Here is a 576,716-nt window from a genome sequence, read left to right as displayed (position 1 = left end):
TTGGTGGTATCTAGGTTCCAATAAAAAGCCCCTGCCATGGAAAGCATATGAGCCCCTCTTCTTCTTCCAGCCAGACTCAAAACACCGGCAATATTATTCTAACATTGTGGAATTTAGCAAAACCACTGCATTACCAGACAGTTATGTATGCAATAGTGTCTAATTGGCTAACTTCAGGAATAATAGAAAACTGTGATAGTCACATTCTGATGAAATCTGGATAAATGTGGCTTGAATCAGGCTATATGATGACCCTAAATTTAAACTTTAAAAACAAAAAGAGCAAAATGAGTAGTTACAGACTTTCTTCTTTCTTTTATTTTCTGTGGACATTAAAAACAAAACAAAAACCTGCTCAGCTTTTCACTACTCTGAAATGGTATAGATTAGAGAAGATTTTGGACATTTTGAATTTAAGGCAAAAATAATCCTGTTAAAATATATTAAATATATTAAGTAATTTCCATACATGACCAAACTTCATTATCAAAATATCAAAATAACGATGGAATAAGTACAAATGGTAACTCCATATTACACATAAGGACACCAAGGCTTAGAAAGGTTGAGCAGTCAGTCAAAGATATACAACTAGTCATTGAGAGTGACCTGAAAATCATATGTGTGTGTGTGTGTGTTTGAGAGAGAGAGAGAAGAGGTTGAGGGAGAGAGAAGAGGTTGAGAGAGAGGCTCTTGCTCTTCTCTACTTTGCTGTTAGCACCATCTATAAAACATTAAATCTTTGAGGGATTATAACCCTGGGCTTGCAAACCACTCCCAACATCACTTAATTAATCCCCACCCCCTAATTGATAGGGTGTTATAATTTATGATAGCATTTTCCACAGTACCTTCCTGGAGGAAAGGAACAGAGAAGAAACAACAGCAACAATGACGACAACAAAAACCAAAAACCAACTCTGAGAGCAGAGGAATCCATCACCAGAGGGAACCATCAGAGCCAAGAACAGGGTGCACTGCCTTGGTGTTCCCTCCTTAGCAGGGCCTCAACTCCCACTGTGAATTCCACATTCCTCAGGGTGGAAGAGAAATGAGTTCTCTTTTTCTCTTTGAGATAGCATCATTTTCTCCAGAGAAATGGACCTTTGGTAGACACTTGGTCAGCATTCCAGCCAACCATGATGAGGAAAAAAAATCAGCTGTAACAAAATAAAAATAGAATGTGTCAAGAGATAAGAAGGTGTCTGGTTTGAACTTCTGACTCGCTTTTTTACCCTATCGCAGTGTGATCTGTTCCAAGTACTGAGAGCAGTGTGTTGAATGTCCAACTGAAGTCAGTCTTCACACATAACTACATCTGAAAATGGCAGGGGAAGCAGTTAAAGAAGAAGTAAGAAAAGGAATGAGATGGCACAGGCACAAGGCATAACGCTGCTGTATTTACTGAGATCCTACTCTGTGCAATACATGGCATCTTATAAAAGAAAAGTGGGTTTGGGAGCTAGCAAGAAATAGGCGCCAATCCCAGTGTTAAGATCTAGTACATGTGTCCCATTGGGTACGTTATGTCACCTTTGAATATCAGTTTCTAACGTCAAAAATGGGGAATGAGAATCCCTAATTTGAAGAAGTGTCAGATGGGAAAAAATTTCCCTTTCTTTGTGTGGGGAAGTCTGATGGTTGTCACCAACATCCACCACCCCCTTCTTCCATAGTAACTGAGTTGGGTTATAGCTACTCGGCTAGAAACTAAATTTCCCAATGACCCTGGCAGGGAGGTGTGGCCATGTCACTGAGTTCTTGCCAGTGGAATGTGGGTGAAAATGATGTGTGTTTCTTCCCAGCTTCATCCATAAAATTTGCACGCATACCCCAACCACAGTTTCATCTTCCTGCTGGGTGGCATTGCATGGCACAAAGCAACCCTGAGGATGACAAAGTAGGTCATCCCGGAATGAGAGCCCAACAAGGAGGGCTGCTGCTGAACTGTAACTTTTCCAAGGACAGTTTTGAGCAACAACGAAATGAAGAGGTTACATTCCTTAACATATTAAATTATAACTGAGTCTGTTTTTACAGTAGCTAATCCTAACTAATATACTACAGGTTGTAGTATATAAAGCCTCATTCCTGTCTTGAGGACCTTGCAGTCTAGTTGAGCATTTAAGATGGACCCCAAAACAGTATGTGGACAAGGGTAAGCTAGTGGTATGGAAAAGACAACGCTCTTTGTTAAACACATGATTCCATTTTTCCTTTGGCCACCAAGCATTTCTACATTTCCTAGCTCTCTTTATACCTCCATGGGACAATGTGACTAGTTATAGCCAACAGAATGTGAGATCAAGTCACGTATGCCAGTTCCAAGCCTGACTCCTCAAATGCCCAATGAAATCCTTGCACTGACACTTCTTGCTCTACTAACTGGAGAAAGTCCATCAGAGGCCTCTGAGGTGACCTAAAGGACGTGGTAGTGGAAGGATCCTACCTCCTCATGGAGGGATGCAACCCAACAGAGCCGAGAAAGTCGGTGCTGGATCTCACCTCAAGGAGAAGTAATCTTTCCAACATGATACGCCAGGGAGATGTGTTTGTTACAGCCATCAGCCTATCCCGACCAATACGATGATGTAAATAAGTGATGAGAAAAAGAAAATCCACTGGGCTTGGGAATGATCAGAGAAAGCTTCTTTAGGAGTTGGTATTGGAGCTCACGTAGTTAAGCAGAAATGAGGGGGGAGGATAGACGGTGAGCACAGTTACTGGGCTCAGATTTTATTACGGTAACTGTCCCAGCTTCTCCAGGCCAAAAGCTTACTGGGTAAAGCATTTTCCATTTAACTTCTCCAAAGTTTTTAAGGCAAGAAACCCTTCTTTTCTAATGAAGTCTCATATAAGATCTCAATATTACAAGAGATACTGGTGGCGTCACTAGTACCGAAGTGAGGACAGGACTCTCTCTGGTAGTTCTGCCTTCTGTGGACACTTTCTTGGATACTTTCTTGGAATCTTTCAACTAACCACGTGCCCCTGAATCATTCCTGTGGAACCCTCAAATGCTGAGGAAGAGAGCTTGCCCACCACTGTATCAGACCACATTCAGATATGATCTAATAGTCTTCCTCTAACTCTTCATGGGGAATTACAGCGTGAAGTAGATTATAAAGAGCACAGTGGCAAACTCTGGGGTTGACCAGGAGGCCAATCCAATTACCCAGAGGAGACCAGCCTAAGACAACCTCATCAACAGAAGTTAATCTATTTGAATTACCCAATCTTTTTATTTCTGTACTGTGTGCTTTTGCTTTTTAGAGCTAAATTCTGCAAGGCTTTTCTATGAGAATAATCATTTCAAAACCAAGTTGAAGTCCTCTCAGAAACAGCTGTTTTTAACAGGTCTGTTATAAAATAACCAAGTCCTGGGGGGTGTAAGGTACAGAATGGCAACTGTAACTGATCAACTGTATTACATACTTGAATGTTGCTGAGAGGACAGATATTAAAAATTTTTACTACAAGGGAAAAAATTCTATAACCACGTGTGGTGAAGGATGTTAAATAGACTTATCATGCTGGTTATTTCACAATATATACAAATATCAAATCATTATGTTGTACAACTGATATGATGTTATATGTCAATTATACTACAGGTTTTTAAAAGCCAGTCTAGAAATGGAATATATGAACACAGTAGGGAGAGGAATTATTTGATTTATGTCTGCTTCTTACTCTTTATTCTGAATTTTCTGAAAATGCGATTACTACAATCCCCTGTGTTTGCATAGAGCATTCCAGTTAACCAGGTGGATTTTCATTTACTGGTTAAACTGATTCCATGAGATATGTAAAACAGAGGAGGAAACCAAGGTGAAGTCAGTAAATGCTGCAGGTAGAACACGAACCTAGAGCTCTCTGTGTTTATTCAACTCAGTGGTTCTGCTTCCACAAGAAAGGGTGGGCACTTTCCCATCTCCACAATGATGGTTTTTTTTTGTTTTTGCTTTTGTTTTTCCTCATCTCACTTTTCTGTGATTTGAACAATCTAGAAGCAAATATTCCTATTACGGCAGAATACAATAATACATCATTGATGGTCTCAGAAATGACACCATTATGAGAAAGTGTGTCATTCCTGTATTCTCAAGGAAGGGAAAGTTACATGATAAATACTTTGGCAAGCAGCAAAAAATTTAGCATTTCAAAAGCAAAGCTTCTGTTCCCTAAAATTCATTTATAGGGACCTCTTTATTGCCTATGGCATGTAAATAAATTATATCCTTTTTCATATTAACGATAATAATAGTTGCTGTCTATTAGTTGCCTACTATTCGTGAAGCTAGACATTAACCACCAAGCCTTACAACAACTCCAGAATTAAGTATTAATATCCCTGATTTACAGGTGGAGCAATTGAGGTTTGGCGAGACTCTCTCTTTGCCGGCTCCACCCAGCCGCTAAGCAGTGAAGTTGGTATTCAAACATATCTCATATTTATTCCAAGAATTATACACCTTCCACTGAACCACAGTTGCCACATTTTATTCCAGTCAGGGAGAAATAGGTTTTACAGGTGCTCACCCAGCTCATTTGCAAAACACATAGTAATATTTTCTGTAAAACAAGAAGAACGTAGACCTGTGCTGTTTCTGTGAAAATTGAGTGAAATACAAGCTCTCTCATCTGTCAATGTCAGAGTGATGACCAGAGGCCCAAATGTGAATGCTGAGAAACAAAACAGCTATTCCTAGCATCCTCTGCTGATGTGCTCTTGCCGTAAGTCCTCCCACACTGCCTCTAGTAGTTTTTAATATCCTGAAGTCTCTTAAGAGTGAATCACACTCTTTTTAGAGTGTAGAGTTCTTGGCTATACCTCCAGGAGGGACTGCACTGGGTGAATGACCCACAAATGTCCTCAAGTTGAGACTGGCTCTTCGCCTCATCAATCCATGACACATTTGATTCGTTCTGGTTTCAACTTTTCCATTTCACCAAAGTTTGGTTCCTCTCTCCTAGAGACCTTCATCATAGCCCCACCCAATCTAACTCACACCAAACCCTCCCACTGGGTTCGAGGATTTAATGTTTACCTATGGGCCATATTTCAAAAGCTATATATGTTGATAGAAAAATTCAGTAGCTTCTCACACCTGGAATTTAAGCGTGAACGGTTGAAGGTAGACTCTCATGGATGGGGTTCTTTGGATGGCACCGGAATTAGGGGATTTTATTTGTACCTGCCTTCAATGGATGGTTTGTAAATTTCAAAGGTAATGTTTTATAGGTAGTTAGGCCCCCTAAGACTCTGATAGAAACCAATTCCTTTCCCCAGAAAAATGCACACACACCCAAATTTTTGGCAATATTTTCAGGGGACTCACAGAACTACTGAGGTTTCGAATCCTAGGTTAAGATTACTTGCTTTTAAAGGATAGAGAAGATAAAACAACTCCCATTCCCCTTCTTACATTGACATGAAGCCAACGAGTTAGAATTTTTTTAAACGAGTGACCTACCAATGCGCAGTTTATATGACGTGACGCTACAGAGCAGAGAGAAATGAGAACAACCCTACCTTCAGCTACTCCAAACAGCCACATTGAGGACCTGGGCATATATCCTTCTATGCTGGAAGCCTTACAAACCAATTCAGAAGGCAATGGTCTGGCACGTTTAGAGAACTATTCATTCATTCATTCATTCATTCGTTCCTTCCACAGATCAAGTAATATTTACTAAGTGCCCATGCACCAGGCTAAGGCAATACACTGAGGATTAAAAGACGAGAAAGCCCCTGATAAACTCTCTTGTCAACCCCTTTCCTTCTCCACTTTGTGCCCAGCCTTACTTTCCCCTCCTAGAACTTTCAGAGCCAAATACTTGTCAAATGAAACAAGGACAGTCTTGAAGCTTGAAGATTTTTCACATATGAATAAGATAAAAAAAAAATGTCGGGGGTGTTATTCCTTACCCTATAACCCACTGCATCTAGAAAGGTGCCATGGAGAGAGCTAAAAAAACGCAGTTGAACCTATGAAGTTAGAGGTGAGTGTGACTATCAGGGAGGACAGTAGCTCATATAAGCCTCGATGAGAAAGAGGAAGCTGACCTAGCTTATCACACCTAGATGCAGATCTGATGATATAGTCGGTGATTATTTCAAGCTTATTTTTCAATAACAGCAGCACCAACTGTTCTACAATTTATGGGACACTTACTATATGGATGGCACTGTGCTAAGTAAGTGCTTTACATAAATCATCTAATGTATGGTTTATAACAATCACGAGTAATAGATAAGGATTCTCTGTGTCTTAGAGCATTTAAACAGGTTTGCCAAGATAGTAAAGATACAAGATTTAGAACAGAAACCCAAACTCAGTGCTGTTGGACCCAAAGTCAATGCTCTCAACCACTGCCGTATTTTTCTGCTCTCAGCAGAGCCCAGGGGGAATACTACATCAAACAGATACATTTTTTTAAATTATGAATAGAGTATGGAAGAAGAGTAGACACAATTATGAGTTACCTCTTCAGTGTATGAATCCATGCATGTGTGTAAGCAAGAGGGAGTAAGGGAATGATTTTGGTGATCTGAACCGAATACCACAAAAGCTGTTAACATCTATAGGTGAGGAGAGACAGAGAAGAAGTGACACAAAGGAGCACAGGGATTGCTGCACACACACACACACACACACACACACACACACACACACACATCACTTTATTAATCTCACAACTGTGCTGATAACACCCCCTTAAAAGGATAAAAGTTGTGGGTATCCTAATAGCCATGAAAAAGGCCATTTTGAGACACACATAATCACACATACAGTTTCCCCTCACAGTTGGACAAAAGCCAATCTGTCCTGTATATTCTTTAGAAAAACATCAATAAGTAATATTTAGACCTGGTAAGAGTCCTCTGTCAAGAAATGTTCCAGAAATCCTGGAATGTTGGAGAACAGTGTTCACAACTAGATTTGAGGCAAAGGAAACATTTTGCTTAAGGAAAGCAAAGTGTTGTATGTCTTGAAATATACTTGTTGATAATGGGTTCTGATGCACCAAATAGAAAAGAAAATTGTCTTCAGCAGATTTTGCCCTTTCTCACTCCAACTCCCATCCCTGGGCCCCTGCAAACCCTTGGGAAAGGCTTAATTCCATACACACTGTTTTAACTTCATAACATATTTCTTATTTCCTTAGCCTAAAACTCAGGTCATAAATTACTGATTGTGCCTCTTTAAGTCTCTCCCCCTTCTCATTACCACTGTGCATATCACATTACTGTGGAAACTAAGGAACTAGCGAGAAGTTGGGGGAAACTATTCAGTTTATGCCAGAGTTGAAACAAAGCTACTAATCACTGGCAAACCCCTTCAGGAGTGACAATGGTAATGAAATGATTTCTTAGGGAATTCCTTAGGAAAGAGCAAGTCACAAAAAAAGAAAATCAAGTGGCAGAGTCTTAGATCCTCCCTGTGCAAACCAAGGGGCCCCTGCCGTGTGTGGGACTCCTCATTTGTCAGAGAGGTGGCAAAAGGTTCCAATCAAAGGCCTTGGTTTTTTCTTTCCATTTCCTAAAATAAAATATAATCAGTAACACTTAATTAACATTTTTTGTCAATGTCTTTCCTCAACCCTAAGGGTAAAGTTATAAGCTTCTCAACTTCCCTAAGCACTGTTAATGCCATGTGTACCAAGTTGGAAAGTAGTAACTCTTTGTTTGGATGTAATAAGTGAGTTATTGCACATTAAATAATGTGCTTATTAAATAATAAGCATCAAAATGCTTATTAAAGCCTTAATAAGCATTTAAATGCTTAATGCTTATAAAGCCTACTTAAGGAATAACAAGTCATATCAATTGCATCGCATTTAACCCTCAGTAATTATGTCATTTGTAATCGATTGCCTTTTTCATCAGTCATATTATTATATTCTGTAGCTGGTTCCTATTACATAAATGTTTGTCCTCAATAAATATGTTTTAATATGCAGTTGTATTTATACTCCATGAAATAACAGTTAATCTAAGTTGAATACTCATTTGGGAACTTAAACTCGAAGTCCTGCCAAACATTCTGTAAGCATGATTCATGTCAAGTTGAATAACAAAAGGTGTGCAATGTACTAAAAAGTACGTATTACAGAAACTCCATTTCACAGGAAGGTTGTGGAGTAAGTTTTCTTATTTTTAAATCTGGTGACATTTCAGAGGAGGGAAATACATTTCTTAAGACTTCAAGAGGATATCCGTTTAGATTCCCTATATGCTACTTAGCAAGAATGCATCACTAAAACAAGAATGCTTTGGCTTATTATTTTTGGTTCTTCTACAACCAAACTAGACAAAGCTACTTTATAATAGCACAGAAAGAGAATGGCTTTTTTTTTTTTTGGTAGTTTTGACACATGATATTTTTGGACAGCATCGTTTTACATAGAGTTAGAGGTAAAATATCAAATTTCATTTAACAAAATATGTTAACCAAAGGTAAAAGTATATGGTTCATTTTTCAAAACTGTTAGACTAAATTGACTGGCAAAACAGACTCATCAGAAAGCAGTTTTTCTGGTAACTAGTCTGACTTTTCTCAGGCTGTCCTAGGAAATTAAAAACTAGAAGGAGCAGAAGACATTAAAAGAAAGAAAAAGAAAAGAAACAAAGAACAGTATCTAATTTTTATTTTTCATCAGATAATCAAAGCCCCCTTTGTGCTGCACTCTGAAGAAGTTCAGGACATTACGAGATGAGGAATGTTCTAGAATTACTGAACCAAAAAAAAAAAAGTCAGAGATATTCCTGTGGGGAACATACTTTAAGTTCATTTGATATGTATCATACATACATTGACTTAAACCAATTACATGCAACTGATGGCAAAACTGGCCTGTGGGGGACTTTGAAAGAGGGGAACATGTGACCAGGGAACATGACCTGACCACAGAAAGGTTTGCCCAGGTGGGAAAACACACAAGGACACTAAGATCTGGGAGGAGCAGAGGTTCTTGGGCAGATCATTTTACTCTTGGAAGCCCGTTTTTAATATTTGATGGCATTTCTGAAATCCCTCAGTGCATGTTAATATTGCTTTTCAACACATATTTTTTAAATCTCTAGAACCATCAAATAACGTTCAGTGATTTTCGTGAGGTCATGTAAAGGTTAGCATAGAAAGAGGACCACCCACACAGCCAAACTGGCATGTCTCTCTTCAATTTTCATTGTCAAAAGGACAAAGGAACTGTTTTAATGAAGTGTTTCTCAGTTGTCTTTTGTTTCATATTTTACACAGGAAAAAGGAAAATGTTTCCTTAGTTCAGGTCATCTGAATCATATTTCCAAGGGGACAGGCATTTTCAGGACAGTAAGTACTAAATTATTAATAACTTTCAATAAATTAAACTATAGTCGGGATTTTATTTTTCTTCCTTGGAAACATTTAGCCTTCAGAGGACTTAATTGTTCTTCAAGATAAAACGACAGTTGCTTCTCAACTATATAAGGCAATTGGGCATATGTCAGTTACAAAATGGTGACAAGATAATATGGTACAACATACTTCAGCAAGAAACTCCATTTAACCAATGAATGCAAATGTATTCTAACTTTCTGCCTCGTGTCAACTAATCCAACTTGCAAAACTGGACAAGCTCTCTATTAGTGGTCTGAAGACCATAACAACACTTGTTATAATCCAATGCCATCTTCCCGCATATAAAGTGAAGGAGACAAATGAGGCAGTTATCCTGATAATCAGAGGCCAAAAAAATGAACTGGTACCACAATGGTCTACATGTTTTACGTGAACATGTTTAGGCTCTAGTATTCTTCAGTTAAGTGTTCCTGTTCCTATTTACTTTTCATCACGGATATGACCCAGAGTCATATCTGTGCAAAATGAATCCAATAGTCTGTACTATCCAAGTTACACGTACTCAAATGGATGGAATTAGATCATACGTACAAAGAACACAACTCCGATTTGCCCATCTTTCTCAATTCTGTAGGGAGGCAATTTTAAGAGTTTTCTCAAGAGCTGGGGATTTCTCTTAAATCCTGCCTAGAGGAGTATCATTTAAAAAAAAAAAAAGACCAAACAGGGGCAGTAATTAAGACAGAGAACTGCTAACTTTTGAGGTTTCAGGAATCAAAAGAAGAAACAGTTTTGGACTGGGGCCTTTTTCTTACTCTCCAAATTCTCTCAAAACGTACTACGTCAGTAGTGGTCCACCTATACAATCAGCCATGCTTAGAAGCCTCTAGGAGTAGAGAACGAAGGGAAAACTGCATTCATTCTTCCCTTCTACAACTCAACCAAATTTTATTTCTGTGCTATTGTTTCAGAACACGCTTGCAACCAGTTTTTCCCAACTCCCCCCTCATCTCCCTTTCATGCCTATAACTCAACACCATCAGAAAGTATCCCTTTTGGTACTGAAATTTTGAAACGCTTTCAGCTATAAGCAAAGCTGGGTACTTAGAACGAAGAGCTACAAGTATGAAGCGGCAGCATATAAAATCGTAGGGGTGGGTGTGTAGAAATAGGATAGAGGAAAGGTCAGCCTTTTCAGGCATTTCACATAGGGATTCCATTCCCTCGATCCTGTGTGAAAGCTATTCCTGGCCTTTCTCACTAGGATGATTAGAGCAAGGAATGTCGCTTTATTTGTCTTACCTCCAGTACCACCTTAGTTCCAGGACTAGAAGCTTAACGTTTGATGAATGAATGAACAAAAGAATGAATAGAATATGGCAAATAACAAGAAAAAAGACGAAGACACAAGTAGAACAAGAGGAGATGGAGCAAGACAGTAGAGCTCATTGTTCCTACAAGATCAGGACCACACTCCCTGAGAACATGAGCCAGTTTTCCTGACAACCGGGCCATAATGCAGAGTTTCTACAGACAAAAGATAAGCACTGCTTCCCTCTCGCTTCTTCTCCTGCTTCCCTCCCCTTCTTTCCTAACTAGGGAAGTTTGTAAAAGTATGTTACTGCACAGACCATTGGGCAAACGGCCAACTGTCCTCTGGGGAAAGGCAAACTTGATTCTTCTTTTAAACGGATCCTGATTTTATGGCCCTAGGTGACAGTAATCAGAGAATACACGTTGAACTTGAACACTCTCAGACATGTCCAAAATTTTTGCACTGTATCATGTGGATCTTTTCAACCTGAAATTTTCAAGTCAATATAATTATATGAGCCCTAGTGTCAAAATATTAAGATTATAGAGACATGTACCACAGGGCCCATATCTACAAAGTCTTCTCTGACTTCCTTCAGCTCTGTTATAATCCCCCCCCTCTTCTGAATTCCAGAAGCACTTAATCCACCTTCTCTGATAGCCTTACCACTTTCTACCTGGTATTATTGTTATTCAGGTGCAAGTCTCATCTCCTCAACTAGAGCCAAGCTAATTGGGGGCAATGTCGCCCACAAATTCTTCTTAGTGCCTTATTCCCTTGCTCTTTGCCATTAGAAGGCCCTCACATTTTTTGGTTTGTTTATACACAAATGAGGAAATCTCTTCTAATTGTGGTTCAGTTCAACCGTTGGTCAAAGAGCTTCACAAATACTTTACAGTTCAAGATGTATTAGAATTAACCCTAACAGTTACCTTTCCTTGAGTGCTCATTTTGCACTCCACGATATGCTACGCACTTTGTTTGCATTTCCCCATTTTACCCTCCACTGGAACCCTATTAGGTAATGCAATCCTCTCTACAACTGAGGATGCTCAGTCTTAAAGGATGAAGTAATTTTCGCAAGTTCACCCTGCTAGGGAATTAGCAAAACTGGGTTTGAACCCAGACCACGTGGTTCTAAATTCCATGCTCACGGTCGTTGCGGAACCCTACCTCCTCCTCAGTAGAGTAAGGCCTTCCAGGCCCTTATTCCAAGAGTCCTTTCTTAGAAAGAACCTGGGCATAGCTTACACACAAACTAGCCAGCTGCTATGATCTGAAAAAGCAGCAAACTTGTTCCTCCCCCAAAGCAACAAGTTCTTTAAAGCCTCTGAAAGCTCCTCCTCTGCAGCAGAAGTGCCAGGACGTTTGAAGGGAGAGTGACAGTAAATCAGGTTTAAACCCAGGGTGACCTGGAAGCCCAGATTGACTGCAGGCTCCTGTGATACCCAAAAGCCTATTGTGCTGTAAAGTTATCGTCTGGGAAGTTGAGTTTTTGTTTTTGTACAGGAAAAGGACTTCAAAGCCTCTGCTCCTACTGGAATAGATCTTTCGTAACTCAATTTACCCAGATCTATTTTGCATGAGGTAGGAACTTTTTCTTCCAGGGAGATTATTTTTCACCATTTCCTTGTAAGTCATTTTCTTGAAGAAAGAAAATGCAATTAAACATTCAAGGCCTTGAGCTATTATGTAAAAAGAATTCATGCTTAAGTGAGGGTGATCTGCATTTAGGATCAGGGTTACTATTGAAGCACAACAGGTATGAATTATTACCCAATCTTTCATGCTCTAACATGTCTTTCTGCTTAATTGGAGCAGTAAGTCCTAGGATTCACTGGGGTTTTTTCCTGACTGACGGTCACCCTTCATTCTTGAAGCAAGATACTTACAAAGAAATCCTCAAAACAACAATGGAATGTTCATTCATGTGTACCAACTTATCTCCAGGTGTTACCTAGGCAATGTGCAGCCCTGGGAATCTTCTTTGTCCTGAAAATGCCCTGTGAGCTGCCATTACTTTTTCCTTCTGGCGCTTTCTGGTGCTTCAGGTGAACGAAATACCTGAGGTACAGGGATTTGGTGAAATTTTGAGGTTCAGATTTGTTTTGGTACCATGGGGTGTGGTCCTTTTTTCACTCTCCCTCTTGCCTGCTGACTTTACTCTCACTCCCAGGAAACACCTAGACTCTCTGGCTTTTGGATCACAACTGTTCATTTTTTTAGAGTCCTTTCTGGACTCAGACCAGAATCTGAAGTGTTCTCTCTTTAGGCATTTGAGGAGTAAGAGGTTTTGTTCCCTGCTAAAGGTCTTTGGGATACTGGTGAGCACATGGGGTAAGCATTTGGGGTCTGGGGTTCCTTGGGACAAGGTCTACAAGAACATTACCCAAAGCAGCAACACAATCTGCCTGGATATAAAACATGACTCTCAGGAACTGTGTGAACACCAAAGGAAAGACGATCTCCTCATAAAATAAATGATGTCATAATTTTTTTTAATGTTTACTATGTGCCGGTCACTATCCCAGGGGCCTTATTTGTGTTACCTCATTTAATCCCTGGAAGAACACCTTGAGAAGAAGGCTCTTGCTGTTCTCATTTCATAGATGGCTTAAGTCATCTGCCCAGGTCACACAAGTAGGAAGTGTGGAGCAAGAATTCAAAAACCCAAGGAGAGTTGATGTTATATTAGAAGTATTACCTCTCTGATCCCTTCCATTCATGGTTTGGTCGGCTCGCTGAAGGAAGGAAGGAAACAGATGAAGTGGAATATGCAGCTTCCTCGTTACTTACTTCCCAGTTTTCCTTCTCTCTTTTTTAAGTTTAGAAACAGTCTCCTCCCTACTCCCTGCCCCCCGATGGCCTAGAATCCCTTCTATTGAAAGGATGTACATTTTGTTTTTATGAGGACTAGAAATTGTCTGATAGCCAAGAAATAATAGGAGGTCATCTGTGCCTCGGATCTCCCTTGATGAGGTACCAAGTGATTGTCAGACAAGACTCAATGGCTCCTCATGACATCAGTGAGAGACCAGAAGTGCTGAACAATGCCGTGCTGCCAGTCTTGCTGGGAAGGATGATCCGATTTTGAGGGCCAGGAGGGCACTTTCTGAAAGGTTAACCAACCAGTCAGCCACTTGTTTAAAAAAAAACAACTCAGGAATAAATCAACCCGCAAGTATTATCAGAATCCCAGTAAGTACCAAGTATAGTTTTAGTCTTTAGGAGATAAGAAGGGAACATATCAAGGAAGGAAGCAGAAAGGGGAGCAGAGGAAGGCAAGAAGGAAGCAAGGAATGGGAGACAGAAGGGAGGAAGAGAGGGAGGAGACCCCCAGCAGCATCCATAGGCAACTGAAATCTCTTTTCCGCTCATGACTCTTTGAGAATTCTTAAGAAATCCTTCATTACCCTTAAATATTCTGTCTTGATATTATAGATTTCCATATTTCTTTGGCTTATTACTAATGAAGAGAAGTAGAAAACAGATACAGTTAGCCTTTCATCTTTAAAGATCACTGTGGTTAGGTTCCCTGGACCCTTGTGTACTGGCTAAATGACCCCAGGCTGCTTCGAAAACCCTGTTTACTAAAGTTTTATAAAGTCTTTCTATGTTTTTTCAGTGATCTTCTTAACAGATAGTGTGATTCTTTCCTTCTGTGGGTATTTTCACTATTGACCCAGATTATATCCCAGGGAATCTGACTTAGGAGGCATAAATGAAAAAACATCTCTCCTATACAAGGACATGGAATGCAATTTGAAATTCGACAATTATTTTGTGCTCTCTTGTCCTATGACAAAAAAGTCAATATTCTTCTATTTACTCTCCTTTCACAGAAACCTTTTCTCTAAGGTTCAGTTTAAAAATACCAATCTGCTGACAGGAGCCTAAAAATGAGACTGATTGGTAAGCCATACAGTCTCATGAAACTTGGATTTCACCAAGGACGATCCATGTTCCTGTTTGCTTAAGACGATCCCAGTTTACCTCTGTGGTCCTGGTGTACTAATTAATGGCACCTCCTCTCATTCCCAAACTTGTTCCAGTTTGGATAACAAATTTCATGGCTACCTAGAACTTAAATCTGAACATATGCATAGGAGAAACACATTTCATATTGCAGTAGAAAATATGACTGCCTTGGACTCAGTACTTCTTGTACGATCTTACACAAGTTATTACCGCTCTGAGCCTTGGTGTCAGTGTTATAAACTGGGAGATAAAAGTATCCCTTTAAAATACTGTGTGAAGATCCAAAAACACAAGGTCTATGAAAGTGCTTTATAGATTGTAAAGCTCTCACAATTGTTGGCAATTGTTATTGTTCTAATTTAGTTTTCCATAAATTATATGGAAGAAAGAACCAAGAAACCACAAAACCTGCAGATCTGGGGAAATATGACTTCATAAGATAGGTAAATCAGTCTTTAGACGGGAACAAGAGAAAACACTTCTATGTTCAACTTCTCACCCATCTTGGCACTCAGAAACTAACATTAATAAACACATACAAATTTGTTGAATGTTGTCCAGGCTATGTATTTTGTCTTTTATAATTGATAACATCTTTATTCTTAAGAGAGTGCTTTAATTCCGTTTTACAGATTAGGGAACTACGGCTAAATCAAGAGCTTTTATCAAGATGACATTTCTAAGAAGAAGCAGAGTTGTATCCTGATCCCCTTCATAATGCATATCTGGAGGGAGCTTATCTGACTAAACCCTATCTCTGTGATGTGGTAACATTTGATTTCTTGATTGCTCTTGTATTCAGAGACCTAAGGTATTGGTAAATTTAAATTAATCTGAAAGAATCAAGTCGAGGTGATCCCATTACTACCTTCTAGGTATTTGCACTAGGTCATATTTTTTTGTTTGTTTTTTTTTGTTTTTGTTTTGTTTTTTTACAGTACGCGGGCCTCTCACTGTTGTGGCCTCTCCCGTTGCGGAGCACAGGCTCCGGACGCGCAGGCTCAGCGGCCATGTCTCACGGGCCCAGCCGCTCCGCGGCATGTGGGATCTTCCTGGACCGGGGCACGAACCCGTGCCCCCTGCATCGGCAGGCGGACTCTCAACCACTGTGCCACCAGGGAAGCCCCACTAGGTCATATTTTGATAATAAATGTAATCAACGGTGCTATTTAGGGTACTTGATAGAACAGATTTTTATTTCTTCTCAATATGCCATGAAGATTTTAATGATATGGGATGTTGTGGCCACAGGAGTCGATTTCACTAATGCCAAAGAAATAAGCCCATCTACTTAATTTTGCATTAGGAAAGCTCAATGTGTTTTGTGTTTCTTCTCCTGTTCAAAAAAGTTAGCAGATAGGTGCCCTATTGGTTTTCTGAAGGGGTCACTTCTTTGTCACAATCCAACACTGCAAGTCATTGTGATCCTCTTTTATCCAGTTGGTGCTGCTAGGAACCTCTAAGCAGTAAGTGAGCCAAAACGATAACGGTCCAACTTGCTCTATTCTGGTCAGCGGGCCAAACTTAAGTCAGCTGTTCAACTTGCTTTAAAAACAAAAGGTAAACAAACAAAACAAAATGAAAAGACTTGAAGATCATGAAAATAGCCTCCTTTCCAAGCTTTTTAAATTATTTATTTTGAACTCTAAGGGTTGTTTTGTTATTTTATTTTGGTTATGAATTTTTTCTGCTCAAGAAGAGAGTATATTTGGCTCCCGGTCCCAGAAAAGAGAGGAATTTTTGGCACTGAATCATGACAACAGCATAGTTTTCTAGTTCAGGCCTACCCATTCTCTAGATTAGAGAGACATTGATTTTTAAAGCAAATCTCGATCCTTTGTCATGAGAGGTGGTAATACTGCCTGATAAAGAATCAGTCTGAGGATTAACCCACTAAGCAAGTGGCTTATGGTGAGTAAACTGGCAACCTGGAAATATATGAGAATCTTATCATTTATATGTAGTGCTTTTCTGCCATCAGTGTTGAGTTGACAGGAATCAAAAAGTGGAAAATATACACAAATATTGGCTCTGGGGACTTAAACCAACAATGCCACTGGGAGTAATCCTAGAATCCCTTTGCCTCTTCACTCTCTACAGCTCTTCTACAAGTTCTGTTGATTTTACCTTAGAAGTGATGTTTGAATCCATCCCTGTCTTATCCCTTCTTCCCGGCACTCCTCACCGGCACTTAAAATCACTGTTGCACCTTCCAAATGGCTCACCACACGCTAGTTTCACCAACCCTTGGCCCCATGGTTTGCCAAACCATTTTTAGCTGTAGAAACCCTTGGTTAACCTAAAATTTTAGGTGAATGTTCAATATGGAAAACAGAAAAGGAGATGCTTTGTTTGAAGGAAGTTCGGGAGAACCTGTACCACAGGGTAGTTTGAAAGTCAAAGCTCTACTCCAATTCGTTTTCTAATCTTAGTGTCCATCAAGAATCATCTGAGAGGCACAACATACACATTCCCAAGGGGTCTGTTCAATAGGGCTGGGGTCACACTCAGGAATATGAATTTTAACAAACATCCCCAGGTGATTCTGATGCCTCTGGTTCCATATCCATTTTTGAGGAGTACTACCAGTTCTGTCCATCTTCTTATATTTATCATGTTACTTAAAGAATCCCACTGGCTTCCCAAATATTAACTAGCGAGCAACATATGAGGCTAGACCCTTCAAAATCTGATCTCCACCTACCTCCAGAACTCTCTCTGAGCATAGCTCCACTGGCCCAGATTTCTCATTCTTCCTTGAGCACAGCTTGCCCTTTCATACCTTCGTTCCTTTATATATTCACTTTCCTCTACCTGAGATATTCCTATCTGATAATTCCTTTAAGGCCCAGTATAAATATTGTTTTTTATAAACCCTTTCCTGATCCTTCCATTTCCAGAGTTAATCAATCACTTCCTCTTCTGGGATATTCAATTTATGGTAGCCCTTTTCACTTTTTATCCGAAAAAAACCACCTATTTTATTAAATAAGTTTTTCTCTCTTCCACCAGACTATGGGATCCCTGAAGCCAAAAGATATCATCTTAATTATCTGTATTTCCATGGCACAGCAAAATCCTGGTACATGGTAGGAGATCAACAAATATTTACCAAGTTAATTAAGCGATCCTTTGCATCATACAGTAGAATAGTAGATAAAGCAGTGGACATGAGTTCCAAAGATCTGAGTTGCTTTGCTCTTCTGCAGCTTACTGGTTTTGTGAGCACAAGAAAATGACTTTATGCCAATAGATTTGACAACTTAGATGAAATAGATAATTTTCTTTAAAATCACAACATTCCAAAACTGACAATTAAGAAACAGGAAAAATGTGTGTATATTAATTGCCTTATATCTGTCTATCTATCTCTCTATCTATGAATGAATATACTTATATCTGGCAAGGAAATTGAATTTGTAATATTTTTTTAAACATTCTCAAGGAAAATTTCAAGCCAGGATGGTTTTGCTAGTGAATTACATCAAAGATTTGAGGAAGAAATAATACCAATCTTACACAAATTTTTTCAGAAAATAGTTTTGGGGAATACTGCCTAACTTGTATTACCCATAGTACTACCCTGATACCAACATCTGATTAAAAAAATTATGACAACAAAACTAAAGCCTAATCGAATGAAATATACACAAAAACCCTTAGTAACATATTAGGACATCAAACCCAGCAATACATAAAAAAGGTAGTATATTATGCCCATGTAAGGTTTGTCCCAAGAAAGCAAGATTAGTGTACACTCTATCAATAAAATGTACACTTTTAAAAGAGTAAAGAAAAAAACCACATGATCACTCAATAGATGTACATAAAGCATTTGGCAAAATTCAATGCCAATCAACATTAAAAACTCTCAAAACTAAAATAGGAAATCTTTCTCAATTTGATATAATAATATCAGCAAAAACCTATGGTTAGTATAACTAATGATAAATATTGAACAATTTTCCACCAAGATTAAGAAAAAGGCAAAATTGTCTCTTCTGACTACTTCTATTCAACATCGTACCAGCAGGTAAGGAAGAGAACAATGGTAGGAACAAATAGATGAATGAAGATATGCAAAATGTTTATAAACACTAAAGCTGGGTGACAACTGTTTATGACAATTATGTTATTCACTCTACTTTTACATATGGAATTTTCCATAGTCGAAAAAATGCCTCTCTGTGAAAGGACTAGCTTTCTCTGTTCTGTTCACTACTCCACATTGCCTTCATAAAGGCTTGAGCTGGGGTTTGAATGATGGAGAAGGCCGAGAAGAAAGAAAGGAAGGATAGGGCTAGGAACAGAAGAGAAATGAGAACAGATTTTCCATAAGGTAAAGGTAGATGCTTTTTTTGAAGAAGAGGATATGAGTTGTGGAAAAGAGGGGAAGATGTAGAGTATGTTTGGAAAAGTTGGGTGGAAGTCATTCATTAATAACCTTGAAAGTCAAACAAAGAACAATCCAACTTCTTGTTCACCTTAATCTGCCATTGAAGTCTTTAGGGAGAAACTTCAAAGGCCTAAGGAACAATTTAGCTCAAATACCACAACAAATATCACTAGAACAAAAACAAACACACAAACCTCTTCCCAAAAAGAGACTAGTTTTGTGGCAAAAAACAAATTAATACCTCATGTGTTACAAGCAATTCTTGATTCAAAAATGTTTCAGGATAACCAAAATTTGGCCTTCCTTTGGAGTTTACTGTTTTGGTGGCTTGTGGAAGATATAATAATGTCAGATCCTGTAGATTCTGAATTCACCAGGATTGCGAACGAGAGACAAACTGTTGTAGGCTAGAGACTGAATTCCATGACCTCCTTGCCATAAACTTAGACAGTTATTTAATGTCTTCTTGTGTGTAAATAGAAATGATAATGCCTCCCACAAGGTTTGGTGTCTTTAAATGAAGTAAAGAAACATAGGGAAAGGTAACATAAGGGACTTAGCACAGTGCCTGGTACATAGAAATGTTTTCAACTTTGACTCTGTCAAATAATCTGATCCATTGTCACATCTCAGAAGCTGCCTGCCATAGTTAATAATATGGAAGTTTGATGGCAAAACACCCCATTGACCCTCCCCACTTGTTTTCCCTCTTTTGAAACGTCCCCCACTGCTTAAATGCCCATTGTAGTCAACCAAGAAAGGCCAAATAAACCTGAAGCCCAATGAGAAAGTTTTCCCCACTTCCAAAATCCTACCCTAGTAGAATGCTTGCCAATCAAAGACTACCTCAGTACTTCTTTTGATTCTATATAATGTTCTTTCCTTTTTAACACCTTTCTACACCTGCTGGAACAAAAGTGACTACAAATGAGTTCCCTTGATGCAAGTTTATGAGTAAATAGCCATCGTTAATTTTGTCCCAGACATAGTTTTGTCTCTGACACATTGCCTTTCCCTGGCTCTGAAAACAGGGGCTGATCAAACTGAGCACCGTACGGTGAAGTGTGGTCTCTAAGACATTGTTCTTCCACCCAAAGAGGTTCTGGAGCTTGTTTGACACTGTACACTAAATGTGTTCCCACACCTTAAAGCATCATAGTGGTCATTAGGATATTAAAGGCTTTTGTTTAAGCTGATATGTTCTAAGTTTCTTCCACACCAGGGAATCCTTTCTTCTCTCCCACATAATGCTGTAGTCAACTAATCACCAACCTCTTCATTCTGGGGTCACTGTCACGTGGCTTAATAATGTACCCAGAGGCTACTAAGTAGCTCGTTAGAGTAACATGGGTACAAACAAAGGATAAGTTAATAGAGGAGAGAAAGAAGGAAAACGGTGGGGGGAGTCAGTGGAATGACAGACAGCTAGGGCATATGTGGGAAGAAATAATATATTAGAAGAAATCATGTAAGTCTTTCCAGAATCCTAGTAGGTTCAGGGATACTGCACTGGAATCACTGAAATGTCAATTATTTTAGTCCAGCAGAAGTTGAACTCCTTCCCCTGTTCTCTGTTTTAAACTAGTTTTTGGTCATCCTTTAGGCCTATGTGAGGATAAATTTCAAATTAGGGCTTTAAAGTTGCCTGGCTTTGAAGAGCACTTAAGCTTACAAAAGAAATAAATTGCAGTGTCAAGCTAAAGAAATAAATTGCAGTGTTAAGCTAAATAGATGATTTATTGACACTTTTTCAGAACTACTTTAGGTTATTTTTTGTGGGATGTATTCAAATGGAATAGCACCAAGGTATTTATATAGGCTCCGATTTCTACACAACTCCAATATCTGACATGAAGTATTTGTATGCCATATAACCTTGCCCTCTAAAGGGGTGTTTGGTCATCCTTTAAACTGAAAGTTGATCAGTATCTGGATATTTGAGGAGTTACCCTTCTATCCAGCTTCTTGCGTGGCTGGAGGCAAACAGGCAGACAATTACTTTGCATTGCTCTTCTTTGGACCCATTAAGGAGGCCGGATAGCTGCCATGCGTAGAGGTGAGTATAAGCAAGAATCTCTCCTGATTCCATGTGTACTCAAGGTCTTGCCCAACAGAAATGTCCATGTTACTCCATTCAGGGTCACTGTGTCTCTCTGTGCAAGTACTTTCCTGTACAAGGCGCTAAACTGGAGGGCAAGAGGTGGGGCAAACCAGATCACCTTCTTGCCAAGGCATCCGCCCGTGGGGCTGTGTAGGCCCAAATTCAATTTTTTCCCAGTTTGCACAAAAGTGCCATCCAAATGAGCAGAAGCACAGATTCCCTTCGTTCATTCACTCAGTATTTTCTGAGGACACGTTGAGTATAAGGCACTGTTCTAGATACTGGAAAAGATGTAAAGATGAAACAATGCCGTCTAGGGAGACTGAGCATGTACACAAATATAAAGTAAAAGAGGACCGAAGAAGTAAAAATGAATTATTAGGAGAGGGCCTTGGACATAATATGTCTCTTCTCCTAACTTTGATCATCTCTTTCTCTTTTCTGTCTCTTAATTAACATTAGGGATCAAGAGCTGGTCTCAACCTACCTGGTCTTGCCCCCTCTTCTGCCACGTTTATAGCATGCTAGAGCTTATTTATCATACGTTTGTCCCTCAACAGAGACTCTCTCCTGTCTTGTGACCTAGACCAGTGGTCTGCAAACTTTTCCTGTAAATGACCAGACGGTAAATATTTTAGGCTCTATGGGACAGCTACTACTTAACTCTGTAGTTATAGGCAGAAGTAGCCATGGAAAATACATAAACAAAGGAGCACAGCTGTGTTCCAGTAAGACTTTGTTTATGGACACTAAACTTCAATTTCATGTAATTTTTAACAGGTTCTAACGTATTATTCCTCTTTGAATTTTTTTAACAATTCAAAAATGTGAAAACCATTCTTAACTCATGGGTGATACTAAAACAGGCAACAGGCTACCTCCTAGCCCAGAGTATATGTAGGGGACAGAGCGGTCCTGAGCTATAGGGATGCAAGAAAGTAAAGCAAAGAAGAAAGGAAGAGTTATGGATAGAACTCTGTCATTTGTACGCCTGCTGGGAAGTTAAATCTTAGAACATCCTTGTACTGAACTCGGGGGATTTTTACATATGCACAACTGGCATGGTGAAACAGGCAAACTTCATGTGAAGGCAGACAACTCTTTTCATAAAATTAGTTCTAGGTTAGTGAGAATACTAGCTATTCACCAAAACTCCGTTTCCTTTTCTTTATGGTCAAGCAGGTAGAACACATCTCCCAGCCACACTTGCAGTTAGCTGTGGCCACATAACTGGTTGTCACAAAGGAACGTGAGCCAAGGTAAATTGAGTCACACTTTAAAGGAGGTTCTCGCTTCCTTGATCTACCAGCTGAATGTCACTTGGTAGATGAAAATGGGGCTTCAGTTGACGATGGAGACGTAAGTTTGAAGGAGTCTTGGTCCCTCAAGGAAGACACAGAGAAGAGCTACTCACTGAGCAGGAGAAACTACCTGAAACCAATATAAGAGCTGGCAATAAACTTTTCCATTTCATCAATTATGTATGCAAATTTAGTCCGTTACAGCAGCTAGCGCTGCCGTAATTTAGTGTCAAGTGTAGGGCCACGTCTTATTAACCTTTGTGCTTTCAGCATCTGTCTCAGGGTTTGGTACGTAATTGTTGTTGACTAAGTGACTGAGGAAGCATTGCCATGTTGTATTCTCCTATCCCCCACTGAGCTCCCTTTATCTCCTCTCCTGAATGGTACCATTGCCCTCACGATGCCACTTAGCCGCCCAAGTTTTCTGCATTGTACTAACCCCTCCAGTCTTACCAAAGTAATGTTCTTGGAACAACATTTTTATTTCATTTTTTTCTAAAAACATATGCTTATTCAGCTAAACAGAGCTGTTAAGCTCTTTCGTGCTAAGTTATAAATGACTAAAATGGTTTACCGTGTGATTAATATTCACAGAATACAAAATATGTATTCAAATTTTTAAAAAGGGAAAATTATGCCTTATTATGAAAAACAATCACTGAATTTTTTTATATCAATGAAGGATTCAAAGAGCTGTATTTTGTGACTCACAATATAGATGACTGTTTCCCACCTAAATAGACAGGATGCAATCACTGGAAGAAGTAAAGACCTGTAATATGCCTAAAGTAGCCAAAGGACAAAAAACTTATTATCAGGTTTCCACTGTCCACAAATCCTTAGGGTACTCTCCATTCTTCATTTTCGTAGACGTGAAATTTTAGATTTTGAAAGGATGTGGATGTCATCAGGCCCAACCTCTCACCTTGAGGGACATACATGTTGCCATGATCAATAATATCCTTTACATAGTCAAAGAATTCTATCCCCCATCTTCTCTTCACCGGGCTAAGTATCCCCAATTCCTATAGGAATTTTTTGCAAATATATTTTAATCCATTAATCTTTTTCATTTGTCCCCCAGTTGTTCGCTCTTTCTCAGATTACAAGGTTCAAAAAGGGACATGAGATTCTAAAGAAAGACATAAGCAAGGAGGCCAGCCAGCCAGGCCTATGTATAGACAGAGTTGAAAGCTGCCAGCCTGGTTTGATTTGAGATGCAGAAAAGCTCCCGGCTCTCCTCCCCTCCAGCCCCACTCACCCAGCCAAAAATAGCTCCCCAGTCTCGCCTGCCAAAGCTGATTTTCCCATCACCCAGGGGCCTCTGGGAAAGGGGCAGAGGAAAGGCAGCTGCTGTTTCTTAAGAAAATGTACTTGGCTCTATGCTGGAGACCTTATATACATTATTTCATTTAAACTGTACAAGTATTTTAAGATGTTATTAGTGCATATTATATAAAGAGGGCAATAAGTAGCCAGGGAAAGATAAGAACATAAGCTTTCCAGTCAGACATTGGTTTGAAGTGTAGCTCCAACATTTACTGGCTGTCAGATTGTAGCTAATTTGTTTCCCCCCTCAAAGGCTCAGTCCTGACCTACACTGACTACTAAACCTACCACATAGGATGTTATGATAAAAAAAAAATGAGATAATCTATATGCAGAGCCCAGTTCCCACCTCCTGACAAATACTCAGTATATCTGAGCCACTGTTAGTATCATCCCTACTTTAGAGATAAGGAAATTGAGAGTCGGAGACATTAAATCATTTGTCTCAGGCCACAGAGCTAGGAAGTAGGAGAGACAGAATCTGAACCGAACTCTGCCTCCACGGCTTATGTTCTTTCCACTAGTGTTTCCAAAAGACCTCTCGTAAGTTCATCTGAGTTTCCTGCGAGAACTCACCTAACAAGATGTTCCGCTAGCCCAAGTTTAGACTGTCCGACTTAGGAACCCAAGTATGTAGCCTTGATATGATATTAGTAAGCAAGTAAACAGATAAGCCTCCAGGATTGGAGAGAATGAGTCAGAAGACAAGTTTCCAAGAAAATGTGGCTCCAAGAGAGGGGGGAGCAAAAGGGCATGAGGGAGCTGAATGGCGCAGGACCACTGGGCAGGGACACTGGGAACATTTGATAACTGAGCACCAAAGGCAGGGTCGGGCAGACAGACTTCTCTTAAGTCACAAAGGTTCAGACAGGAACTTGGGAGTTTCCCAGAGTCCACGCTCTGACCCTGACCTGCCTCTGAAAGCATCTCCAATTTTCAAATTGATACAGGAGAAAATTCTTAGGTCCTTAGCCCAGGAAAATGAAGACAAAAGGGCAGCCTGAAGGTGAGGTTACCTTGTTCGCTTTCTTAGTGTTAGTTGTCAAACTAGAATCCCTACCTTGAGTTGATATTTGTTTCAGGCCTTGTACTTACTATACAATGTCCATTCAAAATATAGTGATGAAATTTGACTCCCAGTCTGGACCTGCAGAACTCAAATCCTGGATGCTTCATTCATAGCTGTGTGATTCTGGGCAAGTTACTCTATCCTCTGTGTCCCAGTTTCGCCATCCATTAAATGGGGCTAATAAGCGTAACTGTTCCATAGGACTGAGTGAGTTTTCAGCAAGTTCAAGTATATGAGATGCTCAACAGATTTTAGCTGTTACTATTCTCTCATTTAATCCTCACACTGAGTCAGGAAACTGAGACTGATGGTGGTCCAGGGGCATGCTCGAGCTTTCCCCAGTGGGCAATTAGAGGGATGAGAACCCAAAGAGAGAACTTAAGATTCCAAGTATAGTCGTCTTCTATCTTACTAAGCTGCTTCTGTTACAGGAAAAGATGTAACGTGTAGGAAACCTCTCGGTCACTTTCCAAATAATCTGAAATTTCATTATGTTGTCATACTGTCAAGGCTGGGAGTCCAGGGCTTGTCTTTACCCAACAGCTAAATGGCCATTCACATGTGGCCAAATGCTCTCATTAGTGACCGAGAGTCAAAACATCAGCCTGCTTGCTCATAATACAGAAAAAAAATGGATTAAAAAAATGGGGAGGGCAGAGGTACTAAGATACACTGGGCACATTATTTTCTGAGTTGCAACTTCTAACGGCAGTGACGCACCACAATGATGAAGACATCACCATGATCTGTCTCCCTCTTCCCCACTGCTTAGGAACTGGAGTGGTAGATGGGCCCTGGCTAAGATAATAAATGGTGCCCCTTCAGATGCATCACTTTCAAGTTTCTGGAGGGATCACTGTGTAGCCAAGGGAATGGCTATGAAAGCAAGGAGATGAATAAAAGGAACCAGCACAGCTCTACATAAGAATGTTAGCTGCTTTGTGAAAGAAGCTGCCTTACAAATTATGGGCAGTTTCTCTTCCTCCCTATTACTTAACAATTGTTCTCAAAATGTGTGTGTGTGTGTGTGTGTGTGTGTGTGTGTGTGTGTTCCAACAGCCATTGGCTGGACGTAAATAAGCATGCAACCATGTCTGTAACTATACTGGTGGGGATACCTGGAGAAGGTGCGTGCTTGCAGAGGCCACAGTCATCTCACCCTTCGGGAAAACATGGAGCGCCAATGGCCACACTAAACCATTCCATGTAACGTCTGGAGCATTACTCTGGACAAACTGGACAGATTAGGTCAGAGTTCAGGAGGTATTAACTTTACACACACGAAAGGAACGTTTTCACTGGTCAAAACTTGACTATCAGCCATGGCATGTGGTTCAGTTACATATATTGCTAGGATAATGGAGATGAATCCTGGGGTGAGATTAATCCCATTAAATAGGAAGCAGTGTCTCCCAAATGGTAGACAGTAGTGATTAGAAAAAGAGTGCTTCCGTTGTAGAGAAATGTGGGCCTGTACACATAAGATTTACTTTAGCCACTGGAGCGCACCCCTGCCAGACCTTCCATTAAAGGATTTGATAACGAGAGGCTACCCTTGGACCAGAGGAAAACTCATGTTCAGTGTAACTCTGAATGTCTCTTTGTATAATCAAATTTCCTTTATTTTCTCCCAGAAAATCATTATAAACCTCAAGATGTGTATCTCTTCAGGAGATGTGGAAAGATGAGAGTACAGCTCAGTTTGAATGCGAGACTCTGGACTCTCCCAAATATTCTAGGCTTCTAATCCCTACTGGCAAGAAGAAATAAAGTCAGGCGAGTCAAAGCACATTTCTACTGACCAAAAGAAACGGTCAAATGTTTTCTCTCTTCAGTTTTCTCTGGAACTTCAGGGCTCCTCTGGGATCGGCCCATTCATTGACAACGCTGTCCCTCACTAACCTCTGGCGAGCACTGGACTTCACTAAAAAGGGAGGAGAGATGAAAAGCAGGGCTGGAGGTGGGGGGAGAGTTCTCTTCAAGGGTCTTCTTCACACAATGTAAAGATGAGATCAAACCTGCCAAGTCTTATCCTTCGGCAAAATCAAGTGAATGCATTCGGTTAGAATTCAGCCTCTTAGATGAGGGGGCCAGCCATGATGGCTCTGCCTACCCAGTTATGTGGCTCAGTTTTTTAAAAGCCCCAGAGAAATTTGCCTCAGAGAAATGCTCAGTGTTTCTTTGGTGCTGCTTTTCTCTGAAACACAGAGGTTTAACCCAACCCACAGTTCTGTGCCTCTATAAATACTCAACCCTCTTCCTAGGAGACCCTCGGTCAGAAGTTCTCACTTAGTGCAAGCCGGGACGAGGAGCAAAGAGATGCCCAGTGCAGGGGGAGTGAACCCCTTAACTAAATGGTGGCGAGAGAAATGAGCAGTATAGCCTTGGTAGTGGAGGAACGCAGGCATCTCCGGCTACCGTACTGGCCTCTGCGGTGACACATCATCACCTACGTGATCATCTGAAACCCTGAAAATAAAGCTGACCAACTTGGGGTTTGCCTAAAGGCCACAGACCCAGAAGTCCAGCCAAGGTCAACATAGGCTGGTAACTATGGAGGCCACAGGCATGAGCATGAATAAGGACATCCACTGTCTACCCAGCATCCAACGTCACAGACCTAACGCCCAAACCTCCACATCTGTCTGGCTTGAGCTGAGCTTGGAAATAAAGGATTTAAAAGATCATAAATCATCTTCCCCAGACTGCAGGTTACACAGGGCAATTCCTAGATGAGCTTATGTGTTGAGAACCCTCTGGAACATTTCACAAAAGTATGTGGCCAGAAATATGCTCCCATGACATCTTGGGTACATGATTTTGGGGACACGTTGCATTGTATTTTCACATGCCTGTCTTTCCAATTTGTCAAGAAGATTCTTTAGAACAAGAGCCATATCTTAAATATCTCTATATCAACATGCCTGCGATAGAGCCTGACACATTCTAGGAACCCAATATATGTTTATCAAATGGATGGATGAATGTATGTTCAATTTTACAGCAGTGCTGAAAAGATGTCCTATCTTGACAGTAAATACTACACATTGCTTTCCTTTTTCTTTAAAGATATGGAGAGTTCTGACCCCAAATAAAAGACATGATATGTACTTATTACATTCCAGCCTAAGATCCACATTTGGTACTAAGTATATTGACAGTGAAGAAAAATGCAGAAAGAAAATAAATAAAATACTCCTTGCCAGGACACACCAGCCATGAATGAAGAATATCATCCCATCTTGCTACAATAAACATTTCAGCTCCTCCTGTGAGGGCTCCTATATGGCTTCCTGTTTGGGGAAGAGTATAATAAGTGGTATGTGGTTAAGCAATGTCCTCAAAGGATCTGAAAGAGCTCTGAGTAATACAAGCCTCATTAGGTCTTCAAGAGCTTTTAAAAGAGAAAAACATTCTCTCCGACTTTCCAAACAACTGACTTTCCGAGAGTCAGTACTTTCTGAATACAGTGAACACTTATAGGTGATAAGAGGAAACACAGAAACGTGACAACACTACTATAGAATAAGGCATGAAGGATGCTAAGGGTAGGAACACAAAATCATACAGTAAGAAGAATGTGTTGCTTTCAGTTCAGATCAGGTAAAATAGGTTCATGGCAAAAAGAAGAAAAAACAACCCTAAAAACAAAGAATCCAGGAGAACGAATAAGCAGTTTGGAGATTCAGATTTTATAGTTAAGAAATTTCAGGAATGCTAGCCAAGTAGAGATAAGAGAGTGCCAGGGAAAAGTAATACCCAGTGAAAGCAAAATGAAAAAACAGGCATTTTACTTTTCCTCCCCATACTGAAGTTTTTGTAGAACTTTAAAAAGCATATTGAAGGAAAATCATACTGTTTCCTTCATTATGTAATTTTAGATAGCTGACACTCACTGAAAGCAGTATCTGGAGGCACTACATTAGAAAAGTCCATGGTAGAAATTTCGAAAGAAAATTTTTAAATGACCAGTGAGTTTGGCAATGCCTACAGAAAGAAAAAACATTTCAGCCCTAAAGCTGAAGTATTTATCGAACTACAATGATATCAGTGTATATTTGAGATAATAGGAACCAAATATGTTAAGGAACATGTTCACATTTCTGTGGTATTGACCCTTTGAGGATTCTGGAAAAAAAATATTGTAAGGATAATTCGAGATTGTTTTAATTTCTTCCTTAATATTTAATAGAGTCAAGCAAATGGTCCATGGTTCCTACTTTCCCAAGCATGTAATTACATACTTCTCTGTGGACTTGAATTAGTAGAGATTGATTGCTTTACCATTCATATCAACAATGTTAACCAAACCTGTTTCAAATTTTCACACAGCCGCTCTGATCAAGGCTGACTGCATGAATTACGCAAAATACAAAATGGAGACTAAGTTACAATATGAATAAGTTTCAGGGTTCCAATCAATAACACGGTGATTATAGTTGATAATACTGTACGTATACCTGAAATTCGTTAAGAGAGTCAATTGTAAGTGTTCACACCACATATACAAGAAAGGTAACTGTGAGGTGATGCATGTGTTAATTAACTTGATTGCGGTAATCACTTTCCAATGTATGTGTATATTAAATCATCATGTCATACACCTTTTAAAAATCATGTTGTATAAATATGTACAATTTTTATTTGTCAGTCATAACTCAGTATAGCTGGGGAGGGGAACAGTATAAAACTGAAAATACTTTTATATTAAATAACCGAAGTTCACATTCTATTACCGATACTATCAACAGAGTAATCAGAAAAATAATCAGAGATATTTAATGTGGTTTAAAACTTGAGATATCCAAAAGAAATTTGCATGGCTATTATAGAATAAATGCCAATAACGTGTGGGCAAATGGGACTAGGCTCAGTTTTTCCGTAATCCTCTTTGTTTTTAGCAAAAATTAACCCAGGCTAAATCTCCTGGATTAGTGGTGGTAAAAGGTGGTAAAAACAATACCAGAAAACAAGAAGAGAGAAATAGAGTAGAATTAAGAACAAACCAAAAAAATCCCTGAAGAGAATGTGATTTAGAAGTCTGACACTTTCTGGATAGCAAACAGGTTATAATCTTGACTAAATGTTGTGTTGTGTTGTGTTTTTAGCATCTTTTATCAGGACATCCAAAAGAAAGGACTGAAGTTTATGCACTCATACATTATTTGCATGAGAAAACTATTTGAGTATTGTCATCTCTCTTTTATAATTGAAAAAACTTACATATGGAGATTATTATGAGGATTACCTATGTCATAAAAAAAGTGGTCTCAGTCTTGAGACAATTTTTGAGTCAATGATTGTATAAACATGTTTTATTTACCTTTTTAATTGATAATGTCAGGCAAAGGCCCTACACATCTTTTATTTAAAATATTCTCCATCTAAGAACAAATCTAGATAGCATTTGAAGCTAGTGTTATTAGAGGTATTAGACACTCTTCCTGGGCTTCTTCAATTCCTTTTAGTATTACCAAACAAACACCAGTAATGTCTCTGTCTTGAGGAGGCTGAATTTGAATAGAAAATTACTAGCTTTATTATAATCACTTAGAGACTTTTAAATTAAGCTGTCAATATTTTCAATAATGTATTTCACTCTTAATTTAAAATTTTAGTTAGATAAGCACTTCCTTTCTCCACTTGCTCAGCTATTGCTAATTCAACATAGTCATTGAATAGGGTATCATGCTTCCCCCCAAATAAGCAAGAATTAAAGACACAATCCACAGGCAAGATCTCATTATTGATGGCTTGCTTAGTCCTTGGAATCGATCACATTTAAAGCAGCAATTTAACCTGATAACCCTCATCAGCTTAACTACCTCCATCACTTATTCTAAAACTATTCCTATCCTCATACCACTGCAACTTGCCCCCAAATTTTTTTTAGAAATCTGACCCTATGACCCAGCTTTTCACTGTAGGCTGACACCCACTGAAATTCCCATGCAAAGAAATGTTTTTGTACTTAGATTGTTCCAGGAGAAAGTTCCCATGATACAGCTTTGTCATAATATATCTGATATAGATTAACACCAATATTATTTAAGGAAATTACACATATTTTGGTATGTGTTTGTACTAGCTGTAATTTTTCACTTTGATTTCTCCATGTACACCTTTATGAAGGGAGGACACGAGTTTCAATTAAACTGTTTTAGGCATCATGTTGATATTAGGAGGGTAGTTTATATCAGAATTCTTAAGAATTCAACTTATATATTTTGGTAGGAAAAAAAACACTGGACTTAGTGTATAGAGTCTTAAATTTGAGCTCTTATCACTAGACCCATTCTGGGTCTCAATTTCTACGTATTTTAAATGAGTGGATTGACTTAAATGTCTCTGAAGTCTCCTCTAAGTCCAACATCCTGAGATCATTTAAGATTTTGATGAGATGGAATGATTTCGTTTTTAAGCTGGTGATCATGAACTCTTCCCTTGAGCCCCCGCTTTCGGAGAGTTTGTTTTCCTTATATAGTTAAGTTCTTTCATTTGTTGAGAAAAGAAATAGTATATACAGGACACTTGATATTCCAAAATGCATGGCTACCTGATTTTTTTTCTTGCCAATATGTTTGGTTATGGTCACATAAAAAATAAGTACATAGGTGCATGCACTTAAGTTAATTGGAGTATAATTGTTTTACAATGTTGTGTTAGTTTCTGTTGTACAACGAAGTGAATCAGCTATATGTATACATACATCCCCTCCCTCTTGGACCTCCCTCCCACCCCCCACCCCATCCCACCCATCTAGGTCATCACAGAGCACCGAGATGAGCTCCCTGTGCTATACAGCAGGTTCCCACTAGCTGTCCATTTTACACACGGTAGTGTATTTATGTCAGGCATCTGGGACACAACTATCACTTAAAAGACTCAGGTTGTAAAACAAACTATCTTATAGCCTAAATGAAGCTTCTTATAAACTGGTCTCCCTCTTTCTCTGTAGACACTATTGATGCCATCTGAGACCTAGCTAAGTGCCTGGGCACATACAAATCATAGTGTGTGTGGATTGACTCCACTGTTTTCTCAAAATCTGAGGTTCACACCTTCCTAACCACCTTCAGAAATAACTTATCACTGAGTTCTGCTAATAAGTAACTCAATTTCCTAAAGTCAGTGGTGAGTAATTAGTCAGCTTTGGCTGGGAGAGAAGAAGGTGGGGAGGAAGGGGAGAGGAAGAGGAAGAAGAGAAAGGGAAAGGAAGAAAGAAGCATAAAAACAATCCCCATCTTGTGCATTGCTGGTGGGCATGTAAAATGGTATATGGCCTTTGTGGAAAACAGTACGCCAGCCCCTCAAAAATTTAAATCATAGAATTGCCATATGATCCAACAACTCTATTTCTGGGTATATACACAAAAGGCTCGAAAGCAGGGACTTGAACAGTGTTAGTGCGTCAGTGTTCATCACAGCATTATTCACAGCAGCTGAAAGATAGAAACAACCCAAACGCCCATGAACAAACAAACGGGCAGACATCCACTGCAGAGATATGGTGCACCCCCACAACAGGGTATTACTCAGACTTTAAAAAGGGGAATTCTGACACATGCTAAAACATGGATGAACCTTGAAGACAGACTTAGTGAAATAAGCCACTCACAACACGACACATTTTATATGATTCCACTTATATGAGGTACCTAGAGCAGTCAAATTCATGGAGACTGAAAACAGAAGGGTGGCTTCCAGGGGTTGAGAGGAGGGAGGAATGGGAAGTTACTGTTGAATGGGTACAAAGCTTAGTCTGGGAAGATGGAAAAGTTCAGGAGAGGAATGTGACGGCTGCACAATATGAATATACCTAATGCCACAGAACTGTACACCTAAAAATGGTTAAAATGGTAAATTTTATGTTATGTGTATTTTACCACAATAGAAAATTACTCACTGCAGTGTCAAAGTTTTCTTTTTATTCACTTTTATTCCCCTCATCTGGGAAAGTTGAATACACGCTCTACTTCAGTGTTGCCCCATGCCAGGAATTGCCGAAAAATAAACTCGATGTTCCAAGCAATTCCCCCATGGTTTAAAGAGATGAAGGAAAAAAACCAACTGGTTTAAAAGCAGTCATAGAATCTTCCACATGAGTCCCATGAATAGACTCAGTGCACACATTTAACATGCAATAAAAACAGGCACCAGACCAAACCAATGCTCACGATGGAATGGACATGTTCATTGTTAAGGTTGTTGCCAATTCCATAGGAATTTGTGGACTCAGAAGACGGTTAGACCCGAAAAAAAAAAAAAAAAAAAAGAGAGAGAGAGAACCTGAGACCAGGATTAGAAGTGAATGGAGTAGAGTGACAATGAGATAATGCAGAAATTGAAATTTGAAATTCTGCTGCAAAGTGGTCCTGGATAGAATTCAATAGAATTCAAGCAATTATTCGGCTAAACCGAAGAGAAAAAGAATTTCCGCCATGCTATTAAGAATAAAGGCATTGTGGAGATAAATTATCCAGATTGCCTTTCATATTGATTAAATTGACTTATTGAGTATGAAACTCTGCTCAATTTGTCCAAAGCCAAAGACTAATAAGATGGTAGGATGTCAGAGGAGAAGGAACCATACATCTCATCTTATTCCATCACAACATGTGAGAGATAAGAGAGCTGACAGAGTTTAAATGATCTGCTTAAAAATAGAGAGCAGAGTCCAAATAAAACCCAAAGTCTTTGAATCTCCTAGGTAGTTCATTCCACATTACACAACATTAGTTAAGTAATTGCACAGAAAGAAGATTAATATCACGAGAATAAAAATCATGTTCACAAAAGAGGAATGCAGTTGCTTCATTTAGTCAGTTATCATTTTGAAACCATAATGTTAAATAGGTTTAACCACAAAGTAGATAGTTCTAAAAAGTAGTATAATGCATCAAAGAAGAAACGAAATGATGCTAGATATGTATCCATAAATGCTAATCTCTAAACGCAGACTTTTTGAAGATTCATAGTTTTCCAATGCTGATATTTTATACCCTTTGTTTAAAAATCAATTGGAAAGGAAGGCATAATGAAGCCTTTACTGTCTGTGATTCTGATTTTTATACTTAGTAACATTTATTGGAAACATACCATCAAAACAAAGCATATGTTTTAAAATCTTATCTATAAGATTTTAAAGCTATAAATTAGCAGACAAGCCAAGGCACCCATTTCTAAGTCGTTCTAATAACATTTCCCCATTTCCCTAAAACACATAAGCAGAGTATGGAGAAAGCGTTTGAGTGAACCAATGAGTGTGTGATTGTGTGTATGACCTCTCAACTCTGCATGATGTGTTTTTCAGACGTTTGATAACGCCTATTACAGCTATAAGTTCACCTGACAAGGAAAATGAGACTACTTGAGAGAATAATCATTTTACTCCAAACCCTTGAAACAGTAGAAGGTCCAAGTTGATCAGGTGATATCAAAGAGAGCAAAGCACTCTAGCGGGCTTTACTCCCAATGTTAGTATAATCGTCACATTTATCTGTGGCTCCTCACTGAGGTGGGGCAAAGGCATGGCATCTTCCACCGTCAAATCTGAAAGGTGCTTCAACATTGTCATCATCACCTTTATTTTACAAAAGGAGAGAAAATTCAGTTTCACAGCTAATTAGTAACAGCCCAAGAACCAAAATCTAGTCCTTCTGACTCCCAAGAGAGATTCCGTATTTTCCCTATATATCTCACTTTCTTATTTTAAAAAAATGGCTCCAACAGTCTTGCAAGTTGGATGATATTTTTTCACCATAGGCAAATTCTTTAAAATTTTTACTTCATAGAAAATTGGGCAAAAATCAGATACAGATTTTTGTGTGTGTATTAAAACCTTTTCTATGGCGTGGAAACGTATAATATCAAAAAGTCTGATAGATGAGATCTGGCTCCATCTGCTGTGTTGGGACTGAAGCCTTTCACCTTACATAGAAGATGGATATTTAGAAAATGTGGATGTTTGAATCAAATGTCTCTTAACCCTAAAAGATCTGCTGTTAACTAGAATTCATTGAGGACTAGCTTGAGCAGTTGAGCTGGGATATATTAATTTCTGGCATTAACGCTTTCTTCTCAGAGAGGTTTCCATCTGTTTCTCTCCCTTGATTCTGTTCTGTAGTTCATTAGCTCCAGTACTGCCTCCAAGACTTTTCCCCCATCATACAATGCTCTACCTTTGTACGTTCTTCTCTTCCCATTCTACTGTTGAAAACAAGCTTACAAAGAACGTTTTTAATCTTCCAAGGACCTTCCAACAGTAGGATCTTCCTCATTTGTGAGGTTGCGTTCAAACCACTACCACTCATACTGCTCATCCAGGTTCCCGCCTAATGCCATTGCTGTCCCTTCACAATTTCTCCCCTGGACACAAGCCACTGCTTCCCAAGCAAACCACTTTCAGCCAGGACAAGCAGCAATGGGGCCAACAGACAGACCCAAACACTTGTCTGTTAGTAGAGCTAAGACATCAGCCATGTCAGGGGATGCAGCGAGTTAGAAAACCCATGTAGGTTATTACTTACAGAGGCAGGGGGCAGGGCTGATAGGAATGTTTTTGAGTGCCTAACATGTACCAGGTCCATAGTCTTGACAACAACTCTGTCAATAGATATTTTCTTTATTTTACAGTTTGGAAACTGAGGCTCAGAGGTCCTCGAGTGTCCAGTTTGGGTCAGTCTCTTTAAACAGAGCTAGCGTACCCCTGAAAATGGCAGAAGACTTGCATAGCATTTCATTTTAGGTTAAGGTTCCCACAAGCAAAATTAGAACCACCTTCTGCCATTCATCAAGATGCCCCGCTCCTCTTCATCTCACCTCTTGCCTCTCCTGATTCTGACCTCCCTTTGGCTTCATTCTTCCACTAAAGATGTTCATCACAGGCTCCCTTGTCTGTCAACATTTTCTGGCTAGACCATCCTGGACATTCTTTCATAGGCAAGTGATACAATGGCGAATAACGATTCACATCGCACCTTTCACAGATGTGTCATGAAACCGCCCTACCTGTTAGCTAATGCATATTGAACTCCCTTGACTTTGTTTTCTTACTTTAAATATATAAACCCCACTATGAAGGAGATGTAACTCTGAAAAAAAACTTTTTAAAAGGCCACATGCAGGGTCTTCAAAAAGTGTTTTACATACTTCTAAAATTTTAAATAACTTAGCTTGTAGACATGGGAACAAAAGATAAATGGAATTTAAAGTAAATTCATTCAATTTGATAATTCTTCTGAACAATTATGTATAACACTATTTTTTCCACCACTATAAAAAAAATGGGATCTGCTATAAATGTGCAGGTACATTGACTGAAGAAGTTGTTTTCTGCATTTATTTCTAGATGAGTTCAAATTATTTCTGTCTTCCCTAAAACCTTGGTTATTGACTAAGTTTTAAAAATAGAACAGAGACTTTATGAAAACAAAACACTCAAATAGGCAGTAAAGATATTGTTCATATTTATACATCCACAACTCACACTGCCTAAAATATAGACTAAACTGAGGGTCCATCTTGCAGCTGTTTCGAATAGGCTGAGGGAAATGTGTTATTGCAGGTAAAGAGGATGGGTAGCGATTTCTATATTGATAAACAAAATTGTTGACGGAGACTGACAGTCACCAGGTGAGGGAAAAAGTGCAATCATTTTAAACTATCAATGAATATATATATGTATATGTATACTCATTAAATATGCAAATATTTTTGGATATCGCAAATATAATTGGATGTGAAGATACATGCACGGCATGCCTCCAATCCTAAAAGCATAGCAATAAGATCAGGTTGAACCACATAAAACAGTCATTGCAAAGACCAAAACTTATTGAATACCATGCTTATATTAATAAATTAATGAATAAATACATGGAGAAGGAAAACTTTCTCTTACGGTACAACATCAACCAATAAAGGAAGGCAGAATGATAGGGTTAGAAAATCATCACTGGATGGGTGAAGTTTGATGAGGACCAAGATATTTACATGGTTTTGAAGTATCTCTCCACAAATTCCTAATTATAAAAGGCAAAATGATAACTGTAGAGAAACTTAATAAATTCAACCCTAATCAATGAGGAAAAGTAACATCACTGACATCACTGACACTAGGACAAACCGACATCACCTGCCAACTGATAGGATGCACTGAGAAGGGCAAAACATCACTTCTGTGGTATTTCTTACAAAAAGCATAACCTGAATCTAATCATAAGGAAACTTCAGACACACCGAAATTGAGAATCATTCTACAAAACAACTGGCCTGAACTCTTAAAATATGACAAGGTCAGGGAGGACAAAGAAAGGCTAAATAACCACTCCAAATTAAAGTAGACTACAGAGATATAAATAGAGCATGACTCTGGATTGGATCCTATGCCAGGAAAAATTTGTTATAAAAGATATTGAGACAATTGATAACATATGAATTCAGACTGTGAATTAAATAAAAACATTGTATCAATGTTAAATTTTCTGATTTTATAATGGTACTGTGGTTTCATAAGAGAATGTCCTTGTTCCTAAAAAATAAAAACTATAGTATTTAGAGACAGAAGGGCAAAATGTCCCCAACTGACTCTTAAATAATTCAGAAACATGAATATATGTGAATATATAGAGAAAATGGTAAAGGAAATAGGGCTGAATGTAAACAATTCATGATTATATGTCAAAAGAAGTTACATCAGGACGAAGTGGGAGAGTGGCATTGACATATATACACTACCAAATGTAAAATAGATAGCTAGTGGGAAGCAGCTGCATAGCACATGGAGATCAGCTCGGTGCTTTGTGACCACCTAGAGGGGTGGGATGGGGAGTTTGGGAGGGAGACGCAAGAGGGAGGGGATATGGGGATATATGTATACATATAGCTGATTCACTTTGTTATACAACAGAAACTAACACAACATTGTAAAGCAATTATACCCCAAAGAAGATGTTAAAAAAAAAAGCAGTTACAAAGAAGTTTTTAAAAGTTGAACTACCTATAATATGGCTCAGTCCTATATAGAGATGTTTATCAACATAACCAGTCAACTAGAAACTAAGTTAGGAACTAGAAATTTATTAAGGGAATACAATTTAAAGTATCAAGAGATCAGTATGTGAACCTGGATTAAATTCAAATCAATACATAATCATGCTGAATATATTGTCAATAGTTGACATTTCACAGAAGATATTACATTCTTGAGATCATATTCTTTCAATAGCTTTTTGGCCCAAGACACAACACAGGAAATTATTTGTGTCGGTCGAGTGGGACATCCCCAAATGAGCAGTCACGTCACCGCTGATATTTCATCTCACTTCTTAATTGAGCTCATGGCATGGAAAAGTAATTCATCTCCCTGAATATGTTTCATAAGAAAAACAGAACTCTTTAAATTCTTTTCCAAGTAGTCCTGGAGCAATAGTAAATTCTGTATCCAAAATTTAAAATGAGCTTTTTACAATTTGCAGTCCCACCGTCAAAATGTACTCAGTGAATTATCGAATAATTTTCATGAAACTAGAGGTCAAATAATGTCCAAAATTTTTTTTAAATAAAGCAAAAATTATAATCACCCATAAGCTCAGCTTGCAAAGATAATGTCACTGCTAAAATTTTGGTATGTTTCATGCCAGCACCAATCCATCCATCTCCCCATCCTTCTGTTTTTATGTGCACGATAAATGCATTGTAGACACAGTCTGTACACTATTTTTCCAAATACAAGCATTTTTAAATTTTTGTATTCCTGTCATGCCCACACAAATGGAAGGTGGAGCATTATTTCCAGGACACAGAAAAGCAGCTGACCAATGGTGATGTTTAAGGACATTTCTCAAGTTTTGTTCACCACTGGAAAGTCCTAAATTGAAAGTCAATGTTAAGACTACAAAAGAGCCATGAGGTTCTTCTTCCTTTTTCTCCTCCCAGCAAGGCCACACTGAGAACTGACCTGCACAGTTACGGAATGCACTGTAACTCTGTATTGGGGCTTCTACCCTCCCTGTGTGGCATCTCTTGGCCCATAATCTCAATAACCCAGGAAGGCTAAAGTTATAGTTTCTATGATACATTTTTTTTCCTCTGGATAAAGCTAGCTGACCTATACAAGCATCCCTCCCATTCCACTTGCCCTGGTTCCATTAGCACTCACCACTAAACAAACAGCCCACACCACCACTGACCTTAGCTTGCTTTCCAGCAGCCCCTTCTTTCAGTATCTCAAACACCGGGCCCTTTTCTCTAGCCATTGCTGCTTGAACATACCCACTGTTCTCCCATATCCCCCTCTTCAAGTCATTCTGTGCCCCCAGATTGTCCTTGGTCTCTTCTCTGTAAGTTGGAATTAGATAAATCACTCTACTTTCATTGCCTCTCCTCACCCTCCCAATCAGAATTATTTTCCCTCCTCTGCTCTCCCAGAGCACTGCTGTATCTCAATGAACGCGTTTATTCTTTCAAGCTATTGTTATAAGTGTTTTGGTGTTGCTGTTGTTTGGGTTTTTTTCATTTGGTTTGGTTCTCGGGTTTTTGTTTTGTCTTGTTTTGTGTGTTTTTCTTGTTGTTGTTGTTTTCTTAATGCTTCAGTCTCCCTAGAGAGAAACCTGGAGAGAAAACTTCTCGTGTTCCGTCTTTGCCGTTTCCATGGAAATTTTAAAACAGCATCCTCATCATATTAAATGTTTATGTAATGAATGAGCTGATGAACTAAAATAGGAAAATATTAAAAGGCTTTGGACCAAGTAAACAGAGCAAACTATAGAAAATCTGGTGCCCCATGGCTAATTACTGAGTACGAAAAATGGCTGAGTTAATTGTGCAACTTTAGATTTTCAGAGGAAGATAAGCCTCAGTATATATTTTATTCAAAATTACAAATATTTCTAGAAATAATCTTGGCCCAGGAGATATCAACCTATTCAAAGTTTTGTATTAGCTCTACTACCATTTATATTTTTTACTTTGCAATTCTCCTTTTCAGGAATGGCTATATAACGTGCAAAAAAATCTTGGTGCCCTTTGTTTAGAGCTATTAAGAGCTTCAGGATGGTGAGAGCAGAGCATTAAACCAAGCGGAAAGCTTCTCTAAGCAAAGGGACCTGTTGGTCTGCACATGTCACAGCCCATGTAGCCATCACCGTCTGTATAAAATGTCTGCAGTTTTTCTTGCTTTCAACTCAGCTAAAAAAGAAGATTCTCACACAAAGTGAACACTGATTTCCTAATAAACTCACAAAAAAATGGAACAGAAAGAAGCGTCCAGAATTTTAAAATTCTTCTAGACCTATTATCCAAATTTCTTTCCTGACCTGTGCACAGAACATCCGGATTATGTATTTAGATCTACTTTTCAGTTACTCTCTTCCAGGCTCTCAATCACGCAACAAAATACTTGCAAACTTTTTCCAAAGGGAAGATGAGGGATGCTTTATTACATTCCAGCCTCAGTTGATGAATGTTTTCCTTTTTTGTTGTGAAACCTGTCCATCTAAGTTTTTGCTAAATTCGGGGGTGGCAGGGAATGGGCTTTCTCACATCATCTCAGGCTCCAACACAAGAAAATCCCTTTTGTAAAAAATTCAAATGTACAGAATGGACTCTGGCTTTATAAGACCCATTATTTTTCAAAGCATTTCATCTGAGTGCAGCCTGCAACCTGAGCCTTTCAGTGGGGGTGGGAGATGGGGAAAGAGGGAGAGGGAACCCCAGGCCAATAGGAGAGCCCGTCCGAGGTATGCTGGGTTATAATTAACGGCATGAGGTTACAACTTGCAGCTGACATCGGTTACAGTAAAAGGTCAGCCTCCTGCAGCAATTTGCATTTACTGATTTGGAAGGGAATCACCGCAGTCTTCCCTTCCCCCCACTCCCTCGGGTTGCCTGTCGAGCTGATCCCTTTTGCATTCCTTTCTTTATTCCACCAAAGATTCTTTTTCACCCTTTACACAAATGCACACCCACACGCATACCCACACCCTCACTCACTCTCTCCCACAGATGCATGTGGGTTCAGAGACAGAGGACACTCCCACGGTTTGTACAGTCGGGGAAACCATGGTTTTTGGAGGCTGCTGCCAAAACCAAATCCAACCTTCTGCCAAGTCCCCTTCCTCTTCCAGTGACATTTGAAAGGACAAAGAGAGCAAGTTAGAATAGGCCTTATTTCCAGGGAATAGGACATTCGCTATGGAGAAAAGAGCAATGTGGGTGTCGAAATCATTTTCTCTGAAGTTCTCAAAGCCTTGACAAATCTCTACCGCTGGTGGAAGTGAACAGGGGCAGGGAAGGTGGAGGAGATGGTGAGGAGACAGGCAGCTGGAGAAATCCCAGAGCCTTACGCTGCCAGGGCTGGGGCATGCATGTTCCGGGGGAGCTGGGTCTCTAGGATAGCAGGGGTTTCTCTCATCACATGAAGCTTGCCTCAGCAGGCTCCCCTCCCCTCCGAAATCAATCCTACTCCATGATAGAACGGGCTTGCAGAACTCAGTCTCCCGTGCTGCCCTTCATTCCCACCCCACTCCCCCACTGGGTGCCCTGCCACCTACAGCTCCCCAGGGCACCTTCTTAAAGCCCTGATTAGCCCCATCATCCCTCCTGAGGTGTCCTGAGATTCAATCATTTATGCACCATTCTTCATGACTTCTGCTCAGTTATCGTGGATATCATTATTTACTTGTTATTTTTCTTTTACTGACATGCTTTTTAACTTAAATTCATGCGTTTTTAACAGACATTTTCATCACTACGAACTGGAAACCAGTATCACTTGCAAACAATAGAAGAGAATATTAAAATAAATACTAGATTAGAACAATAAAAAAAGCATTCATTCGAGGACCTCCAAAAGCCATCTTGCTTTACACCCCTCTTTGGGAAGCACTATTTTTATCTGGGCCTACTTGAGCCAACCGGCTAACCTAATCAATTTGAGATGAGGTATATCTACCACCTGGGTCTTTACCTAGCATCCTTCTCAAATAACAGCTTCATATTTCTGGATGCCTTCATGGTCAGTCCAGAGGAGAAAAGTAGAAAAGTCAGAATTCTCAGAATTAAGCCATTTAGCTCCTATGACTGGTAACCCTCCTCCTCCCTTCACCAAGCTTTAAAGACTTAGAAAAGAAAGGAGGGAGGGAGGGAGGGAGGGAGGGATGGAAGGAGGGAGGGAGGGAAGGAAGGAGGGAGGGAGGGAAGGAAGGAGGGAGGGAGGGAAGGAAGGAGGGAGGGATGGAAGGAAGGAGGGAGGGATGGAAGGAAGGACGGAGGGATGGAAGGAAGGAGGGAGGGATGGAAGGAAGGAGGGAGGGATGGAAGGAAGGAGGGAGGGATGGAAGGAAGGAGGGACGGATGGACCTCAAATGCTGAGCCAGGTCAATGGGAAGTACATTTTGGATCTTATAGTTTCTGCCAAACCCACTTTTTTTTTTTCTTTTCCATTATGGTTTGTTATAGGATATTGAATATAGTTCTCTGTGCTATACAGTAGAATCATGTTGTTTATCCATTCTGTATGTAATAGCTTACATCTGCTAACCCTAAACTCCCAATCCATCCCCTGCCCCTTGGCAACCACAAGTCTGTTCTCTACGTCTGTGAGTCTGTTTGTTTCATAGATATGTTCATTTGTGTCATATTTTAGATTCCACATCTAAGTGCAAATCCACTTGTTAGTAAGGACCCTCTCTATACAACCTGCCCATAAATACAGGGCTTTTCATTTATTCCATATGTATTTATGGTGTTCAAGTGAGGATTTGAGCCTGGTGTCCAGGATCTCACTAGAAACTCAGAATGAGAACTCATAGATTAGCAGAGACAGAACTGGACTTGGGAAATCCCAAACCCCTTTGGTTTGTCACATCTGATGACCTTCACAGGTGAAAAAAAGACCATTTCAAAGTTCAACTCACAATTCACATGGTCATCTTTAGATCTGAAATTCGAGCCTCCAGCCCAGCACCCAGCTTCTCAGTACAATGGTGGTCAACACAGATACCGAGAACAGCCCATCCCAGTTCTGAGCATTCAGACCCTATCAGCACAGGGGGATCTGCCTGATGGATGGCTCACGGTCAGAAAAGGTGGCTACACACATGGATGGGATACACAAGGTGGCTCATAAAACTTATGAGCCATGTTCTGAGCTGTGACCTGGGTGAAGGATGGTTCAGCTTCAGTGGAGTGATAATTGAAAACAATTAAGCGTCGCTGGAGAGGTAGCAGAATTCAGCTCAGACTTCAGGGGTATACAAACTCAGTCTGGGAGAGGGCCAGGAACCTAAGGCCCATGTCTTATTTACTTACGGAAAAAAAAAAAGATGGTTGAGCTATGGACAACCGTGCGTATTGATCCACTGATGCCACTCACTGGGCCTCATCTAATAGGGTCTGAAAAACCTTGTTGCCCTCCTGTATTTCCAAAGGTGCTGGGCTGCCTGCCTGTGAGGGGCACACCCTGGGGTTCCTTCGCTGTATCCCCAGACAATCCCTAGGCAAAAGAAAAGAGAGCCAGTCACATTCACTCCTGCATTACTTTCTCTGATTTCTTGGCTATCATCTTAAGGAAAAGGGCCCGAGGGTACAGGGTAAAGGACAGAAGAAAATGGTCTGGAGGAGAAAGGATGGAGAGAGACACTATGTAAGGACAGACAGTTCTAGGTAGAAACACTAGAGGCATGGGATTCTGGGGGATATGGTGGAACCAAACCAGAAGAACTCTGAGAAGGCAAGGGATGGGTGCTGCTTTAGGATCAGAGCCAACATGAACCATATATCACCTTGATTTCTCAGGGAACTGGGGATAATACTCAGAAAGTGGATGCAACACCTAGCAGGTGGTCAATAAATGGTAGCCCCTCTGACAGTCACTTACGATTACCATTTCAGTACTCTAAATATGACAACCTACTCGACAAGTCTGAGTCCCTCTTTTAACTCTAACTATAGTCTTTCTTTGGGGGTGAAATAACAACTGTCATCACACCATCCCCTCCAGAATGAGATAAAGAGGATGAAGGCCTGACTTAAGATTAAATATGCCAAAAGTCTCTGTAGAAAGCAAGAAACTAGGGATTCTGGACACCTGGGCTCTGTACTGCTTGCACTCCCGAGGGAAAACAAGAGCAAAGACTTCACACATGGTGTTAGTTATTCTCCATCACCACCTACTTAGAGTTTAAGGTGGGTGGGGGAGGTGATGAAGTTTCTGTATCACAGCCATCAGGTTATACTGTATGTTGCATTCCTTCCAAGGAAAGCAAAGGTAAGAATTTATCCAGCCCCACCCCAGACACCTCAAAGGACTTCAAAGGTTTTTTAAAACTATCAACAGAGAATAGAACCTTCGTTTTATAAGCAGAAATGAATTTCCTTCTGAAATAAATAGGAACAGTCTTTCAAGGGGAAAGTATATACAATATGAATAGTATCTAATATTCACTCATTTCACTTTTGACCCATTTCCTATATGCCTGTTGGAGTGATTCATCCAAAATGAAAACACAATCACCTCACAGCCTTGATGAACACTTCCATACACTTCATAGCTCTTCAAGGCCAAAACCCTTCACCAGGCACTTCATGATCCAGGCCCTGTCCATCTCATCAGTTGCATCTCACCCCCTTCGCCCAACACTCACTGGGCCAGATTAGGACACTGGGAGCAGGCAGGCCCGTCCCACAGGACCTGCATCTCTCTCCAGTTCACTGTGCCCCTGCACCTGACCTCACTGCAGTAGGTAAGCCTTCTAGAACCCCCACTCCTGGTCACGTCCTCCTAAAGCCACCTTGTACTTCTCCCTTCATAGCATGTACCCCAAGTCAAAGTAACTAATTACAAAATTAATTATTGAATGCTTATCTTCTCCTGATAAAATACCCATTAGTGCTGGGATGGTGTCTGCCTTATCACCATTTTCCCAGAGCCTGGAAGAGTGCCTGGCAGACAGTTAAAGTCACTATTTATTGAGCACTTACTATGTGCTAGGCACTGTTTTCAGAGCTTACATGCATTAACTCAAGTAACCCTAGCCACAGCCTTATGAGTTAGGTATCATTATTATCCCTATTTTATACCTGAGAAACACCAAGGCATAGGGAGACTAAGAAATTTGCCAAAGGTCATGCAGCTTTGTGTGGTGGAGGTGAAACTGGAACCCAGACAGACTGACTTAAGACTTCTCTTTTCTTAATTATAATTCCACATTACCACATAGTTGGCATTCAGTATTTGTTAAAATTTGTTAAATTGGTCTGTCCATTTGGCAAGCCAAGCTCCTATAGCCAGGCACTGTACATGATATGGAGCAGAGAGTAGCAAGAAAGACACAAAGAACCCACATTAGGTTTGCAATTTAGTTCTTAGGTCTCTGGATTCACACCTTCCTTCTACTTTTTCATCCCTGATGGTCCTTCTTATCCTTCAAGCACAGTTCAACAGTTACCACCTCTGTGTGGTATTCATTAACTATGTCACAGATCTGTCCCAGGATTTATGCCTTTGGAGAGTTTTGTTAAATGAGTACCATATTTATTTCTGAGCCTCATCCCAACTTGCAACATTAATAATAAATAAAAAGGAGGAACAGGAGTGGAATGGTGATTTGTATTCATTTTCTGAGAAAAAGCATATTTACTCAGGAACTCTTTCTAGTGCCCTAAAACTCTAAGTGACATTGGACCACACTTGGGCAAATTTGAACAAGCACTTGCTGAAGATTAAAAAAAAAAAAAAAATGTCATTTTACCTCCATTCAGCAGAAGGTGAGAAAATTCAGTTCAACTATAATTTTATGACAGCATTTCTAAGGCTGGAGTCCTGACCCAGTACTTGCCAATCTGAAGTAGTAATTTTTTCTTTGCAAATAGTTTGCAATATTTTTAAAAGCTGAAAAATTATGAAACCTCTTCACCAAAAAGTGGATTATAGTTGTAAACACAAACACATGTGCCCTCACACAGATTCAGTTTTGCCTTCAATTGCAGGGAGTTTATAAACTTGGGGACATTTGTGGATCGAGAGAGTCCCAAATTAAAAATTTCGGATCTAGAGGCATACATGGTTACAGTGTCTCCTAGACCAGCGCTGGTCAAAATTTAATAAGCAAGTGAATTAATGAATTGACTCAACAGATGAACTTGTTAAAAATGAAGATTTTGATTCAGGAAGTCAGAGTTGGTATCTGAGACTCTGCATTTCTAACAAGCTTCCAAGTTAGATCACTGCTACTGCTCCGCAGACCACATATTGATTAGCAAGGCCCGAGACAATCTCTTAAACATCTATTTGAGACTTTTGTTAAGATTGGAGGGTAGTTAGTGTGAAATTGAGCTCTATGCTGAGTAGCTATAGTCTAAGCTGTCAGGAGCATTAATTGAAAAGAGATTCATTTGCTTTAGACTAGGCTTGCTAGAAGCACCAAAAACATGACTTGATTTCTTGCTTTATGAGAAGGCTTCAACACCTCTGCACAGAAGTGGCCTTCAGGACAAGCTGCATACACGGCCAACATTGTCCTCAAGAAGCCTTTGGATTTGCCTGAATACTTGAGTGTTTTCTGTCATAAGATACGGTTTTCAAACTATTTGTGGCAACTATCACCACCATTCTTCATACGAAATCTTTGATGGACCCCAAATCAATAAAATAAATCGAAATGAATAAGGCAAGGACGTCCTGTCTCACCACTCCTATGAAACACTGTACTCAAAGTCTTAGCTAATGCAATAAGGAAATAAACTGAAGATACCAAATGCTGGTGAAATATGGAACTCTCAGTGCTGGTGAGGATGCAACATGATACACCTTTATTTCTTAAATCACCTTCACCCATTTCATTACCTCCCATTCCTCTCCCATTTATTGCAACCACCAATCTGTTCTATTTATGAATTTGGTGGGGTCTTTTTAGACATTATTAACTTTTCATGTACTGCTAGAAATTGTAGGGAGTAGGCACCAGCAGCTTAAAGTCGTGAAATAAAGGAAAGGAGGAAAAAAAAGGAGAGGAAAAAACTTTGCAAGACAGCCGGGAAGTTTATTACAAAACTAAGCATACTCTACGGTGAGATCCAGCAATCGTGCTCCTTAGTATTTTCCCAAAGGAGTTGAAACTTATGTCCACAGAAAACCTTGGACATGGATGTTTATTGTAGGGTTGTTCATAATTGCCAAACTTTGGAGGAAACCAAGTTGTCCTTCATAGGTGATTCGGTAAGCTGTGGTACATCCACATAACACAATGGAAAAGTATTCAGTGCTAAAAAGAAATGAGCTATCAACTCATAAAAAGACATGAAGGAGCTTTCAATTCATATTAAAAGTGAAAGCAACCAATCTCAAAAGATGACACATGGTATGATTCCAAGTATATAACGTTCTAGAAAAAGCAAACCTACAGAGACAGTAAAAAGAGCAATGGTTTCTGGGGGTTGAGGGGTGCAGGATGAATAAGTAGTGCACAGAGGATTTTTAGGATGGAAAGACTTCTCTGTATGATGCTATAATGGTGGATACATGTCATTATATATCTGTTCAAACCCATAGAACGCACACAAGAGTGAACCATCACCTAAACTATGGACTTCAGGTGATTACAATGTGTCAGCGTAGGTCCATTGATTGGAACAAATGGACCACACAGGTGGGCGATGTTGATAATGGGAGAGGCTATGCATGCTTGCCGGGGCAGAGGGTACATGGGAAATCTCTGTACCTTCCCTTCGATTTTGCTGTGAACCTAAAACTGTGCTAAAAACTAAATTTTTACAAATAAATAAATTGGAAAATACAACTGCTGTTGTTGTAGGCTGGGAGAATGTGGAGAGGGGAAACCAGAGTCCTCCCTTTCTGGAAACACCTTCCCACCCAGCCATACTGGTACCTCTGACGTGCCTCTTAAAAAACTCTCCAGTTCACTATGAATGCACCTTGAAAAACATCCCAAAATCAGTTGGAAAGAATGATTTGGATCTATGTTCCTAGCAGGTCACTTCAACAGACAGCTTCTGAAGGTTTGGCCTGGATGCCAATGCATTCACTTCAGGGATTAAAGAGTTAAACAACTCCAGAATTGAGAGGTCCTTCCCACTCCTGCTCTGACAGTCTATGATTCCATTCTTCTCTAGCTTAATTAGGTCTGGGCGTTTAAATACAGCATTAAACATTTTGATATTTGTCCATCCTTCCATCTCCCAAGATAAAGAAGCTGTTTTGTTAGGGGACTCTCACCAGCCAGAAATCACTGGTAATGAGTCTGATAATTATATTCCTGCTGCTGAGAACCCAGACCTGCCCATTCTTTTCCCCACTTTCAATTCCGGTGTGCGTTTTTTTGTGTGTGTTTTTTTTGAGACAGTATTAACTTTTCACCTAACTGCTGGACATTACAAGCAGCAAACAACGGCAGCTAAAAGTCGTGAAACAAAGGAAAGGAGAAAAGAAAGCAGGGAAATGCTCTGCTGCTGAGGGTTTTTTTTTAAGGGAGGGAGACAAAGATTTTGTATTTCCTAACAGAGAGCATTACCACGCGGTAGCCACACACAATGAAAACCTCGTATTTCATTAAAATGAAAACGCTCACTCAAGGCCTCCGTTACTCATTTCTGGATAGAATGGCAAGACTTCAAGTCTGAAAAGAGTCAAGTAGCTACAGTCAGACTTTCCCTGGTAGCAGCTGATAGCACAGCACTTCCCAGAAATCCATTTTGTAGACCGTACAGCTCAGATCTTTTCAGGACTCTTAGAGGCTGAACTCTGCACAAAAGGGGTGCCAGCACAGAAAGCCACAGGATACCTCCTGTTAGAAGAGTTTGGTCCCTATTTCAGGGTGAAAACCGGTGGGGGACGCGGTGGGTGAGTAAAGAGGGAACTACCATCACGCAAAGGTCGAAGTCGCGATACCTCCATCCTCCCACTCAAAAGCAACAACAACAAAAAAGGACCAGGGCCAAGCCGCCCCAGAGTCTACGCACCGTGCTCAGCTTCTCCGTCACCCAGAAGACCGGCGTTCAGAGGCGGAGGTAGATGTCAGGTAGCAAGCAGCAAACCTCCTGCCAGTTCCTCATTTAAGCTAGAGGACAGGCACCTGGCCTTCATTAACGTTGCTGCTGTAGTTAATGCGTTGCAGGTGTGAAAGTGTGCGGCTGAAATCTGACAAAACACCTGTCTTTTGTGGCACCATTAGATGATCCTAGTGTGGGACACGACCCCCTTGGGTGTGCTTTCCCCTGCCTTGAAAGCCACAGTAAGCATTGTCCTGTAATTACAAAATCAGAGTCATCATTGCTGGGAAGAATTCCTTAACAAATTATACCTAATTAGTCTGAAATTACCTTTAATTCATGGTGAAACCATAGGCTTAACTGGGTTCTATAACACCTTCCTTTTTATCTTTATGCAAATATGATTATACACTATCAAACTGGCACCACCAGGCATAAAAAATAGCGGCAGCTACTTCTTTGGTTACTAAATGGGAACTGGACGGGTGCCATTGATCACGTTTTCTGGAATGCTGCATCAAAAAAATAATAATAATATCAGCCTGTTCCTTCCCTGCGAACTCCAGTCTTCTCTCCCACCCACGGGCTCCTAACTGAAAGCTGTGAGATTGATCTCCCTTGCCCAACCCCCCTGCACCTCCTCACCACATTTTCTGCAGACACATCTGTGCATCTCGCTGTCGCCCAATTTTTTAGAATGTCATTAAGTGTCAAAACATGTCTCATTTTACTTCTGATCGCAGCATCTTGTCATGTGGCTTCTTCAGTCCCCATTATTCCCATCTCAGAGCTTCACACACCTTTTGATTCAAAGCTCTTGGGTTCATGTACTTTGGCTTCAAAGGTTACTTGCATGGGTAGCATTGATCTAAGAGCTTTACTTGGACTCCCCTATTTAATCCTTGCTACAAACCTAGACACTAGGACTACTATTATCATCCCCATTTTTCAGATGAGAAAACTGAGGCATAGAGAGCTTATGTATCTTGCATGAGGTCCGACAGCCAGGAGAACCAAAACCCGGATTCTCATCCAAGCCATCTGTCTCTAGTTTGCCTTTATCCACTATAATATGCATTCCCACTGATGCCCATGGTCTCTAATTGACCCTCATCATTTCCAACTCTCCTATGACACATCTAAACACCGCACTGTAGGGATACTTTTCCAGTTAGTTGGCATGGAAAGGTATAAAGTATCATTCTCATCAGAGGAAAAAGTCATGGCTACCTTCTCATTTGGTTCCATGCAATTTGTTTAGTCACTGTATTCCTTCCTCTACATCCCATGAAAGCATTATCAGAACCAAAGTTATGTTTTCTGTTTCTATCAAAACCGAACAATGCTGGGTGGTATCACTGGTATATATACAACAGAGAGCATTACAAATTTGTGGCCCGTGTGTGTATACACATATATATATGCACACATCTTTTAATTGGATCATACTTGGGTAACTTTTGCTGTAGTATGAGGGTATTTGAGGTGCTTTCTCAAATTAAGCCAGAGTTTAATTCTTCAGACAGCAATTAAAAATATGAAATGCTTTTATCGATTTTAAAGTCTGCTTTTTCTTCTTCCATTCTCTGGATAAATTCCTTGGAAAGTCAGCATTGGCTTTCAAACAGTCATTCCTATCCTACAAACAATGACAGCCCACATTATTCCTGACTTAAACCCAACCCCAGGTTCTCTGAAGACTGTTAGCTTGAATAAAGAAACCCAGACCACATCTAAGTTATTTTCCAACAAGCTATGCTTTTGCAAGTAAAAAAGAGATTAATTTCTTGAACAATTTCAGGCGTGGTATGCAAACCCAAACACACATCAGGTGCGGACATCGTACCAGGCACCTCTGTAGGAGGTCTTGACATTCCCCTGGAATGCAGTGGTGAACTGGTTAAAAAAATAATTACAACAGGACTAGCAATAAGGTTTTGGCTGAATACTACTTTTGTTCAGTATCAATCAATTAAAATAAAAGCATTTTCTTGATGGTTGTTCCTAACAGATATCCAGACCCATCTGTGGCTATTTTATTTATGGCATTGCTGCTCTTAGCCAACAAGCTGGCTAAAACTCAGATTTTAAAATCTTAATCAGAATCCAAACATTGTCTTCTTATTTAACGCCTTCATTCAAGTTCATGTTACTGCCATGCAGAAAATGGAATCTGCTTTTTGGAGGCTGACCCTAACTCCTGCACGATGGTAATATACACAGCCGGCCCACAGCTGCGGGATGAGCTGTATTTCTTCACAGTATTTTTATTAGGCTGATTCCCACAAGTTTAAGAACATTGTAATCGGAGACACTTCAGGGTCACCTTAGACTGAGCCCAATAAAATAAGAGGTGGAAACTAAACTCCTAACTCCTTTCCATGAAGTTTAGAATTTTCAACTCCTTTCAAAGCAGAGGATGTCCCTTTCCACGTCTTTCAAGTTTTGTAAACACTGCAAGTGCTACTGGCTTCCTTTTAATCAGTAAGGGCCACCAGCTTTTGTTCATTATTCTTAATTATTAGACCCTCCACAAGAGAACATTACTGCTGGAAATTTATCTTAGTAATGATGCAACTTGATTGTCAATGGTGTAATCTCCTCCTCCTTTCTTCCCACTCTTAATTTTTATGACCAGCTATAACCTTCACACTTTGGTGTGCCGTGTTTTTTCCCAAAATAATTTTCTGTGACACTAGGTAACAATTTGGAATTCCTATAACCATGGCTGGTTGTACTTGATGCCGAAACATCCAGTTGGAAAAGGGGGAAATTTGGTCCAACATCTGGATGTTTGAGCTGCATTAGGCCAAACATCTGGATGTTCCCAAATATTTTTTTCCCCAATTTTTGGAAACTTCCACAGATTTTCCCTCATGTAGACAAAACATCCAGATGATTAACTGAGTGTCTCTCTTTTCATCTCAGTGTTTGGCCACTAAATGTTCTTTGACTCCTCTAGGTAAGAATAGCCATCTAGCCGCTTTACAGGCCATTACTACACCAAAATAAGGGGGAAAACATTATCCTGTTGCTCCAAGAAAAATCTTAATCACTTTTCAATAATTTTTAATAACTTTTCAAGACTTTCACTACTCCTAAACACAAATTACCTCCAGAATGAAAATCTTGCATTAAAAATAAAATTCTTCACAGTCCAGTATATCCTAAAATCTGGGAAGAAAAGAGTTCAAGTGTTGGTCTCAAAGAAGGAAGTTTCTTATCCAGTCTTCCCAGCTCACAAAAGTTTTTTATTGCCATTAAAAGTAATTTTTGAGGCTCCCATCTCTGTATTCCTTTCCCAAGAATGCTCACTGGGCCCCCACCAATTGCCTTGCATCCAGAGACCGACAAAGCTCGTCTAGGAGGTGGGCATATAAAGTATTTAACACTCTGGTTAGATGAAGTTAACTCAACATTGCACCAATATGTAAACTAAAGAAAATGAAATCAAACAAACAAACAAACCAGCCTCTAACCCAAAAGCTGGTTATGTGAACTCTCTCTGAAATTGTTTATAAACATTTACATAAATATGCATCTTGTGTGGAGGAAGAAGAGGGCCTAGAGATTTCTTCAATCCCTCAAGGACAGTTTTTCCATGAGCACCTTCTCCTTAATGGGCATAGTTTCAGTATTTTCTAAAATTATTTGTGAGCTGGGAGAATAGATGCCACAGATTGTACAGATTTTATTCCCGCTGTTGGACTGTATTGAAAGATAACATGAAAAGAATCCAAAGACACTGTATATGTAGTCACCCACAGCATTCATTCCCTCTTAGCCATGGCTTGGTAGACAGCAAGAAGTTGTTATCCACTCAGACTTGTGAAGGACAAGGAGTTTAGCTTAAGGAGTCAGAGTTATCTCTGGGAAACAGATGGCAGGAAATATAACTGGGCCCCACAAGGGATTCGAACGAGGACCTGCAGAGCCCAGAGGCCCAAAGGAGGCACTCTTCTCCTCCCTGTCCTCCTGAGACCACATGGGGTCATTCATCTCTCTGACCTCTGCATCTTTCTTCGTCTTATCTCTCTGTGCCTTGGTTTCTTCACATATAAAATGAGGAAAATGGTAGCATCTACCTTAAAGGTTCAACATGTCTATGAATGAGTTCATTCATATAGGGAGCTTAGAAGAACACCTGTCACATAATAAGCACACAATAAATGGCATACATTGTTGTTATTATCAATTATTCCCTTTGCAAACCAACTCTCCTGCTTCCTCAGTGCAAATGACTGCTGAATGGCCACACTCCAATGACAGCCCCCAGCTCCCCAGGTTTGTCTGTCTGTACGATCCTTATTCTCACAGTTAACTCACTGGTGCTTCCAAATCCCAACTTGAAATTCTCAGGAGAGAGGGTCTAAATAGCCTAGCTTGGGGCAGGTGTGTACCTTTGGCCCCATCAGCTGTTGCCTGACTTCAGATACAAAGGTGCCCACTCACGCATTCATGAGCAACCTGGACGAGGTCCTAGTTGACAGTCTTTTCTGTCTAGATGCCTGTCAGACTTTTTTCTTTTCATCTTGAAGTTTAAGACTTTCATCAGAACACATCTATTTGTTGTTGAGCTATTTTCATTAATATTTCCTGGAATTTGTTGAGCTCATTCCATTTGCAAAACCAGAACTATATTCACTAGCCCAGCCAACTGTTATTTTGTTTTTTAAATATTTCTTCCCTTCTACTTATTCTGACATCCCCTTTAGTAACACTTACTCTCTATAAGAGGGATCTCAGTAACATACCCTCCAAATTATTTACCTCATCTCTCATTCTCCTTGTTTCTCTGTCATGTATCTCTGAATTCTGGGAGATTTTTATCAAGCAAATATTCAATACCGTTGATTAAATTTATGATGGTTTTATTTGTACCCTTATTGCCTTTTTAAATGCTGTTCTTAAATGTCTACTTTAAAATAGTTATTTTTTCCTTGTAACTCATTTTAAATTTCTGCTTGTCTCTCAGATCAGCTCCAATTTCAAAGCTGTTTATTGTATTAACATCTCATCTTACAGATTTTATTTTATGGAACCCATGTTTTTCTATTATTTGCAAGATAAAAAATAGTTATTAAAACATATATCTCTTTCCTTTAATAATTTTTAAAATATGCTTTTCTGTATGAATAGTATGATACTAGCTGTGTGTGTGTGTGTGTGTTGTGTGTGTGTGTGTGTGTGTGTGTGTGTGTGTGATATGTATTCAAAAAACTGAAACCTAAGACCGGAGGAAAAGAACAAAATGAACCAGCAAGATAATTTTGTACCCTACCACCCTAGAAAGTCTCATAAATTGATTATTCCGGGTACTTCAAAAAACAGAATTATAAGGGAAAGTTAAAAACAGAAGAAAGGGTTGAAAATCTCTGCCACAGGTGTCTTCTGACATGCCATGTATTCAGCCGAGAACCTTATCCTACCCTAAAGGACCCTCCCTGGGGAGATTATGTCCCCGGAGAGACAAAAACCAGTGAGAATCCAGAGTCAGAGACCTCAGGCATAGCTGAGTGTGAAGATGAGATCTCATTCTGAAAATGGGATTGAGGATCCGAACAAACAATACATGTTAAGCTATAAGACCACCAATACCCAGGCAAGAAACTGGGGCTTCCTCCTAGAAATGGTTCCCCAAAAAAGAGATTCAGATAGTGACACTTAGAGGTGACCAGCCCACAGGCCCTGCCCCTGTACACAAGAATTCCAATCTTCATTTTAAATATGAACATACAGCCAAAGTACACCACACATTTGAGAAAAGTCTCGAACAGGAAAGAGCGGCCAAAATAAACAAATAAAATATACCGGGAGGAAACAAAGACAATGCAGCAAGCAGAAAAAGGTTTAAAATTAAAAAAAGAAAACAGGGCTTCCCTGGTGGCGCAGTGGTTGAGAGTCTGCCTGCCAATGCAGGGGACACAGGTTCGAGCCCTGGTCTGGGAAGATCCCACGTGCCTCAGAGCAACTGGGCCACAACTACTGAGGCTGCGCGTGCCACAACTACTGAGCCTGCGCGTCTGGAGCCCGTGCTCTGCAACAAGAGAGGCCGCGACAGTGAGAGGCCCGCGCGCAGCGATGAAGAGTGGCCCCCGCTCACTGCAACTAGAGAAAGCCCTCACACAGAAATGAAGACCCAACACAGCCAAAAATAAATAAATAAATTTTAAAAAAAGAAAACAGTATTATTATTAGCCTCAAAGTAATCAGGGAAGATTTTTGCATCATGAAACAAAAACATGCAGGTATTTTAGAAGGGAACTTTCAGAGAATAATTAACTAAAAATGTAAAAAAAAAAAAAAAAAAGGGAAGATAACCGAGAAAATGTCCAGAAAGTAAATCAAACACTCAAGGAAATATAGGAAATAAGAAGGAAAAAAAATTAGTAAAATCAGAGAAGGGGTCCCAGAGGTCCAACATCAAAATAATAGTAATTTCAGAAGGAGGAAAATTTTTAAATGATAAAGAACAAGAAATTAGCACAGAAACAATACAATAAAACGTGCCATCTCTGAAGAAAATAGGTTTCTAGATTATGAAAGTTCAAGTGTCCCATAAAGAATAGACCCGCTACATAGAATATCTTTGCGAAATTCAGGATACCATGAAGAAAGAGAACAGCCCAAAGGTCCCACCCAAAAATAGCAGGTCACTTCAGAAGGATGGTAAGTAAGAATGACATTTGGCTTAGCAACACCCAGAGCTAAATGATAAAGGAGCAAGGTCTTCCAAATTCTGTCAGCAATTATTTCCAAGTCAGAACCCTAATTCCAGCCGAATTATAAACCAAATGTCAAAGCCAAATAAAGATAGGTTCAGGCGGTCTGGGTCTCAAAATATGCTCTCTCATGCTTTTGAGAGAAGCCATTCGTGGATGTGCACCATCAAAACACAGAAGTAAACCACGAAAAGGAAAAACATGGAAATCAGGAAACTGGAGGTCCCATACGGTTAGAAACTATGGGAAATCCAGAAAAACGGTAGAGCCCAGGATTAGAACTGTGCAGGAAACCTAGATGGGGGCGGAGTGGAGTGGCCAGGAGCTCTGTGCCAGAACTATTTGACTGTAATAAGGAGATTTACTTTTAATTTGGAGAATTTGGTGATGAATTAGTTATACATACGTAGATACTAAGCAAACAAACAGAAAGGAGGCATTTATTCCCTCCCGCCAAAACAAAAAGTCGTGCAAGAAAGGAAATGATACAAAAGTGGCTCAGCTGTGAACATTATTTACACACTCATAACAGTGTGCATGCTGGTTAAGAAAGGGTTGATATGATTATAATGAGAGATGTAGGGGAAATAACTTATTTTCTATAATAGGGAATAATATCTAAACCTTAAAAATAAACAGCATAATGTGGTGGTTACATTTGGAGACAGCTACTAAGAGTTACAAGCGATTGCCTTAGAGGAATGAGAATTGGCAATGAGGAACTGGAGAGGGGATTTATAAATCTTTAAACTATTACTAAATACATTACTTCGATAAAAATTTAAATTTACAATAAAGAAAAGCTAAAAGGAACACAGTCAAAATATTTAAGATTCAGATTATTCAGATTTAAGATTCAGATTAAACTCTATGCTCATTTCTTTATGATTCAGAATTATTTACAGGATCCATTTTTTTCCTAGTTTCTCATATTTGAAACAGTAAGAAGCCTATTCAGGGCTGGTATTTCACTCAGAAATAGGGTGGGAAATTCTTCTTGGCTTTCAGTTAGAGGATACCTTTCAGACTTCAAGGTGATGGGCTTGAAGGTTGTAGGAACAGAGATGAGGTCTGGAAAGGCTGGTAGGATGGGGGAAGGGTTTCAACACAGAGGATGTCTTCGACATTCCTTGTAAAGCTGCTGTTCCAAGGTTAGACCACCTGTGGGGCTACATCCTTCCAGGAACATGAATGATCTCCTTGACTGTTCAAGGGGAGTTTCTTTACCATTTTTGTCAGCCCTCTGCTTCCAGTGCCCTGAAGATCCCAGGCCCCGTTCTCACAAGCAGCTCACACCACATCAAGGAAGGAATGTGCTCTCTCCAGAAGCTGCTTCTCTAGACTACTACCCCTGCAAAAGCTGGCATTTTGATACATGAAACTGCAGGTCAGATTTCTCCATGAAGCTCCCTGCTGCATCAGTTAAGATCATTTCAGCCTCAGGAAATGACTTTTCCAGAGCCGCTCCAGCAGTGCTTCTAGAAGCTTCTGCTCAGTTCATCCAGCCATCCAAAATTCTCACCTCAATTCTGCTGACAGTGGGTGGGAAAGAGGCTCCAATTGCTGCTTTCTTCATCATCTTACACCATTCTCTGTCTCCAGTCAGGTTTCTCCAAGTTCTACCATTGTCCCTAAGGTTCAAGATTTCTTCTTCTTGCTTCTCACAAAGCCACAAAACTCCCTTGCACATAGTATTCTACCTTGCGGGGCGATCCTTTTTTTTAATTTTTTTTGACCTCCATTAAATCCAGTAGGAATTTCTCATGGTTTCTGGCATTTGAATAGCTCTATTTCTAGCTGTCAGTGCTGAGGAACATTTTTTCATGATTTTTTAAATTTAAAATATTAAAATTTTAAAATATTAATGTCAGCATAAATTAGGAGACAGTAAGCATCTGTTAGAATTAGATCCAATTGAGTTACAGAAAACCCAAAACAAGGTTACTTAAACAACACAAAACAAGATTCCTCCCTCACATGAAGTCAGGAGGTAGGCATCTGAGCTGATACAATGGCTCTTTTCATCTCATTGCTCTGCCATCATCCCTAGGAAGTTGTGCTTCTACTCATGATCCAAAATGGGTGCTAGGACTCCACACGTCAAATCTGTGTTCCAGGCAGGAAAATGGAGAAAGAAGCAAGGAACTTTGTGAAAACTCCCTTTAAAGTACACCTTCTAAGCAGCATCCAATTCTGCTTACATCTTATCGGCCTGGGTTTACCCATGTGGCTTCACTGAGCTTCCAGAGAAGTTGAAAATATTAGAGTCATGAAAATTCCTTACAGACGAAATTGAAAATAGTGGTTCTAAGGAAGTTAAGTGTATTGCATAAAAAAATTTTTTTTAATAAACTACATGACCTTCTGGTATTCACAGGTTTTGACCTATTAGGAGAATAAACCACAGAATAAAATCAGATAATATAAAGAGAAGCAGAAAGAAGGGGAGGAAAATGTGTTGTTTCCACAAGAAAACTAAGCTTTCATTCTCTGGGTCTCTCCATAACTGAATTTGGGTATATTCATACAAGAACAAAATGGCAACTCCTAAATAAGTATAATGTCAGAATAAGCAATCGTAGTTTGCTCAATATATGTTTAGATTAGTATATTACTTAATTTCTGTCAAACCCAATTCTCAACACTGTAATAATTTCTTACAACTTAACACCTCCCAGGTTTGAGCAAAAATCCTAGCACCAGTAAAAGACTAGTAAATACATATTAACTAAAGAATTGAGTAAATGGAAATTTTACATGTATATATGTGTATACATACACACAAAAGTATATATATAAAACTCTGTTGACATAATGACTTTAATAAAACATTTTTGCCATGTGCTAGTTATCAAGTGTTTATGAAGCTTCTGTTGTATGCAGAGTATAGTTGATGGATAGTAACAAAATATAAGAAAATAGAATACACGGTTAATGCTATTCTGAATCTTAAAACCTGTGGAGTACTTTAAAAGCAATGTCAGGAGGCAAATAATGTCACCAGTCCTATCTCCTACCACCAAATCTCTGAGATGAGTGCTAACAGGCAGGCATGAACCAGCATATTATACAGTTCAATGGAAATAAAGAAGGTACAAGAAATGTAAAGTCTATTTACTAATCTCTGACCACTTTTGGTCAGAGTCCATAGAGTCTGATCAACTTGAGCCTCATAGTGTAACCTATCTGCAATGGCCTTTTCATGCTGCCCACAGTGGTAGGAGCTTTTCTGACTATGATTAGGCTGTCAGCACCATAAGATGTTTACAGTGGTTCCCAGTGAAAGCAAACGATAAAGCTTTACAACATAAATTTATTTCTAAAGAAAGTCTTGTCCTGCCCTTGGTTTATACTTCCTTGAACTCTTGCCACAGTGTCTAGTTCTACACTAATCCCGACAACATCCCAGAGAGCTCAGGACTTGAACTTCATCTTTGACCCCCACGACCTCAGCTCTGTGATGAACCTTATAGAGTCACAGTCTCCTTTCTGCCAGTTGAAAGAGGTAGAGGACACAGTTAGGAACTGAGACACCAGGACAAATGAGCAAGGGAGCCTGAGTCGTCATCCTTTTCACACATGGCCCCTATGAGCAGCACCTTTGTCTGACCCACAGGACAACCCAAGTGCAACCTATGAGTCAACCACACTCTAGAAATGGTTTCTGTGATTCCTGCAGCCTGATACTTTGATTGCATTGTGGTTGCTCTAAAAGCCCTAATGCAGACTGTGGATTCTTCTCTTTACTATGTGGTTTGAAGCTGGGCAGAGGGGAGGAGATGTTGGAAAGAAAAATTGCCCAGTGCACCATGACAGCTGTATAATTAGGCAAGGCAGGCTGGTGCTTATGGCATTTGTCATTCAACAATTGTTCATATTCCAGGTTCTCTAGCCAGGTGTTCTGAACAATGAGGTGATGATAATGTCTTCATGTGACCTGAGCCTGGAGAACATTCAAGTGCAAATAGACCAGGCGGAATCCCTGGTGGAGTAAGATGAGGACTGCCTTATTTTCTTAGTGTTCACCAGCTGATTTACTATAAAAACAGAATGGGGTTTGTTAGCAACTTTGGAACATTACTAAAAAACGTATTCAACAAAAGGAGAGCTCAAGCAGAGATTTGTGAATTTTTGTCTCCAAAATTTGGAATTCAAGATGTGTGATTCTATTTGTGAAAAGAGGGATTTAATGCCACCTAATAAAGAAGGGCTGAAAGGGGGAGCTGGTTCATGAAGAGTTCATGAAGCTGTCTTAGTCTCTCCTGGCTTCCATTTACCCAGACAAAGGAGAATCTCTCCCATTTTTAAAGAGATAAGATGGTTATCTCTTATGGTTATTTTGTTAAACTGTTAAATACTATCAAAAATGTTTATTTCTAACCAGTGCTTATTTCCTCTTCTAGCTGTACACAGAGGTGGCAATCAAAGGTAAAAGTCACCAGGAGGCTTTCTTAAGCCTTCTGCCTCCATCCCGCCCCTCCTCCATGACATTTCAGGCTTCTGACAATGCTCTGTGTTAGTCCGTCTTGAGCCATTATCTCCTAGGACACTAAGTGCACCAAGAAGAAATTATTCCCTCAGTTTCTCACAGCTAAATTTCGCTTAATTCATGTCTGTACTTCACCTCCTCCTTGCCTTAAACCATATTGCTTTTTGAACTTATCTTCAGTTTGTTTCCTTCCATGATACTCTACCTTTTCATGGCCTACTGGTTGGAATCAAGGTTATTTTTCTCTCATTTTTCTTCTTTTACTTTCAGTATCCCTCATCATGTATTCATCCTCTGGACTTCACTGGATACCTTGTAGTAATGCCATACAGTAAGTCCCCTACACACGAACTTTCAAGCTGTAAACTTTCAAAGATGCGAACGTGCGTTCACGTGTCCAGTCACGCAAGTGAGTTCACGTGTCTGGTGTACATTGTCACGTGCATGCATCCTCTACAAGTGGTTGTGCTTCTGTGTGCTTTATAGTACTGTATAGAGTTCAGTAATACAGTATCTTTATTTCAAGCTAGATCTGCAAGAGGATGACTTCATTGAACTCCTTGCTGTGCAACACGAGGAGATTACTAATGAAGACCTGATGGAACTGGAGGCCCACAGAAAGGACAAAGAGAGACAAGAGGAAGAAGAAGTAACTGAAGAACCAAAGAGATTCACGATGCAGGGGTTTTCTTTGTTTGAGGAGGCACTGTTAGTTTTTGAGGCACAGGACCTGAATATAGAATGGTACATGAAGGTTGCACCAGACATTCAGAATGCAATCCAGTGCTACTGTGTCATCTATGACTAGAAAAAAAGAGCTACTACCCAGACATCACTGGATCATTTTTTTTTTTTTTTTTTTTGCGGTACGCAGGACTCTCACTGTTGTGGCCTCTCCCGTTGCGGATCACAGGCTCCGGACGCGCAGGCTCAGCGGCCATGGCTCACGGGCCTAGCCGCTCCGCGGCGTGTGGGATCTTCCTGGACTGGGGCACCAACCCATGTCCCCTGCATTGGCAGGCGGACTCTCAACCACTGCGCCACACTGGATCATTTTTTTAAGAGGGTGGATTGAATTGAATCCAGCAAGGGACCAGAACCTGTGCCATCAATGTCAGGCGTGAGTGAAACTGCAGCTTGCCCTCCGTCCCCTATTGCTGATGATCCTTCAGCTCCACCATCTCCCACCTCCTCTCCCTTTTCCAGTCAGTAGCCCTTCTTGCCTGTTCACTCGATGCCAGCCCTTGGATGCCAGCTGTTGTACTGTACGGCTGTACTTTTCAAGGTACTGTACTGTAGGATTAAAAATGTTTTATTTTTTGTGCTTGTTTGTTTTTTATGTATTATTTGTGTGGAAAGCATTATAAACCTATTACAATACAGTACTATAGAGCCGATTGTGTTAGTTGGATATCTAGGCTAATTTTGTTGGACTTATGAACAAATTGGACTTACGAACATGCTCTTGGAACAGAACTCATTTGTATGTAGGGGACTTACTATATTTAATGATATCTACAGATCCAATACACTGTAATCTTTTAGGATTTTAACCTGCAATTAATTCCTATATTGAGAATGAACCCAGCTCACCCTCTTCTCTAAAAATTGTCTCTTCTCGGGCTTCCCTGGTGGCACAGTGGTTGAGAGTCCGCCTGCCGATGCAGGGGACATGGGTTCGTGCCCCGGTCCAGGAAGATCCCACGTGCCACGGAGCGGCTAGGCCCATGAGCCATGGCCGCTGAGGCTGCGCATCCGGAGCCTGTGCTCCGCAACGGGAGAGGCCACAACAGTGAGGGGCCCGCATACTGCAAAAAATATATATATATATATATTGTCTCTTCTCCACCCTCAGTGATAATCTCACACAGTCTTATTTTTACTACATGACCCCTCCCTCTCTCCTCCTCTATCCCCCCCATGGCTGGTGGGCATGGGAGCCAAGGCTGTCAATCAGATTCTCTCACCAGGGAATTTGGAAGGACACAAAGGATGGTGGAAAATCTGAGAGGGTATCTGGAACTAGCTTATGTGAATCTGGGAGCTGCGGAGTAGTAATTCACATAAAGAAGCTGAAATAGCCTGTTGAAAGAGAAATGGGAAAATGTGAACACATAATAAGCAAAAAGAGGCATGTGGCCTCAGAGAGAGCAAGGAGAGACCAGAAGACAGCTGACCTGACCACCTTCCAGTTCTTCCTCCAATCTTTCCAGGGCCACTTGTCCTATATTTATGTTCTAGGAGATTCCCCTCTGATCTAATCATCATTTCTAAGGTTTTCTTCATTCTACTTAAGCTAATTTGAGGTGGGATTCTGTTGCTTCTTTTGATGTGGAGGCGAAAGTTTTATTATTTGAAAATTTCCGAAGAGGAAATTGTCTTTCTTTTGAAAAAATACCTTGATGAACTGCTTGGGTTAGAAGGTGAGATCCGAGGACATGGCAGGTGTTTAAGGCAACAAAGGAGAACGCTTTATTCCTCTGCACGAGCAGGATTTTCTTTTTCTTCTGAAGGAGAGGAGATAAAGAGAAGGAACAAGCAGAGGAAAGAATAAAAACAGCTATTAAGATGGCTCAAGGCTGAAAGATTTCACAGAGTGCATTGAAATTCCCTGGTGGTGGAGGCGATAGCCCATTTTCAGCATGGTCAGATCTAATGTTCAAATTGAAATTCTCTACTGCTGCCGTGCAAGGCCTCCCTTTATCCACATCCCACCCTCCTATCTTCCACACCTACATATGCTTTGTCTGCATGTGAATTTTTGTAGAGAGGGAGCAATGGGCTGAGTTCACATCTGTTTATTATGTTATGGAATTAACTATGAGATAGCAGGAGCCCAAATGTAGAGGTAAGCATGACCACTTGGTCTAACGTTTTAATTTCTACATAGTGTAAAATAGGGATTAAAGACCATTTTATTAGAACCCACCGAACCCTGCCTCATGTATGCAAACCCAAGGACCTTGACTCAGATATAGCCTCTCCTCTGCATGTAAATTCATTTGACTGCAAACTTACTAAGCATTTCTATATTTGATTTAAATCTTTATGGATATGTAAATCTAACTTGAATCATCGACATCTATACACTACCAAATGTAAAATAGATAGCTAGTGGGAAGCAGCCGCATAGCACAGGGAGATCAGCTTGGTGCTTTGTGACCACCTAGAGGGATGGGATAGGGAGGGTGGGAGGGAGGGAGACGCAAGAGGGAGGGGATATGGGGATATATGTATACATATAGCTGATTCACTTTGTTATACAGCAGAAACTAGCACAACATTGTAAAGCAATTATACTCTAATAAAGATGCTAAAAAAAAAAAAGCAACACTCAAAACCTGCAAAGACTTTTGAGGTCTTCAGGTATAATGTGCTAGAGAAGAAAGCAAGATGAGGACAGCAGTTGAAATAATACACTCAATGGCTCCATGAATTCGGAGCCAAGATATATTAGAATTAAGATTTCATTTTAAAAACAGATTTTTTTTTGCTTTCCAAAAAGATTCATGCTAGCTTTCCTTTAAATAACAAACTTATCTAATGCACTTAAAATATGATTTCTTTATGCACAACTGATTTACAAGTAACTTTTCAGGAATCCAGCTATTGACTAAGGAGAGGTATATGTGTTATGCAAAGCACTGTACTTAAGTACATTAAGGAATAAGCCCAGTCCATTATTTCTTAGCCTATCTAGTGGGTATTTGTATTTGTTTTGTTTTATAGCTTTCCCCCCCTCTTTGATTTACATTTACGAGACAATCAGGATGATGTGAAACGGTTTTTATTTTTATGAGCAAAAGGAACCGCACCAACCACAAGTAACAGAACACTGCCACAACTGAATTATGCAGGTCTCCCCAGTGGAATGAAAATTAAAAGGGTATTTTGTCCCTATTTTCACTTCTTATAGTGAAGTCATGCCCTAAGGATGTCTACTGGACAACTCAATTACAAATAGAAAGTTGTGGTTGCACCTACAGTTGTTACCAACCTAACTTGAAACCAATTCAAATGTATCAAACTTCAGGTAAGCTTTGGGGGGGGGCGGTTTGTAGTTATATGCTGGCAACTGACATGACCCTAATTAATCAGTCAAAATAACGAAGAATGGCCCAGTTCACCTCTTTCATGACTCCATGGGAATATATCATGAGAGTGTTGAGTTGAAATTTAGATGTGCCCACTCTTCCTAAAATAAAGGTGAACCTCAAGGCCATGTCATATTTGCTTCCAGTTACCTAAAGCTATGCACAAACATACTTAACAGATTCATTACATATACCCCATCACTAGTACTACCCTATCTTGCCTACACACACACACACACACACACACACAAACATACACACACACCACCTCTGTTTCTCAGAGGGTACAAACTGGCAGCCCATGAGCCAAACCCAGCCCACAGATGAGCTTCGCTTGGTCTGTACATTAATAATCACATTATTATAAAAGCCTGGGAGTTAACATTTGAAAATGAGATGTCACATAGAAATTCACATTTCTAGCTCTCTTAAGATATATATTCCACATGGCAACAATCAGCTGGAGCTTAGATACAAAGTTCCCCTGTGAGCCCCCTTGGCTTTGCCAACGTCCCTACAATACCCCATTATACTTCATTCAGCTCACATGGCACATCTGGATTCCTAGCCTCTATAAGCATTTGGGTTTGCAACTTCTGTCCCCAAAAGTTTCCTTCCTCTGTGCTGTACCTTGAAAGAAACTTCTCTTTGAACACACTAAAAGCTATGCTGCTTCAATCAGTGAACCTCAGGAAATCTGAGTCCCTGTTTTTACTTTCTACACTTCTAAAAATTCAAAAAGGTATCCCCATGTGTAACTTTAAGTCTTAAAACACAGGTGTGCAGCTCTTAATGACACAGATTCTAGCCATAAACTTATTTAGGCATTTTTTTCCAGCAATACAAGTTTTCTTCTACCTAAATGATTATTTTATTTTATTTTTTTTGTGATACGCGGGCCTCTCACTGTTGTGGCGTCTTCTGTTGTGGGGCACAGGCTCCAGACGCACAGGGCCAGCAGCCATGGCTCACAGGCCCAGCCGCTCCGCGGCATGTGGGATCCTCCTGGACCGGGGCACGAACCCGTGTCCCCTGCATCGGCAGGCGGACTCTCAACCACTGCGCCACCAGGGAAGCCCTACCTAAATGATTTTAATCCAGTTATTAAGAAAGTAACATATTTGTTTAAAATGATTCTCTTTTGGGAACTAACATGGAAGTAGAAAAATTAAGCATTGTACTTACAGCTTAGTGTGTAGTTTGAAAAGCACTGTGCTTTTCTGTATATAATAAAAGGTAAAAAAGTTGATTGAAATATGTAAGAGAAAGCCTGCATTAACAAAAGTGCTGTTTATGCTTGGGAAATGAAGGCTATTATTTTTAGGAAAAACTCAGTGTAATCAAATATGGGATACAGACAGGGGATGCTAAAGTGTTATAGCTATACACTCACTGCCATAAAACACCTTTACTATTGAAATTCCTGCATTCAAAATAATAATAGTAACTTTGTTACTGTGCCTCTGAAATGTATAACCCCCAAACATTTCTTTTCCCATTGAAGCAATTGTTCTATGATGCATGCTTTCCAGAGAGTTCTCCTATTGCCCTTTGGCAAAACATACTGTATTGGAGGATATGGTTTGCATCACAAAAATGTTATTTTTGCTCCAATTAGGGATTGTAGTATTTTATACTGAGATTTCTCCGGTATTTTCAAAGTATGCCTTACTGAGGAAATTTTATTTTTATATCAATATAAGTTTTCAGGTTGCTATATACTTAGTAAAATACAGCGAAATGACACAGTATTATCTGAGGTGCTCCAATTCCCCGGGAAACCATCCCCTTGGTTCTCACCAGACATATGAAATGCACCATTATTATTCTATTTCAAATGACGGGAGTAAGATTCTGAGTTATCTGCTCAGTTCATATGGCAAATTAAAGAAAGCAACAGATTCTGTGGAATAAAGGCAAATAGTATATCTAGTTCTCTATCTTGATTACCTATAGATCTAAAACTCTGTAAACAATTTTAAAATAAATTTGTCTTTGTAGAGGGCTACAGTTGTTGGTCCCATAGACTAGTGAAGAAAAAAATTGAAGACATTTGGCTTGGAATGGAATCTAGCCATGTGAATTTTATCTCTTAGACTCAGTACTCGCAGCTGTGAAATGGGTGTGACAATTCTTCCTCATTAGTTTTGGCAAAACTTAAATAAGATGATATACCTGTTAAATCTCTTTGTTATAGCAGACTAACTTTACTCAAGGCCAGTAGTTAGAGTAGTTAGCTACCTACTATTCAGTAGTTATTTATCTAACTACCTCACTAATCCTCATATATAAGCATGCATCAGAATCACCTGGAAGGCTTATTAAAATGCACATTACTAGGTCCCATCCCCAGAGTTTCTGATTCAGTAGATCTGAAATAAGGCCTGAGAATCTGAATTTCTATCAAAGCAAAAATAAACAAATGGGAACTAATCAAACTTATAAGCTTTTTCACAGCAAAGGAAACCATAGACAAAATGAAAAGATAACCTACAGACTGGGAGAAAATATTTGCAAACAATGTGCCCAACAAGGGCTTAAACTCCAAAATATACAAACAATTCATACAACTCAATAATAAAAAACCAAACAACCCAATCAAAAACTGGACAGAAGACCTAAATAGACAATTCTCCAAAGAAGATATACAGATGGCCATTAGGCACATGAAAAGATGCTCATCATCGTTAATTGTGAGAGAAATACAAATCAAAACTACAATGAGGTATCACCTCACACTGGTCAGAATGGCCCAAATTAAAAAGTCTATAAATAGCAAATGCTGGAGAGGGTGTGGAGAAAAGGAACCCTCTTGCACTGTTGGTAGGAATGTAAATTGGTGCAGCCACTATGGAGAACAGTATGGACCTTCCTTAAGAAACTAAAGATTGAGTTGCCATATGATCCTGCAATCCCACTCCTGGGCATATATCCAGACAAAACTCTAATTCGAAAAGATACCTGTACCCTTATGTTCATAGTAGCACTATTTACAATAGCCAAGACATGGATGCAACCTAAATGCCCATCAACAGATGAACGGATAAAGAAGATGTGGTATATATATACAATGGAATACTACTCAGCCATAAAAAAGAATGAAATAATGCCATTTGCGACAACATGGATGGACCTAGAGATTAGCACACTACGTGAAATACATCAGAAGGAGAAAGACAAATACCATATGCTATCACTTATAAGTGGAATCTAAAATATGACACAAATGAACTTATCTACGAAACAGAAGCAGACTCACAGATATAGAGAACATACTTGTGGTTGCCAAGGGGCGGGGGCGTGGGGAGGGATGAACTGGGAGTTTGGGATTAGCAAACTATTATATATAAAATGTACAAACAATGAAGTCCTACTGTATAGCACAGGGAATTATATTCAATATCTGGTAATAAACCATAATGGAAAAGAATATATATATATATATATATATATATATATAAAATGTATAACTGAATCACTTTGCCATACAGCAGAAATTAACAATTAACACAACATTGTAAATTAACTATACTTCAATAAAAAAATTTTTTTTAATAATTTTTTAATTTGTTTGAATTTCTAACCTGTTCCCAAATGATGCTAATGCATCCAGGGCACCCACTTTGAGAACCACTGCTTTAACACTGTAGCTAAATCACACTAAATATAATGCTTGGAACAGTAGGCCCTCAAAAAGTTACCATTATTTCACTGTTTATTGAAATCCAATGGACAAATACAAAATTAGTTACAGGTCTTCAAAAGAAATTCTAATAAAAGTAAGGATAAAATAGCGATATCAGATGTACTTTAATTCCTATTTTCTTCAGTAAATCATAGATTTGGCAGAATAATAACTTATTATCTGTCCAAAGCAATATGTTGACTTCACCATTGTTTTCTGATTCTGTTTCTATAGGTAATTCTGTGACTTCCCCAATTCTGGTGATTCAACGGAACTCATAAAAGATAGGCCCACCTATTTTACTGAATATAGTTCTTGATATAGATGATATTTGGTTGATTTTATATTATATAAATGCATGAATAACTCTGGCATTCAGAAATGATAATATTCTCCATTCCTAGATCAAATCAGAAAGCCATGTGCATTCGAATGAGTTTAAAAGAAAGAAAACCTGCCTGTCTCAAGTTAAAGTAAAGCATGACTAATGCATTGGAGGAACATTTTTACAACAGTTCATCCTGGTAAAAATATTACTTCTGTAGCCATGCCAAGGTGAGTGTCGGGTTAGGTTATCTGCAATTCAAGTGCCAGATGTGTGTGTGCACTTGTGTGTGCCTGCCTGTGGGTGTGTGTGCATGTACGTGAACTCCCCCCTAGAGAGCTATAGACACTCCCAGCCACAACTTCACAGAAAGTTCTCCTCACAGAGAGCGATGTTCAGTCCTCTCTGGGTAATTTTGTGCCCTCTTCATTCTTTCCCTATCTTCTCTTGACACTCTTTGTTGAACTAGCTACTGTTTTTCTCCAACCCGCTAGCTTTTCAATAAGTTTCCTGTTGTGCATTGGGATAACAGTGTTCACGGAAAATTGTTTTGCCTAGGTGATCCAAGCCAAAACCCTCCCACCTTTTTTTTTTTTTTTAAATAATTTAGAGACAAGTAACAAAGTGCTTACAGTGCAAGAATTTACTCCAGAAGACTCCAAACCATTCGCTGACTTTTTACAGTTTAATCCCAGCTCCAATTTCATAACTGGTACTCAAAGCAGAAGAGATGAACAGAGGTGTGCAGTTGAAAAGACACTTACAGCTTTTCATTTGAAGATTTCAAAAACATTAACCAATGCACTCACATTGCTCTAAAATTATATGGAGAACTAGTACAGTCTGCTCTACAAAGGACTTGGGGAATGAGAGCCAAGAATGATTCAATAACTAGTTGTGAGGGTAACAGAGATTGAAATCAGAATTTTCACAGGAGCCTATTATTGGTAAGAAAACCTGGCGAGTTCAACTAGTTCATTTTCCAGCCTCCAGACAGGACTCTATCCAAAAGCATCAGTTCTGAAAAATACCTATTTTGGCCTCCATGTCAAATTCTCTGATTGATGGGGCTTCAGCAAAATGACAACAAAGTTAGGTAGCACATGTGTGCTATTTTAAGAACTTTACGTGTCTTAATTCATTAAAGCCACATAACAGACCTGTGACTTAAGTTTTATCATCCTCCCCACTTTCCATTTGAGGAAGCTGAGACTCCCAAAGATAAGCAACTTGCCCAAGGGTCACAAAGCTTGTAAGGGGCAGAGCCAGGATTTGAACACAAGCATTGTGGGTCAAGAGACTCTCACAGTGGAAGTTCCTTGGGACAGTGGAGAAACAACCCCCAAAAAATCCTTCCCAAACTGTATCATGGGAAAAATAATGAAATACATGTAACCTAAGCCCAGAGCCCTAGTTGCTTCCTTTTTTCATTTGATTGATGGTCAAATTCCCATCTAGCCTCCCGGGGATGTTCCTGAGAAGCAACTGACACAAACAACACCAACTACCCAGAATCACCTGTGCTACTGCCAGGTAACTAGTTAGCCTTTTTACCTCATTATCTTAGGCCCTAAATTAGGGCAAAGACTAGAAGCCACCAGGCCTCAAGGCCACCATACCTCCAGGCCACTGCCCTCACACCCTCCCTTCTGGATCTCACAGCTCTGGTGGCCAGGAACACAGAGACAGCTACCAAGAAGGAAAAAGAATTTTGAATTTATGTTCCCCCAACCAAAGCTCCAGCTCCAGCTCCATTGTCTGACCTGAAAACCCAATTTTGACCTTACCAAACACCAGAAAACTCCTTCGTGACTTTAGAATACTGAGGAAGGTGTTGTGTCAGCAACACAACCAATGAAAACCAGTGCTACCTTCCATCATTCGTGCCCCCTGAGATCATCTGCGCAGCTCGGGGTAACCAAAGAGACTTAACGCTGCCTCAGGCCCTGCCTTTGACACAGAAACCATCAGAGAAATCACTTTTACTCCGACACTTATTCCACAGAGATTTATTGAAGGCCTAGGCCAGGTTGATGCTAAGACAGTTAAGATCTAACACTCATCCTTAAGGCGTTCTGAGTTTATTCTTCTCTGTGCCTTGTTGTCTTCCAACCAGAAACAATAACTACCCCCAACTCCTTCCCAAAGGTGCCACTCAGATGTCTGAGACATGAAAACTGTGAGAAGGAATGTTTCAGCAAAGCCCCGATCCCTAGAAAAGCAAATGTCGCCGCGACAGTCCACAGCACACACACTCCAGCATTGCTCTACTTTAATTCCTCGCTTCCCTGAACACTTTTAAACTTTTTCTCTGGAGTCAACCCAAGCTCGGCAGAATTTCCAGATCCGTGGAAGTGCAGCACGCAAGCAGCCCCATTTCCTGACAACGCTGCAAAGCTTCAGGGAACACATTTTGTTATTTCCACATTTATGAGTTGAGCTGAAGCCCTGAGCCTGACTCTGGACCAGCCCGCCCCAACCTGGGAGCGCTGCAGGCGTGGGGTGGGCGGGGTAGAACAACGCTAAGGAAAGGAAGGGGCACGCGCAGAAGAGTTAATGATAAGGAATGTTCCAGTGGCTGCTTAGACGGGAACACTGGCATCGAAGGGGGTCTCTAAAAGGGACTGAGGTGTGGAGATCATTTTCTGAGCCCTATTCAAGACTCTTCCCGTGATAATGTTCTGGCATCAGTGCAAAGAAAGCAAACTTGTGAGAAATGTGTTTCATTCTCTAAATGAACTCTTTCTTTTTTAAAGCACTCTGAAAGATGAGGCAAAGGGACTATACAGTATTTCAACAATAACAAAAATGCTCAGCACTTAATATATACACAATATCATGCTAGGCCCTGGTGGATGATCCAAATAAAAATGTAACCAGGGAAAGCATTTTGGAACGTCCATAAGGTGTCAGACATTTGGTTAGCAACCAGAAATGCCAAGATAGATGAGACACGGCTCTGGCCCTTTGAGGAATTTTTAATCTAGTTTTAGAGAAATCATATGGAAAAGAAAGCTGGCCATGTTGACTGACAGTATTTAAGGGTAAGTCCTTAGATCTACTCTTTTCTTTTCTTTTTGTTGTTGTTGTTGTTGAAGTGGCTTGTCAAGAAAAGAAAATGTCTTTTTACATACAGATTGCCAACAGACACATGAAGAGATACTCAACATCTCTTATTACTATAGAAATGAAAATCAAAACTACAATGAGGTATCATCTCACACTGGTTAGAATAGCCATCATCAAAAAGCCTACAAATAACAAATGCTGGAGAGGGTGAGGAGAAAAGGGACCCTTCTACACTGTCGGTAAGAATGTAAATTGGTGCAGCCACTACAGAGCTTCCTTAAAAAATGAAAAATAGAATGACCATACGACCCAGCAATCCCACTTCTGGGCATATATCCAGAAAAGATAAAAACTTTAATTCAAAAAGATACGTGCACCCCAATGTTCACAGTAGCACTATTTACAACAGCCAAGACATGGAAACAACCGAAGTGTCCACTGGCAGATAAATGAATAAAGAAGATGTGGTACATATATATAATGGAATACTACTCAGCCATAAAAAAGAATGAAATAATGCCATTTGCAGCAACATGGATGGACCTAGAGATTATCATACTAAGTGAAGTAAGTCAGACAGAGAAAGACAAATATATATCATGCATATGTGGAATCTAAAATAGGATACAAATGAACTTATTTACAAAACAAACAGACTCACAAACATAGAAAACAAACTTATGGTTACCAAAGGGGGGGGTGGAAAAATTAGGAGTTTAGGATTAACAGATACACGCTACTACATATAAAAGATAAACAATAAGGTCCTAATGTATAGCACAGAGAACTATACACCAGAAACTAACACAACATTATAAACCAAGTATACTTCAATTTTTTTTAATTAAGTAAATAAATAACATTTTAACTTTCAAATTAAAAAAAGGTCTTTTTGTTGAAAAGACAATTAAGAAGGAAGGATCCCACACCATTTGTAAATTATAACTAAAATCTTTAAATGGAGGACAACAAAATTTTAAAAGGTGAGTCAAAAACAAAACTGGAACTAGCAGTGTACCAGTCCCCATTGAACTTCACCGTGACAGTATGGCTGGTGCTATCAGTGTGGCTGATGCTGCCATATGCCTGGAAGCTGGTATTTGTTATTAACATGTATCGCAAGATCAAGTAGGACTTTACCTGTCACCCTAGGGTTTCAACTAAGATGCAGTCTGAGCACCTGACAGTAAAAATCCCCCACATTCTAGTTTCAAGGAATTAAGGACCAGTCACTTCCCAAGGACTTACTGAGAGGCACCAGAGCAGAGCCAGCCCCATGGGTGACACCTCTCTCTCCTTTCACTCCATTCCCTAGGAAAGGAAGACTGAGGGCTGAGAGGAGTTGAACTTCTGTGGGAGGGCAGCATTGGTGAACACAGGTTAATTCCTCACTGCTTCATTACAAAAATGTTGTACAGAGCTTCTTCCTCGTGGGAGAGAGACACTTTGCCAGAAGCTGCCATGCAGTGCATTGCCAGGGACAAAATCCGATATGATGTGGAGGAAGATAGGCTGGAGTCTGAGCTCCCAAATCAGGGAACCTGCAGTGGGAAGCTTCTGTAGGTCCTCTGAAGAGCCATATACTCAACCCACCAGTGCTGGAGCACTTGGATATCTGCAGCACAAAGAGGCCATTGATGGAAGCCTTGACCAACCGACCTTGCCAAGGAGATGTCTGCCTCCTCATCCCACTTCCACCCTCTGACAACAGAGAAGAGGAAGAGCTTGGGTGGTCTTATCATTTGTCACGCAAGCCAGGGCAAATCTGAGACGGAAGGGAGTTGCTATTAATAACTACAATAGAACAACAGGTACAAACCGGAGCTAGCCCTGGACATCTGAGATGTATGGCCACCTTGGTGGGGGGCAGTGGGTGTATGAAGAGCAACGCTGGCATCCTTCCATCTCTTCCCATCCTCATTACAACTGCATCCACTCGACCATAAATAGGCCCATCTATCCTGGGGGGAGAGGAGAGGAAAGGATTCAAAGCCAGTCTGAGACTAAAGTTTAAAAGTGTTGGAATGAGATTTCTCTAATGACAAAAGTGGCTGAAATTGATAGGATCTGTCCAAGATGTCATTAAGGGAGCTGCCACCCTTAATGTGTGATTTTCAACACAACACAGTTGGAGAACTAGAAAAAAAAATAAATCATTTTTAGGTTTATACCAAGAATGGAGACTTCAGTAAATTGGTTTCAAATACATGGCAAAGCACAAAAACCCTTACTGGCCAAGCGGGCCAGTAAATATAGCCTAAAGGAATAGCAAATGCGCACTGACAAATGTAAGGACACCCATTTAATGAAAAGCAAACAGCAGCATGTGAAAACATATTTCCTTAAAAATGAGCAAGACAGCATGGAGGTTCCTTATGAAACTAAAAATAGAGCTACCATATGATCCAGCAATCCCACTCCTGGGCATATATTTGGAGAAAAACAGGGTTCGAAAGGATACATGCACCCCAATGGTCATTGCAGCACTGTTTACAATAGCCAAGACATGGATGCAACCTAAATGCCCATCGACAGAGGAATGAATAAAGAAGATGTGGTACATATATACAATGGAATATTACTCAGCCATTAAAAAGAATGAAATAATGCCATTTGCAGCAACATGGATGGACCTAGAGATTATCATACTAAGTGAAGTAAGTCAGACAGAGAAAGACAAATATCGTATGACATCACTTATATGCAGAATCTAAAAAAAATGATACAAATTTATTTACAAAACAGAAACAGACTCACAGAGAATGAACTTATCGTTACCAGGGGGGAGGGCTGGGGGGGAGGGATAGCCTGGGAGTTTGGGATTGACGTGTACACGCTGCTATATTTGAAATAGGTAACCAAAAAGAACCTACTGTATAGCACAGGGAATGCTGCTCAATATTCTATAATAACCTAAATGGGAAAAGAATTTGGAAAAGAATATATACACATGTATATATAACTGAATCACTTTGCTGTACACCTGAAACTAACACAACATTGCTAATTGACTATGCTCCAATATAAAATAAAAAATTTTTAAATATCTATCCTGTTAGCAACTTTCAAATATATGCATTAAAAAAGAAGAATATACTGGTAGATGCAAAAAAAAAATTAAGCAAGACATAAACATGCAAAACACCCAGTAAAAGTGCACAGGCCAGCAAATGGGGTTCAAAATCTATCCCTGTCCGTTTCTCACTGGGGGATCTTACATGAGTTTCCATTTCCACATCTGTAAAAAGACAATCATATAATTGTCTCAGAGAGTAGTGAATTTATATAAGAGAACTGACGACAAGGGCTAGTTGTGTTGTGGTCAGCAAAGGCTGGTCTTCGGCTTCCCCCTCCTCTAGTTTCTCATAATAACACCTCGGAAATCTTTGGAGAGAGAATGAGATAATGTGCTTAAAAGTACCTAGCACAAGGCTTAGCGCAATAAATATTCCCTTCCTACTGACCTAGATTGCTGAGCCACCATGCAGCTGGACTCTTGACAGTACCCAAATTTTGTGTTCTTCCATGCCCATTCTGCGTGCTCCTACATGGTCTAAGATCTTTGAACCAATCTCGTGAATGTGTGTGTGGACTTTGGGGCATAGGGAAGAGAAAGTTGCAGGTCCTCAGAAATGACTCCTCCTCCATGTTCACCCCTGCCCTCACCCCAGAAAACAGGTGTAAAGGATCTAGGCTCGGGCATGGAAAGGATCAGCCCTTATAGGGTTCAAGGAAAAGGAAATTAATACATTCTTTCTTCTTCCAACAAAACCACAGACACAGGCAACACTGGTTCAAAATAGAGTCAGTTTTAGTGTATAAATGTAAAATAAGATCAAGCAAACAAAGATACAACATTCAACCCGAGAACTGTGTGGCAAAGTGGAAAATCTACCGTCTTGGTATTGAATATGGGTGTGGGAGTTAATGGATGAGTGGTACATAAATGAGTCTGAACTCTTCGCTTGCATCCACGTGGGCGTCCTTTGGACATTCCCCAGTAGAATCCATTTGATATGGAGCAGTGACCATTCATCCAGTGCCAGACCCTGTAAGAGATGTTTCACATACTATGGCACATTCCAGTATATCCATGGCTCTGTAGGGCAGAAGAGAGGAAATGGTTGATTCTATCCAGGTAGGACTCAAAGCAGAAGCAATTCCTAAAAGAAAGACCATGAGCTAGTTATAAAACTAAAAGGTGACAAAGCTTGGATTCATTTCTAAATGTTTTATGAGAAAAATGATACTGCCCAAATCACATGTTCAGTCTCATTTTAAAGGTGTCATGGGTATTACCTGGTTAAGGTATAGTACTGTAGTGAACGTTCAGTGGCCCAGACTGGGTGATCTCATTTGCCTCTGTATGTATTTGTGCATCTATGGTGGGAGTGGGGAATAGGGATAAGTCATTACAAGGTGCTCTAGGGAATCCCAGCTGGGCCTTCAGTAATTCTCATTCTGATGACGATACCACCCACTGGGAAGGTTTATCAAAGTGTGAGGGTCTTTTTGTCATCAAAACTAAGACCGGAGATTTGAACTGACATTTAGTAGGCCGGGGCCAAGGAGGTTAAAGTCATAGGACGCATAGGTCTATCCCAAAGTAGAGAAGGTTAAGGGAGAAAAAGAAGACTTCTTAAGTATTTGCTTAAATACCAATAATATGCCAGATGCTACAGTAGGATGTATATACATATATAAACTAGTATAATCTTTAAAATTTTTTCTTTCATTTTTTAAAATTGAAGTATAGTTGATATACAGTATTGGGTTAGTTTCAGGTATACAGCAAAGTGATTTAGTTATACATGTATTTTTTTTCAGATTATTTCCGTTATAGGTTATTACAACATACTGAATACAGGTCTCTGTGCTGTACAGTAAATCCCTGTTGCTTATCTATTTTATGTATAGTAGTTTGTAACTATTAATTTAATCTCTAAAACAACCTATGAACTCTTCCATCAAATATATCAATCTCTCCCCTACCAAGATATTTTTCTGAGTCTTAATCAGTTTCCATCACCAGACCCTTTCCAATGGACGAGGCATGTCTCTCAAATTGGTGCCTGAAATTGACTATGAAAGGATTTCACAACCCATCGATATATATTTTTTAAGTATGTAAGTGGAATCATCTGCTCTCACCACCATTTCATAAAAAAAGAAACACCGAAACATCAAACAAGGAAGGAGTACATAATCTCAGAATAAAAGATGGTCGGAGCACTGACAACCTCATCAAGGTCCATGTCCCAGCTCTGGATCAATATTCCGAGACCGCTAACCTAAATATCTTGGGCAATTTGATCTTGGCAAGACCACTTCTTAAAGGGTGGGGCAAAAAGTCAGACTAATTCATGGTTCAGGGAAAACAGAAAGGCCCCAAACCAGTGACCCTGAGCAAAAGAAAGAGAGCTGGGGGGGGGGGGAAGGCCAAAAAAGAAAGAGCAAGTAGCCATCTTTGGAAAAAGGGGTATCCAGGGTTTCCTAGAGCTTTCCTCTGCTTTTTAATAGGATTATTAGAATCAGAAACTATGCTCTGGAAAATTCACGCCTTAGGAGTGCTGTTTTCTTCTTTCTACACTTTGTCAAAAGTTTAAAAGCTTTTCTCTGATTCACCGTCTTTTATGATTTCCGTTGGTCTTTCCTTCTTTCTTTCAGCCCCTTTGTTTCTCTTTCCTCTCCCCACCCCCCAACATGATAGCAACGTTTTCCTGGCACTTTTGTAATCGTCTTCTGACTCCCAGTAGCTCCTTTCGACTAGCTCTACAGTTTAGTAAAAACAGTCAGGCAAGGCTACCTGCAGAAGAGGTAGAATATGTCAGCAGCAGAATGGAAGATCCATGGACTTTGGAGAAGGTAGGTGCAGCCTGGTTTTGAATCTCAGCTAAGAGTCCTTCTTGGCAGCATTATTTAACCTCTTTGAGATTCAGCTTCTTTATCTGCAAGATGTGTTTAGCACTACCTAACCCACTGGGATGAAGATTAAATAAGTGTATGGAAATTAAGCAGAAGTCCCTTTCAAGAAATGCCGGCTTGTTCTTCATCTCCCTTTTTCCCCTCTTCCGGATTTTTCAGAAATGTTCTGCAGTTGCCTGTTTTGTAGGTCTTTCCTAGTCTTTTAATTTACTCATTTCCTGTCATATAGGCTCACTGTGACAGAATTTAGGCAGACTACATCCAAGAGATTCAACCAACACCCACTGGCTTGCATAAATAATTTTCAAGCACAGCTAACAACTCACAACTTGCTTCTTCTTGCATTTCAGATACTCCCCCAGACAAAGAGCGCTCAGCTTCACCTCAGCATCCTACATGACCAATTGTCGAGGGCTCATCCAACTGAAAGAAAGACTGAAGAGGATTCAGTATGATTTTATCTGGATTGATGTGATTTTGGGGGTTTGGGGGGTGCTTCTGTTTGTTTGATATTGGATAAAAGCTCATTTAAAAGAAGCACCCATTTCAACATAAGAACTAATTCTTTTCTTTCTGCCTGTATTTCTCCTAATGAGAAGCAGTAAATCAATACACAGTTCTTACATAGAGGCAGTAAATCTTGGCAGTTAGCCAGTCAGTGTGGGTTTAAATTCCAGCTCTGCCACTTACTATGTGACTGTACAAATTATTCAATTGCTCTGTGCCTCAGTTTCCTCACCTGTATAATAGGGTAATAGTATTTACCTTATGGAGTCACTATGAGAAATGAAAACTCAAAGTGAAGTGTTTAGGACAATGTCGGGTACATGGTAGGTAGACAGAGATTATCACTATTATTAAGTAGTAGCTTTTCAGCAATAACTAGTGAGTACCTACTAAGTGTTAGGTGCAGTCCTACAGCTATGAAAGGTTAAAAAAGGATCCCCAGCTCTTCTTTGCTTTCAGGAATCTCATAAATAGGGAATAAGGGAACTGGTGAAGATTGTTTTGTAGCTTATAAAGCACTTCCCAGAGGCAGGTGGTATAATTATTATTATCCTCCTTATTGTGCACATAAATAATAGATGGTTTAGCATTAAGTGTCTTGCCCAATGTCACTTAACTAGAGAACATCAAATCAATAGTGTTTCAGGGATTTTGGACTCTAGATATCCATGCTATCAATACTTCACCTCCAGCACATTGTGACTCACAAAATGTGTCAGAGGGTGTTTCACCTTCCTTATTCTTTTTAAGAATTTATTTGGTGCCTAACAATTCAAGTGAAGCCATAGCAGTTAGGCAGAGCATTCTTTATCCCCAGTTATGTGGGCACCAGGATCCCAGGGCATCTTCCCACCTCAGCGAGGAGAACCTGGAATCGGGGACCCTGCCTTGTCTGGACCACTGTCGAAAGCCTTCCTTGCCCACACTGAGTCTAGAACTACAATCCACATTCTAAAGGAGCATTAAAAGCTTTGCATCCATACTGAGAATGAATAATTGAGTCTTTCAATGATTTCTGTCCATGGGAACAAATTTATTTATTGATGTTAACATAAGAAAACACCATTGGTAAAGGAGACACAGTTCATGTGTCACTGCTTCTGGAATCTCCAACAAATGCTTTGGCCACCATAACAACTCCAGCATCGAGCACAGCACATGGCACATAGTAGGTGCTCAATAAAAAGTTCTTGGATGAATAATGACTATATTGTATACAAAATGTTGAAAAGGCTTTAAAGTCTGCTTTAGGCTTTTATTAAAATGAGAAACCTGGTTAGCTTTTAAGAATATTTTGTAGAATTGCAATGGCTAATCCTAATTGTCTTTCCTTTCCTTCTTTGACTGTGAAGAAGCAGCATGGCACAACTGAAAGGGCACTGGACTAGGTGTGGCAAGCCTGGGTTTCCTTTCAAGCCTTATAATGGAATTTACTTTGTGACATAGAATGAAACACATTAAGACCTCCTCTCCAGATCTTGGTTTTCGATTCCGTCAAGTGCAAAAGCTAGACCGCGTTAGTTCAACTCTCACAGTCTGTGCATTCAAATATAACTTTTATATTTGTATAACCTGAAAATACAGGATGAAAAATGTCTGATGAAAGCAAACAATAGACAAACATTGTCCTGTGTGCACCTCTATCCCCTTTAAGACAACGTCCTCTCTGGAGCTTGCCCTGCCCTGCCTGAGGTCTTTGCCCTCAAAATAGGTTTTCGTTTTATCAACTACTGCATAACAAATGACCCCTAAGCTTAGAGGCTTAAAACAACAAACACTCAGTCTCATAGTGCCTGTGAGGCAAGAATCTGGACACAACTTAGCTGAGTGCCTCTGGTTCAAGGTCTCTCATGAGTTTGTAATCAAGCTGTTGTCTAGGGCTCCAGTTACATCAGGCTCAACTGAGGCTGAAGGATCTGCCTCCAAACTCACTTAGGTGACTGTGGCCAGGCTGTGGTTTCTTGCTATGTGGGCCTCTCCATAGGCTATCTGAGGGTCCGCATGACATGGCAGCTGGTGCTCTGAGAGGGGAGAGCCATAGGCTGCCCAAGGCAGAAGGCAAGGTCGTTTGAGAACTATTCTTGAGAATGACATTCCATCACTTCTGTCATATTCTTGTGTTGGAATCAAGTCAGCAAATCCAACTCACACACAAGGGTGTGAGTACCAGGAGGGACCATTGGGCCCATCTTAGAGACTGCCCACCACAGCTATCACTTACACACTTATATGAACTTCAGATGTTAGTGGTAATCAGGGCGTCTTAGTCCATTCAGGCTGGGTAGCTTATGAACAACAGAGGTTTATTTCTCATAATTTTGGAGGCGGGACGTCTAAGATCAGGGTTGGCAGCATGGTTGGGTAAGGCCCACTTCTGGGTTGCAGACTTGTCGTTGTATCCTTACTTGGTAGAAAGGCAAGGAGGTTATCTCAGGCCTCTTTATGAAGGCATTAGTCTCATTCATTAATCACCTCTCAAAAGACTCCACCTCCTAATACCATTGTATTGGCCATTAAGATTTCGATATATATAGGGCTTCCCTGGTGGCGCAGTGGTTGAGAGTCCGCCTGCCGATGCAGGGGACACGGGTTCGTGCCCCGGTCCGGGAAGATCCCACATGCCGCGGAGCGGCTGGGCCCGTGAGCCATGGCCGCTGAGCCTGTGCGTCCGGAGCCTGTGCTCCACAACGCGAGAGGCCACAACAGTGAGAGGCCCGCGTACCGGAAAAAAAAAAAAGATTTCAGTATATGAATTTGGGGGAAATACAACCATTCAGATAATAGCCCAGGGGGTATTCATTTTCATTGTGGGACACCAGCCTCTGTCCACTCTACGAGGAATTTCATACGTGCTTGATGCAGGGCAGAAGTTAAGTGGTGAGGTAGGGAATACCATGGGGAGGAAAAGTATATAGCTCCCATTAAAAGGGAAACCATAGCCATATTTATTGTGTCCATTTATATATGGTGTCCAACCACAGACTAAGCATTATACGGTGGACACACAGCAGATAGGGTTATATCAAATGTATTCACCTACCCCAAGGAACAGTATATTTGCTCTTGGCTTTGTCCCCCAAACCTCCACCACCCCACAAAGAGAATTAACTGAAAAAAATTTCTCAACCTACTTGAAAACCAGAGGCAGAATACTATAGTGATTGGAAAATACAGATCTCTTGCACCTTCCTAGTTGTAAGTGTGCCACTTAAATTCTCGAAATCTAAGTTTCCTCGTCTGAAAAAAATGATGTTATCACCCAACCTAAGTATCTCACAGATGTATGATGAAGAGTTATTGCTGAGAAAGTGCCTTAAATATTAAAGCACCATCCAAATGGAAGAAGGTATTATGATTATGCAATTTTCTTGGGCACAGTGACGGAACCAACCCTTGACCTCTCCCCATTTTTTAGCAGACGTGTGCAAACCTCCACTGGTCATTAGACATTTGCAGAAAACATGTTATTATTCTCGAAAAGTGTGAGCCTATCGGTCAACAATGCTCCACTAGTCAAAACTGCCTGAACTGTGCTATGGTGACAAATAACCCCCAAATCTGCGTGGTGTAAAACCACAAAGCATTACTTCTTGCTCATACTCTTATGTCTATCCCAGGTTGACTGACGCTCTGCTCTGTGTCATATCAATTTGTTGGGTCTTGGGCTAATGAAGCAGCCACTGGTCCATGCAGCAGGAAGGGGGAAGGACAGCAACTCACACACTGGCTCTTAAGTGGCCCAGTAGTGACACACACCATTCTCTCTCACTGTATTGTCCAAAGAAAGTCCTATGATGGCCAAGACTAACTTCAGAGGGTAGAGGGGCCATCCTCCCATGTACCCAGGAAGAGAGCAGCATTGTGGGAATCAGGAGGCAACACTGCCTTACGAGAAGATAAAGGTTTGTATTTCCAAGCTCCAGGGGACAATCCACCTGTGATGGAGTTCTAATTTGTAGGCAAAGCCTCTTATTTATGAATCATTTAAGATTATTTTTTCGGCAAAATGATTACACCAAATTATTTTTTATTCTAAAAAATTCAGTGTTTATTAGGAAACCTTATCAACACTTCCCGCAGTGTGTCTCTAGGTCATCTTTTCACAGAGAGGAGTCTGAAGTGGCTCTGTGTGTGCCTGTGTGCGTGCATGTGTGAGCATGTTCTCGGGACGCTGGGAAATGGAAAGGCATGACTGCCTTAAGGTCAAGTTTAGTCAATGCTTATAAATTTCTATTTGCAAGGTTAATGACTTCGCCCCTTCTAATTTAGTGGCACTGAAACTTGTTAAAAACTTGTTAGTTCGGTGGCATCTGTTTTAGATAGCCCTTCAAATAACAGGCTACTTGCATTCCCCAACCAAGCCTCCTCTCCCTGGGATTCCTAGCACCATGCTCATCCGAAAGCACAATGAACTGAGCCTTCATTAGTTCTGGCCTCTCGTTAGCTCTTTCATTAACTAACGCTATAGCTTTGGGAAAGTTGCTTTACCTCTCCAGGCCTTATCTCTAACATGAGGGAGTTGGCTGGGAGAATTCCTTCCAGCTAAAAGCGCTTATGGTTCTAAGTAAGGCTGCGAAGCCAGAGAGAGAGTACGTGTGTTTCTTCCTCTTTCCTGAGTTTATCAGCAACGGAAGAGGCTATCTCAGCAAAAGCATAGCCTCCCAGCAGACAGCAGAACGCCTTTGAAGCTCATTCACAGTTCAGTACCTCTCAATCTGTTATTTCCTCAGATCCCTCCTTGTAAGCCTTGGGGTACAGAACCTCAGCAGGAAAGTGCAATTTACATGCACTGTACTTTAAATACCTGGTTCCTTACTTAAAACAGAAAGAATATGCACAAATGTTGAAAAGTATTCCTCTGATGATTCTAACTCCAGTTTTGAGAGGTTTTGTGGTGGTGGCGAGGTTGCTGATTTGAACCACAGGTTAAGGTTTTAACCATAGGTTAAAGCCATGAGTTTTGTTTCCTCTTTCATATATTTTATGGCCACATATGTGATAACTGATGGATTCAAAACATCTTGGAGCACAAGTCTAAGAGAACAGGGTCATATCCATTTGTATGGTTTTGTTGATATGAGGCCACTGAAGAAATGATTTTAGGAGAAGAAAAATGTCTCTTGGGTACCCAACTATAAACAGTTTCCCAAAAAGTGGCTTCAGAGACAAGTTAATGTTTTACTAGGAAATGTCTTCAACACCTTGAAAATGGTTGATCTCAGATTCACAGTCTTTCCTGAAGTTTCTGAATTTCAATGAATAATTTGGAAAGTCTAAATATTTTGGTGTCATGTACATTTCAATCCAAATCCTAGTGACTAACCTCAAGCAAGTTACATTAATTCTCTGAACCTCAATTTCTTCATCAACAAAATGGAAAGGATGCTTATCTAACGTATTATTATTAACATAAGTAAAGCTCAGAGTATAGAGACTATACACGACAGATGACCAACATCTTCATTCATGCAAAATTATTGGGGTAAGATTTGGATGGAGTGAGGTTTGCAGTGTTATTACATGTCAGCCTATTCCAAGCTTATATCAAAATATTAGATCAGACATGTAAAGAGTGGGAGGAAAAAGGATAAACTGATTTTGGCAAATCTCTCTCATGAATAAAGACAACCTTGTATTTGGGTTTTGTCACAATTTAACTGGAGTGCTTTGAGCTTCCTTTCTATTGATCACTGTGTTAGTAATATTCACCCCTGTTTTACTGTACTCTCTGACTTTATTGGTTCCATAGTATACACAGAGCCATTGTGTGTGACTAGACTTGGGAGTAAATAGATGTAAGACATCTATTTTCCTATATACCTCAATCTTAGGCGGGCCACGATGAAAAATAATGCGCACATAACTCTTTTTATAAATTTTATAAACAACTTGAGCAATTTATTCTCAAGGATCAAACATTTCATCATCATTCAAGTAACTCCTCTAAGAAATGCCCTGCTAGTCACCTATTATATATGAGTTGGGCCGTAAATCATCTTGTACTATCAATATTTTCAAATAGAAATCCTGAGAAGACATTGAACAAAGTAAAATTTTGCCCTAGCAAAGTTCTATCTATACTTCTACTTAGGATCTAAAAAATATTCTTTCTTAATCCCCATTGGTCAAGTTTATAATTCAATCTTTATTCCGTGTCTTCAGTTCGTTCTGTAAATATCTTTATAACTTCCCCCACCATTTTCTGAGGAAAAGAACCAACGCTACTTAACTCTTGAGTTTCATGTCTTTTTGAAAAGCTCAACTCAGGGCTCTGTTTCCAGGTATCTGCTCATTTCCATCCATTAAGATTTCTTATTTTTATCCCTCTTGCTTGCATTGTTTTGCTCCTCTTGACAAATTCGGCTTGGTTTTCTCAAGCCCCAACCAAAGCACTACAGAATCTTAGTGCTAAATGATTTTCTCTAATCTTTCTATATGTGAGGAAGACAACACCTTGAGAAGTTAGTTACCTGTTTGTTACTTCTAGCTCCCTATTCTTTTTCATACGAACCAAGCTTGACCTCTCTTCTTTCTGGCAAGATAGGAAAAAAATTAAAAACGACTTGCTTTAACTTGAGCTTATAATTTTGATTCTGTGAATTATTTCCTCATTCATGACATTTGGGTATTTTGGTTAATGAGAAGTATGGAGGGAAATCGAGGGAAATAAGATTCATGGTATCTAATTCTTCTGCAAGTTCAAAATCTATGGTTAATATAGAGTGTAGTCATGTAATCTATCTAACGGGAAGGGGAGTTGTCTGACAGACTTCTTTCTTTTTGTCCATGTGCCACCTTACAGCTGTGGTCTTGTGGTAACATGGCTGGTACAATTAGAAACCAAAATTAGAAACCAAGCAACCACAAGAGGAAAAGACTCGGGAACAACTCTAGGCCCTGACCCAGAATTTCCAGCCAAGGACACTGCAGGAGCTCATGCTTTGCTGCACACACGGGCTCCAGTCTGTGGCTCTCTGAACAGAGGGCAATCTTCACATGCCTCACATGCATACCTGAAAACCTTCATGCTCATTTAACTGAGATCTTTCAACAAATCGCAGAGCAAAAGGAAACTAGGTAACCAGCTACTTAACTAAGGGCCATAACTCAACTCATCTTCAGGTGTTATGAGCAGTTTTGCTGCCATGATACACCACCTGAGAAATACCCAAGTGTTTTTCATCAGAACCACTGATATGAGCTTCCCTGACATTGAGCTACGGGCTTTACTGTTATTTTAAAGAAAAATTATTGTCAAACACATGAATTTTTAAACATCTGTTTTCATTCTGAATTCCTCTTTCCCAAAGAAGTTTCATCAGTGAGAATTACCATCAAAGACTCAGGAATTTGAAAATATTCACTAACTCATACACAAAAATTAAACAAGTTGTCAAAGTCATGGATTTGGGAGTGAAGGGGAAGAGATTACAAACCATTTGTACGTGGTGATATGGCCTCAGGAGCACCAAAGATAAAAAGGACCAGTTGGATTTTTCTCTTTCTATCCAATTGTGTAGTGACATAAGGATAAATTCCAATATTCATCACCAGTTTAAAATTATTTCATTATGGCTCTCGGGTTGTCTGAGATATACATCATATGTTCATCCCCCAGAGAGCCACAGTGAATTAGAGGAATACTTCAGAACACTGCAGTCCAGAACTCCAGCCCCTTACCCACCAATGACACTCAGCTGGGTCAATAATACTTGCTTTTTAAAAAAATACAGGGATATGATATTACTCCTTTATTAAAACAGCCTTTTGAGCTGGTCTGTTTATGTGAATTTTAGAAAAACATTGTGTTGGTGAATTATGTTACAATTAGTGAAATTTCAGGAAGGAAAGCACTCAGGACGCATATTTTATGGCCATATCACCCGAAATATTATTGCTAGTGTCTGGTTTATCAACAATCTGCTAGAGGGATGATGTTCTTCTTCTGTATTTTTAGGAGAGCAGGAGGAAGACTTGAGTAGTTATGATGTGGTCAGAGACTGATTTATATTTTTATTATATCGCTTCCCATAGCATTCAAATAATTCTGAGCAAAAAAGGGAAAAGGGGTAATTGTAACAGTACAAACTTGCTGTAAGACATAGAGTGTTCTCTTTACACTGTTTCTCAGTGTGAAGTTCTGCGTGATGTTTAATACTGTGGCTGGACTTTCAAGTCTGCTGAAATCACAATTCTCACGTAATTACACAAGGCACATCCTGCGGATCTGCAACCACAAACTAATGGCATAGAACCGAAGAAAAGATACCTGGGGGATGCAAGCATGTGAAATCCTTGTGTTTTTTTCCATCATAGCCAATAAGCAAATTAAGTGCCATCCTGACACCCGTGGTTTTGACTCAAATACGAGTACCTGTGGGTTCAAAGAATGCCACTGAAACCCAGCTCGGGCCTGTTACTGACCATGTGTGTCTCGGATGATGTGTTTTAGGCATAGGGCTCCATGACCAGGGACAAGCTTAACTCAAACTACGCTGTGGTTTGGAAGAGTGTGCCTGCCAGGATCCTAATGCACTTATACCAGCCAGGGCTGGGTCAAGAGAGTGTCATTTGGTCCAAGGATAGGAGGCAAAGGCTATTTTAAGAACAATATGGTTTGGGGGGATCTCTGTGAAGTTTATGAGTCGTCAGAGAGGAGAACATAAAATTTACTCTACGCATGTAATTAAAATACAGGGTAACTGAACTCAAGTGTAAGTCAGAGGAGAGCAGAGTGGAGCCAGGGGATCATAATAAGCGTCCTGGTTGAAGTGAAAAGCAATTTGTGGTGGGGCTTTCAAATTCCTACTTTAGTGGACCGATTTGGAAAGCTCACAGAGAGTCTTCCTGGCTGGGTAGGTTTACTTTCAGAGCCCTTTCATTTCCAAAAAAAAAAAAAAAAGTCTCTAAAAATAGCAGTGGGGGTTGGTTTTGTTTTTTTCTGCAGGACAAATCACACAGTTTTATAAATGAATCCCTGTTTCTTGGGAGCAAACGGCTAAGTTGAACAGTAATCAGCATTCCTCTCCTCCGTCCATGATGGGGTGGGGGAGGGGACTAGGCCACAAACCCCATCTTCTCCCACACTTCCACCAGGCCGATCAAATTCCAAAGCGTATTCTAAATGCAGATTTATGAAATGGAGACAATGGAATGGGGGGGAGGAGACTTTACCTCCAAAAAAAACAACACATGTTACTAACTCTCCTGGACTTTCCTGTTCTGTGGACCGACCATCTGCTCGATGGATGGCATTATTCACTTGGTCGCAGAAGAGTGTGGTGTCAGGAACCACCCATCCTCCTGTGCAGAAGGGGCTGTAGGGATGGCTCCATTGTTAACCATGCTACCTGTTACCACAAACTGGTGGGACTCCTACACGAGCAAGACGTGGTCCCACATAGAAGAACTAGACTGTTACTTCTATTCAGCCCTATAAAACAGACCCCTCACAGCCAAAGACCAGATTTATAAAGTGGTTGGGCATGGGCGACATAGAAGGTTACAAACAGATTAGGGAAGAACAAAGGATCCTCCACATGGTTTCGTATTATAAGTGATCTGTGAAAAGAACAATTAAGCAAAAACTCCTAGACATGGGCCACTGCCTCCAGAATCTCAATGTCTAAACATTTTGGGAGGACAGTTTCCCTTCTTTTAAGTGGACTATTAGCTTAAAGTATAAACTATACTGAAATGCAGAACATCCGAGTGGAAAGGGCCTTAGCCTTCATCTGGACTAATATCATCGTTCCCCCTCCTGGGAAAAAGCATCCAAAGATAAAGCACAGACAACTTTCAAAACTACAGACCAGGAGGACCTTCAAGATGGCGGAGGACTAATACATGGAGATCACCTTCCTCCCCACAAATACATCAAAAATACATCTATGTGTGAAACAACTCCTACAGAACACCTACTGAATGCTGGCAGAAGACCTCAGACCTCCCAAAAGGCAAGAAACTCCCCACGTACCTGGGTAGGGCAAAAGAAAAAACAGAGACAAAAAAATAGGGATGGGGCCTGCACCTCTGGGAGGGAGCTGTGAAGGAGGAAAGGTTTCCACACACTAGGAAGCCCCTTCACTGGTGGAGACTGCAGGTAGCGGAGGGGGAAAGCTTCGGAGCCACGGAGGAGAGCGCAGCAACAGGGGTGCTAAGGGCAAAATGAAGAGATTCCCGCACAGAGGATCGGTGCCAACCAGCACTCACCAGCCTGAGAGGCTTGTCTGCTCACCCGCCGGGATGGGCGGGCCTGGGAACTGAGGCTCAGGCTTTGGAGGTTGGATCCCAGGGAGAGGACTGGGGTTGACTGCATGAACACAGCCTGAAGGGGCTAGTGCGCCACAGCTAGCCGGAAGGGAGTCTTGGAAAAACTCTGGACTAGCCTAAGTGGCAAGGGACCATTGTTTCAGGGTGCATGAGGAGAGGAGATTCAGAGCACCACCTAAAAGAGCTCCAGAGATGGGCGTGAGCCACAGCTATCAGTGCAGACACAAGAGATGGGCATGAAATGCTAAGGCTGCTGCTGCAGCCACCAAGAAGCCTGTGTGCAAGCACAGGTCACTATACACGCCTCCCCTCCCAGGAGCCTATGCAGCCTGCCACTGCCAGGGTCCTATGATCCAGGGACAACTTCCCCTGGAGAACACATGGCGTGCCTCAGGATGTTGCAACGTCACATGAGCCTGCACCACCACAGGCTCACCCCACATTCCGAACCCCTCCCTCCCCCTGGTCTGAGTGAGCCAGAGCCCCCTAATCAACCTCTCCTTAACCCCCTCCTTTCTGGGTGAAGAACAGATGCCAGACAGTGACCTACATGCAGAGGTGGGGCCAAATCCAAAGTTGAACCCCAGGAGCTGTGCAAACAAAGAAGAGAAAGGGAAATCTCTCCCAGTGGCCTCAGGAGCAGGGGATTAAATCTCCACAATTAACTTGATGCACCCTGCATCTGTGGAATACCTGAATAGACAATGAATCAGCCCAAAATTGAGGCGGTGGGCTTTGGGACCACCTGTGGACTTGGGGTTTGCTGGATGCAACTGACCAGTTTCTGATTTTTATGTTTATCTTAGTTTAATTTTTAGTGCTTGTTACCATTGGTGGATTTGTTTATTGGTTTCATTGCTCTCTTCTTTGTTTTTAATTACTTTTCTTTTTTTTTTTTTTTTTTTTTTGCGGTACGCAGGCCTCTCACTGTTGTGGCCTCTCCCGTTGCGGAGCAACAGGCTCCGGACGTGCAGGCTCAGCAGCCATGGCTCACGGGCCCAGCCACTCCGCGGCATGCGGGATCGTCCTGGACCGTGGCACGGACCCGTGTCCCCTGAATCGGCAGGCGGACTCTCAACCACTGCGCCACCAGGGAAGCCCTTATTTTTTCATTTTAATAATATTTTTAATTTTTTTTATTTTAATAACTTTATTTAATTTTTCTTCCTTTCTTTCTTTTTTTTTTCTCCCTTTTCTTCTGAGCTGTGTAACACACATGGTCTTGGTGCTCCAGCCAGCTGTCAGGCCTGAGCCTCTGAGGTGGGAGAGTGGAGTTCAGGACAGGGGACCACCAGAGACCTCCCATCCCCACGTAATATCAATCGGCGAGAGCTCTCCCAGATATCTCCGTCTCAATGCTAAGGCCCAGCTCCACTCAACAACCAGCAAGCTCCAGTGCTGGATGTCCCATGCCAAAAAACTAGCAAAATAGGAACACAACCCCACCCATTAGCAGAGAGGGTGCCTAAAATCATACGAAGTTCACAGACACCCCAAAACACACCACCAGATGTGATCCTGGCCACCAGAAAGAAAAGGTCCAGCCTCATCCACCAGAACACAGGCACCAGTGCCCTCCACAAGGAAGCCTACACAACCCACTGAACCAAACTTACCCACTGGGGGCAGAGACCAAAAACAACAGGAACTACAAACATGCAGCCTGAAAAAAGGAGACCCCAAAAACAGTAACTTAAGCAAAATGAGAAGAAAGAGAAATACACAGCAGATGAAGGAGCAGGATAAAAACCCCCCACTCCAAACAAATGAAGAGGCAGTCTACCCAAAAAACAATTCAAAGTAATGATAGGAAAGATAATCCAAAATCTTGGAAATAGGATGGAAAAAACACAAAAACTGTTTAATAAGGACCTAAAAGAGCTAAAGAGCAAACAAACAATGATGAACAACACAATAAATGAAATTCAAAATTCTCTAGAAATTCAAAATTCTCTCTATTCTCTAGAATAACTGAGGCAGAAGAATGGATAAGTGACCTGGAAGATAAAATAGTGGAAAAAACTACCAGAGAGCAGAAAAAAGAATAAAAAGAATTGAGGACAGTCTCAGAGGCTTCTGGGACAACATTAAACACACCAACATTCAAATTATATGGGTCCCAGAAGAAGAAGAGAAAAAGAAAGGGACTGAGAAAATATTTGAACAGATTATAGCTGTATAAAAAACTTCCCTAGTATGGGGAAGGAAATAGGCAAGGCCAGGAAACACAGAGAGTCCCACACAGGATAAATCCAAGGGGAAACACGCCAAAATACATATTAATCAAACTATCAAAAATCAACTACAAAGAAAAAAATGTGGAAAACAGTAAGGGAAAAGCAACAAATAACATACAAGGGAATGCCCATAAAGTTAACAGCTGATCTTTCAGGAGAAACTCTGCAAACCAGAAGGGAGTGGCAGGACACATTTAAAGTGATGAAAGGGAAAAACCTGCAACCAAGATTACTCTACCCAGCAAGGATCTCATTCAGATTTGACAGAGAAATTAAAACCTTTACAGAGAAGCAAAAGCTAAGAGAGTTCAGCACCACCAAACCAGCTTTACAACAAATGCTAAACGAACTCCTCTAAGCAGGAAACACAAGAGAAGGAAAAGACCCACAAAAACAAACCCAGAACAATTAAGATAATGGTAATAGGAACATACATATTGATAACTACCTTAAATGTAAATGGATTAAATGCTCCATCCAAAAGACATAGACTGGCTGAATGGATACAAAAACAAGACCCGTATATATACTATGTACAAGAGACCCACTTCAGACCTAGGGACACATAATGACTGAAAGTGAGGGGATGGAAAAAGATATTCCATGAAAATGGAAATCAAAAGAAACCTGGAGTAGCAATTCTCATATAAGACAAAATAGACTTCAAAATAAAGACTATTACAAGAGACAAAGAAGGACACTACATAATGTTCAAGGGATCAATCCCAGGAGATATGACAATTGTAAATATTTATGCACCCAACATAGGATCACCTCAATACATAAGGCAAATGCTAACAGCTATAAAAGAGGAAATCAACAGTAACACAATCAGAGTAGAGGATTTTAACACCCCACTTTCACCAATGGACATATCAACCAAAATGAAAATACATAAGGAAACACAAGCCTTAAACGACACGTTAAACAAGATGGATTTAATTGATATATAAAGGACATTCCATCCAAAAGCAACAGAATACACTTTCTTCTCAAGTGCTCATGGAACATTCTCCAGGGTAGATCATACCTTGGGTCACAAATCACATCTTGGTAAATTTAAGAAAATTCAAACCATATCAAGTATCTTTTCCAGCCACAAGGCTATGAGACTAGATATCAATTAGAGGAAAAAAACTGCAAAAAATACAAACACATGGAGGCTAAACAATACGCTATTAAATAACCAAGAGACCACTGGAGAAATCAAAAAGGAAATCAAAAAACACCTAGAAACAAATGACAATGAAACACGATGTCCCAAAACCTATGGGAGGCAGCAAAAGCAGTTCTAAGAGGGAAGTTTAGAGCAATACAATCCTACCTCAAGAAACAAGAAACACCTCAAATAAACAACCTAAACTTACATTTAAAGCAATTAGAGAAAGAAGAACAAAAAAACCCCAAAGTTAGCAGAAGGAAAGAAATCATAAAAATCAGATCAGAAATAAATGAAAAGGAAATGAAGGAAACGATAGCAAAGATCAATAAAACTAAAACCTGGTTCTTTGAGAAGATAAAATTGATAAACAATTAGCCGGACTCATCAAGAAAAAAAAGGGAGAAGACTCAAATCAACAGAATTAGAAATGAAAAAGGAGAAGTAACAACTGACACTGCAGAAATACAAAGGATCATGAGAGATTACTACATGGAACTATATGCCAATAAAATGGAAAACCTGGAAGAAATGCACGAATTCTTAGAAAAGCACAACCTTCCGAGACTGAACCAGGAAGAAATAGAAAATATAAACAGACCAATCACAAGCACTGAAATTGAAACTGTGATTATAAATCTTCCAACAAACAAAAGCCCAGGACCAGATGACTTCACAGGCGAACTCTATCAAACATTTAGAGAAGAGCTAACACCTATCCTTCTCAAACTCTTCCAAAATATAGCAGAGGGAGGAACACTCCCAAACTCATTCAAGGCCACCATCACCCTGATACCAAAACCAGACAAAGATATACAAAAAGAGAAAACTACAGGCCAATATCACTGATGAACATAGATGTAAAATCCTCAACGAAATACTAGCAAAGAGAATCCAACAGCACATTAAAAGGATCATACACCATGATCAAGTGGGGTTTATCTCAGGAATGCAAGGATTCTTCAATATATGCAAATCAATCAATGTGATAAGCCATATTAACAAACTGAAGGAGAAAAACCATATGATAATCTCAATAGATGCAGAAAAATATTTTGACAAAATTCAACACCCATTCATGATAAAAACTCTCCAGATGGTGGGCATAGAGGGAACCTACCTCAACATAATAAAGGCCATATATGACAAACCCACAGCCAACATCATTCTCGATGGTGAAAAACTGAAACCATTTCCTCTAAGATCAGGAACAAGACAAGGTTGCCCATTCTCACCACTATTATTCAACATAGTTTTGGAAGTTTTAGCCACAGCAATCAGAGAAGAAAAGGAAATAAAAGGAATCCAAACCAGAAGAGAAGAAGTAAAGCTGTCACTGTTTGCAGATGACACGATACCAAACATAGAGAATCCTAAAGATGCTACCAGAAAACTACTAGAGCTAATCAATGAATTTGGTAAAGTAGCAGGATACAAAATTAATGCACAGAAATCTCTTTCATTCCTATACACTAATGATGAAAAATCTGAAAGAGAAATTAAGAGAACACTCCCACTTACCATCACAACAAAAAGAATAAAATACCTAGGGATAAACCTACCTAAGGAGACAAAAGACCAGTATGCAGAAAACTATAAGACACTAATGAAAGAAATTAAAGATGATACAAACAGATGGAGAGACATACCATGTTCTTGGATTGGAAGAATCAACATTGTAAATATGACTATACTACCCAAAGCTATCTACAGATTCAATGCAATCCCTATCAAACTGCCAATGGCATTTTTAACAGAAGTAGAACAAAAAGTTTCACAATTTGTATGGAAACACAAAGGACCCCAAATAGCCAAAGCAATCTTGAGAAAGAGAAACGGAGCTGGAGGAATCAGGATCCCTGACTTCAGACTATACTACAAAGCTACAGTAATCAAGACAGTATGGTACTGGCACAAAAACAGAAATATAGATCAATGGAACAGGATAGAAAGCCCAGAGATCAACCCATGCACAAATGGTCACCTTATCTTTGATAAAGGAGGCAAGAGTATACAATGGAGAAAAGACAGCCTTTTCAATAAGTGTTGTTAGGAAAACTGGACAGCTACATGTAAAAGGATGAAATTAGAACACTCCCTAACACTGTACACAGAAATAAACTCAAAATGGATTAAAGACCTAAATGTAAGGCCAGACACTATAAAACTCTTAGAGGAAAGCATAGGTAGAACACGCTATGACATAAATCACAGCAAGATCCTTTTTGACCCACCTCCTAGAGAAATGGAAATAAAAACAAAAATAAACAAATGGGATCTAATGAAGCTTCAAAGCTTTTGTACAACAAAGGAAACCATAAAGAAGACAAAAAGAGAACCCTCAGAATGGGAGAAAATATTTACAAATGAAGCAACTGACAAAGGATTAATCTCCAAAATATATAAGCAGCTCATGCAGCTCAATATCAAAAAAACAAACAACCCAATCCAAAAATAGGCAGAGACCGAAACAGACAGTGCTCCGAAGAAGATATACAGATTGCCAACAAACACATGAAAGGATGCTCAACATAACTAATCATTAGAGAAATGCAAATCAAAACTACAATGAGGTATCACCTCACACCAGTCAGAATGGCCATCATCAAAAAATCTACAAACAATAAATGGTGGAGAGGGTGCTGGGAGGGAACTCTCCTACACTGTTGATGGGAATGTAAATTGATACAGCCACTATGGAGAACAGTACGGAGGTTCCTTAAAAACCTAAGAACAGAATTACCATAGGACACAGCAATCCCACTACTGGGCATGTACCCTGAGAAAACCATAATTCAAAAAGAGTCATGTACCACATTGTTCATTGCAGCACTATTTACAATAGCCAGGACATGGAAGCAAAGCAACCTAAGTGTCCATTGACAGATGAATGGATAAAGAAGATGCAGCACATATATACAATGGAATATTACTCAGCCATAAAAAGAAATGAAATTGAGTTATTTTTAGTGAGGTGGATGGACCTAGAATCTGTCATACAGAGTGAAGTAAGTCAGGAACAGAAAAACAAATACCGTATGCTAACACAAATATATGGAATCTAAAAAAAAAAAAAAGGTTCTGAAGAACCTAGGGGCAGGACAGGAATAAAGACGCAGACATAGAGAATAGACTTAAGGACATGGGGAGGGGGAAGGGTAAGCTGGGATGAAGTGAGAGAGTGGCATAGACATATATACACTACCACATGTAAAATAGCTAGTGAGAAGCAGTCGCATAGCACAGGGAGATCAGCTCGGTGCTTTGTGACCACCTAGAGGGGTGGGATATGGAAGGTGGGAGGGAGACGCAAGAGGGAGAGGATGTGGGGATATAAGTACACGTATAGCTGATTCACTTTGTTTTACAGCAGAAACTAACACAACAATGTAAAGCAATTATACTCCAATAAAGATGTTAAAAACAAAAAACAAAACTACAGACCAACCTCTGTTTTGGAAGCAGAGTAGCACGATTAAGAGAAGAGCACGGGTTCTGGATCAGATAGATCTGGTGTCAGATTCCAGCTCTGTCAGGACCTGGCTGTCACTTAACCTCTCAACCTCTCCATTTCTGTACCTGTCAGGTCAGGATAACAAGATCAAGGTCAGCAAGGACTGCTCAGCCATAACTGTGGCACAAGCCCCTGCAAAGGCAGCATTAATGATGGGAAAAGTGGTTGAACTGGATGAGAAGCGTCAGGGGAAAATTAAATAACTTTTAGTGGATTGGCAGAAAAAGGAAAAAAAACATAGAATATTCTGGTGCCGAAGTTTTTCCCAGAGCCCTGGGGTTTCTAAAGCCTGGCTTCCAAGACCAGAGGGGCAAAGAGAAGCTGGGAGGGTTGGATTCCAGGACCCCCCCCCCCACACCCATTCCTACTTGCTCCTTCAACCAAAGAAGCTTTGTAACTTTCTCTGTGACATATTGGGCTTCTGAGCTACATCCCAATGGAGAAGATATACAGATATCATCCTCCTACCCTCAACCAAAATGCTTGGGGAGGAAACAACACAGCACAGAACTGAAAAGGAAAAGCTGGGCAGCCTCAGGCAACCCACCTACCATCTCTGCACCTCACATCTCACATGAGAGGTTTGGACCAACAGCACCTCGGGTCTCCTTTTGGAGCCTCATCTCTTTCTCTTTAATGCGTAGCCCCTCTCCTCCCCTCCCGCCCCATAAGGAGAATAGCACTTTCCTTTCCCTTCCTGACGGAGAGAAGCCATGCCATTCTCCCTCCTGGTGAAGCCAGCAGATTGAGACCCAAACTCCTTATCACTCACTCCTCTGTGCCAGGGTGAGGTTTATCCTTCCCATCTCTCCTTCCGCTGATGGCTGGGAAGAAGGAGGAGAGGAGGGAAGATTCTCTCTGTTTCTAACTTGCACTAGTCCCCCACATATTGTCCTGGAGAGGAGAAGAAGTGGGGATGATTCAGCCCTCAGGGAGGCAAAGCGGCTTTGAGCCATCCCGAGGACGCTCGTCATCAAGAGCTGGCTGCCCGTGTTTGTTGAACTCGGAGACTTGAATAATATTGTGCACTTTATCTTTATAGCCTCTTTTATGCTAACAGGCCTGGGGTAACAAAAAAGGGCAATGTACTGCAGTCAGCTAAAAGCTTTGCCATTTGATTGCTTCATAATTTTACCATTCATCTAATTTGGAGTGCACATTCGTGCCACAAACCTGTCTGTCACCCTTAACAAGCTCTTTGGTACAGACCGGAACAATCCCCCATAATGTAAACAGCCTTCTCCTTCAGCAGAGAAAGAAAGCACACAACACATTTTTAACACTCACAGATGTAATTGCTTTGGACACCCCCACCCATGGTATAGGATTTCTCAATTCCCAGGACTCTTCATCAACGGATAGCTTTTAAAACCTTTTCCCTATTCTTTCTTCAAAACTATTTCACGCACATTTTCTTAACACCTTCTGTGCACAAGCCACCATAGCAGACAATGCAAGCGATGGGACACCTGTAAGATCTGGACTTTGCTTCTTGGAGAAGAAGCCAATGTCTTAAGGACTAAGACACACGTGGTTTAGCCTTTGGTTCTTCCACTCAGAAACTGTGTCACCCTGCCAAGTTAATCATCCTCTTCCATCTAAGTTTTCTCATTTGCAAAGTGGGGTGCAGATATTATTTGCTAAAACTGGTAGAGATCAAATAGGGTAATATATGTGTGTATGTGTATAAGCAAATCATACATGTATATAATATATAATCCCATCCCACGACTCCCCACTCCACTCCCCTTCCCCGCCACTCTTTACTTCATAAACATACAATCAAAGACACACCCCAAGGGAAAGAGAGAGTGAGGGAGATTAAGAGCGAGAGAGGGACTTCCCTGGTGGCGCAGTGGTTGGGAGTCCGCCTGCCGATGCAGGGGACGTGGGTTCGTGCCCCGGTCCAGGAGGATCCCACATGCCGCAGAGCAGCTGGGCCCGTGAGCCATGGCTGCTGAGCCTGCGCGTCCGGAGCCTGTGCTCCGCAACGGGAGAGGCCACAACAGTGAGAGGCCCGCGTGCCGCAAAAAAAAAAAAGAGTGAGAGAAAGAAGCCTTTACCATCAAGTACATGTGGATTTCATTTCAGTTCCTCAACTGCTTCCCTAAAGATCAAGACCCTTCTTCCATTAATGGAATTTCCTAATTTGAACTACGTGATAGCTGACAAAATTCAATAGGAGGAAGGATAGAGAGTAGATCATGCCACTTTTCCATCAATCTGTGTAAATTTTCAAATGTCTATAAGAATAGAAATTGTTTAAAATGAAGAAAATTCTCGAAAGAGATCTAGCAAGTCACATGGGAAAAATTGGGGGGATGTCAAATCAAAAATGACAATACAAATTATGTCTCAAAGTTAGCAACCAGCTTGATTGATTTATTTCATTGCTTTGACGAGGTTAACTATTGGTTTTGATATCATCAAAAAGCACATGCTATATTGCAAATGCCATGCGAGTCATGGGACCTTTTCTTAATTATAGCCATCAAAAGTGGGTCAACAGGGAAGAACCTCCTTCTTGAATGAGTGAGTGAAAAAGTTGATAACAGATGACATTAAAAAACAGGGCCCTGGGACTTCCCTAGTGGTGCAGTGGTTAAGAATCCATCTGCCATTTCAGGGGACATGGATTCGAGCCCTGGTCCGGGAAGATCCCACATGCCACGGAACAACTAAGCCCATGCACCACAACTACTGAGCCTGCACTCTACAGCCCATGAGCCACAACTACTGAGCCCGCATGATGCCACAACTACTGAAGCCCACGCGCCTGTAGCCCATGCACCACAACAAAGAGAAGCCGCTGCAATGAGAAGCCTGCGCACCGCAATGAAGAGTAGCCTACGCTCACCGCAGCTAGAGAAAGCCCACGCGCAGCAACGAAGACCCAATACAGCCAAAAAATAAATTAATTAATTATTTAAAATATTTAACTTTAAAAAAGAAAAACAGGGCCCTGAATAGCTTCTCTATTTTATGTAAATATTCAATGGTGACAAAATAATGAGTGAGATAATGAAATATGAGGTGGATAAATTACTGTAAGAGGGCAGAGAATGACTAAAGGGTAGTTTAAAAACTTGATGTGGTCTCCGTAGTTGAGCCTGGAACTAGGCATTTTAGGGAAGCTAAGGTGCTAATAGAGGTCAAAGGGATGTTTGCTTGGGTGTTTTGCTTTGTTCTGGTTTAGATCTGCTGGAGGCTACAATTATAAATCTCATATCTGCCACTCCTACCAAACCAAGAGCTCCTGGAGATAGTGTCCCAGGGTCTAGAGACAGGCCTAGCTTATAGGAAGCATTTAATCATGATGATGACAAAGACTACAATGACAGCAGTAAGAAGAACAATAGCTAGTGCAACTGAACCAATAATAGTTAACATTTATTCAGCTCTTACTATGTTCCAGACACATTTCTAAAATTTATATGTATGTGTGTATATATATATATTCATTTAATATTTATGAGATCCCTCAGTAAATATAATATTAGTTTTCTACCATTTGCAGAATTAATTTAATGTCTTTTTGTTCTCGTTAATACCCAATTCCTTGTCAATCCACTCTTCCAATGCCAAGGGCCATGGCTGTCTAACTTGGATCATAGTGAGTCTGCTATGGCTAGAGAAGGGACCCTTGCAGAAAGAGGGCAAACCTGCCAGAGAGAAATGAGAAAGCCAACCTTTTCTGCCCTGATGGTCATGAAGCCAAAATCTTAATTGGGGGTTATGCCTAAATAGAGGGATTGTGTGTAATTTTTATTTTTTTCTTATGTGCTTATTTATAAATGCCAAATACCAAACAGTGAATGTGTAAGACTTTTTAAATATGTAAAGAAAAACATTGAAGAACCATTTTTCAAAGAAAGAAATATGCTACAGTCTATGACATGAATTTGAATCAACAATAAAATATATGATGCCCAGATATATTACAACCAGTGTCACACACACACAAAAAAAGACAAGAAGTAAAGTCATTACAAACACTGGCCAGGAATTCAGGACTTACTTGATTTTTCTGTCCAGTTTGAGCCCTGAATTCTCCGAGCCCTGAAAATAGTAATAAAAATGATTTTGGGAAAGAAAAAACCTCTCTAGGAGGGTTAAGAAAGCTGGGATGAAGGAAAAAAAGAGAGACAACTTATCAACTGAATTCAAGTATATGAAAATTGTCATAAAAATGACATGGGGGCTTCCCTGGCGGCGCAGTGGTTGAGAGTCCACCTGCCGATGGGGACATGGGTTCATGCCCCGGTCCGGGAAGATCCCACGTGCCGCAGAGCGGCTGGGCCCGTGAGCCATGGCCGCTGAGCCTGCGTGTCCGGAGCCTGTGCTCCGCAATGGGAGAGGCCACAACAGTGAGAGGCCCGCATACCGCAAAAAAAAAAAAAAAAAAAGACACGGACCAGCTGTTCACCATCCCCATTTAGGACAAAAGAAAACAAAGAAAGTCTCTCGTGGCAGTGAGAGTTTGGTGTGCAACAAGAAGATCTTCTTGAAGATAAATGTGATAGACATGGAAAGTTCACAGCTCTCTATCCCCGGAAATACTTGAAGCTAATATAAACAGGTGACTCTTCTGGGGTCTGCATGGAATAGTTTTGCATGGAGCCTGACAAGTTACAATCTTGCAATTCTAACCTTACTCTGATGGACTTAATCTATTGGCATTAGAGCTGGGATTCGACACCTTCATGTAGGGTGTGAGCAAAACAAAGTTTCTCCATGATGTGTTTAAGTGTTAACTCAGTTGCAACCACATTAATATTACATATCTGAAACAGTTGACCAAAAGGTAGGCTCCTCCAAAGTGTTCCCTCTGAAAGAAACTTGGTAACAGAAACTATTTTAGAATAATACTGGACCACCACTTGCGTCTTTTCTCTTGCTAAACTATATTAAAAACTGGAATTATAATTGGACATGGTAGGGTCATTCAACTGGAACCCATCAAACTGATGTTGCCAAAACCCTGATATGTTGGCTTCCTTTTGGGGGGCAGATTAAAAGAATATCCGTGTTCCTGCACAAATAAACTCAATAGATCTAGATTCTTATATTTCCTATGTATGTAGTATTCATTTAATGACTACTCATTAAACATATCACAACAGGCCAAATATTTATGTGATACTTTACAATACTTAAACAATGCTCCTATAGAAATCTTATCTGATCTTTATACCAACTATGCTAAACAGGGCCGGTATGTTATCATTTTAATGATTCTGAAATTAAGGTTCAGAAAAGTTAAGTGACATGCTCATCTCCACTCGTCTAGTAAGCATCAAGGACTAAAACTGCTGGGAGTGTGTGGTTAATCTTTCAAGTCTTTTTTTATTTCACTTCACCATTCTATCCTGTCTCCATCCTTTAAGGGTTTACGGTATCGTTGGTGACACGCAGGTCAAAAATTTTTAAGTATTAATATCAAATAATTCCACAAGGCAATGCAAAAGTCACAGGAACCTATAAAATCGAATGGCTAAATAATGACATAAATCATAAGGGCTGCCAGAATTTAGAAAACAAAGAAGTCAAGACGGGTAGAGGAGTCCAGACTTGATGAAGGAAATAGACGTGATATCCTGAAACATGGATAAAGTTTTGTAGACTAAGCAATGAAGAAAAAAATGTTTCAGATAAAGGGAAGGGCAGAAGTACTGAGTAGGAGCACCAGTGAGGGCTTCCGAGGACCGCAAAGAGATCTGCAGGAGTGCCAAGTTTACACAGGCAAAGGGATGTATGTTAGGATTGCAGAGAACTGTAAAGGGAGGTGGAATTAATATTGACTAAATGCCATTGTTCTAAGCACTTTATAAGCCTAATACTACTTATTTCTCATAGCCTAGAGGTGGTTATTATCCCTGTTTTCCAGATGGGGAAGCTGAGATTTCAGCCATGTTAAGTGGTTTGTCCAAGATAGTTTGGTGAATTGCAAAAAAAAAAAAAAAATGGCCACAATTTCTCCTGCCTGGAAAGCGTCCCCCTTTTCAATATGCCTTTACCTCTCCTTCCGGAAAGACGTGTAGTCGTTGGTGGGAATGTAAATTGGTGCAGCCACTGTAGAGAACAGTAAGGAAGTCCCCTAAAAAACTAAAAACTGAGTTGCCATATGATCCTGCAGCCCCACTCCTGGGCATATATCCAGACAAAACTCTAATTCGAAAAGATACACGCACCCCAATGTTCATAGCAGCACTATTTACAAGAGCCAAGACATGGATGCAACCTAAATGTGCATTGACAGATGAAAGGCTAAAGAAGTTGTGAGATATATATATATATATATATTTTTTTTTTTTCCTGACCATATGGCCATGCATAATAAGGGCTACATTTTCAGAACATCTTTGTAGACAGTTATGACCACAAGACTAAGTTCTGGTCATTAAATTAGAGCAAATGTGTCATATGGGAGCTTCTTTTGCCCCTCTTTTCCTTGCCCTTTCACACTACTTCCAACCTGCAGCACAGGCATGAATCTCACACTCAGCCACCATCTTGGATCATGCAGACAAGGATCACACATTAGACTGAGTAGAACTGACAGATGCCTGCACCTCTGATGTCCCCGTGGCGCCACCACACCAACGCTCCTACCTTTGCATTATTTTTATGTCAGAAAAAGTGACATAAAATATTATCTTGATTAAGCTACCAGTATTTTGGAATTTTGTCACATACAAGTCAGCTGCTACACTAATACATTAGTGGAGGGAAGGAAGCATCAGAGGACCGTGGTGTCTGTCCAGGCACAGGAGATGAAGATGGTGTCTGCAGATGAAAGAAGTTTTGAGCCTGGGTGATTAAGGACCCTACAGCATTTTCCCTCTTTCATCTATTCAGTTCCCACTACACAACCAACCCACACCAGTGAGCTCTTAAATTGTGGGAATTTGTGCAGTCAGTCTTCTCCCTGCATACTTTTTTCATTGAAGTATAGCTGATTTACATTGTTGTGTCAGTTTCAGGTGTACAGCAAAGTGATTCAGATATATATGTCTTTTTCAGAACGTTTTCCATTATAGGTTATTACAAGATACTGAATATAGTTCCCTGTGTGACATAGTAAGTCCTTGTTGTTTATCTACTTTATATATAGTAGTGTGTGTCTGTTAATCCCAAACTCCTAATTTGAACCCCACAAGTACCAGGTCAGAACAGTTGCCCATTCCCAAAGGCAGCAAGGTCAGAAAGGGTTCATAGTATGCATAGGATGGTCATAAGGGAAGGTTGGCAAGGTCAACATTAGTGCCTTTCTTACCTGAAATAGAGTTGTTCATATCCCAGAAACACTATAAATCTGCACCATTTCATCAAAAAAAAAAAAAAAAAGGGATGTCATTCAGGATAGAAAGAAATGGTATTCAAGGTGCCAGGGACACATCAGTTGACACAGTGGACAAAAACCTGCCTTCATGGACCTTCCATCCTGGAAGGGAGAGGCCAACGAAGAACCATAAACATGACCGATAAAGCCAACGATATGCTATGTCAGTGATACCTCCTCCGTTAAAGAGGAAAAGAAGGGTGGGTAGAACCAGGAGTACCCTCAGCAGGGCTGGGGAGGGAAAAATATCCATTTGGCAAGATCCCATACTTTTCTAGAAGGCAAATTAGCTGAAGTATATGGAACTCTCTGGGGAAGAAGTTTGTACACATCCACAAAAGATATGTATTTACTTTCGATTAATTTGCAGGAATAATAATAAATGTATTCACTCTTTTTGTGTCAATGAGGTCACCTGAGAGGTTGATCTAAGCATGGGTAAGAACCACATATTTCCCCATTTAGAAAAATAAAAAGCCCAATAGAATTAACATTACCAAAGATACTGCTTGATAATTAAAATCGTATAATAACTAGAGTCATTTTAATATAGCTCACATTTTGAGCTCTTACTACGTGACAGGCACCGTGTTAATGGCTTAACAGAGACGAACTCTCAGAGAAGATTGTACCTGAGGTAGAGGGATGCCTATGGAAGCCCTTTTTCAAGAACAGAATCAAAAATGTGTTCCTAATTGCCACAAAAGTGTGTGTGCAAGACTTCCCGTGTGTGAGTAAATGTGTGTGTGTGTACCAGCCTTGTAAATACTGAGGCACGCTTGCCTTGGGCACCTAAAGCGTTTGGTAAATATTTAGATGTCAGATGGTTAAAATAGCATTAATTGAAACCTTTTTAAATATCCTTTGGGATGGGGGATGGATTATGGTATAAATTTATTGGCTGCTATTTAAATGAAAAAAATTACAATGCACCATAATGTTCATTCTAATCAAGTGATGCTCGAAGATTGAATTTCAGACTGTAAATGTGGTGCACACGTTTGCCTCTGAATGAGATTTCGTGTCCCAGCTGTTGAAACGTTTGTGGGAATGGGAAAGTTCTGTGGACTAATAGATTCCTGTGGCAGGGCATAAGCTTAATGCAGCAAAAAATGTTTTCACTGAAAAGACAGATCATCTCATTTTTCATATATATACACAGTCATTCTGGATACACTTATGCAAAACATTCTCCCAAGAAGGGTCTTTGACAGTGGAAAAGAGATATCTGGGAAAGAAAAGCAATTTCTCCTCCTGAAATACAGGGGGGAACTTAGAAAAGTAGAATTTTGGACAACTCTGAAGATACTAGCTGAGAGTATCAAATGTTTTCAAGAAATTATTCAATTATCATGAAATACTATTTTTATTTGTGGCACAAATAAGCGAGAATAGACAAATGAGGTTGTTAACAAGGTACTTACTTATTTCTTTCGAAATTATGCTGAGTTAACCCAACCACACATCTTTGCAGCATAAATCTAAAGCAACCCCAAATTTTAAGTAACTTGTCCAAACGTCCATGAATTAGTTATTGCTGGAATTAGGATTGGAGCCCAGGACATCTGATTTCAAAACCAGTGTGTTTGACCAGTGTCCTTACAAGGAGGACATATACACACAAGAGAGGGAGGGAGGGAGGGAGGGAGGGGGAGAGAGGGAGAGAGAGAGAGAGAGAGAGAGAGGATACATACATACATACGTAATGAAGTTGATTGATCAAATTACGTTTTTGTCCTTTAAACTTCTACGACTCCTGCAATAGACAATTTTTGGACTGTTGTTTAGACAGGCAGCCTCTGCTCCCTCTTCCTTTGATAACAGTACCCAGATTTTTCTCTTAGAAACAACCTTCTCCCAAATGAACTTCAGGCTGACTTCTCCTCCAGCTCCAAGAACATGATAGCTTCAGTCTTGGCCAAAGAACTGCATTCCCCCCAGCCACAGGGTTGGTTCATGGTTGTGCACGTGAGCTAATCGAAGCCAGACCCGGTGAGACATTTTCTGGGGCTACTAGAAGAAAGACAGGTTCTCTTTCCACCTGGACATGAAATTGGAAGACGCTAATGCAGTCATCACACCAACACATGGAGTCTGACAAGGAAGCAAGACTTAGGAAAAGCAGAGACAGTTCAAAGATAGAAATGCACCAGCTCTCGAGGAGTTTTGAGTGCCCCAATTCAGCCATGCCCACAGCCAGCCCCACCCCTACCCCACATGTTATGTGAACCTGTACATGCCTTTCTAATGTAAGCCAATTTGGACTGTGTTTTCTATTGCCCCTTACAGCAAGAGTCCCAAGGGATACAGTTCTCCTTTCCAGGGAAGACAGGACAGGAGAGGGACAGACAGATCTACTTAAATCAGCACAATAGGGCTCAGAATCTTAGCCAGGGGCAGCGGGCAGAATATGAGATTTCAGGGGTCGACAAGAAAGCTGGACTAAGTCATTCCTAAACCTCAGGTTCTCCACTGTATAGTGAGACAGGGCTCACCCCTCCCTCCAAGGTCTCCATCTTTATGTTCCTGGAGTTTCAATAAACAGTAGAGAGCTCAAATATCCTTACTGAGAAGTTAAGGAGCACGATCAAGGGGCAAAAGCTTTGTTTGCTGTGCAGTACTTTTTTCCTTTTCTCCCTCTCCCCTCACACTCACACACACACACACACGCCCCCCCACACACGTATCAACACACACATATCCATGCAACCTCCAGACCCCAGGATAAAGGAACATTGAGAGGAGACACCACACCCTTCCTGTTTTTCTCTTCTATCTCCAAGTTGTACATAGAAAAATATCCCAGCATCGTGATGGCTGTAACATAATCCAGGCTAAATGTGGAAATTGCAAAGCTAAGGCTGAAATAGACACCACGTCCTTAACTCAATCTCATTGAATCTCTTTAAAATAAAGTAAGAAAGGAAAGGACAAAGACAAATCATACTGGGGAGAATGGTCACCTAAGTAAACCACCAAGTCGGGTTGGTCTGTCTTTTGTCAGTGTGGGCACAGAATCTGCCGGCGCTGTCAATGTACCTTTGTGGAGAGTTATCACTGGCTACATAAACAAGGCATATCTTTTCATGGCAGCAATAATACACACACACACACACACACACACACACACACACACCCCCCACATGAATGCTTTCTGGCTTTTCTACTGCTCTGTCCCAGACAGAGACAGAAAGGTTTTGAGGACCAAATGACTTAAAGGGGAAATGCTGTCTTTTCTAAAACACAAGCCTCAGACTGCCTTTTTTTTTTTTACCTTTAGCATCTGAGACTTCAAACAGAAACTGAGGCCAACAAAAGCCAAGAAGCCAGGGCCACCACCTTGCAAGGGTTAAAACTAGATCAAAATCAAATGGCACTCTGCACCACGTCTTCTGCATGACTGATACTGCAATCGATCTGCAGCGGTTCATTTTCTCTCTGGAATCTCTGCCTACTGAGAACAAATACAAACACATGTGGAACCAATAGGAAGCAGACCAAGGGCTTTAAGAGTGCTGCACCAACCTGTGTCAGAGAGTGCTCACTTAGCAGATGGGGGGAAATAGTCAAGCGGTATAACTCCGTCAAGGTACCTGGAGGTGCTAACAATCCTCTTTTGTCTGCCCGCTGGAGAGTTCAGATGGATTCCGATCAGAATAAGAACTGCATTGTGCCCTGCTTGACTCTTGTACTGTGTCCCAGGGTGAACGGAGGCCCAGGTGTCCAACATCTTCCATGTTCAAGACAAACATGATACCGATTCTTTCCCGCTGCTAGCATTTGAAGTGCTGACGTGATCACCAATCTGGGGAAAACTCTACTTAATAAATCGGCCTTTCCAAAATATCTGAAAAAGAAGGATTTGCCATCAAAGCATTGCCAGTTTGTGTGCACACCTTACTACACGTTGATTCTAATTGCAACTACAGGATTCTTGCCCTTCAGTTGATAGCTAGGGGTGATTAAAGTCACTTAAGACTGAAGCTCTAGCAGGTGCTCCTTTATTTTTTTAAGATGTAACAATGAGAGTGTAGGGGTCACCCGTGGTCAGAGGAGGTCAAGTGGTTCTTTTGGCCAATGGGAGTCCCAGCGTTCTAGTGAGTTTCCAGCTTAGTTCATTGCATTCCTCCTGAATTCCTCACCCCTGTCCTCGTTGGCTCCTTGAGCCACTGCCATCACAGACCGTAACCAGTTCCTCTCTGAACCAGGCCCAGAACAGTGGAAAAGTGTCTGTCACTCCCAAGGCAGCTGCATGGAGCTGAGAGTGTGCCCTGCTGCCCAAACTCAAGGCCAACCCAGAGTGGTCTGGTTGGCTCCTAAGTTAAATGCCAACCTCTCATAATTCCTTTCCCACAGACATCAGAACGTCATTTTAGATGTTCTGCTGTGAACTCTTTCTCACTAAATCTGTGCGATACGAGATGCCCTGTTGCCACTAGCCTTCCAGCGGCCTTCTCTTGGAACTTCCCCTTCGCTCATTAACCGGTGGAATCAGAATCTGGAATCGGCAGAAAAAAAATAAAACTTCTCTCCTCAGACATTTTATGAGAGATCACAGAATGTTCACTTGGTTGTTTGTTGTCGTTGCTGCCTTGTGACATTAGGGGGTGGGCTTCCCGTGTGGACTGGGGGGTCAAGCAATGATAGACTTTGCTAAAATTAAAATCGAAAATTTAATTAAATTCCACACATATTTCTTGAGCTCCAGTGCAAGCTGGTTCCAAACTTCAGGTTTAAGGCCTATCAAAGTGCAGTGATTTTAAGCTGAAGGGAAACTTCTAAATTCTTCTGTCAAACCACCTAATTTAGAGGTGAGCGACGGAGAATCCAAGTGACATGAGAAAAGTCATAAAAGTAGAGATACAGCCAGCGAGAGACCAAGCCCACGTCTCTTGAGTATACCCGAAAGACTAGTGCTCTTTCTTCCACGTTATCCCATCTGCACCTCTTAGTAGATGATGATTCTATTTTTTTTAACCAGCTAAGTCTCACCCTTAGGCCCTGCACATGTGCTTTTGGGGAGGAGGAAGGAGGAAACTGCTTTGTCAATTCTTCTTTCAAAGAAAGGTTGAGAAAAGCTCATCCACTGTTGTCCTGACAGAGCAATATCCGTTTTTTCCTCAGGTGACAAGAAAGTAGGGAACAGAAGCATCAACTAGGTTCAGACAATCACAACCATTGCTAAAGATACCATGACAAAACAGTATTTCCACAGGAGGAGTTGTGTAGCTGTTTGCCTCACCTAACGATAAAATTCTCTCCGGCAAATTAGTCACTATCCGATCCCTGCCCTACTCACTGGCTCCCCACAGTTTTCAGAAGCAAGTTCTAACACCTTGGCTTAGCACTCTGTTGATACCTGAAATGATTTCTGCTTCCCACCCTAGGCCCCTCCCCTGTACTGGAGGCCTCACACACCAAACCTTGTTTCCTCTCTCTCCTATAACAGAGTTGAGACTATGCACATAAGCTAGAAACTACATTTTCTGGCATCTTCAGTAGCTAAGTATGACCTGGGATTAAATCCTCCTGATGTGAGCAGAAAGGATGTGTCACGTCCAGGTCTGAGCTTTTTGATCCCCTCTTGTACCATTTGCCAGAGGACACTGGCTGTGAGAGGTGTGGTCAGCAAGATCACAGGGAGAAGTTGAACTGTGGTACAGTTGCATCAGAGGCTTCAGGAGATCTTACTGGGAGCCCTTGAAATGGGATGGATAGTCAGAATCATCCACCTTGAAGTTAGTAGAACTGGCCTTTCTTCGTCTGTGTCTTGGACACATACTGCCCCAGGGGAAGAAGCAAGGCAGCTCCCTTTAGTTGAGGGTAATTCCCAAAAGGGGTCCAGCTGAGATCCAGCAGCTGGGAGAATGTGTGTCTCCATCCCGAAGCGGGTGTCTGGGCTGTGTACCAGAACATCCACTACACCAATATTCGCTACGCTGCACACAAATCTGGTCTCTCACATCACGCTGAAACCATCCTCTCCTGATTTTGCACGGGTTGCTTTCCCATCTCGGCTCTTATCCATATAGCTAAGTCCTATTTATTCTTCAAAACAGCACAGGTACCTTCTCTTCAGTCTTCCCTGACCTCCCTGAGTCGACTCTGCTTTATTGCCTCTCCTTTTTTGCTCCCATTGTAACTTTAGCCATCATTTTATCACATGACGCTGGAATAAGGATTTAAACACAAATTAAAGAGTAAACTCCTTGAGGGAAGGGACAACGTCTTAGTCTCCCATATACCCCCGATGTTGACATGTTCCCTGGCCTATAACAGGCACTCATCCAATGTGACTTACTAAAAGTGTGAGTGAGTAAATGAATGAGTTAATACCTTAATGAATGTTCACATACGCTCTCATTTATTTCCAAGAAGAATTTGAGGCAGCCAAGTTCCAAAAAACGCAACATACTGCAGCTTATAGGGTAGCAGCTCAAAACATGCAAAACCTGGCAGAAATGCATGTCTCACTCCACGGAATGGTGCACTACTGGGGTATAAATATGAGTCTTGGAAAAACCCTCATTTCAAGGCTACAGATACCCAGATTGGTGACAGCAGGGTATCTTCTCACGAGGACAAGAGATCCTAGCCAATAGCACTTTCAAGAATGTGTAAGCAAAGAGTTAACAGTCTCACGGCTGCCTTTCATTGGAGGTGTTAATGAGGTGACTGGGGGAAAGGATTCTTAAATGAAATTGTCTTCACCCATTCCAGTTAAATTCCAGTACAATGGGAAGACATGAACCTCTCTCCACATAGCCTCTTTTCCCACCCTCTTCTAATGGGCCCTGACCTTAGCTCTGTGGTTGCATGCCTTGGAATGGTCCACTAAGAACTTGGAACTGCCCACTTGGTTTCCAAACCTCAGGTTGCCTTGGGGAAGTTACTATAATTTGGTTACCAGAGATACTTAGGTTAAGGGAAATGATTCAAAAAATAATGTGTGGTGAGACAGAGCTGGGATGTCATCTGTCCAAGCAATCAGAAACCCAGGCATGAGGTCATTCCAATGTACTTTCTGCTTGTTTATTCATAAATGCTCTGTTTCTGTGGCATGAATCAGAAGGGCAATATTTTAGAAGGAAACGATCCCGAAGATACTGACCAGACAGAGTCTTTGAAAAAGGTCTCAAACATGACCAAAAAAACAAGAGAATCATTCCAGCTGCAAGTTGTTAACAGCCCACAGTACCCCCATCATAGAAAAGTTAGGGACAAAAGGATGCTGTAGTGGGTAGATAGTGCTTGGGGCACCAGGGATGTAAATTTCTGAGAAGATTAGTCCTTCAAGAAAGAGGTGGGTTAACATCACTATGATATAGAGAGAAGGGCCACAGTCTAGGGAGTCAGAGAGACATGCTTACTTGAGTTGGGCAAGCAGCTCACCTCACTGACTGTGAGTTTCTCATGTCTAAAGTAGGGCTGATGATCCTACCTCAGTGGATTATTGCGAGGCTTAAATGTGATAAGACGTAGGAAATACTTAGCACAAGACATAAGAATATTGTTGTTGTTGTTGTCGTCATTATTGATCAGGAAGAGCATTTGGCTAGGAATTCTCTACTCATGATAGAAAGCCATTTGTGTGTATAATACGAAGCATCTCATTGTACTATGGGTAGAAGAAGAGGCTGCTTTTCTCAGGACTAGCTAAAGCAAATATGAGGAGAAATCCTACCTGTTCAACCAGGATGCTTCTCTCTGTTGAGAAATTACTGAATCTCTCTGAACCTTAGTTTCCTTATCAATTAAATGAGTCTCATAAGATCTACCTCATAGGGTTTCCATGATGTTTAAATGAGTTAGCAGCTGTAAAGCAAAGAGTACAGTCTCTCGCTCATAGTAAAGAGCTTTATTGTGACTGTCCCTGACTTTTTAAATCACTCTCTAGTTATCTCATTGGTCTTTATATCAGGATGCTATTGAAGAATCCCCTATTTAGGGGAAAGAAAAAAAAAAAAAGAATGCTCTAGCCACTTAATGATTACTTGTTCCAATGACAACCTTCAATTTGACCCTACTTTCTAGTGAACAGATTCACATTTCTTGAACGATGTCTACGCCGGCTCCTTACCAACATATGACAAATAAAATTTTCTCATGGTCATCAGAAATGCTGTAGAGGTTAGGAATAGGCCAGGGCAGCAGCTATGCAAATAACACTTAAGCACACTTTACATAGTTGACAGGGAAAAGTAAGAGGCCTCTAGGCCAGCTATTTACTTTTCCACTTACACTAAGCAAACAGACCCCCTAAAAATTCAATAAAAGCTTAGCCTAGCAAAGGAAGGACATTTTTTAAAAGGATCAATAACTCAGCAAAACTTTTGTCACATTTTAGTTTAATATTAAAAATAGAAGAAGCAGCTCTGTTCCTTCTGTTAAATGTTTCTGTGAACATAAAACTTTTGTAAAATATAAAGTTTGAAAAAATAAATAAATAAAAGAAAGAGAACCAGATCAGCCTAGGCATATTTCACAGGGAAAATGTAACTTCAAATTTGCCTTAAGTATTTTTTCTATTTTTGCAGCAAAATATTATATGAATGCACTTAATGATAAACAGTACCCTCAAAAATAATACGCATATTTGAAAAGCACTTGCACACCCACTATTTTGCTTTATCCTCACTACAATCTTGTAAAACAGGTGAATTGAGCTTATTATTCCCCCATCTTTATGCAACTGGGACTCAGGGAGTTTACTAATAAGACCCAGGTAACAGCAAATTATCAGACGATTCAAAATTCTCATCCAAATCTCCTTACTTCTTACTCCAGCATTTCACCTGTTGCATTTCAAACAGAAGGCATATAATACAAGGGATTGGGTACAAACACGTTGGAGAAGCAAAATCAGAGAGAAGCAACATAAGTAGACAGTGATGACTACCCTTGTGGTTAGAGTTATTGGAAGGAGAAGAGAAGGATGAGGCTGGAAGAGAGGATGCAACAGTCTTAGAATCTGGTGTGAGGTCTTGGTGCCAATTCACCATCCAAATATATTTCTCAAGGAAGCTCAATATCCATGTCTTGTGACATGTAACCCAGCCTCTTTATTGACTTTCGCAATAAAATAAAAATACAGAAAAAAAATATTTTAAAACACTGTAACAGAGCAACAGAGCATATACAAGATTTAAAGGCATTCCTGAGAAATAGAATCATCCATGGCTCTTGCCCCAGCCCGGTGTTGCAATCCCATTTGCTCCCCCAAGGGGGCGGTGGCAGGCCCCAGTTGGGAAGGAGGACTAGGGTCCACCAAAGCACTTTGGGTAAGTGGGGCTCTCTGGATGTACTTCGTTTCAGGAGCTCCCTGACCTAGGAATAATGCAATGTTGGAGGCCTGAATGATCTTAGTGAACCATGAAACTTAAGTACAAACATTCCTGGGTGTCAACCATATATTCAAGCACAACCTGAAATTTTAAAAAAATGTTTTGAACAATTATAATTGACATTTATTGAGCTTACTATCTGTCAAATACTTTACTAAGTGCTTTTCTGTATCGTCTAATTGAATCCTCACCAAAACCGTATATGGTAGTTACTTTTACTATTCCTATTTTAAAGACAGGGAAATTGAAACTAAGAGGTTAAGTGCCTTACCCAAAGTCACACAACTAATGCATGGACCTGTTATATGAACCTAGGCTGTTTAATTCTAGAAACACATTTATAACCAGTGCTGTTTTCTTCTATGTCACTGGAAGCGTGACTTTGTTTTTCTTCCGATTCCTGTTCTACACCCCTCATTTCTCCGGGACATATGAAAGACCTGTTATTGTTTGGCCAAGGGTATAAAAAGTCAGAAAGGATATAAGCTACAATTTGCTTCCTGAGTATATTATGCTCATATACATCCTGCCAATTACAGATCTTTACACCAAGCAGTGAGTTGCGCTTTTTTGCCACACAGTGTAGTTTTTCCCAAAAAATACATCGTGTATATTATAGCTGGTGTGATTGACTTGTATAGCAACTACTATTTCATATATTTTGTTTTGTTTTGCTGTTGGTTTTTATTTCTTCTGGAGGAACCCAGTCCTAAAGCATCATTACACTGCTGACCTAGAAGTGTGAGTTAGGGAATTATGAATACCATTTACAAATGCACCTGGTGGCAACCCAGGACTTTATGAAAAGACACTAATAAAAAACTAGAAAAAGAATAACATGAGATAGGAAGGTGAAATTCCAGGGTTTGATTGATTTCAACCAGCTTCACAGGCGTTTGTTTTGTTTTTTGTTTTCCTCCCTCCATGTATGTTTGTTTCTGTGGTATACTTAAAAAGAAAATCCATTCCCTACTCTTCTGTTAATACAAAAGGATTCCTCATACCAACCCAAGGTCATTACAGTGCAATTAATATTGTATTCTGCCAATAAAGTTGTTAGTTATGAATTATTACATTCTCCAGGCGTAGATGATGGACATAAATTTGGAGAAATTCTATCAGGAAAAAAAAGAGAAATGTAGTAATGGGAACATGCCATCTTCCATTTGAAGCAGGACATTTGCCAAAACAAGAAAGTAAGCTAACCAGAATTTCAACACCTCCTCGGCGTTAGGAATTTTCACCTTTATTACTAATGTGCAAGTCGGCCTCTTTCACCTCCTAAACGCTTGCCAGTGCAGAGACCTACTGGAGCAACTGGGAAGCTACTATCCTACTCTCCAAAGATAGTCACCCTCCGCACAGTTAAGTGTTTGCCAAAACCATGGATTCAGGAGCACTAAAGGGCTCTGAAAACATAATATTTTAATCATTGCGTTTTAAAACATATGCTTAAACTGCATTTTCCGGCTAAGGAGTGGTCTTGGCTATCATTCATATCTCCCTCACAAAGGGAAGTTCTCAGGCCAACTTGGCAGCTTTGAACGATTCGGCTGATCTGGAAATTTTTCATCTCCCCAGTTAGCATTCTTCATGTCCAAATCCAGGTGCCAAAACTTTTACTGAGCGATAGAACTACTGCTGAACTGCCTCTCTCACCTGCTACTGTCACTGAGATAGAACTACTACTATGTTTAGAGCTACTTCAGGAAAAGAATTGTCAAACCATATGTTGCAAAGTGACTGTTCCACGTCCCTTAGCTGTTTCAGTTAGTGCCACTATGCAATCTCTCACCCAGCAGCAGCTTTGAGCCTATTACATGGCTCAGTTGAACCAGAAATTGAGCTCAGGACAAACAGCACATTGGGGTAATCCATACACCTAGAGTGACCATACACTCAATTTGCCTCAGATGGTCCTGGTCTATGCTGATTGTCAAGAGTCCATTTCCACTCACAAAGTTGTACCAGTTGGGACAACTTATGCGGTCACCCTGATTACACCTATAAAAGACCAAGGGACCAGGATGAGATGTATCTTAAGCCAGAACTTCCTCACTGGTAAGTTTCATCATTCCCCTCCCCTTCCTCTTGGTAGTTGCCAGCAATTTCACCATTAAAGCTTCAAACCATAACCTATTGTACCTCTGACATTAATTCCAGAGTCTGACATAAAGGGTAGTAACCTTAGAATTCTGTGTGATGGAACATGTCAAATCACAAGGCATATTGTTCATTCATACCATCCAAACATATTTATTGTAGCCCTACTATTTGCAGGAACTATGCCAGGAACTGGGGACCTACAATGAAGCAGGTAAATTACTGCCCTCAAGGGGATTGCAATCTCAGGGAAAAGATGGATTTAAGACAATTTTAGTGATATAAGTTGTACAAACATCATGTACAATAGGGGTGTACAGAAGGGCTAACTAACACAGCCTTGAGAAATGTAGGGAGACTTCTTGAAAAATGTGACATGTAACTAAAGGAAAAGAAATGAGATAGAAGGTTCTTTTCTACATGTCACGGACAAAGGCACATTATGAGAAGGAAAGTCCGCAGGATGACTGAAGTGAAAATGAGAGGATGAGTAACCAGACTGGCAATAGGGATGTAGAAGGGCACAGAGCAGGCCACGTATGTCGTTAAGGAGATTGGACTTCATCCCGGGGCAATGGAGAACCAGAACCAGGCTTTCATAGAAACGTGACTTGATCAGATTCAATTTTAGAATGATCACTCTGGCTACAGTATTATGACTATGAAATCATGAAACTCTTTTTGTTCTTAGGGAGAGGAGGGGCATTATTTTTGTGTTTTATTTGAATGTGTTGAATTGAATCATCTATGGAGAAAAGTCTCCTTGATAAAGTCAACCATGACTCGACAGTGAGGCACTCTGGGCTCAGTTGCTAATTCCAGGGCTTAATTTTCTGGTGTCCTTGGCCAAACCACACTAGGCTTACTTGGACCTCCATTTCCTTGTCTATAATACACGGCCTGTTGTATTCACCTTTTACACAGGGTGATGTGAGGAACTGCTAATGAAATGCAGCCAACTTAGGAAAAAAAACAATGTTACAGAAATGCTTAATAAGTCCAAATAACAGCCAAGAGAGATGAAATGCGTATGTCAAATGTTCAAGTGTACAGTGGAAGGGTTTCAACTACAAGATTTAATGATCTGGAGGATCACTCTCACTACAGCTGTGTCCCAGCTAAATCTGAGCCTGGGGAAGCAGTCCCGCTCACCAATTAGGAGGTAATCATCTCAGATCACCTCTGCTCAAAGGCATGTCTCTGTACCTGGACTGGGGCTCACTTTCATAAGAAACCTTCCCAGAATCTGACGAGTCCAAGCCACAACTTAGGAAATCACACTCTGAAACTAAGCTCTGGAGGAAAATCATGCGCTAATTAAATGATGTTTAAAAATAAAATAATTGGGTGTAAAACAGTAAGATCAATGAAACTCTCCATTACCCTTTTCACGTGTGGCAAAAGACCAGACTCTTTGGATTTAAATGTAAGAGTTATTGATACGAATAACCATTATTCATTGAGTGCTATCTATATGCTCTTTTAAGTATTTTGGCAAACATTAGATCATTAGTTCCTCTCACTAGAGAGTTATAATTATTCCCTATTATATCTTATTTCTCAGCCCTTGAGTTTGGAGAAGTTACGTCCTTCCCATCTATAAAGTGACAGAGCTTGAATCACAGCCCAGGCTGGTACAAATCTCGGCTTATGCTCAATGTCTCCACACTGCTCTGTGAAAAACTATTAAAAGGCCTATCACTGCCTTCCTTCTTGCTGGGCTCTTACTTTCTCACCCTGACCCAGTCCTGTTGCTCATACCGTCTCTAGCATGAGAAGTTGCTGTTTCCAAAATGTGACTCAGTCAAGATAGGAAGGTTAATATATTTTCGTGGATTCATGTCAGCGAAACTATTTTTAAAAAGTACATCATGACAGCTAGCACATCACACAAAATCCCTTCACTGGGTCATGCCAATATGACCCTAAAAAGGATGAGTGATCTGTCCCATTGTAAAATGTTCCATCAAGAGTATTGATGGTTCACATCAGCATATTCAGCAACGTAAGAAAAATCTGGATACTTTTCTGAGAAATAGATCCCACAGCAGAGAATAGAAATATTGAGATAAGACCCTCTGGTGTATAGATCCATAAACCCTGTAGTATCTTCTTGCTGCACCACAAGCCAAAAAGTTGGTTGTGATGGTTGTATCAAGTAGTACTCTTTTTTTTTTTTTTTTTGCGGTACGCGGGCCTCTCACTGTTGTGGCCTCTCCCGTTGCGGAGCACAGGCTCTGGACGCGCAGGCTCAGCGGTCATGGCTCACGGGCCCAGCTGCTCCGCGGCACGTGGGATCTTCCCAGACCAGGGCACGAACCCGTGTCCCCTGCATCGGCAGGCGGACTCTCAACCACTGCGCCACCAGGGATGCCCTCAAGTAGTACTTTTTACAGCCACAATAGACTAAGTTTTAAAACAGGGCTCCATGCAAGTTCTGCAATTACACCTCAGGAATTCTGCAAAACTATGATGCAAATTTATTTAAAAATATATTTCTTAAATTATTCTAATTTAAAAACCATATGCATATTTAAATTTACACATCCATGTACACACAAACATACCAACATCCAGGTTGAACTCCAGACTTAGGTATCCAACTGCCCACTTGACATCAATCTTAACCATAATGTGTGCAAAATCAAACTCCTGATTTTTCCCATCTTGCTCATAAACTTGTTCCACCTGCAGTCTTTTGGCCATTCATTAGGGGCAATCTGTTCTTCCAGTAGTTTACCATCTTTCCTGACTCATTTCTTTCCTCACATCTCACATCCAAATCTACTATCAAATAACCACTACCCGTCACGTCTACTGCCTTCGTCCTGTACAGGTCACCAGCATCTCTCACTTGGAGTATCACAAGAGCTCCTAATTGGTCTTCTTCACCTACCTTTTCTGTTATAGTCTATTCTCAACCCAGTAGGCAGAGTGATCCTTTTAAAGGATCATCTTATTTTGAGAAAAGCCAGAGTCCCTTCAATGACCTGCAGGAGCTTGCCCACTCCCACCCCCTAAGCTTGCTGAACTCATCTTCCGTGACTCTCCCCTTTGCTCACTCCACTCCAGCCACACAGATCCCCTTGCTGTTGCCCTAACACCTAAGGCAGCCTGCTGCCTCAGGGTCTTTGCACTTGGGGTCTTCTCTATTTGTTCTTTTCCAGAGAGCAGGTTTTCCTGTCACCCAGTTTAGGTCTTTGCCCAGTGAGGCTTTCCCTAGCCACACCATTTAAAATCGCATTCTCTCACCTCAAGCCCAGCACTTTGCATTTTTGTTTTCTGCATTATTTTTCTACACAACATTTCCCTCTACCTGGTAAACTGTATATCTAGTATCTACCTGTTCATTGTCTGTCTCCTTAACCAGAATGTTAGCTCCATGAGACAGGAGCACAGATTTCTCTTGTTCTATTGTACTACCGCCCAGGACAGTGTGTGGCACATATGGGGATTCAATAACTATTTGTGGAAAGAAGGTATGAAAGAAAACAGGATGAAGAGATAGTGCAACAGCAGTGGGGATATGAGCATAAGGCTATTTCAGCGGGCTGATCAGAAAGGGCTCTTTGAGGAAATAGCGCTGGAACCTGGATGTTGAAAAGCGTCCAGTTATGCAATGATCAGGAAACAAAATATCCCTTGTGGATAGACTAATTAAGGATGAGTCTGACAAGTTCAAAAAGCAAAAAGGACTATGTAGGTGGATTATGGTGAAAAATGTGGATGCATCTGTTTGACAAACCTGAGCGGTTACTATCTACTGCTAAGGTTTCCACTACAGATGCTAGAAAAGAAGTGTCCTCACATTTTCTGTCTGTCTGATTGTGGCAGCCAAGACTGAGTAGAGGAAAAGAAGAGAAAAACATGGTAATACAGGGAAAACATGGAGACAGAATTTTTACAATTCAGAAATAAACTTAACCGTGAAGATCCTGTTTTACTCCAAAAACAAAGAAAAAAATCTAAAACAGTCAATTGCTTTCCTATATATCAGTAATGAACAAGTGGGATTTGAATTTTAAAACACAATATCATTTTCACTAGCACCAAAAATATACAAATAGGTATGTAAAAATCTAACCAAAAATGTGTGAAATCTATATGAGGAAAAATAAAAAACTTTGATCAAAACTCTGAACAAAATCAAAGAAGAATAAAATACATGGAGAGATGTTCTCTGTTCATAGATTGGCAGACTTGATATTGTCAATATGTCAATTCCTCCCAACTTGATCTACAGATTCAACGCAATCCCAATCAAAATCCCAGCATTATTTTGTGGATATCAACAATTTAATTCCAAAGTTTGTATGGATAAGGAAAAGATGCAGAATAGCCAACACAATATTAAAGAATGAAGTTGGAGGACTGATACTACCCAAATTACAGACTTGTTGTAAAGCTACAGTAATCAAGACAATGTGGGATTGGTGAAAGAACAGACACATAGATCAACGAAAAGAAGAGAGAACACAAAAATACACCCACATAAACATAGTCAACTGATCTTTGACGAAGGAGCAAGGGGAATACAATGGACAAAAGATAGTCTTTCCAGCAAATGGTGCTGGAACCACTGGAAATCACATGTCAAACAAGAAATGAATTTAGGCATAGACCTTATACCCTTTACAAAAATTAACTCAAAATGGATCATAGACCTAAATATAAAACACAAAACTATAAAACTCCTAGAAGATAACACAGGAGAAAATCTAGATGACCTTGGATTTGGCAATGACTTTTTAAATACAACACCAAAAGTGCAATCCATGAAACAAAAAATTGATGTTAGGCTTCATTAAAATTAAAAATGTCTGCTTTGCTTCACTGTTAAGTGAATGAATGAGAAGACAAATCACAGACTGGGAGAAAATATTTGCAAAAGAAAAATCTGATAAAAGACTGCTTTAAAAAATATACAAAGAACCCTTAAAAATCAACAATAAGAAAATGAAAAATCTGATTCAAAAATGGGCCAAAGACTTTAACAGACACCTCATCAAAGAAGAAACACAGATGGCAAATAGGCATACGAAAAGATGATCCACATCAGAATCGCCAGGGAAATGTAAATTAAAACAATAATGAGATATCACTATACACCTATTAGAATGGCCAAAATCCAGAACACTAACAATACCAAATGCTGACGAGGATGTAGAACCACAGGAACTCTCATTCATTTCCAGTGGGAATGCAAAATGGTACAGCTACTTTGGAAGACAGTTTGGAGGGTTCTCATAAATCTAAGCGTATTCTTACCATAAAATCCAGTAATTGTGCTCTTTGGTATTTACCCAAAGAAGTTGAAACTTATGTCTACACAAAAACCTGCATACTAATGCTTTTAGTAGCTCTATTTATAATTACCAAAACTTGGAATCAACCACGATGACCCTCAGTAGGTGTGTGGTAACTAAACTGTGGTATATGCAAACAATGGAATATTATTCAGAACTAAAAAGAAATGATCCATCAAGCTGTGAGAAGACATGGAGGAACCATAAATGCATATTTCTAAGTGAAGGAAGCCCATGTGAAAAGACTACATACTGTTTGATTCCAACTATATGGAATTTTAGAAAAGGCAAAGCTGTGGAGATAATAAAAAGATCAGTGATTGCAAAGGGGTTAGTCGGGAGGGAGGGATGAATAGTGAGAGCACAGAGGATTTTTACGGCGATAAAACTACCCTGTGTGATTCCATAATGGTGGATATATTTTTATATGTCATATATATATTTATATGTCATTATAAATTTATCAAAACTCATAGAATGTACAAAGTTCAATGAACCCTAATGGAATTTATGGACTCTGGTTGGTAATGATATGTCAGTATAGTTTCATCGGTGGTAATAAATGTACCACTCGGTGAGGGATGTGACTAAGGGGGTGTACGAGGGGTATATGGAAACATTTGTACCTTCTGCTCAACTTTGCTGTGAACCTAAAACTTTTATAAAAAATGAAATCTATCTTTTAAAATGAGGAACAGAGACAAGGTAAAAATAACACCTAGATTTTTGGCCTAAGCAACTGGGAGAACTGTGGTGACAATACTGTGCTGGGGACAGTGGAGGACAGGAAGGTATTTGGGGCTCGGACAAGAGTTCCACTTTGTAAACTACTCTACAAGTTTTAACCCTTTGAAAACCAAGAACACGTGTCATAACATGTGATACCAAATTTACTGCTTCTGTGTGTCTAGACTTGGAAATAACATTTCTCCTTCTATCTTTGTGCATATACTTGAATTTGAAATAACAGTTCTCCTTTTATCATTGGGCGTATACTTGAATTGCTCTCAATTTTTCTTCATGTCTGCTCATACAGATAAGTACACTCAGATAGAGATTACTTAACTGCCCAAGGTGGGTTCACATTAAGAAAGAACCCCAGGCTAGTGAAAGAAGAGGAATGTCAGAGGGGAGGCTGTGAGTTCCGTGCTAGTGTGGGTGGCTGTGATCCCTGCATCAAATCCCAGACTAAATCTTGGAAGAGGATATGTCCATAGAAGTTTCCAGATAGACTGAAGGGCTTCAAAGCAGAGGACACTGGCTGTCCCTTTCCTGACTGGGACCCAGAGAGTTGAAGGGCCCAGCTGTCTCTATCACCCAGCAGGGGCAGGACCAGGAAGGTAAGCTACAAATAACCTAGCAGAAGGGCATGGGAGTCCCCCCAACATTTATCATCATGCCGAAGTGGTTAGTTTAACAAAATGTTTCCCATGAGCCAGAGAAGGACCCAGTGACAGGGCAAAGGAGGGAGGAAGGGGAGGAGAGGGTAAGGAAGGGGAGGGGAGAAAGAAGGGAATGAGAACTGAGCCTAAAGAGACCTTATAGTCAGGACTAGAAGTAGGTGACCTAGGTGAGCAGCCACTGGCCAGATAAGGACACCCATATCTCAGGGGAAACCAGCGTGAATAGTTGACAGTGGAGGACTAGAAGCCCCTCTCCCTACCCTGCCTGGGCACCATATAAGCACACAGGAGAAAGAGCTACAGCTTCATAAAGAGAAGACAAAACCTTGAATTACCTGAAATTTACATCAAGCCTCCTGGACTACTAGGCGGCGTGAAATAACAAAATAAGTCCAGTTGGAGAAAACCAAAGTTATAATACAGTTTTTCACCCCTGATTATAGGGAAAGCCTTGTATATGCTATGTATAAATGCTTTCAGTGTTCACCAAAAGACTTGGGTCTGTTTGACTGACAAGGAGTGTGACCAGTTCCTCTGCTCAAATTATTCATGATTCAACTTCAAAACAAAATGTTCCTATTGTTCTTCTTTCAGGCTTCTAGCTCAGTTTATTTGAAGCATATCTGGAGAATCGCAAGGTAATTTTTTTAAAAAGTTATCATCTGAACTATGTATGTTCCTAGATGAATCAAGATTTCCTTGATATGCTGCAATCAAAATAAAATGTAGGGCTTCCCTGGTGGCGCAGTGGTTGTGAGTCCGCCTGCCGATGCAGGGGACATGGGTTCGTGCCCCGGTCCGGGAAGATCCCACATGCCACGGGGCAGCTGAGCCCGTGAGCCACAGCTGCTGAGCCTGCGCGTCTGGAGCCTGTGTTCCGCAACGGGAGAGGCCACAACAGTGAGAGGCCCACGTACCGCAAAAAAACAAATAAAATATAAAATAAAATAAAATGTAGCTATCAGCTGGACGCTGAAGTGGATATAAGACTGGCACTGTCATCCAACTACTGGTTTAAGTATTTATGTTCATCAAAACAAGTTCATATTTTTCATCAACTATTTAATAATCGATATGCATTTAAACTTTAAAATGCTTTTCATTTTAAAAGCACTTTTAATATCATTTATATATTTTATAAATTGGAATGGTTTGAAAATGTCATTTAATAAAAAAAGGCTGTTACTGAAAATATTTACAAGCTACTGTTCTATATGACATAAAAGTTTTAAGGACAATATTTTGGCAAATATCACTCGTTGTATAAACTGTCTATATCTGTCTTATCGTTAATAAACACTAGCTTAATACTACTACTAATAACTATTTCCTTTTCTATTGTGGAAAGAACACTGAACATGACCTCTACCCTCCTAATAAATTGTAAGGGTATAACACATTACTGTTGACTATATGTATGATGTTGTAAAGTAGATCTCTAGAGCTTATCCATCTTAAGTAACTGAAACTTTACACCTACTGATTAATAATGCACCATTTCCCCCTTCCCCTAGCCCCTGGTGACCACCATCCCAGCCTATGATTTTATGAATTTGACTTTTAGGTACCTCATATCAGTGGAATCATGCAGTACTTGTCTTTCTGTGTCTTGTTTCTTTCACTTAGCATCATGTCCTCAAGGTCCATCCATGATGTTGCACATGAAAGAATTTCCTTTTTTTCTAAGGCTAAAGAGTATTCCATTCTATGTATATATCGCATTGTCCTTTTCCATTCATCTATCATGGACATTTAGGTTGTTTCCACGTATTAGGTACTGTGACTAGGGCTGGAATGAGCATGGAAGTGCCAACATCTCTTCAAGGTCCTGATTTCAATTCTTTGGATAAATACACAGAAGTGGGATTGGTAGATCCTATGGTACTTCTATGTTTAGTTTTTTGACGGGCTTCCATACCGAATAACTATTTATTCCTTGGTTGCTGTTCTATGCAACAAGCAGTGTTAAGATTTTACATTTATTGTCTCTCTGAATCTTTCTCTCAACTCTTTGAAGCAGATATCATTGCTACCTCCATTATCACATTTGAGACACTGAGACTTAAGTAACTTGCCCCAAGTCAGACAGGTAAAAATCGGTGGACATACCTGACTTCAAAGCCTGAACCCTTAACCGCCAGAGAGTTTTCTCAATGGTTTCTAAAAACCCAATTCATGAGCGATAAATGGAAAAGTCAAGAAGAGAGAAGTCTAAATCCCTTGTGATATTGGGTCACTTTAGAAAATACTGGAACTTTACTGATAGCTGTGAGTTACATTTTAAGAACACAGTTCCTTTCTCTCTAGTCTCCCTGGCAGCAGTGATCTGACAGAGGTCGCTGTAGAACAAAATCTTCCCATACCTGGACATCAGGGGGAATTAAGTTTTTCCATGAAATAATTATGTAAACACTAGAGTGATAAAGGATTTTGAGATATCAGAAATAAACTGAGAATCCCCCTTTATGGCATTAGTGAGGCCAAGAGAGCACCGTTGGAGGAGAAAAACTCGGTATTACCAGAAACAGGCCAGCTCAGGGGAAATCAGTTGTGCGCCAAATTCCACATTCCTCATGTGGGACCATCACCTAGTAGGCTCCACAAACCTTGGGGGCCTCAAATCTATGGCATACACTCTGTCAGTGCCCTCACCCACAGCTGTGTGTCTCCACATGTAACCAACAGGTCTCAACTTCTTCATGATAAGAAGCCTTGAACGAATCCTGGCACATGGAGGCTGTGTGGCAAATTCCAGAGAACAAGGCAGATCTATATGTACAGACATGGAATGGTATCCCAGTGAAAAAATGGAGCACAAAGCACTATGCATCACAAGCTACCATTTGTATGTAAAAGATAGATATACATAGAATATTTCTGAAGAAATAAATAAAAATAGATAACAACTGTTATCCCGGGGGAGGAATCTGGGTTCTGGAAAGAAGTATGGTAGTGGAGACCTTTGCTCTATATGCCCTCCTGCATATTTACATCTTTTGTTAAATGGAAATGCTACTTCTTCAAATTAATAACTAAAAAATCATAACCCCCTTGAATACAAATCATCTTGGAGAGTCACTCATCCCTGAAAGAATCTTTAGGTCAATATTTGTTTTTTCAAATTTATCCTCTCAATTTCTGTAAAACTAGTCCTGTTATGGTTTATTCCTATTACCATGAACTACACTTATTGGAATGAAAATGATTTATTCTTTTCACCTTCACTATTTTTAGGGTGCAAATGTTATGATTGTCCCAGATGTTTCTGGTACTAATAATAAAGTTGACCCTCAGGATCTAGTCTAGGGTATGCTGGACAGGTCAGGAGTCCCTCTGGGGCAGCAATGCCAACTCCTTTTCTAGTCACTCTTCCCAGTCTTGTGAAAAAAAGAAAAAAAAAATCAAAACGCAAACATGTCAAGACAGCATGCTTCAGAGGCCTGGAAATTACTTTGGGAGTTGAGATATCGTAGATTCTAATCTTTATATCCGGGCCTCTGGTGATCTCACTCATAACTCTCCTGACCCTGCCTGGCCCTCTGTGTTCCTGTTTGCAAAGTAAAAAGTCTACACCTCCTAAGATCACACAAACACTGTAAGGTAATGAGCATAAATGCCAAATATAATACACACTACCTTTGCTCAATCTCAACAATAAATGTGCCAAAACAGTGGCAGGAAACCACATGTCTCAGAAAACAAAACTAAAAAAAAAAACACTTTAAAGGTCAAGAATTACAGTATTGATTCCCACTCACTTTAGCCTTCACTTTCTCAGTGGTTGATGTCAGTGAAAAACTGTGGACTTTGGAATCTGACAAGTCCAAGCATGGACCACTAAACTGAGAGTCCCTTTAAATCAGGAACTGAGTATCATCTTCGTTGTGTCCTCAGTGTCTCCAACTGTATCCAAATCTCACACCTCTCAGGCAATTCTCCTCCAGCTACCTTATTCATACCCATGGCTTTCATAACCACCTCTGCCTAGATCCTCATACTTTTAAATCTCCAGGACAGACCTCTCATTTAACCTCCAGATATGTTTATCCAAATTAGCATTTCATTTTAGATGTCTAAAAGATACCTTACAACACATCCAAATCCAATGTTATAAATGTTCGCCTTAAATCTGACCACCATTCACAGTTTCCTATACAATAATGACCCTTCCATCCAGCAAGCTTTGTGGGCAAAACTTCTAGAGTCCTCTGTATCACTTTCCTCTTCTTCACCTCCACATCCAGTCCATCAACAAGTCCTTTCAGTTGAACCACCTAAATAGTTTTCTAACCCAGCCTCTTTTCTCCATCACATTCCCACCACCATTCCTGCACTAGGCCAACTCTTTTGTCTATGTCTGGGGCTATTACAATAGTCTCCTGCCTGCTTTACCCTCACCCACTCTTGCCCCTCTCCTGTCCGCTCTCCACATTGAAACCACAGTGATCCTGTCATTCAATGCTGAAAAGTCTCGAATGGATTCAATGTTTTTAAGACAAAGATAAAAACAAACAGAAAGGCTTATATCTCCAGCTTCACACCTACACACCTACACACCCACACACACACACACACACACGCACACATACACCAGCCACGCTGGAACCTTCCAGTCTTCCTTACTTGCCATGCTCCTCTCTGACACAGGCCGCGTACTTACTGTTCCCTCTCTGGTTATGTTAACACTTACTCATCCTGCACTTCCAGCCCAAGCATTTCAACAATATTTCCTTCCTTCCCAGAGCAGAACAAACATCCTATGATACACTCTTTTAACAGCATGGATCTCTCCATCTTGGCATTTAAGATAGTTGCAGTTTTACATTTCTTTAGGACATTGTGGTTGGCACGTATTTTTCCATTCAGGGAAGTGCCATGAAAATAGGGGCTGAGTAGATTTTTGGTCATCATTGCACCTCTACTGCCTGACTCATGAAGGTACTTAATGAACATCCGTTTCATGAGTGTTTCAATGAATACATTTTTGTGGGGAAGAAAAATATAACCAAGCTTTGATACATTCTCTGTATGATCCTAAGCAAACAGCTCCAAATTTCTAAGTGAAATGTCTTGATCTATAAAATGAATATTAAAAATAATTGACTTACCAGGTTTGGAGAAGGATTAAATAAGGTGGTATCATGAAACTTTTAGCCGTGTGCCCAACAGTATCTTTGTTTTGAAATTCAAATCTAATTTATGGTTTTTTAATTAAAGTATAATTGATTTACAATATTGTGTTAGTTTCAGGTGTACAGCAGTGATACAGTTATAATATATATATATATATTCTTTTTAAAATTCTTTTCCATTATAGTTTATTACAAGGTACTGAATTTAGTTCCCTGTGCTATATAGTAATCCTTGTTGTTTATCTATTTTATATATAGTTGTGTGCATCTGTCAATCCCACACTCGCAATTTATGCCTCTCCGATCCCTTCCCCTTTGGTAACCATAAGTTTGTTTTCTATGTCTGTGAGTCTGTGTTTTGTAAATAAGTTCATTTGTAGTATTTTTTAGATTCCACATATAAACTATATCATACAATATTTGTCTTTGTCTCACTTACTTCACTTATTATGATAATCTCTAGGTCCATCCTTGTTGATGCAAATGGCATTATTTCATTCTTTTTTATGGCTGAGTAGTATTCCATTGTGTGTGTGTATCACATCTTCTTTATCTGTTGATGGACACCTAGGTTGCTTCCATGTCTTTGCTATTGTAAATAGTGCCACTATGATCATTGGAGTGCACGTATCTTTTCAAATGAGAACTTTCATCTTTTTCAGATATATGCCAAGGAGTGGGATTGCTGGATCATATGGTAACTCTATTTTTTTTTTTACAGAAACTCCATACTGTGTTCCATAATGGCTACAACAATTTACATTCCCACCAACAGTGTAGGAGGGTTCCCTTTTCTCCACATCCTCTCCAGCATTCTAAAAAATAGTATTTTAATAGAGATAAGTTCTCTCCTCCTTGACGCCTCATTTGGTAGTTTGAACAATGAAAGTGGTCTCTTAATAAATATACAAGTGATTTAGTAAAGACATAAGATTTGCACAATGCAGTGTTTCAAACAACTAGAGAGACAAAAATGGAAAGACAAGTTCCAGGGTTCCAGGTCACAAGTTCCAGGTTACAAGGCAGTAGCAAATACAAAGTAGAAAGATAAAATAATAATCTGAGGTCAACATTCAAAAACAACAATCTCATCCAACAAAACAAGCTTTTTAACAAACCCACATAGGATTCATTGACAGAGTAGCTAGAAGTGCTGTGAGTTCAGGGAAGAGGAAGATCATTCAAGCTGGAGGCTGGTAGGACTCAGGTGGCGACTTTTAGGGTGGGCAGGCGAGTGACAGGTAAAGAATTGGGAGTGTGTGTGAGCGGGGGCGGAGGTGGTCAGTTCTGATAAGATGTAAGAACAAAACAAAGGGAGCATGACTGTTCCAAGAACGATGAGGAGACCAGTTGCCTGGGTCAGAGTAGATAAGGCTGGGAGCGTGGTTAATAACCAGGTGTATGAAGTTTTGAATGCTAAGGTGTGGAATTTTGACTGTTCTCTGAATAGAAATATTGACAATATAAACTCTTACAAATCTAGATGTATCACAACCATTTCAAATCCAAATAAAATACAACAGAGCTTCCCTAATTTGGATTCTAAGTTTCTCCAAGACAGCACTTCAGAGGAAGGAAGGAAAGAAGGAAGGAAGGAAGGAAGGGAGGGAGAGAGGGAGGGAGGAAGGAAGGAAGGGAGGAGGAAGGAAGGAAGGGAGGGAGGGAGGAAAGGAAAGGAAATGGACAAGTGGACATCTGGCGAACAGCCTATGCCTCATAAGTTTCACATTGCATATAAATCCGTGGTTGAAGCCTGTCTCCGTGACTCCCCAAAGCATGCAGGTAAAGAGCATGTTGGCTTTTAGTGTCTTGGGGGGATGTCATCTCTGCTCCAGTGTCTGCCTCTGACACTTTATCCGCATGCCTCCCCAAATCAAGCTACTTGCAAGGCCCACACACAGAGCAAAGGGGCATGGAGCCCCAGATGGGGTGTTCATGGGCATGACTGTGACCCATGAAATCTTTTGTGAATTACCTTAAGGATTTGGACTCATGAGATGATTCTGGGTGGCCTATCCTGCCACGCCTGCTATCTCCTCCACCGTCCCCACCACCCTCCATTTCCCCTTATTTCTCAGCAATCCTAGGAATATATGAAACAAAGGACAATTCGTCTTCTACAAAGTTAAGGGGAGAAGTTCAGTACAAAGCAAATGACATATGTGTGTGTGCATGTATGTATACATAGATATGTGTGTATGTATCAAAAGAGCAGACTTCTTCATATAGACATGGGGAACTTGAATGCAACTGGGAAAAAAATCTGTGAATTTCATCAGCAGCCTTCTGCTTTTCTTTTCTTTTTAAAAAATAAATTTATTTTATTTGTTTATTTTTGGCTGTGTTGGGTCTTCATTGCTGCACGCGGGCTTTCTCTAGTTGTGGCAAGCAGGGGCTACTCTTTGTTGTGGTGCGCGGGCTTCTCACTGTGGTGGCTTCTCTTGTTGTGGAGCACGGGCTCTAGGCGCGCAGGCTTCAGTAGTTGCAGCATGCAGGCTCAGTAGTTGTGGCTCACACGCTCTAGAGAGTAGGCTCAGTAGTTGTGGCACACGGGCTTAGTTGCTCCGCAGCATGTGGGATCTGCCCAGACCAGGGATCGAACCCATGTCCCCTGCATTGGCCGATGAATTCTCAACCACTGTGCCACCAGGGAAGGCCTCTACTGCTTTTCTGACTGAGCAGACGAGGATACCAGCTATATCCCTTTCTATTTTTAGTCACTTGGCTTTTCTGAGATTCCACCACGTGAGCAAAATTGAGCGCTGTCTCGTGAGATTGCCATCCCTCTTCTCCCTGGCAGAAGAGGAGTTCCCTTCACCCTTTGCCTTCTATGAAAAACAGCAATAGCACTTGCCTCTAGGGACCTAGTGGCCACTTAACCATGGGAACACTTTCAGATTGATCTAACTCCTTCCCTGAAAGTACACATTAGACTGCCAAGCACCACTCACTAGCCCCCCAGACTAGCTCAGTATGTTTACATAGTCACCTAGGCTTTTTTTTTTTCATAGAGTTCATCACAGTTTACAATTGCAGTTTTTGTGTGTTGTATTTGTAACATTTATCTCCAAATGCACTGTAGCTCCATAGGGGCAGAAGAAGTATGGGTTCTGCTCACCCTTGTATTCTCAGTGTCACACCACAGCACCCAACATATAAGTGATATCCAATAAATATTTAAGGAAGGGAGGAAGGAAGGAAAGAAGGAGGGAGGGAGGGAAGGAAGGATTGGCCGGGAACTTTCTTCCCATTTGGTTCCTTTAAGGTCTCTGCCTACTTTTTCTTCTTAGATTAATTTATAAAATTCTTAGATTAATTAATTAATTCTTAGATTAATTTATAGAATCCCATAAGGACAACTACTGGCTATAAATAGACTATAGCCTCTCAGGAATTCTCAGACAAAAAGGGAGAGACAGATGAAAGGAAATGAAGATTCAAGCCTAACATTTACCTAAATGGGACATCATAAAACTTTCAAAAGACGAGACTCAATTTTAAGGTTTTCTTTTGTGGGTTACTCATGGATTAGTAAGAACTAGGAATATTTAGATTCAAAATAAGATATGATAATTATGAAAGAAATAGAAACAAATTGCTGTGAGACTCTGGTGTTGAAAAGGTACTGATCCCACCTTGGGGAGTAAGGGAAAGTGTGTTGCATGAGCTCTTTAAAGAAGCTGACATTTGACCTGGACTCTGAGGAGTGAGCAGGAGATTGTGTCCGGGAAAAGGAAGAGAGCATCACTGTAGCAGAGGAAATAACATGGTTAAGACCCAGAGATATGAAAGGGCCTGATGGTTCAGACACTGGGGAAAGGTTTGGGAAAACTGGAAAAGAAGATATAAATTGAAAGTTGTGGGAGACTGAGCTAGAGAGAGAGATTTTCTTCTATACATTCCCCACTAGAACTGAAGCAGAGAAGGAAGCGGGCAGAACCTGGACAAATTTAAGGAGGAAAAGGGATAGAGGAAAATGCAATAGAGGGTTTTGCGTGTCCAAAGGACAGAACATAAATACCACTGTTCCACAGTCTGACTTCGCCCCACTGAACAACTTTATTTAACCTCTCTAAGCCTCACTTTCATCACCTGGAAAAATTAATATAATACCTGCCTCAAAAACCCAGCATGCAGCCAGGCTTTTAAAAATATTAGTTTCTGCTCCTCTTTTCTCCCAAAGTGCCTTGCACAAGGGGCAGGGCGGGGGGAGGGAGGGAGGTGGAAAATAGAAGAAATTTTTTAATGTTTGTCTTCTTTTCCTTACGAGTTTTGCTTCACTTCCTTTAACCATCCTTGATCTCTCTCTACCACCACCTGCCTCAAGCCTAGTTCCCGCAAGCAGCCAGTGTTGGCTTTGACAGGTCATAATTTCTATGGATGGATCCTTTTTTGGCCATTGTTTGCTTCAGCTGTTGTCCCAGATCTTGGCATCTCTACATGTTCCTATCCCTCAAACAGAAGCATTATCAAACGGTTTCGGTTTTCAGTTTGTAATTGCTGGGCTGAGTACCAGGGCTCTTTTCACCTCCTGCCCAACCCACATCCTCCCTAATTCCCACGACCACCAACCAGTCAAGTTTCCACACCTGCACGCAGAAAAGGAGTGTGTGAGGCTCCCTGGGAGCCTGGCTATTTTTTGGGAGAACTGGAAGCCACCGTGCCCAGAGAGTCCATCCTCGCCCCTCACCACACACCCTGCTTCCTGTCAATCATCCTGGAACACCGAGTGCTGGGCAGACAATTTTGTCCACAGGACGTTTGTTTGCAGACACTGCCTTCCAAGTCTCAAAGCTCAAGACTTCTCCTGACAATCCAAACACTAGAATGAAAAAGGGGGGAAAACCCTTAGGCGGTTCTTTTAAAGCCTAATAAAGTCTACTTATATTCAAAAGTAGCAACAGGTTATCTCAGCTTGCAGAGGTTGAAGAAGCTAGGAAGACTGATCTTTAAAATCCTGAACCCCTGGGAAGTGGAGATACAGGTTTCCAAGAGAGGGTACTAAAAATATGTCCTTAAAGCACCTTCAGCATATTCCAGAGACAACTTCCATAAACGATCAACCCTTGTTTCTTTGGGCACACTGGACTGCTCTGAGGGTAAGTACCTTGCAACTAAGCCACAAAGCAAAAGAATTTGCAAGACATATGTGCATAGACATTCAAGGTTCTCAACCAAATCTGTGGGATAAATTCAATTGCCTGAGGTCACTGGGTAATTTCTGCAATCTAAATGTTTGAGACTCTAATGATTACATATGAAGCAATTGTGTGAAAAATGATTTTAAAACAATATATGTTCTTCAGGGAGCAGGTAAAAGAGTTTTCCTGCATGTGAATAGTGAAAAGATCCCCCGGTTGTCTTCTTAAGTCACTCAATAGTTTACCTGAGATCCCTTGGCCTGTCTATTCCTACAGCTTCTATATAATTATTATATAGGAATTTTGAACCTTTGTATATTTACTGGCTACAACTTACAATCTTTATATCTCTAGGAAATTGACCTAAGCTCGCTGAGATTATTATTGCCTGTGAAAAAGGATCATCATACAAACTCCACTGGATGGTACTGAAGCTCAATTGAGATCAAGTGTGAAATGTGACTGGCATGCAATAGATGCTCAATAAACGGTAGCTTAGAAAATAGAAAAGCAAGGGAAATTTGAGAGACAATCCCAGGACTGACTTTAAAGTGGCTCTGACTACCACTTTCACTCTCTCAACTGAGTATTGAGGACAACCCAGCAATAATCCTGGTACATCAAAGAAAGTCACAGAGATCTTCAATAAGAACCATTTTGAGATAAGACATGGAAAGATGATCCAAAATACATTATCTAAAGCATCTTAAGTCCAAAGAATTTGTCAAGTGGGTTACAGGTTCATGAGCAGAATCAAGAACAAAAAGCAGTATGTTCCAGTTCATCTCTGGAACATTAACACACATCTATCAAGAAATGCTACCACCAAAACAGGACTCTCACAGTTCTTGCAGAAGACCAGCTTGATACACCTGGGGTAGATCATTAATTACACTGACTTAGGAGCTTTTGGAAACACTTGTTCAAGTTCTGGCCAGATTTCCATACAGTACTCAACTGCTCTAATAGAAAATTAATTCCCAGGATATTACAAGGATATGTATAGTCTGAGAGTTTTCAAAAGAAATCTCTAATGTACCAAATGTGGGTTTTGGGAAAGCTCACTAAACCAGGTCACCAAATGCTCAAAATTTGTGGACTATATAGAAGAGAAAATTATATGTTGTTTTAATAATTTAAATAATAATGCTGACTAAAATTAATTTTAGCATTTTATATGTATTGAACTGGCAAAGATTTAAGAAAACAACCATCATCAAGAGGCAGGATCAAGATGGCAAAGTAAGAAGATATTGAGCTCACCTTCCACCATGGACACACCAAAACTACAACTAAACATAGAATACCTCCCTCTGAGAATGACCTGAAGACTAGTTGAACATCATGTCTACAACTAAGGGTGTTCAAAATAAACCACTGAGACAGGTAGGAGGGGCCAGAGACAGTCTAGTCAGGACCCACATCCCCAGTGTAGTGACCCACAAGTCGGAGGGGATATCATAAACACATAGGTCCTCCCTAAGGAGTGAGGGGTTTGAACCTCACATTGAGCACCCCAGTCCCAGATAACAGCATCAAGAAGACAAGCCCCTGTAACCATAACATTTGGCTATGAAAATCAGTGGGGCTTACATCCAGGAGAGCCAGAGAGCTGTGGGAAACCAAGATTCCTCTCTTACAGAGCATGTGCACAAACCCACTCACTCCAAGTCCCAGGGCAGAGGCAACAATTTGAGAAGCTTCAGGGCCATATGTGAAGAAGATTCATTGGCTAGCTTTAGGATGAGTGCTGAAGGGGCAGAGATCTGCGTAGGCACCATTTCTGACATTCACCATCTACCTTGCTAGTACCACTCACACTGCTCGAGGAACCCCCTGAGGACCTACTCCACCCCACACGTCCACCACAGCCAGTACCCCTCCAAAGCAGGTTCCAACCCACCATAGCCAGCAGGCAGCTTCAGGCAGGATCAGCAGCCCCCCCCACAGCAGCTTCAGCCCTGGAGAGCCTACCTCACCCATCAGTGCACCCAGAATTGTTGGGCTGGGCCCCACAGGCAGCTACACTGGGGCCAGTCCCGCCCACTAGCAGACCCACAGCAACTACAGCAACACCACAATAAGAGGGAACGTGCAGCCCACACAGGAGACACGCCTGGAGCATATGGCTCTGGTGACCAGGGAGGATTGCTCTTCTGAACCCCACAGAAACCTTCATAAGGCCACTCCCTCAGGAAGGGGAGGCAAAGCTGACCTACCTAATATATAGAAGTGAACAAAGAGCTATGCCAAAAGAGGAGAGAAAGGAATATGTTCCAAACAAAGGAACAAGACAAAACCTCATAAAAAGACCTAAATGAAATGGAGATAAGAAATCTACTTCCTAAAGAGTTCAAACTAACAATAATAAAGATGCTCTGTGAACTCAGGTGAACAGATGAACCCAGTGAGAACTTCAATAAAAAGATAGAAAATATAAAAAGGAACCAATCAGAGGTGAAGAATACAATAACTGAAATGAAAAATACACTAGGTGGCATCAACAGCAGATTAGATGATGCAGAAGAACAGGTCAGCAATCTGGAAAACAGGGTAATAGAAATAACCCAATTGGAACAGAATCTTAAAATGTTTTTAAATGAGAATATGGGAATTCCTTGGCAGTCCAGTGGTTAGGACTTGGTGTTTTCACTGCACGAGTTCAGTTCCTGGTCAGGGAATGAGGATCCCACAGGCTGTGTGGCAGGGCAAAAAAAAAAAGAGGATAGTCTAAGGTATCTCTGGGACAATATCAAGCATATTAACCTTTGCATTATAGGGATCTCAGAAGGAGAAGAGAGAGAAATGTGTCAGAAAATTTATTTGAAGAAATAGTGGCTGAAAACTTCCCTAACCTGGCAAAGGGAACAGACCTCCAAGTCCAGTGAGCCCAGAGAGTTTCAAACAAGATGAAACAAAAAGAGAACCACACCACAACACATTATAATTAAAATGTCAAAAGTTAAAGATAAAGAGAATCTGAAAGGCAGCAAGAGAAAAACAACTAGTTACGAATAAGGGAATGCATAGATTATCAGTTGACTTTTGAACAGAAGCATTACAGGCTAGAAGAGAGTGGCATGATATATTCAAAGTTCTGAAAGGAAAAAACTTACACTCAAGAACACTCTACCTGGGAGGGTTATCATTCAGAATTAAAGGAGAGATAAAGAGTGTCCCAGGGCGACCTTCAAGATGGCAGAGGAGTAAGACGTGGAGATCACCTTCCTCCCCAAAAATCATCTACATGTGGAACAACTCCTACAGAACACCTACTGAACGCTGGCAGAAGACCTCAGGCTTCCCAAAAGACAAGAAAATCCCCACAAACCTGGGTAGGGCAAAAGAAAAAAGAAGAAACAGAGACAAAAGAATAGGGACAGGACCTGCAGCCGTGAAGGGAGCTGTGAAGGAGGAAAAGTTTCCACACACTAGGAAGCCCCTTCACTGGTGGAGATGGGGGGTGGGCAGGGGGGGGAGTTTTGGAACCACAAAGAAGAGCACAGCAAAAGGGGCACAGAGGGCAAAGCAGAAAGATTCCTGCACAGGGGATCAGTGCCAACCAGCACTCACCAGCCTGAGAGGCTTGTCTGCTCACCCACTGGGGCAGGTGGGGGCTGGGAGCTGAGGCTCGGGCTTCGCATGTCAGACCCCAGGGAGAGGACTGGGGTTGGCTGCGTGAACACAGCCTGAGTGGATTAGTGTGCCACAGCGAGCCAGGAGGCAGTCCAGGAAAAAGTCTGGACCTGCCCGAACAGGCAAGAGACCATTGTTTCAGGGTGTGTGACGAGAGGGGTTTCCTTCCCTGTCCATCCACAGAAGGCAGAGAACCACCTAAATGAGCTCCAGAGATGGGCACAAGCCGCAGCTATCAGCTCAGACCCCAGAGAAGGGCATGAAGTGCTAATGCTGCTACTGAAGCCACCAAGAATCCTGTGTGCAAGTGCAGGTCACTATCCACACCTCTCCTGCCCCCGGAGCCTGTGCAGCCCACCACTGTCTGGGTCCTGTGATCTGAGGACAACTTCCCCGGGAGAACACACTGTGCATCTCAGCCTGTTGCAAAGTCATGGCAGCCTCTGCTGCCACAGGCTCATCTGGCATTCCAATTATGACTACCGTACCCCTCCCTCCCCCTGCCCTGAGAGAGCCAGAGCCCCCTAATCAGCCACTGCTTTAACCCCCTCCTGTCTGGGCAAGGAACAGATGCCTGAGGGCGACCTACACTCAGAGGTGGGGCCAAATCCAAAGCTGAACACTGGGAGCTGTGTGAACAAAGAAGAGAAAGGGAAATTCCTCTGTGCAGACTCAGGAGCAGTGGATTAAATCCCAACAATCCACTTGATGCACCCTGCATCTGTGGAATACCTGAATAGACAATGAATCGTCCCAAAATTGAGGCAGTGGTCTATGGGAGCAACTGTATACTTGGGGTTTACTCTCTGTGACTGATTTGCTTCTAATATTTATGTTTATCCTACTTTATAGTGCTTGTTATCATTGGTGGATTTGTTTACTGGTTTTCTTGCTCTCTTTTTTTATTACTTTTATTTTTTTATTTTATATATTTTCAATTTTTTATTTTAATAACATTACTATTTTTTCTTTCTTTCTTTTTCTCCCTTTTCTTTTGAGCCACGAGGCTGACACAGGCTTGGTGCTCTGGAGAGCTGTCAGGCCTGAGCCTCTGAGGTGGGAGAGCCGAGCTCAGGACACTGGACCACAAGAAACCTCCCATTCCCACATATCGATCGGAGACAGCTCTCCCAGAGATCTCTGTCTCATCGCTAAGACCAAGCTCCACCCAACGGCCAGCAAGCACCAGTACTGGACGCCCTATGCCAAACAACTAGCAAGGCAGGAACACAACCCCACCCATTAGCAGAGAGGCTGCCTAAAATCATGCTAAGTTCACACACACCCCAAAACACACCACGGGACATGACCCTGCCCACCAGAAAGACAAGATCCAGCCCCAACCACCAGAACACAGGCACCAGTCCCCTCAACCAGGAAGCCTGCACAAGCCATGGAACCAACCTTACCCACTGGGAGCAGAGACCAAAAACACTGGGAACCATGAACTGGCAGCATTCAAAAAGGAGACCCCAAAGACAGTAAGTTAAGCAAAATGAAAAGACAGAGGAATATGCAACAGATGAAGGAGCTAGGAAAAACCCACCAGATGAAACAAATGAAGAGGAAATAGGCAGTCTACCTGAAAAAGAATTCAGAGTAATCATAGTAAGGATGATCCAAAATCTTGGAAATAGAATGGAGAAAATACAAAAAAATTTTTAAAAGATTTAGAAGAACTAGAGAGCAACAAAAAATGATGAATACAATAAATGAAATTAAATATTCTCTAGAAGGAATCAATACCACAAGAGCTGAGGCAGAAGAATGGATAAATGACCTGGAAGGTAAAATAGTGGAAATAACTACCACAGAGCAGAATAAAGAAAAAAGAATGAAAATAATTGAGGACAGCTGCAGAGACCTCTGGGACAATATTAAATACACCAACATTTGAATTATAGGAGTCCCAAAAGAAGACAAAAAGAAAGGGACTGAGAAAATATTTGAAGAGATGATAGTTGAAAACTTCCCTAACATGGGAAAGGAAATAGTCATTCAAGCCCAGGAAGCACAGAGAGTCCCATAAAGATAAATCCAAGGAGAAACACACCAAGACATATATTAATCAAACTATCAAAAATTAAATACAAAGAAAAAATATTAAAAGCAGCAAGGGAAAAGCAACAAATAATATGCAAGCAATGCCCATAAGGTTAACACCTGATCTTTCATCAGAAACTCTGCAAGCCAGAAGGGAGTGGCAGGACATATTTAAAGTGATGAAAGAGGAAAACCTACAACCAAGATTACTCTACCCAGCAAGGATCTCATTCAGATTTGATGGAGAAATTAAAACCTTTACAGACAAGCAAAAGCTAAGAGAATTCAGCACCACCAAACCAGCTTTACAACAAATGCCAAAGGAACTTCTCTAGGCAGGAAACACAAGAGAAGGAAAAGACCTACAAAAACAAACCCAAAACATTTAAGAAAATGGTAATAGGAACATACATATCGATAACTACCTTAAATGTAAATGGAATAAATGCTCCAACCAAAAGACATAGAGTGGCTGAATGGATACAAAAACAAGACCCATACATATGCTGTCTACAAGAGACCCACTCCAGACCTAGGGACACGTACAGACTGAAAGTGCAGGGATAGAAAAAGATGTTCCATGCAAATAGAAATCAAAAGAAAGCTGGAGTAGCAATTTTCATATCAGACAAAACAGACTTTAAAATAGAGACTATTACAAGAGACAAACAAGGACACTACACAATGATCAAGGGATCAACCCAAGAAGAAGATATAACAATTGCAAATATTTAAGCACCCAACATAGGAGCACCTCAATACATCAGGCAAATACTAAGAGCCATAAAAGGGGAAATCGACAGTAACACAATAATTGTAGGGGATTTTAATACCCCACTTTCACCAATGGACAGATCATCCAAAATGAAAATAAATACGGAAACAGAAGCTTTAAATGACATATTAGACAACATGGACTTAATTGATATTTATAGGACATTCTATCCAAAAACAACAGAATACACTTTCTTCTCAAGTGCTCATGGAACACTCTCCAGGATAGATCATATCGTGGGTCACAAATCAAGCCTTGGTAAATTTAAGAAAATTGAAATCGTATCAAGTATCTTTTCAACAACAACACTATGAGACTAGATATCAATTACAGGAAAAAAACTGTAAAAACTACAAACACATGGAGGCTAAACAATTCACTACTGTATAACCAAGACATCATCGAAGACGTCAAAGAGGAAATCAAAAAATACCTAGAAACAAATGACAATGAAAACATGACAACCAAAAACCTATGGGACACAGCAAGAGCAGTTCTATGAAGGAAGTTAACAGCAATACAATCCTACCTCAATAAATAAGAAACATCTCAAATAAACAACCTAAACTTAAACCTAAAGCAATTAGAGAAAGAAGAATTAAAAAAAACACCCAGAGTTAGCAGAAGGAAAGAAATCATAAAGATCAGAGCAGAAAGAAATGAAAAAGAAATGAAGAAAATGATAGCAAAGATCAATAAAACTAAAAGCTGGTTCTTTGAGAAGACAAAAAAAAATTGATAAACCATTAGCCAGACACATCAAGAAAAAAAGGGAGAAGACTCAACTCAACAGAATTAGAAATGAAAAAGGAGAAGTAACAACTGACACTGCAGAAATACAAAAGATCATGAGAGATTACTACAAGCAACTATATGCCAATAAAATGGACCTGGAAGAAACAAACAAATTCTTAGAAAAGCACAACCTTCTGAGACTGAGCCAGGAAGAAATAGAAAATATGAACAGACCAATCATAAGTACTGAAATTGAAACTGTGATTAAAAATCGTCCAACAAACAAAAGCCCAGCACCACATGTCTTCACAGGTGAATTCTATCAAACACTTAAAGAAGAGCTTACACCTATCCTTCTCAAACTCTTCTAAAATATAGCAGAGGGAGGAATACTCCCAGACTCATTCTACAAGGTCACCACCACCATGAAACCAAAGCCAGACAGAGATGTCACAAAAAAAGAAAACTAAAGGCCAATATCCCTGATGAACATAGATTCAACATGCTCAACAAAATACTAGCAAACAGAACCCAAAAACACATGAAAAGGATCATACACCATGATCAAGTGGGGTTTATCCCAGGAATGCAAGGATTCTCCACTATGCACAAATCAATCAATGTGATACACCATATTAACAAATTGAAGGAGAAAAACCATATGATAATCTCAATAGATGTAGAAAAAGTTTTGACGATATTCCACACCCAGTTATCATAAATACTGTCCAGAAAGTAGGCATAGAGGGAATCTACTTCAACATAATAAAGGCCATATATGAGAAAACCACAGCAAATAACATTCTCAATGGTGAAAAACTGTAACCAGGGCTTCCCTGGTGGCGCAGTGGTTGAGAGTCCACCTGCCGATGCAGGGGACATGGGTTCGTGCCCCGGTCTGGGAGGATCTCACACGCCACGGAGCGGCTGGGCCTGTGAGCCATGGCCGCTGAGCCTGCGCGTCCGGAGCCTGTGCTCCGCAATGGGAGAGGCCACAACAGTGAGAGGCCTGCGTACTGCAAAAAACAAGCAAACAAAAACTGAAACCATTTCCTCCAAGATTAGGAACAAGACAAGGTTGCCCACTTTCACCACTATTATTCAACATAGTTCTGGAAGTTTTCGCCACAGCAATCAAAGAAGAAAAAGAAATAAAAAGAATCCAAATCTGAAAATAAGAAGTAACACTATCACTGTTGCAGATGACATGATACTGTGCATAGTGAACCCTAAAGATGCTACCAGAAAACTACTAGAGCTAATCAATGAATTTGGTACAGTAGCAGGATATAAAATTAATGCACAGAAATCTCTTGCATACCTATACACTATAGATGAAAAATCTGAAAGAGAAGTTAAGGAAACACTCCCATTTACCACTGCAACAAAAAGAAAAAACTACCTAGGCATAAACCTACCTAAGGAGACAAAAGACCTGTATGCAGAAAACTATAAGACACCGGTGAAATAAAGTAAAGACAATACAAACAGATGGAGAGATATACCATATTCTTGGATTAGAAGAATCAACATTGTGAAAATGACTATACTATACAGAGCCACCTACAAAGTCAATGCAATCCCTATTAAACTACCAATGGCACTTTTCACAGAACTGGAACAAAAAATTTCACAATTTGTATGGAAACACAAAAGACCCCGAATAGCCAAAGCAATCTTGAGAAAGAAAAACGGAGCTGGAGGCATCAGGCTCATGGACTTCAGACTATACTACAAAGCTACAGTAATCAAGACAGTATGGTACTGGCAAAAAACAGAAATATAGATCAATGGAACAGGATAGAAAGCCCAGAAATAAATCCATGCATATATGGTCACCTTATCTTTAATAAAAAGGGCAAGAATATACTATGGAGAAAAGACAGCCTTTTCAGTAAGTGGTGATGGGAAAACTGGACAGCTACATGTAAAAGAATGAAATTAGAACACTTCCTAACACCATAAACAAAAATAAACTCAAAATGGATCAAAGACCTAAATGTAAGGCCAGATACTATAAAACTCATAGAGGAAAACATAGGCAGAACATTCTATGACATAAATCACATCAATAGCCTTTTTGACCCACCTCCTGGACAAATGGAAATAAAACAAAAAATAAACAAATGGGACCTAATGAAACTTCAAAGCTTTTTCACAGCAAAGGAAACCATAAACAAGACCAAAACACAACCCTCAGAATGGGAGAAAATATTTGCAAACAAAGCAACTGACAGAGGATTAATCTCCAAAATATACAAGCAGCTCATGCAGTCAAAAAAACAAATCCAAAAATGGATGGAAGACCTAAATAGACATTTCTCTAAGGAAGACATACAGATGGCCAAGAGGCACATGAAAAGATGCTCAACATCACTAATCATTAGAGAATTGCAAATCAAAACCACAATGAGGTATCACCTCATACCAGTCAGAATGGCCATCATCAAAAAACCTACAAACAATAAATGCTGGAGAGGGTGTTAAGAAAAGGGAACCCTCCTGCACTGTTGGTAGGAATGTAAATTGATACACCCTCTATGGAGAACAGTATGGAGCTTCCTTAGAAAACTAAAAATAGAACTACCATACGGCCCAGCAATCCCACTACTGGGCATATACCCTGAGAAAACCATAATTCAAAAAGATACATGTACCACAATATTTATTGCAGAACTATTTACAATAGCCAGTACATGGAAGCAACCTAAGTGTCCATCAACAGATGAATGGATAAAGAAGATGTGGCACATATATACAATGGAATATTACTCTGCCATAAAAAGAAACGAAATTGAGTTATTAGTAGTGAGGTGGATGGACCAAGAGTCTGTCACACAGAGTGAAGTAAGTCAGAAAGAGAAAAACAAATACCATATGCTAACACATATATATGAAATCTAAGAAAGAAAAAAAAAGTGTTTCTGATGAACCTAGGGGCAGGACAGGAATAAAGATGCAGATGTAGAGAATGGATTTGAGGACACGGGGAGGGGGAAAGGTAAGCTGGGACGAAGTGAGAGAGTAGCATGGACATATATACACTACCAAATGTAAAATAGATAGCCAGTGAGAAGCAGCTGCACAGCACAGGGATATCAGCTCATTGCTCTGTGACCACCTAGAGGGGTGGGATAGGGAGGATGGAAAGGAGACACAAGAGAGAGGGGATATGGGGATATATGTATACATATAGCTGATTCTCTTTGTTATACAGCAGAAACTAACACATCATTGTAAAGCAATTATACTCCAATAAAGATGTTAAAAAAAAAAAAAAAAAGAGTTTCCCTGGCAAGCAACAGCTAAAGGAATTCATCACCACTGAACCAGCCATACAAGAAATATTAAAGGGATTTCTTTAAATGGAAAAGAAAAGGCCATAACTAAAAATAAGAAATTATATTAAAGGAGACATATCACTGGTAAAAGCAAACATATATTAAAGGATCAATAATTTACAAAGCTAGTGTGAATTTTAAAAGACAAATGTAGTAAAATCAACTATAACTACAATAATTAATTAAGGGATACACAATTTAAAAGACAGAAAACCTGATGTCAAAAAAGTAAAACAGCAAATGGAGGGAGTTAAAATATAGTATTTTTAGTATGCGTTTGAACTTAAAATAGACTGCTTTATATAGACTGGTTGTCATACATGAACCTCATGGTAACCACATATCAAAAACTTACAATAGGCACACAATAACTTAAAAGAAAGGAATCCAAACATAAAACTAAAGAAACTCATCAAATCACAGAGGAAGAGAGCAAGAGAAGAAGAAAGGAACACAGAAGAACTACATAAACAACCAGAAAACAATTAACAAAACAGTGATAAGTACACACCTGCCAATAATTACTTTAAATGTAAATGAACGAAATGCTCCAATCAAAAGACAGGGTGGCTGAAAGGATTCAAAAAAAAAAAGTCCCGTATATATGCTGTCTACAAGAGATTCACTTCAGGTCTAAAGACATACACAGACTGAAAGTGAAAGGATGGAAAATGATATTCCATGCAAATAGAACCAAAAAGAAAGTTAGGGTAGAAATATTTGTATCAGACAAAACATATTCAAAACAAAGTCTGTAACAAGAGTGAAAGATGAACATTTCATAATGATGAAGAGATCAATTCAACAAGAGGATATAACACTTGTAAATATTTATGCCCCCAACATAGAAGCACCTAAATACATAAAGCAAATATTAGCAGACATAAAATGAGAAATTGACAGTAATAAAACAACAGTAGAAGACTTTAATATCCACTTACAGCAATGTATAGATTATCTAGACAGAAAATTAACAAGAAAACAGTGGCATTAAATGACATATTAGATTAGATGGACTTAATAGATGTATACAGAACATTCCATCTGAAAACAGCAGAATACACATTCTTTTTGAGTGCACATGTAACATTCTCCAAGATAGATCATGTGTATTAAGCCACAAAACAAGTTTCAATAAATTTAATAAGATTATAATCATATCAAGCATCTTTTCAATAACAAAGGTATGAAGCTAGAAACCAATTACAAAAAGAAAACCAGGAAAAAACACAAACACATAGAGACTAAACAACATGGTACTAAACAATCAATGGTTTAACTAAGAAATCAAAGGTGAAATTTTAAAATTCCTAGAGACAAATGAAAATGGAAACATAACCTACCAAAATCTATGAGACACAACAAAAGCAGTTTTAAGAGGGGAGTTTATAGTGATACAGGCCTACCTCAAGAAACCAGAAAAATCTCAGATAAACAATGCAATTATACACCTAATGGAACTAGAAAAAGAAAAAGAAACACCTCAACGTTAGTAGAAAGAGGGAAATAATAAAGATCAGAGTGAAAATAAATGACATAGAGATTTTAAAAAATAGATAACATCATGAAACTAAAAGCTGGTTCCTTGAAAAGTAAACAAAATTGATAATCCTTTAGTCAGACTTATCAAGAAAAAAGAGAAAAGGGCCAAATAAATAAAATCATTAATGAAAGAGGAGAAATTACAACTGACTCCACAGAAATACAAAGGATCATAAAAACTACTATGAACAATTATACACCAACAAATTGGAAAACCTAGAATAGATGGATAAATTCCTAGAAATGTACAATCTTCCAAAACTGAATCACAAAGAAATAGAACATCTAAGAAGTCCAATTGCCAGTAAAAAATTGAATTAGTAATCAAAAACTGTCAACAAACAAAAGTTCAGCACCAGAAAACTTCATAGGTGAATTCTACCAAATATTTAAAGAAGAGTTAATAACTACCATTCTCCAACTATTCCAAGAAATTGAAGAGGAAGGAAAACTTCCAGATTCATTGTATGAGGCCAGCATTACCCTGATACCACAACCAGACAAAGACACTGCAAAAAAAAATAGAAAATTACAGGCAAATACCCTTGATGAACATAGATGCAAAAATCGTCAACATGTTAGCAAACCAAATTCAACACTACATTAAAAGAATCATATACCATGATCAAGTGAGATCTACTCTAGGGATGTAAGGATGTTTTAACATCCACAAACCACTACATTAACAAAATGAAGAATAAAAGTCATATGATTATCTCAATGGGTACAGAAAAAGCATTTGACGAAATTAAACACACATTTATGATAAAAATTCTCAACAAAGTGGATATAGAGAGAACATACCTCAACATAATAAAGGCCATAAATGAGAAGCCTACATCTAACATCATACTCAATGGTGAAAGCTGAAAACTTTTTCTCTAAGATCACAAGCAAGACAAGGACGCCCACTCTTCCACTTTCATTCAACATTGGTTTGGAAGTCCTAGCCATACCAATTAAACAAGAAAAAGAAATAAGTCATCCAAACTGTAAAAGAAGAGTAAAACATGATACTACATAAAGAAAAACCTAAAGATTCCACCAAAAAACATATTAGAACAAATAAATGAATTCAGTAAGTTTGCAGGATACAAAATTAGCACAGAGACTTCCCTGGAGGTCCAGAGGTTAAGACTTCACTTTCCAACGCAGGGGCTGCGGGTTCAATCCCTGGTTGAGGAGCTAAGATCCCACATGCCTCATGGCCAAAAAAACCAAAACATAAAACAGACGCAATATTGTAACAAATTCAATAAAGACATAAAAAATGGTCCAGGTCAAAAAAAAAATCTAAAAAACAAAATAAAACAAAAAACCAAAATCAGCATACAGAAATCTGTTGCCTTTCTATACACTTATCAGGAACTATCAGAAAGAGAAATTAAGTAAAAAGTCCTATTTACAATTACATCAAAAAGAATAAAATTCCTAGAAATAAATTTAACCAAGGAGGCAGAAGATCTGTACTCTGAAAACTATAAGATGTTGATGAAAGAAATTAAAGATGACAGAAATAAATGAAAAGATATATCATGTTCTTGGATTGGAAGCATTAATATTGTTACAATGCCTGTATTACCCAAAGCAATATACATATTCAATGCAATTCCTATCAAAATACCAATAGCATTTTTCACAGAACTGGAACGAACAATTTTAAACTTTGTTTGAAGCAAAAAAAGTACCATGCATAGCCAACACAATATTGAGTAAGAAGAACAAAACTGGAGGCATCATCCTCCCTGACTTCAAACTATACCACAATGCTCTACCAATCAAAACAGAATGGGGCTTCCCTGGTGGCACAGTGGTTGAGAGTCTGCCTGCTGATGCAGGGGACGCGGGCTCGTGCCCCGGTCCGGGAAGATCCCACATGCCGCGGAGCGGCTAGGCCCATGAGCCATGGCCGCTGAACCTGTGCGTCCGGAGCCTGTGCTCCACAACGGGAGAGGCCACAACAGTGAGAGGCCCGCGTACCACAAAACAAAACAAAACAAAACAAAAAAATCAGTATGGTACTGACATGAAAACAGACACACAAATCAATGGAATGGAATTGAGAACCCAGAAATAAACCAACCCACATATGGTCAGTTTATTTACAAGGAAGCCAAGAACATACAGTCTCTTCGATAAATAATGTTGGGATAACTGGATAACCACATGCAAAAGAATGACCCAGACCACTCTCTTACACCAAATATAAAATTAAACTCAAAATGGATTAAAGACTTGACTGTAACACCTGAAACCATAAAACTCCTAAAAGAAATCACAGACAGCTCTTTGCCATCATTCTTAGCAATATTTTTTTGGATCTGTCTCCTCAGGCGAGGGCATGAAAAGCATAACAAACAAGTGGGACTACATCAAATAAAAAAGATTTTTCACAGTGAAGAAAACCAGCAACAACACAAAAAGACAACCTACTAAATGGGAGAAGATAATTGCAAGTTATATATTCGATAAGGGGTTAATATCCAGTATATATAAAGAACTCAGACAACTTAATATTTAAAAATCCAATTATAAAAGGGCAGAGGATCTAAATAGACATTTTTCCAAAGAAGACATACAGATGGCTAACAGACACATGAAAAAAAATGCTCAACATCACTTATCATCAAGGAAATGCAAACCAAAACCACGAGATATAAGTCCACACATGTAAGAATGGCTACTATCAAAAAGGCAACAAATAACAGTATAGGTAAGAATGTGAAGGAAAAGGAATACTTGTTCACTTTGGGTGGGAATATAGATTGGTGCAGCCACTGTGGAAAACAGTATGGAAGTTCTTCAAAAAATTAAAAACAGAACTACCGTTGGATCCAACAATTCCACTTCTGGGTATTTTCCTGAGGAAAATGAAAATGCTAATTCAAAAAGATATATGCACCCCTATGTTCATTGCAGCATTATTTATAACACCCAATATACAGAAGCAATCAAAATGAACAGATGAACAGATAAAGAAGATGTATATATTGGGTTGACCAAAAAGTTCGTTCGGTTTTTCCATAGCATCGTATGGAAAAACCCAAACAAACTTTTTGGCCAACCCAATATATAATGGAATATTGCTCAGCCATAAAAAAGAATGAAATTTTGCCAAGTGCAACAACATGACCTAGAGGATGTTACACTAAGTGACATGTCAGACAGAGAAAAGATAAACACCATATGATTTCACTTATATATGGAATATAAAAGACAAAATAAACAAATAAAACAGACCAGAAACAGATTCATAGATACAGAGGAGGAGCACAGGGAGTTGGGCAAAATAGGTGAAGGGGATTAAGAGGCACAAACTTCCAGTTCCAAAATAAATAAGTCATGGGGATGTACTACACAGAACAGGGAATATAGTCAATAATATCATAATAATTTTAGATGGTGACAGAGGGTAAACAGATTATGGTGATCATCTCATAGTGTATATAAATGTCTAATCACTATATTGTACCCCTGAAACTAATATAACATTGTATGTCAAATACACTTCAATTAAAAAAAATATCAGCCACCAGAGTACTGAAGAATGGAAGGATGAGACTGACAAAAAGTCAATTTTGAATGATGGTAGTAAAGTACAATAATATGAAACCAATATGAAAATATGTAGCAAGGTTATAAAAATAGGTTCGTATTTTGTGACTATAGCTTTCTTTTATGATTAGAAAAAAAGCAATACACATTTTACCAACAAAAAATGCTCAGCATTCACAGATGGGTTATACAACCTGTAGCAATATCACTACTAACAGTATTTTTGAAAGTCAATCACACTGTCCTTTAAATGCAATTAATTAAAATATCAACTTAGAAACCCAAAAGAGTTTGATATAAAGGAAAAACGGTTGCTATTTCATTTTTCTTGGTCCATATTGCTTTATCTAAGCAAACTGCAAAGTGTCCTAAAAGCCATATGGGAGATGTACTTCCTCACAGCTGCAAAGGAAACATTTGCAGAACAGAAAACACCAGAAATTACAATATATTCTTAGAGTAGAATGGAAAGCACATGAAATATTTAAAACATGGAGTTGAGATTTCATATTAAAATATTTTAATTGCCGGTAGTGAGCCATTCCTTTTTATTTCAGGGCTCAGTTAGAGTAGCAACAACTGAGCGGGGAGGCGAGGAGGGAAGGAATAAAGGAGCAAAGAACAACAGTCACTCGAAGTGAAAACAATGCCTACCAAACCACAGAAAAATTAAGTTTTTCTTTTTTTTGAATGGAATTGTGTTTTCTTACATAAGTTTTGGTGCTGTAAAATGTGGCACGTTTTATTCTATCCATCCCCTCAGAAAAGCCGAACAGAAACCAGTCCTCATGGTTTCGAGAGAGCAAACTTCCCCTCTCTCATGTTTCAACGACACAGTCTCCACTTGGGCCGGGGAGCGTATCATATATCATAAATCACTCTCTGATAGATATTTGGCAGGCACTCAGCACCCCAGGCTATGCAACCACGTACAGTATGGAAAATTTTTAAGGTGGAATCTTGATTCTGTAACTTAAAGACTTAATAGCACCTCAAAACATTTTACTACTTCCTGGTACACAAACACACAAAGCCAAGAAAGCGGAGTTCTCCATATGGTTTTCGGCTTTATAGGATATATACACAATAAGCCATGCAACTGTAAACCTGGAGGCGTTCTCTTGCTGTTGTTAATTCAACCTCAGTGAAAATAAAAAATAAGAGAAAACCAAAAACGTAGAGAGTTTGATCCCAGCCTAGATCCTGAAAGAATCAAGTCACTAGGCACTTCTAGAATCTGCTTTTTAACTCTCCAATCCCCCACAGGTAACCATTCCACACCTTCTTAGAAACTGGGGGAGCAGCAGGACTAAGGGGCTGGGGACAGATTTTATGGTAAGATAATAACATGCTGTCAAAGGTACTGTCAGAGATTTCAACAGCAAGGCTTAACAGTTGATGAGAGTCATAGAAACCCCAGTAGAGTCTGTCTCCTGATTCTGGGCCCAAATCTGACATTTCGAGGGCCTCTGTGCATGCCCTCCCACCTTCTCAGATGTTGCAAACCTTTTCAGATTTACATATTCTTCCTCAGGAGCCTCCTTCAACAAATCAAGCAGTTTTTGAAATTGGAAACTGCCTTTAACCCCTACATCACATCACGTCGGCAGGCACTGGGGCCCGTTGGAAGACTTCTCTCCCAGCAAAGCCCTTGTTGTGAAGCCATGAGAGCCCTTCTGTGCAAGAAGGGGTTAACTCCGCAGTATTTGGATGTGCCTGAATGTTCTCAGCGTTCTGGGGCTGAGTAATTCTTAGAAGGACTAAATGGAAAGGGGGGAAATGCAGACTGGGCAGTAGGGCATTGAGTTCTCTGTGGAAAGAAAGTCAATGAACACTTTTTCAAGTTTAAAATAAACGTGAAAAAAGAAGCGTTTAAAATAAATACTTCTTTTTTGCTGTTGTTCACAAATTAGCCGTAGTTTGGACAGGCTAAATAGAAAACTTTCAGTGCAGTTGATTGAGAGTTTTCCTGTCCAGTCCCAATCAATTTGAGAAGAAAATTGAAGTGAAATTCAGACAGAATGGTGGGGTGTGAGGGATGTTAAATAGTTATACTGGTTATACGTGTATGCCTATTTACTTATACTATTACTGATAAGTAACTCACAAAATAACTTAAACTCTAAGTAATTTATATCATTTCCACCCAGCCTGTTTTTACCAATTTATTCTTGAGATGTTGACACTTCCCATCAATGAACGTCTTAGCCTTGGTACTGATAAACTCTGAGGCTCACTGCTCCTCTCCCAGTCACTTAAGAACCCACCTATATTTGACCATCAAGTTCAAGACTGACCTCCTAACCACTTCTAGAAGAAAAAAATATATACATGGTTGTTTTTCAGGAAGCACTGAGCAATGGCCCTGCCCAAGTCGGACACATGCAAGAGCCCCTCAGTCCTCTCCAATTCCCCACCTCTTAAATCAGTGGTTCTCAGCCTGGGTTGCAAATCAGAATGCCCTGGGAAGCTTTTAAAACTTTCCAAGGCCCAGGCTACATCCCAGACACATTATATCAGAGTCTTTGTGGGTGAAACTGAGGTATCATTATTTTTTAAAAGCCCTCAGGCGCTTCCACGCAACCATAGTGAAAACCAGCATCCTGGTTGTTGTCCCTGTGTCCATCTTGCTCTCCTCCAATCAATAATTCCTCTGGGGGCTTCCCTGGTGGCGCAGTGGTTGAGAGTTCGCCTGCCGATGCAGGGGACGCGGGTTCGTGCCCCAGTCCGGGAAGATCCCACATGCCGCGGAGCGGCTGGGCCCGTGAGCCATGGCCGCTGAGCCTGCGCGTCTGGAGCCTGTGCTCCGCAACGGGAGAGGCCACAACAGCGAGAAGGCTGCGTACCGCAAAAAAAAAAAATAATAATAATTCCTCTGAAGTTAGCAGTGAGGTTTCTAAAGTAACATAGGCAGTCACGTTTTCTCCCTATTTACCTGTCGTAAGGGTTCCTTAAGGCCTTCAGGAAAGCATCTTAATACCTTAGCGTGACAGTCAGTCTTCTGGCCTCCATTTCCTTCTTTGGCTGTACCTCCTGCTCATCCCTGCCTCCACACTCAGCAGCCCGGCCCGGCGGGACTACTGGAACCCCACATACACACACACTAGCCATGGAACAGGCTACTCTTTCAGGCTAGAAAATTCTCTCTCCCCCTGCCCAACACATTCTTATGTCTATCTTCTCATTCACCTTTGGATTCAAGTCTGGTGTTTCTCCTTGGGAAGTCCATCCCCCACAATAGCCCCAGGCTGGGTAGCTGTTCACCACCACTAGTGTGCCCCCCAAACCCTAGATGTATCTGGAGTACAGGCAGAGAAGATGCCCGTCACCACCAGTATTCCCCCCATATCCTGGAGCTCCCTCTAGTACAAGTGGAAGGACTGTGCCCATCTATTTGTTTTCTCTCCCACTAGATCATGAACAGTTGGAAACAAAGATCTTGCTGCCATGTGCCCTTGGAGCCCAGTTCAGCACCTGGCCCGTGGTGGAGGCACAGAATAAACAAGGGTTAACAAGTGTTCCATGCCAGTTCTACCCAGGAAACTTCACTTTCAAATGCAACATTATGCTGTTCCTGGTGGAGAATACCTCCCAGATTATTTGAATCCTCTCCATGAAACCCAACATTTTTCTGTGGTACATACAAATGGTCAACATTCTATAGGTTCAATGAGATGCAGCTGAGAGGTACCTGTGAGGGGGCAGCAGTTAGATTTGGTGTCAAAGGTCAAAGTGCCTTCAGGCTACATTCTCAGAAGGGAAAGACCTCTGCTGCATATGTCAAGAATCAAAATATTTTTGTGGCTTCCAAGACTTTGACCCACCTCCCAGTTGATTAATTCTCATTGAGAAAGAGAAAGAAAATGCCACGGGAAATAATTCAGCATGGGAAGAGATTTAGACCATCAACTCATACTCTGCAATTGTGACAGCCTGGGGTTCGGTGCCAGTGGGATGAGAGTAAAGGGAAAGAATGGCCTATCATTGCTTCTGGAAGCCCTGTTGGCCACAGCCATGCTGCCTGCCTCATGAGCTGAGGAGGAATGGTTAGTCAATAAAATGGAATGTCCCACGGTGACCTACTGAAAGCATAAAGCTAAGCTAGTGGGAGATTGCTTTGCATGCCAGGAAGAGAGGGAGAGGAAGAGATGGAAAGAAAGAAGGAAAAACATAAAGGACACTAGGAGAAAAAGGAAAGAGATTTTAAAGATGAAGAGAAGAAAAGCGTGAGAAGAGGGCCAACAGGTATAGAATCTCCTGCAACCATCTAGAAAATGAATATTCTATTCTCATTTTACAGATGAGGAAAATGCAACAGAAAGGAGCTAACTGAGTCAAAGTTACAGATCTACTAAGTAACAGAAGTAAAAAGAGGAAAGAAAAGGAGTGAGATTCTGAAGAGCAAATATGTGGGGGAAAAGGAACGTGTGAGAGGCAGGAAGAGGAAGACAGGCAGGCAGAATAGGCCAAGAATGTAATTTAAAAGCAAATACAGCAGTGCTGATGTGTCCCAGACATGCAGCGTGAAGCCCATGCCTCCCTGGGACCATACCAGTCTCTCCCTTCTCTGAGTGTATGGACCTTTCTTGGGCCTGAGCCCAAGCCTGCTCATCTGGTGCCTGGCCAGGTTGTAGTCTTACTCCGTGGAATTTCAGAAACAGCTTCAGGGAACAAAGTCGGCTGCAAGTGTTTCTGGCTAACCCTTCAGTAGACTGTGCAGAGCATGGAAGAACACAGAACATGCCCCAGGCCTAAGAACCTGTGCTTCTGCTTGTGCCCTGGACCTCAACCTAGAGAAAGGGTGGCCAGGCCAACTTCTTCAGGTCCATTTACTGCGACAAGAGGCCCTTCTAACTCCGACACCCGCACCCCAAACACATCCTACTAGGCTAACTGCCGCATTCTGTTTCTCTGGAAATTGCAGGCCAACTGAAATGAGCTTTGTCCTTATTGTCACTTTGCATTAATTTTGGTGTACGTTTGTCAGTTTTGAACGCTAATCTGAGTTTCTGAGTTGGAGGAACCCTCTTCCTGTCCTTTTTTTCTTACATGTTGACACATAAGGGTCACTGCTTCAGAGAGGAGTCTGGCCAGCTGGGTGGGAACAATAATTTCAGGATGGAGGTAAGCAGCCCCCGAATTGCTCACATTCCTTTTTTCGGTTATCAACCATCATTTTTCAACAGGTTCACATAACATGCCAGCCTGAATGCACAGAGCTCCAAAACTACAGCCCTTTGCTATGGGAATGTTACTAAAACAACAAAAAAGTTGTAACCAAGTACCCAGTTATATCAGGCATTGTGAGGCTAATAATATCAACTCTAACAACAATAACACATTTTATACAGCACTCAAGATTTCACAGATAGCTTTCACAGGTATTATTTCATTTCATTGTCATTAGCAATCCTAAGTGGTAGGTGGGGCAAATATTTTGCCCTGTGCCTGGGTAAACAACCTTATTTTTGTTACAGCTTGTTTAAAGTAGTGAAATATTAGAAACAGTGTAAATGTCCAATAGTAGGAGCATGACTATATAAACTGTAATGACTCACACAACAGAATATTGTGTAGCCAATGTTAAGCAGGTCTGTATTTACTGATGTGGAAAAATATTTATAATGGTAAATGAAAAATGCAGGTTACAAAAATCCATACATATAAGAAGAACACTTTTTTGGGTATATTTATGGGCAAATTTGCACAAAATTTCTGGCAGATTATATTACAAATACTTTTCCTCCGGGTGGTGGATTTAGGGTGAATTAACTTTTTTTTTCATTTTTTATTTCTTAGTATTTTCTACTTTGTCACTACTATTTATTGCTTCTGTGATTTAAAAAAGAAAAGATGAGGCACACAATTATTTTTAAGTAATTAAGTATTTATAGCTTCTCACTCCTGATTGTCACTGCTTTGAGATAAGGCAGTCTAAACTGAATGATCTGAAGGACTCGATTTGGGTCAGCAGTATTTCAGTCTCTGTCTTAAATATACATTTAAAAATATATATTAGATATCATAGGAGGAAAAATAAACAGTTCCTGCCAAACATAAAACTTAGTCAAAAGTTTGAGTTTTTAATTGTAGTTATTTGCAGTGAGTCTGTTTTTTGTGACATAATTGATGGAGTAGGTGCCAAGGTCATAGTGTGCTATTTGCAGAGATATACTAGCTAGTGAAGCAATGAAAGCAACAAACTTTAAGAAGTATTTACATATAAAGCATAAAAAAGTTTAAAACCAAGCAAATATCTTTAAATATAGTGGCTAAAAACGTAATCATAATCACTACAGAAATAAAATCTGTCTCTAAAATTAGAGTTAGTTTAGGCAAAGTAATGGGTAAGGTCTATTTAACTTTCAAAGGACAGATAATTCCTATATACTATAAATGTTTCAAGAGCATAGAAGAAGATGGAAAGCTTCCCAGCTCAATACAAATAACTAGTATAAATCTTACATTAAATGTGTAAGGACATTTATGGGAATGTATAGAGAACGACTTGGAAGAATATACCTCAACTAGAGGTCAATCTCATTTAGGTACATAGAGGAAAACATTTTAAAGTATACGAAAATTTAATCCATCATTGTATGAAAGCAATCAAAATGAAATAGGATTTTCTCAGAAAAGCAGGGATAGTTCAACATCAGGAAATCCATTGTATTTTCACAAAATTGATAGATTAAAGGGAAAAAAATTTAATTACCTAAGGAAATGGATAAAATATTTAACTTAGAAAAAGATATTTTTCCGAAGTCTCAAGAGGAAAAGATACATAATTAAAACTGCATTATAATGCAAGATTGCACAATTAATGAGGTAGAATAGAGAGTTCTACTGATAGATCCACGTCTATTTCCATATATCAGTGAAAATTAATATACAAAATGCTATATTCCACAACAATGGAAAAAACTAAATCATTAAAGAAAATCATGCTGAAATGATTTGGTATTTACTGGCCATTTATTTAGGGAAAAATTAATGTCTACTCCTAATTCCTATTACACCCCAAAATAAATTCCAGATGAACAAAAGAAAAAAAAAATGACATAACAATAAAAGCATTAGAAAAGCACATGGGAGAACATTTTATAGACATCATAAAGAACAAAAATAGTGAAAAATTAAAACTTTGTAATGGCAAATAATATCTTTAACAAATTAAAATATTATAACATTGTTAAAATATTTGTAGCATATATAAAGGATAAAGGGATAAAGATCCAGAAAATACAGAAACATGTTACAAATCAATGAGACAAATAAACCAACAGAAAATGGATGAAGGATATAAACAGACAATTCACAGAAGAAATGAAAGGATATATACAAAGTATATGTAAAAATATGCTCCACCTCACTATTAACCAATGGGTTATTTTCTCATCCATCAGAGAGATGGATCCAAAATTTAAATATTGATAATATGCAGTGTTGATGAGGGTGTGGGGGAAAAGGCATTTCATGCTTTGTTGATGGGAGTGCAATTTGGAAAACCTAAGCTCTGCCTTTGGAAGGTACTTTGGCAATATTGACCAAATTATCTGTAAGAATATTTGCTTGATTGGTTGCATACTTAGAAATCTTTCCTACACAAATACTCTCACTTAATTATGCAGAACGTAAAGCAATTTAACTGTAAATTAGTTGAAGTATCTTTAATAATATTAACGGCATTTCTATTCTATGGAATAATATGCAGCAATTAAAAAGAATAAAGTAAGTTTTCATTTACTGCTCTTTAATGATCTGTAAGACATGTTGCTATGTTTTTTTAAAAAGCAAGTTGCAGAGCACAAAGAGCAATATAATTTGGGAGGGAGCCCCAAATATTCGTGGAGAAAAATGAAGAAAGAAGTGCTCCAGACTCTTAAAGATGGCAATAATGGAGGTGGAAGAGTAAAGGAAACTTCAGCCACTGTCTTGACCCTGTCACATATCTCACTGGCAGAATCAAGATACTGAAACACGGTAACTGATTAACAAAAATCATTATTTCATTCTTGCCTTTAGTTCCCTGTTATTCACTCAAATCACATTTTTAGACTTCTTTAGAGTTTACTTATAAAAGACTTTAATAACACTTCATGTCTATAAAATGCTTTACAGTTTACATAGTACTTTCTTATTCATTAGTGTCCTTGGACAGGAAAACAGAGCAAGTATTATTACCTTCATTTTCCATGTGAGGCAGAATAAAATAAATTGTCTAAAATTACAGAGCTAGGAGAGTATTGAATCTGTGCCTTCCTATCCCACTTCCATTGCCTATCATACGACCTCAGAGACAAGCTCACCGAATGAAAATATTGTCGTTAACAGACTTTTATATACTATGAGTCAATCTGAGACCAGCTGAAGGAACAGTTATTGAAGAACACAAAGTCTCCATTGAGCATTTCTACATGTAACATTGACCCAAAGTATGAACATAGCAGTAGTGTGCACTCCAGTTTTACATAAGAGCCCAAGAATTTAAGTGACTTTTCCGAACACATGGTTAATTAATAGCAGAGTCAAATCTAGAACCTACCTCCTCTGAGCCTAATCCACTGATCCCTCCACCACTCTACTCTCATTTTTCTACCATATTCCTGCCGTACCGTTCATCTTTATTTTTTGTATTTGAGGCATTGCAGATGCAGAATATATGATCAGAGATGGCTGGTGTACAAATTAAGATTTCCTGACCCCTTTTGCCAACTGCATTCATACTGCATTCAAAATATGAGAGATCGTGATAAACCTTAGCCCCATGGTATAGATACAGAGACAATTAGAAGGAGCCTAGGACTGAAAAAGTCTAGAAGAAAATTGATTCCAGCAGGTTTATTTTCAGACGAAGGAATGAGTGGAAGCCTAAGGAGGTAAAGTGACTTTTTCCATGTTCGTTCAGGAAGTGTCATAGACAGTTCCAAATGCTGTCCTCCTCCCATTTCCCTGCCCTGTCTCATAGATTAGAAGATTTCACCAAGCATAGGAAATTCTAGAAAGAGCAAAGAGATGAGAGGGTGTTCTCTTGAAAATTAGGCGGAAAGGAGAATCCAACTTTGAAAACCTATGTTAAAAGAATTAAAAAGCAGAACTAATGAGATGAAATTGGTGTTTTTATATGTAGTCTCACAATTTTTATTTTATCATTAGAGTTGAGTCTATTTATTTATTTATTTTTGTGGTACGCGGGCCTTTCACTGTTGTGGCCTCTCCCGTTGCGGAGCACAGGCTCCGGACGTGCAGGCTCAGCGGACATGGCTCACGGGCCTAGCCGCTCCGCGGCATGTGGGATCTTCCCGGACCAGGGCACGAACCCGTGTCCCCTGCATCAGCAGGCGGACTCTCAACCACTGCACCACCAGGGAAGCCCCCATTTATTTATTTATTTATTTTGAATCTGTCATCTAACTTTTCACTTTCTTTTTCTACGCATTCTATATTTCTTTTTCACTCCTTCTTGCCTTCTTTTGGATTAAATATTTTACTATTCCATTTCACTCTTTATTAGCTTTTTGGTTATGTATTATTCTTTTTAAAGCAATTTTCTTACAGATTACATTATGGACCTTAGATGTATAGCAACCTAGAATAAATTAATATTTATATTCCATGCCAAGCAATGGGTGTCTAGACACTTTAATTACGTTTACCCTCCTCACTTTTTTTGTTATTTTCATGTATTTTTATTCTTCTCATACTTAAAATCCCAAAGACATTTTTATTTATTTCATACAATTAGCATATTTCTTTAAAATTTTACTCAACTCTTTACTCTTTCTGTTGCTCTTCTTTACTTTCTGTATTTCACTTTTCCATATGGGAATATATGTCTTCTCTCTGAAAGTATTTCTCTCAGTATGGGACTACCAGCAAGAGTTTTGGAAAGTTTTTCTTTGGAGAGTTCTTTATTTTACCTTCTCTGAAAGAAAATTTCTTTCTTCTTCTGAAAAAATTTTTGCTAGATGTAGAATTCTAGGTAGAGAGATTTTTTTTCTTCCAGCAATTTAAAGGTGTACTATCTTTTGGCTTCCACCTTTGCTGTTCAAATGTAACACTTATTGTTGTTGTTTCTATGCAGATAATGTATTTTTTTATTGGCTGCTTTCAAGATTTTTCCCTTTGTCTTTGGTTTTCATCAATTTCACAAGATTGTATCTGAATGCATTTTTCTTTCCATTTATCCTGCTTGAGGTATAATATGCTTCTTGAATCTAAGGTTTGCTATCTTTCATCAGTTTTGGAAAATTCTCAGACATTATCTCTTCAGATGTCTTATACGTCTCTGTATCAGTCATTGTTTTTTTTCCTAGTGCTTAAGTTTGGATACATTTTAATAAAGAGGAGCTGTGTCCAATCTGCTGTTAAACCTATCTTCTGAGTTTTTCATTTGTTACTGAGGTTTCACTTCAGGAACTTCTATTTGATTTCTTTTACAGGTTTCACTGTTGAAATTATCCATATTGTGTTCTATTTTTTTGAATATATTAGTCATAGTTATTTTAAACTCTGCTAACTCGAATATTAGGATCATCTATGGGTCCATTTTTATTGGTTGTTTTTACTCTTAGCTTCATTTGGTCTTGTTTCATGGCATATCTGTTTATTTTTGTTCAAATGTCAAACATTGAATATGAAAAATTGTAGAGGACCTGGAGGCATCTTTAACTTCTGTCAAGAAGGTAGAATAGGACATATCACCTTTGTCTGATCAAAAGAGTTAGCTATTTCAAGACTGGATTTCAGTCTTTTCAGTCTTTTGGTCTTGGCTTATTTTCAGTTTGACCTTACTGCTAAAGGAATGAAACTTTGTTGTCCCAACTGAAAGCCCTGGGTATTCACCAGTGACCTCTCTCCCTTGGCAGAACCTGAACTGAAATTTTTGTCTCTGCATCACCTTGGGACTAGTGAAAGCTCCATTTGATTCCTTGGTACTTCTGTTTCTGAAACGTCAATTCCTGGCTCTCTTAATAGCCTTGAATTTCAAATTTTGTCTTCCAGACTCTGAGAGAGAACTGAACCCTCTGATCAATATCTCTGACTCCTAAGCGATATTCTGTGTTTGGTTTCTTTGCCTCTCAGCCTTATAAGTCAAGGAAGAAAATTTGCCTAAAATACCAGCCCTGTCTCAATGTGTTTCCCTTCTATACAGGACCTTGGACCCTCAAATCCTGGCTGCTTTGGTAGTTTTTTGATGTCTTAAAACAGATTTACTTTGAATTTCATATAGTTTCTCTAGTTGTTCTCACTTGAAAGTTTGATCTGCTTTGAGATACTTAATTATTATTGGAAGCAGAACTCCTATGGAAGAAATTGATGTGAGAGAAATGATATATTAATTTTTGTGCAAACCCCAAATACAAATTTGGTTAATTTTTTAATTAAAAAATACATTTTAATGAAGTCATGCATATAATTACCTGAAACACACACAGAAATAAGTCCATGTATTACTAACTAATGAAGTCCAAATAGGGTCTGCAGATTGGACTGATATCAATCTCCTGGTTTTCACATTGTACTATAGTTATACAAGATGTCAAATTTGGGGAAGGCAGGGTGAAGGGTCATTCATCTAAGATACAAAGTTAGTAAAGCAGAAGAGTTAGAATTCTTCATTAAATTCTCTTTTGCTTTGATAACAGAGTAATATTGCTTTTTTGTTATAAAATTAGAGTGATGCAAAGATGCATAACATAGGAAGTTAGACTCAGTCAAATACTATCATAAAGAGGAAACCACTGTTAACAATGTGATGCATCTTTATTGGACTTTATGTGAGTAGCCATTGTGGTTTATAGGATAATTTTAAAGTAACAGTTCCTAATTCTTTTTCTTATGACTTTTTAATGATGGCTTTTCCCCCCCATTTCTTTATAATAGACTCAGGATGTATTTTAAATTCTCAGGGACATAACTCTGTTTTATACATTTTCTTTCTGACATTTTTGAATCCTCAAGTACTCAAATTATTTCTTATTCATTTAGTTAACTTTCATCAATCATTTATTCTTAAGACAGTTTTCAATTACTATGTGCAGTGACTTGATGCTATCACTTGTATTGTTCATCTAACACAATTAAATGCATATCACATGTTACATTTTTATGCTCCCTATTCTTGTGTGCATTTATACCTTCTCTTTTGTTATGTCCATTATAAACCTGCTAGACAGTCTCTGGGAAACTCACGAGAAAAGTCTGTTTCTCCCTGGACATTTCTCAACAACTTCCAGTGAATATACACTTATTTTAAAATTTAAAAAATACATTTTCCAAAACTTATCAAAAGAAACTTCATCTTTGAGAATTGCCCAGTTTTGGCCAAAATGCACCCTTTGTCACATTATAGGATAAACTTTTAAACAATTCACCTAGAAGACACTCACTTTACGACATTTAAGGTGTTCTCCATCTCGACTAAAGGAAGAAGCAATTTTCCTTTGCCATATAAACAATTGAAATTATGCCAAGGGGAAAAGTGGGCTCTGGGCCCTTTAAACTATACTTTTAAAAGAAAATAGGCTGTGTGAAGTCCACTGATTTCACAGATTGGTTGTTTGCAAGCATGCCAATTCAATTGGAGTAATTTCCTTTAGCCCATTAGAGAAAAGTTACAGAGAAGCCCAGTGTAATCTTCTGAATTTATGGTATCATCTGAGAAGGGATATTCTGTGACTATGAAAAGTTATAGTAGTTTGAGGCTAAAAGGAGTGGAGGCAAATGGTATGATTACGCTCTCCTTCACGAATCAATTCCAGATGTTGCCGTTAGATTCCCTGAGTGTTGAAGAAAAAAAAATATTGGTGCTGGAGAGACCTTAGAGATAATCTAGTGGAAATGTCTCCTTTTACAGAGGAGGAAACTGAGGCCTAGAAAGACTGTGTGTGCCAGTCATACAGTCAGGTAGGAACAGAGGTGAGTCTAGAACACAGATCTCTTGTCTAACCCAATAATATTCCAAAGGTTGGGTTCCCATAGACAAGAGTAATCAGAAACCTCAAAGACAGCTTTGAGATAAATAGATCTTTTTATCCCTCTACAACTGGTACATAATATTAATACTTCTTTTTGACATTTCAAAGCCCGTATTATATAGATGCCTGAATAACAGAAAGTTTGGGAGGCATATTAGTAGAAAAACTGGAAAAGATCTAGGGTCTTTGATGAGAATACAAGCAGAAATATACTGATGACTTATATTGTAATTAGTTTCCTTTTAAGTGAGCTATTCTCTAAATTTTCACTTTTAATAAATGTCTCTAATTGAGGAAGGAGTATCAAGTACATCTGACATAGACCTGCTACTCACTTAAATTGTTTCAAAAACAAAAATATCACCTAAACCAGTGCATCATTCTTCATATTTCAAATTAAATGATTTTGTCTTCTCTCTTCTAGAACACTAATATCATGATATATTGATTCAATGTTTGTTTGTTTGGGGACACCTGAGATGGCTCTTCAATCTGACTCTTTTAGAACGGTCACTTTACAAGTGGTCATCCCTTATTCCTCCCTCCCAGAGGGGCTAGAGTCCAATCAGAAGTCCTCACACAGCATGGAAGGCACAATGTGCACTTCATGAAAGACAGTGCTGGGGTTCTCCATTCTGGCAGGATGAACACATGTGAGGGCTGGGGATTGTGGAGGAGAGAGATGAGGAGGCAAAATCTCAACATGCAGGGCTGTAATTCATTTCCATTCGGTTACGAATTGCCAAATGATCCCAATACAGAAGTGCACGTTCAATTTGAAAAGTTCTATTCTCATCCTCTTGCTTACCTCCAAAGAAGTAACTTGTTAAAGTATTAACACGAAAAGCAAATATAGGGACAACTCAATCTAAAGACCTATTTTACAATCCCACTTTGCCAAAAGGAAACTGCTTCTAACTTCCAAGCTTCAGTTGCCTCATCTATTAAATGGTGATAGTAATAACCTAGATAATTTTAGCTTGCATTCAGTCAAAATAATGTATGTAAAAGAGCTATTGGACAATGAGTGAATTATTATGAGTTTGTTGTGTTGTTAACAGTAGTCTCTCATTGTGTAATCACAAAGTATCTGTTTTAAAACAATGGTGCTCATTAACATATTCTTATTAATGTTAATAGTTAGAATCTTCATTTCTGAACATAGCATGGCAGAGAGAGAGGACAACGTAAGGCAAGAGTCACAACCGTTTACTAGAACAGGTGATACACATACACAAATTTTTAAGCTTTCAGAATGCCCAAGGAGAAACTGAATATCTGAATATCAGTCTTTAAAAAAAGTGTGGGAGACTGATAGTTCATAACTTAGTATTAATCTAGAATGATCCTATTACCTCAAAGAAAACAAAACTTTGAAGCTCACATGACATCAAGCATGAGGGGTTTTAATAATAATACCCAAGTTAATATACCTCTAGGAAATGTTGAATGGTATTACCCAGGAAGTACCATGGGGATTAACTGAAAAAAATTTGTATTTATAGCAGGATTTCTAAAGAGAAATTTCCTACTTTTGAACAAGTCTCTTAATCTGCCCCACACCCAGGAACCTAAATTGAATTCAGATATGACTGAAAGAAAGCAGTATCCCTAGAGAGAGCCCAGACAAAGAGCTCTCAGATCAGAGAGATAATTTTAGCAAGCTGGTAAAATGGTCACCATTTTGCAGAGTAAGTTAGAGAGAAGCTGTATCAGTCAGGACAAGCAAGGTTATTCTGTGGTAACAAACAGCCCACAAAAATCTCAGTGTCTTGAACCAAAGGCTCATTTCTTATTTTTGCAGAGCTTGCTACAGATCTGGGAGTCTCCCCAAGTCAGCCACACTCCATGTGTCAGCTCAGCATCCCACTCAGTTTCAGTCTTTTGGCTCCTCCATGTCAACACATGCCCCCATAGTCACCACAGCAAAAGAGCAAGCCGACGGGCCTAAGGATGCAATTCAGTGCTCTGGCATTTCAGTGACACATGAGTTTTCCACTCACTCCTAACTGGCTAGAATTAGCCATGTTGCCCCATGAAAATGCAAGGGGGCAAGCAGGGAAGTATAATTCTCCCATGTACTGTTGCACATCATTAAGCCTTTGCCAGAGAGGCTCACTTTCTGTAGAAAATAATTGAAAATGATTATACATAAAGTGTAAGCCTCGAGCAAATGCAGAAATAAAAATTACAAATTTTTAGTTAGGGCCAGAATGTGAGAACACATTCTAACACATACAATATGGAGAGAGGACATCAAGGCACATGCAGATGTTAAAGGTAATCATTCAAACTAGAGAAAGCACTGGAAATTATCCATAGAATCTGCCATATATCTTACCCATTTGGTGGTACTTGTACGTGTTCAACAAATTTTACCTGAGGGACATTGCAGAGCACAGGTTCTGTCTTCTCTAAATGTATCCTTTTATTGCCCTCATAAAGTGCAAATTTAAAAGACTATCTAGATGGTGATATAATAGATGGTTGGACTGGTATGATAACCAAGATGTTAGTATCGAGAAACAGCAAAACAAAGTACACAGCAGTCCTTACAGCATTATACCTATATCATGCCATCAAATCCAGCCCTTAAAATTTCAAAATGAATCATACGTGAGTGGGAAATGTGAGAGTAGACACTTTTAAGCACTGGCCGAGGAAAGCTTTGTCTGATATATTTTCTTTCTTTAGGGAGGTCCCCTGAAATAGGTGGCAATGTCATTTGCATTCTGAATACTATGGAAAATTTCCCTTCTTGAGTTTCTCTCCTAAGGCCACACTCCAGCAAAAGCTTAAGGCAGGTCAGGTCTATAATCTACCTGTGCTCTTGTGAATGAACAAAGGACCAATGGATCCTCTTCTGTTAGGAAGAAGTGGTGACATAAATTGCCCAATAGTCAAGGGCCACCTGGTTCTCATTTCCATATGCAGCCATTTTAGGACCTAGCAATTCCACTGCCATTTACTCTTGCTACTTTTCCTGATAATCAAAGGAGATTTTACCCAAACTAAGTTAACCAGGACCCAAAGAGTGTAGTTTTGGCAAACATGGTATCAGGATCTTTAACCTAGGGAGAGAAACTCCTAAAGCCCCTTTGAATAAAGGGCTTCTGGAGGGAGAGTTTACTGGGAAAGCATGTCTTTCTTTCTTTGTCCTTTTTTTTTTTTTTTTTTTTTTTGCATAGTTCAAATTTACAAGAACACCCAAAATCAGACTTTGGCAAATTAAATCAACCAGGAATGTATGTTTTAGGTATACTGGGGGGGATGGGACAGGAAAGCATGCTTTGCAGAAAAGATTGTAGAAAGGGAAGCATGGAATCGGCATATTTTTTAAAAAGAGCATTGCCTTTACCACCCAAATCTTAAATCTGACAACTTCCCTAGCAATCTAGAATTAAGTATTTATCCAAACACATGTCCTTTCACACTCAACTTTGTTACCCCTAAGAAAAATGTAACATTAACATTATTTTGGGAAAGGCATTAAGAGATTTTTAGAGAAGTCTCACAGATAGCTGCTGGATTGTGCTCAATGACTTAAGCATAAAAGGATCAGCAGCACAATTTATAGATTAAATTGTTTGCATCCTAGCATTAAACTGGACTTCATCAGTTGTCGGTTAAGGAATTGTCGAGAAAAGCAACAGGTGGGATGTAGTTGAGCGTTTGCTGATTCTTCTGTTAACTAAATGTTTGTTTGAGGTAGTTGACCAGTGTGAACAGGAGTTGGGTTAATCTCTGACCTGAATGTTCCTCTCAGCAGACAGAGGCCTGGAGTATTCTTAAATGTCCTCATGCACGAGATAGTGGTTCTCAATAGAAGAGAGATTGGACCATTTGTTAACATTATTTCAAACATACATAGTGAAATAAAAATCAAAGGAACTACAGATCATCAGATTAAATACTTCCTCACCACATGAGACACTAATTGCTAATAGAGTCCTCTAAGATAAACAGAAGAGAACATTAAAATGGTTAAGAAGTTGGGACACTTTTTACAACAATGTATTTGCATTTTAGGCAATATCAATGAACTCTGCTTTAAAACCTGTAGTGATTTTTATCACTTTTTACTTCCTCTCACTTCCCATACTTCTACTGTCCAATTTTTGTTGCGTTTGTTCTTTTTCTAGGTTAGTATTTATGACTTTCGTACTCCTTTCTGCAATTGCTGTTCTCTTGGTTCTCATCTTAGTTTCATATTTAAATGAATGCGGTGTTTATCACCAGTTTTTACTGCAGTCTGTCTATTCCTAAATTCTTTATTTTGACTCAACTTGTTTGGAGTAATTTTTTTATCAGTTACTTTTTTCAGGAAAGACTTATGGGTGCCATGTCTGTTGCATTTGTTCCTATTTCAGGATGTCTGAAGTAATCTTTATTTCTGAAAAACAGTGTCTAGTTTGATAAGATTCTTTTCCTCTGAATTTGATAGACATTTGTCCATTGTTTTTACAGTGACTGTTATACATAACATCAAATCTCTCTTGATGAACAGTATGTCCTTTTGAGGAAATTTTCTTTTATTACATTTGTAAATACTTTTCCCTTTCCATTCCTCAGCTTTAGAAACAGAGACGGTCCTTTTGCTGATCATTTTAGATATCTTTATATCTTTCATCTCTGCTTTGTCTTAATCTCCTTATCTTTTGTCCTCTGAATTCCCTAAAAATAGCTCAAGGCTTCTCTACAAGTGGTCAATTTAATTTCTTGTTCAGGTGCTTCTTAACAACACGTGAAGGAATTATGTTAACTTATGATTTCATAAAAGCCATAGAAGGGATGAATTGATGATGGCTGATGCTACCCTAAAATATGAACCATATCTGGTTAACTAATATATATGAATGTCTCATTATGTAAGGATCATGTGTAGTGGAAAATTCACTTAAAGTGAATATACTTAAAACAAGGACTTGACTGAAATTTGAAACGATGAAGATAAGTTTGTCTCAGTTTAGGTTATAATCTGTTAATTCTTAAAACAAAGAAAGGATCAAGTGTTGGAATTCAGGGGCATCATTTTTTGACAATATTGTATCGCTGCTTATTATAATATCATTCCCTTCACATTTGACTTTAATGAAGTGATCATAAAGAGAGTAATTTATAGAAAAATATTAAGCAGCTTCATCAGTTTTTCTCAGGGCTTCTCTAAACCTTTTGACATTTGAGTCTTTGTCTTCCAACATACCTGACATATCGCCCTTCTTGGTGATTTTCTATTCTTCAAATGTTAACTGATCTAAAGCTGCCTGATGCTCAAATGCTATGATTAGAGTGATCTTCCAACATTATTTTTATGAAATCCCACACTGTTTACAAAGCTTTTTATATAACTTTGCAATCAAGTTACATTGTATTTAGCATTTTATTGCTGGATGCTGTAAGAGATTGGGCAATCCAGACCTTGCTGTGAAACAGGCTACTGTCAAATAACTTTTGGATGGAGGCAATTTTTACATGTGTTGAGTTCTGGGAATGTTTTTTACTTTCCATATCCCTGCATATCTTACAATTCCAGATATAATAAGCTTATAATTAATAAGCTTTATGTATTAATAAAATTAATGAATTTACTATTCAGACATTTGTTAAAGACAGTAAGGAAGAGGTATACTACTGCAATGGGGGTTTTGCAGTAGGGGAGAGAGATGAAGCTTAACATACAGCAAGAAGCAGGGTGGGGTCAATGGATGACAAATGGTTAAGAGGAAACATCTGGGCTATGGGGGTTATTGCAAGACCAACTCAGAAGGATTCTTGCTACAGTCAGGTCAGCATGATCAGATACCAAGTGTGAGAGATTTTTGATCAACTGACTCATCAGGATTCTTGCTAAAATTGGACTAAGTAGGTCAAGGCCGAGTCAAAAAGAGGACTCAGAGGAGCCTGACTCAAGTTTGGTCAAGGACAGTCTTTGCCAGTGGGCAGTAGGGCTTTGTTCCCGTACTGTCCTAGGTTCTCTCCTCTTTTCCATCTTATTAGGTGTGTGTAGCCTTTTGAATGCCCTTGTCTGTGTCAAGGTCTCATATTGGACTCATCCTTTCTTAAAATAAGGGCTATAAACCAATTTCAAATTTCTCAGCCTCTCCAACTACAACTTCTGTGCCTTCCTCTATTTACTAGTTTACAAATCCACATCGTTTTTGATCCTCCAAAGGTATCACTTCTTCCAGGGTCAAGGCATTCTCTTAGTTCTCCCTGCAAAAGTTCTCTTTCCTCATGCTGCTGTGGACTTTGGAGTTTTACAAGCCTCTCTGGATTTAGGTGGGAAAAGATAACTTTCAGGCTGATGGCTACCAGGAAGACACCCCCATTCCTCAGAATTCCTTTCCCTGTGGTTGTTTCCTGACAGCCTCCCTCTATCAGATATCCCCCGGAAGCAGTTGGAATCAACCCTCCTCTGCTTACTGCCTTGCTGAGGGTTTCCTTTTTAACTCTTTCTTATCTAAGTACATGTGGTTGGCTCTGGACTACCTGTAATGGACTAAAATGTGAGATCGCATAAACCTAGCTTATAATAATTCCACTACCCACAAAGGGAAGCATAATAGCTCTATTATAAATGATTTCTCTATGCAGAAAATGTATATATCATGGTCAGGATGGCATAGCATGAGTTGTTCTTTTGGTTAATTATTTCCATTTTCAGAGTGTATTCAGTTATGTTGTATGCAAGGTATAAGAGTCCCAAGGCGTAACAAGATAATGGATAGATGAAGTCTTTGTATACATTTATACATGGATTCAAATTTGAGTTCTATCGCTTGCTACCTTTGTGAATATGGCAATGGGTTATTTAACTTGTCTGTGCCTCAATTACCATATCTCCCCATTGGCGTAACAATGCCTCCTTTACAAGACCTCTGGAAGGAGCCGGGAGTACACATGTAAAGAACTTAGCATGGACCTTTGCATTGAGTAGACTCTTGATGACTGATAACTATCCTGAATATCAATTTACATGTTACCAAGAAAAAAACATTTTCCATAAAGGTAAAAGCCTTAAAAAATCATAACAAGAATTCCCATAATCCAAGAGTGCAAAGGGATCTCAGCCTCTGCTACAGGTAGAGTTGTTCTGAAGACATGCTGGAGAGCGGTTACTTAGTAACATCTCACCCAGCCTCTACCCACTGGGGACACAATCAAATGACCTGAAGCAACGGTGGCTCCTTGAACCTTGGACCTCTTGGGGCTTCAGGTTTCCCACCCAGATGACTCCTTCCCTTAGACCTATGGGCAAATACTTAAAAGAGATTAACATCTCACCTTAACAGCCTTATGACAAACAGCTAACAAATAACACAATGAATCTTCAATCAGCACCCAGTAACCCCTCCCACTTGAGAAAATGTGAAAACAGAAAAAGGATTTTCCCCTCAAGGATTCCTGTTTGATATACTACCTTGACCTGCACCCAACAGTTCAAATCATGAAAATAAGAATCTTTTATGGTTACTGGGAAAATTCATAGTTTATCATATTTTGTCGGCTGGAGAGGAAGAAAAGACTTGGCCAGGTTCCTGAGGGAGAGACAGCCTGTCATATTTGCTGAGATTTATGTATGAAAAAGCACTCAGGATGATCCTTTGTGCAACATGCTCCCCTCCCGCTCAGAGCACCATTCGTGCAAAGCGAGGAGGAGAGCCTTCCAAACTGTCTGGAGCTGAAGGTAAAGAAAGGAGGGGACCAAAATAAACAGGGGGACACTCTCAACTGCCATCATTTAAGCCTCTTGATTATTTAAACTTCTGTAGAATAGTGGTTGCAGATTTGAAAGTAATACATCTGTTCCTTTCTCTCCCCACCCCCATGTGGTTTTCTAATCCCGAGGTAATTACGTTTTGACAAAAATTTATTGGGACATCTGTTTTTTCCCTTAGATCTGCAGGTCACTGTGTGACTCCGACAGCAGCCCAGCAGAGAGCTGTGCAGGACAAACCGAGCACAATGGCTGGAGGGATCCAGGGTGTGCGCTGGGCTCTGGGTATCAGTTACAGACAGGGCAGTCCCCTGGTGCCACCAGCCCACGCTTTCTTGTGTGCCACCTCACCTGGTGCTCAGCACAGAATTCTGGCCAAGAAGGGGGAGGGGATCAATGTGGGAGCGGTGGGGGGTGGGGAAGGAGGAGGACTGGCTGGTAGCAGGCTGGCAGTGTGCATCAAGATTCATGCATTTGCTAGGTTGGCATCCAATATTAAAATAATTCATGGAGGGAAGAGGATGGGGATGCAATGCACAGGCCATATGTTCGGAACCCCTGCCCATAATGGCTGGCTGTGGTTACCAGCGTCTGGTGCCGCCAACTAGATTAAATTATGGTGCCCTGTGGAGGCACAGAAATCACAAAGATTTCTCAAACTTCCGGCATTTGCTAAAACATGGAGTATCCTAGGAACTTTACCCATACGTAAAACTTCTTTTATAATTTTTTTAAAAGCACAACTTCACTTTGGTTTACTCTTTTCGGTGGATAAACCACCAAAACTTGCTAACTCCTATTTTTTCCTGCAAATCTCAGCTCCCGTAGGAAATGCTTATATCAGAGTTCCACAGGGAATGCCTTTTCTCCATGATTTTCTGTCTTGGAGCACTCATAAGGAAGTTTATTTTCCTGAAGTGTCCAACCCAATATCTTGACCTAATGTTTGAAAAAGAGTCTGGGTGCCTCTGTGCCAAATGAAACCGTGGAACATTCTGAGATGTTTCTGCCACTAAGAACTTAATTAGGAATTTCAATAACTAAATAAATTTCCATTTCCCCTTCCTCTGGTTTATTGGAAAAAAAAAAAAAAAGGATTTATAACCTAGATATTTCACTTTCAAATAAACTCCAAGCTACATTCAATGACTTTCTTTCTCCTGAAGAGTATCAAACTAGCTTTATAATGATTCCATATAAATATCCACTCCCCCAACCCAAATGTAAGAAAATAAAATGCCCCTGGTTATAACAGGGCATCTTTTCTATGAATGGATAAAAGGCATGCTATTTCCTAAATTTCTTTACGAAGGGAGAGGGGAACAAATTCCCAGTTTTTAAGTGGAAACACTGAGAGGTAGAGAGAAGGACTACAGGTCATTTAAAAATGTTTTAATACCAAGCTAGACATGGAGCACCAGGCACTGGACCTCAGTTCTAGGCTCCATTCTTTGGATTATCAAAGAACCCAATGATAAAAAACCATCTAGTGGCTTCTGCAGAATCCTGGTGTCCCGTGGGATACCAGGTAGTCTGTGGGGAGGACAAAACAACAAAAAAAGAGTTTTTTTCTCTCGAATGAGTTTGGAAGTACTGGCTTAAAGAAGCTTAAGCAGGCTCTTTAAGTCTGGGAATCTTTAATTTTTTATGGAATTATGGAGCTTAAGAGAATGAAAAACCATGGGGTATATCTTAGCTCAGGCTGCTGTTACAAAATACTATACAATGGATGGCTTAAACAACAGAAATTTCTTTCTCATAGCTCTGGAGGCTGAGATCAGGGTGCCTGTATGGTCGGGTTCTGGGGAGGGCTCTCTTCCTGGCTTGAAGATGGTTGCCTTCTGGCTGTGTCCTCACACGGGGGAGGGAGCAGCTCTGGTGTCTATTTCGCTTCTTCTAAAAGCACTAATCCCATCCTGTGGGTGGGGGTTTGGGGTGTCCATCCTCATGACCTCATCTCACTATACCTACTTACCCCCTAATACCATCTCATTTGGGTTAGGGCTTCAACAAATGGCTTTTTGGGGGTCGCAAACCTTCAGTCCACAACAGGTTGCTGTTCAAACTTTTTGACTGTAGAATTATGAGGTTTAGACTGACCTTCAGTTTTAAACTTTGATGCGATAGGAATATCCTAATTGTCCCATGGCACACAACACACAGAAAGTACTCAATTATTTCGGAATGAAATCGTTCACTCTTTTCACACTATCTCTATTTTTGTGCCAGTATCTGGAACATGAATCATGGCAGCAATACCAACCATGGTTGAAAAATTATAGAGGACAAGTGTGTGTGTACATGGGGTGGGGGGAGAAGTAACAATCAGTGTGTTCAACCTCCCTCTTGGAGGTCATGGGAGCATCTTTTAACAAATACGATATGCACCCAAACGTACCAGGCTGCTTGAAAGGACTCAGATGCGCTAATTAGAGTGTGGGGCGCACGTGTGTGTGTGGGGTGGGGGGGGGCGTGTGTGTTGGGGGGGTATGGGGCGTGTGTGTGTGTGTGTGTGTGTGTGTGTCTGTGTTCCCCCTGCACACAAAGAGTGGCAGCTGGATGGATGGCCTGCCGAGGGATGAGCAGAGGGCCCCCTGCCAAAAGCTATTCCTTTAATTCACCTAAATGATGACCTTGAAAAATTGCCCTTTATGGGATGTGATGAGGTGTGAATTCAGTCTCCATCCTCACTTGGGTCCTGTCATTTTCTGCACTGTGATTGCCAGTTGTGCTAGATAACATCAACTGGACTGGCAGAGGGTGGGTGAGATTGACAAGGTCCTCTGGGGAAAGCTGACATCAAAAGACCCTGCAAACTCATTTCAGTCATGGGCCTCTCTCTCACCATCCTTTTCTTTTTCTGGCTGCAATCAAACCAGCAAAAGTTGGTACTGGTTCAGTGACACCACCCATGCAGCTTAACTACACCCTCTTTGACTGCTGGGCAAACGGCGTGGCTCGTCTGAGATGAGGCCCTGGAAGGTGCTCTATTCATTCCCTTTGCTTCTTAAATTCTTGGGCTCCTAACCCAAAGCAACTCACTGCAAACTTATTCTGCATGTTCCAAAAGGGTGAGAGAGGGGAGCACACATTCTGTAATTTTTCTTGTGCTCGAGGAATCAAATGCGGTCCATTTAACTTCATCAAATCACTGACAACAGGCACTGATACAGAGGATGGAAAATATGCAAGGCCAGAGAACAGCCAAAATCTGACAGTTTCTATCAGTATTAAAGCCAGATGTTCCACTGGCTGTTCAAATTTGATAAAACCCTCCAATGATAAAGGCTTCTCCCTGGGATCAGTGGGTCCCAGGGTCCATTCATCAGTATGGGGTTCATGTGGCGGTGTACCAGGCCACCGGGCAACATTTAACGCAGCACCAGGGCCTCTGTGAAGGCGAAACCGGTCCTCTTTTGTCTGTGGGCTTCTATAGGTTGCTGTGGCTTGAACAGATCTGTTTACGCTACACTTGCTATGGCAACGTTTATCTGATGGGGACAAAAGACATTTTGATTCTTGAATTAATAACACTTGAGTCAAGCCGATGATTCAAGAAGATGTATTCAAACAGTTTAACTGAAGGCAGTGTTTTCTTGGAAGCTAATTAATACAGCCACAGACCTTTGGCTGAAGTGATCTAAATGTGCAGCAAGCAAGTGTTACCGTGTTCTGTAAACCATCAAGCTAGGCCTGCAGTGAGTGAATGGAGAGGAAAAAGAATAAATGCACATCCTGTTGGCATAAGCCTCGAATCAGAGCCTGGGCAATTGCACATTTTAAGGAGGACCCACAGAAATGGCTTTTGCTCAGGCTGATAATGTATTTGACCACATTGTAAAGTGCGAGAGGGCCCTGAACACAGGACTGACTGTGAATTCACCTTCCAACCTTTCTCTTTGGTCCCCTGATGACTGTAGGCTCTAGTTGGCCCAGTCCTCCTTCTACCTGCCCCTGAGCTGTAAACCCCCCCAAGGCTAAGGTGACTCGGTTTCACGGCAGATCTTTCCTGTAAAGCAGATGTAGCCCCAGGGGCTCAGGTAAATGGCTCTCCCTCTTTCCCCCCACTGCAACTCCCAAACAGAGGTTTCCTTTTTTTTCCCTCCATTGAAAACTTGCCAAAACCCACTCCATACTGTACAGCTAACCCCTCAACAGGCAATGGAGAATGATATTAATTTAAACTTCCGCCTTATTAAGTAACAAAACCCAGAAATAATGTGATCAAAGCCAAAAGACACAAACTTCTGCCATCTTTCTTGAGATAAAAGGAGTAAAACACGCATTAAATGAAGGAGGCTTGGACACTCAATAAAAATAGCTAATTAAGTGTTGGAGTAACTTAGCATTTTGCCCCATGAGCCCTGCAATACTCAAGACTAGCCTGTATTCCCTCCAATCTCACTCCTTCCTTCTGTGACTCAGGCCATCACATAATTCTTTCTTCATTCCCTTCACTGTGTGCCAGGGACTGCCGTATGCACTGGGAGTACGGAAGTGAGCAGCAGACCAGATCCTGGCTCTCGAGTAACATACCAGCGGTATTAGGGTTGGTGACCAGGACAGGACAAGCAGGTGTTAAGTGTCTGGATGAAAATAAATCAGCAGAAGAGCACTGAATGGGGGGTGGGAGGACACAGGGGCTCCTAGTTGGCCAGCTCATCTGAATCCTGAAATGCCCATGAGAATATGTCCCTTGGAATAGAACCCTTCTCCTATCTCTTACTTGTACTCTTACAGTCTGTTTTTCAACAGTGTGAGTGAATTCTGTACTTCACCTCCAGAAAGGTTTTCTCTTCTCCCTTCTTTTAAACTTTTAATCTGCAAGTATTTTCAAACCCCTAACACAGGTCAAATAGACAAAAAATGAAAAAGGCTCAGTGCCCACTCAACTAGGGCCCACCTTCTGGTTAGGAAGGTAGCCATGAACATCACTAACTCCAGGAGACCTAAAGCTGTGGTTCCCTACCATTCCTGGGCCACAGAGTCATCTGAGCAGAGAGTTTAAAATGTAGATGCGTGGGAGGAGCAGGAAGGAGACCAGAACATTTGCATTTTAATGAACCCCACCCTTAGATTAACTCTGTTGGACACTTAATAAAAAAAAAAAAAAAAAGAGTGAGAGCTACTGGTATCAACGAAACAACACTGGAAGTAATGAACATCAGTCACTAAAGCTCCTTAGGGCAGGTCCAAGGCCTTATCTAGTTTGAGAGTTTGACCTTTTAATATAGGACCAGATGGGATTCAATCAGTGAAAATGTTAATGAGAGAAGATACAAGTTCAAATCCAGGACAAACTTGGTCCAGGTTCCTGTATGAGGGAGGAAATAATACCTCCTCTGATGAATGTCATGCAATTTAAATGAAAGAAAATATAGAAGAGCAACTGTCACTGTTCTTTGCAGATAACAGATGCTTTGAAATGGGCAGTTTCACTGGCCTTGGTTTCCTTCTATAGAACTCATTGCGATAAATGCTTGAATGTGATTTAAATTCCTCCATGACTTTCCTTCAGCTATTTCCCTAGGAGCAGGAAAATATTTAAGAGAAAAGCATTCTTATTTCTAGTTTTTCTTTCTAGCCAATATTAGTGATTGGATTGCTTCAGCAACCAACCATTTTGATGAAAAAAGAATAGATCAGACTTGACACTAGAAGCTGGCCCACTGGTTGCCAGGACATCCTAGAAACATGGGACTAGGAGGGCTTTTCAAGATCATCTGGTCCAAATCCCCTGTCTTTTACTTTAAAAACCTAGGGCCCAGAAAAGGAAAGGAATTTGACCAAGGTCACAGAGCCAGCCAGTAGCAGAACTGAGGCAAGAATTCAGGGAAAGGGAGGTTTTCAATTTTTCCCTGGAGCTCTTAGTATTCCATGGAAGGGCCTCAGGGTCATGAAGGAGAGAGAGTAGGGATACTCAACTCTTGCTTCAACTAGAGGAAGCCTGTTTTTTACCTTTTTTTTTTTTTTATAAAGCTAAACATCCTCAGTATGATTTTATTCGAAGAAATAATTTTACTATTAAAGATAACAGAATCACTCCTGGGCATATATCTGGAGAAAACCATAATTCGAAAAGATACACGCACCCCAATGTTCACTGCAGCACTACTTACAATAGCCAGGACATGGAAGCAACCTAAATGTCCATCGACAGAGGAATGAATAAAGAAGGTGTGGTACGTATATACAATGGAGTATTACTCAGCCATAAAAAGAATGAAATTATGCAGCAACACGGGCATACTAAGTGAAGTAAGTCAGAAAGAGAGAGACAAATATGATATGTATCACTTATATGTGGAATCTTAAAAAAAATGATACAAATGAACTTATTTACAAAAGAAACAGACTCACAGACTTCAAAAACAAACTTATGGTTACCAAAGTGGGAAGGTGGGGAGGCGGCGATAAATTAGGAGTTTGGGATTAACAAATACACACTACTCTACATAAAATAGGTAACCAACAAGGCCCTACTGTAGAGCACAGGGAACTCTACTCAATATTCTGTAATTACCCATATGGGAAAAGAATCTGTAAAAGAATAGATATATGTATAACTGAATCACTTTGCTGTACATCTGAAACTAAACACAACATTGTAAATCAACTATACTCTAAAATAAAATAAAAAAATAAATAGGATATAAGGATATATTGTAAAAAAATAAAATAATAACAGAAAAGCACTGCACAACACTCTTCTGTAGTTTTCATCACAGTTGTTATTATTTGCTTCCTTCCCACCACCTAACTTAGTGCAACCATTATCAGAAGACAATAATACAATTTTAGAAACCGTACCTGAAGCCAAGTGTTCGCATACTATCTTCTCACCCAAATGTCCTTCTTCGCTGTAATAAGATAAAAGCATCATGAAACTTCCACTGAACAATTGCAAGAGAACAAATGAATACAAAAAGACCCTATAGGTTTAAGATTACATGTGCTCAGGGGACAGTGGAAACCAAAGAAAGTCCAATACAAGTCTTCTCAAACGTACTGTTATAGATTGGGGTATGGTTAATTAGCTCTTCATTATAAAAACCACTTATATCTATTTGTAATTAGAAGATTAATTAACTTTTCCTCTTTCCCCTTGTGACTTTTCAACCAAGAATAAGTCAAAACTCTAGCTAAGATTAAAAGAAGATGTGTCAGAGACCGCTACTTGCCTGCCAAAAAACCATTCTCTCCTTATGAACAAACACCAGTTTTATTAAAGGAGTAAATGGGCCCATTCAAATATATATCCAAACTCCCTCACAGGTAAAGAATATCATGTGAGAGCATTACGACTGATGAGATGTGAGTACAAATGATAGAGAGGGACTCCCAGAAAATCTCTTAAAGCAAGGCTTCACACACTTATTTTGTCCTTTACTCACCCAGTTTACCCTATCTGAACATGAACATGATGGCTGGCATTCCAGCAGTCATCTTGCTAACAGGAAAATAAGAGTTACACACTATGGATAGTGGAGCACAAAGCTAGAAAGCCCTAAGTCTTTGATGGCATCAGGGAGCTACCGTATCACCCTGAGTACCGATCCCCAATGTATTTTACATGAAAGAAAAATAACCCCCTAAATATCTTCAAGTCACTTTTGTTGTTGTCGTCTCGCTTTTTCACTTCTGTTACTAGCAGCCAAAGAGAATTCACAGCTTAAATAGTAGGTCAGCCAAAGTACTATAAACGAAGCTAAGCTTAAGAGTATTTCCTATGTAACAGGAAGCATTATTTGCCAGAAATCTGCCCAAGAAAACTTGTTCGAGGGAGATTTCCTGCCTTTTTTATGTTTTTCCAGATCTGAAACTTTTGGAAAGCTTATATGAACAGTAGAGTACGTGGGCAGTTATCCAAAGAGAATTGTTTTATGTTTGCCCAGCACTGTACAATGAACAGTGTTCGATATGATTTGTCAACGATTCTATATTTCTAAGAGTCAACTCAATGAAAGAAAGTTAAATTTCAAACCATTTTCAAGAGGAGCTTATTTTATATGAACAGGCCATTTAGGGCACACTACTAACTGAGATCATTTTCAGACTTGTCATATGACTGTAACATTAAATGACATTCATACCTACCACCTCTTTGCTTGGCCTTTGTATCAGTTCTCTTAGGCAATATAGACTAAAAAGCATAAAACCACCAAGTCTCCATTAGGGCTCCCCAAAGCTATGCCCAAACATAGGAAGTGTGTATCGAACACATTTGTATATGTGTCAGGTATAGAAAACAGCAAACTGAAACAGAGTGTGTCGTTTGAAGTCCTGAAGTTGACTAATGAGCTCGGTGGGAAACAGCACTGAGCGTGTTTCCTTCCAGCTTTTGCAAGACAGAGGCAAGCAGCCAGGCTCACGAAATCCGCTCAGCCAGGCACTGGGCAAAAAGAAAAAGATCAATTGGGATTTTGGAGGCACTCAGACAGAGCCATCAGTAGATGCAGTGGCAAGCTAGAGTTCCAGAGTGTGGCCATCAAACCCTGGGAGCAGTCTACCCCACAGATCCTCAGTGGGGACCCCAAATATGGGGTCCTGTGACCTCTACACCAATAGTGTCCAGTGATGCTGATGGACACATAAAAGGTTGTAATTCACCTGGCAGCATTCATAATTTCCACAGGACTCTATACTTACATAACGAGATAAAGATGTACAGTATAGCCTATTAGTTAACCAAGGAGAGTGAGGCTTCAGAAGATTAAGTAAGTTGGCCCCCAACACATAGCTCGTAAGTGACAGAGCCAGTACTCACACTCGAGGCTATCTGCCTCCAAAACCCATGCTTGTAACTCCTGGGCCACGTCAGCTCTCTGAGAGGAAGACCTTCCCAAAGTTGGTGGCCAAAGGCCCTTACTAAAGAGTCATAACTAAAGCAAGGATCCTGCAACTTTGATGAGAAGGTTGGTTTTAACCTATAGACGGTGTTTAATTTCCTTGAGCTTATGGGAAAATTGAAAGTAGTTCATGGATTCCCCCATATTCACCTTCATGAAACTACAAAGAATTTAAAGATTCTAATTTGGAAAACAATGAATCTGGAAAAATTTACAGGGGATGCAGGGGGAGGTGCAGTAGGGTAAGTCACTAGTCACAGAGACAGTCAAGTGTTGATGATACACTGTACCAAATCATACCTCTACTTTTCTAACTATGGCTTCCTCTAGTCTCCAAAATCTGTGCTTCCGCATATCCTGAGGCATAAAGTCCAAATTTTAGTATATAGCCACAACTGCCCTAAGAAAGCAACAAAATACCTTTAATACCTTGGTTGGAGTCTAAAACCCTCAGGACATCTTCTAACCAAAGTCTCCATATATCCACTGGAGAAGTCACCAGAAAACTCAGTCTTCCTGGAACACAAGGACACTGTTACACACCACTGCTCTGCATCACTTCCTACCACCATCCAAAATGCCCTTCCCCTGTTTCCTGCACAGCAAAATATTACCTGTCCTTAAAGCCCAATTCAAATACCAACTCCTTCTAGTTTTCCTCAGGCCAGATGTCCTTACTTCACCGCTTCACTGCCCAAATTGAATTGGTCCAAGAGAAGTGATTGGCCTCTGCACTTTAACTAGGTCTCTGTTTAACACTGTAGCATTGTTGATTCATTTTGCTTAAGTGTGTCCATGAGCCAAGTACTGTAACTTATTCATATATGAATCTCCAGAATCTTGAAAGGGCCTGATATACAGTGGACAGTCAGTCAAGACAGAAAGCATGGATAGATTATAGTGATGATTTCAATAGAAATTAAGTAAACAAAAACAGATTTTAGCTTACTATGATTTGAATGTTTTCCTGGGCTTGTCAGACCTTCTCAAAATAAAATATTTTGCAAAATTCTAATGATAGAATTCTAGTATAAATCAAAAGGTCATTCTACATACAAAAATAAAAGTTGCATTCATTTTCTTTAGTAGTTTCACTCTTTCTTTAGTAGCTTCCTCTAAATGTCTACCATTCCTGTAAAGTTTAGGGTCTTTGTTTATGAGACACCTTCATTATCCATCGTAAATCATCAATTCATTATGCGTAAGACTGGAAAGTTCCTGAGCAAAAATTCTGAACAAGTTTTTCAATTCCAGTCACACTCTAACATCTCTAATAATTAACATTTATTGAACAATTATATTGTGTTGACATTTTTCTAAGCACTTTTCATGTATTTATTCACTTCATCATCTAGGAGCTGAGACAAGGTCCAAGTAAGCATTACACACAGTGAAATGAAAGGAGTAAGATTCTACCAGGTAGACGTAGCCAAGGGGGCGCACCTTCAAGATGGCGGAGGAGTAAGATGTGGTGATCACCTTCCTCCCCACAAATACATCAAAACTACATCTACATGTGGAACAACTCCTACAGAACACCTACTGAACACTGGCAGAAGGGCTCAGACTTCCCAAAAGATGCCCTCAGGTGACATACACGCAGAGGTGGAGCCAAATGCAAACCTTAACCCCAGGAGCTGTGCGAACAAAGAAGAGAAAGGGAGGGACATCCCTGGTGGCGCAGTGGTTAAGAATCCACCTGCCAGTGCTGGCGACACAGGTTCCAGCCCTGGTCCAGGAAGATCCCACATGCCGTGGAGCAACGAAGCCCATGTGCCACAACTACTGAGCCTGCGCTCTAGAACCCGCGAGCCACAACTACTGAGCCCGAGTGCCACAGCTACTGAAGCCTGCGTGCCTAGAGCCTGTGCTCTGCAACAAGAGAAGCCACCCAGTGAGAAGCCTGGGAACCGCAACGAAGAGTAGCCCCCGCTCGCCGCAACTAGAGAAAAGCCCATGCACAGCGACAAAGACCCAAGGCAGCCAGAAATATAAATAAATAAATAAATAAATAAAAAGAGAAAGGGAAATTTCCCCATGCAGCCTCAGGAGCAGCAGATTAAATCTCCACAATCGACTCGATGCACCCTGCACCTCTGGTATACCTGAATAGACAACGAATCATCACAAAATTGAGCAACTTTGAGTTGGCTTTGGGAACAACTGTAGACTTAGGGTTTGCTTTCTGCGTCTAATTCGTTTCTGGTTTTATGTTTATCTTAATTTAGTATTTAGACCTTATTATCTTTGGTAGATTTGTTTATCGACTTGGTTGCTCTCTTCTTTTTTTTATTTTATATATATATATATTTACCATTTTCCCTTTTTTGTGAGTGTGCATGTGCATGGTTCTTTGTGTGATTTTCCCAGTATAGCTTTGCTTTTGCCATTTGTCCCTAGGGTTCTGACTGTCCAGTTTTATTTTTCTATTTTTTTAGTATAGTTTTGTGTTTGTTATCATTGTTGGATTTGTTTTTTGCTTTGGTTGCTCTCTTCTTTCTCTCTCTTTTTTTTTTTTTTTTACTTTTTACTTTTTTTATTTTTAATAATTTTTTTCTATTTTAACAACTTTATTTTATTTATTTTTCTTTCTTTTTCTTTCTCCCTTTTATTCTGAGCCATGTGGCTGACAGGGTCTTTGTCCTCTAGCCAGGTGTCAGGCCTGAGCCTCTGAGTGGGAGAGCCCAGTTCAGTACATTGGTCCACCAGAGACCTCCCAGCCCCACATAATATCAAACAGCAAAAGCTCTCCCAGAGATCCCCGTCTCAACACTAAGACCCAGCTCCACACAACAACCAGCAAACTACAGTGCTAGACACCCTATGCCAAACAATGAGCAAGATAGGAATACAAAACCACCCATTAGCAGAGAGATTGCCTAAAATCATAATAAGGTCACAGACACCCAAAATACACCATCAGATGGGGTCCTGCCCACCAGAAAGACAAGATCCAGTGTCATCCACCTGAACAAAAGCACTAGTCCCCTCCAAAAGGAAGCCTACAAAACCCACTGAACCAACCTTACCCACTGTGAGCAGACACCAAAAACAATGGGAACTACGAACATGCAGCCTGTGAAATGGAGACACAAACACAGTAAGTTAAGCAAAATGAGAAGACAGAGAAATACACAGCAGATGAAGGACCAAGGTAAAAACCCGCAAGACCAAACAAAGGAAGAGGAAGTAGGAGTCTACCTGAAAAAGAATTCAGAGTAATGATAGTAAAGATGATCCAAAATCGTGGAAATAGAATGGAGAAAGAATGGAGAAAATACAAGAAACATTTAACAAGGACCTAGAAGAACTAAAGAGCAAACAAACAATGATGAACAACACAATAAATGAAATTAAAAATTCTCTAGAAGGAATCAAGAGCAGAATAACTGAGACAGAAGAATGGACAAGTGACCTGGAAGATAAAATAGTGGAAATAACTACTGCAGAGCAGAATAAAGAAAAAAGAATGAAAAGAATTGAGGACAGTCTCAGAGACCTCTGAGACAACATTAAACGCATCAACATTCAAATTATAGGGGTCCCAGAAGAAGAGGAGAAAAAGAAAGGGACTCATATTTGAAGAGATTATAGTTGCAAACTTCCCTAATACGGGGAAGGAAATAGCCAATCAAGTCCAGGAAGTGCAGAGACTCCCATACAGGATAAATCCAAGGAGAAACATGCTAAGACACATATTAATCAAACTATCAAAAATTAAATACAAAGAAAAAATATTAAAAGCAGCAAGAGAAAACAACAAATAACATATAAGGGAATCCCCATAAGGTTAAGAGCTGATCTTTCAGCATAAACTCTGAAAGCCAGAGGGAGAGGCAGGACATATTTAAAGTGATGAAAGGGAAAAACCTACAACCAAGATTATTCTACCCAGCAAGGATCTCATTCAGATTCGAAGGAGAAATTAAAACCTTTACAGACAAGCAAAAGCTAAGAGAATTCAGCACCACCAAACCAGTTCTACAACAAATGCTAAAGGAACTTCTCTAGGCAGGAAACACAAGAGAAGGGAAAGACTTACAATAACAAACCCAAAACAATTAAGAAAATGGTAATAGGAACATACATATTGATAACTACTTTAAATGTAAATGGATTAAATGCTCCAACCAAAGGATACAGACTGGCTGAATGGATACAAAAACAAGACCCATACATATGCTGTCTACCAGAGACCAACTTCAGACCTAGGGACACGTACAGACTGAAAGTGCAGAGATAGAAAAAGATGTTCCATGCAAATAGAAATCAAAAGAAATCTGGAGTAGCAATTCTCATACCAGACAAAATAGACTTTAAAATAAAGACTATTACAAGAGACAAAGAAGGACACTACATAATGATCAAGGGATCAACCCAAGAAGAAGATATAACAATTGTAAATATTTATGCACCCAACATAGGAGCACCTCAATACATAAGACAAAAGCTAACAGCCATAAAAGGGGAAATCGACAGTAACACAATCATAGTAGGGGCCTTTAACACTCTACTTTCACCAATGGACAGATGATCCAAAATGAAAATAAATAAGGAAACACAAGCTTTAAATGACACATTAAACAAGATGGACTTAATCAATATTTATAGGACATTCAATCCCAAAACAGCAGATTACACTTTATTCTCAAGTGCTCATGGAACATTCGCCAGGATCGATTTTGGGTCGCAAATCAAGCCTTCGTAAATTTAAGAAAATTGAAATCGTATCAAGTATCTTTTCTGACCACAACGCTATGAGACTAGATATCAATTACAGGAAAAAAACTGTAAAAAATACAAACACATGGAGGCTAAACAATATGCTACTGAATAACCAACAGATCAGTGAAGAAATCAAAGAGGAAATCAAAAAATACCTAGAAACAAATGACAATGAGAACACGACGATCCAAAACCTATGGCAGGCAGTAAAAGGAGCTCTCAGAGGGAAGTTTATAGCAATACAATCCTACCTGAAGAAGAAACACCTCAAATTAACATCCTAAACTTACACCTAAAGCAATTAGAGAAAGAAGAACAAAAAAACCTCAGTTAGCAGAAAGAAAGAAATCATAAAGATCAAATCAGAAATAAATGAAAAACAAATGAAGGAAATGATAGCAAAGATCAATAAAACTAAAAGCTGGTTCTTTGAGAAGATAAACAAAATTGATAAACCATTAGCCAGACTCATCGAGAAAAAAAGGGAGAAGACTCAAATCAACAGAATTAGAAATGAAAAAGGAGAAGTAACAACTGACACTGCAGAAATACAAAGGATCATGAGAGATTACTACATGGAACTATATGCCAATAAAATGGAAAACCTGGAAGAAATGCACAAATTCATAGAAAAGCACAACCTTCCGAGACTGAACCAGGAAGAATTAGAAAATATAAACAGACCAATCACAAGCACTAAAATTGAGACTGTGATTAAAAATCTTCCAACAAACAAAAGCCCAGGACTAGACGGCTTCACAGGCGAATTCGATCAAACATTTAGAGAAGAGCTAACACCTATCCTTCTCAAACTCTTGCAAAATATAGCAGAGGGAGGAACACTCCCAAACTCATTCTACGAGGCCACCATCACTCTGATACCAAAACTAGACAAAGATGTCACAAAGAAAGAAAACTACAGGCCAATATCACTGATGAACATAGATGCAAAAATCCTCAACAAAATGCTACCAAACAGAACCCAACAGCACATTAAAAGGATCATACACCATGATCAAGTGGGGTTTATCCCGTGAATGCAAGGATTCTTCAATATACACAAATCTATCAATGTGATAAACCGTATTAACAAACTGAAGGAGAAAAACCATATGATCATCTCAATAGATGCAGAGAAAGCTTTCGACAAGATTCAACACCCTTTTATGATAAAAACCCTCCAGAAAGTAGGCATAGAGAGAACTTACCTCAACATAAGAAAGGCCATATATGACAAACCCACAGCCAACATCATTCTCAATGGTGAAAAACTGAAAGCATTTCCACTAAGATCAGGAACAAGACAAGGTTGCCCACTTTCACCACTATTATCCCACATAGTTTTGGAACTTCTAGCCATGGCAATCAAAGAAGAAAAATAAAAGGAACCCAAATTGGAAAAGAAGAAGTAAAGCTGTCACTGTTTGCAGATGACATGATACTATACATAGAGAATCCTAAAGATGCTAGCAGAAAACTACTAGAGCTAATCAATGAATTTGGTACAGTAGCAGGATACAAAATTAATGCACGAAATCTCTTTCATTCCTATACACTAATGATGAAAAATCTGAAAGAGAAATTAAGGAAACACTCCCATTTACCATCACAACAAAAAGAATAAAATACCTAGGAATAAACCTACCTAAGGAAACAAAAGACCTGTATGCAGAACACTTTAAGACACTGATGAAAGAAATTAAAGATGATACAAACAGATGGAGAGACATACCATGTTCTTGGATTGGAAGAATCAACATTGTGAAAATGACTATACTACCCATAGCAATCTACAGATTCAGTGAAATCCCTATCAAACTACCAATGGCATTTTTCACAGAACTAGAACAAAATATTTCACAATTTGTATGGAAACACAAAAGAACCCAAATAGCCAAAACAATCTTGAGAGAGAAAAACGGAGCTGGAGGGCTCAGGCTCCCTGACTTCAGACTATACTACAAAGCTACAATAATCAAGACAGTATGGTACTAGAACAAAAACAGAAATATAGATCAATGGAACAGGATAGAAAGCCCAGAGATCAACCCATGCACATATGGTCACCTTATCTTTGATAAAGGAGGTAAGAATATACAATGGAGAAAAGACAGCCTCTTCAATAAGTGTTGCTAGAAAAACTGGACAGCTACATGTAAAAGGATGAAATTAGAACACTCCCTAACACCATACACAAAAATAAACTCAGAATGGATTAAAGATCTAAATGTAAGGCCAGACACTATAAAACTCTTAGAGGAAAACATAGACAGAACTCTCCATGACATAAATCACAGCAAGATCCTTTTTGACCCACCTCCTAGAGAAATGGAAATAAAAACTAAAATAAACAAATGGGACCTAATGAAACTTCAAAGCTTTTGCACAGCAAAGGAAACCATAAACAAGATGAAAAGAGAACCCTCAGAATGGGAGAAAATATTTGCAAAGGAAGCAACTGACAAAGGATTAATCTCCAAAATATACAAGTAGCACATGCAGCTCAATTACAAAAAAACAAACAACCCAATTCAAAAATGGGCAGAAGACCTAAAAAGACATTTCTGCAAAGAAGATATACAGATTGCCAACAAACACATGAAAGGATGCTCAACATCACTAATCATTAGAGAAATGCAAATCAAAACTATAATGAGGTATCACCTCACACCAGTCAGAATGGCCATCATCAAAAAATCTAGAAACAATAAATGCTGGAGATGATGTGGGGAAAAGGGGAACCTCTTGCACTGTTGGTGGGAATGTAAATTGATACAGCCACTATGGAGAACAATATGGAGGTTCCTCAAAAAACTAAAAATAGAACTACCATACGACCCAGCAATCCCACTACTGGGCATATACCGTGAGAAAACCATAATTCAAAAAGAGTCATGTACCAAAATGTTCATTGCAGCTCTATTTGCAAATAGCCCGGAGATGGAAACAACCTAAGTGTCCATCATCAGATGAATGGATAAAGAAGATGTGGCACATATATACAATGGAATATTACTCAGCCATAAAAAGAAACGAAATTGAGCTCTCTGTAATGAGATGGATGGACCTAGAGTCTGTCATACAGAGTGAAGTAAGTCAGAAAGAGAAAGACAAATACCATATGCTAACACAAATATATGGAATTTAAGAAAAAAAATGTCATGAAGAACCATGGGGTAAGACAGGAATAAAGACACAGGCCTACTAGAGAATGGACCTGAGGATATGGGGAGGGGGAAGGGTAAGCTGTGACAAAGCGAGAGAAAGGCATGGACATATATACACTACCAAACGTAAGGTAGATAGCTAGTGGGAAGAAGCCGCATAGCACAGGGAGATCAGCTTGGTGCTTTGTGACCGCCTGGAGGGGTGGGATAGGGAGGGTGGGAGGGAGGGAGATGCAAGAGGGAAGAGATATGGGAACATATGTATAACTGATTCACTTTGTTATAAAGCAGAAACTAACACACCATTGTAAAGCAATTATACTCCAATAAAGATGTAAAAAAAAAAAATTAAAAAGTTAAAGTACAAAAAAAAAAAAGAGGCATGTACCACAATGTTCATTGCAGCTCTATTTACAATAGCCAGGACATGGAAGCAACCTAAGTGTCCATCAACAGGTGAATGGATAAAGAAGGTGTGTGGCACATATATACAATGGAATATTACTCAGCCATAAAAAGAAACAAAATTGAGTTATTTGCAGTGAGGTGGATGGATCTAGAGACTGTCATACAGAGTGAAATAGGTGAGAAAGAGAAAAGCAAATACCATATGCTAACACACATATATGGAATCTAAAAAAACAAAACAAAACAAAATGGTTCTGAAGAACCTAGGGGAAGGACAGTAATAAAGACGCAGACATAGAGAATGGACTTGAGGACAGCGTGGGGGGAGGGTAAGCTGGGACGAAGTGAGAGAGTGGCATGGACATCTATACACTACCAAATGTAAAATAGATAGCTAGTGGGAAGCAGCCGCATAGCACAGGGAGATCAGCTCGGTGCTTTGTGTCCACCTAGAGGGGTGGGATACAGAGGGTGGGAGGGAGACGCAAGAGGGAGGAGATATGGGGATGTATGTATATGTATAGCTGATTCACTTTGTTAGACAGCAGAAACTAACACACCATTGTAAAGCAATTATACTCCAGTAAAGATGTTAAAAAAAAATTACTGCAAAAAAAAAAAAAAAGACGTAGCCAAGAGTTTCAGCTCCAAGGCCCTCAAAAATTCAGTTGTAATAGTAAGATTATCTGAATTCTTTATGTATTATGTTTATCACTTATAAAGAGGTATTGAAATATTTACAGATTATGATATGATAGCTGAGGTTTCTGGCAAAATAATGCAGTTGCTGGGGGATATGGAAATAGAAAACAATATCAACATGAGCTGTCATCAGTTGATACTGGTTATAGCCGAGTGATGGTATATGTACCACTCTTTAGTTTTGCATATATTGAAAAATTCCATTATAAAGAGTCTTTTTTTAAAGAAGAACTCGCTTGAACTATAATCATAACAATAATGCAGTTAATAGTACCTGGCCACTCTAAGGTTGGTGCCCTACCCTGACCGTCTGTCTCTGCACCTTCTGTTTCTCCTACAGCAGTCTTCATAAGGTGTAGTTATTTTGTTTACTTGATTTTAGTCTATCTCTCACTGAGCTTTAAGTTCAGAAAGAGAAACAGCTCTAATTTACTACTGAATATTCAGCATCTAGCCCAAGGCCTCTGCTGAGTGGGAGCTAAGTTAGTATTTGGAAAGGAAAGAAGGAAGGAAGGAAGGGAAGAAAACCATACTAGCACCACAGAAGGCACTTAATATGCCATTTACTATCTTATTTCATTTAATTCCAACCACCCCATGAGAAAAACAGCCATTAGAAAAGATATATACATGCCTCGCTCTAGGTCATGAGCTGAGAAGTAGCAGGACCGGGATTTGGAAATGACCTGGATCTGCTTGGCAGGACTGAGAACACAGGCATGCGCCGCCACAGCACTCCAGACACATCTGTTGAGCACAAAGATGATTTCGGCTCACAGAGGGTGAGAATTGAATCTTGACTCAACAAACAGCTAATATGAAAGCAGGCCTGGCATATTGAAATCAGTCCTAAGTTAGTCTTTCTATTATTGAGTTTACTGTTTAATGAACTCACTTGGAAAACACATCTCCTGGATGGCCCTCCCTGGTATACGATATCTACCAGCAAATCGAAAAATCTGCCTGATGCCCAGACCAAATATTGGGTAAATCACTGCCCCAAATATGTACTGAATATAGATTTGACTTAATGCCAATGAGTTTCTGAAGATACAGTACAAATGTTACATAAGGAACGAACTGCAAAAAAAAAAAAGGAGCAAAGCAGAAACCCTACAATCAGGATAGAGTTATAGTAAAATAGGGTCAGGCAGACCTCGACTTAAATGTTGCCGTTCAGTTATGGAGAAGCTCTGGGAAAGTGACTTACCTTCCTTGAGTCTGTTTCCTGAGCGTGAGAGAACTTACGTAATGAGCGTAATGAGAACTTCTAAAGTTCTCATGGGTATGTAAGGTACTTTTAGATGCGGATTGAATTTATCCTCTTACCTTTTTCTGCCCGCGTTGGTTTCAGCGTATGGGGCACGTTTGCCTGGCCAGCTGAAGATCTTTGGTGTAAACAATAATCTAGCTACTCCTCTTCAAATACAACTCTGATCTTCAGGTGTTTGAACTGATTGGTCAAGAGATACTCTGGTGTGAGGCTCATTGATTCCATCAAAAGGGTCTCCATCGAGGCTTCCCTGGTGGCGCAGTGGTTGGGGGGTCCGCCTGCCGATGTGGGGGACGCGGGTTCGTGCCCCGGCCCGGGAGGATCCCGCGTGCCGCGGAGCTGCTGGGCCTGTGAACCATGGCCGCTGAGCCTCCGCGTCCGGAGCCTGTGCTCCACAACGGGAGGGGCCACGGCAGTGAGAGGCCCGCGTACCGCCAAAAAAAAAAAGTCTCCATCATCCTTAGTACAAATGTGCCTCCTTGTAACTTCTAACTTTTAGTCCTCGTTGTGCTCATCTGAACCTAACATAAGTGGTCATGTCACTCTTCCACGTGACTGAACGTCAATATTTGACAGTGGAGAGTGACCCGGTGATTCCAGGTAATCCTTCCAGATAAAATAGCAGTGCCATCAACCTCAGTTTTCCTTGATGATTATTATGCCTACACTGTTTCATAGTAACTCTTTAGAATGAAGTATGGTTTTCTAAAAACTCAAGGATGACACAGCTACATCTCAACAATGAGAGTAGAAACTTGGTCAACCATTAATGTGCAGGCTTCTTGTAACACATGTGTGCAATTTTGCCTTTTCAAAAAAATAAAAAAACAGCTCAGATGATGGAGGAGGCTTCCTGGGAGATGAGGTGTCCATCAGTGTGTGTGAGGCTTTTTGTTTGAGCTAGTCAACCAGTTCAGAGAAATGAAGGAGTCACCCCAGAAGGTTTCCTCAACCTATCCTGATAAGTTTAACATCCCCTAAACGACTCTTGATGTTACTCCAGAAAGGAACCTAAGGAATGATTCTCCCTTCCTTGCTTGTGTTTTTTAATTGGAAGACTGGGATCTATTGCTTGAGCAAGGTATAACCATACCAAATTAGACTATGCTGGCTGGAATAAGAAGCATATACATTTTAAAGTAAATAAATGGTTTTAAAGCATGACGCAAATTAAGCAATGTGAATAATCACCATCGAGCTTTCATCATCATTTGGGATCCATCTGGGGAAAATGACAGAGGAAAGGAGCGTCCCTCCACAGAAGAAGCCCTAACAGGCTCAGGCTGAGTCTGGAACAGGGATTCTCAACTCTGATTACAGTGGATTCACCTGAGGAGCTTTTAAAACTAGCCAGGCCCACTCCCACATGAGATTCTAATGTGCAGTTAGGGTGGAAAATCACTGGCCTAAAAGGAAAATGGTGGCCTGTGAATGCTGGGGTCACCAGGGGACTTGGGAACCCCTCAGAGGTAGGGTCACCAGTCTCGGCAGAGAGCAGCTAATTCTGCCCATTATCCAAGTGTCTTGGTCCCCTGAGCCTCTTGTCTCCTCAGGTGAATGAAACCCTGGTGGCCCCAGGTGACCATGCTTGTCACCACTTGGTATGGACTCCAAGCAGGGCAACATCATTCTCTCTGCTTGTTTCTCCTGCATCCTTCTTTGGCTTCTAGATTTCCTCAGAGGCAGCCGTAGGACACAACGCTAATGGGGAGATACAGGCAGCTGTGGTAATAACGCCTCCCACCATCACAGACCTCCTTCACAGTCATCCCTCGCCTAGGACTGGTCGCAGGTGTAGCTAGAGCAGCCTGATAAGAGCAATCACACTGATGATTTATGAAGTATCTGCTAGGCGGCACGGAGCTAGAAGCTTTCCATATATCATTTCTGAAAAAAGATACTATCTTCACTCTGTAGATGGGGATATTGATGTTCAGAGCGATTAGGCAACTTGACCCAAACACACATGGCTGGGACTCAAATCTACCTGGCTCTTTCCAGGACACACTGCCTGTCTTTAAATCTTGCCCCCTGCAGTTTTTTATCCGCATCCTCAAATTACATGAAGTCCAACCCATGAGAAAACGAAAAGGCCTCTGGGAAAGTGGAGACTGTGGGGCAGAGAGAGCGGTGAAGACTCAGTGCCTGTGGAAAGGAGGCACTATTGACGGTGACAAGGAAAGGAGGAAGGGACAGGACGAGGGCAGAGGGAGGGATGAGCTGGGACACTTGTGAGAAGCAGAAGCTGCAGGGCACCAGCCGCTGAGGAGGGAAGGAGAGGGGAAGAGAGAGGGCCCGTCTCAAGAGGCCAGATAAGGCCAAGGTACGTTAACATGTATAAACTGCACTTTGTTTTCTCCCCTAAGGACCTGCTCCTTCTTTGGCACCTGCCAAGCAAAACTCACTTAACTCTTATCAGATTTAGCCAAATCTTGGGAAGGCCAGTAAATCAAAGGCAGTGAACTGATGTCTGGTTTGAGAATATCCACGTCAGAAACCTGGTCAGAACATGGTGAGGGGGAATGGGTAAGGAGGAATGTGGGAGCGCGTTTGGGGACCAAAAGTGTTGTAAGTAAGGGAAAAAAAAATAAACAGAAGTTAAATTTTACTCTGTGCTGACCAGGATTCCACTCTTGTGACCCTATAGCTGGAGAAAAGCCCTTTGTCCCATGGCAGCCAAGTGCAGGGCCAGCTGCTACTGTTCAAATTAAGCCAAGCGGTGAAAAATCTGTTGGTTTGTGCATGTGACGTTGGTTCCTTAGACTGGGTTGGTCCTTCCCTGCTCTCCTCCTCTCTTCTCCAGGCCAGGGGAGATGGTGCTGACAAAGGACCTCCCTGGAGACCCAGGCTGCACGCTGCATTCTCAGGCCCCTCCTTCGGCTTAATCAAAAGCCACCTGCAGGAAACTGGTGGTCAGATGGACTTTCCCACAATCCTCAGTTAGCATGACGTCAGGTCAGAAGGTTGCCCTGGAAGCCAATAAAAACAGAGCCAGACACATTTTCCCTGGGGGACTGATGTCCAGACGGGTTTCTCAGCTTAGCTGCTGCCCACACATCCATGCTGTTGAGCCAAGGCCGGGGGTTGGTTTTCTAATCTTCTCGAAGGTAGACAGGCTGGTTCCCTCAGCAGAGACTCAGAGCGAGGGTAACTGTGGGAATCAGGGAAGGGGAAACCTCTTCCTTGACACCCTCCCTGTCCCTGTCGGACAAAGAGGGGAAAAAGAATATACTATGAGGTGAAAATGATGCCTGAGGAAGGAGCACTGGAGGAGTAAAGCTGGAATATGGTGCTAATCAGACAGGAGTCTGAGATTTTTAAGTAACCGAAGTCTACTTCATGCACTTTGAAACTCCACATGACAAGTCTTTTGGGAGCACTGAGGATGGCCTCAGTCCACAGGGTCGTCCATAAATTCAGCTATAGAAAGACTGAGAGAAACAAGCTATCCAAAACTGCTAACAACAATGGCTAGCACCCTTTCTGGTCCATGTGTTACGTATCAGGCACTGTGACGGGTGATGCTCGAGCATGATCTCGTTTAATCCTCCACAGCAACAATTAAAGGTAGGTCTTATTGTTCCCATTTTCCTGAGGGTAAATTTTAAATGAGGAAACTGAGGCCTCAAAACTTTTAGTAATTCCCCCACAAACTTTCGCTCTGTGCCAAGCACTTGTCATACCTTACCTCGTTTACTTCTGTTGAACTGGAGCTGCCCTCAGATTCTAGTTAAACAGGAAATGCTGCAAAGGCACTAGAAGCCCCGCCCTGCGCCAAGGAAGGAGAACCTGTAGGAAGGAGTAAGCCGGTTTTTCTTCCTCTTGTGCCTCCAGTGCAAATCATGCTGCTGGCACCTGGTTGTTGCCAATAAAGTTTTTGAAGAGAATGAAAATGATCACCTGGGCCCCAGCTTAAAGGTGAATTTTATTCCACAACTTGGAAACCAAGAAGCCTGCAAAACTGATGCCCAAGGATCAAAAGCATGTATCTAGTGCCAGGTTATATGAGATTAATAAGTGTTTCATAAATGAGTGGATGAATAAATGAATGATTTCGCACTCAAAAGTGTGGCAGGGCAAGGCTGGGCTACATTCCTATACCCATTCCTACCTGATTTTCCATGTTCGTAGTTTTCCATGTATGTATTGCCGTGTCTGTGTGCCTCTCTGCTTAGAAGCATTTGGCTTAGAAAAATCAGGCCTGAAGACAAAGCTTAGCAATGTGAAATTAAGGCTCTTAGCCATGCCTTACTGAAAAATCACAGTAATGATTTTTTTTTAATCCCATGATATATTTTACCCTCTTATCTATATTTATTTCTTCCAGTAAACAAAAAAATTTAAACAAACCCAAGGAAGCTTCTAGATTCTTCTTCCCCTTTTGGAGGAAAGACAGTTCTTCAGACATACTTTCTTTAAAAATAAAGTGCATCTAATTGACCACATTCAAGACTTAGAGTTCTCTATTTGTGGACGATTCTGAAAATAGAAGCATCTGACATAATATCAGGGCTTTAGAGCTGAAGCATCTGTCCAGACTCACAGACTGGTATTTCAAAATATTGAGGTAGTCTCCAGCATGGCTGTGATGAATTCTGTCAGGAAAAGGCGGCCATTTTCATTCTTGAACCCTCCACCTGGCTTTGCCTCACTGTTGACTTCCGGACCTGCCCGCAGCACTATGTGCGGGCCTGTGCAGGGCCACGCACCATCAATGGAATCCACTGTTTCCCAGCAGGGCACCTGCATGGCAGCCTCAAACAATGAGGCCATACCATAAGCCCCTCCTCTCTCCTCAGGGCACCCAGCGTGAAAGAAAACTTGCTGAGGGAGGCCTGGAAGCCCACTTGCATCATAATTAGACTGCTGGGCCGACAGTAAACCACCGACATCTCCAGGTGAACGCGAGAAACTACTTCCCAATTTTGGTTACCTGCAAAGCTATGGGCCAAGACTGTGTTAGCATGGGACTTGAGCTCTCTCCTCTTGCCTCTGAATGAATGTTAGGAGTGAAGACTGAGGAACACTACCAGGCACCCTAACTCTGCCTCTGACTTCCAGTTTGGTTTGGTTTTCACAAGGGTACATGCACCTTTAAGCCATCCTCAGATCTGTGAGCTCATCAAGAGTGGGACCCCATAACACATAACCTGGACCAGATCTTAGCCGGAGCTGCAAAACACTGTATTCCACGCTACAAAAAGTCTTCTCTGAGGAGGTGATAGTGCTATTATGACAATAAATATGGTTCAATTTTAAAATGCTTATGACAATAAAAATCATTCACTTTGAAAATGTTTTACTCTTTCAATATCTTGTGTTGATTTATTTGAATTTAAAAGACATAACGCAAAGGTAACGATCGTGGCTTTTGCAGTCAGGCATACCTGGGTTCTAATCTTGGGTCCACCACATCAAGGATGCGTGAATTTGGAGTAAATTGCTTAATCTCTGAATTCCTTTTTTTGTCATCTGAAAAATGGGGATATTGACAGCTAGAATATTACTGAGAATTAAATTAAATATAGTATGTAAAATATTTAGCACAGGCCCTGAACCACAGTAATAGGTCCTTAATAAATGATCACTATTACTCTATTGTTTTAATATAAGCCCAATGATAAATTAGTAAAGATATGATGGTAGAATAACATTTTGAATGACACTGAGTTTCCAATGTCCACCTTCACCAAAACATAATGAGGTTTATAATTTTGCAATTAAAATTGATGACAAACTATCCTCACATAAATCCTGGAAAACAGAGGTCAATGATTGCTTTAATCCGATTAAAGTTGCTTTAGTTCCGATTTGAGGGTAAGAGAATTCTAAGATCTTCAAGTTCTATACTATTCAAAAAAAGATAACCAAACGATTTCATCAGGCCAAATTGTAAGACACATGTTAAGCAATTTAGGGCTGCTCATTGGAGGATATTTAAATCTATGATTTCCACTGTTTGTTTGAACAAGTCACCTCACCTCTGTGCCTCAGTTTTCTCATTGGTAAAACAGGAATAGGATTAAATAAGATAATAGAAGTAAAATACTTGGCCCAGGTCCTGACTCAATAATCATTCAACAAAGGTAAACTATGCCCACTCTTGTGTTACTGCCAACAAAGCTCTTTCCCTCTTATTTGAAAGTTTCCTGCACTCTGTCATCCTGTTATGTACCTCTGTCACTGTTCGGGGTAAATCTTGATATTGTTGATTTGGTGATGATTTGTAACATGTGCTATCAGACTTATTTCTCCACACAAACCTCCTTAAAACTGGATGGAGGGGCTTCCCTGGTGGCGCAGTGATTGAAAATCTGCCTGCTAATGCAGAGGACATGGGTTCGAGCCCTGCTCTGGGAGGATCCCACATGCCGCGGAGCAACTAGGCCCGTAAGCCGCCAACTACTGAGCCTGCGCGTCCGGAGCCTGTGCTCCGCAACAAGAGAGGCCGCGATAGTGCGAGGCCCGCGCACCGCGATGAAGAGTGGCCCCCGCTTGCCACAATTAGAGAAAGCCCTCGCGCAGAAACGAAGACCCAACACAGCAAAAATTAATTAATTAATTAATTAATTCCTACCCCTAACATCTAAAAAAAAAACCAAAAACTGGATGGAGAATGTGCCCTGAGAGTTCTCACTGGAGGGGCAGCCAGTGGAAACAGGGCTCCAGAACCAGAAAATCAGAAGGGGAAATCACTGAACCTGGAGCAACCCATGTGGCTTTCATTAGCACCAGGTAACATACTCACAATTTAATAAGTACTCCCAGTGAGGACATAAGCTAGAGCAGAACCCAGTTTTGATTTCAAGCTACTCAGGCAAGAGGTCAAGGAGAAAATTAATACAATCTCTACCAGACCTAACGGGTTTCTCTTCTCATGGAGGAGAGATCATTCCAGTGCTACACCTTTTATCCCAAGCCTTAAAATAAATCTGGGTCTTTTCTGCTTAAGGAATTTATATGCAGTTTTACAAGGAGATAAAAGTTAAATGTAGCTATATGTTTAGCTGACTAATCAAAATAAGAGTAGATAAAATCAGAACTTCTCTGAAAAACTGAAGGTACATATATGTTGTGTTTATGAAGAACCCACAAATATATCCGAAAAAGTCAAGAATATTTAAGAATCCTTTCTTTCATCTCTACTGTATTCCATCTACTCTAATTAGTTAATCAGTTAAAGGCTAGCTATAACCTTGACTATCATGGAGCTGGATCTAAAATGGAACATGTACAAAAAATTTTCTGTGATCTTAGTCCTTTCTTATGACCTACAAGTGATATTTACATTTTTTTGTTTATATCTTTATTTTTTCCTTAATTTGATTCTTGCTTTTCCTAGGCTGTGCCTCATACATTAAAATATTTGCATTCATTAAAAGTCATTAATTATATTCTAGCTTGTGTATGGACTTTCTTCCAAATGAAGGAAGCAAAGGACACTACGATTTCCTTTCCTTTCCTCTGCCTGTGTCAGCTATAAGATATGAAGAAAAATTAATTAGACTTAACCCTTGACTTCTCACTATGTGTGTTTTTCTGAAAGCTTCTCTGAAATGGAAAAGAATGTTTATGTGTACAAATAGGCCAGGATATTTTTTAATCTATGTTATTTTTATTTAATCTGAACACTAATTTGGAACTGATTACTTTGCTAGATTATGAAACAACCCAAACAATATTTCACAAATAAAAGTTCACAGTGAAATTAACGGGCAGGCCACATATATGCCCGTGTACTCCTGCTTCTGCACATTCTTGAAATTCCAGTTTACATTTAGTTTTGCCTGGAATATTATTTAAGTATTCAGGATATTTTGGTTTAGTATTGCAAACATTAGGTTGTTCGTGTATTTGTGTTTTTACAAATTAGACAAGGAACTGCAGTATAAATGGATTTGGGGCTGAAATTTCTTTTAAAATATTTTAATTTGAATTTCTCATCATAATGAAGTTCCATCAGTGCCACTCCTCTTATATGTTTCTCTGGATAGGTGTGAAGCCACTTTATTTTTGTACTAACAAAGAGAATTTTGATTCTGGAACAGTAAAAATGTGAGAAACAGTAATTGGGAAAAACATATACGATCAGGACAGGGTGGATTTGACTCACCTTCTAAGTCTCTCTTTCCGAGGAAAGTGTCTTTTCCCTGTGTACCATGAAAGGTACTGGGCGGCTGCTGGAGGGTGCTGGGCATGGATCCAGGGCAGCCCTGGGCTCATTTGCATCCACGGTCACACTAATGGGGGTGGGGAAAGCGCTGAGGGGGCTTCTGGGAGACAGAACATCCCCCAGCTGTTGTTGTTAAATGTGGACACACCCTTCAGGTTGCCAATCCCCACGGTCCCCATTTGTTAAATCTCCCTGTTAACCCAGTTACGCTACCTGCCCTGCCCCCCTGCCCTCAAGCTGTGACCATCTGCATTTTTGACCCCCGCAGCAATAAATTGCACACAGCAAAGACTTCTTCATATAATCCACCCAGAGAGGAATCATTTATTGTTAAAAAATAACAGTGGTGAGAACTTCTTGGAAAATGCAAGTTTCCCACCGCTACTCTGCCCTCCATCTATCCTTCAGGCCCTTATGTGGACTACTTTGGTCACATTAAAATCCAGTAGCCCAGAGTACCCCAGAGGGGGGCATTTTGTTGACATGGAGGAAAGGACCATTTTAGAATAAGAGACACCATGAGGATCATTGAAGTTTCCAGCCCTGAACAGAAAGAGCAATTTTGGACAACCCAAGGATGGTGTGGGGGCATTTGGGACTGGGTGAGCAGGGAGTGAAGGGAGAACCAAGAAGAGGGGAATTCCACAGAGGGAGGTGGCCTGGAAGGAAAGAACAGAACGTTTGCTTCCTTTCCTGTGGGAGCAGCTACGCTGTCCTGTAAAGACTTTGTGGGGCTCCTCTGTATGAAGTCTGGAAAGCTGCATATCTCAGGCTTATCCAATCTCTCCCAGCCCATTGCAGATTTCACCTCCTTATCCAGTCCCCACCTTAAGAGGAAAGAATGGAGTGTCATGTGAGCGGAGCACAGATGCCAGCTGTCAGCTTGTCCAAGGAGGGAAGAGAGTCAGATGCTGCACTCTTGCCTGGGGCTTCCTCTGCCCCCAAGGTCCTCCATTCAGTTCTCGTGACTTTTCTCTATTTGAGAAAACTTCTATTCCTTGCAAATTCTTGTGTCTCCTATAAAATAAAGCTACTTAGAAAATTAACAGACTTAAGAAATCAATGCTTTTCTTCCCTCACAAAGAAAGGAAAGTATTGACATCACCTGAAGGGAACTTCTAGAAGCTAAGATGAGGTCATGTACAGACGTGCAGTTTCCATTCAAGAAATGGTCTCTTGGAAGGACTCTGTTGGAATATCTATCAGTAGAGACTTGCTGGCTGCCACAGAAGTAAAACTAAAAGGGAAAGAAGTAATGTTCTCCAACCAGCAGCAATTCAATTATTTCAATAACACACACAACACACACACACACGCACGCACGCAAAACCAATTGCTAATGAAAATAACTCATATCTTCATGTCCTCACTCTAAAAGAAACGAATCCATTCATTTCTGACTAATGTGTCACACTGCCCAATGATGAAGCCAATAATAATAATGATAATAGTAATAATAAGTAACACATTTCCAGCACTGAAAGAGCTTTACACGCACAATCTCATTCATTCTCTCAACAGCCTAATGAGACACTCTCACTAATATCTAATTTTACAGACAAGGGAACTGAGGCAAAGAAAGTTTATGTAACTGGCTATACAGCTGGCCATTCCCAGCATTTGGAAGCAGCCAGTTTAACTCTAGAGCAGGGACTTGAAGTAATTGTTGTGTACACTTCCTCACTGCTGTCTCTCTTCTATCCCCAAATCTTGATCGATGCCAACAAAGCCAAACATTTTCATCAGGGCAAAAAGTCGCTCTATACGTAAAAATTTTATTTCAATTATAATATTCTTAAAACTACTTCCCAGGACATTTCTTAATCTTCTAAAAAATCCAATTACCATCTCATCTTGGAGCCGTCCAGGATTCTCCATTTTTTTTCAGTAGATAGCGGTCAACTGATTTCCATGCAACTCTACACACAGCAATGTAAACCCACTGTATCAGGGCGGTTTGGGGAGGTGAAAGGGACCCGAGTCATGAATTAGAGGTGGTGGGATCAGGCAGTCGGATCCGTTTCAGCAAGTCTTTGATTGGGATGGTCAAATTCCAGGCATTTTTATCTCTTTTCAATGAAGCTTGCATTAGTTTTGCTTCATTTGTGCACATCACTCAGATGGATCGCAAAACCCTTTAAGCTCATTCCTTTTCAATTAGCTATTTTTGAACTCCAGCTGACTCCGTTCAGAATTGCTGTATTCAAGGAGTCTGGATTTGGGACCCCATCCTCAGTTTCAGCTCGCGTCCCACCTCCCTGTGCATAAGGAACATCGACCCTGCTCGCACTGAAAAGTAGCACCGCTTCTTGGAAACCTAAGATGCTGCTCCTTTTCAGGCATTGGAAGAAAGAAATTCTTCTCCTCCAGTACTCACAAAACCACTAAACCCACAGCCGCAGGGTGACCCCAGGACTTACCTTTTCTGTTGAGTGTGTGTGTTTGAGGCCCTTGTGGTTTTTCAGTCGAGGAGACCACAGTCCAGTCATCCCGGGCACACGTTACATCTTCACCTCATTGCTGAAAGGCCTTTCTCAGAGAGTGGGGGGCTGAAATTCTAGATCTGCACTTGCATTTCTACTGTCATTGTTTAGAGAGCTTGGGAGGACTACACGTAGTAGGAATCGCAAGAAGGGTTTAAACATACACACGTGCCCAGTGCAATTGGAAGTACCGAAATGAAGTAGTAACTATCCCAGATGCTAAGAAATTAAACCCATGCTACAAAATTCCCAGATGGAAGGACCAAGATCCACTTCCAAGATATACTGACCCCAACGCTAACGTAGGAAGAGCGGCGGGAAGAGGTGGAGGAGGAAAATAAAACATGAGGCCAGAGTCTGTAGCATAGCTCATTTTATTGTTTAAACAGTTTTTGCATAGGAAATATATCTGCTTCCAGTAATTGACTGCAGTATGAGCAGCTGCTAGCAGTATAGGCTGGATATAACAGTAACAATCACATTAAGTCAAGCTTGATTTACACCAGTTTAAAACTTGTGGCAATTGAGTTCATTTGCAACCCACAAAAAGTACCCAAAGAACATTATCCTCCAACCGGGCACAATAAAACCTTCGCTAACATTCTGGCCCAGTCTGGGGTTGATCCCAGAGGTCTGAACGCCAGAAATTAAGTAACTGTCATATAATACATCCTACTGCTAAAGGTTTGTTACACGGAGATTGTGCATGTGCCTCCTTTTTGAAAAAATTTAATTAAAATACAAGGTTCTGTATTTATGGCCCATGAGGACAAAAATGCCAAAAGTTTTAAAATGGATCAACCCTGGTGTGTAGCTAGCAAGCAATAACTGACTACTCGTCACCTACAGTTGTACTAAATGTATCTAAAGAAACACACAGTCCTACAAAAGTTGTTCTCAGAGAAATATCATTGAGGTGAGGGCACCTCTTCCCAGGATGCTAAAAGTTCTATGTGATATAAGCACAAATTAACAGCTTGATGAAGACATAATCTAATGCAGCTTTGAGAAGCCTATGCCTGGGATGGAGTTACCCCTCACATTCTACAATGTTGTAGAGATTTTTTTTTTTTTCCAAGAAAATGTCATTTGAAACATATTTACAACTGAACTCAACAGAGACTGTGAAATTGAACAGGCACTGCTCATTTGTTTGAGTTTTTTGGTAAAAATTTTGCTGGTTTTTTTTTTTTGTTTGTTTCTTTCTCGTTTTGCATCAACTTTTTTTCAGTCCATGCAACTTCAATGCCCTCGATGAAGAATGCATAATAAGCCATACTTCTTAAAAAAAAAAAAAAAAGACTTCCTTCTGCATAAAGAGATATATTTGCCACATCAGTCCCTGTAGCACAGTTTTCAAAACCATTCTGTCAAAAATACAGTAATACAAGACTGGCTTTAGTGTCACCAGCTCACACTGCCTTGTGTGTATGTAGGCCACCATTTGTTACTGGTACTGTATCATGCAATAAAAGTTATCAGAGGCTGGGGCTGGCGTGCTCATAGGCTAGTGGCACTGAAGCGTTTTCACAATCTCAACAATTTGAATTGCAACACACAGATATTTCTAAAGAGTCTTAACTAGTGAACCCTTTTATTATTAAAAAAAAACAAAAAAACAAAACTACTTACAACCATTGAAGAAAGAATTGCAACAACAACAAAAAAATGTAAAAATTGACCGTCTCCAACTTGTCCCCTTTGACTATATGAACAATGTCACCAACAGATCTGTGGCACGGACACAGTACAAAGAGTTGTCATGGCAATGAGTTTGGCTGATGCAAAGGTCATTGTGCAGGGTCAAAGGGCAAAAATCAGTGGTCCATGTTACCCCCCAACTGCAGTGCTCCACCCCACCCACACAATTTTTAAGGAATTAGAAAAAAACAGGGGAACTACCAGAAAGTGCAAAATATGAAGAAGGCAGCTTTCAGCTCCTTCAGCATGGAGTAGAACATTCAATTTTGAGCTTTTACAGTTGGACTTGAATAGCCTGCACATTTAAGAAAAAAAAAGTTTTCAATAGAAACCCAATTTTTTAAAGTCCAGGAAGCATGCAGCTGGTTAACGTTAACCAAAGACCTTGACAGGAACATGTAAACTATACTGAATGTCATGCTTGGGGCCTATCTGCCAGCAATATTGTAGAGTTGTTTCATTACAAATGAATACTGTACACTGAATATGGGATAACTTTCTGCAGCCTTCGTTTCACACGGTACATAGAGTTTGAATCTAGGTAAAGAACACATGTCCTGGTGTCACACCGCTGAAGATGTCCCTGTGCAATCTCTTTTGTTGAGTCCTTATGAAGCTACAAGTCACAAATCCAAGATTCTGCTCCCTGAGGACACGTTATGTGAGACATAGCACGGTTTTGTCATTTTCTGCCTATCCTGAATGCTCTGTGAAACAACCTTAAATACCATCACGTAACAATCACAAAAACTTTTGCTAAAGGCCGTATATACTAATAAAAAGACAGTGGTGCTTCCGACATTCTGAAATGCTCTGAAAACCAACTTTTCCAATACTAAATACAACAAAATAACCTTCATAAAATATAACTTTTCTCCATTTACACTTTTTTAAAGGATTAGTATCCTATGCTTTTCAAGCACAGGAATCTGTGAAATAACTCCTAACATGGACAGATTTTTTTTTTTTTTTAATACATAACTTAAGAGCCTGGAGAGTTTTAACTCAAGTCCAGTCTCCAAACAAGGAATATTCTTGTTTACTTTAAAAATGGAAACAACATATAGTTCCATTATAATTGTTAAAAAGTTAGCTTTACAAACATGGGAATTTTAATTTAAAAAAAAATTCTTAACAAAACTATACAGTGTACAAATTACTGTCTACAAGGTAGGCGGTTCATGAAGAAGACCTTTCGCTCTTCTTGCTACTCGCAGCTTCACAGATTCATTCACATATTTTTTTTTTAATGGAGCTGCCCACCCGAACATTACCCCATAACTATATTGCTATAATTAAGATTTTTGCCATGTCTTTATGTACAGTCTCCTTCACTGCCTTTTTCTTTTTTCTCCTTAGACAAGCCTCAAACGCTCATGTCACTCCAGAGGAAACACTTCAGAGGCACTGTGAGGGGTGGGCTGCAAAGCAACGCAGGGAAAGCTGAACAGTGCCGCGGAGCCGGGGCTGGAGACGCCACCCCCTACTGATGCCCTTGGGTGACCTTCACCATCCTGTAGCTCTGCAGTTCTGGGGAGGGGAGGGGCGTGCAAGACCTGCAAGAGGGGGGGGGCCCTTAGTCACAAGATACTTCCTGGTAAAAAGACGAGGAGGCCGAAATGGATTTGAGATTATATAGAGAGTAGTATCTTTTTAAGAGTTTTATCTCAAAAGGAAAGGAGAAAAAAAAAAAAAGATTAAAAAAAAAAAAAGCAACACTTGAACTAGGCCTTTGTATTCAAGAGGCAGGCAGGAATACCCACAGTGTGTAACTTATTTAGCTAGAGCTGCTCATTCACTGGCAAAAAAAAAAAGAGAGCAACTCTGCTCTTAAAAAAATACTGCGTGTCCTGTGAGGTTGATTTGTTCACCTACTAGGTTGAAGAGACATGAAGAGCTTGGCTGAGATGATCTGTTTTCCACCAGGGCAAGTCATCACAGAAATGACTGGACTTCCTTTTGAACTTGCGCTCCTGCTGTGCTTTTCAGCATTGGGGCTATCAAACTGAATGGGCTAATCAAACACAATTCTCAGGCCCATAAGCATTGTTCTAAAGTATTCATTATTAAATGATATGCTGTGAGAACAATAGACAGTTTATTTTATTAGGCCATGGCCTGGGGGAAGGGGGTCGGGGGCTCCTCAGGACAGCCCACCATGTGTCACTAATTCTAAAAGATTTTCCCCCTCGTAATGAATTCCCTCAATGGGACTGGGGGTGCGGGGGGGGGGGGCCGGCAGTGGGGCAGAGTAAAGTAGAACCAGCCTCCATTCACCCTCTAGCCCTCCGGGGAAATTAAATCCAATATATACTTGAGGTACCATCCCTTAAAAAAAAAAATCCCATCAGCATCTAATGGGCTTAATTCATCCACAGGAAAATTCATTTCTAAAAATTCTCTATTTCCCTTCTAGTCTGGTTCTCTGTTTAAAAAGGGCAGGTAAAATGAAAACTTAACAAGACTTATTATTTTTGTTCCTTAAAAACTGAACTTTGATGTTAATCTAGAAGTCCGAATACATGTAATAATAGCCCTCTGTTCAATCTCCTGGATATTAAAAAAAATTTCCAAGCGCACTACCATCCGTTTGAAGTAGTGAGTCCCAGGTAAATCACAGACTAACATTCATGAAATGAAGAAATGGGGAAGGAAAGTGGTGGGGAAAGGATGCGGGAGCACCCCCTCCAGCAGGATGGCATAGTTTAGAGGAGAAAGTATGCTCAGCCCCGAAGTTGAAACATCTGCTAGATGTACTTTTCAACGACTATCTTTGCTAACTATGAGACAGGTTCACTCTCCACTGTGGATCCGGAACTTTCAAGAAAAACGACCACGCCCCCCCAAAAAAGATAAGACCGTTTGTTTTAAGCCAAGTCTGCCTCCAGGTGAGTTGGTTGTGTTTGCTTGCGCTTACTCTGTTGCTATGAAAAGCAGAAAGGAGTTCCGCTTGCACCCCAGGTGGGGAGTTTGAGAGGGAAACCTGTGAAGTTGAAGTTTCTCACAGTAGGCAGAACAGTCGCTGTGCAGCCCAGGCCCATCTCAGGGTGCACTGCTTCACAGCTACACTGTAAAGTGTTAAAAATCCTCCCACCCACCCCAGAATATATATATATGTATATTAAAAAAAATCCCCTGTCCATCTCTCAGTACACAAAAGGACCTCATCACACTGCAAAAATAGCAGTACCCACTTTGGTCAATTAAAACAAACAAACAAAAAAAAAGCATACATTATTTTTTTTTTAAATCTGTGTACTTACCTATAATAACCAATACAGCTAAAAGCACTACCTACATAGGCAAAACTTGGTATTGCATAATTCGTATAAATTTGAAATCCCTCCCCCCCAAATATTAATTGGAAGATGAAAAACATGAAAGGTTAATAGAAAAAACACCAAAATACTGAAAATATTGCTGGTCGATTACAATTTTTAAGCGGCAACTATACACAGCCATGATATGCTTTATAAATGTGAGATAAAGGTATAACTGTCTAAAAAATCCATGATGTCACACATTTTTCTTCGTCTGGAGTACAAAATATTTTGTCATAAAAATGGTAAAGATTTAAAATGATAATAAATGCAGCAAAACAAGTGTAGTGATGTCACTTTTTTGTGTTTTTTTGTGTTTTTTTTGTTTTTTAGATTTCAAGGCAAGGCACGTAATGTGGACATTATATCTTCGTGCAAATTAGGATTACTGGAAAGAGTATTTTTAATTAAAATTTTAAGAGACATAGAGGCAAAAATGTGTCTGCCCATGCACACCACAGATCTGTCAATACAAGAAATTTGTTGAACAAGGCTAATGTCTGAAAGCACCATGCAAGTATTCAGCACCCTGATTACATTTGTTTTCTCAAGAGTGCATTTTTATATCCTACACCCTGGCGTTCCCAGTTTGTAAACTGTAAGCTTTACCCTTGTGACATGGATTTGCCTGCCTCTTTGTCTCTAGAATGCAGATTTTATAGAACCTTTTGTACACCCTATGGGTTCTTGATGCAACCAGTAATTTTAAATAAATAAATTCTACCTCCAAGGAGGCTGCAGCTAAACCAACATAAGTGCTGTGTTTTCATTAATTTTTTTTTTCCTCAAGCACATGATTTGTCTTGATTTAATGCCTTTTTACTGCCCTCAAAAACTGAGGGGAAAATAAATTCGTTCAAAATTATTTTAAATTCTTTTTAATCCCCTCAATTTAGAGTCCAAGGGCTGAAGGACTTATAATCATGATTCCCCTTTAGATATAAATTTATAAATTGCACTTGCCTCTGTTAAGTGTTTCTTTTGTGGGGAAACTATTATATTAATTTTTACTGTTGCATGCAGAGATAACACTTCACCTACATAGAGGCATTTCTTCCATAGAGCCTTTGTGTTCAAACTGTTTTTTTTTTCTTTTTTCTTTTTCTTTTTTTTTCTTTTTTTCTTTTTTTTTTCTTTTTTTTTTTAAGATTTCAAACTGGGTTACACACTGGAAAAGGCTGGGTTAAGGGCCAAAATTTAATAAATCTGTACTGATAACTAAAGGCTACAGAGATTTCATATATATTTTTTTTAACTTTTAGAAATCAGAGTGCTTATAAAATGGCTGGCTCATGGCTCTGTCACCCAGCACTTCTGATGCCGCCTCCTAGCCTTAGTTGGTGAGATAACCAGGAATAGTGATTCCATGCGTAAACAACAAGAATACTAAACCAATAAAACTAGCTTATCATGCAAATATTAAGGCATCTAGAAAGTCAGTTAAAATATATTGTCATAGAGACAGAACATCTATTTCCCAGCGGACTTCATGTAACAAAGGCTACTTTGCAGGGGCTGCGATCTACCATCAGTGAAATATCATCGACCCTTTTTATGTCATTACAGTTTCAACCTTAAGGGAATTAGTGATTGTAAGTGCTGCGATTGCTGGTCTATTATCTTCTTTCTTCAGTTTCTTTCCTTTCTCCCTTTTTGTTTGTTTTGTTTTGTCCAGTCTTCTCTTTTCCTTTTTTTTTTTTAAATTTCTTAAACTAGTGTTGTATTTCATGTTTCCCTCAGTTGCTTGTTTCTGCTTGAAGGAAAGGTTCTCCGATTATGTTCAAACCGTAATTTTGGACATTTGCCGGTAGGATGGGTGTCCTATTTGATACTTGGAAAGGAACCAAGCTAGCCCAGGTACCAGGACTGTTGGCAGGAGAGGGGCAGGAGGGAAGGAAGAGAAAAAGAAAAAATACAATGTTACTCTACAGCAATATTAGAAATATAAATTCCATAGGCATCAAATTACTACAATAGCTTTTTTCCAAATTGCAGTTTAATATGAGATACATGTGCTAAATTATAAACATTATACGTATGTAAGCTACATGGTCTATTTCTTTCACGGATGGTAAGACTAATTGTGAAAAAAACTCGAGTAAGACTCATCCATAGTTATTAAACTCTGATTGAGGATACTCTTCCTAAAATACTTGGTCTACTTTGATGTAAATATAATATGATTTTTTGTCAAAAAAAAAAAAAGAGAAAGAAAAGAGCAAATCTACAACAGTGCCAACATACTTTGCAAGCAATACTCTGATCTTGTTTTAATTCACCAGCAATTGTGATGTATTTCAATTTTTCACCTGCCTATCGGTTGAATAAAATTGAAAGCCATAATGAAAGAGATTTTTTTTTTCCCTTCACAATAAGAGAAAATACATTTTTCGGAAGGCCAGTGCATAATGTGTAGTTGGAAGCTGACACCAGAAGCCAGGGCATCCCCTGTCCCTCCACATCAGTCATGTCTCCACATCCCAGCTGCTGTGAGTTTGGGAGTCTGGAGAGCAGCCTGGGAGAAGCCCCACAGGGAGGGAGTAAGCAGAGGAGGGGCTTGCCCCTCTCCAACCAACTCTAATTTCACCGATGTTGTATTTGGGGCTGTATAAAACAAAAACAGTTCAAGAAACAGTTCTCTAATTGCTACTGGCATAATCTCTCATTAAACAAGTATCATACAGACGAAAATAACACGACACCTACATGTCACAAAACAACCCCATAACATACATTCTGGGTATACCTAATCAGATGCATTATTTGTTTCAACATTCAACTAGGAACTAATGTCAGCTAAGTAACAGCTGCATAAATAATCATGAAACAAGAAAACATCCAACTGACAATTCCATACCCAGTTTTGTCATCGTCTGGCATGGAAATACAACTTCAATGTTTTAAATTTAATTTATCCTTTAAATTTAATTTATATCCTTTTCTTTACTTTTGGAGCCATGAGGTGAGATGGATTCTACTATGGTAGGTATCAAGCTAGACACCCTCATTTTTTCATATTTAAATTCCAAAGGTACAAAAACCTTTATGGAATATTACCTTGAAGGAACAATTTTCCTACCTACTCCCTCTACCCCCCAAAAAGAAAAAGCTTGGATTAAAAAAAAAAAAGAACTTGATATGTAACTTTTTACTCTCATGACACTTTTAAACAAATAAAGAGGCTTATTATTACGTCTAGGTACATACTTCTGAGTTAATATTTTAACAGAAAAATATTCACAGTGACCTTTTATGCTAAAGGGATTTTGTGATTAGAGTATGAGATCCAAAACAAAGTCCATTTCTCTTCCTGTTCTCCATCTAATATAGTAAATGGTACATGGTAAGTGCTCAGTAAATTTTTCTGATTAACAGGCAAATCAATTAAATATTCCAAATCACACCCAACTATATATTTTTTAAAAGTGTTGCTCATAATCACATAATTTCACGAGTACATTGCAATTTGGGCCCTATAATAAGAAAATAGGCATCTCTGAACTTAAAATTAGAGATGTTTAGTATTAACAAAAATTAACTATGCAGGAAAAATCGTATAATACTTGAAACAAAAAATTCAAATAAAAAGATATGTCATTATAGGATAAAAAATCATAATTCTATAGAATAAAAAGTTGTTATTGAAACCTTTTCTAAGAGACTTAACTGTTTTCACATATTTCTCTCTTCCCACACACATCTTCAACAATTATTTCTGCATTTTGCACCACTGATTGGGAAGAGTGTTACGTGATGCATCATGAAACATTTTCCCTCCACTGTCCTACTGCACTTGATTACATAGTACTTCTATATAGCACTACCTCATATCATAATTATCTGTATCTATGATTATCTTACTCACTGAAAGGTAAGATCTCTAAAGAAAATGACCTTATCTTATCAATCCTTATTGCTGGCCATAGCTGATGCTAATTATTTCTAAACAAATAAATGACAAAAATGGATCTCCATTATTTTTAACCTAAAGCAGGAAGCATGTACACAAAACAAAAAGACTAGCTCAAATTGATAATCCTTGACAGTAAAAGAAAATGTCAACGACAAGTAAATAACTTTGCAAAATTAATGAGTCCCAAATTAAATGGGCTCTAGGAAGTCATTTAGAAACTGCATATTTTAGGAAAATAAAGTGTATTTTAATGCTTGAAAATAGATGTGACTCCTTAAATGGAGAAGTCTACTGATCAATGGCAGAAAAGACAGGAATTCAGGGTTTATTTTGCAATAGCTTTCTTACTCAGTTCTTTAGAAGAGACATGTATTGTTAGTTTATGGAAAATTCTTCATAAAAATACATAGATGCTAGTGACTAACAGGACTCTTGCTGCAGAAGAGCTAACAAATTCAATTTAGATGTTTATTTAAACCTTTCAAACCTCCCATGCTACATTATGACCAGGTCAAAATTGCAGTGTGTGATATATTTGTCAATACTGTTTATGAACCTTTGGGGGAAAATAAATCTCAGACATTAACACTATGCAGACCCCATATATGAGTTTACAAGTCTCTTATTGCCAATCTGGAGGTTAAATACAGAACTGTAAGGCACAGACATTTTTTAGAGCTTTTTGGTAGTCCCGTTGAAAAAAAAACTAGTAAAACTAATTCAAAGATTATGATAACAGTGCAAAGAAAAATGTTTAACCAAACAAAATAACTTAGATCATTTCATTTCTAAAAGACAATGCTTCAAATCTCATAGTTTTTCAGGTAAAAATTTAACAGTGCTTTTTACATATCAACTCTCTCTACATAAGTCAATGTCAATGATTGCCAGCATGGATAAAATAAACACACTTTCATATTTATGTACATATACAACTAGTTACATGTAAAATGCTTAATCATTTTAATTTCTAATAGAATGAAAATTATATGGATAACCTTATGTTCAATCCAATAATCTGTGTCTCTGTCTATTAAGAGATGAGAGTCTCTCAATTGAAAGATTTGAAAATATTCAAAGTCAAATTAAGCTACTTCAGCAATATATCTTCAAACACTCATTTACTTGGTCTTCATTACATTTTCCATTGCCAAATCACTTTTTTTTTTTTTTTTTTAAGGCAAACAGAAGATGAGCATGACTGAAAGTTGAAAGCACATCTTTAAAAAATATTGGGCTTCCCTGGTGTCGCAGTGGTTGAGAGTCTGCCTGCCGATGCAGGGGATGTGGGTTCGTGCCCCGGTCCGGGAAGATCCCACATGCCACGGAGCGGCTGGGCCCGTGAGCCATGGCCGCTGAGCCTGCGCGTCCGGAGCCTGTGCTCCGCAACGGGAGAGGCCACAACGGTGAGAGGCCCGCGTATTGCAAAAACAACAACAAAAACAAAACAAAAAATATATATATATACCTGCCATACTAGTAAAAAGAGAAAAGAATACAAGTACTTCGTGGAAAATCAGGCACAAAAAAAAGCCCCAAATATTTTGACAACACTTTAACACAAAGCAGAATTCACCCAAGTGACTTCTACTCTACGTACGCTCTAAGTATATAATGAGATATTTCATTAAAAATAAAATAAAGTTAAATAAAAATTACAGGAAAAATTAATACATCTGATATCACAGATCATATTTTCATGTGATTCTGATCAAATGTATGATGTGGCTGCCGCCCCCCCCCACCAAAGGAAAGAAACAAACAAACAAATTACTTTGACCTTAAGATGCATTAATGGTAGGTGATGGTATGGCTTCATTTTATACTGATCAGACTATCTCAGAAGCATTGTGTTTCTTCTAGGCATCGCTCTTCAAGAGAAACAAACTCGATGGCATTTCTTTGGTGAAGAAACTCACCAAATCATGTCATTTGAGGAACATTAAACGGAAAGAGGGAAGACATGATAGTTGAGTTGAAAAGAAACATAGACTTGTTCCATACGGTTCAGGTAGACAGAATTAGTGTAAAGGCAGAAACTTCCAGAAGATACCATGCTGAGGGCCTACTATGAACAAGGTGCTATCTTGGGTGTTTTACATATGCTATGTCACTTAATTTTCTCAATGAACTCTTGAAATTGCCATCATTATCCCCTTTTCACAGATGAGAAATTTGAGGCTTAAACTCATCCAAAGTTACCCACCTAGATCTCAGATATGAATCAGTTCTGATTCCCATGGCCATTTAACTATTATACTGCTTCCCTGGGAAGTTAGACGTTGACCAAACATTCAAAAGAACTTTTGAACAGAGTCTTCTGAAGGCAAAATGTATTTGCTTCAGGAGACAATGAATTTCCCATGCCCCACACAGCTGGCTAGTGCTGCAGCAGACTTGTGCACAGAATATGTGATCGGTCTGGGTGATCTAGCAAATCTGAAATTTGATATATCTATCTCCTTTGAAAACAAAGCTAGTTGAGAGTGACGTTATGGTGAGGATTAAGGAGGAAGAAGATACCTCCTTCTTCTTTTTAAAAATGATACACTATTTATATATTTCTTATCCGGGACAAATTGGATAAAATGGCTAGTCTTTGCATCTACAAGGAGTAAAGAGACTCTGTACCTTTCAAAGAAAGAAACTGAGAAAACTCCTCTGGACAAGTCAACATTTGACTTGGTTGTGCTTTATAAAAATTATGCATTCTGTGACTGTGTATTCTAGGCCAAAAAGGGTTGGGTCCTTCGCTTTTAACTTGGTACCCACTCAAGAACCATGGCGTACCAAATAAACATATATGGAGTCATAAGTTTAGTAAAGAACCAAAGTCAAAGGCTTCCTTCAACTATTCGTCCTGAAATAAAAGCTAATTGAAGAATGGCAAAATTCATTTATTACTAGTCTGTGTGCCTCTGATAATGGGTTGGGCAACCCATTTGTCAAACATTTTATGGAATGTCAAAGTATCCAGTGTGCTAATACTTTTCAGGGGAATAATCATATCACCCGTTCAGATTTTACAGACTGACTTAATCATAAGGCTACCATATTTGCTTTAAAGATAGTAAGTACTCTTTTAAGAAGCTTAAAAAAATATTACGGGAATGAGGCACCAAGAATTGTATATATTCATACATACCTCAACTGTACCAGTAGCCACATTACTTATAGATAGCAATAAAAATAAGCAATGGCCCAGAAAGCATGGAAAATAAATTAAATAAATACCTTAATTTAAAAGCAGGATTTGCCCTTAATTCCACTGTACCTGTTTCAAATACCCCCAAGAAGGAAAGTTTATTATTTCCTTGGCTAAACATTTCTAATTTTGTTACTATAATGTGAACACACAGGTATTAGTATCTCTCCCAAAATGCACAATAAAAAATTTTGCCTATTAATAGCTAAAATCTACCTGGAAAAACCAATCAAGGGCAGGCTAATTAAGTATTAAGTTAGAAACCATGCTGTCCTGGATGTGTGCATTTGGACTGGCGGCTTATTTCAGTATAACACAAATGCTGCAGACTGTGTCTTATGAAAAAATGCTCCATCAGACCAGGGGAAGGAATATATGGGTAGTATTTAAGTACCCATATATTTAGGAATTATTACATAAATTATTATACATAAAGAATATATCTAAGAATTCATTAATATATTAGAACAAAGAAAATGGTACTTATTAAATATACTGGTTGCTAGCACTTACCTAGTGTGTGCATTTGCCAGGCACTGATCTACGTGCTAGACCTACTTTAAAGCTTTCAATCCTCATAATACACTTATGAGAAAAGTATCATTATTATTCTGACTTTACAGATGAGGAAACTGAAGCTGGGAAGTTGTGTCTTGCTCAACCCCTGCTGCTGTTAGATTGTAGAAGCCAGGATTTGAAATCTAGCAGCGTGGTTCTAAAACCTACATTCTTACCCACTACACTTCACCTAATCTCCCTCTTCTGTGAAACACACTACTTACATTACTAAGCAAGAATTCATATTATCCTTGAATTATACAAGAGATTCTATGGATTGAGGCCCAAATCATTTAGGCACACTGAAATTCCCAAAGAATATAACTTTTGAGTCCAAATTTCAACACAAATACCTGTATTTTATTTATCCAATTCCAGATCCTTTTCAGCTGAAGGCAATATTTACCTTTTTTGATGTACATACAGACGTGGCTGTATGTCAGTAACTTGCTTGTTGCGTTCCACTTCTGATGCAGCTAGACTAGAAGTGAAAGTGCTTTACACAGGTCTTGGGTTTCTTCAATTTATTTCCCCCATTTTTAAGTATCATTATTGCCATCGGAATGATCCTATTTGCATGCAAGATGATTTCTACTGATTATTACTATTTGTAACAATCTGTATTGGAAAGCTCCCTGGCCGGCTCTTACCTAACTGCAAAGTACTCTTGTGGGCTCTCTGAGAAACACCAAATATCATAAACTGCAGGTGTCTCAATGGAATTATTCTAACTGCAAGCAACAGCACTTCATAGTAATGAAAGAGAAACATATCTGTTCCTTAACTAAGTAGGTAAATAGCCTGCTTTATTGCTACTCCTTGGGGACCAACGATTTTGAAAATAACATATCCAATCGGTAGGCCATCAAAGCTCATTAATTTATATTCAGTTGTTTCAGGTGGGTTTTGTTATCAGGGCATGCTGGATTGCGCGTTAACTTTACTATGTGTGAGTACTAGCATTTTCTAAATAAAATAATGGCATATGCCAGTGAAATATGTCATCCAGTGCAAAGCACAGGGCAAGAAGAGCCTTTATGTATGGGGCCACTGCAGCTAATTACCTAATGTGTACATTATAATGTCTGTACTCTTTTAGTAAACAGCCCTTACAAAATCCTAGAAGACCCTTCAACAAGGCAATCTATATACTTGAAAGTAATAAAAACTTATTTCCTTAAAATGTTTACTTTAGACATAAGTAGGAAAAATACTCTTCCCCTGAACAGGCCAAATTAAAAAAAAGAACCCTAAAAACTGTGTTCCATATTTTTCATGTTTTAGAACTGAAAATGGAAGATAGAGATTTACTATGAAGATGACTAATTGTAAATAAATTACAGTACACAGACGCATATGTATCTAACAAGCTATGTAGCTGTGTGAGGTTTTAGCCACATAAAAATATAGAATTATGAGGCTCAAAGTAGCGATTTGATCTCCTCCCACAGACTGCACCACAGCGGAGAATCCTACGTGTGGATTTCCATCCTCTTTCTCTAGTCTGTATTCCTTTCTATCCCCGGGCTCCTTTTCAGTGCTATTGTTACAAGTGCTACAGCTCCCCTTATTAGCATATGTGAGTCTTCAACAGCAGACAAAATTCCCTACAAAAATAGTGCTTCCAAATAGTGCCTTTCACTAGAGAAAATCACCCAAGGCATACCAAATTAAATAGAAATATAAGTTTTATACAAAAGCAGAATGTGATTCTTTCCCAAATGATTTTCACTGAAAAGCAAAAATCAGTGTTATTTGCACAATTTCACCTCTAAAGGACAGAACATTTTTGTCTCAGAATTCCTAAGCATAAAATCAAAAATGATTAAGGAACTGAACATGTTTTTATGTTATGCCTGCTACTCTGTTCACATGTGCAAAAAAACCTTCCTTCTCATAAAACAAAAATTAACAAAGGAGAGAATAATTGTAGCTGTCTGCAATTTCTGAATATTCAAAATTTGTGTTCTTCAATTTCTTGAACTTTTTCTCCTTTTGTAATTTGTCATTACGTTTATTATCACGTTTACTCATTCATATGCTTTGTTATCTCAGTAAATATGACTGAAAATTCACTATATACCTTCTAACAGCACTAGCAAACATGAGAATCAAAAAGTAAGTTACTAAAGGGTGCGCTGGCCACTGACAGAGCTGATTTCTCAGGGAACTAATACATATGTAAATATGGTACTTTCCATGAAACATCTTCAAATCAAGGAGGTGTTTAATATACTTCTTTCATTGCAAAGGGTTAATCAGCAAGGTTTACATTTGGGAATTTTCGGCATCATGTTCCTCCTTCTCCCGCAGTACAGCCAAAAATCATCTGACAGGAAACGTAAGATTAAGTTTGTCCTACCTAAGCGAACAAAGAGTGCTCTGAACAGGCCACTGGTTTACTGCAGAGCGGGAACTTTTCTAATCCTGCTGGAATCTGCAGCGCTGCTCAGAAAATATCGCGGAAAAAGTTGTTTTCTTTCCTCTAACATCTTGTCTCTGGGTCATCCCATTTTGGTCACACTGCAGATCCTGCTGCTTCTCCCATAAAGGTTAACTTAAAGCTCCAAACATAATCATGTGGAAAATGGACATTATTGATTCCTATGGTCCATTGTTCCCCTATCCTAAGTCCCTGAAGTTCAAGTTCAATCTGGAATTACATCATGTCTGGTTTCTCCTGGTTACCAGACGGCTTGAGACGTGACCACGGCTACAGAAAAAACAAACAGCCTTCTTCACGCTTCGGCTCCCCTATCGATTCAAACGTAAACTTTTTTTCTTTCTCTCAAGTATGCTTCAAGTATGGAGCATGGTTAATTTAGAGATTAAGCTCCAAATTAGATTATCTAATGGCATCTTAATGGATTGCTGACCCATTTCCTGTGGGATGGCAGCATGCAAGTCTGGCTGGAATACAATTAATTTCTTAGGAAGTCTTCTGAAGAGTTTCCTAGATAAAAAGGAAACGCTGTGTTGTGCAAATCTTTCTTTACAAACGGAGAAAGTTAGGCAAAACTGCAACAAATCCCAATGTATTTTTCAACAGCCAGATTACAGATACTGCGTGTGTGTAAACACCAGATAAAGATCATTTTTAAGAACGATCACATTTAAATTTTTGATTTCATAACAGGTACAAATAATTTTTATGTAAATGGCGAAGTAATTCTTTTAAATAGAATATCCAAGTACAAAGAACAACGCTACTTAGCAGCCCTGGTTCCCAAACAATGATCATGTGCAATTTTGGCTTTTGCAACTCCCCTCCTTGAAGGGGATTCTTCCATTCATCTACCTTATCAGCATTTCTATCATAGTCCCAGAGTGGTTCTAGGGGCCCAGAATGGTGTGTAAAAAGTTGAACATTTTGAACACACTTTAGAGCTGACAGCTGAAAAGGAAATTCAGCACTCTGAGAATAAAGCTCCCCCCAGGAACTCCAGGAACAACCCAGCTGTTGTACTGTAGTTATGTGTCAAGATAACAAACTGAAAGCAGGAAATGCTAACCTAGTGAATTTGTAGGGATGGTCTAGGTATAATGTTGAAATACAGGTTAACTATTAGCATTACGTAAAGCCCTTTAATTACATATTACCCTTATCATACATGTGCCGCATGTATACACACATATGCACATGTGTACACGCATGTACACACATACACGGCACACATATACATATGTTTACATACAAACATAGTTTGCACCACAATATTGAAAATTATTTTGTTTAAATATTCATTCTTGAGTCGTTGAGGACATATATCTTATAAAGAAAATTTTATGGACAAAGCAGTGAAAATGGTACATGGTTGAGGACAGGGTTATGCAAACAGGCTTAGATGTATGAACTGAACGCTATTACTCCTTCTTTTTTTGCCCTCCTTCTCCTGACCAACCAGATTCAAATAATCTTTACTGGCTGCTAAATTTCTCCTGAGAAATCAAACAACTCTCTAGAATTGCAGTAATAAACGACAATTTCTTACAAAAACATGTGTAAAGTAACTACAGAATGAAGTATTCAACTCATAGAAAGGAACTGCTAACACATGTAACATGGAAAATGGCTGATAAAAGTCTCTTCGGTGCCATTCAATTATGGCATCAGCAGAAACACAAAAATCCCTCCAATTATTTCAGTAAAATCTTCATTTATTCATTATTTCAGAGGCTGAGCAAATGGTTTGTGTAAACATATCCTTCAGTAACACACACATGTTTATTTTAGCCATCTGAAGGCTGCTGCTATGTTTATAGAAGCCATCAGACACATACAGCCACTCACTTGTGGCTTTGCCTTTTCTTGAAAGGGGTGAAGAGGGAGAAGAGGGAATGAAACAATAAATCCAGTTTCTCTTTTGCATAAAGCACTACCTCCAACGTTCTTAAATAACTTCTGTTTATGTTATTCTTGGACTGTCCTTTGGCTTTCTTGTTCATTCAATTATATTGCTCTTTCATATTTGCTAGTACAAGCTATGTTCTGGCTATAGTTTCAAGAAAGAAAGCCAGTTAGGGAGTTAACTGCTGTATTTGTTTATACCCACGTAACTCACATATGTAGCAGTGTAATTTGTCCACATCAGAGGACAAAGCACAGACACAACAGTACCCTTATGAACAACATAAGCAACTCATCATCACCTATTACCCGGCTAAGAGCTGAGCCCCTCCAGCCTCAAGCAGAAGTAAGCCCTCCACCAAGGGATTTCACTCTGGGTTGACTGCGGTACGTGACCTTTGGGTTAGAAAACAATTCACATTTTCAAGACGCAAGCAACACACACACACACACACACACACACACACACACACACACACAAATGGCTCACAAAATTCTAAGGTCAAAACAACAGAACACCTTCAGGGTTGCAACTTAATAAGTCTGTGAAAACTTTCCAACGGAGTCAGCTTTGGTTCCGAAGAGAATGTTTATACATTGGGGGTGCGGGACGTGTGGAGAGGGAGGAGGGTGGAGGAAGTCTTCCAGTTTTGATGATACTCACTCAGCTCCCTCAGCACTGCCATTTTCAGCCCTGAAGAAGGAGCTGCTTTGACATGGAAACACCTCTACAGAAGGATGGGCACAAGGCAGAAAAGGGGGCGACCATGGACAAGTGATTATACGAAGAAGGTAACGGTAGCTAACAACAATCAAAACAAAGCAAAACCAAAACACCTTCTTTGCTTTGTCCTTTGCTACCACAAAGTCTCCGGGGATTGCCTTTTGTTCAAAACAAAAAGCAACAACCACAACCAAAATAACGTGATATTTTCTTTATTCCATTAGGACAAAGGCAAATGATTTAATTCTCTGGTTGAATAGACATTTCTCATGTATTTTTAATTTATTCAGATCATTCTAAAGTTGCAGCAGTGCCCTGAAGATTTTAGATGTCTGTTATCTGCCTTAAAAGTAGTAGTGTTACAGACATTTGTGATTTCTTTTTTCAATATCTTTTCTAGGAAAAAAAAAAAAACTACTGAGTTTCCTAAATAACTATAAGACACACACTATAAACCATGAATAAATTATGAATATGTTATGCCACAGACATGACCTATTTTATGATCAAATATGGACTCCACGCGTGCCTATTTTTGATAAGTATAACAAAGCAAAGCAAATTCCTGTCGCATCTGAGCACATTTACTCTGAACTGTATGATACTCGGATTTTAAGAACGGTGAGGGTCTGTATCAGTCACAGTGTGTCTGGGACTGCCCACCACAGAGATTCAATAAATACCTGTTGAATGTATGAACGTGATGCCTGCCGTTATCAATTATGTGCCCTCTGAATCATGATAAAAAGGGAAGAAACAAACCAAAAGCTACCTTCGTCAAGCTTTTTGAAGCACTAAGGCCATTCTACATATCATGACCTGCTAATCCAAAAAAATTATTTTTGAGAGAGAAAATAAATCTTAACTACATGAAGTCCATTTTTTTTTTTCTGATTGTGACCTGAAACCGATGACCACACCACTTTTTCACCAAGAAGATGATTTGTAAGATGAACAATGCTCTCCTAAGAACTGAGTTTAGTCGTCATATTAATTCACTCCAATACCTGTGTTCTGTGGTGATTCACTGTCCACTCACCTTTTCCTTTTGGGGATAACAATGTTTGAGTTGAAACATCACTACGAACTAGGTACAGTTATAGTTTAAGTCTTCAATAATTTATATCCTTATTTCGCTTTAATGTACTTTAGCAATACTACCCAATTTTAGATAAGTAAATGTCAATCAGTAATCCACAGATTGGGAAGTTCACACAGCTATAGCTACATTTAAAAACACAAGTTCTTTCCATCTGACTTGCAATTTTTTCTAAATATGTTAAGGCTTGTATGTAGAAATGGGCCATTTAGCCAACCAACAGAGCATGGAATATAAGGATAAATAAAATTAGATCCAAACATTGTGTTATCAAGTTGAATCAAATTAAATTTTAAAATACTTACTAATAAAGACTATTTAAATAAATAGTTTATCTTCTTTCATTGAGTTTATCTTCTTTTTTGTAAGTATATATTGTATTTTTTCCAAATGGAGGAATAATACAAGCTTCGTGGAAAAAAATCAAAAGAGGTAAAAATGTACACATTTTAAAGAGGATGTTATACTAATCTTTAAAAAGAGGAAAAGTCATATGGTATTCATTTCAGGTAGTGAATTAATAAAAAGTCAACAGGCTTTTAAAACAGAATCCAACTAATTTTCTTAATTTTTACCTGAGAAAAAAGTGGGCATTTCATTAATTTCATTCTTTGAAACTTTACTCTTCAGCAGTTTCTATGAAGCATATGGAGATGCGCAGCACTTTTACAACTGATACCCAAGTATGTACTTTTAACACAGGGATGCTTAGTAAAGAGAGGATGACAGTCATAACACAGTTTGAAAATTATGTTGGCTCTACTTTTGTTGAACTCCTTATGGGATTACCTCACTCTCTTCTGTAAATTTTTATCTCATTACATAAGATTATACCATGAATTTTAATCATTTAATTTGTCAATTTGACACAATTTATTCTTTACTGAAATAATTCATAAGAAGCTGAATTAGCACTACTTACTTTCTAAAACCAGTACGTGAGACAATATCAAAACTGGCTTTGAAAATGAAGTTTTAGAATGATTTTGTCAGCCAACCAAATAAAGTCAGCTCTCAGTGATTCACATCAATGTATAAAAAGAAGCTAAAACTTTACTTAAACAAAATTCCTTCTCTAGCTATTGATTCCAACAATCCCCCCACTCCAAAATTCATGAGTGTTGCTAATAACAGTTAAATTGACTGATTTGAAATTTTTCTTTTAGTTAGCTTTTTCCCTCTGAGAGGGGAGTAAATGAATAGTAAAATGGCTTAAAGTTAACAGTAAAGAAAAAGAACTGAAATGAGAAGAATCTATAATGTGAAAACCCCATGCTTTTTCCTCAGACAGCTGAAAAAAAATCTTCCCTAAAATTGTGATTTCATTTTTCAGTTCCTAAAATCTAAGTGTCAAATCCCCTCCTCCCCACCTCCCCCCACTATTATAAATCGTTTACAACATTTGACAGCACTTAGGAATTCCAGTCACCAATTAGCATATGCTCTAATCTCCAATTAATTTGAAGTTGCATCTAAATGAGAAATAAAGAAAGAGGGTAGGGAGAGAAGGACGATATAGCCAAAACAACTAAAATTTTAACATATATATACTTTCTGTAAAGCTAGTTAGAAACAAACACTATAGCTCATGTAATTTTAGGTGTAAGTGTAGGGTTGGAAATAATTAAAATGTTACCTTTGCCAAGTAATTCCCAATGTATCCTCACTGGTACTGGGGTATAAATGCCTGCCGTTTTGATTCATGGTCCAGTCACAAATCCTCAGCTGTCAATTGAAACCTAGCAGTCAGATATGGATCGAGCAGTACTACAGTTTTTAGTATTTAAATGAACACATGCAAACTAGTACTGTACATGGCATTAACCTTACTTTCCCAAGAGGCAACTTAAAAAAAAAAAAAAAGAGCAAAAGAAAACCTTACTCTGAAAAGCAAGATTCCTAGACTGTTTTTCAGAAAAAGCTATTGCAATATGCTTCTCTATTAATTAAAGCATACAAGAGAAATGAGTGCTTAGAACATAACAATTAGACATTAATTAGAGTACAAAATGTGCTGAAATAAAAGCAAACGTTAATGTTCAATAGAGAGAAATATTTTAGAAAAAAAATTTTAAAAGCTTTTAAAAATATGTAACATACCAAATAATCTGCACTGAGTAAAATAATCAATAACTTTTAAGCATGCAGTTTGCAAAACACAGAAGACATGCAGTTTAGAGGAGAAGGGTCCCACCTTATGAACATCCTCCCTAACTTATGTTTAGAAGCATCAAGGGATTCAGTTTTAGATGTTTACTAATTTTGTTTTATTCAAAGTGGCTTTTTTTTTTTTTTCAGACAGGGTTGATAAGAGTTTCTACTTTTATTTTAAACTCAGAGTAACGGCATTGGAAATACTTTACCACATCTGAATAGAGTGAGGAATGCGCTGAATACAAGCTGAAACGAATTCTTCCCAGATCTCCAAATCATCAGCTCTGCCCTTCAGAGGTTGTTCCAGTAACCCTATCCAGCTCTGTTTGGTTAACAGCTGCCCTACAGTGCTAGCAGATTTATTGAAAAGATATATTGCTTATTTTTATCCTTAAGAAAGTAAACTTATCTGGCTTTGGGGGAAGAAAACACACTAGAAAATCATGGGTTTTAATCTGTAGAGAGCTATGCTGTAAATTAACTGAATCTTGCATTGAAAAGATGACTTATTCAAAGCAGTCCACTAAACCTTGTTTGCTGCTTTTCAGTAAGAATTTCTAGAAGATGATGATTGGAGCCAAAGTCCCTTTAAACTCATGATAAGTTATTTTAATCCTTTCTGATAACATTATGGCTAAAAAAAAAATTGGCTATTAAGAATCTTTTCCTTTTAGACTCTAGTTTCTATACACTCTAGGTAATAGTGATTCTGGAGTTTCAGAATATTTGGTTTTGCTCATTTTTCTACAGATCTATGAGGCTCCAAAAACACCACCTACAATTCCCCAAACATGTATTTAAATTATACTGATATTTCAGGTAAAAGTAATTTTATAAATTAAAGAACTGAAAATTAATTAACCAATCAATTAATTAACTAATTAAAAAGCTGAAAAAATTCCCTTAATGTAGACAGATAGATAGGTTGAAAGATATGTAGATTTTGCTTAGAATATATGTCATAAATAAGCCATATATCAGTAAAGAAATTAAATTAGAATGAAAAATATTCTTAAAATGGACCTTAATGCTTGCGTAAAGGAGAAAATTTTATGGCAAGATTTTTAAAAAGTGCTCAAAATGGAGCATCTCATCAGAAATGCAATGCGATGGGGCAATTTGAAAAATTATTTCTTCAGTAACAGTAGTCAGTTGGCTCCTTCAAAGTCTATTCTTTTCAAGCAATACTATGAAAACAATCTAAAAACAGTTCAAGAAGCTTGGCTTCGTATAAAGATTACCTTAAGGACCACTCATAGATTCTGCTCTAGTCCTAGTTTTGAGTCAAGTAAACATTCTGAAGAAGGGGGGCAGAGTAGAGCAGAGCTCTAGGCAGAGCACATGTTAATTCTGCTAATAATTAATTTCAGGTTAGTTTCTATGAGCCTCTCAGGTTATATTGGAGAAATTTTCATAAAGAAAAGCTATTTTCACAAAGCCAGGTGACCTAAATATCACTCACTGATTGGCTTGTTGTCTCCCAGACAACTGGAGACACTGTTGTCTCCTTGGAAGAATGCATATGTAAATCAGTTAGTTTTTTGTTGTTCATGTTGCTAATTTTTTGTTTGTTTCTTTGTTAATCATCCCTCCAAAATGTCAAGAGGGCTGTCTTTGGCCACCCGGTGAACACTTAAAATCAACATACTTTTGGACTTTTCTCTCCTAACAGTAGTCTCAAAGGGATGAAACCTGACTAAAACTATTCATTTTCAACCATACTTAAGGTACATATGATCAAAATATCTTCTCCCAAACAGATAATTATGCTTAAATACAGAAAAAATGATCACTGAGTATATTTAACAATCTACGTGCCAAAGAAATGGGCAGGATATCAATTAGTATTGAATTAATTTCCTTTCAGTTACTGAAAATATAAAATAAAATTTAAATTTATTTAGCTATTTAGATTGTGGACTGGCATTATCAACATTTCCAAAAGTTTCTGAGGAGAAGTACTTATACCTGCTTGTATGTTATAACTTACTTAACCAGGTTACTTGACCAAGAGCCTTTGAATTAATAATTAACCACTTGATTAAGCAAAATTTTAAAGGTGATCCTGTGAACAGGGGAAACAATAAACAATTAAAATAGAAACTGTATATTCACTGAAAATTTCCATGATACTAATTCCTAATGAAATCAATTCCTAAGAATCTTGTTTGAATAAGATAGTCCTGACTCAGCAAATTTTGAACAGATTCTCAGGTGATGAAAGGTTAAGTGTATTTAAGCTTCTTTTTGGAACATGTTAAATATTCTTGGTATTAGCATAATTCAGAATTCCTAACCAAAACGGATTTTACTTTAGACTTTAAATGTTTAAAATAATAGGTGATAATCTTATTTAAGTTTAGGGTAGTGATTTCTCAATTTCTGTCCTGTGAGAGGGTAGGTGTTATGTAATTTAGCTATCAATTCTTTTTTTAAGTTAAATTTTAAATCTTTAATTTTAGGTGGTACATAAATACATGCCTTTCATTAACATAATAATTTTCTGCAAAGCTTCAACAACGCCCTAGTGATTTTTCCAAGTATTTTTCCTCAAAAAATAGGGAGATACTTTTTCCCCCTATAGTAATCAAGTTTAAAACACCAGGGGCAAAGTCGTTTAGAAATTTAGTTTGTTAAAGTTGTGTTTGTAGCAACTCGTACATTTGTAACAATACAGACTCTTTGACAGATCTGATCATATGCACATCCTCACAGAAATGCACACATATAAATAATTTTAATTCTTTAATTTATATGCATCCACAAACATGACATAAGATTGTCTAGAAAATTAAGGTAAATTTTATATTAAAACAATTATGCCCAGATTTCCAAAAGCAAACAGAAGGTGAGGTAAGGAAGTTTAAGATTCTCCTTCAAAAAAGCTATGAGTGAAGGGATGGGGTTGAAAAAATCCAAACTAAGAAAGAAGTGAAGGTAAAGTTTTCACTGCATATGTTCTTAAGATGATGTCCCTAAAATCTCTGGAATGAGAACCTTGTTCTTAGCCCAACTCAATGAGTTTCAGAAAAACAAGCATGGGGACCATCTAGTTTCCCTCAAAAATCTGCCCAAGGGGAAACACCTAAGATCTGGATCATTATCCTTGCCTACAGGACACTCAAATATTCATGCAGGTAGAATCAACGTTGCCTGTGATTTCAGAATAAGAGTTTGTTTATTCACATGACGGGCCTCCATTGTTATTAACACGGGCTTTTGTTAAATGCCTCACAATTAGCTTTGGGAACAAAAGAAAGAAGGTAAGAAAATGTTCTACTTTGCTGGACTCAGCAAACAGTACTAACAGTCCCTTATGATGACAACAGCTTTCCGTTGAACCAATAAACCATTAAACTGTAAACAGAATAATCAACACAGGTAAATTTATCTTTTTGCTTTTCTTTTTTTTAAGCTTACAGGGACCCTCAAGGGAATATCTTGAAAGGTGTGTTTTATATTCTTTTAGGTTTCTTCATTTCTCCAGGTAGCCCCCAAAGAAACAGATTTTGGGGGGTTGGGGGTGCTTTTGGGGGTGGGGTGATTAAAAAGATTAATCCTTCAGGATTCATATTTTCCTCTTAACTCTTAGATTAGTTGATTTTTATTTTATTAATCACCTACCAGAGAGCAAATAAAATGGCCTCTGAATGAAAAGGATGTAGCTTTACTGAACAAACAAAATGGTCAAGATAAAATTGTGATACAGGTGGAGCATGTAAACGTATAAAAATGAAAAAGATATTCAAGGTCATCCTGGTACCTTAAAGTTACATCTCATATCAATTTCTGAAAACCGTGCTTCTTGATATTTAATAAACACGGTAGGATTAAGTTAAATGGGTATGCATAGTTCATGAACTAAATAAACACTACTGACCATAAATCATAAGAACTAGAAAATGAAAAGTTTTTTTTTTTTAATTTTTAAATGGAGGTTACTTTCATCTGTAAAATTTAAGATTTCAGGGGAACTTGGAGATCATGTAGTTCAACCTCTTCATTTTCCTTTCCAAGATAAGAATAGGACAGAAAGGTTTAAAGGCCTGTCCAAGGTTAGACATGTCCTGTCATGTCACTAAAACCACACCTCCTGACTCCTAATCCCTGTTTCTCTCCCACGACACAAGTTTGCCTGTCATTATTCTTTTCCTACCCTACTTTTCATGTGCAGCTCAAGAATATTTAAGGCTAAAATGTCTATAATTATAACTCTTCATAATTTCCTTTATTTCCCTGATTCTGCTTAGACCTTCTGAAGTTAAAAATTTCAGAAAAGAAAATTGTCTCCCTTGTGATTGCATTGACTGAAATTTAAGGTTACAGCAAACGATTTTATTTTTATGTTCTCTAGAATAATTTATCTGGATATTAGCCTTTGATACCCAATAAAAGTAAGTGAATGAATGAATGATAAAAGACAGACTTTGGAAGGTTTTTTTATTTTATTTTATTTTTTATTTTAAGAACTAGCCAAAAAGCTAAACATTTGCATAGCCATTATTTTGAGTGAAACTTCCTTTAAATGTGTTTCCTTTCCAGCTAGCATATGTGAAAGGTGACCTCTTATCCATTTACATACCTACCCAGAAGTCATGTGATAGGGTTTTACGTCAAGCTGTCAATTATGATAACAGACACAATAAGAACAGCCCAAGTGTTGATAGCCTGCTTCCTGACTTTATTGAAAAGTTTGTTGATAGTCTACTTGTGGCCTTTCAATTGCTTGCCTTTAATAAAAGACTACCTTGCCAGTGGTTTTAAGGTACCTAGCTTTGGCTTTGCCATTTGTCAGGACAAATATTATAAAGGGATTTCAATGAATATCTTAGATAAACAAACATAAAATCGTACAGAGGCAACGTCTTAAAAAGGCCATTGGGTGTAACAGAAATTTTTAGTGTCGTGAAAAGTCCTTTCAAATTCTAGTTTCAGACTTTTATCAAGAAAAGTGTTGAAAACATTTTCATAGAAAGTAGCCCAGTGATTGAAATTGAAATAAGAGCATCATACAATCATGCAAGAGATGTAACATGCGGAAGCCCGGGCACCAGTAAAATCCATGCAACTGTGAGAAGTAATGCAAGGACTTGAGTTGATCAGCCCACTGATTCATTAGCTCTAATAATAAGTAGCATATATAGTCAGGAGATTATAATTTTGAGATTATGAAAACAAGTCTCGTATTTTATAAACTACAGCTGACTTGACTTTGTTGTCTCAGGGAAGGCAAAAGTGACCTCCCATTTGCTCCATCTCGAATCTCAAATCGATATCAAAGGTTAATATGTACCTTAGCCCAACTCAATGAGTTTCAGAAAAACAAGCATGGGGACCATCTAGTTTCCCTCAAAAATCTGCCCAAGGGGAAACACCTAAGATCTGGATCATTATCCTTGCCTACACGACACTCAAATAGTAATAGTATTTGAATAGTAATCAATAGTAATTGATATGAATAGTAATTGAATTACTTCGAATACTAATCTTTTATTTCCAAACAAGAAGCTTCTTAGCTACAAACTTTTTTTCCAACTTGCAATAAGGGTTTTGTAAACATGTTGTACTGATGTATAACAGTAAGGATTTATACTTTTATTATGGCCTTACACTCTAGTATAACGGTGATCAAATTAACTAGACCTTTTTATATTACCAAACTTTCTATGACTACAAAGAAAGAAGGCCTGCAATTTAGCAAATTTATTATGAGGCTGATCAATATGAAATTGGTGCTAATTCAAGTAAGCTGTCTCATATTTGCCATTTATACTAAAATTGTTAGACTGGATTATACAAAAATTTCTGTATTTTCTAAGCAATACCCAATACTCTGCTATATAATTCCCATATTCTTGGGGAGATGAAATTTAGGAAGTGTGGTTTCTTCACTGCCTATCATAATGAATGTGCACAGTGTGTTCAGGAAGTATAAGGAGGAAAGGAAACACCGCATTTTACTAAACTTCTGTGAAGTTAAGCCAGAGAGGAGGTCCTTGACACTTCTGAAAAAGTTCCAAATCATAAAAAGACATTTCTCAGCAGAGACTAAAGAGTTCGGTTTGCCAAAAACCCACAAGTTCTTCAAGCCACCACACCATCGTCCAAGAGAAAAGTTAAAGAATGAAGTTCCAATTGAAGTTCTGATTTTAAGATTTCCCCCATGCCAATAGTGAATGCATTAAATAAGCCAATCATCTCAAAGACAGTCTAGTTCCAGACCTTGAAAAACACTCAAGATTGAGTTAAGAGATATAGGGAAACTTCAAAGTTCTGATCAGCTGGCATGAGCTGATTATTATGACTAATTAGAGGACTGTTTTTAATGGAAAATAATCAATTGTTTTAAAGAAATCTTTTTTGAAATATTCTTCAAGATTATGTGATTTTATTTTTCAGACTCAAATGAGATATCACATTTAGAATGGCAGTGGAATTCCTGTGTCAGAAAAACTATATTTCAAGGCAGTTAGCAACCAGTAATGATCAGTAATAACCATTATAAAAAGGAGCACAGTGATGTATAATTACTAATAACAACTGCATGTATTCCAAGTTAATGGTTATAAAAGCTTATGCTTTTAGTATTCAGATTTGCCAAAATGAATGTATTACTCTTACCAGTGGAGTACAGGGTTAATTTTAATATTTCCCATCTTAATTTAAGAAGTCAGTGTCCTTGTGTGTTAGGAATAATTATATTGAAAGCTCTGCTTTAGTGTCATTGTGTAGAAAGATTATTTATAAGACAGTCAAAATTATTCAACAATTTTAAATTTATTGTTATCTCTAATTTATGTAGGCTATATTAAAGTTCTTTTCTAAGAAAAAAATAGCACTCAACAATGCACATCAATACTTTTCATAACCTAAAAGGATAAATCTTTATAAAGCAGTCGCCAATAAACTGAAGAATGTACCTGGTGACAATATTTATTCTTAAGGGGTCATGTATATTAAAAGCTAAGGGGAATGTTTAAAAGAACTCTCTCAGACTAAAACCATTGCCTTTCTAATTTTGAATTTCTCCTAGCTAATATAAAATGATTGATTACCTTTATTTCATGTACCCCTTGATTTTTCTTTCCATTCATCACTGAGTACTTTAAACCAAATGCATTTAAAACCTGCTGCTAGAAGAGTGGTCTCTTTTAAATCTTTGGAAAGTAATGAAAGCACACAGTAAATCAATCTCATTTCTGCTGTACGAAAGAATAACCTTTACTCTACTGAAGTCATTTAAACTGTTCCTGTCCCTCTGTTCCTGGACAGTAAACATAAAACTTCATCTCTAGGATTCTGTTAAAATTTGAAAGGATTAAAGTAATTGAAAGCTTTTAACTAGAGCCTTAGTTTAGTAATATACGTGTATAGTATGATACGCATATACACTCATTTTCTGCATGCCTCAAATTGTAGCTTATTATGAATTGGCATATAGGGCTTCTTCAATTCAAAAAGTAGCACTAATTCTTTCATTATACAGAGGACAAATTATCTGTCTGTATGGCACTTAAAACTGAACATTATATTTTTCATTATGAAGCTTATATAATTTTTCTTTCAAAGATCAATACACATTATATATTCCATAAGTGTACACCATATTTGACCCATCTAATCATATTTATATTGTAAGAGGTCTTCACTTGACATTGTCTACTTAAATAACAAGTGGCAGCCTTTGATGAAAAAAGTTTGTAGTTCTAGAACTCATATATATATATATATATATATATATATATATATTTTCAATTAAAATGTGCTCAGAACTCTATCTACGTTAAGACTAGTATTTTCCTGATGCTTGTTAAGTTTTCTTGATTTATCCTTGGACATGTGAAAGAAGAAATAACTTTTATATAATCAATTTTTGTGATCATAATTACATGAGGCTCTAATGACAGTCATGAGTTATAAATTAAAAACTTAAAGCTGCCTTAGGTTAGGACAGGAGGATGGGAAGATTGCTTCTAAATACATGAAAGTGGTTATAATATTCTAAATGTGTTTGGGCTAAAGGTTTAAATAACAGAGGCACGATTCTATGAATTAAAAGTTAACTGAAAACTAGAGACATGTCATTAAGAATGCAAGTCTCATGACAAAAATATTTCTGAAAATATGTGAAATGATTTGTAAGAGAATAAGTTTCTAAACCTATGAATCCTGCATATGTTTTTAAAAAACACAAGGAACATATACATTTGTCAAATAGAACCATATTACAGTAATTATAGCATATTTCATATTATAGCAATTTTAGAGGTGAAAAAAAGCAACATTTCAGAAAATTATGTTGAAAAGCCAATGGCTGGCAAAACCACTAATTATTATTTGGTATTTTCATAACTGTGTACAGATGTTTTCAGTTAGCTCTCACTCTTTTGTTTTGTTTTGTTTTGCTTTTTTTTAAACCTGGCAAAACATCAAGTATCTTGAATAAGCTATCATCTTTACGATTTTCTCTGACCTCTGCATGTGGTGACCTTTAATATAAGCAGTCTGCCACCTTGGCCTGCAACTGGGCAGGACTTGAAAGTTCCACATGAGGCACAGATAGGCATGATAAGCATAAACTAGGTGGACAAGTCTAGAACAAAAGAAGCTGGCATGAGTACCTGCACAGGCTCGCTACATCTGTAAAAACTCAGTTGCACATACAACTTACGTTATAAATGAAGAGCAAGCTCATTAATACCAGCTCTTTCTGATTCATTATAGACATTTTTCCCTATGCAATATTTTGCACACTGTTAATTTCAAACTGCTCTGCTATCAAAACTTGAGAGCAGCAAACATATGCATCATAAAATATATTTAAATTTGAAAGTGTTTAGAATGATTTCTGTCATCCCGTAACTAGAATCGTGGGATTTCTGTATTTGTATGGTCCACGCTTTTGACTATGGCTAATTTGTTTATAAGCTACCATTAATCCTGGCTGTATATTTTCACAGTTTGGGTAAACACTTCATTTGCATTAAATTTACAGCATTAATGAGATGTGAAATTTAAAATGCTACTTGAAACATAAATGAGGTAAGAAAGCAGAACCAAAAAAAAAGTGTTTTATCACATCCGAAATCAGTAAACCAATTTAAACCTATTAAAATAGGAAGGATGCGTCGTCTGAGATTTTAGGTTCAAAACTCATCTTCTTGGACTAAAATACCAAAATGAGGAGTAAAACATCTGGAAAATATGAAAGAGCTCAAAAAAACCCACAAATTGTGAATTGTGTAGTGCTCCTACTTTAACTGGCTTTTAAATCAATTGACAATTTTTGTCTTTGGAAGGTATAGGCTAGTAAGCTCTCAATAGCCAGTAAAACAGAAAAATACTCTGGCTGAAACACTGTTTATTCATGGACATTATGAAATATGCTACAGAGAAGGAAAAGGTCTTGAGCCAATTTGAGACACCCTGTTTAGAGAGGCGAGAAACAATGGATAAATGAGAAGATATTTTGGAAAATGAAATGATCAATTTCTTTCTCAGAAGCCCCGTGAGCCCCGTTCTGAGTCAAGATCTGAGAGGCAGCATGGAGAAAAAGCACCAATGCAAAAGCGTGGCTACACCATCACACCTGGGTGAAACTTGCCCACCTGTTGCTGATGTAGGAAGGATGGGTCTCTTGGGCTTAGTCCCACATATCGATTGGCTTGAGATGTGCCTGAGGCTGTGTAGGCTGATTAAGGAAGAACAAAAACAAAGATAAAAATTGCGAACTATCAAATGAACACCCTGTCCACGCAAAAGAAACCCAGAGAAGTGGGACTTGCAACCAAAAAAAAACAAAAACAAAAACAAAACACAATGTCTTTCTCTTCTCTTTCGTGTGAGTGAATACCACTGATATAAATGACAGTTGACCTCAAGTTGACTGGTTTACCCCCCTCCCAAAAAATCTATCCAGTAACCATATCCCATACTTTGGTGTGGGCATCTCACACATGCTCTGGTTACAGTCTTGCAGGAGTACCAAGGACTGGCTAAATAGAAGGGTCCCTTTCCTAGATGGACCTTTTTACGAGATACTGGTTGTCTAATAATGGGATAATCGATGATGGTCTGTGATTCTAAATGTAAAAGCAGACTGAAAGTCTGTCAGGAAAAAGTGAAAGGTTTAACTGATGGGATTTAAGCAGATGTGCTTGATGATATAGGATGAAAAATCTTACTGAAAAGTCTTACTAAAAAGAGTATCTAACATTATTAACATAAAGGAGAAGGCTATTTTATTATATCATATAGAATGAATTAGCTCAGTATTTTATTTAATGTGAAAATGCCCTTAAGTTTGATAGAAATGTTTCTGAAAAAAATCATTTCTTTTCCAGAAGCACAAAAAGTCAATTTTTTTGTGATTGGTCCAGAGAGTGAGTTGATAGATGGTGAATACTCCTTAAATTATTAGGGTCTCACCTTGCAAGTACTTTTTGTACAGGTACTTGTTGGTGCAGAGCGAATTTTTCAAAGAAAACATCTCCCTAGCCCTAAAGATGTTTGTTCCTTTTCACAGAGGAAAGGACTAATGTATCTTCCCAGCACTAAGCAATCCCATTGTTCCATGTCAGAATAAACAGAAAAAGTAAATTTTCATCATTTATGTTACATCTATAGGTCTGAAGAAAGCTATAATATTTGGTTTAAAACCGTCAGATTAATGAGGAATCCAGACGTTAATTCTTAAAAGGCGTTTTTAAAACGAATACACTAATCCTGCCACGTTCATTTGGCCCATTGAGGCTTTTTTAGGTCAACTTTTTAAAACAGTGAAGATGCTCACAATTCACCTTTTAGTTATTCCTGAATGAAGGGCTCACTCAAGAGCAGCCCTAAGCAGCCAGTGTCCCCTATTCAATCTCCAGACCTCTGGAATTCAACACACACCATTGAAGAAGAGCCTCACCCTTAGAGAGTGGGCACCAAGTCTGTGCTATTCTTTCTTTTCAACCACGAGAAAGAGGTTTCCTTGGCCTCTGTGTTTTCCTTAATTTTTCTGATTTATGAATTCAATGGCTAATTTCTCATCAGTGGCGCCTGGGGAGGTGCAGCGACAACTTTGTTTATAGGAAAGAAAAACGACTCACTATATCGCTTTTGTGCAGGAGTGGAAAATGGACTGATGCAGCCATCTTTATACAACCAAAATACTCCTTTGAATATTTTATGATTTTATAAGTCAAATAAGATCTCTTTTTAATCAACCTGTATGTGAGTATAAGAACAATTCATTAACAAACAGGCTGACAGTACTCCCATAGGTGAGCTGTGATCGTTTCGGTCTGATCTTCCCTTGAATGTAATCTATTAATGTCAGTATAAGAGTAGGTACCAGAAGTTTCTGGAACTTTCAACTACTTAAAAATCTTTGCTTTCTATTTGCTTTTATTTAAAGTGTTGACTTTGTTTGCTCAAAGATGCCCAAGGCATCCACTTTTAAAATTTGGATGTAGCATTTTAGTGACTGTAATGTACATAGCTAATCTGTAGCACAAAGGATTCTTATTCTTCCTTGACTGGGTCTCATCCATCTGTGCATTCAGGGTAGTGTTCACTAGTGTAGGACCCTCTATCAACAAACCAGTTACTGAGAATTAATGATTACTGATGGGAATTACAAGCTTGTGTGGTTTTATTATTTGATGGGGCCTCATGAATTTTGAGAAAGAAATGCTGAGTTCACTGTACACTCCAAGTATTGTCCGTTTTTCTTGTAGAGTTCCTTCCTAGCCTTTCAGAGGCCACAAAAAAAGAGCACTTTCCAATGGCCAAGAAAGAAAGAACCAGTGGTACTTCTAAATCTCTGAAATTTCACACAGGAATTTCCAGAGCATAGGGATTTTCTTGTTCTAAAAATGAAAATAGAAGCTCTGGATTTAACGTATAAGTATAATTGACGAGAAGCATGCTAATTCCTCCCGACTGGAATTTTATCATTCCACTTTACCAATCTGTGCACACCAGCTCCAGTTCTAAAAAGCTGGCAGTGTGGATGAAGCCAATTGAAAAACTGGGTAATAACTCCTGTGTACTTATGAGTACTCTATACAAAGAAGCAAATGAATCATTTGGGTTATTGGTATGTGCTATGTAAATTCACTGGCTAAATCTCTGACATTTAAAATGTTATGGCCATGCTAAAAATCATAATACCTGATGCACCATAATAGGCTAAATACGCAAAAATTTTTTTTAAAAGTTGCAGACAATGGACGTGCAGGTAGCTTACATGTGCCTAATACTAAGCTCTGAAATGTTTTCTCCACCCAACATTGTGTGACTGTTTCTCACAATGACATAACCTGCAGTGATGTAAACATGCAATTATCTTACAGAGGTACTGATTCAGCCTGCCTTGCGAAGGGGCTTAATTTCTATAGGAATGCTCCAATAACTAACAATTACCTAATCTCTCTTCGGGTGATATAAAAACCTTGTACACTGTTATGTTATTCAGTGCATTTTCAATGTATACCTCGAACAAGCAGGCATGACTTATTATTTATGTTATAGCTATTTACTCAAACAAATAAGCTTCTCCCTTTTCAAATAGGATGCACTGAGTGAAATTTGATAAGAGAGAGCTTGCGAGAGCCAGGCCACATTCATGCCTGCTAGTTCCACATAAATGAGAAATCTCCATCGGGTCGGGTAGCTGGAAAAGTTGCCGTGTTTTCCACCTTGGATCAGATATCCAACGGCGCCTTTGATGGACATTTCTCATTTCCTACAGAAATACTTACTGGTTGCTGTAGGTGAAGCTGCCTCACCTTCAGTGGATGTAGTGATGGGTTTAGTATCTGTCATGGTCAGGGTCACAGGTCGCACTGCACTGGGATGGGGAGAGGGTGCCAAGACAGGAGTGAAATGGCCAGGCACTTTCCCTACTACTTGACCACTGCTGTTAGGCTACAAAACAAAAACAGAATGCCGGGTGAAACACTCCAAAAGGCAGTCATCTCGTCCAACAAGTCCACTCAGCACACAGGGCTGAGTGGACCCCGCGTGCTGTGTGCAACCGCCACACAAGCTCTCTCGGATCTGAGTCAGAGAGGCTCGTCAGTGGTTAGTAGTCATAAGAAGCAGCAGCATTTAAAGAAAGTCTTCAGCTTCAAAGCACTTTATATAGGTTTAGTCATCTTTACAACACCCCAAGAGCCAGGTAGAACTGATCCTTCCACTGAGTTGGACAGAAAACTCAAGTGGAGACTTCAATGCTGAGCCCGAGGCTAAAACAGAAGTCCTTACTGAGCTAGTGAGAATTAGAATCAGTGCTACCTTCTTATCTGCTCTTCATGGTCACTTTTGGCTTTCAGAACACAAAATTTACCTAAATGATGATATCACTGAGACAAGGAAGACAAGGATTTCTAGGAGACCAAAGGAGTCAAACTCAACAATGCCCATCATGTATAGTCAAGGCCCATTCTTTGGCATACAAAAATGCTAGCCCTTGCTCACACACAGGTGCACTCAGAAACACACCTCAGGCAATTTTGATCTTAGAATCTCCACTCGACTTGTGACGATTTACTAATATAAACAGGTAGAATGATATTTTAAACATTTAAAATTCCAGCGTCCACACAATGATATAAAACGCTGAACTAGGTCCAACCCTACACCTACAAATAAAAGATTTCCAAAGTAAATTAAAATGTGCTGAAGTGAAGCAGAGGGCAATCAAATATACTCTGCTTTTTGAGTTACTCTTCCATTGCTGGGCATGGAGAGTTACACAAAACACTGATTGTTGACATCTGTGAGAATTAAAGAGAAAATCCGCTAGGCAGTGATAGAAAAGATATTATTATCTGAGTTTTAACCTAGTGTCCATAGTGGGAGACAAAATTCTAAGGGAACACTGTTTGAAGAAATACTGGAATGTATTTTTCTAGACAGAGAATGGTATTTTTAATTATGCTCATGTTGGAATTCACCAGTACATAACGTACACAACAATTTGCTCTGAGGGTGTTCTCCATAAATGTTTAGTCTTTATAATCTGTACCACTTTTAAAGTCCAAAAAGCAATGAAACAGAATATTTTTCTAAATGCCTGCACATAAATTACAAGTAGACATTTCTTTAAAGAAAAAGATAAACAGCTATGAACACTTCACTATTAGAACTTAGAGACATGAAGTAAGTCTTAGTTGGGTGCCTCAGAGGCCACATTATTTATTCTATAAAGAAAATGAACTTTTGAATATCCTACATATTCATCATGAGTAAATTAAGTATTTAAGTCAGGAAAACTGACCAGATTTTTTTCCCCCTATGGAGACCTAGGAGAGAGTTATATCTTAGACTAATTTTATTTAAAATATTCCATTAAATAGCATGACTGTCTCACTCTAATCGGTGTAGCAGCAATGCAATTAATCTCCAAACTGCTGTGGGGAGGACAAAGCATCTCAGTTGCTCGACTTAACAGTCAAAATCAGTGCAGCCCTGGGGGATACTGGAAAGGAGCAGTTGACAACAGGTCAACAAGTCCTCATTTTTTCCCGATTTTTAGAGCTAAAAAGGTGAATATCAAGAGCCCTATTTTGAAGTGCAAATTACCTGGTTTTGAGTTGAAGTTAAACATCAAAGCAGATATAATGTTCCTGCAAAAACAACTCTGCAGTTTATAATAAAGACCCACTTTTCCTTTCAAAGGGAAAAAGCAATTTGTTTCTAAAGAAGACCATCAACTTTTGGTTATGCGACCACTGCCAAAAGACTGCTTTATATATCTCCCCCAAGAAAAAAAGAGTGATCATGTTTTATCATCGGTGGTACATTCGATGGTAAAAAGCCTTTCTGTATATTGTGTTCACCAAAACAGTTTTGACAGTACCTACCTGAGAGCATGGAAGAGAAAAATAACAATATTGTCAAGAAAATGCTGCCACCAAATATATTACCTTGCCCACCCTGCAAGCCTCGTCTACTAGAATTGAATCGACATAAACCAACAAACAGATGTTTCTCTCATTTAAAAAAAGTGAAAGTGACAAAGAAAGAACTCCCAAGCCAATATAGACAACTTTCCTGAAACTCAGGGTCAGAAGAATGGAAGGGTTATTTCTTTTCAGTTTTCTGTTGGTTCAAAACAGATGAAGCTACACTATAAAGCTTGTCTTTTAAGGTTGCTAATAGATGAACTTTCATACTGTAGATATGAAAAGAGAGACATCTTATCTGAAGATGAACAGCATTAGGAAAGGATTATCCTACTTATAGTACATTGCTCCTATTATACAAAATCCTGAGAGGGAATTTTTTTTTTTTAATTGAGATGAGAGTAAGATGCTTCTCAGAAGCTCGGTCTTTACCTTGAAAATATGAAGAAAAACTGAGAACAATATAGGCAGATTATCACCTAACATGCCCTCTTAACTTATAAAGAAATTGAAATATACGTAAAACAAGCACTGAATAATTAAAGAAATGCAGAACACTAAGGCCCTGATTTTAATTTGCATAATTTTTCCCCTAACAGCGCCTAATTAAGACATCAGTTAAAAAAAAAAAATCCAATGGAACTCTAAGATTTTCCACACTGAATTAACGTTAAGGACTTTTAATGGATGTCTTAATTAGACTTTGTTATTCATGGAAATTCTACACAAATTAAAATCAGACCTTGTGTGCACTGTTCCCAGCTGAGTCTAGCAAAATGCTCTATGGAACTGAGACTTTTGAATCCATGCTCTGACAGCAAATTTTACTTCTAAATTGATATACCAAGATCCTACTGTTTTACTTAGTAATTATTATTACAGTCATTAAAAGTGCTACACCATTTGAACATTTTCTTCTAAAACACAAATCATTTAACTTTAAATTCAAAATTCAAGAACAGTATACTTAGTTTAGCATTACTAGTCAATGGAGCTAAAAGTACAGATAACTTAATGTTAAGTAACCCAAATAGTGCTGGACATGTTGTTACTCACACACACACACACACACACACACACACACACAAAATCAGAAGGGACCATTTTGCTCCGTGTTAACAATTAAATTAAGACCAAAGGGAATTTTTTTTTCAGATCTTTCTTTGTTAATTCTAAATTAATATGCACATACTGTTTACTGGCATTTTAGTAAATGAACAACATTAATGTCAGAACACTTATGAAAATCCCGCAGAACATTAAAAAATGTGAGAAGAAGTGGACAGGAGTCTTGGAGGTAAAACAGCAGAGCCAAATACCAGACCATAAGATCGAAATTACATTACAGATTTTTGATATTACGATGGTTGATAGGGCCAGCTTTGGCAGACTGTCTACTTGATTGTGGAAAATCCTCTTATACCAAATCCCCATGAAGTGACCTCTCCAAAGGAGAAGCCACATGTTTAGGGAATGAGGAAGGCACATGAGTCACTACACTTATACAAAGAATCCTTAAAGCCACTGCACAGTGTTTACCACTATAAAAATTAAAAAAAGAAAAAAGACTTCTGGTAATGTCACTCATTATGAAACATAGTCATGTCTGAGCAAAGAATATTCAAGTAGTCATCAAACACTGAAAATGTTTACATTACCAAAGCTTATTTTAATACCTAATAGTTGGTCTATAAATACAACTGTAAGGTCTTTTGTGTGTGTTTATTTTAGCTCATACTTCGCTTCTGCCTGAAATAAGCACTTTGTCTCTGTGTCAAACCAGGTATTTCAGAGGTGCGAACTCCAGTTCAGAACATTTTTGTCAGTGGACCTTCTGCATTAACTTTCTCTTCACTCAATGAAAATCCCAAAACATCAAAACAAGAACATCTTCACAAATGTGCCCCTTCCTTTGGGGCAACACACTTCCTACCTGTCATTCAGCCACCTTTCAATAAAAACTTAGTGAGTCACCAAGAAACTTCCTGAAGATGGATTTCAAAAGCTTGCTGTTCTGCCAGACACACTGTCTAAGTAAGCTTCAGGGCTTACCGTTAGACCTGTGCTTTAATTATATGTTCTCTCTCATTTTTACCTGGCTGGTTTGCGGACTGGATGGGTCATAAGAAGGTACATAGTTCTTCAGAGTATCCTGAGGATTCAGGTGGGGAGGATATCTGATCGTTGGATGAGAGAAGTAGCTCGACGGGGCTGGAGGGAGAATAGCTTGTGTTGGAAATGGCAACGGTGAGGGTGGAGGTGGAGTCCGAGTTGAGATGACTGCAGGAGACAGGAAAGAAAAGAGGACTCATTAGCTGTTGGCCATACTGCTCCGTCCCAATCCTACAGAATCCTGGGAAACTATACAACCGAAGGCTCTTCATTTCCTCCCTCTGATTTAACCAAACTCTCTTAAAATAAGCTAGTCTTTTACTATTATCCTCTATGCCAGGACTGCTAAGCCCACACAGATATCACCTCCAGTCTAGGGAATGAACAATCTTCCTTTCTAGATCTATGAATGGTTTTAAAAAAAGAAGGTTCTCTTTTATAGGTTAAGCCAATAACTCATAAAATATTTCTTTAGGCAAAGTTATTTCCCATCAGAACACATTCTTTGATTAAAAAGTCTTTGTCTCCTAAGTACAGACCAAGTCACAGCATTAAGTAGAGGGCAGGGGACCCACACATTCTCTACCAAAATTCAAAACAGAAGTGTACTCCAATTTTAAGTAAATATTTTGCATTATTTAGAAGGGAAGCCAATAATTAGTAATGTCCTGAATAATTACCTGATCATTGTATAAATGCTTTGGAATATTTGAACATAAACCTGGGAACTCTTTTTTTTAATGAAAAGGTTCCTTTTAAAACCAAAACAGTTCTATTTTCTTCCTACTCTAACTTTTACTACATGTAGCTCAAAAGACATTATTGAGATAAGACCAAGAACAAAACCCTCAGAAATGCAAATTTTAACTTTAATATAGGCATATTAACTTACCCATAAATCACATATTTTATAAAGAGAAATAATGTACAAAACATATGTGATGTACATAATGTTTAATTTTACTGTAATTTTTCAAAATTAGTGTGATCATAATTTATTATTTAGTTTTTAAAATATGATGCTTAAGTTTAAAAATGGGGAAAGAATACAATTGCACAATCATTCTCTCCATAATGTTAAATTTGTACTTTACATAAGTACAATTTAAGAGTATCAACCAGTATATATAGAAGTGAAGATTAACTGTCTATTTCTATTTACTATTTTGATCCAGATCATAGGAAATTTATATGATAAATGTTTAGTGTTTTATGAGACAACGTAGCAAACAATATGAAAAATAAATTCCTTCCATGACCTATAAATGAAAATCATCTGGAATGACTTATCTCCAGCTTTGTAATTATGTACAAAAAAAATTACCCTTAAGGGATATTCCTTATCTTCCCCAAAGAAAGCTTTTTCAGAAGATACAGGAAATTTAAAATGTACATCATAGAAGAATCATAAACTCAGTTTTATGGTCACAACTCTGCTCCCTGAATGTCCAGGGAACTCAGAATCCTCTGGATTGTTGCTACAGTACAGATTCCTGGGCCTAACCACAGACCTACTAGATGAGGACCTCCAGGGGTGAGGCACCAGAAAGTGCATTTTAAACAAGTGCCCCACGTAATGTTTGCACACACTGAAGTTTGAGCATCCTCCATCAAAGGGATGCATTTCAGAGAACAATTACCTATTTCTTAAAACAAAACTCCTTGTTGAAATACTACTTTATTTAAGAAGTATACACACTTGAAGGTATAATTTAAGAAAATGCCAACGCCTAAATTAAATTGCACATCTTCTGACCCAGTGTTGAAGTGCTCTTAATCTCAGCTCAATTTAACCACGGTCTTTACTTATATCTGCACACAAACCCTTGGAGGATACATACATAGCTCCATCATGGGTCCTCTGGGCTTTAAGATCATTTGGCATCAGTAGTTTTGGAAGAGATCTCTTTTGATCTGAACTGCTACATAGCAAATCAGAGCTCAAATCTCTGGGCTGCCAAGTACTTATGCTCAAATAAGCTCTGGCTGGCCTGATACAAACTAGATAGAATGCAGAATTCCCAATGAAAGTAAAAATGGCTACTTTCTCAATAAAAGTCATTCTAGTCCTTTAAAGAAAGAAAAGCAAACTACAAGGCAAAAAATGTTTCCCTTCATTATGAAAGAATTCATACATACATGCATGCATGTACATTTATGTATTCCTTCCCTAGATATTACAAAGTCTTCCTAATTGCCTTCTTTCCTCCAGTCTTGCTCCTTCCAATATATCCTGTATAGTCTCAAATTAATAATTTTTTTTAAAAGTATCATTTAAATCATGGAACTTCTCTGCTAAGAATCTTTCACTGGCTCCCTACTGCTTCAATAATAAAATCCCAACAACTTCACAGGTTTGTACAGACCTCAAGTGCTTTAAGACCCAGTCTTGCTCCACTTCTTCGGCCTCATCTCTGGCCACTCTCTCCTATTCAGGGCACATTCCAACATTTGCGGATCCTTCAACATATGGCAGTTCCTTGCTGCAATGACCTCTACTGCATTGATACACGCTGTCCACTCTGCCTGAAATGACCACCCCCCGGCTTGTTCCTTCTTGTGGTGAACTCAGTCTTCAAACTTCAGTTGAGAACACACCTCTTCCAGGCATCTAATCCTCCTCCAAGGATGTAATCCTGTTCATACTCGATGCCTGGCTGATGATATGGTCCCTCTCTCTCCCCACTATGCCACGAGCTCTTTAAGGAGAGAAACTGTTTCTCATGATAAGGTGTCTGCCACAGGCCCTAATATATTACATATTGAACATATATATGGTAAAGGACAAAGGTGGAAGGCTTATCTAGATCTCTCATGGTTTATTATGTAAAAATGTACTGTTGAATTTTTTCCAAATATCAGAAATATGAACACTTTAATCAGATATGGGTGATTTGACTTCTAAGTTAATTTTGCCCAGATACTCAACGTTACAAATGTATGAAATAGTTACTGACTTTTTTCATCTATCTTAGCAGTACAATAAATAAATGTAAAAAATTTTATATACCACAGCTGACTTGTATATTCTTCTCTTAATTTTATAATTGTCTTAATGGTAGCATTGAAGGCCATGCATTTTTAAGTATAGGGACAATACATATCAATATATATTTATAGACCAAAGCTAAGAACTTTATTATAAACAGATGTCATATCCCTTGAATAAAGGTTTAAAAACTAGATTCAGTTTTTTTGAAGAATAAAGAGTTGTCTCACCATAAATTTAAAGCAATAAGAGTATCACTATAAACATATTTTTTTTTTTACATAATAAACTTTCTCCACCTAAAATTCAGACTACTCCTTTCTAGGGTTTAAGAGCAATAGGTAAAAAGTATGGAGTATTGCTTATGAATTATATCTCATTTTCAATTTTAAAAGAGGATTTAACATTAATTGTTCCTCAAAGTATAAATGTGAAATATTGGATTCTTTTTCCTATTTAAATTATGATATTAAACATAATATCAAATGTACTAGCCCACAGGAAGGATTTATGTACATGAAATAATTGTCAAAGAAAAGTACTTCTTTTATTTTTCTGATTAACTTTACTCCCAAATAAGTAGCTAAAATATTGATTTCTGTAGAGAAAATAGTATCTATGGAAATAGTGTCTATATATCAATGCTGCTGGAAATACTCTAGCTCAGCAGCATACTTGAAACTCCATCTTTCTCTTAGTAAAATATATAAAATTAGGACCAACCTGGAAGCTACTGTTAAGATAACTATATATTTTCTTATATTTTGTGATTGTAATCTTTCCAACACAGGCAATTTAAAAATACATTATGTAGATGCTAGTTAATTGTATGGCTTTAAAATCTTTCCTCATATATTAATAAAAATTTTTTGGATCAGATTACGACCCTCCCTCTTTGGTTGAGAAAATAGGTCACCTTAGCTATACGGATAGAGTTTTGATCCATCCTTGAGGGTTTAGGCTCTGCAAACAAGAGGGAGGTTTCTCTTCTACGCTTGAAACTCCTTACCACTGTGTGCAACTCCAGGTATTCCGGGATGGTGGTGCTGGGGGAAAGTGCTCAATCTTGGGGAGGAATCTTGTGGAGATGTAGAGCTGAACAATGGCTTTTCAGGCTTCTTCATAGTAGTCGGAGAAGACATATCTGCAGAGAAAGAGAGGAAAGCCTAAGCTTTACAACTTTCTTAAGCTACAAGGTTCACATCAACCTAGTAAGAGATCTCATTTTCCAACACTTTATGATTTTCGTACTTTTTCCTCTTTTACAAAATACAAAATGAGGGTCAAAGACCCAGCTACGTTGGAGCTGTGAAATATGTCAGAAACAATCTCCACTGAAGCTAACCCAAGGCTTCATTAACAGTATCATCGGAATTATTCTGACCACTAAATAAACTTTGAACTTCTGAACAACTAAGCATCACGTTTCCCTCGGTCCCTTGGTTCACATCAAGGTCTTTTTTAACCTCAGCATTTCATTCTTTTTTTTTTTTTTTGCGGTATGCGGGCCTCTCACTGCTGTGGCCTCTCCCGCTGCGGAGCACAGGCTCCGGACGCGCAGGCTCAGCGGCCATGGCTCATGGGCCCAGCCGCTCCGCGGCATGTGGGATCTTCCCGGACCGGGGCACGAACCCGCGTCCCCTGCATCGGCAGGCGTACTCTCAACCACTGCGCCACCAGGGGAGCCCAGCATTTCATTCTTAAATGTATACAATTCAGGGGTTTGTCTTTTGACCGACCTAAAAAATAGAGAAAACCTGGTGCAAATGTGAAAAACAACCCTTGAGTATGCTGGTAAGTATAATCTATCACTGATTTAACATCTTTTACGGAAAACTCATTACTTGTTTAGCAAAAAAGACATTCCTTAATATGTTCATTCTGCAAATATTTATTGGGTTCCTCTATTTGCCAGGTAAAGGGAGGATGTTACAAAAAATAAAAAAGTAATTGCCGCTGTAGGCATATTCACGGTCAGTGAAGAGAAAAATGGTAAGAAGAAAATGGCTGTCAACAGTTGAGAAGGAGAAAGTGTGTTGAGAGCAGAGGTGCTGTGGTGCTTGCTGCTACTTCTCCAGCCTCACTGCACAGGGGCAGTGATCACCTCAGCTTCCCCAGGTTAAGGATGGTGCCCCCAGTGACACCATGTTTAAAACATGGATGGGGGTGACATTCCCAGAAGGAGGAAATGTTCCAAAGGAGGGGGGCATAAAATATGTAAGTACTACACATAGTCTGTGGAGTGGTGAAGTACAAAGATGAGCGAGGGAGCGAACAGCTGGCATGACCCACACAATGAGGGGTCTCAGATTTCATGTATAAATGTCTGAATGCTTACCCTGATAAGAAAACACTATTGATGGGCAAAATAGGATAATATTTGCTGTGTAGAGCAATCCCTCCAGAAACTACATGGAGGATGAATTGGCTGAAATAAAGACAGTAATCCTGGATACCACTTAAGAAGATAAATTAATTACTACATTCATTCCATAGATATTTACTGAAGGTCTAGTGTAGGCCAGACTCTGCGCCAGATACTGGGGACACAACTGTGACCTAGATTTGGCTTCAGCCTCTATAAAACCTGAAATCTGGACAGGGGATACAGACAAGTTAAAAAGGAATTATAAAAAGAGCTGTGACAGGAGAAGTATTCAGGGCTTCATTCATTCATTCATCCCACAAATATTTAATACTGCCAAAAGACAGATATGAGACTTGAAATAAGAGTAGAGATAGAGCTAATGCAATAATAGATATTTCAACAGAATTAACCCAATTCAATAAATAACTAATTTAGAAAGTCATCATCTTGGGTGACCACGAGACTGTACCATACAGCTAGCTGGAATATGGAATTCAGGAGGGAACTCCAGTTGGTAAGGAGAGATGTGCCCTTTTTCCAACACCTAGAGTAATGCTGATTTTTACAGAGGTTTATAAATGTATAGTAAAATGTTCCAAAAATCACATGAGCCATGAAGTTTAGATTTCTATTATCAAAAACTTTAAATATATACACAGGTAGACAGAATAATAATGGATTCTTCTCCAGTACTCATCACTCAGCTTCTTCAATTATTCAATTATTTCATCTTTACCCCATCTATACTCCCTCCCCCTGCATTACTTTGAAGCAAATCCCAGGCATCATATAATTTCACCTATAAATATTTCAGTTTAAGAAATATTTTCATATTTCTCCTCATAAAAGGAGAAAATTTTATTAAAAGAAAAAAAACCCAAGACTTTATCACACATAATATATATATATACAATTCGCATTTTTAATTAAGAACTTTTTTTTGACATGAGAAAAAAACTTCATGGTGCTATTAAGATAAGAAACTAGTTATCACTGTTTTACCATTTAAAAAATTACCTAAGCTCTGGTAAAGGCATCCAATAAAATTAAATATGTTTTCAGCACACTGGCATGTAAAGAATACATATGCTACTGTAACTACAGTAGACATCACAGTCTACAAAAAAATGACAGGCGTACTTGTAGCTGTAAGCTACAATTTGTGACTAACTGGCTGTCACTAACCTATCAGAACTTTGATGAGTGTACCATTTCCTTATATCTTTCTCAAAAAGAAAAAAAAAAAAGGAAAGAAACTTTTACTAACAAAACCACAGCAACTAACGCTGCTACATAAAAAAAAGAGAAACTTTTTAAACCATTTAAAAAATAGACAAAGGAAGTTCATTTCAGCTAAGTTACCTTAAAAATGCCAAAAATAATATTTGACTCCACTTAAGAGCTATGTGATTTTAAAAGGTAATACACAGGGCCTTCCATGGTGGTGCAGTGGTTAAGAAATCCACCTGCCAATGCAGGGCACACGGGTTCGAGCACCGGTGCGGGAAAATCCCACATGCCACGGAGCAACTAATCCACTGAGCCACAACTACTGAAGCCCGTGCGCCTAGAGCCCATAGCAACAAGAGAAGCCACCGCCATGAGAAGCCCACGCAACACAACTAGAGAAAGCCCATGCGCAGCAACAAATAAAATAAGTAAATTTATTTTTTTTTAAAAAAGGTAATACACAAATATAGGTTTTGGCCTGCTGCAAGTTAATCACAGACATATAGATTGTCAGAGGTGGAAAGAACCTCTATAACATCCCTCACTTTATAGATGATGTAATAAGTTTCCATTCCAAATTTTTAATTTAAAATTAACTCTTAGAAAAAGAAACTGGTAAGTTTCTATTGACACTCTTATGCTTTACTTGTGCTTCAATATAAATTTTGAATTAAATTAACGTGGGTAAATGAGTTCCTAAAGACTCCACAGTATAAGTCATAAAGCATATACTATACATCATTTAAAAACAATTAAATATGACCAGAGTTTGGGAAGCAGAATGAGTGTCATTCTAGTTATGTCATTTCTGGAGAAGATCAACCAAGGCTATTGCAACTACTACAACTATTTCAGAATTTTCATTAAACCCAGGCGAATTCACATGAGCCTCTTTTCATAAAGGGCATATAAATCAGGGGTGTTTGTACAGAGAGGTTCAACAATATAGGTGATTATGTAATTTTTGAGAAACGAAGCCTTTGCATTTTCTTAGTCAAAATGATACACTTGGCTTTACTGGGTAATTATTACAGGTCCATTTATTTTCTAGTTCTCTTTAGGCATACACTGAATAATAATGGTACCTTCATGTTCAAAACACACAGGGGAATTATAGAGGCCAACACTGCAGAAACAAAATAAAATTCACTCTTCAAATTGTAAAAGGCACCATGAACTGCCTTCTTTTTAAACAACAAAATTAGCTTAAAGTAAGTAAAAATAAGAATGGGAAGGTCCACTGTCCATAGTGAAACAGTTTTTTTAAGAAACAGATAAAGAATGGCAGTATTAGAAAGTAGGGTTAACTGCCTTTGTTTTCCCACTAAGTGAAATTATTAACCTTGGGCTCATTAATCAATAAAAATATACTGCTATACAGCCTGTACAAGGCACTAAGTACTTAAGGCGACACAAAATGAACCCCCTACCCCCTCACAAAGAAAACAAAAAAAACTCTCTGGCTTGAAGAGGGAATAAAAGTAAAAGGTCAATTATCTGGGAGAAATAAGGGTAGAGTTTCTAGTTATTGCATTTTAAGCATGAATCAAGCTCGCATTGTTTTTATTTTAATTTTATTTTGAATGTCTGAAGTCCAATAGACCTCATGCCAAACTGAAAAATGATATCGTTGCTATTTTTAATGCTCTAGTATGCTACAGAAAAAACATGTTTGAGGAGTGGATAGATGGAAAGATGTTTTTACGTGACCTTTCTGTGGAGAAAAACAAATGTCATGCTTTTCACAATCTAATGTCCTTCAAGCAGGAAGAATCATACATAAAAAGATTACGTTGAAAATAAGTTGAATAATAATAAAGCTGAATAATATATAAATATACAATAAGTTGAATAATAATACATACTATCAATGCATAAGTTGAGTAATACATGAAATAAAGAAGTTGCAGAGAGAAGCCAGATGATAAGAAAAGGATTAGCTGGTGTTTTGACTGGTGGGAAGGAGGCAGGAGCTGCTGGTGGTGGAGGAGAGGGAAGCAGAGGACAGTGAAGGCTTGAAATCAGGCAAAGAAATTTAAATGTGATTTGGAAAGCAGCACTATATAAATGAATTGACTGCCAAAGGGAAAGCTTTCCAAAAGCTCTATTTTTTTCCATTCCCCAACTCGGCCCATTTGATTAAATGGTTACATCAAGAATTTCCTGTTTCTTCTCTTTCTTAAACATTCCTCATCGTGGTTCATCATAAAAACAGTAGTTGGAATCATCTCCTTCAGATGATACCTCCTTCATCCTAACATCTAGCATGGTACCACATTTTTACCTTAATCTTTCCTTATCATTCTATTTTATATAAACTTTAAGCTAATTTGTTTACGGCCTCCTGGAGGAGAAGGGGGCCCCGAAGGGATGTGCTTCTAACTCTGTGCCTTTCCTAGCATAGGATGGTCCCTTGGGCTAGAAAATTGTTTTTCTGCCCTCTTATTCCATTTATAGAACAATATTTTATCCACTGAACCAACCTGACTTACTTTCTCTTTAATCCCTCCTAAAGAGTTTTGGCGGTCTAGATTTCCTTAATGATCCTATGATTGTGTCTTACATTATATGATTTTTTTTCATTATTATTTTGTACTTGATATATCCGTAGCATGTCTATACGTATGCTTAAAAAGTTGACTAACGGCTTACCTCCTACAGAAGACGATTTTATCAAGGGCACAAAAAAAAATGTGGAGGACAAGATCATGCTACTCAGGAAAAGAATTTTTTAAAATCTAGGATTAAAAGAAGGTAGAAGAAGTGGAGCAGACACTGTGTCTAGGCAGTTTATTTTAGAATCTCTTGCATGTGAAAGAAGCTATCTGGGGGAATGATAACCAGTAGTGTAGGATGAGTGAAATAACCACAGTCAGTCTATCTTAAAATGTATGATGCATGAATAGATACCACCAGATGAGAAGGAACTGAATGTAAAGCAAAGAGAGAATACAAAATCAGTCACTGAGCTTCTAATAAGTGTGAGAAACTAAGGAAAGGCATCAAGTTCAAGATGTTAAACAAGACAACCTGCTCTGTGTCCTGGTGATGCTTACGGTTCAGTAGAGAGGACAGACATTAAATACAAAAATTCATTAAATAACTGCAAGTGTGATAATACTGGATTATAGAAAGGATTCTTCTTAATGGCAAAAAATTAGAGACGCTATCTTTTTAAAGGAGATTCACATTGATGGTGGTTGTCTTCAGTGTCTACACCCATGTTTAGATTTATAATTGGACAATTAGCTATGGCTTTAGAAACCAATTGCGTAGTTAAATACATAATAGAAAACTACCATGTAAGAAAAAGTTCATGTAGGTTACTTATATAAGTCAGTTCATTTAGACTTACGCATGCCTTTAAATAAGTATTTTGCAAAAGCAAGTTATCATATAATTTTTACTAGCCATACTCTAAGTTTTTTTGGCACTCTGACATACATACCTCCTAAGCCCTGATGTGTCATTCATTTCACCGCAAGACTTCAAAGAGATAAAGCCTTAAGCAAATAAAGAGTTAGATCAACTCATCTCCCAACAACGTAATTTCATCCACAAAGGAAGAGCATTGCTGTGAAACACAGCGTATGTACTCGACTAGTCGGCAGCTTGCACAAATGGCGCTCCAGATGTATATCTGTTCAAGTCAGCCCAAGGCAACAATTTTGATCAATTCTAATGTGATAAAATGCTGCAGGGAAAGTGTGCAGAAACGTGTTTACGTCAGCCCTTAATTAAACTGTTGTTCACTTCCAAAGAACCTTAGGAAACACTAATGAGACATGAGTTTTGGCAATTTCTTCATCAAAGCAAAGACCCCTTCCTCAGTCTGTAGCAACCTGTCATCCAAGTCGCTCCCGGGATAAATGTCACATGACACTCCAATCAGTTAGCCACCTGTTAGTAGAACTTCACTGAAGTCAACTAGTGATCTAGGGCAAGCTCCAACAGCTACCTCAACACCTGCCTGTCTGGGGCACCTGCTCCTTTTTCACATATAGGAGAGCAATATGTTAGCTTTTCCAAGATGCTTCAGTGGATTAAGGTTACAAATCGAATGTCTATCGCCTACGTAGAAAACACATCATTTTCTTTAAAAAAAAAAAAATTCCTTTTCTTCTTCCCTACATGACACTTACAGTTTACAACTATTTGAAATCAATTATGTAAGAGCACACAAGAATTCTTGAATTTCTGTGAAGCTGTTCTTTTCAGCATAGCATAACACTAACAAAATATATTAACTGTGCCATTCCTATGATTTAGAAAAACATATTTCTATCTAGTTAACAAAGAAGCAAATTGCCTCAAAATCTTTTAAAATTCCAATATTTTTACATCTTCCTAAGTTCCTTATTTACATGTCATACTTGTAAACAAGTCTAAAAGAACCCTCTTGATACAAATCGCCACTTGCCGACTTCTCTTATTTTCCAGTATTTAATGTTAAGGTATATCTTATTATGAGGTGTTTATAAAGCTATAATCATTGTTAAAAATGTCTTCCTTATTTTTTACATTATCAAGCTGCTGAGCAGATGTTACAGGATTCTTTTTTTGCAGAAGAAAACTCAAGGTGCAATGAAACTTTGGTCCTTTGGTATGAGCATGATACAGATCAAAGAAGAAAAGTGCATATGTGGGAACATTTAGCTTAGGGAGTCCAGTGACTAGGATTTGACAAGATTTTATTATATTGACAAGTCTTACTAACTTAATACCCCTCACAGTTTTCCAAGTTTCTTTATTTTTTACAGGTTTTAGACTTCTCTAGAGCTTTATAGATTTATAAAAACTCTGGATATAGAAAAGCTCTTCAGAGACCAAACTCATTGGAAGAAGGCAAAGGTGGTTAACACGCCCGTTACTCCCTTGAAACTCTGTCAAGCAACACAAAACAGACTGACAAGTGAACGTTAGCTAAACTGGGGAATTTCTGCTTTCCATTAAAATGCTGGGGTGAAAGCTGGATGACAACATGAAAAAGGAATGACCCATCTGTATAAAATAATAATGCTCTTTATAATACATGAGATAATAAATGAGAGGCTACTAGAGCTGGTGTGTGGGATGAGTTCAGGAGCTGGAAATCTGATACTTGTACTTCAGGCCATAAATCCGGAGTCAGTCCTGAGACAGGGAAACAGCTTGGGCCCTGTGCCTGGAGGACAAGGAGAAGGCAGGGAGGATGACTCTGCCGACTGAGCACTGAAAGAGATCCAGGCTTCTCCTCCTCTGCTTTTGCCTGGGGGTAAATTGTGTGCAGGAGAGGAAAATTTAGAGGAGAGGCTATTTATAACTGTATAAGTGTTATGAAAAATACTGCAATTACCAAGTGCAGAAGATCCCGGCCCAGAGCTTTGATGGATTTATTTCTATTGTTTCCCTGTGGGGAACCATACTGATCCTTACTTTCCTAAGTTTTACCTGTAGATAAAGGACCCATGTGGGGATACAGCCACTGTGGAGAACAGTATGGAGGTTCCTTAAAAAACTAAAAATAGAACTACCATATGACCCAGCAATCCCACTACTGGGCATAAACCCTGAGAAAACCATAATTGAAAAAGAGTCATGGACCACAATGTTCATTGCAGCTCTATTTACAATAGCCAGGACATGGAAGCAACCTAAGTGTCCATCGCCAGATGAATGGATAAAGAAGATGTGGCACATATATACAATGGAATATTACTCAGCCATAAAAAGAAATGAAATTGGGTCATTTGTAGTGAGGTGGATGGACCTAGAGACTGTCATACAGAGTGAAGTAAGTCAGAAAGAGAAAAACAAATACCGTATGCTAACACATATATATGGTATCTGAAAAAAAAAATGGTTCTGAAGAACCTAGGGGCAGGACAGGAATATAGATGCAGACATAGAGAATGGACTTGAGGACACGGGGAGGGGGAAGGGTAAGCTGGGACGAAGTGAGAGAGTAGCATGGACATATACACTACCAAATGTAAAATAGATAGCTAGTGGGAAGCAGCTGCATAACACAGATAGATCAGCTCGGTGCTTTGTGACCACCTAGAAGGGTGGGATAGGGAGGGTGGGAGGGAGATGCAAGAGGGAGGAGATATGGGGATATATGTATATGTATAGCTGATTCACTTTGTTATAAAGCAGAAACTAACACTCCATTGTAAAGCAATTATACTCCAATAAAGATGTTAAAAAAAAAAAAAAAGGAACCTATGTGGGGAAGTGCCCCGAGGGAGTGAGTCTGTAGGACAAGAAAGGAGAGAGACCAAGTAGGTGTCTTTACTTGAAAGCTTTGCATATTCCCTGAGGTACCCTCTCCATTTCCCCATTTCCTTCACAATAAAATGGGGCTCTCTCAGCTCCTGGCAAGAAAAGATGTACTGTGATGCCCAATGGTTTAAGTGAAATATAAATGACAGAAAAGAGGTGCATGGGTAGAGTCACAAGGCCATAGATTCACTGTTCTTTAAATATATTTCAGAGGACATGCTTCAAAATTGCTTATAGAGCCATGTGCTGTGTCTAAGTAGTATGGATATGATGGTGGAGTTAAACAAGCCACTCAGGCACTGCTAGTGAGAATATAAATTGATAAGACCTTTCCAGATTTTGTGCCAATATTTATCAAAAGCCTTAGAAATGGACATAATATTTAACTCAGGAAATCTACAGTAGGAATGTATTTATTCCTTTAACAAAATTTCATTGAGCATCTATGTATTTGGTGACTTAGTGCCAGACAATATGCCAGGTACCGGGGACAATGAATAGAACTAGACAGGAACAAAATGATCAGATTTAAGTACAAAGATTTGTATGCAACGATGTTCACTGTATCTTTATTAACTATACAAAAACTTGGAAACTATCTAAACATCCACAAGTAAAGCAGACCTTCAAAACTGTATAGTATAGCCAAAGGGTGGCATACTATGCAGCATTACGAAGTGGAAATTGAATGACATGGTAACATGCTATTATATTATAAATAAAAGACCAAAAAAAAAAAAAAACAAACAGAAAAGAATTTATAAAATAGCATATACTGTATAACCCCAATTTAGGGCAAAAATTTTACTTGACATAGAATATGCATAGAAAAAAATATATAGAAAATAGACTGGCATATAATATATCCAAATATTAACATGAGTTATCTCCATGTGACAGAATTACAGGTGACTTTAATTTTCTTGTTTATATTTGACAATTTGTTTTTCAAATCCCCCACAAATAATTTTTACTTTTATAATAAAAAAAATGGTAAAATATATATTTGGAGAAAAAAATACTGCCTGTAGATCCATAGAATATTATAAATAGTTCCCAGTGATGGGTGGACAACACAGGATCTTGATACTGTGCCAGACATTATGCTTTAAGAAGGAAATGCCTCACTGGTCTTAGATACTGGATGCTACAAAAATGTAAAATGAAACGCTTTAATGTAACGTTTGCAATTTAGTTGGCTAAAGGCAAAACAATATTTTTGAGAATACAATTGAAAAGAAATATCTGAATATCTGTTTCTAAGGACTCTTCTAGATGTAAAATTTTATGATTCTGCGGCAAATGTGAATAAGTCCTTCCTCCACGCTCCAAGTTAACAAAAAGCTCTGAATGGTATGACGAGACATATGGACTTAATCCCACTACAGTAGTTTGATGATGATGCCAGATGATTCAAAAAATAATTAGCTGCCACGTTAAGAAAGTATCTCCATATATATCTATTTATCACACTCTAAAATAACTTCGGAAAATCGGCAAGCTACATTAAGAAGAGATAAGATATCATCTTCAATTAGATTTCTCAATCTTTTTTTCTTTTAAGGAAATCAGTTCTTTTTCAAAGGAGAAAACAGAAAATATGGTAGTCTTCGTGTTAAATATATGAAAATTCTTACTTTAATCTTTGAGTTATTTAATCTTAACTACACAAGCATATTACTACATCCTTGAGCAATTTGAAACCTTTTGTGATAATTCAAGTCTCTCCATATAGTATATTCCAACCCAAGCCTGTAAGTAGCATGTTTCTACAAGTCTCTGTTTATCACAGCTCTATTTTAAAAAAAAAAGTCTCCAGGCTACACCAACACCCAATACCAAGTTAAAGCTCAAACCCCTTTGAAGCTCATGAACACCTTCCTGAGACATTAAAAAAAAAAAAAAAAGCCTTGAATAATGAAGAACAATGCTAAAAGAGTGAATACTGAATAAATGAAAACTTATTTTTAAAAAACACTTCAAAATACTTTTGTCCATTAAGCAATTTCATTTCAACAGACAGACGATGATAAAGTATCTTGAGTAATGTCAGAAAATCTAATTTGAAAGGAGGAAAAGCACCAAACAATTATGCAAGATGTGGAGTATATTTTAGATGCTTATTAAATATTGGCATAGGTAAATAGCTGCTATTCGCCATGCCTCTGGGGAGAACCTCTTGGCTATAGAGGCTTATTAGTGTTAAGCATCTGAGAGCCATGGACTATAAAATAAAATCAATACCGTAACCTTAACTGTAAAAGTCAGAAAGATACTGGAAGAGTTCTAATTTAACAAGATTACAGATGACTTTTTAGAGAACATTTGGGGAAAAGCCATGCATTCAGCAACATTTATGCTACAAGACATCTCAAGGTTTAGGTTGTTACTAATGCTGTTATTATACATGCTGGTAATGGTTAGCGTTGATTTTACTGATGTGTTACTTTAGTGGATTTCCAGGAAAGTCCTGGAAATGATCTGGAACTTATTTCAAATAAAATCATTAAACTTAGGTAGTAAACTAATTGCTTAGTGACAATTATGATTTGATGTGGTTTAGTGTAGCAGACAAAAAAAATCATGAAAAAATTTTAAGGTCGTCACTTTGGCAGCTCAATGCAAATACGATTACTCTGCACAATACTCCGTTTCTTTTAATGGAAAAGTAGTCAAAACTGGTATAAGTTGTAGTTTTTAAGTTCAGTCTAAATCTATATTTCTCCTTTTAACAAATGTAAATGAAGAAAAAAAGAACATCCTGTCAATGAAATTACTATGATGGCATATTTATTATCTTAATGGTTTTAGAAATCACGTGAAACTGATCAGTAACAAAACCTCTATTTGGTAATGGACCAATTACATTTGTGAGATAATGTCAATGAAACAGAATATTGTCACAGGATAATGGTCTCCTATTGCTATATCCCTAGTCATTTAGAGAAAATATAAATGTTGCTGTCTGGCTGAGTCATTTATTTTCAAAGTAGGAGACACAGATCCCATAACAATGTTCTGTTATAATAACTCAATCTCTCTCAATCATTTGTTGTACCAGAATGGTGCAGGACAGGGCTTGTATTTGTAAGAACTGCACATTCCTCAGGTACAAGGCAAAACATATGATGCCTCCAAGCACCTAAACAGCCAATTATCAAGTTATTCAACAAGAGCATTTAAAATAAACATCTAAAAAATAATTTAGGAAATGGAAAATGTTCAGAGTCTTCAAAAAGATTCATGTTAATGAAAGCTCAAAGACTCAAGTATTAAAGATCTATAAATACTCTGACTTCAATTAATTTAAAATCCAGAACATTAGAACACAAAGGAACCTTACTATCCAACTTTATCTCACAGATAAGAAAACTCAGTTTACTGACATTAAGTGTTCTGTCTAAGGCCATACCACTATTTATATTGATAGTTTCCTGATCACCATTATAGTGCTCTAGGCATATGGCAAAAAATTAGAATAGAAAAGAAAAAAATATATACAGCAATAAATATATAATTTTTATATTTTGACACACATAGCTCAATTTAAACTGAATGTATATCACACACCTCAACTAAAGACATTCTAGACTTTAGGATTATTTATTAACATCTTATTATTAAAAGGAAAAGAGATTCTTAACCTGAGTCCAGCCCAAGAACTGCACTCATGAATTCCTGGAGTCTGTGAACCCTTCTGCTATTATATGTATTTATTTGTAGTAAAGTTTCATATGTGTTAGGAAAAAAAAAACTGTCATAGAGGTTTTGTAACTAGTTTGCAAAACCATGAACACAGCATGACAATGGCTTCTTTGGAAGGCAGTATATACAGTAATAATGAGCGTGGATTCTGGAGTGGAAGAGACAAGGGCTCCCATTCTATCAATGCTACTTATCTGTGTATCTATGTCAAATTTCTTAACCACTGTAGTGATGAGCTTAATGAGCTGTAAAATGTTTGTTTGTTTTTAAATAGGATTGAAAAGAAAAATATATGTAAAGTCTTAGCTCAATCCTGAAAGGGAGTAAGTGCTCAATAGATGGTAGCCACAAATGGAAGGAGGGTCTGGTTTTCCTCAATTTAAATGTATTTGTTGAATGAAAAGACTTAAATTTATGTGGTTTATTCAACAAATAAATGATATACAAAAGTGAGTAAATATAAAACTAGTTAATAGAACTATTATAGGTTAAAGACAAGTTGAAAATACAAATATGGTATTGGATCTGTTTGGGACCTTCATTTAAACAAAACAACGTATACGATATTCTGGGGAATTTGCACATGGGTTATACAGTATATATTAAGGAATTATTGTTATATTTGTTAAATTAATAATGGTATTGAGTTGTATTAAAAATGATAATCATTGTCTATTAGAAACTTAAGTATTTATAAGTAAAATGACACATTATCTGGGATTTACTTTAAAATACTTAAAAAACTGGAAGATATTGAATGAAACAAGATGGGCAAAATATTGATAACAGTTAAAGCTAAAAAATGGTACATGGAAGTTCATTTTATGATTCTTTCTATTTTTGACTTTCTCTATAACAAAAAGCTTTTTAAAACTTTAAATATCATGCTTAAACATTCCATCCAAACCAGCTCTTCTCCACATTTATCCATCAAAAGCACTCATGTCTCCCTTTTTTTTAGTTCAAAAACTTAATCATGGCACAAATATTAAGAGGTTGATTTTTTAAAAAAGAAGATACACATTTTACCATCTTAAAATTTTGTTTTGACAATTCTTCCAGACCTGAAAACTCATAAATTCACCTCTGCACTTATTCTAGTTCTACAAGGTCTAACAGAATCTTCCATGAAGCTCCCTAGAACTGTCCGCCTGCCAAGACTTGTTAAGCAGTGTTCAAATTCTCCTAGTCCATTTCTCCCTATGTAGGTAAGTTTATATATTGCTTCCCTAGGTGGGTTGCAGGATAACAGAAAAATACAAAAATATATATATCAGGCTTTGAAAAAGAAGACCTAGGCTCTGCTCTTAATTATCTGGACACTATGGATGAGACAGCCTCTCTGATACTTAGATTGCTTATCTGTCAGATAAGGAGCTTGAACTATGTCTCCCCTAAGGCTTCTAATAATCTGTGTTCTATCCCTGAAAAATCAACTTCTTATTGTATATGATATTGGTGGTATAATAACTCAAAAGAAACTGGCTTTCCAAATTACTTCAAAATAAACTTAAATAGGAAATTAATGTGTAAATGGATTTGAAATAAAACCTTTTACCACTCTAAGAAACTTTTCATGGTACACTATGATAACGAAGCACACTGTCTCCCATGGATTTTCCACTTTCCTAATTTAGACTGTGTTCTACCAATCTAGAGGGCCAGTGTCACACAGCAAGTTGTTATTTTTTTCAAACTAATTATCCACGATGGTTTTTCTACAAAATGCTGTATTTTCAAATCATTAAGCCTCCAGAGGACAGAAATATGAGTATCACTTTCCCCTAGTAAGTAGTATTGTCCCTGCTAGCCATGTACACAGGTTGCGTCCCATCCAAAATGCTCTTCCTGATTAGAACACATGAAAAGAGCACAAACATCTGTTAATTAGTAGGCAAGGTAAGGAATTCTGATGAAAGCCTTCACCAACAATGTATTGTCTTCCTTTCTGTTTGAAAGATGTTCATAATGTGATTTTTCAAATACAGCAGTGTAGCCGAAGAGAACGAAATACACTACGATGAAGGCATCCCCAGAGTTTGCCTCCGATAACATAATATATGGAGAGTCACTGCAAGTTCTGTAAGAACTGTAAGTTCTTGATTTTTGATATATTTTTTAATAATAAGCTAAACAAAAAAACTTAATTGTACTTAAACATTAAATTCAAGCCATCTCTTCACATGTATCCATCAAAAGCGCTTGTATCTTTGATTCTGTCTGGTTCAAAATTTGATATTTGAACATTTGATATTTAATCCTTGTGATACAAACTCTAGGAATGTAAGGAATTGCTGGTGTTCTATCTGGTCCCCAACGGGAGCTTAAACATTCTTCCAGGAGATTACCAAGCTGTTTTCTTGCCATTTTCTAGGACTTCATTTAATGTCAATAGTTACTCAACTATTTGTGAAAGCTGCTCATTCACCCAAATTCTACAGCTAGAAAAACCTTGAGAGTTTATCATTTGTCAGACTGTAGTTTGGGATAGAGCACTGCTTTCCAAAGTCTGAATGTAGGATTAAATCTCCCTATAGATTCTTAGATGGGGGAAAAAAGGTTCTGAAGTCGCAAACTTAATACATATTCAGTCAATATCCACTCATGGATATCCACATTCACAGCACACAGTAGTATATTAAATATTCTACAAACTCATTTATGAATAAAAAAGTTTAAATTTTTGTTTAAATAAAAATTTCCAAACTTGGTTGAATGCTCTTGTATCTAGCATTTTTTAACTTAACGAAAGGCTGGTCTCTGATTCCGGTTCTATCAGTGTCACCACACTCTACTGACTGTTATTTATTTCCTATACTTGATTAAATGCATGATACTAAGCTGGCATTATTACTCTTTAGCCCGCAGTGTTCCCTTGAGCCCTTTGGCTTAATTCATTATTTATTTAATACCATATCCTTACAGAACTCTATAAAGTTCAAATTAAAATTGAGCACAACATATAAGACTCTATTACTAATGAGAACATTTGCAAATTTATCACAAATAAATCTCTAGGGCTTGGAAATATATTAAAACTTCAGAAAAACTAGCTGAAGACTTATTTGTACGACAGACCTGTAAATTTTTTTAAATAGTGCTTTTTTCTGGTACCTATAGCAACCAGAATGCGAAGCCTAAATATTGCCTATTTGAGAGTCCAGTATAAATTTTTAAACTACTCTTAAAATTGTAATTACATTCCAATACACCTCTAAGTACTGCTAGTTTTTGCTAACATACCAATTTATTGATTTTTGTGTCAAGATTTATTTCTCATAATGCTTAAAAGTAAGTTGGGCATGGAGACAGTCCCCTCATAACCTGATTTACATTATTTTCTGTGAAGAAACTTTTTTCATAAATAATAAAAATTTATATTTCTGTTCAGCAGGTCAAGGGCTAGAAATTTAATTTATTCATATTTATGTGCCCAATGCCTAGAAAAAGTCCTGGCAAATAATAGGCATTTGATAAATGTTAATTTAGTTCAATTATCGCAATTCTACAGTGTAGGAACTAATAAAATTTTACTGCATTAAAAGTCTTTCTGAATTTACATTTTATCTAAGATTACAAGTTGTTTAAATACTCATTAGACTAAGAAGCTGTTAAATTTTCCATTTAGAAGGCCCAGCTGTATATTACAAATATATTTACCGTATCACTAAACGTCTATTAAATAGCGTTTTAGGAGTTTTATATTCAGGCTTAGATGGCTCGGGGACTATTAGAATGGCATAGACAAAGTGATACTAACAAAGAATTGTTTCAAATGTTCAAGCATACCAATTACTAGTCTGTTAAATTTCCAGCCACAAAAATACTACAAGCTTTAGTCCCAAGAAAGTAACTTAAATTAGAGGAAAAACCAAGACCTGCCTTTATTTTTCCTCTTACATCAGAAGTTACAAAGGACTACTGTAATGATTTCAAGAGAATTATATCAATGAGGAATTTAGTCTGTGAACTGGCTCAGGTGGGAAAAAATTTAAGGTAGACAAGCTCTCAGATGGAATATTTTGTGGGGTAAGTATTAGAATAATAAAAGAAATTTTCAACATGCAAATTGATAAGCTATCCTGGTTCCATTAATTTAACCATTAAAACGATGGAAAGCAGTATCCAAAAAACAAAGTTTTCAATAGAGGTAGAACCAGTCATGAGGTTTAAGACTAGGGAATTCATAAAAGAGACTAAGCAAGAAAAAAATATTCTAGAATCTAGGAAAGAATGTAACAGCTGCTGTATATCCCTTTGTTACTGGCCCAGTTTTCTTTTTCTTCCTTTATGTATCAAAGAATATAAAGTTAAAACATAAACATTATGTAATGTAGATTCTAACAAATTTAATTTCTATCACTATTTATCAGAAGAAATTTAAGCAAATTATAAAGATTCCTATGAAATGTTTAACCCTATTAAGCAGTGTTCAGTTTGAAAATGTTCATGTCTATATGCTACAAAATTAAAATTACAACTCTTCTATGTCTAGGACATTGTAACTTTTTTGTGCTTTGAAAAGCCATAAAGATATAATTATGTCTATAGTATGCTAAAATAAAAACACTTTTTCATTAAATTATTAAAATACAGGAATATTTGTCACTGCATGAATCTAGATTTTGTATTAAAATGTTGCCTAATTTTTTAAATGAAATGAGTATAATCATTTAGTTACACTATATTCTTTATTTTTGCCTACTTGGAATAAATCTCAAAGGTTTAGGTTTGTGCTCAGATTATAAGGGAAGGTGGAATGCCACATACTCTCCATAATTTTGTTATTTTTGATTCGCATATTTCACTCAGTTTTGTTAAGGGTTATGGTAAAAGTAGATGTTAATGCAAAGTTAACACAAATAACTAAGGCAGACCCAGGAAATAATTAACAGTGAATTTTAAACATTTCTGCCAATTATAAGCACAAATATATTTTAAGCAACCAGTAAGTAGTTATTGCATACAATTAGCACAGGGATGTTTAGACATGTACTAAAGCTATTACAGTATCGAGTGGTACTCAATATGCCCTTTAGAAAACTCCCTTCATGACAGGCAAGTATGTCTAAAGAACATTTGAAGATGGACAAGAACAACCAGGGCATTTTACTTTGCAAGTTTAAAGAAAGCAATTTTCATCAAACAGAAGGACTGCATTTGGCTTAGCAAATTTATAAAGATAGTACTGTCCTGCCCTCATGTTTTCATTGTAGTTGAAGTCTTCTTCCCACAAGGGCTTACTGTGCACATTACAAAATCTTCAGTCTTCAGAATTCAAGTGACAGACTATTTTTTCTAAGCACACATGAAAATGGATCATTCTTTCTTACTCTTAATATTCCTTTACAGACTTCTCCAATAATTACAGTCATCTTGACAAAAGAAAATCACCAAGACAATACAACAATTTTACAAAAAGAAAGAATGACAGTTTCCCTTCTACTTTTCAAAAATGTTTTATAATACGATTTGAGATTGGCTTTATTCAATAGGCTGAAAGAGGAATCAATTCTTACAGAGTGACACTCTCTATAATAAAGAACACCTACACTTCTGCACAACACATCCATTGCCACACATTCACAATGTTAATGTTATTACCGTTAGAATCTTTTCCAGAACAATTTTCTGATGAGGAAAATATGGCTTTGTTTAGAAAAAGCTGACAATGTCAGTAAAACAAGCAATAAAATATAAAGGGTTTAGGGTTTTGTTTTTATTCTTACTTCTGCAAGTCTGGTTAAGTCCCTGTTATTTCCTGCCTTTGCTAATGAAACTGGTGTTCTGCCTATCAATGGTTCATGTAGCCAACAAATATTTATTTGCCCCTACTAAGCACTAAGTGTTGTGCACGGTTCCCAGGCGCTGGTTACACAGTAGCCAAACAGATAAATTCCCTGCCCTCAGAGTATAGACAGATTTAGACAATTAATCCCATAAACAAATACGGAACTATTTTATAAGCACAATGAAGGAACTATATTATAAGCACAATGAAGGAACAATACAAGATGTCAAGAGGTAAAGACCTGATTTAGATTGAAATTCCTCAATTTAGGCTGGGACCTGAAAACTGACCAAGAATTTGCCAGACGAAGAGACAGAAGAGGAGCCCTCCAGAGGGCATGGCTTACATGAAGGTCTTCGGTATTGCATTTCCAAATCTAAACAAAGCAGTAGGCTCAAGTGCAAGAAGGAAGCAGACAGCCCCTGCTGAGGCTGGAGCAGTGGTCAAGAGGCCAGAGGACAAGAAAAAGGTCCGTGGATCATAGGAAGGAATTCTGAGCTTCTCCTAAGAGAAGCAGGACGTGACTGAAGTAGGGGAGTGATATGACATTATTATGTTTTAAAAGATGGTTCTGTCTAAAGAATAGATTTGGGAGGTGGAGTGAGATCTCAGAGCCCAAACTCTCCAGCTGATTTTCAAATCCTTCCTTAAGACGATCTCCCTTTATTTCCATCCACACACACAGCCTCCCACCACAGGGCTCATACATGGCCATTCAGAAATTTACTTCCCCACCTCAATGCTTGCCTGTGCTTTTGTCTGTGCCCACGCTGTCCCCTTATTTACTAGTTAAAAATCTCAGCATGCTAAAGGAGACCCACCTGACTCAATGTCAATTCCTCCATGAAGATGTTTCACCCTTCTTTAAATGCTATGGCACTCGGTAGGAAAACATGGAGCAGCAGAAAAGGAGTCCTGAACTTTGGCTTTAACTGCTAAGCTTCAGAGCTGTTTGGTCTCCTGAGATTACTGGACATGCAGCTCCTCAAGCCTCAGAGACACACGCCCAAGTCATGGGCTAAAAAACATTGAGAATGAGCCCTATTTTTTTTTTTTTACATTTTTAATAAAATGGAGAATTTTATCTAAAAGAATTTTCAAATACATTTTGTGCTGCTGATATGTCATATTTGCATACATACCAACAAAAATTGTTAGCTAATCTTTGTTTCCATGTTTAATAATCTCCTTCTGTGGCAAAAAGGCATGAGTATGTCGGATGAAGTATATTTAATCCAATAGATTTTAAGAATGAAAAAGAGCAAAGTATGAAATCAGAGAGCCAAATAATACCTATTTCTTAAAGTTATATTTTTCCCTAGAGCTGCCCTAGAACTGGGTTATAGTTTTATCTAGATAGAATAACTAGATTGACTCAGACACCAAGTGTCTTACATTACACTTATTTATTGTTTATGTTGTACCTACTTCCAAAAGGAAGTATGGCTTCCTTTAAATGGGAACTTTCAGTAACTAGTACCTGCGAACCGCTTAAAGCCTGGCTCCTCCTTAAAATACCCCATTAAGAGGAGCGGATTGATTTGACTGAATCAGAACTTGTGCTTCTGCTACAATCCAGCCAACTAATGTAGCCTGGTCGTCATCAGTCACACACACATTGAGGGTTCTAAAAGATCATTTTGTCTAAAAAAAAAGTTTAATAAACACATAAAAATATGGGAATTTTGTAACTTCACTTTAACAAGATTTGACTAGTACATGACCTTAAAAATAATTTTATTGCAATCATTTCATGAAAAAAATATAATCCATATTGATTCAATTATGAAATTTTGACTAAATGAAATTTGTGAAAGGAGCTGACATTTTACTCTACTGTTCCTAGAGGCAACGCCTTATTACTCACCTTGATCTCTTTCATGCCATGTTCGACTTCCAGCAGCTGGTGAATTCGGAGAGGGATAAAAGTCTCCTGTAGGACTTGGTTCCATATTTTCATCTATGGATATAGTTTTGGGTCTTTTGCTGTTAAAATATGACAAGAGTGAATGTTAATGGGATTTCCAGAAAGATGTGTAGCATCTGAAAATACATAATCTGAGAATATTCTTACTGTGGAAATTTCCACAAACACAAGTAACAGTATCTCAGAACCATTTTGAAATAATGGTGAGTATTTAAGACATCAATAGGAGTAGCAGACATTTCTAGTTGTATGTATCATTTACTATAATATATCAGAACTGTACCTGTCTAACAAATGTGTTTATTATATTTGCATGTTGAAATATATTTCCAGTAGTAGAACACTATTTTCAGTACTAAAAAGTGAATTCTTAATGTGATAGGTATACTAATTTAAAAATTATTATCGATTGTACCTGACTCATAATTATTATCAATATGAACAACGTTCATTCGTACGGCACTTGCCATTAAAAATGTAATCCCTTCATGTCAATTCAAAGATAAGTAAACTCCTTAACCTTCCTAAACTCAGTTTAATCATCTGTAAAATGGAAATAATAAAAAGGGGAGTGGTTGAGAGGATTAAATGAGTTATTAAATGTAAAGCTCATGCATTTAGTGGCTGGCATTTAGAAGACACTTATAAAATAGTAATTATTAGTAGCAACCCTATATTTAATAATATTAAAAATTTTATAGTACTTTACTGATAATAAACTATTTCATATATCCTTTTTTTAAAATAGATCTTTATTGGAGTATAATTGCTTCACAATACTGTGTTAGTTTCTGTTGTACAACAAAGTGAATCAGCCATATGCATACACATGTCCCCATATCCCCTCCCTCGTGAGCCTCCCTCCCATCCTCCCTATCCCACCTCTCTAGGTCATCACGAAGCAGAGGGAGATCATGCTGCTGCTTCCCACTAGCTAACTATTTTACATTTGGTAGTGCATATACATCAATGCTACTCTCACTTCGCCCCAGCTTCCCTCTCCCACCCCGTGTCCTCAAGTCCATTCTCTGTCTACATCTTTATTCCTGCCCTGCAACTAGGTTCATCAGAACCATTTTATTTTTTTTTTAGATTCCATATATATGTGTTAGCACATGGTATTTGCTTTTCTCTTTCCGACTTACTTCACTCTGTATGACAGACTCTAGGTCTGTCCACCTCACTACAAATAACTCAATTTCGTTTCTTTTTATGGCTGAGTAATATTCCATTGTATATATGTGCCACATCTTCTTTATTCATTCATTTGTCGATGGACATTTAGCTTGGTTCCATGTCCTGGCTATTGTAAATAGTGCTGCAGTGAACATTGTGGTGCATGTCTCTTTTTGAATTATGGTTTTCTCAGGGTATATGCCCAGTAGTGGGATTGCTGGGTCATATGGTAGTTCTATTTTTAGTTTTTTAAGGAACCTCCATACTGTTTTCCATAGTGGTTGTATCAATTTACATTCCCACCAACAGTGTAGGAGGGTTCCCTTTTCACCACACCCTTTCCAGCATTTATTGTTTTTAGATTTTTTTCCTAAAAACTTAGGTTATTGATCCTTTATTCTTAAGATCAACCAAGAAAAATAGGCCATTGCCAAATTCAAACCAAAATAACTTTCAAAGTATTATAATATATTTTAATAAAGAAAACATAGTTTTATCTCAATTACTAAGAAAAGTGAATATTTAGAGCAGAGATTAAAAAGCTATTCTACGCCACATGCCATATTGCTTGATATACTGCTTTCAAACATCTCCACCAATACCCTATTAAAGAGTAAGTTATGAGTATAGAAATGGATATTTTTTCCTTAAATTAAAAAAAATCTTATTCACACCCATGGAAATAAAAACTAAAAACGATATCTTCTGAATGAACTTTATACAGTGATAATAAACCTAATGTCATAGGATTTCAGAGTTGTAATTCACTTTAGAAGCCATACACATAAACCAATCCTCCATTTTCTTACAAGTGGGAAGACAAATTTGGAGAAAATCAATTGCCCAGGGCATGTTAATGGAAGCAGTCTGACACAAAGTAAAGACTTCTGACTTCTGAGACTGTGCTCTTTCTACTACACTGTTTCCAAATCCTGGAAGCATGTGCATGTCTGGGTATATTCATAGATACATTTGTGATTAATATTTGACTCACAACTCCCGGAGTATTAACATGATGCAGAAGATGGCAATTTCTATCCACGCTAAACCACAGTGAGAGTAGATAGTTTCTTTAGTTTCTTTGTAGGGTATCCAAAGTTAGAATGTATTTTTTAAGCCTCCTTTAATCTAATTCTCCCATCTGTAAATCAGCGGTAAATATGTATGGAAAACTTGAAATGAGGGAGAAAAGACTTTCATAAGGAAATAATAGAGAAATTTTTTTAAACCTTTTTTATTTGAATGACGTAGTATCTGATACTGAATGATCATGAGGAAAGATCTGTGTTGACAGCATACCAATCCACCAGACAAAATAAAAAATTACTATTTGCATTTTAAATTTAGAAAAACTAAAGCATTTTTAACACTTCACCATATCACAGTTTTAATGATAATAAATCCTATTATCTTGCTATGCAATCTAACTATATGAAAATATAGTTTGACCATAAATGACATCAAATTGAACTTAGTTAATAAACAAACAAATGTGCATAGCCCCACAATTAATTCAAATGCAATTAATTTTTGTTTTTGAGAATAGCATAGGAATATAGTTATCCAGATTTTTTAATTTTTTAACAGTTGATACTGTGAAATGTATGTTTTGCTCTGGAACTCACGTATGATCTTCTATCTGATCGTGGGTATATTTAATGCTGTGGAAATGAGATTGCTCTTCCTATATTGAAGATTCAACTCAAAAAAACCCAATAAAGCTATAATATTTGTCTTATTCACTCAGTCCTCTTCTATCATTCAACAATAGGGGAACATATGAAATCCCATGTACTACCACTTGCCAAGTTAATTTTCCCTCATTTAAATAGGAGATCTCTTTTTAAACTCCTGTGGGACTGAAAGTTACAATCAGAAGGTCAAGAGAGAAATATGAGAATGTCAGCAGAGAACTAAAAGGCAAAGTCACCTCACTGTAGCTGTTCCCCAACAAAGGCTGGTTAGGCCAAATCTCAGAGCAGGTAATACCTTCACTGGTAACTGAGAGTTAACTAAATTATTCAAAGAACATCAACTAATTGAAGAACTTGGCAAACCTGTTGCCTAGAATAAGGCCTTTTAAGGTTAAGTAAATGACACATTTTATTTTTCATGTTTCATTATCCCCAGCTTGGACATGGTATTAGGGTAAAAGTTGGATGAATCAATCCTAAACCAGGGATCTTTGCTATGGCAATACCATTTTTAAAGTCACCAAAAGAATTACTTATAGAGTTATAATACTTCATATAAGGGGATAAAAATATTAATACATTTTCATTTTCCCTTGTCTCCCCAAAAAGCCTTTTTAAAATGCTTTGAACAACAATTTAACTTTCAAATTTCAAAATAAATTTAACCAGGAAAGATTAAAACTTTGTGTAAAATCAGCAAAAATCTTGAACTCTTTGCTTTATTTCCCCCTTCTCTTTACCTGCGTACCTATCTATCTGCATGTCTACTTATTTACCTATGTGCATATAGACTGAGAACAAAAGCAGCTCCTCTTTCAGTTACCTGCTTGGTGGAGAAGACAGCGACCTCTGAAGATTGACCCCCGAGTTCATGTCATGATAGTATGGTTGGCTTGGGATTTCTCCAATTGGGAAGTTGACTCCAGTTCCCTGGGTTATGGGTGCTGAGGAATGAAACAACAACACCAACAAACATTGGGAATGCCATTTACTGTTGTCATCTCTATTCAAATGTAATAATCTAATATTTTCCATGCCTCTGGGCAAGGATGAGGGGAACTCTCTTTACCTTAAGAATCTAATAACCAGCCTTTCACTGGTTAAGACTTGCAAACATCCTCACGATGCCAATGTTCAAGTGTGGAAACTTGAGGCACGCTATCATCACTGGTTACCCCTTCTCCCACTCCCACTGCCCAAGCTTCTTCACTCAGTCCTTTGTGTTAGTCGTCACTACACCTGTCACCTCACTAGTCTCTAGATGCGCCACAGGGAACAATAAATGTTGCCTATTGCTCAGCACCAAGCAAGGCACTCTGTACTAAGTCAGATCTCAAAAACCAAATTATTGTTAAATAAATCGAATTAGAATAGTTTCACAAGAGGCGATTATTATTTTATAATAATGTTAACATTAATGTTAGAATGCATTAGAAATCATATTTATAATTATTTGATATAAAAATAATTCTTGTATTAGGACAGGTATATAAGTAAAATTGACAAATATGAAATAAAAGTCAAGATTCTTTCTCCAAAATACATATTCAGGTTTCATACATGAATGGTGAGCACAGTTTTACTCAACAGCTATGTTTTGTTTTTAAAAAAGTTTGTATGCCCAATTTCATAAGTCATTTAAAATATACTCATGGAGTTTTATACTTTAAGGTATTATTTTATAAATCAAGAAGTCTTTTTGAGTTTGTTGCTGTGTTAAGAACTGAAAATTTTAATGTAATATTGGTTGTTGTACAATGGATTACATCTTTTCAAATCTTTAAAATTGGTTTCTAGACATCTTGAATAAATCTGTCAGACAGCATGTTGTGTTAGAATGAGTAGGATCTTGGGAGACAGACAGCCTTTTAGTTCTAACTCCCTCTGCCACTTATTGGCTATGTGCCTCAGTTTCCTGAACTGTAAAATGAAAATTAGAATAACCTATCACATATGATTATTTTGAGGATGAAATGAGGTAAGGAGTGATAAAAGTCCAGCATCATGCCTAGTGTGTAATGGATATTCAACAAATGTGAATTCCCTTCTTTCCTCGCTTTCTTCCCTGAAATTCTTCCCTGGCAACCTAGAGTGGTCAGCAAAGATGAAACAGTTCAAAAACCCGCGCAAAGCTGGTGAACTGGTACAAATGAACCTATTTGCTGAAGGTTTGTTCATTCAATAAGATATTGTGCCCATTACTGACAGGTGCTGCAAGGGACACAAAATAGTCTACGATAGTTCCCGTGCTTAATAAGACATACTGGGCAACAGGTTGGGTAAACAAAATACTCATGAAAAACACAGAGATACAAGCATAATGTGTTTTATAATGAAACTTCCAAATGAATGACATGATCAATAAATGCTATAGGATTTCAAGGCAAGAAGAATCTGATACAAGCTTGAATGGTCCAAGAAATCTGTGGAAAAGTCACAGCTGGCCCAGGGCTTTGGAAGATGAGCAAGGTAGTAAAGGGAGGTTACTCTAAACAGCAGTTACTACAGGAGCAAGGTCATGGGCAGAGATGACATACAAGATGGAGGCCAGCCAGGTTGGTGTCAAAGGACAATGCTTAAGAATAGTTTCTATTTTTCTCCTGTTTTTATCAGGCCTTCAAGATCTCCAATGAGAGAAAGTGTATCCTACGTGGGGCGGGAAAACTCTGGAGCCCTTGAAATTCACGCTAAGAACACAAAGTCTACTTAACCTTCCCCTCTCTCCAAGCTAACCACACGTTGAGTAAAAAATTCCAAAGGGACAGCCGATTTTCAAGGAATTTTTCTTACTCAGAATTTTTAATAAACATTTGAAATGTGTTCACTATCAGTTGAATCGTACTTCAATATCTCAGGCAGGCTGAGACTCACAAAGTATTTTTAAAGAAAATATGATTAGGAGGTGCATGCTTTGTAGAGAAACAATCAAGGAATACACAACGATTATCTCTCCCCATTAAAAATCAATCAATACATAGGAGATTAGTCTCAGCTCTAACACTCTGGGGTTTCTGCCTTCTGTTAGGTTGTTCATATTATATAATATGCTTTAGCCTCATTTTACACAGAAAATATTAGTGTTCAATGTGCAACTATGCCTAATGGCTCGAGTTCTTTGGACAGTTAAAATGTAGCTGCTTGTTGTGGCTTGAGGTACACCAGAGGTTAAAAAAAAATGCAAGGTAAGAAATCCCACAGTAACCACATGCTTTAAAGTTTATTATTAGAACCATGTTCTATGTGACATTGGAAAGCAGAGTATGTGCAGGAAGGAGGCATTTGAGGGGCTCAGTGAACGTAAGCAATCTGTTTGGCTTCCAACAGCAGTGATGGATACAATTCAAAGAACTGAGTTACCAAGGGGAAACTTACAGGTTATATCTTATATCAACTATTTGCAATTTATTAAGCTCATGCAATATTTAGGCAAAGATTTGTAGTTTCTATTTAATAAACATATGGCTAGATAGTCAACACAGATTGCTTGACCGTATGCATACTAGGTATAATTTATAGGAAAATGATAATTAAAAATCTTTGGAAATTTTGTTTTTTTCTAAGTTTTGTTCCAGAAGGATTCTTTCAAAGTATCAAGAAGGCAGTAGTGGAATCTAAACAAACAAACAAACAAAAGGCCAAACTCAAAGAAAAGGTTACCAGAGGTGGGTGTTGTGGGGGGGAGGGAGAATTGGAGGAAGGTGGTCAAAACGTACAAACTTCTAGTTATAAAATAAATAGGTATTGGGGATGTAATGTACAACATGAGGACTACCATGAACACCGCTGTAGGATATACAGAAAAGCTGTTAAGAGAGTAGATCCTAAGAGTTCTCAACACAAGGAAATAACGTTTTCTCTCTTTTTCGTATCTGTATGAGATGATGGATGTTGACTAAACTTACTGCGGCATTTCACAACATACGTCAGTCAAGTCATTATGCTACACACCTTAAAATTATACAGTGCTACATGTCAACTAAATCTCAATAAAACTGCGGGGGTGGGGTACAAGATGGAAAATCAAGCTTTAGTCATGGCTTAAGCGAAACAAGAACAAAAACACCTTGTCTACGGATTTACACACGAGCACTGTAAAATTTAGTGTGCATTTTTACACTAAATGGGAGATTACGGAAATTAAAGTAGATTAATAGCGAACATGGCCAGATTCTAAAACAGCACACAGGCACAAAATTTATCTAATGACAAAGTGCATGAGAACAGCAAGTCCCAGGCAGATGTGCCTGTTTAAAAGCCTCTGGAAAAACTTACATCAGATGCAAAGACCAGTGTTAGCACCTCTCCCAGAGAGCAGCACGGGGCCCGAAGGCTGCAAATCATGTTTAAGAGGCTGCCAATACCCTCTTAGAAACCAAGCTCAGAAGAACCTCGGACTCCAAGGGTTAGAGGCCAACCCTTAATCTCTCTTATTGTTCTCCTCACTCCAAAAGCTGATCCTAAATCAACTTTTAAGATCGTGATAATATCATTCACCAGAAAGACCACTATCCTAAAACTGAATAGCTTCATTAGCTAAAGTCAACATGCACATTAGAGGGTCATATGAGAGTAAAACCCCAGAGGACAGAAACCATTAACATACCGTAAACCCTTAAGAAGTCAGAATTTGTGATATACAGCTTAAGGGTTGTGCTGAAGTTGATGTTTACTTAGCAAACCCTTATTTCATAAACAATGAAGTTCAATTGTGTAAATAAGATTATAATGTGGATATATTAAAACACTTCGGAGAATAACTTCTCAAGCATTTCAGAGACACCTATTTACATATGCAGTAGAAAATACATGTTTGTTGAATAAAGTAACCAATGAATGAATACAGATAATTAATCTACTAATTACAAATTAGTAATGTTTGTTATAACAGATAACTTAAAAACCTCTAGGAGATGACAATATGAATCAAGAAAGAATGAATGGTATATGTTAAATTTGCCTCATTTCTGAACTAGTATAGAAAGGTTTTTTTTTTAAGATTTTTTTGATGTGGACCATTTTTAAAGTCTTTATTGAATTTGTTACAATATTTCTTCTGTTTTATGTTCTGGTTTTTTGGCCACAAGGCATGTGGGATCTTAGCTCCCAAACCAGGGATCGAACCTGCACCTCCCGCTTTGGAAGGTGAATTCTCCACCACTAGACCACCAGGAAAGTCCCTAAAAAGGTATTTTTTAATCTATTTTTATGTTTCAAATTAAGATTTCGCAAAATATCAATCTGGGCTTTTAAAAGTTCTCATGTGGCTCTCCTACAGCATCTAGCATAATGTTACCTATAATGAGGAACTAGCAATATTTTCTGACAGACGACTCTACTGTCCTTCTCATAAGAAGGGTGAAAATATATGATAAAACTGAGAAAAGTACAAATTTAAACAAATAATTTCATAATGTCTCATAACTGTAGCAGCATAGCCTCTCTGCTAAACAGCAGTATGGAGAAACACACACACACATACACACATCTTTAAACACCCCCTTCCTTATATGATGCCATAAAGTAGGAGTGAGTAAGTCAGGCATGTTCCTTTCCAAATTAAAAATAAACATAAAAAAGTTCAAATATCAGAGGTCTTTGCACAACACATATTGATCAGGAAAAACAAACAAGGCTCATCGCCTTGGTGAATGAAGTAAATGAAGTAGACCATGAGAATCCTCTTGCCCAGCAAATATGAGCCCTATAGGTACAGGCATACAGGATATTAATTTGGTCTCCTACACTGCCCCCAAGTCAACAGACCCAGGGCAGAAGTCTTTGGGGCATACATTTATCCACTGCAGAATTACGTCAGAAGGGATGCTACTAAAGTCTTAAATGCTCATGTACAGAACTCTCTGAAATACAGGCTGTTTGCACTAGCCACTTCAGAAATCTGAACTATTTGAGAAACTACAGTTCAAAGACAAAGTCACCTACTACCTTGGAGATTATTTCACTCAACGCCATGCTAAAGCACTACCTATACTTACCCTTAGTAACTCATTCTTGTTTGTTCTTTTTGGATCATCATAATTCTTGTTCATGACCTCTGAATTTGACCCAAGTGAAAAACACAACTTAAACAGGCTCCAGAGTGCCCCTACATCATCTGAATAAATCATTCCAAACTGTGACACTCTCTATCAAAATGTCAGGTGAAAATACACCCTGCAAAGTTACATAAATAAGCTAAATCAGAGAAGAGAGCAAGTAGAAATGAGTCACCCCCTTCAGCATAATCAATGAGATAAGAACTGCATCTTACCTATATTTGCACACACCAGTAATAACTAAAAGAGTTGATCAAGGAAACTTCCCCCTTGCTTAGTTAGCTGGCCAGGTGAATTTACTCGAGAAAATTCTCATCCAGCCTGCCAAGAATGGTGTCTCAGGTGAGGTGGCCAATGAAAACAATCGGACATTGTTTTGGATAACAATGCTTTCTATCTATATCCAGCTACAATCTGCAAAGTTAATTTCTGCATCCCTCTACACTCTGCATGTTACTGTGTATATCCTGTACATCTCCAAGACCTCACCAAAATATTAGCAAAATGAAAAAGCACTTATCTACAGGAAACTTATGTGGGTTATTATAACAACACTGAGTACATTTAATTAATCACACTTCCTTTGATATAAATGACCATCTATGGTCACAGAGTGAACAGTGAATTAAACGAATACCGATAACACAGCAAGCAGAACAAACCGCAAATTGTTTTTGTACTACAGAAAGTGTTGATTTAAATGCAAATATTTTAGAAAACCAGACAAAATATGTTCACTTCTGATTTCATCAAAAGGTCAGAGATTTAAAAACTCAAATTCTCCTAATACACAGTTCTCTTCATACTGTATTTAAGGTTCAAATATAAAATATTTTAAATCATACTGTATAGTTAAATAATAAGAAAAGAGTTTACTTACTTCTGGATACCCTCACAAGTTCTGATACATTGAAGACTCCAGATTTTACAAAACTATCCTCAAGGTATCCTGAAAGTAAACATCAAAAGATGAAAGAGATCAACATAAGCAGGAAGCAAATAAATGATTAAACACTAGAATTTGTTCAAGTGTTTTAAACCAAAGGTTAGAACAAAACCCAAGTATGCTTACAACGAAGAACTGTAAAAGCAAAACTCTTGTAAAATGCAAACTGGGTCCGTTTAAACAAACGTTTAACCTTTAGAAGCTAAATAATCTCTCAGGAAAATTTTTTAACTTTCCAATTGTACAGGGCAATTGGTATGGTTTTATTTGCCACTGCCCACGCATAGGGAATGAAGGTTCAGAGGCCCTCAGATCGGTAGCACCTGGTAGACTAAAGTCCATCCATTAAAAAAAAAAAAAAAAAAAGAAATAAAGAAAAAGGAAAACCACAGCCACAATTAGCACTTTGTTGGAATTACTCCAAAGATCTCTTGAAACCACTGTTCTTTCACAAATCCTTCCCCGATTAAAAAGTTAGTTGCTGTTACCAGCACTCCCACCCTTGTTCCCGTCATGGATCACACAAAAGCAGAACCCGTACATACAGCAAATACTTTACACAGACCTATTTCTGTGCACCATTAATATACCTCACATGATTTCACTGCTTTCTCACCCTTGCTGCCACTCCCTGGGACTCCCTTCATGTCAAGAACTGGATCCTTTTGCTGGCGAATGTGGTGAAGCCAGACCTCCAGGAATGCCTCCTGACCCTTCCGTGACCTCCAGGTCCAGGGCCCACAGCAGCCGTGGGCCACGAGTCAGGAGCCTGAGTAAGTCAGACATGCTTGCTAGCTGGTCTAACTCTTTCCAGGACTGCAAATGGGGACACCAGTCCTATCCCCAGGTTCTCATCCAGAAGAAGGAAGTGTAGTGAGGGTAAGGAGGGAGGGAACACCTTAGGTAGGAGGGATATGGCTACTCTCTACTGCCCCAGGGAGAGAATAAGAGTGTGAAAATCCTCAGAATTAAAATGCTTCCAGGAAAAAACTCTAAATTCCAAGAACCGGCAATTTGATTGGATGTTACACAAAGCTTCAGGGCTGACCAAGAGATTAGATTCGGGGCAGGGATGAGAGAGGTCTGGGCGTTTTAGCAACATGGCTCACTCAAGTCAAAGAGCTGGGGTCTGACTCCTCACTACAGTTTGCCAGTGTGGCATCCTGGAATAATTAATCATAATAATTAATAATTCTAAATTAATAATAATAATAGTCCTAGAAGATTTAGACTCTTTGTACTTCAGATTCCTCATTTATATATTAGAGATAATAAAATTACCTACCTTACATCGTTGTTACAAATAATAAGTGAGATAAAAATTATAAAACCCAGAGTAGGCGCTGAGTAAATGTTACCAATAAGTTAGGATTGGCCTATGGAGTCAGCAATCACCCATACACTGAAATATGCACACTGAATTCCAGACACTCTCAAGTTATTTGTAAATCATCATTTAGAAATTTTACCAGAAAGAAAGCTACCAGCCCACTTTTTAACCATACACAGCATGAAAAGACAGAAAGTCATTCAATTAGCATATATGCCTCACCGCTGTGAATAAACAGGGGCGCTACGTATGTCTGAACACTGTTTTATATCTACCTTCTTTAGAAATAGCAAAAGAATGAGAAGAAATTATGAGATCTCAGTTGGTGATAAAACTCAGGTCTCATGTTAAGTCACTGCTCTGAAAAAGATATACATTTTTAAGAGGATAATAACAAAGTGTCCCCACTTGATGCAGCTCTATTTTAAGAAACGCCTACTTCTTCAGCAATTAATTTTTCACCAGGTTGAATTCATTTCAGTGATTATTGAGAAATTTCCAGGTAGACAACATTGTACAGAGTGCTAAAAGCCACTGAGACATAAAAAGGACATTGACTCCCTTTGTGTGGCTGGAGACATGTGTTACATAAACATCTATTATGTTTTTAATTTTGATAGGTTATCATTGTATACAAAGATTTCTATTGCTTTTGTTGTTTTAAGCATAATAGATTATACTTTATTTTACAGATTATACTTTATTTTACATGTGGTAAACATAACATTTTATATATGACAAATACATTAAATACAGAGAACTTATTTATCACGACTACAGCCTGTGTGCTTAACCAATCAGACAAGATTATTTGTCCTTCCCCAACCGTACTCTGTAAAGGCCTGCCCTCATATCTTTCTAACGTAGCTGCCTCTGATCAGAAGGGCCCTCTTTCCACAGGCTCACCTTGCAGCCTTCAATGTCCAGCTCAACCACCATCTGCTCCATAATCTGCTTTTCCACCCCCCCCAACTCCTGCGCCACCTAGAAATAATCTCTTTCTTCTGTATTCACATAGCACCTAGTTTGTTCTTACTTTATATCACTTTGCACATTCAAGTTTACCAAGATAACTGTTTTCAAGCCTTGTGTTTCTTCTTATTTGGGGGAGTGACTGGGTTTTGTTCATCTCTATATCTCCCTTAACAACTAACTCATCGCCCACATTACAGTAACTACGAAACGCTTGCAAAACAAATGTAAAGTTCAGCTTTTTGAAACGTGGTCACAAATGAACACCTTAATAATTTTATAACAATGAAGATAAAGATAGCTTAAGATCGAAGGATAACTCTACTGACCCTTGTTATTTTCTGGAACTTGTTTGCCGAGGAGTTTATTTAAGCTTTTGGGCAAAATGGGAAAGCATAATGATTGCAGTCAGATTATATCTCTGACTTTCTTGTGTAATTAATGTACAACTTTAGGCATGTAGTACAAAATAACTACCAAGGGACTAGAGGGGTTCAAATAGTTCACAAATATTTATAAATCGACGAATGAGTGAATGAATAGTGAACATTTCATTTATATAAATTATACCATGTGTAATACTTAATAGCAATTCAATACATGGATATTATCTGAAGTTCATTTCCTTATCACTCCAATGAGTAGTTAGGACTCCATTTGCTTCTAAGTCATGCCCATTAAGATGGAGTGATGTGTGGTCCTGTCACGAGCCGAATCCTAAGGGAGGGAAGAGCCACCTCAAGGTAATCCTACCAGCAGGAAGACAGCAAGGCAGTCACACACAGACAAATACAATGACCATCTCATAGAAAAGGGAAGGCAACTCAGAATGTTGAGGGTGCTTCTCCACTCCCTACCCCCAATTCCCCAAGTTCTAAGGAATTTGGATCTACAAGGAAAACTGAAAGATTTTACTAAAACTATGAAAGACATTGAAAATACGTCAGAACTGCTTTGGCACCCACTAGCCAAAATGCAACACCATAGGTCCCACTGGGCTCCACTCCTGTGTGGAGCACAGCGAGACTTCAGTAAAAGGAGGGCTCCCAAGGCTAAGTGGTGACAATGACCTTATAGGAGGGGGGTGGGTGGGAATCAGGCAGCTGGGTAGCCTGGGAGAAGCACCTGAAGCAGATGGCTGCCCCCTTCATGCATCTTTGCACGCAGCACAGCCTTTACAATGGACAGACATTACCCAAGATGAGGCGGGCTAAAGAAAAGAAACAGTGGATGACACGGTACTTGGCCAGCTAATAGTCCTTGCTCACAAGCATACGAGAGAGTACTTAAGGACTCTGGCAAAATAACTGGAGAGGATCATGCAGGGGGTCAGAAGCCCTGCTATACAATACAGAGGGTAACACTCAGCAAAATGCAGGTGCTTGCTGTTAACACAACCCCATGTGTAACCTCCAGGCTTCTGGGGCCTTCTAAAAACGTGGTTTTCATGTGTTACATAGACCACTGTGAATCTAAATAGCTGACACAGAGGCCAAAGATCTTAAAGCAATTTGGAGACATGCACACAGTAAATTCCCTTCATCTACCAAAGGAAATATGAGCATCTCTGAGACAGAGCAGCTGCTTAATGGTTACTGAGCAGTATTACACAACAGCTTACACCAGGAAGCAAAGAACAACTTAGCATTTATGTGATGCTGTATTTACACTACATGTATGCTTCCTAAAAAATAAAATTGAGTAGGAAATAAAGACCTCTGCAAACTGAAAATTCTCAAAGGCAATATCAAATTATATTATTTTACTGTTTTTATTTTTCTCTAACAAAAGCAACAATAAATCACTACTCAGAAGTTAATATAGTGTTTAACCTCCTTTACAAACAATTAACAGAGGGATGCAATGGCATATCTAACTGTTAATATCTCAAATTATAATCAGCACCATTTAAATGTTAAACAACATTTACACAGAAAATCCAAAGGAAGACTGATAATGGCTCATTTTTATGGTCTACTGTGTTCTATTCTTGAAATTAAAAAAAAACACAGAAAGCTGTTATTAAATTCATGAAAGCTGTCTTCAAGTATTTGAAGGACTGTTAATGTAGATGGTGGATTAGACTTATTCTGCATAGTTCCAGGAACTGTTTTTTTGGCTCAGTAAACAGATTTGTCATCCAATAAGAAAAGTCCTAGAAAGGAATGTGAGACCTTGCAAAGGTAATAATAACCAACACATGCCAAGCTACTGCACTAAGATCTTAGAAAGCATGAATGCACATCATGCCCACAATTATCCTCAAGTTGTTACCATTTTACAGAATGAGGAAACCTGTGTCTACAAATATAGGGGTTTCCCAGTGGATGTAAAGACCCCTCCACTGGATTTAAGAATTCTCACTTTGGGTAGGAAGTTGGATAAGAGCACTTCAAAAGCCCACTGCAACTCTCAGATTCCACTTTTTTACACGGCTGTTTTCCTGTTAGTTTTCTTGCATTGCTCAATTTGGAGAAAGAAGAGAACACTGGGTATCTCACAGGCATGCTCCAGCCCTAGGATTCCAATTGTTCACTTCCTTCAACTGAGTGTAAAAGATGCCTAAATTGTTTTGTTTATAGATGTAAAGGGGGAGAAGATAAGATTATTTCATACTAGCTCTTTGCCAATCTTCATAAAACTTCAGCTACCAAAACTAACCCATTGGTGATTTTTCTGGTAGGGGTGTTATAAGACAGGACTCTCTTCAGTTTCTCAACTGATCTGAACTGTCCATGGTTAAGGATGGAAACTGTGATTATAAAATAGATACACTAATCACAGCAAAGATAACAATTCTCTGCACAGAGACTTGAATCTCAGCCTATAGCTAACATTTTAGTATAAATTTACAATTAAGTTTGTCCTTCAACATGAAATGTAAATCCCTGATGGTGATTGAAATGACCTGGTAGAGTCAGAATTTTTCTGACTTTAACACACTCTGATAGTAGTATATTAATATATTATTTATGTTTTTAAGTATTTCCTTTGAGTCCATTAAACTTTTCCTACATATATATAATATACATAAATATGGATTTTTATAAAATTGAGATTAAAATTTAAATAAATGCATATCCTGCCTTTTTCTAAGTAACATTGTATATTTCCCTCTAGATTAAATAATTTTCCAAAAGCATGATTTTAATGCCTGCACCATATTATACTGCATGGCTGTATCATACTTTATTTGACCATTCTCCCATTGTTTGGCATTTTAGGTTATTTCCCAGTTTAAAAAATATTATAAACAGCACTGCCATTAACATCGTAGGACACAAATTTTTCTCAGCAATTCTTATGATTTCCTTAGGTTGGAGTTCCCAGAAGTGGAATTAGCGGGTCAAAGGACATAAGCTCTTTTAAAGCTCTTGGTAAAAACTGTCAAGCTGCTTTCCATAAAGGTTTTTGCCAATTTATACTCCCTCAGGCACATCATGAGCGTTTCCATGTCACCACCCTGCTGCCAGAATTACATATTAGTCATATTAATGGGATTTGTTTTTAACTGTGGCAAGTTGATAGAGAAACGATATCATTACATTAATGTTATAACTTTCATTTATTTAATTATAATAATAGATATTTTCACATACATATGCATTATTTCTTTGAAGAGAACTTTCAAAAATATGTAAAATAGGAATAGTGCTAGCAGGAATATTTTATTCATAATGCTAATGAGAATACTTCTAGAGTTTCACAGTTAATAATTTTGGCCATTAATTGGTGATTGATTTTTCCTCATCATCTGATATATTTGTTTATTCCTAGTTTTCTCAGAGTGTTTTTTAAAGTTTTCTGATCAGAATCGTTGTTGAGTGTTATTAAATGTCTTTTTGGCATTGTGAGATTATCCTTTTTTTCCATTACAGCATTTTTTGTTGTTACATATTACAAATTCTTAGATTAAATTATCTTTGTTGGTCCATGGAACATAGCTTTTTAAATTTACTGTTGAACTGGTTTATTAACAGTTTTCTTCCAAATTCTCTATATGTAGTTGGGATACTTTTGTGGGAATCTTTGTATTTTATTTGCCAAGTTTTCATACCAGGGTTATATGCATGCTTCATAAAATGGTTTGGATGACAGTCATTATTTTTCATAAAAAAAAAAAAAAAGTTGAAAGCTTGGAAAAACTCACTGGTAAAATCATCTTTCCAGAATGTGTTTCAGAGAAGATTCTTAGACAACTCCAAGTGTTTCACGAAATTTAATCTACTCCTATTTTCTGATCTTGAGACAATTTTATTACATATTATTCAAGAAAATCAATTCTTGCAGATTTTAAAATTTCTTAGCACAGATACTTTATGGTTTACTAAGTGGGCTATGTTTATTTTTACTATATTGAAATTATAATAAAATTAAATTAAATTTTATAATATCATCTTAAAATATACTACAATTAATATAATTATATTAAATTACATTAAACTATACTAAAAAATCAGCTCTGTCACTTACTATGTAAACTTAAGGCAAGTTAAGCAATTTTTCTACGTCCCCCCATTTCTCTTCTCTAAAATACCAGATAATCATAGTACCTGTGAGTCAATAGGAAAGCTGTATATTATTTTCAAATAATGAGAGACATTTCATTTTAAAAGCAGGGAAAGGGAAGATAGAACTTCCAAATTAACAGCTAGGAAACAAAATACAGTGAATAGGAACTTAAGACAGTCAAAATAAGGACATAAGGTATAAATAAATGATTAAAGTAAAACAAGAGGAATAAAATCAAATATATCAATCATTATAACAAATGTAAGTGGACTGAATTATCCCATAAAGAAAGCATTAGATTAACTTAAGCAAACAAAATCCAGCTACTTTTAAGGAGCATATTTAAGACAAAGTGAGAATAAGAACAAAAAGTTGAAAATAAAATAGTAGGCAGAGAAGTCAGGCAAATTCACACAAAAAGAAATCAGTGTCAATTAGCAATGGTTTTAAGATGGAATTTAAGATGAATTAAAATAAACAGGTTAAAGAACATTATGAACGACATGCACCAAACAATATTGTGGAGAAATGCACCAATACATGCACCAAACAAGGTATTGGTGCAGCGAACAATATTGTGGAGAAATACATAAAATAAAATCTAATAATATACAAGAAACTTGATAAAAATATAATTTTTATCACCAAACAGTATTGTGAAGAAATGCATAAAATAAAATCCAATAAGATACAAGAAACTTGATAAAAATATAACTATAGTGAGAACTCTGAATACATCTTTTAGATTTGACCATGACTATTAGACAATTAGACTTATTTTTTAGAATGTGTCTTTTAGATTTGAACATGACTATTAGGCTATTAGACTTATTTTATATCATTCAAATACATCTTATACTCTGTTGGTATATCCATGGAAATTTTATAAAAATTGATCATGTCCTTGACCAAAAAGAAAATGTTAACAAATTCTTAAAAGTGGAGAACTTTTCAGGCCATTCTGTTTATCTTTGGCAAATAAAACTAAAAGTTAAAAAAAAAAGTGACCATATCTTCTGAACTACATGAAAATTAAGAAAATAAGCCAAGAATCAAACAGAAAATCAAAAGAAAAATTGTCAGCCACCTAGAAAGCAATGAAAAGAAAAAGACAAAAGAAAAAGGAAAATTGTTTACCATAAAAGAAAAACAGCAAAACAATCCAACAAAAATTCAAAAGGGAATTAAAGATAAAAGCTGAAATTAATAAAATAGAAAAAAGAGGAATATTTGAAACAATGAAAGGAAAGATGATTCTCTGAAAAGACAAGCAAAACAGAAAAATCATTTGCAAGCTTCATTAAGGGAAAAAAGAGAAGGCAAAAATATACAACTACAAGAATAGAAGGGAGACATAACCATAGAAACCAAATACATTAAAAGAATTATGAGAGATTAACACATACAACTTACCGACCGCAACTTTCAAAACTTAAAGGGGCAATTCCTTACTAAAATAAAAGTAACCACAATTGTGCAAAGTGGACCCTGAATAGAACACTTAACCTAGTGCAGTGGTCCCCAAAATTTGCTGATCATTTGAACCACCTGGGGTTCTTAAAAAGCAATTTATGTGTGGCTTCCACTCCCAGCTATTCTGATTTAACTGGTATGGGTATGACCCAGACATGAGGATGTTCTAAAAGTTGCCCAGGTGATTGCAATGTGCAGCAAAGTTTGGGAACCACTACGCTAGTCTCTTGTTATTCAAAATGTGGTCCCAGAACCAACAGCACTGGCATAACCTGGGAGCTTGCTGGAAATGCAGAAGCTCAGGCTCCACCAAGACCCTCGAAATCAGAATCTGCAGCTTAATGAGTTCATATGCACTTTAAAATTTGAAAACTCTAGAACAGCATAAAAAGGCATTTTTAAAACCACTTTTAAAAATGACATAGGTACAGATGGGTGCACAGCTGGATTTTATCTATCCTCTACCTTGCCTTCAAATTTCAATGCTATTTACACCCTCCCAGGCTGTAGAAAATGATAAGTTACCTTATGAAGCAGGCGCTGTCATAAGCCTTTATTAGCCAGCAAAACTTAAATAACTAAACTTGGAATGTCCTTTATCAAAACAAAGCAAGCAACCAACCAACCAAAGATCAAGCAAACATGTAAATGCAACTTCAGGAATCCTAAACACAGCGCTGGAACCGGCCAGAAGTCTCACCCTGGCAGTCCTCTGACTGTCTTCAGCGAATTAGGCCTCTTTCTAATACTAACTCGTTGGAACTGATGCACTTTGTTTAATGTATGCTGTCCTTTTTTTTTTTCTTTTTTTTTAGCTGCTTGTTTGGAACAAAATGAAATGCATATTGCATTGTATCCTTCCTGCTTGCTGTTTTTTCTCTTAAGTTTAAAAGTTATGCATTGAGGATAAAGTATACTTAAGGAGAAATGTGCACAAGAATACCTATTAAAATAACTCCCATCAAGTTTGATGGTGTAACTTCAAGGGATTAACAGCTAACTATTTTGGATGGAAAAAAAAAAAAAGAATCCTAAATAAAATTGAATATATTCAATTCATATATTCAAACGGAATATAACAATGTTACCAAAAAAAGATACACTATTATCATTAGAGTTTATTCCAGGAATGAGTGCAGTTCACTATCAGGAAATCTAGCGATGTAATAGAGAAAAAACAAACAAACAACAGTAACAAAAAACAACACATGATCATATCAATTGAGGCTGAAAATGTACTTGACTCCAAGAAGAGAAGCAGGCTTCCCTAATAACAAATCTAAGCAGAAATAGAGATAAAAGCAAACAATACTCTTTAGCAAAACCAAAAAAAATTATACTAAAATGAGAAAATTAGTCTGCCATTCCTAGTTACCCAACCTCTTCAAGCCTTCTCCTCTTTTCAGTCCTTAAAAATGTAATCTGTAAATAAATCGGTCACAAAAAGGCAAACATTGTATGATTTCACTTAGATGAGGTATCTAGAGAGTCAAACTCATAGAAACAAAGGAGAATGGTGGTTGCCAGGGGCTGGGGGGAAGGGGGAAGAGTGAGTTGTTATTTAACGGGTACAGAGTTTCAGTTTTACAAGATGAAAAAGTTCCAGAGATTGGTTGCATAACAAAGTGAATAAACTTAACACTACTGAACTATACAATTAAAATGGTAAATTTTATGTCATATGTATTTTACCACAATTAAAAAAAAATGATCTGGAATTTGAGACCCAGAAAACTGTTATTAATTGCATATATATATATATATATATATATATATATATTCAAGAACTACTTTTTACTTTGGAGTTTATATCTATAATCTTATTTACAATAATTACTTAGATATAACTTTCTATTTAATTATTATTCTCATTATCAGTCTACAGTTATTGCTATATTTATATTTATAACAATCAGTATATATCTGAGGAGTTTCCTCATCCTAAATTTTTTCTTTTTTAATTTTGGTGCATCACTTTGTCAACTGCAACAGGTTTTCAAGTAAAATTTTTACAAAGAAAATGAGGGACTATTTTTCAAGACCACAAATAATAAAGAATCTATTTCTATCACCTTTGACGAGAAATAAAATTCCTTGAACATTAAAAGAAATGCAGGTTAACTTTTTCCTCTAGGATAATTACAAGATTCTTCTTTTTACCCATGAAATACAAAAACTGCAACAGGATAATATTTAGATATTATTACTATTGGCTGGATATATTAGCCATATGAACCAGCATATTTAGATTAGGTTTAGCTCATAAAAGTTTTCTTCATTTGTCCTTGATTCTATTTCTTTCCTAAATGCTCTGATTTCTCACTAAGAACACCTAAGTAAATGCTTAATTTTCTATCCTCCCATCATAAACCTTTTTCTCACCATTTTTAACCTCTCTGTTCTTTTCCTCTGCTTTTGGAGCAAATATCTATATCAGTGATTATTTCCACAATATCAGTTCTGTTTTTTATTCTTCCAATCCAGATTTTAGCTATATGAAAGCAGTTTTAGTTTTCTTGCTAGTTTTTCTTTTTTTTTTTTCGGTATGCGGGCCTCTCACCGCTGTGGCCTCTCCCGCCGCGGAGCACAGGCTCCGGACGCGCAGGCTCAGCGGCCATGGCTCACGGGCCCAGCCGCTCCGCGGCATGTGGGATCCTCCCGGACCGGGGCACGAACCCGTGTCCCCTGCATCGGCAGGTGGACTCCCAACCACCGCGCCACCAGGGAAGCCCCCTTGCTAGTCTTTCTTAACTCACATGGTACTCTGTTCACTGAAGCTATTATTTTATCTGTTCATTTTTCATGTAAGTCCCTTTTTCTAAGTAAACAAAATGTTTTCTCTGAAATTTCTTCTAGTTCTTCATTTTCAAAGATATGTTCTCCTGGATCTTAATGACAGACCCTTTCCCTTGTTCTTCAGTATTTTCTCACCAAGGGCATAGCTGGTTGTTTTCTTTTTACTTACAGGGTAGTCTACCCAAATTTAGGGTTTTGCCTCAAAAAAGCATACTGTATTTTTAGGTTGAGATTGAGGGCTCTAGAATTGACATAATTGGATCTTATCATTTACTAGCTGGATAACTTTGATTAAATTACTTAATATAAATAAAGAGTAATAATAACCATAATAATGATGATAATAAAATAATAGTGGCTATCATTTATTCAGTGTTACGTGCCAGGCTCTGTGATCAGCGCTTTAAACTCTATCTCAGTTCAATTTCCATACTCGCTCCTTTTTTTATTAATGACTGAATAAATACTTAAATTCTCTACCTCCTCCAATTCTCATTTGTGAAATGGAAATAATAACAGTAATACTGAACTCATAGATTTGAGATGAATATTAAATAAGAGCGTGCATATGAAGTGCTTAGGGTTCAATAAATGATTATTGGTAATGGCAGTAGTTGTAGTACTAGTAACAGTGTTAGTCGAAGTTCCAATTCCAACCAATTTCTAGTGACTGCGGGTCTTTCATCTAATGAACCTCTACTATAAAATGGTGTGCTCTTCTCACCCTACCCCTAGATATGTAAGATCCTACCAAGAAGTACATGAAAACCCTCACTTTCTGGAAAGACAGATGGGACCAAGTTTACAAAGATCCTTATCTGTGGTGTTAGGAATTAAGACTCTAGCCCAGAGTGGAGAATTTTTGAAGGATTCCTGTTAGGAAATGGAATCAGACTGCTAGATGTCTTCCCATACTCTTCACTCCCTCTCTATAACCCATTTCCTAACCCTGTTGGTCTCTGGGTTTATAGCCTTTTAAATTGATATAGAAAAAGCTCTGAACCTAGGGGATGATAATGGGGTGTAATCAAACTTAAATGTCTACAATTTCTCAAGGAATCAACACTGCTATCTTTCATGAGATAAAAGATAGGAAAACCACCACGTTTTAGATTAAATTCCACTACACTGGTCATATAGTTATGGGATAAGTCTCTGAGATTCTAATAAAAGGCTCTCCTTTAGTCTTAGTTTTAGTGTGCTTAGAAAAAACTTTCAAGGTTTTACATATACTCATGGAAGTTTTAGTGAAGAGTTGGGAGAATATGAATGAGAAGTTAAGCCAGAAAGGTGGGCTTTATACTAGATAGCTAATGGTAATGATTTTGCTGTATGCCTAAAAAGACCTGGATTTAAATCTCATTACTCTAAGTCAAAATTCTAGCAGACTTTTTCTTTTTTTTGGTAAAACTTGACAAGCTGATTCTATTTACGTGAAAATACAAAGGACCTAAAATAATTTTTTAAAGTTATTATAAACACTTATTATAAATAAGTTACGGAAATCAAGAAGAAACTTGGTATTGCAAAAGACAGACATATAGATCAATGAGATGGACCAGAAATAGACACATAAATATATGGCTATGGATATTTGGTGTTTATTCCCTTCATATATATATGTGTGTGTGTGTGTGTGTGTGTGTGTGTGTATATATGTGTATATACATATATAATATGTATATATTATATATAATAGGTAGATATGCAATTTATTCTATGTTAATTATACCTTAATAAAGTAAAAATAAATAAATTACCTCCTTAACCTATAAACAGTAGTCTCGAAATTTTCAGAAATCAGTATTTCCACATCACAAAAAGAATCACAAATGAATAAGGAACAGTCAATGTAATCAGGAAAAGTTTTAAAAATAATGACTTCCATTACACGCAATTTTTGCTACTTCTAGAAAGCTGCCTTACCTGTTTCCACATTCATGATCACGCAGACGCTAGGAACATTTCGGTACACTCACTGAACAGAAGCACACAACGGCGAACAGGACTTCGCTATAATTCATTTGATGGGGAGAAGAGAACTGGATCCATCTAAGACTGGTATTCTAAATCAGCAATCATAGTAGGGCACTGCGATTCTCAGTCTGATACGTCCCTACAAAATTCATCCTCAGACCATGCTACATGAGTTAGGAGTTCAGAACATCTCCGAAACAGTCATATCTAGGGTGTGGTGTACCTACAGGGCAGAAGCAGCCCACCGTAACTGTCTCTATGAAACACCCTGCTTTTCCTGACTGAGGTCAGGTTCTGGGGCTGGGGATGTAACCTCAAGAACAAGTTACAATTGATTTAGCCTACTGTAGGTCTAAGCCTCTATTTCATAAATCTTGAACACTGCTGAACAGTCTCTGGCCAGGCATTGCCTTAGATACTGGGTTTACAAATGGAGTTATACAGTCCTCACCTGAAGGTGTTCAGAATCCACTAAGTGAAAAAGACAAGTAAATTGTGATATAGGTGCCATTAAAGCTGTACTACAGACAGGGTCTGGAGAAGTTTCACTGATAAGGTGTCAAGGGGGTACATGCATTCTAGGCAGAAAAACAACACAAAGACATAAAGGCTAAGGCTGGATGCAAGGTCCACGTGGGCAGTGGAAGGGCAAGGAGAGAACACACCATGAAGGGCTGTATTAGATGCCATGGAAAGATTAGGCTTAGCCTAGAGTGGGAACCTTTGACACAGATAGGGGAGGGGAATGAAATAATCAGACTTGCACATTCTGAAGATCACCAGATGTATCACAGGGATAAAGACCCAAGGCAAAAATACCAGGTACAGGAATTAGGAAAATTATTAAAATAATCTAGGTGCTCTAGTTAAAAGGACAGCATGTCAATATTTTTTAAAATAACACATTAAGATTCAGCACTTAAAAAAAGATTTTGCCTTCCTCATCTGTTATAAGAGTAACCCCATCAGTGGTCTTTCCTTGTCTCTCTACTCATCTTTCTACATGCTCTCTCAAAAACTCATGGACACTCCATGGTTCACCAGTCTACATTATATACTTACTTATTTAGAAAACATTGCTTGGCTTGAAAGAATTCAATTCAGAAGATGACTACAATCCAAAATACGAAATTTTGAAACTAAAAATCCACTACACTTACAAAAGTGCCACAAAATAAACAACGGAGCCAGTATCTTACAATAAATCACATCACTCGCCATTGGTGTCTGTCAGTGGCCTCTGTACCTCACCAGAAAAAGGGGCTCCACTGACGCAGACTGCAGCTCGTTGAGAAATACACATGTAAACTCGTATCATTTGCCATGTGACTTCCTGTGCCAGGGCTCCCTGGGGCCTCTTCCTTGATCTCCTGAGGTCTCTAAGCCCCAGACAAACCCTCCAAATCTCAATCTTAGCCCTGCGTCCCAAACCCTTTTCTCCTGATGGCTCATAAGCACTTTAAAAAAACCATTAAAAAAATTACAGCTTTATTGAGATATAACTCTCATACCCTTTTAGAGTGCACAATTCAGTGGTTTGCAGTATATTCAAAGAGTCGTGTATCTATCTAATTCCAGATCATTTTCATCACCTTAAAAAGAAACGCCATACCCATGAGCAGTCACGTATCCATTTCCCCCAACATCTCCAAACCGCTGCCTTTATGGATTTGCCTATTCCAGACATGTCATATCAGTGGAACCATACAATGTATATATTTTAAAAATACATCATGTCACTGTTTGTTTCATGTCATTAACAAGTGCACATGATGATTTTAATGATGATAAGATCAAATCTGAAAGCCAAGTGGTTTTTCTGTGTTCTTCCTCCTGAATGCCTTGGGGAAGTGAATATGCTCAGGTATGGAATAGGGGTGGGGAAGGGGATATCTCTATTGGAGTCAAGAATTAGAAATATTTCAGTGCAAACAGGAAAGTGTCCCTAGTTCTATTACATAAAATAAAATGAAAGAGTGCAAGGCCACTGAAGACCAGCACACAAGTTAAAAGACCCCAAAAGACCCAAAGTTATAACAACTTTGAAAACCAAAACCTGATTTTTTCTTAAATTCTATGACCACCAATGATACTATTAGGTAAAAGCCAACATGAGTCAAATTACCACACAAAAGTACTTGCTTAAGTTACTTGATACCTTGATACTTTCTGATAGTTACAGAAAAAGAAAAAAGAAATGAGATTTTAGTTGATTTGCCTAATAAGTTGAAAACACATTTTTTAATCTTGTGAGGTAGAAACAGATTAAAATCTAGGTAGCTAGATATATATATGTATCGACTTAGCATTTTATTCTGCTTGCAATATACAGAATTGATCCCTCTTTCCAAGCATGATGCTCTCATATGCAAGGTGGGGTCCCCTGGGTGCCTTTGTATAGGGCGATACTTCCAGCAAGCTTAGCTTCTGCAGAGTTCAGTGATTTTAACTAGCCTGGAGCAAGTCCACTCTCTCTGTGATATCGAACAATCCCAGCTTTCCAGCTGTGAGAAGGAAAATGCTTTGCATTATTAAATTGTAGCCATATGCTACAAAAGCCGACCTTGTAAATATGGAGAGGGAAAAGAATTTAAATTGAGAAGAAACTTCAGATGCAGGCGGTCATTGTAAAAGGAACCTGAGATACTTGAGTGAAAGAACTACTCAGGGTAGCAGGCACAGCCATAACCTAACCTAGGCTAATTATAAGGGAGACCTCTTTTCACACGGGGACTCTAACCCTCCCTGTGGGGAACTTAGGCACTCAGCAAAAAAAGAAAAACACGTGACAGTGATGCCTTCCAAAATTTAACAAACTGCAACTTATTTAGCTGCGAGACCTCTTGAAAGTTTTCTGGAACTAGGTGCAGTATAAACTAAGGGCCTACATCAATGTATTAAATTTTCACTTGGACTCTATGTTACCCCATGATGATGTCATGTCAGATAGCACAAGATCATTCTATGCAGTTACAAAGTGAGGAAACAGGAAAAACAAAAGCTTGAATAACTAGCTATAGCCCAAGAACTAGTCATTTCTCTCACAGCTTTGTGAAAGGAGAGTATATCTTAGGTTTAAATTACACTTGTGACTGTGTACCAAGTGAGCCCCTGACCTGTGCAAATGTAAAGCCCATGAACCTCAAAAAAGGGAACGGAAAACAAGATGGAGGCCACTGAGCTCCAGCGACTGCAATAACCTGGCACTGAAGCCTCTTCCTTCATTACTGCCCTGATCCCACAGCCTCAGAAACTCAGCTGCCATCTCTCCCCAAGCTCATTCCCACTGAGGCAAGGGTCACTCAATAGGCCCCTCCATCTCCTCTCCTCACCCCCTGTCCACTGCCCCTTGTCCCGGCAGCCACAGCTATTAAAACTGCCCCCAGGGACTCAAGCGTGGTGCTCTCTGTGAATACCAGGGGACCCAGACTCTGTCCTGCTAAGTCATCTCAATGAAAAGATTTCTCCTCTCTTTCTCTTCGTGGCATGCTCACCAACACTTAGGCCAAGCAGAGACACGGCCAAACTTTTCTCATTTTTCAGAAGGCGATGAACCACAATAAACTGTGTTATCTATCGGGGGCAGGGGAGGAGAGGCAAGGAGAAAGGTGCCAATAATGCAGTGGGATTACCACTGACTTCAGGTTTTGACCCACGAAAAAAATGAGTTTTAACCCACATTTGCCAATAACTAATTGGGACCTTGGGCAAATCACTTAACCTCTCTGCGTTGTTTTCATAAGTAAAGTAGAGAAGTTGGACTAGCCGTCGATAAGCACTGACAACCTGGTTTTTTTTTTTTTTTGAGTAATGTTTCCAAGCATGTGTCAAACAAATAAAGATACTGGATTATAGTAGTAAATTACTCATTTAAAAACTTTAACTGTCTCGGGGGTGGAGGGGTATAAAATATAAATATAACATAAAGCAACAATCATAATACAGGTAGAGAGGCCCAACTCTGCCTGGGAGAATCCAGTAAGACAGATGAAAGAGTTCGGACATAACAGATGAACAAGTGTTTGTAGGGTGGATGCAGCAGTTCCGGCAGAGGAAAGAGCAGAGCACATGGATGAAAGGGAAAGGAAAGGAACCTAGTATACTTGGTATCTGATACTGAACGGCATTTAAAGCCGTGACACAGAATATGGGTATATAAGGAGTGAACCATCAGTTTTCAAGAAAGTCAGATCTGTGTTTTATGAAGTGTCTTCCTACAGAGTCTTAGAAAAAGAAAGAGCAAGGAGAGAATAGAGATAAGGTTTTTGCACTACTGGAAGCAAGAAATCATGTGTAGGGCCCAAATAAGGGTAACGGGAGCTGAGAGGTGGGGTGGATTTTAAAGAGCTTCCAAAAGAAAAGATGAATGAATATGTGGGGGATCCTGAGAGAGAACTTATGAACTACTCTAGCCGAGGGTGTCCGGGAGATTCCGGGGGCCCTGTAGAGATAAAGTCTGGTAGAAAAGAAAACGAATTGAATTTTGGAGTTGTCACCCATGCGACCTATACGGAAACGTGTCCAAAAAGAAGTTGGGCACGTGAAACATTAGGAGAGAGATCTGTTCCAAAGGTATGCATCTAGGAATAATAAGAGGTGAATGAAACTTAAAAGTCACAGGGGGGACTGAAAACACACGGAAAACTAAAGACAGAAATCTGGTTAATAAGTAACTGAAAGAAAACATTATGGTTCCTGGATTACCAGGAAAAGGCCCTGTTTTCAAGAGCACAGGCAACAAAAGCAAAAATAAACAAATGGGACTACATCAAACTAAAAGGCTCTGCACAACAAAGGAAACAATCAACAGTGAAAAGGCAGCCTATAGAATGCGAGAAGACAGCTGCAAACCATAGGTCTGATAAAGGGTTTATCTCCAAAATATATAAGGAACTCCTACAACAATAGCAAAACAAAACAAAGACGATTAATAACCTGGTTTAAAATGGGCTAAGGACTTGAATAGCCTCTTCTTCAAAGAAGATATACAAATGGCCAACAGGCATATGGAAAAAGGCTCAACATCACAAATAATCAGGAAATGCAAATTAAAGTTAAAATAAGATGTCACTTCATACCTGTCAGGATGGCATTATCAAAAAACAAAAAAAGACAGTAAGTGCTATGGAGAATGTGGAGAAACTGGAACCCTTGCACACTGTTGGTAAATGCAAAATGGTGCAGCCACTATGAAACATAACATGGGTGTTCCTCAAAAAATTAAAAATAGAATTACCATATGATCCAGAAATCCCACCTCCAGGTATGTATCGAAAAGAATTGAAATCAGGATCTCAAAGAGGTATGTGCACTCCCACGTTCACTGCAGCGCTATTCATAATAGCGAAGATGTGGAAACAACCTGAATGTCCATCCACAGATGAATGGACAAAGAAAATATGGTATATTCATACAACAAAATACTGTTTAGCCTTTTTTTAAAGGAAATTTTGCTATATGCAACAACATGAATGAATCTTGAGGACATGATGCTAAGTGAAATAAACCAGTCACAGAAAACAAACGCATGATTCCACCTATATGAGGTACCTAAAATAGTATCATAGAATCAGAGTAGAAAGGTGGTTGCTAGGGGCTGGCGCAAAGAGGAAATGGGGAATTGCTAATCAACAGGCAAAAAGTTTCCGTCTGATCAAGATGAATAAGCTCTAGAGATCTGTTGTACAACATTGTAACTAGAATCACTTAAAAATTTCTTAAGAAGGCAGATCTCATGTTAAGCGTCCTTGCCACAATCAAATTTTTAAAAAAATTAAAGCAAGGATAAATTTTTCAGTAGAGCATGGTCAGGTGAACCAAATAAATGTTCAAGAATATGGAAGCGGGAATAGAATGGAAAGGAAACACTGGACTCAGGTCATAAAAAGTGAATTTAATGAGAATCATTTCAAGTGGGGACAGAAGTCCAATTGCAGGAGAAATTAAGTAGAAATTTTAGTCTTTTATATCATGTCATGAAAAAGAAGAGCAAGATGGGTCGCTTGGTTGAAGGGGGTTGTCTGAATGAGGGACAAAATATGCATTTTTTAAAATTTTATTTTGCGGTATGCGGGCTTCTCACTGTTGTGGCCTCTCCCGTTGCGCAGCGCAGGCTCAGCGGCCATGGCTCACAGGCCTAGCCACTCCGCGGCATGTGGGATCTTCCCAGACCGGGGCACGAACCCGTGTCCCCTGCATCGGCAGGTGGACTCTCAACCACTGCACCACCAGGGAAGCCCAATATGCATTATTTTTAAAGTAAGAAGTTGTCAGGAAGAAGTTACTAGAATAAGGGAGATAAACTGAGAGGACCAGGAAAAGTAAGGGACAGAGAACATTTTCAGTGGAGAGAGACAAGTTGGTAGTTTCAGAAAGAAGGAGCACTATGGAAAGGCAAGTAGGAAAAATATTTATACAATGTGAATACAAGAGACTAAGATATAAAGTGTTGCCAGGGGAAAAGCAATCTCAAAAGATACATTTGTACTCTTTCTCTTGTCATTATTAAAAACTATGTAACAAAATTTCATTCCACGTTTCCTGGCAGGCCAAAAGGCTTACTTTAGGAAAAAAAAGGACTACCTTAAAACTAAAATTCTATTCCACCGTGAGACTTGAAAATATCTGTTTCTTTTGTCTCTTTTATATAACCTCTAACATCCTATTCTTATGCATCTTATGATCTGTAACTCTGTTTATGTCATCTAAAGTCTTTAGGGGAGTGCAGTGTAAAAATTCAACACATTTCTATTGGGAGTCACAACAAATGATACTTCCTGCAGAAAGTCTTCTTGATCAACGCAGCTGGAAGAGAAAGTAGGATGAAAGAGCCCTCCCTTTTACCTTTTACCAAGCACCTGCTACTTGCCAGGTATGCTCTCCCATCTAATGTTTACAACTGGCATGGGTATAATTGACTGTGCTGAGTTCCAGAGAAGGGGGCTGATTTGGTCATGGCCCTCATGATCATTGTAAAACTTAGAACCTTGATTCAGGGGAAATTTTTAATGCCAACGTTCATATTCGTTGCACTTCACCACACTCCTTACACAATGGCTGGAAACAGTATTTCACAACTTTGAACTCCCATGACACTTGAGTTGTAGCACTAAGTAATATTAGGTTTTCACAATATGTATAGAATATTGTATGTACTTATGGGCTGAAACCTTGGGGAGAGCAAGGTTTATGTGTAATTCACTTTTCAATCTTCCACAGCATTTAGTCTAATGCCATGCACAAAATAGATGCCCATTATATATCTGTGGCTGAAAAATCTACCTAGAGACAGCTCTTTCAGGGCTGTTTATTGTTCTTGGTGTGGAATGGTGGAGGACAAATGGCTGTCTCTACTCATATAGAGCTGAATCAATCCACGCCCTGTCTCCTGGAATGTAGTATTTAATTCTGAGCTCAGCAACCAGTTGGCACTCAATTAGTAGTATTCATGGCCTAACAGGGTGGATAATTGGGGCGATATAGATAAATCCGCTTCTTTCATGTCCTTATAAAATATTCCTAAATTGTCTTTCTTTTCCCCCCAAAACTAATATTACAAGTGATCAGACTGGACCCATTGTAGAGGCTGGGCATGGTGCCAACTGCGATGTAGATCAACTTTTGAGGAGTGAGTTACACATGAGCAGCCATAATGCAACCTGCAAAAATAAGTAGCTGAGGACTATTGCCTCCTGGACCTTTTAAGATTAATCTGCTAACAAAACTCATTTCCTTTACTCTGAGTTCCATCCTAAATTTGAACATTTAAGAACTTTACTAATGTGATGTCTTCAAAAAAGTTAGAGGATAAAGAAGAAAAATGTCTCTGAAACAAAATCTATTAGGAAAAAAATCCTTTGATTTTTGTACTGACTCCCATGGACTTCATTCTCAAATTACTTAAAAGCTTTACCTATTGTGTTGGCCCAAAAGTTTGTTTGGCTTTTTCCATAACATCTTATGAAAAACCCAAATGAACTTTTGGGCCAACCCAATATGATGTCAGGTCTTACCACAGTTAACCCATCCTTTTACTGTCTTTCTATTTCTACTTTTATGAATAGAAAGCCTGTTTATAGTCTATTGCATATTGTAAAGAGCCGAAGTTTAGAATCAAGTATCATGAAATAGTGCATTACCCCCCATAAAAAAAGTTGATTCTGGTGGATATGATAAATAAGGATATGAGAATGAGTGGGCATGAACTTATTAACTGAGGAGTGAATGGACTGTTATAAAAGAAAAAGTCAGAGTGAATTTTCCCCTTTCTTTGACCTTGAACACGATATTCTAAGATAAAACATGCTCTCTGAGGTCATGCAGGGCCTATACAAATATATCTGCCTTCATACGCAAATAGCAGAGAAAAATGTTGTATTATTTCTGTAACTATTAGAGAGTACCGTTTGTCCCAAATGCTAAATTTTGACAAAAACAAAGTGAAAAGTCAAACAAACGTAGGCCCCAGTGATCCCTGCAGATAATGACCACAACTGCAGACGCTAGTTTTCTTCATAATTATTTGGTTGGTTTTCATTAGTTTCATGACAACCATTTGGTAGCTTCAATCTCAGTATCTATAAAGTAGAGTAGGGGAGAAATCAACCTCAAAATTTGTTTGATTTAAAAATTTTCTTAAATGCAAGACCAGCATATTATTATAGTTAATAGATACTATTACGGGTCAAAGGAAAAATCAAAAGAGAAATTAAAAAATACCTTGAGACAAATGAAAATGGAAATGGAACACACCAAATTTTATGGGATTCAGCAAAAGCAGTTCTAAGAGGAAAGTTATTGTGACAAAAGTCTATCTCAAGAAACAAGAAAAATCTAAAATGAACAACCTAAATATATACTCAAGGAACTAGAAAAAACAACAACCAAAGCCCAAAGTTAGTAGAAGGAAGAAAAAACAAAGATTAGAGCAGAAATAAATGAAATAGAGACTAAAATGATAATAGAAAAGGTCAATAAAATTAAGAGCTGGTTCTCTGAAAAGATAAACAAAATTGATAAACTTTTATCTAGACTTACCAAGAAAAAAAGATAGATGCCTTAAATAAATAAAATCAGAAATGGAAGAGGAGACATTACACCTGGTACCACACAAAGTATCATAAGAGATTACAATGAACAATTATACTCTAGCAAATTGAACAACCTAGAGGAAATGGACAAATTCCTAGAAACATACAACCTACCAAGAGTGAATTGTGATGAAATAGAAATTCTGAACAGACCAATTACTAGTAAGGATATTTAATCAGTAATCCAAAACCTCCCAAAGAAACAAAAGTCCAGGAACAGACCGCTTCACCAGTGAAATTTTTTTGGACATGTATTTCCTTGTTGAGAAATTTCTAACAGAGCTTCCCTGGTGACGCAGTGGTTAAGAATCTGCCTGCCAATGCAGGAGACACAGGTTCAAACCCTGGTACAGGAGGATCCCACATGCCACGGAGCAACGAAGTCCATGTGCCACAACTACTGAGCCTGCGCTCTACAGCCCGCGAGCCACAACTACTGAAGTCCACACGCCTAAAGCCCATGCTCCACAATAAGAGAAGCCACCACAATGAGAAGCCCACGCACAGCAACGAAGACCCAATGCAGCCAAAAATTAATTAATTAATTAATTATTTTTACAAAAAGATGTTAAAAAAAAAAGAAATTTCTAACAGAGCTATCATTAAGTACCTTTGTCAGGAGATGCCTACAAGAATCTAGATTGGAAAACGGGGACAGGCAAGACTGTCAGCTCTTCTTGCAAATCCACACAACATTGGGACAATCAGCCCAGCCTTTAGGTGCAAGGTGATGGATCACCCAAGGTATAGCCCAGCATCCGCCATGTGCAGATCTAGATGAACAGCAGGAAACTTCACAGGTGTAGATTTAAAGTGCAGCCCGAAATGACGAATGACTTTCTTTGGTAGTGCCCAAACAAGACACCAGAACAGAATCTGTAGAAAATCAAATCTATCATGATCAGCATTCCTACCTGAATGCAGTTAACCTACCACATATTCAAAGAAGAATCAATACAATCCTTCTCAAACTCTTCTAAAAAAATCAAAAGTATGTCCAAAGTCACGTTATGAGGTTAGCATTACCTTGGTACCAAAACCAGATAAGGATGTCACAGGAACAGCAATAACAACAAAAATTATAGGCCAATATCCCTCATGTACATAGATGCAAAAATCCTCAACAAAGTATCAGCAAAGCAAATTCAACAATACGTTAAGAGGATCATACACCATGATCAAGTAGGATTTATTCCAGTGGTGCAAGGATGGTTCAATAACCACAGATGATATACTACATTAAGGAATGAAGCATAAAAATTATTTGATCATCTCAATAGATGCGAAAAAAAATTTTTGACAAAATTCAACATCCATTCATGATGAAAACTCTCAACAAAGTGGGTACAGAGAAAATGTACCTCAACATAATAAAGACCATATATGCAATCCAACAGCTAACATCACACTCAATGGAAAAGCTGAAACCTTTTCCTCCAAGATCATGAACTAGACTAGGATTCCCACTCTCTCCAGTTTTACTCAACATAGTACTGGAAGTCCTAGCCAGAGCAATTAGGAAAAGAAGAAGAAGAAAAAAAAAAAGAAATAAAAGGCATCCAAACTGTAAAGGAAGAAGCAAAACTGGCACTATTTGCGGATAACATGATATTTTATATGGAAAACCCTAAAACTCCATCAGAAAACTGTTAGAACTAATAAATAAGTTACAGGACATAAAATCAATACTCAAAACTCTGTTGCATTTCCATACATTAATAATGACCTAAAAGATAAAGAAATTAAGAAATAAGAAAACAATCACATTTACAATTACATCAAAAAGAATAAAATATCTAGGAATAAATTTAACTAAGGAGTTGAAAGAACTGTATATTGAAAACTACAAGACGTTAATGAAAGAAATTGAAGAAGACACAAATTAATGGCAAGATATTCTGTGCTTATGGATTATGATAAATAATATTGTTAAAATGTCCATACCACCCAAAGCAATATACAGATTCTATGCAATTCCTATCAAAACTGCAATGGTGGGCTTCCCTGGTGGCACAGTGGTTGAGAGTCCACCTGCTGATGTAGGGGACGTGGGTTTGTGCCCCGGTCTGGGAAGATCCCATATGCCATGGAGCGGCTAGGCCCGTGAGCCATGGCTGCTAAGCCTGCACGTCCAGAGCCTGTGCTCCGCAACGGAAGAGGCCACAACAGTGAGAGGCCCGCGTAACGCAAAAAAAAAAACTCCAATGGCATTTTTCACAGAAATAGAAGTTATAAAATTTATATGGAACAAAAAGAGATCCCTAATAGCCAAAGCAGTCTTGAGAAAGAAGAACAAAGCAGGAGGCATCGCTCCCTGATTTCAAACTATATTACAAAGCTATAGTAATTAAAAGAGTGTGGTATTAACATAACACAGACATACAGATCAATGCAACAGAATAGAGAACCCAGAAATAAACCCACACATATATGGTCAATTAATTTTTAACAAAGGAGCCAAGAATATACAATGGGAAAAGGACAGTCTCTTCAATAAATGGTGTTGGAAAAATTGGACAGCAGCCAGATGCAAAAAAATGAAACTGGACCACTATCTTATTGTACTCAAAAATTAACTCCAAATGGATTAAAGACTTGAATGTAAAACCTGAAACCATAAACCTTCTAGGAGAAACACAGTAAGCTCCTTGACATAGACCTTGGTAATGATTTTTTAAAATCTGACACCAAAAGCAACAACAACAAAAGAAACATAAACAAGTGGGACTACATCAAACTAAAAAGCTCTGCATAACAAAGGAAACTATCAACAGAATGAAAAGGCAACTTACTGAATGGGAGAAAATATTTGTAAATCATATATCAGGTAAGGAGCTAATATCGAAAATACATAAAGAACTCATACAACTCAACAGCAAAAAATCAAACAATCTGATTTTAAAAATGGGCAGATCCGAATAGATGTTTTCCAAAGAAGACATACAGATGGCCAACGCAGGTACATAAAAATATGCTCTACATCTTTACTCACCAGGGAAATGCAAATTGAAACCACAATGAGCTATCACCTTACACTTGTTAGAATGGCTATTATCAAAAAGACTAGAAATAACAAGTGTTGGAGAGGTTACAGAGAAAAGGAAACCCTTGTGCTCTGTTGGTGGGAATGTAAATTGGTGCAGCCACTATGGAAAAGAGAATGGAAGTTACTCAAAAAATTAAAAATAGAACTAGCACATGATCCACAGATTCCATGTCTGAGTATTTATCCAAAGAAAATGAAAACACAAATTCCAAAAGATATATGCACCCCCATGTTCTTTACAGCATTATTTACAATAGCCAACAAATGGAAACAACCTAAGTGTCCACTGATGGGTAAATGGATAAAGAAATTGTGGTATGTAGGTGGTACATACATACAATGGAATATTATTCAGCCATAAAAAAGAACAAAATCTTGGGCTTCTCTAGTGGCGTAGTGGTTGAGAGTCTGCCTGCCGATGCAGGGGACGCAGATTTGTGCCCCGGTCCAGGAAGATCCCACATGCCGCGGAGCAGCTGGGCCTGTGAGCCATGGCCGTTGAGCCTGCGCATCTGGAGCCTGTGCTCCGCAACGGGAGAGGCCACAGCAGTGAGAGGCCCGTGTACAGCAGAAAATAAATAAATAAATAAAAAGAACAAAATCTTGCCATTTGTGACAACATGGATGGACCTTGAGGGCATTATGCTAAAGTGAAATAAGTTAGAGAAAGGCAAATACTGTATGATCTCTCTTATATATGGAATATATATAAATATAAATTAAAATAATATCTTAAATGTAAGATGAGCATATTGCTATAGTTGATACACCTTATTTAACTTATTCAATTATTTATGTAATTCCATTTTTGCTCCAGGTAGGATATAAGGTGGCTTATTTGACATTTACCCAATATATGATCTTAATGGTCCCCAGAGGTTTTGCCCCACTATACACAAAAGCTGCCCCACAAAACAGCACAAGCATCCTACAAATTTTGCAAAAAAGAAAAGTAGGATAAGTCCATGTCATTCTAGGTCAGAAAGCTCTGGTTAATGATACTTGGAATGCTTCAGAAGTTTTCATCACAGAATTTGCAAAGTGTCCTAAGATTCAATGTTTCTTTGTTATATTTCCAGCCAAGAGAGAGCTCCCCACAAACCTACAGTCTTCCTGAACTCCAAGAAGAGGCATCCACTTCTAGCTGGCTTAGAGGCAAAATCAAACTTCTAGATTGCCTTGTTTTCCTTGGATATCAACCACTCCAGCATTAGGTAACTGATTAAGATTGGGAAGTCTAAAAGTTCATAGCCCAAGGGATGTAGAGACACGAAATAATATAGCAAGTCAAAGTTCATTTCAAAAGATTATAATCCAATCACACACATCTTCTAAAAGCGAAAGTAGAGGTTTTAACCATTGTAAATAAAATTAGGTCTGTGTCTAAGTTCTTAAATTAATGGTTTGCTCTCCTTTGGTCCACAACAGTTGTTTGCTATAGTTGAAAGAGGACTCTTGCAGCTCTACTGCTTAGAAGGGATTAATTTACTGTTCAGAAAGAAGTATCTAGATATAAACATATAACTTTTGACCCCAACATAAATAAGAGAAATGTGCATCATACAAAAAATGAAGTAGCCTAGTGGTTCTTGACCAAAATAACAATATCATGTCCTTGGACAAAGTCAGACTTTTTGGACACCTTAGCCCAGAAAAGAGTATGGTGCCCATCCCCACTATGTAACAAAGAATAAATACAAAAAATTAAATCACGAAATAGTATAAGGGAATACTGCAAAGACTATTTAAGTGCTTTTAAAATAGTAAAATAAACCTACTTAAGTGCTTTTAAAAATAAGTAGCAAATATTCTTCCTCCCCAAAAATGTGTCGCTTTTGTTCAAATGCATGTGATTAGCTTGCTAACTAAGTACAAATCCCAATCAGGAAACACAAATTAAAAACTAAAGGCCTATCTGTAGACTCCATACTACAGTCTGAAGAACCTTAAGGTCACCCTTCAGAAGTTCTTCTGAATCAGATAGTCATGTCTGATGCTGGAGAAAACCCAAGCCAGAGGGATGCCCAGTTTGTGGGAGACCCATGCATCTGTACTTATAGAATGACTGGATGTGATCCCACCTTCATGTCAACAGTGGTAAACTGATTTCAAAGGGCCTTTACCTCCAAAAGGGCTTGAATTTTTGCCATCTCTTCCCAAGCTGTTATGAAATAAACACAGAAGTAGATGGTGGCAATGTCCAGGGGTTGCACATCTCCCAGTGGAAAACTACCAGTGACAAGAAAGAGCTGGAACTCAAGGCAATCTTTTTCAAAAGTTTACTTTCTCTTTGTTATAACAATACAAACAGCAAAGTGATTCGACTGTTTCATTGCTCATGGTAGTAGACTGAATTTGCCTGTAAATGTATCATGCCTTCTTGATACGGTAATTCAGAGATTTCACATTTCAGCCAAAGCCAGAAAACAGAGATGAAAAGAGGCTCCAAGAGATAAATTATGCTCTAAAAATACCAAACATGCTTATACTTATGAAAAGAGCTTTTAATAATAAGTATAATTTATCCCAATTGACCGCAAAACGAAAACCTTAATAAGTTATGATTTTTTGCATTTCCAGTTAGATACTATTCAATATTTCTAGTGGTTTGATTTATGTCAAGTTATTACAGAACAAACTCTTACTTCCATCAAACAGAATTCCTTCATAATCTCTAAGGTTAAGTCCATAATATAATGATACACAAAGCATATTAAAACGATGGAATGCTTCTGAATCATCAAAGAAAATTCTAATTTTATTCCACTTAATTTTGATATTTTATGTTTCATTATATTCTATCTCTGAAAAACTGGTAACCAATGTACAATTTACAAGTACATAATATTCAACTAATCATAATATACATTTACCTACAACGTTCCAGTTTTCAGATGTAGTTCACAAAAGGTTTGATTTCCAAGGAAAATTTAAGAGGGAAAATAATAGAGATGCTTTATCTTGATTGTTTCTGCTACCCATATTATATGTAAGCAGATAAATTAATAGGTGCTACACTGAATGTAGTAAAGAAAATTTAACCAAGCTTCTCAACAAATATTGAAAAATCATATTCTGTCATTATATAACTATTCAGAGATTATTCATTCAGCTCAAGTAGAGAACATTTTAAGTGAGTATGATTCTTTCCGTACATGTTCAGAAATGCATTTCAAACAATAACAGCTTTATTAATTTCAAACCAAGCTGTCATTCAAATGCAAAGAGCATATCCTTTGTTTAGTCTGACTTAACAATGCTTATCAACTCTTTTTCTAATAAAGGTCCCCCTCCCTGCCAGTTCTTTATAAAATGAGTGAAGAAGCTTTTAAAAAATGTTTGGGTACAATTCACTTTTGGTTATCATGCTACACAGAGAAAACATTAATAACTAAAAAGAAGAAATTTTAGTAAAGTTGAAGACATTATAAGCGAATAAATTTTCTCAACTTCAGAAAATTTCTGACAAATTTTATTATATTCTAAATAGCTTGCTTTCTTGGCCCCATCCACACAAAAAATAAAATAATCAATTTAACTGGAAGTTACATTTAAAATTTTTCAGTTTTTTCAATGTTTTGCTACCAATTTTTAGTCATATTAAATGACTTTGATGAAAGTAAAGAAAAATCAACTTAGTATACATTTTATATCTATACTTAATTAGAATATTTTATCTTTGAAGGATATACTACTTTTGTCATACAATCTGATTTTGTACAATACAGAATAAGTTAATATGCAGTTGGAAAAATTTTTTCGAAGATAAAAATAGAGAACAAAATATAGGCAAGACTCAGAAAGAAAAAAATATATTCTGTTTTGACTTTGCATTTTTACTTACATATTTACTTGTTATATCGTTCTAACATCATTTTAAAGCAAGAATGCTCTGACATATTTTCTTGTAGTTTTGAGGGTTCTTCAGCCTCACATTAGCAAAGTATTATGACAGGAAGACCAAGCAATTAAGGACCTAAAACTAAGTCTACCTGTGGAAACTTTTATGATTACCTTTTGTAAATTTGGGGGTCTATTTTCAATGAAAAGCCAAATGAGATCATTTTGGAGGTGGAGGTTATATGTGGTTAGTTTGAATTTTTTTACCTGTTTGTTTTGTTTTTGTTAGGTTATTCTTAGAGCATTCTTTTACTAAAGTCACAGATATAATTAAAATTTTTATGAGATTAAAATATTAGAAATTCTTCTTTGCACTAGTTTTTATCTCATGAGAAGAGATACTACTCCTAAATCAACGTCAAAATTCTATATCTTCAGCTTTAGGAAAAACAAAACCATGAAGACAGTATGGTTTCTTATAAAAGCCATTTTCAGATCTGGAACAACTTGTGAAAATAAAGAGAGTATTCGACATACATTACACTAAAGGAAAAGTCTTACTTTCATTATTTCCTGATTCTGGGAATCCCATTAAAAACATTATGGAATAAAAACTCATTTGCAAAAATCCCGCATGAAGACATAACCACTACCACCACAACCTACTTTTTAAAGTAATGAGATTTGATAAACTATAATAAGAGTATGAAAAATTATACTTTTTCTTGTGCATTTTAAAAGAAAGATTAGGAGGTTTTTTGGCTTTTCAAACAACAGTGACTTTTAGCACCTGAAAGATATACAGCTATAAAATACATGCATATTCATTTTCAAAGAAACACCAACAAAGAGTAAAACATTAGTGATTAGGTACATACTGATGACGCCAATGTGGAAGTATGTGCCACTGTGAAGGGCCTAAAAAGAATCACATCTTGTCCTGATCATACCTGCCTGCCAGAACAAAATAGGCAGCTGACCAATTACGGGGTGTTTATCTATACAGTGGTACCTTTGTTCTCCAACAATGTCAGATTGCAAACGTCCTGGAACACATATTTACCTGGAGGATTCTTGGCAGGATCATTGTGGCTTGGACTTCCTGATTGTCCAGAATCTGTAAAGAAATCACAGAAAATGTTTTCTTTTTAATTTGTTTTGAAAGAATTTCACAATCCTCAGAAGGACTTAAAAAAATTTTTTTTAACGTAGAACAATGAAGTCGAGTGTTTGAATAAAGTATACTTTCCTAAGCCTTTCAGGAGCAATGTTTTATTTATTAAACTAGAAGAACATCTATATATATATATATATTTTTTTTTTTTTTTTTTTTTTTTCGAGAGGAAAAAAGTAGCGATCTCTAATATTTGTGGGGTAGGGCAAGGCTTTTTTAAAACAAAAGGTCTGGCGACGAAGCCACTAAAGGTGGTTTGAAGGCTGGGCCCGTCAGGAGCAGTAGGAAATAAAGCAGATACATTCCCTAAAAATGCAATCTGAGTGTAATTAAACATACTTTTTAAAAAAAACCTGAAAATGTTTTTATTCAATGAGTAAAAATACATAGAAGCTAGAGTCCGTTTTTCCGGGATTTCAATCGCATACACACATATCCACTCCAATAATCCCCCAAACCTACTGGATCCAGGCCCAGGTTTGACTGCATCCCATGATAGCAATCGATTTGCAAACACCAAGAAAAGCATAAATTACTAGGTAGAAACCATCACGGCTTTGTGGAGAGCAAATTGTTGGATCAATTTAATTTCCATCTGTGATAGACGGACAGACTCGGCAGATAAGGAGGAAGAGATCAATGCAGAATATCTGAATTTCGTATCCCACATTGTTCTTCATCGCTGCTACAGAAAGGAACATGGAAGCTACAGTACTGTTAAACATGCCTTTCCTAACTAACCTGACACTGTTGCGTTTTGCTCACTCCCCTTTCCTCCATGTCCCCTCTGCATTTATCTGTGTCATTTGCGCCCTATTATTATACACTTACTTGCAAAGTTGCTTTGTAATCTTCTTTTATTGGTTCTAGTATTTAAGTTTTGTCTCCCCAACTAAACTGCATGATTCTGTCTACTTCTTTTGTGTTTTCCTCAGTGTGCTGTTCACGGCTGTGAATGCACTGGGCTGGATGGTTCAGATTCAGCAGCTTTCTTTGCTTGCCTAGAAAAGGCAATTTTGAGCTTGATAGTGAATTTCAACAAAATTTCATAGGCGGCCACAGACAAGTCTCTTTCCTGAAACCTGGCCATTATACCAAAGACAGGATCCAGTCTTATTTAAGCAGAAAAATCTTATGCTGGTTTTTTCAGCAGGGTTATTCTGCTCTTCCACTCAAGTTATTAACATACTGCAACTGCTGCTTCTACTATTAACTGCAAGGACATTCTGTTGACTTCTTTCTGTATAAAACTTCGTTATTTATTTCTGCCCTTTGCCTCATGCCTGCTAACTAGATTTAATACTGAGATCGGAACTGTGCCCCTTCATCCCATTTCCTTGTCTTTTTTCTTTTCTTTCCTTTTTTTTTTTTTGTTTGTCCTAGGACAGTTTTTATAAAATCTCAGTGAATATATTTAATGATTCCCACATTATCCTCCAATTTATTTCTTATTTCCCCAAATGGAAAAGAAACCGGTCAGGACTACTCCTGCAATCTCAGTTCTGGCTAGAGTCTTCTACAGATAGTCAAAGAGAGTTAGGTACTCTCCAAAAGGTTTGTCTCATCTCCCATGGATTCTATTAGTTTTTCTGGAATTGAGGCAAGACTCAGTGACTTATAACTTAGGAGATCAATCCTTCTCTTTCTTTATTCCCATAAAAGATGGCCCAATACTGGCTACTTTCCAGGCATGGAGTATGACAGTTACATAAAAAAAGAAAAATTATATGATTTTGCTATAACCTCAGCTATTTTTGCCTTGAGTTCCTCTGACAAATGTCCCCCAGAATTGACATGACATTCCAGCTTAATTTCTCAAGTGACTCTTAACATTTTGAGAAGTTCCTATTTATGCAGTGTGTACCCACTGACCAGAGCCTCCCCATATTTTATTTTTCCCTGTAAAGCTACTTCACATTTATGGAGGTCTAGATATTGATCCCGCATGGTGGCTAATGACACCTTCATGATGACACAACATGAGGTAAATTAGGGTTGTCATCAGAGGACACGAGCTGTACACTCTAGGTGAGCCTTAGTATTTTTAGTTAAATCAACTTCAAAACAGAACCACAAAATCCTTTCCCAACATCTTGTTGCTGAAATTTGGATCCAGTAAAGAAACATGTCTCTTCCATTCCTGAGAAAGTATTCAGTTAGAACAATGACACCCCATTACCACAACATCCCATCTGGAAAACCCTAATTTTTTTCTGCTTCAAATTACCCTTTTCCCCTATTTCCAACAACTGCAGACCAACTTCTTCAACTGAAAAAAAAATGTAATTTCTGAAAAATAACTCACAAACATTTGAGGGAAAGCTAAAGTAGACCCTAAATTTGAGGCATACACTTGCTTTTAATAATAATAATTCCACTTTCTAAAATAATCTGGCATTTACTGGCACACATGACAGATTTATTTTCCCTCGTAGTCCAACGTCTGTGCCCTCTCATGCAGTAAACAGCATATACTGGATCCCCAATACACAGAAGAGGCCCCCTCAAGGAACAAGCAAAAGAACACTTACTTTTCCAACTGTAAATTCTAACACTCTAATCTACTTTTAACTCTTATGTCACCTTATATCGGTCACTTCATTCCAACTGCTGGAAAAGGAAGTAACCAGGGAGTCACAGTGGGCAGAGAAACCAAAAATGAACTGTTATTGTGGTGAACTTCAGAGAAAGAATTACTTAGACCACATCTAAAACCCTTCCAATTCACCACCTAGGTCAAATTACTCTGTACCCAAAGGTTTTCTTTAACTGCTTCCATCATTTGCTCAAGTCATGTGTACGAGTGTGTACTTCATATGTTACAGCGAATCCCGGCTCTGTCCCTCACTAGTAATGTGATCTTATACAAAATTACTTAACTCTTAGGGCCTTGGAGTTCTGATCTTTAAATGTAATACTACCTACCTTATAGAGTCATTGCAAAGATTTTACTATATAAAACGTCAAGTACTGGTCAGACACATCTTACACAATCAATAAATGAAAGCTATTATTAAACAGAAAAGACACATTCAAAAAATGACTAATATTTTTAACGGACTGACTCTCAGGAAGAAAGGGAGAAAAGGGATATGACCAAATTTGTCCATCCCAGTGTGAGCATCTAAAATTGTCCGTGGTGAATCAACTGAAGACGGATGAGTATGTGCCCTCTTGAATTTCTCTGTAAGTGCTTTAGTCCCACCCTCCCCAAAAGGGAGGAAGGCACTGCTGCCATTTCGAGGCTCTCAGGGAGCTGTCATGCTCAAAAGCCAGGAGATACCAGCCATGTGACGAAAATTACCTTCTAGAAGACTGAAGTCTTTGAAGAAGGAGGGCGGTAAGAATGGGACTGCGAGGTGCCCAGCACACTCAGTCTTGAGGCTAGAAAGATTTTGATGCAGTGGAGAAAAAAGGAGGGGAAGGGGTCTTGAAGGCAGCAGACCTAAACCAGTCCTCTGTCATTCCCCCCACATTTTATTTTCTCTTCCCTGATCTCATTCTATAACTTCTACATTTCTTTGTCTGTCTCTTTCTGACCTGACTGGACAGAAAGTAGGATTGAAATACATTTTGCATATTTTCCATCCTTTGTGTTTTAAAAGTGTGAATTAAACATATTATATTTCTTCTAGGAAACAGAAGAGTTAATGAAACCATTTCTAAATTAATGCTTTTAAAACTCAATCAATTCCTTCCTCCCCCAGGTTAAAGATTCTCTAGGAATAAGTAAAGGTTCTCATCCTTACATGGTCCTTATTAACTTTCCTTCAATCTTTCCATCCACTCCTTTTTGAAAAGTAGCCAACCTTTCATGGCTCTTCTAATATCTAAACTTTACCTAAGGAGTAACCAAGTTTCTCTAATGACACAATTTTATGGAAGATCCTGGGATACTTAAGTGATCTAAATGGCTTGTACAAAGTTACAAGGCAACTATTAAAACGTGTTCTCTACATGGGCCACCCATTCAGACACACTGCCTCTTGAGTGGTTATGATGCAATCTTAAAATCATGCAAGTCCAAATGACCTTTCACTCAATTAAAGATTTCTGGGAACTTTATCTTCCCCTAATCTCCCTCCTCCTTCCCACCATTTACCAATATATTCAAAACCTTCTTCAGAAATTAAAAAAAACCTTTAGCTAGTCTTTTTAACTGAAGTTGGAAATAATTATTATTATCATTGAAGTCTATACACTAATTGATGCTTTAGAAAGAGGCCAACTCTAAAAAATTTAGTTTGGATTTTCATTGCTAAATCGAGGAAATTCTAATGTTCTACTGATAATCTAATGGAAGTCCAATGAAATGTCTGTTAAACATATAAGATAATAAATAAATACTGACCTGTTAAATGTTTGTATTAAGTACTAACATGCTTGGGGGGAGGGATGTGGAGGGGGATGAACTCAATTAACTGATGTGGTTGGATCATCACAACTATGAAAGGTTTTTTGAAGGTCATTCATGTAAGTTTCAATTAAGTGAGAATAAGATTTATGAAGTACGTTCTGTATTCCAGTTACTAACGTTTGGAACATATTAGGTTCTCCATAAATGTGTATTAAATTTCCATTTAATTTACAATAATGAGCTTTAACATATTGTTTTAAAAAGAATATACCTTCTATGCTATCTAGAAGCTCAGGGCTTGCTCAGACAGAAATGTACAAATTTTTAAAAAAATACACTGTGATAGGTGCTATAAATGAGTACATAGCGAGAGGAAATAATTAGTTCTTCCTATGATGGCTGGGCAAGGGCATGTCATAAAAGATATCAGAGGGAGGTGACCTTAGGAACAGGGTCTTGAAAAATAAACAGATCCCACATCTTGCTAGTACATATTCCTCTCTACTAACAAGGCGATTTCTTCAAAACCTAAAACTGATCAAGCTTCTTCCCTGCTAAAACTCTTACATGAGTCCCAATACATACAGAAAAAAACTCCAAAATTTTAGGATGTCATTCAAGGCACTTTGATCTGGCCCCTACCAACACCTGGGTCATACATTAGCCTTTCAGTTCCATGTGTGTCACCTCCATTTGATGCCCCTGAGTCTTTGCACGCAGTGTCCGTCTTTTTTCTCCCTAAAGTCCTCCATGTTGAGGTCATCCCTTTTAGATTCTGAACTATATGAGGGCAGGGATACTGCCCTACTTAGCCTTATGGCCCTAATCTTTGGTATAGCACCTGACACACTTGTTTAAGTCAAATGAATAGAAAACAATTGGTCTATAAACTACGGAAGTGCACAAAGAAGAAAGACTAGAAAAAAAGGAAGAAACACTAGGCATGCTGCCTCTGTGCAGAAACATCTAAAAATAAATGATAAAAATGAACTTATTTATAAAACAGAAATAGACTCACAGACATAGAAAACAAACTATGGTTACCAAAGGGGAAAGGGGGAGAGAGATAAATTAGGAGTTTGGGATTAACAGATAAACACTACTATGTATAAAATAGATAACCAGTGAGGACCTAGTGTATAGCACAGGGAACTATATTCAAAATCTTGTAATAACCTATAATGTAAAGGAATCTGAGAAAGAATATATACGTATATATATATATGTATAACGGAATCATTCTGCTGCATACCTGAAACACTGTAAATCAACTATACCTCAATTTTAAATAAATAAATAAATAAATCCTTAAGAAATTATCCAGTGGAAAAGAAAATCAAGTAGACAAACTTTTGTGACAAGGAAAGGGGATAGAGACACAATTCCCAGAGTGGGTCTCCCAGCCTTATGTAAGGCTCAGTTCTGCTTCCCTGAATTTCTGAAGGAATATTTGGAAATGGGAGGGGGTAGATAAGAGGCACTATTTCAAGTCAGAAATTAAGGTTTGGCTCTCTCCTACAAAGGGAGGAGATGCTTGTCAGGGGAGGTCCAGGGAGCAGGCCACTAGTTTGCAAGCAAGAGGCCAAGAAGCTTTTGATGACCCTTATATATAAGCTGTCTTTCTACCCAAAAATGACACATTCCAGGAATTCATTTTCTTCTCTGATACCATGACTTGAGAGGCATGATTTTTATTTATTAAAAAAAAAAAAATTTGAGAGGCATCATTTTTATTTATAATCATTCTGGTGCAAAGAAGGGATTGTACAAGGTAACCTGTCAGGTCCCTTCTGGCTCTAAAACTCTATGACTCTGTAACAATATAGCTTTTATATCAAGGGATATCAGAAGAGTAAATGAAACCCACACTGTAACCTGTTAACCTACAGATAGCCTCTTGCTAGAACTAAAATTAGTCATCATGTGATAAAGGGCCCCTTTGTCATATTCCTTGGCTTTAAGCAGGTAAAGAAATAGCCCATTGTCAACTAAAGATACCATGAGAGTTTTCTAGAGGCTTAGAATAGTCCCCTTCTTTCTCTCCAAAACATTATTAACTACTGACATACTAAAATAGCATATTTTTACAAATTAAGTATATAGTATGCCAGAAAGAATCACTTAAGAAAGAGAAAAGCCAATGTAAGAGACAAACAAAAACCTGAAAGAAGGGATACAAACCCATGCACTTTATAACAGGGAAACACAAAGTTAAGACAAAAACATCCACCTTTTTCAAGGAGAGAGGAGAAAACTATTCTTCTCAGACGAATCTCCCTCTCCGTCTGTGCAAAATGTCCTGCCTCCTTCTTGGCAGTTTACTTTCTACAAGGACTGATTTCCCTGGGAGTTATAGTGAGTTAGGTTTATGTAATCACAATTCCAATTACATAATTTGCCGTATTTTTTCTGCAGCACGTTAAAGATCTATACAGCTTCAGTTTTAATGGAGGACTGTTTCATCAATTGGGATGCCACAAAACTAAAGTTTTACAATACTTCCTTCTTCTGCTCCTAAATGGTTGAGAGTAACACAAAGAAAGAATCTGGGAAAACTAAGCACATTCTTATCTCTCATAAGCATGTAAATGTGCGGGAAAATGCTCATTCTCTCCTTCTCTGCTTCGTCTATCTGTCCCTTCTCAACAGGAGATTACGTTATATGGCAGCCACTCCTCTGCAAAACTTGGCTAACTAGCTATCCATGGGAAGCGTTAACTCTGTCACTTGGTTAATGGAGTCCTTGACATATTTTTGCTGAGTCTGTATCCATTCCCCTAAACCCGGTTCTGAGCAGGAAGAGACATTAAACCTCTCTGAATACTTCTGACAGAACCAAAATAATATTTGGGAGACATGGTTTCTTACATATTTTCAATCATGCTTTTTAATCCATATTATTTGCCATCTGAAGACCCATACCTTCAGGTCTCCCTTTTTATTGGTTAACATGGATTTTAAAATATATCTTCTATACAGCAAAACTCAGAGATTTAAAAGAGGTTGCTATACTGAGGCTCCTTACAGATAAAGTAACTTATTTAACCAAAGAAAAATACAGAACAAGAGAGTAGACAGGTACTATACCCTCTATTTCTTATCCCTACACATTCTACTAGTTCTATTATTAAACTTTCTTTTAAAGAGCCACCTTTTTCTGCTTAACAGGAGCATTAAGTTCAAAGCATCATATCGCAAGGATTAAAATAAGGATTTGTTTGGGCTCAAGAACAAAATTTGTTCACAAGGAATTAGCCAAAACCATAGGGCACTGAAATTTCAGGGAAAAAGAGAAAATCCCACACCCATTTGAGAGCATATCTGTTCATGCCAGGGGACTATTCACCAATGCAAATGGGAAGACCCCTGCACAAAAAATGTGAAACCTGCCAACATGTCTGACCAGAGGTTTGTATTGCTTCATTAACTAGCACCAAACCCCCGCAAATGAAAGCAGGGATAATCGTATCTGACCTTTCTGGCCTCAGATTAAGTTCAATGACTCTTTACTGATCCAGGGATTGAGTAAACCAAAGGTCACAACCAGGATCGTCTAAACTTCTTGTTTTTGAAGCCGTTAGCCTTTAGAATGTAAAGATACCATACTGGTCATTGTCAAGATTGCAAACTTTCTACAGTGTGTTTTCAATTAAGTAAATAAAATGTGGTAATTAAATCAAGATTGCGTAATATGTTTTTGATTTGTAATCTCATTTAAATTAATTAACTGACTCAATCCCTGTTTAGTTTTTAAACTGGCCTAGTTAGGGAAAGAGTCCCTGGAAGCAAATCCAGTTTTCTATCTTTAAAAACAAGGCAAAGCAATCTGGCATACTTTAAAAATGAAAAAAAAACTTAGATGCACCAGCAAAATATAAATACAGAGGCAAGGGTGTTAGCGTAGAAGAAGGAGGAGTTTTATGGCATGATTTTGACTAAAAAAATAGATCTAGCACTAGAGAGAAATAAACCAAAACATTATTTATTCAAAACATTTCTTTTCCAGTTTTATGAAGATTGCATGTTTGTTGGAAGCAAAACATTTCCAGCTGTATTTTAAGTTTCTGAGGAGAGTTGTAAGATTTATAATCTTTCCTCAATGCTGCCCATATCTTATAATATGAGATGAACACGCCACTACGTACTTTAAAAAACAATTTGCCAATGCATTCTGCCACATGAAAACAATGAAGTCCTTTCCAAAACCCCACCAGATCCAGGAGGAAAAGATGAGATGAATGTTCTGTCTTTCCCATCTGGGAGACATTGTGGATTTCAGCCATACTATGTAATATAATTTTTTTTTTCCCTTGGAAACCACGAAACCTGCATTTTATAGCAAGGTATGTAGTGCAAAGAGAATGCTGGTGAAATATGAATCTGAAAATGAAAACCAGAATGTCATCAGACTCAAGAGCATAATTGTGGAGGCAAGTTGAAAAATCAATGCAAAATTTCAACATAAACGAAATGCAACATTTGTGATCCTATCGGTCTGAAATTTTCTCTTAAAAGGAAAGCAGGGGAAAATAAATGCTCTTTTACCACCGAAATCCTGAACAGCACTAATTACACTGCCTGGTACAGTAACTTACTTATCTGCTTTATTTTGTCCTGGGGTCTTCAGGCATTATTCTAAGTCCTACACCTAGCACATTCTGGGTGTACGTGGCCCTTCTGTGCTATGTTGGTTTTTTGTATTTCCCCAAAACGTAATACAATATTGTTTATCTAGATTAAAACCAGACATAAGACTTTCTAATATTTTGTTGGCAATCTTTCTTCTCAGGGAGCAGGACGTGTTTTCTCACAACTGTCTGGAGAGTCAGAACTCCTGGGTTCCATTCAGTAACTGCCAACACTTGTGCTCTGACCCTAAGCAAACCACTTCATGCCTGAATCAGTTTGTATCTTGCCCAATCACTTAAAACCGAATAAGAAAAGGTAGGAGTTTTTGGCCTTAGTCATTTCCAACAGGAATAAGAGGAAAAAAATAACTTTATACAACAGTGAAAATATGCACAAATATTTGTGCGGAAAGGCTAAGATTTGTTTTAATATGCTTTAAGGTTTAATTTCCCACACTCACACCCACCCACCCCCACCAAAGAAAAACCCTCCTAGTTAGTCCTCCTCCGTTTTCACTGTATACTTCCCCTTGAAAACACTAACAACGCAGGTAATTAAAGTTCTGCATTAGTGTACAGGTTTCCTGTTGGAGTGTAAAATTCATGGGTCAAGATACATGTTAGCCTTATTCACTGCCTGGCGTTTATATCTGCTGAATAAAGGACCACTCTTTACAGTGAACAATACCTTGATGGCTGATATCACTTAAAATACTTTTCATCTTTCTGAAATTATAATTAAATTGGCAGTAATGCCAATCATAAGTTTTACTTGTTTGGTTATTACCTACATATAGTCTATTTTTAAGTGTCTGTGAACTCTCTACAAATATAAATTTAGCAACTGATTCAGTCAGTGACCAAAAAGTCATATCCTTATTTTTTCCTGTGCTCATTTATTCATTGGCATGTGTTCTTAAAAAGAAATGATTTACCTCAACAGATTTCTCCATTATTTAAGGTAAAAAGATACTTCGCCAAATCATTAAAATGTTGAAATCATGATATGAGCTTAGAGAAAAGAAATCAGTGGGTTTTTTACATACCCTACTAGTTGTATGTCATTAATAAGTCGCCCTTGCTTTATTATTAAATCACGGCTCTTAAGTCTATGATGATGTATTCATATAAAAATAAATGTATGTATTTAATCAAAGGTGTATAATACATAGAAGAGTAATAGAGTAAGATAGAGATAATATATTTCTACCATGGTCAAGTAGATTTGTACGTCAGACGTTCATGACTGCTTTTGTTTATAAAATAATTTTATCATAATATTGGAGGGAAAAAAATCAGAGAAGTCACTTGATGAAACAGGAAGCTTACTGATGTGGCAGATAATGGTATTAAATGTCCTAACAGTTCCTTGATAAGTGGTTCAAAGAACTTCTGTCCTCATGGTTTCTGGACAAAAGCTAATTTACCAGGAATAAAACTACTTGAATAGTATATCATGTGAAAATTTTTTTAAAGGATAAAATGAGGAAACAAATGAGGAGATAGTAACTTCCTCCTGCAAATGAAAACTGTGCATGAGAGGAAAGTAACTCAATTTTACTGGTAAAATAAAAACCAAAAAATGGCTAATGAACATGACGTTTCCTTCTTTTTTTCAAGAGAAGGGTCAGGATTATTCTAATAAGTGGAATGATATGTTTGAAAGAACTCTGAAAAGTTTGTAACTCAACAGAAATATGAAGATTTGTTATAATTCTATGGGGCAGTATTTTTTCAAATGATCATTTTAAGAGGAAAGTTAAAAATACAGGTAACTTTAAACAAGAATAATAAAAAGCCTATTATAGCAGCCTACTATGGAATCGACTGTCCATTACTATGGTTATTTGGAAAACGAGAAAAAATGATGAGAGGCATGCCCACTTGCTTAATCCACTTTAAAGAAGGGAATCGAGAGTATAAGAGCACGGAGCTGTGAACCTTGTGCTCAAAATTCCTTCCATTTTGTCATTTTACTCAGTTTATCTTTAATGGAGATTCAAATGGACTCCTTATGATTCAAAAATCTCTAAGCTATACCTAAAGAGTATGAAAAAGAACAAGTTTCTGCATTATGCCCCATCCGTATGTCTTAACCCTGAACGGTATCAAACCTATGTAATTTTATACATCAAATGCCTTCCAGATGTGACAAAATTTTAACACAGACCAACGTCAAGTTCTTCACTGTAGACTCATCTCCCATGCTCACAAGGATTATTTCCATTGCACATAACATTACACATGGCTAATGTTCAATTTTCCAAATTGTTTATTATGTTGCCATTTCAAAAATGACATTGCCTTCCAGTCAAACAACAAACTACAAGCTATGGTGCATACCCAACCTCCCCCTCAAAATCACAAAAGAACCAAGAAACCACATCATTATTTCCAAGTTGTACACAATGCTTGATTACAAGGGCAGTTGAACTTCTCCTGGTCCATTCCTGATACCTCCAAAAGATGGAGAAAGAGAGGGTGATTATAATTTTTTGTCAGAGCTACCAATTGCCATCAGAACAATTGAGCCTGTCACCTGTTGTTTTGGGTTCTAAAGACTGGCTCTAATTAGAGAAGATCGAACACTTCCTGACATTTACAGTATGTTAACAATTGAAAATTAACCAACAAGATCATTCATGGAGAATTTTCAAAAGCATCTAATAATACTCTTGATGAAAAAACATAAACTCAATTTTCCGGTAGGATAAAAAAGAAATGTAGTAACTCAATGCCAGTGAGAAAAACTAGTATGATAAGGCTTTGGATAATATCCTGCAAACTTAATCCCTCCCACAAAATTAATGCTTTGAACCTTACCTCAATTCCATTCCCCCCACCCCATCTCCAAAATCAGAATTGTCATGTAGTGACAATTTGTCCTCCAAGACATCCCTCACTCTGTTCCTGCAAGCTACATTTCCCAGCTTGTTAACAACTGGCTTCAAATTAGAGCCATCCAATGGGAGGCTCTGGTGGGAGTTGTGGAACTTGGAGAGTGGGAAGGCAGGAGAAAGGGAGGTGTTTTCTTCTCTTCTCTCTACTTTAACAGGTATCTCCAAGCAATGGCTGTCTCCTTTGTGTTCTAGATTCCACAGGGTGGGCCTCTCTCCCTGTGGTCTCCAAGGGCTCTGGCAACACCACCTCCTCCCCTTACCTCCAGCCTTAGCTGCAGTAGTAGGTTCCTACAGATGCTAATGTCTGGGTTGCCTCACTGGCCCTTTGGGTTTTTACCTGTTCTAACATCATTGTAATTGGTCTCCCCTTGGTAATTCTTTCTAGTGGACTCGGGTAGGAGCTCTATTTTTCTGGATCCTCATGGATACATTTTGACATATTCATCACTCTAAAATAGATGTCAGGTAACAGAGTTAGAGGTGGTGGACTAAACGTAATCCATGTAGAATATTAAGAAATTTCAAGTCATTGTTATGATTTTCATTAAAAAGGTGACAAAGCACTGTCACCGCTCAGTACGCAGTACAAAACGCCATACCCCAAGGTGTTTTATGATGCACGATGTTGGCAAAGATAATCAGCGTTAAAAAAGATTAATTTAATTAATCAGATTTTCAATGCCAAGCTCTAAATCCATCTCTTCCAGCAGATCCTCTGCTATTCATACCCACCCACCCACCCACGTTTACTATTTCTTCTTTTTACCTACTCAGACTTAGTCTTTCCATCCAACTTTTAACAATTAACATGATACCGGGGTTTTTCCTTGTGTATGCGATTTTCCTACAAATATGACTGTCTGCTCCTTGACTGGATCAAGTTATGAGCCTGACTATTTTTATAGAACGTTGTACATTTATTTCTATCTCATAAACAACTTTGAGTTGCTTATCAATTATCTGAATATCTAACAATATCATGTGGAGATAATAAAAAAGTTGTCTTAAATATAGACCAACATATATCAACCTAAGAATAATATATATTTGAAAAGAGAAATAATTTCAGCATTACTCTTTTTTCTCTAGGAAATAGTTCACTCACTTGACGTCTAGCATTTTCACATTGGAAAATTCATAAAATAAGAATAGACAGAGGCATTTTCTTCAATCGGAACTGCATAATCTATGGTACTTTACTAGAACACTCCACAAATAGGAGATAACAAAAATGTTCATGTTTGTGTGTAAAGGGAAGTATGTGAACTCACAATACTAAAACTTTACAATCACAAATGCAAGCAGTATGGATATGCTTGATATTTTACAGTGTGATAGATAACACCCCACTAGAGGGAAGTGACATTGCAGAAAACATAAAGCATCAATTCACATGGTGCCACCTTTTTCTGATGAGACTTTAACAGGACGGCACCAGTGCTTGGTGGGTGTACTCAGTTGCCAGCACTGCACTATAATACCACGACCCTGTGTTTCCTCTCAGTCATTTTGAACTTTCCCACCCCCCCATCCCGAAAGTTTTATTTTCATGTTTCTCAAACATTAGTGCCCTGGTTTGTGATAGTTACCACCAAACATCATATGGAGAGGGTATCAACTGAAAATCACTGTTTATTAAATTTTTTTTAAACTTGAGCCTGAAATCTATTTAGTCAATTTTTGTCACTTAAGGCAAAATTTGTAAATTTAATTCAATAAATATTTATTGAAAAAGAAAATGAGTTATAGTCTAAATAGGCATAAAATGAGCATAAAGTAAGATGAACAATAATTTCTACTTTTTGCATTTTCCCATCCCTCCGTTTTATTTCCAATGAGAACATTATAGCGCAATAAATAAGCTAAGAGACAACCTTCATAACATGACAGTAGACATATTGCACAGACATTGAAAACTACAGGAATAATTCTGAGACCACGAGATAGAGACAGTCCTTGAATTTCTCTGGCAACATGGACAAGGGGCAGGAAGCCTAATGCCAGATAGAAAGTGAATCTAAATGTTAACCAGGTTTTTTTTACTACACCCACAGTATTCTATACTTAAACTTTTGCTATAAGTTGCCGTCCAAAAAAAAGACAATAAGAAATTATGCCCAGTTCTTCCAGTGTACCCTACATCTGGATTCTGTGATTTAAGAGCCATCACATAGGAATATATAACTCAGAGACAAGATAAAACAAATGAAATTGAATTGCTTACATTATACCAAGCAGATAACTGAAATTATGACAGATGTAACTGGCCCAGAAATAGGTGTAAAGAGGCACCCTCCTACAAATGGGCTGAGAGAGCAAAGAAGAAGTAATCTCCACCTTCAAACAATGTATTTGAAGATCTGGTTGGAAGCCAATAAACAGAAAATCTCCATCCACTTACAAACGTCACAGCAGATATAATGGAACAAAATAACACTGAAACGTTTATAAGGAAATGATTTTTTAATACTGGAGGCAGACTGTATCACCTCAACCCAGTGGCATGAGCGTGGTCTCTCTCTTTCTCATGGAAAGAGTAAATCTTTTAGTGTGACATTCCCTAAGTTTCTTTATAATGTGCTATGCTTGACCTGGAAAGAAATTTTCGGTCTTGGCATGTTGGCTGAGAATGCCAACGCAGGTACCAGGGAGTGCTAATTGTGGTGTCTCTCTGCCCAAGGCTTAGACTGAAACCATTAATTTACTTCATAGGACCATTCAACTCCTGGAAGATGAGAAGGACTTTTGGTACCACTGACCTAAGCAGAACTGAAACCAACTAACAAAGACTGCAAGGTTGGAATGTTACAGCTTCCTGTCATGAACCTGAGAAGCTCTGTCACCTGCCTGAGGGGAGCATAGCCCTTCTCCCTCCCGTGACACTGGTTAAGAAATGAAAGAAAGAGCAACAGCTACTTAAAAGAAAATTATGCTTGCCATTTTTACATCTTGTTGACAAAATATTCGATTTTCTAGCAGACTCTATATCTAAGGAACACTTTAATGAAGTAAAGATGGGGTAAAAGTCTAGCTAATTTTGCAAGGACATAAAGCAGAAATAATCTCTAAGAAAATGGTCATTTCTGGGTTTTGCTTGAAAATATAAACTACAAATGAGAAGACTTTTATTGGGCTGCTGCATCATTCTCATTTATTTAGCTTTGTTTACTCAATGGCAATATTAGTGATGGCAATGAAGTCAGGGTTCCAGACCCAACTTGAATACGAAAGTTAGGTTACCCCAATCTGGACCCCAAGCCAAAGCTTCCTCCTCACATTAGGCTCCCACTCACAGTGACCCTTGTGTTTTCAAAGTGACCACACTGCTCAACTCTCTCTTCACTGAGCAGGAATCTTTCGTGGTATTATGGATGTGTATGTCATACCACGAAAACCAAAATACAACAGACAACACAAAAGAGGAAAAAGGAGCCCAGGAATCCAGTAAGGACATTTGGAAGAAAAAAGAGGGGGTGCTTAAGGAAATGGTTTTCAAACTTTCCTTTGAAAGGATAAACCAACCAATAATAATAATAAAATAATTACTGAAAGTTTTCTATTAGTATCATCCAGCAATTACCAACACTGGAATAAATTAACTGATATAATCCAATCAACTGGTAGAGAACAGTACTTATCTCCTCAGTCCATTCGCCATGCTAAAAATGATCCTAAAAGGTGGATTTTTTCCCTACGTTATTTTACAAACAAGCTCACATTGGCTGAACTTTATTTTCTGCTCCCCTGTTTACCTGGATTTGTTTTCAGCTTAACATTCATTAAGCAATAAGACACAACAAGAGGTGCAGTGATGATGAGATAGTCTCAAGGCCATTACTCTTCCCATGAGATGAACAGGGAGGACCTATGATAAGTGGAAGACAGCTCCATTTATGTGGGTTAGAAGGAAGAAATAGGAACTTACTCTAGAACTCTCTTTGAAAAGCAAAGAGAGAGCTTTAAAACCTCATGTATTTCTATTGTGCCTAACTTCTCATTTTTCCCAATAGAAGGCAAGGTCTGATAATTTGGGGCATTTCTGATTTTTCAGCTCCTGGTTGGGAAAAGGGATTCCTGTTCAAGGGAGGGAACATTACCACTCACGACTCCCCTCCCCCACGCCAGCACACAGGGCAGTTTTAGAGCCAACAGCCTTACACCAAAATACGCCACCTTTAACCACCAAGCAAACAATAGTAATTAAGAACACTGCGTTAATTGTGTCTCTTCCCCAGAGGATGTGTCCTCCAAGGCTCTCTGAAATCAGACTAGGAGATTAGTAGCAATTTTACTCTCAATTCTCCTATTCCCACTAAAAAACAGGGCCTAAGTTCCTCACACCTACCCTCAGAACTATAGAGTCTATAAGTAAAAACCTTAAAAAATATCAGAATGCTTAGATCAGTTCTTTGTTAGGTAGTTTATTTAACCACAGAAACTTTGATCATCAGCTTCTTGACTGGTTCAAAGTTTGCTGTCAATCTCATGGGACTTTTACAGTTTAAGAATTGTAAAGAGCTATAAGATGCTTAAATGTATTGTTTAAATTCAGAATTATAAATGTAAGTTTTCATTGGTCTTTCACTGATGATCAAGATGACTGATAGTTTGGGCTCCGTCAATCAAGAATTTGCAAAACCCATGACACATGAGTTGGAACAACTAGCTACTGACAGTAAGGTTCTTTCTCACCTTCCATTTGCACGAAGTGATAAAGATAGCGACAATGCCTTACAATTTTCAAAGCACTTTCACCCACATGATTTTGCAATCTGAAAAGAGGTTGGCTTTATTCTCATCCTTTCCAATGGCCAGGAAAGAATGTATGTAGCTTGATAACCTGCAGAGTAAAAGGAAACCTGGATTCTTCTTTGCAGTTCCCCTACTGACTTTCTTGGCGACCTCTGGGATGTCACTTACCCTCTCTCTGCCTCAACTGTCTATCTCAAATGAGCTATAATAGAACTTTTTTATTCCAGTCCACTGGGTATTGGAACAATGAATCTGATAGGACATCTCTAACACACTTTGATCTCTATAGGGAACGCTGCCATAAAAATAAAGACATTGTCGTGAGTATTCTAATTGAGTTATTTGCAAATGGAGCTTCTTGATGGAGCCCAGCCCTCAGATATAGAAAAGTAAATTCTGCCAGTCCTCTAGGGTGCAATTGCCTCATGGCAATTATACCCATAACCACATTTCCTTATTACTGTTATAAAAGACTATGGTTCAAGGGGAAGCAAAGGGGGAGTTTAAGGAAAAATATGCTGTTTCTTTTCAAAGGAAGATGCTGAAGTTGCAAATGTGGAGCCCAAGGCTAAATGTAAACTTGGACAGAACATGTGTTCCACATTAGTGGAGCGTTCGTTAGTCATGTCAGAAAGGCAGAGGTGTCCCTGAGGCTGCAGCTTTTCAGCAAATTTTGGAAATAATTTAGGAGAAAAAAAGGCAAAATTACAAAGGTAACCTGGGCCTAACTCTAGGAGTGCTATAAAACAAAGAACAAAAAAAGGTTCAAGGCTATACCATCCTTACCAACAGAGGTAGCATATCACAAGATACAAGAAAATTAAACTGAGCTTAGGGAAGAAATGCTATGCACAAATTTTACATGAAAACCCAAAAGAGAATATTGGGGCTATGTTGTACTTTCCTTGAATCTACAGGCAGAACATACAGTGTTTCCCCTATTAAATGACAACAGCCATGAGAATTAGTAGGTGGCTCAGTTCTCCATATTCCTCCAATGGACTCTTTTCAAAATAAAGAAAAAAACTGCCTTGTATTTTGAAATATTAGCGACATGAAACTTTCTGCTGATGAGAGGTATCTCTAAGGCCCATCACACTACAGAACTCCAAGGAACATCACAGTGTGGACTGCAGCAGGGAAGACAGCTAGAGTTGTTCTGTATACAACCTGTGGTGGCCCTATGTGTCACGGGGAAAAACCTTTTTAAAAATCTTAAAATTTAGGGTTCAAATAAGGGGCATTTATTTAATGTTTCTTATTAGTATTTTTTTAAATTTCAATCTTCCGAAAAGCATTTGTTGTTGGTGGTTTGCATACAATCTAAAGATTCAAATTAAGATCTAGGTCTCCCAATAGATTGGGATTGACATATATACACTAATATGTATAAAATGGGTAACTAATAAGAACCTGCTGTATAAAAAAATAAATAAAAAGAGAAGTTGAAAAAAAAAAGAAAAAGATCTAGGTCTCCCAAAAGATCAACTGAAGGAAACATGTGGGACCATTTGCTGTTTGGTGACAATAATGCTACTTGCCTTATCTTCATTTCACGATCAGTGACACCTTCAGTCTACAAGTTTTAACGAGCATCAGAATCATTTGAGATGCTTGTTAAAAATTCAGATTCCTGGACCTCACCCCCAGTGGCTGTGATTCCTATAGCAGTGCTGGGGCCAGGAAATAGCACTTTCAACAGGCACCCCAGGTTAACTCCTTTGTGCACTGTTCTCACACCGCTTACAAGGATGCTTTCTCACAAACCGGAAAGCAAAAAGTAGCATGCGACTACAAAGTCCTATCAAAAACAAACAAACAAAAATGCAGGTCTCAAGCCAAGACCAATTCCCATTTTAATCTCTCTCTCTCCCTGCCACGGGATGCACCAGCAGTTAGCTACAGCCAAAACTCACATGCGTAGAGTGAATCCTAAAAAGCAAACTAAATCCAAATCCACATCGAACCATTCTGAACTCTATCACACTTCACAGAGCTTTAAATAGAATTCTACTGGAAACATCATACCCTGACTGGCCAAGGGATTCTTTGGGTTCTGTTGCTTTATCCAAGTGATCCAAAGGGACCCCAGGTTCCACTCTCTACATGTTCAGCTGTACGCTTTTCTCCAAGTCGAGCACAGAAGGATTTAAAAGAAAACACAAATATTGGCATAGGTGACTTGAGGTTGCTTGACCTTTCCGAAGGAAGATTTTTGGCAATGGTGTCTTGGCAGCTCCCTGGAAGGCCAGGCCAGGACACAAAGAGGAAGACAGGAAGCCGGGAACTGGCCATGTGTCCTTGGCAGGCAGCAGTGCAGCAGGGTGAACCACCCTCATCCCTGCCAAACCAGAAACAGTGGGGAAAGCCCAGCTAATTGGCAAGTCACAGCCGGCTACAGTGTACATCCTCCACTTTAAATGCCTGATAAAGTTAAATGGTATGCCAGACCCTAATCTGCTTAAACAGGATCCAACTTTACTTTCGGAAACTTGATTTGCTCCTGTTTGTGCTTCCTTGAGGAAGTGGTGAAGCAGCATCTTAGGATGGTTGAGGGCTGGAGAGATAAAACCAAGTAAAGATGAACTGGAGTCCAGTACATTTTGCTTTTTGAAAGGGCCATGTATGTTCATGCTTTCAATTTTAACTAACAAGCGTTCTACTTGCTCATTTAGTTTCATTCAGAGGAAACTCTGAAGTCGACATTGCGTACTGAGGATGGACCTCAGTACATTTGAAGGCAACAGGCATTTAAAGAAAGGAATTAACAAAACCCATTAAGATATCCCAGGAGACCACAGAACTGCACCCAGTTTGCAGTAGGCTATTGTTTTCACTTACATGTTAGTTGGCGCAAACATATTTTCTAGTAGAATCTGTATGTACTAGTATAATATCACCATTTTTGGAATCTTTTACTGCTCAACTGGGGAGTCACACAGGGAGAAGGGTACAGTAGGAACTGTGCAAATATATTGCTCCTCGCTGCTGCTGTTAACACGGTGAATTCTGGGACCTGGAACTGGGAGTGTAATTTCCCCCCAGGGGAATGAATGTCTGAAGGCTTGGTAAGAGCAATTAAAAGGATGTGCTCAGTGGTTGGGAAAATTTCCTTTTATTTTCTATGAAATTGTTCATGCCTTCTCCAAAACTCACACAAAAATTTCAAAGTAGCTTCTGCTTCTTTCAATAGAGTAGCCGATGGTGAAGTTAGATGGAAGAATTGCAAATTTCCCTCAGAATTAGAAGAAGAGATTACAAAGAAACATAATCCATTGCTTTCTGCCAGGTATTTCTTAAGGTCTACAGAACATTCATCCTTTAAGCAACCCAGGACCACAGTCTGACTGAATCTGTTTTGGTGAAGTTACATGCTGAGGGGTAAAAGACAAGGGCAAAACTTAATACTCCCTGATCACCATTTAAAATGAGCAAATATTAATAATAATCTTTATGCCCAATACCAAGCTCTCAGAGTAAGTCTAGATGTGTCCTAACTCCAAAATTACTATTTCTATAAGCTGCAACTTACCTTGAACTTCCCAAACTCCACCTAATTGACTTTGGACACTAAGTATCCCCAACTTTTAAAAATTCTCCTTCCCTTTTCCTTTGGGAAACCAATCCTTCCTAGTTCTAAGCCTGTCTTTCTGGGGCTTCTTTCCAATCTCTATGGCTATCTCCTCATCTGTAGACCTCTTACATGTTGGTGACACCTAAGACAACCCACCGAGTGGTCCCCCATCTTATCTTCATTTGTTCCCCCTGAACAAACTCAACCAGCTCCATGTTTACAAATATTACCCATTTGCAGGGGACTCGAAATCTCAATTTCTAGCCCTAACCTCTCTTTTTAACTGCAACATCTCTCCCAGTGTTGCTACTGCACAATCCGGGCACACCCCCAACCATACCAGCTAAGGGCACCCATACCCACTTAGTGGCCCAGGCTGAAAACTCAGGCGTCTGGAAACCCCATCTCCCTAAAGCCTCACATTCAACTGTTGGCCTAGACTCTATCTCCTACATTCACTCCCTCATCTCCTTCTGAAATGCTCCTAAAATCCCTCATTGAGCCTTCATGTGTCCTCTGACAATAGCCTCAGCCTCCTCAGGCCATTAGGATTTATCATTCACAATGAAGCCAGACTCCAACCTCTGCACTTCCACCAGGAATCACATCACTTCAAACCTTAAAACACTTCGATGGCTCCTTATTGCCCAGAACAACCCATGACCTCTTCATCATCTGGCCCCAGCCTAGCCTCATCGCTCACTACAGCCATCAGACAACCTTCTTCTTTCACCCCTTCTTCTATCTATGCCCAACTTCCCAACACGCAAACTCTAGTACACTCTAGAAATTCGTAGAATACGTGGTGCAACTGCAGGTCACTACGCCTTTGCCCATATGGTTTCTATTTCTGAAATATCCTTTCTTCACAGCTAAACAAACTCTTAATTCATCTTTCAAAGCCCTTGAATTTTGTCTTTCTTTTCTGAACCTTACTTTCTCCCTCCTAAGGAGGCCACCCCACCCCAGGGCCCACAGCAGCTTGCTCATGTCTCCAATATAGGACTTGAACACTGCATTATGGTTGGTTGCTTTATACGCTGCTTCCCTGCATAAGACTGTGACCTCCTTATATTGCATTCACCCTGTGTAATTCTGGGAATTCACTTAAGCTGCAGAAAGGCTGTTATCTTGGATATACCATCCATGAAGAAACTGAGACAAAGAGCTTTAATTCCCCAAAGAAAGACAAAGCAATCTATAGAAAAGCTTCACAAGGACCTACCAGTTTATGCAATTAATTAAAACTCAATATTTAGGATTCTGACTTGTACTTACCAAATTTACCCATTTGTTTGTTTACAAAAACAAAACAAAACACAAGATTGAGCGCCTACAGTGTTCCATGTATCATCCCTGGGGCTCAGTCTACAAAGAGAACAAAACATGATTTGTTCTTCTCTTCATGCAGCTTACAATTTAATCTGCATTGTGCTGAATTTCATCACTTACCAGTAGGTAAAATGAGCTCTGTTTAAAATTTATAAATAAGCAGTATCCTCAATTATTACATTTTTTAAAATTTTTATTTACTTATTTATTTATTGTTATTTTTGGCTGCGTTGGGTCTTCATTGCTGCGTACGGGCTTTCTCTAGTTGTGGTGAGCAGGGGCTACTCTTTGTTGCGGTGCATGGGCTTCTCACTGTGGTGGCTTCTCTTGTTGCGGAGCACAGGCTCTAGGCGCGCGGGCTTCGGTAGTTGTGGCACACGGGCTCAATAGTTGTGGCTCACAGGGTCTAGAGCGCAGGCTCAATAGTTGTGGCGCATGGGCTTAGTTATGCCGCAGCATGTGGGATCTTGCCGGACCAGGGCTCGAACCCATGTCCACTGCATTGGCAGGTGGATTCTTAACCACTGCGCCACTAGGGAAGCCCCTCAATTATCACATTTTGAAAATAAAATTAACATGATACACACAGACTTAGCTGTGAGACAAACATTTTTTTTGCTTGATTTTTAACGAGTAAAACATCTGAGAGAATAAGAGCTGTTCTAAATGCCTTGTTTAGCTGTGATGAGCAGACAAAACACTGAGACCACAGCTTTAAAATTCTCTGACCTCCACCGTCTCTCAGGTAGCTGAAAGGAATCTGTTGACGAGCTTTGGATGCTGAATAGTCAAATACAACTTCAGATTGAAAGTTACTTTATGGTCACACCCATAGATTGAGTGATGATGGAGCCAGATTAAACGAGGGACTCAAAAGGAGTCCTGAGAGGAAAATATTATAAGAATGGTTTTCTATTATGGAAATCCATCATTACGTGAAATAAAAAGCTAATTTTGAAAAACCACAACCAAGGCAAAGTTTCTAAATAGTAAGACATGAAAATACAAGTTGAAAATAGTTTTCTGTCTTTAAAAAAAAAAAAAACTATTCATATGTATGGCATTTATATGATATTCTCTAATTTATCTGAGAAATGTGTAAGCAAATCTGTGCAAAGAGATATCCTGAAATGTGATGTCATATTCCTTATGAAAAAATTTCCTTTTCACAATGTCAATTAAAACCAAATTTAGCTTTAAAACTGTATGACCTCTACCATTTTTTAGGTTAGCTGAAAAGGATCTATTGACTAGCTTTGCGAGCTGAACAGTTGAATGCTACTTTAGATAGAAAATTATTTCTTTCACTCCATAAGAATAATTATCACGGCGATTACACAATTATTATAATTATATCTGTAAGAACTGTTACTGGGAATTTATCTCTGAAACAGTCTCATACATTGCAGGAGACATTTATCTTTTTTAATGATCACCACACAAGTGTCTTTTTGTAGGCATATAAGTGATTTTACCTCTTTCTATTAAGATCCTCTCGCAGCCTTTAGAAGCCAAAGGACACACCTCCACATTTTTTCCCTTAAAGCCATTGTTTCAGTTAAGCCAGGTCTGTGGCAGTTTTTGAGACAGAAAGCTTACACTTCCCCTTCATGGCAACACAACTTCACCATGTGCTTTCCTAAATGGATGGAACCCCCCCTCCAAAAAAAACCCTCCAATCTGTGTTTCATAAACTGTACTCTAAGAGAAGTAGCAATAAAGTTTATTACAGACCTAAAGTATCTGCATAAACCCGGTTAATTGAAAAGTGGGTGGAGAAGGCTGCCAAATTAAATGTTTACATTAGCACAGCTGTATTGTAAAAACATTCTGCCCCCTGTGCTTTGTAATTATAAGATATTTCTGGACTGTGTATCTCTACAAAGTTTATCTCCACTGCCAAGAGTGTCTTGGCACGGAGCGGCGGCAGCTCTTGGCAGCCAGGAGCCCTGTGCGCGGGCAGGATCTAAAATGGCTGCCAAGCGGCCTCCTGAAATGTCGCCGGCCCGGCCCGCCTCGCCAAGGGCAGAGGGCAGCGGCGGCCGGGCGGGCCCACAGCGGCCTCTGAGGAAGCCAAGACGCACATTTCCCACAGAAAGAAGTCCTGCTACCACAACTGGTTTTTTTTTAAAGAGCTGCTTGAAAAACTAACTACAAAGTAATACTGCAAGGCTCCAAGTTAAAAAGTGGTGACAGGGGTCTTTTCTGAATTCCACTCGCCTCCATTTTTCAGTGACGCCTATGCCCACAACGATTGCTGCCCGTGAGAGAAACTCGCGTAATTTTGTGGGGAAAAAAAGTAAAGTAAGAAGACCTCACTATAGGGAAATATACTACAGAAAAGCATGAGCAAAGGCCACATTTTCCCATTTGCAACGCATGATTTTGACCTGGATTTAGAGTCTTTGGCAAAGCACATGTGTATGCAAAATGAAAACCAAAAACAATATTTAATTTGCTTCCTTCTCTTTCGTTAAGGAGCTATGCTTCTCTGACATCATTAAAGTAACAAATTTGAGGGGGGGAAAAAGTTTTATACCCTTCTATGGCAAACATACATAGCACAAAACCCACTTAATTGTAAAAATTGAGACCAAATCCATAGTGAATGCAAGTTCCAAGGGCTGACCAAAAGGAGGGAGGGCCGGGCAGAGGGGGGCTGCATGGAACTCCGGCCACCCAGTTTGCTCGTGGTAGGCATGTACAAAACACTTGAATTACAAATAAAGGTAAAATGCTTCCGAGGTGCAGCTAGATCTCGCAAGATACATATTGTCTCTGTCCTGTTTTTTTTCTCTTAAACTTAAGTCCCAGCTAAAATGCTGTGTCCACAGCTGCCAAACATTGCATAATGAGGTCATTGGATTTTTCTCTTTTAGGGTGTCCCACAATTTTAAGCTCAGTTTGAGAGACACAGTAGGCCTGGTGTACTATCCTATAATCATTACTGGTAGCGATTACTGTTCCGTAATTCTAAGCTTCAAATGAATCCAACATTGCCTCTGCCGAGAGATAATTCAGAGGTGAAAGATGAATTCCATAATGCTGACATAGACCGGTGGCACTCATTATACACATAGCGCTTATTCACTAAAGGCCCAGGCTTTCTAGCTTTAATTATAAGTCCACACACTCAGTGCAGCCACACCAATAATTTCTACTTCATTTTTTAAAATCCCCATCATAACAGAAGAACCTCTAACGTCTCTTTAATGGTATATTTTGAATGCTGTCATTTCCCCAGTACTCACCTGAAATATATATATATCTATATATATCTATATATATATATAGGCGCCCACATACACATACTTCTTGGACCTTTTAAAGGCAGAAGATTTTCTCACCATTATTATAATTCTGTGCAAAAGACATATAGGAATTTTTAGCCATTGTTTAATTAGTTATCAGGAGAGTCAAAGTCACTTAGCTGTATAACACCAGGCCACTCTTAAGTGGCTGGTGAACCAAAGTTGGTGTGTTCAGAAAATATCTCTAATTCACTGTTAACTTACAAATACTTTCAAAACTTGAGCTTTTTTTTTTTTTTTTACTTTCATGTGAGTTTATGGTTTGATGCTGCTAACTTCTAACTTTCCTTCCTTGAGAGTTCCCAATTCTAAAATGACAAACTGTTCAACAAACAGAGGAATTCAATAATGTTGATCTATCACCTACTACGTGCAGAGACCCTGCTACAGTATACAGAAATATGAGATTAAGACAACATGTTTTACACAAAAAACTAAAAAACAGTTTCAGATTTTGTTTGTTTCTTTTTTCTTATGTGGGTCATTTTGGATACATATTGCCAAGTACAGTCTGTGTCCCCAGCTAAAATATAAGTTTCTGAAAATCATACACTTTATGTCTTGTTGAGTACACAAGACACTGAAATACATATAAAGCTGATCCCTACACTGGAAAGGATCCTAGTGAGGATCAATGCAATTAGTTATGCAAAGCACCAGTGCCTCATACGCTGTATGTTCTTAAACGTTCTCATATCCTCTCCTTCAACAGCAAATACCTTGTGGATAGAGAGTAATAAGATAATAGTAAGGCTAACAGTCAATGGGCATTTGTTTACATATCCAGCAGTGTTCTCAGTACCATATGTGGATTTCCTCCTTGCAATAAACACCGTAGGATAGGTACTATTATTATCCCCATTTTCAGATAAGAAAACTTGCCCAGGGCTACTCTTCAAACAACTAAAACAGCCAGGAATTAAGCTCAAGCAAATCTGACTCTGGAGTCCCACCTAAATCTGCTGTTTTCTCAAATTAGAAGTGGCACCATCAGATCCAAAAAGAAAGAAAGTCCAGGTAGAGGTTATTCCCCTACAGTTACAAGGTTCTTTGGGCAACTTTCCTAATTTTTGACACATAACGTCCCAATGTTCCCAGAGGAAGCCTCCCTTGAGTGGAGCCTGCTGACTGTGGTGAGTTTATGTTGTGGTTTGGTAACGTGCACAGGCTGGGAGAAGGATGAGACCAGAAAACCCTTTTTGCCCGTGGCAGCCCACAAATTGAGGACTAAGTCGGTGCATGCAGTTGAAAGGCAAAGGGCCAGCTCAGCATGAGCAGCTCAGCGCCTTGATAACATGTGACCACCAGACACCCTTTTCAAAGCCACTGCCCTCTTCATTCCCCACAAACCTCCTAATCTCCCACCAAAGTCCTGAGACTTCACCACAGGATCAAGTAATTCCCCCTCTAAGCCACATCTCGCAAATGACAGCCTGATTTCTCCCCCTGTGCCATTTTTCCCATGAATGTTACTGCAGTCTTAGCTGTACTTAACCAGGGTTTAGGGTCTGATCATTTGTCTACTGATGCAACACGGCTGCAGAGGAGAGCCAGCTTCCCCTGCCACCTGAGATCCACCAACTGCACTCTCACCACGTCCTCCTCCTTGGGTGAATGAGATTCAAAGAAAGAGTACAGGTCAAAATACTTCTTTGCTTCAGATTAGGTGGTTAGTTACAACACAGAGCACAGAATTATCAAACTTACAAGGTCAAGGACCACAGGATGATGCCTCCGCTTGAAAATATGGCCAGCTACACCCAGTGTTCAACATCTAAGTTGAAAGATTATTTCCCATTACCCAAACAGCTCTATTCTCCCCCAACCCAAGTCACTTTGAATCATCTTTCACATTTTATTCTCATATTTGTAATCTTATTTTAATGACCTCAAGGTAGGTCATTTTTAAAACTCAAGGCAAAGTGCTGGCTCATCTTTAAGAGAATAAACCACTAGGTGTTAAATTCAATGGCTGTTTGAATTCTCATTGCAATCGGGACCCATTCTAACATCAAGGTTTAATTGTCAAATAGAGAAATAAATTACGCGTATTTCTAAATTTGTTAATTCAAGAAAATTGAATTATTCTCATCTCCACTACAGGCAAAACCAGAGATGACTCTATGTCTCAGAAATTTTAGTATGACTTAAGATTCATACTTATTCATACTAACTTACTTAAATCTATAAAAACAGACATGGCCTAAACTTTCATTCTGCTGCTTTGCAAGTGTAATATACTCACATCCTCTTGGTAGTTTCACTTACCAAAGTTGTTTTGTGTTTTTTTGCGGTACGCGGGCCTCTCACTGTTGTGGCCTCTCCCGTTGCGGAGCACAGGCTCCGGACGCGCAGGCTCAGTGGCCATGGCTCACGAGCCCAGGCGCTTCGCCATGTGGGATCTTCCCGGACCGGGGCACGAACCCGTGTCTCCTGCACCAGCAGGCGGACCCTCAACCACTGCGCCACCAGGGAAGCCCCAAAGTTTTGTTTTAAATAACTCTTCACAACTACTTTTTATAAAATGGTGTCAAATTTCCCCATATTATGGTCACTCCGACCATAATATGAAAATCATTTTGCCAAAAAATTCCCTGGACGTTTTCCTCATTTTAGGTTCCTGGGGTTATTTTCACAAACTGAAAAGGACCATTCAACATTCTTTTTTTTTTTTTTTTTTTTTTTTTTTGCGGTACGCGGGCCTCTCACTGTTGTGGCCTCTCCCGTTGCGGAGCAACAGGCTCCGGACGCACAGGCTCAGTGGCCACGGCTCACGGGCCCAGCCGCTCCGCGGCATGTGGGATCTGCCCGGACCGGGGCACGAACCCGTGTCCCCTGCATCGGCAGGCGGACTCTCAACCACTGTGCTACCAGGGAAGGCCTCAACATTCTTTTCAAGGTATGCAGTATTCTACTTGGGGGAGAAAGTACATATTTCAAAAGATGCAAAAATATTCATCCTTTTTTCCAATAGCTACAGCATTAAATTTGACTAGACCTACTGATTCATTCAGTCTGTTTTAAAATTTATTTTCAATATGATATGATTTCTGCCCTCATTCCCTACTTGAAACACTCCATCTCTAGGGCGGTGGGGAGAAAATGTCAGAGGTGAAAGAAATTGTATGAAAATAAAAATGTTTTCTGATAACTGACATGTCAGAACAGAGTAGACAGAAAAAAAATATTTAATGCTGCCTATTCATATATCCCTTTCCCACATGATCTGCACAAAATTATGTTATCTCTGTCTAATGAAGAATCAATAGATCTTAGGCCAATTTTTTTTTTATAAATAATGAGAAAATGCGGCAGATTATGACTAGGTTTTTCACCATGGGTTTTTTTAAAATAGTCATTTTTACCACTTGCTAAAGAACGTTCATCTCATCATTAAATAATTATTCACATTTCAAATACTAAGCTGGTATTTCTTTAAACAAAGTCCACGTTATTACACTGCTGATAACTTTAGGTTTGAGGAAAAAAAGAATCAAAATTGATCAGTGAATGTAATGACGAGTCCTGACAAAGACTCAACCTTTATTAGAAGGCAACTGATAGAGAACGTGGCTTTAATTGTGCATACATATTTTTATTCATTAAGATGAATAACCAATAGAATCCCATACTATGGTCTCCCAGCCTTATAACACATTAATAAAGTTCCTTAAAGGTTTTGGCAGGGGTCCAGCACAGTCCATTAACTCTTTGCAAGTTGTAAAAAGAAGTAAAGTCATTTCAGTCTGTTTTGTGGTTATGAATGAAACAGCAGGCAGCCTGTATGGAAACGTCACTTTGGATATGGTATTGGTAATAGATGCTTTGCTGCTCAATCAGAACAGTGTGGGGAGAAGTTAATGCACCTTACACAACCCAAACCCTCATGCACTGCAAAGCTAATCTAGTTAAAAGTGGAGGGAAAAGAGCAGAGGACTCCAGGTTCGGAAGATCTGTTCATCTCACTAATACGCTGTCACACTGCATCTGAGTAATCTTGCCCACTGTGAAGCCCAAAATTATAGAATACATTTGAAGTGATGAGGACTGCTTTTCCCTGACTATTCGTTTTCCTAACAAAACCTGGGGCATCCACTTAGTCAAATCTGGACTGTAAATTAGTAAAAGGTCTTTTAGTTAATGTAAGAGGCAAAATTCTACCTTGTGACTCTTTGTTTTGCACCCTTGTATTGAATCATACAAATCACTGCAATGACTGGTAGCTTCAAGTTTGTCTCTGACTTGCCTAACGATTTGAATTGGAGTGCGACATTCTCCCCAAAGCTCTGCAGGGCCATCTGTTCTCATTTTTCATGACACTACAAACATTTTCTTTTGGAAAAAGGATTCAGTATTTTGCTTCCTTTTCAGAATGAAGAGTGGAAAACTTGAATGAAACTAAATATATAGAAAGGCATCCAAGTTGTACAAGTAAAGTAGTAAATGTGGAGGGCATTTAAAACATTTTTCTTCTGCTCCAGTATAGAGACAAAAGTTCCTATTTTCTCTTAAAAAATGTTTTTTTCAAAAAATAACTGGAAATATTTACAAGATTGAAAAAAGAACTTAAAAAGAGATTAACGACCTTGAGTTTGAGAACACCAAAAATTCAGAATAGCTTTGCAAATTGTTTTTGGCATTTCAGTGATGAAGAAAATACTAAAATATAAGCATACACACACACACACACACACACACACGCACACGCACACAGTCTCCTTTAATTCCCAACCCAAATATGAATAGCATCATTAGTCAGTAACTTCTGATTGTTAAAACCACAAATTGGCTGTAGTGATCTGTTGCTTCATATGAGGCCAAAAAATAAAATTTCAAGCAGAAGAGGTAATTACAATAAGAGAAAACATCTTCATTATTTTAATTTTGTTCTGTTTAAATTTTAGTAAGAAAAAAACAGAATATTTTTAACTTTCAAATGTAAATGTTCTTGAATGGGTCCTAAAAAAAATTCCCATTTCAAATTTCATTTATTCAGAGTCAGTTTTAATATGTATCAAGATAGCTGTATCTCTTGTACACTGCAGATTTTCCAGGAACTTATTATGTAATTTATTTCTGACTCAGTAAAACTAAAGGAAATCCTAGTTAACAGGTTGAAATTGTATTGAAATCGTACGTCTGCATGTACATGATTATTTTGTCTCTGTTTAGACTAAAAGCCAGATACTTAATAATTATTTCCTAAAATTTAGAATATTAATTACATACATATATTTCTACCATGTTAGGAATCACTCCAACCTGGGGAAAACCCAAGATAAAACTGCAATCTTTCATTTAAAAACAATACTGCCCTTAGCTTCATGTCCATGATACTGTATTTTAAAAATATGTATTGTGTGTGTTTAATAGTAATACTACCTGAGCTAATGTTTTTCAATCTGGAATTAGAATTAAATTACAAAAATTGCATTCAAAAAACAACCTGAATTCAGATATTAATGGATCTGGGAGGTTTCTTAAAAGAAATACTCTTCATTTCCTACAGCAATAGTATGAAACTACATAGAAATGTACAGAAACAGAATATATGGGCTATATAGATTTGGTCTACAGTCGTTAATTTACAAAGTAAAATAACATAATCTTAGTCAATTTAAAATGACATTACTATAAAAAGTAGTGCAAATGGAGAAAAGCTTTGACCACTACAATGTCTACCTCTAAAAAAATACTAGGATAGTTACTCAAGGCAAGGAACCAACAAACTGTAATTCAAGTCCAGAAGACAGAGTGCAGAGGCAGGAGCAAAGCAAGGTAAAAGGAATAGGTGATGAGGGTGAGGGCCTGAGGTTTGTTCACTTATCACAGAGATGGTAACCACCCTGCCCGTCTGCCCTGATGGTCTCTCCACCTCTCATACCTCCCCAGGCTAGGGGGGACCCTCCAGGTCAGGCCTCTCCCGGACCCTACAATGAAATGTGAGTTGAACCATATGGTGCCATGTTATTGATATTAAAAATGATTAACTTTTTTTGTGACAATGATATTGTACTTAAAGGAAAGGAAGTACATACGTTGGAAAGATCTTCAACATCAATAATAGATAATTAAAAGATTAAAACATTTAAAGAATTGTCTCTCAGTTAAACAGAATATCCCCACCAAAGGAATACACCACTGGGCTTTATAGATAACTGCAATTTAGCTGGTATTAAATGGACTATTGCCTTAGTGTTAATGCAAATAAAGTGCCGCTTCTTAAAGAATGAGTGCCACCTCTAGAGGTAGATGGGCATTCCTTAAAAATGAACTGTTCTCACACCAAAGAGACACAAGTTAATAAAATCCCAGAGAGACTCTAACCTACAGCTATGAAGAACTTCTATGACCTGCTTACATGAGCAAATCAAAAGACTCATATTAATAACCAGCATACTTATATTTAACTGATGAAAGCAAAACTACTCCAATTCATTTTAAGGTACGGATGAGTCACATAAACCACTCATTGACTTAATTTTACTTAGAAATTTCTTAAACACTTTTGTTGCTGTTCTGGAAGGTTATGTAAATAATGATACGCTCATTTAATTTTTAAACTCAATCATTTCTTAAGGGACAAAATTAAAAATATTAAAGGAGAATGCGTTGGTTAAGTATCTCTATGAAAATAAGAATGAAGAAAAAGTTAGAGGGGAACTAACAGCCTAAGGTAAGATTCAATACAAAATATAGGATTAGAAATTTCAAATCAACAATTTCCTTACTAAGTCTGAGTGGGTTTCCTACTTAGTAATTATGTGAATCATTTAGGACATCACCTGAAAAGTTTTATAATTCTTCCAAACAAAAACACGTTTCTAAAAAGTCTACTCTTATGATATTGCCCATCATATATGTTTAATAAATGTTTGCTAGATAAATGGACTTATATTGAAACTATGTGATAAAAATAATATCACTCACATTTATAATGCTTTACAACCTACAAATCACTTTCACATAAGCTACCTTATCCTAACAACGGTGTTGGGTAGGTATTATTAATCCCAATTCATAGATGAGGAAATTCAGGCTCAGAGAGACTGAATGTTTTACCCAAGGTCATAGAGCTATTAAATTCACTGCTTAGACAGTAATTAAAGTTTAGAGAAGTCACTTCCTTCTTCCCCATGCCAGTCTCAGAGACACACAAACAAAACATGCGTCACGTGAAATATCCAAGCAAGTGTTATATATCAATCATTGCATACTTACATTATTTGCCTATTTCCATTTGTACTTTTGTAGGCACTGTTTTGGAAAGGTAAAATAACATAGAATTACATCTTCCTTTAAAAAATGCTCTGATAATCCTCTCACTGCCTAGGAAGTTTGAAAGAGCAGAGAGGAAGAGCAGTCAGGAGACTCCTGTCTTAATTATTGCCCACCACTAAGTTCATCTTTGATAAGTTACTTATTCACTCTGGCCCGCAGGTTCATCATTAATCAAATAAGTGATTTATGATAAACACTAAGTTCCTTCTGTCATCTATTCTCCACAGTAGTGGTTCTCAAGCTTTAATGTGCCTAAGAATCACCTAGAGAGCTTGTTCTAACCCAGTTTCCGGTTCATCCTCAGAGATCTGATTTCATAGGTCAGAATGGGGCCCTAGGACTCTGCCCTGCTAAGAAGCTCATGAGTGATCTGATGCTTCTGGTTTGGGAACCCCACTTTGAGAACCACTGCTTCACGCTAACACAAAAAGCACTTCAGAAAATGTAAATCTGATCATGGTACCCTTCTGAAGCCTTCAGTGGTTCCCCAAAACCTGAACATAAAGTCTGAAGTGCTTCCTGGATAACAGGACCTGGGCATCCTGGTATCCACCCAGGCTGGTCCCTCAGGATCCCTCTCAGGGCCACTTCATCCAGGAAGGCTTTCCCGACATCCCAGGCCACTAATCTGAGTTTCGCGCCCCTCTGCTGTGTCTGGTGAGGAAGCGTGGTTCCCTCTCTCCTCTTACAAGTACATAACGGGAACCATGAACTTACTTATCTCTGTTTTCCGTGCACTGGTGTTGGTGTGTAAATATCCCCCCCACTCTCATCCCACAGCATTTAAGGGACAGTGTCCCCCTCATGTCCCACCCTTTTGTTTAATATTCCAATGCTACCTTCCATCCATACGTCAGCTATCAGACATTTCTATTGTTTCTAGCAGAGCCTCCTCTACACTTCCCCACATTACTCCCCCCTCCCCCTCCCCCAAGTCACCACATCCTAGCCCACCATCAATGCCCCTTCCTTAAGGTGTGGGCAAGATCAGGAAACCCCAAAGAGGACACTCAGTGGAACACATCCCTGCATATGGCACGACCTCCCCACTCCTCTACCAGCCTGTTCCACTCCTCAGAGGCCTCCACATGGTCAAGGACCTCCAGGTACACTGGGCTGGCTTCATGTCCCAGACCTGCAACGCCACTTGATTGGATGCCTGCTATCACTGTTCTGAAATTCTTCATTTTTGAACAGGAGGCCCCCACGTTAGGTATGGAGCTGGATACATCTCACATCGCCACCTACCATTTTGACCTGTGCTGCTCCAACAAGCAACCTAACAGAAAAATCCTCCATGGAAACTTGAGAAATCCAGGCTCAAAGTTTCCCTCTAAGAACTGGTCACATTTAAGTCTTTCAGGTTAAAAAAAAAAAAGTATTACCGATTATATCCCTCCCTTTTACACTGACGACCAGAACACTTGCGTTCATCTGATACTTGTTAATCTAGCAGGCAACACTATTGAGCTTTATAGACTACAAATTTGTACTCTTTTCCATATTTGCATTCTCCATTTCTATTTCCTTGGTCCTGGTTGTCTTTCCCATTTGAAATGTATTCTTATTTTACTGAATATGAAAGTCTTGCTGAGACCTGCTTATTCAGCAGTGCAGTGAACATGTGAGGGAGGCATGCACTGTGAAGGTGGTCATCCTGGATAATTTAAACTTAAAAAGATGCTACTATTTAAAATATGCTTATATGTCCATTAAGAAAATCTGGAAACAGAAGAAATTTAGGAATGAGTGTAAGGCTGAGAGAGAAACGAGAGGAGGAAGGATATTTGCTTTTCATTTTTACCCATATGCAGCATTTAATGATTTTTCTGTAAATGTATTAATTTTAATTTTCTAAGTAAATAGCTGGGTAAAAAATAACACGTCAAGCTCATGAATGGGGTGCTTAGTAAGGCAAGAAATAGAAGAGTAATGGCTAAAGCAGTCTTTATTTAATCTCCAAAGATACCAACTTTCACATAGGTTTCTATAGATTTTCTAGCGTATCTGTAACCAAAAAAAGAACACAAAAATACTTAAAACAAGGAGCTTGAAAAATTCAGTCTCTGGTGTACATTTAATAGTGTCCAATGAAAAACAGAGGTGACAGCACTGAACACCTGCACATACTAGTTGAAGGCTATTGTATGAATAAATGTTACAAGTTAACTAATAAATAAGGAAGGATTTGGGGATTTGGGGGTAAAAAAATGAGAGAAAGCAAATGTGTAAAAAGTTATATTGACCTGAGAATTTTTGCTTATTCTAAATTTAAAATGCATCCTGATTCAATTGTAAAGAAAGTAAAAAGTACATCATCAAAAAGTCATAAGAAAAAGAATTAGAAACATTACATTAAAAATTATCAGGTAAACTCCAGGGATTATTCTCAAGAGTCAGATAAAGATGCACCATTTGTTAACAGTGGTTTTCTCTGAATGATGTACTGAGATGGAATCTAACTTCCTATGTTATGCACTTCTACAATACTGCAATATTACTACAAAAGCAACTGTTACTCTTGTTATCAAAGCAAAATTTAATAAAGAATTCTCAACCTTCTTGTCCACTTGTTTGCTTTGTAACTTGGATAAATGTCCTTTAATCATCTTGTAAAAGGCAAATAGTAATCTCTTCCAAGCGGGACTGTAGCGAGAATTGAGACACTTCATGTAAATTCCCAGCACAGTGCCCTGTTCATGGTGAGTATGCAATAAAAAATAGGTATTATCATCACTCTTAGGAATGAAGATAAAGCTGGTATAATTCAAATTTAGTCAGATATAATGGTCAATATGAAGAAATAACACAGATTTGTTTTGTTTAGAAAAGACAGGCTGGCAGAAGTTACCTGAAAAGCTAATTGCTGCTGGTCAAGAATTTTTGTTTTTGCATTTTTCTAAAATAACTTTAAATAAAAAATAAAACACCTAAATCTTTAAAATTAATAATCATTTGCAAAAATATATCAATTGACAAGCAAGCTGGGCTCATGCCACAGGGAAGTTCTGTACTAACATGGAGACATATATTAGTTTATCCAGTCACTTTGCTGACCCCAAAAAGTCCCTGTGAAGGCGGGGCATAAACTAAAGAAGTTCTGGTAATGAGAAAGGCCCAAAGCAGGATTCAGGGGGGTCCCACCAAGGTTCATCTGTATCCACTGGTAAGAATGAAGGTTGTGTGTGTGCGCGCGCGCGTGTGTACAAAGTTGCGGAGGAGGTACGCTTCCACAAAAATGAGTGAACCCCAGAAGAGAGATACTGTATCCTCCAAAGGGTTCACATCACCCAGATCACGACACCAAGGTCAGGGCCACATAACAGTCACTTCAATTCCATCATACTCACGTGACACTAAGGACTATGTTGTATTTGCCAAAATTGCTTTTAGAGTCTTGCTGAAGAAGGGGAAATAAGTATAATTTTCCAGTACAAATCTGTATCAGACAACCCCACAACTAACAGTCATTTATTTCCAAGGACTACTCTAGCCTATGTACAGGACATGGTGCTTTACCCTGGACACTACAACAGCTATCCCCATCTGTCTTCTAAAATATTGCCATAGTAGCATACATAAGTTATGAGTAATTTTTGGAAAGTGCTGTTGGGCAGAACTTAATAACATTAAGTGGAATATACGTGAAATGATTTAATATTTGAATTCATAAGCATGCTATGTCCCAAAGTCATATTCTTTGTATTGAGTTGACCACTTTGATCAACTGCCTTATGATGGCCAAAGGAAAAATAGTAGTAATTTCCAAACCTTCTGGGCAATAACTTTTCCCAGGTTACATCTTTTACATATATTACACGCAAGCCACGCTAATTCCTATTTAAAGCAGACAGAATCTAAATTAGATTGTCTTACAAATTATTTCTGGAGTGGGCATGAGCAACCAAAAGATAAGATATCAATTATCTAATTATTTAATAATGCTGGGAGATAGAAAAAAAGATACAAACTAAGCAAACTAAATTTACATTATTTTGGAAGACTCATAAATTCTGCTCTGACTGGCCATATTACTAATTATTTCATTTAAGACCACTTCATTCCCCCCAAAGATTTTTGGAACACTTACCAAAAAACACATACCACTGAGATCAAACAAACAGGACAGTCATTCTGAGTGAAGGGAAAATTAGGGTAAGAAAATAAAATATCTATGGCAGTGAGGGGCACAAAAATGTAAGCCTTTAGGTCCTGCTACTTTGCCAGTAAACTGTACTTTCTGAAACAGACTCGGCTTCTTCTGTGATTGCTGAGAATCCCTCTATTACTCTGTGGAACTAACGGCATTTTTAAGAAGGCAAGGGTTGCTGAGCCTAACAAGGGAATAAGAATGATGAGGTGTGAGCTACAAGGCAGCATTTGGAAGGGATACATTTTCCCAAAGGAAAACTACCGAAGGAACAGGCCAGTTGTCCAGGAAATACAGACAAACATGGTCACCATATCCAAGCCAGATATAAAATAAAATGATGATTTTTTTTTAATATTTACAATTGTTTTGTTTCCATGATACGTTCAAGAGTCTGACTCCAAATAACAACCTCCAAACCGTGTTTCTGTTTTCAGTGCTTTTCTTGAATTAACCATAAATGCTTTTCCTCAAGTAGCACCTGATAAAACCCAGATTCTACCCACTGGCATTCTATCCAAGCCAACAGAGCTTCAATAAGGCTCTTGAAAAAGATTTTTCATACATTAATCTGAGACTTTGAAGGTCCTGGGCAAGCAGGAGTGAGGTATCATAGAACTCTGAGTTGGACTCCTGGCCACCTGAGAGACCAGTAACTACCCATGTCACTCAGCTAGTCTACAGAGATCCCTTCATTTCTATATTTGATTTTGGTATTTAGTTTAGTGGAGGTTTTACCAAGGGCCAAAGAGGCTATTACTACTGCCCAGATTTGGTCAGGGGTTTGGCATCTGACATGCACGGTCCCTTTTTTCCCATGAGCTCATTATTTTAAATGCATTGGCCTTGATCATAGCTGATGCCTAGATTTCTATTAAGCCTGTAATCTTGTAAGTTCAGACACTTTTCAGTTATTGATCTACCATCCACCCAATCACTGCCATCATAAAAGACACTTATTAAGGACCTATTTGTTGACATTGCCCTTGGAGACACCACAGAGAGTGATTTTGAAAGAAACACTTCCTATCCTCTAGGGAACCTAAAACCTTTCCTCTCTTAGTCTCCTACTAGCTCTGACTGGAGACCATTAAATTATCACCTCAGTCTCCAACTACAAAAACATTTCTTAAGTGCCAGTTCTTCAGTAAAAGGTGGCTAATGAAACTCATGCAGAGAATCCAATCTGGTAGAAATTTTGATTGCTTTAGCCTTTTTTCTCCCCTAAGATGTTCCATCCTATGGAGTTTGGTACATCCTCTGACTACTTCCTCTCTGCCACGTTTAAAGGCTTTTTTGTTTTTTTAAATGTGGTATGTTTAGTACTACCAACATTTTCAACAAGAATAGCGAATCTAAGGGGCGAATAATGGTATTATTTACTATCTTGATAATAAATATTACTATTTATTATCTATATGTTAATTTAGGTTAATAGATAGAACTATATTGTCTTCTGAGAAATTTTAACATAGAGTCATCTTGTGGCACTAGGTTAAAAAAAAGTTTGGGTTGAAAAGATTTTTGCAAATAAGATGTGATTTAGGGTTACCATGTCAAAGCTGTGAACCTAAAATTAAACCTACTAACTATTTTGGTTTGCAGACTCACTCAAAATTACAAACAACTCTACATTTGTTGCAAGAGAACGAATTCAAGCTAGGGTATTGTTCATTCACATGTTATTCCTGTTTTATGTGCGTTTTATGGAGGAGGCATGTTTGCTGGGGTTTGTTTTGTTTTTGTTACCTTTACTAAATGGTGAGTAATGTTAAACTGCCTATGAACACTCCAGGGCAGAATTCAGGAAGAAAGCTTGAATAAAAAACACTACATTTTATGAGATTTAAGAAATCCGGGGTTCTGCAGATGACAAGAAAATGGCATGTTCTTGTTTATACTGTAGAATTAAAGCTACGGTGAATAAGACAGTATATCAAACATTCTCCTGGAAGAGAAGAAGCCAATATCTTGACCCGTTACGTCAGAACCCACCCTGTGACTCTGAAGGCCAAGGTTCCATGCCTGGGAACTAGACTAACTTCCCTGTGAGAAGATGAATCTGCACACAGGCTACTTCTCCATCTCCAGCCCTGGGAGAGCATCAAAGCAGCCCTTCGTCCATGATAAACAGTCATCTCAGCATATCATGCCTTCTTCACGGTGAGCCAAGGCATCTCCCTCCCAGCAGGCTGGGGTCTGATGGGCTCATCAGCCTCCTTTCCAGGTGGAGAGAAGGCAAAGTCAGGGAGCAAGATCCCATGACACCTCTCTACCAAGGATTATCAGACACCTGTTCTAAATTTTTATCATTTATTATTACTGATCATAATGACCATGTAGGTCCACTGCAAAGTCTTACGCCACAAAAAGAACACAGTCCTTTCTAATTAGTACAGGCATCATAAACAAGGTCAAGGCACCTCTCTGAAGCTGTCGTAAAGCCCTTGTGATTCACAGGCTCAGAGATGCTTTGATTCTGTTTTGTGAATTGGAGTAGGGGAAAGACAGTATTCTCAAATATCGTAAGGGGGTGAGGGGGAGGGCTAAGAGGTGGATTATTCTGCACAAGGGGTCTTCCTTCCTACCAGACCTAGAGTTCTGAAGAAATCAGGAGCCCTGCCCGGGAACCCTGGTTTCCTCCTGCTGTCACTCCGGATGCTGGACCCAGTGTCCTGGCCAGTGGATCGCAGCCCACAGCTCTCACATCTCTGCGTACCCATCACCCCCACGTCCTTAACACTCACAAACTTCACCCCTCCCCACGCTTCCTCCCCTTTCTCCGGCCACTCTCCCAGCTCTTTACTCTTCCCTAAGGAACCCTCATTTCCCTTCTAGAAAACCTCCTTCAACAAAGTGTAAATTCCTCACTTCTGGCCCGTCTCGTCACTAAAACTCAGCCCCGTCCAGATGAGTTTCCACCACCCAGAGCTTCTGTTCTTCATCCAATGAGATCTAGCCCTGCTCTTCCTCCCTCGCCGCCCCCCCGACGAACACACATCCCATCCCTCCTTCCTGGCCCTCTCTGCCCCTCTCAAGGAGGGTTTTCTGCTCTGAACTAGGTTTTATCCTATCTACAGCCCATCTAGCTTCCTCCCAAGTCCATGAGCTTCTCTAGAACTACAATTCACAGTGAAATTACTAAACTTTGTATGCCCAGGTCAAGCCAAATATTGACACATCAGAAGTCCTTCTGGCCTCCTGACCTGACCCTCTGGTTGATATTCTCACATTTCACTTGAAATCCAGAATCCTCTCCCTCGCAGCCCGGCTACTGTCTGGTATCTCAAAGTGAGAGGCTCCTCTTGGCTTGAAAGGTTAACCTCTCTGCCTAAATTCCAAAGTCTGAAGTCTCCTTTTCCTTGAATAATATTACAAACAGGTGTTATACATTCAGTACCGATTATATGCTGGGTACTGTGCTAAACATGCATTATCACAGCCAGGCCTCACAGCAACCCTATCGGGTATTAATAGATTAGGTTGAAACATATAAGGTTTCAGATATTCAACTGGTTTTGACCCACAGAACTGTTATTATGTATTCATATGTGCAAAATTACTAGCCCCATTATACAGTAGGAAAAACTGACACTCAAGGAGACAAACAGTTTCCCCAACATCACACAGCTCAAATACCTAAGACCTCAAAGCTCATGCCACTGTACCACACTGCCTCTGGAGCATCTTTTATCCCCCAACTTTGCACAGAACTGGCTTTGTCTGCAGACCTTTATGGAGGCAATTCTGATTTTTCTCTCCATTAGTTCCTTCAATAGCCAGGCTAAGACCCGTTTACACGACTGAAGTTTTCCTAATGAATCCTAAACCAAGCTAATCCCAGTCTCCCTTGAATCCATGAGAGAATCTCATGAGCTGCCCTTTCTTATGCCCACTACCCCTCTACTCATTCTTTTTTTGTTTGTTTTTTTTGTTTTGTTTTGTTTATTTGTTGTGTTTTTTTTTTTTTTTTTTGCGGTACGCAGGCCTCTCACTGTTGTGGCCTCTCCCATCTCGGAGCACAGGCTCCGGACGCGCAGGCCCAGCGGCCACGGCTCACGGGCCCAGCCGCTCCGCGGCATGCGGGATCCTCCCAGACCGGGGCACGATCCCGCATCCCCTGCATCGGCAGGCGGACGCTCAACCACTGCGCCACCAGGGAAGCCCCCTCTACTCATTCTTTACCAATGGGTTGTTTCTTCTCAAACTAAACTACATACTTGGCAAAACTAAGAAACTCTAGCAGGGATGCCATTTCTCCTCTATGAGCCTCTGTTTTCTCATTTATAAAATGAAGGTGTTAGAAAGGTCCAGCAGTCCTCAAACTGGCTTCTGGATTAAACAATCAAGAGGAAATCATGAATTTAATTTAAAAGTGAAGTGCCAGTACATATTTCAGAATGCCAGTACATGATTCAGAGCTGGAGGCATAGAGAGACCATCTCCTTAGCACCACCCATTATTTTTCCCTCCAAAACCACAAAGGAATACTATCCTGGCTCCTAGCTGAAGGTAGCAAGTTGTCAAGTCCTTTTGATCCTTGGATCCCTATTTCCAATGCCCTGAAGCCCTTCTCAAACTAAACTGTACTAAATCAGTACTGAACAGGACATAAGCAGTACTAAAGCCCTTTGATATTGCAAAGACTTCCTCCTGTGTCAATTGCTTCCAGTCTCTCATTTTTTCCAAAACACTCTCTACATTCCACTATTGTCAACTTTCTAGAATACTGCTTGGAACACATAACTCTCTTGCTCAGATACCTGTAGTTCTGTGGAAGGCAGAAGTCTAAGATGGTCCCTTAAATTTCCTGCCCCCTGGTCTACATGCTCTCCATAGTCCCTGGGACTGTGAATATGATGGATTTTAATCCCACGATTAGGTTATGTTACGTGACACAGTTGACCTTAAATTAGGGAAGTAATCCAGGTGAACCTGATCTAATCACATGAGCTCTTTAAAAGCAGAACATTTTCTCTGGCTCATCTCAGAAGGTAAGTCAGAGAGATTCAAAGAAGGAGAAGGAATTAATGTGCCATTGCTGGCTTGAAAATTGAGAGAGCTACATGGTAAGGACAGGGGACGGCCCTCTGAGAGCCAGCAAAGAAATGCGGACCTCAATCCTCCAGCCACAAGAAGCTAAATTCTGCCAACAAGAATGAGCCTGAAAACAGACTTTTCCCCGGAGCCTCCAGATGAGTACTCGCCCCAGCAGCCTCCTTGATTTCAGTCTTATAATAGCACAGAGACTGTACACACTGCTCTGGACTTCTGACCAACAAAACTGCATATTAATAAATGGGTGTTGGGCTTCCCTGGTGGCACAGTGTTTGAGAGTCCACCTGCCGATGCATGGGACATGGGTTCGTGCCCCGGTCCGGGAAGATCCCACATGCCACGGAGCAGCTGGGCCCGTGAGCCATGGCCGCTGAGCCTGCGCGTCCGGAGCCTGTGCTCCGCAACGGGAGAGGTCACAACTGTGAGAGGCCCGTGTACCGCAAAAAAAAAAAAAAAAAAAAAAAAGAAAGAAAGAAAATAAATAAATAAATAAATAAATGGGTGTTGCTTTAAATTGGTGGTAATCTGTTACACAGCACAAGAAACATATACACCTACTGAATAAAGTCACTTCATATGGCATTCGGGGTCCTCAAAGGCCATTTCCTAAACTCCAGGTTCAGCTCCCCTGACAGGAAGTCATGCATTTCAAGCCCCAGTGAGCTGGACCACTGTACCTTTGCCCATGCCACTCCCCTAGACAAGTCTGTCCTTCTCTTTATCCACTGCGTTTAGGAACCCGCATTCCATGCAGACCAGATCAAATGGCTTTTCTGTCCTAGAACTTTTCCTAGTCTTTGGACTCAGCATGAATCCATTCCTTCTTTCTGCTGCTCCCCTGGAATGTTACCTGCAGCTCTGTCTTCTGAGTTACACAGCTAACCAGGGGCTCAGAGAGGTTAGGCACTATGCCCAGATCACAGAACCATAGAGCAGGGACTTGAAGACAAAAATCTTAGTCTATCCTGACAGAAGCCAGGCTGCACTCTGTATACCGTGAGCAGCAGAGCAGATCTCAGAGCTGATCTACTTTAACCAAGCCCTCCACTTACTGATAAGTGACTACGTTAGATTCCAGTTCAAACTTATATGTTGAATTGTTTTACTGAATTGCAACCTATTTGCATCAATTTTAGCATGCACAATTCCCACCCACAGTTCCCAGAAGAAACACATTTAGATATGAACATTGTTAAAAATTAGCATTCCAGAATTTTTTATTTTATGACATTTATCTATGAAAATGTAACCATTCATTATTTCATAATTACACTGGCTTCCTTTATACTTCAAGTTCTTTCCCTGTTGTGCAAATTCACGGGAGAGAGAAATCAAGAAGTAAAATTTTGAAAAATTACATTTGACCTCAATGGTTAAAAAAAAGGAAAAAAAAGGAGGAAGCTGTGTTAAAGGAACAGGTTAGAGCCAATCTAATTTCAATGAAACGCAAAAGCAGAAAAACCTTCCTATTAGTTCTAGCTCAATTCCTCCACACCTACGTCTGATAAGGAAATGGCAGTGCCTGTGATTGATAGAGAAGTGAAGCAGTAAGAACCCACCTGGTCTCACAGGCTCTGGCCGTGGCTTCCTTCCCAGCCACCCTGTATCCTATCAGCGCCTCAACTACATTCCAGCTGGCCAAGAAGCCACTGATGGGCATTCTGTGTATCTTCTGGGATTTTGTCCTTCAAGCAAATAGGCTTCCACCTAACCCATAAACAATCTAAACAACACTCAAAGACATAAGCTCATAATAAAATAAAAGAGTCCCTCCTTAAATCCATTCTCATCCCTTATTGTATTTCCCTAAACAATAAACAACTTTTAAGATCTTTCTGGCCTACTCAGAAGGCCATATTCAACAAGCATAACAGTCCTAAGCTAGGACTGTGTTTTTGTAGCTTAAGTCCTAAGCTACAAAAGCTATGCCACACTGAACAGCTATATGCCAACAAATTGGACAACCTAGAAGAAATGAATAATTATTAGAAACATAAAGCTTACCATGACTGAATCAAGGAAAAAATAGTAAATCTGAATAGTCCAAGGAGATTGAATCAGCAATCAAAAAATCTCCCAATGAAGAAAAGGCCAGGACCAGATGGCTTCACTGGTGACTTTTACCAAATACTTAGAGAAGAATGAACAACAGTCCTTCTCAAACTCTTCCAAAAAACTGAAGAGGAGGGAACACTCTCAAACTCCTTTTATGAGGCCAGCATTATCCCAATACTAAAACAAGAAAAGGATGCTACTAGGAAATAAAACTATAGGCCAATATCCCTGATGAATATAGATGCAAAAATTCTAAATAAACTAGCAAACCAAATTCAGCAGCACATTAAAAGCATCATTCACTATGTTCAAGTAAGATTTATCCTTGAGATGAAAGGGTGGTTCAACATATGCAAATAAATCAATATGATATATCAAATTAATAAAATGAAAGAATTATATGCTCATCTCAATAAATACAGAAAAAGTATTTGACAAAATTCAACATCCATTTATGATAAAAGTTCTGAACAAATTAGGCATAGCAGGAACATATCTCAACATAATAAAGGCCATATATGACAAGCCCACAGCTAATATCATACTCATTGGTGAAAGGTTAAAAGTTTTTCCTCCAAGAGCTGGAACAAGACAAGGATGCCCACTCTCACCACACCTATTCAACATAGTACTAGAAGTCCTAGCTAGAGTAATCAGGCAAGAAAAAACAAGGTATCAAAATCGGAAAAAAAGAGGTAAAATTGTCTCTATTTGTAGATTTTATATATAAAAAATGATTTTATATATAAAAAATCCTAAAAAGTCAACAATAACAACAACAACAATAAAAAACTTAGATCCAACCAATGAATTCAGTAAAGTTGCAGGATACAAAATCAACATGCAAAATCAGTAGCATTTCTATACACTAATAATGAATTTTCTGAAAAAGAACTAAAGAAATCAATCCCATTTACAATGGCATCAAAAACAATAAAATACTTAGGAATAAATTTAACTAAGGAGTTGAAAGATCTCTACTCTGAAAACTATAAGACATTGATGAAAGGAATCAAAGCAGATACAAATAAACGGAAAGGTATCTTGTGTTCATGGACAGGAAAAACTAATATGGTTAAAATGTCAATACTACCAAAATCATCTAGAGCGGGGTCCCCAACCCCCGGGCCATGGACCGGTACCAGTCTGCGGCCTGTTAGGAACCAGGCCGCACAGCAGGAGGGGAGTGGCAGGTGAGCGAGTGAAGCTTCATCTGCCGCTCCCCATTGCTCTCATTACCACCTGAACCATCCCCTCCCCCCTCCCATGGAAAAATTGTCTTCTACAAAACCAGTCCCTGATGCCAAAAAGGTTGGGGACCGCTGATCGAGAGGATTAATGCAACCTTCCAAATGCATTTTTTACAGAAGTAGCAGAAACACTCCTAAAATTTATAAGGAACCACAAAAGACCCTAAATAGCAAAAGAATCCTGAGAAAGAAGAACAAAGCAGGAAGCATCACACTTCTTGATTTCAAGCTATACTGTACAACCGTAGTCATCAAAACAGGAGGGTACTGGCGTAAAAAGAGACAAACAGACCAATGGAACAGAATCGAGAATGTAGAAAGAACCCCAAGCATATATGGTTAACTAATATTTGACAAGAAAGCCAAGCATACACAATAGAAAAAAGACAGTCCCTTCAGTAAGTGGTACTGAGGGGTGGTGGGGGAGGGATTGATTGGGAGATTGGGATTAACAGAGGCAAATGATTATGCATAGAATGAATAAACAACAAGGTCCTACTGTATAGCACAGGGAACTATTGGGTTGGCCAAAAAGTTTGTAAAACCCAAACAAATTTTTTGGTCAACCCAATATATTCAATATCCTGTGATAAACTATAATGGAAAAGGATATAAAAAGGGATGTACACATATGTATAACTGAATCACTTCTCTGTAGAGCAGAAACTAACATAACATTGTAAATCAATTATACATCAATAAAATATTTTTTAAATATAAGTAGTGCTGAGATAATTAGCTCTTAACATGCAAAAAAATGAAACTGGTCCCATATTTTATACTACTTCCCAAAATTAACTCAAATTGAATTAAAGACTTAAATGTAAGGCCTGAAACCATGAAACTCCTAGAAGAATATATAGAAACAAAGCTCCTTGATATGGGCCTTGATAATGATTTTCTGGATATGACATCTAAAGCATAAGCAACAAAATCAAAAATAAATAAGTGGGACTACATCAAACTAAAAAGCTGTACAGCAAAAGAAACGATCAACAAAGTGAAAACCATTTATTTGATAAGGGGTTAATATCCAAAACATATAAAGAACTCATACAATTCAGTAGCAAAAAATATATATAATTAAAAATGGGCAAAGAAACTGAATAGACATTTCTTCAAAGAAGATGTATGAAAGGCCAACAGGTACATAAAAAGATACTCAACATCACTAGTCATTAGGAAAATGCAAATTAAAACCACAATGAGATATCACCTCCTGCCTGTTAGAATGGCCATCATCAAAAAGACAAGAGATAACAAATGCTGACATGGATGTGGAGAAAAGGGAATACATCCAAAGATAACAAAAACACTAACTCTGAAGATATCTGCACTCACGTTCATTGCAACATTAATTACAATAGCCAAGACATAGAAACAATCTAAGTGTTCATCAACAGGTGAATGGATTAAAAAGTTGTGAGATCCATCTATCTATCTATCTATCTATCTATCTATCTATCTATCTATCTATCTATAATTCAGTCATAAAAAAGAAGAAATCCTACCATTTGTGACAGCATGGATAGACCCTGAAGGCATTATGCTAAGTGAAATATGTCAGATAGAGAAGGACAAATGTTGTATGATCTCACTTACATGTAGGATCTAAACAAACAAACAAACTCACAGAAAAAGAAATCAAACTTGTGATTGCCAGAGGCAGAAGGTGGGCAGAGAGGGAACTGGAGGCTGGTGGTCAAAAGGTACAAACTTCCAGTTACAAGATAGATAAGTACTAGGGACGTAATGTACAACATGATAACTATAGCTAACACAGCTGTATGATATATAGGGAAGTCGTTGAGAGTAAATCCTAGGAGTGCTTAATACAAGGAAAAATTTTTTTTTCCTTTTTTTATTTATATGAGAAAATAGATGTTAGCTAAAGCTGTTGTGGTAATCATTTCACAATATACATCAAACCATCATGCTGTATGCCTTAAACTTATACAGTGATGTATGTTAATTATTTCTTAATACTGGGGTTGGGGGTGAAACTACACCAGCATTTGCTGAGACCTCTGTTCCACTGATACCACGGTTATTTTCTGGACTCCACAGCATAGTTCCGTATGGAGACCCTATTTCCCTAATCATGGAAAACTATGATCTCACCACTAAAAATAAACAGCTAAGAACCAAAGAGAATAATTGAAATGGAAAGTGTCCTGAACAAAAATCAAGCTTTATATGATCTCAGTTTAATCATCTACCCTGTCTTGTTCTTTTCCAGAATTACATATTTTCCAGTTTCATATTTTCTTCACCACTAATGTAGGTATATAGTTTCTTCCCTTCAAGGACATTAAGCAGTTTTTGAATTGTATAAATTTTCCTCTGAAAGCATTTTTTAAATATGACCTGTAGCTTTGTTTACTTGAATGCATGTGATGTGGATATCCAAGGATTTAAATCCTAAGGAATGCTATGAGAAAATAAATAAATATAAATGCTGTCCTTGAGAGGCCAGTGATTATCTGGTACTGGATTCATCCTTACACTATATTCTCCCTCAAGTACAGGGCACTTTATGTATTTGAAAGCCATAAAGTGAACTCGGGATGGAACAAAGTGATGGATTGTTTCTGGGGTATTTGTGGTTTTATGGCTTTGGGTTTATAAGCAAATTTTGTTTTATGAAAACAACATGAAAAGCCTGTCATTGTTTATGATATTAAAGTCTAATATAAAAAAATAATAATGTTTTCCAGCTTAATAAGCAGGCATTAAGCTTAGAAGCAGATCTAGTTCTACCAAACTCCCAGGATTCACTCCCAAAGTTGCTGTCATTCTCTACAAAAAGATCCAAAAAGTACTTGGAAACACAGAACAAAATATTTAAAGGTCCAGGCCAATATAATTGTTTCTAATGAATTTTTCTTTTACATTGGTTGTACATAATATTTGGTCATTGTGGTGAAATATGTGTTATTTCCTTTTGAATGGATCTCATTTCAACAAAATTGATTAAAATAACGACTTAGAACATTGATCCGGTAAATTTTTTAACACTCGTTCAGAAGATTCAATTACTGTAATCTTAAATTGGCTCTCATTGTTCAATAAACATTGACAAAATAATTAATTGAGAAGGTATGTACCCTACATTTTAAAGAACATGTTATTTTTTTCTAAAATCATTTAATGATGACAATTTGGCTTTGTAACAAAACTGAAAATATTAATTCATTGAGAGATGAATCATCTCTCATCCAGTAAGCCAATAAGCAATATTTAAAGAATATTTTTCATTAAAATCTATTCAGTAAAAGCACCCTCAAGAACAGCAATGAATATATAAGACTATGAGTCTAAAACAACAAAAAACAAAAAAAAATTTAACATGACCTTTATTAACTGAAGCATATATTTTTAAAAGTATTCCAGATAATTGCTAATCACATTTAAAAAATAAACATTAGATTAATACAGCCAAGGACACCTTAGAAATGAACAATTAGAGTTATTCAGATAATTCGGTCTTTGCTATGGACTAAAATTTTTAAATGACTTTTTTGTTTACATTTCAAATGGCTTTCTAACTTATAAACTCAAGGTGTGTTTGTGTCTGTGTGTGTGTGTAGAATCCTTCCTAAGGATGCCCCCAAAATACTACAATTTTAAAACCTTATTTTTCAGTTCAAAGCTTTCTGCCACTTACCACTGTCTAGTGTATTACCAGTTCCTTGGTAAAACTTTACTCTTAGACTGTGACATCCCTGTGGATGACTGTGGAAAGAGCCTTTGCTTTTTATTCCTAGAGGTTAATATAAGACATAAAATATTACTAGGTACTCAGAAACTGTTTATTGAATGAACAAAAAATTGATGAATTTTTTAAATCAATGAACATTGTTCTGAAATGTCCCTCTTTAAACTTGAAATGTATTATAACAGGTACTATAGAACAAAAGCAGAGCTGCTTTGGATTTTCATGAATTGGATATTTTCCCGAACCTAAGTAATAGGAATCCTGTCATGAAAACAGGAAGATAATAACAATACGTTGTGACTTACTTGTAATAATTTTTTTTAAATATCTATTTCCTCTACTGCTACATAATTGTTGATGAGGACAGTCACTGTGTGAGTGGTCATTGATAAATAGGCCTTTATAAGAAGCCTCACAAAAGTTGGCTTTCTCAATACAGACTGTCAAGGTGGATACTATTATTATCAGCCCTATCTTACAGGGTGAGGAACAAGAGAGGCCTCAAGAGATTAAGTAATTTGCTCGAGTTAATGCTGCTGGTGAGATGCAGAGAAGAGCCTCCCAGGTTTCCAGAGCCTGTGTTCCATCCCCTGAACTACCACGTCTCTTGGTACTTTGGAAGAATCTATATCTATGAATTTAATTTTACATAATTTCTCTTTCCAAGTGTACTTTAACATAATACCTTTTAAAGACAAAATTTCATTTTTAACTCATTTTGAATCACTCATTTACTCTTCCTTTAATCAGATTTCTCATCCAACTTTGCATTTCTATGTATCTTTTTAAAAATTGTTATAGGAACAGTAGAAATAACTGTAAAAATATACTGTGTTGAAGCTGACTTTAAAAGTTATTATATAGGAATAGAAAAATACACATCAAAGGCACTGGACTCGATATGAACCTTATTTTTCTTACTAGTGCTTCCCACATCTCAACCAAATAATCTTCTACTTGAGCCCATGTACTAAAGCCCACCTACTCCCACTACACACTCAAATTTAGTGGTCAAAATAGCAAACATGTCGCTCTTCACTTAATGTCTTCTTTTTTTCTCGAATTTTATTTGATTTATTTTTTTTGATACAGCAGGTTCTTATCAGTTATCTATTTTATACATACTAGTGTATATATGTCAATCCCAACATTTAATGTTTTTGAAATATGTCAATTACATATAAATTCAAACTGCTTGTAAATTGGTGTATGCAGTTTTGCAAATATTCCAGTGAAAAAGCTTCCTTTCTGGCCAGCCTTTACCATTACATAAGAAAGGACCTCATGGTTTGCCTCTCTCAGTCCATCTGGGGTCTCTCTCTGTGACTGTATTTTAATCTTATTAGAATTCATCACTAACGTGGTTTCTCTCTCACTTGAACCCAAATCAAAATCAGCTTAATGTCATGTTCCTGGTGACTCAGTATGAAACAGGGACATGTCAAAAGATCTTATATTTGGGGGATCTTAGAAATTCCTTTTTCCTTTGACTTCTTTTAAATTTTTTTAGATGATAACTTTTATTACTAACATTATTAGGTATACTACCTGCTTATAAAAAGGCTTTGGGGAGATTTATGAGAAAAAAAAAAAGAAAGAGAGAGAACCACTTAAACTCAATTAGAAGTATCCTAAGTATCACAGGAAAACAGAATACGTAAGATTTAATTTCATATCACCTCTGTATTCACATATGGGTAACCCCCAACTTACTAAGGAACAGAGCTCCAAAAGCTCATAGGCGAGTCAGTGGTCTGGACCTCACATTGAAATCTCCTATCAAAACAATATCATACAAGGTGAGTAGGTTTTCATACCAGCCCACAAAGCCCAACTCAACTCTGAATGCACTTCAGCTATGATACCAATAGTACCAACATGAAATCTGAGTCTAGGGAAGCTGGCTTGAAGACTCATGCCAAAGTGGAGAATAAGTCTTTATACAGTGAATTCATTCATTCAACAGACATTAATTGAGTACCCAGAGGCTACAGAGGGTCAGTTTTACATGTTCTAATTCTGGAATTAAAGAGACCTGATCTTTAAATATTAACTGGAGATAAAATAATGCCTTAAAAGAAATTTTAGAAAAACAAAAAAGAAATAAGATAGGTAAAGTCCTCGGCACGTAAAAGATTAACTAATTTTAGTTCCTTTCCTTCTTTCCCAAGGGACAAAAAAGAAAAGGGGGGCCGTAGCTTTCTCTATTTAAATTCCTAAAGAAAGCCCACCTTCACTTCCAAACCCTCTTCTCTCCCTGTGGGCACTCCCATCTCCCTGACACCCATCCTCCCAGGCACTGTGCCCCATGCCAGCTACCTTGGACTTCCCACTGTTCCAGGCACTAAAAGCATCACCTCTCGACCTAACCTTGTCCTCATTCCTGCAGCCACTAATGTCCACCAGGTGCTAAAAGAAAAGCAATGATATGAATTTAAAACAATTGCTTTTGGTAATTGACATTTATTTTTTAAGAAAAAGTCTGTCAATCCCAACGAATTTCTAATTAGTGTAATGTTTCAGACAGTGTAAGAGTGATGTAAAAGAATTCAGGAAGACTATAATTGGAAGATGTTTGGGGACAGGGAGACAGCCATTCCTTTATTCCTTCAGAGTGAAGAAAATGCAATGAAGACTCATAGAGTTTTATGGAAACACAACTTCAAGGGGGCCCACATGGATTGGAATGTCCAAGAAGACTTCTATGTTGAAGGCCTTTCCTAGGATATAAGCCCCATGAGAGCAGGGATGTCATCTGTTCAAAGCAACCCTGAATCTCAAGGACCTAGAATAACTTCTGGTACATCGTTGGCACTGAATTGAAAAAATGTGGAAAAAAGAAAGCACATTGGCTTAAATTTAGACCCTGACGAATGAGTAAAAATTAACTGGGACACATGGGATTAGTAGAAGTGAAGTCCCTTAGGTAGAAAAGAATAGGGCTCTTTGGCAAATTTAAAGAAGAAAAAGGAGACTGTCAAGATGATGAGTCAGAAGCGCTAGGGAGAAAAGCAAGAAACGAATTTGGAGAGGTGGGCAAATGCCAGATCTGGCTGGGCCTTTCAGGATGTATAAGAATTCAAGACATTTTTTCAGAGACTGCCTAACTCCCTCATCTTGAGGCCCCAACTTGGACTGAATGTTCCACAACCACAACAGGTCTGATGCAGTGGCAGGGAGATTCTGGTGTGGGAGGCATGGAGGAAGAGCAGAAGCAGCCTCTGTATGTTAGGAAGATGAGTAACTCGAGCTATGCCTTTAGAGCTACCATACCTGTACTAGAACACATTGCTAATGAATAAATAGACCATGGATATTTGAGTCCTTGGCCTAAGGCTCTTCCATGAAGAAAAATCATACTTTTGAGGCATTGTTTATACGTTCAGACTGCTTGCTAGCTAGCCAAGCATGCTGGGATAGTTCATTGAAAGAAAAACCTGAAAAATGAAAACATTGTACTCCTGAATCTCTCTGTGTCTGTGTGTGTGTGTGTGTGTGTGTGTGTGTGTGTGTGTGTCTGTGAGAGAGAGAGAGAGAGAGAGGGAGAGGGAGAAGGCGAGAGGGAGAGGGCAAGAGAGAGAGGGAGGGGGGAGAGAGAGAGAAGGGCAGAGAAAGAGAGACAGAGAGAGGGAGAGAGAGGAAATTCTGTCAGGGGGCTGACTTTAAAAGAATGGAGGATTACACACTTCACTGTTCAAGGGTGACAGAGAGAAAACGAAGCTGGCACCAAGCAGGAAGCCCAATCCTGTCTGAATAAAACACTGCACATTTATGCAACCCCTGGTACCCGATCTTTTATCACAAACTATTTTGATTGCAAAGAGAGAAAAGCGCTAAGTAAAAATTATTTACTCTGGGTCTATTATGAAAAGAACAGATTAGCTCCCTAACACTTCGTTCTTTTTGAAGGTGTATTTTCTACCTTCCCGGTATGATTTATATTAATGAGAGGTTTAAAACAGGTTTTAACTTAAGAATGATTGCTGATGGTGAAGTGAGTAATTATACACCTTCTGACAGGACACGTGAATGGCTCATACAAGGGAACTGCATAACATGCCAAGCTAATCCTCCCTGCATAAAAAGGGAGAATACTTTGCAAGCTGGCCGATTTTAAGCTCCAGTTAACAAAAACCCTTTTTGTTGGAGCCTAAAACAAGAATGGGTTAACAAAAGCAAGGAGAAAAAAATCTCATTTTTTTCCCTTCTTCACAAAATATAGTATTACAGGACTTAAAACTTTTGAAAGGCCACGATGCGGCTGAAAGACCTGAGAAAGGGGCAAGGTCTGGGCCAACAACGACAAACCGAAAAGAACACAAGGAAAACCGGAACCTCTTATCAGTAGGGAACATTATGATGTGATTCTAGTTTATTGTTGTTGTTGTTTAATTTTTTATTTTTAACGAGTTAAAGGTGTAGCGATAGGGAAGGCGCCAACACTCTCTCTGGCTAGGTAGAGATGAAACGGGTTCATGGATGTTATAAAGGAAAAACCTTAAGCCATGGTGGGCGAGTCAACAGTGTGTGTGCCATTTCTGCATGGCTGCATTTTTCTCATACAAGAGGCACTTCTGGACAATAACAAGACCCCTAAAGCATCTGCTTAGGGATTATGACCTGGCTACACTGAGAAATGCTCAGTTAACACAGGGCGGCCGTGGGCTTAACTCTGTGCGTGCCTGGCCTGCCCACCACCAAACACACAAAATGCACAGTGGTCCTAGATGCTCTCTGAAGAAGACACTCAGCTGTTGGCACCACTTACCCGCTCAGGGAAAGGCAAGGAAGAAATAAAAGCCACCACATTTACTCCATATAATGGGAATTGAGAAAAGGAAGACTGGAAGGCAAAGGTTAGCAGGTGAAAGGAAGGAAGCCCAGAGGTCCATTGAACGTCTTAGAGGGCTAGGGATCAAGTCTTAGTATTATATTCTTTTCTAAGATGGACATCACCTTAGAAATTTTCAAATTAGAAATTTAACAGACTCCTTATACTCCTATGTCTCGTAAATGATTCATAGAATCCTAAATTTTGACAAGTTCCTAAGATGAGTTGAACTATTCGTCCTACTTTACTTAAATATTTAGATGGATTCATTGGCCGCTGTGGCGTCTTCTGCACCTACAGGGAGCTATTATCACAGAAGTCAGGAATGCCCCCACCTACTTGCGGGGTCCCCGGACACAGAGCCCAGGGCTGCCAGGTCTCATCTAGCAAACCGACACGCCCAGGAGGACAGGTCAAGGGGGCAGGCCTGCCTCTGGTTCCTTCCTTCTGCATTTGCTCTTGACAGGACAGAGCAGAAAGTCTTCACTTTTTAAGAAAGCCAAGGCAAAGAACAGGAAGCTGAAGTTGTGGCATTTCCTAAACTAACTGTGTTACTACTGCTCTTCAAAAGATCCTTTATACACATGTGGTTTAACCCTAAAGATAGTAAACCATGTTGAAATTGTGATATCCACTCAAATATAGCTTTAAAATACTCTTTCCAAATGCAAATAATAAGTAAATCATTTCCATTCCTCCATGGGTAACTGGAAACTGAAATTTCTAGATGTGGAGGGATTTCTCAGAAAGTGATCCCCAAAATTTTCATGAAAAACATTTAACAATTTACCATAAAGAGGTTAAAGGTTCAGCATTCAGCTCTTTTGCTGTTATTCTTTAATATCTGTTTGCAAACTGCATATATTGCAAAGTGAGCCTATATACAAGGCAGAATTAACTAGTACTGTGAGCTAAAATATTTCAGTTTAATTAGAGTCCATCAATTTTGATCCGAAATAATGAGCACAGGACACTCTCGTCATTAGCACTCATTCCAATACTCAAAAGGAAAATTGTTCTGAAATGTATACATCTTCTTACATATCTAAAGCATCTATTGATTATAATTACCAAAACAAAAGTCAAGGGCAATGCTTTTTTATTATGTTATACGTCAAGGAAAGATGCTTAGAGAACTTCCGTAACCCTTGGAAACACAGCACTGGAGCCTGGAGTCTTTTGACTCACTGACTCACTGTCAAACCTAGGAGAAATCATCCTGCAGTAAAATGTCAGAGGATTACTCTCTAGATTGGATGGCAGAGAGATTAGAGTTCTCAGCATCAGAAACATTACAAAATGCACGTGCCAGAAAAGTACATGCAATAAAAGTACTGGGAACAAGAACCCATTAACTGCAACATGTAAGAGAGAAGCTACCGCTTGATGTAGCAGGATAAGAAGGAATGAGACTGGGGAGAAGAGGCATGCAGGGATATTATTAATCTATTTTTAAATTTTTGTTTCTTTACTCATACATTCATTTAAATTTTTTATTTAATTATTTTAAATCTTATTCAAATAAATTTAAACAAAATGTTATTTCTTAAACTGGGTGATGCATGCAAGAGTTTGTTGAAACATTTCTATTTTTGTATGTCTTAAATATTCCAAAATACATTTTTAAGAAACTGAACCAAGGGAATTAGAATAGGAATAATGAGGTGAAATCACCGAAACAAAGAATTGTAGGGAAAAAAGTAGCTTCAAGGATGTACACTTGGTCTCTCTGAACAGACCAAGAACAATCTAATATTTTCAACTTTAAATCCTTTACTATAATCGGGGTTCAGATGCGGCAGTCTTAGTATGCAGGCCTTCACAACTGGTAGGAGCTTAAGAAATATATGTCTATAGATGATAATGATAATTTTACTCAAATAGGACATTACGGAGAATGTTAGATGCTTGAAAATCAATATAAAGAACAAATACTATGTCAGAAAAAACAACTTCACGTATAGTGTAAGAGCCTCCAATGAAAGCTTATAAGGAAGACTGGCAGACTGATTCTTTTGAGGAATTCCTAAAACAATGTTTTTGCAGATTTGCCTATTGAAGCTTTACCTTTACTGACCTTCTTTCCAATCCTGAGCTCTCTCTGAGTCTTCATACATGCTGTTTCCTCTTCCTGGAATACCACTGCCCTTCCCCTGGTTAACTTTTGTTTTTTTTCTTTTTTTAACATCTTTATTGGAGTATAATTCCTTTACAATGGTGTGTTAGTTTCTGCTTTATAACAGAATGAATGAGCTATACATATACATATATCCCCACATCCCTTCCCTCTCGCATCTCCCTCCCGCCCTCCCTATCCCACCCCTCTAGGTGGTCACAAAGCACCGAGCTGATCTCCCTGTGCTATGCAGCTGCTTCCCACTAGCTATCTATTTAACGTTTGGTAGTGTATGTATGTCCATGCCACTCTCTCACTTCATCCCAGCTTACCCTTCCCCCTCCCCGTGTCCTCAAGTCCATTGTCTACGTCTGTGTCTTTATTCCTGTCCTGCCCCTAGGTTCTTCAGAACCATTTTTTTTAATTCCATATATATGTGTTAGCATACAGTATTTGATTTTCTCTTTCTGACTTACTTCACTCTGTACGACAGTCTCTAGGTCCATCCACCTCACTACAAATAACTCAATTTCGTCTCTTTTTATGGCTGAGTAATATTCCATTGTCTATATGTGTCACATATTCTTTATCCATTCACCTGTCGATGGACACTTAGGTTGCTTCCATGTCCTGGCTATTGTAAACAGTGCTGCAATGAACACTGTGGTACATGACTCTTTTTGAATTATGGTTTTCTCAGGGTATACGCGCAGTAGTGGGATTGCTGGGTCATATAAAAATGTGGAATGCTTTACGAATTTGCATGCCATCCTTGCGCAGGGGCAATGCTAATCCTCTCTGTATCGTTCCTATTTTTTTAGTATATGTGCTGCCGAAGCAAGCACCCCTGGTTAACTTTTATTCTGGCCACCTTTACTGATCTGGTGTATGCGTCTGTCTCTTTTTTGTCCCCGTAAGATTCTATATTTCAACACCATAACTTTCCCCATACTTTCATCAAACTTGATTGACTGTCTTCCTATATCCATACCCTACAGTTACTTGAGGTACTAATTTCCATAAAGCCAAGAACTGTGTCAGTCTTCTTCATCTTTGCATTTCCACTATCCATACTACTACTGAGTGGCTGGCTGAATGAACTCTATGACTATTCTAAAATCTTTCCACTTTCTTCTTCAATTTAAAGGATACACAGAATGCTCCCATGTACAATATATTCATTCTCTAACACCAGGAAGTATATAGGTATGTAAATCTATGTGCATATCAATATATATGATTGTCAGATGAAAAGTGACGCAGAACAAATAAGTTTCCTATACAGCTTGACTGATATATACTAAGGTATGTGTTGAACGTTGAAAACGGCTGTTGACACTAGTTCTTTAGGAAATAATCACTAAGTCTCTACATTTTATTTCTTTACATTCAAGCTTGGAAAAGTTAAAAAAAAAAAAAGATCTGGTGTTCACGGGATACCATTTAAACCTTGGGAGGCAGCCTGATGGAGTAGAATGCGTTCTGTATTTAGGAACTCAGTTCTTCTGGACTGCTCCTTACCTAGCCTAGGTGATTCTTTTAGTGCCAAAGGCCTCAGGTTCCTTATCTGTAAATGATTAGATTAGATAACAAGGGCAACAACCAATATTTATACAGCTGTTAGTTGATGACTTTGACATATGCTATCTCATCCTAAAAGACCCCTCTGGGTTTTCATGTGCTGTGATGTCAGTTTTATTCAAAACTATTATTTGGTTACATGCCACTTACCAAACTAAATCCAAGAAGTAAATTTGTTCAGATAATTAATTTCTTATGAAAAAAAAAAGCACTGTTGTGCTGCAATAGCTAGAATGACTTAAAATATAATGTTGAATAACAATTAGGTGCTAAATCACCTTCAAAGAACCGACTACCTTTTGTTTTGCGGCTCACCGGAAGCATCACTGGGACCTGCCTGATAGTAAAGATCAAGGGGCTGGCTTTATTTGCCCAAGGAGAAAGAATCAGTCACCTCTGCAGGAAGAATGCCTGTCCCTACTAGACTGCACCACTTCTCCCCAAGGCTTGAACTTGAACTACTTAACTCTACAATACTCATAGAGTTTTCAATGTAATTACTACTGAAAGCTCAATGCATTTATTTAAACTCAAATTAAAGAGTAAATGACTAATTTCCCCAAAGCAGGTTTTGATAGAAGACAGGAGTCAGCTCCGTGGGTGTCTGGCCTCTAGTATGAAGACTACACTGGGTATTTTTTAAACGCAAATTTAAACCATAAAAGTAATACCGTAGTAATCACTCTACCTCCATCTTGCATCCCTATAACAAAGCTTCTTCACAAAGATATACATATACATTATAGGTAACAATTCTACATGGAACTGCTCACTAACAGCTAAAGTAAAGTGGTATCCTTATGAATGTAAGGTTCTCTGTACTGTTGATTGTAGCCACTGCTTTTGAATTTATTTTCCAAAACTGACTGACCACAAAATAAAACCATCTCTTTACAACTTCTCTTTTTCCTTATGTTTGCAGTCTCCAGAGGAAGACTCCATAATTTCATCTTGAGAACTTCCTTGTCAGCAATCGTTAGTGTTGGAGACAGAAATTAAAATTGATTATTTGAATTCTACAAGCTGCTTATGCTCGTAATTATCATAAAACTATGTTATACCCAAAATGCCCTCATCCTCTGGGAATGTGGGTGAGGGGTTTACATGAAATAGTCCATTTATGTTTCTCCAGGTTTAGGCCAATGTATGTAGAGTTGTATGGAAACTTAAAAACGCATTCTTCTCGGCTGGATTAACCGAGGCAGGAAGTCACTATCCTCTCTTAGTAGACCAAACAATTCTCACTTCATCGCTAGAATTAAATTCCAGAGAATTTTTTGGATTCTATTTAATGAATGAGGATATATTTTTCATGTGGTGTCATTGTTTTACTACTTCCCATGTTTATTTGGACAGATTCAAGCACTGGGTAGGAAATGTATTGGTTGGCAACTTCAGTTTTGGAAGAGAAAGTAAACACATGCTGATTAGCAAACAGTAAACTCTACTGTGTTTAATTTTGGCTTCTCTTAAAAAAAAAAAAAACAACACAAAAAAACCACTATTTGGTGTTGTGTTCCAAGTAGGAGCATTTGTCCCTAAGTTCTTTCCTAACCCCTTACTGGAGGGCTTCCAGAATTACTCTCATTTTTTTCCCTTCTTCCCCTAACACCAGTGGCAAACGCCAACATTATTTAAGAAAATACTTGTACATATGGTATCCTCCTAGCACAGATTTGCCATCCAGTTGAACAGTAGGGCCACTAACCCACACAAACTAAACTGCAAAATTATGAACTGCATAAACATAAACAATTATTTCCAGCTCTGATACATTCAAGGTAAAATCACACTTCAGAAAATCCCAGAAAGGCTACTGACTGAAAACTATCAGGTCTGAGAACTGAAGGTGGTAAATATGACAATAAGCTAGAATTTCAAATGCTCTCTTTAGAGCCAACTTCTTTCATTTATCTCATTCGCTTGCTTTACTACAGCCGCCAAATTATCCTTCAAATTTAAGTTTATCCTTAAGCTTATCCTTAGCTCTCTCCTCGTCTATCCTCAGAGGCTCATTACAAGCAATATCACCGAAAAAGTGTCCAGGAACAGCACATACACGGAAAATCCTGAGTATCTAAGATATATCCCTGCCCATCGGGCACAGACCCTTTTCATTATTTCAGAGCTCCGTTTCATAAAAGAAAATTCATGTTTGATCTTTTATTCCTCATGATTAAAGCTCACTTACCATTCTTCAACTTCCCATGATGCCTCTGAGGTATGCAAAATGTTGTCGCCACTCATCCAATGGGAAAGCCAAGGCACCCAGAAGCTATATAACTTGTCAAACGGCCCAGTAGAAGAGGTAAGCGCCATCTCTATCAGGTCTACGTTGTTTATTCAACAGGCATTATTGTGAACCTGCCAGGTTCTGCATTGTGCTAGGTACTATACCTATGTTCTATTATGTTCTAGGCCCAGGCAAAAGAGTGCTAAATGATCGAAGTTCCAACCCACATGAGGCTAACAGCTGGTGGGGGTGAGAAGCAGTAAACCAGGAAACAGGTGAATATAAAATATGCCAGGGAGCTATAGGGTGAACAGTCAAGCAGAGTAAGGGAAAAGAGGCTCGGAGGAGGGAGCAATGGATGGAGTGGTGGGAGAAGGCCTCTCTGAGCATACCTCTGAATGAGGTGAGGGGACAAGCCCTGCAATGATCTGGGGAGAAAGGCTTACCCAGCAGCAAGAACAGGGAGAGCAAAGTGCTGGAGGAGTGGCGAGAAGGCCAGCGCTGCGGATGCTAAGAGAGCAGGGGGAGTGTGACCTGGGCAGGAGAGGGAGGCAGGGGCCAGGGCTTACAGCCCCAGGAAGTCACCATGAGATGGGGAGACTGCAAACAAGTGAGACTAAGCTAGAAAGAAAGAACCAGGGTGATGAGTTTGATACATAAACTCGTAATTAAAATGCACTGCGTGAAAAGGAGGGGGATGCTTCTCTCTGCCATCAGGTGGAGACTATATAAGCACAAACACACAGAATGGCCCCGGTCTGAATTTTTTACATGCTAGGAAACATTTTCACGCTGGCTGATCCCATCAAATACAAAGAAGTGGCTCAACAGCATCCAGTACCTAAGAGAGACCCAAAGCATTTCCTTCTGTAAAGCTCTGCAGCTGAGGGCTTACATCCGCCTGGTCCAAATCAGTTCATTTCCAAACAAAGGTAGGAAATGGCTGCATCCTAGGATTTCATTGTGGGCTCATGAGTCAGTGCTTTGGAACTTGGTGTCTTTGGGAGTGAGTGTCTATTCTTCACGTCTCTTGCCACAGGGGGAAAAAGGTACAGATAAACAGTAACACAACTTCACCCTACTGAGATACGAATCTGTGGGCTTTTCCACCCCTTCTCAAAAATAAATGAATGAATGACCGAAATTCAGGTCCTTCTTGTTTTTTTCTTTCTCTCTCTCTTTTGTTTCCTAATTCCCAGCTCTCCCATGTGTTTCCTAAACAACATAAAGTCAACTGATGGTGAAAGTACACCACATGGTAATTATTTAAAGGCTGTTATGTTAGACCATGAAGTTTAAAAGAAATTTGTATTCTATAAAAGTGGCCAATAATGTATCCCGTGACATAGGGATCTAAGAAATGAAAATTAAGAAATCTGTTGTAAAGAACAAAATGATTCCCCATGATTTAACCCAAAAGATTTGTGGTATTTTACTTTCAAAATGTTAGAACAGTAATTTAACTTTGAAAACTATTTTTTATAGAACAGTCGCAAAGAAAACAATATATAAATTGTAAGTGTAAAGTAAGCAAAGGAGAAAACAGTGTGTGTGTGTGTGTGTGTGTGTGTGTGTATTTTAGGAATATTATTCTAAATAAAAAAAGCTTCAGAGGTATACTTAACCTACAGGCTATTTTCTTCAGGAAAAGGTATATTATAGTAACACCTGGATTGACACAGCACTCCCATTTCTGATGAAAGTTATAGAAGGAACTATGTACTGTATCTGATCTAATATTAGAAGTCACTTATGATCTATGATGGAAAAGGGAAAGAAAATAAGATGAGGAAGCAAGGTTTAAATGAGAATGAGAAAGGGGCCCCTGGTCTAACATAAATATATTATAAGCATATCAATCCACAGATCAGCCAAATTAATTTATAACAATATCCTTGTGATCAATGTGACGTAACCACAAGAAACTTACATGATTATACCGAGAAAGTTCAGAAACAGGATATTTCCATCTAAGCAAAGTAAAAATTATTTTCATAACATTGGAGAAATCTGGTGTTTTCTACTCAGGCAGAATGGATTATGAAAACAATAAAAAGAGTCTCCAGAGAGACAGAGTGAAAGGGTTTCTGTGTTAAGGAGAATATTACACTTCACTTTTCCAATGTGGAAATAAACTGAGAAAAATTGAGGGGCAAAGGTGAGAATGGAGAAAAATAAAATCCCCCCAAAAAAAGAAAAAAAGGAAAAATGTAATCATGAAACAGGACTATAGTTTTAGCTTATATTAGTTTTTGTCCTTCCATTAAAAATTATACCTTAAAGTTCATTCCTCTTGACTATATTGCCAATTTCTCAAATAATACACCGGTAAAGTTCCAAAATCTCATTAGACATATAAATTACATGGATAAAGGTTCTTGTATAGCCTGTGGAAACATTTTAAACTTCTTGTGTAATATTATTTGCTTCAGCAAAATTGGGCCTAAAGTTTGGAAAAATTCCTAGAGAGTGAAACATGCCCCCCCTCCCTTCTCTCTCTCTCTCTCTCTCTCTGGATAGTATTACCCTACTACATACCCAGCCATATATCTTTACACTCCAATTTCCTACCTACTCCCCTATCCATACATGTATAATGCTTCCATTTTGAAGCATATGGCTGGGGAGCCAAAAGAATTTAAATTGCCTTCAAAATGTGCATCGCATTATAAATGGTGTGAAAAAAGATCTCACTATTCAGCTCTCAACTTGGAGCATAAAGCAAAGAGGAAGCAACACAAGACTGCTTCAAACTTTATCCAAAAACTCAACAGCTTCACTTGTTTATAGAGGTACAAAAAGTATGCGACACAGTTTATAAAACAAGAATGGCGTACTGTATGCAAAAGTAAAGTTAAAAGCAAAGTATAGTAACAGCCCTATCTCGTTACAAACACTTGGCAGAGTGTCTAAAGTACCATGGTCAAAAACACGATACTGTCTGAGCTGAACTTCTGCCAGAAAGCACTCCCTAAGTCCAAGTCTCTTTAGCCATCATCACTACCTCATTTGGCAATCTCTCCCACGCCTCAGTTCATCTACTCAAAATTACTCCACAGAAACACAGAAAGCAGACAACCTCTCTAGCTATACAGGCTCTAAGTATCACAATGTGGTAGCACTGGCAAGTGACTGTGTAAGATGCAGTTCTAAGGTTAGGAAGCCAGAAACAACTACACTGCATCCTCAAAGCTAATTTGCATATCAAGTTGAGCTGGGCTGTCTTAATTTTTGGTAATCCAGGGTTTCTTCCCTACTCTCACAGTAATTCCAAAGGGTCTTTCTGAATCACAGCAGCTGAGAAAGAAGGCATATGGTAAGAATACACTCAGGCACCAAATATATTTTAGGCAAGTGAGGAGCAAATGTATTCAGAAGTAACCTTCCATTTAACCATTCCAGGCAGAGCTTTTGAATAATTCCAGATCATCAAAGACTGCAACCCTAGCTATATATGCATGGCATACCAGGCAATACCAAGGCTAGGGAAATGTCAAGACTTAGGTAGTAAGTAGATAAACAGAATATGTCAATATGGGCATCTACATCTACACTTGGCATTTATAACGAAAAACATGGCAATGTATAAGACAAAAGTACAAATGTGGCAATGAAAAGATAAGTGATGGGAGAGGAAGAGCTGCATGAATTATTAATATTCTTTGGGCATGGTAGGACTGGCTTCCAAATTTTTCTTTAATTCACTGTTCTCCTAGCATATTAAATAATTCAAAAACACAGATATTCTGATCTTAAGTTTACAGCTTGCCCTATTTCCTAGAAAATAAACAATAATTAACAAATTTCATGGTTGTCCACCCCTACCCCCTTCTCTTCAAGAAACTTTATACTTTGAAATGTAGATACATAAACTACTTTTGGATCAGGGCTCACAAATATGTTTCCAAAGGAATAATATGTACAGGTTAGTCTGGTATATACCAGATGTAAGAAAAAGCAAATTCACAACCAGAAATATCAGTATTTAACAGAAAACTATATTTTTAATTAAATCTCATTCTTCCTCTCCTTACAGATACAGAATCTAAGAAAACCAATCACAGGTATAATTTTTTTGACTTTCACCTGAAAAAGAAAAATTCAATTTGACTCATGAATCTAGGTTTCCTATATACATAAGGTTACAGAGATAATAAGATGGTCATTTATAAACTGGCTTCTCTGAGTGGGCCTCCTACCATATGCTGATATTCAACAAAAAGCATCTGTATGAAAAGACCAGAAAATTGCAAATGTAGAACTTACAAGGTAAACTAGGCCAAAAAAGGCTGCAAAGCCCAGGTCCCCATCAGATGCTTAACATGTTAAGCCTCGATTACCAAAAACTTTAAGAATTCCCAGTAAGCATAACTAGTGAGTCTCCACTTATCAAACCATTCTAAATGCAAAGTAAGCACATTACCTGCACATTGAAATAATTTATGTGATCTTTTCTCAGATATTAGAACATGCATGAGAGTATTAAAAACAAACTCCAAATCCCCCCTCTCTCTAGAAGTCTTAAGAGTCTAAAGTTTGTGTTGTATTTATCTTTTCCTACTCAAGCCTACAAGGATTTGGTCAGACTTAGAAAAGTTATTAAGAAAAGTCCTGCAGGAAGAAATAGATCGAGGATTCAGATCACCCATGCCTAACCTTTTCAGGGCACCATGATCTCTCCCCTTGTGCTATACGTCAGAGATGTAGTGAAAGCCAAGTTTTAATTTAGAATTTAATAAAAATTGATTAAGCATCATGGAGCACAAACAAAGCTGCTCCATAAATCTTTCAGCCCTTTTTGTGCTAGGAAGAAAGCAAGTACTGTCTGCTGAAGTAGATGACAGATGCTGGCTTAAAGATAAGTATTATTTATACTTCTGTACCAGATTTCTTCTTATGCATATCTTATCATGCATGGGTATATGATCAACAAAGCAATTTTGTATCAGTCCGAGACGTTCGAATGTACCCTGGCTCCATGGGAATGCGTTCACGAGTTCAGGCCTAGGGTTCAATTAAACCAAGGTGGAGAGGGAAGAAAGTTTTGAAAGAAAACCAAATATCAAGATGGTTGTTATTTGAAATGTTCTCTCACACACAGGCTAATGAATATATATGCACTGAAAATAACTTTGCTCTGAACATATGCCTATGCATTTTAAATAAACGATGCATGTTGGAAAGATAAGAGGGTTTACCAAATCTAACCACATCAAGTTATCTCTATATTAAACTGCAGTTATTTGCACAGTATGTTGGTAAGAAGACAGCACCTTGAAAGAAATCCAGTACTTACATAAAGAGATCACGGATTTAACCAAGTTTGCGAATATTTTAGTCATCAAGTCTACAGTTTAAAAACTTAAATCTCATTCTTTCTCTCTCTATAGACACAGAAACTATGAAAACCAATCACGTGATGAAAATTCCAAGAGGTTTTCTGACTTCTAACAGAGTGAGGATAGCCAACGATTGGAAAGAGCAGTAGAAACGATTTACCTTACCTTTTTAAAAAAGATCATATTCTGCATTATAAGGTGCTTGAACGTGCAGAATCTGCCATGTGACTCCAAAACAAATGTAACTCAGAAAGAGAAGCCACCAGGTGGATAAAAAACAGCAATCACAGCTGTCTTGACCTTCCTTCTCTACCCCAATTCCTGACCCCTTCCAGGATCTAGATTAAGGGTAGGCTTTCCTTTTGTTGCTTTTTTTTTTTTTTGAGGGAAGATAAACTGGACATAAATGAGTCTTCAAGTGCAGCCAGAAAATCAATCTATGGTTAGATTCACCTAATTAAGGTTCAAAAGTCAAACAAATGAACAAACTTGTATTCATCCATTTCTTTATATGGTATCGTATTGTCCTTCATTTCCCTTACCATACTCCTTCTAACAGTTCTTTCTGAGAAATCTCAACCTCACCTCAGATGGCCTGAAAGCTGGATACTCACCCACTCAAAGGCCAGGAAACCACAAGTGCTAAGGCTCGGGTGAGAGTAATTGTCTGGGTGAGCCCAGAACAGAATCCTTGCTGCTCAAAGGTGTCCTGCACAAGGACCAGATGAAGCCACAGCTACAGCTGCAAACATACACCAATGCTTTAACCTGACACCAATAGCAAAATTAAACTGTCTGGTTTCTTAGAAATTACTGTATAGATATCTCTTGAGAACCAGCAATGCACTAAATCAGTACTTTTATGTGGTAATACTAATCTATCACATGCAATAATTTTTCTTTCCTGAATTATATATGAAAATACATCAATAAGAGTGCAGCAATTATGAGCCAATATTTTCAGGAATTACTATTGTGTACGTGCCTTAAGCATACAATGCTACATGAAATCACTAAACCACATAACTGCTAAAAATATCCAGGTTTCTCTTTCCAATTAAGCAATGCCCTTTACTATATAAAAAGTCAGGTTGTACGGGAAATGGTAGAAAAGGGTTATTTTTAAATGACCTTACAACAGAAAACAAAGTTAAAATATATACCACATATGTATAACTGCATCACTTCATTGTACACCTGAAAGTAACACAACATTGTAAATCAACTATACTTCAAAATATGTACGTGTGTGTGGACATATATGTGTATGTGTGTGTGTATACATATATATATATGTATATATATATACCATATACTAGTGCATTTGGATGGATATATTTTCAATCAGCTGATTTAAATGATAGAAGTTCAAAAAAATGTAAATCATCCACTTATCCTCTCACCCAAGTAAGAGAGAAAGAATTACATGTCTTTTGAGTTAACGGGGATGACTACAGTTAAGTTTGTTTCTTTGTTTGTTTTTGTTTTTTTTTAACATCTTTATTGGAGTATAATTCCTTTACAATGGTGTGTTAGTTTCTGCTTTATAACAAAGTGAATCAGTTATACATATACATATGTTCCCATATCTCTTCCCTCTTGCGTCTCCCTCCCTCCCACCCTCCCTAGGTGGTCACAAAGCACCCAGCTGATCTCCCTGTGCCATGCGGCTGCTTCCCACTAGCTATCTATTTTACGTTTGGTAGTGTATATATGTCCATACCACTCTCACACTTTGTCACAGCTTCCCCTTCCCCCTCCCCATATCCTCAGGTCCATTCTCTAGTAAGTTGTGTCTTTATTCCCGTCTTGCCCCTAGGTTCTTCATGACCTTTTTTTTCTTAGATTCCATATACAGTTAAGTTTTGCAAAAACCTTAATCTCTATACTATCCCGCAGAATTCCTCTCTCCAAAAAGTAAAATCAAATAACTGCTTAGTATGCTCTGCAGTATTTGTAAGTTCGCAAAGCATGCCCAGGTCCAATGCTCAGCTGTTCGGCCTTGGATAAATTATCCAACCTCTCAGTTTGAATTTGCAAGTCTGCTTAAGGATAACAGGCTTAAGGTCTGAATTAAATGAGATGCAGGAAAAGCATTTAGCAAAATACCTGGAACATAGCAAGCACTGAGAAAACAGTAAGTACTGTTATTATTATTCTTGCTACTATTGTTCTTCTTACTATTAAAGAATTCATGATAAAACTCACTGGCGAGACAGGTCTAACATGTGCCCCTTCTCTCATCTCTTTGATTCTATGACATTGAGCTGTCCTGATTCTCCTCCTACTTCTGGGACTTCTACTTCCATTCTCCTTTGTTAATCCCAGTGCTTCTACCATTTCCTTAAAAGTCAGCATTCCCCAAAGCTACATCCTTGGCCCACTTTCTCACCCTCTGCAGTGGCAATCAAACCCTTGGCTTCAAAGGTCTGAGATAACAACAAAGCTGTATTTTCATTTGTCTACCAGACATCACCACTTGGAATGTTCCTAAGTAACCAAAAAACCAAACTCATTCTCTCATCTCCAAATTTTGCATCTTTCATGCTCCTTGTCTCTGTTGAGGGAACTGACATTTACCAAGATGACCAAGTTAGAAACCTCAGAGTCATCCCCAATTCCTCTTCCTATACCCATAGCGTGTCCCCCCTTTCTAGTCCTACCAATGCAGCCCTTTCCATGTCCTTGCTTCTCTCCTGATTTTCACAGTAGCCCTAGTGCAGCTTGGTTGTTGTGTTCAACAAATATGAACAGAGCACCAACGATGTGCCAAGTACTGTCCACTTTGAATGCAAAATAGAACAGAACAAAACAAAAAGGAAAAAAAAAAACATACAAGCCCTTCTGTCAAGGTTCTTTGTGTCAAGTAGTGGGAGAGATTTCTAAACACATAATTATACTATGATGTTATACAAGCAATAATAGACCCACGTAAACTATAGAAGGAGGGCATAAGAGGGAGAGACTATTCTATTTGGACAGGTCAAGAACACCTTTAGCGTGGACACTGCTCCAGAACAATGTTTTGAGGGTGAATGGGAGTTTGGTGGGTACACAAAGAGAAGGAAAGGCATTCTACGTGGCAGGAACAGCATGTGCTAGACCTCCAACTTTAGGCTCTCTAGCCTCCAAATCAACCTGTATATTTTAAAACTGTGCCTGGCCAAGGCCCAGGTCTAACTATGATACTTCCCCTTTTCCATAAGGCCTTCCAGGGCTTTCCACTCTAGAATAAAATCCAGATGGGCAGGTGACTGAGGGACTCCAAATTCTGATTCAGTTAGCTGGGAGACAGCTTCCACTGGTCTCCATACCCCCTTCCTTGGGTACAGCAAGTTCTATCATATAGGACTGTGTCCCAGCCATCAGATAGGCCTCTCTGCCCTATATCTTGTGAAATCCCATTTATCCTGTGATACCAAGATTCACTTTTCTGAAGCCTTCCCTGCCCAGCTGACCCTGGATTATTTCTTCCTCTGAGTTTTCAGACGCTTTGTTAATACCTCTATTTCTATACATCTCACATCTGGATTTGTAGAGTGAATACCCACATGTTTGTCACATCATTTTCTAAAATCTGTTGCTCTAACTGGGAACTTCAATGAGTAATTGAAAATCACTTTGCCCAAAATTAATAAATAAGTATCAGGAAATACCCTAGGGACCTCCCTGGCAGTCCAGTGGTTAAGACTCCATGCTTCCACTGTAGGGGGGCCCTGCATGGTGCGGCCAAAAAAAAAAAATAAAATAAAATAAAAGGGAAATATCCCATACCAAGCCCTCTTATTCAGTGCCGTTAACAGATGTAAAGGGTTAGAGGGACATAGCAATGCAGATGTGTGGTTCATATAAAAGCACTAATATCCTACTGCCGTGGACTGAACTGGGTCTCCCCCAAATTCATATGTTAAAGCCCTAAACTCTGATGTGGCTATATATCAAGACAGGGCCTTTATGGAGGTAATTAAGGTTAAATGGCATCATACGGGTGGGGCCCTGATATGACAGTATTAGTGCTCTTTTAAGAGGAGACCCTAGAGAGCTAGCTCTCAACCTCTGACACACGAGGACACAGCAAGAAGGCGGCCACCTACAAGCCAGGCAGGGAGCTCTCACCAGAACCCGACCATACAGGCACCCTGATCTCTGACTTCCAGTCTCCAGGACTGTGAGAAAATAAGTATCTGTTGTTTAAGCCACTCAAGCTCTGGTATTTTGTTATGGCAGCAGGACCTAAGACACATACCCTAGTCAAAAGAACTTGAACAATCCAGGATTAAATGGTGGGACTGATTTTTCAAATGTCTGGTGTGATGCTCAGTATATATAACTTTTCAAGCAGACCAATTAATCTCCCAACAGTAACAGTTTTGTCACCAATTTACAGACAGAGGACACTAAGGGTGTGAGGCCTTCCATGAGTCATCCAATAATCCAGTGAGAGCCGGTGCCCATACTGGAACAGAATTCTAAAGTCCTGGCTTTCAAAACCTTGCCCTGGAAGAGAAGCCTACTCTACATCCACAGAAAAATGTGCCAGTAATCTAGGCATAAGTGGCACGGCTCTGCACTGCCTCAGGCCTGGAGGGCTACCTGACACGGCCTGGGCACTGTTGCAGGGCAACATGACAATCGGGGATCTGATGTCTCCAAAGCATGGGCTTTGGAGTAGGAAAGCTAGGGGCTGAAGCCTGCCTCCACCACTGACTAGCTGTTTAGCTTCAAACCAGTTATACAATCTCACTAGATGTCAGTTTCCTAGTTTATTAAAGGAGGATTTTAATACTTACCTCGTAGGGTTATTGTGAATATCAGAAGTAAGATACAGAAGGATATAGCCCGCTGCCTGACATAGAGTCAAGACAATACTTAGCTGGTACCAAGCCTCGATGTCACCTCATAAACAATTTCACTCCCACCTAAACTGAAAGCAAGAATAGGTGATTTACCTCTTCTTATCTATAGTGGGATTTCTGCCTATTTGTTTGTTTGGTTTGGGTGTTGACTGTACACCATTTACGACTTCCTGGTAGTAATATCAATAATTTTCCTCCGGGGGCCACTCACCCACCCCCAGTCTGTGATCATGTCCCTTAGGTGTCCTGTCTTCATCCCCCTAGCTCCCAGAGCAGGCAGGCGAGTGGGCCTTGCCAATGACAATGCTGTACCAATTCAGTGACTGGCTCAGGGGGCTGGATGAGAGCCAGCCCAGGAACTTTTGCTGGAACTGTTGAGAAGGGATCACTTTCCTTCCCACTGGAGGCGCTCGGCTGATGGAAGGTAAACGTGCAGCTCTCCACCATGAAGGGGGAGCCTGCCCAAGAAGCAAGGTAACCAAGACAAGAGCGTCGGAAGGGAGTCCGAGAACCTTCCTTGTTACATCTTCAGAGGACTTGAATCAAGCTACACCTGAGGATGCACTGAACTTTTCAGTTAACATCAGGCAGTAAATTCCCTTTCTCGCTTCAGCCTGTACGACTTCAGTTCCTGACACTTACAATTAATATACAACCTGAACGCCAGCAAGAATCTGACACTTTTCAGTGACCAAAAGGACCCCTGGAAGTAAACAGAGAGAAAAGTTAGGAAAGAGAGACAAAGCTACAGGCAGCATTTTTCAGGGAATGTCAATGGGTTATTACATACCTAAAAATGTTAAGTTAAATTAGTGGATGAAACTACGGGAATGTCCATGTTAGTGTCAAGACAGCCTGAGACATTGGTTAACTTCTCATAACGTTTCAGTAGACAGGTTCTGGAAACCATGGGTATGCACTAAACTAGGCTGTCAGTGGCATTTTAATGACAGGGGAAAAAACCCATAGGATATCTTTAATTTAGTTCACTGAACTATAGCATTAATAATAACAGATAATTTTGTTAAATTCTCACTGTGTCAACCAAATGTTTCAAAGTTAGTATTTCCAATCACGTATAATATCTACTCTGGGGAGTAGATATTATTATCCTCACTTTACTGATAAGGAAATTTAAGACTCAAAGAGCTTAAGTCTACTGATCAAGTTGAAATAGTAAGTTGTGGAGCTGAGATTCAACCTCAGATCTAACCTCTTGATTTTCTTAAGTACTACCAAGAAATGGTATTACCCAGAAATTTCACTGGTATACAATAAGATCCTCTTGCTTTATGTCATTCTGTCAGCATTTGCCTCTCCATCAAACTACTGACCGTAATTCTTCCCTCTGTGTTTAGTTTTGTGAGCATCTGATTAGAGACATCTTTGTCTCCCACTAGACCAGCAACTCCCTGAGTGCTGGGCAAGCACTGCTTTGCTCTTCACTGTGTATTGCCTGGTGAAAGCAGATGCTAAGGTAAGTAATATTTAAAAAACAAAGGAGAGGGAAAAGAGAGGGAGGTGGGAGAAGAAAGGAAGGAGGAAGGGTAACCTACATCTCTGGACCACTCCTTCACCACCCCCAAGTCCATTCTTGGGGTAAATGAGGGCCTGGCAACAGTGGTGATTCTGTCCCCATGCAAAGGGCTAGACAGACACATCCCTGGACCATGAAGGAATAGCATCAGGAATGTCAAAGTCTTGTGGGTATTTCCACTGGCTCACCCCCCAAACCACACCCGGTAGGAACAAACGCACTCAAAGGTGTCACCTATCTGTAAACCCTTATTCAAAACCCCTGAGTCGCTTTCATCTTCTCTTGATAAGTCTTAGGGTGACGAGCCAAATCAAAAACTCACTAAAATGTTCCGTTAACTATGCACCTGAGAGGTTATCACTCTCAATGTTTAGCTCTGCCGTGGAGGAGGGTTCTTTTGAGGCTATGGCCTATGGAGCGTTATTGTGCTGGGGGAAGGGAGACAAGAGGTGTGGGGGCCAGGAAGAGTTCATTAAACAATATCTGAGCATATGTTAGCTTTCTGTTCCCTTTATATAAATTCTCTGATGGACAATAATGTCCCCAGGTGGCTAATGTCACAAACCTCCTCAACATGAGAGAGGCATTGTACCATTCCTCAAGTATGGCTTTTTGGAAGAAAAGATCAGAGTGGAGTCAGAATGAAAGCCTGGACCCAAGAGGAAGAAAGAAGTCCAGAACCTCAGCTTTTGCCATTAAAACTCCCAAATGTGGACCAAGACACACAATACATCACTGGAACTGCATTCCCACGATGGGGCCACCACTGCTGCCATCTGACTATATAAGGGAGTATTGAAGTCCCGTCACAGAACTTTGGTGGCTAAGAGAGACCGTCACAGTATCTGCAGAAAACAGTGTGCCTTAGGGAAAATACCAGTATAAAGCAAGATTAAACATACCAAACTCATCACTGGGAGAACAACATATAGAATTATTTGATCAACCTGTTTAACTCTATCAATTGTATTTTAATTTACCTTTGTGAGAAAAGGAATAAAAGATACTAACGCATCACCTTTCCCAGAGAAAGATAAGCAGATAAGCACCTTGAGAAGTCAGGTTTATCCCCAAAAAGGGGTCTCTTTGGACTAGGACACACTGACTGCAAATACTTCCCTTCTTCTAGAATACTCTGAATTATCAAGTTTTATTGGAAAGAACACGCATGGATACATCGATCATAATAAATAAACATTAAATGTTCATAGTTTTTCAAAGGCTTCTCTTAGGTAATATCTATTCCCAAGGGATGGCTGAGATGCAAATCTGACTTTCTGCATAATTAAAAATGATGGAATTTTGTTTAAAAAGAACAAACTAGAAACTTCAAGGAAAACTCATCCACTTGGCATTCCTTTGAAACATACACATAAAGGGCTTTACAGAGCTCCTCCTTGCCTATAGGTGTTTGTTGTGCAAGACAGGAATTCTGTGTGCAAGAACTGAATGAGGAATTGGAACCTTCCCTCCAAAGTTGTACCTAATTGCTTGCCATGATATATGGACAGCAGCTAAAGAGTTAATCTTTAGCAACTTTGCTCAAAAATCCTAATGGCAGACTGCCCATCATTCTTTTAGACAGAGCTTGTCAGGAAAACTAGGGCAGCTTGTCCAGCTCAGCAGTCAACTGATTACTAGTGAACTCAATGGGGCTCCCAGCCAACCCCTGAGATTGCTGCCAGACCCTTGGGTATTCAAAGGCCAAGTTCCAATGTGGTTTACTTTGCCAGAATCACATGATGTCAGTGCTATTTTCTTCTGACCAGACTAACCAGTCATTCAGGTTCCTGCGAATGGTATCAGTGAGCGAGGCCGGCACTTCACTGGTAGAGGTCACGGAGACACGGAGGTGCTGGGCCTTGTCACCAGGGCCCAGGGGCCTCCGGAGCCTCCCGTGCAAGGGCAGCTGATCGTTTGTCAGTCCCAGCGACCCAGATCCTGCACAGCGTCCTGTGCCCCGGAGTCCACTCCACGACCAGGAATGACTCAGGCTCCCTGGACAGGGGACACTTAGAGCCGAAAAACAAACAGGTCCAACTTTTATAAATAACCAGCTGGGTAGGAAAACAACAGAAAACAGGCCTTGGCTTTCACTCCTCTTACATTTATTTGAGGTTTAATAGGCGAGCTGCACAAGCTCTGTAGGATTTAGTCAGCTTTATCCACATGTGCCCACATTCCCTACATGGTAAAAGGCATTAATTAATTTTTACATCTATCTGGAGATGTTTCAGTTGCTACAGGATTTGCAAGACCGCATGCATCCAAGGGGTAGCCAGTTTTTAAAACTGTGGTTACCCTTATCTCTCAAAAAGAGAAACCATTTCACTCCCCAAAACACAAGGCAGAGAAATAAAAATGAGACCCACTTTTTAACCTTTCCTTCCTCTAGGAGAAAGTATAAGTGTCAGGAAGAGTAAAAGGGCTGGTATAGCCTGTGGACTTCCCTTTCAAAGTCTGGAATTTATTTCCCAATGCTTTAAGTACCTTAAACTATTTCCAGTTTCCCTCTTTATTATTTCTTTCTTAGGGCACTGTGAGACCTATTTATGATGAATTCATTTTAAAAACTCATTTTTAAAGAGATTAAGTCTTGAAAATATTTTAAAAGTTAAAAATATTACACCAAGATTTTCTATTTTATCATGATATTTAGGTTTTTGTAGGGGTTTTTTTGATATTTAGCTTTTTCCATCCTTTCCCTTTCCTGTTGGTACATAAAGCAGTAAAACTGCTGAGAAAAAATATGCACTAATGTAAGAATTATGACCATTTTTAAACATCTACAATTTTTAAAACAAAACAGAAACTGCTTCAGTTTTAACATGCAAAAGAAAAATAAAGAAAGATAATAATTCCATTAACTGTACTATTAGCATTAAAGACAGTCCATGTTTGATGAATGAATGAGTGAATGAATTCTCTATTATTCACTAATGGGTACATGCTTACTAAAAATTACCTTGGGGAAGCCTCTGAACAAAGTGACTGAGAAGATGATTATGAAGACAAGGTGTCTTAAGGTTTCCTAATGGACCCTGCCATGTTCCTTTCTGCCACAGCTTTGTTGTGGAGGCGGGCAGCAGTGGACGGCCTATCCATCTCCTTGCAGCAAAAGACTGCACCCATGACAACCACCTGTATTAAATCCAGGTAATCCTTTACAATCAAACGTCAATCTGTCAAGGAAGTTGCTCAGTAAGAAAAGACTGGAGAGGGAGCGTGAGAGGGAGATGGGAAGGAAGATCCTTAGGACAGATGGAAGGAAAAGAGACCCCCCCAAAAATTACTTTTACATCAATGCTTCATAACTTTCATTTATTCCATCCATGAAAAATGTTTAAGGAGATTGGCAACAACTTCAAAATCAATGTGATCACCACTTATTCAATCAAAATCAGGTGCTATAGTTATCTTTCCCTGATGGTTGTAGCTCATCTTTGACTATTCAACGTGTCTTTTGTCCTGGTCTTTCATTTGCTTCTCAGATGCATCGTCATAGTATACCTCTAACATAACATCTTTAATGAACTAACAAATGTTTGAAAGAGAGAAGCTTGCTAGATACAAGTTCTTTGGTGCAAAGGGACTAAGCCGTCACCACCAATTAGATTATAGCTGGATAATTTGACAGTTCTCAAGATGACTGTTTCAAGGAAGGCTGGAAATGTACAAGGAGAGAACAGCCTGTATGTGTGTCATGTGTGCTTTTCTCTGACTAGGACAATACGCCCAAAAAAATCCCAGAAGGAAAACAGAAAGGGAAATTCTGATCCTTTTGACAGTGAAGAAATAACACACGAATAAAATGTTTTAAGTCAAGTTGTCTGAAATTCTCTTCTGAGAATAAGTAATATCCTGGGAGCTGCCTCCAGATACCTTTGAGGAGTTAGTACAGTAAGTACATATAGCTCAGGCCAAAGTTCAAAGCTCCCCATGAGGTAACCACACTGTATTTTTTCCCATATGGCCCCTGCTGCCCCATGTATAAGTTCTGTATTCCAGCCACACTGCATAACTGCTCCTGCATTTTCCCGCCCTTTGACTTTTCCTCATGCTGTTCACCTGGTCTAAATGCTGCCCACACACTTGACAAAACCCATGTCTTGAGATCAATTAAAAATACCACCTCTCTGGGTGTGGAGAAAAGGGAACCCTCTTGCACTGTTGGTGGGAATGTAAGTTGGTGCAGCCACTACGGAAAACAGAATGGAGGTTCCTTAAAAAACGAGAGTTACCATATGATCCAGCATTCCCACTCCAGGGCATATATCTGGAGAAAACTCTAATTCGAAAATATACACGCACCCCAATGTTCATAACAGCATTATTTACAATAGCCAAGACAAAGAAGCAACCTAAATGTCCATCGACAGATGAATGGATAAAGAAGATGTGGTATGGATATATACAATGGAATACTACTCAACCATAAAAGAATGGCATAATGCCATTTGCAGCAACATGGATGGACCTAGAGATTATCATACTAAGTGTATGTATTTACAAAACAGAAACAGACTCACAGACATAGAAAACAAATTTATGGTTACCAAAGGGGAAAGGGATGAGGGAGTGATAAATTAGGAGTTTGGGATTAGCAGATACAAATTACTATATACAAAATAGATAAACAACACAGACCTACTATACCGCCCAGGGAACTAGATTCAATATCTTGTAATAAACTATGATGGAAAAGAAACAAAAAAACACCACCTCTCCATAAGATGTTCCCTTCTCCCCCACAACCAGCAGAGACTCTCCACTGCATCTCAGTAGCTCCCACATTTATACTTCTCTTAAAGACCAACATGATAGGGGTTTACATTACTTGCTGATCTACCTCTTCCACCCGACACAGCATATAAGCATGGAGAAGTCCACCTTCAGGGACTTGCACTCTAATAATTGCTGACTGCAAGTGAACGGATGAGGCTCATTTATTTTACTGGACTCCAGTGCATCAGTTCTCTAATAGCCGCCCAAAGGCCATCCACTCATCCAAAAGCCAACCTGCTGAAATACCGGTGTTTATAGTAACACACAGGTATCTGAGCTAAATAATTGAGTTATCCAAAGCTTATTAATGTCTCACCAAGAACAGAATTGGAATAAGGTAGGTTTTTTTTTTTTTTTAATGTTGTTTGGTTGGCATTCTGTGTGCTTGTGTGTGTAGGTTGTGACATGTACATGTACATGTGTCTGTTAACAGGCAGAGGGTAGAGGGCTAAGTGATAACATTGATCTTTTACCCCTATTCAGTGAACTTGAGATAAAAACATTAAGTTACAACCCTCAAATCATTAGCATATGAAAGGACCGACCTTGTTTCCAAATTTGAAAATGAAATAAACTTGGCTGAGCCAGGAGTCAATTCCTGGGTACTTTCTGTTCTGCAGCTGCAAGAGCATCTTGCGGAATGTGGTGACCATTCTGCCCATAACAAATTAATGGCATATCCTTAGTGTAAAACCACATGGGGACTAAATCTCAATGGTAATACATACCAATGACTCTGAGCAACTAACCTTGCCTTGTTTTACTCTTCTCATGAAATGAACACGTGGGCAGTGACTGGGGTCGGGGTGGGAGGCGATAACCTTCATGTTAACCAAGCATGATCTAAACATGCAGGGCATACTGATGACCAGGCAGAAGTGGTAAGAATCTAATATAATTATTGTGGACACAGATGTGCTCTGATTTCTTTAAAATACTTTAAGGGTAGTAACAGATTAACCCTCCTAACATCCTTTAAAAGATAACAAAAATTATGATTCACTTTTACTGATGAAACAGCAGAGGGTAGAGAAGTTGCACAAGGTCACTAAAAATTAACTTTAAACAATTCAGTTCATTGATGAGCCTTGGTGTGCTTTGTAGAGCACTTAATAGACTATGAGGATGTCACACATGAGAAATGATCAAATGATGGTCTGACTGCCTTTCCAAAACCTCAAGTTCGACTCTATCCTGTTCAAGGTAGCTCCAGATTCCAGGGACCCCTTAGCCTCCCACCTCCACCCCCCAGTCATGGTAATACGGAAGTAGCGAACGACACACATTCTGGAATCAAAGTACCTCGTCTACACCCACCACTCATCAGCTGTGTGATCTTGGAAAGTACCTTGACGTCTCTCTCATACGTAAAAGGAAGGTAATAATGGTACCTGCAGCCATATATGGATGTTGTGAGAAAAAAATGAAACGTGTTATGTAGCTTCTGTTGTACCAAAACCATTCATTTTGAACTACCTTTTCCAGAAGCCTCAAACCAACAAAAATACCCATCAAACTCCAGAGAGGTTGAATCTGAGGGTAACAAAATTCTTAATGAATTCCTGGTCTTAACGATCTGGGTTTTCATCTTTTATCTCCCACTAAAATGCAGTCACAGAGGGAAACAATGTGGCAAAAAATGCATGAACCACATACTCATTGTGCATATTTAGAAATAAATACATTTCCTTCAAATTTTTAACTAGACAAGCTCCCCTCCTTAAGAAAGAAAATCTTTTCTTTAGTCCACACGCCCAATTTCATTGCTATAAATCAAGAAGAAAACATAGGGAGGTTGGGAGGGAGGGAGACACAAGAGGGAAGAGATACGGGAACACATGTATATGTATAACTGATTCACTTTGTTATAAAGCAGAAACTAACACACCATTGTAAAGCAATTATACTCCAATAAAGATGTAAAAAAAAAAAAAAAAAGAAGAAGAAAACATACCAGGAGAATGGGATAGAAGGAACAGAGAAAGACTCATAGAAAGATACAGAGAAACAGAAAGAAAGAAAGATGAGTGAAATATAATATTCATATTCCTGCCTTGAGTCCACTAACTTCCAAAAAGAAAGAGTATGTGCCATACCATTAACACAGTTTAGAAGCACTAGACTGTTTGGCAGCCACAGTTACAGAACCACGAGAATCAAGATTACTTAATAGTCATGCGCTCATAAATAGGACCCAAGGTGACAAGAACAGTTGGGTGAGAGGGATCTGAGTTGAGGGTGACTTCCTCCAACATGGTACACATTACAGAGACCCTCTTCAAAAGCTGACGAGATAGACAGCATTCTCAGGCTAACTTCCAGACCTGCCTTCTAAAGAGAACCAGGAACTAACTAAGCTCTCGCGGCTTGGTTTGACCTGGCTTTGCCTCTACCCCGGTTCTGAGGAGATTCTGCTGTGCCTCATTCTGAGCAGAGCTGAGAGCACCTAGAGGAAGAGCCCAACTGCTAACAAAGCCTCCGTCACTTGTAGGGATGAGGCAGTTTTTCCTAATGGTTTAAGCACCAAGCGCTCCAAAGCCAGACTGCCCTGGTTCTAAACCTGACTGGGACACCTACTAGCTGTTTGGCCTCATGCAAGTCAGTTCCATACAAAGCCTCAGGTTCCTCACCTATACAATGGGAATCAATGCAAGGTTACTGCGAATAGTTAATTGAGATGATACACGTGGATAACGGAGGCCAGTCCCAGAATGTCGTGGACACGAGGTGACTGCTGTGCCTTATTCCAGCTACTGCACAGCTGCAAAAGCGTGTGAGACACCGGAGGTGGCTCTCTCACAAGCCGGATATTAGACTGTGAATGCCCCAGGCCGGCAAAATCCAGCATCCCCAGTGCCTCACTCGGGGTTAAATGAACAAGGAAGAAAACCTCAAAAATCTTTCAGTCATAAGGAGATAATTCCAGGGATGACGTCTACAGAGCACCGTCTATGGTGTCTTTGTCTGAATTTCTTAATACACGTAGGCAGAATTATTTGTCACAGTGCTAGAGAAAGATAAGATTTTTTTAAAAAGGGACAATGGCTTTTTTAGAGCATTATATCACTATCTCCTATAATTAGGTTTTGTTTAATGCAACCAAGTAAACTGTCTGAAAAGTGTGGGCTTTTTTCCCCCCTCCATTTACGTTTTTAGTGGCGCTGGCTGTTGTTGTCAAGCATCTTGAGTGCTTTTTTATTGACATAGTAAGCTGTAAAAGAACCTCTTTGATGACTCATTTTAGAATATAAATTCAATGGAAGCAAAGGTACCGCTTATCGTTACTGAGAACTTTCATTCAGATCTTCTACTTTTATAACTGCTCTGATCTAACAGGGCAATTGATTCCAACATGCAATTTAACCAACAGGCTGGTTAACCTTGGATGCTTATTAGTAAAGGAACAATGCTTTCAGAATTATGCTGAATAATTCAGCCCTTCCAGTCAAAGACGTTTGCTGGTAGGTGAGAACAGGACGGCGTTTAAGTATCTGAGAACATTCTACCCACCTGGGGTACGTGGCCCTGTTCTGCTTCCGCCACAGAGCAAGGAGCTGGCATAAAACTAGCCCATACTTCTTGGATGAACCCTGAGGGGGTCTCACGACTACATGCCTCGTGAATTCTCTTTCTGCTGCTGCTACCAGCAATATATTTTTGAGTTTGCCCCTGGACGTCTTACAGTGGAAACCGTTCTAAATGAAGAGTTTGCTGAATGGTGATGCGAAATAGGAAACTACTTTGAGCAACAGTCCCACTATTCCAGCTGTTTACTTTTCTGTTACACCTTCATTTCCTAAGTACTCTTTTTGGAAAGTTTTACACAGTGGCTTCATAAATCAGGTTAGTAAGGATGTCATTCCATTTTAAAGCACATCACATGGAAACATTATAACAATAATAGACACACATGTACCTGTCTATGTGCACATTCACACACACACTTGCTACACTTGAAATTGAACCCCAGGACTAACAAACATACCATCCCTAGCTCTTTTTACGACACCCTCTTTCTAGGATCTGCTTTCATTCAGGGGCTGCTACAGAATACCAGTGCTTCCCCAAACCAAGTTCTAAGGTGCATGAACTATTCATAAAAGTTCTATAAGGAGAGAGGGACAATTCTATAACCAAATTTGTCGTTTTGCTGAGGACAAATTCGAACCACAGGCGCACAAGACTGAAGAGAATCAGTTAGGTATTGTATGAACCCGGCCAACAATTCAACAGCCATATCTCAGAGTGATTTTGTTGCTCTCTCTCTATTCCTTGTTACACAGAAAGCTCATGAAGCTATAACATTGTTTCTTTGTTTAAAAAATAAAAGGCCACTGAAAGAAAAGCGAATTACTTGTGATGGTAATAGAAGTGAAGAGAAAGTGAAAAGGCCTACAGAAGTGGTGCTTCTTGCCCCAATACAGATACCTGGGGAAGAAATTACATTCCACAGAGCTACCTGTAAGTTTAGAAACTCATGATCATCCTTGGAAAAATCTCTCATAAATGTCAAGGGTCTATTATATATCAAAATGGTCTAAGTGTTTAGGCATCATGGAAATAAACTGGACCTAACTGTAGATCGCCCTGAACAAAATCTTATCTTACATATGATGGAGGAGAAATTTCTCACACAAGTGGGGGGTCCATTGGCTTAGGCTCTAGAAAAAGGGGCGCAGGGGTACTGTGATATATTATGGTTGGAAGGGTCTTCTGTCTGAATGTATTGATGGAAATCGGGTATTTTGAATTGGAGAACTGAGCATCCAATATCACCTCCAGATAGGTTCACACTGGTTCGAATTTGGCTTTTGTAGAACAGCCTCTGATGGCAGTTTAAAGTAGGGGGCTCCGAGGGAGCGCTCTCATGAACAAGGGCAGGACTGAACTGCTGGATCCTGAGAGGACCCACAAGACACAGGGGTACAGAGCACAGGTAGGAGGAGTCAAAGTACACTGACGTAAGTGAGGGCCCATGGACTTCAGAGACATGGATCCAGTTACTTCCAGGCAGTGAAAGCTAAAGGCAATGGAGCCTGCTGGCCTCCTGCTGAATAGCTCCCCTGGGTGGCTCAGCATCCGTGTGATTGCACCGAGGGCCCAACTGAGGGCTGACTACAGATCACCCCAGACATTAAGACACATTAAGAAATGTGTCCAAAGGCTTCCAAACAAAAATGCTTCCTTTTAAAAATCACGTAACTGGGGCTTCCCTGGTGGCGCAGTGGTTGAGAGTCCGCTGGCCAATGCAGGGGACAAGGGTTCGTGCCCCGGTCCGGGAAGATCCCACATGCCGCTGGGCCCGTGAGCCATGGCCGCTGAGCCTGCGCGTCCGGAGCCCGTGCTCCGCAACGGGAGAAGCCACAGCAGTGGGAGGCCTGTGTACCGCAAAAAAAAAAAAAACCAAAAAAAACCCACGTAACTGTCCTTTTAATCCATCTTCTTATTTAATTTATATAGCTTTTATAAAACTCACTAGTCGCTTTCTAAAAAAAAAATGTTATTGGGCTCCGAGAAGGAAAGGATCGTCTAACTTTTCCCCAAATCTCCCTAAATCTCAAGGTGCTTCAAATACTAGGGACTTTCCCCTCTTCTCTAGAGTTTTGATTTCCCATGGAAGACAGCCATTTAGAAAAGTCACTAGCATGCAGATACATGCTGTCAAACTTTTCTGGCCGCACAGTTAAGGTCACATGTAGGTGTGTGAGTGGAGAACATCTAGTACCAAGACTATAGCTGATTTCCACCTAGAGTGACCAGCAAAATATAGACTCTTGCAAGAGAGGTCAGACCCTGCCATCTGGAAGACCAATCACAGATTGATTGGCTTTAGACAGAGGTAACAGGCGGGTACATAGTATAGCCCCATGGGACCTGCTCTTTCTAAATTTGTGGACAATCGGTTCAGAGAGCTACCCAGATAGTGACAAAAGGGAGCCTGTATCACTGATCCCTGTTTCTCTATCACAGTATATTTTGCCCTTTTAATGGCAAGGAACACTTGGGTATACTAGACTGGTGGGATCAAGGAGAGGAAAGGAAAAAAAAAAAAAAGCCAAGACAGCAAAACATAAGACTAAAAAGAAAACTCGATGAAGGGGAAGAAAGAAGGAACTCAAAAGCAGCCACATCTCAAACTTTTGTTTGAAAGTAACTGTAGACCATTCATATCACATGTCAGCCCTTAATGAGGTGGCGTAGCTGACTTGGTCACATTCGTCTTTTTTCCCCGTATCTACTCAGTTCACCTCCACGAATCGCACCTGCCTTCCAGGGCTCCTCCCACTTGTCGCCCTCCCCACGCGGCCTCCTAAACACAGGCCACTGATCTGATGGCATATTTCAACCCTGGCTTTGATGAAGAGGGTCAGTTTGGCACACAGGTGATTTCCTTGTAGATTAAGAACATTTACTTTCTTCCTGCTGGATCCCTCCCAGAGATACCATCAAACCTCTACCTACGCAATTACTTTTCACAGGTGGCTGTTTTGCCTCCAGTAAAACTACCTTCTTTCTCCTTCTGCAAGTCAAAGCAGAGCGAATGCACATGAAAACATTTCAGATATGAAATAAACACTTTCAAAAAGACAACTATGATGCAATGTACCGTTCCTGACTGACCCAAGTCATAGAATGAAGTTCACACACCAGGATCAAAGTTGGGAGGAATCATTTCTGGGAGAAGGGGTAGAAGGAGATTTGGGGGGGATAGAGGGCAGGAGGAGGGGAAAGAAGGTTGGAGATAAGGAGAGGAAGAAAAGCCACAATTTATGCTGGCTCATAATCAAAAGGGGTTTTCCGAGGACTTTTCTCCTTTAGCAAACGCTTCCTGTTGGAAGTCTGTACTCACCATACACAGAACTGAGAGAGAGGGATAAAAAGATGTTCATACACGTGAACAGTAGTGGCTGAGGAGCCGGTTGTGTGTTTGTTGGTTGGTTTTGTTCCTGTTGCACCAGGACACTTTCAACATGAAACTACCAAGTTGTGAGATGTTGTTTCTCTGGTCCTTTTTCTAGGAAAAAGCTCCAATTTTTGAGGCAGCCACTTCCAAAGGAAAAAAAAAATTCAATGTCGACATAAATCCCTTGAACTAAACATCTGTTTAAACTGTTTCTAGGTCAGGGGTCTAAAACTGTGAGACGCTAGGGGTGCAGACATGATTTCTTTCCCAAGGCCTCCAAGTGCTGCAGCCTGCACACATACCGCAATATTGTTTAAACATCTGGCCTGCTTCCCCCAAAAGGAAAGGCCTGATAGGGTGGGTTGCTGTGGCTTTTTATTTTAACCTATAACATGATATTGTTACTTGTGCAGCCTCTAAATAAACTACTGTTAAACAAGGTTTTGTTTTTCTTTTCCATTAATGTATTATTTAAATGTTTCAATGGCATTCTGAATGGCATAGGGGGGTTTGTTTCACAAAAGCTGCAAACTCAAGGATGATCATAAAGAAATGGTTGCCGTCAGTTCTTCCCTGTGCAGGAAAACTCTTCCAGGAATTTTCTCCCCCATTATTCTCCCTCATTGCTCTGACAAAATAGAGCAGATACCCTGATTTTAAGTCAATTTCTATACCTGTATTTGTATATGGAAAAAAGACTTTAAAATATTAAAACATAAACTCATTCCAAAAAGGTGGGGGGTAAAGAGAGAAGAGGGATGCAGCTTCCCTTGTGGCCTGGCTCAAACTCCTGATATATACGGAATTCAGCACCGGTGACATCAAAGGGAGCTGAGTGGCCGTACACAGGTTTGCCACCTAGATTCCTCATATTTACAGCTCAAATCACCCAAAGAATTTGCCTTATGTATTCGTTATGGAGAACAATTATGGATCTCGGTGATTAAAGAGCTTAGGGAAAGCAAGAGGGAAAGTGAGCCCCAGACAAATGGAGCAGCACATTCAGTGAAAGTGAAAGTGAACGGTGCAAACGAAGCCCAAATACCAGAGTTTGTGCTCAGGCTCTGGCAGCTACTCATCCCCCAGCCCCTAGAAACTAGTATTGCTACTGTGTCATGTTTCTGCCCCTAAAACATGCTGGAGGTAAAAAGGCAATCCTAGAAAACTCCCAGTTCAGTGAGAAAGAGTGATTTTGCTGATGTAGGGCAGAACAATAGTCCATGGCTGTCAAGTATCATAAAGGGATTAGAGCTGTGTTTTGATTTATTTTAATGTACAAAGGAAGAAGGGAGACAAACTTCAGAGGGTTTGCCTCTGGCCCAGACTTCCGGCCTTAGGGAAACAAATTTTCCAGTGAACATTACAGAAATGTAGAAATGCTCATTTAAAAGCGACCAAAAAAAAAAAAAAAAAAAATATATATATATATATATATATATATACCTTTCTACTAAGACTAGATATATGTTATATTATAAAAAGTCAAATGCTTTTTTCCTCCCTCTCTGCTACTAGGGGAGGTGGTCCATCACACACCACTGCCCAGTCAACAGCCATTCTTATATCCAGGGAAGATTATCTCTATACTTAGGTCACTTTTTCAAAATTCAAAAGTATATGTCTGGGCTTCCCTGGTGGCGCAGTGGTTGAGAGTCCGCCTGCCGATGCAGGGGACAAGGGTTCATGCCCCGGTCCGGGAAGATCCCACATGCCGCGGAACGGCTGGGCCCGTGAGCCGTGGCCGCTGAGCCTGCGCGTCCGGAGCCTGTGCTCCACACCAGGAGAGGCCACAGCAGTGAGAGGCCTGTGTACCACACACACACAAAAAAGTATATGTGTAATAATAATGTTTTTAGGAATAAAGAAAGTAACTACAAGAGGTTAAATAATTATCAAAATAGAGGAACCCCTAATGTCTGTGTACCTAGGAGCATTTAGGTGAGAAAAACACATTTTACGATGGTTTCTCAGGAAAATAAAAATAATCAGCGATGAGTTTTTATGTGTCTCAGGATTATCCAGTGTATAAGACGACAAATATTTTCATTAATTATTCAAAGGCTCTGTTCTGCTGTCTTCTGCTACAACACTATAGAGATACTCTTTCCTGACTATGTCTTATTTTCGACAGACAGTATTTCTAGGAAATGGAGAAGAAAAGAATTTCAAACAGTCCTGAAAATATGAATTTTTAAATTCCAATCACAGGTTGTTAGAGCCAATAAGAAACTTGAAAGGAAATCTGGGCTATCCCCCCACCTAAGGCAAAGTCACACCTAGAGCAACCTAAGCAGATAATCATCTAATCTAATTTTAAAATAAATCAGGTTCCATAAATTCCCTCCCTAACACATTCCTGTGCCTAACACCCTTCTACTCACGAAATTCCTTTTCAAGTTACAGCCTAAGCACATTCAGTCATCATCAAGTGAATAAAAAGACAGATTTAGTGGATAACATGAGAAACTCTGTAAGATCAGCCATAAAAATTACTGGATCAGAACTGATTTACTTTGGCTAGGTATATGTGGGCCATCACAACAAAGTCCTTTGGATCAGGATTCAGCGCAAAGGCAGATGCTTCCCACTGTGGATTGGAGATTATATCATATTTGCAACTAGGAATATCTATCTATCTATCTATCTATAAACCACAAATAGTACCCAGCTATGAGAGAGGTATTATGGACTTAATATTTGTGTACACACCTTCCCTAAATTCATATGTTGAAGCCCCAAACCCCAGTATGACTATGTTTGGAGACAAGGTCTTTACGGGGTAATTAAGCTTAAACAAGGTCACAAGGGTGTGGCCCTGATCCAAGAGGATCAGTGCCCTTATAAGAGGAGACACCAGAGATCTTTCTTGCTCTCTCTCTGCCCTGTGAGGACACCATGAGAAAGCAGTCACCTACAAGCCATGAAAAGAGGCCTCAGAATGAAAAATAACTTGCTGACACCTTGAACTTAGACATCTTGGCCTCTAGATCTGTGAGAAATAAATGTGTGTTGCTCATTCACACACATTTGGTAATGGCAGCCAAGGTGACTGAGACAGGAGGCATATCATGAACACCCTTATGTTGATGACATGTCCCTCTCTTTAGACACTCATTTGTCTTCCCTGACATCTCTGAGACAGAATTCCTCTCATGGTTAGGATGACTCCTTCTAGTTTATTTCATTCATTTACCAAATGTGTATCGAGCACCAGCTATGTAGCAGGCATTGAGCTCCATGTGAGATACCTTTGTGAATGAGTTTACAGGGCAGTGGGGAGAAAAAGAACGAATGAAGCAATTCTAATACTATGTGATAAGTCCTATGACAGGGAAGTACAAAGTGCTGTAAGAGCCCAGAGGAGAAGCTACCATCTCAGACAAGGGAGATCGACTTACTACAGTACAAAATGTTTCAGATGGGCCCTGAAGGATGAATGAGAACTAGTCAGCAAAAGGTTGGGGAATGGGGGTTTTGGTCTGATGACAGTGTACATACATGCTGTGGGCTGGGAGATGTGGGTTCCTCTCCCTTAGTCACTCACTGTAGACCTCCCTCAGGGGTCCATCTGCAGCCCTCAGATCTTCTCTAGAAGCAATCTCTCCCTTAATAGCTCCGTTTACTTCCAAGTCTTCAATTATATTCAAATCTGAATTCCTAACCAGAACCCTCCTCTTGTGCTCTAGCACTATTTTTATTTTATTTTACTTATATATTTTTGTGGTACACTGTTGTGGCCTCTCCCGTTGCGGAGCACAGGCTCCGGTCGCGCAGGCTCAGCGGCCATGGCTCACGGGCCCAGCCGCTCCCCGGCATGTGGGATCTTCCTGGACCGGGGCATGAACCCGTGTCCCCTGCATCAGCAGGCGGACTCTCAACCACTGCGCCACCAGGGAAGCCCTCTAGCACTATCTTTAATTGACTGATCATCATTTCAGCAGGGCAGGTGACCAATAGCTTGTCTAAAATCTAAGTCTTTATCCCTTCCTCAGATCTGCTGTTCCTCTTGGATTGCCCATGTTTGCAAATAGCCCCAGGCTTCTCCCAGTGGTGTAGCCATCTTCTCCTCCTCCTCCCCCCTTACCCTCCATGTCCATCCATCACCATACTCCCTTTCCTCAATATCTCCAGAATGTGCAGTCAGGTCCCAAGCATCAGATTTGAAGACTAACCTATATTGATTTATTATTACAAATAATGACTTGACACTTCACTTAATCGAAAGCTGCAAAAATCCATGAATGAAAACACAAAATCCAAGAGATAAAGACAGACAGGAAGTGGAAGTTGCTATCATAGAATCCAAACAGAGATAAACAGACAAATGAACACAAATTTTGAGCTCTGAGCTTTCTATCATACAGGGAAAAGAAGATGACGAGACTGACTACACAATTCCCATCACAGGATGAAAAGAGGCATGCCAAGAAATCTGGTGCTTGGAAGGGATTTCTCAGAGACATAGAATACTAGGGCGTTGAACAAGGGAAATAGAACAACGTAATAGGAAAAAGCAGGTTTTGTAAAATAAGCGAAGATCTTCTACCTATGGATCTTTTACATATAAAATATTTCTTAAATATTTCATTTACAGTGAAGCCACCTAAGGTTAAATCATGATTCTGCAAATTCAGTCTACACAGGAGTACGGTGAAATGTTTCTTATAGAGAGCTCTCTAACAATCATGAAAGCCTCACCTGTCCCTGAGACCATCTCTGTAAGTGCAAATGCCTCGGAGGGATTTTTAACCAAAGCTATGTTTGTAACTGAGGTCACAAATTAGTACCAAACATACTAGGATACTAGACTACTTCTCATCTTTTCCTGTGTCATTTCCTCAGCAAGGCTTTCCCAGAGGACCTTATCTAACAAAGACGCCTCCCACACCCCAGTTTAATCTATATACTGACATTGTATCATTCTCTTTGTTTCCTCAAAGCAGCTACCACAATCTGAAATGACTTGTTTATTAACTTGTTGATTTGACCTGATCATTCTTCCCCAACAGAAGGTAAGCTCCCTGAGGGCAGAATTCATGTTTGTCTTGTTCAAAATTATATCCACAGCCCTTAGAAGTACCACTGGTTTGTAGCAGGTGCGCAATTAAAACTTTTTTAATTACTGAAATGAATAAGGATGTAGTCTATGCTTTCTGTTTTAAATCTTTGTATGCTGTACCCCGTACATATGGAAAAGACAAAGATAATATTTTATATGAAAATTTTAAAGCTTGGCTTAAAACGTCCTCTTCCCCGACTCCATTTTCTCCCTTCTCCAATCCATCTTCCATTTTGCTGTCAGAGTTGCCATCTATAAGACAATCTAATTATAACTGCTCAAGATTTGTGAAGAGCTACCCACTGGCAACTCTTCATAGTGGCAACTGAAGCCCTCAGCAACCCGAATCTTTAAGCATAGTCTTCTACAAGTCTCTTCACTCTTTCCACACAAGCGAAATCTACTCACTGTCCCCCCTGGTCATTCATGGCCCACAATCACCAACATGCCCGTACCATCATCTCCAATGACTTACCTTTCCTTGTGCTAATCCCAGCATCCAGGAGCCCCACTCCTCACATTCCTGTCTGAGGAAACTGTACTCATCTTTCTAGCTCATTTCTTAAGGCACAAGAGCCTTCTCTGGATTCTTGTGAATTACTAAGTCCCTCCTCTCTTCTCCAATAGTACTTTTTACCTGTCTGTATGGCACTGTCCACCATCTGTTCTATACGATTTAGGTGGTTAGTTTTATGCTTCTGTTTCCATAACTAGATTAGATTATGAACTCCCTGAGAACAAGGACCAACAACACTTCATTGATCTTCATAGTTCCCCAATCTTTAGCACACTGCTAGGCATATAGGAGGCACTCAACAAATGTTCATTGAACTTAACATCTGCATAATTAGAACAACTCAAGAGGCATTAACGGTGACTGCTCTGGATTTCAGTTTTACACAGTTGAAGGCCTGGGTGTAGCACCACCATTTACTAGATTAGCTGATGGATTTCAATTTTGAACAGTTGAAGGCCTAGGCACAGGGAAACCATTTACTATATTAGAAGTGTATGATTGTCTACTTTACTAGCTTACAGTATCATATTAGTAATAGCTGCATGTAGTTCTGTTGCAGAAAAATTATTTATGTTCCAGTATACAAATACGCATTTTTTCCTAACAATGACTCATGTTACAAGGTGCTCTACTATATTAAAAACATTTTTAGAGACTCCGTCCGTAGACCGAACTTTTACTTTTTAATCTGACATCACATATAACACTATATCTCATTCTGTGCAGATTTAAAATGATTCAGGGACTTTTTCAGCCGCATTTGCTGATAAAAAGACAAAATTTTCAAATTCGGCATCAAATGTAAAACTAGTTTCTTTCCCTCTCTTTTTTAAGATTACAGAATTCTGAAAACCTTATATTTGAAGAAGTTTAACAACTCTAAGTACTTGGTTGAGAACTAAAAAATTGTGCCATTGCTTTCAGTACTACTCCCCCGCCAAGATTAGGTCTGCCAAATTACAACATCATCTCCAAAAGCACTAACAATCAACAGAGAGGGCAATGAATGAATTCGCCCATATGCATCTGTCAGGCTATTGAGCGATAAAGCACACAGGCCGAGAGAATGGTCTTGAGACACATGTGTTCTTACCATCTACACATGGTGCAGCAATGCACTTCACACATATGACACACCTGAAGCCTAATTCTGCATATGAAGAAGAAAAGCATTCATGCCGACTCTCAGCACAACTCACGTCGTATCAGTTTCACAATTGGTGGCTTTATGTCACTTTATGTTCCATATGCCCGTATGTCCAAAATATTTTTCCTTGTGACAAATGATTGAGACATAGAATCAGGTATTTTTTTGAATCAGAGAGGATACTGGCTTTAATCTTAACGCTAACAAAATCTCAGTCACACTAAAACAGAGTATTTGGGAACAGATTTGTTTGCCTTCTCAGAGCTAGTTAATTTTTACTTTAATCATACCTCAGAAGACTAAAGAAAGGAAAGGAAACTGAACTGCATAAAAAAACAAAGTGGCAAGCTATGTATATTAATTTTACATTAGATATTTTGGAAGGGCAATTCATTATTTATACAGGTGTTACCTGACCCCTGTCCAGGGAGTTATTCATTTTAACCTATTAATAAGCACACTATAAACAACAATGAAAGTTACGTGACCTTACACAGCTGTCTCCAGCCACTGTACTTCCATCGTTAAGGAAACTGTTAGATGACCCTGTTGTCAGAACACACTAAATCTGTCTGAATAAGGGAAAACAAGACTTTTTCTCCAAAGGATAAAGCAAAAATTCTGGGCAGAGTTGCCGCTCCCACTGTACAGTCACCCTTGTTATTTATCATTTATTATTTACCTATGGTTTTCGTATAAGCATTACAGGAAGCTTTTATGCTGCTTGTGGCACATAATCAGTTGCTTATTGCCAAGGGAAAGACTTTTTCCCCAGAAAGACAATCTGTGCACACACTAATTTGAAAGACAGGATAGGAGCTGCAAGTGTTTTAATAGCCCATTATCAAAAATTATCCCTTGGCTATAAAATCCCCAGACCATTGGCTTGAGATCAGCTCAAAGAAAAATGAGATTACAGAATTTAATCTCGTGAAGGAGAGTGAGAGATGAGTTTTAAACAGCCTTAGATCACCAAAAAAAAAAAAAGAAAAAAAAGAAAGAGAAAAAAAGAGCAGACAGAACCGAGATCAGCTTAGCTTAAACCTTCCACATGTTTACCTCATACAAACCTGACATGTTCCAAGATTGATTTTAATTTTTAAAAGTATGCTGTTACTTTGCAACATTTTAATAAAGAGTGGGGAAGGTTCAGAAAAAAATTATATGGTGAGGTGACAGGAAACAAAACAGCATTTTGTCTTAAATTTGCACAATCTAATTTATAGCAATAAAGCAGAACCTATGAGTTCTGGTAAATGTCAGGGCTGTCATGTCCATTACATATGTGGGTAGGTATGAAGCAGAGTCTCCGTAGGCCCTTCAAAAATTGCACACAGCCGCACTAATGCAAACCAGAAGTCTCAGACTGCTGGATGAACACTCGGATTCATTCCCATGTGGATATTTAGAGAGGGTGCCCTCCAACCCCACCCCATCCTCATTTATGTACATTTCAAGAGACCAACAGGAGGCCATAACCATGGAGGCAGCTCGTGAGAAGACAACTCCCACCCCAACAAAATCTGGCCCAACCCCTGTAAAGCAAGCAAGAGGCCTGTAGAACCTCCCTCTCCCCCCCTCCAACCTCTGCTCTCTTACATCTCCTCCCCCCTCCCCTCCCCTCCCCGCAAGCATCTGCCTTGCCCAGTCTCGCCTGGGCCAGCTCCAATAACAACATCTGCTTGGCAGCTTTTCAAGCCCACGGATAGTTATCTAACTGAGGCTTTTGTGCTGTACTGTTTATTCTATGTGAAGAAATGCCTCCTTAGTTGAAAGAGTACTTTAGAAAAACTGTGCAGCTATTAGCAAGTGAAGCACAAGGCTAATAACCCCCACCTGCTCATCAAATTAATTATGACATCTGAGTCATTATAACTCAGAAAGAAAACACGACTGCAGATTTGTCACATGTAGGAATAAACATGTATTAGGACCAGAAAAAAAAAATCAGACCAAGAGACTCAGCTGGACAAAACACACGCTTCCACCTTGCAGAAACTGGAAATATGGATCCTATCTTCCCAAGTGAACTGATGAAAAAGGATGAGTGGTTGGCCAGACAGCCACACTAATGTTAAATGAAGCAACATGAGATAAAGTCAGGGAACATGGAACCTCAAGGCGAACACTTAAGGAGTCAATAATAATTTCTTTAAACAAACCAAAACACAATACAAAGCCATCCCACCAAAGAAACTATGCTGTTCAAAATGAATGTGACCCCCCGTCACTTGGTCCATCTTAAGTATACTCGCAAGGACCCAGGAGAGAGAATTCTTTCCTCTAGGTACAGAAGGATATTTTAGCAATGCTAGTAACAGTCTAGGAAGAAAATACTTTCAAGATGAAAATAAAAACTTGTCATGAAGTTATTTAGCATTTCCTAGTTTTATGAGTGCATAGAACTGGCATTGTCAAAAGGCAAATTCTGTTCAGTAGCCATAAAAAATATTAAAATTTAAAGTCAGACATTTAACATCATATCTCATAGTCAAGAATGTTTTGCTACTATTTCATAGTATTGAAAGTGGCAAGTTTTCAGTGTATTTTTTCAATAAACTTAAAATAGCTAGCAATCTCTTTCTTATTTGTTCTATATATTTCTGGCATTTGCAATGATAACATATCTTTTAAAATATCTTATCCCCAAATTTTGAATGTTTTTAATCGTGATTTAGAATACAAGTAAATTTTAACAAAAGTAAAATTGTTTCAAATAGAACATGATTTAATAGATGATGACCCAACCAATACAGCCATGGCATATTCTTTGTCGTTATTTCAAAAGAAATAAAATTCTGAAAAAACATTTGCATGAAGCACAATAAAAAGCATTCCCACTTAAATACTGGCAACTATAAATGTAAAGCCTTTTCACCTTTCTGCGGTATCTTTACTACTGAAAGAACTTTTTTTACATTTTTGGAGTCCTTGCGCTGCCTATCAGAAAACACGAATCCTTCTTTAAGAGCATATTACTATTTTGCTAAATGATATCAGCCTACTACATTTTATAGTCTACCTCTAGGAAAGTCGTCCCATTATAGCAACAGCTATAACCAGTTCTGGCAAATAAAGTTCTTTTCATTCTGTTTTATAAGAAGCAAAACCCACAGAAGAGTTCATTTTAACACAGAACACATTAAATTTATAAATCCTTTGAGGTTTAATATAAAATGAAAGCAAGTCTCAGGAAGCAATACAATTCGTTTTTTTCTCTCTCTCTCTCAGTAAAACAATTTTGTATCAGAGTCCAGCGCTGAGTTGATTTATGTAAATGTGTTACTTAACCTCAACTTAAGATATAAATCCAGAGCAAACATAACAATGGCAATCCTGACACTCTACTTTGCCAAATCAGAAGATTTAGTCAGCCTAGACTAAAAATGAATTAAGATTATATGGAGAGTGTCAGTCCTAAGTCAAGAAAACATGCACAGCCAGAGCAGGCCAGGGAGATCACTCATTAAGGAATCAGCGATGCTACAGAGCAGTTGCATGTCTGGGAAAACACGTTCCCAGTTTTAAACTCCGCGGCAAATCAAGGCACTCTTTTTGAATGGGTGCATTTTCTGTTTCTTTCCACATCATCAATCCTGAAAAGAACCTCAGCTCTCTGTTTATTATCCGCATAACTGTCCACATGCTGAGCTGAAATAGGACTTGCGTCCTTAAAGGTAACATGGGCCAGTGCCCCAGGTGGAGATGGACTCAGGGCTAGGAAGAGTTAATGCCTCCCTCCTGAAAATAATCTCCAAGTTGCTTTTTAACAACTGCTTCCCACAATTATCAAATTCCTTTACCATGACAGGTAACAGCTACAGATCCCAAAGAAGTATGATTGTGGACTCTCCAGCAGCAGATTTGTCTATGTCTCCTGAGACACACACACACACACACACACACACACACACACACAAGTCACAGCCATGCTGGTCAGGCATGCTGTACAGAAGTCTGTCTGGCCAGGCCTGAAAAGTCAATACATTATTTTGTGAAAAATATCCTTAGCAAGTATCAGTATTTGTTGTTGGTTGGCCTTTGCAAATTCTAAAGGCCCACCAGAAAGAGGGCTACAGAAACCCCAGCGGTTCCCAGATCATACACAGTACAGGGATTCTCGTAGCCACTTAATCTCAGCACGCATCTCCACCCCTACTTCCTTCCCAATGGTATGTGGTCTTGAAAACACAAATGTTCACGTTTCCTGAAGCTAAGCTGCAAAGGAAAAGTCCCCTCCCAAGAGGCTGAGCTGTAGGCCCTTAGTGCCCCTGAAATTGTTCACTCCAGTACAACATGATGTGACACTCACCACAATTAGCCACAGGGAAACAGTCTTTTTTTCACCTCTGATGTCATATAATAGATAAATCCTTGATTTGAGATTGTATCAGTGAGCCATGTTATCTACAAAGTATTTTAGGAAGAGTTTAAGAGGGCCACATTCTTGCAAGGCTAATAACTTAAAGTGTCTAAGGTGCTGGGGTTCCTCTAAATCTCATCTTGAGATACTCTTGGTTGAGGGGTAGAAAATGATAGATGCAAATGATTTTTCAGAAATTAGACATTTTCACTGGTAGTTCTTCATTCTACGTAATCCTTTCTTCTCTCATTCTCTACCCCTTCTCTGGCTGGCATTTTTCTTCCCTGTGTGCATACACACGCGCGCGCGCACACACACACACACACACACACACACACACACAGGAAGACAGCCATTAATATTAAGAACAGTCTTCTGTAATGTTTTTCAGAATTTCTCAGGGGCTTAGGAGGGCTGCAGCCTTGCCAAAATTACAAGCTTTCCTCTAGTCAGAAGGGATGTCTTTTCAAAGCCCAGCCCTCATTTTTCAGTCTGATGTAAGTAAATTTACCTCTGTGTGCTGAGCTGAGCAGCTTTTCTTTGTCGTTTTTGTTTTTCTAATAGCTGCTGCTCTGGCAGAGCTATTCATTTCAAAGGGAAGTTAGAAGCATTCTTCACTCTTCCCCTTTTAGATTATTTGCAGTTACTGACTCTTCTGAAATCTTAGATTGGAACAGAAACCTAAAGCATAGCACCATTTGAATGCAGCAAATCACCAGCATTCCTGGGATCACATTTCTCTAGAGCAAGTATTCAATATGAGGCATAAGAATTAAGTCTAAATAGGTTAAAATTCACAAAATAAACAGGGAGCAGTATCTGTTTTAAACAATGGTTCTCCTCCATTCTGATAGCATGTTGAAGGATAATAATCTTTTGGAAACATTGTTGAAGCACCACACAAGAGGTGGCAGAGTTATGTTTGTTTTTTAGCAAAATTAACTGATTTCTTGAGAAAATCAAGTCAGCTGCACAGAGACAGTTAACTTTTGGAAACATTGTTTAGGCAACCAGTAAGAGACAGTGAAGTTCTGTTTTTCAGTTGATTTATTTCAAGAAAAAGTCAAATCAACAGTCCCAGACCACTAATCTGATAAAATCTATGATAAAATCCAGTGGATGAACCATCGCTTAAAGTTCTTAATCTGTCCCTGCCTCAGTCTATCCAATGGACCTTAGTTCACAATGGTGGACAACACTTTTGGTCCTTTTGCTGAGGGTTTACATGGACTGGGCCAAGACGGCCTCCCCCTCCCTAAATGCACCGAGGTCTGTAAATTCTCCATCTGTGTCACGTATTTACATGAGTAATCCAGAGTGCATTACCTTGCTGGTTACCTCATGTTAACTTCTTTGTCAATCAGCATGCACCTCCTTTAATGAACACACTTGGGTTAACGATGGTTTTAGGGTCTTCGTAATTGTCAATCTCGAAGTCACAGTAAGAGATAACAGAAAAGGGATATCAGTGCCCTTGGAGTGAACAGTGAGGACAACATACATGGAGCCCTGGTGGGGGGACCCTGCCAGGCCAGAAAGACTCTCATGACTATCTCCTGAGTCATCCTATTCACCAGCATTGCCTTGAAGAATAACGAACATGTATGTAAGTGAAAACCCTTTTACACACTGGGGATTAAGGCCTCAGCAACTTTATTTCCTCGTTGTGCATATTTATCTGAAAGGTCATGAGTATGGTACTGTCCATCATTGCATGCTAAGAAACTGATGCAAAACTAAGCCTGCAGGAAAGGGGAAAGATGCTACCTTCCTGGGGCAATTTTCAAATGTCACTACAGATAGATAAAGCAGTGAGAACGAACTCCTTCTTCCCCTCCTTTCCCCATGCCCCCCCCTTTCTTTTGTTTTTTACTTTTGCGTGAATTCAGTCACCTTAATCTAATTCTATTATGCTTAATGAAGCCAAAAGACTAAAAGTTGTTGATGTTCAAACCCCTACCAGTATACCACAAACTTCCTTGAAACTAGGAAGAAAAGAAAAGAACTCATACTGAGAGAAGACTCTCAACCCTATACAATAGCTCAACCTATTACCAATTTGCATCTGTAATGTGAGAAGATGCTTACAAAGAATTACATGGTCAGGTACTTCATATTCATTTTCTGTTGTTTTCTTAATTAAGCCCCAAAGTTCTAGATTTACCATACTCAACTTTTGAGTATGAGATGGAGAGCCCAGCACTGATATTCTTTGGACTTGAGCCATTTAAAATGTAATGGAAAAAACAGTTGGGGAAGGATCCCATACTTAAGCCCAGCTCTCCACTACCTGTTGGGTGACGACTTAATGGTTCTCAGCTGTAGAATGGGGACAATATCTATCTCACCCAATTGAGATAAATATTAAATAAGATACTGTAAATAAAAGACAGAAGTGTAAATAATTTATAAAGTATACTTTAAGCCCTTAATAAGGAAATACATTAACATAATCCACATGCAATTACCTTCACAGCAGTATGGCTTGCAATTCAAGGGATAAAAGGAGATGAATGACTGAAAGGGATGGATCTGAGAAGGCTGAGAGGTAGTGTCCAGGGCATTATTTGTGGAGTCAGACAGGCTTCAGATTAACCCTGCCTTTGCCACCTCCTAGCTGTGTGACTTTGGGAAGCTTATTTTAAACTCTTTGGACTCTCATTTCCTCTTCTTTAAATGAGGAATAATAATGTCTATCTTGTAAAAGAAGCTGGGATGTTTAAATAAAATACTACACATAAAAGCCCCTGACTTTAAAAAATAATATTCATGCAAGGGGAAGTGGACCACACCAAAAATTTCTTATGGACTGTTTGTCTTCCACATCTGTCTTGTTAATGCAACTTCATGTAGTTACCTTCTAAATATCTTCAAGTATTCCGGATTATATTCAGATTATGTGCTTTTAAAAAGTGTATCAAGCAGAAACGTGGCAAAGGAAAAATACTTTTGTAAAAGAATAAAGTATCAACTTAGGAAATTTCTTTATGGTGCTATGAAGAATTTGTTTTCTTATAATGAGTTACTATTTGTGACCCATCTGTAAAAAAATAAAACCTCAAAACACATTTTAAAATAAATAGGATATTTTAACCTTCCTAAAGGATAAACCGTTTTATATGTTGTGTTTTGGGGAGCTTTTTTAAGTAATACGCTTGTACTTAACCTGAAAGGAAAATAGAAAGTAACTACCCAATAATCAGCTATATTTTTTGCTGTCTACAATTCAGGATTTTGAAACAAAGTCCTCAAACCCCTCCCCTGAAACAAGTATAATACATATGGTTTGCTAGCATAACTTATTTTAAGCATCTTTGGGCAATATGGATGTATGCGCACGCTCACACACACGTGCACACACGCAGACACACACACACTAAAATTTTTGAATCAATAAGTCATTTGGAAGAATCTCCAGAAGTGTGCCGAGGCATGTTTTTGGTGTTTTGCCAAATTATGTGCTTCTGTTTGTGGCTTTCAAATATGGATTAGACAGACGCACAAGCATGTACTGCTTGGCAAGTAGCAACAATGGTCTAGTCTGAATTTAGTAATATAAGCTTTTCATTAGTCCTCTTAGGTGAAAGAAAGAATTAACAACAACTTGTTTGAGCTCTACCTTTATATCCCTTTGTCATCCATTCTTGTTCACTTGCCATAGATTAGAAGCCAAAGGAATTTCAGATGTCCTCTGCAGATAGACCTAAAGCAAGGGCTTCAAACAGGGGTTCAAATGTCGAGTACATTTAAACTGGAACCTGAACTTTTGTTCATTGTTAGCCTAAAGCTATAACTCTGCTTTTTCAAATTCCCCCCTGTACTTGAACATCCAATGTGCCCTCTTTTTTTTCTGACAAAGAAACAAAGACAGAAATTACCTAAAGAGATAAAAGGTCACTTGAGATTTCTGTTTCTCATGTCTTCAAATTATCATACACAAAAGTAGACTTCTACATGACAAAGGGCTCACAAAGATGTGTCTGTCTCTATGACGGTTTCTGGGAGAAGCTGTGTCCTTAATGCCCTGTTTACACCACAGTCACTCCAAACTTCAGGGGTCAGCTTCTCAAGACTATGGACTTTGGCGCTAAATTCAGAAACATTTCCAAAGCAAAGTGAATCCCAAATTCTGTCACAACCATCCTCATGACAGTATGTCTTTCTAACCAGGACCAATAATCATTATGATCGTTGGCCCTCCTCCAGATCACCTTAGAGAACACCAAGGGACATTCAATTGATTTGTAGTATTTGACGTTTTCTTCTGTTTGCGCATAAGAATAATCCTGATATCTAATAGAAAAGTTCACAGGAACCAAGAGGTAAAAAAGCTTAAATGCTGACAGTGGCCCATTGTTAACTGAGTCCCCTGTGTGAAGCTACAGAAAGATTAGTTTATACAGCTGCTGCTATTTGTCATGACACTGCTAACAAGAAAAATGTGTTCAATCCAGGTCTTACTTGGGACCTCTAAACCTGGACAGTTCAACGGTCTGAAACATATGTGGAAATCAACAAACAACACTATGGAGAAGGAAGACCAGTGTATCCCCTCTGGTTGTCTCAGAGGCCAAGGAAAGAAAAGATGTGAGCCTCTGTGTGAGCACAGCCTAGAACATTCAGATTTGGGGTTTAGAGAACAAAACATGTAAAACAAAGGTGAGCTGGGGATTGGGGCAGGACCCTGTAAGGAGCATTACTGAGGTGTAATGTTGGGACTGCGCAGTAGGGAATTCAGACCTTTAAGCTCAGCGTGATTCATAAACGGTGACTTTCTCTGGAGAAAGGGAAAAACCAGGACTCAGAGAAAATATCTCCAGTCAGGGAATGAGACGAAAACCATGTCCTGTGTCCCCTACATTTTCCAGCAGTAGAAGTCTGCTCTGCCTATCAACTATAGGCACACTGAGAAAAAAAATGTGTTAATCAACTTTAGATTTTCAGTAAAACATCGAAGAGAGGCTAAAAATGCAAAACAGGCTCGATACAAAAACATTATCAGTAATACGTATTAATCAAGGTGTCAAGAATAAGTCAAAGTTCATAGTCTCAGGAATTTTTCACTTTAGTGCATTAAGAGAGGGTAGACAACAAAAATATATACATCTATATATATTTACACACACACACACACACACACACACATATATGAGGGGAGAGCGCCCAATTCAGTTCACAAAGCCCTTCCATACACGTTATCAAAATTTATCCTCTGAATGACTGTTAACCCTAGCACCATTTTAACAGATGGTGAAACTGAAGCTTAAGTATCAGCAACATAATGGAACCAAAAAGGGAAGCCAGGTCTCCCACCACAGCTCTTACTTCTATATTAATAGGAGAATATTATGTCTACCGATCCCCATGAATGAAAGAAGTGTATCAGGCCTGAAAACTGTGAATACTATTTTCAACATTAATAAACATATTCTCAAAGTTGTATCCCCTTTCCATTACCTTCCACACAAACATTTTACCTAAGACTCGACTGCCAAGCTTGAGAGCTTACTGAAAACCCAAATATAGGGAAGTTGAGGCTAACAGCGATCAGACTGTTTCCATAGAAATGGCAGGTCAAAGGGCTTCAAGGACACTTCAGGGAAAAGAGTTCTGAGGCAGGAGGAATTGAAATACCATACTTCAGCGAACAAAACATAAATCTAGTTTGAGGTAAGTTGCTCATCTACAGCTCAATGAACCTTAGACATGTTCCTGGATGAATATTTATGGGCCATACCATGTGTGGCTTCTAATCTGAAGTTGCTCCTTCTACACACTCCTTTCCCACTCTTCCTCTCCAGTTCATTATCCTATTAGGAGCTGGCTGAGGCGGCCATCTTGAGCCTCATGGAAAGTACAATTACCGTAAGGCTCCCGACTGCAAACAATGGTCTTATAAAAATAATGCAAACTCAAGAGGTGAGAATGGAGTTAGATTCCTTTTGCATATTCTTCATCTAGAACAATCCTCCTGCCCCCACATCTTTGGTGCATTTGACTAAAGCATCAAAATACACTTTCAACATAAGTAGCAGAATTGCTTTGCGATCAGCTGAAGTGCCCGTTCCAACCCTATTAACTTGATCCAAGATGGTACTTCAAAACGACACAGTTTGGAAATGACAGGTAGAATCCAGTATCCTATTTCTGAGGAAGAGAAATTAATCTTGAGTCCTATATATCTAGTTTAGTACAAAGTCTGCTAAAGAGGTTATTCCTATCCTGGATTAGCTTCACTAAGCCAGCTTAAGATCTGATCTAAAATAATAGATTAACAAAATTGCCTATGTCCAAATCCTGATTCCACCACTTACTTGTTCTGTGACCTTGGACAGCTGATTTAACCTTTCTGTTCCTTGGTTTCCTTACAGGTAAAAAAAAGATAATAACAGAGCTTGCCTCACAGGCTTGATGTAAGGAACAGTTGACTATGTGTGTGTGCATACGTGCATTCAACACATAAACCCACACACACACTCACAGACTCAAGTGTTTAAAAAGAATGCTGGTATCTACTCACTCCATCAAATCTTTACTCAGCTGTTGCCTCCTCAGTAAGACCTATCCCCACCAATTTTAGCAATTCAATGTTCCCTACCCTTGTACCCCCATTTTATCGATTTTAAAACTAGATGCGAGTATTTCCCACAAGATCAATGCTCCTACGTTCAGTATTCAATTTACAATAGTAACATGCCTTAAGAAAATGAGGCATCTCATTGGCAGTTCATAAAGAATTCCATTCCTCCATCAGCCAGTGTTAGAAAAGGTAGGACCCAGAAGACAGCTCGGGGTGGGCACATAGGTAGGGTCTGTGGTTCCTTGGAGGACGCATCTCTTTTGTGACCGATGGAACACTCTCCTCAGTAAATAGCCAAACAAAAACAAAGTAACTCGAGATATGGAGAAGGCCCGGAAGGGTTACAAACCCAACTGACAACAGTGGTTTCCTCAGAGGAGGAGCAGAAATAGACCAGGAGGAATTTTAGCTTTATTTATTTCAGCTTTTACAATGAGAAACTATTTAAGTATCACTGTATAACTGAAAAATGATATTTAAAAGCCTGGATATAGTGCTACCCAAAGTCCTACTCTGAAATGTGTGACATTGAAAGAAGTCTGATATTTCTCAGTGAACACTATAATAAGAGTGAGTTGCAGCACTTATGTAAGGAAAAAAAAGAGAATAGTCAAATATAGTATGAAGCCCCTGTAAGTCTTTATGGTATTCATGTAAACTCTGTATGTTTTTTTGGTAAATATTCATTTATTCATTCTAACTTTTCCTCTGTGCACCTGTTTTCTCTATCCAGTACCAAAATACATGCACACGAAACCTCAAAACTGTGCATTGTTAGGCCAAATATCTTAAATACCTACAGACTACTAAAGGAAAAGCAAATATTTTATTGTTCCACAAGCATACTGACACGCACTTAAAGTGAAACAGACAAAAAAATTTAAGGGTGCCTGAGAGTTTATTTATGTTTGAATAGAATTTTCTGCTACAATAATTCTGATGTTCATTTCATATCATATAAGACCCACAGCTGAACACACCCGTAAGTGTGTTCACTTGACCCATAAGTGAATACACACAGTTAAAAGAATGATTTTCTATAAATTAATCTCTAGTTCTATGGTTCAATACCAAATATTCTTCACATTTATGGTGGTTCCCTTTCAATCACCTCTTCCAAACTATGGACTCAAATCAGTATTATTTCAAAGGCAAAAATTCTCTTTTGTATTTTACATCGTGGAGGCCATTAAAAATATAAAAAGGTTTTCTCATAGCAATTTTTCCGGAGATTTATTAGACTGCAATACCTCACACGCAAAATAAATTAGTGATCCATAAATTGCATTGCTTCTTCTTTGCTGCAATACGTAAGGTGAGCCAAAATGGGAAATTACATATATTTTTCTAGATGAATCCTGTCAAATAATCATGAGAACAGCAACAAAAACAAAACAAAAACAAAAATCTGCATTGCAGTTGCTAACTTGAACCATGCCAATGAACATTCAAAAGATTAATCAAAGGCTTGACAGTTGTTAACAGTTCACCATGGTTCCCACAATTATCCAATTAAACATATAATGCAAATAGTAGAAGTCTTATGGGTCCCATAGAGCATGAATATCAGGCTGCTTCAGAAAACTATTAACTGTAATGTACTGTCTGCTGAGTCAGAAGAAAGTGAAAGGAGAACCAGTAGGTTTATAGAGGAAGGCAAGCAGAAGAAAAATAGAGTGGAGAGACACGTAACTCAACCACCCTTTATGTGGTCATATAAACACAACAGACAGTGGTAAAATCTAGAAAACAAAACTTAAGTAACAATTATTGTAAAACCAAAAGAATGCAAAGCAATGATTTTACCCTATAATTCCTACTGGCTGCACGATACCCACAGCATACTTCAACCACACTTCTCTAGTTTGCTGCTACGTTAGAAACATGGATGTAATTATAGTTGTTGGCTTTTGACTCCGTCTATAAACCATGCAGAGATAAACTGCTATTAGTGAACATACCAACTCCATATAATTGTGTTTCGACATTATAGGTAAAAACAGTGAGAAGAAAAACTAACCACAGCAATTATAAACAGCATGCTCAAGGTCATGTCAGGTCACTTATGACCTTGACTAAACTGCTGTAATCCCTAAACTGCATTTTCACACGTTCAGATGCACGCACACGCGCGCACACGCACACACACACGCAGGTGAATATCCCATACTTGTCTTTTTGAGGAAACAAATAAAGTGAACATAAAAACTACTAAATTATATGTTCAGAAATACCCAAAGAAATACAAAATATGTACTGTATCAGTCAAATATCTGTACTTTTTACAAAACCATTATATTTTAAAAATCCAAACATAAATTTTAGAAGAAACATTTTGTGGTAGGTGTTCACTCTAAAAAAACACTCTATTTTGCAGCTGTATCGACTCAGGGGAAAAGAAGAATTGAGGCTATTTGATCCAGTATCAAAACTTCTGCTACCGTATAAGTTGGGTTTAGGTTGCCTTTTGTGGAGAGTAATTTTTAAATGCTGAATCCATCTACTTACACTTATAACATTTCCGTAATGATTATCCAACTATTTACCTCATTTTATTGGCTACAGACAGAACTATTACATCCATTTCTTTTCTTTTTATAATTGTCAGCCTTCCCCTCCCCCAGCAAAGTGGTAGCAAAGGGCATCAAGAGGGCAATAAATACTCTATAAGCATTATTTAAGCATGATACTCGGGAATAAAATACAGTATTGTTTTCAACGACTTTTCCTCTAAAGTATAATATGGTTTGTACCATCAGCAACAACGTAAGTGTGAAAATCACAATAACGTTATATTATATGTGGTGGCCCACATTGCAGAGGACCAAGTTATAAGTGAAGTGATTCATTTTCAGAGATTATCTATAGAAGTGGCAATATACATACATAATCTTTAGTATGTGTTGATGCCATTAAACTCATCTCATCTATTTGTATATTTCTTAAAAGTATACAGAGATTTGTTTGGGGTTTTTTCCGTATGCTTTTCTTATTTGCTCTCCTTAATATGCTGATCAGGAACACAAGAGGATTTGCTTTTATTACAGATCAGGAAACAGGTTCCTGAAGGTGGGCTTTACTTGCCCAAAACCACAGGACAAATGAGAAGCCAGGGAGCCAGGTGTGCAGGGCTCCAGTGCCCAAATACCCAGATTCAAATCCCTGCTCTCTCTCTTACCCACTGTTGTACAAACTCGGGTCATGGCTGAACCTCTTTCTGTCTGAGTATTTCCACTTCTAACAGAATGATGATGATGCCAAGACTGATGGCTTCCATGTCAAGTACTGGTGAGGATTAAATGAGAAACTCTATGCAAAGCCTTTTAACACAGTGCCTGGCATATAGTAAGAGCTTAATAAATATTAAATGTTGTGACCTTGTTATGGTTACTGCCATCTTAGAGCCAGCTAAGACAACTTTGACAGGGTTAAAAAAATAAATAAATAACCCCATAAGTATCAAATCCAGAGATTAAAGTTTGGCACACATCCTAAAAGAAAACTGACATAACTAAATATCCCTGTAACTCTTGACTAGTGCGGGGAGGCTGGGGGGTTGGCAGGGCCTGGTCTTAGGGAATGAACTGCACTGGCTTTTCTTAAAGGTTTTCTAACAATATACTCATTGATTGTGTCATCCCACCATTCACTGGACACAAGTTTAAGGAATTTAGATTAAAGTGAGAAAAAACTATACAAATTAAAACTGTGGTGAAATGGCAACAGTGCACTAGTGTCTGTACCCACTTTATCTTGAAGATCAAAGTTCCCCTGTCTTAACTGCCACATTCCAGCCCAGACAGAATAGTTTCTGTGTAACTAACTGGCAAGTCTAGCATCTTGACTGAAAGTTCACAGTTAAGGCTTTAACATAATGTCTTGGAGGACAATGGACTCCTCATTCAGGGCAAGAGCAATCCCGATGGTGTGCAGGGCTGCACGAACTCAAGCTGATTCAGCCTGGGCTTTCACTGGTCTTTTTATAAAGTATCTCTGAAAATAAATCAAAGGAATAGGAAGAGAAAAGTATCTACATTCATGTCTGGGGGCAAATATATAAAGCCAACATGTTTAAATGTTTTGAGACAATGTCTAAGAACACCAGAGAAATTTCTGTCACTTGTTGCTCACTGAGGGACAGAACAGCAGTGTCTGAGGAACAAACCAATGCACATCTAGGCAGCTAGAAAGAAGAAATATTTACAGTGCACAGAAAAAATATATGTAATTATTTCTCACTCTAGGTAGGAAGGACCACACTCAGATTTGGTGACAGCTCTTTAATTGACAGGTGTAATGATTATAAAATGCAACTGACATCCCTTGAAAATGAAGAAAGACCCTTTAATAAAAGAAATCGTTCTACTTGGAGATGATTAAAGAACAGGCTTTTTAAATGGAGAAGTAGTAGTAGTGAAGTTGGGAATATGAGATGTGAAGGGGACAGTCATGGGTTCAAAACTTAGCTCTGTCACTTACTTGCTGTCTGACTGGAGAGTTATTCAACATATTTAACCTCAACTTCTTCGTTTATTAAATGATGATAATATACCTACTTCTTTGGGTAACTATAATGATTACATTAAATAATTCATGTGATACACAGGACATTCTCAACACACTGTAGTTATTTTTGTTATTGCTACTATCAGTACCAATTATTACTACCATAACAATAAAGCAGCAATAATAAGAGGGATCCCTGTCTTTTCTGAAGAGAAAGCAGAGTCATTTCTGGATCCTTCCATCACATTATCCTTCTCAAAGTCTCACTGTCCTATCTAAAAAGGAAATGAATCCATTGAACCAAAAGATCAATGAAACACATAGGAATAGGGGATGGAGGAGTGTTTGCTCTGCAAACCCTAGGATGACTTACAAATCTCATAACCTCTGATCTAAATAATCCACAAAGCAGGCACCAAAAATTCAAAAATAGTTTTGTCTCTGTTTAGAAAAATTCTACAAAGAAACTATAATGGAAATCAAAATACCTGTCCTTCATTCACGTACCTATTTTCTTCAGAAAACTCTCATCACAGAAGGAACCCAGAGTAAATTTACTCAGATGTAAGCAAACGTCAATGAACCTGAGAAAAATGTCCCAGCTCTTCTAACAAATAATAATGACAGAAGAAAAAATATTCTGAGACTTGTAAGGAAAACCATTAGTTTAGCATGGCATGAGTAAAGTAGGGAGGGTTTTTATCATAAACCAATCATAAAGGCCATGATGCCTATTCTTGAAGAATTGGATTACCATGTATGGCTCTTGACTTGCTTAATCCTCTCTTTAAGGCTGTTTTATCTTCCCTATGTATCCTTTGTGGTCTACACAATAAACACATCCAATTTCAGGGTCTCATACAAAAGCATACTAGAATAAGAGGAAACAACAAATGAGAAAGAATGCTTAGCTTAGGAGAAAAGACTAGCTGGGAAATCACTATAACTTTTACTTTCTATATCCGAATTAATTATTCAGAATTGAAAGAAACAACTTACAAGTCAAAGATAAAAAAATGATCATTTCAATCCTTTTTAAAATGTGTGAATAAGTTAAAATGAGCTTATCTTTTTAACATGCAGAGATTATTCCTCACTCTATAACATTTTCTTTTATTCCTTCTGCCCTAATGTGAATAGAGTAACTTCACCATCTAGAAGTAGGGTTAAGAAAGAGCTCCAGAGACAAACCACACGGGTTTAATTTTGCTCTGAGTCACTAAACTAGGCCACAGAGTTCTCATTTGTGAAAGGACAGTAAAGTACCTCACATGGTTAAGGAGGGATAAACCAGTCACACAGATAAATCTCTCAAAACAATGCCTGATACATAGTAAGTGCTCACTAAGTGTTAGCTGAACAACTATATAGTAAAAAGCATAGTGGAAAATCACCACAGCCTAGAAAATCTTACCTTCCTTTACTCAAACTATCTGTTGAGGCTGAAGTCGCTAGGTAAGACCTTTTCCAAGTCATTAACTCATTTAGCCCTACTGAAAGCTTTTAAGATTACTATCCCCATTTTACACAGAAGAAATGGAGCCTCGGGAACTTTAAACACTTGGTGAGAGTCGTACAGCTAAAAATGATAAAAACAGGGCTTCCCTGGTGGCGCAGTGGTTGAGAGTCCGCCTGCCGATGCAGGGGACACGGGTTCGTGCCCCGGTCCGGGAAGATCCCACATGCCGCGGAGCGGCTGGGCCCGTGAGCCATGGCCGCTGAGCCTGCGCGTCCGGAGCCTGAGCTCTGCAACGGGAGAGGCCACAACAATGAGAGGCCCGCGTATCGCAAAAAAAAGATAAAAACAGAGTTTTAGGCTCAGTACTCCCAATTCCAAACTTATGACACTGTTTTCATGGCTCCTTCCAGCAAATTTCAACTCCCTGTGCTTCCAGTCACTTCCTCCAAAATCACAGTCACCTCTCAGGCTGCCATGTTAGCTGCAAAATCTGCAACAGATCTGCTGACATCTGAGGAGCTGGAGAAATTACTGAGTGTACCTCCAATGCCACACTTCTATTCTTCTGTTTCTTCTATTTATTGCCATCATCATCGCGAAGCCTAACACGTACTCACTCTTCCTCCAAGCTTCACTATTGTTCCTGATTCTCTCACCTCTGAATGGTGCTAATGCCACTCAGAGCCCAGTGCAATGGCTAGGGCTAGGCCAGAGTTAGGAGCAAGGCCAGAGTTCAGAAAGGCAGGCATCCTGACATGTCTTCAATTTCCTGCAAGAAAAGCTACATGCTATAAGATGTCACAGAACATGCTTGTTATTAGCATGTGTACCCGACAAAACTATTTTTTGTCATACAGATGAAAAAATCATGCTTGTTCATCAAAATCATCTCTTCCCATGGCCTCACTGTTTTCTCAGAAATTGTCACAAGTTTTCCTAAGTCATTTCCTTCAGATGATAATCACTAACATTACTCTTTCCACAAGTGTTTACTAAGCAGCTAATAGCAACTTTTCAGTTAAGAAAAATAATAATAAACATCGGATGATTCCTCTTAAGTTGTCTTTCCCTATTGAAAAGTTAGTACAATGCTCGTCTTCTCTATATTGAAATCCCCATACCCGGCACAGTGCCTGATACACAGTGGGTACTCAATGAATATTTGCTGAGTGATAAGCAACTTGTTTGTAGATAGGAGGATGGCTTTAAAATGCCATCATAAAATGGCAAATTGAGACCTTTCCTTTTAAATTTCAGTGTTTATAATCTCGCTGTATCTGCACATCATAATCAACATTCAACTATACAATCAGTACTGTATATATCCCCTCATGGGGAATAAGGGGAAGAGAAGTATGAAGAAAGATCTGTGCCCTCTAAGAACTTATATTCACATCTTATTTGTCTGAGGAGGTGAGGAAGCATAGAGGAACTTAGCACTTCACACACTGGATTCAATTCTTTCTTCAGGGGTTAAGCCTGGTAAACTTTAAGGCTTGAAAGCTAGTTTAAAGAAGTTACCTATGTTATAGCTACAGCCAAAGGATTATCAAAGTTTTCATTTATATTTTTTCTCTAATTTTCTATGAGGAAACATTATATTCTAGAATAGGTATCACTTACAGAGAGAAAAATACATTAGGAAAATTCAATATATGAAGCTGGGGGTTATTTTATTCTTGGGTGTGTCACTGTATCGATCCATTGCTCTTAGTAAAAGAAGTATAAGTTTGCATCGGATCAGATATTTCAGCCTGACTATAAAACATACCTCATCACACTGAAACAATTCTTTTTTTCTAGTGAGTTGGAGAGCCACACTTGATTTTTAAAATAATAATAATAACAGTGATATAAACTGGACACGAAACTGAATTCACCTAACTTTAGAGTATATTTTAAGCAAAATATTTTTGCAGCATATTCTGCTTTCCAGATTTTTTAACTGCCTATAGAATTATCTTCTCAATTCTAAAGTATCTAAAACATATTATTAGATAAATTAAAAAGATATTAAATAAAACATTTTAAAACAATGTATACAGGATTACACTGAAATCTGAAGCTAAGCCATATATAAGAATAACGTTGTTTAATTAGAATTATTAGAATATTATTATCTACCCTAAAAAAGAGATTAATTAATCAAAGCCATTTAGTATTGAGTATTTTAGCATCTGGGTTACAACTTACTATTAGATTTTTCCCTTATTAATAAATTATTAAAAACACCAAATCTGTTAGGCTACCAAAATAATAAAATATATAATTCTCACATAGCATATGTCATTGCCAAATAGAATTCATTTATATAAGATGCAGATTCTTGGTTATCTACCTCATTTTGTTTTGTTTTTGTTATATAACCCCTGAGAAAACTCTGCTTGAGATTCACCTCCTCTCTGTGACCTTTCCAGTGCAGTCCCACAGGGTCTCCACCCAGAGAGCTAGGCAAATCCAACTATATATAGTAGTTGGTGAGACCATTAGTTAGTTGTATACTTTTTCCACTATCTTGGTCATTTTTCTTTCTCTCACTACAGGTGACCATTATTCTCTCTTTTCTACTGATAAATTATTTGGGAAAGGTCATCTATATTTTCACTATTTTTTCCTAACCCTTTAAAATATTGAAATGCTTAGTACAGAGCTCCCACTCAATAAATGCATTTCTCAACTGTTTGTCACCTGTATATCAAGTGTTTTATATTTTCCTTGAAAGATACATTTTAATAAATCCATACGTGTCCACTTTCCTGACTATATGATATATGCAGAATCATATTAATCACACACCAAATAAAAAGAATTAATGTACCATATCTACGTACGTACACACACACACACACACACACACACACACACACACTCTTCAGGAAAACCTAATAATGACTGGTCAAATGAATAATAACAGGATAAAGATTATTACCGAATAACTATTGAGGAAAAGTTGCCAACACCAAAATTTTTTAGGCACTTAAAATATATGTTAGTGAAATGATTTTTTAAAATTATGTAATGTATTTTTAATGAATACGACAAAGCAGTCCAAAATTATTCTTCAGAAAATAATCTTACACAAAATAATAAGATCTCTCTTCTCAGCTTTTTGCGGGACTATAATTCAGCGCTATCAGAGACACAAAGGAGAAAAAATATATATCCCCATTCGAGCCCATGAAAACGTTTGGGATTTTAAAGTCTCGGTTTCCTGCATAAAATACCAGTGCCTCAGGTATTCCCTGCTAGGCAACAGTTACAGATATGTTCTTTTTTCTTTCTGATTATGTTTATGTCTGAGATTTCCTGATAACCCAAATGAGAAGCCTTATGAAAAATGGATAATGTAAAGTATACTGGATTCTAAGCAGAAATTTATACAGGAATCCAGCATGTCTTTATGCTCCTAGGTAAGGCTATTTCGTTCAGTCACCTACAGACACTGAAGTGAGCATTATGATTCACTGTGCTTCTATATCATTCATTTCTTTATGGATCGATTTTGAGACATTACATAGAAACTAAAATATTTTAATTTTTGCTATCATAATATGTTTCTTCCTACTTTTGGCAGAGTACTGTCCCTAATTTAATGCTCTGCCCCACAAAAGGGAGATCAAGTCTTCCAGAATCCTTAGTATAGGTGGTAAGCATTCATTCATTGAACAAATAAGTACTCAGTACATACTATGAGCAAGCACCATAGTGGTTGCTAATTACAAGTCACAGCAATAATTGCAAACATCTTACTGAGTATCTGCAATATGACAGGCATGGTGTTAAGCACGTCACAAGCATGTTCTCATTTCACCCTCACAACCCACTGCACAGCTCAAAAAACTGAATCTTAGAAAATATAACCAATTTACCTAACCACATAGTGAATAACAGTAAAACAAACATTTAAAACCCCAGCTTGATTCTAGAATATGTTCGATTGCTAATACAGATACTACACTTCATATGGTTTTATTTTACTCATTCCTGAAACTTAAAGCACATATAAGATACAGACACTTCTTATACAGTGACCAGTCACCAGTGGAGATATAAAAGAAAACAAAACAAGTCTCAGTAAAAATCAGTTCTTCCCAGTTTGAGGAACTTTTAAACTACCACAGTAGCAGTTATCTGATTTGCCCTTAATGTTCTATATTCAGTTTAAGTAATTTATATTCATTCATTCCATAAATACTTATTATCTATTTTATAATGTGCTCCCACAACATTTCTACCGATTTTGCTGTCATTCACTTACATAATACCCGACTTTTACTCATCTATTTTTCCATCTACAATTGTGCCTTGAAAACATGCTTTCAAGCTTTCCTCATAAACTCTCAAACCAGAAGTTAGCTGCTAAAAGTAGCTGATATTAAACTTTTTCTAATACTGCTAATATCTCTGCTTTAAAAGTTATTAATCTCTGCTATACTCAGGGGTGCCTTGATATATATAAGTACATTACAGGACACTCATATAATTTACAGACAAATCTTTCATGTTATAAAAGAATTCTTACCTTAGCAAAAGGATTCACTGAAAGTTTCCTTTTAAAATTGAATGCCTCTTGTGAATTTAACATGTTTGGGTTTCTAAAATTAAACTAAGAAAAAATTCTTAGAAACATCTCAAATAAAAGAAGGCATATGAATGTTTGTTTTAAACTGGAAAAAAAAAGCAGTTTTTTAAACTAAGATGAGAGATATGCACCACACAAAGGAAAATGGAGACATAGTAATTATCAAGCTAATCTGAAAATTGTAGACATCCAGGAAGCAGAACTTAAATCAGCTCCTCATAACCAGCTCCCATTTTTTCTTCCAATACCTGACTTTCAAGAAAAAGTTTTTCTTACAACCAGTCTCAAACATCACCTTTAATGGTTACTGGAAATCTGGCAGTACATTTTTAATGGATCCTTTCTGTTTTCCAACTACGATCAAATCCATATTAGTTGACCATAACTTAAACAGTTTTTTTCACCCACTGAAAAAGATAAAGATAGTCATCCTCATGAAGACCATAGCTATAGGGTGACTTCGATAGAATATATCCTATGAAAAGCTATAAAAGAAAAAAACTGAACTCTTGAATCAATTGGTTTCAATAAATTACAAATGATAACACATATCTTTTAATCACAATTTTTCTCTTTGTACCTAAAAAAACTTGCTGCTATGTTCACAAAATAACACTTTTAATTATTTATGCTTATTTATGCCCATGTAGCAGTAAAACTAATGCAAACAACCAAAGTGGCTTTGGGCCTCTCTTAGACTCAGTACCCACAGCTGTAAAGTGAGAAGGTCTCTAGGGATTCTTCCAGCTCTAAAAATCTATGAGTTAAAGACCTCTTTCTTTAAAAAGCAAGCTTTTTATCTAGATTGAACCAAATGATTTGACTATTGGACTTTGAATTGAGCAACATGAAAGTGTTACTCAAGAGTCAGGTTACACATTTTCTATTTCTCTTTAATAAATAAAACGTATTAAAATTCCAGATTTAACGAGAGTATGCTAAACTTCATTAAATATTGCTTAATGTGAAGGGGATCTTCCCCCTGCCAGGGTAACCAGAAGCCAAATTCCTAAGATGCTGGAGCTAAGAGGGAGAGTGGAAGTCTTCTGGCCAACTCTGTCATTTGACAGATAAAGAAACTGAGTCACTGAGAGGCCCCAAGTCTCCCAGGTACTTGCAGGAGGGAGGGCTACCAATTTTCCTCCCTTCCGCTTCAGCACGCTGCTTCAGTCACTATGTGGCATAGAGTGAAACTCTACATCAGTAAACAAAGGAATAGAAGAAGGTTAATTCCATTACCAGGTCACTAAATAATTTAGAGCCTTTTTTTTTTTTTTTTTAATGCAAAGACCTTATGTTCAGAAACTTACAGTTCAAAGTATGTTAAGTAAAACCATGTCCATATGCAGATATGTCTTCTCCCATATGCATCTTAAGAAAATAGCAAAGAAAAAAAAAAATAATTTATCATCAGCCCCTAGGAAACAAAAACTGAAATTAAAAGAAAGAATGGAGTAAATCTAAATTGTATATTTTCATTCCTTCTAAAAGGATTAAATAACAGAATTCTAAATGGTTTGTTTGTACTTTCCATGCAGTATGTAGATTAACCATGAAATTCTGTTTGGGACACTTTGACATCTGTTTTCAGTGCATTACAATGAAATCTGGGGACTTGATACATACATTTGCTGTAATAAAACTGTCACTAATCAGTGTTTTCCAAAATATTGCCCATAACTATTACTATTCAGTAGTCTCATTTGCATGATCTAATATTGTTGCTACATCATGTTTTCCCTGACAATGTGTTAGCTGGTCCCAGGCACATGCTCTAAAATGGCTGCAAACCGCTCAATAATCCCAGCACTTCCATGGTACTCTGTACATATGCATGCAATCTGCCCCAGAAATGAACTAATACTACATCCTTCACAAAATTTTTTCCCTGTAACTGGAATACCCAAGGTTGAATTCACATCCCCGGGTGTGAAAAACTCAACAAAAATAAAAGAACCCACATAGAGGAGGAAATTATGCCTCATGGGGCTTCCACAACAGAAGATGTAAACACAATCCTAACTCAGAACTCTAACAAATCTGTAATAATTCTGTTTGAATAATGAATGCCCAGTCTGTCCTTAACTTAAACCATTTCCATGAAACACAGAACAAGATTGGACCAGACTTTGAAATTGGGTCTGCTTCATTTTCTCCAGGATTAATAAATAGCTTTATCAATGCAGGGACCAAGCAAGAAACACCAGCTCACAAGGTGTTAACACACCTCCTGGATATTAGATTGAACAAATGCTTCCATTTCATACTGCATTTATCTGGTGTGTCATGTGCAAATCGTGGACCTTAGGCGGAAAGTGATTCTTTTTTTTTTTTTTTTTGAGATTTTTCTTTTTAAGTGGACCATTTTTAAAGTCTTTATTGCATTTATAACAATATTGCTCCTGTTTTATGTTTTGGTTTTTTGGCCATGAGGCATGTGGAATCCCCGACCAGGAATCAAACCCACAACCCCTGCGATGGAAGGCGAAGTCTTAACCACTGGACCGCCAGGGAAGTCCCAAAAAGTTATTCTGAGAGCCCAAAAAAAGGTCTTCACGAAAAAAACAAAAACTTATGAAAAACAATTTGTCTACCTATGCTAACTCGAAATGAATTCCATATTTTATCAGTACTTAGAATCATATTCATTTTCCTTAATAGTCCAATATAATTTCATTTTGTCCTCCTATGAACTCATCTTAAACCTGAAATATGTTTCTCTATACACGTTTTATATTATACAAATGTTGGATACAAAAAGCAGATTAATTGTAGGCCCTAATACTGTGTTGTTAGTACTAGGAAGTCATTCCAAATGTTCCAAAAGGGATTAATGTAGTATAACAAGTCTATTTAATTATTGTAAGACCAGTGATCCTCATATTACTATAAGCAGCTTTTCCCTTATTTGGAGACTGTAAATAGAACAGATACTGTTACATGATAACTGTAAGTCTTAACCAAAAATATTAATGCTTTACCATCAGGAAATTTAAAGAAATATGTTAGCTTCACCAGGAGGCTAAGAAAGGCAACCAGTATTTAAGAATCATGTATGCATCGATTTGCATACATGGTCAATGCACATTGACCATTTCAGGTCAATATCAACTTTAAATCCTAAGTGCAAACAAAGCTTTTCAAATGTATTAGAAGGACAAAATACTAAATCCTTCTGCCATCAACAGCAATCCAGTTTACACATGTCAAAAAATTCTGGATGTACTTTTTTATGTACTAAATAAAATACATGCTTCTTGATTTTGAACAGAATAGCAACATCAGGTATGTTCTCAAAAAGAAAAGACATGACACAGATTATTAAAAATTATGTGCCATAATCAGAGCAAGCTAATCAATGTTCTGATTCTACTTTCTGCACACCCTAGTTACCCTTTAACAGACAAACAGTGAGATAACTTTTCCTATTAACTCCTGGCCAGAAACCCTAAGTATAATTATAATTAAAATGCTGCATAGAAGAATATGAAATTTTTTTGCACTGCATCAGTGTGACGTGTGATTTAAGATATTTCCCTAGTACAGACTGTGGGTATGGGCTAACCTGTCCACTTTGCAAATCTGCTGTACAAAGTAAGTGAGAGGAGCAACCCACCCACCGCCCATGGGCAAGAAGCACCATGACTGGTTCCCCAAGGAAAATCTGGCCCACAAGAGAGGCTTCAGGACCACCGGATCCAACCAACCAGAGCCACAAAACTCAAGCGCTAATCCTAAATCTAATTTGGGAAGAAGAAGAAGATGTTTTAACCACTTCCCATTTGGCTTTCAATTGTTCTTAGAAAAAGTGACATCACTTTAAGTAAGAAATATTAACTTTTTTCCTCTAAAGATTATTTAATTAATTTTCTTAACACCATAAAAAAGGACAAGTGGGAAAGACTGACTTAAAGAGGAAGAGTCCAGTGGCAATAAAGTGAAAACAATTCACGTAACTAAAGAAACATTTTGAGTTTTGACCCAACTAGGGATCATTTTTAAATAAGACACTTTCAGACTCGAGTCTAAAAACCAGCAGCCTGCTCCTCTAGAACAATCCAGTCCACAACATCACCACTTCTGTCCAACCAAATCTAAAACATAAGTGTAGCTCTCCCAAATGTTGGCAATTTCATGTTTTTATAACTAAAAGTCCTATGTTTTCACTGGAGTACAATGAATTACAAGTACTTCCTACTACACCCTTCACTTAACACAAAGTTATTTACTCAAAGAGCCAACTAATAAAATTATTTTACTCCTTCCTTTCAGGGACTCCTAGATTGATCAAGAAATTAACTCTCTGATAAGTCTGATATAGAGGACTGCTAAAACTGTACAGTAATTCTACTTTAAGTTGATATAAAAACCATACACAACTAGGAATATGTTCCTACTAGGAAATATCTATACACATCACTGTGATCGGGACTTTTCATTTTCTCTTTGGAGGGTCTTATCACCTGAGATACACATAAACTAATTGATGACCTCTTGCTGCAACACCTAATCACTCATTCTCTTCACTATTGGGCATCTCCTCTGGATGTCTATACTATGCCATGTTCCTTTATAAAGAGCGATAATCACTCTTATTAATAACATCATTGCTTTTACTTACATGAATTATTTGATGTAATCCTAAAACAGCCCTGCGAAGCGGGCATTCTAATCCTCATTTTACAAGACAGAAAACTAAAGCACGTGGAGCTTAAGTGACGTAGCCAAGGTCACAAAATTGATAAAGAGAAGAAGCAAGACTACGAAGACATGTCACATTCATGCACTTATTTTTCTATGTTCTACAAAAACTAAAAGGCAGGAAGAAGGGAGATGTGCTCAACTGTGAAGGAATCCAAAATCCAAAGCTGACAGAATATTTTAAATGGTATGTTATTTACTCCTCAATCTATGAATGAACCATCCTTCTTAAGTCATTCCTGAAAGATCTAGGCCCTACTTCTCTCTTTTTTTCTCTACCTTCACTTCTTTTCAACTCTGCAACACACACACACACACACACACACACACACACACACACACATCAATTACACATGATGCAGGAACTTAGGTTCTTTAACTCAGCAGCTGCGATTTGTTTTACATCATTTAGGTGGAGGAACTGAGGCAGACTTCTGGAAGAAATCACAGACATTTTTTAAATCCTTGGGGGCTGGCCGCTGTTCTTGTATCACAGTCCCACTGCATATGACCCATTAGCCCACTAACCACATCCAAACTCGATTCTTGGTGGACTCCACCACTGAAAACACCAATGAGTGAGCAGAAAGGCATGAGAGGTGTTTTCAAGTCTAGATTGGATTTTATGGGCAGGAGAGAGACGCTGAGGCTATTGACCAAAATCAGACGTTTCATTTACCTTTCTTCCTTGGATCCGCAGGATGCTGGATTATCAACACAATTAATGCTGAAAAGCATTTAAATTCCTTGATCTTGTGAACATTCCTGGGGGAAAAATAGTTTAAAACAGCAACAACCAAAAAGAAAAAAAAAAGAAAGAAAGAAAAAGAAAAACTCTCTCACCTGCCATTTCAGATATTTTTTAAATGGGAATAGAAAAATTGCATGTTTTCTTCCAAGGTTCTTGTGCCTGGACCACATTGTCTCTCATCTGTCAGTGTATCCCCACACATGGATAAACAGTATGGGACATACAAGTAAGGAAATGCGCATTCTAACTTAAACTTCCTTTTTTCCCTCTAATAATTTAAAAATAAAATGTAACAGCTTGGATTTTAAATATTTAATCTGGCAAATATAGGAAAAATCATGAACTACAATGTCATATTTGGCAAAGAAAAATTTGGTAGGATAAAAATATCTGTGTTTTAACATTTTAGAAGGCATTTCCAATATTTTAAAAATAAAATTATTTCACTGCTTCGGAAGAGAACAGAGGTAAAATTCTCTATTTTTGCATAGGAGGGTTTCATAAAGAAGGGAAAAAACAATTTTTATATTTGTTAAAATAAGCATTGAATTTCACACGCTGGCAAATGTCCCCAAAGAAGTAAAAGCTTCAGATTTACCAATGGTTCACTATGCTTTGAAATTTAGCTATCGAAGTCGCAAGAATAGGTTTCCCCTAAAACTATAAGATGGACTATGTAAAGTTACAACATGACTCTCATTTCTTAAAAATTTTGTTTTAATCCTACATGTTTAGTATACAGCTTTTTCCAATACCAGACAAGTTTAAGAGGTGAAGTTTATAAGTCAGTCATTTTAGGACTTACGCATTGCTAATCCAAAGCATAACTAAATTTACCAGTTTTACCCTATATAGTGACAATAAAATATTTTTATTGTAACAGCCGAAAATGTTGAAAAGCAATTATTAAGGAAATCATAAATATAAAAAGCTGAAAAGCCAACCTCAGAAGAGAGGGGAAAAGGAAATGGTGATATGAATAATCATAAAACACGGAAACTGAAAATCTAAGCAGAAGAAATCCAAATCCCTCTAAATGCCAGAATACTACCCCCCACCTCCTGGAGCAAGGAGAGCTGCAAATTTGTCCCCATCACTGTCAGCAAACAAAAGAAAGTCACTTCTACGGCTAGACCATGTCAAACAGAAGACATCACTACTGCGAAGGGACGCCTGGAATCCACTGGGGTGTAAAGTCAGGGCTGGGGCTTTTTGTCAGCTATTACCATAAAAGAATAAGAGGAAACAGTGACATTACTACACAATAGAAAGGTCAAACAGCTTGCAGCCATTTCATGACCCAGACAAGTCAAGGTCAAAGGATTCAGGTAGCAAGTTAGCCAGGGCATAAGTTACAACACAAATGAATTGTTTTAACACATCAGCTTTGGTCAATTAAACCTAACAAGGCAAGTTGCATCACGTAGCAGGGTTCCTGACACTAAGGCCAGAAGCTGAGACCAACCTCATAAAACAAGGCTTTTAACATAGCATAGCAAATTTAAGGTAATCCATCCAGAAACTGCAGATGTCAGAATAATAAAATACAAGTTGTCCTAAGCAGGAACATTTTTCACACTTCAGAATTCACTAATAGAGGGGTATAGACTTCATATTGACATATTCGGGTTATTAACATGGGCACAAATGTAATCCCCTACTCACACGAATTACAAAATACACCCTATTTCAAATAACTATCTTAACATCTGTGCTTATGATCATATTTTTGTCCTAAGCTCTACCATTCCCTGTTAACAGCAATACATTTCTCCATGTATATTTTTCAATGTGAGTTTTGAAAAATGAAGTTTTAAAAAAAATCCTCAGCTTCACGCTGCATCAGAATATGTATTAGTGTCACAATTATGAACTGGTGCTTGTTAAATGCTTTTGTGTAGTTTTGTGGGAGATACATGTATTTTACAATTCAACTCAATACTATTTATTAAAGTTTCTATTTTGAGACATGGAGTTGACGCCAGCCAGAATTTTAAAACTGCAATATATTTAAAGAATTTTTTCTCAAAAGCAATTCTTATTTTCTTTTTTTGCGCTTGTTTAAACAAATCCCATTTTCAACTGATTTGTGCTTCATCCATAACTTACTACATGCTCTGAGCTGCCTTAAAATGGGATTCTGAAAATAAACAACCTCCAGGCAACTCTCAGCTAGTAAAATTACTTCATCCATCACCCCATATTTTCAATTATATAGTTCTTATTCAGAGTTCTTTAATTTGTCTGTGATTCATCAGTGCTGTCCTGTTTAAACTATCATCATAAACAGAGAGAATATGTGTATCTAAGTGTTTTATTATAAACAATATATTTATGCACAAGAAGAGTTTGCATTCCCCTCTTAGAACATTGCTTGATGTAATTTTGAGGGTATTTTTTTCTTGTATGTGTGGCCTTCAATTCAGCCTCAAGGTCTTTCCACCTCATTGGTTAATTGGTGACCATTTCTTCCAATTTTCTGAATAATATAACAACCCAAAAGCCCAAGCATTCAAGTCCCATTAGCCTCACATCCTATACCATCCAGTCTAATACAAACTAATCCCGTAGACTCCCTCCTCTGCAGCACGCACTTGAAGTTCGCAAGTTCTCTGCAGTTCGGTGATTTTTTCTCTATGCCAAATCCCAACAATGGAATTCAGTGAAATTAACCACATCACATAATTAGAGTTCAAGGACCCAAGAATGTATTTTAAGATGAGACGACATACCACGCTGCCACAGAAAAGTGAGCTTGAAGAGGAAGCTCCCCTCTTGGCTATGCTTGGCGCTGAGGCATGCTGCTGTAATAACTCCTGTTTCCCATCACATAACCGCTAGTCCTTGAGATTTCTAAAATTATTCCTCTGCCACAAGGATGGAGGGAAAAAAGGTTGTAAAACTGCTTTGAACATAACGTTGGCTGATCACTTGCTCTGTCACAGCGCATACATGGACAAACTCCTCAAGCGTCACAAGTTCAACTCTCCTCAACTCCAAACTAGGAAATGCTACCTTTTCACAAACTGCAGAGACACTTCCACCTAAAACTAGTTTCAGAGCCAGGGATCACCCTTGCCTTCGCCCATCTTTTTCAGATATTTAATAATTCCCTATTTTAATGAGCGCCCCTTAGGCTACTTCCACTCTCTGAAACCTTAACCTTCCAACAAAGCAATAATGATTCTTTTGATTATAAAGTCAGTTATCATGCAAGCCACTGGGATGACAGACGTGAAAACCTATTCATCTCAACTTTTATGAATTCCAGAGAATTCTGGCGCAGCCTCCCACTGGGTCCCTCCCTCTTCAGGTGCTGAAATTCCAACTGGTTGGCAGGGATGGCAGGGGTAAAAGTGTCACAAAACAGTTTTTTTAAGCCCACTGGTCTAGTTTCTCAGTTCAGTCAAGCAGAATGAAAGTTTATGTGACAGACTTTACTCATCAGATATGTTGGATTGTTGTTCCAAATTATAGTGCCAAACTTAAGAGTAAAAAGTTAATGGAGGGGGCTTCCCTAGTGGCGCAGTGGTTAAGAATCCGCCTGCCAATGCAGGGGACACGAGTTCGAGCCTTGGTCCGGGAAGATCCCACATGCCGTGGAGCAACTAAGCCCGTGCACCACAACTACTGAGCCTGTGCTCTAGAGCCCGCGAGCCACAACTACTGAAGCAAGCCCGCACGCCTAGAGCCCATGGTCTGCAACAAGAGAAGCCGCCACAATGAGAAGCCCACACGCCACAATGAAGAGTAGCCCCCGCTGGCCGCAACTAGAGAAAGCCCGCGTGCGGCTTTGAAGACCCAACACAGCCAAAATTAAATAAATTAATTAATTTAAAAAAAAAGTTAATGGAGGATTAAAACTTTAACTTCATTTTGGCAGTTTCCTTGTAAATTCCAAATTTAGGGGAAAACAAGTAAGTAAATAAAAAATCCTACGAAATCTATAGTACAGCTATGTGTGGATATACCTCTTAGGTACCACTTTAGAACACAGAAACTTTAAAGAATTAAAGCAGTGACAACAGGCCTCCTCAATGGCTCCTGCCCAGCTGAGTCTGCAGGCACACACCCTGTATCTGTCAGGGAGCACCCCTTGGGAGACCTAAGCATCATCTCCTGTCATTGCACTGTTCCCCCAAATTACCATGATTCCTGAATAATGAACATCATTTTGGTCCTTTTGCATATGGAGTTATTTTCCCACACAAGAGGCATAGTGCACTAAATCTGCAAATCCAAACGTGTAATCTAGATGAATATTTTTCATTACAAAATGTGTAGTGCAGCGTATACGGTGAGAGGGTATAATGCAGAGTGACACCCAATGCTGTCAGCAGGACATTTTACCAACCTTTGCTGCCTCCAAAAAGTGGATCATTATATACTTTTTAAATATTTGAAAATCATAATTGATATAACAAATGATATACCTCTCTCTCCCTCTCTCCTTCTCTCTCTCTCCTTCCCTTTTGAAAAGTGAGATCATATTAAGAGCAATTCAAGAGCTTGGTTTGCCATATCAGAACACAGATGCCAAGCTTTCCCAGCTGGCAACTGGGGCCTCAGAGTTTAACTCTTGAATTGTCCAGCAAAGCTATCAGGGCAGGAACATCATGGCAGAGAGGGCAAACTTCTGGCCTGTGTTTTCTTCTTATCAGTGAGAAAATTGCTACGTATCTCATATTACAATATATGTTCCCACAAAGGTCTCATTAAGCCTAGGAGCAAGACAGGCCAGTAGGAGCCCTTCTTTATCTGCTGAATTGTGCGAGAGCCAGAATGCAAACAAGTGTGCACTAGAGTTCATAAGTTCAGTCAAGGACAGGACGCTAGATGGGAAAACTTAACAGTGTTCCCCTAAATCAAACATGCATACAACTGTCATGCTTTCTGAGCATTTCACAATTTAAGCCCACCAATCCGTTTTAACAGATTATGAAAGCTTCCTTTTCCCCATAATGGGAAATATCTGCAAATGAAGTGAAATTTATTAAAAGGTTAAAATATGCTGTCAACTTGCAAACAATGATCTACTTAAGCTTTTCATAAAAAAAATAATAATTGTTACCCAAAAGGATTCTTAAAGTCAGTAACTGAGGGAGGAAAACAATTCTTAGCATTTGCTTCCTCCCTAATGAGATGTGACAACCAGGAAGGATTCTGTTTCAAAAACAATAATAATGATTACAACTTCCCCTGTAAACAAGTCACGTTTTTCACAATGTCGAAATGCACTTTGATCATCATATCAGTTACCAATAAAACAACAGAAGTTGCCATCCACAATTTTAAGGATTCCACAAGGCTAAAAGGGAAATTCCTCTCTCATGAGAGTCACGAGGTTCCAGGCCTCTTTAGCACTCCAAAACATGTTTAATAAGAGTGCAAAACACAGTCCAAAAATCAGTCAGGCTGAGTTGAAACTCGAATCTGTTAAATTCATGACAACAGTTACTCTCTCTTGAGATCCTGAAACATCTTAGTGTGTTGTGACCCATCTCTTTCTTCAAAACCCTTTCCTGCCTCAGAGAAAGCCCAGCCCCCTACCCCACGCCACTCTTCAGACAGGACACAGTGTGGCCACTCAACGCCTCCACAGGCCAGACTTCCTTCTGTGTAGCCTTTTGGGTAGCACTGCTAATCCTTCTTATTAATTAACGAGATAATGGTGGTTAACCAGAAAGCAATATGAATGCAGACCATCTAGGAAACTTCAACCAAAATTATTTCAGCCTTTTGGTTGGTCTTCCTGACGTTAGGTTTCCTCATGAAGGTTTTCTCATTTCTTTTTTTTTTTTAACGTTTACCCTGTTACACATTACTAACTAGAAAAAAAATAGAAAGGTCCTCTCAATGGGTTACTGTAAAATTTGGAAGTGTGGAAACTGAAGGAACTAAAAATTGCCTAAGAAATACACAGTGATGTGACTGAAAGCCACAGTCAGTCCTGGCAAGTGCATTCCATGTCACTGCAGCCAGCTAGCCCTCCATACCCTTCCCAGAGCACACCCAGCATCCTACAGCGTACTTCTGTCCCGGGAAGGTGTGCTGCGCGAGGCTTGCCTGGTTTTTGATTTGTTTTGTTTTGCTTTGCTTTCAAGAAGGCAGTAACAAAGACAATATGGGGAATAGGTACCACCTGCCCAAGAATCCCTGGACATCTTTAATATCTTGGGGAAAATGGAGGCCACTTCAGAGCTGTTTTTTCCTTTAATCTGTCACCATCTTTGAAAAAAAAAAAAAGAAACCTAAAAAAAAAAAAAATAGATAAAAGGAAGGGTTTTCTATCAGCTAAGGTTTGCTGCAGCAAACAAGCAAGCAGCTTTCATTCAGGGATTGTCAAAAACTTTTCAGTGTGCCCACTGCAATGCGGATGCCAACCAACGAATCAAAGGCATTCAGCAACTAGACAAAGAGGGTCTGATGCCAACCTCGGTGCCACTGGCAACCATTATTGGCATCCAGCACAGTGTCTGCCTTTTTTTTCCCCCTCGCCTGGCACTTCACAAACAAAATGGCGGTTCTTGTAGCAACGAAACAGCCGAAGCGCAGCCCTCTGAATCAATACCGTCAAATGATTTTATGGATTTAAACGCAGGGACTCCCACATGATGTGTATATTTTAGGTAAAGTGGGGGGTGGTATCATTTTATAAATGACTATATTGAACATGACCGTTTCCTAAACATGGAGCAATACAAAAATGGACTAAATTGTGGTCAACCAGACTCTAGGCACAGAAGAGGCTGAATAACAAAGAGATTTAGCTTTAAAGGAAATTCTGCCTTGCGGCCATGGGATGCACAAGTCTAATGAACTATATATCAAAACTGATTTCAAAATGCATACATTCTCCCCAAAACTGTATCAGATGCAGATGTAGCACTAGAGCTTGTGTCAAAGCTCTAGTAACTCTTTCCACATTTCAAAAAAAGATGAGGCTGAGGCATGAAAGAAAAAAAAAAAAAAAAAAGTGTGGGTTGAACCAAAAGAGAAAGAGGGAAAAAGCATAGGAAGTTGGTCAACAATGAACTTTATTATTTGTTGGTCTTTATGTCATCCTCCAGAAGAGATGCAGTTTGTGATCTTGTATAAATAACCAAGAGGACTATTGACATTTCTAGATCTGGAAATTGTCAATATATTGTAACATCACTCCACACTGCAATGCGGATGCCAACTAACAAATCACAGGCATCCTGAGCTAAACAAAGAGGGTCTGATGCCAATCCTGGTGCCAGTGGCAACCATCTTTGGCATTCTCTCTGTTCTTTCTCATGTTTTCCTCCCAGTCGTTTAGAAGTGGGGAGAGAAAGAAAAAAGGGGGGAAAGGTAATTCTGTTGCTCATTCTGTTGCAAACATTACATTTTTCTTTTCTGATTTTTCTTTCATGTTTTTCTTTATACTTTTTCACCTGATTGATAAAACATACTTAAGTGGGTTTTCATGCACTTAGAGGAGAAATAAAAAGTCACGATGGGAGATATGCAGCCCTCTGACTGACTACAGACTTATATTTTAAAATTCTTTCTTTAATCAAATGCACTGCAAAATGACATAATTAACCTACATTTGACCAAAGGAAAAAGATATAAATTTTGAAAAAAGGAAAACACAAAAGCATCCTGATGTGACTTTTTCAAAGAAACAGCCAACAGATGTTAAGAAGATATGGTGCACTCACAGGTAGCCGAAGATATAAATTAGGTGCGCAGTGTAAAATAATAAAAGGTTTTTAAAAGAGAGACTAAAAACAACAACAAAATCAATGTTTTATCTGAAAATGTGGTCTGCAAGAGTTGCTTACAACTTTATGACTATCATGACCGATGGTGCAATGCAGAAGGCATTTATGCATTTTTCTTTCTTCAGTCTATCTTCACAAATCCAAAGGATATGTTCTTTATTGTCAGTTCATCAACCAAGAGAGTTGGCTGCCTGCCCCAGGAGTGAATGTACATGCGTGCACACCTCAAGGACTAGCCTTCAAGCAAGTTAAAAAGCGAGCAGCAGTGAAGTGCTTGCAAACCTTCCCTCCCTGCACTAAAAAGTTACATGACCCACTTTCTAAAACTTTACTTCCAGCCTTGACTTTCACGACAGAGTTACAACACACTGACAGTCAATTCAACACATATATACAGCCCACCTTAAAATGTCACCTCCTAGACAGCTGCCAATCAAATTAAGTGTCATGTGTTAATGTGCTTTTATTTTGGGACACACGGGGAAAAAAAAAATTTTTTTCCCCAAACCATCATTACTTGGACTTTAATTTTTCAGTGTATAGAAACAGTAAATGCAATCTTTCATTAAAAAAAAACCAATATTTCCAAATGTATGATATCAAGCACCATTATTTAAAATCAAACTAGAAATTTTTAAATGACTTGTAAGCATATCTCTAAAACTATACTAAGGAAATACAAAGACAAAAAGCACATAGTAAGTACCTAGATTTCTGAGTCAAAAGAGTAATTCTGATATTTTATATTTTGGGATGATGATGAAGTTCATACCATTTACTAAATCCCACACTTATATAACACATATCAGATAACTGTCTGCCACCTGGCTATCTGCAGGCCACTTTCCCTACCACCAGGCCAAGTTAGCAAATGACCCACCACCTATGGCAGATTAAACTACAGTCCACTTTTGGTAGGTTGTTTTTTAAAATGTTTTCCTATGGACTGTGCTAATACAAGGACATCTATATACCAATACATTTATTTGAAGCATTTCTTTAAACCTCCTTAAAGAAAATATATTAAGAAAAATAAAAATAATAAACATGTTTCACGAACCCAGAAAACACTCAGCAAAATATATCACCTATTTTTGAATCATTCAGGCAACACTTATACCACTCTCTTTATCAAGGATTTTTTAAAATAGGTACGGTATGCGGTTTCTGCATTCTTTTTGAGATTTATTTTAATCCAGTGTAACCAGTCTACTTTCTGTTTTTGTTCTGTAAGGAGAGCTGCGACTTCCCTCCTCGGTAAGTTTTATGAATTTACACTCAAGTAAACGAACAATAATAAGTGTTCCCAAGTCACTCTGGGAAAATATTATAACATAAATTATTTAGATAAGAACTATGATCCCTTTAATCTACAGCGAATATTACACAATCAAAAGTAGGTGTTGATAGAAATATTTAAATTAAATAAATCTAGGTCTACGTAAGGTATACTTTCTGATACTGGCTACCTTAAGCATTCTGTAATAGGAAATGTTAATTCTATTTTTTCAAGGCAATAGCACTAGATCCGTGAAAAAAGTTGATCTACCTCGTTAGTTAGGAGGTTAATACAAAGAGTGTTAAAGAACGGTTTGACTATTCATAAATCAAGTTACATTTTCAAACTGGGAAAAGATGACTAGATGTAAAGAATGTAGCCGAGGACAAAAAGTGAAGTGTAATAAACACTTCGGACTATTCTGTGTCTTTGAAAAAGTGTATTATTTCAAAGACACTTGAAAACACATCTCTTTGTGGTCTTTAAATATCCATGCCTATCCAGGTAGGAAAGCTCCATGTCTATTTCCATAGCTTGCGCATGGCAGTGGACAAGCAAGTGGAGGAGGGCATGCCACTCTCCCCAGAGCAGGTGAACGAGACCTAGGCGCCTCCAGGACCATCTAACCCAAGCCAGGTGTTCCTTGTGTGGGGTTTGCGGGCAGTGTGTGCCGGGCTAGAAGAAAGAACAATCTGCTCCTACCTTGCTCCTGCACGTAGTATGCCAAAAACAAATCAAGCTCCTTAACTGATACTGTGATATGATGTGGCTGGACACAAAGTGCTGGGTTTGTGCAATGTGGGGATTTCATGAGCCGCTCTCCATCGGTACTTTCCAAGGGGATGCCTTTGAACAGGATCACCATGACTAGATCCAGACGCCAGACTTTGTCTGCCTGTCGCAGGCAGTCGATTCTCCTAATCTTACCCTTCTGGTCGGGATTGGATAAGACACAGCACGGGTGCTTCTTGCCAGTCACGGTGAGCACAAAGTCCTCTCGGTACTCCTGGCGGATATCTTTGCGCAGTTTGGCCAGGAGCCTGGATGCCCACTTCTGTTTGATTTCAGGCTTTTCGCTGAGAAGCTCATCTTTGACTGCTCTTTCTTCATCCTTTGACATTCGCTTCTCGTGCTTTTTAAAGTATTTGCGTTTCCGAGCCTGCAGGTTGAACCAAGTATAGGCAATTGCACGGACGTGTGGAAGTAGTGCCTCGATGAATGGGTGAAATTCATCCTGTGGAAGATGAGGAGGAAAAAGAAGACATACACAGTCAGTTTAGTTTTTTAAAGGCTCCAAAACATCAGACCACAACCCCTTCCCAATTCGGTACCAAGAGTTATGCACAAAAATAACATTCTTTTCTTATTTAAAATTATCAAAATAGCAGGACCAGAAGAAAATAAAGTATGCCAAGCTGCCCCTTTTCCACCAAAACTCACAGGTTGATTCTCCCTCCTAAAAAAGAAAATAAGGTTTATATTTGTATTTCCACTCTGGCCCCATCCCCCTCATTCCCACCATGTATCCTACATTCTTTAAAACGTAAGCGACCAAGATGCTTGGCACCTAATTCAATATTTAAATATTTGATTGACCAACTAACACTAAGCAGTACCATTTTACAAAGAACACAGTGAGATTTTTTTTTTTAATCGGAGCAGAGCTGTTCAGAAGGCAGGAGCGATGCCACAGTTCATTTCTCTTCTCTGTGGCACAGAAACACAAAGCATATAGATGCTCAGTGTAATGCCACACAGTTCCCGCTTTTGGAGCATGCTCTCAGCAAGAGGCTGCTGGTGGCACAAAGAGCATGCGCCATTAAACTTGATCCATTTTCTTATCAAACGTCCAACATTCCAACACTGAAACAGCACCATTCCAAGAGTGGTAACTAGAGAAACTGGTATACAGTGAGGGAAAGTGGGCAAAGGACACAGCTTGTCGTATCAGTGTCCTGAACAGAAGGTTTCCATACTTTGAGCAGTGCATTCCCTCCCTCTACCAGCAACGCTGGCCCCCAACACACACACACACACACACACACACACACGTGCGCGCACGCGCGCGCTGCTACTCTCTAACAAACCCACAGACACGCTCTTGCATTTTTAAATAAAAGTTTCTAAAGTTGAAACAAAATTGACTCGGATGTTCTTCCGGCAGCTTTCCTATAGAGTCTGAAGCCCCACAGAGTCAGTTAATTTGTTAACCGATCACATGAGTGTGGCAATTATTCTAAACCCCTTAAAAATCAATCTGAGGTGAACAATGAAAAATGGCAACTTGGCACCAACTTTACATTCTTTGTGTCTCTGCATGCAGTGGCAGGGTGACACCAGGAGTGCACCGCTGGTCACTCCCTGCTTTTGTGGAATCAATACAATTCATCTGCTACGCCTCTGAATTCTTGGACAGGGCTGTGGGTGCCCATATGCATGGACTTGTGAATCTGCACGTGGAGAGATCCCGTCTTGTGAATTAAGTGGTTTACCTTAGGCTCCTGCGTTTTTCCTGCCTGTTTCATGTACGCCTTTTATAAGGGAGGGAGGCGGCGACGAGTGGCAGATAATTTGCACCTCCAGTTATTTCAAGTTACTTCCCAAAGCAGTCAGTATGTCATTACTTCCTGCCATAGGTAAAACCTGTCTCCTAAGCTCAGGCCTCTTACTGTTCCGAGAAAGAGCTTAACATCCAGTCGTGCACACTGTATGCGGGCAATAAGGCCAGATCTGAAACAAATGAGAACTTCCACTGCAGCCACTTTTCTGGTCACTGTATTGTCACCTCAACCACAAAATAACTTTCTCTAACTGTTTGTATCCCAAGTTAACATTGACATCTTAGGGCTGGTCACCCTGAACTATGTGGAATAAATTCTGTTTAATCAGCAGACTGATGAATTCCATCAGGTAAAAATGATGAAAGTATCACAAATGACACTCTAACAAAGAAGACACCCCCAAACTCCCATAGAGTTATGAACTCATTTTTAAGATCAAATTCAAAGTTTCAACGCTAAAGACTGCAGCATGTTCGCAGTCTGCAGTTCAGATCCGGAAGAGGTGTACATCCCATCCAATCAATAATGCAGTTTTCAAGTGTTTTAACATATTGCTGTAAAATGTTTCTAGAGCAGAATAAACCTAAATCAAAATTTTATAACAATACAGAATGTAAATGATTACATCACAGCATGAGGCATAACCAAATGCCATAGAGGAAATCATTAAACCGATCAGTAGTTTCCAGCAGAGATTTGAACAATTCAGTTACTATGCGAGCACATTAAACTAGGCCATGGAAAGAGTTAAACCACAATCTGTTCTTTGTGTGGGAAGGCAGCCCTGCTCACAGCAACCACAGCCCATGATAAGACCTCCCTATCTCCATATACTTTCTGATGCCATGCTTTCAGCATTCACTGTAACTACAAAATCTTTGTTTATCCCCCTTAGAAATATATGCAAAAGGAAACCCTGCTCAAGGAGATGTGGACTCAAACATGCTTTGGGAACTCACTTCCTATATTCTAACTTTAACTATGATTTATTGATATGATCAAAAAACATACATATATACTCATGAACTAAAAACTTGAGATGTAAAGAGTACATGGGGGCGGGAGGAGCTTTGCCTCACTCACTTTACCCTTGCCATACTTTTAAAAATACGATATTATTTTAACAGATATTAAGCAATGTATTAACTTCTAAGTACTTTTATCCTTAAGTACTATGTTCAGTAACATTCCATTTTCCTATAAAGACATCAAACATACTTTGATTAAATTTGTTTGAGCTTCCAATCATCTATCATGTAACAGATCTCAAAATTTTAGTAACTTATTTAAACAATCAAAATGCAAATTTGAGGGCTGAATTTGGAATTTCTTAGCAAATGCACACAAAACAATGTTTTTTAAGGGTGCCTTGAGTTTGTTGCCCATGCTGCCAAGTAATGTTTTAAAACATACTTTTTTCCTATTGATAAATAGAAGTAGCAAACTTTCTCAGTCCACAGTTGCCTTATAAATATCTTTCAGGGCTTTACTATTACGTGAATTCCTTTCAAGCAAAACACTTACTTCTGACATGGAGACATATCCTCAAAAAAGTGATAAGTAGAGATTTTCAGCAAGTCACATATATTTCTGTGTTACCATGACTAAAATATCATCTCTCAAGTATGACTGTTTTCTAATGCTGTTACAATATATTTTTAGTGATTTTTAATGATATGAATATGGAGCATAGTAATTTGTCTTCATCAAAAAAAAAGTGATTAAGGTATTCAGATGTCCTAATTAATAGATTATCACAATAATAAACAACTATGAAAATTACTTTTTAAGAAAGCAAAGCATGTAAATGATCTAAGATCTAATGGCTGTATGCTAAGGTAATATGCCACCTTGCTCTCTCAGAATTTTTATTAAAACACATTGGCATTCAGTAATGCCAATTCTTTCTCTTTTTAAACTTCCTTTAGTTGAACTAAATTGATAAAATAAATAACCTAGTTACAAATTTCAAATATAAAAGTAAACAGTCCTAATTCTACTGGAAATATTTCTTTTTCTTCACAGAAAGAGCGGTCTCCATGAAAGGGACGGAAAATTAGACCAATATAGAGGCAGAAGAATAAATACTAGATGTTCTTGGAGCACTGCTATATAACAGTAAACCATTTTTTTAAATGTACCTTAAGAACTTGAGAAACAGTGAAAGAAGAAAAAAATTCAATGCAATCATTCCAAGTGAAAGTTATACTATTAAGGATTTACATTATTTTTAGAAAAAGCAAATACAAAATCATATCATGATGGTTCTTAATTTTCTTTAAACATCTGATTTATACTGATACATAAATACAGATTTATATCCATGTACTGATACTTTTGAGTAACACTTTGATAAATATCAACTTTAACTGTAGCTCCTTCTGAAAATTCTTTCTAAAACCTAGATATCCTTTTGTGACAACTGAAACACTTAGTAAAGTTTCCAATCAATTAAAAATGTTTCTCTATTTTGTATTTACATACCCTAAAAAATGTTTTGCTGCAGCTATTAGGCTCTTGTAATACAAAACTAAACTACTGGTCTGATATCAAAGTAACACCGTTACTGTTACTTTTGCAACACCTTACACTACCTATAAAGTCACACAGATATTAAAGTGAGAATTCTAAAGCTAAAATTTCTTCTCTAGTCTAGACCTTAAATCCCCAAAACAGTTTCAATATGTCAACTTAGATTTACATTATTAAAACAGTAGAGAATATCAGTCATCATGAATTAGTGTTGGTAAGCATGCACCCTTGAATACTAATGTGATAGCTGAATGACTATGCTGTATATGCTCGTAATATTCCATATGTCACGATGCTACAATATTATTTTTAACTTACACAAATTTAGATAAAGCTAGTGACTTTTCAATACATATTTAGAGGAAACCGAAAATGCAATGTAATCGCTAGCAATGTTTCTGAAAAGCCGATGCTGGAAATATGAACTAATATAGAAAAGCAATCCTTTACATGAGAGTAAGTGGTACAGCACTTTGCAAGTGAAAACCTTACCTCAATTTGTTTTATTTGAAGTATGCTTCAATAACGTAAAAATAATGTCAAAGGGATGTGGTTTACCAGAAAGAGGGAAAAAAATCCTGCTGATGGGTAAAATGAAAGGTAACTTTTGCAGCTGAAGGCAATTCGTTATACCTGAAACAGTTTCATCATCATATTTATTGGCCATTATTCACAGCCTTAAAAATACAAATAGCTCAGCAATTCATTTTTCCAGTTTTGTTAAATTAAAGCGCACGTTTACTTGCTGAAAATAGCCATATCTAAGTTAATCATACTCCGATGCCAAACAAAATATAAACAATAAAAAATGTGTCAGCCAAAAAGCTACAGGACTGTATCCAATCACTGAATAAGCCTTATCATTGTTTTCATCTTCATTCACAATTTATGAATGCCTCAGTCCTTTTGAATCACAATGGCTTCTAATTGTCATACAATTGAAACCTTAATCATTTGTTCATCAGAAAAAATGCATCATCATGATACTGGATTTTTAAAAAATTGTAACACACCTTAGACTAGGCGACACTTCTTCAACTGTTTAGTTTTTAAGCCAACGTCAAAGAAAATGGTTCTCAATTACTAATCGTGACATATCCTCCTAAAAGCTGAAGTCAACTGCCCCATACCTTTAGAGGTTTAAAATACTGCTTCAAGTAATAACTCTGGGCTAAGATATTTAGTCAGCTCGTCAGTTGGTTAGTTAGCTGGGCAGCGATGAAAGATGCCCCCAGGTAAGTCTGTTTGGTCTCGCCACTTTTCCATTTGACCGACTGGTTTAAAATTATGTAAGTTGTGTTCCTGCAAAAGTATAAAGCCACTATTTTATTTCATAACACTGTTCCTAAAGTCTTAGGACAATTTTCAGAGTGAAAAAATTTTAAATGACTTTACTTTCCAGCATTTCTTTCTGTCCTACGCCCAAATATCGTCAAATGAACAGGTCTCCACAAAATGAACATGTTTTAAAAGTCCTTAACTTTCACCACGACCAACTAACTCGAGTCCACGTACAGACCGCCTTTGTGGCGTGGTCACTGGAAGCCTCAAAGTGCGGATCGCGATGGACCTGAGTTTCAGATCCCCAAATTAAGCAAAGGAATGGGTCCCCGGACCACAACCTCCGAGTCGCTTCGTCTCCCGCCCACTGCCTGCAGCGGAGTCCAGAGGCGCCCACAAGGACTCCTACTGGAGTCCCCTCGCCCAAGTTCACCGGTTGTTTATAAGGGCTCAGTCCTCCCCTAAAGCTCCTCTAAAGCCGGAGTCTGCCTCGGCGCGCAAGCGAGGCGGCGGGCACCCTGGGCAGGGGGACAGCGGGCACTAGCGGGGCCGCGCGCGGGCTAGCGCTTGCGGGCCCGGGCCCTGCCCATCCCCTGCGGCCTCGCCCGGCCCAGCCGCCCTGGCAGGGCGCGGGCGCCCGCTCTCCGTGCCCAGGGCGCTGGGCTCGGCGCTCGCGGTGGCCGTGGGCTAGGGGCCGCGCGCCGGCTCCCGCGCCGCCCTGCAAACCCCGCCGCAACTCCGGGCCACTTCTTCTGAGGGGGACCGGGGTGTGCGGAGGTTAACTAAAGCCATTAATTGTCCGCAGACGAGAGCAGCAAAACAAAACAAAGGCATTTCGGGCTAGAGAGAAAGCTCGAGAAAGTGACCGAGGCATGTACCTGAGTGAGACAGATGGGAGAATACATCATGACTTCGCCTTAAAACGCACTTTCCCGGAGATGCCCAAGAAAATCTTCGAGAAGCAAGAATTTCATCTATTCATTTTACAGTCATCTGAGCCCCGCGATGCGATCAATCAGGACGGGGCTCTGCGCTGGATCACCGCAACTTCACAACAAACCCAGTCCTCCTTAAATAGCCAAAGATTCAAGTTCACTCGGCGTGCTAGATTTCCCGGGGTGAAATCCAATCTACACTTTTAACCCTCCTGCAGTCCGAGCGCGCTGGCCCTGCTCGCCGAGGCCGCCGCCGCCGCCGGTGTTGGCTGCTTTTCGCCTGGGTTTGGGGATTTGTTTTCTGTTTTGCAGTTGTTGTTTTTGTTGGGGGCTAGGGGGTGCGCGAAGATTCGGTGTGGGTTGGATTGGGGTGGTGGTTGGTGGTGAAATGCTTTTTTAAAAAAGGCGGGGAGGGGGGCGCAGGAGAGAGGGCGGGAGGGAGAGCGAGGAGAATGTGTCACCGCGCTGGGAAAGTTCAAGGTTACAGCCCCGAGCACTGCGGCAGGATCCCGGAGTGGCGACCGCAGGCGAAACTTTGCCGCGAGCCGACCATGTGTGTGCGCGAGGGGGAGCGTGAGCGAGTGCGCGCGGGTGGAGGGGCGCGCGCGGGAGAGGGCCGGGGTGGGGGCGGGGTGGGGTGGGGGAGCCGGGAGAGGCCGGGGTGAGGGAGGGGGCGCGAGCGCAGGTCTCCCGGGCGGAAGAGGCTCGCGGTGCGCGGTCCCCGGCTGCAGCCGCCGCTGCCCGCGCCGACTCCTCCACGCCCGGCTGCCCTCCCGCGCGCCTCGCCCCGCGTCTGACCCGGCCGAGCGAGGAGGCTGCTGCTGCTGCCGCCGCCGCCCAGAGGGATCGGAACGCGCTCCTGAAAAATCCCAAACGATAAATCCCGCTCTCCCGCTCGGCTCCAAACTCCTCTCTTTTCTGCTCTGGGCTCTTTTTTTCCCCTCCCTCTCTCGCTTTCTTTCGTTGCAAAACTTGGAAGTTGAAAAATTCACCGGTTCCACCCTCTGGACCCCGGTCGAGCTCTCTCCAAATCAGACTTAAGGATTGTTTTATTATTTAATTACACAATCATCGCTTTACTCCTCCTCCTGCAAACGCGCATTCCTTTTGCACCAGCCTCTCCACACCCCCCGCCCCCCACCTTTCTCCTCCTCCTCCTCTTGCTTCTCTCTCTCTCTCTCTCATTTGTTAAAGCTCTCATACCACTGCAACAGCACCACGACTTTTTTTTATTATTTTAAATAGATCTTCTTTCCGCCCTTTGGGCAAATCCCGCATCCCCCCCCCCACGTACACACCCCTCGAAAACCCGCCCTGGAAGAGGTATTTCGGTGCTCGCTGCGGACTCTTTAAACCGCGGGAACCTCCGAGTGGGAGAAGCACTGAGCCGGACTGGGCCGGAGAAAGGAACGAATGGAAAATTCCCTCACACCCAGGCCGCCCCGGGGCCCAGGCTGGGGCGCCGACTCTCGCACCCCGGGCGGGCGCGGTCCGCAATGCCCGCCGGCTGAAGGGAGGAGGGGGAGGCCGGGGAGGCGGGGGCCTGAGCGAACTTGGTCTCAAGTAGTTGGGGCGCGCCGGCGCGGATGGGGGCGGGGCCCTCCGGGGTCTCCCTTGCGCAGGCCCGCGTCCCGGGGCAGCTCCGCAGAAGCGGCGCGCCTCGCCGCGGCTTGCCGCCCTCCCTGGCGGTGCCCGGTGCACGTGGCCTCGCTCGGAGCGGGAGGACCGGGCCGAGCTGCAGCCGCCGCCACCGCCTCCGGCGCCTCCTCCTCCTATTCCTTCTCCTCCCGCGGCTTGCTCCGCTCTTTTCCTCCTGCAGCCCCTCTGGCTCGCCCCCAATCCCCACCCCCCCGGGGCCCGGGCGCCGGCAGAAAACGGCTCCCGCCCCGCCTGGGTGCAGGCAGGGTGGGGCCGCGGCGCGCCCGGGGCTGCGGGGCGGGCGCGCACGCGAGCGGGGTGCGTGTGCCGCTCCAGCCCTGCAAAGGCGGCCGCGCCCGCCAAGCTCCCGCGCGAAGCCCCGCCCCCACCCCGCCGCCAGCCGCGGGCCCCGAGTGAATGAACTTGATTTCGGATATTTGGAGGCCGGCGGTTTGCCTTGCACCCTTTCTGCGCGCGCGCGCGCGCACGGGCACTGGCACACACAGACACACACTCTCACATACACACCCCGCCCCCCAAATTCCGGTTTTCGGCCAGGGGTGGGTGGGGAAGAGGTGGAAGCAAAGGCTGTGCAGACAATGGAGAGAGGAAAAGTGAGTGCCAGGGGCTCCGCGTCTACCTAGCCGGGGGCCGCGGAGAGGACTCGACGGCCCCAGCCCCGGGGCGGGGCCGCCCCCACCTCCAGCTGTGCTCTGATTTCCCTTTCCTCTTTTCCTCGCTTCCCCCCTCTCGATTTTTCCCCTCAACTTTCTCCTCTCTCTCTGTCTCTCCGGCTCCTGCCCACCTCCCCCCACCCCTTTATCACCCCACCCCGAGGACCCGAAGGAACCAGTGACTTTTTCCTTCAGCAAGTGGGAGTTATCCACATCAAGCATTTCACAACGACACATCAAGAAAAGTAGGCAGGTTCAAGTCAACCATGAAATGGTCACTTTTTAACCCCGTCCTGTCCTCATTAGGGAAATGCTCAAACACAGTCCGTTTTCAAAGAGCACTCTTAATGAGGCGAGCCTGCCAAGTCCACCAGCTGCAGGCCCCGTAAACCAAGAGCCCAAAGAAAAAAAGCACTGGCGAAAGAGGGGAGTTGAGAAGGCCAGGGGTGGAGGTGGGGGGAGCGTTGGTTCTGGGAAGACAGGTAAAGTCGGGAAAATTTAGAGAACTCTCCCGAGTTAACCCTTTAGGGCACACACCACCGGGAGCGGCCTCCCTGCTCCCCCGGAGGCACATCCTCCAGTCAGGTCTCTGACAACCTTAATTTCCTTTGTGTGGGTCATTTCTTCTTTTTTGAAAAGCCAGGATAAACCTGATCGTCTTTATAGATGAAAGAAATGAGGTGACAGTCCACGTTATAAATACTCATTTCTCTCTCAGAAAATTTTAGGCGATCTCATGCTAGATTTAAAAAAAAAAAAAAAAAACAACCCCAAAGCATCACTTTGTATTGCACATTATGCTTCATCCCTTTTCTCACCCTCATACCAGAGTCTGAGGGGAGGGGGGCGGGGAAGCGCTACTGATAATACCAGCTTTAACTACTGGAGTTTCCCTTTGAACAAATATTCAATTTAACCGGAGTTAATTTACCATAAAAGACATTCCCCTTGGCACGAATGCACTCCTGTCCTTGAACACACCTCTTTGAATGCCTGAACTCGTACAGAAGCCATTATTTCGAGGTCTCTTTAAAAATCAAGCGCCCATCTCTCTCTTTCTCTCCCTCCCTCTCTACTTCCCTCCCTCCTCACCACACCACCCCCAGTGAAATCCTGGCACCCAGAGAGCGCTTCGTTCAGCCAGAGATCTAGAACGAGCCGCTGTCCCCTAGCAAAAGAGGCCCAGTGCTGAGCCCTGGGCAAGTGTCTGCAGACAACGCTACCCCTCCTCCCTTATTAGTTTCCCTTACCAACAGAAACGGTTTCCTTTTGCCACCCAAACTAGGTCGCATCCTAAAGTTTCTCACAAGCTTAAAAAAGAAAAATGAAAAATTGACAACTCTTACACAGAAGAGCCCACAAAAGCTGCAGCAGCGCCAGGGGTGAAGAAGCAGCGACAGACCCAGGTAAGACCCCAGAGAAGTGAAGACGTCTGGGGCCTCCCAGGCCTATCACTGAGGGGTTCAAATCGCTCCCTGTTTGTAGGGCACTTATGGTTGGGCACAGTTGGATGAGCATGGAGGATGCTTGGTAGTTGGTTTGGATCTGTTTCTGAGAAAAAGGAAAATAAGAAAGGAGTAATGGTGAGGAGGGGAAAACTAAAAGGGAGGAAAGAATGGGCAACAGAGACATCCGGAGTAGCTTATGGGGTGCTCATCTGATATGGCTTTGACTGTCCTCTCAGGCCTTGGAGCCACGGGCGGGATGGCTGACCCCCCCCACCCCCGCCACCCCCAGAACACTACTTCTTGTACAGCTAATGCCCAGGCCACTGCAGGTCTTCCCAGGATGAACTCTAAGAGAGGCTTCTGGAAAGAGGAGCTGATGGATTGGGGTGTGTGGAACATCTGTCTTCTCTCAGCAGGACCCTTCACTATCTGTGGTTTGAGAAATGCCAGTCTTTTAAATTCCAGGTAGAAAAGCAGAGAGGAGGAAGTGAGAAAGTACATACGGTATTTTAGCCACTTTCCCTTTTACCCAGCATTTCTGTGCCATGGTAATTAAGAGTGGTTTTAAAGTATCTCTGAAAAGCTTCTGATACTATCAAAGTGGGCCAAACACTTTTTAGACTGGTACTTACCTCTCCTAAACTGCCTTTTTTCTTCTCTCTCTCACTCACTGAAAGAGTTAAAGCAAGTCAATTTCATTCACCCCAAAATCTGGCTGGAAGAAAGAAGTGAAAGGCTTCTGTAGCAACAGGAAAATCTGATATTTCAGAATCCCTAAAGACCTCCTCCCTAGACCACCTATTCCCTGCCACCTAATAGAGAGAAAAGTTTCTTTTCTGACAGATAGTTTATTAATTTCAAGAAGTGCTGGAGTGTCTGTGCTTCAGGTGACTGGATTTTTCAAAACTCAATTGTATATTTGAAAAAGTAAGCAGTATTACCCAATTGGAGCCTTTCATTGACCTCCACAGAGGAGCTTAACATCTCAAGGGTCTTTTAATATTGATTTTCTTTTAACCTTCTCCCTTCTAAAGAAATTCAGTGACAGGTCGTGAATCCTGAGCAGTTTAAGGAAAGGTTCTTGGAGCTTAACAAAGCTGTCATTTTCAATACACGCGGATGACTTTTTTTTTTTTTTTTAGCTCTTGCATGTGATTAGAGGGGAGGCTCAACAATTCCACACACCCTGGCTGCATGGCCAGTATCAATATTTTAAAACTAAATACAAAAGAGACAGATGACCTCCTGACCCCCAGGAAACAGGCCTGCAAGACTGCAAGTATCCACTACACCATGCCCAGGGACCTTTTCTTCTTCCAAATGAACCATAAAAATCATACACGTGCAGCCTGTAAAACACAATTTTATATCCACAAGCAAGAACATCAAAAATCCACTCAACAATGCATATATAAACAACCAGCAAGTACTGAAATTGTCTGCACTTGATGGGAATTGCAAAATCATGCCCAGCTCTCTCAGCCCTTAAACTACTACTGTCAAATTAGGGTAGTGATTTTTCCTTACTAGAAAATTCACAACCGGTCAGCTTCCCCAAGCCCCATTGCCAGCACTTTGCCTTTCACTGAAATGAATAAATAACCGTGGACTTTCTTCCCATCCTCTGAGAGCTGTTTGGTGTCCCCTGAGGACAAAACTAAATGAGAAAAATGACGCTGTTAATAATGTCACTGCTGAAATGCCTGTACTCGACTGTTTAAAAAAAATACCATCCCACTAAGTGTGCCTACATTTCGGGCACATTTACAAGCCACCACTGAATCTGAACACAGACTGGCCAGCATTAAGATTAGCTGGTTTCCACTTCTGTACAGAAATGAGGCTAGTTCATCAACAGAGATTCCCAACTTCTGAAGACATTTGCTTTCCGGGATTACAATGTCAGCAGTTGCCCTGTAATTTTTGCATGATTTATTTTAAACTTTGAAAATCATGGTAATAATTGCCTTGCTTCACTCACAATACTTGAAAAGTTATAGGCACTTTCACGTACAGTCTTCTTTTGAGTTCTTTTGAGTCACATACAGTCTTGAGAGTTGTAGCTATTGTCCTTTTTCAGGATAGCTGACCTTTAAAGTAAAACTATACTATCATTTTATTTCTACATGTAAATTGGCTTCTGTTACCCATCTACATGTGCCTCTGTGACATGAAAACAGATGAGTTTTAAAGATCTGTTTAGAAAGCTTCATCCAGAATGGCTAAGTCGTCTTTACATTCTGCATTAAGTGTAGAAAGTGCGTTGCAAACCAACTCAAACTTTCTGCACCCCTTTCTCTAATTCTTTCCTTGAAAACTGCCTTTCTGTTTCAAAACCAAAACAATGCATAACAACAGGACTGTGCATTTTAACTTTCAAAATAAAATTTAGCCAACAATTGCATAATTACAAAGATAGAAGACAGTTGGGCCTATACAAAATATATATTGATATTTAAGTAAACTTTATCTCTGAAATATATCTGAAAAAATTTCACAATACACAGTAAGTTAATAAATTCCAAAGCAATAATATTGTCAAATTGTGTGATGTCACAAACTCTGAAAGCAAAGTTACAGATGTTCGTGACATTACATTCACCAATAATTATACTGCTGCTCAGTCTGACCATCTTAAAATTAAATGGATGCCTCTGTCTACTAAAGAATAAAAGGAATTTATTTTGGACATCAAACAATGAAACTGTCACCATTTATTGTATGAAACACTCAGCTAATCAATTTCCTATTAAAACAGCTTTCAACAATACTCAGCTTTAAAATTCATCAGGGCCAGTAAAAACCTTTTGCCAGTGCACAAGAATGCAGTCCCAACCACGGACGATAATTACCCTTCTAATACTTTTATTGCCCAAGCACTTTTTCCTGTGCTCCCCATCAGTTAGGCAGGAATCTGCAATATAGTGTATCAGTGAGTTGGAGTGATTGACCTTTGCCCACATATGATTTAATAGGGACTTTTCAGCACTGGAGCTTTCTGCATCTCTCATGCCATTAAATGAAAACATCAAACCTCAGATGTAAAACTGGAAACCACAACGTTTTGTGTTTCACAACTCTTTGCAGTTTTTACTTAGGCTGCCTAAAGGTCAGCTTCTTCGCCTCACAATGCTCTCCCCCATACAGTAAATATACTCAAAAGTCACACTAATTCTCATTTTGATTAAATCTTGAACTCCCCAGTCAGATACACACATTCATCCTGCTTATTTACATTTGCATTCTTTTCTAACCACATAAGCATGTGTGTATGACTTTCTGGATTTATTCCATTTTAGGGCTGATTTAAATATCTGTTCAAGTATGGGTTCACAAGTTAACTTTTTCCCGCCCGTTGGAAAGTTAAAATTACAAAGGATGGTGTTATAGGATCCTGTCAAAGAAAGTTAGAGTTAATCTTGTGTATTTTGGCGCCTTTTCCCTGCCAGCTACTGTACTTGGTTGGGGGGAGCGGGTTGGAGATCTTGTCTGTCCCATCTCAAGTTCAATGGCAGTTCTACTAACTCCAGGAGAAGATGGCCATGTTCACAGCACTAATAATAATTCCAATCACGCCACTTCGGCATTTTGTGTCAAAGTCGAAACTGGCTTCCCCGCCCCCTTCAACCTGAAAGCTGCCAAGTCCTCACACACTCCGCATTCAACCACAACTTAATGGATGGGATATTGTGCATTAAAATGTGTTCCAGACATACTGGCGAAGAGAGGACAAGGAAAAAGGGAGACAGACACACACACACAGTTAGGCAGAAGGGAAAAAATCCTAGAGCAAAAACAGCAGGGCAGGAAAAAAATTATTAACAGGAGCAGGAAGAAATCCATCATAATCTTTTTTTTTTTTTAAGGGAGGGGGAGAGTGGGAGGAGGGCTAACAATTCTATCCTGCCACTTCAGGAACAAGGGGCTAGGGGTAACTAAACTTTAAAATGAAGATTGACTTTAAAAACTCCAGTACACCAGAGCTAAATAAAGACACTTTTAAGTGAGCATACGTAACAAATCTGTGCATATTCACCTTAAAGAGAAGAAAAATGCTCCAAAAAGAGAGAATGGGCTACAAGGTACAACTAAAGTATCATTTGTACAGTAATTTTTTCCATCATGGAGGAGAAGGGGGGGGGAGTAGGGAGTTGAAGCAGGAAAAATGCTACATTTCACACTGTTTTGGACTCACAATGTCTCTATAAAAGTGTGACATATACACTAAAGTTGCCAAAGCTTAAAAAAAAAAAAAAAAAGCATTAAGGCTGAAAATCCAACACTGTGGCCCAACTTGTAAAGAAGAAATGACATTTAGGTAAAGTCTCTTTACAATGTACAAACAGTAAAAAATCTGTGTCTGGGGATAGAAGGGGATGCAAGGGACAAACAAGACAAGCAAATAAAGCCAGTCATTTCAAAGCCACATACCACCGCATTCTATTACGTTAAATAAAAGAGATGTTGAGTCTGTAAACAGAACCCTGGGCCGCTGACTTCACATATCTGAGGTACAGATTTGTGGACTTCCTCAAGGGTTGTTTTGGTGTCGCTTATCGTATTTATTAATAGTTTTTATTTTAAAGCGCAATCCAGGAGTTAGTCTCTTACTTTTGTTTTTAATTATTATTTCTGCAATGCCACAGCTCTTGGCCCAAAGAAGAAAAGGCGGCAAAAGTCAAGTCTAAAAGCAGGCAGCCCCTCAGCCTATCTGGGTATCCAGTTTTGCTTCCTCTCACTTGCAGAAGACTGTTTCTCGAGGTAGACTTGAAAGCCGTCCAGAGTGCTCTGTGTGTGTGTGTGTGTGCGTGTGCGTGTGTGTGTACGCGCGCGCGCGCGTGTTTGCTGGGTTTTATTGTTTTAGCAGGGCTGCTCTGGGGCTGCGGGCTGCCTCCCCGCCCGCGTCCGGGCTCCGAGCGGGCTAGGCAGATGCAGCCGGCGCGGCGGCAGGGTCGCGCGTTCGCCCCTTCCCCGCCCTGGGATCGGCCGGGCCGGTGGCGAGGCTACCCCGGCCTGCGGCCACCCGCGCACCCTTTCCGCGCCCCGCCCGCGCTCCGCCGCCAGCACCGCCGCCTCCCCGGCTTTCTCTTTCTCCGGCCCACCGCCCGCCCGGCCCCGCCCCGCCCCGACCGGCCCGGCGCGCGGGAAGCGCGGCTCTTCGCTTCCGCCTGGCGGCGGGAAGGAAACCGAAAGGAGGAGCCGGGGGCGGGAGCGCGGCGATGCATATTCATCAGGGCGCCCGAGGCGGCGGAGGCGGGAGCGGGCCCGAGTGGGTGTGGCGGGCTGCCCGGCGCGGGGGGCCCCTCGCGAGTGGCGGCTCAGCTCTTTGTGCCGCCCGGGCGGGGCCGGAGCGCGGCGAGGGAGTGCGGCGCCGCCTGCCTGCGGGGCTGCCGGGCTCCGCGCGCCTTTGTGCTACCGCGCTCGGGGGCCTCCCCGCGGGCGTGCGCGAGAGCTGAGCCGGGCGGAGCAGCCGCGGGAGACTCATCACCAAATGATAATAACGAGGACGGGATTGGTGCTCTTCCCTACTAGCCGCCACGTTTTCGGTCCCCTTCGCCAGGCCACGTTTGTTTGGGTGTAAAAGAAGTTCTGAAATGTACCTCACTGCGTAGCGTTATCATTTATAGGCATGCATGTGAATGTCAATAATTCAGGGGTAGGTGGAAGAAATAATCAGCCCCAAAGAAATATGCAACCCCTGGGTCCCCAAGAAGTAAACACTCTAGATGAGATGTGGTAGCGGGCTCATGTTCATAAAGTGGTTTTGATTAATATTTTTTAAGCTTAAATATATGTAGGTTTTTTGCTTAGTTTGCAAGTAATCCAGTCATTTGCATTTTAAGCATCTGTAGTGTGGTAACATAATGTTTAACGTTTAAACCAAGTTGTTATATAGCTCTGATTTAAAACTGAAGTATTAAATGTAAAAATATAGCACTCGCCCTAAATTTACTTAGTACTAACCCACATGTGTTTAGAAAAGATTTTATTACAGAGATCCTGACTAATTATGTAATTGCACAACAGGCAACAATAGCTTCAAATGTCCTCTAAAAACCCTGTTCAATTATGTGATTACCAGTGGGACCGGAATAGCTCCCAATGAATTGTTCTTATCTTTCTACTAAATGTGAACATGTCAGTATTTTAATCCCAATTATATTTACCCTCAAAGTCCAAGAGAACTTAAACAACATTGTTAAGGTTCTTTGTTCCTACAACACGCATTATAAAACAAAGAAGACATTTTGGCCTCATTATCCAAAAATAAGTTTTTTTCTCCTGTACCGGCGTGGGCACACACACATGTATACATGCATATATTACATACATATAATATGTACATATTATGTAGATGTTTGTGAATAGTATACATATCTCATTTCAATAAGTGCAAAACTGAGAATTGGATTGACCCAAGTGAGCTTTAGAAAATGCCGAACTTTAAAATGGGTTATTACCAGTTCCCAATTTCCCTTCAGAAAAAAAGTAACAAGTGTATATCTATATAGCTTTGGGAGGGAGATGAAGGATGGGGACACACACACACACACGTATGTATGTATCTCCACATTTAGCTATAACTTCCCAAGGAAAATTAATTTTTAACATCTATCTTGTTCCAAGTTAGGTAATTTTAACCACTCAGCTAGTATAGCTCTAATTCAGTATACCCAGGCAGTCAATTCAAGTGGGTAACAAACAGATCTGTTTCCATTCTAGGATTTCCTAATAGTAGTTTCATGGTTCAGTAAATCACATTTAGCACTAACGAATCAAATATAAAATATGAAAATTCAATGTGGCTAAACTAAAATATATTATTTAGGGTGGTGGAGGGAGTGTTTAAGTGAGCAATGTTATCAAATTCTAAGACTTTTACAAGTGTGCCTCAGAAAGCTTCTTCTCATAATTATTTGAAGTCCATAGCAGAGTCACCAATCCTTCCCAACATCTATTTCATGCAAAGGAGAAATGACATTACAGAGAGAATCCAGTTTTCTTTAGGAAATATCCTAAGACACGAAATGGGAAAAGGAACAGGAAAGGGGAAAGGGAAGGATTTCCTGTGCTTCTGGTGATGACTTGAATGAATCTAGATTTAGTGTCACCTGTCAAAGAATTTCTTCCTAAGTATATTATTTAGTAATAGAATGTACCATTGTATGTTATGTTCAGCGTTTCATAGATTATCTTTTTTTATTTGAGTGTCATTTGTTTCTTTTGACATGTGAAGCTTACAAGAGTACTTATTCGTATGTATACCGATCACTCTTCTGTCAAATACGTACACATATTATAATTAAATGATATCCAAATTTTATAAAATAAGGAGATTAATTTTCAACACGTCCTATAGAAATCGGTCTCACTAATTTGTAGTCACCTCAGCGGGTTGTTGCTCCTAAATCTTTTAACTGGCTAATGATCATGGTCTTCTAGTCTACAACACTGGTTGATTTTCCAGTTTTCATATTTTTTGACATAAATAAATATGTAGAAATTCAATTCAGGGGTGTTTTAAAATAGATGCTTCTTTTAAAATTAAAATTATCTTGGTTAGAAGCCTTTCTTAATGTACTTAAATTTCAGTACCTTTTTATATTCAACTTTTTATAAATTATAACTAATTATTCATTTTAAAAAATAAGGAGTATCTAACGTTACTTAGGCATTTTGGCCTTCTGATACATCTAACTTAAGTGATTCCAGTAGAAAAGCTAATTTTTTTCTGCCTTTAGTTACAGGCACAATTCATTCCTTAGAACTAGAAGATTCTCCACGACATTGAAACTTTAGATTTTTTGTTTTTTTCCTAAAGCCAATTAACTGGTAAAGCAGTTTCTCTGTTTTTTTTTCAAATTAAGAATTTTTTAGTGTACAAGCAACATCTGCGTGTGTTTATCTTTGAGAATAATCACAATATATTTCTAAAAGGCGTGCAGTATTACAATGCTTTATGTAATAATTAAGTAATTCCTCTACCCCATCTCAACCAGTAATTTTCAGTCATTACCCCAAAGGTTTTTATTTTGTCTTATTTCTCTATTTCTCAAAAATATAGGAGGTGTGTTTTTATTTCTATTATTTTTATGATTAAAGGGTACACACTAATTTATTAGATTATTTTATTTAGTCCATTATTGTACTAGCATTTGTGCAAATTTAGTGTACGTAATAAACATGGAATATTTAGAACTCAATACTAAATAAAACACAATACCATGTTTTAAAACAATTGAATGCTTACGTTTTAGAATTAAAACTATGTAAGACATAAACCTGTGTAAACATTTGTATTAAATATTACCCCTGGGAAATAGTTTCAATTATTTCTTAATTATTTAAAAAATATTTAGAGAGGCTTAAATTAGGACATTTATTGTATAAAGTGCCAACTTCTGGCATTTTGTTGGCATTCCATAGCTGAGAGCTGTCTCCATACAAGTTTTATTGAGGAGAGGAGAATGGATATCTAGAATATTGTTGTGTAAGAGGGATACCCAAGTATAAATAACAACCTCTGGTGACTATTTTTATTGGTTACAGCCGTCTTTAGCTATAATCTGTTATGCCTCTTCTTTAGACATTGACTGGGAAAATAAACAGTGTCTTTGCCACGAGACATAGTTGCTCATCACACAGAATTGTATTTGTGGAAAAGACTTCAAGAGATTACCAGATAAGCCCTTGCAATGGGGTCAAAACTCCACACTGCCCAGGACAGGCACACCAGGTCACTTTCTAACCATTGAGAGTATGGGTACAAAAATAAATATACACATGCAGTGTTCCTTCTTTCACTAACTGCACGCTGCACCTGTGCACACATATATCTGATGACATCTGCTAACATAATAAATATCAAGTGGCCTGTAGTGTCATCAAAAATCTGAGGTGGTGGTATGGCTCACAGCCTCCTCAGCCCCAGGCTATGGTCTTGGTAAATTTCACAGGCTAAATAGAGACAGACTCAGACTCATTCTGTACATGAACCAGAGGTTTTCAAGGGCAGGTTAAGGTGGTTTACCCAAGGGGAAAAAAAAAGCCTCTAGTTATGACTCAGTGTGTGAAAAATCTGCTCTCTGATTCAATGGTGATAAATCAAGGATATCTCCCAGCTTCAAAAAAAGATCATTTTTATCTCAATTGTTATGAATTCTCAATTTCAAGGTTAAATTCTCAACCTTTCTTAGCCGGCATATGTTTTTAAGACTTAGTTTTTAAAAAAAGACACAAAAAACTATGAGCAATTAAATCTTCATAACTTGCTTACTCACTTTTATATAACCTTAGAATTTTAACCATCAAAATATCCATGAAAAGAAAACAATAAGTTTGAATGAATTTAAGCTGCAATGATGATTAAATTGAGCAAAGAAAAAGCAAGTGTTTTCTCAAAAACTTTTCAGGATATTTTGTGCCATATGTAAGGTTTCTGAAACAACAGAATCACTAAGGTATTTTTTTAACCATTTTCAAAAAACAGAAGCATCTGGCAATCCAGAAACCAGTGAGGCAACAGGATGCAAGAAAGCGCTAGACAGTCTACTGATCCTTCACTACAGTGCTGGCAAAGGACCATCCTGCTTTTTGCTCAGTGGGCCATTTTCAATGAGAAAGTGAAACTCAAGTCCCCTACATCCACATCCTGGGGCTGACTGTCCTCAGTGTCAAAGATTCTTCTTGACATATCTAGATCATGGTGGTATTATTTTAATTTGCCCACTACTAAGGAAGATCAATAACCACATTTTTGTGGATATATTCCCCAACTAAGAAGGCCTAGATGCAGTCCAAGGAGTAGAGGAAAAATGCAATCTTTCTACAAACATGCACCACATGTTTAGTATGGGGCTGGGCACTACGCTGCAAGGATGGGTAGATGTTTAAGAATTTCTGCATTTATGATAAAAAGGCCTTCCATTCCTTTGTGCTAATATTCTCCTCTAAATTTGTTTATAAGAAAGTAACCTTCCCAAGGTATCTTGGAAGCCTTCAGATAAACACATTAAATAACAACGTTCGGTTTTCTGCTCACTTTACGGGTAGTTGATGTGGATTTATAGAATGAAAACAGTGTTGATAGAAAGCAAGGGAAAATGTAATTACGGACAATAAGTTACCCTTCCCACCCCACCACCCAGTAAAAGCAAAAAAAAAAAAAAAAGCCTTCTATAATATATTCAGAAGCCAAACTAACAAAGTTGGGAAACTTTTGATACCACTATACTTCATGAGGTGGGACGTATTTTTATAAATGACGGGGCGACGGGGAGAAAGCACAGTGTGAAGTGGGAAATTTCAGGCACAAAGAGTTTACCTATGTGCAACTAATACTGCCTGCTTTTTAACAAATTATTGTTTAAGCATGGTTGACAAGCAAATACAGAGGTCAGGACAGAAATAGAAGTTTCCAGAACATACCTAATATCCCTCTCCCTTTTTCCCCTCATGTCTGCTACCATTCTTAGCTGCCCTTAATATTTCTTTTATCTTTTTCTTTTCTGTTATACAAACAACAAAAAAAGAGAAGAGATATTTTAAGTGAAAATTAGCAAATATAAAGGACATCCACCTACAGTCCCATCACCTATAAATTTGTTTTGTTTGCACATATTCCAATCCAGTATTTGCTTACACACACATAAACTATTTGCGTGGTTATAATCTTAAGGTGGATAGAATTTTGTTTTGTACATTTCCACTTATTTACATTATTGACATTAGTGAAAGGACACAAAATTTAAAATGTTAAAACTAGAAGAGACTTTGGGACTTCTAGACAAGAGATAAAGAAACAAAACTGGCAACATCCTGTGTATTGCCCTGTCATATTTTGAATGTTGGATTTCACTGTCAACATGTTAAAATTGGGATATTTTACTTGAAAATCCAAATATCCTGCTGCTTTTGAAAAAGTGGGAGGGGAGACACTTTGGGGACGAGTGTTGCACACAGGCTGGAGGAGAGCAGCTGCTGCCCCTGTTAGATGGGGCTTGGTCTCCACAGTCCCGATTACTCCCTGTCCCGTTACACCGGTTACCAACTCGCCTCTTCTTTCCCCGAGTTTACAACCCTGATCTACGCCAAATGCTCTTCTTGTAGATGAAAACGGGAAAACAAGTTTCAGAGGGGTAAAGTGACTTACTTAGGGCTACTAAGCTAAATGTTAGCATTGCCCACATTGTAAAAGAGGCTGACTCTTTTACAAGACTCTAAACAAGCACCACGTGTATTCACGTTTATTTCCGAGCGTGTGGGGAAGTGAGGTTCTGGGCGCCAGTCCGATAACCTCACTAGAACTGCCTTGACCACAACCTCCTTTACAGACTGAAATGTCCCAGGTTAGCCACCCACCACCTTTTTGCTCCAGGTCATAATTAACATTTGATGTCCATAAGCCAGACACCTATACCCCCATAAATCCTGGCCGTGCTCATAGTGACTCCTTTCTCTCATTAAAAACAAAATATCAGAATGCAAGTGAAGGAAGCTCATCACTTTATGGAGATAACATCCAATCTGCTGCTGTTGATAAAGGAACTACCTAATTAAAAAGTAAAATAAAAAACTTTATGATATTCTTATCAGACCTACCTCATAGAGGCGTGATGATATACCAACACCCTAGCAGACAACCACTGTCCTAGAAAATATAAAACTCCCATATCTGTACAGAGACTATATTTTCGGAATGTTAAACCAGGACACATGGTGCCACCAAGAATCTTTTTTAAATGAATTTAAGATTTTGGAAAGTTTTACAAAAGTTTTAAAAAATGATTCATTGTTAGCTGTGGTTTAATAAATGGGCTTTATGACAAATGATAAAAATGTAGACCATCTAAGAATGCCTGGTCTCTATATCTATGTGGGCAATTCTTAGAAATTTGCCTAGAAAGTGGGACTTGATGGCAGTAACCACTGTGTTGGATTGCCATTAAGTGTCCCATGCAGTTTGCACTTGCTTGTAGTGCTTTGTTCTCCAGACAGAACACCTACTCTCTAGGTTCTATTCCCAAATGGAGAAGGACCTGAGAACACACAGACCACGTCATGGAGTCAACACAGTAAATAATTGAGAAGCTCCTGCATTATGTACTCGTTGAGTCTACAGTTACTCTCTTGGCAGGCACAAAAGTGGTCCATATTCAATCAGGCTCTAGGCTCATTCACAGAAGCGGTCTTTTTTTTTTTAATTTCTATTTTTTATTGGAGTATAGTTGATTTACAATGGTGTGTTAGTTTCAGGCATACAGCAAAGTGATTCAGTTATACTTATACATATATCCATTCTTTTTCAGATTCTTATCCCATATAGGTTATTACAGAGTATTGAGTAGAGTTCCCTGTGCTATACAGTAGGTCCTTGTTGATTATTTTATATCTAGTAGTGTGTATATGTTAATCCCAACCTCCTAATTTATACCAAAGGGGAAAAGTGGAGGGGGTGGGGGATAAATCAGAAGCAGCCTTAATGGCTCTCATTCTGGCCAAAGCACCACCTTAGTTGAGCAGCACTAAGGAGCCCAGACCCTCTGTGCCCCGTTTCCCTTTCCCTGAGGACCAGATATGCACATTTCTCCTGGAGCATTTTAAATGAGTATCTACAAACTGGATCTTCTCCTCTACTATGACCAATGGCAGCACCTAAGTTAAGCAAGGTCTCCCCTAGGGTGATGGTTTTCCCTGTTATGTTAAAATGAGTGTCATGACAAGTGCTAATATTTACCACATACTGAGAGGTCTAACTATGGCTCTGCTCTCTGCTCCGAATGTCACATATATTATCAACTTTTTTTTTTTTTTTTTTTTGCGGCACACGGGGCTCTCACTGTTGTGGCCTCTCCCGTTGCGGAGCACAGGCTCCATATGCGCAGGCTCAGCAGCCATGGCTCACGGGCCCAGCCGCTCCGCGGCATGTGGAATCTTCCCGGACCCGGGCACGAACCCGCGTCCCCTGCATCGGCAGGCGGACTCTCAACCACTGCGCCACCAGGGAAGTCCTATCTCAGCTCTTTTAAAGATGCAGAGCCTGAGGCAAGGGGAGGTTAAGTCACCAACAGAAGGTCACAGTGCTCCTAATCTCAGTCTTTCTAATTCCAAAGCCTGTGGCGATAACAGACCAGTACATGCAGCAAGAGCACAGGGCAAGTGTGTAACCATCTAGGTGAGTGTGGCCCCGTCACAGGTGTTGCCTTGGGAGGCTTCACAAGTATTCCTTAAAGCATTTTTATCACTGGTCTTTTGAAATTGCCTTTAGAACCCCAGGTACATTCTTTTAATATTATTGATGGGATAGATCTTCCTCCTTTAAATGTGGGATTTGAGTTTTGGATATATCCTTGATTCACTCAATACACTGTGGTGATTAAGGAACTTATCAAGCTGGGTAAACCAGTTTGGGTTGAAAACAAGGCATGACAGAATGTAACAAGATGATTTTCATTCTCCAGAGTGTTCTGAAGGTAACGGAATAGAGGATTTAGAGTTGGACTTAGAGGCACCTGGGTTTTGGGTTCAAATCCTGACTTAGCCACCTAAAAGCTACGTGTTTCTGGGCAAGGCACATAATAATTCTCAGCCAAGGTTTCCTCACCTTCAAAAACAGCATAAGAAAATAATACGCGCATCAGGGTTGTTGTTTGAGGATCAAAAAATATTCTTTGTCAGGATATGTAGGAAAGTGTCTGAAATTTAGTCCTTTCTCAATAAGTATTTCCTGAATCTGACTATCAGATTATTATTTGTCTCTGTCCTTGTGCTTCCAATGTGGTGAGAGGTGATAAACAGGGGTTAACAGAGTCTGTGACAATGACCGGACCCCAGCGCCCCTCTGAGTGCCACTGGGGCTTGTGTATAGCATTTATTTGCAATTATACTTGAAAAATCAAGAGTGATGTCCCTAGTTCCCTGATGCTAGGGGAGATGGATTGAAAGGAGGGTGTGGTGTGGGTTGAAGTTTATGGGACGCAGTTTCTATCTCGAGTTTACTCCTCAGCACTCTCTAGAAATGTGCGAAACATAATAGCATCTTAAGCAAGTGCCCCTTCCTACATATTTACGGACTGCCTACCCTACAGCGGGTCCTGGCTCAACGTGGGACAAAGGGCACTGCTGTTGTCACAGTTTCCAAAGGGCTGGTTTAGTGACAGGCATAGAATGATGCTACCCATATTATAAGAACTGAGAACACCCCAGAACCCATCCAAATATACAGTGTCACTCATCAACTGAATAAGATGATGTAACTCTATAGGCAACAAATGAGCACCTGCTATGTCCAGGAGACAGAGTGTGAACAAACCAAACAATTTTCTAGCATAGAGGAAAGAGACCTGGAATGGGGAGGGGGAGGGGAGTGAACAGAGATATAGAGTTTGTGTGGTGGTGTTCCAAATTCATACGCCTGCTAGGCTTCCCTGTAAGGTCAAAGAGGGGGTCTGAGAATTCTGGAAACCTTGAAGGAAACTGTTTATCAAAAGAAAGAAAGAGAAGTGTGCAAAGCTTTTTGCTACATACAGTCAATCAGGGGCATCTAGCGAAGATGGGAGATGGGAGCAGCCTCTGAGGGCTGTAGAGCTTTGGCAGCTGAACTAGAACCACCCTGGGCTCTCCTTTGCAGAATCCTGTAAGTCTGAATACTTAGGGTCATGTTTTTCTTTTCAAGCTGACGTATGGTCATTTACGCACTGTAGCATTTATTAAGCATCTTAACTCATTTAATCTTCTTAACCATCCTATAAGAACAGCTACAATATTGTTTCCACTTTACAGATGAGAAAATTAGGGTATAGAGAGAGTAAATAACTTACCCAAGGTCAATAGCTTCCAAGTTTCAAAGGTAGGATTTGAACTTACGTAGTCTGGCTCTTAACCACCAATTTTATGCAAACTTTTTCCTCTCCTCTGAATGCTCCTCCCCCCAATAGAGTGGCTTTTTGCCCAACTTTAAAATCTTTCCTCTTTTCCTGCAGGGCTCATTCTACGTCCCCCAACTCCCAAACAGGAAGCCGTAAGTGTGGGCAACCTTAGCACAACTACAGAGTGACACTAAAGGCCATCAAGACTTAGTCACTAAAGAGAAAAGAGGCACTTCAGCAGCCTTGGCTTCATTCTTTGGATCCCTAAGGGAGGAGACCTAAGTGACTACCCCCTCTGTCTCTCTTCCTGGCTTTAAAAAAATAAACTGTCGTCCACTCATATGAAGGAATGTTATACAGCAAGGAAAAGCACAAACTTCTCTACAATAGGCATGTAGAAAAGTGCACATCATAAGTTTATAGCTAGGTGAATAACCCATGTCACCAGGGTCCATATTAAGAAATGGAAAATTACTGGCAATCCAGAAACCACATCCCATTCTCCATTCTCTGCCAATTACTACTCCCACCATCCTTCCCAAAGATAATCACTAACCTGATTTCTAACAATACAAAATTGTATTGTCTGTTTTTGAACTTTATATAAAGGGAAGCATATAATATTTACTCTTTTAATTCTGAATGGTTTTGTTCAACATTTCATGTAAGAGTTCTTCCTGCTGTTGGAAAAAACAAAGTTGTTTTGTTTTTCCACATTGCAGTATGGAATTCTTTTGTATGCATACAACATGGTTTATCTATTGTATACTTGACAATCACTGGGTCGTTTCCAGTTTGGAGCCAGTACAAATAAAGGGAATAGAAGCATTATTCTACATGTCTTCCAGTGTATGTATGTATGCATTCTCTTGGGCATAAACCTAGAAGAATTTCTGGGTTATGAAGTAGCCTATGAACAATTTTAGTAGATAATGCTAGATAAATTTCCAAAGTGATTGTACTAATTTACACTCCCACCAGCAGTGTAGGAGAGATTTCGTTGTTTTACATTTTCCCCAACACTTTGTATAATCGGTCTTTTTAATTTCTGGATTATAGTAATATCTCACTGTTGTTTTAATTTGTATTTTCTAGTTGACTAATGAGGTTAAGCTGCTTTTCACCTGTTTATTGGCCTTTTTTTTTTTTTTGACCGCGCAGTATGCAGGATCTTAGTTCCCCGACCAGGGATCGAACCCATGCCCCCTGCAGTGAAAGCACATAGTCTTAACCACTGGACCGCTGGGAAAGTCCATTATTGGCCACTTGGATATTCTCTTTTGTGAAATGTCTGTTCGAATATTTTACCCATTTCTGTTGGGCTCTCCTGTTGGTTTTTGTTTTTTTGTTTTTTTTTTCCCTTACTGGTTCGTAGGAGTTCTTTACACATTCTGGATAGGAGACTCTTGCCACTTCTATCTGTTGCAGATTCTCTTCCCATTTTGTGACTTGCAATTTCACTCATTTAACGTTGTAAAAATTTTGCGAGTTTTTTAAAAAACTGTATTAAGGAATAATTTCCATATAATAAACTGAACATATTTGAAGTGTACAATTTGTTGAGTTTTACTGTATGAGTAAACTCCTGAAACTATACCTCATTCAAGATAGGAACCGTTTCAATCACCTCCAGAAGATTTTCTGTGCCTCATGGTAATCCCTCTCTCCTGCTTCCCGTCCCCTGCAAGAACTGATCTGCTTCTATCATTATAACTTGGTTTGTATGTTCTAGAATTTTACGTAAATGAAATTATTCAGCTTGTATTCTTTTTCATCTGACTTCTGTCATTCAGTATATTTTGACATTTATTCATGTTGTTATATGTATCAATAGTTCATCTCTTTTTATTACTGAGTGGTGTTCTATTGTATGTTATATCACAATTTATCCATCACCTGTTGATGGGCAATTAGAATGCTTCCAGTTTGGGGCTATTACAAAAAAAGCTGCTATGTACATTTGTGTACTAGACTTTGTATGGACATAGACTTCTATTTCTCTCAGGTAAATACCTAGGAATGAAATTTCCGGGCATATGGTAGGTATCTCTTTAAAGGGTCAACTTTTTTTTTTTTTGCGTACGCGGGCCTCTCACTGTTGTGGCCTCTCCCGTTGCGGAGCACAGGCTCCGGACGCGCAGGCTCAGCGGCTATGGCTCACGGGCCTAGCTGCTCCGCGGCATGTGGGATCTTCCCAGACCGGGACACGAACCCGTGTCCCCTGCATCGGCAGGCAGACTCTCAACCACTGCGCCACCAGGGAAGCCCCTAAAGGGTCAACTTTTTAAGGAACTGTCAAACAGTTATCCACAGTGGCTGTACCATTTACAATTCCATCAGCAACGTATGAGAGTTCCAGTTCCTCCACATCCTCACCAACTTAGTATGTTCAAGTCTTTTCGCCTTAGCCATTCTGATTGGTACGTAATGTGGTCCATTATCATCTGAACATTTGTTTCTCTAATGGTAAATTGTGTTGAACATCTTTTCATGTGTGTATTAGCCATTCTTATATCTTCTTTGGTAAAGTGTTCAAAATCTTTAGCCCATTTAAAAAACTGAGCTGTTTCTTTTCTTTCTTTCTTTTTTAATCAATTAATTTATTTTTGGCTGCGTTGGGTCTTCGTTGCTGCACGTGGGCGTTCTCTAGTTGTGGCGAGCAGGGCCTATGTTGTGGTGCACGGGCTTCTCATTGCAGTGGCTTCTCTTGTTGCGGAGCACAGACTCTAGGCGCGTGGGCCTCAGCAGTCGTGGCTCGTGGGCTCTAGAGCACAGGCTCGGTAGTTGTGGCGCACGGGCTTAGTTGCTCCGTGGCATGTGGGATCTTCTTGGACCAGGGCTCGAACCCATGTCCCCTGCATTGGCAGGCGGATTCTTAACCACTGCGCCACCAGGGAAGCCCTGTTTATCTTCTTACTGTTGAGCCATTAAAGTTTTTTTGTATATTGTAGATACAAGTCCTTTATCAGATATTTGATTTGCAATATTTTCTCCCAGACTGTAGCTTTGCTTTTCAGTCTCTTAACTGTGTCTTTTGAAGACTAGAATGTTAAAATTGTGAGGAGTCAAAAAATTATGGAGTCAAAATTATGGATCCTGCTTTTAGTTTCATATCAAAGACATTTTGCTTAATCCAAAATCACTAAGATTTTTCTCTTTTTCTTTTGGAATTTTTACAGTTTTATGCTTTATGTTGAGGTCGATTTTGAGGTAAAATTTGTATATTGTGTAAGGTATGGGTTGAAATTTATTTTTTCCCATATGGATATACAGTTGTGTCAGTACCATTTATTGAAAAGACTATTTTTTTTCTCCACTGAATTCCCTTTATAATTTTGTCAAAAGTCAGTTGTCCTTATATGTATGGGTCTATTTTCTGGACTCTCTATTCTATTTCATTGATCCATTTGTCTCTCTTGATGCCAATAACACCGTGTCTTAGTTACTATAGCATTATAGTAACACTTGAAATCAAGTAGTGTTAGTTCTCTAAATTTGTTCTTTGTTAATGTTGTCTTTTTTTTTTAAAGATTTTCTAAATTCTTGGATTTTCACTAGAACATGTTACTCTAGTTCTTTTTTTTTTTTTTTTTTTTTGCGGTACGCGGGCCTCTCACTGTTGTGGCCTCTCCCGTTGCGGAGCACAGGCTCCGGATGCGCAGGCCCAGTGGCCATGGCTCACGGGCCCAGCCGCTCCGCGGCATGTGGGATCTTCCCGGACCAGGGCACGAACCCGTGTCCCCTGCATCAGCAGGCAGATTCTCAACCACTGCGCCACCAGGGAAGCCCTAATGTTGTGTTTTGATGAACTCTTCTGTTGTTCTTTTGATGTACTCTTCTGGTGTTTTGCTTTGCTTGTTTTTTAACAAGTTTTCGCTAAGGGACCTTGAATCCACTCAGACAGACACTCTTCTTACTTGGAGCAAGGGGGTGGGAAAGCCCAGGTGGAAGGTGAGCGGGAAGGGCACCTCCGATTCATAGTAATTCTTAGAAGTGACCCAGCATTGCGCCAGCTGTTTTGCATACAGCCTCTCATTTTATCTAAGATCCTTGTAATTTCCCTTCTAGGCATATGCTTCAGAACAGGGTCACAAAACCTTTTCTGTAAAGGACCAGATGTTTTAGAGGGGGCCAACTTCCCGGGCTTGGACCCGTGCATCTGCACAGTTCCACATGCTAAGAAACGTTCTGTGCTTGGTTGCATGCTCTGCTGTCCCCATGTTGAAACTCTCGATAGATTTTTTCTTTAAACGAGGCCCTGAATTTTCATTATAAACGAAATACTCTGTAGCCAATCCAGATTGTAGGCTCTGCGGGCCGTACAAGTCTCTGACTCACCTGCTCGCCTCTGTCCATGTCAGAGGAAAGCAGCCATAGAAGATATGTAAAGAGTGAGCCCAGCTGTGCTTCAAGGAAACTGTATTTCTGAACGCTGCATTTGAGTATAGTATCATTTTTACATATCATGAGATTTTTCCTCTTAATCATTTGAAAACGTGCAAACCTTTCTTAGCTCCAAGGCCATACAAGAACAAGCAGTGGGTTCTACTTAGCCTGTGGGTGGTAGATGTCTGGCCCCTCCTTGGGGAAAGTCCTGCACATGTGCAGTAGGCGAGGTGGACAGGAAGTTCACATCAAAACAGTTCGTGAATGCTCCAAGCTGGAAACAAACCAAAAGTCCCCACGAAGGTAGAATGGTTAAATACACTGTTGCGTATTTATCCACACCATATGATTGAAAGAAAGAAGCAAGTCACAAAAGAGTATATGCAGTATGATTTTATTTATATAAAGTTCAAAAATAGGCCCACAGGGCTTCCCTGGTGGCGCAGTGGTTGAGAGTCCGCCTGCCGATGCAGGGGACACGAGTTCGTGCCCCGGTCCAGGGAGATCCCACATGCCGCGGAGCGGCTGGACCCGTGAGCCATGGCCGCTGAGCCTGTGCGTCCGGAGCCTGTGCTCCGCAGCAGGAGAGGCCACAGCAGTGAGAGGCCCGCGTACCGCAAAAAAAAAAAAAAAAAAAAAAAAGGCCCACATAAGCATTGAAACTAAAATAAAAAAATTAAAAGCAAGGAAATGATCATAAGAAACATCAGGATATTGGTTACCTCTCAGGAGAGGGAGACGATAGGGAGGAGACTTCTGAGGTCCAGGCAATGTTGTCTTTCTTGACTTGGGTCATGTTTACATTGTTGTTTATATTTATTCTTTGAACTATACCTTTTATGCACCTACTCTGAAATGTATATCTCATCATTTTTAAAAGTTCAGTTCCTGGCGCTGACCCTAAGTTGGCATTTGGAGCCCCATTTCATAGTGAGGTTTGTGGTGGGCCCCAGGGGGCAGCTGCATGCCCAGGCCACATGTTTCCAGCTTCCTGAAGCTCCTCTGATATAATTTTGAAGACCTTTGGCATCCTTCTGGCCCTGGGCTTCCACATTTGCCAAGAAGAATCTTGGCTTTTATAGCATTCAAATGTTTTTCTTTTCAGTTTGCTTTCCTCTCAGACACTAATGCTGTCTGCCAAATTCCCTCAAGGTCAAATCCACGTTATTATGGGTTCCATTGTCTTGAAGCCTTTCTTGTTTGCAAATTCCATTTTTCCTAATTTCAAAATATAATTATAAATAATTCAATCAGATTGAATTGGGCCGTGGATGTGTGTGCTGGCTACTTTCCCTTTAACCCTCTGCTCTTCAGTGTTTATTCCCCTCTTAATATTTCTACCTTCTGGCTCTCTGTGTGTGGCTGTATGTTGTCATTAGCTGGGCAGGGCTAAATTGAAAGAAAGGAAAAATATGTACTCATGGTTGAAAAGGACATGCATTTAGGAGTAAACCAACAGGAGTGTGAACCTCACTCAACTTATCAGCTGTATGTTCAAAGCCAGTGACCCAACCTCTCTGAGTCTTTTCTTTCGTTAATGGAAGTGAGGGCTGAAAACTATGAGAGAAAATCACTGTGAGAATTAGATGTGTGAAGGTTAAACAAGAAAGCCTGTGAAATGTACCTAGCTCTGCACCTTCTGCTACTGCAGGACTTCTGGAAGGGAGGCAATACATTTTAGTTTTCTTTCTCTCTCCCTCCTTCCTTCTTCTCTCCTCCCTCCCTCCCTCCCTTTGCTTTTGCAAGATTTTTCTACCTACCTCATCAACCACATTTATCCAGCAATTCCCTAATGAAAGAAAAGGATAATAGGCAGGTTGGGGACAGGAAAAATTAAAAGTGAAAGATTTTGCTCTGCAGCCTGAGGAAAGAGCACAGAGCACACTTTAATTGCCCACTTCTCTTTATACTCCTCCTCTTCCCTTGAACTCATAAGTGTGCTCACACCTAGAAATCCAAGAACCATAGCAAGGCTGCAGTCTGAATCTTTAGAGAGCCCAAGAGAGCTGCACCATGATTTTAGGGATAAAAATTGCTTCCATGTAAATCACTTTGAACCTTATCTGGCATACTGTCAGCACTCAATAAGTGTTGGATATTATTACTGTTATTATTGTTTTTCAGGACAAGCAGCCCACTACAGGCTAGCGAAGATGTAAGGCCATTAGCTGCCTTGTTTGCCAATTGCCTACCCAAGTTACAAATCATAGCAATGGCTGTTTCTTTTAGCATTTCCCAGCCTCCTGTGTCATTTCCCCCCACCGAAGGTTTCATTCTGCCTTTTCCAGAACAAACATCATTATAATCACTTCTTGTTCACATCTCTGATATCCCCATGGCTCTTGTTGCTCTCACTGGTAGTAGCAACACCTCTGAATTTACTCCCATCTGCAAATATCATTAGCTATTGTTTATTCCCTCTCCCACACTATTAATGAAGATGTTAATTAAGACCAGAAACTAACACTGACCCCAGCAGCTAATCCACTAGACACTTATCCAACTGGATAAACTTCTGTTAGTCATTACCCACTGCTCCTAGACATTACCACCACTCCATTCCCTTCATCTGCTAATTTGTAAGAGACCAGGGGAGAGAATTAAGGGAGCCCAGTATTATTTAAAAATTAACACTCTGATACTTAGGGTTTTTGGAAAGGGATTTGGTGGAACATCAGAAGGGCAGTTGTCAGTAGTATGCATGAGTGAAATGAGCCAGCCTCCAAAAGAATTTGGTAACTGCCTGGCTCCACTTATGGGTGTCTGATAATTTAGCAACACACTGTGAGGCCGGAGGACACTAGTACAAATTATAGAGTTTGCTTTCAGCTTCTTCCTTTTACAGATGATAGGACTGAGACCCAAAGAGGTAAAGAGACTTGTCCAAGGTCACTTGCCTGGTTCGTGTTAGAACCTGAATTGGAACTGGGGGCTCTAATTTCCTGTCTCATGCTCTTTGCAGGAGCCAAGTTGATCATGCTTCACAGAGGTTCTGTTCAGACACCTGCGCATTAGCATTTGCCCACTAAATCCTAGATGCATGCAGCGGTGTCCATCAACTTCATCTTGTTGTCCCCAGCAAATCATCTCTTATAGTAGGAGTTCTTTACATACTTATTAAAGAAATGAGCATTGTTCACCATGATGCACTGCTCTCTCAACGTATAAATTAGTGCTTCTCAACCTTGGCTAAACATTAGCATCACCCAAGGGAGCTTTGAAAAAATACCGATGCCCACAGCACAGCCCTTGAGATCTGGATTTAATTGGATCGAGGAGAGACCAGGCACTGGTAATTTTTTAAAGCTCCCCAGGTGATTCTAATGCAGCCAGGGTTGCGAGCCACCTCCGAGGAAAAAGTGTTTTTCCAAAGATTCCTAAATTGGGAAGTTTCTTGTTCTACAGAATGGGGTCAGTACAGAACTGCTGTAACTTGGCAATTAGGAGCAAACCTTTCTCTTAAACAGGAAACTGACTGCTCTTCAAACCTTTTCCTTGCAAAGAATGCAAATTACCTTGCCAACCCAGAATGATGTTGTTTGGAATCTATTAATCTGGTGGTAGTATTTACACCTGGCAATTTTTCCAGACCGTAACTGTGTAGGCAGTAGTGCCAACTTAAGGCTCTCAGGTGGTCCCAAAGTGAGTAACTGTTTTAGTATAAAAGCTGGCCCACTGGAAGCGAAGCAAAGTTAAGCAAGGAACAGAGGACTCATCAGGGTTTAGGGGTTTGCTTATTTAGACATTAATGCTCATTGTACCCGTTGCAGTAACAAATGCCTTCCTGCCGCTGGTACGGCAATGAAGCCTTAGCAGATGAAGAATGTAGGTCAAAGACAAAATAAGGAAACATCATCTCAGGCTTCTTCCTGGACAAGAGCCCAAGAAGAATAAAAGACAAGGCTCTGGAAGGCTTCAGAGGCTGCTAGGCTCCTGGCATCATACTTCGTGGTCTTTTCCATTTTAGGGGAACATCCCTACATGACTATGTGCCCAGCAATACTCAAACCTTTCAAAGAGGGGAATTCAGAGCACTCGTGTTTGGTTGTACAGGTTGTTCACTGTCCAAGGGTGCCTGGTGCATGGGGGTTGAGATGTGCAGTGGAAAGAGGTGTTTCCAGGAAGGACAGATGGTTCTATTTGTAGTTCGCAGAAAGGCCCCACATGGAAATTGGGATGCCTGAAGACGGAGAAAGACAGACACAACAGGTTTCCACATCCTGGTCATAAGTAGCAGGGGCCTTGTGATGAAAACAGGGAAGGAGAGAGAAGAAATGATGGAAAGTGTTGGAGAGGGACCTTGAGGGACTGCCCACCCTCACAGAATATGCCCCGAATCAGTGCCTCTCAATGGCTGTGAAGGCTGAGATGAGACAGGAAAATGTACAGGAAGCCAGTGAAATGTGGAAATGGAGTAACTGTAGAACAGACAATAAGACGCGCGGAAAAAGGAAGTCCAAGGTGGGAACATTTTTCACACGTTCACTCTCTCACCAACTGAAGTTGGGGCCCCAGCCATGCATGGCTCACAGGCTTGCCCGCTGCTGTCACAACCTGGTCCAGCTTTGGGGAAATAGAAAGGAAGAGAAGGCAACCTAGCAACCGTCCCCGGTGGAGGGTCAGGACAGGCGCCTCCGCCAGTGAATTCTTCCAGATGCCCTGAAGTTTTCTCCCAAGACACTGCCTGAGAAACAGCTTAGCTAGAGAGTGAGTCCTCTGGAGGGGAAAAAAATCAGTCATTTCGACAAGGGCAAAATACCAAGAAAACAGCTTTCCCAAGTGAGAAGTTCTGGGTCAGGATCACAGTTCATTAGAACCTATGCTTGTCTGCTTCTCACTTCTTAGGTTTTTTGGCCAGGGTGTGATTTTTAGTATGTGCCCCCAAACAGAGGCTCTGTGGGCACATGGTCTCCAACAAAAACCTGTAAATGGGTTGGATTTTGGATAAGGGTTCTCTCCCTGTTAACCATTGAAAAGAAAGAACTCTAGGGGAGGGACTGCAATACTGGAGCCAAATAATGCCATCCAAGGACAAATTAGCCCAGGTGGTATTTGGGCATAGAATATGAGTGGGTTATGCTGTGGTCTGCCCTGCTCCAATACTGGGACTCAGAGAGCAGTCAGGTTTCCATTAGGGTCTGAAAATTGGGGCAATGTGGATGATTTCCCCCGTTGCTTGCACCTTAGAAAGCTCAGGGAGTGAGAAGGAAGGAAGGGAGGGAGGGAGGAAAGGAGTTAGGGAGGATTCATTTATTGAGTACAGACTGCTTGCCAGACATGGCTCTTGGCTTTTTCATACATGCAATTCCACTGAATCTTTAGAAATACCACTGTGAGGTAGGTAATGAGTGCCTACCTTGCCTAGCTAATGAGTGGCCAGGTTATGTTCAAACCAGGTTTGTCAGATTTCCAAATTCCTCCCTTTTCCTCTTGTCTCCATGAACTAAATCTACATACATATACACCTGTATATATGCACGTGCATGTGTGTTTTATCACGTCGGCGTTTCTTAATACTGCCCTTGTCACCAAACAATGAGGGTGAATTTCCTCTGTTTTATATTTTTCTGTTCTTTATAATCTTCTCAGGCTAACTGGTTTTCCTCTCTTCAGAGTCGCCTCCAATGTTGTTTTCATCAGACTTTGCCTGTGTGTTATTGAAGAAAGGAGGAAAAGCGGAAGGGCTGAGGCTGAGGGAGACCATTTGTCCTGGTTCTGTTGCCTACTGGGCATGGTTTGTTTTCTTTTATTGTTGGGGGGAGGAGAATGCCACTGTTTGCCACCCTGTACCACCAACTGTGGGAATTCTCAGATCTCCTTTAGATAAACAGTTCAGCCCTCTTTAACCCACAACCTGCTGATAGCTGAAATCCTCCCTTTGCTTTCGAAATAGCCATCCTTGGTGAAGCTTCTTTTCAAGCAGCCATTCCATACTTCTCTTAAAGAGGCATTGAAGACCTTGCCCCACTTTCCAGGGGCCCCTACGTTTTTGGTTTTTTTGGTTTTGTTTTGTTTTTTCCTGAGAGGAAGTGGAGACAGGCTGGGGGTGGGAATGCAGTGATGAGGCTGCACCTCCCTTCCCAATGGCCACCTGCTGCCCAGGGGAGGAGAGCTGTGACCAGTTTCTCCCCGAGTCCCCACCCCATGGCTCCCTGGAGCAGACACAGATGCTTCAGGAGGAGATGCTATCACAAAAGGGTTTATTAGGGAAAGAAAGTGTGAAAGGGATGGGGCTGTTGGCAGGGACGCCTGTTCCATGCTTCAGCCTCTGCTGTCTGCAGGTTTTGTTGATCGATCCTTCCCTTTCTTTCTCCACTCCCTACTTTCCAAGGGTTTATATTCACTTTACAAAGAAAAACAATCGCCCGGCAACGATGTTTAGAGTATTGTATTAAAGTTTGGTGGAGAGGAGGGAAGAGGAAGGAAGAGGCTGGATTGTGGAGGGCACAGGGTGGGGGGGATGATGCTGGCTGCTGAAGACGGTGAGAGAAAGCAAAGGCAGGCAGGCAGGCATGAGAGGCCCCCGAGCAGCGGCCACGAAGCGGAGAAAGGGCTGCCGGGGACAGGGGGGACCAAGTGAGCCTGAAGCCTTATAGAAAAAGAGCAAAGACCCGAACAGGAGGAACGGTTAAAAACCAAAGTGCAAATGGACCTTGGGGTTCTCCTGGCAAAGAGCACCACCAACAAAATACAAAATAGGCCACCGCGACAACCCAGAGAAACAAGTGCCGTGGTGGCCGTTCGGAGATGCCACAGAAAAGGCCCAGCAAGTAAATATATAAAGGGCAGAGTATGCTAATATGCTGAGAGCCTTTAAACGGGGGAGTGGGGCGGGGAGAGGGAGAGAGAGACAGAGACTATGAAGGTCTGAGACACAGCAACATCAAGTGAAAGCAAAAGCAGCACAGAGATAGACAGGGACAAAACACACACACACACATAGCCAGACCCCATAGAGGGACACAGAGAGAAAGACAGAAAGGGCTGAGGGAGGGGAGTGACAGGGGGCGAGTGGGGTGAGAGAGAAAGTCTCTAGCCAAATGCAGGAGACTTGGCAGTGGGACAGCGGCAGCCAGGCGAGGCAATAACTGCACTTGCTGCGTCTCGTCTATTGTTGTCTGGGGGGGTGGGGGTGGGGGGGGCAGGGGGAGTTGTTTGTTTGTTTTGTTGTTTGGCCTCTTTGTCTCTTTTGTTCCAAGCAGTTAGTTTGCTTCTTTCCCAGACACCGGGCTGATGGAAGAGCTTTACGGATTTTTCTTAAAGAAACAGGATTAGCTAGTTTACCAGTATTAGTAATTTCTCAGTCCTAACCAGTTCCTGCCTAAGTGACCGTTTTCTTTTTACTTTTTTCTAAAGGATCATATTAAGAATGGAGAGTCAGTGTTTATGCTGTTTTTTTGTGCCTGATTAACAGGAATGAACTGGTCAATTTCACCCTCCCCGCTCAACCCCTTCCTAGGGGTTTGCCAACACTGCAGGGGGGAGGAGGAAAGACAAAAAGGAGAAGAAAATCCTGCAAACAAAAGTAATGGGGAACATACATAAATAACTCCAAACACATTGGTAGATGTTCTACTTTTCTTAAACCTAAGCATCAAGATTCGAAATATAAACTTGAAGCCTTAAATAATCAGAAGAGGGGCTTTGAAGGAAGAGGGATGGCTCGGTCATCCCTCCCCTGACTCTGCCAAGGCACTGCCGGCTCCTTCAGAGCTACACCCGGGCTTTTCCCAGGCTCCATCCCAGAAGATAAACAGCACAGCCCACCGGCTCTGGGAGCCTGTCCTAGGTCACTCCCCACCCCCTCCTTGGCCTTCCTGAAAGGAAATGACCATCCTGCACACTCAGGGAGCCGAGGTGCCAGTGTCACTACGCTGAGTGCGGAGTTGCTTTCTATTCATTTGAGGAGAGGTAGGGGAAAGGGGTGTACCGCAAGCCTTTCACTTCTTTGTTTCCACAGAGACTCCCTGCTTCCTGTGCTCCTAGTAATTTAACTAGCTTTTGGTCTACAGCAGCTTCTGTAGGAAATGAAATTTTAAAACACTCCCAAATTCATCTCTGTTGGGTTTTCAATTTCTCTCTAATCCTCCCGCCCGAAGCACAGCCAGCCCTTTTCTTAATCTTATCTTTCTCCTCTCCTCTCCTGCCTTAAACACTCCCAATGAAATCTAGGGTGCTGGAGATTAAAAATAAATACAACCCTAGGACTCTAGAAGGGTAGGTGGGGTAGGGATGGCAAAGGGAAGTGGGGGGCTCCTTTGTGAATGGATCCTTTATACTCAAAGTAAACACAGACCACAGTGGATGCTTCTGCCCTCCGAAGTGTGGCTGGGTATCGCTGGCTCTGGGGGGTTAAGGTGCTTCTCCTTCATCCCGCCCTTGAGGAGTTTGGGACTTAAGAGACTGACGATTTCGTCAGCTGCTCAGACTTGGGGTGGCAGGGTGAGGAGTTAAGAAGCAGGGCTGCTTACACTCACAACTTTAGCCGCTGCCCTCCTCCTCTACGTTAATTTTTCTTCTCTCGCCTCCCCCCCTCACCCCACTCGCCACGCCTTTTAAAAAGCCGCCACAGGCATCTCGCAGACGGTGGCGCCTCGTGGTTTTTCTGTTATTGCTGGGGGGCCATTTGAACGGGCGGGGGATACCTCCCGCCTTCCCAGGCTGCCCTCCGCTGGGTTTTCTCCGACACAGCGTTGGTGGCAACGTGGACCAGGGCATGCAGGGGCCGGCGGGGGGTGGTGGAGGGGGGTGGGGCGATGGGGCGAGAAGGGGGGACCTCGGTCCCAGGCGGCCCAGCCCTAGTGGGGCCTGTGCGAGGCGCGGCCTGATGGAGCACCGGGCGAGTGGCGCACGTGTTCCCAAGCTCAGGGAGGTCAGAGGGAGGACATGGTGGGGGCAGGTCTCGGCAGCTCTCGCAGGGAGGCATTTGTAGCCACCTTTGCTTTGGGTAGACGTTTCACGTCCGCGGGCACACGAGGTAATAGACATCCTCCTAACCTTGAGCGTCAGGCAAACTTGATTCTGTTGCCGGGGACGCTGGCGCAGCCGGGCTGAACCCATTAGCCCCTACGGACGTCGCGCAGGGCAGGCGTCGTCAGCGACCGACGAGGGGAACGCATCCGGCACGTGGAAGGATCGAGGCAGAGGGCTGGCCCCCGACCCTGGCGGGGTCAAGTACGATCCCCATCCTATGCCGGTGGGATTCATAAACACCGGGCGACCCCAGGCCGGGGAGTCCACCCCGCGCGGGTGCGCAGCGGATTTCGTTTCACTTCCCCGCACTCGGTGCGGCGCACCCAGAGATCCAGTTTCCCCGGAACGTTCCCGTTGACTTGGTTTGAAAGTTAAAGCCCCGGGGTAGTAAGGCTGGCCGCAAAAATCTCCAACTCCGCTAATCCTAGACAAAATAAAAACATAATAGGCCACAAACCAACCAACTTGGGGCCCTTTCTGTGGGTGTCTCTCGGCGGGGCACCCGTTGCTGCAGGACCTGGAGGGAGGGAACCTCTCTACCTCGAATTTTCCGTGTGTAGGAAGCCCCCAGAAAGGTGTTAGAACGGGGTCTCCCCCCTACTCTGGTCTCCTAAACAGGTATAAAAATATCCCCCGCACCGGCTGCATCCGCAGCTCTGGCGGGGCTTGGGGGCGAGGGCCGGGGGGAGGCACAGGAGGCTTGCCTTGAGGCTGAGCTCCAGCACGAATTTGCCCCACACCAGGACGGAGGGTCTCCTTGGGAGACGAAGCCCAGGCGGAGAAATCGCGGCCTGGGGACCCCTGGCCTCACTCAGGAAACAACCCGCCCGGCGCGAAGGATGCGTCTCCCTAGCCCAGCGCCGGGAAACTGGAAGGCAGGCGGACTCTTGAGGCTCCAGCAGGATGTAATCTCAAAGAAAAAAAAAAAATCTTTAAAAAAACCCCTAAATTTGCACAAAACTAAACTACAAGCCCACAGGTCCCTGCGCCGCAAGCGAGGTGGGGGAGGAGGGGGCGGAACGGCCGAGGCGCAGAGTGGAGGATGCGGAACGAACTCCGTCCCCTGCAGAGTCGGTGCCTTCGGGGGCTCCACCACCGCGCGCTCCCACTCGCAAGGTTTGGACTCACAGGGGAGGCCGAAGGTGGGAGGGAGAGGAGGGAAAGAGAGGTGGAAGGGGCGGGGGCGGGGGGGTTTCTTTTCCTCCTCTTGCCAGCGCCAGCCGAGGCGAACTAGAGGTGGCAACGCGCTAGAAAACTTTGGAAAGTTTAGGTAGCACGGTTAGCGGAGGAGGCGCAGGGCGTGCAAGCTGAGCTAGGGTAGGCGTGGGCGAGCTGGCTGGGTGTCATTGGGAGGCCAGGTCCTGAGGCGGTTAACGATCCAAGTCTCCCGGATCAGGTCCGCCCACGGCCCCTGAGGTTTCTAGGGGCCAGTGACCCTGGGGAGTTTGAGGGCGTTTCTCTAGGGGACAGGGCAGGCAGAGCCGGGGTTCCGCGGTGAGTGTTGGTGCGGAAAACACTACCCCACGACAGCACAGAGCAGCAGCGGGAAAGGCTTGTCTGCCAAAGCGGGAATTAGATCCGCCGGCTCAAAGGCTCGGTCGCCCACCTTCTGCCACCCGGCGAGGGCCTTGCGCGCGCCAGGGATCTTTCGGGGTGACGCGCTCAGTTTCGAGTCGCGCGCCGGGTCTCCGTGCACCACGTGCGCCCACGGCCTCTGGCGGGGACATTTGGGAGAGTGTCCCTGAAGGGGACGGGGCCACGCAGCTAGGATCAGGCTTCTGCGACGTTCCGGCCTGCGCATCCTTGCTGGAGGCAGGACGCAGTGGCCCAACCCAACTTCTCCCTGCGCCCTGGGAAGGAAGTGTAGTGCGCTCTCTGGAGCGCAAGGCCGCCGCCGCCCATTCCACATACCGCCTGGCATTCTGCTTTTCCTCACTGCGCACCAGGGAAAGGCATAATTCAATAATATCATCCAAGTGCAACACGGCCTTTTCCTCTTTTGCTCTGGAGCCTAGGGCGTTTCGAAGGGGAATCTCCCAATTCCCAAATAAATACCTATGGGTCTAAAGCCGAGCTGGGTTCTGTAGTAACTACTGGCGGGGGGGGGGGGGAGTATTCAAATCGGATGTGAATTTACAGCCTGAAGCGGTTTATTTAGGCTCATCGAGTGCCATTCCAAACGGCCCAGCTCGCGCTATTTCGAAAGAAGCTGGAGACTGGAGAGAAAACAGGGTTATTTAAGATGACTCCCAGAACGCGACTTTCCTTCCCCGGCTCCCTGTGCGACTGCGTCTGGGCTCCCGCTTAACGCAGCCTGAGCGGCCCAGCCTTTGATATTTAAGCCTTGCCAGCTCCCGGGTGAAACTACCTGTTGGGAGATTCCGCAACCTAGGCATTCAGCCCTCCTATACCCCGTGCAAAATCCTGGCAGCGATGAGGATGGTTCTGGGCTTGGCACGAGAAGGGAGAGGGTAGAAGAGCCGGGAGCAGCGGACAAGGTCCCTGGCAGTGCCCAGCGAGCTGCGCCCGCGCTTCTGCTTGCTCTTGGGGAACTGGTCATAGTACGCTGAGTGGGGCCCCTGACTTCAGGGATGGGCCCAAACTCAGCACGATTCTCTAAATTCGGAAACCACGAAGCGGTGCCGTTTGTGCTGGCACCTCGGTGCAAGTCTAACTTTAAAAGACAAAAAGCCTCCAGGCGGCTTCCTCGGCGCCCACTCCCACCCTGCACTCCAACACCCCGCACTTTTCCCTGTACCAAAATTCACCTTACTACATCTTGGAATTCGGAAAACTCCTCCGACGCTTGGACTCGCTGCAACCCAGAGGCTGCTTAAAGCTCTTGCAAGAGTTGCTTGAGGGAAATCACTGTGTTCTTGCGAGCAAACAGAATCTCTGTATTTTTAAACAACCTAACTGGATGAGGGAGCGGAGCTAAGAAGGACAATTTGAGCAATCTTTGCAGTCTGTTGGAGGAAATTTCGGAGACTGGGGACAGGGGGCTTGTCTTTCACAGGAACCTGTGGGAAGGACAGTTCGGGCCGGGGCCCTGGGGCTGGAAGTCTCACTTGGGAAACGCACAGCCCGGGTCTGGCTCGCGCGTTTAATAACATTCTTACCGGCGAACTCTCCAGCAGATCCTGCCCTGACATTAAATTGGGGTGGGTGTGGAGACGCAGGCTGGGCTAAACCGGAAAAATTTCCCCCAGACGCTGAAGGCACTCCGCGTTGTGTCTCCGATGCGGGTTTCTGCTTTTTGATAGCGAATTCCACTCCGTTTTGCGAGAGGTGGAATTTGGGAGAGGCCCTATGGAGGGGCGCGTTTGGGGTCGGAGGGGACGGAAAGACTTTCTTTATAGCTAGGGGTACAGAGGCGCTTTATTTCTCGGCGCACGCGCTTACATCCCCCATTGTCACAAAGCACTCGGCTGAAAACGAAATGGGGACAAATATTAGGCAACTGCAGGAAAGGAGGGGTGGTAATCCTCTTCTTGTTTAGGATACTCGTTTTGACAGCGAAGGCTGAGGGGCTACACGGAAGAACGAGAATTTATTCATGAGAATTTATTGCACAGGGATGAGAGTTGAGACTTCGAGCCTAAAAGACAGCGCAGAACGTTTCCCGCGCCGCAGTCTCTTTTTTACGATCCTGGCAATATTGGGCTGTTCGGCCCTTAAGTCACACCTCTAGTCCCAGACCTTAGTGGTATTTCCCGTCCCCGTGTGCCTTCTTCCTGTGGCCACTCATCTCGGCATCCTTGCCCAGAACTAAGGGCGTCTGGAACAACTCTCGCAAACTTGCGCTTCGCAGGGCGCACACGCACCGGTGGGCTCTCCCCGCGCGGCCCGCTCGGCTGCCCCGGGGACCCCTCGGGGGCCTGGGAAACCCGGAGTATTTTCCAGCACTCAACCTCGGCGCTCCTGTTCTATTTCAGTTCAGTCCCAGGGGCACGGACCCAAGGGTAGTAAACAATGCTGCTTATTAGAGATACAAACGGGCACAGAAAAGAACCGTGCGGAAAAGCAAGCGCAGAAAGCATTTTAACAAGTGGCCAGACGTTCAGAACTGCCTTTGAAAGTGACTTCTAACGTACAACAGAAGGCGTTTCTCTAAAAACACTGAAGTTCGAAGAATATAGGTTTATCATGATTGGAGCAGTTTTTATTTATTTGGTTTTGCTCTCTGGAAATCAGGCAGAGTTGCTGCTACCTGCCGAAGCCTCTCTACCAGGCACCTCCTTCCTCCTCCCTCTTCTCCCTCCCTTAGATCGCTAGGCCTCATAAAAAAGGGAAGGGTCTTCCAGGTGTTGGCATACTTTGGAACCGTTATTTCAGATCCCATGAGAATTGAAAACACTACTTTCCCTTCAGGCAGAGACAACACGGGCTTTGGGGGGAGATGTCATTGTAACAGGGGAGGCCAGATAATTCAGAGATACAAAAAAAAAAAAATTACACGTTTTCTTCTGACCTCCAGAGTGGGGTCTGAAGATTCCTCCTGGGGAGCGGGTGAAACCAATTTCTGCTCTGCCTGATGGCCTTAAGAAAGGGCCTCCCATCTGCTCTGAACACCCCCCTTGCAATGTCAGGAAATCTTCCTGCCTGCAAATATTGGCAAGAGGCTGCTACGACAGGCGGTGCTGCTTTAAATAGGAAGAAGACCACAGGGCAAAAGGAGTCTCAACCTTCCCACCCACCAGACCACCTGCCTCCCATCCTCAAAGGCCCAGCACTGGCGAAGGAGACAAGGAAAAATCTCTGATTCTGAACAAGGTGGGAAATGAATCAGTGTGTGTTCCAGGAACATGCCTCTATTGGATTCTCAGGAGCTGGGCTGCCCCAGAACAGTTCTCCCCAACCCAGCTGCTGAAGTTTTAGTGTCTGAGCATCTGCACCCTCCATGACCCAGTCTCTCCGCTTCTGTTGTGGTGATTCAGTTAATGCTGGGAGAAACTTAAGAGGTTCCTCCATCCAGTTCTACTGGGCGGCTCTGCTTCTGCTTGTGCTAAGGAGAGGGTCTAGTCTCACCAAGGCCAGCCCTGTGCCCCGCACAGAACTCTCAGCCTAGGAGATTGGACTGGGGCTGGCTCTGGCCGGGCCAGGGGGCTCTGGCCTTGAATTTCATCCCCTCTGCCAACCAAGGGCATCTCTTTTGTCAGGAAATAATCATGAGGCCAACTACACCCAAGGAACAGCCTAAACTGTCTTTTCCCACCTCCCCCTGCCCTGCCCCAAGCAGTGTTCACACATTTTTGTTTCCTAATTTAATTCCTGTATTATTTTAGAACTTGTTCCACTGTCTCTGGCCCTTTCCGCCTACCCTAGTTGACAGCTTTTAGGAAGGGTTTCTGCCTGATGAACTCAAGCTCGAGAGACCTCCTTGCAAAGCCTGTGGCTGAATTTTAGAAGGTGCCTCAGTCACTTTTGGGGGTGAGCTCTGCTCTGTCCTTCCCACAGTTTTCCAAATCAACTGGCCTGTATCTCGTAATTTTACAGATGTGGAAACCAAGGCTCAGAGGAGGCTTTGACTTACTCAAGGGCATACAGTGAGCTGAGAGCAGAGTCTGCATCAGACTCCGAGTTTCTCGATTTGAAGTCCATTTGCTCAGTTTTGAGCAAATTAATTCAGTTAATTTATTATCGCTAATAATAAACTACTGTTCGGGAAGCATCAACTCCATACCAGACTACATGCCATGCCAGACACTTTACATAAGTCATCATGACAGCAATTCTAAAGAGCATCATTAGCCCCAATAAAAATTAAAAAATAAAATTACGAAAGTAATGATATGCATACATCAAAATACTTCCAATAATACAAAGGGGCATAAAATGAAAGTGAAAGTCTCCTACTCTGCCCTTCCCCCCTGCCCAGAATACCACTGATCTTTTTTGCCCTTTAGTGACTTTCTCCATATCTGATAGACCTTATCATTACTTTATGAATGACGAGAGGTCGGGCTCACATCAGGCCGACTGGCTGGGGCTACCTGTCTCCAGGCTCAGCACTTCCATTCTTCTGCATTAGCTGAGTGGGGAGAAAACGGAAGTGAAGGAAGCCAGAGATTAAAAAGAAGGGTCAGGTTAGAGTTAATATCACCCCTTCCTTTCCTCTCCTCCTGCCCCATCCAGGATCCCACTAATGCTACAGTTTTTCAGGAGCCCAGACCATAGGCTCTCTCAGGGCAGATAACCTGATGCTCATCTGTGATGTCAACTAGACAAGCAGCTCTTCTGAGGCCCCTGTCACCTAAGTTCTGTCACCCAAGTGCTGCCCACACCCTCTACTAGCTCTAGGACTGGTGCAAACCTCTTAGGCTTGAGATTTCCCTGCCTGTCTCTGCGGGTTCTTCCGAAGCTAGAATGAGAGGCAGGGAAAGGACCCCGTAAACTTGAAATCTCTCCACGTAAATAGAGCAGCTGCCTTTCAAAGGCCTGTATAGGACCCTGTGCCCTATTCGTTCAGAACAGTGGATTTTTAGGGTTCTTTGCAAAAAGGGTGTGTTTGGGGGATTTGAGGGTTGGCATTTTGTGAGTTGTGCCTGTGGGGCAGCGCTAGAAGTATGTCTTAGAGAAGAAAGGGCTGTTCATTTATCCCTGAAAGATGGCAACACTGAGTCTTTGGAATCTGAGTGGATTTCTTTCTGCTGGAGAACAGATACAGCCAAGCTAGTGAGGGCAGAAGGAGTTACCTTGTTACCTTGCCTGGGTTGCACAGTGGGGTGTAAGAGGTGTGGCTGAAAGGATGCTTAAGCCGGTCCCTTTGGGTAGATGTCTACCTCCCAAGGCTGATCTGAGACTGTTTAGGGGCCAGAGCGGTGGTGAGGGTGAATACCGGTGGGCATGAGCTTCCCAGAACCAGTCATTTCATTTGTTTGTTGTTATTTTTTGAGTGGAAGGGAGGGGTATTAAAGGACGGATGTGATCGTTTTTCCAGGGAGCTAGTCGTGTCATTGAGGCCCCTTCATTCTGGAAGAATCTTTAGAAATATCCTCAATTGAGGGGCCTCCAAGTGAGAGCAAATGATAAGCTGCGGCCATGGTCTCCTAAGCTTTGCAGAGGAAGAGCTGCTGGGGAGGGGGTCTGGTGTCTCTGAAAAGCCTGTCTACAAACATGCCCCGAGCCCTGTGACACGCACAGATATGAGATGGGACGGAGGGAGACTGAGCGTCAGGCAAGAAGGAGAAAACGGTTTTAAAGTGAATGAAGGGAGCTGGGGAGTGGGCGGGTTCCAGAAAGAAACCGTGAAAGGAGGGCAAGGCAGATTTTCCTGGAGGCCTAGCCGGGCTGCAGAGCTTGCCTTCAACGCCGGTGTCAGGACAAAGGATGCTGCGCCCCCTGGTGGCACACCGGCAGCCGGCGCCCGCACGCTACGGCGGAGACCGGGCGGCCAGACCCAGGGACCAGCTGGAAAAGTCGGCGGGTCAGATGCCTTTTCTTCTGTTTGCTAAGGGAGTTGAAGTTGAAATAGCCTTTGCTTTCTCAACTCTGCAGTCTAAATAGAGACGCTGGTATAAAGAGAGAGGGTTTTGTGATTGTGGTATGCAGTTTAGGCCGACAGGACAATGCCTGTTTGGAAGTAGCCTGGTAGGGTGGGAACTGCCCTGGCTGGGAGAAAAGACCTGCGTTTTAGGTGGAGCGCTGGTCTGGAGAGAGTCTTTAAAAATTTAAGAACCTCCTTTTCCTAGTCTTAACACAAACGGGGATACAGTAAGATGTTTTGAAGGTCTTTTCCAAGCTCCAATACTGGGATTTATGAGATAATCATTACTCTTTTCCCAAAGCCTTGCACATTTGACATGACTTTTTTCTGTTGACACACAGGTGCAAATGTTACATGTTTCGGCATCATACGTTCCCTGGTTCTGAGCAAAGATTTTTGTGGCTCCTTTCCTTTTAAAAATGCAAAATAATCCTCTTTTCACACAAAAGCCATCCCCTCCACCTTTTGTGGAGCCTCTTGCAAAAAGCAGCAGGGTGAGCGCAGATCTTTAGTCTCTGCTCTATTTCTTTTAAAAATAAAGTAGGAAAGTGTTGTGCTGGAAATTATGCTGCTAAGTGTTACATGTGGTAGGTGTGAATGTATGTTTCAATAGTTCCAGGCACAAGACCAAAAACCTCCCCAGAATTAGCAGAATTTTCAGCTATAATCTGGCTAACATTTCTGCAAATAGGTACAAATACCAATTTGGGAGTATGCTGCCTCCAAGGAGCTGTATAGTTGGGTTTCCATTGAAATTTGGGGCCATCCCTTAGATGGTCAGGTGATTTTAAGTAGGATCGCTGAGAGTTCCCTCTCTTAAAACCTGCAGATCGAGTCTGAGTAGCCAGTTATACCCCACGGCAATTTCTGCTCTGCACTTGAAGTCTTATAGCTATAGAATGGGTACATTTTCGTTTTCGTTTTCAAGAAACTGAATATAGTGCTGCGAAGGGTCACTTGAGTAGCAATCTTTTTTTTTTTTTTTTTTTTTGTGGTACGCGGGCCTCTCACTGCTGTGGCCTCTCCCGCTGCAGAGCACAGGCTCCGGACGCGCAGGCTCAGCGGCCATGGCTCACGGGCCCAGCCGCTCTACGGCATGTGGGATCTTCCCGGACCGGGGCACGAACCCGTGTCCCCTGCATCGGCAGGCGGACTCTCAACCGCTGCGCCACCAGGGAAGCCCGAGTAGCAATCTTAGTTTTGCCGAGGTAGAGAGAGTGTGCAGCCATTGTCCCATGGTAGACAGTGTCACCATGCCCTACGCTACCCCGGAGGAGCCAGGTCCATCTCTCTGAGAGGGGAAGCAGGAGGAAAAAGAACAGCCCATGCAACGTGGCGCATGGCAGCTGCTGAGGACCGGGCTAGTGCTGTGACTTGGAGCACTGTGCCCGCTCTGAAGTGAACAGCTGTGTACTGGGCTGAATTGTGTTGTGTCCCCTCCAAAATTCATACGATGAAGCCCCAACCCCTAGTACCGCAGAGTGTACTCTATTTGGAGAGTCAACCTTTAAAGATGTTATTCAGGTAACAGGTGGTCAGTGGGGTGGGCTCCCATCCAATGTGACTGTTGTCCTTATAAGAAGAGGAGATTAGGACACAGGCAGGTACAGAGGAAGAGCCTGTGAAGACACAGGGAGAAGGTGGCCATCAGTGAGAAGGCAAGCTCGAGACCGAGGCCTTAGAAAAAGCAGCCCTGCTGACACCTTGATCTGAGCCGTCTAGCCTCCAGAACTGTGAGAAGATAAATTTCTGTCACTTAAGTCACTCAGTCTATGGTACTTCGTTATGGTAGCCCTAGTGAACTAATACAAGCGGCAACTTGGCACCAGCCAATTCTATGCTCCATTTAGGGATGCAAACATAGAGTTACCAAATTTTTCTAGTTTTCAAGAGAGGTTAGGAGTCTTTTGCTTTTTAACTCTTGGCAGCAGGGCTGGTGGCTTCACAGACATGCAACCTGTGCAGTCACACAGGACCTGGTACTAGGAAGGGACTCGGTGCTTGGTTTAATGTGAAATTCTTAAACTTTGAACAAGGGGCCTGTATTTTCACATTTCACTGGACCCCGCAAACTATGGAGCCAGTCCTAACATGAAGTTTGAATAAAGTTTAAGGTTAAATAAAGTTTAAATAAGGCTAAGAGTATGAAACAAAATATGTCTGAGGCTGGATGCAGTATGGGACACGTGTATGAACTTTCTTTTGCTAAATGGATTACGATTTCCCATTCTCCCAGAATCCCTGGGAAGAAATTTGTAGAGCCCAGAGGCTTTCTGGGGGTTGGAAGAAAGGCACAGATATTCCCCAGGTGTGAGATTCTACATGAGCTAGTGTAACCCTAACCAAAAAAAAAAAAAGAAACTTTTGTTTTCAGGGATGGGTAATAACGTCACAATAAGAATATGCTGGGGCTTCCCTCGTGGCGCAGTGGTTGAGAATCTGCCTGCTAATGCAGGGGACACGGGTTCGAGCCCTGGTCTGGGAGGATCCCACATGCCACGGAGCACCTAGGCCCGTGAGCCACAACTACTGAGCCTGTGCGTCTGGAGCCTGTGCTCCACAACAAGAGAGGCTGCGATAGCGAGAGGCCCGCGCACCGTGATGAAGAGTGGCCCCCACTTGCCACAACTAGAGAAAGCCCTCGCACAGAAACGAAGACCCAACACAGCAAAAATAAATAAATTAATTAAACTCCTATCCCCAACATCTTCTTAAAAAAAAAAAAAAGAATATGCTGAAAAAAGGGGAGGGATAAATTGGGATTGACATATACGCACTACTATATATAAAATAGATATATGTATATATATATGTACAGCACAGGGAACTCTACTCGATACTATGTAGTGGCCTGTATGGGAAAAGAATCTTAAAAAAAAAAAAAAGAGTGGATATATGTATATGTATAACTGATTCTCTTTGCTGTACACCTGAAACTAATACAACATTGTAAGTCAACTATATGCCAATAAAAATTAAAATAAAAAAAAAAGAATATGTTGAGAAAAGGCCCAACACGAGGAATTAAGTGTTTGGTTTGGGATGGAGAGCTGGGTTGGGCCCTGCATGTGCCTGATGCTGGAAGCTCTCCCAGAGCCATCCACCTGGGCACCGAGTTGGGCTTTGGGAAACTGGAACTGAGTATGTTCCCCAGTATGACCAGTAGGACTCTGAGGGGCAGTACAGCCCACTGTATAAGCAACATGGAGACACAGCAAGTGACAAAGTGAGAGGAACTGGCTAGACCCCAGTTTTCTGCCCACAGCAGGGGAGCAGGATTCTTTCTCCTTTGGGCTGAGCCAGTCCCGAGATTCTGGAGAGGTTTTCAGTTGGGCTGGGTTAGGAGTGCTGAGTTGCGAGAGGGAAATCTGGACTGCCTGTTTCAAGGTGGGCCTGAGCACTCCACTGTAAATGAATGAGATTCTTGAGGGTCATGGTGCACGCCATGTCGGTTGACTCTCATCTGGAAGGGAAAATTTTGCCCCTGGTGAAAGGAACATCAGTCATCAGTGAGCAGAGTCCCGGGGATATTATGGAGAGATCCTGTTTTTAAGGCTATGCATTGATTTATAGAAGCTCACTGAAAATATTATAGCGGAGTGTTTGGTCAGGAGGTCTACTTTTCTAGTTCTATTTCTGCCTGGTACTGGCTAACTGGAGAGTGTACATTTTAAAAAAAGTAATTTCTTATGCACAGTTATGCAAAGTCCCTCAGGGGAATGAGTGAAAGACTGTTTGAGACCCTCTGAATTTCTTGGAAGAAAGTTGCTGTATAAGTTAATATAGAGCTTTTTTTTTTTTTTCATCCCAGGTCTGCACGACACTTGGAAGATCACTTCCCATCACGCAAGGGAGAAAATGAAGCTCTCTACTGGTCTTTATCAGAGAAGCTAAAAATTCCCTCTCTCTTTTCTGCAAATTTCCCAAACCCCATGACTCTGATTTCCAGGCCAGAGAGTAAGGTTTAATTTTTATTACTCTTTATACTTTGCATATGGAGAGTGCCTGAACAGCACTGTGAAGTACTAGTTATTATGAGCCTGGTGTGGGCAAGGCCAGGCCTTGGTGTGACAAGAAATTCAATCACACCTGCTCAGTGATCTGTGGGCCCCAAGTCAGCTCCTATGTTCTCCTGACAAACAGAGCCCTCCCCTGCACTGGAGTTGGCGAGCAGACTCCTTCTTTGGGCTGAGCCAGTCCCAGGATTCTTAAGGGGTTGGGGTAGTGACCCCAAATTTAACAGAACTGGAATTCTGTATGTGGCATTTCTATTTCCATTCCTAAACGGTAGGGAAGGAGAACGAGCATGTGGAAAATAAGAAACCTCGTTAAAAATTTTAACTTAAAAGACCACTGGGTTAAGAGAAATGAAAATTATGTCCATATAAAAGCTTGTCCACAAATGTCATGGCATCATTATTCATAATAGCTGAAAAGGAGAAACAGTTCAAATGGCCGCCTGGCCACCAACTAATGAGTGGATAAACAACATGTGGTATATCCCTACAATGGATCACTATTTGACAATAAAAAGGAATGAAATATTGACACATGCTACAACATGGATGAACCTTAAAACATTATGCTAAGTGAAAGAAGCCAGCCACAAGGGAACACCTATTGTATGATTCCATTTATATGAAGTTCCTAGGCTAGGTATATCTATAAAGACAAAAAGTAGACTATTGGTCACCAAGGGCTATAGGTCAGGGTGGAGACACTGGAAGATGACAGTTGAGTGGGTCAGTGTTTCTTTTGGCGGGTGATGAAAATGTTCTAAAACTAATTGTGGTGAAGGCTGAACAACTCTGTGAATGTACCGAAACCACTGGATTTTGCACTTTAAATGGGTAAATTGCATGGTGTGCAAATTATGTCTCAATACAGCTGTTAATCTTTTTTTAATGATACTCTAAAAACGACCATTGGTTTATGTATTTTTCTGAAGTTGCTCACCTAGGGATAAATATGTCTAGCTTAAAAACAGATTGTATGAACTAAGTAAAATGAGAATGTGGAAAGAGTGATTTTTCTCCTAGGTAGAGAGACTGATTTGCAGAACCACGTGTAGCCACAACAGTTGTACCAGTAAATGTTTTGAACTTTGCCGAACATTTTTTTCCTTAGCCTGAAATCATTAATACCTGTTTGAATGATGATACGGAAGTGGCTTTGTTGTTTTTGTCTTTTCCATATTCCTTTCCCTTTCCGAACTAATAACACCCCGATTTTCTCTTAAGGACCCACCCACCTCATTTTCAGTCCGTGTGGTTGGCATGTTGCTGATCCTATGCCTTAGGCTGTATGACTCCAACCTGATCAATTAACAAATTCTACCCAGTGGTGTTGGAGCTGGCTCATACCAGCTCATCTGAACCAACCAGTAAATTTTCAGGAACCTTGTGAGTCAGTTGTTAAACGTCATCACCATTAAAATTTTAAGTATATATATTTATAATTAAATAAATTATATTTAAAACAAAGTTAATAGGCACTCAAAACTCATCACTTTCTAGTTATTTGAATACATTATACTCTCATCTGTGCTCTTGAGGCTACTGACTGACATCTATTGGGTCTGGATGGTGGAAGTGCTATATAATGGTCCGCTACTGTACATCTTATCCCAACCACAAGTTCAGTGACTTGCTGTTGATAACTTGAAATTGGACATGGTGGCAGTATTTAAACCACGGAGGTTACGCAAATATTATATATGAGGGCTCCCCCTTTTTTGTCAAGGAGATTGTTAAACATTTACTAGCTGTAGTGGGTTGAATGGTGTCCACCGCAAAAGATATGTCTGTACTCTCATCCCTGGAACTTGTGAATATGATCTTATTTCAAAAAAGGATCTTTGCAGGTGAAATTAAATTAAGGATCTTGAGATGAGATCATCCTGGATTATCCCAGGGTGCCATGCATACAATCACATGTGTCCGTGTGTCCGTATGAGATCAAGGCAGAGGGAGATTAAACACAAATACACAAAGGAGACACACAGATAAGAGACGGAGACAATATGACCACAGAGGCAGAGATCTGAGTGAAGCGGCCACAAGCCGAGGATTGTCTGGAGCTACCAGAAGCTGGAAGAGATAAGAAACAGAATCTCCCCTAGAATCTCTGGAGGGAGAATAGCCCTGCTGACATCTTGATTTTGGATTACTGACCTCCAGAAAAGAGGAAGTAAATTCCTCTTATTTTAAGCCACCCAGTTTGTGGTAATTTGTTACGGCAGCCATAGGAAACTAATGTACACACTGCAGCATTATACATGGTTCAGGGATGGGCATGTGACCCATGCCAGGACAATGGGAGGTCAGCTTCTATTGTAAACGAAACACTCTGCTTCTACCAGGAGTGGCTATGTGGTTCCATCTTTGCCACCATATTTATTTGCCAAAGAAGGAAAACAGCACAGAAAGTGGTAAAGTTGGGATGTGGAGACAGAAAAAGAGAAGGAGAGAGAGAGAGTCCAGACAATGTCATTTGAGAAGCTAGATCTGTTCTACCACTGAATTTTTTAAATTCTTTGAACAAATTAATTTCTTTTCTTTCTAAACCAAGTTCTTATCCAATAAAGCCATGTTAATTTTCAGACCACAGATAGGGTTGTAAATACAAACAACTGCTATCATTTCATTAGTTACTATTTAAATCAAGCATAACTAACAAAGAAAATTTAAAAATATATATATATATATATCAATCAAACAGTGAACAATCTGAGATCTACCTGAATTCAATCGTGTTCACTTGTTCCACAATTACTGAGCCAACCATGTCTAAAACATTCCATTCAGGACAGATAGCCATCTATCTAAGAGCTTACAATTTATTTGCCCGTAAGGAGCTGTGTGTAGCCCACATTAATGAGGTTGCCAGCAGGATTAACTTTTCATTACATAGTCCATATTTTTCCAGACAGTGCTAAATTCATGTAATTTCATTATTTTTCCTAAAGAGAATTTGTTTAATGCACAACTGAAATATTTTAACTTGTTTATGAGATTACGTTTAAGTACATTCACAGATCTCTGTGAATAAAAAAATCTCTCGGAATTTTTGGGTTGGGAAAATATAGTGATTTTCAATAATATTGTACCTTTGGTAATTTTGTACCTTTCAGCAATTTTCATTTTCCATTACCCTTAGTAATTTGTTAGTGTGGACAAGCACATTTCGAAAGGAGCAGGCCTCAGAAAATCCTAAGGACAGACATACTGTATTGAACTATTTTTAAAGTAAAAAGAAAATCTTTTTATCTTTAGCATTTCTGTCTCTAACCATTTTTCCAGTTCAAGAGGTTTAAAATTAATTCTGTCCCTCATAATCCTATCTCTTACCTCTATTTTCAAGTACCTTTGTTTTTTGATGAGCACATTTTGGATGAATTCCCAGTCAACTTTTAAAATTTAATTAAACTCGGCTAAGTTTAACTCAGATAGCATTAACAGATAGTTTCTTGATAGCTGATTAACTGGGAACCCATCTTTAGGAATTCTAAGAAAAAAACGTTGCTGAGCGTTGTTTGTTGCTAAAAGTTCTAATACTGATGTCACTAGCATCAATAAACGAATGCCCACTTGTCTTGATTTAAAAAGGAGATGAACTTTCAAATGCAAATATCCAAATATTACATTATTCTGAGTATTTTATACTTGCTAGTAGCATTACTTACCAAAAAAGAGAATTGGAGTATTTTCAAGTCAAAAAACCCACATAAACCATCAAGCACATAAAGAACAAGCAAGCAGACTGCACACACACACATACACGCAGGCACACACACACACGTATGTGAAGCATAGGGAATAAAAGATTTTACTGAGGACATATATCATACATTCATTGGTCAATGCTCAAGCCTACTCTCTTAGTCTAGAACAGTACTCCTCCTGTACAAAGAAGTAGCCACCTGGACTTCCCTGGTGGCGCAGTGGTTAAGAATCCACCTGCCAATGCAGGGGACACAGATACGAGCCCTGGTCTGGGAAGATCCCACATGCCGTGGAGCAACTAAGCCCATGCGCCACAACTACTGAGCCCGTGTGCTGCAACTACTGAAGCCCACACGCCTAGAGCCTGTGCTCTGCAACAAGGGAAGCCACCGCAATGAGAAGCCCGCGCACCACAACGAATAGCCCCTGCTCACCGCAACTAGAGAAAGCCTGCGGACAGCAATGAAGATCCAACGCAGCCCAAAAAAAGTAGCCACCAGTGGAGAGGGATGGACCGGGAGTTTGGGATTAGCAGATGCAAATTATTATATATAGCTAAACAACAAGATCTTACTATATGGCACAGGGAACTATATTGGAAAAGAATACGAAAAAAGAATGTATATAATAACTGAATCACTTTGCTGTACAGCAGAAATTAACACAACATTGTGAATCAACTATACTTCAATAATATAAATTTTTTTTAAAAAGGTAGCCATCAAAATTTTGGGGGAGATTAGAGTCGTTATCTATTTGGACTTGTAAGAAAACATGGGAAAATCAAAACTTAGCTTTCAGAATCCCCATTTTTGTAGCCCCCTAGAAGCCTAAAATAAAAATTGAGAACACATAAAGTTGACCAAAGACAGAGGTAAACAGACTCAAAATAAGTGTTTAGAAAGCTACTTTGTTCCCATGAACAAAAGCAGCATTTAAATAGTACTCATTCTTGATAACGCTGGCTATGGAGAACTCAAGCAAGTTTGCTTTTCTCCTAAAGCAAAAAAAGAAACTCCCTCACCACCAAAGCTGAAGTACAAGGAACCGGAAAAAATCAGTGATTTGTTCCCTGATGGCAGCTTTATGCCAGAGATACAAGAGTTTCTTTACACTAAATTGTTTTCTTCATGTGGAAAACATTGATAGGAATCTAGGTGAGTGGATATAATTAAGTAGCTGTGTGGCTCTAAAATGCTCTTTTTTCCCCCATCTAAACACCTCAACATCTGCCCAGGAACCAGAGGAGAGGAACAGCCTTCGAAGAGTTTGGCCCCCGAGATATTTCCAAACTGCCAGGACGAAGGCTTGGAACAACTACAATAGGGAACCATCCTGCCTTGGACCCGAAGCTAGATTGATGACCTAATACATCTTTCCATCTCTGACTGCCATAGTTTTATGAGCATCAAGAACTGGGCATCTGCCATAGTCAACAAATAGAGCTTCTCCAGCCACAGAAACTCAAGTATCCCCCAAAACATAGATCGTACAATCTCCCAGGGCTCAGGGTGCTGCCTCTAGCTTTCACCAGGTATAAGATGGAAATGCTCCTCTGGCAGGATAATTCTTAAAAGGAAGCGTGCATGTTACCCTCCATGTTATCTTGGCTTAAGAACGCTAAGTCAGTGCAGACCAGATTGCTGAGAAACTAGCAAAGAATGGCTTAAGGGCCCTCTTTCTCAGGGACCCCTTCCAAAGCCCTATACCTCATTTTGTATTTGTAATTTTGCATTCTTTTGGTTGAGTCCCCTTAATTGCATAAGCTATAGAATCCCCCCCGCTCCCACCCCACCAAATGGGGATCTGCCCCTGTAAATTGCACCAAATCTTACCTTGAAAAGAGTGTGAAAATTAAACACAAACTCCTATTCATCTTTTATGGATACCCTGCTCCCCTGGCAAGTCACTGTTGACGATGAGACCCCTTGGTTTGTGTCTCTGGTTCTCAGCTGTCCTCTCAACTAGAGCAGTGGTTCAAAAACTGGCTGCCGTTTAAGTTTATTCTCCTTAGCTCCTAGTGAGAAAGAATACTCCATTGTGGGCTAACTATTACAACGGCTTACGGACTCTAAAGGCCAGAAGAATTTCCATGCGTGGTCCTCCTTTTGGTTAAGTGGCATCACTGCTCCACATTGGCTAAGTTTTGTTTTCTACTCAAGCTGACGGATTTGGAGTAGGCTTCTACACTTTCTTAACAGGGCTCTCGAGGGGCCAAGTCACAGCATCATCTATTTTTTTTCTGATTACAAAAGTAACAGCGTGTATATAGTATATATCCATAAATAACTTGAAACATTATAATATATAGCACAGAAAGTGAAAATCTTTCATAATCCCACACAGCTGAGAAAACCAGTTAACATTTTTTTCAAGGCATATATTAAAATTTATTTATTATTTTACAAAAATGGGATTATATTCTCAACTTCGAAGTGTGCTATTTTCCACCTAGCAACATGTCTTACACATATTTCCATGCCAGTCTGTAAAAAATGATCTTCCTTTTAATCTTCTTTTTAACGGCTCCATGGTATTATATTCCATGGCCGAACCAAACTTTTCTTAACCAATTGCCTGTTAGTGCACATTTGGGGCCTTTCCAGTTTTCCCCGTAACACAGATTCTTGCAAACATCATTTTACACTTACATCTTTGAGCAGTTGTAGGAGTAGTTCTCTATGATGAATTCCCAGAAGGTGGCTTATTATCGGGTCAAAGGGTATGAGCACTTCGTTTTTAATAGCTAGTGCCAAATTGCCCTCCAATAATTTTATACCAATTTATACCCCCAACCACACTGTAAGAAGGAGGCTGTTTCCCCACCCCACCTTAGCAACACTAAGATCATGCAATTTGGGGATGTCTGATGTGAGTTAGGAGTTAAGAAATTCAGCCGGTGGAGCTTTTTCCCTTTGTGAACAGCTAACAAAGACATCAAAAGTCTTCCCCTTTCCTTGATGAACTCTCTGCTCTGAGTGAGCCAATACCCAGACAGACATCTAGCTAATGTGAGAGGTGAAAATTCTAACACCTAATGCTTGCGCCTAGCTGGATTAGAGACAGTTGGCCAGTGAATGCATAAGCAAATGTGTGAGTTATAGGATACTTAATAACTTAATTATGAAAGAAATATAAAGCAGTCCTGACTTGGGCACCTCAGTTTTAACGTAAACAGCACATTTGATCTCGTAGCATCAGAATATTTACACCTGCACAATTCCTGGAATTCACCCCTATGTTGAGTGGAGCAACGTAATTTGAAAAATCTATTCTTTAAAGGTATGTGAAAAGTGACTTTGAGTCAGGCCATTTAAGAAGAGCAACGTTTGCCAACATCCAGTCTGAAGGAGCTCATTCGGAGGATTACCACGGTTTATGTCTCCAGAATCAGGATGAATGGGCATTAGACTGAGAAGAAACTTCAGGAGTTATCCAGTCAAAAGGTTTCGAACCTCTGCTCCACGAAGATTTGGGGTCGCTTTAGGGAGACAGAAGAAGTTGACAGAGGAGTAAGGCAGCAGGGGTTAAAGGCACATGGTATTCTAACCCTAATTCCACAAGAGCCCCACTGGGATCTGCTTCATATGGTGGGTTATACAGTGCCTTATCTGGAGCAAGTTGATCCCTTACTTTCCTCGTCTATAAAATAGACATGATAACAGTGTCTGTTAAGAGTAGTGAAGATTAAATTCAATAATGCTGTACATGTCAAGGGCTTAGCCAAATACCCTGCACATGCCAAGGACTCAGTGAATGTTTACTAATGTATTATTTACGATTTTCCTTTGAAAACGGATTCTGCCGCTAAAACATACACTTGAAAACCACCCATTTATTTTTGTCATCTTGCAAATAAGGTGGTTCTTTCAGATGGAGTGGTGTTAGATTTTATTTCCTGCTTCCCAATCCAATGATCTTACTCTGAGACCCCAGTCCACTTTCACGGAGACTGCTGGGGGCTCTGAGGATAATCGGCCTCCCACACACCAGGTGGCTCCACTCGCCAATAATGTGGCCAAGATCACACCTCCTCTGTCTGCATTCCCATTGATTTATGGAAGAAATATCAACGTACGAAAAACAAGTTTCCCTTGCCCTGTGGGAGAAGGTCGCTGCAGGTTCACCATGAGAATTGAACATGGAAGTTGCAAAATGTTAAAAAGATTACCTAGTTGCCATCTCATCCATTATTATGAGGACAATTGAAAGGAGTTCAGAAAGGGACACTTAAACCTTCTAAGACTGGCTGAATTTTCTCTTCTCGGCCAGATGTTTTTAAAAGGAAGAATTCATCCAACAAACATACACTCTTATCAAGCCTTTTCTCAGGAAAGCTTGTCTCTATGTAGGGGAAGTTTTCCTAATGAATCACAGACATAAGGCTGGAGGGGGAGAGCTTCCAGCATTTTCCTCTTTGAATGGTCCAACATGAGACCAAAATCCAGGGAGTAAGGAGCAAAACCTTCCAAACCGTGTATCTTTTCTACCCAAGAACTCCTTCTATGCCCATCACTGCTGCTGCCGGAGAGCCAGACGTGGGTTTGGGGAGGGGCTTCTCTGTGTTAGGGCCGTTTGGGGTCTGTGCTAGACTTAGGAACAAGTAGACATAAAAGCTGTAGAATTAAGGGTTGAAAACAGCGTTTAATGAAACCCCTCCCTCCAGACGCTCTTGATCAAAGTCTCTCCTTGCACTAAGACAACCGGTCTACAGTTGCATACATAAAACTCTGGCAACACTCTGTCCTCATGGCTTTCAACAGAGGCTTTAGACCTCTGAAACTGGGCATCGTCCCAGAATTGAGATCCAGTTGCATTACGCATACCAGAAGACACACCACCACAGCCGAAGCCCGTGCAACCACTTTCTTTTAACCTCGCGTCTGTGAAAAATTACTTTCCAAAAAAATAAGTGAAACCCGATGTCTTCTCCGGGTGGTTATTTTTGCGCCTATGAAGTCAGTAAAACTCTCCAGATTTATTAGACAGCCCTGCTGCGGAAGACAAGACCACTTCCTATTCCCCAGCAGAAATGTGTGCCATTCCTTTCTGTAACCTTCTGACCACAGCTTTTAATTTTATTCATTTCTTTTATTTTTCCCAGAAAATTTGTCAGAACCTTCTAAGATAAGTGGCTTGGCCTGCACTAAAATCCCAATCTCTGGCATCCAAAAGTGACAAAATGAACACATTTCAGGCTCCTCTAGCTTTTCTTCTTTCCTTCCCGTTTTAGAGAGACCCTCGTTCCTTTTCATCAGAAACAGCAAAGAGTCTGGCTGTCTCTCCTTCAACCACTCTAAACACCAAATGTAACACCTACCAACAAGTTATACTCCTGTGGGCGTCCACTAACCATGGGATGATGACCATGATAATGACAACTGGAATCAGCTCTGTTTACTGCCACAGTATTTATTGAGCCCCTACTGTATATGCCAGGGTTCTCCTGGGTATGGAGATGCAAAAATGTAGAGGATAATGTACATTCTTTCCAGGAGCTCAGAGTCTACTAGGGGAAATAAACATGTTAACAAGTACAAGTCATTTAGTGTGACAGGTTTACTAATAAACAGAATCTTGTGGGATACAAGGACTAGGACATGGAAAGGTAATGAAGGGCTTCTCAGAGGAGATGACTCTTGAGCTGTGTGTTTAAACATGAGTAGGAGTTCATCAGATAAACTTAGGGAAGGGCATGCCATGCAGAGGGACTACCAATTGCAAAGGATCAGAGGTGTGAAATAGCATGGCGCATTTGGGACCTAAGATGTTCTGTGCGTTGGGAATGAAGTTCAAAACGTAAGCAACCTGTGTTCATGCATGAATGTGGGTAGACGTTTTAGGCGAAGGGGAACTACTGAACAGGATAAAGACTTGGCGCAGTTGTGGTAGTGTGATCAGCAGAAAGAGCACAAGTGGCTGAGTGCTACCCAAGGGAGAAATGAAGAGAGCCTGAGCTATGCCAGTGTGATGGGAATGGAGAGGAAGATTTAGAGTGATAGCAAAGAGGAAGACATAAAAAGGTAGTAGAATCGTAAAGATTCCCACTCCAGAAGGACTTTTAAGCAATTGTATTTCATTATTTAACAGTGAAAATTACCTCCAGAATGCTTTTAGTATTATTGACTCACTAGATTTTTTTTTCTCCACCTACTTCCAAAACTGATTTGAAGTAGGAAAGAGATTCTGTAGCTACAGCCAGGGCCACCGTGTATGACTGTGTAACCTTGGTCATCTATGAACTAATGAAGAGCTTTTGTAGTACATTATACCTGGTTCAGTCATTCTGAACATCATTTAAAGAAACTCATACCAGCACTATCTTGACTAGCTTGAATTTTGATTATCCGCGTGTTAATATGCCATATATCACAACTTACTTTGTACTTCACTGGATGATAACTTCTAGTTCCCTTACTCATAGTTTCAGGGCATTGAGAGAGAAGGTGCTCTTGGCTACATGCGCTCATTCGGTTTTGGCAAAGGAAAGAAGGTGAAGTGCAGCATTTTGGGAATCAGAAGACCCTTGATTTGTTCCCTATGAAATTGGGCAAGGCACGTAAGCCCAGTTTTCCCAACTGTTTAATGGCCCAACATTAATGTCTACCTCCTAGTTTTGGTGTAAGAATTAAACGAGCCTATGAATAGAAAGTGCCTGGCACGTAGTAAGCTGACAGGTCTTAGTACACTCTATGCTGTGCTGGGTGCTTGAAATATAGTATCTCATTATAATCTTCTAGTTTTACAGAAAAGGAAATTTAAGCTCTTTGAGGGCCTTTGTTTATCATTATATTTCCAGTCTGCAGAATAGTGTCTGCCTCAAAACACCTAAGTGTCTTGCTAAGAGGGATTAAATAATAACTTGTCCAAAGTCAAACATCTAGTAAATAGCATGATTAAGATTCAGACCTAAGTCTGCATGATTCCAAGTCCAGTGCTCTTTTAATAATTTCCCAGTTTCATTGTATAAAAGACAAGGACGTGGAAGCTGACTGAAGTGCTGTTTTGTGCCTTCTCTTACTACCAGTTCTCAAATGATTTGATTATTATCCTTTAGGGTTCTCAGTATAAGTAGTTTCCATCCATATCATTTAAAGGTCATTTCCAGAGTATTTATACAAGGGTCAAGCTCATGGCTTATATTTTTTGCTTGAGCCCCATTTCCAGTTTTTAATGCTTTCTAGGTGAGGTTCACCTACTGGAGTCTACAGAAGGCATTTCAGCCTTAACATCTCCAAGCCAGGGCTCATCCACCGGCCCCCACCTCTCCCTTCTCCCACATTCACCCTCCAGAAGCCCTGCTTCCCCTTATGTCCTGATAGATGACATTTTTTCCACCCAGGGACTCAAGTGAAAGATTCTGGCTTCAATCTTTTCTCCTCCCATTTCCCTTATCTGACTGGTCACCAGGTTTTATTGTTTCTACCTCAGAAATGGTTTTCAGATCTGACTTTTCCTTTTCACCTCAGCTGCTACTCTCTAATTCAGTACAGTGGTCCCTCGGTACCGGTAGGGGATTGGTTTCGGCCCCCATGGCCCCCACCAGAATACCAAACTCCAGGGATGCTCAAGTCCCTTATATAAAACGACACAATATTTGCATATAACCTACACACAGCCTCACATATACTTTAAATCACCTCTAGATGACTTATCATACCTAATACAATGTAAAAGTTATGTAAATAGTTGTAAACACAATGTAAATGCTGTGTCAATAGTTGCTGGCAAATTCAAGTTTTGCCTTTTGAAACTTTCTGGAATTTTTATTTTTCAACTATAACCCATGGATATGGAGGGCTGACTATACTTCATCATCTTTTGTCTGAAGGGTTTGGGCAGCTTCCAAGTTGACCTTCTTCCCTTCAGTCCCTTCCCTCACCAGCCTTTTGAAGACAACATGATCTTCCTCTAACATAGAACAGATCTGACACTCTCCAGCTCTAAAACCTTTGGCAGTGCCCCTTACCTCCAGTGTAAGAGGTTATACTCACTACTACGTAATATTCTATTTAAAACCGAGCCCAGTCAGATTTTCCTGCCACTCTCCCCATGAGTCATTAGCTTTAGCTATACTGAACAATTTGCCCTTCCCCAAACGCCCAACATGCTTTGGGACTTTGGGCCTTTCTTCCAGCTGCTTCCTCTGCCTAGAATGACCTTCCCCTCCTTTTTGGCCTTGAAAATTCCTGTTCATTTCTTAAGGCTCAACCCAATTTCACATCCAGGGTGAGGCTCTTTTCACTTCCCCCAGCTGACTCGAGGAAAATTAATTTTCCTTTGCATTCATCACAGCACTTGCAACATTTTTATTAAAATTAGTTCTTTATGTATTAATGGTCCATGGAGCCTTAAGGTCAAGGACTACTTAATTCATTGATGTGACCCCTGTCCCAATATAAAGCTAGTTAAGTTTTTTTTTGTATTTAAGGAAGAAGAGCACATTGGTCTTTTTATCTTTTTCTGTATCTTTACTTTTTTTTAATTTTTTAAATTTTATTTTATTTATATTTTTATATAGCCGGTTCTTATTAGTTATCCATTTGCACATTGGTCTTTTAAAAAAATAAATGAATAATAGTATAAGTAGTCAAAGGAGGATAAGTCATGTGGAGGGTGGGATGATACCAGATGTTAGGGATTTTGGTCTCATTCATAGGAGGTACTCAATACATGTTAGTTAATTCATGAACAAATCTACTTTATAAATACTTGGCCTCACTCCAGGCACAACTTTGCTTAATAACAAAGGTAAAGAATAGCTATGAAAAGGACAGATTGGTCTCAGGATCATATGAAACTGGAAATCCATTAAAACCATATCACTCCTAATAGTGAGGTTTCTTTAGACTTGCCTGCTTTCTTACCCTGCTATGGGTCACCCTCAACATAGAATGTTTTAACTGTTTTAAAATCCTTCTTGGGGTTCTATCCATCTCTTTGTTTAAAATGTAATTTCCAACCAGCCAGAGGACCAACATTTTCTTATAGTTGTACATAGCCTGTTATCTCTGAAACTTCTGTCAACTTTTCCTCTTTATATGTCAGCTTTGGAAATGAGTTTTTACTTTTCTGTTGTAGGAGAAAACACTCACGTAAAGAACTGTTAATACTAAAAATATCTAAGTACCTACTTCTTAGGGTATACAGTCTACAAATCTCTCTTCAAGGCTATTCAGTGGTTTACAGGACCTGTTTTAATGAAAGATCTCACTGGATTGGGGAGTCAGAGACTCTAGGTTCTAGTTCTGACCTGCCTCTAGTCACTTGAGTGATGGTTGGGCAAGTCACTTAAACATTAGGTTGCAAATTTGGAGCACCTAGGCCGGACTTGGACCACAGATGTATGTTGTTTACCCCTTACAGTGTTTGAATGAGGTGACAATTTAAGTGGGAGATTTTATATAAGAACATAGGTTTTTGTTTTCTCTTGAGAAATCAGCAGATCTGGCCACAGGGGTCCCACATTCCTAGTCAATTTGTAGTAGCTTACCCCTTGAACCCTCTAACATGGCATGGGCTCTCCAGGTCTCCAATGACTTCATCATTTTCTACTGACCTTTAGTCTGCCCTACACAGAAGCAAAATACCAGTTTCTATTTGTCTATGCACTTGTACTCAAGGGTGATATTAAAAACATTTAAGTACTAAGGCATGGGAACTGACCCATCAGAATGGATACCTCTGTGCTAGAACAACATCCAGGGGATGCCCTGCTCTCCCCAGCTGCTGTATCGTGGGGAGGTCCAAGAGCTCCTAGAGAAAAGGCAGGGGCAGCATCATTTAGTGGGCTGAGAGCAGCCTCCATATGCCAAATGCAAGGACTGTGCTGGCCTCAGGGGCACACTTCCGGAACTTAAGCCCTGCTTGATCTGTTGTTTTCTCAGAGTAGAGAGCCATATTCCTGTATCCATGTCTCTTACTGAAAACAAGTAAATGAAAGGAAACTAGATTAAAAAAAGGGAGAACGGTTTTCTTGCCCTTGGTTGCCTTGTTCATCCACCAACTGGCCGCTACAGCATATGAGTTTGATTTCCTGGTACAAACCAATCTATAAACTCTTTTCCAGCCTAAGCATAAGGAACCTCTAATTTTATCCATTTTATAAATGGAGTGAAAATTTTGCAAAACATCTTGAAGAATTTTGCAAATCATTGTACAGAATTTATATAAGGTCTAAAACACTGCTCGAAATAATAAATCACCAATAAATTATCTCCATGTTCTTACTGGGCTTTTCAATTTTAAAAGCACTCCGATATATTTTTTTTCTTTTTTAATTTAGCCATGGCTATTTTTCAAATGGAATTAATGACCAAAAGCTAGCCTCAACCTCTAATTACAGTAAGAGACACTAGACAGGAGTTGTTCCAGACACTGACCCATCTTGGCTCAGGGAGAGGCTCTGGGCAGTTTTACTATGTGCTGGCTTAGTACCTGGGGCCAGGAAACATCTGTTATAACATGCGGTCCAGTGGGTACTCTGCTTAATTATAAAATGGCATTGCAGTGTCCCTTTGAGTTGGCTGGCCTTAGCTTCTAATGCTATACGATCAAGCAAAATGCAGTTCTAGACGTTCTGTTAACTGAATATCCAACCCAAGTGTTGAAATGCTTTGAGAAGAGTGAAAAAGTTAAACCTTTGCCCCTCAGGAAAAAGGTATGGGGAAAGACAAAACAAAGAAATGATTTCTAAAAGCAATTGAGAAGCTTAGATCTGAATGGGTGTTCCTTATATAAGGAATGGGGGAGCTGATTCAGGGATGACTCACACTTCTAGAATGAACCGTTTATATAGTGCTTCCTCCTCTTCCAGGAATCCTGTTTGGAAGCTCAGGGACAATGACAATTGAGAAGCAAAGGGAAAACTGGAGAAGAGTGAGGGAATGCTTGGAACACCCAGAGGCTCATTCACCTTGAATAAGAGGACACGTTTCTGTCCCGAGTCCACGCAATCAGTTATGTCCCAGGACTTAGGGTTAATTCTTGGAACACATACACTTGGGAATTCTTCCTAATGGCCTGAAACTCTTATTAGCCCTTATGAGAACTTACCTTCCCCAATCCTCTAATACGCTGAGGGGAGAACACAGCCTATTGTCAACAGTATCTGCTGAGGAATATCTTTTGTCTCATAGCTTGTTGTAATCACTTCCAGACCAGGGGTAAATTTATGATTTACATAATGTTGCAGAGGAAGAGGTCTTAAGGACTTTTTTTCTCTAAATCTTTCTGAATTATTATTTTAGACTCATTGCCAGGTTTTTTTAAAGGGGGAAGTTGATGAACTTTTAAACATGTCATTACATGCTCTGAAATAGCAAATCTTTGTTCTTGCAAAGTTTCTTGTGGAAAGTTTACGGGCTGTGTGTGTGCGTGTGTGTTTGTGAGTGTGTGTGTGTGTATTTAGAAACAGGTAGAAAAGGAAATGGGTGAAAAGGAACACTTGAGGTTCACTGATAAAGTTAAATACATATTGCGTGTTTCTGTTAGAACAAAAATTGGCAGATTTGGGGGGATCTTACCCAACATTTGGGGTGGGTTTTGGAAGGGCAGCTCTATGCTCACTTTTCATCATGTTTCAATAATTAGGGGTAGGAGCTGAAGGGTTAAGCCCTAAAGCAAGAAAATATCTCTAAGTCAGAAAACAAAGGGAAACTTGCATATTTCTGAAGACGACATCGGATCAGCCTGTGGATTTCAAGCAATTATGCGATATTATGATTCCCACTGAGCATGCATTAGTTGGAATCCTGTTCTTTTTATTTCTCCATGTCCCGGGGTTGTACACTGAAAGAGCCCTGTCCAACCTCGCATGTCAGAATTTTGAAGGAAAAATTATAGTAAAATATGTTTAAAACAGTGGGGCCTTATGTGAGTGAACACAACATTTTCCAAGGCTTTCAAAAATCCTTTTGTTAAAAATATGGTTTTTATTGTGTTTCTTTTTTTCTTTCTTTCTTTTTAAAATTTTTTTCTTTTCAGTCAAGCTTTTACCTCCTCTCCTTCCTGGAGAAAAGAAGACAGAGGTTTCAAAGGATATCCATAACACAGCCTACATTTAGGGCCTGGGGACTTACAAAGGCTTTGTTTTAAATGAGACCCCCCACGTGGAGAATAAACAAATGAGAAAAGTTCATCTGTGTATAGAACTTCAGTTCCAACAACTGTGGTGACAGTCACACTGTCTGAGTAAATGTCCCCCAGAGTTGTCTTGTGAACAAAATGATGATTAATTGGGGATTCTGTGAGTTGAAAGATGGGCTGTTCATAAGTGGGAAGAACTTTTCTAGAGCACGAGGAACGGAAGACTCAGCTTCTGGGTTGTTCTAAAAGATGAAATGTCTTTTTTAAATCGAATTAATTAAAAACAAAATAAAACAAAAAGCAGGCACAGCGAAGTGCACAGATTAGGAATGATGGTGGATGTGTGTTATATTCATTTTATTCCACCATATTCTTTCTCCCAAAGGAGAGAAGTAACTTGTTTGATCAGTTAGGAATTGCATTTAGCTGTAATTGACAGAGGCTGGACTTCCATGGCTTAAACATGTAAGAGATTATTTCTAAAAGAAATCCTACCTCTGGCTCACTGGGGCTCATAGCATGGTTTCTCAAAGTCACCAAGGACCCAGGCTCTTCCTAGCTCTTTGCTCTTCCATCCTGAGGCCATGATATCCCTCTAGTCATCTATATGTTCTCTCCAAGCATGAAAGAGGAAAGGCAAGGTAAAAAGGAAAGCCCTCCTAGCTTGGTTAACTCCCTTTAAGGAGCTTCCCCAGAAGAGCCTCAGAACATTTCCACTCACAATTCATTAGCCAAACCTTTGTCACATGACTGCACCTAGCTGCAAGGGAGCCTGGGAAATGTAGTCTTTTAGGAAGAAAAATTACTGCCCTAAATTAAATCAGGATTCTATTACTGTTAACAAGGGAAGAGCAAGTATTAGATTCAAAACCAGAAGTCTCTGTCATACTCATATAAAATATACTTAATGCCAATATATTATCCAAGGATTATTGATTGCTTCTGTTTGAATTACATAGTGTTTAAGGCACTAGTTTAAGAACCCAGTTTTGCATTGCATTTTATCAGTGCACATGGCCAAAATGAATTCTTTTGCACACCTCTGATCTTTTCCTCCACTACTGGTGAAGTTTAAGCTACAGAAGTTTTTGGGTGCATAACTAAAGAGCAGAAAATTCCATACACTCCTGAACCTCCAAATTGAGCAAATACAGTTTCTTGTCTAGAAATTATACTGAGAAATGATTGCATCTTCTTCAATCTTTTTCTTCCCCACATTGTTGGAGCTTAAACTTCCTCCATCATAAAAAAGTGGACATTTTAGAAAATTTGTGGGTTCATAATTGGAGAAAAGGAAGAAACTGTAAAGACTAGCAACCAACTTAGGAGACACTATTTCCTGCACGACTGATTACCCTCCCTTGAATTTCTTCACTCCCCTGTTTTACGCTGCTTAAAATTCTACCGATTAAAGATTCACTTTGGTTCCCAGGCATCCCCTTCTAAAAATGCCAATTTTTAAAAAGAGGTAAAGTTATTAGTCATTCAGAAATCAGTGCCAATTACTTTAATCAGATTGCTTTCCTACTGGCTATGATACAACTTCGCTGAATGGGAGGTATTTATTTAACTAGTTTTTCTTCTCACTTGAAAAATAAAACACACTGGTGGCAAAAAATTCAATCTGAACAACAAGATATACTGTGTAAATAAGTCTCCCTTTCACCCCAGATTCCAGGAGTCTTTTCCTTGCTGATGTAACAATTACTAAACATTTCTTGTGAGTATTATCTAAAGATGTATTCTGCATGCAGAAGCATACACAGATATTAACACACATATACACACAATGCAGATATATAAAAATCCTTTTGTTTTACCCAAATAATCATATACTGTGTACATTATATTGTACCTTTAAATTTATTTAAATATCATTGAAGAATTTTTTTTTTTTTTGCAGTACGCGGGCCTGTCACTGTTGTGGCCTCTCCTGTTGCAGAGCACAGGCTCCGGACACGCAGGCTCAGCGGCCATGGCTCACAGGCCTAGCCGCTCCGCGGCACGTGGGATCTTCCCGGACCGGGGCACGAACCCGTGTCCCCTGCATTGGCAGGCGGACTCTCAACCACTGTGCCACCAGGGAAGCCCTGAAGAATATTTTTTAATCAGCATATATACCTGCTACATTTTTTAAAATCTCTGTTAAAATAGCAGTTTTTAATGAGGGAAGTAATTCTATACTTTTGGAGCATGGAGCATTTTGCTTTAATATTTTATTGTGAAGGCAACAGTGTCCTGGCACCTATGAAGGAAAACCTTAAGAGAAAGGAGAAGAATGGATTGGCCTGGGATTCTAATTCCCACGTGTGACACTTCCTACAGAAACTAATGTTCCAAGCTCCTAATAATTAAGTTGACTGCACACCTAAGTTTCCCTAGGATAGCCCCCATTTATGCTTGCTGTCCTGGCATAATTTTTGACCACTTTCATACTCAAAATGGTCCCAATTTGGATGACAATTATGTAATCACCACTGTAATAACTAATTGACAAACTAAGTAGTTAGAATCAGCTGCAAAGATTAGAAAGGCAGCCTAAATTACCTGACAGTGGGGGGTTGTCTACTTGGGACCCTGCTTAGCTACTTATGAGCTTCATGATCTGGGGAAGTTATTTAACTGCTCTTTGCCTCAGTTCCCTCAGCTTTCTAAAGGGAGTAATAACTGCCTCATAGTGGAATTATAAACATTCGATTAAGTAATGCCTGTGAGGGGCTTATCACAATGTCTGGTTCATATTTAGGGCTCAATAAATGTACCCATTTATATTATCATTATATTTTCACCATTTTCCTCCCTTTCCCTGCCAGACCACTTCATTCTTACAACTGTATAAAATTCTATTGACTGAGATTCATTTAGGTGAACGGTCATCATCTTCTAACAATGGATCATGATATAGCCATTTAAGAAGAAAAATTAGGTGTGTACCGGACAGTGATTGTTAATTGGCGGGACCCATCATCCCCACCTACCCCCAGCCTTACAGAAGAGGGAAATCAGAGTGTGGTTTGAAGGTAGAGCAGCACTTTGTACTTCGGACTTGATTTGATTTGGGTTTGATATTAAATGTTTTTAATTTCAATAGCATTAGAAAAGGACGTGCGCGTTTTCTCTAGAAAAGAGGAGATTTATTCGAAATGATGGAGAGACACCGCTGTAGCCGTTTGTACTCTACCAGCAGAACTGTATTAATCTGTTGTTAATGGAATTACTTCAAAAAGAGGGCTCAGGAGAACTGACAACCAATCACATAAGATGGTAACATCTTAACATCATAAGATGGTGTCACTTTCCATATATTATTTCCCCCAAAGCATCCCTTAATGGATCTCCCTCTGGCAGAAGCTACATATCAAACAACGAATGACAATTGTTTGTTCAGACAACCTGGAAACTCCTGAGGCCTTTTAGGGAAGGATAAAGGAACTCTGACTCAGTAGGAGTGGGAGTGGGAGGATGGAGCTATTGAAAGAGCAGGAACAGGTATTTTCCCTTCACATTCATTTTCTTAAAATTGAATTAGGTTTCTATGAAAAGCTGTTTTGTAGAATAACAACCTATGGTTTTACCAGCTGAGACATAAAAGGCTATTTGTGGTGTGCTGTAAGTTCTGAATGCAGGTGAAAATTCCCTACTTACTGGTTATTTTAATGATAATGAGAATAATATTTTGTACATAACCTGACCCATTTAACCAGGGATCTTAAAATCCTTATGTCACTGTGGTATGGCGTCATTTTGACTCTGGGTGAGAGGGTTGCCTGAGAGCTTGATTAATTTTCAAATTACAAAATTCCCTTCTCCTCCTTCTTAGGTAATTTTTTTTTTTTAATTAAGGGGAAAAAAAGCATCATTTGACCCTTTGAGGACAGGATATAGGAATATTTCTGGCTTCTGCCATTGCTTCTTATCCATATAGTGTACAATTTTCTAGATATATTGGACAAAAGGGACTCAATCCAGTAACTAGACTCACGTCTGAGCCACAGGCTAATGGAAAATTTTAAATGGCGCATAGCGCCACAAAAAACAAACAAACACACGAAAAAGACTAACAAAAATACCCCTCCCTTTCACCTAGATCTAGAATGCTTCTGGGTCTTTAACCATGGCAAAGCCTGGAAGAAGCAGCCAGGGGAAAGACAGTTTAACCACACGACTTAAGGTGGCACAGGGGTTACAAAAGGTGAATTGAAAGCTTCGGGCTAAAGACAAGGAGCAAAAATCAAACCAGGGACCAGTTGCTGCCTAATACTTGCACCAGATTTTGACCCGATGAGCTGGTGATGTAAATAGAAAAGTCTACCCGGGCAGGTCAGAACGAAAGGGAAATGTCTTCCCTCACTTTGAGCCAACCTTGAATTCATCTATTTGGAAAACAAGAAAGCAGAGTCATCCTCCCCGAGTTGAGACACTCTCTCTCTCTCACTGTACAAGGGAGATGGTTAGAGGGGGTTCTGCCTGAGAAATGCCATCTCACCTGGACTACCCCTGCCTAGAGCCTCGTAGCAGAACACTGAGTCATTGCCGAGAGCAGTGGTGGAAGGGGTACCATCTCCGGGGCTCTCTGCAGGGCTCGGTGTTTTTCATAACCTCGAATCCACACAACTATGCTGCAGAGAAGGCTTTTCCATCCCTGCTTCTCGGAGCAGGAATCTGAGGAGGACACACAAAGCCACACAGGCAGGAAGGGGCAGAGCAGTGACTCAAACCCAGGTCGGGGGAAGCTGGATTCTGCCACTAGCCCACCTCATCTGTGCCCAGATCTCTGCCACACTGGGGCCCAGGTTCTCTGAGCCTGGATTTTCCTCGCTGTGGTCCCCTGATTTCCTGTGCTCTAGGTTATCAAAGCATCTGCAGAGTGAATCCCTTCTCAACCATTTTGCGTACAAACTGCAGTGGGTGGCTTAACACCCCCTAACAGGGCAAGTCTCACAGCATTTGTGGTTTGTGGCCACCTCTGACTAGCCCACAACATCCATTTTATGTCAATTTATGTTCCTGTTCCCTTTTTGGCTGGGGGGGGGGGTCACATCTTGGCCCTTTGCCCTCTTCCCCCTCTCTTTTTATTCCTGGTCTGCAGCTTCTCCTTTTTTTTTTTTTTTTTTTTTTTAAAACCCATGGACCTCAGCCCTCAATCCCAACATGTATTTATGACTAAAACCCACTTATGAGCAGGTGGTTGTCACACCAGCGCCAATGGGGGTGTGGAGATGGCTGTAACTAGCATCATCCAACAGAACATTCCACAACGAAGGAAATACTCTATAATCTACACTGCTTCACACAGTAGCCACTTGAAACGTGGCTAGTGGGACTGAGGAACTGAATTTCTGGTTGAATTGTAGTTTTAATTAAACGGCCACGTGTAACTCGTGGCTACTATAGTGAACAGCACAGGATGGGCATCCAAGGAAGGCTGAAAGACGGCTACATTTCTGGATGTCTCGGGACCTTAGGTCATGCCCGGGGCTCACATCTTACTGCTGGGAAACCCAAGGATGGGCTGCTCCATCAGTAGGAAGTCCCCAAGGATCCAGAGTCATGTTTAAAAATAAATATCCAGCTTGGTTTAGAACCAGACATGGAAATGGGAGAAGGAGCAGGTCTGGTTGGGACTAGAATAGTCAGTGGGATGGGAGATGGGGTCAAATTAGAGAGGGAAACATGCAGAACAAAACTTTGACCTTTTTTACTTCCTAGCTGTGTGATCTTGGGCAAGTTACCTACCCTCTCTGAGCCTTGGATTCCTCCTCTGTGAAAGAGAGAATAACATAATAATGATAAAGATAAAAATACCTATTTGTGTATCGTCTAACTTTGTGAGTAAGCACACCATCGTGGACGTAAAAAACATTTTTCTAAACTGTTACCTCTCTTTAAATAGTAATTAATTATCATTATTTTGGGCCAATGTCTGGAAGATCTAGGGAAGTTGTAGATACACAAGGTGTGAATACATCCAGGCAGCTGGTGAGACTTTGTGACTAACAGCAAGCGAGTACTGTTGGAAAAGGGGTGTTATATAAGTGCAGGGGGGAAACATTTTATCCAGGGCTTAGGGAAGGTTGGTAATATACTTGGGGTTCGGTATGGTTAAGGTGACATCAGGCAAGGAGACAGGCAGTGACACAGCCCTGTGGAAGCGTGGGTCCACTGGAATGTAAGCTCCCAAAGGTCAAGATAGCAAAATAGTGGCTTACATGTAGCAACCACTCAATAAATATTTGTTGAATGAATAAATAGATAAATAAGTGTGGAGTATCTTATGCCCTCCCAGCTCAATCCACTTACAGAGGGCAGTGAAATAGTGGTGCCACGATATTTCGCACAAAGCACCGGCCATTCACGTCTGATTTAGCTAGAAAAAAGGCAAAAAACCTGAGCATTTGCTTTTTATCAAGGGCAGTTAAAATAGGCCCCTGTTGTTTGTTTCTGACTATGTTGTTTGTCTCCCTTATTATAATCTACAGTCTCTGAGGGCAGGGACAAATGCACCTGGCCCCTAAGAGTTACCCAGGAAGTGTCTGAATTATCTTCCTAAAAGAGTTACAATCTGGGAGATACTTTTCAGAAGGCAATTCTTTTCAATGGAAAGAAGAGGCTTCCTGAGAAGTGGATGAATAACGACACCACTTCAGAGAACACAACAGGGAATGTGGACCTTCTGTCCGATTGTTGACCATACCAGGCAGACAAAGAGTGATCCCAGAGAGAGAAAGGAGACGGAAATCCCTCCATATGTGGTTCCTGTTTATCTGGAAGGTGACTTGACAGAACCACTCTTCCCATTGGAATGTAAGTAATCACCGTGAGGGGAGGGACAGGGCTGTATTTTGCTGGCCACAGGGCCACCACAGAGTTGGGCACACAGGAGCCCTTCAATAGGGAGTTGCTTGGGACAACTCATTTGGAAAATAGTTTGGTATTATCTAATAAGACAGGCACACCCCATGGCAGAGCAATTCTACTCCTAGGTCTAAATCTTTAAGAAACTCTTACGTAAGTGTATCAGGTTACATGTACAAGAAAGTTCACAGCAGCACTGTTTGTAAGAGACCCCAGATGGAACCGACCTAAGTGTCTCTCGATGGGATAAAAAAGTTGTGATGTATTCCTTTAGTGGAATATTGCACCACAACAAAAATAATTGGCATAAATGAACTACAGCTGCAAGACTGGAGAAATGCATCAAAAAGGGAATGAAAGCCCAGAAAAGAAAAAGCAAGCAAGAAAAAGAAGACCTAGTAGAAGGTTCTGCAGACAGGGCAACCCTGGTGATACTAGATGTCTTGCATACTGAGGTTCCTGGGCTGGGCATCTGGAAGCTTCCCAACAGTGCACAACTTGGAAAGAAGCAACGGAGAGACATCAGCTTAGCCTTGGGCTCAATAAAACAAAGTGCAACTCTTAAGAAGAGAATTATTAGGCAAGAGGAAGATGATAAAAATTGAAAACAAACGGTAACAGGCTCACTCCGTCCTTGAAACCCTTCCTAATAGCTTAACAAAAAAGAACTTGGTAGCAAATTCACTTAGAAATGTCTGTAATTTATCATCTATGTGAAGTTTAACGGCTTAGTTTATCTGTGTACAGTTTTATTCATAAAATGGATATTGAGTTACTCTCAAGTAAATCTCCTTTTTAATAAAAGGACCCGATACTGAAATAGAAGTGGATCCTAATACCCCATTGATTACTCTTTTGATGCCAAAGAAAGGGTGGATCTGTTTGCCTTCTAGGGTTGAGAGGAAGGAGGTGTCCCAGAATTAATCATTCAAATAGGGCTGTTACACCAGGAGAAGAGAAAAGAGTGTCAAGTCAGTGTTAAGAATCTGGGAAGGCTGCCAGCATGGTGTGCATGATTAGGGTGGATAAAAACATAAAGAGAAATATGGTCCAGTGAGTATTGATCTGTTTCCTTTCCATTTTTAAGGGTGGTTTACTTTTAAGCAAAAATTGTGTGATTTTCAAGTCGCTATAAGAACATAGCTGACTCACAGATTTCTTTTAAAATCAGAGTTTCTGTAAGCAGCACGCTGACAATAAGAGAATTTGATCTTATGCCCTTTTTAAGCATCTTTCATGATGGCAGAGAGTACGCTCTGAAGATTTCCATGAGCCCTTCTCATCTATGGCCACCTTGCGGAGAGCCACCTCTATCGCCATATCTAAAGCCCATTAACATTTACAAATTAAAAGCCAGTGGGAAAGAACATAATCTTGGCAACTGCCTCTTGGGAAATCTTACAACTGCAAGAGCGCCATGGAAGAGTGCTTTAAATACCATCGTGGTTCATCCAACCTCCTCACAATTGTATAGGAGGGCATGTGGCCAAAGGCCTTGCAGGGAAGAGATCGGGGTGCCCAAGCTCATGATTGGTTGGGGGAGAATGATGCTGAGCGAGCCACTTAGCCCACTCTTGCTTCATGAGGAGTACGCCACATGCTTCTTTGCACATTCTTTTAAATCCTCGTGTGGTTGGCATTTGGAAAAATATCGACTGCAACCAGACGTCGCAATCCTGATGACAGCTCTTGAAATCCCGTCTTTCTCACAGCAACATCTACTGTCAGCTCCCCACCCTTGTCACCAGAGAGCCTTCCCCACCCAAGTTGCGCTCCAAATAGAAAGAATTTCAGATGTGCTTGTCCTGCTGTCTCCTCCAAAGGCCTTGACAAATATTCAGGTGGTAAATAGCTCGAGAGAAATGCTGCCGATAAAATTAGTTCAAATATTTCGCAGAAAACAAACCTGACACCATCATGATACTTGATAGCTCAGCACTTCCGAACCTTTCCAAACCCTCTTGCCTTCAAAGCCCAAACGTGGGGTGAATTGGGAGATTGGGATTGACATACATACACTACTAAGCATAAAATAGATACCTAATGAGAACCTACTGTATAGCTCAGGGATCTCTACTCAGTGCTCTGTGTTGACCTACATGGGAAGGAAATCCAAAAAAAGAGGTGATATATGTATACGTATAGCTGATTCACTTTGCTGTACAGTAGAAACTAACACATTATAAAGCAACTACCCCAATAAAGATTAATTTAAAAAAGTAAAAAATAAATTGCCTTTATTTTTTTCCCTTTCTAAAACCAACCCTTGCCACCTCCTTCTCTCAAAAAATAAAATAAAATAAATAAAAAAGAACAAGATGGTGATAGGATTTTCCAACCAGGAATTTTACATTACAAATAGCTGTGCTGAAGGTTAATATCCAAGGTCAGGTGTTATTAATATCCATTTGAATTTTGTTCCTCTGGTCTATGATCTCATCTGAGTCACCTCGTTGATTTATGACGTGGTAGTCCCAGACCATCATTCATATTCCTGAAATTCTATTCAGGCCTTGGTATCAAACCCTCTCTTTAATACCCTTTTTGGTTGTGTCTGACCCGTAGCTTTACAGCCCTTCCTCTTATCTCCTTCCCACAGGTACCCCTATACCTGGTGTCCAAGGTCATTTGATTGATTTTACACCCTGCCATCTTCCCCTTTTCCTTCATTTTACTGTAGAAAAAAAATTTTTAACTCTTTTCTTGAGAAGTATTTCATGGGATTTCTCTCCCCAAAGCCAGTTCTCCACCTTGATTTTCAGGTAAATGGCCTCTTCAAGTATTGTACATAGGCCTGCTAATTTGTCTGTCTCCCACATGAGGCATTTATTTTCTCCTATGTAGCTGAAAGTCTTGGGCTCATACCCCCAGCAGGAGCTGACAACCCTCAGGACTGACTATGTGCTAGCCACACTAAGGGCTAGGGGCTTTGATGGATTCTCACCTAATCCTTACAACAATCCTATGGGGTAGCTGCCATTATTTTATTCACTCAGCAGATGAGGAAACTGAGGTTCAAGGAGGTTACAGAAACTTACCCAAGGTCACCCAGTAGTAAGTGCCAAACTTCGGACCTAAGCTTTCAGTCTTTCTATTTCTGAAGCTTGTGCATATTATTACTTTTGAGCTGCTTTCCTCTATTATGATGATGATAACTGATGGGCAGTCATTATCCATGATACAATTGTTATACAAGAGTGGGCTTGGAGGTCTTTGCAAAACACATATTAACACTAAAATCATATCAGCATCTGGTATACTTATATAAAAACACTTTTTCTGGTACATCTAAAAATAAAATTTTAACCATTTGAAGAGTACCACATGCTAATATAGAAAGTTCTTAATTAGAAGAAAGAAAAAAAACCCATCAATATTCTTAGCAGCTCAAAAACCACTACAGTTAACATTTTGATATATACTTCTTGCCATTTTTCTATGCATAATTTATATATTTGTAATCTTCTGTATATATAAATTTGAATCCTGTATTTCCTCCTCAGTATTATAATAATCACTTCCCCCCAGGTATTTTCTACTTTTTTGATTGCCATAGTCCCTAACTGCCATAGTCCCTAACTGGTCAACACACGCTGAATCATAAGATGAAATCTAGTCATTCATTATTAACTTCATCAAGTTATAGAATAGATAATACATAGGCATGTTCAAAATTTCAAATGTGAAGAAAGATATATAGTAAAAATCTGCCTCTCACTCTTGACTTAGAAGGATACTTTCTTGTACAGAGTTCGGAAGTCCAAGCTCCCAATCGTCTTAGTACCCACTTCTTAGAAACATATATCTGGATAACCCAGTTCCTTAAATTCTGGATTCAAGAAATCGAAGTCCAAAGAGACATTTTTCCTCTAGCAAAGGTCCAGCTTCTTAGTTTTTGTCTTTTGTACTAGAATTCTAGGTCTTCAGGTAAGTGACAGACCCTTCTAAAGAGCCATACCTACAGAACTCAATAAACAATCATAATCCCATACACATAATAATCCTCGTATTTTAAAGAGATGCATACATAAAGGACAAGGAAATAGTTTTATTACGCACCCTCATAGAGTAAAACACAAGATTCCATTAGGAAACAAAAGGAGCCTTATTATTTCTCTTCGCTACATACCAGTGTGTCGAGTTCAGTATAACCGATGTTGGTGCTTCCATATTCATACATTTATTAGACTGTTTAGACAAAGTACCAGCACAGGGGAAGGCTGGCTTGGAGACCTTAGATGAATGTTTTCTAGTGTAGAGATTCTCAAAGTCTGTTCTATAGGATAATAGTTTCTTGGGATGTTATTTAGGTGTTCCACAGAAAAGGGGGATTCCACAGACTAATAAGTTTAGAAATTTTTAAAAGAAGGAAATGAAAAAAATGAAATTGACGAAAGAATACTTTCTAAAGAGTAGGATCCCGCAGAGCACACTTTGGGATTCTGGCAGCTTTGTCACTAAATAGGTATAAGGTTTGGGACTAGGTGACTAAATTATTCATCACTGTTTGTGTCAGCTTACTTAGGTAACCATTTAATTGATACGAGAAAATTATTTTTAGACCAGTTTTTGCCGATAACTGTTAGAAACAGATCTCGAAGATCTCTGTAGCCTTGGGTTCAGACCTGTATTCTTTTCAACCTGGCTACACTGCTTGAGCAGCATGGCGAGCATGGTGACAACATTCAGTACTGAAATATTATTACTAGGCAACCTTGAATCTCAAGTTTTTTCATTGGAAACATAAACTAGAAAACGAAAACTTTTAATGAAGAATGACCTTAAAAATAAAAGGTAAGTTATAGTTTGCAAATGCATATAACCGACACAATACTAATATCCAGAAAACAGACAATCATTGCAAATCAGTAAGAAGAAGAAACAATTCAATGGAAAAACGAGCAAAGGATAGAAACAGCCAATTAAAAAACCACAAACATATGCCAATAAACGTGTGAAAGGACTGCCTGATTTATCAAGAAAACACAAAGTAAAACAAAATAGCATTTCATATCTATGAGACCGGCAAAAATTTTTCAAGTCTGGCAACGTGGGCGTGTAGATTGGTACGATTATTTTGGAGAATAACTTAGCAATAATTATAGAATAAAAAGTGCTTATTCTAAAACACAGAACTTTCATGTCTAGGTACATTTTAGGGGGCAGTGTTTTCCAACCTCTTTTGCATCATGGCACACATAGAGAATGATAATATTCATATAACACACTGGGGTAACCTGAGGAGGCTGCTCACAGCAAGAGGTGACCCATCCTGGGGTCTGTGTTTCCCTCAGGTCCGACTTGGTTTCCCTGAGGGCTCAGGGACCCCAGATCTTCTACTCAACTGTAACGTACTCCTGTACTGCACCGGTTAGAAAGCTCTGCCCTAGAGAAGCTTGCTCTGTACGCTCAAAGAGATGTGTACAAAAATGTCCACCACAGAGTTTTTATTATACCCCCCCCAAAAAAAAAAAAACCAAAGTGGCAAGAACGGCTTAAATGCGCATTAGTAGGGGAATGAATAAATAAATTCTGTTATACAAGGGAACACGATATAGCAGTTAAAACTCATGAACTTGAATACAGGGGTGAGTTGCAAAACCGTAATGTTGAGTAAGGAAAAGCAAAATGTAAAAAGATCTATATACTATATATCATAATATATGCATGCAAAATTTTAAAACAGACAAAACCGTACATACTCACATACCTGTTAGGTAAAGGTATGAAATTATTCATGGGCGGGGTATCACCACCTTCAGGGTAGCAAATGCCTCTGGAAAAGGAGGGAAGGCAGTGGGATTTGATGGTGGGTGAGGGACTCAATGGATATCTGTGCCATCCTATTTCTTAAGAAACAAAAGCAAATGAAGCAAATGTGGCTATAAGTTATGTGTTAAATCTAGGTAGTAAATACTAGGTCTCTAATATATTTTCACTACATTTTTTGTGCATTTGAAATATCTCAAAATTAAAAAAAAAAAAAACTAGATCAATGGTTTTAAGTCTGTATACACATTAAAATTACTGAGGAGTTTAAAAAATTTCCCATGTCAGGGCTGCATCAGAGATCAACCAAGTCAGAAACTTAAGATGTTTCTTAAGATGGGGCCTGGACGTCAGTATTATTGAAAAGCTTCCCCAGTTATTCTAATGTTCAGAACTGCTGAATTAAATGATCTCAAAAGTTTCTTTCGAACAATATTCTCTTTTTCTAAGTATTTTAATTTCACAGTTTCCTCATATGGTTTCAAGTGAACACAACTGTTTGAAAAGCCAGGCTCTGTTAATATTCACTGAGAATTTTCCTTCTATCAAAACCAGTTATCTTTTCCGGGTGCTTATGCGTCTTTTGTTTTCTAGAACCACATATAACTCCTCTCCCATTTAGTTCATTCATCTCTCCCCCTTTCTCCTACCACCTTTCTGAGACCATCCCAGCAGGAAAGTCATCCAAACTCCACAAACTTAGGCTCTGAGTCATTCGTATGCATTGCTTTTGAACATATTAAATAGATCCATATGCTTATCTATAGTAAGATATAGGTTTTTCCTTCAGAAAATAGAATACAAAAAAAAAAAAAACCATTCCAATACCTACACTTAAAAAATTTTAAGTAGGCATCTAAAATGAAGCAGAAATTAAAAGTAACTTGGGCCAGAATTTTGAATATTAAAACATTACAGCAAATGGTAAAACATAAACCAAATATATGTCTATCTATATCCAAAAAAGTTACTCTTTCCCTGCCACATGCACAGAGACAGCTCTCATAATGGCTCCACTTCAGTCAGAGCTGGATCACAAGTAGAACAGTAACGAAAGTGGCCGTTTCCAACATTTCTACCCCTAAAGACTCTTTATTATCCTCTCCAACTTCAGAAATTCCTATGAAGTCATCATCAGCCAATCGGAGCTTCAAATGGTTTGAAATAACTCATGTAGCCAGCCACATTGAGCTGATATAGAACCAAAGAAATGTGACATTCTCCTTAGCCTGGGCAGTTGTGTCATGGTTAAACGTATGATTTCCATTAGATTTCCCAAAATGTGGAAAAATCGCTTTCAGACCCTCGGCACTACCTCTGGGGATACTTATTTTAGATTACAACCACTAACTAAAGTGTCATTGTCTTGAATACACCCTACCAAAATCTGATCTGAGGGACAGTAAGAAAGGGAATGCTGAAATACAATATATGTCAGCAGACCAGGGAAACTTCTAATACTACTTAACTGTCATTGGAAGGCAGACTGATATCCCAAGAGGGGGAAAAAGAAAAGCAAGAAATGCCATGCTTACAAGATCAGAAAGACCTGAGTTTGAATCTAGGTTTTACAATTTTCTAAGGTATGACCTTGGTCAGGTTACCTAATCTCTCTAAACTTCTGTTTCCTCATGTATAAAGTACAGAAAATAAATATAGTTACTTCCATAACCAACATCCAGATCTTGGTTTCTAATAGTATTCCCCAAGAAGAGGAACCAGGACTCCTGGTTCCTGAGGAATGCCTAATTCCAAGGCTGGGGCAAGCACTACATAAGATGAGCCTGGAAGCCAAGTGGAGCACCTTGCAGTGTCAGAAAGTAAGAAAATGCTCCAAAAATAAACAAAAGAGGGGTTGGGGGTGTATGCCAAAGGGACATAAGAGCCAAATGAAAGAGTTCCCAATGACCAAAGCTGAGATAACTTAATCAACAAAATAAATAATGTGGTATTGGATTATAACCAAAAGTATAAAATAAATACCCTTAGGTCTACAGTGATATAAATAAATGATTGAATGAATAAATGTGGGAGAATAGACAAGTCACCCATATGGGAAAATTCCAAATAATTCATGTAGATACTGCCCCCTCACATGGACTGTGCACAGTGATCTTCTTCCAGAATACACCATTGCGGAAAGGAGGTAGGGGGTGAGGAGAGTAACTTTTCAGTGGAGAAACCTGACAAACACTACTTCAGCCAGGAGTTCAAGCAGCTTAACGTTATCAGTGATAAATCATGTTGAGAGCAGGCACTCTCTTTTTTTTTTTTTTTTTTTTGCGGTACGTGGGCCTCTCACTGTCGTGGCCTCTCCTGTTGCGGAGCACAGGCTCCGGATGCGCAGGCTCAGCGGCCATGGCTCACGGGCCCAGCCGCTCCGCGGCATGTGAGATCTTCCCAGGCCAAGGCACGAACCCGTGTCCCCTGCATCGGCAGGCGGACTCTCAACCACTGCGCCACCAGGGAAGCCCGAAAGCAGGCACTCTTGATACGATGTGACGAGAATGGCACTTTACCTCTGTGGTCTTCCTCCCGATATAATTATGAGAGAAATCCAAATTGAGGGACATTCTACCAGGAAAACCTGACCAGAGCTCTCCAAAACTGTCAGGGTCACCAAAAACAAGAAAAGGCTGAGAAACTGTCACAACCAAGAGAACCTAAGGGGACAGGATGACTAAATGCATTGTGAGATCCTGGGACAGAAAAAGGACATTAGGTAAAATCTAAGGAAATATAAATAAAGTATGGACTGTGGTTAATAGTTATGTATCAATATTAGTTCATTAATTGTGAAACATGTACCATACTAATGTAAGATGCTAATAATAAGGGAAACTGGGTGGAGGAGTATTCAGGAAACCTCTATACTATCTTTACAACTTTTCTGTAAGTTTAAAAATTTCTAAAATTAAAAGGTTATTATGAGAAATATTAATAGTTACCTCATGGGGTGGGGGTGACGGTCAAGTTAAATGACAGATTTAAAGCATTTAGCACAGTGCCCGGCACACAGTACAAGCTAATACCTGGGAATTATTGTTGTTCAGCAGATTCAAGCAGAGTTAATTCATGAGCAGCTTACCAATTCATTCCAGAAGTAGAATACTTATATTACTTGGGGAGCATTAAGAAAGAACTAATGAATCCTACCATCTTACGCATTTACTTGTGTTTTTAAGCATCAGTAATCTTGAGAATTCTATTATTGTTATCTTTGCTGGGCGAGTCTATCCTGTCACTTTACTTTTCTAGTAGCATTCTGCATGTCAGGATAGAACTCTGAGTAATGAATTGGACAACACTTCTGGATTATTAAACTTTCTCTGCACAGAGCTGGGCAATGCTCCTTCTAATAACTTTCCTCCAATTCCATCTCCGTATCCAATGAATTTAACTTTAGTCATTTTATGAGAAACGTGCTGCATACACCTCCAGCACACTGGACCATCTCTGCACTGCTACAGCCCTGAATATGTCCTAAAGAGTGCATTTAACCATCTGGTGTTTGCTTCCCCCCCCCAACAAAAAAAATCTCTGGCTCCTACTTATACATCCATCCCTTCTCCTTTGTCCATTAAGCCTCTTTGACCCTGCTTTCAACTCAAATTGGAAGTCACAGCAACCTCCTCTGAGTGTTTGAGTTAGATTTGCTTTTGAGCACTGGAGCACATTACTGCAGGCGTTCTTCATGATCTCTCCCAGTCTGTCAACTCCCTGTGGGCTGAGGCCAACTTCAGCTCCACCTGGTAACCTTCTCCACATTTAGCACCAAGTTGGGCACATCCAGTGCTCCAGCAAACATTTATTAAAGTGATGTTAATTTGGATGCCATCCAAAAAGTAACTGAAGCACTCAAATGTGGGCATTCGTCTCCCTTAGCAGAGACACGAGAGAGGGATTTCCTGAGGTGTCTAGGGACGAGTCCCAAGAACCTATGATAAAATAAAATACAAATAAAAGCCTCCAGTGACTGCCTTCTTTTCCCTAGCAGTTTTTTTAGTTTTCATAGTATAATTCTCCCTCTTCATTTATCAGAATCAGTCATCTTTTCTTTTTATTTCTTATTAATGCCAGTTACAGTATTCTGGCTAACTAGCAAATATAGAAATGGTTAAATCCAACATGTTCCATTTCTTCAAGACCAAGGAAGGGAGTTTTGAGGTTGGACTGCTGATTGCTAAATTATACAAATAGATAAAATAAGACTCGTATCATCTATCCATCCATCCATTCATCCATCCATCTAACCATCCATCCTCTTTCAACAGCATTTACTGATTGATATGATATGCTAGGTGTTGTGCTGGGTACTGGAGATTCAGGGATGAATAAGAAAGCCCCTGCCTTCAAAGATCTCCCAGTGCAATGGAGGGGGGGTGGTGGGGGGGGTAGGGGGAAGGGAAACAGACAAATAAATAAATACAAAGGCAACATGATAGGTGTCATCGTAAGAGTAACTTGGACACTCTACTTGGCGGGACATATTCGTAGAAAAATGGTTGGCCAAAAAAAAAAAAATCACTGACTGTTTCATGGCTTTCTTCAAATAGCTTCCTTGTCTTGCAGAGGATACAGAAGGCTGAGAATGAAACCTTGCCTCTGACATTTCCTAACTCTGACCATCAGCAAGCCACTGAACCACCCTGAGTCTTAGCTTCCTCCTCTGTGCAAAATAGTATCATTGCAATTATTGCCTAAAAGTATCTTAAATTTACTGGGAAGATCAAATGGGAGATCTTTGTAAACTCTAAAGGGCTGTAAGAATATGAATAATTACTGTCACATTTATTACAAGGCAAAGGGGAACATTTTCACCTTACAACCTCCTCTGCCCAACTCAACCCCCTTAGGAACTGAAAATTTTGTTCGGTCTATTTAATCGAGCTCCACTTTTCTGCTTTGACTAGACTGGTATTGGGTGGCTTCCTCAGACCTCTGGGTGCCCAAATATCAACACATTCTGTGAGAGAGACCCTGACGGGCAGATTTTAGGCATCATTAGAGGAGCCGCCCCCATGGCTACTCAGCCATGGGGTTAGCAGTTTGGGTGGTCTGATTTGAGAACCCTGTTTTTCAGTCTAGTCAGAGACCAGTTCATATCCTGGGGCAACAAAGAAACAAAAATTAAAAATCAAGAGATGCCACATCTTAAAAAAGAAAGCTTGGATCCCGTTTGAAAAAGGTAGTAGTGATTAAGAAGGGGAATAAAGGCAAGAGATGGTGAGTGCCGGAATACCGTCTCCCACAGGCTGGCACGGGCTTGGCGTCCTGGATAGATCCAAAGCAAAAGGGCCGACAGGATGTGGAGCCACATGCTTTTCTTGTGAGCCCAACAAATGTAAAGATCCCTTAATCCACACCAAAATAAAACTGAAATGTAAGCCGACAGGAGCCCAGACCCAGCGTGACCTCTTCCACCGCGTCTCTGTCCGTCCTCCAACCTACTGAGTTCCCGGGCCATGCTGGATTTCACCTAAAAAATGCTCCCTTGTCCCACCCCTCCCCCTCCACATTCTTCTGACATTTTGTGCCACCCAGACAGCAGCCCCAAATGCCTCCTTGGGTGACATCACAGATAGCCATGGGTTGCTTCTGGTATCCCATCTGTTCCTGCAGGCCTGGCCTCCGCGAGGGCGAGATGCGAAGGGAGTGTGGAGTGGAGGCTGGGCGGGGGCGGGGTGGGGATCGGGCCTTTGAAGCTGTTTTCTATCGGGCGCTGCAGCTGTCAGCGTTGGCTGCGGAAGCCCGTGATTGTCCTTGCAGCTCCCGTTGCCCGCGGTGCACTGTGCTTTGGGATATTAATTGGGCTTTCATTATGCGAACGTACCCAGAGGCTTTTGCGGTTGATTCCTATATCTATATTGATTCATAAAAAATGCCAATAAATAACAGCTCTCTCAAAGCAGCTTTGCATGTTTTGGATAATGAGTTGGTTGATGTCCCACCTCCCCCACTCCCCCATTTTTCTTTCCTTTTTTTTCTTTTTACCCATTACCGCATAATAGATCACAGAATCTTTAGGACAATGGACAAGCACATGGGCTAAATCACCTTATTACAGTTCCATATAGTTGAAAAGAGGCTTAATGCTAAATTATCAGATCCCGGCTATTGTGGAAACCGAGAAAGAATAATGCTCCCAAATAACCCGGTGGTGCCTCTGTGGGCTCATTGTCTGGGGATCTATTGGCCCGCCTGCCACGGGAGCGCTCCATTGACTCAGCAATCCCCTGAAATGAACAGTGCGGCCCAAATTCGGGCTGGAAGTGAGTCTCTTTTACTTTTTGGTATATTGGAGGTTATAGGATATTTTCAGGCCTGGCCTTTCAAAAAAAAAAAAAATCTTGTTTTATGTTTGTGGGTAACTGTGGACAAAACTATGTTATTAGATTCGAAACGCCCCAAATTCGGCATGTCACAGACGACTTGGGCTCACAGAATTACCGTATATTATCCCACATAAAGTGGAGATGAAAGCAGAAATTGTACATCCGTTTCATTTCACTGAAACTTTTCAAAGGAAGGAAGGATGTTCATTAAAAGTTAACAGTGACACAGCTGTGCAGAACTCTCAGAGAAAATGTCATTGTCACGGGAGCCTGACTGTGACCGAGTATCATTCTCCATAGCAGAATGTGAGGTTCCTGTGGTCTGTTGAACTGTTAATGGCATTGAAAAAGAAGAGCGGTGCCCCCAGGAGAGTGGCGATGCAGATGGATTTTGGAAGGCCATTGTTCTAGCCTGCGTGCCATAACTTTAGCAAGAAGTAAATATAATTTTGTTTCCAAAAGCTAGGTAGACTCAGAGATCCTAAGGAAACTCTTCTCATTTCTGGGAAGATGGGTTGGACATCATTTCTTTGTAATAAACTATGTCCAATTCTCTCTCTGTCTCTGTTGCTCTCTTTCTTTCTCTTTCCCTTCCTCTTTAAATAAAAGGCCCACAGATATTAGATGGGCAGCAGTGGAAATGCAAAACAAACAAACCAAAAAACCCCACTGCCTACTAAAACTGAACTTTAATAAGATTGCTCTTGTCCTGCTCCACTGCCTACTGTTTCTGCAGTATTATATTTGGTTGTCTCTCATACAACCTCTGAGAAAAACAAGAAGACAGGGTAAACAACAGAGGCTTAGGTAAATATGCAAAGATAACTGTGTATTCCTGCTATTAGATACATTTCTCTTGAACTGCTTCATGCAAATGTTCAGCAATGGCCATGGAAATTTGGGTAGTAAAGATAATAAGTGATAATTTGGGGGAAAACAATCCATATTTCTCACTTCCAAGAGATTTTAAAATATCCAATGTGATACTTCTCTTTATAATTTGAAAAATGGGTTAGTTAGAGAATAAACATCTATTTTTTTTTTCAAGATTTGAGAAATTCTTCACAAGTCTCTATCTGACTCAAGACTAAAAAGAGACTTGGAACCAATTTAAGAAAACCATTAAATTCCTCTTCAAGACCACATTAAGTAATGATTATACCTTCGTACCAATATTGTCTTTCAATTTAATGGGGAAATAACAAGACAGCCAGCAAAATCATGCAAAACCTTTATCCAACCGAGGTGTTCTGCTGAAGTAGCTATACAAATGCACCTCTACTAATTACGGTATATTAATAAGTTGGAAGATAAGATTACATTCAGAAGGGCACAAAGTAGATGTAATGGGCATGCACCGCCTTTCAGGGCACACAAGATAAAACAGCAAAATGACAGATATTCAAGGGATGGAGCCGTTCTGTCATTCTTATGGTTTTCTCATGTTGCTCAAATGGATCTTCACCAGTATAATGTTTCTTATAATGGCCTCCATTTATTTAGTGCCCACTATGTCCCAGGCTCCATGCAATATGCTTATATAATATGAATATTTCCCACTCCATTATCAGAAATGGTAAAGAACAATGGCTCCTTATTTATTTTTAATAAGGACTTTGGAGTGGGGTATAACAGCAGAGATATGAAAAGGACAAAGAAAGGTATTTATCTGCATTTGGTAAATTCTTTTCCATTTTTCAGCTTAATTTCTTCTTGACTAAACTCACAGCAACTTAGGACTTGCGGGAAGGGGCTAAACCTCAGAGTATCTGTGCTATTTCTTCTCCCTGAAATGTCTGCAATTTATCCTCCGGCCTCTTCTATTCTTTCCCTCACGATTTCCAATCAATCGTATGCCAGCTCTGTGAAAGCCTGGAAAACCAGCGCTGCAACTGGAGGAGCCTTCCCCAAAGTGGTCATATTTTCTGAACCTCAAAGCAAGACACGTAGCCTAAGAAACAGGGGCATTTGAAAGAAAAACTGGCTAAACTTTGTGAAATTTAGACACTCCCAGAAAATCCAAGGCATAGCGTTGACATTTTTTTAGGAATCCCTGGGTTATAATTCAGGACTGCACACCAGACAACCCAAAATTCAGCAGAGACTGGAATTCTTTCCACGTCCTGAGCGGATCTCTGACTAGGTTCCTGTAGGCTCTGCCTCTCTTGCAGTTGGGCCATTTGAGAATGTTTGCTCCAGGTCACCTTCTCCTGAGTCTCAACTTCACAGGCATGAACAAACTGAGGGTCCCACAGCTTGAGGGCGACTGATGTATCTTTACGGAGCAAAGCAAGCTGTTAAAACCAAAATAGAACAGGAACAAAGAGTTCCTGTACATGCAAAGTCTCTGCTCCACTCACAGTCTAGCTCTGACATATAAGTCTTTTAGATGGGTGTCAACTCACTCAACAGTAATATTCTAGAAAGCCATTCAGCCAATGTGTTTGAGAGGCAGGGATTTGATAACCTAGCCACTTGCCGCATATGGCTACTGAGCATTTGAAATGGAGCTAGTGCGAATTCAGATGTGCTGGAAGTGAAAATACCTGCAGGATTTCGAAGATTTAGAACACAGAGAAAAAAAATGTAAAATATTTCATGTACAATTCAAAAATATTGGTTACATGTTGAAATAATATTTTGGAAATATATTACTGGAATTAATTTCATCTGTTTCTATTTTTTTAATGTGGTTATTAGAAAAATTTTAAATGACGTGTGTGGCTTATGTTTAAAGTTTGCATTTAAGGCTCGCATTATACATCCCCATTGAATATCACTCGTCCAGATAGTTGAACAGAGAAACAGAACATGATTGCATAGGCCAAGGCAACAAATTTTTAGAAATTACCTTTGCTTTGCTCTTAAGTTTGCAGTTGACAATAATACAAAACTCCTACATACACGATGAGAAAATATTTTACGTGCATATCTTTTGTAGATATATTTTTTATTAGCACTGAGTCGCTTTTTAAATTAAAAAATAGGCAAAGAATTTTTAGACAATTAAAATATCAGCTTGAAACACAGACTTGCAGATACACAGTCTTCAGTTTTTAACTTTTAGCATTCTCAGAATCATAAAAAAATATTTTTTTTGCTCTCCCAGCCCTCAAAAGATTATTAAAATAAGTTTACTTGGATTCGATTTTTAAATTCTTTAAATGCAGAAGTTATGTTCAAGTCAAAAAAAGTCAATGTTATGCATTTCGGGAATATAGTCACTACTCTGAGAAGAAATAAAATATTATAGTATGCAGTGGGAGATGTTTAAAAGTTGCATACGCATTCTGGGTTTTACTGTTATTCTTAATAATTCAAGCAAGTTCTTGTTTTTTTAAATTAAGCAACTTGGTAAATAAATATTTAACATTGAATTTAAGCAACAGAGTTTTGCCAGAGTGTACTCTGTGCCCGGCCAAGACGCGCAGGCTTCAGATTCTTTCACCCGCATGTTGAGATCATCTTATATGACGATTTTACCTTGGTGCATATAACAGCTAATCAGCTATAACAAACAAGTGTTAGATCAAAGGCAAAAAACACACATTTTTCTTCACTAGCAAGTCCTGGGATTTAAAACTTCAATATCACCTCTAAGGCATGCTTTCATAATAAGTAGTATCATACAAATAGCAGAATGCATTATAAACAGTAGCTTTATACTGTTTACTTAAAATCATTTCAGTTTATACTTACAGTAAATACTTAATCTTTAGACATAAAATATTTTCACACAAGGACAAGATTCTTGCTTGATAAATGTGCAGGGATGCTATATTTCTTACTCAGAAAGCTTAAAAATATGTGTATTCAGAAATGTTTGCCGTAGTACTTGCAAACCCAAGCTTCTTCATGCTAAAAGAGATCAATCCAAGGCTGACACCAAAGGGATGGTGTTGCAGAATAAAAACTATATGTTTTTTCTCTTTGGAATTTTTTTGTTTAATTTTGGGGTTTTGGCCCAACTTTGGATTGTTGAGGCATCAGGTAAGAATCTGTAAAAACATATATCCTCCCCAAGCTGAGTAATATACAGACCACAGCTGTAACCGAAGTTAAGCCACCAGCTAAGAATAAAAGCACCAGAAAACAAACCAACCAAAACCTAAAGCAAACAACATGCTTATCACACAATAACTATTGAATAATGCAAATATTAACAACGCAAACCAAGCAGGGGGCCTCCATCTCAGGAAGAAGAAAAGCCAGCGAATAGAAGGCAGTGATTGGGAAATCAGGTCAGCTCTTCCTCCTCGGCAGAAAAAGTGGATCAGGACTGACATCTGCTGGCCTTGTTAATGGGATGTACCCATTGAAACAAGGGTCTTGGAGAACAAAACATTCTGGTGGGGTGATACTGCATCACTGGGAGAGGGGGAGGAGCTTGGCAAAGGCCCTCCTGATGGGCCGCCTGCAAAGTGGCCAATCAGCGGCCGCCCCTCCAGAAAAGAGTAGCCTCAGTGTTTTCCTCTCTTTGATGTTTCACCTTCATAACCAGGAATGTTTTTCCAATCACCCTAAGAGGGGACAGAATACTACATAGGTGGATTTCTCATTAGAATTACACGTTTTGAGAAGTAGTGGTCAACGAGATACTCAATAGAGATGATGATTTCAAGTCTTTACCAAAAGACTCATTGGAGATTAAATTATTTTAAAAGGCTAAATGTGTGTCCACAGCCTGACAAGCTCGGTGGCTTTCACCCTCTTGAAACTTCATCAAGTCAATGTCCCAGATCTGACCTTTGTCATTCCCTCTTCTACTCCCATCACTTCTCCCCTGGAATCCATCTGACTGCACAGATAGCAGGTTTGGGAGATTTTGTCCTCATGAGGACTTGCTTCCAAGCTCTGCAGTCTTAGTTTTCTAAGCACAGTGTTATCCACCATTGGGAAAGGCAAGTTCCCATTGTCTTGGAAGGTATGAGAAGCCTGGGACAGGGTCTATCTTACTCAAGTCATCTTCTGGGCATCTAGCATGGTCCCTCCTACATAATAGTCACTCAAAAAATATTGATTGCTTTACTTTGAAAGTTTAATATTCTATATTCCCCCATGTTGCTTTTAGGAATGCAATTTCTTCTTGGTGGATCTGAATAGAGCTGAATATTCTAATATTTAAGTAGATACACTGGTTTTAATTGCAAATAAGCGATGATGCTGAATGCTCTTTGAGCCTCTCACCAGTGCTCACTTCCCTACTATTTCAATCTCATCTCTCATGGGAGGCACGATCTTACTGTTTGTAATAGTAAAATCAGGTCATGGGTTGTAGAAATTCTTCTCCAGAGCAATCCTTAACATGCTTCATCTCAACGATAAAAGTGAAACTGGTGGGCCAGAAATCTTTCCCCCTCTACCCTTTGCTTATATGACTTCTAAAGTGTGTCAAAGTATATGTGACTGTGTCATATACATGTGTGTACCTTCTGGTATATGTGTGCATGAGTCTCTGGACATAAACAACTCACTTAAAAAAATATTTTTTATAAAGCATATAGAAAAAATGAAACCTGGAAAACTCTCCCAAAAGACAGAAGGAGGAGAAAGCCTGAAACTTTGCCAGTGAGTTTAAGAGGCATACTAATGAGGCACCATCTTTAACAACACTAGCAAAAACTATCCGGCCTAGGACAAAGCGGAGTCAAACTGCCACCTCAAACTGCATTTTGGAAGGTGGAGGCAAAATAGTGCATATAAATCATTAGCTTTAAGGTGAAAATTATTAGCTTATGTCAAAAAGTGTACAAAACCCATTTTCTCTTTTCACCTTCTGTACTTTCTTCCCAGCTAATGCAAAAGAAGAACAAAATAGTTTCACTTTTCTTAAATATAGCTGGAGTAAAGGTTCTGTTTTGGGGGGTTTTTTTAGAAAAAACTCTGAGAAGATAATTCTGAGTATTTATTCCAATGGTTAACACTGTTATGGATTTCAGAATTTATATATATATTTAAAATCCTCTAAACCCCAGTATTATTTTCAGATTAAAAAATAGATCTTAAAGAAAATAAAGGGCTTAAATTATTGGGTTGTATCATCTCAATATTTATAACTCTAATCTCAACAGTTTTGTTGAAAACATGTTAATTTACATTTTGAAAAAAATTGAAGGGGGAGATTAAAATCATCCTGCCAAAACCTTTGCAAAGCATTTTGCTTTTTATATACCACGGTAACCTAATAAAGACACCATCACTTGACAGATGGCGTGGCATATTAGCCTCGAAATAAAACACTAGATGCCAAAATTATTAACTCCAACATGCTCAGCAATAAAAAAAAATAATTTTTAATTCTTTTTTTAAACATTTTTCTCTTCCCTCGTGTCATCCTGCAACAAAAAGTACTCAACTTGTAAAAACAAAAACAAAACAACCCTTCAGTACATACTCAAAGGCCGTTTGCAGTATGCAGGAAGTATTTGAAATACGGAACCTGGGAAAGATCACCTTGGTTAATATTCTCAGTCCTCTTTAAGACCATTTCAGCCAACACATAGAGACTCTCCACTTTTGCATGGTTGGAGCAGAACATTTCTTTTGTCATGCTGTTGCATCTTTATCCCTGCCCCCCTCCAAACATATAGTTGATGGGATAAAGATTTTCCTCAGCTCTGTACTCCTGAAATCTAAGCCTCGTGGCTATGAAACGATGTAGTAGGGGTAGGGCTAGGTCTCCAGGCCATGATGAGCCCTGCTCAAAATAAAGTCTTGTCTCTTTAAGAGATGATGGATTTTTGCATGCAGCCTCAGCAGCCAATGTAAGGCACTCATGCCAGGTGGCAATGCTCCCATATCCCTGTTTTAGGGTGTGAAAGTAAATGTGGGGTACCCCTTTCCCTGAAATTTCTCCTGCTTTTATGGAGGCTGACATTCTTATTTTGTAATTTTTTAGAATCTTCATTCAAAATTTGAGCGATACTGGATTTTCCCTTCCCTTCCTTTCCTCCTCATCTTTCTTCCTTTCTTTCTGAAGCTCTCATTCGGCACATCACTTTTTAACCTCATCTATGTCAGGACAAAAAAGGGAGTAACACACATCACAACTTTTTTTACTAAAATAATACAGAAAGAAAGAAGGTTATCTTGTTTAGAGAGGAAACGATTAAATGTTTTTGCCCCCTGTTGGCCTGCTGTCTTTTGAAATATTATCATGTTATTTCAGTGCCACCTAAAATATCTACAAAGGCAAACCTTTCTCTGCCAAAGAGACGTCATAATTTGCATTCCCAGAAAGGAATTCTATGCTCAGATTCCCATTAAACAGACTCAAGGCCACTAACTGACTAAGGAAACACCTCAAGGAGAACGTTCCAAATATATGGACCAAGGAATGAAACTCTTTGGATAATTTTTTTTTAATTTCCAGATTTAAAACTTAGTAGGTCCTTTCTGAAAGGTGAAACTTAGAAAATCTTAAAAATAATCTGGCAATATTTACTGGTCTTTCCTCCCACCTCCGGTGTTCACTTTTCTTTCTATCATGTAACTAGATGAGTGCTTCCACATCCAGAAATCAGGCAGGAGACACTTCCAAGCTGTGGGCTTGATATGTAACATGGAAGCTATATTACTCTTTTTGTTGTCTTTATAGGTTTCAACAGTCCCTACTGGCCGTCAGAAGAGCCAGGAACAGAAGCATCAATAAGCACACTTACTGGGCCAAGGATTCTTTTAGTCAGTAAATATTTGTTGAGTGACTACCAAGTACCAGACATTATTCTAGGCATTGGGGACACAGTAGTGAACAAGAAAGGTCCGGATGAAGGCAAAACCTCAAAATTCTCGTTGGACAGGAAACGAGATCATACACACACACACACACACACACACACATACAGAATAAAGTAGGTCACTTCCTAATTTTTTAAATACTCTCTCCAACCAGCTTGGCATTTGGGGCTGAAATTTCCATCATGGAATTGATTCCTTTGATTTAGTTGACTCTCTGTCTTTATTTGGAGACTATCTCATCTTAGGAGCTATAATGGGGGAAGGATCTGTTGCTCACTCTATGAGCTAAAAATGCAGAGTTGTTTTCCCCATCTTCTTTGCAATAAGAGAGTAGCTACATGATCTAAGCTCAACCAATCTGATATGTTTGCTCTTGGCTTTGACTTGGGAGCTAGTGAGTTAAAGAAACTAGGACCACAGAGAACCCATTCTGGGTGTGGATGGTGTAATAGCAGCAGCAGTGTTATCCTTCAAGGGGCAGCCATGTAATGACAACATCCTGCTTTGAGGCTGGGGGCATCAGTGGTACAAGCTTCAGCGTCCAGCCTTTAGCAGCAGTAGCAATGGCGCCCTCACTCATTTTTTGTTTGCCACGATTTTGGCAGGGGTTCTAGTTTATGGGAGAGACTCATTAGTTTTTCACCCATTTTCCATTCCTCCTGGGCATACAGCTGGATTATACCTTTCAGTCTCCTTTCTGAGTTAGGTGTGACCTTACTACTAAGTTCTGGCTTATTAGCCATCAAAATAAAGATGCCACTTCCAAGGTGAATCCATAAAGGCCTCCCACCATATCCTTTATAATCTCTCTACCTCCATCTTTTTTTTTTTTTTGCGGTACGCGGGCCTCTCACTGTTGTGGCCTCTCCCGTTGCGGAGCACAGTCTCCGGACGCGCAGGCTCAGCGGCCATGGCTCACCGGCCCAGCCGCTCCGCGGCATGTGGGATCTTCCCGGACCGGGGCACGAACCCGTGTCCCCTGCATCGGCAGGCGGACTCTCAACCACTGCGCCACCAGGGAAGCCCTCTACGTCCATCTATTAATTGACTGACAATCCCCAGAATAACCTGGAAATCACATGTTTAATACGGCACAGCCTCCATCAGCCTGGGTCCCCGAATGGCTGCAGGGAGTAGACCCTCCTCATCAATTAGATTTTAGTAAATGTGAAACTTCTATTGTATTATGCCATTGTGATATTAGGATTTATATTTATAGAAGCTAAATTTTCCTAACTAATGTACCCATTTGTACCAGAAGTGGAATGTTTCCATAACAAAAACCTAAAACGCATGATTTTGGGTAAGCAACGGCGATGTCAGTGGCAAGGAAACTGGCTTTGGAGGCTGGAAAGACGAAGATCTATGTTATGCAGTGGAAAAATCTTTGATAAAACTGTCTCTTGATATAACTCAGAAGACAAGTCAGGTGTATGCTGATTCTTTAGCTCTAGGGGAAAGGGTTGGAAAACAGAATGTTTGTAGCAATTTGCAAAAGAGTGGATGAACTCAGGCAAGAATTGGCTTGCTTTCAAACAAAAGTGAAACCGAATGTCAGAAGCCAGAGCTGCTGAAAAGTTGGAAAAATTGACTGCTTCCAAAACTCAAACAGTAAGAAATCAGATTGAATATGACTTAGCCCTGCAGCTACGATCAAATCAAGGGTGTGGTCTTCCTATCTAAGCTTGATGGCCTTAGGCTGTAGATGGAGACAGTCATTGTGATTAGGAAGCAAATCATAAATCGGGTTTGACAATTATGACCAGGAAAGAACTTTGGGTACAGTTACTAGCACATGAAGCTGATTGGAAGCAAATAGATTAGAAGTCTACTAGGTTTTTGAGGGAATTATACTGCCAAAGAAACCATGAGCTTGGACTAAAACAAGCCTTTGAGTATCAAAATAAATTTGGGGCCCCTAAATTTATCAGCAATATATGGGCTTTGAAAGCTATGCAGCCTCCAAGGAGGGCATACTTTCCTCCAAACGTAACAGAGGTGGCCAAAGAAGAAACTTCCAGACAGTGGAGCAAGGACCCATGAAGAACAATGGACAAGAAAGTTTCTCCCAGGAAGCAGATCTAGGGTTTATTCTAGAAGCTGTCTTCACTCCCAGGGTAGGGTTTTCAGGAAGCCTGCACATTAGAATTTAACATCTTTACATACCAGTGATCGCTGGCTGTCTTCTCTTTTCCACAGGGGTGGGTTTACTATCGTTTTGTTCTTGTTCTCTCATTGTATATCAGATGCTGTTGGGAGGAGGCAGTAGCTAACTTGTCCTTCTAGGTATTGGTAGCTAGACCGTGAGGAGTGATGGACCTGAACCTGATGGAGAATATTGAACATCCCTAGAGAATCTGAGCTTCGAGCCAAATTCAGTGACTGGACAGTATTTGGGGTTATCTTTCTCAGGGAGGAGATGATTGTGTTCTCTTTGTGGACGGAAGCATGGCCTAGGTATTTGGTGACAAGAGGATGGGCTGGAACAGAGATTGCCTAGCTGTTCCTCTTTGTTCCTGGGCCCCAGCTGGACTATATTTCCTAACCTCTCTTACAGTTAAGTGTGGTCATGTGACTGAGTTCTGACCACTAATATGAGAACAGAAGTGATGGATGTTGCTTCCAGACTTGGCCTATAAAAATTTCACACATGGACCTCCACTCTCCCCTTTCTCCTATTTGCTGACAGAATGTTGAGGCTCAAGGTGATCTTGGGAGTCATATGTTGAAAATGTTAAGGCTCTCATCAGCTGGAATTCCTTAGTGAACGCATGGAGCAAGCCCTCACCTCCTTTCCTTTGATTCCAGTTGAACTTTGAGTGAGAAATACAGTATCTTGTCTTAAGTCATGGAGATTTCAGTTTATCTGTTAATACAGATAGTACGTCTGTATTACAATGTACGGGTTGCTGCCTTATCTTTATTCCTGCCCATTTTCCAAAGCTGGTGTGGTCTTGGCCATGCTGTGAGCTTCTGAATATCCTTCCAGTTTATTTCTTTTCTGTTTGTCATTCAGAATTGGTTTACTTGTTTGCAACTAAAATCTTTGATTGGTAGATTAGTTGTAAACGTTAAATAGTGTCCTTAGCACAATGCCTGACACCTAACCATTCTACAAATGTGAAATTTCCCTTTGGTTTAACTGGAAGGACCAGTTTATAACTTCCATATGAGTCAATAATAGAATCTATAATAAAGTCAGATAATATCTCAATGCAAATCAAATTGTTGTCTTTGATTCACTGAGCAGCTGACCATGCCTAGAGGAAAATGTTGTATGTTATTGGTAAATTGCGATGAGATGCGGAGAGGAAGTCTCCAATGTTGCTGAGCTGGGGTAGGTCTGAGGAGTAGTTAGTCAGGTGCATGTCGCTGCTCAACTCAGGGGCTGAACTCAGGTGGGAATGAGCATTCAAAGGAATCAGATGGGAAGCAATTTTGTCCACTTAATTTTTCCAAGGGCATCATTATATATAATAATCCAGATACTGTGGAATAAAAGTTCAGAGCCTTCTCAGTATGGGAAACGACAAGTGTTACTTGAGAATAAAACTTGATACCCAGAAACCACACGAGGATGTAGAACATTTCCAAAGGAGAAGCCCTCAGTTCCTATGGTGTACGTTTGTCTGCACAGGACAATGTTAATGAGGAAAATATACCTGCAGGTAGGTAGAATTATACCTTTACGGTTATATTTTAGACCATAAGGTTTAGTTAGTTTCACTCTTGGTTGCAAGGGATAGCCAATTACATTAGTTCAAGTAATTAAGGCTTATTATAAAGACCCACATGATAATAAGGGAGATGGAATTTCCCAGAAATCCAAGAATATGAGCCACATTAGCTAAATTGCATGGATCTAGAACCATGAGATCATTCAGAATCTAAGTTTATCTCTAAAGACCGCTGAAACCTGATTCTGTATATCTTCGTTCTCATTCTAAACCATGAACATATTTCAGCTACTTTTTTATATCTTTCTTGCCATCAACTATGACTGATTTATTCCATATTTCTTTGCTCTATACTTAGGTTGTAGCTTTCTTCCACCAATAGGGTCCAATATGGTGGCTTGAGCTCCAGCCATCACATTCAAGTTTCAGAGACCAAGATAGAAGAAGGAATAGAAAAGAAAAAGAGGCAAAATGAATGTGCCTACTGTCACTGAAAATAAATTCCTGAGCACCACCACATGAAACTTTTGTTTATATTGTCTTGATCTGAATTTATTCATGGCATGCTGAGAAATCTAATCTTTATTTTAGATGGCCACAAGTCCAACAAAAATTGTTTTATTAGTGTGGAAGAAGAACATTAGAGATTTTAAGAGGTGAGGAAAAAAAATGAGATGGAATCAAAGAGGGAATAGCAGCCCTTAGAATTGTACTTAGCTTATTTTATTTAACAAACACTGAAGTAGTACTTATTAGGTTTCAGGCACTGTTCCAAAATGCTTTACAAATATCAACTCTTTTAATCCTCATAGCAACCTTATGAAGTAGGTGCTATATTATCTCCATTTTACAGATGATAAGACTAAGGCACAGAGAAGTTAAATAACGTGCCCAAGTCACATAAGCCATTAAATAGCAAAACCTGGGCTTAAACGCAGCCAGTCTGGCTCAAGTACTACCACAAAGTTGGGATTAATAGAAGGATGCTCCTAGCAATATGCTAGTAAATATTTAACAACTGGTTCTCCGGGGGAGGGGGGGAACCCTGATTTATAGTGTTGGCTGATATCCGTGGTATAAATACTCTCGCCATAGATAAATAACCTCAAGAACGTAGATAAGAGCAAAATGTAGCCACATCATTAGGAAGTGATGAGTTTTGATAATTTATTATGTTTTCTTTTTAATATAATTGATTTAATTGTAAGTGACATCACTTAGTTTTTAACACTAACTATGTTTAACCATAGGTTCGCAAACTTCATGAAAATTTAACAGTTGGGTCTTACGAGCAGGCACAAGTCACCTTCAGCACAGTTTGGCACTGGATGTTGCAGTGACAGAAAGTCAGGAGTCAGAGGATGAAGGTGATGAGCAGTGAGAGGGTGGGTACTGAGGTTATGTATTCCTGAGTCCTCAGGTCGACGCTGCTCTTGCCTCCCTAGGAGCATCCATCCACCCTCCTATTGCAGCTATTTGTGCACGGAACAGCGTACACCTTCTCAAACTTGACATCTCTCCTCTGCTCTGGGGCCTAGAACGCTTGGCTCATCCTGATTCAGACTTAGAACACAGATGCATACAGGAAGTGATGAATTGAAAACCAAGTCTCGGGACTTCCCTGGTGGTCCAGTGGTTAAGACTTCACCTTCCAATGCGGGGGGGTGTGGGTTCGATCCCTGGTTGGAGAGCTAAGATCCCACATGCCTCACGGCAAAAAAAAAAACGCCACCAAGAAACAAAACAAACAAAAAACGTAAAACAGAAGCAATATTGTAACAAATTCAATAAAGACTTTAAAAATGGTCTACATCAAAAAGAAAAAAATCTTTAAAAAAATTTTTTTTAAATGAATAAAATAAAGTCTCATTAGTTTCCTTCTCATTTCTGTTGATATAAGGAATATCAATTTTAAAGATAAACCAGTCTCTGGAATTAGTCTTTTGTTAGAGCTCTGTTACCTTGGACACCTTGCAAATGTCAGCAATTTTTACCAGACCTATAATGGGTACTTTAAAAATGTCAATTAGTGATAAGTAAAAAGTAATGAACTATGGTTCTTGGAGATGTCTGTTTCCATTTTGACAGCGTTATAAAAATGAACAAAAATATGAAGATGCTATTCATTCAGAAATCTGAACATCCCTGTCCTTCCATTACTTCTCACAAAGTTGTTATTAAATGAAGACAAAAATAAGTCTTAGTGAACACACATTACTAGATACTGGCAATTTTGGTAGATACTTGTGGGTACTGATTCTTAGACCATCTTGGTCTCAACATTGCATTATTAATAATGACACACATTATTACTACACATTAATACGCATCCATATCTATGACCTATACAATTTATCAATTGATCTTTTTCAGAGGTCTTAGTAGAGTTCAGATAAAGCTCCTGATGCTGGGGAGTGGGGCTCACAGTGCTCAAAGAGTTTAGCATATTCTGTATCCCACTTTCCTCTTGGCTCAGAAAATGATGGGGCCTTAGGTTGCATGAACCCAATATGGGGGCAGCTGGCCATCTTAAGCTTCCAGAGAAGGAAAAAGATTGTGGCAGAAGAGAAACCATCCCTTGTTACTGAATGGGAGAGCTACTGTGAATTTTCATGAATGATAGAAGGATCCTGTGGTCCTGGGTTCTATTTCTCCTTGTGGTCTTGGTTTCTGTTGGGGGCCTTCCCTGATGCTCCTAGACTGGGTGTAGTGGTCAGTCTCCATGATGGCTCCCCAAAGCCCCCTCCTGGTATTTATGCCTTTGTTTCGTTCCCTCCTACACTGTGTCACAGGTGATCTGTCACCAACAGAATACAGCAGAAGTAACGTAAGTCTCCTCTGATTGTAGGTTATAAAAACACTGTGGCTTGGGACTTCCCTGGTGGCACAGTGGTTGGGAGTCCGCCTGCCAGTGCAGGGGACACAGGTTCGATCCCTGGTCCAGGAGGATCCCACATGCCGCGGAGTAGCTGAGCCCGTGCGCCACAACTACTGAGCCTGCACTCTAGAGCCTGTGCTCAACAAGAGAAGCCACCGCAATGAGAAGCCCGCACACCGCAACGAAGAGTAGCCCCCGCTCGCCGCAATTAGAGAAAGCTCACGTGCAGCAACGAAGACCCAACACAGCCAATAAATAAATAAGTAAATAAATAAATGTTCCTTTAAAAAAAACCAAAACAAAACAAAAAAACCACTTTAGCTTCTGATTCTCTCTCAGATCACTGACTCTGTGGGAGGATGGCAGCCTGAAGAGGCCCACATGGTGAGGAACTGAGGCCAACAGCCCTGTGAGTGAGCTTTCTTGGGAGAGGATCCTTCAGCCCCAGTCAAGCCTTCAGATGACTGCAGCGCTGGCTGACATCTTGACAGCAATCTCACGATCATCTCTGAGCCAGAATTACCCAGCTAAGCCACTCCTTGACTTTGGGCTCTCAGAATCTACATGAGATAATAAATATTTGTTGTTTTAAGCTGCCAAGTTCAGGGTGATTTTTTATGTAGCAACAAATAATACCGGGGCTTAGGTTATCTTTCCCTATGGTCCCACATAATTTATTACTCAAGACTGCAATCACTCATTCATGTGTCTGACTCCTCTGGTGAAACTTTTCTGCTTTGGGGGAAGGAATCCAGTTGACTGTTGAACCTCCATACCTAGAATAGTGCTTAGCACATAGTAGGTCTCAATAAATGTCATTGAACAAATGAATAAAGTGAAATGAGATAACGGACATGGTTTCAGACCACACCATGATTACTGCTCGCTAAAGAATAAGTCAGCACAGGTCAAGTTGGGTTATTCTCTCGAATTGTGAGAAATTCATACTGAACATTCATTTCCTCTCTTCTATTGTTACTGGCCTCCCTACCATCCTCCCAAATAACTCACAAGTCAAGTTCTATTCTTCTGTCACCACCACGGAGATCTTGGAACGGTAATCTGGGGTCTGAGGAAGGAGCAGGACTCAGAGGAGAGAATGAATGCTTCGGTGGTTTCTTCCCAAATCGAAGTGAAAAAGAAGAATTTCTACGATTCCCCAGACACAGGAGACACTCCCCAGAGGAGACTGCTCAAGGTGTGGGATATAGAGTTAAACTAGACCAAGGGACAAAGCAAAATTAAGGGTGGGACATGGGGCTTTTAGATTTTTTTTTTTTAAGGAACTTTTAAAAATGTTTGTTAAGAAGAGGCTAAAAGTTCACTTACTGCTCTAAGTGGTGTGGTGTCTGGTTACAAATGTTCTAGGACAGGCACTTCTACTTCAAGACCCAGCCCTGCTCACCCTAGGAGAGCCACATTAAAACCCTCCCTCCCCCTCCCCCCAAGCCATACCTCTCTAACTGGCAGAACATACATGGGAGGTTTTCAAAGAACCCCTGGATGGCTCTGAAGTCCCATCAGGTACTAGCTCTCAGAATCTGTTGATAAAGTCTTAATGAAACACTATGAAAAGACTAAAAAGCTTTTAGTTCGAAAGGAATAAATCTCCAGTGCAGTGCATGATAACAGAGATCCCATTTTAGGGCAGGTGGAACCTTCCCAGTGTGCTGAAAAACCACATCATTTGGGGGAACATGATCAGGCTAATTTAAATACCTTTTCCTCTTCTTTTTTCCCACATGCTCAGGAATGTGGGTGGGGGGAAGCATGGTCTATCGCGTTATCACTTCCCATGCAGAACATTTTGGGGGGAAATACACAGCACTCAGCTTGGTATTGTACGTGGAGTCCTGAGCATGGAGCAGGATGGTTTGATTTCAGATCTCTCATCTGTTATTTCTAATTGTTTAACCACAGGCAGTTAGCTTTTTTGAGTCTCAGTTTTTTTCATCTGTAAAGTGAAGACACTAGTAATTACCCACTAGCACTCACTAAAAACATGTTAGCTGAATCTGAATAGGGTTCTCAAGGCCAAAAGAAATAAAAAAGCTGCAAGTGGAACTTGGGAATGCTTGATTAAATCTAAGGCCTGCAGAAAAAAGTAAATCATAGGATGCCTACCAGCTTGGGATGTTGTGCTGCGATTTCCAAAGGTAATTTAATATCTTCTAGGATACATAAAAACAGCATGACCCACGAGAGCCACAAAATGGTACTTCCATTGACAATGTCAAGCTCAGTCTCTTGTTTCTACATTTTCAAAAGAATATTAATAAAACTTAGAATATGCTGGTAAAAGCCACTAAAATGGAGACAACATTGCAAATGATTTGCCAAAGTTAATAGGCCTAGAATCCTATTTGGTCCAAGAGTCTGAGCTTCTACTATTTCCATCTTTATCAAGTTACTGAAGTGTTCACTTCGGTCTTCTTGGCGCTTACGGTTATCATTAGGAAAAATACCTCTTTGACGTATTCACACAGGCCCTCTCAGAAGTCTGGTGAGGCCCATGCCATGTCCAGGTTTCATAAGAGCTAGACATAATTCTAAAAATGGAGATACACGGGAGCATAATTGGACACCAAAAGGCCAAAAAACTTGTTTGCCTTTTGCCTTCCCCCACCTTTTTTTTCAAATTAATTTAATAGTTGAGCTGATAATTTTACTTCTGGGTACCTCAGCTTCCTCATCTGTAAAATGGGGTTTTTATCTGATAGGCCACTTAAGAGGATTAAATGAATTAGTATATACAAAGCACTTCAAAGTATGACTGACACAGCGTGTATGCTAGTAAATGAGGGCTGTTATTCTAATGATCAATATTAATTTTTAAGGGAAATGGCTTTTATGTAAACGTTTGAGAAGATTTCAAGCATGGTCCTCATTCACTAAAATCTGAAATATTTACAAGTATATAAATACTAGGTGCCTTTTGATCTTGGCCCTCCCAGGCTAAATGTTTCTCTGGAGGCCTTCTCTCATCAGCCTTGTACAGTTCCCCCTACACACTGCCAGGTAAGTCAAATCAAATGGTCGTTCTATTCGTTTTTCATTGCTGAGTAATAAATTACCACAAAGTTAGTGGCTTAAAACAATACACACTTATTATCCCACAGTTTACGTGGGTCGGGACTCTGAGCACGGCTTGCATTGGTCCTCTGCTTAGCAGCCTACAGGGCTGCAATCAAGTTGTTGCCCAGGCAGCATTCTCATGGGAAGGCTTGACCAGGGAACAATCTGCTTCCAAGCTCATTTAGGCTGTTGACAGAATTCATTTTCTTGCAGTTGTAGGACTGAGGGCCCTAGTTCCTTGCTGGCTGCTGGCTGGAGACTGCCCTCAGCTCCCAAATGCCACCCACAGTTGCTTGCCGCATGGGCTTTGCCCACATAGCCACTGGCTTCACTAAGCCAGCAAGCAGAGTCTCTGGGGGCATGTTCGCCAGCCAGAAGGAGTCTTATAAAACATGACATAATCATGTGAATGGCATCCCACCACCTTTACTATATTCTGTTGATGAGAAGACAGTCACAGGCCCTGCCCACACTCAGAGGGAGACAACTACACAAAGCATGCACGGAGGAGGCCACCTTCGAGGTTTTCCACCACTGCCCCAGAGGGGAAAGGCCGGGCCCAACTTCCATTTAAATTCCCCAATTCATTTTCTGCTCCGACCACAGAGGTCAGACAAGGTTTTATAGTCTGTTAATTAGAGGGATGAAAGGTAGGGAAGGCAAGGGAAAGTAGAAAGAATGGAGTTTAAGAGAAGGTCAAAGAAGAGACAGCTACTCTCTCCATGTAAACTGTGGAAGCGGTGATGTCAATGTCCAAAAACAGCCCCTTAAATTCCCAGAGTCCCTCCAAGATGGCTTCGGGGAAGGCAATCTGAGCAGGCACCTGAGGTGTTTGAGGTCCAGGCCTAAGTCAGCCATCCTTGGACCTATTGGAGTCGTAAGGATGGAAACTGGCCCCTGACCATGAACAAAACTGTTTGCTGTGTGGATTAAAGGAAAGATACTTTTGACCTTCTTTAAATCCATAAAGGATTATTATCAAGACACAATCCAATTATTCTCTATGTCTTCTGAGGGGGAAATGGGGGAAATCGGCTCCAATTTCAGCAAGAAGAAATCTGTATAGCCCTAAGGAGAAAAGTCTTAACAGTAATGATGATTAATCGCTGAAACAGGCTATAAAAAGAAGCTATAAAATATCTGTCTCCTGAGTTGGAAAAAAAATAGGCGAGACACCTATCTAGATGGTGGTCCAAAGGCAGTGAAGGAGATGGTCCAGACCTTTCCTTATGCACATAGTAACACCTTAAAAATAAACACTTAGCAATGTCTTAGTCATTTGGGGATGCTATAAACTAGACTGAGTGGCTTATAAAGAACAGAAATTTATTTCTCAGTTTTGGAGGCTTGGAAGCCCAAGGTCAAGGTGTTGGCAGATTTGGTGTCTGGTTAGAGTTTGATTCTTAGTTCTTAGATGGTTACCTCCTCTCTGTGTCTTCACAGGGCTGAAGGGGCAAGAGAGTTTTCTAGGGTTTCTTCTATAAGGGCACTAATCCCATTCATGTGGGCTCCACCTTCATGGCCACACCTCCTCACACCATCACTTTGGGGATTAGGTTTCAACATATGAATTTAGAGGGGACGGTTCAGTCTACAGCAATTAAATAAATCGAAGTCTGTTTGTTGCTATTGATGACCAACCTGATAACAGTATTTTAAAAACTGAGATCCTGGGACCAACTGTGTCAATGTCATCCGAGGTGCTGTTTAAAATGCCAATTCCTAGGTCCATCTAAGGATGTAATGAGTTAAAATCTCTTGTGGTGGGGCCTGGGCATTTGCTTTTTTAACAAGTGTCCCAGGAAGTGTTTATGTACAAATTAAAGTTTGTGAACCACTGTAAATGAAATATAATCCATATCAGAATTTGAATTCCTTCATTCCAATATCCTTATCCCTACACCACCACCCCCAACCCTAAATTTCAAAGGCACAAATACTGCGTCCTCCTTCGAGCAGCCAAAAAGCATCCCATAGCCCCCGGACTTCCATCCCTAAATACGGTCAAGCAACCAAACTACATGGACATAGGCAATGCTGCTGCCATGCTTCCCAGGGAAGTTACGTAATAGGTCTCTGGCACATAACATGCTTACTAGAGTTACAAACGAACCCTATCTCCACCTCTCCAGGAGACCTGTGTCCTGAGCAAAACCACAAGAATATGTCTGCTGCTTATAGCCCAGGGTAGGGAGTAGGGGCATGCTTGGAAAAGCGTGTGTGGTTTGCTGCACGGAAACTCGGGGTGCACCACCCTACCCAGTGTGCAGCTGTAGTCTGAACTCTGTCTCTACATACTGTACGTGAATTTTGCAGGACCCTATTAGGGTCCCCAGAAGAGCTCTCATATGAAGTCCAAGAAATCTGAGGAAAACGTGGAGCTTACATGATGGACTAATTTCATTTCAATAAAATTCCCATATTACATTCAATGCGCCTGGCTATATTAAGTTTTGTCATAAACACTGGGAATACTTCCAAATTTAGGCTTGCACAATTATTTTTATTGGTGCGTTAACTAAAAATGGTATATGCATAAGTCAGAGTGTACATTTGACTTCATCTGGGGAGCCAAAATGAGCTTTAGTTTGATTTATAGTCATTTTACCCCTGTAAATGAGATACAGGAAATCGGGGTTAGAGTTTCTGATCACAGCATTCCTAAACCCTCCGCGGGTTCCATCCCCAGCTCTGCCATGTATCTAATGAATTTAAATTCCAAATGTCTATCGGCAGCCCACAAAGTCACCAAACAAAGAGGCTGGCTTACTTTCAGACCCAGAGCCATCCAAACTGGTCAAAAAAAATAGAGGTTTGTTGCACTAAAGTGAGACTGGGGAGCTCTTGGTGCTTTGAAAGGTTTTAATTGCGATGGAAAAAATCCTTTCAAAGATTTTTTCCCTTAACATGGGCCCCTTGGAAACTTTTCATAGGGGAACTGTAAAATATTTATACAGCTAGCAGCACTGTTGAAAAAAAAAAAGCAAGCAAGCAAGAAACATAGCGCTGAATGAGAAGCAGACTTGAAGTGAGCCCTGCAGATTCAGGGGATCCAGAGAGGGAGGTTCCTGTGATTTCAACCCCTGGAAAACAGAATTAATCCCTCCCAGCCAGGCCTACAGACAGGGTCGACATTTTGAAATTCTTCATTTTGGAACGAGGGGCCCTACATTCTCATTTTGCACCACGTCCTGCACAGTATGGGGCTGGCCCTGCTCACAGAAATTTCCCAGGATTGCTGTTTTCAGACATGGCAGTATGGTTGTCCCTTCCCTTCTCTGTTGGCTTCTCTTTTGCTTTCCCTCTTCTGCAGGAACCTACAATTCTGATGCTCCCCTTGGCCTGTCCTTAGTGGCATCAGCTACACTTCCCATCGGTTTGTTTGGCCGGCAGACATCCTGCCTGTACAGCTTCATCACCCCAGGACATAGAAGGCGAACAATCCATATCAGAGTCCTAGAAAACATGGCACTGTCCTTGTGAATGGGCCAAATATTGGAGAATTTTAGAGTTGAAAGGAACCGTGGTGATCTCACTACATAGAAGAAATTTAGTCCTGGAAAGAGGCAGGAAATTTCCCAAGGCTACTTTGTTTATTAATATCAGGTTAGGGACATGGCTAGCTCATTCTACAACATCTGTAAAAAGGGGTTAACATGGACAGTTAGAGTCCCCAAACAGCCCCCAAACTCATGCGAACTCCTGCTTCAGTATTTTCTCTAAGCTTTAATCAACAGTGACATTATTAAAGAGAGGGCTGAAAAGATAATCGCTTTCTCCGCAACAACTTCCCAAATATTTTCATTCCCTCCCACACACACTTTATCTTTTACTGGTGAGGATACGTGGTAGTTTAAAAAACAAAAAACCAATAGATGTAAATTGCATGGCCTTTTCATGGCTCCAGCCTACCATCAATGCTAACAACCCAGTAACCTATGGAAAGGAGGAGAAGAATCCAAGGGCTCAAAAAACCCACAAAGTAGATAATTAACACCAGAGAAATCAAGATTTGGCTACATTCCAGTAGCTAAAGTACTAAGGGGCAGGATGAGACATGGTCCTGAAACTTTCTAACAGGTGACAATGGGTTACAGAATTACCACAGTCTCGCCAATCAGAAGGGACCCTCTTGTCTCAAGGCTGACTTAATTGCCATAATTCAATTAACATGCTTCCACTAATTATATAAGCTTTTAAATGACAGTTCAACAGCAGCACCACTGAGAGTAAGCCAATTTTTTCATTTTTAACTTAATTTTAAATTAACTATATATATAAGTAAATTGCATTGATTTCTTTTTCACATCCTGCCTGCAACTGTTTTGTTGCAGAACTAGCACATAATTTTAAAACTCTTGATCTTATGTAAAAGAGGCATTTAATACCACATGAAATAATGGTAGTATACATAAATATAGAGAAGTAAGCTTTTTCTTCCCTCCCTCCCTCCCTCCCTCTCTTCCTTCCTTCCTTCCTCCCTCCCTCCTTCCCTTCCTTTTTCTTCATAGATGACAGTTCTAACCAGATGTTAAATGAGATAAGTAGCAGTCACACCAACAGAAAGAACATTTACTTTCCAAATACTTGACCTAGAAACAGTGTCTTATACATGTCAAGAAATATTTGTTAAGTTAATATCAATATTACTTATTGGATGAGATGCTTTGGACATGATAGAAAAATGTTGAAAAGGCATCAAAGCCCTGGTCCCTGATCTCAAGAGTATAGACATTCCTTCAGGAGATAATATGTAAGTATATGAACATAACAGGTCATTCAAAGCCTAGCTGGAATTTAAGATACTAAAGGAATGCATAGCATACAGTATATAATAAAAATATAAAAGGAGTGCAATGGGTACTAAGAGGAATACATAGTATACAGTATAAAAATGGTAAATCAGATTACCTCTTCCACTGAGGAAGATAAGAAGATGGGCTATCAATAATAGTTAGCATATCTACATATGTAGATATGATATGAGATATGAGATATCTACATATGAGAGTTGACAATTGTAAATTGCCTGCTACAAACCAGTGGACAGTGGATTTATCACAACTGGAAACATTTCAGCAAAGGATGCCATACTAGGACTGGGCAGGTGCTAATTTGCATAGCAGCACAGATTCATTTTTTAAAAAATTATTTTTACTGAAGTATTGCTGATTTACACTGTTGTGTTAGTTTCAGGTGTACAGCAAAGTGATTCAGATTATATATATATATTATATATATATATATTCTTTTTTAGATTCCTTTCCCTTATAGGTTATTACAAAATATTGAGTATAGTTCTAGCACATATTCATTTTGAGATACCTTTAGAGGTGACGTCCAACAAAAGTATATATTCTTTGCACCAAACCATACCCAGTTTTCGTATCTTTTCATGATTTTTGATTGAGTAAAAAAAATATATAGATATGTCAGAATTTTTATAGTTATTTAAGACTCTAAAGTCAGTTAATCACAGAAGAATTAAAAGTAATATTTTTTTTTCTTGAAGGTTATTTATTCCACTTTTCTACTTAGCACTTCATTTTATTCAGATCAAAATTTTCTCTTATGTGTTTTCAACTTAATAATATTACAGGAAGTATGAAAAGTATAGGAAAACTCATATTCCCATTAATGTTATCAGATAAACTGGCTGGTGTCAGCTCAGTTAGTTGAAAAATCAAAAGAGACATTTTAAAATTTAGGTAGCTACCATGCTATGCAGGGTTATGACGGCAAAGGAGACCTTGGCCCATGAGGATGGGACTAACCCCTAACCACCTTCAGGTCAGACTAACCATCACTTCCTTGCGGAAACTGTCACTTCCTCCCCACCCAGACATGAGGCCTCTAGGTATTGGCTACTTTTCCCTATAGAACACCGAACACTTGAAATTGATTAATTTCAAGCAATCATTGAGTGTTAGCTCTTCCCAATAGGCCATGATCTCCCTGACGGTCAATAGAACCTGTTTGCTCACCACCATATTTCCAGTCTGGCATGTATTCTAAAAAGTCCCCTGTAAACATTCTTAGGGAGTAAAAAAAAGAAAGTAAAGCTCCTTCCTAATTCTGCTAAGGTCCATGTATTCATTGTGCATATTTCAATTGCACCTGATAAACATCCAGCTTGAACTACTTTAAAATTTAAAAGTCAGTAAGGCTTATAGGCCAATAGGTTCTTAAAACCGAAAAAGTATTTGCTAAAATTGAAGGGAGGGGAGGCTGGTAGGCACATTAAGCAATGATGCTCACAGAGTCTCCCAGCCTGGTCTGGAAGCAGCAGAGGCGTTTCCACAGTTCTGGATTCTCAACAACAGTAGTCTTGGTATGGATGGCTTTTATTTTATTTATTTAAGAGCCATAGGGATTCATGGCAGCTCAAATTACCACTCCTATCTCTAACGACTCTTTCCTGAGGAACAAGTATGCCGGAAGAACAATAGCAATTTTACAAATTAATTCAAAGGGTGCTACCAATATAACTACTTTTGATTGATTGACTTAGAAAATAACGCATATATCATGTTTTGTACTTAGAAAATATCGTAGAAAATAGAAAATAATGCACGTATCATTTTTTGTACTTAGAGAATAGAAAATAACGTAGAAAATAGAAAATAACACATGTATCATGTTTTGTACTTAGAGAAGAGAAAATAACGTAGAAAATTGAAAATAACGCACGTATCATGTTTTGTACTTAGAAAGTAGAAGATAACGTCGAAAATTGAAAATAACGCACATATCATGTTTTGTTTTGAGGAAGACTGAGAGAGCAGGAGTGGCAATAGGGTTAGGAGCAAAAAGTGTTCTAACTTCATTCTTTCTTTCTTTTTTTTTTTTTTGCGGTACGCGGGCCTCTCACTGTTGTGGCCTCTCCCGCTGTGGAGCAGAGGCTCCGGACACGCAGGCTCAGCGGCCTGTGGGATCTTCGCGGATCAGGGCACGAACCCGTGTTCCCTGCATCGGCAGGGGGACTCTCAACCACTGCGCCACCAGGCAAGCCCTGCTCTAACCTCATTCTTAAGGATGCTTTATTGCTCCTCTACATGAAAGCACAGAGTGGCCAGTAATATCTGATTCTTCTGGGGCCCTGGAACTCCCTACTGTTTTCCTGTGTGCTCATGGTGTTTTCTCACACTGAAGCTACTCTTGTAAATCAATCCTGCTTACACAGAGATGTGTATGATGAGATGGATTTTTTTCTTTATGAGTTATACTTTCAGCCCACATGTGGCTGCACATGAAATATCAAATTTTCCCCCCTTTTTCACTTTGCGTGTCGAGTCAGGCCTCTCCTCTGTTTACACAAGGACAGAAGAAAAGTTTGAGGAAGGTAAAAGGGTCGCTGGGCCCATTATCCCAGCGGTCTATGGTTTTCTCTTGCCATCTCCTCTCATCCATCATTGTCCCCCCCAAGGAACTCATCTATATCCCCTGAGATTTGGTTATTTTTCCTACATAATGCTCCTTTTAGGGAACCTATTTTAAGATCATTAAGTTCTCTGCAAAGCAGTTTTGCCAGAACTTTCCCGTTGATCCCAATTTTCTGTCTACTCAGATTCTGTTTTCTCTGTTGAGGCCGTGCAGGGAATATTCTTTCTGATTGCGGGGAATGGTACAGTAATCTTACACCATATATATTTTTATACTGAAAGTCATAAGATCTTTATTTTGCATTCCTTAACCATGAGCCGTCATCCATTTCCCATCCATCACAAGGGCAACTCAGGCCGGCCTGCTTCTCCACCAGAGAGTTCCTGGGAATTGAGTCCTTTTACCTCTCATTTTGGAATAAATGGGGTTATGCTTGTTTGTTTATTTTGGTATAAACGCTTACAGTTTCTAGCGTCTCCAACTGTCTAATTCCAGGTATTTCACGCTTCTAACACTGACGTCACAGCTGTTTTCATTAAAAATAAGCACAGGGTTTGAGAGAGCAGAGAGAGGACCCAGTTAGGAAACAAGAAATAGAGACACAATTGCCTTAACACTTTGCTAACTTAAGGTGGGATGGAGGGATAGAGGTATTCACTGATTCTGGGGACAAAGAATGTCAGCGTCTTTCATCCCTATATTCTGCAGGACACTGTTTCCAGAAGATGTGAAAAACAGTGCTCCATGGTCAAATAACTTTGGGAAACTACGTGTTCCCAGAACACGTATATTAAGGGCTCTGATGGTTTCCCATTAAACAAACCTATTTAACCTTGTTTAGCTCAGCATCCCCTAAATTTATTTGAGCTTGAAACACGTGTCACAGTTTACCCAGAGGTGACCTGCAGAATGACATTCCTTGGACTACCCAATTAGAAGACAGAGAAATACAATTCTATTATCTTACAACTGATATGCTCTTGGTAGATATTAAAGACATGAATTTAATTTCCTTCTTTTTTATTATTTTTAAATTTATTATTATTATTATTATTTTTTGCATTACACGGGCCTCTCACTGTTGTGGCCTCTCCCACTGCAGAGCACAGGCTCCGGACGCACAGGCTCAGCGGCCATGGCTCACAGGCCCAGCCGCTCCACGGCATGTGGGATCTTCCCGGACCGGGGCACGAACCCATGTCCCCTGCATCGGCAGGCGGACTCTCAACCACTGCGCCACCAGGGAAGCCCTAATTTCCTTCTTAAATCATTGCTTCACTGCATCTCTCAGAGACTTGAGCCAAGGGGCTTATTGACTCAGAGGCCGATCTCTGAGGGCAGGTTCTTGGCATCTTGAGTGAGATAATGGGCAGGAGAGACAGGCATTATAGAGAGGGAAAGGATTTTTTAAAATTCCTTTACCTCCACGTTGACATATCTAGGGGTTAGGTTTGATGGCCTGGGTAGAATTTTACCTAAGGGACATCTACGTAGGAAGAAGAGGTGGAGAAGGGAAGTCCACTCTTCCAGGTCTGCCAGCATTTGGGGGATAATTAGAGAGAGAGGATGAAGGGTGAACTGATCAGGTCTGTTCCAATTTCCCCTCATGAGCCTTTGGACTAGAGATGAGGGAGAAGACTGGGTAAATATGGAGGGCTCAAGTCCCTGATCCCTACCTAGGAGACATGTTGTTTAGTCTGTGGTGTGGACAGGCAGAGTATCTGAAATGAATTTTATTGCTCTGCTCTAGGTTTTTGAATGACATAGATGACCCACCAATTCCCATAGTACTCAGATGAATTGAGACTCAGTGAGTCTTCCATGGGGCCAGATAGGTCATGTGGCAGAGGTTTAAAGGGATCCTTAGCACCCGAGAGAGCCAGGTTGTGGCTGAGTCGGCCAGGAAGGGCCACGAGAACCCGACAAAGGTGAAAGGAGCCAGAACACAAGGTTCGCCACCATTGCCTTCAGCACGTGTCCCAGCAGGAATAGAGGGCAAAACAGGGACGCTGTGTGGTCTATGACCCCCTCCCTGAACCCCCAAAATATCACATGAGCCCTGCAACCTGCCCCAACCATGCACCTGAGGCCACCGTGTAGAGAATTTGGGGGAAAGCGGCAGAAATAATGAAGACTGAGCATTAGCTATCGGGGATATTTACATCTGGGGATTGGACTAAAATTTAAACTGAATTGGGCAGTTAGTTATTTCCTGCCTTTCTACCCATAGGGTGGGGCTTATAAGAAAGGCCAGATTGATAATAAGCAATATAAAGAGACTACATTTTCTTTGCACATCTGGATTTTAGTGTGATCGAAATTTCAGATATTGCTACATGCTTTTTCTGTGCGTATATTCACAAAAGCTTATCTCAGGCCACCTAATCCCCAGTTTTACGTCAAACTGCAGGATTGCCATAATGCGTCAAAAGCTTATTGTGTGGAACTGTAATATTGGTTTCCTTGGCTGTCTGTCTTATTGCACCATGAGCTACTTCACTGCAGAGGCCTTATTTCATTCATTTTCCCCCAACACATAGAATAACACCTTAATAGAACAGATATTCAGTAAGTGTTAGTTGAAATGAATGAATGAGTGAAAGAATGAAAGAAAAATGCTCAGCCTCTGCATCTCAGTTTGTTTCTCTACAGGGGGGAATCTCACCTGGGTATTCCTTTCTTTTAATTGAAGTATAGTTGATTTACAATGTTGTGTTAATTTCCGCTGTACAGCAAAGTGATTTAGTTATACATATATATACATTTTTTATATTCTTTTCCATTATGGTTTATCACAGTATATTGAATATAATTCCCTGTGCTATACAGTAGCCCCTATGTTCATAGCAGCACTACTCACAATAGCCAAGACAGGGAAACAACCTAAATGTCCACTGACAGATAAATGGATAAAGAAGATGTGGTACGTATGCACAATGGAATACTACTGAGCCATAAAAAAGAACAAAATAATGCCATTTGCAGCAACATGAATGGATTTAGAGATTATTATACTAAGTGAAGTAAGGCAGACAAAGACAAATACCATATGATCACTTATATGTGGAATCTAAATACAACATAAATGAACCTATCTATAAAACAGAAAGAGACTCACAGACATAGAGAACAGACTTGTGGCTGCAGGAGGTGGGGTGTGGGAGAGGGGTGGATTGGGAGTTTGGGGTTAGCAGATGCAAACTATTATATACAGAATGGGTAAACCTGGGTATCCTTTATGATGACAGGAAGAAAAATGAGCTTCCTTGGAGAGTTTGGTAGCAGCCATGTTTCTGTATAGGCACAACATCCTTTCTTCTTTTCTTTATCTCTTTCATCTGTTTTCAACGGCTTACTTTCTTCTCCCTTTGCCTTTCTTCCCTGGGAATGCTTTGGAAATGAAGGTGATACTGGCTGGGAGGATGGAGGAGTGGTCTTGTCTGGGAGTGTTCCCAAATCCTCCTGCACTGTGACTCAGGAAGAATCTTAAATTTATATGACCAAAAAAAAAAAAAAATTCATATGACAATTTTGGGCTTAAAGGAAAAAGAGAGTCTTCTGTTCATAGTATGATAACCTTGCTAATCTCTAAATGACTTTCCTGTCGCTGCCTTCATCTTGTACCCTCCCCCCCTTCTACCACTGTAATCTCTGTAAGTCAGATACAGGCTGCATGTCTTGTTTATATGGCTTCTGTACCTCCTCTGTGTTCCCACGAGGCTTTATGGTGACACGTTCCGATAGATTGTAATCAAATTTATGCCTATTTTCTCCTTTAGATTGCAAGCTCATTCAGAGCTTGCTTTGTCTTCATTATTGCATCTCCATGTTTTACAGTATGGGCATTTAGTATATGTTTGCTAAGTGATTAAACTAGATAGCTTATGATTCCTTAAAAGCAGGAAAAAGAAAAACTTACTTTCCAATGCGTATAGACCTTTCTATTTCCCGGCTGCTTCATCAAGCCTAGCAGATGTCATAGACTGTCCACCCTTGCCCTCACCACTCCTCTAGCTGAAGAGATGCCTGGGTATTTCAGGGAGTGCCCAGGAGGACAATTAGAAATAAGTCCATTTTTATCTTTTCGCTCTGACTGCTTTTATATGTGCCCTGTCCTGGGAGCCTCCTAGAGTTCCTAAAGATGCAGAACTCCCAAGTTGCTAAATGGCGCTGGGCTCCCTTCAAGACTCACTGCATTAGAGCTGGGCTGAAACCCAAGAAAGATGGGAACAAGGTTCCCTCTTTTCTGCTTACGCCCTTCCCACAAAAACCGGAAGGGATGAGTGTATTGGTAGCTTTCTCTGTAAGAATCCTTGACCCCTTTTGGGTCTCAGTGCCCAAGGGAAGCTTTCTCTAGACTCCCAACTAGGGACTAAAGATCTATGTGTACTGGTATCATACCTGTGGCTTTCCTTTTCATAATCTTATCATGCGGCATTGCAAGAGCCAGTTGACTTATCTGTTTCTTCCATTAGCCCGAAAGCTCCATAAAGACAAAGATATTGTCTATTTTGTATACGCTTACCATCTGTTTACCTATCATTATATCTGGCATATAATAATAGTAATAATCTAGCAATTATGATAATAATAATAGTTAGTTAATACTGTACTTTTTCTGAACCAGTCTTCTAAGTGCTTTACCTATACTAGATCATTCGCGCCTCACAACAACCCTTTGAGGGAGATACATATGGATAAGCGGAGGCACAAAGAAGCTTAGTAACTTGTCGAAGGTCACCTTGCAAGTAAAGGGTAGAATTGGAATTTCAACATATGAATCTGGTTCCACAGCTCATGTGCTTTACCACCAGACCACTCCAGGACACTCACTCGATTACATGGTACTGTACTCTACGTTGGAACTCTGGGAAATGGGCTCATTTGTGGAAGCAAATGTAGTCAGACTGGCCTGAGGACACCACTTGCAGGGCGCTGAGGGGACTCCCAGCATGTCAGGGAGCACAGAGTTTATGAAAGGAGCAGGGACTGTGAACAAGACGTAGGAGTATAGAAGAGTGGATGGTTCAAGAACCTGGAGGAAAGTCAGGGGCACAATTAGAGGCTCATATAAGTGGGGGGTTTGAAGGAGACAGAGTTAGGTCTAAAGGAGATTTTTGAATAAATTTCTACGTTAGGCAGTCTCTAGAATTCCCATACCACCTCTTCTAGAAAACCTTCAGTAAGGATCTACATTATGTTTTAAATTCGGCTTTCTTTAAGTGAGACCCCTCACTAAAGCTGGGAGTCTTACTACATGGAGTTCCAGAATTGACTCAGCTTTTATAAGCAGTCTGTGAGGTGTGTGAGTTAATTGCTATAGCCTCAACCTTGTCTTTGCATCTCTTGGGGGAAGAACGAGGAGAAATGGTGATGGTTGGCGCTTGAAACCAGCTGTATTTAGGATTTCTGAACAAGTTCACTCTTGTTTTGGAGTTTGGGATACATGTATTCACGAAACTGCGAAAGGGAAAGAGGGGAGGAAAGGATGAGATGTTGCGGAAATAAGAATAAGAGAAAGTGAGGGAGGATGTAGGAAAACCCGCGTCTTTGATTTGTATTGTGTGATTTCTGAAACTGCTCCAGCCTCGATAAATCTACAGGATTTATGTGGCTTCATTAATCACATTTTCTTTTGAAATGGAATTTTCTGCCTCGGAGCCTTTGAACGTTGACGTCCAAATACAACATATTCTTTTAAAATCACCTCTGGATAAAGGCAACACTGTTGGGGTAATTCCCCCAGATTGTAGGCGGAATCTGTTTGGTCCTCAGATCTTGATGATAATATGCTGAAAATAGAACTTCCCTTCAGAGAACAGAAGAATTCTGGTATGATTAGGATCCCAGTTGCAGACACCCTGAGCCAGGAGTCCGTGGAGAGAGAAAAAAAAGAAAGAAAGAAAGAAAGAAAGAAAAAAAAAAAAGCCCCTTGTCTTTGATGAATAACAGCAAGCAGCGCCATCTAGTGGCAACTCATGTTTATCTTGGAGTCGGCTTGACCTTGACCTCCCCGCCTAGCTCTTTGCTCATTATCAAACAAGCTGAAAACAGAAGTTCATCTTTCCAGTGGCAGCGTGATCTGAAATCTGATGGAAGTGCTTAGGTGAAGACACGAGAGTGTTAAAATTGCTGCCGACCAGAGGCTGCATCCAAGGCATGTTTTTTGGTTTGTTTTTGGAGGGGTTGACTTTTGAATGCTGGTAAGTCCACAAAAGCGACAGAGAACAAAATTTGTGTTCTCTGGAATCCTTCCCTTCACTGTCATCATCCCCGGGAGTCACACCAGATATGCATCACCTTATCTAACCCTCATATTCCCCCTGTTTTGCTAATCAACCGAAGCACAAAATGGTCAGGTGCAAAGTCAAGCTGTCAGAGCGGCAGAGGTGGGATTTGAATCCCCATCTACCTAGAAAAGCTTTCGCTCTGATTCAGCTTTTGCGGGAATTTTCCTCCGCCGGTCAGTTCCCTGGAAGGCCCACGTTTCCAGGCCTTTGCCACGGATCTTCAGCCTTTCAGGGTGATGTGATTTAGATAAGTCACAACACCGTAGAACAGGCAGGGGAACCAGAAAGGTGTCTCACGCTTCCTCTTGGCTGAGCTATGGAGAGCAGAAACAGCCCACACGTCATCTCTCAGGGCTCGGATCCTGTGGGTGAGGTTGCCGCAGCTGAGGGTGGATAAGTGCTCTCTTGCTGCAAGTCACCACCAGCTGCCACTCCTGGGGACACTGCCACTCCAATGAGCTAGGCCACCTCCTGCCTCCACTGTGGGGATGGCAGCCACACCTCCAGCCATCGTTTCTGCCCCACACTGCTCCCTTAAAGTGAATTCCATCCATTCGGATGTGGTTCTAAGAAACCATTTTCTATGCATTAGTGTATTTTTATTGCACAAAAACAAACTTTACCTTCTTTATAATTAGGGACTAGATAGATGTTGATTTTGAAATAATGAAGTACTCGTTTGATTACCAATTTACTTGAGGCTTTTCAACTGATGACTTGATCAGAAAAATAAATGTTAATTTGTTAATTAAATGTTAATTCAGCTCACTGAAGTATGGAATAGAACATAGTGGAATATAAACTCTCTTCAATTCAACAGGTTAATGACGGAGATTAAGAAAACAGGTCTGGCCTACTCTAGGCTCTCTTAGAGAGCAAGAGAGAGGCATTCAGCTAAAGCCATAAGCTTATGGTAATAAAGCAAGCATATGTAGCTCGGAATTTTTAATTTAGCTACTCCATTACAGTTACACAGGTAAAACGTTTTACTTGAGCAAACTCTGTAGGCCACTGCAGCTACACCAACATAAGGGATATAAAGTAATAGGTTATACAGAGAATTAAGATTTCCTCTTGCTATTTTAGTTGATGCCTAAGAAAAGGCGACAAAGGAGGTTTCCTGACTTTTCAATAAACAAATTATTTTACAATTTGAATAAACAAATCTAAGCGATAACAATGTCCTTGATTGGTGAGAGCTACAGCTGCCAAAGCCATGCGATCAAAACAAGGATTCTGTTATACTCTAATGTTTCATCCATAATGTTAAAAAGTTGTCAGGGAGTCTAGTTTGTGAATGACTGACTTCTACCCTAGTTGACATTTTGGAGAGACATTTTCTGAAGGATTAGATCAGAGTCACTCTGATTTTCCATCAGCAGGTATTGGCTTTGGTATAAAATGCAAGCAATGTGAGCATGGAAGTAACAATGGGGTCTGTTGAGATATCTGTAAAATGCTTTTTAAAAAACCAAAAGCACATATTGTCTCGAAGTTAATATAATTAAAAATTAGAATTAATTTCCTCTGATAACTCAGGCTTTAACATTTCTGAAAACCAACTTGATATGGGTTTTAGAACTAAAACTCAATTTCTTTCAACATCAGCAAGAAGTAAAGATAGGAAACCCAATGTCAACAAACTCTCTGTTGATGAAAACAACCCCTGATTTTTATGACCCTCGGTCATGGTAACCATGTAAAGAGGGGTGAACCAGGATGGCAAACTTGAATAAAGATCTGGTCACTTAGTGGACTCTGACTTGTGTTACCCCTGGTTTAGAGTCTACACCATCACTTTTTAAAATGTCTGAAACCATGGCGAGGACCCTGTTTCTTAATGGAAATCTCACTCTAGAGGTTCTACCCATGGCGGCCGGGTGGAGGAGGAGGGCACCATGTGGCCCTGAATAAGAATAAATATTATTTGTTGCAACCCTACTAGGTGCCAGTGTTGCATTTGTATTACGAGCCTCAGTACTAAGTGTTTTTTGTTTATTTGTTTGTACATTCCTCTTTCAATTCTTGCATTAACTCCCTCCTCTTTATTTATGTGACTCTGAGAGCTTAGGTAACTTGCCCAAGTTCAAGTAGATTTTTGCCTGCAGAGTCAGAAGACTTTGTGCTCTCTCCTGGCCAGGCTGGGAAAGTAGTCACCAAGGGCAAGAAAGCACCCGCACCCTTTGGGTGACACAGAGCAGGGAGAACATGACGTGCTCGCTTGTTCAAGCAGTTCCTCCGACTATGTCCCTAAGCTCCAAGTTGAGTCCACAAAACTGTCATATTCTGACACCCTCCACTATCCGCCCCCAACTGCTTTTCTTGTTTCACAAGGTAATAGAGATGTTAATAGTTTGGGAACCGAACTCATGGCTTTGTGGAAATAGACAGCCACCAAATGGTGGGTCTAGGAATGCAGTGGGAAAATAGTGAGGTGGTCCCAGGGCTGGCAATTCCCTCACTTTGGGACTGGCCTTAAGACAAGGCAAGGGCACTCTCTGCGCTACATGACTCTGTCCCTGTGCACATCACTGATTGGCCCAGTAATGGACACCTGACCCAAACCAAGCCAATCAGATCTTTCCCCGGAATTTTTTGAATAGTACTTAAGGGGCTTCCCTGCAGGCAGCAATGCTGTAAGTGTAAAGATCAGGAATTGCTGCTGGTTGCCATGTTTCCTGCAATGTAGAAGTTAGTTTGAAAATGTAAGGCCAGACACTATCAAAATCTTAGAGGAAAACATAGGCAGACCACTCTATGACATAAATCACAGCAAGATCCTTTTTGACCCACCTCCTAGAGAAATGGAAATAAAAACAAAAAGAAACAAATGGGACCTAATGAAACTTCAAAGTTTTTGCACAGCAAAGGAAACCATAAACAAGATGAAAAGACAACCCTCAGAATGGGAGAAGATACTTGCAAATGAAGCAAGTGACAAAGGATTAATCTCCAGAATTTACAAGCTGCTCATGCAGCTCAATATCAAAAAAACAAACAACCCAATCCAAAAATGGGCAGAAGACATAAATAGACATTTCTCCAAAGAAGATACACAGATTGCCAACAAACACATGAAAGGATGCTCAACGTCACTAATCGTTAGAGAAATGCAAATCAAAACTACAATGAGGTATCACCTCACACTGGTCAGAATGGCCATCATCAAAAAATCTACAAACAATAAATGCTGGAGAGGCTGTGGAGGAAAGGGAACCTTCTTGCACTGTTGGTGGGAATGTAAATTGATACAGCCACTATGGAGAACAGTATGGAGGTTCCTTAAAAAACTAAAACTAGAACTACCATATGACCCAGCAATCCCACTACTGGGCATATACCCTGAGAAAACCATAATTCAAAAAGAGTCATGTACTACAATGTTCATTGCAGCTCTATTTACAATAGCCAGGACATGGAAGCAACCTAAGTGTCCATCGACAGATGAATGGATAAAGAAGATGTGGCACATATATACAATGGAATATTACTCAGCCATAAAAAGAAACGAAATTGAGTTATTTGTAGTGAGGTGGATGGACCTAGAGTCTGTCATACAGAGTGAAGTAAGTCAGAAAGAGAAAAACAAATACCTCATGCTAACACATATATATGGAATCTAAAAAAAAAGGTTCTGAAGAACCTAGGGGCAGGACAGGAATAAAGATGCAGACGTAGAGAATGGACTTGAGGACACGGGGATGGGGAAGGGTAAGCTGGGACGAAGTGAAAGAGTGGCATGGACATATATGCACTACCAAATGTAAAATAGATAGCTAGTGGGAAGCAGCCGCATAGCACAGGGAGATCAGCTCGGTGTTTTGTGACCACCTAGAGGGGTGGGATAGGGAGGGTGGGAGGGAGGGAGACGCAAGAGGGAAGAGATATGGGGGCATATGTATATGTATAACTGATTCACTTTGTTATAAAGCAGAAACTAGCACTCCATTGTAAAGCAATTATACTCCAATAAAGATGTTTAAAAAAAAAAAAAGTAAAACGTAATACCAACCCAGCAGATGTCCATCTCAAGTGGCCCACTGTTTTCCCTACTTTCCTTTGTAATGCGTTCGGTTTTAGTTTGCCTGGTGAATCTTATATCAAAATGTGTGAAAATCGCAACGTTGTCCTTTTGGGAGAAACAAAGGAAAGAAATAAAAGTAACATTGAAGGGAAAAAAAAAAAAGTTAGTTTGAGAGAATAAAGGCAACATTCAGAAAGAAATGTGGGATGAGATGGAGAGTGTGTCCTGATCATCTTTAATAACCTGGTTCCTATTGTTTTTGAAGGCCCCTTGTACCTGTGCCTGGATCTATGCCTGTCTTTAAATCAGTACATGTTGCGTTTCTGTCACTTGCAACCACTGGATTCTGGCTGACACAATCTCCTTCCTCAAATGATTAATTCATTGCATTTTCAGTCTCCTAACAGAATACAAAAAGCCTTGGGTTGGGCTTATTTTTTAAGCTGTTTTAAATTAAAGAACAATTGCAGTTCAGCTGTCTTCTTAGAAGCATTATTAGTACCAGCCAGCTGAGGAGGTCTTGCAGACTTGAGGCAGAGGCCAGGCGAGGCCCTTTGGAGATAGAAAGGCAGAATTTGTGAGAAATACAAGGCTGAGGGGTGGGATGGGGAGGTTTAGACAATAAACCACAGGAAGAAGAGACCTCAGAGTGGAAAATGGTTTTGGAAGTGAGTTGTGGAAGAAACAATAAACAGACATATATATATATATATATTTTTTTTTTTTTTTTTTTTTTACTTCATGACAGTCTGAGGCCAATCTTTCTGAGCCCCTAATCAAATAGAAATGGCTCTTTTTTTTTTTTTTTTTGGAAGAGAGGGGCAATATTCATTGCAATTTTTCTAGAATATTATTTCTAAGAATTCACTGACTCTGGAAGAACTAAATAGAATCTGGTCCTACCCTCAGCATATATTTTTCTTTGAAATTTTTAGTGTTACATAAATGACAAACATGAGTTTTTGCTCAGTCATCCATAAAATAGGGCCTACAGGCCTTAAAAAGCACCTTCTAGTGATCCTTCATTTAAAACATGGCGGACTATAATTTTAGAGCAGTAAACCTCATTATAACATACTTATATTTGACATTTTCAGGCTGTATTGTTCATGTTTTTCAGTCCTGGAGAAAGGCCCATTAAAGCTGTGTTACTCACATTAGTTCAACATTTAGCCATTTATAACACAAACCCCAGTCTTTTGGAAAATGTCATTTAAAAAGTTCCACCATATATGGACATTATTTATTGCTTGAGCCCCATTGTCTACTTATAATATACCCTTTATCAGACCCAAATGCCCACTTCATAGAATTTCGTTTTGAGCAACAACTGACTTCTTACATTATCCAATGAGGCAGGAAAGTTAAATTACAGCCAGTTCGTATCATAGAAACAAAACGTTTCCTGCAATTACTGATAAGGGACAGTTCATTTTCTCTCTGTCATCCTGAAAAAAACCTCCTAACAACAATTCATGCCTGGTTAAACAGGATTTCCACATCTCCCGCTGACATCTTTCCAAATAATTCAGGGTTGTTATTACTGTACAGCCCTGGCAAGGCTCAAAAGCAAGCAGACTTGACGAGTCTGCTCAAAGCAGAGCTTAAGTAGTTGTAATTAATAATAATTACATGTCCACTACACTCCAGTTTTATCATATTATCCGTCAAGGCAAATAAAATAACCCACATACAACACGCTTGCAACAGGATTCGGGCATTAATGAAGCCACTCTGCATATGTCATCTCTCTAAAGTTTAAAATATTTGTGGCAGTTTCTGTTTTATTGATTTTTATTATTCTATGCCTGGTTGCAAAATGTTGTTGGATGGGTTACAGCTTGGGACCTGCGCTATTCTCTTCCAAAAGCCTTCTCTTCTCCTGCCGTGACTCGGATTCGAACCGAGGTTGCTGCGGCCACAACGCAGAGTACTAACCACTATACGATCACGGCGAGCTACAAGGCAGCTGAGCGCCAGGAGTCCTTTAAGAGTCACTGTGATATTAAAATCTGTGGAAACACTGCCATCTATTGCCTAAAGATGTACATTTTCTTAATATTGGCAAAGAGGAGCAGTGTTTCAGTAATCTCCAGTTATTTAAAGGAACAATAACAAAGTGTCTGAACATGAAACTAATATTGTCTCCTTGGCTGACGGGCGCAATTGTATTACGTAAGATTCACTGGAGTCACCGTCAGGAAACGATAATCTAAGTAACAAGGCTGAGAGAACCCAGCCTGTTCACTCAAGCTTCCTACTTTTAACCAATAATGAATATAGATTTCCCACCCCGAACTGCCACCACCAATTACGCTGCATTAAATGACACATGAACCTGAGCCTCTCTTGTGGTTTCTCCACTGCTAGCCTTATTTCCATGTGCTTAGGCAGCAGAGACATAAAAAATGTGGCAAGAACAAAATGGACTGAGGACTGGAGAGAATCAGGGAGGCTTGTTCTGCCCTATTAGAGGGAGCCGGGGTGAGCACACCCTGACTGAGGAAAGGCCTTCTTTCAAATCCATTGGTCCCTAAAGGTTTTTTTTCTTTCTGGAATATTTGTCTTAAGCCACAGTAATGTCGAAAAAAAAAGCTTTCTGATAACGTTAGCAACCCACCACACAAAGAAACTGGAATGCTCCATGCTAAGTAAGTTTCAAGGAGACATTTTTAAGAAATTTCCTTGTTATAAAAAAATTAAAGTTGTCTGGACAAGCTATCCCCCAAGGTTTGAAAACCTTAAAAGGAAACACACAGAAAAACCTCTTTCTAATCACTGGATTGTAATCGGGTGTCTCCTTTAAGCCTTCTGAATGGAGAGGCCCTGGGAGCAGCTGGGGCTAGTTGGCACTGTGTATGGGATGGCAAGAACCGAATCCATCTGTTGGGTGGCTGCCAAGAGCTCCAGTGCTTCTGGAAGGAGGATATTTCTGCAGATAAAAGCTTCAGACACAAATGGTCACTCCCTCCCTCACTCCCTCCCCTCTGATCATCTATGGCCCCTTCTCTATCTTCCTTCAAACTCTCACAAATCCATTTTTCTTCCATGGTCACAAAGAAAACTATTGCCCTGAGTTCCTGAGCGAGGCTTATACATTCTGGGCAGGAAGCAAGGCAGTGCCCTATGGCCTGAACAGGAATGCAGGTGGGAGAATTTGCTAAGAGGTCAGTCCGTGGCAAGAAGGCAAAGCAAATCTCCTGGCTGGCAAAGGGGAGGTTCCCGAAGCACCATCATTTGTGTACCACTGTCATAATTTTTGCTATGGGCGCATACCAATTGAACAATAAGGGAAATCTCTCTCTTTAAAAAAAAAAAATCAACTCACAGAGTACAAATTGTGGAAACAGACTTCTAGAGTCTAATTTTGGCTCTGTCACTAAGTGGGGGAACTTGGGCTGCTTCTTGAACCTTTGTGCCTTGGTTTTCTCATCTGTAAAGTGGAGATAATAATGGTAACTACTTCATAGAATTCTTCTGAGGACTGAATAGGTGATGACATGCCAAAAACTTTAAGTAGACCTGTCACATGGTAAGCACTGTAGAAATGACAGTTATATTATTTTGTACCATTCCATAAATTGAAAAACACCATATCATGTTCCCTAAATAGAGATCACTATGAAATAAACTATGAAAACAAAACAACAGAATTAAATTCTAGCCAGATATCCGGAGCCCAAGTTTTGCTCTCAGTTAAAAAGGAAGGTGGGCAACAGTAGGAGAGATGTTAAAAAACATATCAGCCTCTGATCAAGGCTTCTCTCCGACTCATCTGAATAACTGGAAGAGATTTGAAAAGGGAATAACTTTCTCTTCACAGGATGCAATATTATGATATGTCACAGTCATTACCACCCCTGAGATTACCTCACACATTGCATCTGTCAGGCTAGGTTATGCTATGTGACAACCCCCAAATCCCAGTGCTTCGAATAAGGAAAGTTTTCCCTTGCTTTTGTTCCATGTTCACTGCAGGGCCCTGCTCTGCGTCTCCTCACTCAGGGACCCAGGCTAAGGGAACAGCTACTTCCATGAACATTTTTTCATTGCTTTACAAATGGAAAGAGAGCTCTGGAGTGTCTGGAACCAGCAACTAAAAGCTCTTCTCAAAACTCATTGTCTAGAATGGGTCACGTGACTCTGCCCTGCTACTAAAGCACCAAGAAGAGCACTGGGCCATGTGCCTGGAAGGCGGAATTGGAAATCTTAGGTGAACAGCGTTCATGACTCCCAGCCATGGCACTAGTGGAAACGCCAGATTGGAGAAGTCTGGGAGGCTGTATGCCTAAAGGCAGACATGACTGTGGAGCAGGACCTCCGAACACAGGAGAGATTCCCAGCTTCTGGGTTCACCAGGTAGGGCTTTTCTTTGGCATCGGTGTGGGCTTCCCGTTTAGTTGATGATGTCAGTCATCTCGTGGTGGACTCTGAAATATTCCTGCCTATTAAAGAGGAAATGGGCTTCTGAACAACTACCGGGCTTTTCTCCTGACCATCACTGTCTTCTTAGGGATATGCATTAAGATTTCTTCTACAAGCACCAGTACGTACCACCCACTTCAAAGGGGTAAATTGATGGAATCAAAACATGGTTTCTGATGGCATTTCCAACTTCTTTGCAATCTACCAGGTGATTATTTTTTCTGACTTTATTATGTCAACACTGATGTTATTATCACTCTCTCACTAATATATCACTCACAAAGATTGTTGGGGACCAACTATAGTCCAGTCATTTTTCTGGATCTTAAGGATTCAACAGAGAATAGGAGAGACATGTATCATTATTTCATGCAGTTTTGTTTAGTGAGACAGATACAGGTGAATAACAGATGAATAACCAGATAGAATATATGAGGTGATGTCATGGAAAGGAATACATATACACCTATATTGCTTAAAGTTAGTTTTCAAGTTAGACTGAAGCAGAGAAAGCCAGGGAAGGCATGGCACCACTTGGTGGAGAACCAGAGCGAGAAAGAGAGAAAGCCTGCTTTGTCTCAAGTCCTTTCTCCAGTCCTTCTACCTGTGTGACCTTGGGCTAGTCACTAGACCTCGCTGGATCTCTATTTCCTCATCAGTAAGGTAAGGGGAGGGCTTTCCTGGTGATGCAGTGGTTAAGAATCCACCTGCCAATGCAGGGGACATGGTTTGGAGCCCTGGTGCGGTAAGATCCCACATGCCATGGAGCAACTAAGCCTGTGTGCTGCAACTACTGAGCCTGCACTCTAGAGCCCGCGAGCCACAACTACCGAGCCCACACACTGCATCTACTGAAGCCCATGTGCTCTAGAGCCCGTGCTCCACAACAAGAGAAGCCACCAGCACACCGCAAGGAAGAGTAGGCCCCGCTCACCACAACTAGAGAAAGCCCACGTGCAGCAACGAAGACCCAACACAGCCAAAAATAATAAATAGATTTTTAAAAATTAAAAAAAAATAAGGTAAGGGGAATTGGACTAGAGGATCTGTCAGAATGTTTACGTTTCTGATGTGCCTTCCATTTAATTTAGAGAAATACATTCACAGACGATAGCCAAATGTAAAGATTTTGAAGGGAAAAAAGCAATCCAAACAGATGAATCCTTATAGCTATACTTTTTTTCTTAAGTTCACAGAAGCTGTCCTTTTTGTCTGCTTCTAAATGTCGTGAACCTTATTTCCCTGCCTGTGGCAACATATTTTAAATACAGGGGGGTTTGTCTCTGGATTTAAGTTGCACGTAAAGAAGAATGTCTTGCTTGTGAGGAGCGTTTAGCCACGGAGTTCATTCCCAAAGAATATTGTGGACTTCCTTTTTCAGGAAGTTTTTAAACTTAATACGATTGCTGCTTACCAGCGTCTCATTGTTAGAAGTGATGGAGCAACAGACTTTCTGCCTTTCCTCTTGCTGCCTGAGTACAAGATTTTCCCTCTGATGGAGTCATTCCTTTCCCTGATTTTTCATAATGGATTCCAACAGGGGAGCAGGGACTGACAAGAGGGGCCCTGGGAGGCTTCCACACCGCCCCCCCCCAGCTGAGTCTTTCCTCCAGTGTCGCCCCTCCTACCTTTTCCCAGACCCAGCTCTGCTTCCTCCTCTTCACCCTCTTCTTAGCTGGCCTCCCCCCTCACTGGGGGTAGGGAAATGACAGTCAGATCCATCACTGGGCTGGAGGCCAGGAGCAGCAATCCACTGGGTTGCGGCTGGCCCAGGGCCCGGTTTTCAGACAAAGACAGGTTGGGAACCCCCTGCAAAGAAGGCCCCTCTGTCCTCTCCTGCCAAGCCCTGTTTCCAGCCAGGGCCCAGACAGCTATGACCTTATAGGGACCTTAAAACCACTTCTTTGTTGGGTTCTTTCTCTAACTTCATCCCCATCCCAGGGAGCAGTGTGCGTGTGCGTGTGCGTGTGCGTGTGCGTGTGTGTGTGTGTGAGAGAGAGAGAGAGAGAGAGAGAGCGAGAGAGAGGGAAGAGGGAGAAATGGAGGGAGGGAAAAGCTGGACAAATTTGGTACACATAAGAGAATTTGATCCATGTAAGGGAATCAAGGATCGCTCACACACACCCCTGGGAATACTTAGAGGTGGGAAAAATAAGGTGGCTGACAGCAGAGGAGGTCCAAGTAAATGGTCGCTCCCGATTTCACACTTTCAAGCATGTTACCATTACCATAAAGAAGGCTGACAGCGCCATGGTCTCAGGTTTGACCATCTCCATAGCATTTCCTGCGTGTATCAGAAAATTTTTGATCATGAGAAATCACAAAGCACCGAGAGAAAATGCTTTATTTTCAGAATGCTCGTAACCACAAAATGTTTTACCAGGTTACATTTTGAAGGGTAAACTGCCTGGAGTGCTTTTCCCCCTTGCTTATTAATGAATTTGATTTAACCAAATCAGAAATCTTGCTGTGGGGAAAGCAGGAATGGCGAGGGTGGGAGTGGGGGGTGGAGGGAAGGCTTGTTGGTTGTTGGTTTAATTTTAATTTTTTTTGCCTGGAGTCACCATTAGAAAACTCCAGATGCAAAGCTTTCTAATAGAATTCCTCATCTGATACAGCCCTCTGGAATACGTGGGCCTAACCTTTACGATCTGGCGGGCCAGGCCTCTATTTGGAAACCTTACGAGGGGGGCCGATCCATTAGTGATAAAATGAACAGCTGAAGGCCTGCGGCAGCAGAGTTAGGAAAAGTGGTGGCAATGGGACCCCCTTAGGAAGGGGGAGGGTGGAGAATGGGGTCGCCTAAAAGTGGAGAGGCAGGGAATGGCCCAAGACCACATTTTCTCGTCCCATCATATTAGGAAGTTAAGGTTTTAAGAAAAAGAAGTGTTGGCAGGATGGGGACCAGTTAGCATTCTGGATTTATGGCCATGAGGGTTCTAGCCGATCATCTTGGAGCTATTTTTCTTAAAGGAACTTCAGTATAGGCTGCTGGAGGTTCTGTGGCTGAGAGCCTTGGAGAAATGATTTAATGTCTCTGTGCTTAAGTTTCCTTCAGAAAAAGGGGACAATTGGGCTTCTCTGGTGGCGCAGTGGTTGAGAGTCCGCCTGCCGATGTAGGGGACGCGGGCTCATGCCCCGGTCCGGGAAGATCCCACGTGCCGCACAGCGGCTAGGCCCGTGAGCCATGGCCGCTGAGCCTGCGCGTCCGGAGCCTGTGCTCCGCAACGGGAGAGGCCACAACAGTGAGAGGCCCGCGTACCGCAAAATAAAAAAAAACATGCAATGAGTCAGTGCTTAATAAATATTAGCTATGTTTTAATCAGACCAGACACGGGAGGGAGCTGCTGTGAGCTTCAGGCCAGGATGAGGAGGTGTCAGAGGGGCGGACATATGCCAGGACCCAGAGGTGGCCTGAGGTTTACTGACTGGACTCTGATTACGATGATAAGTGGCGTCCGGGCCAAGTGGCTAGTCAGATGCCAGAAGGAAGAATGCCTCAGGGTCTGGACAGGTGGTTCCCATCCCAGAGATAGGGGCGTGACTGGGACACATAGTGAGAGTAAGGAGAGAGGCATAAACACAGCGTCAGAATCCAGAAGGCCCCCAACGTGGAGACAAGTTTCGGGCTGTCACGTTGTCCCTTCTGCTCTACGGGAGCCAATACTGGAACCAATTTAGTCAGGAGATGTGTGGCATGGGAGTTGGAGGAAGAAGGGATGGTTGAGACATGTAGGAGCCGAAGTCATCCCTCAAAGCCCCTCTGTGTAGAAGGATCAAGGCCCTCGGCTCAACAGCTGGGCCTCTTCTTTCTCTGGATCTTTCTTTTTAATAACGGCAAGGACAAGTTTGCCCTTAACGTGACCGAGCTCTCACACATATGAGGTACCTGGCCCGAGTTGGGGTAGCGTTGGGGGGAAACCCATGACACACCTCTGCAAAGGAGTGGACTGTATCTTACTCATCTTTCTCTTTTCCCCACACTTAACCTTAGTGCCTAGGACACAGCATACGCTAACTAGATTAAAAAATTAAATTGGCCTGGTTGCGCATCAGAACTCCAAAGTTTGGTCTCCCTTTAGAGCTGCAGGATGAGCTGCTAGATGCTTAAGGGCTTTTAAATTGGCCTCTTTTCCTTAACTTTAGGTGTTTTGTTATCAACGAGCTTAATTTTGCCTTTCCTGCAATACATATCACAAGTACACTTATGCTGAATTGCATATGGGTCTTTGTCTAATTCTGACATCCTCTGTGACTGTCAATAATCTTTGGGGCCATAATCTCCCCTGAGGTGGGGCTATGAAATAAACAAGCACCATCACAGATCTGGAAGGGACTGCTACCCAACTGATCAGACATCAGTCATATGGAGATTAGAAATATGGGGAAAATTGTGCTACTAAGCATCCACTGATCTCTCGATTCTTCAATCACGAGAGCGAGAGACAAAGACAGACAGATAGACCGACAGACCAGGGAACTGGATCGCCTGATGGCATGAACATTACATTAACCGTTCATGCTTTGTTCTGCTTTATTCGTGATGAAGTTTCTACTCTGAGAACATTCATTTAACCTCCTTTGCCTCACTGACTTTAAAAAGAAAAATAAAGCTGCTCCTTGCCTACTATACAAAGGTATTAAGAGAAAGATGTGAAACATTCACAGTGGTTTGAATGATGTTACGTAGAGCATACAACTGCCATATTTTTTTTACTATTATCGTCATTATGGTAGCCACTATTGATTTGGAAGATAGATATTAAGTTTATAAGATGAAACCAGATTTCTACCCTAGGTAACCCTAGAACCATAAAGATATCTTGCATGAAAAACCTGGCCCCCTGACAGCTTTCCCTTAATTATCATCAATTCTTTGAGTGGGCTGAAACGAAAAGAAAGAGAGAAAGAGAAAGAGAAAGAGAGAGAGAGAGAGAGAGAGAGAGAGAGAGAGAGAGAGAGAGAGGGAGAGAGAGAGGGAGAGAGAGAAAGAAAAAAAAAAAAGGAGGGAAAACCAGCCTAATTGAATGTAGGATAAACTATTCATTAGCAAGCTAAATAGCTGTGACATTTAATAACCTATAGTGCCTCATGAAAAACTAAGACATTGCCAAAAGTAATTGAAGTTTGTGATTCTCTAAATTGTTATTTAAAGCAGAGTTTGGCAAGGCTCTGTGGGTCTGCACCAAGTTTAATTGCATTTTTAAAATTCCGGGTGCTGACTGAGTTCCCGTACGCGTTATCTGTGTGGTGAATCCCTTTAGAGTACACTTGCTTATAGTGAAACCTTATGCAAGGATTTTAAAGTTCAAAGCCTGTAGGATCTATCTATATCAAAACCTGTGCTTTACTTTCTGACCTTTTAACTGCTTGATTCCCAGCTTGCGTATAACTCCCAATTCTTGCCCTTCCTGTCCTGGTTTATTTCTAATGAGATGGCCTGAATTTTTATTCCTACCGCAAAGAGCTTGCTGGGGGGTTAAGATGGACTTGACCCAGGGAGAGGATGTCCCCCAGGGATGACTGAACGGGCTCTGGAGCAGAATCACCACGCGGCCATGTTTGCCTGTGGAATAAGCCGCAGTTGCCGTGTATCCTAGAGACCATTAAATGTACACAATGCATTTAGTACAGACCTTTCACACAGTATATTTATGAGAGGCATCTACGATTGTGTGACCCTCACAGTGACTGAAGGGCTTTCTCCACTGCCTGTAATTTCCCATGAATAATTATTTTAAAAGAGCTACAATTTGTTGAGCACATATTAAAGCAGCAGGCACCATGCAAAACATTTCACAGGAATTAGCTAATTTCATCTTCACGGGAGGCTTAGGTATTACCTTAGGTATTATTATTTTCTCTATCATACAAGGTGCAGAGTTGGTTAAGGAACTTGCTCAGGACCACACAGCCTGAGCCACCAGAGCTGGGATTCGAACCTACCAGGCTGATTCTGGATCCCACCTGCTTCACCAACATCCTCCACTACATACCATTTACACAGTGCTGTGTCCCACGGGTGAAATTTCCTGATCTTCTCCCCATTGAAATTTTTATGTCCTATGTCTTATCACACAGGAACCTGGATCTCTGATAGTTTTCGTTTCCTACCCCGGAAAGGAGATCACAAATAATGGCTTCCACAGGAGGCTGTGAGCATTAAAAGAGAATGAGCAAAATATGCATTTGGTAAAATGTCCAGCAGTACACACCATGTATTAGTTTTCTGGGGCTCCTATAACAAAGTCCCACCAGCTGGGTGGCTTAAACAAGAGAAATTTATTGTCTCACAGCTGTGGAGTCTAGAAGGAGTCAGCAGGGCTGGTTCCTTCTGAGGGCTGTGAGGGACCGTCTGTCCCATGCCTGTCCTCTAACTGCTGGTGGTTTGCTGGCAACACTTGGCATTCCTTGGCTTGCGGATGCATCACCCCTTCAATTTCACACGGCATTCTCCCTGTGTGCTTGTCTGTCTCTGTGTCCAAATTTCTTTTCTTTTTTCAAATGACATCAGTCATATTGGATTAGGACCTATCCTAGTGACTTCATGTTAACTTGATTATTTTTATGAAGACCCAATCTTCGAACAAGGCCACAGGCTGAGGTACTGGTGTTATCCCTCCAACATATCTTCTGCAGAAAGATACAGCTCACCCCCCCCCAAACAAAACCGTGAGCTACTATTTTTATTAGTAATAATGGTATTAATAGTGTTTGTAACAACAAACATGTAACTTTTATCCAGTACAGTGTTTACAATCTGCCAGAGACTGCCACACCCCATGCTTTAACTCAGGGCCATGATTGTGACTCAACCAATCCTGGGCAAGGTGGCAGGAAAACTTTTCAGAAGGCTTTAAAACAACCCCACCATCCCATGACTCTTCCGCTTACATGTGGTGTTGCCTTCCTCCATCCCAGAATAAGTAATGGGACAGTAGGAGGCAGACTCACAGAAACTTGGGAAAGGTAGATCAAGGCTACACAGCTAGTTATGGCAACACTGGGACTAACTGGTTTGCCAATGCCTTTTTTTTTTTTCTTGCATGTAATGTGAGTTATCACTTTCTTGCTCCTCCTTGGCAATCTCACGCCACCCACCTCCACCCATCGTGCTCAACCATTACTTCCTATAGATGGAGTCCCGAATCAATGCCTCCATCTTCAGTTTCTTTCCTACAACACAATCCCACGTGTCTAATTAGCTACTTAGCCTCCTCACTGGAAGTTCCGTAGGCATCTCAGGTTCACGGTCCAAGCTGAAGGCAGGTGCCTCCCAGCCATCCACCTTTCCTCTCCTTCTATATCACCTTCCTCAGGTAAAGGCATTGCCATCCCCTCAATCTCCCGAACCAGAAGAAAACTTGCTGCCATCCTCAGTCCCTCTCTCTAGTCATGCTTCTCCACCCCATTTGTTCTAACCTGACACCAATTCCAATGCATTCTACTTCCTAACACTCCCAGGAATCCTTCTTGGCCGACTCTGGCTTGTACACAGATGTATCCCCCAGTGCCGAGCATAGTGCCTAGTACACAGTAGGTCATCACTTAATATTTATTGTATGAATGAACAGAAAATAAAAATTCATCTTTGACTCCTCATTATCCACAAAGTCCAAACTCTTAAACAAAACATTAAAGGTTCTGCAGTATACATCCCCAAACTATTTCTCTAGTTACATTTTCTACAACTCTGTTCAGTCCCCCAAACTAAGGCCAGCAAAGAAAAACTATTTGTCATTTTCCAAGCATGCTTATGATTTTCATGTCTCTAGTTACGCAAAATTGCATATTCAATGTGCTGGCTTGAGGTGTCAGTGAAATAGCCAGATTGAGATATCAAGTGGTCAACTGGATATATGAACCTAGAACTCAGAAGAGAGACTTAGGGTTGAAGTAAGATGCTTGAGAGATGCAGCATATAGGTGGTATTAAAACCAAGGCAATGAATGAATTCACCTAGAGAGACAGTATATTAAGAAGGGTATTCACAAACTCCACATACGTTCTCAAATCAGACCTGTAGTTTTAGGTGACAGTAGGTCATTCAAGTAGCAATGCTAGAAGGCAGTGTCTAGAAGGAGCTGACACATGAGTTACAAGAAGCAATGAAAATAGAGATTTGGAAGTCATCAGCATAATGGCAATTGTTGAAGCTCTGGCCAAATAAGAGTGGATTATCCCTGAAGATATTATCAACCTCATGCCAGAAAGCAAGATGTGTTTTCACGATCAGATGCTGGAAATCTCAGAAATGCAACCAGAAAAACAAAACGAAAACAAAAAACAAATGTAGATGGTATAGCTACCATTCCCTTATACAGACATTTGACATTGACTGAATTTTTTCCTTATCCCCATTCACTCTTTGACTATTAAAATATTGTGAAATATGTCATATGTAGATTATTAATAATTAAAAACCGGAGAAAAGCTCAACCAAGTCAGAAAGAGAACATTGTTGGGACCGTCTAAGCCCTTATTTTACGCTCTCTACGTCCTCATGGAGAAAACCAGTATCCTCACTTTTGTGATAATCATACCCTTGTTTTTCTTTATTGCATTACCACCTATGTGTGTATTCCTCAGCCATAAATTGTTTCATTGTGCTTGATTTTGAACTTTATGTAAATGGAACAATACAGTATGCATTCCTTTGCACCTTGCTTCTTATTCTTCTTAATTAATTATTAAATTAACCTGTACATTTTGGGGGGGAGTTTCTATGTTCATAATCATATATATCACATGCAAACAATGATCATTTTGATAATTTCTCTTCTTTTCTATTTCTTTTCCTTGTCTTATTGTGTTGGCCCAAGATATATAGTACAAGTTTGAATAAAAGGGATGATAGCAGACATTCTTGTCTTTTTCTGATCTTGAAGAAAATGCTCTTAACATCTTAATCTATTACTAAATATATTTACTGTAAGTTTTTGTAGGTAACTTTTTTCAGGTTAAAGAAGTTACCTTCTACTGCCAGTTTGCCTAAGAAATTTTTATCTTTTGTAGAACTTAGATCATGCAGTGAATATTCAATTTTAGCAAATACTTTTTTGGTATCTCTTGAGATGATCATACACTTTTTCTCTTTTAGTCTGTCAGTTTGCATACTAATTTTCAAATGTGAAACCAAACTTGCATTCCTGAAATAAACCCAACTTGGTCATGATGTATTTTATTTTGGGGGCACTGCTGGTTTGGTTTTCTAGGATTTTCTGTAGGATTTATGCTATGTTCTTGATTGAGATTGGCATGACATTATTTATTGTTTTATACAGCCAGTACTTATTTCTGTTTGCTTACATATTTACCACTTTCTGTGTTCTTCCTTCCTTCTTGCATCTCAGATGTTTTATCTGGGGACATTTTCTTGATGCCTGAAGAATATCCTTTAGTATCGTCATTAGAGAGTCTGCTGTTTTGTGTGTCTGAAAATGTCTTGATTTAATCTCCATTTCTGAAGTACATTTTCACTAGGCATAGCATTCCAGATGTCAGTCCTTTTCTCTCAGCATACTGGGGATATTATTGCATGTTTTCTGGCCTTCCTGGCTGAGAAAGGAGATCCCAGACTTGCCCCTCTGAAGATAGGCCTTTTCTGTCTGCATCCTTGCAAGCTCATTTCTTCATTTTGGCTTGGCTTTGTTTGTTATGCTTTCTTTTTGTTTCTGGTTTGACTATAATGTGTCCAAGTATGGATTTTTTTTTTTTAATTATACTGCTTGGGATTAGCTGGATTTCTGGAATCTGTGAGTTGGTGCATTTCATCAGTTCTGGAAAATCCTGAGATTATCTATTCAAACGCTGTCTTTGCTTAATTCTTGTTCTCCTATCTATCTAGGACTCCAGTCAAACATACATCATGCCTTCTTGTTATATTCCCCACATCTCTGTCTCCATTTGTATTTTTTATTGTTTTGTTATTCTGTGTTGCTTTCTGGATGATTCCTACAGGTCTCTATTTTAATTTCTACAGTTCACTTTCTTTTCAGTTTTCATTAATCTACTGTCAAACCCACCCATTTCACTTTTTTTCATATATAACATTTATAGTTTGTATCAGCCTGTGAAAATGTGTATGTGTATTATACCTGCAGTAATATAACTTGAAATTACTTAATATAATCACACATTTTAAAAAATCGTGCTTTAAAAAGCTAATTTAATGGGCATAATAAAAATAGCTGGGCCCACAATAGCTAAGTAAATACACTCGTCTCTTAAATAAGCAAACATTATTATATAATCTTTCAGACATACACAAGAGTAGAGGGAATAATATCTAAAAAAAACTCCACATGCCCATTATTCAGCTTTAATAATTATCAATATTTTAATAATTTTATTTAATATTCCCCACAAACGTCAGACAAATTTTTCTTAGAGCATTTTTTTTTTTTTTTTTTTTTGTGGTACGCTGGCCTTTCACCGCTGTGGCCTCTCCCGTTGCAGAGCACAGGCTCCGGACGTGCAGGCTCAGCGGCCATGGCTCACGGGCCTAGCTGCTCTGCGGCATGTGGGATCTTCCCGGACTGGGGCACGAACCCATGTCCCCTGCATCGGCAGGCAGACCTCAACCACTGTGCCACCAGGGAAGCCCTCTTAGAACATTTTAAAGCAAATCCCAGACATCATATACTTTCATCTGAAATGGCATTTGATTGGCACTCATCTCTAATTGATAAGAAGATTTATTTTTTGGTGGAGAACCATCATGCTATTATCACACCTAAGAAAACCAACAATAATTCCTTACTTCACTGAGTTTTTTATTTAAAGAATTTTATATTTCATTTCTAGAAGTTCAATTAAATTCTTCTAAAATGTGCTGCTTCATTTTATAGTTTATTACTTCTTGCACATATTTCCAAAATTTTCATTTCTTTAAAAATATTAAACATAGCTTTTTTCTAATCTGTATCTCAGCCTTCTATGATCTGAAGTCCTTAGGAGTCTGTGTCTGTTCTGTGTATATGGGGTTTTTTGTTTTAACTCTTGCTCATGGTGCTTTATTTCCTCGTGCATTTAGTTAATTTTTATGGCAGTCTGCTCATTATTCTTGGAATTGTTTTCATGAGAATTCTTTGGGGCTTGGAAAGAAGATGTGTTCTTCAGAGAAGATCTGCATTTGTTTCTACCTTGCTTTTCTGTGGCATGACTAGTCTGGGGTCACTTTCAATTAAATTTTTGGCTTGAGGCTCTTCAGGCCACTCAGGGAGTGTGAATTCAGGCTGTAAACTTGAGATAAGTTGTAGTTTCAAGTTCCCAGTGGTGACTATTTCTTTTCTTTTCTCACCTTCTCTCAGCTGTCGAGTTTAAAAACAGTGTATTTTTTTCCCTAGCAGTCCTCTGATTGAGGGTGGGAGTATAGAGAAGTGGAAGAGTTGCTTCCAGGTCAAAGGTAAAGTTCCTTTGGGATAAAAGTTTGTGGACTCTTCATCTTTGTCAGCCCTGGGATTTGTCTACCATTCCCCGTACCTTGGAAGTTGTGAAAGCAGAAATTCGGGTTCATCTGGTTCAACAAATGGCCTCAGTTCCTGGGCTGAAAGTTCCTTCCTTTCCTGAGAGTTCATTGATAGATTTAAGATGGTGATATATTTTAGACAAGAATTTTAATTGTCTACAGAAGGAAGGTTGACCCAGGTACCTACCCTGGAAATGGAAGTTCTCTATTCATCCTTTGAGCCATACTGATCTGTGCTTCTGACCAATGAAATCAGAGGAAACCTGACCAAGAGTCAAAAAAGTATGCAACTTGTGTTTTGACCATACAAATGGGATTGAGAAAAAGCCTGGTTCTTGGCAAACATACAATATTGAGTATATGGATCTCAAAAAGTTAATGGCCAATGAACCGAAATAAAGTCTTGGAAGCTAAGTTCACCAGATGTAGTTCCTTGCAGTATATAAACCTGAACTATGTCTTACAATTCTGTCTTACGTCCTCAACTAAACTAATTCTTTGAGGAAGATTTGTCATCTGCTTACGTATCTCTTAGCACCTTCCATAGTAGGCACAGCTACTAGCTGAATTAAGGAACTAAATTATTGTAGAAAAAAAGTTTTTATTTAAAATCTAAACTGATTTAACTGTTTATGTATTCGAAGAAGTTGGGAAGGGACTGTCATAATTCCCATGGGAATGGTAGTAACATTTTTCCAGCGCTTTCTTTTCCTTAAAGGATCTAGCGGGGATGGGGAAGGTACTGCCCGGAATAGATGCTTCCTTGTTTATCAGAGGACAGTAATGAGTCCTTGGATATGCAAAGGGAATTCCAAAGCTAAGTATGGGGATAAGGCTAGAAACAACTAGAATGCTCTGCATAAGACAACGGTAAGAATTTTTATTTTGCCTTGCGAGAAGAGCAAAGAAGAAAGAGAGTGGGAGAAGAAAGGTGGGTGGGGTGGTGATTGTGCAGGATGCATAGTGGCCCAATGACTTTCCAGACCATCGATACCTGATACTCCACTTTAAGGTTTTCATGTTTCTGCAGTGAAAAACCTCTTCTATCTTCCCAGTCTCCAGCCATGTCAGCTACACTTGCAGAAGTTTTATATGAGCATGTGTGTGGAGTCAGGAGTTGCTGGGATGGTGAGGTACATGTGCCAATCAAAGAAATGGAGTGGCTCCCAGTTTGGGTTAATGCTAGAGTGGAATAAGGGCACAGCACTATGATAAGACAGTAAAGAAAAGGAAGTCGGTGGAATGGCTGATCAAAGATGAAGGTTGCCATGAACTTTAAGTCCCTGAGAAATCTGACACAATTTGAATTCAGATTTTAAAGGGCAGGATGTTTGTCCCTAACACCTGTGTCATTATTAATATTTATACTAAAGTTCAGCAGTCAGCAGTTAGGGTCTAATAATTCCCCAGCCAAGGTTTCACTTCTCCCGCTAGGTGTCCAGCAGTTGTTCTCAACCTTAGATGCACATTGGAATCACTGGGAGAGTTTAAATTTACTGACACCCAGGTCCCACTCCAGATATTCTAATTTAATTGGAATGAGGTGGGACCTGGGCTTTGGGGCTTTCAGAATATCCCCAAGTGATTGTGATGTGCAGGCAAGGTTGAGGATCTCTGGCATAAAGCTATGAGTATTTTAAGGACAATCTGAAACATTCCAATAAAGGGACAAAAAGCGATAGGGAATGTATGAGTTGCAAGTATGATCATAAAGGAGGTTACTTTTTTTTGAAATACATTATTATATCATATAATCCCTGCACCTGTGGGGGCCAAAATATAAAAATGCAAATGACAAAAATATTTCTTAGAGCCTCTATATAAATGAGAACAAAAATCACCTACACCCATTCAGCCTACTATTTACATGAACGCAATTTACTATTTGACTGCATTTAATCTAACTTTACTTTTTCAGGAAACTCTTGTCCAGGAAGCTGAAGTTGCAGGTAATGTTGTTGTTCATTTCAAGAACTTTCCCCAAATTCATTTATTCTTTCTCCATTCATCACCCCTTTCTCAGGACAATAAATAGCTTCAAAAGATGATTTACTCGTCAAGACTCCTTTTGAAACCTTCCCAAATCTGTGTCCACCAATATTTAACCATAATATAATAAATGTTACCCAATTCTAATTAAGTGTGCCCTTATACTGCACTGAAAGATCAACCTTAACTCAGACCCCCCCAACTCATAAATAACCTGACTTTGCCCTCCCCTCTCCTCCTGCATGCTACTAAAACTGTCAAAGTGATGCTCTCCTTTCCTTTGATTAGCAGCAAACTGGACTTTGTTTTATCAACTAGGCATAAAGTATTTGTTCACTGCTTGTTCAGGGATGCTCATATATTTCAGTTGAGAAATGTCCAAATGTCTTCTTTCAAAACATCAAATAAAATAGCTACTATTTGGCCAGTGCCAACTATGTGATTTACAGACATTGACTGTAATCCTTCAAGGTTGGTATTGCTAAACATATCTTTCATATATGAGGTAATGGGAGTCAGAAAGTTTGGAACTTTACCGAAGGTCACACAGCTATAGTTGGAGCAGGGATTTTGATCCAGGTGTTTTTTTGTTTGTTTGTTTGTTTTGCGGTACGCGGGCCTCTCACTGTTGTGGCCTCTCCCGTTGCGGAGCACAGGCTCCGGACGCGCAGGCTCACCGGCCATGGCTCACGGGCCCAGCCGCCCCACGGCACGTGGGATCTTCCCGGACCGGGGCACGAACTCGCGTCCCCTGCATCGGCAGGCGGACTCCCAACCACTGCGCCACCAGGGAAGCCTCTGCTCCAGGTGTTTTTGATTCTCACACCTGAGTTAGCTCCACGGCAGGTACCACGTTGCCTCATTGAGGACCGATCTACTCTACCTCGCTGGAGTAATCCCTTGAGGTCTTGCCAATTTTAATGAGTCATCACCAGCCACCACCTTCCCAATGGGACACCACCAATGTAGCCAGACAGATGAAGTAAAAGAGTTGCTTTGTAATTTTTTTCAACTACATTTCTATGTTTTAATTCTTTATCTGGACAGTGTTTACCAGATTATTCTTTATTACATCTTTGTGTACCTAATATACTTTATGTTTTCTTTCTTTTTAAAAGTTATTATGAAGCATTTTTAACATGAACAAAATAGTCAGCATAGTATACTGAAGATTTAATGTGTCCATCACCCAGCTTCAATATTGATCAACTCTTGGCCAATTCTGTTTTATATATATTCCCATATACTCCTCCTCCCAATATTATTATGAAGCAAATCAAAGCTGAAATAGAATTTTTTCATGACTATTTTAGTATATATCTCCAAAATATTAGGACTTCTCCAATATGTATTTCTGAAAGATAAATACTTTTTAAAAAACAAAACCACAATACCATTTCAGGTCTAAAACAAGTTGACAGTAGTTTGTGAATGTCCAATCACCCAATTGTCCCATAACTATCATAATATTTTATAGTTTGTTTGTACAATTTAATTAACTTCCAGTGACTCAAGATTTCTTTCATCTCCGCTTTGAGTTAGAGCATGAAAACTCATCCTAATGGGGATATTTCTCTTATAATGCAGCATCTATTACCCATCCTCAGTCCCACCAAGATATCAGTTCTCAATGTTTTAATTTGAATTTTCATGAAAATTTGAATTTTCATGAAGTCTAATTTTTTCAAGTGTGCCCTTATTTCTTTCAAGTTCTGAACCTATGGTCCTATTTTAATTTTCATGTCTGGACCAGATAATATCTTTATGGGACTCAAAGCTCCTTGAGGATGGCAGAGGATGCAGTTAAGAGGTATTATCAAGACAAATTAATCTGGGAGGTCTGCTCTAATTTTTCATGTTTAAGTCAATAAGTACTTGGACATACAAATCTGACGTTTTCCTGTAGCAATCTACATTCCTGTTATTAGAAAGCATTTCTTTCTTATTCCTTCGTGGTTATCTGTGTTTCTAATGAGCAATAAAAGAGTTGTCTACAGGTGATGTGAACCAAGAGGGAAAAACTGAGGGATTATATAGTTAGAGGCACAAGCTCCTTAAGTTCCCCAAGCAGTTTTAATCAAAGCCCCCCTTTACCGGTTCATTGTATCCATGGCACTTCTACATAAAAATGTAAAAAGGAAAGAAAGGGAGAAGGAAAGATGGAGCAAGGCAAGGAGGTAGAGAGGAAAAGAGGGAGGGAGGGAGGGAGAAACTGGCTCATGCCTTTCAAGTTAGATGATGATAAGTTCATCTTGTCTTTCTTAAGGAGTGGTAAAGTCAGCAGGCTTACAGGTCACCTGTCAGAACCTAAGGAGGAAATCTCAATCCTGGGACTTTACAGTCTATTCTGCCTTATTCCCTAGTTGAAATGTCTATCCCTGATGAGGAGTCCCAATTTGGCAGTAGCTCTGTAAGCTAAACAAACGTCTGCCAAAACACTAGGCAGATGGTTGTCAAATGATTTTGCCATTCCCAATATGAAGATCACCGTGCCCCGCTGACGATGGGGTTACATAGGGACCAAAGCAAATTAACAGGATGAGGGGGAGAATTCTATCAGTTTGGACCACACAAGTGGTTCAATAAAAGCAGGAACAATCAGAGCACTGGGTTTTATTGAGATCAGAATGTGCTTTCTTAGAGGGATTGGAAGTATTTGCAATATGATTTGTTCTTTTCTACTCACACTGATTGCTTTGTACCATGGTGCCTGTTAAGAAACCTCATGGGTTCAGAATCCCACCACAATGTGGCACTGACTTTAGAAGTCCCATGAAAGTGGGTTCCTGCTCTGAGCGCCGAATCTTGTTCAGGGTGTTTTTTGCATGGAAAAGATACTTGGTTTTCTCTGACTACCTCTGCTCAGAGACAATATCTCTGAAACTACTCTTGGCAGAGGATAAAAACTGACACCATCCAGGCTGTGTATTTATATAACAAACACTTGGCAGATTTCTCATTCTGTGCTTAACTTTGACATGAAGTTAGTCAGTTATGTTTGAAGATGAAATGAAATTCTTGCCAACCCAATACTAGATAGGGAGAATTTATCTCCAACCATACTATGATGTTCCCTTAATACCTTTCAAAAACACAAGTGCTTACATCCTAATCGGTTTTTAGCTTAAGATCTAATCATCCACTCTTGAATTAAGATGCTTGAAGGAAGCCAACTCATTTGGAAATAAGCACTTTAATGTCAACAGAGACATATGGTATGGAGACGGAATTACAAAGGCTCTCTTCTGAGGCATCCATTAGGAAAGGAAGACTAAGACCCCAGCATCATTATTAGTTTACTCATTTATTTCTCAGTAAATAATTGAGAGTATCATCATTTTCTGAAAGTGGAAATGATTGAATAACTACATGTTAGGGATAGGGTACCTCCCCATTCGAAATGATTAAACCATTCCCTCGCTCTATAATTACTACCACCTTCTTTTGTAAATGGCATTACATTTTTAGACCGAAGAAAATACAACACGTGTTACACATACTGTGTGAATATACAGGTAGTGTAGCCACATGTGGAACGGTACATCTCAGTCTAATTATAAGTTGCCACTTAGGGTCCCTCAAAACCAATGAAAATGTCAACATAATAATGTAATTATAATGTTATATCTGACCTGTCATATGGGAAAAACATATTAATAAGGAGTTGTGGAATTCTGAACCTTCGAGGAGATTATCTTATTGAATTTAGACGCAGAAAATCTGCGAAATAGAAGTATGCAAATTCTGCCCATCTTGGTCAAATTAGTATGTTCAAGAGTCTTGAATGACTTCAAGTTATTCAAAGCATTTGACTAGGAGGCAACCCTTTCTCTTGCCTAATTAACTTCTATTAACTCTGAAATATCTCTTGGTGATGGTAGGAAGGGGGTCTTTTAAACCACCCAGACTATGTGGGCTAACTCATTTTAATATCCTCTAGTTCTCTTTTGGAGCATTTGTCACAATTATGTTATTATTTGGTTAATGTCCATATTTCTTGCTAGTTTATAAGCTCTGTGAGATTAGTACTACACCTGTCTCTTTCACGAATTTATTGCTGTAGTACATTGTACCACCTGTTAAAAATATTCAATGCCTTTCATTAAAGGGCACCGTCCTCTCAGAGCAGTCTATTTCCAGTCCTGTTGATCTCAAGCTTAGTCACGTGTCTTGTTTTGGCCAATAAAATATGAGTAGAATTGACACGTGCCACTTCTAAGGAAAAGCTTTAAGAGTTTCCACATGGCTTTACCGTTGCTCTTTCCCTTTGCCATGAGACCAGCATAGCCCAAGTAGGGCAGCTCCTTTAACCTGAGTCCTGAAATAAAGATTTGGAGTGGAGTCAAAGCCGAGCGGGGATGGACATGTAACAAGAGCAAAAAATGAACTTTTATGGTTATAAACCACTATGATTAGGGGTTATCTGTTGTTGTTGCTTAACTTTGCTTAATTTGATTGATGCAAATATCCAATGACTATCAGAATGTCTGGCACACGGTACGCATGCAATACCTATTTGTTGACAGACTGAATCAATCGGTAGAGATTATATGATCTAGACACACAAGAAGTTCAGGCATACGCAGGTCTAAAGTAATAGGAATCTGAGTGTGCGTCATTATTTCAACCACAGAAGTTTGGGTTTAATGTAAATGTAATTCAATGTTTAATTATCTGCTTTTGAAACCTAAGCCACTCAGGTTAAATACATGTGTGTAAAAAAAGTCATGCATAATTGAGTGGCAACTGGTGAGGTGGAACAGTGATTTCATGGAAGTGAGGGAACAGTGGAGTGTCACACTAGCCAAGCAAGATTTCACTTGAAGATGTGAACTGGATGAACAAGGGGATTTATCAGGGCTTTTAGTTAGTGGTGGGGTGAGAAGAGGACATGGCAGATTTCTGAAGGGAAAATACATGAAAACAAGCAAAGGGCTGGACTGGGAAAACTCAGGGATGGGAATTAATGAAGTTGATGCTTGAGGCAGATTAGTCAGGTGGCAGAGTGCAGAAGGCATGGGTTAGAGAACTCAGAGACTGGAAACAGTCAAGAAACCAGTTCAGAAAACGCAACATCATAAAAGTGGCAATTCACTCTCAGTCTATAAATTCAAAGTGATCTTAATAAAATTACAAACAAGATTATTATTAGTTTGTTTTTTTTTCAGGAACTAGGGTAGAAAATTCTAAATTCAGATGGAGAAATACATAAGAAAAGACAGGAAAATTCTGAAAAACAATAATAAGGAGATATTAAAACATGTAAAATCTAAATAATTAAAAGAGCAACTTGGGCAGGCAGCTCAATGGAAGAGTTTTGAAGATCAGAAACATGTATAACTTCATTTGCAAAATTAGTATATGAGAGGTGACATTAAAAAATCAGTGGGGAAAGATGGCTTACTTAGTTGAGGTGACATCTACAAAAACACTAGGTTGGACTTGACCTCCTATCTTGCACCAGAATAAATTCCATGCAGTTCAAAGAACTGAATGTACTAGATTGAACCATATGACCATCTCTTGTAGTAAAAATAGTCAATTTTTGATTTTATACCTCTCACTTCATAAAAACTGAAATTGTGGAAGTACTCAAAGAAACCTCAGGGGTTTTTTTTTGAATCTTGAGATGGGAAAGACTTTTTAAACTGTTATACAAATTTTGAAGGCCTATAAAATAATCGATGGCTAAATTCAACTACCTAACAATGAACTTTTCTGCATGGAAAAAAATCACCATAAACAAAGTCAAAACACGAATGACAAACTTGGAACAATATTTTCAATTCTTATCACGAATATGGGAGTCATTTTTCTTTGTCTTTAGATAAATAACTTTTATAAATTAATATGCAAAAGAGCAATAACCCAATAGGAAAATGAGAATGGTATATGAACAGATACTTGAAAGGACAAGAAAATCAGCTGGCTCTTATTCATATGAAAGGAGGCTCAGTCTTACTCATTATATGCAAATGCAAATCAAAATTAAAGTAAGAGAGCATTTTTTACCTATCGCATTTCAGAGCTCTACAAGTTTTATAACACACTGTATTGGCAAACTCAAGCATTTCTAGTGGAGTCTAAATTGGTACAGCTTCTATGGAGGGAAATTTGGTCTCAGCAATCAAAATTACCTAAGTACATAGTCTGACCCAGCCATCCCATTTTTGGGAAATTATATTAGAGATGCACCTGCACATGTGTGAAATGACAATGGCAACATCATTAATTGCAGCACTGTCTACAAAAGCAAAAGACTGGAAACAACCTGAAGGTCCGTTACCAGCGGATGGCTAAATAAGTTAGAGTACAGGTTCACGACCAAACACTAAGCAGCGGTAACAACCAATGAGAAAACTCTTAAATCCCGACGTAAGACCATGTCCAAATCCTGTTACATGAGGGAGGAAAGGAAAGGATAATGTGCATTGTACACTACCATTAATCTTAAAAAGGCTAAAAAAGAATGTATAAACAAATATATCTTATAAAGAACATCTGAACACATATAGTTTTCATAAGTATAAAACTTCTAGATAAGAACATACAAGATACTAATAGCATTGGTTGTTGTGGGAAGGGGAACTGGATAGCTGGGAATAGGAGGAAGTGACACTTTTCTTGTCTATCCTTTGCACTTTTTCAATTTTGAACCATTTTCATCTATTACCTATTCACAAAATTAAATTAAAAGTGACAGATCAGTTAAAACTAATTGACGTCAACATCCTTTGAAAGAGAGCTGTTCCTACTGCAGATAAAGTAATATTGGACTTGTAGAAAGCAAAACAAAACACACAAACAAATCCAGACTCAACGTAATAAATGACCCTAATATTCTACGTGTGGACCTATATGTAATTACAATAATTAAAGTAAATGAATGTGTAGATAATCCATTTCCCCCATTGCAGTTAGAGTGAACTAACACATAAATTTGATCATGTCATTCCCTTGCTTAAAATCCTTCCACGGCTCTCCATTGACCTGAGAATAATAAAATCTGAGCTCCTTAATATAACACTCAGGGCTTCTGTTGTTCTGGACTGTGCTTCATTATTCCAGCTTCATTCCTCACTCTTCTACTTTTTTTTGGTTTTGTTTTTGTGGTACGCGGGCCTCTCACTGTTGTGGCCTCTCCTGCTGCGGAGCACAGGCTCCGGACGCGCAGGCTCAGCGGCCATGGCTCACGGGCCCAGCCGCTCCGCGGCATGTGGGATCTTCCCGGACCCGGGCACGAACCCGCGTCCCCTGCATCGGCAGGCGGACTCTCAACCACAGCGCCACCAGGGAAGCCCTCTTCTATTTTTATCCTGAATTTGCCTTTAGGAACCAAGCTCCACTCTCGACCTTAACATATATCTGCTCATCTGCCGCATTTCTTTTTTTTTTTTAACCTTAGAAAAGTCTCACTTTTCCCCCTCCCCTCCCCCACCTTGTTTTTCAGTAATTAAATATCAAGTCACCCTGACGCCCAAAACTGGCTAGGTCTAGTCTTCTCCACAGTCACTTAACATCCCACACCATTCTCTACGGTAGTCCTTACCCCACTACAGTAGCTCCCCCCTTATCCATGGGGGATGTGTTCCAAGACCCCAGTGGATGCCTGAAACTGACGACAGTTCAGAACCATATATATACTGTGTTTTTTCCTATACTAATGGGTGGTTAGAGTATAAGTGAATAAGTTTGTCAAAGGGAGGATTCACCACCTGGGCAGACAGAGCAGGAGGCTGCGAGATTTTATCACTCAGAATAGTACACTATTTAAAACTTATGAATTGTTTATTTCTGGAATTTTCCCTGTAATATTTTTGAACTGCAGGTTGACCATAGATAACTGAAACTGCAGGTCGGGGGCACCACTATATTGGTAATTAATACATTCATCTCCTTCAGTAGATTGTGAGTGCTTTGAGGGACCCCCCATGCTTGGTCCAAAAATCAGCAGAGTTGACTCACGCTAAATGTTTCTTGAATAAGAATACAAATGAACCAGTGTTGGAGGAATCCAACCATGAAGTGGCAACGGGGATAGAGTAACACAGGTGATAGGGAGAAACCATGTAAAAGAAAAGCAGATAGTACTTGGCCACAGATGTGCCGTAGCCAGTGAACCGACTGTAAAATTCCACCGCAGTGGATATTTTCCGCCAGGCCTAATCTTACAGATCAGAAGCCAGCAGGAGTCCTTTTCCCCCCCCGTAGAATTACAGTGTTTCTTCCCCCATAGAAGTACAGGCAACAGTGTGTGTCTTCCCCTCCCCGTTCCATCAGTCAGCCCACCCTGGTCCGTCTTAGGTACTAACACAAAACACAGAAAGCCAAAGACCATACTCTGTGACCCAGGTCTGCCCGTTGTTCCCTGTAAGCCGTGGAAACTTTGGCTGTGACAGTTACTCTTTCAGGTTTTAAGTGGGTGCTGTAGGGCCACTGACCCCAAAGGGCACAAAGGTGTACGAAAAGCATCAAGGAATCTTCCAGGAGAGTCCAATGAGCAACCAAGGGATGGCAAAACAAGGAGAGAACTGGATTCAAATGTCATGCATGTACATCCTTGCTGACACTTCCTCCCAGGGCATACAGGCGTTTGCTCCAAAGAGCACCAAAGGCAGAGGGGACTGGATGGGGACCTCTGGGAAACCTGGGTAGCATGCCCTGGCACTTTAGAAAACATATACCTGCAAATTTTGCATTCTAGCTCATAAGTTATCTGGTTATATTAATAGAAATAGGTTTTAAATTATTTGCAAATTACTCAAAAATCTTTATGCGCAAGCAGTGCTTTAGGTTGATATACAGAACACATCCTCTAGTTTCTGCTTCCCAGCCCAGTGTACTGTGTGGCACATCACTGAATTCTTCCAGAATGTGCAGAACCAATAAGAACGGCATAGGCCTGTTCGATTTTTATCCTTGGCTTTTAGATTTCTTAAAGGGACTCTCTTTTGGGAAAATTTTCTCTCCTTGAAAGTGAGATCTTTCTTGTCTACCAGGACTGAGGGGCCACAGTCCTATTAGAAAGTTCTGGGAATCTCAGCACAGAGTCAGAGCCCATCAGTTTGCTGTATTAATTTTTCATTGAGCTATAATCATTAAAAATCATGCAGCGCTGCCCAAAGGCAAGAGAGCACACTGTGTTGATTTGTTGCCAAGGCCGGCCACAGTGGTTCCTGTGCGGGGAGTGTGTGTCCAACAACTGTTCGAAAGTTGACATTCAGACAGTGGGACAGTCTTACCAAAACACAAGGACGTGAAACCTGTGAGCATAACTTAAAATACAGCCTATAGCCATAGCATGAGAAACTGCAACTAGCTAGGAATAAATCTAACAAAATATATAGATGTCTTTATGGGGATAAGCACCAAAGAATATAAATGTAGACTTGAATAGAGAGCTATACCGTGTTCTCAGATGGAGAGACTCAACATGTAAAGATGTCAACTCTTTCTGAATTAGCCAATGCAATTCCAGGGAAAATCCCAACAGGAAAATTCCCCTGTGCATTTAATAAATACCCTAGAAAAACAGTCACTCTCTTCACCTATCAATGTCAGGATGGTGATGCTGTTCATGACAAAGAAAATCTATAAACCCCTTTCCCATGTCGAGTAGCATAATTAAGTGGCTTTTCCTCACATTTTATTAAAATCTGCATTTTGGGGGATATAAGGGCCATTCAGATAGTTTACATTATTGAAGTTGTTTGGTTTTCTGCCTTCTTTTCTAAAAATACAACCTGTGTTGGCATCTGAGGCTGCAGATCACACGCTGCATTTCTGCAGTGAAAAGTCCTGGAAAACGGGGAAAAAAAGCCCGCTTTCTCGCCAACCCATCACTAGCGACCTATTTCGTACACAACTGAACAAAACTGGTGGGATTAGGTGGAGAATAAAAAAAAAAAATGCAAGTAATAAAAATTGAAAAAGAAAGATCAGGGTGATAATCTAACAATGCCTTATAGGTGATAATCTAACAAACTCTTACAAAGAGTTTTCATTTGCATTATCTCATTTATTTATTGCAACAATCCTGTGAATTGCATTGGGTATTTTAATTCAGTCTACTTGGTTTATTTTGCAGATAAGGAAGGAGGCACAGAAACTTGTATTGTAAAACCAGTGAATGGCAGAGATAGGTTATGTTTTCTCTCTTAGGCAAAGCAGTCTGTGGAAAGAGCCAGGACCTCAGATTCAGGCAGGCTTGCATCCAAACCTAGAGAGTGTGCATTCTCATAATGGGAAAGATAAGGGAAGCCTTCATGGTGGTGGTGGGAACTGGGGTTTGAAGCAAAAACAGAACTTGAAGTGTTAGGAGGAAAAAGGAGGGCGTTTCTGGTGAGGAAAGGAAGCATGCTGACCAGAAGTTAAGAAGGAGCCAAGCTGATGTGGGCCCAGCCAGGAAATGATCTCAGAAGCAGAGGGCTTATGAAGAGAGGGTTACAAGCATGGAGGCTGGATGGAAGGGATCGAGAGCTTGGTGGAGACCCCAAGGGCCAGCTTGGAGAGCTGCTCTGATTGACCAGAGCCCTGAAAATTTCAGTGGGATAGGTAGCATGCTTTGGGAGCTGACAGACCTGGATTCTTGTCCCGACCGCTTACTTGCTGGTTCAGTGGTCTGGTGAAGTTACTTATCTTCTTATGTGTCCAGTTCCTCATCTGTAAAATGCAGCAATATTACCTCATATGATCATTATGAGGGTTGGATGAGTTACTGAATGTTACATGGTACCTGTCGTGTGGGATTTACTCAATAAATATGATTATTGTGACTATGAACATGAGAGTGACATGGTGACAGGCTACTACATACATGAGAAAGGTCAGTTAGATGTTAAATAATCCATTAAAAAAATATTGCTTGTTCTCTTTTCTCCACCCCCTCTTCAATATAAAATTAAATTAAATTAAATTAGAAAAAAACCAGAGTAGCTAAAGGCAAAAAAAAAAAAAAAAAAAGTATTGCTTGGTTGGGAAACCAGTCGGTCATAGACAAGACATATTTTACAAACTCTTCACTGCAGATACACTGGAGTGGACTGTGTAAGATTTTCACTATTTAGGGTTCATACAGTCAGAAATGAAACCGTACCATTACCTTCCACCCCCTATCCTCACCCCGCCAAAAATATAAGCGGAGGGCTTCCCTGGTGGCGCAGTGGTTGAGAGTCCGCCTGCCGATGCAGGGGACGCGGGTTCGTGCCCCGGCTCTGGAAGATCCCCCATGCCACGGAGCGGCTGGGCCCGTGAGCCATGGCCGCTGGGCCTGCGTGTCCGGAGCCTGTGCTCCGCAACGGGAGAGACAACAACAGTGAGAAGCCCGTGTACCAAAAAAAAAAAAAATTTTTTTTAAAAAATTTATGTAAGTGGAAGTATTATCTACGAGCTGTCCATTCTGGCTGCTTCGAATGTTCTTTTTCCAAAAGAAGGACTAGGAAACATGATGGAAGGTCTTGGAGATTTCATTTAGGAAGAAAACAAACAGAAAGAAAGCACACGAATTCACACTCAAGTGCTCCGCTAAGTGAGAAGAACATATTTCAAAAAATAAACACTCTGACTAATCAAAAAGAAATCTGCTCTCAACTCAAAGGCCTCTGCATAGATATTAACAACATGGAGAGAAGAAAATGGCTCATTAATGATTCATGAAAATTGCTGTCACCATCAAGCAAAGCAGATTTTGCGATGGATAAAATGACTTGTTTAAAACACACACACACACACACACACACACACACACACACACACACACACACTATTGCTATCCGAACCCCCTGCCGCTTTGTGCCTTTCTCTCTGCCTGTCATAGTGTAAGTCACCACTCGAGGGAGCCCACGTTTCTTCAGTCCTGGGCTCACTCCAGACACCAGGATGCACTGAACCACGACGGGGGGCACATCATTCTGTTCCTCTGCTGCAGGGTGGACATTGCAGGTGAGATAATGCTTTCTGGTGGGGGCCGTCCTGTACACGAGAGGATGTTTAGCAGCATCCCGGGCCTCTACCCACTAGATGCCAGTAGCAACAGCAACCCCCTTCCGGTTTTGACAATCAAATATCTCCTGGCAATGCCAAATGTCCCCTAGGGTGGGGATATATAAAGCTGCCCCCCGGTCCCTGGTTTAACTACTTCTCTGATGGAGCTCATGAGTCCCCCCCCAGACTTTGGTCTCTGACAGAAGAGTGTGGCAGAACTGAAAGAAAGTCGAGATGCCAGCTCTATTTGTCTCGCTCTCCTGCCAGCAGCCCAGGGAGGAGCAGAACCCAGGAAGGAGTGATCTGGTCCCCTGGCGGCCCCGAGGCTGTTATCAGAGACCCGGCATCTCAGGCAGCCTTTATTAAGAGAGGAAACACTGTCAAGGCCTGTCTGGGGTGGCGAGAGCTGAGACGCTGTTGTTCTCTTCAGGCTTTTGGTAACAGCTCAAATGATTTGTTAATTATTCATTACTATTTGTCATAAAATCCTGAAGCGCTGCCAAGTGGTAGCATGTGGGCAATACTAAGGCAGGGGACATGTCTTTTCTTATTTTCCAGTAACTATCAGACATGGAGGGGCTGGGCTGCCTGGAAGACACAGGCAGGACGGTGGGCACCTGCCCTGGAGCATGCAGATGAGGGGCCTGGAACACGCTCTCCACAGCACCGTCCCCCGGGGCTCTGTGTCCTATGTGCCCCTCACACTCCCTGTTCCATTTGCAGTGGAGATCATAAGGCCAGAGGAAAAAGCAATCGAGATGGGGGCTTCCTGCACAGAAACAAAATCTGAGGCACTGGGACCCTCCCGTTTCAGAACCTTCCCTCCTCCTCCCCTCAGGGGTGGACACAGTCCCACCGGCAAGGGCCCTCTCTTGCCTTTCTCTCCCCCCGTTCTCTGCCCCCCAAGGCCCCTTTTGTGATGTCTCCTCTCTCTTTATTCTCCTTTATGGCTGCCTTTGATGTTCATTTTAACCAGATAAAAATATGTGGCTTATGGCAGGGATGCTGGGGCTTAGGTGACAGGAGATACAGTGTAATTTGCCCCAGATCTTGAAAACACCCAAGGGAGGATGGCCTTGCTTTCAGCCCCGCGGAAAGAAAACCAGGAAGCTGAACTATACCTTGCCTGACAAGGAGCCAAGGCTCTGAAATTCAGTGAGTTTCTGTGAAGTTAGGAAGTTAAATTCCAGAGTTACAGAGATTCCCCATCCCAGGAGCTAGAACCAAGGCCTTGGTGTGGGAAGGAGCTGTAGGACCCCAGCGTGCCACGCCGAGGGGACAGGGAAACAGCAAAAGGGCATCCTCACACTAACGGCTCAAGAAGTTGGGGGAAGTAGTGGCTGCTTTATTGAGAATCTCAGTAGAGTTTATCACTTGGCAAGTTCACCCCAGCCCTGGGTCAGCAAGGACACCATGGGCTGTCCTGATTGGATGAAAAGGCTACTTCTGTACCGAAGGGCACCAGCCTCACTTTTCTCTGTGACCTGCATCCACCTGGGGTGCTGGGAAGTTGTCCTCATTCCTGACACAGCCTGTGCACAGTAGCCAAGGAGCTCACACTTGGATCCAAGCAATCATCATGGCATGAAGCAGCCTATAAAATGTGGGGATGCCTCGGTGGGAGAAACACTGCACACAGCAGCCCAAGAGAGGATGGGAGAGTATGGAACCAGTCTCGAGGCTGCCAAATGAGCCTGTGGCTACTGCTTCTATTAACAACACTTCCTGCATGTCTGTGGGTGCATGTCTCTCTTCTGGTGCAGAATTTTATAAACTGTTTATTCATTCAATATTTATTATTTATTTATCCAAGAGTCATTCATTCATTCAACATATATTTATTCATTCAGTAATATTTATTTACCCATTCACTGAGTATTATTGATTC

At 39.6% G+C, this 576,716-nt stretch overlaps 1 protein-coding gene, 1 long non-coding RNA gene and 3 other non-coding genes across 10 annotated transcripts; 2 read left to right on the top strand and 3 right to left on the bottom strand.

Annotated features, from left to right (window-relative positions):
• The first annotated feature begins 117,358 nt into the window (after positions 1–117,358).
• Positions 117,359–117,492, top strand: LOC115803866 (small nucleolar RNA SNORA31). Its single transcript, XR_004024659.1, has one exon. It is a non-coding gene; the product is annotated as a small nucleolar RNA SNORA31 (small nucleolar RNA).
• Positions 117,493–202,811: 85,319 nt separating this feature from the next.
• Positions 202,812–431,877, bottom strand: NFIB (nuclear factor I B). Of its 6 annotated transcripts, none has more exons than XM_089913215.1 (12): positions 431,600–431,877; positions 425,275–425,581; positions 298,994–299,047; positions 268,830–268,898; positions 262,720–262,840; positions 258,967–259,085; positions 238,751–238,885; positions 234,736–234,920; positions 230,493–230,658; positions 227,349–227,431; positions 217,223–217,311; positions 202,812–203,605 (listed from the first exon to the last, which is right to left on the bottom strand). In XM_089913215.1, the coding sequence occupies exons 1-12, from the start codon at positions 431,627–431,629 to the stop codon at positions 203,476–203,478; spliced, it is 1,488 nt and encodes a 495-aa protein (XP_089769341.1). In that variant the 5' UTR covers positions 431,630–431,877; the 3' UTR covers positions 202,812–203,475. The 6 variants fall into 6 exon arrangements, with proteins under 6 accessions (XP_089769341.1, XP_022429452.1, XP_022429453.1 ...); XM_022573744.3 differs by having other exon boundaries at positions 425,050–425,581; positions 431,600–431,875; XM_022573745.2 differs by having other exon boundaries at positions 230,520–230,658; positions 425,050–425,581; positions 431,600–431,875.
• LOC115803851 (U6 spliceosomal RNA) lies at positions 355,153–355,262 on the bottom strand. The gene has a single exon (XR_004024646.1). It is a non-coding gene; the product is annotated as a U6 spliceosomal RNA (small nuclear RNA).
• A 1,725-nt stretch (positions 431,878–433,602) lies between the features above and the next one.
• On the top strand, positions 433,603–491,119 carry LOC149748966 (uncharacterized). The gene is made up of 2 exons (XR_016393559.1): positions 433,603–435,374; positions 474,940–491,119. It is a non-coding gene; the product is annotated as an uncharacterized LOC149748966 (long non-coding RNA).
• A 55,726-nt stretch (positions 491,120–546,845) lies between these two features.
• TRNAH-GUG (transfer RNA histidin (anticodon GUG)) lies at positions 546,846–546,917 on the bottom strand. The gene has a single exon. It is a non-coding gene; the product is annotated as a tRNA-His (tRNA).
• Between the last annotated feature and the right edge of the window lie 29,799 nt (positions 546,918–576,716).

This window comes from Delphinapterus leucas, chromosome 6 (genome assembly GCF_059928025.1).
Source record: "Delphinapterus leucas isolate spDelLeu-1000000601 "Yukka" chromosome 6, BTC_Dleu_Yukka2, whole genome shotgun sequence".
In the NCBI taxonomy this organism is placed as follows: domain Eukaryota; kingdom Metazoa; phylum Chordata; class Mammalia; order Artiodactyla; family Monodontidae; genus Delphinapterus; species Delphinapterus leucas.
This window is presented reverse-complemented; position numbering and strand designations above follow the sequence as displayed.

What these genes read in the sequence shown, in the direction of transcription:
- NFIB (XM_022573744.3), bottom strand. Translation starts at nt 431,629, where the DNA reads ATGATGTATTCTCCCATCTGTCTCACTCAG. An exon ending in ACCTGGAGTTGCACACAGTG is followed by an intron (nt 234,921 to 238,750) that starts GTAAGGAGTTTC and finishes TGTCTCCTGCAG; the next exon opens with TCATCTCAACTCGGACTCCA. An exon ending in AGCTTCACCTACAGCAACCA is followed by an intron (nt 227,432 to 230,492) that starts GTAAGTATTTCT and finishes TTCCTTAATCAG; the next exon opens with CCTACACAGCCTCAGGCACA.